The following is a 576,716-nucleotide window of genomic DNA, read 5'->3' on the forward strand; positions in this document are numbered from 1 at the left end:
CCTGGTGATGGAGAGATGGTTGAGGAACGAGGCACATCTCATGCTCCCGTGACACAGCTACAGGGAGCTGTATCCATAGGAGGGCTAATTAACTCAGACCTGTCTTGAGGGGGAAGATTCTAGCAAACCTTCCCAAAGTAAATGACATGTAAACCAAGATGTGAAACTGGGAGAGAAGAAGTTATTCAGGCAAGGGTGAGGAGGGAGGAAGTGTCTGAGGCTGAGAGTGTAAATGTGTGTAAATGCAGAGGCCAGAGTGGGGGTCAGTGGGTGTTGGGATTGTTTCTAAATAAGGCAGGAAGTCCAGGGGCTGGAGTAGAGAGTGAGGGGGAGGGGCAGGAGATGAGGTCCGAGAAGAAAGGAGATGGGGGATGTCTTGCCTAGAGCTCTGTGAGCCTCTGGAAAGAGTTTGGATTTTGTGCCCAGGGCAGTGTGTGGGGGGTTGCGGGGGTAGGTTTCTGGAGTTGGGTAGCATGAAGTTCCGATTTGCATTTTGGAACACTCACTCCAACTGCAGTGTGGAGCCCCCTCGTGAGGGAGGCAAGGCCGGAGCACCAGACACTGGGCGACCAAGTAAGAACAGTAAGAATGCAGAAGAATCTCTTGCCTCCAAGAGCAGGTCCAGGCTTTGGAATTCCTAGAACAAGTTTTGACTCCTGTCTTTTCTCAGACCCCTGTGGTTCCTTTTCTCCATGTACCACAGCATTCTACAATTTAATTCTAATGAATTCTGGGACTTCTGTCACATTAGAGCAGTGGAATCCAACCCTTTCGAGCAAGAGGACCCTTTGTTAACATAAACGGCCTCACCCGTGTGGCACAGTCATTGTGCTCTTAGTACCTGTTAATTGAGAATATACCTAAAGAACAAAGCTTCTGTAGATGCATGCACACTTGAAAATTATGCCTACATATATGTGGGAGCCAGTATTTATCCAGCCTATTGACATGGCTGCCATAACAGATGAACCTCTAGAACCATCTGAAAGAAGGCTGCATCCCCCCGAGGGGTTGGGAACCGCTGTCCTGGAACATGTGTGTTAAGAAGCCACATAGACATCTGTCCCCAGAGCGCAGAGCACGGCTGCCTTCTCCGTAAACTGTGGGGTGCATAAACTCAGCTGGTTCTAATTGCACAGGGCATGCCATATTGTTGCCCGATGTAAAGTCAATTTTTATTTATTTGTGTTTGTGAAAAGCAGGGCTGATTAGACCACTTAAAACTACACAGGCTAGTTAGAGCCAGACTGGCGTTAGTGATTTCAGCTGCCCCCCTTAAGTCCTCGTTGCTCCCAGCGCATGGCCTCCCTCGGAGAATGTAAACTTGGGGCCTTGTGCTATCATGATTTCTATTTCACCCTGACTCTTATAAACTACCATATAAAAAGCAGCCGCTGAAGGTTCTTTTTTTTCAATTTCATTTTGAGGCTTGGAAAATCACAAAATAAAAATAGCCCTGAGAGTGGAAAGTTTGGGGGAGTTTGTTTAGCTTTCTTTGAAATGCACTTTGTGAAGGAATAAGTAAGTCATAAGATCCCTCTTTGTGGAGTGCTTTATGGTATACGTAATTTTTTTCACATCCCTTTTTTCCTATTTGATCCTTACGGAGACCCTGTGAGGTGTGGATTATTACTATCTCCACTTTGCAAGTGAGACAGAAGCTCTGGGAGATTAAAGGATGTGCCTGGCCCAAGATTACATGACCAGGTAATGGCAGAGTCAGGCCAGGTAGGTCCTCACTCCAAATGCTGGCCTCCCCCTGCCCTTCTTGGTCTCCCCAAGAGTCCCCTCACTCAAGCCCAGCTCCTGTCTTCCTCCTTCTTCACGTCCATTCTCATGAAGAAAAGGTGTCCAGGCCATGTCTGGACAAGCACAGGCTCCTGGCTGGTCACCAAGGATCTCCCTCCTCAAGGGACTCAGTATAATATCTACTTATAGACCTGTCTGAGTCTCCTCACAGGCTGCCAGCTCCTTGAGTGCAGGGCCTTTGCCTTGGTCATCTCTGTGTCCTTAGGGCCCAGAACAGGGTCTAGTGCACGGTACATGCTCTGTAAATGTCTTCCAAAGTGAAACATCATTGAATAAGAAAGTTCAACCATCCTTCTATTTCATTCCATTTCTCTTCTGATGATGAATCGGCCATTAGAAGACTGATTAAAGTGTTCAAGTTATTACTTGGCTCCACATTTCCTAAACTGTGTTTTGAGGAGTGTTCTGAGACACATCAAAAGATATTCCAAAAAATTAAAACTTCCATGGTCATACAAATTTGGAAAATACTGATTCAATAGGGTCAACAGAGTTTTTTGATTGAAAATTTTCTCCAAGCACAGATTCTCTTCCAGGTCTGGTTCCCTTCAAGCTCTCCCGATCTGGATGAGTTTTAGGCGTACCTCTCCATTCTCATGATTGTTTAATGAATAACTTTTAAACACACACATCTATTCTCATACACAGAACTTTTATCCCAAATGGTCCATAGCTTTTGGGGCTGCTTCTCTTACGGTGTCAGTGGTACTCAGCAAAGGGAGAATCTTCCTTCTAATCTTCCCTGCATCCTACCCACCACCAGGCCACAGACCTCCTGATGGCTGAAAAAATCCCTTTCCTCTAGTTCCTTCCCTTTAGCCTAAAAAGCGCTAACATCTTTTTTCATTTAAGGAACTCTTTCCTTGACCATAACATGTCCTCATGCTGTGGCTCCATTGCTCTTTCTCTTTGACTTGAAACTTTTGTGAACAGTTGCTTTCATCCAGGGTCACCCCCACACACCTTCCTGAGGGCAGTCAGCCTCCAGTGAGTGGTGAATGCATAGGAATCAAGCCAGCCTCCTTGCCTAGATTCAGGATTATTCTTCAAGTCTGTCCAAGCTCCAGTGGTCCACCTGGGATTAGCTGAGAACTGCTGTGAGTGCTTCAATACCCTACCTTCTCCTTTTGTTCAATTCTGTTCCTTCATGTCCTTCAAGGTGCTTATTCTGAGAATATTCTCCAAATAGTTTCCAATATGCAAATATCCATCCCAGAATCTGCTTCCCAGGAAATCTGACCTGCAGTAGTTGGTTCCTGGAGTGTCCAAGAATGCAGATGTTAATATAAAATTTTTGATCTGGCTGCAGGCAGTAAGAATGTTATCACTGGTGGTGGATGGAACACGGATGATTCTTGGCACAAGGTAGCAGTGAAATGGCTAAAATTTTCACTGTGGTAAACTGGGAAGGTGTACAAGTGTATTTCCATACAGTGGTGGGTCAGATGTTTGGGTAATATGGAGGAAATGCTCTATAAGGAGGATGGAATTGGATGAGTGTGGCAGGGAGCAATTGATGCTCCAGAGAAAGATAATGAAAGACTGAGGGTAAATATTCAGCAGCTTATATGGAGACTCCCATCTCCTAAACTCTGGAACAGAAAGAGCTCAGCTGATTTAAGGATTTAAGCATAAGAGTAACAGAGATTCTAAACTCAGGCAGGGTTAGTCTACCAATGTTGAGCCCTGATTGGAAAAGAAGGGGACCCTGAGATGTGGCAGAAGGACATCTGGGTTGATGTACTTGAATATCTTGAGTCTCCAGATTGCTCTGAATTTTCTGGGTCTGCAGCAGTAGCCTACCACTCCCCGTTAAAGGCTAGTGCTTCCCCCTCACTTGAAGACAATGCAGAGGCCTTTGCCTTGTGAGCTAACACATGACACCCTTATTTGCCCTCCTTTTAGCCACCAGAAAAATATAGGATTAAATCACAACATATTCTAGCTAGGGTAGTGCCAGGCCTGGTAAAGGAAGAAGGGAACTATAATCCAGAGGAACTGCAGGACAGAGCCAGCATGTACCAACAGAAGCTGGGAGAGTGTGTATAGACCTAGATTCTGAGAGTGCTGAACCAAGATGGGGTACAGACCATAAAACTGGATAAGGAAAAGTTTAAAGATATGGCAGCACTCTCCCTGACTAGGACTCTCCCTGACTAGGACCCTGGGAGACAGTGCTAACACACTTTCAGGATGACTCTTAAATGTTTGGAGAATGCGTGTAGCCCACAGTCAGTGAAGCTGAAATACCATAGTTGCTATGGAAGACGTTGGAAGAGGAGATAAAATGGCTCAGAGAAGTGTGCAAACTAGAATAAATAAACTATATAAGGTTGGGAAATTCACCAGAAGATTATGTGGCACAGGTGGGCCCAAAAGACACACCACTTGCCAAAGCAATAAGGAACACACTGACCAGAGGAAGATCAGCATCACCAAGAAGCTCAGTGATGGCTGTTCCCTATAGACCAGAGCTCATGGTAGGAGAATTGGGATACTAATAACAATGGAGATGACATGATCCCCAAAACAGAGGTGAGATTTCAGCATTTAATTGTCAAAATCATAGTAGTTGCAATTATCTTAATGAGCGCCGAGACAGAAGAGTGAGCCTGATCTGAAGAAAGCTATGGAGGTGATGTGCTGTCCCCAGTAGGCTGAATACATGGATCTGGAAACCAAGGGGTTTATGTAGGAGTAGCCTCCTTGCCATCATTCCCAATTTCCCACTTGGGGAATTTGTGCTTCATCCCCACGACTCTGGGCTCTACATAGGTTTATTTACAGAAAGGGAAATGCTTCTGGAAAGAATTCCACTAACTTTTCAGCTACCTCTTGCTCTCTCATCCCTTCAGGCTCTTGGAAGGGGTAATTGATTCTGATTAGCAGGAAGAGGTAGAGCTGATGTTACACAGTGGGGGCAGGGAAGAATATGTTTGGCACCCAGGTGATTTATTTGAGTGTTTCTTGGTACTTCTTCACCTAATTTTGATGGTAAATAGATAAGTGCAAAAGTCATTCCCTGAGAAGGCTAGGATGACCAAGAGTTCAGATCCTTCAGAGATGAGAGTCTGGGTCACCACTCCAGGTAAGCTGTTTAAACCTTTAGAGGCACTAGCGGAGGTTGAGGGGTCTGGAGAGTAGAGGAAGGAGATGATGAGTATCTGCTTTGTCCTGCAGCAGTCAGTGCAGTAGTTTATATCATTAACCTTATTTTTAAGTTTTTCCAGAAAAAGAGTCCAGTAAATTCCTGAAAGATATGCTTCCAGGGCGTATTCCAACAAGTAGATCTAAATATCATGAGGGGTGGACTGTAGTGGATGCTCTGGTGTTCCAGCCCAATTCTGTTTCCTACCCCCATCAGGACCAGCTACTAAGAGTGTTGGCAATTGACGAAGTACAGCTGAAGAGAGTTGCCTTGCCCAATGTCACACACCTCTCTTGAGGGCCGCCTCAGTCCAATGAGTCATTGCTGTGAAATTATAAAGGCTCAGCTACATTGGCCCAGTTTGAGACAATGCTTCTGACTCTGGCCATCTAAGTGCCAGAGTCCCCCATAGGATGGGCTGATGATGCCATTTTTGTGACTACATCACAACCCAATTTCATCCTGTTCCAATCCTATTCCTTTACGGACCTTGATCCTGAGAACTCTCTTCAAAAAGCTTTCTGCATGCCAATGGTTTACTCAGAGTCTATTTTCCAGAGAATAAGGCATACAACAGAAACCAATTCTCAGATCCAAAATAACAACAAATTACACACACACACACACAAATACAAATAATGGCAAACTCCAGAAAATCAAAAGAGGTATTTGGAGGTGGGATGAAAGAGAAGATAAGTTGGAAAGAAAAGATAAGACTTTTCTCAAAAGATCAGCAATGTGTCTGATGGCTGACTTCTCTAGAGAAAAAAAATATATATTTTTTACTATATTATCTCAGTTTTTGTGCGGAGTCTCCTTGGGCTGCCATAACAAAGTAACACAGACTGGGTGACTTAAACAACAGAAAATTTTTTTCTCAGTTCTGGAGACAGGAAGTCTAAGATCAGGGAGCGAGCATGGTTGGGTTCTGGTGAGGGCTCTCTCCCTGGCTTGCCGACAGCCACCTTCTGGCCATGTCTTCACATGACAGAGAGAAAGGACAAGCAATCTGGTGTCTCTTCTTCTTCTTCTTCTTTTTCTTTTTTAAATTGGAGTATAGTTGATTTACAATGTTGTGTTAATTTCTGCTGTACAGCAAAGTGATTCAGTTATGCATATATGTATATTCATATATATATTCTTTTCCTTTCTTTTTTAAAAATTTTTTTATTGGATTATAGTTGATTTACAATGTGTTAGTTTCAGGTGTACAGCAAAGTGAATCAGTTATACATATATGTATATCAACTCTTTTTTAGATTTTTTTCCCATACAGGCCATTACAGAGTATTGAGTATATGTTCTTTTTCATATCTGTTTCCATTATGGTTTTCACAGGATACTAAATATAGTTCCCTGTGCTATATAGTAAGACCTTGTTGTTTATCCATTCTATATATAATAGATTGCATCTGCTAATCCCAAACTCCCAATCCATCCCCTCCCCTACTCCTCTCCCTCTTGGCAACCACAAGCCTGTTCTCTATGTCTGTGAGTCGGTTTCTGTTTTGTAGATAGGCTCATCTGTGTCATATTTTAGATTCTACATATGAGTGATATCATATGGTATTTGTCTTTCTCTTTGACTTACTGCACTTAGTATGATCATCTCTGGGTCCCTCCATGTTGCTGCAAATGGCATTATTTCATTCTTTTCTATGGCTGAGTAGTATTCCATTGTATATATGTGCCACATCTTCTTTATCCATTCATCTGTCAGTGGACATTTAGGTTGCTTCAGTGTCTTGGCTATTGTGAATAGTGCTGTTTTGAACATAGGGGTGCATGGATCTTTTCAAATTACAGTTTTCTCTGGATATATACCCAAGAGTGGGATTACAGGGTCCTATGGCAACTCTATTTTTAGTTTTTTGAGGAACCTCCATACTGTTCTCCATAGTGGCTGCACCAACTTACATTCCCACCAACAGTGTAGTAGGGTTCTCTTTTCTCCACACCCTCTCCAACATTTGTCATTTGTAGACTTTTTAATGATGACCATCTGACCAGTGTGAAATGGTAGCTTATTGTAGTTTTGTTTTGCATTTCTCTAGAGAAAATATGGAAACCAGAAAATGGTGAATTGATATCCTCAATGTGCTGAAATAAAATAACCCACAATTCCATACCCAGGAAAACTACCAATCGAGAATAAGGGTAAAATACAGAAATTTGCAGAAAAACAAAAACTGAGAAAGTTTACTAACAACAGATAATTATTAAGGAAAATGGATGAAATGTTTAAGGAGATATGGTGAGTGGGGATTTTGGTAAATTTGTAGACAAAACTAAGAAGACTAAAATAATGATAATATCTAGTGTCTGGGGCAAAAAGCCAAGAACTGAAATATGGACAAAAATAGTATGTGAGTTTGGAGGAGGAGGTGATCAGATTTAAGGCATTCTAAGGTCATGGTATTTTCTGAGAAAAAGTGAAAATGCTATTTATACTTTGTTGAAAAGAATAGACTTGGAGCATTTAATTTCCAAACAAGTACAGGGAGAAGTAGGATGAGGAAGAGGAAAAATGCAGTCAGTTCAAAGAAGGTAATAAGAGTGGGTGTAAAACAGTAAAGACAGTAAGAATTGAAAAGAGAAATAGAAATAAGAGGGCAGAAATAATCCAAATCAATCAGCGACCACAATATATGTAAATGGATAAAACTCTCCTGTTAAAACACAAAGATTCTTAGGCTATATAGAAACCAATTTAACTATATGATTTCTATGGGATTTTCAACTATAATGTATGAATACAGAAAATTTTAAAGTCAAAGGCTAGAAAAAATAAAGCAGGAAAATATTAACCAAAAAAGGCAGCTATAGTTAAATCAATGCAAAACAAAATAGAGTTCGAGGGGAAAAGCTTTAAGAAAAATAAAGAGAATCACTGCATCATGCTAAGGGTTCAATTTATCAGGAAGGTAACAGTATAAAACATATTCACCTAATAGCATAGCTTCAAAATTATATATTACATATATTGTTAGATCTACAAAGAATTATTAACAGATCCTTCACTATTTTAATACAGCTTTCTTGGTTATTGATAGATCAAGCAGAAAACAACATTGGCAAAGATATTTAAGATTTGAATAGCACAATTTAAAAACTTTCAGGAAATTATACTGGTTTACATCACCCTCCCTCCCTGCAGTTTTCTCCTTTACTCCAAATATACTCCCATTACTCTTGCTCTGGACGTTTGCATTTGCTCATTTCAGGGAAGCTCTTGATTCGTTGTTCTGTGCCTCAGTTTGTTATTTGCCTCTGATTTGAGGCTCTACTCATACCCTCATTTGGCTTCTTAAGCAGGCTCTCTCTTCTAGTATCTGAGCTGGGAAAGGCCTCTGGTGGGCAGGACCAGACTTTGACCACTTGCCTTCCTCATATTACAAAGTGAGTTGGGGAGGCTATGTTCAGACACCAAATAAATGTTGGCACATGTTGGGTAAGGACTCATAAATGTATATAGAATGAAAACATTAAATATTAGCTTATTTGAAGTGTTTTCTTCCAGCAGCCTTTACCTCTAGACCAAAGTGCATAGTCAAATCAGATCCTAATTCCTAAATGCAGAGAGCCTCACTCTCCCAGCCCTGCATCTCTACACATTCCACTTTCTTCTATATTTAGTCCATATTTCCTACCACTTTGTGCCAATTGCAGGATGACAGTCTGAGAATGATTTCTCCAGTAAGGCTTTTGACAGGAACAGCAGTGGCAGACAGAAACCACCCATAATATCTACCACAAATGCTGGGCGCTCCCAGCTGAAAGCCTTCTTAGAAAATGAGAATTCATCTGGCAACAGATAACAAGGGCTACAAAGAAGATTCTACTCTTCAATCCAGTAATTCTACTTCTGGGAATTTACTCCAAGGAAATCCCATAAGGGGGGGAAAAGTCATCTGTGTAAAGATGTTCATAGCAATCCAATTCATAAGAAAACTAGAAACAATCCCCACTACCACCATTGGGGAAATGGCAGAGCAAATTGTGACACATTATCACAATAGAATACTGTATAGCTATTTCAAATGACAAATATACACACTAGGCCAATTCTTGGAAATGGACTTCTGAAGCAACATTCAGTGAGAGGCAGCAGACTGGAAAATATTTATTGTCTGCAGCATGTAAGACCCTCCAAATCCGGAAAGGTGATAGGATCATCTGGTTCTGAGGATGAGGAAACTGAGGCTCAAGGGGTGGGGGAAACTGAGTCAAGGGGTTTAGTGCCCTTCCTAGAGAGGACCTGGAATTCGAGCCTGGGTCTCTCTGATTCCAAAGTCTATGTCCTCCTGTAAATGCAGCTCCCAGCTGTGTCTAATTTTCTGGCAATGATATAAAGGAAACATAGAGCTCCAAGGAGACTAGAGTTTGTTTTTAATTGTCTTATTAATGAAAAATTGTGTAAATTTAAGTTAGAAGAAAACAAAGGACTAAGATGAGATCTGTCCCATGAAGACCAGGCCTGAACATTAGGATCCTTGTAGAGTAGAAGCCCATACTATTTATCTCCCATGACGTATCCAAATCACCTGAGGGCTTGTCCAGCCCACACATGCCCTCTTCTCTCTGCCCCCAACCCTGCATTGAAACTCTATGTCTATGCCATAGTGAGCTACTGCTCCCAGTGGAAGCATGAATATTTATTTTTTATTTGTTTGGAGCAAAAAAAGACAGACTAAAAATCACCGGTTAAAGCATTGCCTTCCAAAGGGTCCTGTGAGACCCCAGGAGCCTGTGTCTCAGATGGGAGGAATAAGCATTTTCTTATTTTAAACATATCACCCATGCAGGTGACATTGTATTAAACGAAGGGTACACTGGTGTTTGTGTGGATTTGGGAGTAAGAAGGCTGATTTGGGTTCACGTCTTGACCCAGCTATAATTGTAAGTAAGACCTATTTTAAACATACACACACACACACACACACACACACACACACACACACACACTGCCTTGGCTTGTCTTTAGAAACTCTTAGAACTGCATGTTTATCTTGCTCTTTACTCTAATAAAGTTGAATGTTGTAACAAAGGAAATGTCCTGGTTCTTGGGCTAAAGATGTCTCAGCAAAAGATAAGGATTAGAAATATTTTGTTCCTAAAGGTCTTTTGTTTCTTGGCTGCTATAGATTAAGTATTTCTTCTGTCCCCTCAGAATTCATGTGTTGAAACCTGATCCCCAACATGATGGTATTTGGAGGTAGGGCCTTTGAGAGGCAGTTAGGTGATAAGGGCAGAGCTCTCCTGAATGGGATTAGTGTCCTTGTAAAAGAGACTCCAGAGAGCTCCTTCCTCTCCTTCAGCCATAGGAGGACTTAGTGAGAAGACAGTCATCTATGAACCAAGAAGTGGGCTCTCACCAGACACTGAATCTGCCAGTACCATGATCCTGGAAGTCCCATCCTCTAGAACTTTGAGAAATAAAATTCTGTTGTTATAAGCTACCCAGTCTTTGGTACTTATTACAGCAGCCGGAACAAACTAAGACATTGGCTGATGCTTGTGGTTTTACTCCTTGTCCTCCCCTAGTGTACCTGTCAATTAAAGCTGCAATGACAGCAGTCCTTTGGACTCTTCCTAAGGCCACCCTGCCCCTGCAGTTGAGCTGGATGACTTCACCACCTCCTTCTTAAATGCTCCTGATTGGAGAAACAGTTGGATCCCATGCATGAACTGACCAATGAATAAAAGGCAAGGGACCATTTTGAGGTAGCAACCTCCTGGTCCTAAAGAAACTGTAAAAGCAAGCCAGGCAGAGAAATGGTAGAGGTCTCCAAGCTCAAGGGCAATAGACCTAGAAGACACCTTGCCATCAGAGTACCAGCTTCGAATTGCCTTTCTTGGGTGCTGTTCAGAGCCAGGGGTTACTTCTTTAATGGCTTTGGAGTAGCAAGATGAGGTGGTGGGAGAAGACAAGGGACATGGGTTTGTGAGAGCCTTGCAATCAGCTGATCTACCTGCCCTGCTTGCTTCCTGCTGCCACGACCATATCCTTTGAGTTAAAAATATCAATAATAGTTTTCTTTTTATTAAGTGGCAGATGGTTGGGATTTTTTACTTTGCTATTGCAAACAGGAAGGAAACAACAGCTGTAAGGCTAAGGAGCAGACAGAATAGCTCAGATATTAAAGTCAGGAGCTTGGTTACAGGGCAGGAATTAGAAGATGAGGCCGTGATGTACAGACATCTCAGAGCCACCAGCTGATACAATGACTTACTCTCAGTATACGTCATCTCTCTGATCTTGAGGTTCCTTATCTGTACAATGGGGCTCATTCTCCCATATTGTAGAGTTGTATAAAGGTTAGAGAGAATGTGTCTAATATGCCTGGCTAGCAGTAGCCACTAAATGAATGAGAGTTACTTCCATCGTTGACATACATTAGTCTGTTGGATTCCCTTCCTCTCCTTTTTGCTTCCCAAGCTGAACTGGCTGTGAATCAATGGGAAAGCAGTCAGGACAAGTGTCACCAACCATGATGGTTAATGTTATGTGTCAAGTTGACTGCGCCAGGGATGCCCAGACACTTGGTCAGACATTATTCTGGGTGTGCCTGTGAGACTGTTTCTGGATGAAGATTAACATTTGCTTTTTTTTTTTTTAACTTTTTATTTTATATTGGAGTACAGTTGATTAACAATGTTGTGTTAGTTTCAGGTGTACAACAAACCAGTAGACTGAGTAAAGCAGATGTCCTCCCTGATGTGGGTGGGCCTCATCCAATCAACTGAAGACCTAAATAGAACAAAACTGACTGGGTAAGAGGGAATGCCTGCTGTTTGACTGGCTTGAACTGGGACATCAGTCTTTTCCTTCCTTTGGACTCAAACTGAAAAATCACTCTTCTTGGGTCTCAGGCCTTCAGGCTTTCAGACTGGAATTTATACCATTATCTGTCCTGATTCTCAGGCCTTTGGACTTGGACTAGAACCACATCATGGGCAATCCTGCATCTCAGACTTCTTGATTGCCCATCTTGGGACTGCTCAGCCTCCATAACTGTGTGAGCCAATTCCTTATAATTAATAAGCAAATAAACAAACAAACACGTATCTGGTTCTGTTTCTCTGGAGAATCCTGACTAATATACCACTTAGGGCTCTGATTTAGAGGACAGGCCAAGGGGAGGTCCTGCAGAGCCAGGGGAGGCCTTCCACACCAGGAAAGAGGAGCCTGCAGGAAAGAGCCAAGAGGAGGCATGATAAGGAGGGAAGGGAAACTTTGCCCCTTGCCTTGTTTGCCCTCTGTAACTACTAGAGACAGTCTGACCTAGTCTGGCTCCTGTGAGTGTTCTAGGAGCGGCTCCTGTTTGGCTGAGCCCGGAGTGACCTTAACATAGGGACAGGCAGAATGCAGTGTTCCACCCTATGTGTGCCCTGAGAACTTTGTACATAGTAGAACTATAGCCATTGCAGCATCCCATCATATTTTAATAACACGCCTGTCTCTCTCACTGGTCTGTGAGCTCTGTGCGGAGAGGGATTGATTCAGATTCATTCCAATTCCCTCAGGGCCCAGCTTGGGACCTGGCACCATGCTTGGTTCATGGCGGACACTTTTGTACTTTGAAATTGTAGATTAGTATTTAGGTGATGGAAACACTTTATTCTTTCCCTCTTTTCTGTACATTTGCCTCATCTATTTCTCAGATGTAAAGGAATTTGAAGCAAACAGGCTTTGGGGGATCAGGTTGGGCTAGGCTGTGTTGCAGTAACAGCCCACTCTCAAATCTCAGTGACTTAACGCAAGTTAATTTCTGACTCATGCAAAGTCCCCTGTGGTTCTGGGCAGCTCTCCAGAGCAGCTGCTCTCCATCCAGCGGCTCAGCAATCCCAGACTCCTGTGATTTGGTGTCTCCATCATCTCAGCCCAGGCAAGGCAGGGGCTCGTGGAGAACACACACCCTCTCAGCTGTGCTTCAGCCCAGATATGCTAGCATCACTTTCCCTCAGAGCCCTGGGGCTAGATCTACTCCCACGGCCACACTTAACCACATGGTTATTGGGATGAGTGGTCTTCTGTGTGCCCAGGAAGGAGGGGCGAACTGGATATTGGTGGGTACTAATCATACCTACCAAGCTGAAATATAGGACAGCTCAAATTAAAAGTGGGAAAACTACCATAATTTGTTGTTCTTGTTTTGATACATATATTCATTTATTTAATATTCATTCAACAATTATTTATTGAGCACCTCCTAGGTGTTAAGCATTGTTCTAGGTACTGGGGCACAGTAGTGAGTAAAACAAAGTTTCTGGCATTATGAGCTTATATTCTAATGCAGAGAGATATACAAATAGGTATATACACTCTCAGAGGGTTATATGTGCTATGAAGGAAAATAAAAGAGAGTAAAAGGCTAGAGAGAGATAGAGGGCGTTGCTGTTTGGGATACGGTGGTAGAAGAAGTCTACCCCCAAGCCCCAGGGTATTTCCCTCATCTCTTTACCATAGGCTCTCCCCCAGGGTATTTCAAGGCCCTCCCCATAAAACTTCCTAAGCAGAAAAGTTCTTTGGGAATACAAGTGATGGTTATGCATCAGGAGGAGGATGGGAACACTCCAGTTCATCACTTAGGAAACCTTCCTTGGGGTAAGGGTTGGCGGGGGGATCCTTCACAAGGGTATTTTATTGAGGGATTTCTTCTTTTGTTTTGTTATATGTGTAATGTTGTTAAAGTCCAAAATATTTCCTTATTACATCTGCTGTAGTGTTTGTTTGTCAGCTCTGTCTGGCTGAGAGAAGCTCAAGGCTTAGTTCAGATTCTCTCCTAGACATTTTAGAAATACTCCCTTTTTTTCTGGTTTCAAGATATTTGCATCAAGTTTCAGTCTTGCGGCCACTCACTGTGTTCTGATGGCAAGGACCTGGGAAGTGATCCGTTCATAGAGCACCTACTGAATGTGTCCCATGAGCCAGGAGCTGTGCTAGACCCGGGAAGCAGAGAGCAGTGAGACAGGTCTCAGCCCAAGGAGCTCAGTCTAGTGAAAGCCACACCTCTGGCCAAGGGCCCTCCTTGTCCTCAGAAAGGTTGGTTAACCTATATGTACCTTATTGATTTATTGCCTACCTGAGAGGTAGAGTGAATTATGTTCTACAACAACCCAAAGCCTAGCACTCATCTGCCATATTTAGTTAGCCTAATACTAGATGCTATAACAAGTAAACCCCCAAATGTCTGATGGACCAATAGAACAGAAGTTCATTTCTTGCTCACATCCAGCCCAAATGTGAGATTCTGTTTACCCAACTGCTCTTCTCCCAGCAGGGATGTCTGGAGTGTCTGTGGTGAGACCCTCTGTTTTCTACCAGTGGATGGGAAAAGTGGGAATAAAGAAGGCATAACCACTTCTTAAACACACTGCCCAAAAGTGACATACACGACTTCTGTTCTCATCCCATTAGTGAGAACAGGTTCCACAGCCACATTGAGATGCAAGGACAAAGGGAGGTCTTGGCTTGGCAGTCATTTCCTAGCAACATGGCTCCACTATGGAAGGGGAACACCATGCTTTGCTGGACAACTAGCTGTCTTAGTTATTTCTGCCTTCCATGGGTAGGTAAAAAATCTGTAATGACCTGCCCTTTGATTTGCCTGTCTCACTCTTTTTTTTTTTTTTTTTTTTCTCTTCTTTTTGCGGTATGGGCCTCTCACTGTTGTGGCCTCTCCCGTTGCGGAGCACAGGCTCCGGATGCGCAGGCCCAGAGGCCATGGCTCACGGGCCCAGCCGCTCCGCGGCACGTGGGATCCTCCCAGACCGGGGCACGAACCCGTATCCCCTGCATCGGCAGGCGGACTCTCAACCACTGCGCCACCAGGGAGGCCCTGCCTGTCTCACTCTTTTTTCTCTGCTTGCTTTGCTCCTGTGTTTTACTCCAGGATTTTATAATTCCCTTTCTAGTATGATGGAATTAAAAGAACTGTGAACTAGATGTCAGATGATCTGGGTTCTAGAATTACAAACACTATCTCATAGGCTGATCTTGAGCAAGTCATCTTCCCACCATGTGCTTCCCTTTATCTGTAAAATAAAGATACTAGTATGTACCATACGGGGGTGTTAGGAAGATTAAATGTGATTCACATCTAAAGTGCCTAGCACAGTACTTGACAAATAAGAGGAAACTACGCATATTTGTGTATAGTTGAGTGAATGATGCAAGACATTTTTATCAGCCATTTTCCTGCTAGCTTCCACTGGTTCCTGTGGCCATGTTTCTTGATATTATTTAGGTATGTGGTGGTGCGGATGGGTGGGAGGGGAACTGGAGTTTGCCCAGCTACTCAGTAAAGTCACCGAAGGCAGGGACTGTGTGTGAGCTCCCTCATGTACATGCCTCCCCTTCCCCTAGGGTGTGTCTCTGGAGGGGATGCCTAGTAAGCCGATGCTGGGTGAGTGAGTTTTGTTGAATTACAGAGGCGTGATTACACTATTGCCTCCAAGCGGCTAAATGCTAGGGCGACCACAGTTATGGCCATAGACCAGGGCTGGGGTTGCCCAACCTCTAAAACTCAAATTATTTTTGTTCTGTTTTCAGGGTGTGTGTGAGGCAACATTTCCAAGGTGGGAAAGTCAACATTGGTCCTTTCCTGACTGAAAATGTGAGAGGACACTTCTGTTCACCAGGTAGATGGCTTTTGGCCTCCAGGCTGACTTTGGAAGCCAAATTGCCCACTTGAGTATTCAAAGCAATGAGTCTTTCTGGCAAACCATAAGCAACTGGTGCTGGGCTTGAGTCAGACATTGGAAGACTTGGTTGCAAGTCCTGAATGTGCCATTCACTAACTGAACAGGACTGAGCGGCAGAGTGGAAAGGGAATGAGCTTCACAGTTCACTAGCTCTGGCTTCAAATTTGGGTTTGGCAGGGAGGTTTTAGGCACCTTATTCCACTCTCTGAGCCTCAGTTTCCTCATCTGCAAAATGGAGACCATAATCCTGTCACCTTCCTTTCCTGTTTCCTTTCCTTACAGGGTTGTTGAGAGACAGATTAGTATTGCATAAAGGTTGAATAATTAGGCTCTGGTGGCAGACGCCCTGGGCTCCCTGGACAAGTTATAATCTTTCCATATCTCAATTTCCCAATAGGGACAATAGTACTTCCTACCATATATGCTTATTGTGAGGATTAACTGGGTTAATTTACGTGAAGTGCTTAGAAGAGTGCCTGGCACAAAATAAGCAGTCCACTGCAATACGTCATAATAGCTATTACATTATTATTATTATTACTATTACCAAGAGAATTAAATGAATGTAGAGTTGTTTGGTAACTCTAAAGCCACACATCTTAGGTTTTATTTCTAAAGCAATAGGCCTTCTCCTGTCCCTACCCAAGTCTATTTTCTGGCCTCTTTGGAACTGTGGGAAATTTCTCAGCATCAAGGGGGCACTTGCTTGATTTTTATGCTTCTGGTTCCTGTGGCCGAGAGCTGGTGGGCTTCATCCCCATCAGAGCCTGTGCTCCGGTGCTTTTGCCCTGCTGTGTTTGGAGTACATGCTCCCTTCAGTGCAGCTCCTACTTGTACTAACCAAAGCATTTCCTACCATGTTTTTACACTGTCCATGGGGTGGGAGGGAACTGGCCCCAGGCCGGCACCATGGAGGAGAAATTGGGGTGCCAGGACCTCTTTTAGCATGAGCCAGCTTCTGATGCTCCACCCTGGGAAGCAGGGTGGGACATGATGTCAGTGGAGGAGAGACCACACACTAGGAGGCTGAGAGTGTGGGGCTTGTGGTCTGACCAACGCGCGTTTGAATCTCGGCTTTCCCTTTCCGTAGTTGTATTACTTGACTTGACCTATTTGAGCCTCGGTATATTCATCTATAAACTGGGGAATATAATACCTACTCCCCAAAGTGGTGGTGAGCATTGGATGTGATTGTTCAGTGTCTGGCACATAGCAAGCATTCAAAAACTGTGAACTAAAGCCAGAGGGCTAGGGGTCAGCAAAACTGGCTCTGGAAAAGAACATCTGCTACAAAGGTACTGCGAGGCATTGGGTAAGTCAGGTCATTTCTCTGAGCCTTAATTTTCTTCATCTGTAAACTGGGTGTGGTGGCTTTATACCATGTCAATTTAACTACGGTGGAATCATTTTTCCCAGAATTCCCTTCCCTGTGTGGATCTCATTTCGAGTTGGCTACAAGACAAGTCTGTGCTAGATTTGGAAGGTGGCAACAAAGCAGGAACTATTTTTATGCTATAGCAGGCACTGTGGCAACACACACACACACACACACACACGCACTCTCACACTGTTGCTGATCTGCTAGCTCAGCTCATTGCTGTAGCGCTGCACCTGGACCTTCAGCTCCTATTACATCCTCCTGTAGCCCTTTCAAGTCCTGGGTCAGAGTGCGTGCAGTTGCACGTAAAGGGCACGGCTTCTCCTGTAGGTCATCTGTGACATTGAGGTTGGAGGTGATGGGAGATGGACACAGGCTCTGGTTCATGTTCATGGGGTCCCTATTTTCCACAGGGATTCTAGCACGTCCTTGCTCTCCATCACTTCATGTCCAGCTTTCCCTCCTGACTTCCAGTATCAACTGTAGGCACAACTGTAGACACAGACCCTTCTCCATGAGCTTACCCATGGCAGAAGGTCTAATTTCTATGGTAAACCCCTTATTCTATATCAAACCATAGTGATTCCACTTGTCCAATCAAATCATGTTGCAGTGGGGAAAGTAGCAGCAACCTCACAAGGCTGCTTTAAGGATCAAATGAGATAACGGACAAGCAATTTCTTTGAAAATTATAATGTGTGTTATGGATGTGTGTGCCTTTTCAAAAACTCACATGTGGATAAATGTTTTACTAAAACTCCCAGATGTAATTCTTTTCTTTTTTTAATATATATTTTTAAAATTTATTTACTTATTTATTTTTGGCTGTGTTGGGTCTTCATTGCTGCACGTGGGCTTTCTCTAGTTGAGGCGAGTGAGGGCTACTCTTCGTTGCAGCGCACAGGCTTCTCATTGCGGTGGCTTCTCTTGTTGTGGCTCACGGGCTCTAGGTGCACAGGCTCAGTAGCTGTGGCGCAGGGGCTTAGTTGCTCCGCGGCATGTGGGATCTTTCCGGACCAAGGCTTGAACCCGTGTCCCCTGCATTGGCAGGCGGATTCTTAACCACTGTGCCATCAGGGAAGTCCCCTAAATGTAATTCTTCAAAATAATTCTTAAAGCAGAACTTCTGGGCTCCCCAACACCTGCTGCACTGTCTTCTTTGCAGATGCTCGGGCCCAAATCTTGGATCCTCCTGGACATCGCGTTCTCCTACACGTCCTTTCTATGTCCAGCACCAAGTCACTACTCACCACCTCCATCACTAACTCCCTGGTCCAACCCACCAGGCCCCTCGTCAGGGTTAAGGTCTCCTTGCTGGCCTCCCCACTTCCACTCTCGCCCTGAAATGATCCAGTTAGAACCTGAGTTCGATCACAGCCTCCTTTGCTCACACAGGTCCTGTCTCTCACTGCTTCTCTGAGCTCATTGCTCACCGCCCTTGCCCCTACTCACTCTGCTCTAGCCACTGGCTTCCTCACCACTCATCAAATGTGCCGAGTGTGGGCCAGTTCTGCAAACAGGACAAAGTGTTTCAGAGAGAAGGAACCAGACTGGAATGATGGCTATCGGGTGTTACTGTTGGCTTAGACACATCTGGGGACATCGCTTGCCACCCATGCACAAGTATTTACTAGTAAACTCTATGACCGCAGACCAAAGCTGGATGACATTCTGGAAAGTGCTTTTTGCCAGGAATTAAACACAAATTGAGGTTACTGTTAGATTTACAGTTAACAATGACAACTCCGATTTTAATTATTACAATCCACAATAAGATCTCACGTCTCTGTGGATACCCAGGGTTTTCAAAGTGCTTTCATGTCCTTTATTTTATTTAGTCCTCACAACAGCTCTAGCAGTTGGGTGTTACCCTCCCCCCACAACTCGTTTTACAGGTAGGAAAACTGAGGCTCGGACTCGCCCAGAGTCAAAGAGCCAGTAGTGGACAAGGCTCAATCTCAAAGGCAGATTTGCTGGTATTCTTCTCTTTGTGCTACAATTCAGAGCTACTTCTAGGGCCAACCTGATACGTAAGTAGGGTCAGATGGAGTGAAAAAAAAGGTTGTGTTTTGGGCTTCCCTGGTGGCGCAGTGGTTGAGAGTCCACCTGCCAATGCAGGGGATGCGGGTTTGTGCCCCGGTCTGGTAAGATCCCACATGCCGTGGAGCAGCTGGGCCCGTGAGCCACGGCTGCTGAGCCTGCGCGTCCGGAGCCTGTGCTCCGCAACAGAAGAGGCCAGAACAGTGAGACGCCTGCGTACTGCAAAAAAAAAAAAAAAAAAAGTTGTGTTTTTTCCCATTACCATCATCTACGATTCAAAATATGCCCACTATGCCCAAACTTTCCAAAATTTTACACTTATTTTTAATACAGATATCCCTGAGATTTGCGTGAAGAGTACCTCCACAGAGAAAATGGCATTTTTTGTTTTGTGGGAATTAGGAAGGGAGGAAATGGAGGAGTACTGGGAAGCATGTTGTTCAGGTAATTGAACAAGTATATTATTATCCTCATTTTATGAATCAGCAGTATGACTCAAAGTGTTCAGAGTAGCTGCTGGCAGGGAGCAAATCCATCAAATCACGTTTGCCTTGTAAATCAGGGGTGTTGGAGGCAAATATTGCTAAATTCTCTTCTAACATGTGCCTAACTTGCTGAACCTTTGTAGTGAAGTTGTGATGAGGGGCCTCCAAAAAAGTTTGAGTGTGGTACACTCATTTTTTTAAAGAAAAATGAAAAAAGGTGTACATTTCTCAGCATTGCAAGCATGCCCTATAAAAGCAAACAAGTGTTTCCAAAAGCACACGATTTTCTGTCACTCAGGCAGGAACTCTGATTACATTGCTGGGACATTTATCATGACCCTGGAAGTGCAATGTTCCTGTTATTTGGAGCCAATAATCCCTGAGTTTGTATTGTGGTTCTGATGCTTACCATTTATTCGAATAAGCATTGCCATTTATTGGACACTGATGTCAGGTGTGCTTTACCTGCATTATGTCCCTTAACTAACCACCCCCAATAACCCCATTAGGGAGGTTGTGTTTCTCTCCATTTTATGTATGAAGAAACTGAGACTTGAGATAACAAAGCTGCTATAGCTGCCATGTGGAAGAGCTGTGATTCAGATAGTCTACTGTACTCTAAAATCCATGTTCTTTGCAATATGGCACTTTAAAGCGGAGGGGGAAAGGCACAAGCCCAGGCGATTGCCTTAATTGAGTTTAAGAGACAACAGGCAAAGTCTGCTTGACTCCAGAAGGTTACTTAGTACTATGGGATACAGCCTCCTTCACAGGTTGTTTTGGGATTAAAGAAACCTGTATAAAGGCCCCACCATAATGCCTGGCACATAGTAAGTATGAGTAAATGGCACAGGAGGTACTGTAGGATGATGCTTAGGAATCCTGTTCTAGTCCAAATCCCACTTCCTCCACTTAATAACTGTGTGACCTTGGACACATCACATAACCTCTCTAAGCCCAAATTTCCTCATGTATAAAATGGGGATAATAATTAACTTGTTCCAAGGATTAAATGAGATGATCCTCATAAAGGACCTAGCACAGCATAAAGGACCTGGTTCATTGTCATCATCAAGAAATTTTGACATTATTACTATGGTTATTTTTTCAGTCCTCATGTGTGCTGCCCTTTTGCTCCAAGAGCAAGGATGGTGATGGGAGTTGTGGTGAGTAACGAATGGGGAAGGAGGTGAGACCCCCATTTGCTCGGGGCCCCTCACATTCAGTAAACCCATCTGTATAACGAGGAGGCCTCCCAGAAGTCAGCTGGATCCGCCGCTTCCTCATTTTCTATCGGCTCAAGTCCTCTCACGTGGTTTGGGTGAAGAAGCTGATGAACGGTGAGGCGAGCAGCTCAGGGCCCTGAAGTGGATTGGGGGGAGGAGGGAGGAGAGTTCGGGGTGCCTGCAGGTGGAGAAGATGGAGGCCCCCACACTGCTTGTTGGATCCCAAGAAGGTTGGTGGCTTCTATATTTACATTCCAGTGTGGGAGGCCAGGGGGCTTAGAAGGAGTGAAGCTCCAGGCTGACCATCACAAAAGGCCAGAGTGACCAGCTGGGGGCTGCCATCTTGTTTCTTCTAGGGGCCCGAGGGGCGGAACAGACTGTCTAGAGATTTTGTGCTCTTTCCTTGGGACAAAGAGTTCAAGGCCTCCGTTCAGCAGAGGTGAGAAGATGCAGGAGGTGTGGAGTGGAAAGTCCTCCTCCTCTCAGGGAGGACAATTCTCCTTCCCTGTCAAGGGCCCAGATGTGACAGGGCGGATAGGTCTGCCTAGAGGTAAGTGACCACCAGTGCTCTTGGAGCAGCTAAGACAGCCCCCTCCCCTGGGCACAAATGAACGAGAAACAACTAGACTATGGACCCTGAGTTACTTCCCACACGGAGTAAATCCCAAGATACTCCCAGGACATCACCTCAGACTTCAAGAATGGAGTTTAATTTTGACGGGTTTTATGTTGCCTTTTTCTTTTCTGTTGCTAGAAATATAAGCCGTCTGTATTATTCAGTGAAAACAAGGGAAAAGATGGTGTTTACCGCGATGACGACGACAATGGAAAAGAACAGCGTTCGACACATAGTAGTTGCTCAATAAATATTTGTTGAATGGATGAATAAAGCTCATACAGAGGGCAAAAGAACTTGCAGGGGGAAAAAAAAAAAACCTGGAAACTGTTATTGGTTGGTGATAGGATTAGTGGTGATTTTTATATTTTCTCGATCCTCTACAGTTTTATATTGTGGTAATGAGAATATTATAATAACAGGTAATTATAACCAAAAGGAAATCAGAGCAAAACTAAGGGGTCATTTTCATATGAAGCAGAAGGCGGCTTGTAGAATCATCAGTTCAGCTGTGGGAACCAAGTCCTGCTGAGGAGGGATACAGTTTTACATCTATTTCACCTCTGCTCTTTCTCCTCAAGAAGTACGAAATCTCTCCCTACTCCAAGTGAATGCATGCCAATCCCCTTCTCCCCCAAATGAATTAACACCCAATCTAAAATCCTGCCAGGGTTCCAGAGGCAAGATTTTGTAGTCGTTAAGACATGAGGCTTTAGAGGAGACAAATAATTTGAGTGCCTTAAATTCTACTGTTAATTCTTAAAAAAAAAAAAAAAATCTCATGGTATGTAGTTTCTCAAAAAGCATTTTCTCCCGATTTTAACACTGGGTTGAGAACTATATAAAATTTGCAGTAAACAGTTAGCCCTTTTACTATGAACTGGCACAGTCCACAGGACACAGATTGACTGTTGTCCAACCAGGGATAGATTAGATTTGGGGAAATCCTCTCCCAGGCCTCCCTGTTCTTTTATGAGGAGTTGGTCCTAAAATATTTACCCATTATCTTCTAACCCCATAGTCCTCTAGGCTAAAATAAAGCCTGCCAAAGGAGATATGGCAGTTTTAGGATTAGGCCAGAAGAGACTGGCTCCTGTGCTATCGGGTGACAAGATTCAGAGACCAGATGGGATTGTCCTCTTCATCTCCTAAGACCTGGTCACAAAGGAGATATGATCGCTCTGGCTGACACAGGCACACCAAGAGCACAGAGGCATTTACAAAAGAACTCTACCACTTTTCCTTAAACTACCCGGAAACCCTCTTAGTCACAGGGCCAGGTTGAAGTATTTGAACTTCGGGGTAAGGACTAGGTCTGAGAATTCCTAATATAGGAGATTCCTGGAATGCATTCTCCATGCCAGGGGATTCCCATTCCATCCTTATTGGGCAGTTGCCATGGGGATCTGAGTTCTATTCCTGGCTCTGCCATTGACTTATTGGGTGAAATTCCTCAAGCCACTTTGTTTCTTTGGGCCTCCATTTCTTCAGCTGTAAAATGGGAACAATAATCCTCACCTCATAAGTCTGTTGTGCCGATGAAATCAGATATGGTAGGTGAGAGCACCTGACTGGTAGAGGAGGTTCAATGATTTTAATTCCCTTCCTTTTTTCTTTCTCTACAAAGAATCAGGACCATGCCTAGTGTACTCAAGTTTGTCAACAGTTGCAGCAACCTATGCTGAGTCCCTCTGCATATACCACCTGAGTCAGAGCTTTAAATTAATGCCAGGTGAAATCCGGGTCGGCTCTAACAGTTCAGGAGCTCTGAGTCAACCTTCATCAAGGAATTATTGCAGGAGCACTTTGGGAAGGGCTTGTGCTGCTCTGGGCGACGGGGGGCTACACCCCGGTGCTTGGAAGTTGGTGGCGGTGGTTGCATTTCGTTGTTAGTTTGTTTGATTTAAAATATCCACATCCTGGGGCCTCCCTGGTGGCGCAGTGGTTAAGAGTCCGCCTGCCGATGCAGGGGATACGGGTTCGTGCCCCGGTCTGGGAGGATCCCATATGCCGCGGAGCGGCTGGGCCCGTGAGCCATGGCCGCTGGGCCTGCGCATCCGGAGCCTGTGCTCCGCAACGGGAGAGGCCACAACAGTGAGAGGCCCGCATACCGCAAAAAAATAAAAAAATAAATAAAATATCCACATCCTGTCCCACAGCTGGGGCATAAAATCAAGCTTTAGTTGTGGGATTTTTGTTTACCTTATTCACTAGCTAGGCTGGTCAGGAGTTTAACCAAGCTCAGTGATTTTACGTTGCTTGGATTCTGCAAAGAGACTCCGGCAGTTTTCTGACTACTAAATCTGCTGGTTTAAAAAAAGAAACTAAAAAAATAATGGTTGACCTACACAGTCTAATTGCTTTTAGGGCACATTCATTTTTGTTTTGCTTAAAAAATTACAACAGACTTCTAAATGTTTATATGTTTTCATTTTGCCCAGGCAGCTTTGGCAATGGGGAGGTTTGGTAGAAAAAAAAAATCATTAAAGAAATAAATGTGGCAGCTCTCACAGCTGCAAATCATTGATTCAGCTCCACTTAGAGAGAAAGAGGGAAGGAAAAAGGGAAGAGAAAAAGAAAAAGAGCAATTAGCCTTCTTGCCAGAGGATGACTCCCTGTCAGTTCCCATAAAGTCTTCCTCACGTCCTTTCTCTCGTAACATTTCAGAGGTCTGGAAAGTATTTGATTTGTAAAGGGTGAGAGTAGACAAAATAGAGCTTCCCAAAAACATTTTTTAAAATTTAATAAGACTGTATGCTATTTCTGTGGTAAACATAATACATGTTCATTAAAGAAAAATGAGAAAATATTGCAAAGAAGAAAGGGAAAGAATTCCTGGCTGTCCAAACACAACTATTACTGACATTTTCACATCCTTTCTAGCATATGTTTCTTCATTTGTTTCTCATAGATATAATGATGGGGTGTGTATGCTTTTGCACTCTGTCTTTCACTTAACAGATAATAGCATTTATGGAAACCTTGCTCTGCGCCAGGTACTGTGTGCCACTGCTCAGTATCTCTAAGCCAGCCTGACGTTCTCACGTGTCCATCATTGCCATCAGCTACATAAACATGGTTAAGTTCCTGTCTGTCTCTTTGGCATCACGGTGCGTGAAAACAGCTGGATGAAGTTTCACTCAGTTTGAAGGTGAGGATGGTCTTCATTTGAGGATGGTCTTACTTCAAATATGGGCTACATGACATAAAATTTTCACCATAGGACACCTCGGGTGAAGGGGGGTGGCGCTCAGCTTTTTTGTTTCTACCCAGAGGGAGTACTGTGACACTTCATTTCGAAAATTTCACAGAGTCAAGTTTAGACATTTACATTTTAAAAATCTTTCCATGATTTTATGGATGGGTTCAATGTATTTCAAAATAGTCACGGTTTTTTCCCTGTGCATACAAGTACATATAAGAAATTATACCTGACCTAATGCCCTCTAAAGGCATTAATTCACTGTCAGGAAGAATTTTTTTTAAAGAGAACTTTAAAAGAATCTAGAACATCAGTCAGAACGGGATAGATGTTTGAAATACAAAGAGGAGAGATGCAATGAGACGTCTCATGGCAGTTGTCCAAGGGCACCTGGGGCAGAAGTCCAACCCGGGGATGTTGAAACACCTATGTTGATAGGTGCTCATCCTTCAGAGCAATGAAACTGAGGTACACAGAGAAGTACCTGTGATGCCAATTGGGAGAGACAGGCCATTGGGTTAAGCTGCTATGGATATAAAACCAACAGTGGTTTCAAATATGAAGCTTAACCCTAAGTTGCCTGTGGGCGGATACTCTAAGATAGAACAATGAAGCTGCCTCTCACTTGGCAACTCCACATTAAGGATGATTCAGGGTGAGAGACGAAGATGTGTTCCTATATATCCCAATCCATAGGACAACAACTGTGTGTATGAAAACATTGTTTTTTACCAAGTTGAAAATTATTAAAGACCTGTTTGAATTATTACAACTCTAAACATTAATTTTCAAATAGCTTCTATTAAACAGTGATGCTCCTGATCAGTTTCATATAATACAGCTTGAAATGATAATAAGGGCTACAGTTGTTAAGTTAAAACCCTCCCTAATACTCAGAAATATGCTAGAAGGCATGCTTAGTACTGCATGCTTCACTTCAAATCATCTCTACTATAATCATTATTATCATGAGATAGATATCATTATTATCCCTATTTTCTAGATCTGGGTCAGGGCTAGGGTGAGGCAAGTCCATTTCCCAGAGTACAAAGTTAAAGCGGCACTCTCAGGCTCCTTAAATTTTGCCAAGCCTACAAGTGAGTGCCTCACTTGCCTCACCTTAGTCCTGACGCTTTTATAGATGAAGGAACTGAGGCTCTAAGAGGTTAATTGTCTGAGGTCCTCAGCTAATAAGGGGCAGAGTGAGAAACTGAGCCTGGTCTTGGTCAGCCCCAGGTGATTTCAGGTCTTCATTTACTGAACAGTGACGGGATATCTTCTATAATGGGCACTATGGAAATACAACATCTACTCTTAAGGAACTGACAGACAAAGGGGGGAAGGGAAACAGATGTATGTGTAAGAAGATGACTTGTGTGTTATCTTAACAGTGGATCTCTATTGACATCCTTTTAGGGAATGAACATTCTTTATTTACAAAAATGTCTTAATAAATTACTGAGGATATGATGAAACTTTGTGTATTGGCAGAAAAATAAAGACCAAATAAAGTGGTTAAACTGTTCATGGAAAAATGAGAGAAGGAGGGGAGAGAAAGAGAGGGAGAGGAAGTATAAGAAGTTGGAGGAGGAGGGAAGAGGAGGGGAGGGGAGATGGAAGGATGAGAGGATCCAATGAGCTGATGTGAATGAAGTTGGGGATTATGTAAGAAGAAATGGCACTAAAATTTGTCTGGTAAAGAGGTTACTGAACCACAGTTTAAGAATAGAAATGCCACCGCCTCCATCTCCCCTGTCCCCCGCCTCCCCCTGCCCCCCGCCTGGATTCAAGTAGTCATCTGTATCACAAACCTTTGTTATAAGGAGGGGCACAGGACCACCACTATCCCATGTTGTACATTTTCGTAAATTAGTAAATGGAACCTCTTATTGGTGGATGTTGAAGGTGAGCACAGCACAGGCTGGTTTTCAGACCTCCCTGCCCCCATAGTTTGATGCCCTTCAGCAGAGCACAATCTATATAGCCCTACGTGATGGCCTTGGTCACACCTGGGTCAACATTGTAGACTAGAAGCAGCAGGTGTAGAACCAGGAGCTGCAGATAGGGGACAAGGGAAATATAGATCCCCTGGGAATTCACAAACGCCATAGGAAAGGCTTTGGACTTCCACACGTCATAGAATTGGAACTCAATGGGCCTTTTCCAGCTCTGGGGGACTAGGATCTGGATTGCCTATATAGACACACAACTGCACTGTAATATAGTGAGTGCGCTGATGAAAGTAGGTACAACGTGCTGTGGAGTCCAACAACTAACCCTGCTTGGGAGAACTGGGGAGGCTTCCTGGAGGAGGTGACATTTAAGATGCTATTAAAGGCTAAGGTTGGTTAGAAGAGAGATGAGGAAGAGACATTTCATGGAAGAGGGCATTGTGTATTAGGAGCATGGAGAGGAGTTCAATTTGGTTGCTGCAAGGCTTGTGTACAGGGAAGTGGCATGGCATGGGGATGGAGGAAAGCCACAGCTGAAGTTTTAAGGGTCTTAAGTGCAAGGTTTTGACTATCCTGTAGGGGCCGGGGAACCACTGAAAAATGACTAAGTTATTCTCAAGCTTTCTCTGGCATTGAGGAAGAGGATGGAGCAGGGAGGAAACATTTGCCAGGTTCCAGGTGACTCAGGATGAGACCAGAACTAAGGTAAGAGCAGTAGCAATGGGGGAGACTGTGCTGCTATGAGCAGATGTCTGTTAATTAGGGTTGCCAGAACTTGGTAGGTGGACTTATAAGGGATGAGTCACAGCTAAATCAAAATTTCTAGTTTGGTCATCAAAACATCTACAAACAACAAATGCTGGAGAGGGTGTGGAGAAAAGGGAACCTTCTTGTACTGTGGGTGGGAATGTAAATTGACGTAGCCACCACGGAGAACAGTATGGAGGTTCCTTAGAAAACTAAAAATAGAACTACCATACGACCCAGCAATCCCACTCCTGGGCACATACCCTGAGAAAACCATAATTCAAAAAGACACATGCACCCCAATGTTCATTGAAGCACTATTTACAATAACCAGGAGATGGAAGCAACCTAAACGTCCATCAACAGAGGAATGGATAAAGAAGATGTGGCACATATGTACAATGGAATATTACTCAGCCATAAAAAGGAACGAAATTGTGCCATTTGCAGAGACATGGATGGACCTAGAGACTGTCATACAGAGTGAAGTGAGTCAGAAAGAGAAAACAAATATCATATAGTATTGCTTATATGTGGAATCTAGAAAAATGTACAGATGAACTTATTTGCAAAGAGACACAGATTTAGAGAGCAAATGTATGGATACCAAGGGGGAAACGGGGGAGGTGGGATGAATTGGGAGATTGGGACTGACATATATACACTACTATGTATAAAGTAGATAACTAATGAAAACCTATTGTGCAGCACAGGAAACTTTACTCAATGATCTGTGGTAAGGGGGAAGGACCTAAATGGGAAGGAAATCCAAAAAAGAGGGGATATAATATGTATATGTATAGCTGATTCACTTTACTGTACAGCAGAAACTAACAACACTGTAAAGCAACTATACTCCAATAAAAATTAATTTAAAAAAATTTCTAGTTTGGGCAACTAGGCCCATTATTGCTTTCCAGTCCTCAAACCAGAATGCGCATTGCTGTATTTTGAGGGCCTCACTCCCACACCTTGTCTTGAGGACAAAAAAGAAGTTGTTTCTCCCAGGCCCAGGTTCAAAGAAGTGAGGGCACCAGGAGGGAAAGACTCCAAGGGCAGGGAAGCCGTGTACAACTTGGCTTTTTCTTACATGTTCAGGAGCATTGTGGCCACAGGTCAACTGGGGCAGATGTCCTGTCTTTCAGAGGGTGGCTGAGGGAGCAGGGAGTGGTCCCTCCATGCCCTCTACCAGCTTCCCTGGAACAGAGCAATGAGCTGCAATAGCACCTAGCATGAACATGGAAGGGTACTGCTGGCACTGAATCAGTGAGATGGATGAGGAAGTAAAACTAGCAGAAGAATGACTAAATCCCTCTCTCACTCTTGTAGGTGCCCTATCTTTGTGGGTCAGCCTGAGCCAAGCCTTGGTTTCAGGGGCTCTCAGGGGCAGGAAAGCCCATCTGAGGTCTGAAGTTGGAGGATCCATAAGGTAATATTGCTCTCATTTTACAGATGATGATATTCAGGCCAGAGGGGTTACGGTTCTTCAGGCAACAAGGGTCAGAGCCAATCATGATAGGCAGTATTTTGGTGGTGGATACCCTGTGCAGGCGTTGTTCTCAGCATCTTTTTTTTTTCCTTTCCAGTTTTATTGGCATATATATAATTGGCATATAACATCATATTACTCCAAGGTATAAAGCATAATGATTTGATATCTGTATATAGTTATAAGTTGGTTTTCTTGTGATAAGAACTTTTAAGATCTACTCTCAGCAACTTTCAGATCTACAATATCGTTAAGTATAGCCACTGTGCTGTACATTACCTCCCCAGGACTTGTTATCTTATGACTAGAAGTTTATACCTTTTGACCACCTTCAACCATCACCCTTCCTCCCCCGACTCTGGCAACCACCAGTCTATTCTCTTTATCTATGGGGTTTAGTTTTTTTAGAGTCCACATATAAGTAAGATCATACAGTATGTGTCTTTCTCTGTCTGACTTATTTCACTTAGCATAATGATCTCAAGGTCTATCCATGTTGTCACAAATGGCAGGATTTCCTTCTTTTATGGCTGAATAATATTCCACTGTATACAAATACCACATCTTCTTTATCCATTCCTCTGTTGATGGACACTTAGGTTGTTTCCATGTCTTGGCTGTTGTTAATAGTGTTGCTGTGAAAGTGGGGGTGTGGATTTCATTTCCTTGTTCTCATCATCTTTTTTGAATTATGTCATCCCTGTGATGTTGGAACTTCTATTATCCCCATTTTACAGATAAGGAAACTGAGATACAGAGAGTTCAAGTAACCTGTTTAAGGTTACAAAGCATATATGATTGTGCTGGACTTCAATTCCAGGCAGTCTGACATCAGAGCAGGTGCCTGACCACAATGCTCCTTTGAGTTCAGCACCAGCCAGGTCTTCTGATTTCAAGCCCACTGCTCTTTCTAATGCAGTGTAACAGTCAGTTCTTGGCATACAAATGTCAGATATCTGGCCAATAATTTCATATGTAAGGATTTCAAAGGTGTACCTCTGGGAAATCTATGATCTCAGCCACATTGTAGGAAATAAATCGCTGGAGTTTACTATCTTAAATTCAGATCACAGACCGAGGATTAGCAGTATGGTAGAAGTACTAGTAAAAATTCATCTTATTAAACGAACATCTGTTTCCTGGAATTTGACAGCATTCCCATACACGTATGGCTAGGTTGGGATGGCTCACTGAAAAAGTTTATTTTCTAGTGCAAGCTGCCTAGTTATAAAATCTTTAGAGATGAAGTCAGTAGACAAGCAGTCTGAATTTTAGTACCCCCCCAAAAAAGAAGGCATTCTTTTATCTGCCTAATTCTAGAGCCATTGTATCTCCCCAGCCAATAAGATGCAGAAAGGCTGTGCAAGGAAGTGGCATTTAGCAGAGAAAAGGCAGGGAAGTGGGCACGGCTCAGAATATAAGAAAATGCCACTGCCCCTCATCTGCTTTTGGGAATGGGGCTGAATCTTGTAGTAGACTGACTGCAAAAAAATGTCTGCAGTTCTCTAAGCACTTTGCAGTGTGACTCTGCCAGCCATCAGGAGATAGAGTCTATTTCCCCACCTCTTGAATCTGGGGGCTGTCTTCTGACTTGCCAGTGAAATGTGGCAGAAGAGATGGTATGTCTAAGGTCTTGCACACATCTACTCTCTCTTGTTCTTCTGCCTTCACCATGAGAACGATCCTGAACTGGCCTGCTGGGTGATGAGATATTGTGTGGAGCAGAGATGAGTCATCCTCGATTAGCCATCCCCAGAAGACCTTCCACCCAGTGGCAGACACATGAGCAAGCCCAGCTGACATCATCTGAGCCCATCCCAGATCAGCATAGTTACTCTGCCAGCCCCTAAATGCATGAGAAATAATAACTTGTTGTGGTTTTAAATCACTTTAATACTGGCCTTGTTTGTTATGCAGCATTATTATGGCAACAGATAATTGATAAAAACACCAAAGGCAAATCTCATCAGTGGCAGGATGTCTGTTCCCCTCCATCATGCCGTCTTTCCTATGTCCCTGCTGGCTTGTTTGGCATTTGCTTCCAGTAGTGGTTGCCGCCCCACCCTCACCCAAACCCATATAAAATCTGAAGTCAGGCCATGAGTTACCTACTTGGGAAAGGTGGCCAACTTAGATTACAAATGTACACACACATGCTCCCCTGCCTACAAAACCAAGTCACCAACATGGAAGACATCCAGTCCTTCCTCCCTTGTTCCCATCATGCTTGTACTTTGATCCATCTCCATTTAATTCCCAACCATGGCTCCATTTCCCATTTAGAGAGGGGTACAACAGAGTTTAGAATCAAGAAACCTGGGGTTGCACAGATCTGGATTCAAACTCTGGCTTTGCCACTTACCAGCTGTGTACCCTTAAAAAGTCCCTTAACTCTTTGAGCCTCAGTTTCTTTGTCCATAAAATAGGAGTACTAATCTGCCTATAGAGTTATTGTGAGGATTGAATGACATGTTAAATGTCCATTAAATAGTAGTTTTGACTCTTTCGTTGATAATCCAACCCCATTCTCTCCATTTCCTAACTCCGGTTTGGGTTCATACTGCCTCCTCCACCCCCAGCAGTACTTCCGTGGAACCAGTACTTTCATGGACTCTCTGAGGAGCTGAGAGTCCAGTCTCTGGTCCCTGTGGGCACCCAGATGGATGGCCTAGCATGCCCACTGCAGCTTCACCGTGGAGTGGGACAGAATGGAGTCCAGGCCCTTTTGCCCGTGGGTCAGTGGACAAGCCCGCCTCCCCGGCCCTCAAGCTCTGCTGACCGCTTTCGATGATTTTCACATGATGCAATGCTCCCTCTCCACTCAGCAGCAGTATTAAGTTTCCTCCCATTCCCATACACTTCAGAGCCTGCTGCCCCTCTCACATTTCAGACGCTGACCCACTCCTCTGCACTCTTCCCCTCTGCTCGTCTAGAGACCCGCATAATGAAAGTCAGACAGCAGTGAATGCTGCGCTCTGTCTGACTGCCCTTCCAAACGGGGTGATGAGGCCGGGGCTCCCCGCTTTGCGGGGAGCTTGCTTCTCCCATGGCTTTGACGCAAAACCGGGTGAGAGGAGCAAGCCCGGTGACTTCCTTTCTTTTTGTCAACTCATAGGCTCCTTTTGTTTGATCTGCCTGTGGAGGAAGGGCGTAGGGTGGAGGATACATGTGATACATAAAATGAAACAAGCTTTCCAAAAACAACAAGGCTGAATCATAATAACTTACATTTGTGGGACACTGTAGTTTCCAAAGCTGTTTCACACGCATTGTCTCGTTGGATTCTCGCAGCAGCCCTGGGAGGCAGACAGGACAATGATTAACATCCCTGTTTGACCATGAGATCACACAGTGAGTAGGTGACAGAGTCCCGGCCTGCACGCTGGTCTGAGGACCGCACACCCAGCGTCCCATCCTCTGCGTGAGGCTGTCTTCTCTTTCGCATTTCACACCACGACTGAGGCCCAACATTGGTATAAATTTCCCAGAGAAACATCCCTTATGACAGAGGGAACGAACAAAATTACTACCAGGTCCTGTGTTTTGTCCAGAAAACATTCACTCAAAATATGAATTCTGATAAATTATGTCATTTATATTAAATAGATCTTATATTCTTAATGTAAAAGTAAGGTTTTGTTTTAGCTTTCTTCAGATAAAATAGATATTTTAGGAAGATGGCTTTGCTTAACCCCTGATAACTTTAGGGATTTGTGGCACCAGGTTCTAGATGCTTCCAACCAGAGTGCCAGATGAGTGTGTAACACACATGCATACGACCATGGCAGCCACCCGAAGAAATGCTTAATTTTAACCCCTATCTCAGGAAGAATGTCTTTTTGTGTGTGTGTGTGTGTGTGTGTGGTACGCAGACCTCTCACTGTTGTGGCCTCTCCCATTGCGGAGCACAGGCTCTGGACGCTCAGGCTCAGTGACCATGGCTCACGGGCCCAGCCGCTTCGCGGCATGTGGGATCTTCCCGGACCGGGGCACGAACCCGTGTCCCCTGCATCAGCAGGCAGACTCTCAACAACTGCGCCACCAGGGAAGCCCTTGAAGCCACACTTTTAACCACCATATGCTGTGCTGCCTCTCACTGCCTGCACAATGTACCCAAGAGTAAGAGTAACAGAATCTTCTTTAGTCCCCTTTATGGCAGGCACTTGCTGAATGCTTCCTGACTTGCACTGTCCTCCACTATCCTTACAGTGTTCCTGGAGAGAAAGTGCTGTCATTACTACCATTTTCTAATTGAGGAATCTGAGGCTCAGAGATGTGAACTTGCTAAGACATGACTTGAAAGCCCATTCTGTTTGGCTGCCTTCCCTGTAAACTGCATAAACTGTAAATAGCACAAAACAAATGAAAGAGTTTTGCAGAGAACCTCCTTTGTATTCTGGAACACGAAATAGGTACAAATTCACTTCCAAGAAAACTGTACAGGATTTGAGATCTGGGAGTCAGGCAATATGGTGAAAAGCAAAGAACCCCGAGCTTGTGGTTAGCAGATCCAGGTTCAAGTCCCATCTTTGGTTCCCACATCCCGGTGCTGCTCATTTTCCTCATTTGTAAAATGGAGGTCACGGCAAGACCTGCACGTGGGACTTGAGTGATAAGACACGTGGTACTGTTTTATTTAACACATGAAAGGTGGGTTTGTTTTTGTTTTTTACATTAGTATTCACTCTTGGTGTTATACATTCTAAGGATTTTGACAAATATATAATGACACATACCCACCATTATATCGATAGTATCGTAAAGACTAGTTTCCCTATAAATCCAGTGTTTTGCCTACTTATCCCTCCCTCCCCCAACCCTTGCAACCACTGATCTTCTTACTGTCTCCATAGTTTTGCCTTTTCCAGAATGTCATATGGTTGGAATCATACAGTATGTAGCCTTTTCAGATTGGCTTCTCTCACTTGGTAATATGCATTTAAGTTTCCTCCATGTCTTTTAATGGCTTGATAGCTCACTTTTTTTTCAGTGCTGAATAATATCCCATTGTCTGGATTGCCACAGTTTATTCAGGGGTTATTATTTTTAGCCCAAATCTCTTCCTATTATAGATGAGAAAACTGAATCCTAGAGAGGTTATAAAAACACGCTAGGGCTTCCCTGGTGGCGCTGTGGTTAAGAATCTGCCTGCCAATGCAGGAGACACGGGTTCGAGCCCTGGTCCGGGAAGATCCCACATGCCGCGGAGCTACTAAGCCCGTGTGCCACAGCTACTGAGCCTGCGCTCTGGAGCCCGCGATCCACAACTACTGAAGGCTGCGCGCCTAGAGCCCGTGCCCCACAACAAGAGAAACCACCACAATGAGAAACCCGTGCACCAAAATGAAGAGTAGCCCCCGCTCGCTGCAACTAGAGAAAGCCCGTGAGCAGCAACGAAGACCCAACGCAGCCAAAAATAAATAAAATAAAATAAACAAACAAACAAACAAAACACACTCAAGTGCCCCAGCTGGTTTGTGACAGAGCCAGGACTTGAAAGCAACTCTTTAACCTCCCGTCCAGCACTTTTGCTACTTTGATGGGCTGATTTTCTGACATTCTCTAGAGCTTGCGTTTTAGGATTCCCCTCTCATTTCCTTGCAGTCATTTGCTAAACTACCACTTATCTCACTTGTATTTGTGGAATTAGAGGTCAAAGAGAGTTTGGATAATGCAGATACACATTCTCTACAACCATCTAATTGGTTAACAGCTTCCATTTCCTTCCTCATGTAGGAGTTTTAAAAGAGCAGCTGAAAAGTAGTAAAATTGGTAGAGGGGTTTCCATCTCCCCTGTCTCCTGCTCATCTTTGGAGAATGTGTCACCTAATGATGATGTGAATGGGAGACAGGGAAGACATGGTAGAGTTCTTTAGGGTAGTCTTGTCTGCTGCAAAGGCAGGTGTGGAGCTGTGGGAAGAGGGAATCACTAAAGAAGAGATCCAATAGGGATCAACACAGACCCCTACACTTAGGTTCAAAAAGTCAGCTGTACCCAATGCAGGCTATAGTAGAATAAGCCACACAAAACTGGCTTTGGAGTTTAGCTGTGTAAGCGCAATAGGAAGCAATATCGCTATGGGTAGCCTAAAATGTGACTGCACTCCTAGGGTGCAATTTGAATAGAGTTGACTTGTAGTCCTGACCTGTCACAAACAGACTGGGAGACTCAGCTTTTTAAGTTTATTAAATGTTTCAGAGTGAAGACTGTTACAGTCCCTCTGTATTCTATATTTAAGTAGAGATGCATAGGAAGGCCCATTTGTGGACATCACTTCTAAACTTGGTACTGACAGGCTGGAGCACAACGAGAAGCTGATGACTGGGCACTGGAAAGGGACTCACCTTTGTGGGGACCATCCGTGTACTAGACACTAGGGCTTTATCTACATGGTTTCAGTTAATCTTCACACCAAACCCGAAATGTAGGTTTATTAATCTCATATTTCTTAGAGGAAGAAACGTGCTCACGATCACTCCTCTTGCAGGTGGCAGGGCTTTCTCCTAACACTATGTCCTTTTCAGCTTAAAAATAGTGAAAGTCCTAAAAACCATATCATAAGAGGACAGCTGTAGAAATCAGGCACACACAACTATCCAAAATATTTGAAGGACTTTTCAAGTGGAACAGGGAATTAGATTTATTCCTCCTGGTCGCAGGGATAACTAGAGCCAGAAGATGAGTGTTACAGGGAAGTGTTACATGGAAGTTGATGTCAGGGAGAACTTTCTATTAGAGGATGGCTCAACAAAGGACCCAGCTGCTTTAACTCATCCCGAGTGCCTCCTCACTAGAGGAGCATTCAAGGAGAAGCAGATTGGGCAATGGTCAGGGATGCTATTCATTCAGTCAGGCAATATTTAATGAGTAGCCATGATGTGTTATCACTAGTTTAGGACTTGGGGGTTCAGCAATGAACGAACCAGACCAATAAAAAAATTCTCATCTTCATGGGGTTTATATAGCAATGGAATACTGTACAGTGGTAGAGGGAATTGTAACATTCTCTGGTACATCATAATAGTGGACCCCCAAGATGCCAGTCATAGCTGCTGTCTGTGCCTGCCACTGTTCTCTCAGCTTGTACCACTGCTGGGCGTGCTAGCTCCACCTCCAATTGCCAAATCTGTGAATCTATGCGTAAGGGCATGCTCTGGTCATTTCATGCTGCATGCTGGTAAAACAAGAGCATTGGATTAGATAAAATATATATATGTGTCATCTATATTCATATCCGTAAGCATACCTAGCCCTTAAATGTGTAGACTCCTTTACCTGCTTTTGAAAGACCCTTCACATCCATGTTTGATTTGATCCGCAAAGTACCTCTGTGAATTACACTGGGTACAGACAACTTTGCCCGTTTAAGAGATTAGACAATTCTTCACCATAAAAACTTAGTTTCCTTCCTTCTCTTCTAAACATTTTAACCAATGCTGTCCTGGAGTTTGAGTGATTCCCATCTGTATTCTCCTATTCTCCATCTCCAGTCCTGATGTACAGAACAGGTTTCCTATTTCTTGATTCTCTGAAAAGTAGGTTATAACCAGGAAATGGCTGGAATTGTGACTAAAATGAGAAGGGATCCAGAGGGCATTCCTTGGTGGTCCAATGGTTAGGACTCCATGCTTTCACTGCTGAGGGCCCAGGTTCAATCCCTGGTCAGGTAACTAAGATTCCACAAGCTGCATGGTGCGGCTGGAAAAAAAAAAAGAAGGGATCCAGAGCCTTTGGAATATAAAATATTCCACCTTCAACAGCTTATCTGTATGGTGCTATGTGGGACAAGAACATGGGGGTAAGCACAGACCCTGAGCTAGATGCAGATGGGTTTGTGAATTGTGTAGCCACCCTCTGAAAAGAGGCAGCATGAGATACATATATATATTTCTCTGTGGTTTACAGAAGCACTTTCATATCTTTCATCTTGCTTGATTCCCACTAGCCCTGTGAGATACTATATAATATTTGTATTATTCCCATTTTGATGGGGAAATAGGCTGAGAGAGGTTGAGTGAATGTGATAAGTGTAAAGTATCCTTGAAAATGTTAAGGCAGATGCTGGTGGAGGTCATCATGCCCAGCCCTGTTCAATGGAAAGCTGTTGTTACGAGTTCTCACGTAGCTGTGTAGATCCAGTTGCAGGGTGCGTTCCAGAATAAGACAGGCGGACTCAGTCATAAAGAACAGAAGAGTAAAGACAGCGACCCTACAGACTCCTTGAGTTATAGTTAGAGAGATGACCCATGTCCCTATGCAGAGAGGGAAGTCAGACTTTGGCATTCCACTGAATCTTTAGGGATCTTTCTGGTCCAAATTCTTCTGTGGTCCAGAGAGGGGAGGTAACTTTCTTTAAGGTTATACAACTTGTAGGATGAGCAACCATCCTGGTGTGCACTGAAATTCCCACTTTCCAGGAAGCCCCAAGCCAACTAGGACAGTGGGTGACTCTACAACTGGTAAATAAATGTCTTTGAGACTCCCAAGGCTGTCTGACTTCAAAAGGCTGTGTGTTTAACCACACTGGCACTGAATGTAATCATGAGTGAGGCACTTTGCTCCTCCAAGCTTCAATTTTCTCATCTGTAAAATGGAAGCAATAATACCAGGCTCAAAAATTTGTGGATTAAATCAGAAAATGCATGTAAAGTGTTCACTAAATGGCAGATGCTATTATTATTACTTACAAAGACTAGAAACAGGTTATCCTGGCTTTTTACCCACCTCTCATTCTAGGACTCTTGGTTCCCTCCAGCAAGATTCACAGATCGCCATGAGGGGCTTTTCTACACATGAAATAAAGTCTCCGTATTATGACTGGAAATTTTGGTAAATTTAGATGCACGGGAAGCATAGTTCTTTTTAGTGAACAAAAAGCTTTTGCTTTCTATACCAAAAGTTACATCTTCCAAGAGGAATTTTGGAATGTAGTTCAACTGTACCCTAACGATTTCTTTTTCAGATTGTGAGAATAAGCTATTATCAAATACGCAATAAAATGGAAGGATTTAGATGTATCTGGCATCAAGGGTTTAACTGATGTTTGTGGTAGGAAAGAATGACTGTCTTTTTTAAGTCACATCCAGTTATGTAGAATAAGACTGTATTGGCTATAGCTGCCATTTGATCATATTTTTTCTGTTGCTGCCATCCCTGCCCACACAAATATGCTCTAGTGCATTACATAGAGAGAATAACAAAATCCAGCATTTCATGCTAGATTTAGAAGGCTGTCTCGTTCCCCTGTTGTAGTGTTCCGAGTATGCATTTGAACTCTGAAACCTTGAAGACTGAGCCCCTCAAACAGGCTCTTTCTGTGTCTCAGTGGGAAACTCTTTGCTTCTCTTCTTCAGTTTCTTCAGCTGTAAAACAGGAATCCAAATAATTCCCTCTAGCCCAGGGATTCTCTGAGCTAGTCTGTAAAATTACACAGAGATGAAAAACCCTGTAGTGACAATACACGCCTAACATTGTTATGAGTCTAGAGCTCAGAGTTCAATGAGATTAAAAAAAAAAAAAAAAGATCCAACATCCATGAGGAAAACCCCAAAGTGCTCTCTGCTCAAACAGGGGTATTTTGTGCATAACTTTTGGGGATCAATTGCTGTGCAACTTCCTGGGGTGACCTTGCAAATGTTTTTCTACTCTTTTCCCTAAAGAAAGCCCTCTCTGTCATAGTTTTAGGATTCCCCACCTCCTTACTTCTCTTTTAACTCTAGTAAAGGAAGAAGATTGAGTGCAGCTTCCTTGCTGATTGTGGAGAACAAATCTGTATCTCTTTGGAAGCTTGTTGATCAAAAGATTTGTGTCATCTGTGTGTAGTACATTTCTCTGAGAGGAAAAGGCAGAGTAGAGTAATCATGCATGCTTCTCTTCTGAGAGGGAAACAGATGCACTGTGTGTGTAATGGGACTGCATTTAAAAAACAAAGTCAAGAGCCTGGGAGAATTAAAATGGTGCCGTCTCTGCAAATGTGTGGAGATAATGGGGGCTCGAAAAGAGACCTCACATTCCAGAGCTTTTGGTGTGTATGGCAAGAAACAGATGAAATGTGTCAATAAAATCTGGCATTTATTAGAGAGATAAGGAAGTCCGGAGTAAAGAGTATTCTCGGAGTAAGACAAGAACACAGAAACATTTCTGTACCATGATACTAACTTCTAACTTGGGTCTGGGGGCACCCGGGTTTATTATTTAGAATTTTTAACATATTCCCTTAAAATGATTACTAGTTTTTGGAGTGCTCTCCTCTTGGTTGATGGTGTTTACAAATTACACCAGGCAACAGATCTTTAATTCTATTATTAAAAAACAGTAATAAAAAACGGGTTGCTTGTCATGCATTTTCTCTAGGGGAATGAAATCCGCAAAAGTATTAACCACCAGCGTTTTCACTGTGTGAAAAAGCAAAACAAAACAAACCATAGACACACAGAGAGTCAGCTGATTCTCCTCCCATGGGTGGCTCTTCCATAGCTGTATCTAACTGTCTAAGGCAATTATCCTCATGATGACCTGTGTTTCATAGTGGCAGCACCAAATATAATCAGAATACTGAAAACTTCAAGGTATTCTTTATACTTTGTAATTAGGAGAGACAAATGAGAAGATGTATCTATTTCCAGACTTTGGTTTTCAAAAATGTGTTTTAGGTGGACTAGTACTATTTAGTTCATTACAGGCTTCCTGATTCAGTGTTTAGGTTGAAAGAGGAAAAATATTTTGGACTGACCGAAGATCAAGAGCAGATGTATGTCAATGTCTCAAGCATAGGTTTTAACTCACGTTTGCGTGCTGTGAGGAACTGTCTCAGAGCCAAAAAGTGATTTGTATTCACCAATTGTAGGCAATTTGGTCGTTTTTGCATATAAAAATAATGCTTCTGTGGGTTATCTGTTGGTTTTCCCCTTTCTCATCCTGAATACGTTTTGTGTGTTTACTTCATGGGCTCCTTTTAGGTTTAATGTGGAGCTGTCACCATGACCTGGGCAGCACTGGTTTTGACACCCATCGGTTTCCTTAGGAGACTGAATGTGGTTATGGAATCAGTTAAAGTTGTGGCTATTGGAACACAGGTCTGTGGAAACAGGGAAGTTCCAGGTCAGTTTGATCAAGGTAGGATGTCAAATTGGATCATTTGAGACTCAGGACCCCCAAAGTATATCCACTTGGGTGTCCAAAAAAGTCCAGATTGAATATCTACACTGCTCAAATATGCTGGAAGGTTGCCAGATCTCTGCTTCAGTTGGTGTGTGTGGAAACTGCTGACACATGCAGCCGCCAGGGAGTCAGTTCTGTTGAATGACTGTCTGAATGTCAACACAGCTCATCGTCATTTCTAGATGACAAATCATAAACATCGTTGGCCCTCTGGAAAGGGTGGTTAACTGTGTGAGGTGGAATGGTGGAAAACACAGGTTGCACATGTAAATGCCTGTGGGTCCAGGTTTATGTTATTAATATAATAAGTGAGGTGTTAGGGTGTGAGAGATGGTAGGGACCATGGAGACCTGAGGGCACCCACCCCATCTGAAGGCTCTCCACTGCCCTCCCTCAGTGGAGGCTCAGTGTTGCTAGATCTGCTAACATTTTTCAAGCCAAGTAGGAAATTCAGGTTTTTTATGTGAAATCTCTCAAACTTTAAATGTTGACTTAAATTTCTTAAAACACTATCCATTCAGATTCTAAATACCTCAGAAGGCTGGGTATGGCCACCAGGCTACTATTTTGAGATCTCTGAATTAAGTGATTCTTTGAGAAGAACCTCCCTACTCTCCATCTATAGACTTTTTCTGGTAACCTTGGGGGTGTCCGTTTTTACAAAAGAACACCGGACTGGACATTGGGAGACTGGGTAAGCCAACTCTGTCTTTCCTAACTGCATGATCAGGGGCAAACCCTTAACTTCACTCATCTTCAGCTTTATATCAATTCATAATACATGTCCCACCCATCTATCTCACAGATTAAATTTATTAACCTAACTAATATTTATTGAAAATTTACTTGAGCATATCCTGTTTTATTTACTCCTCAAGAAGACCTTATGAGGTAGATATTCTTAACATGAATGTAGAGATGAAGAAACTGAGATTCCACAAATTTTAAGGAAACTGCTCAAGGTCATGGAGCTAATTAGTGATTGAGTGGAGATTGAAACCAGATCTTCTCATATTAAACTCTACTTTCCACTGGGAGAGCAAATCTTAAAATAGATAAGGAGCCATAATCCATTTAAAGATTTTTTTGATGTGGACCATTTTTTTAAAAATTAATTTATTTATTTATATTTATTTTGGGCTGTGTTGGTTCTTCGTTTCTGTGCAAGGGCTTTCTCCAGTTGCGGCGAGAGGGGGCCACTCTTCATCGTGGTGCGCGGGCCTCTCACTGTTGCGGCCTCTCCCGTGGCGGAGCACAGGCTCCAGACACGCAGGTTCAGTAGCTGTGGCTCACGGGCTTAGTTGCTCCGCGGCATGTGGGATCTTCCAGGATCAGGGCTCGAACCCGTGTCCCCTGCATTTGTAGGCAGATTCATAACCACTGCACCACCAGGGAAGCCCCATAATCCATTTAAATCATCATTTTCATCAACAACATTATTATGATGTTTTCTTATCTAGCCCCTAGACACAGGGTTTACAAATAGAATCTTACCTGGGCAAGTTGCTTTATCTCTCTAGGTCTCAGTTTTCTTACCTCTTAAGCGGGGGAAGTAAGACTTGAGAAGAGGGGCAAATTGGTATTTCAAGGGCTGTATTTAGCTCAGAGATGTCTTTGGTTGGGCCTAAATAATTTTTTCTGTTTTTAAAAAAACCTTGTTATTGAGGTAATACAACTGACATAAAATAAAGCATACATATATTAAAGTGTATGATTTGATAAATTTTGACATATGAACACAACCATGAAAACCATCACAAAAATCAAGATAATGAGCATATCCATAACCCCTGAAACTTTCCTCATGCCCCATTGTAATCTATCCACTCCTTGCCCCAGGTAAAAACTGATCTGCTTTCTTTTACTATACATTTGTTTGCATTTCCTAGAATTTTATATAAATGGAATTATAAAGAATATACTTTTGTGGAGGGCATCTGTCTTCTTTCATTCCTTCCATTATATGGATATACCATGGTTTGTTTTGTTACTCACCTGTTGATAGACATTTGGGCTGTTCTAGATTGGGGCTACTACAAATATACCTGCCCTGACTATCCATGTATAAGTCTTTGTATGAACATATGCTTTCATTTCTCTGGGTTAAAAGCCTAGGAGTGGTGTGGCTACGTCCTATGTAGTGTATGTTTAACTTTTTAAGAAACTGCCAAATTGCTTTCCAAAGTTGTATCATTTTACACGCCCACCAGCAGTGTATGAGAGTTCCAGTTTCTCCTCATCCTTGTCAACACTTGAATAAGCAATCTTTAAAATTTTTATTCTAATATGTAGGTAGTGGTATTTTAATTTGGTTTTAATTTGAAGTTCCTTAATGACTAATGATGTTGAACATCTTTTCATGTGCTTATTTGTCAACCTTATATCTTCTTTGGTGATGTGTCTGAGTCTTTTGCTCATTTTTATTGTGTTGTTTGTTTTCTTATTATTGAGTTTTGAGTGTCCTTTATATACTCTGGATATAAGTCCTTTATCAGTTATATGACTTGCAAATATTCTCTCTCTCAGTTTGTGGGCTGTCTTTGCATTCTCTCAACAGTGTCCTTTGAAGAGCAAGAGTTTTTAATTTTGATAACATCAAATTTATTTATTCTTTTATGGATTGTGCTTTTGGTCATTAATTTAAAAATATTTGCCTACTCCAAGATCAAAAGATTTTCTCCTATATTTTCTACATGATTTTTCTACTTAATTTTATATAAATTGAAAATTATTTGCCAACATTTAAAAGCTGGAAGGTTTTATGTAAGAAATTTGAATTTCCAGTTTCTCTTAGAAAGGGAAGAGCTGGGTATACTGGCCTGCATTCCTGCAGGATGATGCTCCACTGGACCTAAATGATCCAGTCTACCAAGGTACCATTGCACTGGCCTCACTCCTTTATGTTCCCAACCTTTCTACTCTGTGTGCACAGACCTACCATCCCATGGCTAGGTGCCCTCTAAGACCCTTTGCAGTTTTAAGCTTTGGTGATTCTACAAATCTTCCTTTTATTATTACATATGAGCCTCCTTCCATAGGCTAAGAGACTGAGCTACCCTGCAATGGATCTGGAATCAACTTGGAGATTCTGGAAGAATCACAGTAGTTGCTGTCTTTAACAATCTGGGGAAATTTTAAAAATAAGTTAAATCTGAAAGCTGTAATTTGACTCAGCTTTGGACATTTGCCTACTCCTACATTTGTCTTTCTCATTTGCTTTCTGCTGTATATTAAAACAATTTATATATGGTAAGTATATAATATAAAATACACATATCTTAATATGTACAGTTTGATGAATTTTCAAAACTATAACTACCACTCCAATTATGATATAGAGCATTCTCATCACTGAGAATTTCCTTTCTGTCCCTCTCCAGTCTATCCATGGGGGAGAGAGAGGGATGCAAGTTCCCCCTCTAGAGTCCGCCACTAATATAATATCTACTGCAGCTGAATCTTCTCTGTTCTTGAAATTCATAAAAACTGAACTGTAGAGTAAGTACTCTTTTGTGTCTGGCTTCTTCCTCTGAGCATAGTATTTTTGAGATTCATCCATGTCATTACATCCACCAGTAGTTTGTTCCTTTGTATTAGTGAGTCATATTCCATAAAACAAATATGCCACATTTTATTTATTCATTCTCCTGTTGGTAAACATTTGGTTGTTTCCAGTGTTTTGCTTTTATGAATAAAGCTGCAATGAACATTGTTGTACAGATTTTGTACATAGATTTTTATTTCCTTTTGGGTAAATATCTCAGAGTGAAATTGTTGGGTCATAAGGTAGGGGTATTTTTACCTTCCTAAGAAACTTTAAAAAAGTTACCACAGTGGTTGTAACATTTTCTACTCTCACCAGCAATGTATGAGAAACCCAGGGGCTCTCCATCTTCTCAATATTTGGTATTTTTGTCTCTTTAATTTTAGCCATTCTCATAGATATGAAATGATAGCTAATTGTGATTTTTTAAATTAATTAATTAAATTTTGGCTGCGTTGGGTCTTCGTTGCTGTGCATGGGCTTTCTCTAGTTGCGGTGAGCAGGGGCTACTCTTCATTGTGGTGCGCAGGCTCTAGGCATGCAGGCTTCAGTAGTTGTGGCACGTGGGCTCAGTAGTTGTGGCTTGCAGGCTCTAGAGTGCAGGCTCAGTAGTTGTGGTGCACGGGCTTAGTTGCTCCGTGGCATGTGGGATCTTCCCGGACCAGGGCTCGAACCCATGTCCTCTGCATTGGCAGGCGGATTCTTAGCCACGCGGCACCAGGGAAGCCCTCTCATTGTGATTTTAATTTGCATTTCCCTGATGAGTAATGAAGCTGAACATTTTTTCTGTGAGTTTATTGACCATTCTGTTAAAGGTGTTTTTTTGATGAGCAGATGCTTTAAATTCTAATTTATTAATTTACTCTTTTACAATTACTGCTTTCAGTGTCCTAAGAAATCTTTGCTAGCCTCTATTCACAAAGATACTCATGTATATTTTATTCTAGGAGCTTTACAGTTTTAATTTACATGTAAGCCTTAATTCATCTCAAATTATTTTTTCTTTATGGTATAAAATGCAGATTAAGGTTCACTTTTTCTCCAGTTGGTACAGCACCATTTGATAGACCTCCTTTTTTTCATTGAATTATATCAATGCCTTTATAAAAAGGGAAAAAAATCAATTATTGGTATTTGTGAGAGAGCCTATTTCTGGATTCTCTATTCTGTTCCATTAGTATATTTTTCTGCCTTTATGACCTATTTATAGTATTGAGTTTTTCAGTTCATGAGCATGATATACCTCTCCATCTATTTAGGTTTTCTGTAATTTCTCTCAATAATATTTTGTAGTTTTTTAGTGTAGAGGTCTTTTTATTTCCTTCATTAAATTTATTCATAGGTATGTATTTTGGTGCTATTATCAATGGAATTTATTTTTAAATTTTATTCCCAGTTGTTTGTTACTAATACATAGACATTCAGTTGATTTTTGTATATGGTCATGTATACCTTGCTAAATTAACTTATCACATTTATTTGTAGGATCTTAAAATTGTTGTTGTTAACTCTTTTGGGTTTTCTACATCCACCATCATGTTATCTCCAAATAAAAACAATTTTATTTTCTTTTTTCCCAATATTTATGCCTTTTATTTCCCTTTCTTGTCATCATTGGCAAGTACTTTAATGTGATATTAAATAGAAATGGTGAGAGTGCACATCCTTGCCTTATCCCTCACATTAAGGGGAACATGTTTAATATTCCATTATTAATCATGATATTTTTCTTAGATACCTTTTATAGATTGAGGAAGTTCTCTTTCATTTCTAGTTTTATGAGATCTTTCTTTTACAATCAAAAATAGGTGTTGGATTTTTTTTTTAACATCTTTATTGGAGTATAAGTGCTTTACAATGGTGTGTTAGTTTCTGCTTTATAACAAAGTGAGTCAGTTATACATATACATATGTTCCCATATCTCTTCCCTCTTGCGTCTCCCTCCCTCTCACCCTCCCTATCCCACCCCTCTAGGTGGTCACAAACCACCTAGCTGATCTCCCTGTGCTATGCGGCTGCTTCCCACTAGCTATCTATTTTACATTTGGTAGTGTATATATGTCCATGCCACCCTCTCACTTTGTCACAGATTACCCTTCCCCTTCCCCATATCCTCAAGTCCATTCTCTAGTAGGTCTGTGTCTTTATTCCCATCTTAACCCTAGGTTCTTCATGACCTTTTTTTTTCTTTCTTAGATTCCATATATATGTGTTAGCATACGGTATTTGTTTTTCTCTTTCTGACTTACTTCACTCTGTATGACAGACTCTACGTCCATCCACTTCACTACAAATAACTCAATTTCATTTCTTTTTATGGCTGAGTAATATTCCATTGTATATATGTGCCACATCTTCTTTATCCATTCATCTGTAAGTTGCTTCCATGTCCTGGCTATTGTAAATAGAGCTGCCATGAACATTTTGGTACATGACTCTTTTTGAATTATGGTTTTCTCAGGGTATATGCCCAGTAGTGGGATTGCTGGGTCGTATGGTAATTTTTTCAAGTGCTTTTTCTTAACTATTGAGCTCATTAGATGATTTTATCTTCAAACCTGTTAATTATGTTGATTAGATTTCTGAATTACATTGTTTTACAATGTCAAAATAATTTATATTACTGGGATAAACACAACTTGGTCACAATATATTATTCTTTTTCTATTCCTGAATTTATTTTGCCAATATTTTGTTAAAGAGTTTTGTATATAATTCATGAGAGATATTGGTTTGAATATTTTTTTTCTTGAAATATCTTTTATCAGGTTCTGGTATTAGGGTCATCGTAGCTTATAAAATGACTTAGAAAGTGTTTTCTCCTCTATTTTTTTTTTTTTTTTTTTTTTTGCGGTATGCGGGCCTCTCACTGTTGTGGCCTCCCCCGTCGCGGAGCACAGGCTCCGGACGCGCAGGCTCCGGACGCGCAGGCTCAGCGGCCATGGCTCACGGGCCCAGCCGCTCCGCGGCATATGGGATCCTCCCAGACCGGGGCACGAACCCGTATCCCCTGCATCGGCAGGCGGACTCTCAACCACTTGCGCCACCAGGGAGGCCCTCTCCTCTATTTTTAAAGAGAGTTTGTGTAATATTGGTGTTATTTCTTCCTTAAGTGTTTAATAGAATTCCCCTGTGAAGTCATCTGAACTAGGGGTTTTCTTTGTGGAGGGGTTTTAAATTAAGAATTCAGGGCTTCCCTGGTGGCGCAGTGGTTGAGAGTCGGCCTGCCGATGCAGGGGACATGGGTTCGTGCCCCGGTCTGGGAAGAGCCCACATGCTGAGGAGCGGCTGGGCCCGTGAGCCATGGCCACTGAGCCTGCGCGTCCAGAGCCTGTGCTCCGCAACAGGAGAGGCCGCAGCAATGAGAGGCCAGCGTACCGTGCAAAAAAAAAAAAAAAAAATTAAGAATTCAATTTTCTTTCATAGTTACACAGCTATTTAAGTCTTCTATCAGTTGTAAGTTGTGTTTTTCAAGGAATTTGTCTATTTCATCTACATTGTTTAATGTGTTGAAAGGACCTATGGTTATAGTTTGTCTTTCATTGTTGTTTTTTTTTTTTTTTTGCCACACTGCAGCTTGTGGGATCTTAGTTCCCCCACCATGGATCGATTGAATAGAACCCAGGCCACTGACAGTGAGAGTGCTGACTCCTAACCACTGGACTGCCAGGGAATTCCTTCTCTTTCATTCTTGATGTTGGTAATTTGTGGGGTTTTTCCTCTTATTTTTATTAATCAATATTACTAGGGGTTTATCAACTATATTAATATTTTCAAAGAACTAAATTTGGCTTTGTTGATTTTTCTCTATTATTTGTTTTCTATTTCATTAATTTATTTTTTCTTATCCTCATTTCTTCTGCTAACTTTGGGCTTATTTTGCTCTTTCTTTTCCAGCTTGCTAATAGGGAAGCTTAGATCATAATTTTAGAGCTTGTTTCCTTATATAAACATTTAAAGTTATGAATTTCCTCTTTATACCACTGTAGCTATATCCCCTAAATTTTTTTTTTTTTTTTTTTTTTTTTTCTCAGTACGTGGGCCTCTCACTGTTGTGGCCTCTCCCGTTGCGGAGCACAGGCTCTGGACGTGCAGGCTCAGCAGCCGAGGCTCACGGGCCCAGCCACTCCGCGGCATGTGGGATCTTCCCGGACCGGGGCACGAACCTGTGTCCCCTGCATCAGCAGGCGGACTCTCAACCACTGCGACACCAGGGAAGCCCTCCCCTAAATTTTAATATGTTGTGTTTTCCTTGTCATTTAGTTCAACATATTCTCTAATTTTCCTTGTGAATTGTTCTTTGATTTCAGAGTTATTAAAAAATGTTAATTAATTCTCAAATCTCTATGGAATGTCTACATGCATTTTATTATTGGTTTCTAATTTATTTGACTTGTGGTTAGAGAATATACTCTGTATGATTTTGGTCTTTTGAAATTTATTGCGATTTATTTTATTGCTTAGCATATAGTCCTTCTTGATGAATGTTCTGTAAATGCTTGAAAAGAATATGTATTCTTTAGTTTTTGGATATAGGGTTCCATAAACATCTACTACATCAAGTTGGTTAATAGTGTTCAAGTTTTTTATATCCTTACCAATTATATTTTTTTCTATCGATTACTAAGAAGTATTCGTCTCCAATTATGATTGTTCATTTTCTATTCTATCTTTAGTTTTATCAATTTTTGCTTCCCACATACTTTTAAGCTCTATTATTAGGAGCATACACATTTAGGAGCATATATGCATAAACACAAAAAAATTTAGAATTTTTATGTGCTCTTGATGAATTGATTCTTAGCATTATGAAACATCCCATTTTATCTCTAGCAATACTCTTTGTTTTGAAGTCTATTTTGTCTGACGATATTAAAGCCACACCAATTTTCTTATAATTACTATTGGTGTGGTGTACCTTTTTTTTAATGCTTTTGCTTTTAACCTGTATTTTTATATTTCAACTGTGTGTATCTCTTGAATATTGCAAATATGAAATTCACGTTTCCCTTCCTCATAATCTTGGACTTTGCTCCCATAGAAGGAACTCTTCCACTAAGCTCACAATAAGAGTCCCATTAAATTTTAAGCTACTGTCCAGTTACTTTGGGTTCCTCGTACTGAAGGTCCAGTAGGCAAGTAAAGGAATTATCATCCTGGCAGGAGTAATTGGCCCTGATCATCAGGAAAAGGATGCTGTTTAATTTAATTTAATTTTTATTTTATATTGGAGTATAGTTGATTTATAATATTGTGTTAGTTTCAGGTATACAGCAAAGTGATTCAGTTATACTTACATATACATCCATTTTTTCAGATTCTTTTCCCATATAGGGTATTACAGAATATTGAGTAGCGTGCCCTGTGCTATACAGTAGGTCCCTGTTGATTATCTACTTTATATATAGTAGAATGTATATGTTAATCTCAAACTCTTAACTTATCCCTCCCCTTACCTTTCTCCTTTTGTAACTATACGTTTGTTTTCGAAGTCTGTGAGTCTGTTTCTGTTTTGTAAATAATTCATCTGTATCATTTTTAAAAGATTTCACATATAAGTGATATCATATGATATTTGTCTTTCTCTGTCTGACTTACTTTACTTAGTATGATAATCTAATAGTCAAGACAGGGAAGCAAACTAAATGTCCACCTATAGAGGAATGAATAAAGAAGACGTGGTACATACAATGGAATATTACTCAGCCATAAAAAAGAATGAAATAATACCATTTACAGCAACATGGATGGACCTAGAGATTATCATAAGGATGCTGTTTTTTGAATAGTGTGTAACACTTTTCTACACATGGCAGGGCAACACAGAACCCTAGAAGTCTATCCTGTGATTCTTCTACTGAAGGTTGCTATTAATTCCATACAATTTTCCCCACTACAGACACCTTCAAATAATACAGGATCTACTGAGTCATATGGGCCCAAGCAGCAGGGCCACTTGTACCCTACTTGGGCAAGAGCTCTTTCTTTTATAATTGCTGTACTGTTGTAGGGACTTTCTTCCTGAGGATCTGCCTCTCCTTTAGTCAACTGAGTTCTGGTCAGAAAACTGGTCCTGGCCTGGAACCTAGTAAAGTACCATGATTTTTATTTTTTACTCGGGAAGCTGCCTTCCACCTCCTGATCATCCATCCTTGATTAATTTTGGCTGAATGGTTTGAACAATGCCCTTGTTGCCTGCCCTCATAATTTGCTCCTAGCGATGCTGTGTTCTTTTAAACATCTCCATAACTCTGTGAGCCAGGCTTCCCTGGCTGCCCCTCCAGCCTCACTACTCATCACAATAATTGTGTCCATGTTGTGTTTTTGGCTAAGCACTTCCACCTGGCCTTTATTTTGGGATATTATCATCCCTATTACCATCAACAATTCATTTTCTAACAGCATCTCTTAATATCTGCTCTGGCCTTGCAGAGGAGGGCCACTACTGAGCGTCTCATTGATTCTGGTGTCCTCCCGTCATTCACCCCCCTTTCCCACACCTACTTCTTGATTTCAATTCTTTCAATCCATTCTTTCAGTATTTCTCTTCATGACCTTAAATAGCATATAGCTGCATCTTGATATTTCAGTTTTAGTCATTATCTATTTATTTTTTATTTATTTATTTATTTATTTATTTATTTTTTTGTGGTACACGGGCCTCTCACTGTTGTGGCCTCTCCTGTTGCGGAGCACAGGCTCTGGACACACAGGCTCAGCGACCATGGCTCACGGGCCCAGCTGCTCCACGGCATATGGGATCTTCCCGGACCGGGGCACGAACCTGTGTCCCCTACATTGGCAGGCAGACTCTCAACCACTGAGCCACCAGGGAAGCCCTGTTTTTAATTTTTTAATTGAAGTATAGTTGATTTACAAAGTTGTGTTAATTTCTGCTGTGCAGCAAAGTGATTCAGTTTTACATATACATATATACATATACACACACACACATACACACACACACACACATTCTTTTTTCTTACTGGAGTATAGTTGTTTTACAATGTTGTGTTAGTTTCTGCTGTACAATGAAGTGAATGAGCTATATGTATACATATATCCCCTCCCTCTTGGACCTCTCTCCTACCTCCTGCCCCATCCCACCCATCTAGGTCATCACAGAGCACTGAGCTGAGCTCCTTGCACTACACAGCAGGTTCCCACTAGCTATCTGTTTTACACACGGTAGTGTATATATGTCAATCCCAATCCCCCAATTCATCCCACTCCCCCTTCCCACCCCTGTGTTCACACATCTGTTCTCCATGTCTGTGTCTCTATTCCTGCCCTGCAAATAGGTTCATCTGTACCATTTTTCTAGATTCCACATATATGAGTTAATATATGATATTTGTTTTTCTTTTTCTGACTTACTTCACTCTGTATGACAGACTCTAGGTCCATCCACGCCTCTACAAATGACCCAATTTTGTTCCTTCTTATGGCTGAGTAATATTCCATTGCATATAGGTACCACATCTTCTTTATCCATTCATCTGTTGATGGACATTTAAGTTGCTTCCATGTCCTGGCTATAGTAAATAGTGCTGCAATGAACATTGGGGTGCATGTGTCTTCTTTTTTTTTTTTTATTTATTTATTTATTTATTTATTTATTTATTTATTTATTTTTACATCTTTATCGGAGTATAATTGCTTTACAATGGTGTGTTAGTTTCTGCTTTATAACAAAGTGAATCAGTTATACATATACATATGTTCCCATATCTCTTCCCTCTTGCATCTCCCTCCCTCCCACCCTCCCTATCCCACCCCTCCAGGCAGTCACAAAGTACCGAGCTGATCTCCCTGTGCTATGCGGCTGCCTCCCACTAGCTATCTACCTTACGTTTGGTAGTGTATATATGTCCATGCCTTTCTCTTGCTATGTCTGCATGTGTCTTTTTTTTTTTTGCGGTACGTGGGCCTCTCACTGTTGTGGCCTCTCCCGTTGCGGAGCACAGGCTCCGGACGCGCAGGCTCAGCGGCCATGGCTCACGGGCCTAGCCGCTCCGTGGCATGTGGGATCTTCCCGGACCGGGGCACGAACCCGCGTCCCCTGCATCGGCAGGCAGACTCTCAATCACTGTGCAACCAGGGAAGCCCTGCATGTGTCCTTTTGAATTATGGTTTTCTCTGGGTATATGCCCACTAGTGGGATCGTAGGATCATATAGTAGTTCTAGTTTTAGTATTTTAAGGAACCTCCAAACTGTTCTCCATAGTGGCTATATCAACTTACATTCCCACCAACAGTGCAAGAGCATTCCCTTTCTCCACACCCTCTCCAGCACTTATTGTTTGTAGATTTTTTGATGATGGCCATTCTGACTGGTGTGAGGTGATAACTCATTGTAGTTTTGATTTGCATTTCTCTAATGATTAGTGATGTCCAGCAGCTTTTCATGTGCCTCTTGGTCATCTGTATGTCTTCTTTGGAGAACTGTCTATTTTGGTCTTCTGCGCATTTTTTATTGGGCTTTTTTTTTTTTTTTTTCCCTTTTTGCGGTACGCGGGCCTCTCACTGTTGTGGCCTCTCCCATTGTGGAGCACAGGCTTCGGATGCGCAGGCTCAGCAGCCATGGCTCACGGGCCCAGCAGCTCCGTGGCATGTGGGCTCTTCCCAGACCGGGGCATGAACCCGTGTCCCCTGCATAGGCAGGCAGACTCTCAACCACCGAGCCACCAGGGAAGCCAGGGCTGTTTGTTTTTTAAAATATTCTTTTATATTATGGTTATCATAAGATGTATTTTTAAATTTTTTAATTTTTTTATTAGTTTCTGCTTTATAACAAAGTGAATTAGTCATACATATACATCTGTTCCCACATCCCCTCCCCCATGCATCTCCCTCCCTCCCACCCTCCCCATCCCACCCCTCCAGGCAGTCACAAAGCACCATATCATAAGATATTGAATATAGTTTTCTGTGCTATACAGTAGGACCTTGTGGTTAGTCGTTATCTATTAAATTCCATTATGAAATATGACCTCTCTTTCATAATCACTGCCCCCCCAACTCTATACTTCCCATCCTCCCACTCTCTCATAATTGATTGTAATTTTGGTTAGATTCAGTGTTTGTGGAATTATGTCTGTGTAATCTCTAGCTACAGCTAAACCATTAACATACTATGTTTATTTTTTCTTTTTTGTACAACTTTTTTTGTATTTCATGGAGTTAATCATTGTTTGTATTTGTTTGTTTGGTTTTCTATATGCTTCTCATCAATTCATCCCAAAACTTTTCCTCAAAAGCAAAAGTTTTTCTTAGACCTAAATCCACCTGAGATTCTATCAGATGGTGATTTTTCTCCTAGAGTCTTCAGACCTGTTCCAATCTTGGCTAATTCTCCCTGTTCAATTATTCAGTTTCGCTTCTGGAAGACGCTTTCATTAACATCCTGAAAATTCCTCTCCCCTTTTTCCTAGATTCCAAGTGTCCATTTTTTTCTTTCTTTCTTTTTTTTTTTTTTTTTTGGTTTACTTTCTGAATAGCTGCCATATATTCTCTGATAGTGTCCTTGGAGAGGGTATGTGGTAGGCTGAGTAATGGCTTCCCAAAGACCCCATATCCTAATCCCCAGAACCTGTGAATTCATTTCTTTACATAGCAAAAGAGACTTTGCAGATGTGATTAATTTAAGAATTTGGTGATGAGGAGATTATCCTGGATTATCCAAGTGGGTCCTGTGTAATCACAAAGGTCCTTATAAGAGAGAAGATATGAAGATGAAGTGGAGAGAGATTTGAAGATGCTACACTGCTGGCTTTGAAGATGGAGGAAGGGGCCATGAGCCAAAGAATGCAGCTCTAGAAGCTGGAAAAACCATATTCTCCCCTAGAGCCTCCAGAAGGAACCAGCCCTGCTGATACCTTGACTTTTGCCCTGTAAAACTGATTTGGGACTTCGGGCCTACCAAACTAAGAGAATAGATTGCTATTGTTTTAAATCACCAAGTTTGTGGTAATTTGTTACAGAGACCATAAGAAACTAACACAGGGTACATGGAAGACACTTCTGAGGATTTGCATGTCAGCAGATGTTCTTCTCTCACTTCAAACGATAGTTTAGCTGAGTATAGAATTCTAAGTAACAAATAATTTTCCTTCAGAATTTTGAAAGAATTTCTCCAAGGCTTTCCTTTTTATTTCAGACATAATAATTATTTTTAATTTCCAGGACTATTGTTCACTACATCTTCCTCCCCCTCCTCATCCCCTGCAAACTGTTCTTATTCTATAAGAACAATCTCTTCACTTATCCTTCTGAAAGTGTGAATGATAGAATGTGTGTGTGTGTGTGTGTGTGTGTGTGTATAAGTTTTCTTCTATCTAAATAGTCTATTTCTTCCAAGGTATTTTTTCTTATTTATTTTTCTCTCTTATGTTTAGAACCTTTCTCCAAATGGTATTCTTTGGCTGTCAGCATGTATTATTTACTTTGAAAGTTTATTGAGGTGTAACTGACATACATACTTTAAATTGAAAATATTTAAAGTGTGCACTTTAAAACATTTTTAATTTATTAAATTGTAATTGATTTACAATATTGTGTTAGTTTTAGGTGTACCACATCAGATTCTTTTCCATTATTGGTTATTACAAGATGCTGAATATAGTTCCATGTGCTATACAGTAAATCCTAGTTGTTTATCTGTTTTATATATAGTGGTGTATATCTACTAATCTCATACTCCTAATTTATTCCTCCCTCATTCCCCCTTTTGTAACCATAAGTTTGTTTTCTATGCTGTGAGTCTGTTTCTATTTGGTAAATAAGTTGATTTGCATTATTCTTTAGATTCCACATATAAGTGATATCATATAATATTTATCTTTCTCTGACTTATTTCACTTACTATAATCATCTGTAGGTCCATCCATGTTGCTGCAAATGGCAATATTTCGTTCTTTTTTATGGCTGTGTAATATTCCATTGTACATGTATGCCATATCTTCTTTATCCATTCATCTGTTGATGGACACTTAGGTTGCTTCCATGTCTTGCCTATTGTAAATAGTGCTGCTATGAACAATGGGGTGCATATATCTTTCTGAATTAGAGTTTTTGTATATTCCCAGGAGTGAGATTGCTGGATCATATGGTAACTCTATTTTTAGTTTTTTAAGGAACCTCCAGATTGTTTTCCATAGTGGCTGCACCAATTTACACTCCCACCAACAGTAGAGAAGGGTTCTCATTTCTCCATACCCTCTCCAACATTTGATTATTTATAGACTTTTTAAAAAGTTTTTATTTATTTTTGGCTGCATTGGGTCTTCATTGCTGTGCGTGGGCTTTCTCTAGTTGCAGTGAGTGGGCTTTCTCTAGTTGCAGCAAGCGGGGGCTACTCTTCATTGCGGTGCGCGGGCTTCTCATTGCGGTGGCTTCTCTTGTTGCGGAGCACGGGCTCTGGGAGTGCGGGCTCAGTAGTTGTGGCTCGTGGGCTCTAGAGCACAGGCTCAGTAGTTGTGGCACATGGGCTCAGTAGTTGTGGCTCGTGGGCTCTAGAGCACAGGCTCAGTAGTTGTAGCTTGTGGGCTCTAGAGCGCAGCCTCAGTAGTTGTGGTGCATGGGCTTAGTTGCTCTGAGGCATGTGGGATCTTCCCGGACCAGGGCTAGAACCCATGTCCCCTGTATTGGCAGGTGGATTCTTAACCACTGTACCACGAGGGAAGCCCCTATAGACTTTTTGATGATGGCCATTCTTACTGGTGTGAGGTGATATCTCATTCTCGTTTTGATTTGCATTTCTCTAGTAATTAGCGACATTGGAGCATATTTTCATGTACCTGTTGGCCATCTGTATGTCTTCCTTGGAGAAATGTCTATTAAGGTCTTCTGCCCACTTTTTGATTGTGTTGTTTGGCTTTTTGATATTGAGTTGCATGAACTGTTAAAGTGTACAATTTGATGAGCATGTCAGTTATCAACTTATTGTTCTCAGTTCTGAGTGCACCCTTCAATATATGCTATATACTAAATAATAGAATTTCTTTAAGTGTTTGCCGTTTAAAGTGAGCTTTTTCCATAGCCAGGTCTGGAGGGACATTGCAGGAGGAAGAGGCTTCTTGTAGTTCCCAGCGTGGGCCCAGAACTCTGTCTCTCTGCCACCTTCTAGCCTTGGCCTGGTGATAATCTTTCTCATAGCCTTCTCAGCATGGAAACCAAAGCCCCAGTGTGGCTTGTATGCAGTCACCTGTGGCTAAGATGGTCTTATAGCTTTTCACACATCCCATCACTTGGGTATAATGTAGAGAGATTTGACTTAGTCTTGACTCCTACCTTTTTGCCTTAATTTTATGGCTTTGGGCAAGTTTGTTTCCTTTTTTTTTTTTTTTTTTTTTTTGAGAGTGATAAAAACATTTATTAGGCAGAAGCTCAGTATCAGGCCCTGTGCTAAGCACGTCACATTTTTTATTTAATTAAAATTTCCCATTCTGTGAAGTATATATTTGTATTTTCTTTTAACTAATGAAAGAGGTTAAGCAACTTTAGGGCAAGTTTCTTAACCTCATTTTAGATTAATTTCTTCATCTGTGTAAAATAAAGATGACACAGACCTCATGGGAATTTTGATGGCCTAAGTAAGCTCGTGTATGTAAATAATAATAATAATAATAATAATAATAATAGTGTTATTATATCTATAACATTTTTTAAGTGCCTACTCTGTTCCACATTCTCATAAAAGCACTTTATGTGAGTTAACTCATTTAACATTCATAGCAGTATGGAATAGGTACTATTATTATCATCACCACTTTGAAGACGAGAACCTGAAGCACAGAGGGACTATGATATTTGTCCACGGTCACTCAGCAGAGACAAGAAAAGCTGGAGCATGCACCCAGGCAGCCTGTACTCATCAGCACTGGCATTTACTGAACTTGCATAAATATTTCCTTTGTCTTTTTTTTAAACAGGAAGAGCCTTTTTCTAGCCTATCCTTTGGGAACTAGTATGTTACAGCTAAACTTCCAGGGATCTGGGATGACTGAGGGAGTGCTTACCTGGGTCTGGACTGGTTGATGCAGGTTCCACTTTTGGCTCTGGCCAGCTGTGGGACGTTGGGCCAGGAAGTTTCACCTCTCTGACTCCCATGTTTCTCATCTATAAAATGTTAAGGGGGGTAATTTCCAGGGCCCTTTCCAGCTGTCACATTCCTCATGTCTATGATTCTGTGATTAAGTTCCTGGAAGGTTTAAGTACTGATAAAAGTGCCATTAAGTTCTGTATACTCAGCACTGGCAGCCCTCTGTTACCTAAGATACCTGGGCCAAGCCGTTATGGGGTGGGGTTTGGGGGCAGGGTGGGTAGAACAGAAAAGGCTCCTTGTCTGGCAACTAACTGTTGTTCTGTAGATGACGGAAGACTGTTCAGCAATGTGCAGTGTCCTGAGATTCCTCTGATTTCTGGACCATGGTGTATTGAGGCCGACCATCAAAGACAGTTTTCTAACAAGAGAACCTTGTGCAGTAACTTCCTCAGGCAAGTGACAGGAGATAATTGAGACAGGATTGAATGGGTCTCAGGCAGAGAAACTTGAGGACAGACCTATTTGGGCGATAAACTGGTTGACCCAAGGCCTCTCTGTCCATCATTCCTTGACCTCAGGTCAGAGTGATAGAAAGGGGAAAAGCTATCAAGGCAGCTGGGGACACTCCTGCTCTGAAGTCCTGAGAAGAATAAGTGACTGTTTGTCCCACATGGGTTAGTCATTCACCTGCCTGAAGGCAGAGGGCCACGAGCCTAGTCTAGGACCTGCTGGGACAGAATCTGGGCTACAAAGTCCTTGCCTTCAATGAGGTAACTGCTCATTATAAAATCCTAAAGCTAGGTTCTTAGAGGCTATTGCTGCAGCAATAATAACCACTGCCACTCATCGAGTGCTTGTTATATGCTAGGCTCTGGCCAAGAACTTTGAGGCCCATCATGGCAAAGAGACTGAGTCTTGGCTCGGCCATCCATTGTCTGTGTGACTGTGGGCAAGTCACTTACTCTTTTTTGCATTTCAATCTCTCAAACTGTATTATGAGGATAATCTGTGTAAAAGTGCAAAGAGATGTAAAAATTAGTAATGACTTTTTTTTTTTTAACTGTCAATGGAAGATTCAGGAGCTAAATGTACACAAAGCACTAGGCAAACAGGAGGTATTCAATAAATGATTATACTGTGGGCTTCTTGGTGTTCCTCTAGGCCAAGACTGACTGGTGTCTCTTTTTGCTCTTGCATCCTCATAGCCTAAAGCAGGGCCTGGAACCCAGCAGGTGCTCACCATTCCATATGATCAAAGGCCTTCTCCACAAGGTCATGAGTATTTATGTATCACAAAATTCATAACGCTTAACCAGGAGAAATGGACAAAAACATAATGTTAGTAGGAGACTTTAATGACCCCTTTGGCCGAGCAACCGGACAAAAAAATATGCAAAGACACAGAAGGCCTAAGAAACATAATATAAAGGTCAAATTGAGATAGTCACCTATCTCCACATTCTGAAGACAGAAAAACACCTTTCAAGAGACCAAGGGGACATTGACAAAAACTGACCACAGAGAAATCCTCAATACATCTTCATAAGGAAACAGTGCAGATGACATTGATTTCGATGCAGTGAAACTAGAAATTGAAGACAAAATGGGAAAACATAAATCACTTGGGTCAAAGAGAAACTCAGAAGGGAAATTGCATGATATCACTAAACGTTCTATTACCCGGGGTCACACAGCTAACAGTGGTAGAGCTGAGGCCGTTAGAATCTGGGTCTCCTAAGTCATTCAGCCACGAACTGGTTTGCGAAGCCCGACAAGTGTCCCTGAGCCTCGGTTTCCCTTTCTGTCAAATGGCCCCAAGGGCACGCTGGGCTCAAGTCCCACTGCAGGTTTGAGCTGTCGTGGGGCAGGGGAGGCGCGGGAGCAACGACTTTTGGGACGTCTGGGAGGGTGCGGGTGTTGAGAGGCAGCAGCAGAGGGCGCTGGGTCGCCGGCCTGGGCTCGCCTCTGCCATTGGTCGGGGCCCGGGCGCTGGGCTGGAGAGTTGGTGGAAAGTGACAAGTTGAGGGAGGCTGAGAGCAAGAGAGCGAGCGCGCAGAGCAGGAGGAGACGCCGCGGCCGCCACGGAGGGAGCCCCGGGACGGCAGCCACCGGGCGCAGGGCGCGCTCTTCTCAGAGCCCGAGCCGGCGAGACTCGCAGTCCGCGAGTGCGACCCCGACAGCCCGGGACTGAACTGGCCGTCCGGGACGCGGCGAGGCTGCAGCCAGAGGGCTGGGGAGGGACCGAGTTTACGGGGTCCTGAGCGGCCGGGCGGAGGCGAAGGAGCAGGTTAGAGGGAACAAAGAACTTCTCAGACGCCCCCGGCATCCTGTGGGGAGAGCGGCCGGGACGAGGTGGCCGGGACCCCGGGCAGAGCCCGTGGATGTTCTGCGCGCGGCCTGGGAGCCGCCGCCGCCGCCGCCGCCGCCGCCGCCGCGAGAGGAGGAATGCACCGGCCGCGCCGCCGCGGGGCGCGCCCGCCGCTCCTGGCGCTTCTGGCCGCGCTGCTGCTGGCGGCGCGTGGGGCCGCTGCCCAAGGTAAGAGGAGCATAAGCCGGCTCGCGGGCCCGCCCGGCCCCGGCCACCCTCCCGCCGGCCCGCCCTGCGCTGGGCAGACAGGAAGCGTCGCGCCCGCCTCGGGGGGCGGCCGGCGCCCCGTCGGGGGTCTTGCCAGCGCGACTCCAGGCGCCGGGGAGGCAGGCGAGGGGATTCACCCGGGAGCCCCGCTGTGGGCCGGGGGTGCGCCCGGGGACTTCTTCCTCGGCGCCCAGCCGCAGTTGTCGGCGCTGACAGGAAGCGTGGAGGTGTTGGGGGTCGTGGGGCGATGGGATGCTTTTCGTCCCCCCATCTCACGCCGGACCCCTAACGCACTCCAACCGGTGTTCAGGCAAGTCCATCCTGCTCCCAAATCGCAGACGCCTTGGAGAGCGTGGTCCAGAAGGGAGTTTGTATTTTCAGTGGTGCCTGCGAGAGCCCAGGCTGTCCGCAGACCGACCCAAACAAAAGCCCTGTCCTCCTGAGGCTCGGGCGGCCTCGCATCTCCACCATCCCCGGCTCGCCGGCCTTCTGTAGGGTCATGATGGAGGCCACAACATGTGCGCTGCCGCCGCCGCCACTTTGTGCAAAATGTGCTGTCAGAGGAGGCCTGCTGCTCCAGAGTGCGTGTGTGTGTGCGTGTGTGTGTGTGTGTTACAAACAAGGGGGGAAAAGACAGCTAATGCATACTTGATTTTGGTAATCTCCAAAGACAATCGCAACAGTTAGAGAAAGACTTCACCGAAAGCCAGAGCGTCTTAGCTCGCTGCGGGAAGCTGGGATCCTTGCTGCGTCTAAGCCGGTACACAATGAGAGGGAAGAGCCCGGCTGCGCCTGTGGAGACAGCCGATTCATTCTTTGGAGGTTGGAGGGGGAAAGTTGATTAAAGTCTCCAGGGTCTTGGGCCTCACTTTTAACATGCATCCCTTGAGGGGGTGCTGCAGCCCCTGGATTCTTCCCTCCCCCACTCGCAGCCCCAACCCATGCTCTTTTATCATGCATCTTTCATTTTTAAGTTAACGCTGTGCCTTAGGAAAAAAAGGCTCTGGGCTATTTAGCAGTTGAGGGGAAAAAATCTATTCGCTACATGGTCTATGACTGCAGAATTAGTTTAGACTAAAATCTAGCTAATATTTTTCGTAGTAGAAAACACCCTCTGGAAGGAAGTTGTGGGTGAATTTTGATTCCTTAGAGATGACTTTGGGGAGGTGGGAACCACATTTTCCGAGGATGATTCTGAAATTGATCCTGTAGTGTGGTTGGGCTAATCTGGAGGCTCCTCGGGGTAAATACAGCTCCTAATTGTAATTAAGATGTACATCAGCAGGGAGTGCACCTTCTTGATGAAAAATCCTAATGAAATGTAAACAGCTTGGTCACATGGATGTTTGCTTCGTTGATGCCAAACATCTGGTTCCATGCCACACACCTGGGTGAAAAGTAAAGAAGGGGCCATGCTGCCTAAAACATTGTAAACATCCTTCTGATGTCGGGTTGCCCGGTGAATTGAGGTGGAGATAACCAGGGTGATTCTAGCTAAGGCAAGGAAGGCTCCTAGCGTGGGGCCTTGATTACTTCGGTTATATCCTCTGTTCACTCTACTTCTACATAAGCTTTCAACGGTGGTTGCTTTTAGATCATGGGGGAGGGAGGGTAAAGTGCACCTTTCCTTGGTTATCTGCCTTTAAATAAATGTACAGGCAATGATTTTGCTGAATGTAAGACAATTTTGTTATCAGCAGTCACCCAAATTGTGTCTTGTTTAATTGTCTACAGGCTTAAAAAAACTTAAAAAAAATTCCTCACAAATTTATTGTTTCTTTGTCTAAAAAGTATAAAAGCTGCCAGCTTTGGCCACTTCTTAGGTCGCATTTCTGTGGGACCTCCATGCGTATGAATTAAAATTGTTTCTTTTTCTCCCATGAAAATTTTTTTTTAAAGAAAGAGTATTGCCTATTCTGAGCTCTTCAATATTGAGCTAAAATCAGTTATTACTGTCTTATTTATTGTCTAATAAATCCCTTTCCATTTCTGTGAATGCTTGATATTTTCTCTGGGGAGAAGTCTTCTAGTGGAACTCAGATTTACCTTCTTGTCTGATCCAAGATTCTTAAGGTAACTCAGCCAGAGGCTCAGGAAATCAGCCTAAGGGGAGATATGTTTCATTTATTTATTTATTTAAAAAGTGCTCAGCATTTCTCCCATCATTTCTCTATTTTGTTAGCCAGGAGGAGCAAACCTTTACATTTGCTTTTTCTGGTCTGTTCATTGTTTTCTCCCCATCTTCCTCTTACCAACCCGGAGCTAAACCTCTCTAAGAAGCTGAAGCCGTGATAACTGTACCCAGAGCTCAGGGCCTTTAGAACCCACCTAGGCCTCTCAGAATCCTGTAGATTCTGTGGTTTGGCTGCTTGGAGGCAGAGGGGGGTGGCCTGCTACTGTTTGCTGTCATTTTGTAAACTTTCCAATGATGTTTTAATAGGTGCCTGTCCTGTCGGCTTCTAGAATCAGAATCTCTTGAGGGCAACAGGACTGTTAGCTTTCCTGGTGAAACACTGGAGACCAAGTCATCCAGCTGCATCTTTATTAGAGACACCTGAAAATCCTGCCTGGGGGAGCCACACAGAGAGGCCTAATTGACAAGGGGTGTGGTCCAACTGCCTCTGGCAGTGTGTTGGGAATATTTAATTTTTAATATTGATTCAGTATACCTGATGGCTGTATTGCTATTCAGATACCTGGGATTATCTTTCTGGTATTTAGTTAGGAGTCCTTTTACAAACTTAACTTTGGTCTGTATTTTCCTCTCTCCATCTCCTGCATGGTGAGCATAGGCCTCAAATGAGACTTGAAAGTTTCTAAATGGTGTGTTACTTGCATTCATTAGTGTTCAATTTGGCTGTGGTTTGGTGGTACCACATACCCCATTTCAAATATTTTTGAAAATTTTACCCAGCATCCTATGGAGAAAGGAATGCTCTGTAGACTATATATGTATATAAAATGTACATATATATCTATATAAATGGCATATGTTTATACACGTATATAGTAAGTGGGCCATAGATTTTTGTTGAATGAATGGAGAATAACTTTTTTGGTTGTATGTAAAATTGTTGTGTTATTTGCTTTTCCTAGTTAAAAACTCAACATGGCATATTTTCAAGGATTTTTTCCTTTTCTTGTCTCATCTTCTAGTATGAAGGGAGTATAGTAGAACTGAACAGTAGAGCTTAATGGTTATGAGCACAGGTGTTGGAGTTAACAGACATGGGTTTGAATCTTTTCTCTGCCACATACTGGGTATGGTGATTAGTTTTTCTCAGCCTTACCTGAGTGTTATGAGATCTCAATGAAACCATGTATGGCAAGTACTGGGGAAGAGCACGCAGCCTAGAGGGTCTTAACTTGGGGTACCTGAAATTAAGGCTAGGAAACCCCCCGGAAATAATACACAAACTTTAATGTGCATTTTTGTGTTTGTATGTTTCTAGCTATAATCTGATTTTTTAAGGAAACTGCAATCCCCCCAAAATAGGAACCATTGATTTGGAGTGTTTGGTGCTTGGGGCAGTGAGTTGCCTTCCTGGGTAGATTGCAAAAGGTTGAGGGTTGGTTGAGGGGGGTCCTGGGCCTTAGCCCAGATCTGCACAATCCATGGGGCCTCTATCTCTCCTCACTTTCTGCTTTCTCTCCCACCAGGCCGCTGTTATTGGGCCTGAGAGGAGCTGAAGAATGGTGTCAAATCCTTTGACCTCTACCAGGAATGTATTTCCGTGAACCCAAGCATTCTGAGATGCTGGTGTTTGCACAATTTATTAAACAGACACTTGCATAATCCTTACAATAGGCCAGTCACCGTTCTAAGCATTTTGCAAGTATTAACTCACTGAATCCTCACAACAACCCTGAGGGCGGTGGCATAATTAGCTCATTTTGATTTAGGCACAGAGAGGTTAAATGACTTTCTCAAGGTCACATGGCTAGGAAGTGGCATTGCTGGCCTTACAGAGGCTAAGAGTTCATGCTCTTATCTAACTGCTGCCCTAGACAGTCTCTCCTGGTTGAAGTCTTAAAATTTACACTATTTTTATGTTATGTAGGAGCCAAAGGTGACTTTTCCCCAGGTTTTCTAAGAGCAGCAAAGGGATGTTCTCTTAGCCATATCTAGGGGTTATAATAAATGATTGGAGACAGCCAATTTCAGTTTTCCTTCCCGTGCTGGAGTTGCCTGAGCAAGACCTGCTGTAACTCAGAGATAGACCGGAATGGCCTCTATAGTCTGCACTTGTGATCAGGAGGAATTATATTGTTGTAATGAACTGCACCTTGGATGCGGTTTGAGGAGTGTGTCTGGCAATTCCTTCCAACCAGCGATGAGATGTATTTTGATGAAGTGCCTCTGTATTTGCATCTTGGTGTACAACTTGGGGTGTAGGCTGAAAAGGGGTGATTTATTAGAGTGTTCTCTAGTGGGAGAGCTGGCTTGCCAACTCCAAGTTCCTGATGTGGATCAGACCCTCGCAAATCCAGCCCCATCTGGGAAACACTCAAGTCTCCGAGGCCCCCTTCTCAAACAGAAGAGCCTCAGCTTGGCCTTACCTAATCCCCAAGGTGCGTCAGGAGAGTCTGTTCTGTAGACAGACAGAAAGGAATAGTCTTCTCTGATTCTGAGAAAGTTCTCTGGAGTTGAAGGGGGGGATGATGGGGTGGGGGCTTTGGGTTGGGGGAACTCTTCGAGATCCTTAACTAAATGCAGCTGCTTGTTACACGGAGCCTGACTTGCATGCCAGGAATATCTAAAAAGCTAACGAATACAAAATAAAAATAAACAGCAGTAAAAAGGCTCTCTCTTTGTTGCAGTAAGCTCGGTTGGGGTTTTCAGTTTGTTTAGGAATGGGATCATTGTGGCATCCACTTTATTTTGGTAAAGGCAGTGAAACGTGGATTGATGTTCTGTCATTGGGATGCTACCACCACCTGAACTTTTTCCTTCACGCCTCCCCCCTCAGAACGCCCAGGCATGAACAGCCACAGGGCCTGAGTCTCAAACTGTTGCCTCTGAGTGAATTACATTGAAAGAGGGTAGATAATTTAATGGGATAATGTTGGCAGGGCCAGCAAATTTCACACCCCATCTCTCACTAATAGAAAGGCAGTAGAAGGCTACAATATCCTCAGATGAAAAGGTTGTATAAAACGGTTCTGCTTAACAGTCACTGTCTGTCCATAAATAAGGTTCTGTAGAGTTTTGATCCAAAAGCTGTTATTAAATACCGATAAGCCAACCCTCATAATGTTTGGCCTGCTTACATTTCCTTTTTTTTTTTCTTCTCTCATAGCACCATAGATTTTTTTTTAAGAGGGGGAAGGGACCTAAAGATCAACCAGTCCAAACTGTTTATTTTCTCAAGTATTTCTGTACAGAAAGGACCTTCTTTTATAGCCGTTTAAAGAGGTGGTATGGAGTAACAGAAATGGAATGGGATTTGAACCTGATAGACTAGAGTTTGAATTGGGGCTTTGCTGCTTGCTGGCTGTGTGACCTTAGGCAAAGTTCTTTGACCTTCAGAGCCTCAGTTTCCTTCTCTACAAAATGGGGATAACAGTAATATCTGACTCACAGGGTTTTTGTGAGAATTAGAGGAGATAATTGACATAAAGCACCTAACACAGCACCACAGACCTAGTAGCTGCTATCATCAGCAGGGTTTGCTGGAGAAATCAGAACAAGTGGTTCCAAAACAATGAGCATTGTGCTGTGAGATACAAACCAAGACTCAGAGAGCAGCAATTTTTTTCAAGATGGTAGGACTCTTCAGTGTTCTTTTTTACAGGGAGTATATAGATACTCTAGATGTGAGCAGGCCCAGGCTAGTGCTGGGGACCTGGACTGGAGAAGATTCCACAGGGCAATTTTGCAAAGCCTTAAAACAAAGGCTTTTTTCAGAACAGTGAACTCTTTGGGGAAGAGCAACCCCTCCCTGGTGCTTGGTGTAATTCCAGAATCCTGCAATGGGGAATGTTACATTTCAGGGACCTCCACTTGTAATCTGACCGTTTTTAGCTCCAATATCCAAATAATCTTGCTCAGCACAACTTGAAAGAGAAGGATAATGGCCGGAGGAAAGAATCCTGAGGTGCTCTGTTAGCCATTTAAAATTTCTGAGTACAAAAAAAAAAAGTTCACGTTACCCAAAGAGAGAAGAGTAAAGAAGTGTGTGGGAAGGAGGAGGGGAGATAAAAACGAACCTGGTCTAAAGACCAAGACCGGGTTTGTGGTTTTATTTTTATTTTTCAACAGTAAAGCTTGTCATTTAATGCATTTCAACTTACATTTGATTTATATTTATTATATGCAAGATATGGTGTTAGTGCCCAGGAGTAAAACGTGATCACTGCCCTCAAGGAGAGATGGAGGAGGGACATTCTTACTTTTTAAAGAACCTACTATGTGCCAGGCATAGTTCTTTTTAGGTATTAAGTTTATATGTCCCAGCATCCCCTTGAGGATGGACTTCTGACCCCATTTGTCAGATAAGGAAATCGAGGCTCAAGTATTGAGGTAAGCGCCTTAGCCAACCTCACAAAACTATTAAGTTGGGTTTGGCATTTGAACCTAGGTATTTGTACTCTCAAGTCTATGCTATTTCCACTGTCCTTGACGTGTAATTGGAGAGGCAAGATGAACAGATATGTACCTCCACATGCCAACTGGCTCTCCCATAAGTGAATTATAGGAAAGGGTCGTGAAAAAAGGACTTTGGGAACACAGGGGTAGAAGACATTAATTCTCATTCAGGGAATTGGAGGGTCAGAGGGAGAAATCCATGCCCTTCAGCGGCTTATTGTGAGGATGCAATGAGATAATGCATGGAAGATGCTCAGCATCCTGAGTGCTCAGCTGTAGTTCTGTAGCCAGAGAGAGGCCTGGTCAGGATTTATCTGCCTCGAAAGCCTGTGTGCTCTTAATTGTTCTGATGTGCTCCTTTTCAACAGGTGTGTGGTTTGTAGGAATCGTAAGTGGCTATGCAGCCCCCAAATAAAAGGGAACACAGTTTGTCTGGTATCTTCCCCACCTGCCCTAATCTAGATTTTTGGATTCTGCTCTGCTTTGGGCAGGGTGGGGAGGGTGGATCTGCACAGGCGTGAGTTTGGAGAGAATCATGAAGCCTAATCATAAACCATAACACTTCTGGAACTCTAGCCAGGACCTGCCATGTTCCCCATTCATTCTCTGATCATACATTTTTCTGTGCACTTATTCTGAGCCAAATATTTTCCTAGTCACTAGAGACATAAAGGTGAATAAGGCTAGGTCCTTCCCTTGGAGGGTTTTTCAAATGGCAGGCCTGTGGCAGAGATTGCTAGCTGATCATCAGATCTGTTTCATCTCTTCCTGGGCACATGGCTAGACTACATTTCCCAGGTCCCTTGCAGTTAAACTGAGGCCATGTGACTAAATATTAGCCAATGGAATGAGGTTGAAAGCAATGAGTGTCACCTGTACACCTGATCCATAAAAAACTTCCCACGCAGGATTGCTATGATCCTGTATGTGGGAACTCTAGAAGTCACGTGTTGAAGACACCACAAAATGGAAACAGCTTGGAACCCACCCTTAATGACTGCCCGGTGGAAGCCACCTGCCAGTCCCCACATGTTTAGGTTTTATGTGAGTAAGAAATGAACTTCTATTGTAGTGAAGGCTGAGATTTCAGGGCTTATCAGTTACAGCTGCTAATGTTATCTTAACATTATTTATATAACTAACATTTTATATCTGTCTATCTATCTATCTATCATATAGTTGTAAACCATAGTGCACCATGAGATGAATTTTGTGGGTCTGAATCACTATTTTTAGATAGAATAGAATAGGAAATATCAGAGTGCATTACATTAATCTGGTGAGTATTTTGGGAAACTTTAGCTTCAGTTTGGTATGTGGTGATTTGGGTTATTATTGAGCTCTCATGATCAAAAGTTTGAAAGTCACTGTTTTTCTGAAGGCATACAAGCCAACAGCTCTGTACAGCAGAGTGTGGTAGTTATGATAATAGTGGTAAAGTCCCAGTGCTATAGAGACTCAGTTAACGAGTGCCTAGGAAGCAGAAATGGCAAAAGGGGTCCATCTTTCCAGTCAATTTGTATTGGCTGCCTGTGGTGCAGTGTTGAAAAGGATTCTGAGGTTTCTTCCAGGGTCTCTGGGAGGGAATGCTGTGATCTGATAACAGCATCTGCCGTGGGCTTGGGAGGATGAGTAGAGGCTCAGACCTAGCTTGCATCTGACCACTTTGCAGGGAGTCTGGGCTCCTTCCAGTGAATTCAACCCCTTCCCCAATTATTTATGGCACACAAACGGTGTCTGTAGCGCTGTGCTCAGCACTGTGGGGGTTCTAGAAGAACTATGACTAGCCCTTGTAGAGTTTACCTTTTAGGGGCAATGAAATAGACACTTGTGAAATAACTTTGCAGCCAGAGAGTGCACAGTTGGCAATTACAGATGCAGAATGCCTAGAAGAGAGCAGTCTTTCCGGAGGAAGTGGGATATGATACGAGCCGGAAAAGATGGGAAGGATTGAGATGGAGAGAGGAGAGGAGCTGGACATTATGCCCCTGCCCTGGTCTCCAGGGACTTGCCCAGGCTGTCCAGGCTTCTTCAACTGGGCCTTCACCCTGGGATGAAGCTGATCTTTGGGGATGGGAGAGTAATGAAGAGGAAAGAGGGCTTTGAGTGGTGCCTTCATGTTTTTTTTTTTTTTTGCATATGAAAGGAGCAGGGGAAGGGAGGAAGAAGCAGGGTTTTACTGGAAGCCTGATAACTTATTTTTCTCTCCAAAAGAGTGTCCCAGAGAATTAAAAATCCAGTACATTTCAGGGCTGCTTGTCAAAGGTATCATGTATCTTATTCCCTCTGCTGCAGCAGTTTTGTTTTGTAGTGAAGGTTACTAAATCTCAGTCCACCTTTTGCCTGCGTGAAGAACATCATAATAGTTGAGTAATACACATCAAGAATCCTGTGTGCCAAGAAATATTTTAAGTTCTTTAACTATTTTAAGTTGAATTGTCTTCGGGGAAACCCTATGAGGTAGGCACTAATTATTAGCTCCATTTTCCAGATAAGAAAACTGAGGTACAGAGAAGGTAGGTAACTTGATCAGTATCAAACAGCAAGTTAAGTGGAAGAGCCAGGATTTGAACCTAGTTGTCCGAGTCCGGGGCTTTGTCCTTGATCATTAGGCTATTTTACATCTCATTAAAAAAAAAAAAATGCGGGCTTCCCTGGTGCCGCACTGGTTGAGAGTCTGCCTGCCGATGAAGGGGACACGGGTTCGTGCCCCAGTCCGAGAAGATCCCACATGCCGCAGAGCAGCTGGGCCCGTGAGCCATGGCCGCTGAGCCTGCGCGTCCGGAGCCTGTGCTCCGCAACGGGAGAAGCCACAACAGTGAGAGGCCCGCATACCGGAAAAAAAAAAAAAAAAATGGTACCTGATGATTCAGATTCTCTGTAAGATCCCAGTCAAATAGCTGAGTCAAAATAATTATAATTGAAGCCTCCATTTGTACAGGGCTTTGCAGCTTACAAAATTATTTCATGTATATTACCATTAACTTTTCAAATATTCCAATGAAAAAGAATTTCTTTCTTTCTCTCTCCCTTTTAAAATTAGGCCTGTGAGGTTGGCAGTTCACCTAAAGTCACTGCAGCTGGTGGAGCCTGTCTGAAACCCAGCCTCTTTTTTTTTTGCTGTACGTGGGCCTCTCACTGTCGTGGCCTCTCCCGTTGCGGAGCACAGGCTCCGGACGCGCAGGCTCAGCGGGCCATAGCTCACGGGCCTCGCCGCTCCGCGGCATGTGGTATCCTCCTGGATCGGGGCACGAACCTGTGTCCCTTGCATCGGCAGGCGGACTCTCAATCACTGCGCCACCAGGGAAGCCCACCAAGCTTTTTTGACTTCAGGCCTTTAGTGCTTTCTGCTGTAAGCAACTGGGGGAATTCCTTGATGGTCCAGTGGTTAGGACTCTGTGCTTTCACTACCAAGAGTGCGAGTTCGATCCCTGGGCAGGGAACCTGCAAGCTGCGTGGCCAAAAAAAAAAAAATTAAGAAACTGGAATTTGTGACTCTATGTCTTGTCACTGCAGTTTTACCAGTAAATGAATTTGCCTGATTCTCCTCAAATCAGCTATGGTTTTTGGAAATAGTTGTGAGGCATTTGTGGGTGGAACCTGGAGCTAGGGTTCCTGAAATCTAAGAAAGTTCACTTGCAAATAGACTGAGAGAAGTTACTTAAAAACAAGGAGTTTCCTAAGTGTTTGGTGATTGCAGCTTGCAGTGGAGCCAGTAATAGAAGAGCTTTGGCATCAGAAGGTCTTGCTGTGAAACTGGGCTCACCATTTCTGGCCAGGTCAGCAAATGACTTGACCTCCCTGAGACTCACTTTTCTCACCTGTAAAACAGGAAGCATAACGGTGCCCACCTGCACAGGGTGGGGAGGACCATGGGAAGTGCACGTACAGTGCCTGGGTGGTGTTCAGTGTGTGCTTGCAGCTACTCCTGTGAATTAAATGGAGAGCAGCAAGAGTGCACTGCTTCCTTTGAGATTTTCCCAGGACATGATGGAGCAACATTTCTAAACCTCAGAACCTTTCTTTTATAATATAATCATCCCTGGGGCAGACCCTCCTAGCACCTAGAACTTTTAGGTTATAATTATATTAATATTTCTCCAGGATGGGGACCTTTCTTAAGCTTTGTGAAGATTGAACATCCTAAGGTAAGAACAGATCCTGCTGCCTAAAATCCTACATTTCCTGGAAGGCTCCTATCTGTTCTGCCAGGGAAATTGACACCATTTCCTGATGGGGTTAGGCATCCATCAAAGCAATTTATTTCACTTTTTCTCCACGAGAGAGATTATATCCTCACCTCTTAGATGTCACTCCGATCTGGTATGTCATAGTTTTTACATAATTTTCACATTTCCTGCAGAGGATTTGTTGTTTTTCTTTTCCCTACCTGAATGTTCAGTGTGATGAAAGTTAGTGCTTCTCCATATGGGCTCCCCTGAAAGGCGTGCCTGAAGAAAGTAGAGCTTAGTTCCGTGGTGGCTATTTACCTCCTTCCTTCAGAGAATTGCCGTGTGTCGTATAGGAACTTTCAGTCGCAAAATATTGCCTATTTGAGATTAGCTGTGTAGACTGCTGACAACAGGCAGTAACAGTTTTTGACGATGTTCTTAATCTACTGGTGAGTTACCTTCTCTTTCTCTATGCTGCTCATAGCACTCTCTGCCCACTCACATCTGGTGTCCCTAAGCTAAGGAATCGAGTGCTTTGCTTGTGGCCAGGTAGTCTTCAGATGGTCAGAACCTGCAATGGGGGCCTCCCAGGGGCCACCTGGTAAAAGGCATCTCTCCTCCCCAGTGAGCAAGGGAGGATCTGAGCTGAGCATGCCCAGTTTGTTCTACCAGCTGTCGGCAAGTCACCATATCCGACTGTGCCTTGCAAGGAGTAGTTAAGTCAAGGGGCAGAGAGAGTCCAGCACTTCCAGCACTGATTGGTTTCCCTCCCCAAGATGAAAGTAATGCATTGCTCCCTTACACTGGCTGCAACTTGATTTTTTCTTAAAGGAGTAATTGTCAGATTTTATGGATGTGTTGGGATTAAAACTATATATACGTTAGTCAAAACGTTTTATAAATAACCTCCTACCTCTCCGCCTCAGGGCTCAGGTTTAGAAAGTTTCTTGACCAGTCCAGGATGCTGGTGAAGGTGGCTTCCCTCAGACTCACGGAACCAAATCAACAGGCCAGTGGCTCTGTCTGCTGAGTGTTGGTGTAGAGGAGAGAAGGAAAGAAGGGACCTGGGAGGCACAGCTCCTTACCTGCCGAGTGACATGTCCTGTGTAAACTCCCAGGAAGTCACTGGCGATTCCACTTGGTTAAATATTTGTTTAGCAACTAAAGTGGATGCAGGAGAAATATATGGCTAGATTCCCTTCTGTAGGAAGTTTACTGTTTTTGTCAGGGAGACAAGATTGATATCCCCATATGGCATGAGAATAACTCATTGAATCAAACTTACTGTTCTGGCCTTCGTTTAGGCCCCTTTCTCTATCATGCAGCCTCTAGAATCTGTGTACTTAGCACCCTCCCTCCCCGCTCCACACATCTAGCTCAAGCTCTTTCCTGTCCATCTCTCCTCCCTGAAATCTTTTTTTTTTTTTTTTTTTTTTTTGCGGTACACGGGTACCTCTCACTGTTGTGGCCTCTCCCGTTGCGGAGCACAGGCTCCGGATGCACAGGCTCAGCGGTCATGGCTCACGGGCCCAGCCGCTCCGCGGCATGCGGGATCTTCCCGGACTGGGGCACGAACCCGTGTCCCCTGCATCGGCAGGCGGACTCTCAACCACTCTGCCACCAGGGAAGCCCCTCCCTGAAATCTTGTTCTTCAACCCCCAGTGCTCCCACATTCAGGAGTCCACCCTTCTGCCCTTTTTTCCCCGGTGCCCTCACATTCAGCCAACATTCCCACACAAGCCTCCTAGGTCACACTCATTTATGCTGATTTAGCCCAAACCTCAATGTTAGTGGTGTCATAATAATCACCATCATTTATTGAGCATCTACTACAGGCAACAGATCTAGCAAGGCATTCTGTATTTTGCGGTGGAATCCTATTATTTTGTCTTTCCAAAATTATTGCCCTGAATTAAACTTCCCTCCCCTTACTTCCTCCTTCTTCCCCTTTGTCAACTGGGAAAAGCAGCTGCTTTTGTCCACACTCCAGCCTTGTTATGGGGAGACTGCCAATCATAACCCCTGCCCACCAGCCTCACTATGATGGGCTAAACATAGTCCATCCCTGGGACTTAGGGGTAACCCCTTTAGGGTGGGGAAGCTGAGAGATGCCCTCAGCCATGTCTCTACCCCAGAATGAAGCTGGCGTGTAGGAGAGAATGACTTTGATATTCAGAGCAGGCGCTACTGAGAGGTGTGGCTGGGGTCCAATCTCTCTTCCGTCTCTTCCAGAATTTCTGCTCAGAGCCCACAGACTCTGCTATGGGTGAGGTTATTGTGTCCTGACCATGCACACATCATACCTTGCTAATCCTCACAAGAAAATGAAGAGGTATTGTTTTTTTTAACCTAAAAGAAAACAATTTGAATGCTTTTTTTCTCATGAGAAAATATATGTCCACTAAAAACAAAATCAGAAATGTAATGCAAAACCAAAATTCGCCACAATCCTATCCCTCAGAGATAACCTCTGATAGTATTTTGAATACACATGTGTTTATAAGAGGAGGTCACACTTTTATTCCCCAGAGAAACTGAGGCTCAGAGATATTATGTAACTTCCCGAGTGTCATAGAACCAGCCACTTTCCTTTCTACCCACTTCTTCATGAGCAGGGACCAGATCTTTGTTAGTTAACAACTGTCTAGTTGAGCATATTTTACTTGATAGGAAATCACCAAATATGGGTTGAGGGAATGCTAAAATCAATGTAATTAAGTGCCACGAGGAAGGTGCACACGGTAAGTTTTGTAGATCAAGGAGGAGAGAGGTGTGCATTGTTCAGAATTAGTGGGAGGGTTTCTGAAGGAGGTGGAGCTTGACATGGAGAGCCGATATTAATTTGCTTTTCTCCAATATGCAGTGTCCTGAGTGGGCCAAGCCAGCAAGCGGGGACACCTGAGCACTTCCCACTGCTAGGGTTGGGCACTGCCCAAGACATACTGATTACATTTGAGCTGTTCTGAAAATGCAAAAGGTCAAAATGAAAATGTGTCCATGGCAAAGAGGAAGAGAGGTATAGTATCCAGAAGGAAATTCACAGCGGTTGGTGCAATAAGAAATGAAAACCTAAAGACTTTGTCCTAAAGAAATTAAGTGGGGGAGGGAAAGGGTGAGGGTATCCCCAAACATATTATCAAGGAGCCTCTGACAGGGCTTTCAGGCGGGCCTTCCCAGTCTGTCTGCCGCCCCCTCTCGGGTGTCATGGGACCCCTTTGCAACACAGTGGCTTCTCTATGGGCTGTCCCCTCCCACAGAAACATCCTTCCCCAGCCCATCAGTCCTTCGGCTCTGGCTTAAACGTCACTTCCCTGACTGACCAGACTAGATTGGGTTCCCACCCTACTTGCTTTCATAGCACCCTGTATTTAAAAATATTCATCATAATGAGTTTTAATTAGGTATTTATTTGTGCAGTTATTATTATTTTTTATGTATAAATTTTTTTTATTAGTTTCTGCTTTATAACATAGTGAATCAGTCATACATATACATCTGTTCCCACATCCCTTCCCTCATGCATCTCCCTCCCTCCCACCCTCCCCATCCCACCCCTCCAGGCGGTCACAAAGCACCGAGCTGATCTCCCTGTGCTCTGCGGCTGCTTCCCACTATCTATCTCCCTTACGTTTGGTAGTGTATATATGTCCATGCCTCTCTTTCGCTTTGTCACAGCTTACCCTTCCCCCTCCCCATATCCTCAAGTCCATTCTCAAGTAGGTCTGTGTCTTTATTTCCGTTTTACCCCTAGGTTCTTCATGACTTTTTTTTTTTAAATGCAGTTATTATTTTTGTGGTATCTCCTCTATCACTGGATCAGGTGCTCCTTAGGGTAGGGTTTGAGTCTGCATCACAGCCAGCACAGTGCCTAGGGGCCACCTGAATCAACTCTACTTACTTTTACTAAGCTTTGTCCTTACTTCCTAGAGACTGGGAACATTCCAATGGGCTTTGCTATTACTATCTAGCAATTTGAAAAGGCATCTTTGAACAGCTGAAAATCTCAAGGCTATCTCTTCCAAATGATGAGGAATCTAACCCCATAAAAAGCCACTCTGGACTCAATCAAACCTGCTGTGGGTTCTATTTTGCAGGGGAGAAGTGGGCAGCCGAGAGCTGAGCTGTTTTCCCAAGATGGAAGATCTGTGATAACTCTGGGTTCCGCTGCCATAAATTAGGGTCACTCTGTCCTTAATTGGCAACAAATTAAAATTCTCCCTTAAGGTCCTCCTCTTTCTCTTCTTTCAAGTATACTCTGATTGAGAGAAGATGTGGGAAATACTGGCATCCTGCCACAGGGGAGAGAGCACAGTGCCTGAGGCCACAGGCAGGTCAGGGCTGTGAGGGCCGCCTGAGGGTGGGGGCGGCCAGGGATTCTTCCCTGACTGAGCATCCTTCTTCTCCCTCCCCTGGTCCCCTTTCTTGTCCTTCTGCTCTCCCCTCCCCTTTCTTTCTCCAGGAAATTTGAAAGTTCTCATTCCTAGGGAAATATCCCCTGGGGAGCTCTTACTTTCTCTTCTTTCTCTTAGTAAGCAGAGGGGAAAAATTCTCTAAATTTTGAACTCGCAAGTAATTTGGATGCAAATATGGCCAGAAAGGCCTGCGTGTCTTTGCATTTCCCACAGCACCTCATCTTAAATCCCTAGAACCATCTGCTTCAGGCCAGGCCTCCTTTCCTTCAAGCAGGAGAGAGAAAAGAGAGCTTAACAAAAAACTTCAGTTGGGTTTCTTGGGGCGGGAGGCGGTAGTGAAGGAGAAAGGCCTGGCTGTTTTATTTCTTGCCCTGCTGGGTGGCTTTCAGGGGGTTAGTTGGTCCACATGCACACGGAGGCCTGCTGGGAGTCAGGAACTGGGTCGGGGCCTGGGGCTCCAGGCACTTCTCCTGGGAGCTTGTCTTGTGGCTGGCCTTGAAAGCTGATGGCTGTGAAGTAAGGCAGGGGCACAGGTCCTGGAAGTGTGGGGGATAGAGCAGCTAAGCAAGGCGCTGGGTTGGATTGGCAGAGGAGGGAGTCAGGAAAGGTGTCTCGGTGGGGGGGCAGTGCTCCGCTAGAAAACATGTGTCTGGGAGGCCCTAAAACAATAACCCATAATGCATTTTTTATATTATTGATAATAATAGATGGGTTTATTTTGACAAATGTGTTTACAAAAGTCTACCTTCTGTGATATCTGGTGCTCGACTAGGTGATAAAAGCCATTTCCCGGGCCCCTCTCTGTAAGCCAGCCCTTCTCGGGAACCTCAGTTGCTCCATCATGGCCAGAACAACTCAGAGGGAGGCTGAGACCCACCACATTTAAGTGCCGGATGGAGATAGAGCTCAGGAGCCAGCCCAGGCCTCTGCCTCTCTGGAAAGTTGCTCTGCTCTGAGGTCTGGGGTCTCAGTTTCTTCATCTCTGCAGTGGGGATTATAACTCCATCCCTGAAGATTATGGAAGACTAAAGGAGATGAAGAAAGTAAAAATATATTGTAAACTTTAAAGTCTTATCTGAGATTGAAGGGTCAGATAGCAAGCAAGACTTTGTCTCCATTCCTTGGTGAATGGATCCAGGAGGTTTCCTTTATTCACTCAACAAATATTTATGTGGCTGGCGTTGTTTTAGATGCCAGGGGTGAAGCAGTGAGTAAAACAAAGACCCTATTCAGGAGGGAGTCTGAAAATAAAGAAATAAATGCTTTATCAGGTGAGAGAAAGTGCTAAGAAAAATGAAACAGAGTAAAAGAACTTGTGATGGGGTGATTGATGGGGTGGGGTGGGCACTGTTGTATAGGGTGGTAGGGAAGGCTCTATAATAAAGTGTCTCTTGAGCAGAGACCTGCAGGAGGTGAAGGAATGAGCACGGTGGCTGTGTGTGTGTTTGGTGGGGGAGGGATGACATCCAAGAGGGGACAAGCGTGTACAAAAGCCTTGGAGTGGCAGTGTGTTCTCAATTAACAATCCAACAGCAATTGCTTCTATTACCACTAGTAACATTTGTGTGCCAGGCAATATTCAAGCATCACTTAACAATGACCCCATTAGGTACCCCCTATTATTATATGCATTTCTTAGATGAGGAAACTAAGGCATCCTCAGCAACAAGTCAAGCATTCAGATAACTGGGGAAGAAGAAGTAGCTCTCATTTATATGAGCGTGTATGAGGCAGCCCTGCACAGAGGAAAGACTGCATGGTTTGGAGAGAAAAGAAATCTGGATTTGGGCCTGGCCTGCCACTCATCTGCTGTGCAATTTTGGGCAAGGTGCTTAACCTCTCTGGGCCTCAGTTTCCTGATTTGTAAAATGGGCTGATAAAATCTCAGGATTGCTATGTATATTGAGAAATACGTATATTGTTACATATATTGTATATGGTGAAATGATGTTGCGCACTGCATATCACCATGCATAACACCATGAAAATGTTCCATTATTATTATTATTACTACTACTACTACACTAGTATACCAGTTCTCCTTCCTAGCCTCTTGAAAAGAGAGTGAATGAGAGAGAAATAGAAGCTTGCAACTTATATAATTTCCTCTGTTCTTTCTCTGAATTTTCATTTTCTGCTGATGTCTTCCATGGTGAATCAATTACAGTATCCAATAGAATTGGCAGGCATTTTTCCTGAAAGACTAAGGAACGATGAGGTGAAGTTGGTGGCGAGGCTTCTCACATACCTAAAGAAATCACTTGAGGTCCTAGAACTTCCAGTCCACTGTCTTACATAATCCCAGGCTTCTTGTCATCCCCAAACCTAGAATTTTATGGCAGTTTTCTCTAATTTTGCATTGTGTTGATAGTAGGTGCTCAATAACTTTTAAGTAAGTGACCCTAAATAACTGTACCTTTAAAAATTATTCTGTGCCTTTGTTAGAGAGTCCTGTGGGATGAATGGGTAAATCCCCGGGGGATTTGGAGAGATGAGTATTATTATTTGGGGCTGTAGAATGGGAAAGCTGAGGAGAAGGAACTTATCTCAAATCGAATAATTGCTGGTGAGACTGGGTACCCACTTTTATTTCTGGTGAGGATTGCTTTGCTTCCACAACTATGGCGGTGGGCCAGTAAGTTCATTTGTTTGTCAACTGATTGAACACCTGCTCTGGTCCAGGCACAGTGCCAGATGTTGGGAATTTGCTCTCGGGAATGCTCTTAGGACATGCTCAGGATATGATCTCTAACTTGAGTGCTTGCTGCTGTCCTACTTGGTACCTCCAGACAATGCAGAGGTGGTGGTTGCTTCACTGTCACCTGCTGACGACTGGTAGGTGTGCACCCATCCAGTTGGCATCACATCCGATAGTGCCTGTGATCACACCCGAGTTGTGCAGTCTGCGTTTTATTTCCCCCAGCATGGTAGTGGCTTCCTGTGATAAGCTCTATCTTGGCTGTGATGCGTCCTTCCCTGGGGTTGGGATAACAGCCTCCTGGGGATGGTGGCTAATCTCAGGAGAAACGGAGCCCCAGGGAAAGAATGCTGTCTCTCACTGTGTGCACCTAGGATTAGGCAGAGCTGCCGCTAATGCAATTAGGTAAGGGCGAGGACTGATTGCGGGGACAGGAAGCATGGGGGGGGTGAGCCTCCTGTTTGCCCCATGAAGGGCTTCCTCACTGTCATAGCTTCTTATAGTTAAAGGGGCCCCTGAGAAAGTGAAATGAGACAAAAGTCAAAATATTGGCCTGGGAGTTAGGTAAACCCATTCAGCTCACCGTGACCTTGGGCAAACCTCAAAGCCCCAGTTTCCCCATCTATAAAACAGGTGCTAATCATATCTACCTCATGGCCTTCGGTGAGGATGAGCTAACACACTGCTCCCGGATGCCTGGCAAGTACTGAGCCCACACAGTAAACATCAATAGCTCTGAGGTCGGATTGCCATGTTATAGGTGAGAAGCCTGAGGCCCACACTGACGTTGGTCAGAATTAACTCCCTAAAATTCCTCAGTGCTGGAGTCTGGAGTGGAACTCAGCTTTCCTGCCCTCCAGCACTGGGCCATGAACGAACAAATCTCCTTCTCTGTCGGGTGGGGTGGTGGCCCACCAGCCCTGCTCCCTGGCCTGGAGGCAGGGAATGAGGAGGGACTGGGGTAGGTCTGCCATGGACGGCAGAGGCTGGAGAGGCTCTGTCCAGCTGGACCGCTAACTGGGACACCGCATCCCTTGAAGGTTGAGCTGAATTTCCTCATCTGTAAAATAAGATGGCTTGACTGCCCCTTCCAGCTCTAAAACCTTTTTAAGATGCCTACTGGAAGAAGCAGAGAGCCAGAAGGGAGAAGTGGAGGAAACATACCAATATTATCTGATAAAAGAGTTAGCATTTTCTAAATCCTGACTACTCGCCAGGGATTGTGCTGGGCGCCCGGGATACATCAGGAGCAAAACATGATCCATTTTCTAGGGGCTCCTGGACATCGAACCCGTGGCGGTGGGCAGAGGGGATGCGGAGAGACGACTAACCAGAGGAATTAGAATCCGTCTTGGTTTATGCCTTAAGAGAAATATGAACGGTGCGGGCTTCCCTGGTGGCGCAGTGGTTGACAGTCCGCCTGCCGATGCAGGGGACACGGGTTCGTGTCCCGGCCCGGGAAGATCCCACATGCCGCGGAGCGGGTGGGCCCGTGAGCCATGGCCGCTGAGCCTGCGCGTCCGGAGCCTGTGCTCCACAACGGGAGAGGCTACAACAGTGAGAGGCCTGCGTACCGCAAAAAAAAAAAAAAAAAAAAAAAAAAAAAAAAAATATATATATATATATATATATATATATATATATATATAAACGGTGAGTGGTGGCCCCCAGACGAGGCTGTCATTTGCTGTCATGAGGCTGCCTGTACATGTGCAGTACCGTCAGAACACTGGCCCCGATGGTGTACAGTGAAGGGGAGCCAGAGTCCTTCGTGCCAGGAAGGGGAGTTTGTGGTTGAAAGGGCAGGTTCAGGAAGGTTGAGTGGGAGGGTTGGCAGCCAGGCCAGAGCTCCATGGGGCTGATGGATTACATTCCTCCAGTGAGAAACCATCAGAAGCCCCACTGAGAGGAGCTCTTGCGGCTCCGGAGCTTTGCTGCTGTTTCTTCTTGCAAGGGGGAAAATTAGTTTTACCTTTAAGTGTTGCCTTTCTGTCCTCTTGGTTTCCTAAGTGTGGCAAGACCCAAACCCAAAGTATTTGCACTAAACTTGTTAATTTTAACCAAGTGGTAGAATATAATCAGAATGTGAGACAGCCGAAATGCTGCCAATTTTTCTTCCCTTTGAGGTTATGTTTTCTGTCCTTTTAAACAAAGTTCTGTTGAAAACCTGGCGAACGTGTGACTCTAGGTGGTGGATGCGACACTTTCATGGACCTACTATGTACTTGGGCCTGTGCTAAGTAATTTCATGGAGCAAGATTTCTCGAGCTCTTCAGATTGTTAAAATACAGTTGAAAGCCCCAGGAGGCTTGTGAGTGATTTCTGAATGGTGGGAGGGCAGGGGAGGCTTTAAAGCCATCCTGTTTGAACACTTAGGCTGCTAAGTGCAACTCTTCAAACACTTCATGTGCCTTAAATGGTCCAGTGCAAAGGATATTCAGGGACATAAAATCCCTGCTGGGGGCTTCCCTGGTGGCGCAGTGGTTGAGAGTTCGCCTGCCGATGCAGGGGACACGGGTTCGTGCCCCGGTCCGGGAAGATCCCACATGCCGCGGAGTGGCTGGGCCCGTGAGCCATGGCCGCTGAGCCTGCGCATCCGGAGCCTATGCTCCGCAACGGGAGAAGCCACAGCAGTGAGAGGCCCGCGTACCGGAAAAAAAAATCGCTGCTGGTATTGGGATAAAAACCCCTTAACTCCTCCCTAAATGTTGATTTAGAATAATAGCTTGTTTTGAACTGTCTCCCAGTAAATTAATTTTTAATTTAGAAAAGTACCTCTAGGGAAAACTTAGAGAGTATATAGGTACAGACAATTTTAGAGACATGGGTTAGCTGATCAGAAGTGTGTCTTTAAAGAAATCAAAAAGGGGGAAAAAGGTAAAGACATTAATTAGAATGTGGCTCTCCACCCCAACAGATTAACCCACTGACACAGATTATTTTGAGTATCTTTCGTTTGTATGACTATGAGCTGGAAACTGAGGGAGAGACTATGATTTAGCCTCTGTCCTCTAGGGAATGTGTGTGTGTGTGTGCACGCGTGTGTGTGTCTATTTATTTATATGTGTGTGTGTGGTATAAGAAAATGAGATTTTTTTAGAAACTTGTTTTTTGGGAAGGGAGAAAGGATGACATTAGGGCATAGCAGAAAGAGCTCTGGCCTAAAAGTCAACAAACTGGAATTCCTCTCCTAGCCCTGCCTTTAACTAGCTGTGTGACTGCAGATAAGACATTTGCCTTCTCTGATCCTCAAGTTCTCTTCTCAAAGCAGTGGGACTGGACCCTCCTCTGTGGACCAGCAGCATCTGTGTCACCTGGGAGCTTGTTAGGTAGGAATGGAGAGCCTAAGTCTCTTCTCCAGAAGTATTGGATCAGAATCTGTATTTTAATAAGATCCCCAGGTGATTTGTATGCAAATTAAAATTGAATAAGCATTGCTTTAAAGAACGATTCCTGTTCTAATATTCTAGTATTTTGTATTTTTTCCTAATATATAGTAAAATCCAATTATGAAGAGTTTACTCAGGACTGGGCCAAGCATTTTTACCCTGCAAAAGTGTACTCTGTGAGAAAAAAAGATTTAAAGGCAGAAACATGGGCAAATAGTTATCTATTCAGCTCCCAAAGCTGTATATACATATTTCTCTTTTTGCCTTGTATTTTACGTCTTGGTAGCATGGTCAGAGCAGTGGGAGAGGGGAAGAGGAGCTGGGAAGTCAAGGTAATTGAAGGTGGGGTTTGGGTTGGCAATGGATTGGACCTTCTGAGCTGGCAGGTGGCACATAGCACTCAGCTCAGGTCCTCAGAATCATCCTAAGAGTTCTGAGAATCAAGAATCATCAATGATTGCAAAATAATATTTCATATTTTTCAAGCACCGCATATGAATGGTGCTCTGATGAACTGAATAAAAATTTGTAGTGACTTTTGATATTCCATATTTTCCTAATTAATTGATACTAAATGTTAAACCGATTAGATGGGAGGGGGAGTCTCCATGATTTTTTGCATTAAAAGGAGTCTTCTTACTTGAAACTGTTGGCAACTACTGGAATAGGGGATAATAATTGATAACAATATGATAAAAATAACTAACAAACATTGAGAACTTTCTAGATACCAGGCATTGTGCCTTACAAAGAAGGACCTTAGTTATCTGCTAATAAATTTATGGATAAGGAAACTGCAGCTCAGAGTGGTGTGATGATTTGTTTCAAGTCATACCTTGAGGGAGTGATGGGTAGACCTAGGACTAGACCTCAGGTGTCTGGGCTGTCGGCCAGGTTTATATCTGCTGTGCTAGACTTTGTGACTTGTCCATCTAATGCGCTGGGGTAGCACATGCAGGAATGTTGAGTGGAGAGGAGGACATTCTCCTGCATTCCTGCTGTAGGAGTCAGAGACTGGCAGAGTCAGGAGGACCTCTGGGCATCTGGGCCACTCACTGTATTTACAGGTGAGCACACCTGGCCCAGCAAGGGAAAGGGACTTGTTCAAGGTCAAACAAGTAGTTGGGTTTGTTTGCTTGTATGGGTCTCCCTCCACCTGAAACTCAGCTCTTTATAGATAAACTTTTTCACAAGAGAGATGGGTGAGTGAAACAAGCCCTTCTGTGAAAGCAAGTGAGCGTGGTTTCTAATATTGCATCTAAGGTTTTTGTGAAGATTTATAAATCTTTGTAAAGGATTTAGAGTAGTCGCTGATAGTTATAGTACTTACATAATAATAATTTTAGTTTGTTATTGTTCTTATTGTTTTTCGAACAAGCTTTGTATGTTAAATTTAGTAGCAGGTTTTTTTTTTTTTTTTTTTTTTTTTGTGAAGTTGGGCTGATTATAGCCTTGACTTTATCTCACCATGTTCTCTGTCTTAACAGTGACCTTTGGGAGGGCAGACTACCAAAATCTTTTTTGCTGAAAACAGTACCATGTAATCATTGGAAATCATTTAACAGAAAGGGAGAAAGTCAGCATTGGCTACTGGGGCAGCTTCATCCATCTTACGAGCCCACAACTTACTGACTCTTATTAAACAGAGAAGCTGTCTCCTAAGCAGTAGGTCTCCTGATCCTTAGAAAATAAGAATAGAAGAATCATTGTCCAGCAAGCTGTCAAGCACCTTTCTGTGTCTTGTATAATTGTTACTGATCTAGGGAAGTAGAAGCTAGGTTAGAATCAGGATCGGCTTTGTGGGTATGCAACCTGTGCAACTGAATAGGGCCCCTGCCCCCTGCCTCCACGGTGGGTTTAATGCTCTGCTGTTGCAGTCCCGAAAGTCTTAATATTATTTTGAACAAGGGACGTGCTGTTTTATTTTGCACTAGGCCTTGCAAATTATATAGCTGGTCTTGGTTAGAATAATCCAGAATCGGGACCAAGAGCCCCTGAGGAGCAAGTCAGCGGGGACTGCAGCCTTTTGGGGGAAGCTGAGGGGGAAGGGGAGGTGGTGGAGGAGTAAGAGGGGGAGGGGGAGGGGGAGAGGAGGAGGAGGTCTGACCCCTTGTGGTGGTGTCCAAGATTGCGTGCTTAAAACAGGCAGCCTGGACTTCCCTGGTGGTGCAGTGGTTAAGAATCCACCTGCCAGTGCAGGGGACACAAATTCATTTCCTGGTCCGGGAAGATCCCACAATGCCATGGAGCAGCTAAGCCCCTGCGCTGCAACTACTGAACCTGCGCTGTAGGGCCTGCGAGCCACAACTACTGAAGCCTGCACGCCTGGAGCCCGTGCTCTGCAACAAGGGAAGCCACCACAGTGAGAAGCCCGAGCACCACAAATAGTAGGTCCTGACACATTGTGACAAATAACATTGTTTACATTATTGCTGCCCTGCAGTGCACCATCCATAGGTAACTTTGAAAAAAAATAGATGAAGCTCTTTGTGTGAGTTGCATTATAAATTTTTCTATTTTCAGTGTCATCACCATACTTCATCTCTGGATGATCCAGGGGCCTTACACTAATTTCCCTGCTGGTAATCTCTTCCTTATATTAATCCAACTAGCTGGATGAACTTTCCCAGATCCATTACTAACTAGCCATGTGACCTTAGCACTTCCTTCATGTTTCTAAGTCTCAGTCCCCTCATCTCTGGAAAAGAGATGATCATGTTTACCTTGAAGGGCTGTCAGGAAGTTCAAAGATAATACATGTAAAGCCCAAGGAATAATAGTGACTGGCACATAATACATGGTCAATAAAGTAGTATTTCTTATTATAAAATTACAAGATTTTAAGATTATATATGATTATATATGATGTATGAATGATATACAAATAGCTTTCATCATGTTACTTCCCTGCCTCAAAAAATGGCTCCCTATTGCCATGGAGGGTCAAGGCTCTGCATAATTTAACCGCAGTCTACATTGCCTGACTTCCCCCATTAGTGTTTTAAGTACTTCTAGAATACTAGTTATGGTTGTTGTTTTTACTCTTTCTATATTGTTTCTTAAGGGCATTGGGAACTCCTTGGCAGTAGAATTCTATGTCATCTCTCTAGTGCCCAGGAGAGTGGTGGGCATACAGTGTCTGTGTGGTTGTTGATAGCTGACCACAATGTATTTCAGGAATGTACTGTAACATTGCTTGTTTTCCATCTGTTTATACCTCTTGGCTCCTTCAAATTGGAAATGGATTATGATTTCGCATTTGAATCAGGAGGTGGAAAAAACACCCTTCATCTCCTGTTTTTGTTTTTGTTTTTTTTTAAACAGCCGCTGTCACTCTCTATTGGGATTGTTTGTTTACATGTTTGTCTCCCCTTCTGAACTGTGAGCTCTGTGTAGGGAGGAATGGTATTTAATTCTCTTTTATACTTTTAATGACTGGCACAAATAAAAAAAGACATTCATTAAATATTTGTCAAATCAATGAATATTGGAAAGCTCAAATTTTTATGGCAGACAAGGGAGACATTGGGAGCCTTCTTTTTACTGGAAAATCATTGTTTATTAGATCTGAATGGATCATTTAGAAAATATGCAGTTGGATATCTTTTACAGTCAAAGAAGAAAATCAGTATAAAATGCTTAATTAAAAGCAAAAGCTAACATTTCTCCTTGTAATGAAGGCAGAATCGTGAATATTTTCTTTTCCTCAGCCCAGATGGGCAGGCAGCCAGGCTCAAAGACAGGGATGCTGTGCAGACAGATAAGAAGATTTGACATTAGGAGGGCTGGGTCCTGGGATTACCCTGGGTCCATCTTTGCTTCAGTGTTTCTCCTCAGGGATGTTGAAAATTTGAAAGGCATTAACTCCTTTAAGATACTCGGAAGACATTGTCAACTCCTTAGGATGTTTTGTTCTGTTACCTATGAAATTACCACTTGTTTGTGAACTTATAATGGCATGTTTTTCAGGAGTATGTTCTGAATTTGAGGTTAAAAGGCCTAAGAGGTGAGGGTCTTTTTTCTTGTTCTTCTTGGTGCTCCTGGTCCTGGCCCTTAATAAATGGGATGCCTGAAGCTCTTACTCACACAGCATCTGCAGGGTTGGCCCTGTCCTGGGTGTAAGAAGCTGTTGAGGACCAGGATTTATGGAGGCAGGGAGGGCGATGATGTTCTGAATGACCTCTGCCACCTGGAGGAGAACGGTGAGTGGACGTGCTCTAGGATAGGGCCTTGCTACTCAGTGTGGTCTAAGGACCAGTAGCATCAGCATCACCTGGGAGCTTGGTAGAAAGGCAGAATCTCAGACACCCCTCACTCATTAAATCAGACTCTGCATTTTACCAGGATTCCCAGGTGATTCATATGCACATTAACATTTTAGAAGCACTGCCCTGCTGAGAACATCTTTCTCATCCTTGAGGTTTAATTGTCTGGATTTTTGTAATTCTAGGGTGTAGCATGATCCTTGATCCCAGAGCTGCCTTAAATCCCAGAACTGCCACCATGGAGGTATTACTTGACCCTTTTTAATCTTAGATTGTTTTCATCCGTAATATGTATATGTTGTGTGTTTTGCTAGTTTGTGTGTGTGTTAAATGAAATAATGTAATGCTCAGCATATAGTAGGAACTTAATAAATATTGATATTACTTGTTGCCGATACTACTTTTTAAATCTGGTTTTATTTTTTATATATTTTTAACAGATTATTTTATCTGAACCCTAATGCAAACAGTTCAACTATTTATTATGAGGGGAGAATTGCTGCGCTATCATTACTAAAATGTTGTAATTTTGTATTAACTTTGTCTTTTGCATGAATTAATCAGTGGTTAAAGAATCAATAGCTTCTGAGTCCTCACTTTTTTTTTTTTTTACATCTTTATTGGAGTATAATTGCTTTACAATGGTGTGTTAATTTCTGCTTTATAACAAAGTGAATCAGTTATACATATACATATGTTCCCATATCTCTTCCCTCTTGCGTCTCCCTCCCTCCCACCCTCCCTATCCCACCCCTCTAGGTGGTCACAAAGCACCTCCTCACTTTTTTTAACCTGTTTTTGTATTTTTCTACTCTTAACATGGACATGTGTTATGTAACTCTGTTTATGGCCATCATCTAGTTTTGAAATATGACTGAATCACTTATATTTTATTTTTGAGGTTCCTTCCCGCTTCATTCTGATGATAATAATTAAGCAGAAGTCTTTTTATCCGCAGTAGTTAGACAGTTAATGAAAAAGGTCAGTTAAAGCAGGGAGTGAAGAAATAAAAGCAACCATTTTATTTCACTTTAATGCCTAGATGTCCATTCTTTTAATATCATGGTTTAGGGCCAAGGCTTTTCCTTTGAGCCTGGGTCTGATATTTGGAGGTCCTTTCATGTCCGCACCTTACTTAAAATACATCTTCTACGGGCTTCCCTGGTGGCGCAGTGGTTGAGAGTCCGCCTTCCGATGCAGCGGACACGGGTTTGTGCCCCGGTCTGGGAAGATCCCACATGCCGCGGAGCGGCTGGGCCCGTGAGCCATGGCCACTGAGCCTGCGCGTCTGGAGCCTGTGCTCCGCAACGGGAGAGGCCACAACAGTGAGAGGCCCGCGTACCGCAAAACAAACAAACAAACAAACAAACAAAACCCAAAACATCTTCTATGATATCCAGTTTGGATTTCTCTAAAGTGGATTAGAAATGTAAAGACATGTAAAACAATTCAAATGGAGAATTCTTGTACATATTTACCCCCTTCTCCTTTTATCCTTATCTTACAGTTAATACAGTGGGTTATTTTTCCTTAAGGGGGAGTTATTTTTATTTTACTTTTCCAAAGAATTTGACCTAGTTTTCATAAAAGTAACAGCTCTCTTTTCATACTCTTGTTTCATCAACTTACATCCTGTACAAAGTCATAATTACTAAAAAAAAATATATAAGTGTGTAATAAGCTTTGGGACCAAACTCTATTGATTCTCGTTAGAATAAAACTCAAGAAGTGGGCGCAGCACATGGCTTGTCCAGGAGCACCCGTGGACTGCAGGCAGATACTTCATAGTGGGGATGGAGAGAAGTGACTAACCCAGTGAGTCAGTCGTGTGAGGTTGGTTAAAAAAAACTTCTGCATTTCTATTTATGTGCATGCTGCTTTACAATTGTCAGAGCACTTCCAAATGGATTATCCCATTTAATTTTCACAGTACTCTTGTGAAATAGGCAAAGCAAGAATTTAGAGGTGAGGAAATGGAGGTTCATAGAACTTGAATTCTGTGAATGGGATTAAATCACTTCATTGAGGATGAGTTAGGAATAGAATTCTGATTTTTTGGAGTCGTCAACCAGATCTCTATCTGTTCTTCTCTATTGCCTCTTTTTATGCAATTTTGAAAGCAGTGATGAGACTTCGGCTTTCTTCAGATAATTACCACTTTCTTCCAGCATTATGTTCATGCTATAGGACCTGTCAGTAATAGTAATATACGGTGTATGGCAATGTTAGACAATAATCACCTCTAGCAACCTAGATATACACAAATAAAAAGAAAGATAAGCAAAACCCCTCTGGACCAGTGCTGTCCAATAAAATTATAATGTGAGCCACATATGTAATTTAAAACTTTCTAGTAGCCACATTTAAAAAGTAAGAAGAAACAAATGAAATTAATTTTATAGTATACTTTCTTTATCCTAGTATGTCTAAAATAATCATCATTTCAATATGTAATCAGTATAAAAATTATTGAGATATTTCACATTCTTTTTGTACTAAGTCTTCAAAATCAGGTATGAATATTTTACATTTCCAGCATGGTTCAATTTGGATTTTCCACATTTCAGGTGCTCTGTAGCCACATATATGAGTAGCACACCCTTAAACTTTGGGGAAAGTGATTGTAACAAATACAGGAATGGGAGCACTTTGAGATAAAAACTTATAATATTGGGCTGTCCAAAAAGTTCATTCAGCATTTTCCATAAGATGCTATGAAAAACCCAAACAAACTTTTTGGCCAATCCAATACTTTGGGGCCATTCAGTTTACAAATAGTTCTATAAATTTCAGTGGCTCATAATAATGGCTCCAAATAATTAAAAATAAGATTAAATGATTTACGTCATACCATAATTAAGAGGACAGAGTCGCATGTGAAATACATGGTTTTAGAAAACTCCATTGAAAATTTTTTGAAATAAAGGTTTTACATATGACTCAGCAATTGTACTCTTGTACCTTTGTCCCAGATATATGAAAACTTATGTCCACAACAGCATTATTTGTAATAGTCAAAGTTTGGAAACAATTCATATGTCCTTCAATGGGTGAATGGTTAAATAAAGTGTGGTACCTCTGTATCATGAAACACTACTCAGCAGTAAGAAGAAATGAATGGTTGTTACATGCAACAATTTGGAGAGATGTCAAGGGAGTTATGCTGAATGAACAAAAACTAATCTTAAAAATATGTTTATATAGCATTCTGAAAATAACAAAATTATGGAGACGGCAAACAGATTAATGGTTGCCAGGTGTTAGGGACTGGGTTGGGGATACTGGGAGGAGGATGACTATGATGATAAAATGGTAGCATGAGAACGTTGTTCTGTATGTATCTTGATTGCGATGGTGGTTACGCGAATCTACATGTGATGAAACTGCATGGATTATACATGCACACTCACAACTAGCACACGTAAAACTGGTAAAATCTGAGTAAAGCCTAGGGATGTACCAAAGTCAATTTCCTGATTTTTCTCTTATGTTATAGTTATGTAGGATGTCACCACTGTGGAAACTTGTGGGAGGCGACATGAGACCTCTCTGTTCTATTTTTGCAGCTTCCTCTGAATCTACGATTATTTTAAATAAAAAAAGTTTGGCGCTTGAATGAATGTTTAAGGCATACCTCATTTTATTGTGCTTTATTGCTCTTTGCAGGTGTGTTTTTTCAAATTGAAGGTTTGAGGCAACCCTGTGTTGAGCAAGTCTATCAACGTCATTTTTTTTTTTTTTTACATCTTTATTGAGGTATAATTGCTTTACAGTGGTGTGTATCAACGTCATTTTTCCAACAACATTTGTTTACTTCCTGTCAGTGTCACATTTTGGTAATTCTTGCAATGTTTCAAACTTTTTCTTTATTATTTGTTATGGTGATTTGTGATCAGGATCTTTGATATTACTGTTTCAAAAAACTACGACTCGCTGAAGGCTCAGATGATGGTTAGCATTTTTTTTACCATAAACTATTTTTCAATTAAGGTACACACATTGGTTTTTTTTTTTAGACATAAGGCTATTGCACACCAAATAGACTACAGTATAATGTAAACATAACTTTTATATACACTGGGCAACTGAAAAATTCCTGTGACTCGTTTTATTGCGATATTAGCTTTATTGTGGAAGTCTGGAACCAACCTGCGGTGTCCCCAAGGTATGCCTGTATTTGGAAAGCATCCTGCCCTGAACTCCTAGTGATGGGCCCTAGTGAAGCTGAATAAATGAAGCACACAGACCTTTGCTCAGGACTCCCTTTTTCATGCCTTCGGGGCTGGACTCACCTCTGTGCAGGGGGCTGTGGTCATGGCCCAGCTGCACACTCTCCCCTGCAAGGAGGCGCCCCTCTATTGATCACTCCCAAGGGCATTCTTGTTCTGGCTGTCTCTTGAGCTCACAGCAGTGGACAGGGCTAGCACTGAGTGCTCATCCGAAGGCATCCTGAGCAGGCCCCTAGACCTGATTGTCCCCTGAGCTGACCCCACCTTGGGAATGCTGGAGACACAGTCTTGGCAGTCTGAGACCTCGTCCCTCCTGGCTGAGCTCACGCTTCACGTTTTCGTATTAATGAGTCACTGGCTTTCAGCAGTTGCCTCTCAGTAATGCGGTTAGTCCCTGGGGAACATTCCATAGCCAGATGAACTTTAATCCCTGAATGCTCCGAAAAGGAGGGTTCTTGTTCCTCTTTTGAAAATTCTGTTCCCCTATAAGAAAAGTGTATGATTTAATTAATGGATGAAAGAAAAGGGCCCAAACGGAGCCAGAAGGGAGTCAGCAGCATTGCCATCCACCTGCAGACACACAATAAGATAAAGGCAGCCCCTGATCAGGGAGGGGAAGGACAGGAGGGAGAGGGCTGCAGCCCAGAGTTGGGAAGCCTGTGCTCCAATCAGCCTGGTCATTGACTAAGTGTGACCTTGAAGCTCAGTTTCTGGGGGATTCTTTTTTTTCATCGTTTAAAAATGGGGATGAGAATATAGATCCTTCCTACCTCCAGAAATGTGTAGACAACAGAAAGAGGAAAGGGGAAAGTCCACTGCAAAGTTGAAAATGCCCTACAGTGCAATCATTTATGATTGCTAATAATGCATTACCTAGAATGAAACTACCAAGCCAATTTAAGAGAGGAAAGATGAGAGGATTCTTGTTCATGTTTCTTAAAAAAAAAAAAAAGCAAAAAAGATGATCTCTTGGTAAAGAGTAGTAGTCTGTCTTTTCTTATAATGATAATAATAAAATTATAGTAGTGGTTGTCCATTCCTCTATAGGGGCATTTCTCAAAGTGCAAGATGCTCCTTTAAAATACGTGCTCCTTAGCTTATAAGTAAGGCATGTTGTGCTGCTCTTTGGAGATTTATGATGAACATATTAAAAGGTCCTGCAACAAAGAAATCTGTTTGACTTTTGTTTAGTCCAGTAATTCCTCAGTTTATTATCCATAGAATCCATGCCTGCCCCCTGAGTTTTTTTTGTTTTTGTTTTTGTTTATTTTTGCGGTACACCGGCCTCTCACTGTTGTGGCCTCTCCCGTTGCGGAGCACAGGCTCCGGATGCGCAGGCTCAGCGGCCATGGCTCACGGGCCTAGCCGCTCCGCGGCATGTGGGATCTTCCCGGACCGGGGCATGAACCCGTGTCCCCTGCATTGGCAGGCGGACTCTCAACCACTGCACCACCAGGGAAGCCCCCCCCCCCGCCCCGACTTTTTCTTAACTTTTTACATAGCTGTGTTAAGTACCCTGGAATGAGTATTCAGCTCAGCAAAACTTTGAACTGAGTTCTTGAGGGGTTAGCTTGTTTGTGCCTTTCATACGTTATAAATTTTGTAAATAATTTAGTTTTTCTTTCTCTACTTTGGCTTCAAGGAAACTCAGAGGAAATTCATAACTCAGCGTTAGCTTCTGTTTTTAGAATATTGTGACCTTCCAATTTTTGTACTATATTTTCCTGGTTTTCTTGCCTTGTCTTATTGATATATTTACGGACTCTGAGTTAAATACTTGTTATTATCTTATTTGTGTATTGTCAGCCACTTCACATTTTCTCTGGGTTGAAGTGGGCTATGAATACAGATAAAGAAACAACAAACTAATAATAATATAAATAATCTAAAAAAGATGCTAACAAGTCTTTACTGAAGCATTGTTATTTGTCAGGCACTGTACTGGGTCGTTGGCATAAATGATTTCTTCTTCATTTGATCGAGGTGTTCCTTACTTTTATCCTAGGAAGTTTCAGATCTCAGGATTCCAATTTAGATTCTCAGAATCTTACAACTAGGAGGGACTTTTGAGAGCCTCCAACCTTAAGCAATAACCCTGAGGGAGGTGAAAGTCTAACCATCCAGGACAGATGGTCTTCTGAGACTCTCCATGGCAACCTGCAGCTAATCTCTGCCCTCCTGCCACTTCTGGGAAAATTGCTTTAGGGAAATGCTGTTTTAACTGGGACCATGAAATCATTAATGACAGGCAAGGTGGGGTTTGGGTGGCTTGTGTTTGGAATATGGAGATTCAACACCTGTCTCTCTGGGGGAGGCAGCAGCTGTGTGCTGGGATTATCTAGGACACTTTCTCCCTGATGAAAGAAGGGGGCAATGTCTTCCTCCACCCAGCTTTGCTTTGCAGGGCTCTCTCACATGCTGAGCTGGTGCCAGCATTGGTCTGCTAGTTCCCCTGCCTTCATGTAGCCCAACATCTCATTCAAGATGTGTCCTGTGGGCATGAGTCAACTGATGCCATCCTTCCTCCTCCAGAGCCATTTCTGGCCATCCTAGGCTTCAGAGAGCTTTTCCTCATTTGCCACCCGGCTTTGCAATTCCTTGCTGCATCATCTTTCCATGCATTAGTGCCCTCTGGACACCTTGACTAGACTGGACCCTCCTGAGGGCAGGGATGATGCCATAGCCACAGTTGTTTCCCAAGTCCCAGGGCATATTGGTCCTGGGTGGGGTATTTACTCTTCCTACTGATTGACATCAACACACAGTTGCTAAACATCAGTAGAGTGCAGGGCTCCTAGCTGGCCTCTGGTGATACAAAGGTACAGGGACACTTTTCAGGTTGTAGTAATAGCTCTGAGCTCTTTGAGGGGAAGGGCTAGGATTTATTCATCTATGCCTCCAGTACCTAGCACAGTGTCTGGCATATGGAAGTGTGCAGAGGCTGCTACTTGTTCCTTCTAATGTTTGTGGCTGTTCCTCCACTTCCTCCTTCTATAGTAATAGGAGCTTTCTCTGGACATGTTTCCTGGCTTTCCTTGCAGCTGAATATGGTCATGTGACCAGGTTTTGGCCAAAGGAGTGTGAACAGAGGTAATACGGTTTAACTTCTGAGTTGTGCTCTTAGAAGTAGACGAGTGGGCCATCTCTTACCCTCTTTTCTCCTCCTTGGGCTGGAATGTATGCAGGCCATCTTCAACTATATGAATAAAGGTGACACTTTCAGAATGGCAGAGCAATGAGATGGAAGGATCCTGGGTCCTCGTCACCCCTGAGCTGTCATCCTAGCTGTGGACTGAATAGCTGGACTTTTTAGTCTCAAAAAGAATGTGTATGTGAGAGACAAACTTCTATCTTGTTTAAGTTTTTGTAACTTTGGGTTTCTTGGTATAGCAGTCTAGTTTGTATTCTAATTAATTCAGTAATTCAGTGTTTAGTAAATGTCTGTTGAATGAATGAATGACTATCTGCCTTAGCTTTATTACATTATAATTTTAGCAGCAGTCAGTGCACATATTTATATTGGGAAGGAGTTTTTCAAGTGACTTTCATCCACATTTCATTGGCCAGAACTGTGTCAGATGTGTCTCTAGCTGCAGAGGGGGCTGTACATTTGAGTTTCATTCTCTAGTCTCTATATTTGAAGAAGGCAAAAAAGGGGGTAGGAAAGGGGAGGAATGAATGAACCAATCTATATTGCCTCTCAGTCACATATGGGAAAATTAACTTTGACTTATGTTGTTTAGAACTACAGGACTTAAAAAAAATTTTTTTTAATTAAAAGAAGAATATAAGCCACCTAATTTGAGTATTGCCAGGAAGAGATATAGTTCTTATCCCAGATGAACCGGATTCTAGGAAGATAAGACATCTTCAAAAGAATACAGATAATTATCAGTAGGGACCCTGGGGCTAGCTGTGGTCATCTTGTCATACAACTTGATCCATGGCCACCTGGAACTGACTACAAAGGGATATTGATGTGAGGCCACCTGCTGTATTCAGTGTTTTAAATGCTTTCTTTGGGGCCATAGCCAGTCCCAGGTAAGGCCTGGCCATCTCCGAGTCTGCAGGTAAGCTGGAAAAGAGTCAGAGTCAGAGTGGTCAGAAACGTTCAGCAGATACTTACTAAACACTTCCCTGTACCAGCCAAACTGGGCTCTGGGGACCCAGAAACAAGCTCTCTGCCATCTAGAGGGAGATGAGAGGCAAAACTGATGATTACAGTGTAATGAAGGCCATGTATAGAATGTCTATACATATTGCAAGCAAAGGAGAAAACAAGACAGAAGGTCTTCCAGGAAGAGCAGCAGGAGGTACCTGGAGCTGAAATTGCTCTATTTCAGTGCAAAAGAGACTCCAAAACAGTGGATCTCAAATACCTGGTCTGCTTCCAAATTGTGTCTGAATTAGTATCTTGTGTGTCACATATGCATTGTGCTTGTTACTCTGTGGGGAATGTTTCAAAGCAGTCTTGAATTGAGGCACTGTCCCCCTCTGTGGCTAGGATAGGCACTTCAGAAAATCTGAGACTATTCCCCGTCTGACTCCTGGGCCCTTCCTCCCATGGAAGGGCCAAGTTTCATCAAATGAGTTTTTCATCTTTTAACTACAGAGAGAAAGTTGCTCATGAGTATCCTTCACTTCAGGCAGTGGGTATGGAATCTGGAAAATATCTGGGTAAGAAAATCTTGGTAAACTAAAATCATCTGCTTGTACCTTTCCAAAGGCAAGAATACATTGGACATTTAGCTTTTTAGACTTCAGATATTCTTAAAGCAAGGCACACAAAAAGATGAAAGAAGGTGCTCTGAGATGCTGACAAAGGAGGTACACAGAATTCAATGCTGGTTAACGCATCTTACCAGGGGAAATTTCAGAAAACAAAGAAAACTCATCAGCAGTTTAACTCACCAACACTTGGATTCCAATGCTACAAACAGACTGGATGCAGGCAACTTGCCCAGGTTCTGCGGAGTTTAAAGCCGGGTGTTTGTGTAGGGGAGGAAAAACATTCAAAATTTTTTCAGGAAAAATGTATTCAGTTAAGACAAGAGAAGCCCATTTTGAGAACGTAGTGCATATGTTCATTTTATAGGTGTGTTGGGAAATTATCAGCAGGTGAATGGATTTGGTCACAAAGTCTTTGGGTTGATTTGGAAGAAGAATGTTGCTTCTTGGGAAGCGTCCAGAGGAGTCAAGAGATATTTTGGGAACATTCTCTATTCTCCTTTTTGTTGATGCCTTCCCAGTTGTCTAGCCCTGAATCTCTTCTGTGAGTTAGGAAATCACGTAGAAGTACAAGGTGTACTTCATTTCTTTACTTGACTATGTATCCAGAACCAGTGCTGAGTTCTGGAGGTGAAAAGACACAGTTCCAACCTTTAAAGAACTCAAAAGTGGGGGTGAAGACCCATCCATATCATGTAAATAATGTAATGTAGCACAATAAATGGTATGTAGTGTTGTGGGTTTGGAGGACAGTTAATTACCTTGAGGACATCATAGAGAAGATGGATTTAAGTTTGCTGCTGAAGAGTCTCGAAGGTGATTTCCAGGAAGAAGATGAGGAAAGGACAGACCACGTGGAGTGATCAGCCTGTGCAAAGGCATAGAGGCGTGAGACAGATGGCACCCCTGGGGGAGTAGCTGGTGGTTCATTTAGCTGGAGGAAGGGTTTGGGGAGGCCCATGGAGGGTGCTTTGGGAGGTAATGCCAGACTACAAATGGCTTGATACCCTAGCCTAGGAAATCTAAACTTAAACTTTTAGGAGGTAAGTAACTTCTTTGTAGGAAAATAACTGTAAGTGATAGTTATACATTATGTTTGCTAAAAAAAGCCAGGACTTCAGGACTCACAGGTACTGTCTGGTTTCTTCTTGGTTCCAATGTGTTGTCAGAAACCTGAATTGTGCCTGAAAACTGACCCTAAGAGAGATGGCAAGTGCTGAGAGGCTACAGAACCAACCGAGTATACAAGGCTGTGGGATTGAGGTTAATATATAATTTGTTTTAACTTGGCTGAATGTAGGTTGGGGAGAGTGGCAGGAAGATAAATTCATGCTCATCTGATTATAATTGTGTGACTTGAACACCTCTTCCTTTAAAATGGGTTGGGCATGGAAAGGGATGAACATGCCTTCAACAGGGCAGTGCCTGAGAAATCTGGATGAGGACCGGCCAGGAGCTGAGCTGCCTGTTGCTGGAAACACCCTGAAAGGACAGAAGTTAATGATCAGCGCTCCTAAAACTGTCAGATAGGTAATTGATTGTGAGAAATTGGTCCAGGTGTTGAGGTTACTTTTTTTTTTTTTTTGCTGTACGCGGGCCTCTCACTGCTGTGGCCTCTCCCGTTGCGGAGCACAGGCTCCGGACACACAGGCTCCGCGGCCATGGCTCGCGGGCCCAGCCGCTCCGCGGCATGTGGGATCTTCCGGGATCGGGGCACGAACCCGTGTCCCCTGCATCGGCAGGCGGACTCTCAACCACTGCGCCACCAGGGAAGCCCGAGGTTACTTTTTAAATCAAGATTTTGTGTCTCCTCAGAGGGTCAGTTGTCATGAAACCCCCTTTGGCCAAGGAGAGCCTTGTGGCCTGTCCTTTTTGCTAAAATCCCGCAGGCTTCTGTGAGCAGCTACTTTTGGTAGACTTTACAGGGGAACCCCTCCATCCTCCATCATCTGGAAAAGAACACTGAGGTGTAATAGGAAGGACCCTGGTCTTTGGGACTGGAGGCTGGGTTCTAACTCTAGTTATGCTGGTTGCCTAATGACTGGGGACACACAATGGCACTTCTTTTCTCTGGCCCTCAGTTTCTTCATCTGTGAGGTGAGGGCACTGGAAATGCAAGGTTTGTCATGACTCTGACAAGTTAAAATTGTGCCTGCCTTCATGGCCTGTTTTGGGTTCCCTGCGCTCACCGAGTGGCAATGATCTAGAAGGGTCTGGAAGGCTCAGGCAGTTGGCCTGGGAAGAACTGCCTTACCTTTGGCTCTGCCTCCTCAGGTCCAAGTTGGAATCAATTTCAGTAAATAAAGAAGGCTTTCAGGAAGTAAAACCAGACTCTTTTAGATTAGGAGCTGGCAGACTAAGGCCTCCTGGCCAAATGTGGCCTGTGGCTTGTTTTTATAAATAAAGTTTTATTGGAACACACCCACACACATTCATTTACACATTGTCTATGGGGGTTTCTGTGCTACAGTGCCAGAGCTGAGTAGTTGCAACAAAGACTGTATGGCCTGAAAAGCCTAAAATATTTACTATGTGGTCGTTTATAGAAGCATTTTGCTAATTCCTATTTAGATCATAAGCTCTAGGAGGGCTGGGGACATAGCAAGCACTCAGTATGTTTTGGCTGAGTGAATGAGTGAGTGGATGGATAAATGGAGAGAAAAATCTGAATTTATTAAGTACGTAACTTTACAATCAACTTTTTGTGACACACTTCAGGTCCCAGTTTCCCTTTAAATAAAATAAGAACAGGAATACTTATGAAATAGGCAGTACTTAGGAGGATTATTTCCCATAATACAACTTTGAGTGTTTAAATGCTATTAAAAATATAACTACCATCTATTAAACTTTATATGTGTTGAGCACTCTATGAAGGGCTTTATTTTTATTACCTCATTTAATTCTCATGACCACTTACTAAGAGGGAGGAATTACTGGCCCCGACTTATAAATGTAGGAATTCAGCCCAGAGAGGCTAAGTCATTTGCCAAGGTCACACAGATGGGAAGGGATTGAGCTGAGTCCAACTCCAGTGTGACTGGTTCCAAAGCCTTTCCACCGTGCCCCACTGCCTCTGAGTGCTGTTATGTGCTCCCGCCCCCTTCGTAAATAAGAGAAGCAGATATTGGTCTTGAGGGGGTTTCAAGATATGAGATAGTAAAATGAAAAAGAAAAAGATTGGTTTTCACATTTTTTTCTTTTTTTTTTAATTGAAGTTTAGTTGATGTACAATATTGTATAAGTTACAGGTGTACCGTATAGTGATTCACAATTTTTAGAGGTTATATTCCATTTCTAGTTATTATAAAATATTGGCTATATTCCCTGTGTTGTACAATATCTCCTTGTGGCTTATCTTATACATAATAGTTTGTACCTCTTAATTCCTTTCCCCTATATTGCTCCTCCCTGCTTCCCTCTCCCCACTGGTGACCACTAGTTTTTTCTCTATATCTGCAAGTCTGTTTCTTTTTTGTTACATTCACTAGTTTGTTGTATTTTTTTGGATTCGTCATATAAATGATATCATACACTATTTGTTTTTCTCTGTCTGACATATTTCACTCAGCATAATACCCTCCAAGTCCATCCATGTTGTTACAAGTGGCAACATTTCATTCTTTTTTATGGCTGAGTAGTATTTCATTGTGTGTGTGTGTGTGTGTGTGTGTGTGTGTACGCACACCACATCTTCTTTATCCATTCACCTGTTGAGGAATCACATTCCCTGACATCGGATTATACTACAAAGCTACAGTCATCAAAACAGTATGTACTGGCACAAAAACAGACTCATAGATCAGTGGAACAGAATAGAGAGCCCAGAAATTAACCCATGCACTTATGGCTGATTAATCTATGACAAAGGCAGCAAGAATATACAACGGAGAAAAGACAGTCTCATTAGTAAGTGGTGCTGGGAAAACTGGGCAGCTACATGTAAAAGAATGAACTTAGAACATTCTCTAACATCATATACAAAAATAAACTCAAAATGGACTAAAGACCTAACTGTAAGATCAGAAACCATAAAACTCCTAGAAGAAAACATAGGCAGAACACTCTTTGACATAAATTGCAGCAATATATTTTTTTGATCTGTCTCCTAAAGCAAAGAAAATAAAAGCAAAACTAAACAGATGGAAACTAATTAAACTTAAAAGCTTTTGCATAGCAAAGGAAACCATTCACAGAATGAAAAAATAACCTACCAAATGGGAGAAAATATTTGCAAATGATATGACCAATAAGGGGTTAATATCCAACATACATAAATAGCTCATACAACTCAACATCAAAAAAACAAACAACCTGATTTACAAATGGCAGAAGACCTGAATGGATATTTTCCCAAAGAGGACATGCAGATGGCCAACAGGCACATGAAAAGATGCTCAACACCACTATCAGGAAAATGAAAATGGAAACCACAATGAGATATCACCTCACACCTGTCAGAATGGCTATCGTCAAAAAGACAAGAAATAACAAATGTTGGCGAGGGTGTGGAGAAAAGGGAACTCTAGTACAGTGTTGGTGGGAATATAAATTGGTGCAGCCACTGTGGAAAGCAGTATGGCGGTTTCTCAAAAAGTGGTTTTCAAATTTTTCAACCTTTTAAATAATTTAGAAAACAATGAGGTTGATCATCATTAAAAGCACACTTTAGAAAACTCTCCTCCTTAAAATTCAGCTCAGTTATATGGAGAAAGCTAAGTAAAAGATCATGTTTCTCCCTTGGAAAGGCAAATTTTGCTAAGTTTTAGGGATTTGGAAAATTTTCATTTGTTTAGCAATGTTGTATGTAGTGGTAATATGCATTTAAATGCTGCCTTGTTCTAGAAACCTTCTGCCGCATTTGAAAGGACCTCCCTTAGAACCCTGTGCCCAGCACACAGCAGACATTCAGTAAATGTTGGTTGAATGAATGAATGAATGAATGAATGAATGCATTCCAGCACTTCATACGTACTGCCTTCCAGTATAATTGGATGCGTGTGTGTGTCCTTACTTATTACAGAGTAAGCACCAGTGCCCTCACCACATCCTTGTACCCCTACAGAACCTACCTACCACAGTGCCTGGCACTAAACCGATGCTTAATAAACATTTGTGGCATTAAAGTGATGGGCAGTCTGTGCCCCCAAAGCTTTGGGGACTTAGTGAATGACATGTCAGAAACTAGTGTGAAAATCAGATGGACTTCTCTCTGTATCAGAGGAATGATTTAAACCCACAATTATATTGAGGGTGAAAAGTCCAATAAACAAAGGCAAAAAGTATTTGTTGCTTTAGATAGAAATCATATTTGTTTCTTTTATTCTGGAAAATATATTTATGAAAGGTCATTGAGCTTGCGCTTTTTTCCCCTACTTAGTTGCCAGTTTGTGGGTTTAACGCATATACTTAACTTTTAAATGAAACTTTCGTAATACATGTGGTCCTGAGTCAGGATTTTTTCCCCATCTGCCCCTTCTGTTGCTCGTTTATCTCTTTTGTGATTTACATACGACCCATTATTTCGTGTGCTGTTTTGGATTGCTGAAGCAGCAGCACCTGAAACAGTTCCCGTGACCATTTTAGCTTTGGGGAGTCAGGCAGCTGCCCTGGGACTGTCAGGTCAGGGTCAGAAATGCTCATCTGCTTCTGTTTCCATGGAAGAAGTTGTCCTGGAGCTCTGGAGAGACACAAGTATCTTCTATGCCCTTCAACAAACACAACAAGCAGGCAAAGTCATGCAGCACAACCTTAGCCTGGGGTGACCCCTTAAAAACACGTTCCCCAGCTTTTTCACATACTCTTTTTTTTTGCTTGTTGAGCTTGCCTGTGATTTTATGCAACTCCTTTAAAACACAAATGCAGCTATTCAGGTTGCTTAAAGGATCAGGGCAGGGGCCAGTGCCTTTTTGCAGCCTCTTACTACTTCTGTATTTTACTGGAATGTCTCTATTCCCCTCAGCTAGGAGTTTGGATCTACTTTGCCCAGTTCCCCCCTCTCCACCAACCTTTTTCCTCTCACTTAATTTGTTTCCGCCTACAGCTTTGATCTCTTTGGAAAAAAAGCACCAGGGCACTGGAATAGTATTACTGGCCTCTGTTTATTTTTACAAATGTACTATAATTGGTGGTTGGTCTTTTGGCCAGCCTGATACCACCTGACCCTCAGCAGCCCTCGTTCCTCCAGGGCATTCTGTGGGAGAAAAATTAGTTTTACCCATTTTTTTCACTGATGTTGGTGAGAGTCTCCAAGTGATGATGACTCTTCGGATATGGAAAAAAGCAGAGCCAAAGGAATACCAGTAATTATGCTAATCTGAGAGCATTAAATCTTCAAATATTATGCATTTTTGGATAAGTAATTCTGTTGTTTTTGAAGCGTGGTTGTCTTTTTGTTTCTTGGGTGGTGGCCTGTAATTTTGTATTAAGGAAAAATGCCTAATCCTTCTGTGTTGGCTTGCTGTGGAAATAGGACTGGCTTCTTTGTTGTTTTCTTTTGTGTGTGTGTGTGTGTGTGTGTGTTTGGAGTGTTCATGAAAGGAAGCTAGGAGGATATGTGGGTCTAATAATATACTACTTTGTGTATGAAGATGAAACTAATAATAATAATAATAGTTTTGTCAGGGGTGGAAGGCTTTTAACTTTCAAAGCATAATTCCTTTTATGAACTTATTTTATCAGTCAAGGTGATTTCAGCTACTTTCCCTACGTGATGATAGGTCTGTGGGAGCTTATCTGACTGTTCAAGTGAGTTTGAGAGACTCCATCCCTGTGGTTCTTAATCAGGGGGGAGTACAGAATCACCTGGGGGCCCTATAAATTATCCATGCACAGATCCTACCCAGGACCTACAGACGCGACAGTCCAGAGGGAGGGGAGACCTGCTCATTTGGAAAAAGCTTCCTGGGTGATTAAGGGCCACTGCATCAGTCCACTCCCTCTACTGGACCCCTCCGGGAGTTGTGGTCATCTGTCGTGGGTAGGGGGTGGGGATGCCATGCCATCTGTGACTGGAAGCCAAGGAGAGTGATTACTAATCTGGGGATTACGTAGAATCCACAATGACAGTCACTCTTGGAAGCTGGCCACAGCCAGAACTTTATTAACTGTTCTAACCATTGAATATTTGTATTGTGCCCAGTGACTTTCCATAGAGAGTCCTTGCATATACTATCTCATGTAACCATTTAAACCAGTTCTATCACCAGAGAAATGTGTTAGCAGCCTCTTGAAAGAAAATGAGCTTTTAGCTCGATTCAGGAGGTGTGGTCTGAGGAGAGTGATTTAATGGATTTCACCAACAGGGGTTTCTTGAACCTCAGTTTCTTTGTCCATGGTATGGGGCTAATGCTCTGTGCCTTACCGGACTGGGGAAGAAGTAAGAGTGATGGGCTCAGGTGCTGCCTCTGTTCCATGCAAACCTTACTTAGCCTCCCTGAATATCCTTATCTTCATTTGCAGGATGAGGCTAAGAATGCGTACCGTATGGGCTTGCCGTGAGGGCTGCATGTGGTACAGTAAGAGAAGCAACTTGCATTCTGCTTGGTACATGGCAGATGTTTAATCCATGGCAGGTATCTTCCTTGCTGCTTTGTATTAGAGGTCCATGAGGATGGCAGGGGTGTGTTTTGCACAGCTGTCATCCTGAAAAGTTCTGCCTAATGCCCTGCACTCCTGACAGTTGTGAAGCAAATGATGGTCATAATAACAGTAGAAAGAGCTCCCTTTTACTGAGTGCTTTTATTGAGTACCAGGCACTGTGCTGGGCATTGGGCATACAATGGGGAGAAAAAGATGGACATGGTTCCTACGTCATTGAGCTTAACAACAAGAAGGCCCTAAAGAGAAAGTTTTCAAAGCATTACTGTTCTCTGTGTGTATAAGAGGAAAGCTTTAATGTGATAGGATGGCTTCTAAATGTGTATTTCATAACATAGTGGGTAGAGTGTGGAACGTGTCTACTGGGAGGAAACTGGAGTTTTGCATTTCCTGCCTGCTTGTGCTTTTGAATTTGTGGCTGTAATGCTCCCCTGCCTGAGGTTTCGGCAGTTAATATTTCCCAGGGCAGCATGATGTAGATGCTCCGTGGTCTGTACATACTAGAAGGATATACCCAGGGCAGAGTAGGAGGAAAGGACCATTTTCAAGGTCTCTCTTGAAGAGCTTTGTTGAGTTTTAACTTGAATTTCTCCCCATCTCCTTCCTCAAAAGTTCCTAGTGCCTGATACACATAAACCATGCCAATGTTTTGGAAGATTCAGGTTTGGCCACTGTAAATTGGTTCATATTTCCAGCAGGGCAGTTATTTAATTTCCTGTTGGAAGTCTACAAATGTTGGCACTGTTCACTCTTTGGCAAAGGACCAAAACCCAGTACAGTATCATTAGCGTGCTCTGGTGTATAGATTAAAGCACGATTGTCTTTAATAAGAGGCCATCCCTGTTTAGGATGGGGCTTCGGGGGCTGCAAGGGCATGGGGAAGCATAACTGAGCTTTCTAATCAAAACTAAAGTGTAGTAAGTGGGACTCACTCAAGAGAAGGGTTAGGAGGAGGGCAGAACTCTGTTTTCTTGTCTCAATTTCATTTGTTTGGGTTATTTTTCTCTAGACCCTGGGAGAGTTTGGGAGGCTGAGGCTGGCCAGGTTTGCGCCATGTCCTCATGAAGGCCTTGTGCTTCTTCCTGACCCCCTCCTCTCTTCTGGCTGTACTGCTCCTGGGGCCACCCACCTCCAGAGGGCCCAGGGAAGAAACATGGAGTGTCTCCATAGAGCCCATTGTAATAACTGAAATGTGGTAGAGCCAGTATTCGTTGGTATTCATTGAGGCTTTGAAATGGGTGAGGCACTTTACATATGTTCTTTCCAATCTTCACAATAACCTTGTGAGATATGAATTATTATTGATGCATTGAGGATGAGATTGTTGAGGTGCAAAGAGATTAAGTTACCTGCAGCCAGTGAGTATCTGAGCTGGGGTTCGAACCCAGTTTTATCTCTTTGAAAGGTTCTTCCTCTTTCCATATGCTGTATCTATATCCTAGTAGGGTTCTGGGGAAAGAAGAGGTTTGGGTTTTTGGAGGGAAGGGTGAGAAGTTTGAAAATTTGCCTGGAGCAAATTTAAAATGGAGCTTGGAGGATTATTACTAGATGCTTCTTACCATGTTAGCTCTGTCTTTCATTAGCAGGGATCCTTCAGTGTTGGCTCCTTGGTAGACTCAGCACAGAGACATATTTTTTCCCCTCCAAACATTGTATCATGAAAAATGTCAAACATTGAAAGGTTGATAATGGTGAATATTTAAATTCTACTAATTCTTCTTCTCTTCTCTGTGGCAGACACCATGCTAACTGCTTTTTCACCTTATCTCAGTTATTCTTAAAGCATTCCCAATTTATAGATGAGCAAACTGAGCCTTAGAGAGGTTAAGTTCCTGAGTTTCTATAGTTAGTAAATTGTATAGCTGGGATTTGAAACTGGTGCGTGGAGACAGTGGTGTGATTTCTTTGCATGTCACTGTATTCTTCTCGGTGTTTCTATTCTTCTTCAATATCATGTTATATAGAAAATCAGAGTCTAGATGGGGTGTCCTAGAAGGTTACTAATAAGGCAAACTTGCTAAAGCCCCATAAACTGAAGGCTTCCAGAAGCTTCCAAGAGCCTTTGGGGGGCAAGACCTAGTTCCTCTGAGAATCTTCACCAGACTTCCTCCAGGGAAGGGGCAGAAGTTCTGCTCCCCCTAGAGAGGCCTTTGGAGTTTTTTATGATTGACTCACATCTTCCTTTCACCCTTTAAAAAAAATCCAAACTCTCACCTTGGGTCATAGGTCAGTTAATTTTTTAATGGTGGGATTATCTATGGCCTCCTCAGACCTACAGACAAGACATCTTTCTTTCCTGGGGTAGAAGATGGCATTTGTAGGTACTGAGTCATGGGAGCAAGTACAACTGTGTATGTACCTTTTGTAGGGGACCAAGTTTGAAAGGTAATTGGTGCTTTGGGCATATTTATGCTTGAACCTGCTTCATTGCTGATTGGATGTGCCCTTGAGCAAGTCACATAACCTTCTTAAATTCTGGGCCTCCCTGCAACAGCAATTACTGTCAGTAGGATAGAGAAAATGTACAGGTAGTGTTCCTTCCATCAGAAAATTTAATCTTCTTAAGGAGTCAAGACACATATCCATGAAAAAGATGCTGCTGAAGAGGTAGGGCATAGCATAGACAGGAATTGCTCTAGAAAGGCAGGAGCGAGACGAAATAACTATTGGTTGGCATAGTTGAGGGGAGGAAGGGAAAGTGCCTGGGGCTTAAAGTTGGGTTCAAATCACAGCGCTGTCGCTCATTAGGTGCATAATTTTAGACTCTTTGGTCCTCAAGTTTTCATCATAAAATGGAGTTAATAATACCTGTATCATAGTACCATTGTGAGGATTAAGCTTACGTAACATAGGTAGAGCTCCTAACATATTAGTTCATAGCAGTTGGCAATTGAGATATCTTTTAGGAGTAGGAAATGGGAAAACTGAGGTAGGTCTTGACACCTGAATAGGATTTGGATATGTGAAATGACTCAGTTCTGAAAGTATCTTACAAATTACTGTACTATCAAGAAGCATGGTTGAAACCCCAAACTCTTCCTTCTCTTAATAAGGCAAATTTGTTTACTTAAATATGTTTACTTGTTTGGTAAAATGCCATTGGTAAGATGTCAAAATGTCGGACAGTTGGGAGTTCTTCCCTCTGCCGCCCGTACCCTGCAATCTGCTGTATTTTTCTACACACCTGTTTGGTTATTTAATGAAATCTATGCCTCTGTACTGCCGCAGGTACAAAGAACCAGTGTTGAGTAAGAATCACGTTGGAAATTGAGGCTGTAATTGCACTATTGAAAATTTTTTTCTTTTGCTTTGTTTTTAGTTGAGAGGTCAGAGGGAGGAAAATTGCCCCAGAAGAATCGAAATTCTGGTCTAGCACTTTGAGAGAGTACATTTTTTCCTCTATTTCTTCTGTCCTACATTGTGGTCATTTCCACTGTCTGCAGATTAAGGTTTGATGTGAATTTTGAGTTTAGCTGGAATTAGTTCTTTTATGGCCTTGAGGAGTGTATGGATAAAGAACTTAAAGCACACCAGGGGTTGACAGTAAAGTTCAAAGATCAAATGAGGTTCTAAATATGTCACTTTCTTGGAGTGGTTCTGTAGTGGTAGTATTAGAACTTTATAAACATTTTCTCATGTAATCTTTCTAAGAATGCTTTGTTATAAAATAGGTATTATTGTTCAGTGTTATTAAGTCATTTGTTCATTTCTTGATAGGTATTGTTTTTATTACTATTGTACAGATGGGGACAGAGGGGACGCAGATGAGGGAATAATTTGTGTGAGGTGATGCAGCTAGGAAGTAGCTGGGATTTGAACCCAGGTCTCTGACTCCAAACCCTTCCTCTGAATCTCAGTGGAATACACTCTTTCCTCTCTTCTGTAGTAAGTAATGCTTGCTTGTGCTTTGTAAGGAGCCCCTGGGAGCAGAGGAAGGGGAGAGAGGACTTCTTTGTATTCACTTTTCATCCAACTAAGCCTTTTTATGCTCAAGATTATAATGAGGAAAGAAGCATCAGAACTACCATGTGTTAAGTACTCTTTTTGTGCCTGGATCAGAGCAAGGTGCTTTGCATAACTCTCACCTTGAACCAGGATATCATTATCCTTATTTTATTGATGAGCTTCAAAAAAAAAAAAAAAAAAAGACAAGTACCTTCATCCCGGGAGGACATGATTTGAATACAGGACTTCCCTGATGGCGCAGTGGTTAAGAATCTGACTGCCAATGCAGGGAACACTGGTTCAAGCCCTGGTCCGGGAAGATCCCACATGCCACGGAGCAACTAAGCCCATGCACCACAACTACTGAGCCTGTGCTCTAGAGCCCACAAGCCATAACTACTGAAGCCTGTGAACCACAGCTACTAAAGCCTGTGCACCTAGAGCCCGTGCTCTGCAGCAAGAGAAGCCACCGCAGTGAGAAGCCCGCACACCCCAACGAAGAGTAGCCCTAGCTCGCGGCAACTAGAGAAAGCCCGAATGCAGCAACAAAGACCCAATGCAGCCATAGATAAATAAATAAATAAATAAATAAATAAATAAATAAATTTCTATTAAAAAAAGATTTGAATACAGGTGTTGAGTACACCATCTTGCCTCCCTATCCAGTTTTTAATGACCTCTGCCTAACAATCACATGATGGTGATTGTGGCTTTAATTTCAAAGACCTTTTAGATTGTTGCATGGTTGAAATATTTGGTATCGGAAACTGCCGAAACTTTTCACTGCTACATTTGGAAATAAAGTGGCCATGAGTTGACGTGTTCGTGATTCAGGACTTCTGGGAAACTGAAAACGCCCGTGTATACTTGTTTTGAGTCAATACGTTGCTAACGACTCTGGCCCAAAAGGAGAGATATCTGTCTTCTGAAATTGAATGCGTGCCTCTTAGTGGCTTACCCCAGCAGGGAGCCAGTTATTACATAAGCTGAATACCAGGTCCGTGGGTTTCCCTAGCCTGAAAAAGAAGCAGCGTCTGCAGTTATGAGGAAAACAGAAAGACCCATTTCTCTGTGGAGTGATATTGAACAGGCAGCTTCAGCCATGAGGATACTCTGGCCAGAGGAAAATGTAGCTTAAGAAAAGCCCCAGCTGGTTCAAGTAACTTAAGCCTAGCTATTCATGAAATATTATCTGACAGCCTCTCCCTCCCCAAGTGGCAGGGGACTGAGTCAGAATTGCTCCAGGAACCTGTGTTCTCATTTTGGCGTTATAGGTTTACCCACTTTCCGCACTAGTTTTGAGAAAAGCTGTATTTAGATCAAACCTTTTTTTCTTTTTCTGTGAACATAAAAGCATTTAATAAACATACTGGGAGGCTTGCTGGGATGAATCCTTTTATTAAGAAATGAACCAACACTGGGCTTCCCTGGTGACACAGTGGTTAAGAATCCGCCTGCCAATGCAGGGGACACGTGTTCGAGCCCTGGTCCAGGAAGATCCCACGTGCTGCAGAGCAGCTAAGCTGGTGCACCACAACTACTGAGCCCGTGCACCTAACGCCTGTGCTCTGGAACAAGAGAAGCCATCGCAGCGAGAAGCCCATGCACCGCAATGAAGAGTAGCCCCCCGCTGACCACAACTAGAGAAAGCCTGCGCACAGCAACGAAGACCCAACACAACCAAAGAAATAAAAATGAAAATAAATAAATAAAATAAATAAATTAAAAAAAAATGTTAAAGTAAAAACAGGGCATGCCTTTGCTGCAGGCCCTAAACAGTTAAAAAAAAAATTAAGTAACACTGATTTCTAAATGAGGGCTTTCACATGTGTCCAGCACTGTGCTTGCTGATGTGGCAGATACAGACAGATGAGACATGTAAAACACTAGAATGGAAGCTCCACGAAAGCAGGGATCTATTTTGTTTATTAATGAAATCTTGGTATTTGGAAGAGTGTCTGGCACATAGTGGCTGCTAACTCCATATTTGTTGAATGAATGAGTATAGGTTTCTGCCTCTAAGAGCTTACACCATTAATTAATTAAGTAGCGCTTGTAACCTAGTTTGTTTGCATTATAATTAATTAATTAATATCAATGAGTAATTTAATTCCTTTATTCTACTCATGTGAGTATCCTGGAGTCCTCAGTCTTATTGGATCTTTAATTCCTTTTATTATTTTAATTTTGTTTAAAAATTAAACCAGTGTTGTGTTTATTGTAGAAAATGAGAAAAGAGCAGATAAGTAAACAGAAAAATAATGAATTAATAATTATTTTCATTTAAGCTTATATCCTTCAAAACTTTTTCTATGTAAACAAACATTTTTTTTTACAAAAATGGGCTCATCCCCTTGCAAGTTGATTTTATGACTTGCTTTTTCCCTTACTTATCAGTGTTACTGTGAGCAACTTTCTATATCAGAATACTTAACCCTCAAATAATCAGTTTTTAATCATTGCAAAATTTAATATTATGTGTGATTATATCACAGTTTTCTTAAGCCCTATTGTTAGACATTAGGTTTTTTTCCCCTTTCTCTCTCTTTCTAGTTTAAACAATGCTCTGATTGTCTGTAAACTTTTCCACATATCCATGATGATTTTCTTGGCAATAATTCTTAGAAGTGGAATTACTGTGTCAAAGGTCAAAGGCTTTTGATACATGTAATCACATTGCTCACCATAAAGACTGGGAAAATGCATACCCCTCTCTATTGAAAGAGTTTTTTCCTTTACCTTTATTGACACTGTGTATTGTCATTTTAAAATACTTGACTGTCTTCTAGGTTAAAAGAGTGAACATTATTATTGTTGATGTCCAGGTACTTTTGATTTGCTAGTGATGTTAAACATCTTTTTCATATGTTTTTGGGTCATTTGTCTTTATTCTTTTGTGAGTTACCAGTGTCTTACTCAGAAATTCATGAGGATAGATCTTCTTTTCTTGGACCCTCCTGACCCAAATGGGACCTGCTATGGCACTTATGCCACAGTTGGACCTCAAGAACTGTTGACTTCATTCACCCATCTACCCATCCACCCATTCATCATTCATCTACCCATCTATTTATTTGTTGATTTATTCAACAAGTATTGAAGACTAAGTAGGTGCCAGGCAGAGAAATACAGCCTTATAATTGAAAATAGTGCTTTGAAAGTTTTTGATATTGTTGCTCTCAGCTACAAATCCTATATTTTTAGGAAAGACCTTAATATAAATTAATGCAATGAATGACTAATCCAAAAGTTTTTTCCCTAATGAATTTTCTTTAGGATAATAGAACTGAGTTTGGCTTTTCTAAGCACCTATCAGGGGTAGGTAGACAGAGGCCAACAAACTTTTTCTGTAATGGGCCAGATAGTAAATATTTCAGGCCAAGTAGTCTCTGTGGCAACTACTCAGTTCTGCTCTGAGAGTGCAAAAGCAGTCATAGACAGACAGATGAGCCTGGCTGTGTTCCAATAAAAGTTTATAGCCACTGAAATTTGAATTGCGTATAACTTTCACATGTCACAAAATATTATTCTTCTTTAACATTTTTCAATTATTTAAAAATGTAAAAACCTTTCTTAGCCTGTATGTCCTATGAAAATAGGCAGTGAGCTGGATTTGGTCTGGTTTGTAGTTTGCCAACCCCTGGAGTAGAATGCTTTAAGGCAGAGAGGAGCCATCCTGGTTTTGCAAATTTGCTACAAACACCCCCATAATTCATGAGGGGAGAACAGAGTTGACTTTAGCTGGGGCTGGGGAATATCCTGACTCTTAATGATGTGCAATGTGTAGTTTTTAGTGTTTTAGCAATATTTAAATTTTTAAAATGTATTTACTCATACAAAAAATTCACAGTTAAGTGTAAAGAAAAAATGCTCTCATATCCTTTGTCAAGGAAGATAGGAGATGTGTTTTTGATGTCTTTCAGCTCTTCATAAATGTGTAGGGCTCACATATGTGTGACGTCATTCTATATAAACACTTTTAAATCCTGCTTTTTTTCTTTTCATATTAGATGGTAATATTTTTCAGTGTTGTTAAATATTTTAATGTAAACTAAAACTGCAATAAGATACCACTACACTCTATGCACCGCTACACACAGAATGGCTATAATAATAATATAAAAAACCCCAAATTATTGATATCTTATCCAAGAGAAATGAAACTATGTGTCTACACGAAGACATGTATGCAAACGTTTGAAAAAGCATTATTTATAATAGCCAAAAAGTGGAAACAACCCAAATGTTCATCAACTGGTGAATAGATAGACAAAATATGGTATATCCATATAATAGAATACTAACGACAAAAAAGAGCAAGATACTGATATAGATTACAACATGGATAAACCTCAGAAACATTATGCTGGGTGAAAGAAGCCAGACACAAAAGAACATATATTATATGATTATATGATATTTCCAGAAAAGGCAAAAAATTAGACAGAAAGCAGGTTAGTTTTTGCCTGAGGGTCGGGTGGGAGGGGAAGCTTACAGAGACAGCAGAACTCTTTTGGGGTGATGCACATGTTCTAAAAGTGGAATGTGGTGAGGATTCCTCAACTAGGAGCATTTACTAGAAACCACTGGGCTGCACGCTTACGATGCACAAATTGTATGGCAGGTACATTATACCTCAATAAAACTGTTAAAAGTATTCTTTGGAAACTCAGTTTTTAAGGGCATCATTCCATGGTGTGAATGTTCCATTTCTTTATCCTGTGTGACTTGGGAGAAATGGTCAGGGTTTATTTCCTTTTTAGCCAAAATCTATAACCAGTAGGTTAGATTTGAGCCATTAGCTGTAAATAAGAATGATTTAGTGGAATGACTCCTAATCCAATGGGCAAGGAACCTAGTATGGTCTCAACTCTGCCTCCTCCTGAATGGACCTCAGTCTCCTCATCTGTAAAATCTAGAAGAGAAGTGGGCATAAGGAAATACTGGGCCCTAAGAGGATAGAGGAATGAAATAGAAGACATAGAAGTGGTGGTAATAACAAAGACTGATTTCCCCAGAAGTCTGAGGCCAGAGACTGATTACTGACCCCAGTGTTTCCACCTCCCCTCCCCCCATGCTTTCTTGTGCTGGGAGGAAGTCAGTGGGAACTGTGTGCAGGGTTCTGAGGTAGGTGATCATTACCAAGGAGAACATAAGAAATTGGAGGAGACTCTGGAGAGACTGCAGTGATAAAAAGGAGTTGGGTGGGATCTGCTCTGTCAACTGGAATGTTCTGTTTGGCCTCGGCCCATGCCACGGTGATGGAGCACTGTTTGGGTGATTCAGTCACTGGGAACTATCTGGGTTTTGTGCTCCCAGGTAGGAGTGTAGAGCTCATTATAGGAAGACCAAGGTTAGAAATACTTTTGGAGTCAAGAGTTTAGAAATGTCGCCATGAAATAACAGGTCATCGTGTTTGCTTTCCAAGGGAGAGGTTAAACTGGTTGAGATTGAACTGGTCTCTGACTCTTTGTGTACTCTGTCGCCAGCTGAATCCCAGGTTTTTCTAGAGTATAGTCAGCAGCATCTGTACCAGAGAACACAAAAGAAAAGCTGTGGAAACCTAACTTATAAATGTTTTTTTCATTAGCTCCAGGCTCCCAGCCACCAATAAACTCTATGCTTTTAAAAATCCTTTATTATTTCGTGAGTTAAAAAGAAAAAAACAACCGTGTTTTTTTCCCCCTTGCTCATGGGCTTGGGGTTTTCTTAAAATGTTACTTATCAACCATTTATCTGTTTAGTCCTTCCAAAAGGTAAAACAGCACTCTAAGTTTTTGCTTAAAAGAGAAAAAAAAACCAAACCATTTAATAAACTTGCTGTAACTTGAGCCTGTTGGTGGTCTTGGAACCAAACCCAAATCCAGGTTTGGTTGATACTGTGTAATGTGAATGCAATTAGTAGTGGTTTTCCTAAAGTAGAAAGAGATGTAGAAAAATAATGCACAGCAAATTTAGGTCAGAGCTGGGAAGCTTATAAATCCTTATTTTTGTTTTCATTACCTTAAGTAATAGGGAAGCTTTTGTCTTTATTACGTAATTTCCGTAGCACTAATAAGTTTTAAAACATTTTTGAGTTAATTTCATCTGTTTGATCAGAAAGCCACAGTTCATAACCCTGTGATGTGGCTGCTGGCACTGTTTATGTACAGGTTTCTTGTTCATCCCTAGGCAGCCGACACTAAAAGCACTGATGGGGGCAATGTTCACCTGTTTCTTCATTCAGTAGAAGGTCTGACAAAGCAGTTTTCAAGTGATCAACATCCTCCTGCTCAGTGAAGGAGTGAACTGACCTGTGTATTGGTGTTGTCATATTTCAGAGGGTGTGATTTGATTCTAGCATATTTAAACCTGTGTGACCAGATTGTGAAGTCTTCAAGGACGGGGATGCTATGTTTTCCTGATGGTGCTCAGGCAATAATAGCTCTTAGTAGTCTTACCCTCCAGATTCGAGATGCAGTTTTCACTCCTCCCAGCTGCACCATCCTCCGTGCTTCTCCTTGAACTTGCCAGACCTACTCCTGCTTCAGTACCTTAGCATTTTCTATTTCCTCTTCCCGAAGGCCAGATACCAGCCTGGACCACTCCCTCACCTCTTCCAGGTCTTTGTTCAAAGGACACCATCTCAGGGAGGCCCTACCTCTCTCCTTTCTTTGCTTTATTTTTTTCATAGTATCATCACCATCTGATAAACTGATATGCTAATGGATTGTATATCCTATTTATTTATTTGGTGTATTGTTTGTCCTTCCACCACTAGAATGTGAGCTCCCGGGCAAGGGTTTCTGTCTGATTTGGTCATTGCTGTGCACCCAGTGCCTGGAACATAGGAGTTGCTACAACTTGAATGAATGAATGAATGTTCCACTCTTTGCTAGTTATGTGGCAATGGCAGGTGCATTTGTTCTCTTGGATCCTTTGCTTGATTCCCCATTTGTTCCATAAAATGGCACGTGTGGGTCACATGAATGCTCATTCATGCTATGTCATGCACATGCATTCATTAGTGTTTTTCATTTAACAAGCCAGACACCAATCTTGCCTTCACAGAGCTTAGTCTTATGAGGGAACTGGACAAATAGACGAGTAATTCTAGTAAAGTGGGCTAGCAGCCATGATAGGGAAGGTGTGATGAGTTATGGGAGTACCTGTGAGGGACTCCTAACCCCATTAGGACCAGGGAAGGCTTCCAGAAGGAAGGGGCATTGAAGCTGAGATCTGGAGATGGAATAGGCATTGAACAGGCAGAGTCAGGGTGATGTGATGGGTGGTGTGAAAAGTATTCCAGGCAGGAAGAATAATGTGTAGAGCCTGGAAGTGAGGAACCATGAAGTATGGGGAGAACTGAAAGTCATCCAGTCTGTCTGGAGCAGGCAATGTGGAGGTGGCAAGTGGACAGAGGTGTGGTTTGAGATATAGTCTGGGGACAGATCAGGGAGAGCCTAGCAGGCCATGCCAGGGAGCTTGGATTTGATCCTAAGGGCAGTGTGGATCCATGGAAGGGTTCCAAGGACAGGAGTGTCTTGTCAGACGCAACAGTCATTTTATGGAGTAAGACGGTTTTTTCTCCCTCGATGAGGAACTTGAGTACAAGCTCCCTAGAAGAGAGATTGTGAAAATAAAAAAGCCAGAAAGTGAATCTTTAGCCTCCATGAAATCTGCTGAAATTCTGTTGAATCTGACTGGTGAGTTTCACAGCAATAAGTTTAGAGATGCCTCCCCCCAACCGACACACACACAAATGCTTAAGAAGCTTAATTATCTTTGGGTGAATAGCTCATAGCTTAAGTTAGGGTGTTGCTGCAGACATAGATACTGCCATTGAACTTCACATCACTGTGGGGCTGACAAATACAGCAAGAGTGGAGGAAGCAGAGAAGGTTCTAATCTTAGAATTTTGACCCAGAGGAGTGAGGGTACCTCCTACTCAGCACTAGTTGCCAAATGAAAAAAAAAAAGAAGGGGCCTCCCTGGTGGCGCAAGTGGTTGAGAGTCCGCCTGCCGATGCAGGGGATACGGGTTCGTGCCCCGGTCTGGGAGGATCCCATATGCCGCGGAGCGGCTGGGCCCGCGAGCCATGGCCGCGGAGCCTGTGTGTCCGGAGCCTGTGCTCCGCAACGGGAGAGGCCACAGCAGTGAGAGGCCCGCGTACAGCAAAAAAAAAAAAAAAAAAAAAAAAAAAAAAAAAAAAGAAAAGGTGGCACCTTTAGGGGATAAAGTGGTAGAGGAGACAGCTGGCAGATCTTGGTCCCATCCTTGCAACTTACGTATCACGAATGATGTGGCTTTGGGAAGCACGTAACCTCTCTGAGCCTCGGTTTCTTTTTCCGGAAAATGGAGTTAATGCTACCTGTCTTTCAAGGTTGTTAGGATTCAGTGAGATAAAGTACAGTCGGTTCTGCTGTAACACTTGTTTTAAAAACACAACTTTGTTCCAACCCGATTGATATATTAGGGAAAAATTTGAGGATAATACAGATTTCACGTTTGTTTATGATGGATTTTATCCATGAGAACTGCCAGGTGAACTCAGAAAACTGTGCCCAGCAGAAGTGAGCTGTGTAGGAATATGCAGAACCACACCTCAGACACCTACCGACTCCACGGTGAACACAGTTCACCACGTGTGTTCCCAGCCACACCCCTCCACATCTGGTGTTACAACTTTCTGTCTGATTTCCAATAACCCTCCTTCCACCACTTCTCAATAGCTCACAAGTGGCAACCCTTCCAGCACCCACTTCCACAAGCAAACTTCAGATCTTTCCCAAGATAAAGTGTCGTATTCATTCTTAATGTATGTCTTAACCATTTAACATGCAATACTATGCTACTGTGTCTATTTGATTCCTATCTTTTATTCTGTGTCACTAATAAAGTTTTTGAATGGTGTGCCCCAATCCTATTTTCCCATAAGCTGTGTGGTTTTTATTTCATGATTTTGCATAGTGTGGTGATTTTTTAGAGCTAGTATTTTCTGTTATAGCAGAACCATCTATATCTATTTTCTGTTATAGCTAATGCAACTCCTGGCAGACAATGGGCACTTAGGAAAAGATAGTACTTTCATGATCAATATTAATCCACCTAAATACAGTGTTGGATTGGGGCAGGGATAAGTAGTTAGAGCATTTACAATAATTGCTTGGTTGTGAGCATAAGTGAAATGGAATGGCTGGGTGGAAAGGTTTTGGTGCTTCTGTTTTTTCTGAGTGTGTGGTGGACAGATTGGTGACAAACCAAGTATGTCCAGAAAAGAGCAAGCCGGGAAGAGAGAAGGCATGAAAATGGTCTTTAAACAATGTAGAGTGCTGCCCTGGGGAAGAAGGGTTGCTTTGTTTTATAGGGTTCCAGGTCCCGTGAGCAGAAGCTCCCAGAGGTCAGGGTTCTGCTTTGCCCAGCGAAGTGGTGGCTACTATGAGACAGGTGACGAGTCAAGAGAAGTCAGGCATGGGTTTGGAGGTTCTACCTTTAAAGTTCCTTTTTAAAAAAAAAAAACAATGTGCAAAGACAGATAACTGCAAGGCTTACCAGAATAAATTTTACACAAAAACAACCCAAAGTTTTCCAGCAATACTTGGACTTTTGCTTGCCTTGTTTTAGTGGTCTAAAAAATTAGTTCACACATGGACATATTTACACACTGATTTCTTTAGTTATGCTCTTGAACTGGCAACATAAAGGCTCTGCTTTACCTATATTTATGCTCCTGGCATGCTTAGGAATAGTGAAATCACATCAGTGCTTTTTCTATCCAGAGCTCTGTTTTCCCTCTTCTTTTTTTAAATTTTTTGGCTTTTGTTTGTTTTTGTTGTTTTTTCCAACTTAGGGAGAAAGTGCAACTAGTGGCTGATCTGGATTTAATTTCTCTCTAACATCCTGTTTAGCTTTGGCCCTGCCCACTCTGGCCAGGCTGTTAAACTCTTGTAATAGTAAGATGTTACCCTAGTCTTGGATGCTCTCAGCCAAGCTACGAGGGAGAAGCACCAGGGCATTTGAGTTGAGAGTTGGCAGAGTCCGCCTCAGGTACTTCAAATGGGATACTTTGAGCCTTCAAACTAGAGGCCTTAGGGTAATATCTCTAGGAGAATTATTTTTGGACTTCCAGATGAATTAAAATTTAATTATATTGAGCATTCTGTCTATATACTGATATATAAGATTCTAGGTTTCTATTTGATGTTACTTTATTAAGAATAGAAGATTTTCAAACATACTTGATTTTGTTCAGTTAGTTTTCCCTCTAATCATAGAAGGGGTACTACTATGCACATGCCAAGCTTAACAAAACCATAAAAAAACTTAAAATGCCATATTTTTTATGGCATTGCTCTTGCTCTGATGCTTTAAAAATAATGTTATCTTTTTTTTGTTTGTTTCTATGAAGAGTACATGGGATTTAGGCTTGCTCTTAAATTGATTTTTCCAAAACTAACAGTTATTAAATTTTTTCCTCTGAAATCTGTTCTCCTCCCTTTCTAGCTCTCTGAAAAATGTGAACGGTCTTTCCACATGGGAGTTTTTGAGCTATGCTTATTGGCTCTAAGAATACACGGGAAATGGACTGCTCTGTCTGAGATCCAAGGCTGAGGTATTCTGATGGGCTGGCCTGGACTTGTAGATAATGACCAGAAGGAATTGGGCTAGCATTGCCATTTTCCCTAGCCACGAGCCTAGATAAATGATCCTGCTTGGCAGATGACTCTAATCAACATTTCTAGCCTTGCTGGACATGGTTTCAGTGGCAAACATATAAGTCAATCATTGGCTGGGGCAGGTGGCCCCATCTGGTCAACCTCCCTCCTTAAGACTGACTCACCAGTTGTTTTCACCTCCTTCCTCCCCTAAAGCCAGATAACTTCAAATAAGTTGGTCCCATCTATTTTGGTGCTTTTCCCTCTTCCTTAGTTTTACATAATAGAAAGTGCATGGGCTCCAGAAGTGTGGGTTTAAATCCAAGCTCTGTTATTTTTTGGCTTTGCAATTTTGGGCAAGTGACTTAATCTCTCTAAGCCTTTGCTTACTCATTTAAAGAATGGTATCAATAATCCCTCCCTCCCAGGGCTGTTGGAAAATATGTAAAGTGTCCAACACAGTGCCAGGCACACAGAAGGCCCTCCGGAACTGGAATCCACTCAGACTTTACCAATTACTTTTTTATGAGTAGGCTAATTGCTTTAATCCCAGTTGACATGCCTCCAGAGCAAAAAGATTCATTGATCCTGCTTTCTTCTTTGTGCCAGGCTCAGTCCTAGGCCCAGGGGCTTCAGAGATGAGTAAGAAAGCGGGAGTGTCTAGGAAGAGGCACTCCCAGCTTTACTCACATCCATTCATTCAACAAACATATTTTGACACCTAATGTGTGCAAAACCCTGTACCCTTGGGGAAGATGCTAAGATAACTCAGTGACGGATTTATTCCACCTTTATAGGTTGTCTGTTGTGTGCCAGATACTGTTACAAACACTAGGGGTAGAAAAAGCATGTATGACAGCCCCTTCCTTTGAGAAGCTCACAGTGCAGTAAGATATACCTAATGGTGGGAAAAGCAGAGAGAAAGAGAATATGATCTGGCTGTTAAAAGGCACTTGCTTTGCTGAGTAATACAGGCTGCACACAGCAATATAAGTTGCATTTTTCCCAAATATTCAGATCTTGAAACTTAGGGCTTCACTGAGGCAGTAAGCGCTCATTTCACAGCTGGGGAAACAGCCCAGGAATGGTTACTACATCACAAATTTCAAGTAAAAGTAAAGCTGAGACCAGCCTCCAGAATCTTTTATCTGTGTAGTGACTGAAGTTGAACCCACTCTTTTTTCTTAATCCTATTGTTATCAGTAGCAGATCTGCCATTTGCCTTTTGTAAACAATCCCATTCCATCCTTCCAACAGCTCCACTGGTATCAGGATCATGATGGGCTTAAGGAACTTGCTCAAGGTCACACAACTTGACATACAAAGTCAGGATTTGAACTCAGGTTTATCTGATTCCAGAATCCTAGCCCTTAACCTCTATCCCATACCCTATTGATGATTCATCCACATTGAAGTATCTGAAGGCTATTTTTTCGGGACAGTGTGTAGCAAAGACAACACCATGAATCATTTCTTAGGCCTTGCTTATCTGAACCAGTGGGAAACCTAAATTTATGAAAAATAAAAAGAGTCTATAGGTGTTTGCATGCCAAGTGGGGCCGGATGTAAGCAGGAAAAAAAGCTATCATCAAAAAAGTTCTCCTATACCCAGTTTCTTAAGATTTCATAATCAGAGGGGTAATTTTGGGCAAATGAGTATAAAAAGACCTCTGCAGGTAGTCCAAGAGATGATGCCCAAGTCCAGAGATCATAATTAGGAAAGAGGAACAGGCACTGGAGATTTTCCTCTCCTCCACAATGTATTATTGCAGAATTTCTGCTTTTGGCACAGATCAAACCTGAAGTTAATTTCTTAAAATCACTGATGCCTTATTTAAAGAGCTTAAAATTCTGAAGATGGCTGCTCCACAGCCAAACAAAAACACCTCCTGGTTCCTTTGTGACTGCTAATGCAATTGACTTTCCACCTTGTACGAATGTCCCGCGCCCCTCCTCCTCCTTGTCTTCCAATTAATTCATGTTTATTTTATAAAAAATTTATGGGCCTGTTGAGTTGATAATGGTAAAGGCTGACAACCACACAGAGGTACATCTTACAACGATGAAGTGTGTGAGCGTGTTTGAATTTTCTGTTAACCAGCATCAAAGACACTGAAGCTCTGTCCTGGATGAGTGGCAGAGGAGACCAGGCTTCACTTGGCCAAAGCAGCAGGGATCTAATAGAATGTTTCTGCTCCCCTTAAAGAAAGGTAGTCAAGCATCTGTACTTCCCACTGAACTCCAATTTCCATTCTGCTTTGAAATCCTTTTAGCTCTGTCAGTGAGAGCCATATGACAAATGTTCAGTATGTCAGATTTGTTTTCCTTTTAAACTGCATGTGAATTTGACCTCCACAGTAGGGCTATGTTAATTTCCCAAAGCTCTTTCAATAATTGTGTGCTTTTAAAAAATGTGCATACTATTATTCTTTTTTGGGGTTGCGTTATGACTGGTGTTTTGAAAGTGTTTAGAGGATCACTGGTTTCATATGGGGTAGTGTGAGCATGCTGCATGTTCCCAGATGTAAACAGCCATTAAGATCATTATCTAGTTTGTATAACTACTCTACTCATTTCACCAGACTCAATTTTAGTAATATCCGGCTAACAGAGTAGGTTTTCTTCCTTCAGCAAAGTTAAGTTTGCATAAGCTTTTCTAAAAAGCAGCATTAGTTTTGTCATACTGATATTTATATTGATAATTAATTGCTTGTGGCTGCCAGAAGAAAGGGTGTATCTAATTGTGGGTGGACCAAGTTACTCTTCTTGTCGTGTTTGTATGGTGACTAGTTTGTACATAATCAGTTACCTGTACCATCCATTCAGAATTTCAAAGAATTTCAAATCTATATATCTAGGATGTTTGTAAGTTTCTCTTACCTTAAAAAGTCAGTTGGTTAGTTTAGAGAAGAGGGAGACAGCCTAGGTGGACAGGGAAGCCAGGTCTTGACGATATTTCTAAGAGGAGCCATTCTGGAATGCTTTTGGTAAAATAATGTCTGCCTCCATATCATTTACCCATCTATCTATCTTTATCTATCTATCTATCTATCTATCTATCCATCTATCTACCTATCAATCATCTATCCATTAATCTCTCTGTAAAACAAACATTCAATACATTTAAGAAATATAAGAAGTAGTATAGATCTTGAAAGAGATTAATACTTTCAGCAAAGAAAAGGACAAGTAGAGACAGAGTATTAGCTGTCCGGTCTCTTCCATCTCTCCATTCTTCTTCTTCTCCTTCTTCTTTTTTTTTTAATTTGCTTACTGCAATTAAAAGTGTGCAAATAACGTTATGTCCATTAAAGAAAATAGAAGAATATTGAGAAAGTGAAAAACTATTCGATCTCCCTTAGGCTCATATTACAAACATAAATAATCACTTTTTAACATTTTCATATATTTCCTTCCAGCCTCTTTTGCCGTATGCATACATATTGATATTTAAAAATTCCATAAATGTGATCATCTTGTATACACTATTCTGTATCAAGTTTTCTCACTTAACATGGAAATATTATTTTTTCCAAGTCTTTATAAATGTTGTCTTTTATGTCTGTGTGATGTTACACACAATGGGCATAGTCTACATAGTTTATTGAGCCATCTCTTGATGGTTGGTGACTGGGTATTCCACCTCCACTGTCTTCGAAAATGAAACGACAGTAACAACAACAAACTTGGTTGAAGTCCAGGGTGGCCCAACACCATGGCTATAATCTTAGCCGTCTGCTATATTATTCACATGGAAATGAGGGGAAAAACCCTCTGCATCTTTGAGAAGGGTATATTAAACTAATCAAGGAAGTGTTTATGAACAGCCAACAGATCAGTAAGAAATGAGGGTTGGTAAATGGAGTCATTTTATTTCATAAAGGTACCTCAGAGCTTTAAGCCCCACACCCCTCAATTTTGAGTCAGTTTAGATTTCATGGGTCAGTACACTAACGCACTGTGATTTTGCCTTACATGGTATTCAGTGTGAGACATTAACTCTTCCTTACTCAGTTTTCAGAATCTATGAAATAGGACTGCAGCCAGCCTGGAAAAGTCTACTTGTCTGTTTAGATACTTATGAATAATCTTTCAATACTGAGTAGAAGACTATTAGTAGTTGTAGACTGAAGGTACATGCTTCCAAAGATCCCTGTTCTTTTCTTTAAAAGTATAAGTCGTAAAAGGTGCATTCCTTTTCTCCCTGATGAGGCAATTTGGCCGTGACTCTGGAGCCAGACAGCCTGGATTGACTTCCTGCTCTACCACTGTCTGCTGGGTGACCATGGGCAAGTTATCTGACTTGTGTAGGTGTCCATTTTCTCATCTGGAAAATGGGAATAATACTACTCATTCATAGGTGTGTTGGAATGGTTTATATTAGTTAAAAGACAGTAGGCACTCAGTAGTGTTAACTATTATTGTTTTCCCCAGGCTCCTAAAGTTGTGCATTTCTAGTGCTTTAGGCCACTTCAGTGCATTTTTAATGTTCTTCAAGATCCCTCAGGGAGTGGCTTTTCTCCGAGTACTTCTTCCCCAACTGGCTTATGATAATGGTAATAATTCTAGCTACCACTTTGAAGGAGTACTATACGCCAGGTGTTCTACATGTATTATCAAGTGTAATTCTCATCACCGTTTATGAAATACACATTTTTTATTATCCCCTTTTCACACGTGAGGAAATGAAAGGTTATAAACGTTAAGTAACTTGCTCAAGGTCATAAAATTGCTAAATGTGGGTCTAGGAACTAAATTCTGGTCTGGCTTATTTGCTGCCACTCTGCTTTTGTAAATTCCTTTAAGGAGGGAAATTTTATACTTTTAAAATCCCTTACAGCTTTTAGTGCAGTTCCTTGAACAAATGTAGTAGGTCCTCAGTAAGTATTTTTTTAAACGAACGAGGAAAGAAGTGATATCGCGGCTAAGAGAACTTGGAACTCTTCTCTAGTAAGAAAACCAACAGAACTGCTTTTTAATGACCATGAAACTGAGTCTTAGAATTGTGTTCTGCTTCCGAACAGAACATTGCACATGAGAGAATAATAGATTTGTAATTATTTGCATATGAAACTGGCTGTATTTCATGTGAAACAAATTTAGACACTCTGAGATCCTGATATGAGAAAATCTAGATTAGCATTTCAGAGATAGTTGTTGAAGCAACTTTAAAGCTAATTCTAGGTCTGGTTTGGCCGTTTTTTGAACAGGCATTTATTTAGCATGTGCACTGTGTCAAGCCCTCTGCTGAGCACTAAGGAGTGTAAGGATGAATAGCATGAATAGGATGGCTCCTTTGAATGCTCTGCCTGGGCACACGGAGGGTCCAGCAGTCTTTTTATATGTTGGATAGAGGATTTTATGCATGAGCATGGTTTCAGCTACCCCCAATGCTAATGGCCCCTATACCTATATCTTTAACATAGCCCCTCCCCTTTTGACTCAATCAATCAGCTGTTTGCTGGATATGTCCACATAGAGGTCTCAGAGGCCACCAAACTGAATTTATCCTCGAATCCCCAGGCCCCCTGTGCCCCAACCTTGTACTTGTTATATATTTTATCTTAGTTGATGACACCATTGTCCTCCACTTCATCCAAATTAAAACACCTGAAGGAATCTTTGATTCCTTTTTCTCCCTCACCTTCTGCATTTAGCCCATCACCAATTTTCCTGCCTAAATAAATCCTCAGCTGTGAGGGATTTGAGATTTTTACCCTATTTGTAAATACATATCTGCCAGTTTCATGGATGCTGGCAGAAGGCATGAGACTCCTGGGTTAGAGACAAAGGAATTTATTGTTCATAACAATACCAGTAGCCAGAGTGTCAGCATCTTGGGGTGACAATTCCCATAGGGTAACATGAAGAGGGCCAGATGACACCTATATATGCAGGAACCCTGAGCTTAGGGAACCCAAATCTTTTATATTGGGCAATAAACATGCTTTCCCTTTGCTCCAGAGGAAGACTATATCTTCCAAGTCTGTCATCCATATAAACATCTTTGAAAGGATAATCTGGGACCAAAGGCAGCCGGTGCTTTGCTCATGATTTGTATAGAAACTCAAGAGACCCATGGAGAATTGTCTCCCAACAAATGCATTTTGCATCTGTTCCCTCTGCTCTTTCCTTACACCGTTAGGTCAGGTCACCCCATCACTCATGGGAATATTGCAACAGCTTCTTATCTGGTCTCCCCAGTCCTTCAAATCAGTCCCCCACACCTTGCTGGAGCAGCCTTCTGCACCCAATTTGACTGTGTCACCCTCTTGCTTAAAACTATTCACTGCCTCCTCATTGTCTATGGGAAAAGCCCAAGCTCCTTAGCATGACACTAGGGGGGCTCTCAGAGCAGCCCCTGCTGACCCTTGTAGCCTCAGGAATAGGCAGCATATCAGAGGAGTTACCACCCTTACTGCTCAAGTTGCTTTACCTTTGTGGCCCCAGTTTCCTCATCAGTAACATTAGGGTGATGGGACCTCCCTCATGGGGTTATTGGGAGGATTAAGTCAGCCCCACATGCAGTAAGCCCTCAGTCAGTGTTGCCTGTTATTGTGTTTTTCCACCCTGCCTCACACTTTAAGGTCTGGCCATGGCTTTCTGTTCGCTCTGTGTTGCTTTTCACCACAGGGAGGGCCTTTGCCTTCACCTTCCCCCAGTCCTTAATGCCTGGGTTTGGCTGGTTAGACACAGCCTCTCTCCTTTCTCCTGGATACATTGTGCATGTCCCAGCCATTGAGCTGGAGGTATCTGTTAATGAGTCAGTTATTGCCACTGGACTATGAACTTTGTGAGATTGGGGCTGTCTTATTTATCTTTGCGTTGCTTGTACATAGCCTGTGTTAGAAAATCGTTGAATAAATAAATGAAAGAATAAAAGGAGTTCACATTCTACTGGTGTGTTTGGGGGCTGGGAATGAGGGATGGAAGGCAGTTAAGTAGCTTGATAACAGTGCCGGGGATCTGAGGAAGTATTGGGCTGAGGTGAAAATTAGGCCCTGTAGGAGTCCAGTGCAGGAAGTTTGCTTGTTCGTGGGATTTGGAAGCCTGTTTAAAGTTATCTGTTAAATGAAAGAAAGCGGCCCATTCTATGTGATTCTAATTATTCCCTTTCCTGAAAGAAGCTATTGCAAATGGAAGGTCATGCAATCTGCCTTCTTGTAAGATTTTCAGTTCCTCAGAATACAATGCATTCTCTGTTACCTGGTGGAGTGGGTAGAATGGAACTTATTTTTAATTAAATCGTCTCTGCAGCAGAAAGTGTGTGACCTTATCCTTCCTTCTGAAGTCTCCCAGGTCTTCAAGGCCTGGCTCAAATCACCCTCCTTGAATTTACTGTCCCATTGGTGCACCTTGCATTGTGAGTTATAATTTTATGTGGGCATGTCTAGTTCCCTGATGAGACTGGAGATTTTGGGAATTTATTTATTTTTCCTGAACTATTTAATGTCATGCTTTTGAATTAAGAAGGCCCTCCACATACATTTATTGACTGACTGGGATTCTCCGTATATGTGATAACAACTTTTGAATAGTTAGAACACAGTCCTAATCTCAGAATGTCAGCCATCTTCTCCAGGACTTCAGGTTCCCCGCCATAGCTACTTCTCAAAGCATGTTATAAATGTTTAATTTACAACTTTTATTAATTTTGAAATAAGAAAAACAGATATCTATAAAAAGCTATTTAGAAAATATTGATAAACAAACAAAAACCCTTGAAATAGCCCAGTATCCAAACCTAGTGATAATGACTTTTAGTATTTAATATGTCTCTCTTCCTTTGCTTTACGTTATTGTGTCTTTCTCTCTCAACATACATTGGGTCATATTTTACCACTCAACTGGCAATCTGCTTATTTCCTCCTAACTTCAATAGACATTTATTAGAAGTGATGGTGCTGAACACTTTCTTGTAGCTACTGTTCCAGCCCTTGACCCACCATGTTGCCTGTCCTTTTTGGATTTCTTTTTATCTCTCTGGATTGACCAGCTATTGTGTTCTGCTCTTTGACACCTACATGCATCTTGGTAATAAGTTCCTGCTTTTTGGAGTGTCTGCTGTGTCATCCCAAATACTGTGTGTGTTGTACACACTTTAAAAATCTGTTTTCCGATAGACTGAATATTAGTAATGTCCATTTTATAGATGAGGCATTTGGTTTAGGGAGTTAATAACTGTAAAAGATCATGAAGATGGACCTTAATCTTATAGTCTTTATGTCTAGCACCCTCTCCAGTATGAAAATTGCCACACACACACACACACACCCTTCACACTACTTACTTAGCTTCAAATTCCTTCTGGAAAACTGGATTTTAGGGGCTGTGTCTGATCAGCTTTTGGCTTTACAGTCTCCCTCCTACAACCCACACCCCTGGGCCAACGCAGTGAATTTCATAGGCTTTATTTGAGAGAATGTGTGCGTGTGTGTGTGTTTGAGAAATGTTGTGGCTCTTGCTTTCATCCCTCATGGTGCTGAGGTGGACTGCCCCTCACATCTGTTTTCAACCCCCAGCCCCAGTACCACAGTTATATTTTATTAACTCGATGCACCTTTTCTTTGTAATTCATGTCAGTTTTCCTCCCAGCCACCTGCACAGTCTCTGTCTCTCTCTCTGGCTTGCTCTCAAGGCTGTAAGTTCTTTGTGTATTTGCTGTTTTTGATAACCTCAGCCCAAGATTTAATGTCAAGGCGGGGCCCCTATTAAAGATGTTATTAATCATCCCATATCTGTTTGAAGATTTCCATGTTGGCAAGCGGGCAGATAGAAGTCGTTGTGTGTTTCCCAACCAGCTGGACTGGTAGCTCGGGTGGCGGCATTCAGCTGAAGCACATTCCTATCATTATTTGGCAGAGAAAGGGCCACTGAGATTAATAGAATAATCCTTGTTTGTGATCCAGATCCATCGGCTGAATCATAGAGCCTCAGTGCTGGAGAGGACGTTGAAACCATCCACTGCAACAGCATGATTTTATACTTGAGGAAACTGAGGCAACAGATAAAGGAAGTGGTTGAACATTACGGAAGGCCAAGGCTGTGAAGGACTTCTGACACGACTGAGCCTTGCTCTCTTATTCTTTGGGGAAGGCTAATGAGGCCTTGAGAAGTTCAGTTACACCCCTCAGGTCACAGCTTGTTACTGTGGAGCAAGGACTCTCTTGCCTTCCTGACCTCAGGCCCAGGAGGGGTGACCTGGAGGCAAAGCCGCCGTCCATCAGTTTCTAGGGTGGATCTGTGGTTTTTGGCTGGTACAGGAGCCTTCTCTCTCTCACGTTCCTTGTGCAGTGGTGCACTTTGAGTGCTGGTTGGTGAGACAGAAGTTCCTTTTAGTGAGGGTACAGGTGGGTGGAGTTCCCTGATGTTCCCTTCAAGCTGACTCCCAAGGGTCTCTGGTTGAACTCTCAGTCCAGTGTTCTTGCCTCGCCCCCGCAGCCCCGCGGAGGTCTTTTTCTACCTGGACAGTTGGAACTGCCTTCTCCAGTATGTCAGGAGTGAGGGAATCAGTGAGGGGAAACCCAGGAGAGAAGAAGCCAGGGAGTGGGGCAGGAGGTGCCGGCAGTTCAGAGGTGCTGGTTGCTTGCTGTGGGGTTATGGGTTTTTGGAGGCTTTCACCTTTGCAGTGAAGACAGTACTTGCAGAATCCCCTCCATGGTGGGAGAGGAGTATTTTTCACATCGTGTACAAAGCATCCCACCCAAGAACTCCTACTCATCCTTCATGACCCAGCTCAGTTACTCCGGTTCACTTTTTTTTTTTTTTTTGTGGTACGCGGGCCTCTCACTGTTGTGGCCTCTCCCATTGTGGAGCACAGGCTCCGGACGCGCAGGCTCAGCGGCCATGGCTCACGGGCCCAGCCGCTCTGCGGCATGTGGGATCTTCCCGGACCGGGGCACGAACCCATGTCCCCTGAATCGGCAGGTGGACTCTCAACCACTGCGCCACCAGGGAAGCCCCCGGTTCACTCTTTTGCTGTTTTTCAGGGTTCAAGCCTATGGATTGAGTTAGGAGAAAGATGAGGTTTATAAAGAGGTCTTTCTGGTCCTTCCAGTACTAAAGCCCCTTGGATAAGGGCCAGGGAGATTCATCCCCCAGAGTCTAGGTGGTGGTGTTGGAGGCTTCCTGCCAGAAGGATCTGAGGCGGAGAGCATGGACGCTGCCATGCTGGCGTCTCCATGCCTCTGGCAGTGCAACAAAGAACTTCTGTCTGCCCTACAAGGTTAGGTCGGTAAAACCCACTTCAAATGAAAGCCACCATAATTTTGCAACTTGATAATTAAAATTCTAATATATGAATTATACAAAACATAGGGCTACATTACTGAAACACTAAAATACAGCCACAGTGACTCTACTGTTGTTCCTCCTGCAGATCTGTGGCTTTCCCACACACCTTCTTTGTTTCAAGCCTTGATTCAGGCTTAATCACCTCAGGAAATAAGTCCCATGTGTCTACCCAATGGTTCGGCAATGTGTGCAATGATGCTTTTGTGATGGGGAGAAATAAAAGAGAGTGTCTTCAAATAGGTGGCATCTCAACAGCCGAGGTAAACAAAACTCACGGGAAAGGTACTTTCGGAGCTCCTCTTTTGTTTTCCTGGCGATTACAAATATGAAGGCCAAAGAGAAGAGAAATAAGAGGCAGTCTTGCCGAGGTGGACCATCAACCTGAACTTATGGATTGATTTATTTCCTTGCATGCTCTGAGAAAATGGCCACTTGTCGCTTTCTGCTATTAATAAAGAGGTCACTTTATCATTAGGCCTTTGAATCTGCATTTAATGGCTAAAGCAGATGGTTATAATTTCTGGCTTAGTGTGGCCACCTTATTAATAAAAAAGAACTGATGGAAAGGAAAAGGCTTCTTCATTTTTAACTCCAGAAGCATAACACAAATGTTTTCCAGCCTTTCTTTGTGTGGAGAGCAGACCTAGTGACTGCAGTAAGATCCTGTTACACATTTGAAAAAAGACTTTTGTAGAGTGGAGGTAACTCCATTTGAATCCTTCTTTTGTTAAACTTTAAAGAGACACTATGAATACATGCCCCTGCTTCATGGAAAAGGTATTTTGAAGGAAGCTCCAGGATTATATTTAAAAGTAAATTAATATTTTAATAACGTAAAGAAGAAAGTAGAAAACATCCACCTCATTTCAGAGAGTGGAGGTCTGTGGTAGTTTCTGAAATTATTCTCTTTGCTTACATTATTTTAAACTGCTTTTTCGGATTTAATTAGTGGGTTTGGGTGAATATATCATGTATCTTATTTTGGCTCTTTTAAAATTCAACTGAATTTTTGTGAAAAAAATAATGGCGAAAATGTATGGTAGTGAATTTCTGCTTGGTTTCACTGAGTCTGTATATTCCCCTATAATGGTCAGGAATTTTGAAATCACAGTGATCACACTGGCAGCTTTTTGTTACATTCTAGCATTTTGAGGACAGGTTGGGAACAACTTCCAGTCATGAAGACAGCATGACTTAGAATCCTAATGCACCTGGTAAACAGGGCAGAGAAATGCGGAGAATTCTTTACAGAAGGCTCAGAAGAGTGCTTTAATCAATGCATTTACTCTACATCTTATATATATTTCAGACTGTTGGTCATATCCTGGGGTCTGTTATGACAATGAACTTCCACTCCTTTAGATGAATAGAATGTGATGAGTGTTCAGTGGGTGCCTCTGAGATACGGAAAAAGCACTGAATTCTAGGGATAGCAAAATCTTCAAAGGTTACTTTGTCCACTTGTTTTCAGTTTTTTTTTTCTACTAATGGTGCCTTTAAGAAGAGCCCCACATTGACCCATATGTAGAAATAGTCTGAATTTCAAATTATTAGCAATAATTATTTTTTTCCATTTTTATTAATCAAAGGCATGTGTAACAACCCATTCAGTTCATTTGGTCATTTATTTGTTCACTTGTTGGTTCATTCACTCATTAACGTTTAGTCTGTATTTACTTTTGACTAAGCACTGTGCTTGGACATGGGGATACAAAGGAGTTTGTGATGGCCATTAGACTTGTTAAAGTGCCCCAAATTGTGGATGGACCATTGTTATTTCTACCTTCTCAGACTCCTGGATACCCAGATACCAATACATGGCCAATCCATCATGCTTTGTTTTCTTTTTTTAATTTTGAAATATCTTAAGTATACAGAAAAAATAGAAAAAAAATTGACAAATTCCTTTTCAAACACTTTACCATACTTGCTTCAGATTTTTTAAAGAAATAAAGCAGTTGAACCTCCCTTCCTAAATCCTCTTTCTTTTCTTCTCCAGAGATAATCTCTCAACTAAATGTTTTTTCATTCCTATGCATGTTTCTATGCTTTTGTTATGGATGTATAGATCCACTAATGATGCATGTTATTACTTTGCCGATTTTTAAACCTTATGTAAATAGTAACTTATTGTACCTGACCTTCCACAGCTTGCTCTTTTTAGCTCAATATTATGCTTTTGTTATTTAGCCTTGTTAATATAGGAATTGCATGTTAATCTAGGAAGTTATTTTAGCTGCTGTGCAGTAGCTATTCTACTATGTGACCATTTCACAACTAAAGTACTCATTCTCCTGTTTTCCTTTTTTTCTGTATTATAAGCAATGCTGCTCTGAAGAATTTTGACCTTTTTTTTGGTGAACATGTGGGGAAATTTCTTTAGGCTTTATACCTAGGAATACGGTATGGTGTGCATGTCTTCATCTTACCTAGATATTGCTGAATTGCACCCCAAATGCCTTGGGCCAGTGTGAACTCCTGCCTACGGTATATGAGTTCCTGTTGCTTCTCACCTTTTTCAGCTCTTGGTATTGAAAGTATTTTTAGTTTTCGCTTATTTGATGGGTATGAAATAAACTCTCTTAATTTGGATGTATAAAGATATGACAAAATTTGAGTAAAGATGTCAAGCAGGGCTTCCCTGGTGGCGCAGTGGTTGAGAGTCCGCCTGCCGATTCAGGGGACACAGGTTCGTGCCCCGGTCCGGGAGGATCCCACATGCCGCGGAGCGGCGGGTCCTGTGAGCCATGGCCGCTGAGCCTGCGCATCCGGAACCTGTGCTCCGCAACGGGAGAGGCCACAGCAGTGAGAGGCCAGCGTACCGCAAAAAAAAAAAAAAAAAAAAAAAAAAGGCGTCAAGCAAAGACTGGAGATTTTTCCCTTCCCTCCTGTTCGAGCTCTATTGTAGGGCAGGTTTGAGTTTCTGGTTGAGGAGCGTCGTCCTCATCAAAGCCTATTTGGGCCTTAATCATCTTGCTATGCCACCCATTGTACACAGAGCATATCCTTATATATCTTTCTAAGGAGAGTGAAGATATACAATCCAAACTCACAGAAACTGTGTTGGGTGGGAAGCAGTGGTCGCTATGGCCTTATTTACAGTGGATTTAATGGAAAGGGCCCTGGTTTCTGCTCTAGCAGAGCTGCTGCCAGCTCGTCACTAGCTTATGCGTCCTCATCCATAAAATGAGGGGTTGCATTACTCATTCTTTCTTCAAGTGCTGAGTTTTTTTTTTTTTTTTTTTTTTTGGTTCCAAAATTCCATATTTCTCAATAGTAATGTCCCTTGGTACTTTAAAATGTTTTTGAATCACTGCTACTCAATTTTTCTTGAGAACAGAGGAATTTGATGCAGGAACCATCACTCAGGGAAGAGCAGTTAAAATTGCTAAGAAGTCCCCTTTGAAAATACAATCTAAATTAAAATTATGTAGAAAAAGACATGCATGAAGGCGATAGGGAAGAAATAATAATATATAGACTGTGAGTGATTATTCCCCTCACTGCCCCATTTTCCTGTTTTCCAAATTTTCTTTAATGGTCATAGAGTAATATTCTTGGAATAAAATAATAAACATATGCAAACAATTATAAGCTCATTTGGTAGGAAAAAAGAATGTGATTTACACAAAACATGTGTTGGGAAAAGGGGGGGAACACCTGTATATGAAAAACGATTTGTAATAATTTCTTAGGTAATTCCTGTAATCCTTTCCTGGGTTAAAGTTGGTGGATGATAAGTGTCTTTCTTTATGTATTGCTGTTGGAAGGATCCAGGGAAGATGGAAAACAACTAGATTGGCATCTTAACATAAGAGCAGCGGCAAAGCTGAGTGTAGAACAATTTGAGCTTCTCTCAGTTGGTTTTAAGACCGAAAGAGAAAGTGGATTGCAGAACTAGAGAGATTTTAACCATTAGGTCATGTAGATTATCCTGTTTCAAAGGTGTCTAACAAATCCACGCTGTTTATCAGAGGTAAAAATAAGAGTGAAAATAATCATGCCAACTACATATTGAGTGTCAAATATGTGTGTTTTCTTTCAATTCTGGGGCGACCCCGGAATGTAGGAATAGCTGTTCTGATTGATAGTTGAGGGCTCAGATAGCTTAAGAAAACTGCCCCATGTGAGGAGCTAATCAATGATGCAGCCTGGATTTGCCCCAGTCTGTTGGACTCTGTGGAGGCATGCGTGTGTGTGCACCCTTGCCCTGGGAGGTTCTCCTTATATAGAGCTGAAAGCTGCCCCCCTGCAACTTTTCCACACATTGCTTCTCATTCTGTCTTCCTGAGCGCTCAACATCAGAAGTCCGCTCCCTCTTTCACCTGACAGGCCTTCAGATCATTGAAGAGCGTTATTGTGTCCATTTTCCTATCACCCCTGCTGTCCCCCGACCCCTTACCTCAGTCTGTCATTTCTGAGAAGCTTGGAGAGGTGCTTTTATTCACAGATGCCTTGGGAAATTTCATGGTTTTTAGACTCATGCTGAGTTTGTCCAGATGTGCCAATATTTGTCTTATATGATATAAATTAATTGTTCAGAAGAGGAAGAAACCTTTGTAGGCACTTACTCACTAATTCAAACCAGTTCCTTTGGGAAGGGAAAAAAGTTTAAAAATGAACCAGATCATTTCCATTGAGAGAATGTAGTCATTGAATTCACATCCTACGTTTAGGACAAATGTATAGCGTGGCAGTTCAGTATTACCACATATTTTAACCATGGGAAACTCGGGCTGACACTTGTAATAGAGCCCAGCTTTTACATGAAGACATTGCAGTGATGGAGAAAGTGTGATATTCTCATATTTTATTACCAAACTCTATGGCCCAGTGTTTACATCCTGGTGGCAAAGAAATTAGCACCTCTCAGACTTAACAGAGTAACTATTATTATTATAAGATAATTGTGACAGTGTTGAGTAAGGTTTAAATTTATGGAAAAGCACAAACTTTTAAGGAGAGGAATTCTAAGAATAAAATGTTGTAACGTTGTCATATATGCACCTGAGTTCTCTTCATGATCCAGAATGAAAAAAATATGTCCAGTGTGGATGAGTCTCAAGATCTTAATAATAATCATGAGTCCCCCACCATCATAGTCACCAACTATAGCAACAGCTGCTTCTAATATTTTTTGAACTCCTGTGATGTGCCTGGCAGTGTGCTTTGCATTAGTTATCTCATTGAATTCTCAGAACTTAGGACGTCGGTACTATTGTTAGTCTCATTTTACAGATGAGAAAACAGAGAGCTTAAATATCCTGCCCAAGTTCATGTATCTCGTGTGTAGCAGAGCAAGAGTCCTAGCCTATGCTTTGCTTCTATACCTTCTGTTCTCTGCCACATAGACTATAAATTGAACATTAAACAATGCACTGGGGACACATTAAGGAGTCTTTCACTGTAAGTGGAACACGAATGAAAATTTTCCCATTATGAGGTTTTCTCAGTGAGACACTCATTCTTAGTAAAACTAAAATTAAACCAAGGTTTATTGTAAAGCATCCATTTCCACATCCAAATATACCTTTCCTATATTAGTATAATTCTCTATTAAAACCACAGCACAAATTAGATCACTCGAAGAGATGGATAAATGCAACGTGATTTGATGTAAAGATCACCAGCTTCCCAGAGGTGAAATGACATGAATTTTAACTAGTGCTGCCACTAACCCCCCTCTCTGGGGCCTTGGTCCAGCCTCATACTCAGTCTGGGTCTCAGTGTTCCCGTCTGCAAAATGTGTGTTGTGCTCTGATTGTGAAACTTCCTCTTAGCTTTGCATAATGCATAGTGTATAATGACTGCTAACTTCAGGAAAAATAAAATGCCTTTCTTCTTTAATGAAAATATCAAATAGCCAACCTCAAGCCAATTGCTTTGAACTTTTTACTCACTAAGGCTTTATTCTGAAAATATGTGACATATTGCTATCCTGCTGCCCATCTATTTAAGTCATTCTCCAACAAACTTGTCAGGGCTTATCTGAATCTTAGCACCGTTTAGGTGTGGTTGATTGCCTGGAAGGAGAAGTTTCCTGACTTCTTTCTTACATGGATTAGTGCAGTGAAAACCAGTGAAAAACTGGCTTCCCTCTTCTTTCTCTTGAGGACTTTGCTACTTACTTTCCAGCAGCAGTTTTTGGAAGCCAAATCTGGAAGCAGGACGGGATGGAGATATTAGACATAGGTGACAGTTGTCTGTCTCATGAATTTCTTTTCTATTTGTTCCTTTTCTCTTGCTGAGTGAGTTACTCCCTTCTCAAAACACTTGAGGGCTTCCCTGGTGGCGCAGTGGTTGAGAGTCCGCCTGCCGATGCAGGGGATACGGGTTCGTGCCCCGGTCCGGGAAGATCCCACATGCCACGGAGCGGCCGGGTCCGTGGGCCATGGCCGCTGAGCCTGCGCTTCCTGAGCCTGTGCTCCGCAATGGGAGAGGCCACAGCAGTGAGAGGCCCGCGTACCGCAAAAAAAAAACACACAAAAAAACACTTGAACACACTTTCTGTAGAGTATATCTTGCAGGGTGGCCAGTAGTCTTTTCTCTCTTTTGCCTCCTCTGCATTATAAACCCATCAGAAGTAGAGACAGAACATGTCTGTGCTTAGCTAGTATCTGACACATAGATGCTGCTCAATAAAAGGTGAATGAATGAATAAGGCAGAAAGAGTTGCATTTCTAAATATATACTAATGAGCAATGCTTTAAGTTACATGAAAATATCCATTTATGAAACAGACAGTTCAAATGTTTCCTCTTTGACCATTCTTAACCTGATCTTTCATCCCGAGCATGAAATAATTTGTTCCTCTCCTCTAAAGAATTTTGTGTTCCATTTGTTTGGTAAGTAACTATGTAGTGCCTCAGGACATTTTTTTCTGTTCTTATAATATTTGTGGTTTTCAAATATTTTATGACCTTATTTTCTTTTTTTATCAAAATTTGTTTCCACATAAAGGTTGTAAATTATTTGAAGATAGGGATAAATATTAAATATTTATTAATATAATAAGGTATTAATCATCTAAATAATTATATTTAATAATATAATTAAATATAATATTTCTCTGTTGATTTTTAAAATTCTATTTTCTCTGTGTTTCATTTTGAATAGTCCTGATATTTGTGTTTTCAAGTTCACTAGTCTTTATCTTCTATGATATCTAATCTGATGTTAATCTGATCCAGTGTATTTTTCATCTCATACATTGTAGATTTCAACTCTATAAGTTTGATTTAGATCTTTTTTTATGTCTTCAATGTCTCCACTTAATTTTTGAACTTATGGAATATAGTTATAAGAGCTGTTTTAATGTTCTTTTCTGCTAATTCTAACATCTGTGTCAGTTCTGGGTCAGCTTTGATTGATTTTTCTCCTCATCAGGGGTCATATTTTCCTGCTTTTTGCATGCTGTGTAATTTTTTTTTTCTTAAATGTTGAGCCTCCTTTTAATTTACTTATTTTTATTTTTGTCTGTGTTGGATCTTCGTTTCTGTTCAAGGGCTTTCTCTGGTTGTGGCAAGCGGGGGCCACTCTTCATCACGGTGCGCAGGCCTCTCCCTGTCGTGGCCTCTCTTGTTGTGGAGCACAGGCTCCAGATGCGCAGGCTCAGTAGTTGTGGCTCACGGGCCCAGTTGCTCCGCGACATGTGGGATCTTCCCAGACCAGGGCTCAAACCCGTGTCCCCTGCATTAGCAGGCAGATTCTCAACCACTGCACCACCAGGGAAGCCCCATGCTGTGTAATTTTTGAATGCCAGACATTGTGAATTTTACCTTGTTGGATGCTGCATATTTTTGTATTCCTGTAAATATTCTTTACTTGTTTTAGGATGTAGTTAAGTTGCTTAGAAACAGTTTGATTCTTTTGGGTCTTGCTACTAAGATTTGTTAGGCAGGACTGGAATAGTACTCAGTCTAGGGCCAGTTATTCCCCATGTCAGAGGAGAGACCTTTCTATGTGCTCTCCCAATGCCTAAGGAATCATGAAGTTTTCTAGTTAGAAACATCCTTTTGGATTTGTTCCCCCAGCCTTGAGTGATTGCCTCACACACATTCACTGATCAATATTCCACTCAAAATTGACTCCCTGTGAGTCTCTGTGAAGCTCTCTCCCCTATCTGGTATTCTGTCTCTTTTTTTTTTTTTTAAACAATTAATACTTTTATTTATTGGTAAAATATAAAAATCCGGGTCTCTTAAATCAACACAGTCTCTCCAAATATTTGGTTCAAGTCCTCTGTCTTATGGATTCTAGTTGCCTTGGTCTCCCCGGACTGTTAGCTCCATTTACTCACCTCAGGAGGTCCACTCGAGTTTTCCCTGCCCCCACACACCTCGGCCTGGAGACTCCCTCAGGTGGTAAGCTGGGGGACTCATAGGACTCACTTATTTTGTTTCCCTTCTCTCAGAGATCATTGCCCTTGGTAGCCTGTTATCCATGTCTGGAAAACTGTCCCTGTTACTCCATCTTGGCCAAAAGTGGAAGTGATCCATTTCATTCTTTCTACCTAGAATTATCCTCCATCCCCAGCTTCCAAAGCTCACCATCCCCCACCCCATGAGATTGGGTAAGGAGCCCTTCCTTCCATTGTGTCCCCATTATACCTGCGCTTACAATAGCTTAGCACAACACTCGGCTCTCTGTATTGTTATGGCAGTCTTTACTCTCTCTTTCTTTATTATATTTTATTTTCTTGAAGGCAGGGAATATCTTTTACATCTGGATTTTCAACACCTAATGTAGTCCCAGGCATTTAACAGTTGCTCCTAAGCATTTGTGGAATGAATGAATGAATGAATGAATGAACAAATAAGATTCCACTTACAAAGTATCAGTTTATGAACAACTTTCAGAAGCTTTTTTTAAAAACAAAAACCACAAAACAAGAATGAGATTAATGGTGTGTTTTCATGTATGCAGTTTAAGACTTTAAAATTTCTAGATTGTCAATTGTTTATGATGGCTTAGACCTGGTTTTTATATGTTTATTTTCTGTAGCCTCTCATTAAAAGGTGGATAATGAAAGTCATCCTAATTAATGCTTGAAATAAAATGTGGAAAATAAAGGAACTAAGAATAGAATAACTATATTTTGTAGATAAACACAATGAAGACTAACTTTTCGGTAACCCACTTTATGGTTGTGGTGTATCCCAAGTCTGAAATTTACTGAGGTGGTGTTCTTATCTCAAGTGCCTTTTCCATGTTTGATGTACTTGGATATCTGTTATCCAAGTAGACTACAGCTGGTCTGCAAATAGCTGTGAGTCTGTGCATTCTTATCAACTGGAGACAATTGACAGTGGATAAGTGCCATGGTCAAGTGCAAGTCCATACTATATTTGGGTCTTTTAGAGTCGGTAGAGTGAACTATATTTGGTAAGCCTCTTAAGACTATCTTGTTCTGTTTCCTCAGCACCTCTTGGTTACCAAAGGCACCTTCGGAGTCTCCCTATTCTTTTATCACCATTCCACAGTTGACATGATGGAAGTAGCTTGAAGCCTTGTGTTCTTCTAGACTCAGTGTTTTTTTTTTTTTTTTTTTTTCCTGTGCATTAGGGATAATGAAATTTAAAGCAGGCTGCTTTGAGGATTAAATGAAGTAATAAATGTAAGTTGCCTATCACAGTTCTGGGCACATAGGACCCCCCTCCCACTTCTCCCCAACCTAATTTAAAAGGTAGCTATCTGCCCCTGAAGTTGAACTATACAGACTGGCTACTAACATACAGACACATGGAGTTATTCTATCTGTATCTCTCACTTACCAGCTTTTCCTTTCAGGTTTAATGTGTGTTCCTTTGCTTTCAGGCCAAATGCTGATTTTCCTAAAACAGTGTTTTCTTGACTTTAAGCACAGTCTTCTGCTTTTTTTTTGTTTTTATTGCTCTTGCCTGGTGATCAAATTGTTTAAAGCCATCTTTGTCCTTCCTCCTTCTAATCCATGGCCAAGGCAGGGGGTGGCTTTAATTAACAGGAACACTCTGTATTAGCTAAGCAATTTCTCATTCTACCTCTCAGATATTGATTAAATCTCTTGCTGATGCACAAATGAAGACTGGATGTATTTTGCATATTTTCCTATAATGGCACAGTGAATCTGTGGCTAAACCAAGATTAGACCTTGCTAGTTCTAAAAAATCTGACTTTTTGCTTTAAAGAAACTGTGTTGCCTCCAAAACTGCGAGTTGAGTTTACCTTTCAAGTGTACTTTGTATTTAAATCTGATGATAGTCTTGTTTTCCATTTGTCTTATTTAGATGAGGGTCTTGGATTCTTTTCTTTACTGGGCCGGTACAGCTGCCCTGACCATGACCTAGACGGCATGTTTCTTGATGCTGTCAAGAATGCTAATTAAGATAGTTATTCTCTTTTGTCCTACTGTTTATGAACCTTGTAATTATGTCTATTAGATGGTAAGCTCTGTTATCTCCCACTATAATGAGCGTGGCTCTCTGTACACAAAGAAATGTTTGAATGTGTGAGTGTGTGAGCGAATAAATCAATGTTTATATTGTTACTGGTTTAAAAGCCTCCGGGTTACTGGATCAAATATATACAGTCTTAGGATGGGGGATGTGATGATAGAACAAGAAATGAGACTGTTTGTTAGGATGGCCACGGGCCTTAGGGTGCCTATGTACAGATTAGAAAAGGTGCCCCTTCCAGTGCATGTCTGCCATCCCATGTCAGGATTCTCAGTGTGGCTGGAGGAGGGCTGGATGGATTTTTGTCCTCACCTGCTCCCTGGGTTGGGTGCCCTACTGCGGGGCCCAGCCAGCACAGTTGTATGAGGACCTTATGATTTTTGTCTCAGTAAGGGCGTTGGTGTCAAGTGGTCTTCAGGAGGGCAGTTACCCTTATCCTAGTCAACGTTTCCTTGAAGAGCAGGTCTCAGGAAGATGAAGATGGCTCCCCCCGACCCCACCGCTCCGTTCTGTCTTTGGGACTCTTGTGATGCTTCTGTCTGCCTCCTCATCTTCCAAATCAGTTTCTCTGTGACGTTTGTCTGTTCTATTGAAGACTTGGAGCAGAATGCTGTTGTCAACGTGCCTTCCTGCTACCTGCGGCTTCATTAGTTTCTCCCATTTTGGTGGAATCAAGGCCAATCGCCCATGCTGGTCCCACTTGTCCTGGCCTTACTCTAGCCATCAAATCACATTTCTTTCTGTTCTTCTTCAGACACTTCTTCTCAAGCTATTGATGGCAACGGGCTTACCATTCACACCTGTGGCCGTGGCCCACGTGGTTCCCTTTGTCTGGACGCCCTCTTCTGCCCCTAAACATTCTGTAGAATCCTTTGCGTTCTTTTAAGCCCACTTTAGGTAGCTGTTCTTTGATGAGGATATACCATTCCTTCTCCTTGGCCCCTTGAATCATTCTACAAAGGCTACTTGATTTTTTAAACCAAATATTAAACATTAAATATATAATCAATGTTAGTGGATATTAACTCCTTAGATCGAGGCCCAGTACCTAGTTTATGCTCAGTATTTAGCTATTGTTATACTCTGATTGAATCACTTTAGCCATTCATTCACTCATTCATTCAACAAACAGACATCCCCCCTGCAGGTGCTGCTCCAGGTCTGGGGATTCAGAAATGTGTAAGACCTGGAGCTTGTGTGCAAAAGCAGGGGTGATGGCCTCCAGTTCCCTGGAGAGAGATGCTGTCATAGAAGGTGGGACAGTGTCTTCAAGACTCTCCCAATCGTCATACTCTAGACTTCTAACATGACTTCCTCCAATGTTCTGGTCAGCATGAGGCAGTAGAAATAATGGGTTCACACTAGGTGGATGTACTAACTATGACCTTCAGTCTCTACCTCTTAAAATAGGGAGAACAGGGTACGTGCCACATATCATTATGAACTAGGCCCTGGGTTAAGTGCTTTATGTTTGTGATTTAATGGAATTCTCAAAATATCCCTATGAGATATATCCTGTTAATGTGCTTATTTTACAGATGAGGAACCCGGGACACAGAAGGGTTAAGAAAATGGCTTGCATGGTAGAGCTTTGAGCTGAACCCAGGTCTGTCAGAGAGCTGAAGCCACATTCTCATCATCATGTAGCATCATGCTATGTCATGTGTTAAGAACCCAGGCACACAAGGTCAGAGTAAATAGCTCTTATTATTAATATTATTACTATTATAATTCTAAAATTCAGGCCTTTCTTCACAGCACCAAGTAATGTACATCATAGCGGTCCAATAAAACTTAATTCGATTTAATTAGTTGTGGATTTTGTGTGTGGGGAGGTGGGTAACTGCCATCTCTAAAGAAATTCTTAATAGGAAAATATCTTAAAATGGGGAAAGTTAACCACACAATATAGCAGCCAGAGAAGCAAACCAGTTAATGGGATTCTGTATTGGAAAGTTGGAAAGAAGCTAAAAAGAAATGAAGGGTACAATCTGGTGGTTGACAACATTTGAAAATACTCTGACCAGCAGACAGTGTTTTGAGCGAAAGAAATAGAGATGAGTCAGTTACATGGTTGTCCCTTACAATAGTGACAGAGAGGAGGTGGGGCACAGTCTTTCAAGTTTAAAAAAGGATTTGTCCTTCTGCTATCTCTTCCCTTACCTTGACATGAAGCTGGTCATGGCCAAAAGATTCTGTTCTGTCTCATGAGGTTTTGAGGGAATTAGGTTAGGTTTTCTTGAAGATGGCTGGACCAGAAAATAAAAGATTTTCTCTCTCTGGAGAGGAGCTTTACTCCGGGGAAGAGCACAAGCCATCCAGGAGGAATCTGGGACGATAGAGACCAGGAACTCCCATCCTTCCCCCGCCTCCTCCCAGTGTTTCACTAGCAGAATGAGGACATTATTAAAGCTTTGTGATGAGACAAAGCCACACACTGAGACGTGGCTGTCAGCACGTTTATCTTTATGGTTCTCTTGAGTTTGGGAGTGAAATGAATGCTGCTACGTATGCAAATTGAGAGCAACATTTTCCACTTTGGTACTAGTCAGTCCTTTGGTTTTCTTTTGGATTTCAGCCGTTTCTCTCTCCTGTTGTGGGTATTGCTCTGTCCCAGCCTGCATGAGTACTGAATCTTCAGGAGGGGCTGAAAGCCAAGTTTGGATCCTAGATAGCCAAGAACATTCTGCAACAATGCCTAGTTACATTCTGAGACAGCTCTAGAGAGAATACCACTGTCCTGCTGTCCAGCATCTTGGGCTGACTGTGCTCAGGAAGAAGATACCAGAAGCCCCACCAGAGCCCACACTGCACCGACAGGCTTGCTGGAAGATTACCTTCCAGGAAGCAGTTTCCGCTTCCCTTGACTCCTTTTCCAGCACCCGTGTTTTGCAGAGGGGCTTATGATTGCTTTGCCATAGGACCCCTGGGAAATACAGTTTTTTTGGATTCTACTTTGACTTAATGGCCTTCATCAATAAAGTGGGAAACTATCAGGATGTTGAGAAGGTGTTCAAAAGACTTGGGGGAATCTTGAAATACGAGTGTCCACTCCAGTCAGCCAGGAGGTCAGTCCTGGGGTTTCCGTGATAACATGGGGCTTGGGGGTGGAGCAGCCCTTTCTGACAAGTCTAGGGTTGATTCTCTGTATTTGCTAAAATAAAAATTCTAAATGGCATATTCTGTAAAGAAAGTGAATGTTAATGACATTTTAATTCAGCTGAAGTAATACATAATTGGTATCATATAATTTCTATTTATTATCATTTTTCACATTTCAGGATCTTTCTTCCTGTGAAGTTTCAATAAAACGCTTAGAAATACATTTTGCTTTGTTGTAGGCAGGATACGTTTCAAGAGGCTTTCTTCACCTCTGTGTCTGATCCACTTGCCAAATGTCTTGACTTTATATTTCCCATGACCCATTTGATCTTTCTGTGGTTGCGGGAGAGACATATCTTTGAAAGTAGAATTTCGAGTAAAGAAAGCTAGCAGTTAGGGGTTGATGGCTAGGCTCTTTGGCTCCTTGTTAATTCTAGCTGGAATCTACATGCCGTCACTTCTTAGGCCCCTTGATCTGCCACCGAGCATACCTTTTTCTTTCTTAGTGTGGATTCTGTCCCTTGGTGTAGATGGTATTTGTCATTTAACTCTGATACAAACATGTAGCCCCTCTGTGCCTCAGTGTCATTATCTGTAAAATGGGGCTATAGCATATTTCCTGACCTTCCTCATGGTTACCATAAAGCTTGAGTGGTAGCATACAAAGAAGCCTTTTAAGAATTATTAAGTGTAATATAAACATAAAGTGACATACAGTTAATTACAGGCTTTATGATTTCATTCTATTTTGTGACTTCATCAAATTGGGCTCCTTTCAGCTCTATCAACGCTGTCTCGTCATCTTCTTTTCTTTTATTTTTTAAAATAGATTTATTTATTTATTTTTGGCTGCATTGGGTCTGCACTGCTGCCTGTGGGCTTTCTCTAGTTGCAGCGAGCGGAGGCTACTCCTTGTTGTGGTGCACGGGCTTCTCATCGCGGTGGCATCCCTTACTGCAGAGCACGGACTCTAGGCACGCAGGCTTCAGTAGTTGCAGCAAGTGGGCTCAGTAGTTGTGGCTCACAGGCTCTAGAGCACAGGCTCAGTAGCTGTGGCACACGGGCTTAGTTGCTCCGCGACATGTGGGATCTTCCCGGACCAGGGTTCGAACCCGTGTCCCCTGCATTGGCAGGCGGATTCTTTTTTTTTTTTTTATAACTGACTTACAATATTATATTAGTTTCAGGTGTACAACATAATGATTCAATATTTCTATACATTATAAAATAATCACCACAATAAGTGTAGTTACCATCTGTTACCATACAGAGATATTCCAATAATATTGAGTATATTCTCTATGCTGTGTATTATATCCTTATGACTTATAAGTGGAAGTTGTATTTCTTTTTTATAAAATTTAATTTTATTTATTTTTTTATACAGCAGGTTCTTATTAGTTATCCATTTTATACAAATTAGTGTATATATGTCAATCCCAATCTCCCAAGTCATCACACCACCACCACCACCCCTGCCGCTTTCCCCCTTGGCGTCCATACAGTTTCTACATTTGTGTCTCAATTTCTGCCCTGCAAACTGGTTAATCTATACCATTTTTCTAGGTTCCACATATATGTGTTAATATGTGATATTTGTTTCTCTTTTTCTGACTTACTTCACTCTGTATGACAGTCTCTAGATTCATCCACGTCTCTACAAATGAACCAATTTCATTCCTTTTAATGGCTGAGTAATATTCCGTTGTATATATGTACCACATCTTCTTTATCCATTCATCTGTCGATGGGCATTTAGGTTGCTTCCATCACCTGGCTATTGTAAATAGTGCTGCAGTGAACATTGGGGTGCATGTGTCTTTTTGAATTATGGTTTTCTCTGGATATATGCCCAGTAGTGGGATTGCTGGGTCATATGGTAATTCTATTTTTAGATTTTTAAGGAACCTCCATACTGTTCTCCATAGTGGCTGTATCAATTTACATTCCCACCAACAGTGCAAGAGGGTTCCTTTTTCTCCACACCCTCTCCAGCATTTACTGTTTGTAGATTTTCTGATGATGCCCATTCGAACTGGTGTGAGATGATACCTCATTGTAGTTTTGATTTGCATTTCTCTAATAATTAGTGATGTTGAGCAGCTTTTCATGTGCTTCTTGGCCATCTGTATGTCTTCTTTGGAGAAATGTCTGTTTAGGTCTTCTGCCCATTTTTGCATTGGGTTGTTTGTTTCTCTAATATTGAGCTGCATGAGCTGTTTATATATTTTGGAGATTAATCCTTGGTCTGTTGATTCATTTGCAAATATCTTCTCCCATTCTGAGGGTTGTCTTTTCATCTTGTTTGTAGTTTCCTTTGCTGTGCAAAAGCTTTTAAGTTTCATTAGGTCCCATCTGTTTATTTTTGTTTTTATTTCCATTACTCTAGGAGGTGGATCAAAAAAGATCTTGCTGTGATTTATGTCAAAGGGTGTTCTTCCTATGTTTTCCTCTAAGAGTTTTATAGCATCTGGTCTTACATTTAGGTCTCTAATCCATTTTGAGTTTATTTTTGCGTATGGTGTTAGGGTGTGTTCTAATTTCATTCTTTTACATGTAGCTGTCCAGTTTTCCCAGCACCACTTATTGAAGAGACTGTCTTTACTCCATTGTATATCCTTGCCTCCTTTGTCATAGATCAGTTGACCATAGGTGTGTGGGTTTACCTCTGGGCTTTCTATCCTGTTCCAGTGATCTATATTTCTGTTTTTGTGCCAGTACCATATTGTCTTGATTACTGTAGCTTTGTAGTATAGTCTGAAGTCAGGGAGTCTGATTCTTCCAGCTCCATTATTTTCCTTCAGGACTGCTTTGGCTATTCAGGGTCTTTTGTGTCTCCATACAGATTCTAAGATGTTTTTGTTCTAGATCTGTAAAAACTGCCATTAGTAATTTGATAGGGGTTGCATTGAATCTGTAGATTGCTTTGGGTAGTATAGTCATTTTCACAATATTGATTCTTCCAATCCAAGTACGTGGTATCTCTCTCCATCTGTTGGTATCATCTTTAATTTCTTTCATCAGTGTCTTATAATTTTCTGCATACAGGTCTTTTGTCTCCCTAGGTAGGTTTATTCCTAGGTATTTTATTCTTTTTGTTGCAATGGCAAATGGGAGTGTTTCCTTAATTTCTCTTTCATATTTTTCAGCATTACTGTATAGGAATGCAAGAGATTTCTGTGCATTAATTTTGTATCCTGCAACTTTACCAAATTCATGGATTAGCTCTAGTAGTTTTCTGGTTGCATCTTTAGGATTCTCTATGTATAGTATATGTCATTTGCAAACAGTGACAGTTTTACTTCTTCTTTTCCAATTTGTATTCCTCTTATTTCTTTTTCTTCACTGATGCCGTGGCTAGGACTTCCAATACTATGTTGAATAATAGTGGCGAGACTGGACATCTTTGTCTTGTTCCTGATCTTAGAGGAAATGCTTTCAGTTTTTCACCATTGAGAATGATGTTTGCTGTGGGTTTCTCGTATATGGACTTTATTATGTTGAGGTAGGTTCCCTCTATGCCCACTTTCTGGAGAGTTTTTATCATAAATGGGTATTGAATTTTGTCAAAAGTTTTTTCTGCATCTATTGAGATGATCATACGGTTTTTCTTCTTCAATTTGTTAATATGGTGTGTCACATTGATTGATTTACATATATTGAAGAATCCTTGCATCCCTGGGATAAATCCCACTTGATTATGGTGTATGATCCTTTTAATGTGCTGTTGGATTCTGTTTGCTAGTATTTTGTTGAGGATTTTTTCATCTATATTCATCAGTGATATTGGTCTGTAATTTTCTTTTTTTGTAGTATCTTGCTCTGGTTTTGATATCAAGGTGATGGTGGCCTCATAGGATGAGTTTGGGAGTGTTCCTTCCTCTGCAATTTTTTGGAAGAGTTTGAGAAGGATGGGTGTTAGCTCTTCTCTAAATGTTTGATAGAATTCACCTGTGAAGCATTCTGGTCCTGGACTTTTGTTTGTTGGAAGATTTTTTGTTTGTTTGTTTTTTTGTTTTTGCAGTACACGGGCCTCTCACTGTTGTGGCCTCTCCCATTGCGGAGCACAGGTTCCGGACACGCAGGCTCAGCGGCCATGGCTCACGGGCCCAGCTGCTCCGCGGCATGTGGGATCTTCCTGGACTGGGGCACGAACCCGTGTCCCCTGCATCGGCAGGCGGACTCTCAACCACTGCGCCACCAGGGAAGCCCTGTTGGAAGATTTTTAATCACAGTTTCAATTTCATTCCTTGTGATTGGTCTGTTCATATTTTCTATTTCTTCCTGGTTCAGTTTTGGAAGGTTATACCTTTCTAAAAATTTGTCCATTTCTTCCAGGTTGTCCATTTTATTGGCATAGAGTTGCTTGTAGTAGTCTCTTTGGATGCTTTGTATTTCTGCGGTATGTGTTGTAACTTCTCCTTTTTCATTTCTAATTTTATTGATTTCAGTCCTCTCCCTCTTTTTCTTGATGAGTCTGGCTAGTGGTTTATCAATTTTATTTATCTTCTGAAAGAACCAGCTTTTAGTTTTATTGATCTTTGCTATTGTTTTCTTTGTTTCTATTTCATTTATTTCTGCTCTGATCTTTATGATTTCTGTCCTTCTGCAAACTTTGGTTTTTGTTTGTTCTTCTTTCTCTAGTTCCTTTAGGTGTAAGGTTAGATTTTTTATTTGAGATTTTTCTTGTTTCTTGAGGTAGGCTTGTATTGATATAAATTTCCCTCTAAGAACTGCTTTTGCTGCATCCCATAGGTTTTGGATCATCATGTTTTCCTTGTCATTTGTCTCTAGGAATTTTTTGATTTCCTGTTTGATTTCTTCAGTGATCTCTTGGTTATTTAATATCATATTGTTTAGCCTCCATGTGTTTGTGTTTTTTACGTTTTTTTCCCTGTAATTCATTTCTAATCTCATAGTGTTGTGGTCAGAAAAGATGCTTGATACAATTTCAATTTTCTTAAATTTACTGAGGCTTGGTTTGTAACCCAAGATGTGATTTGTCCTGGAGAATGTTCCATGCACACTTGAAAAGGATGTGTAATCTGCTGTTTTTGGATTGAATGTCCTATAAATATCAGTTAAATCTATCTGGTCTATTGTGTCATTTAAAGCTTGTGTTTCCTTATTAATTTTCTGTTTGGATGATCTGTCCATTGGTGTAAGTGAAGTGTTAAAGTCCCCCACTATTATTGTGTTACTGTTGATTTCCTCCTTTATAGCTGCTAGCAGTTGCCTTATGTATTGAGGTGCCCCTTTGTTGGGTGCATATATATTTATAATTGTTATATCTTCTTCTTGGATTAGTCCCTTGATCATTATATAGTGCCCTTCCTTGTCTCTTGTAACATTTTTTATTTTAAAGTCTATTTTATCTGATATGAGTATTGCTACTCATATCAGGTAAAATATGAGCTTTCTTTTGATTTCCATTTACATGGAATATCTTTTTCCATCCCCTCACTTTCAGTCTATATGTGTCCCTAGGTCTGAAGTGAGTCTCTTGTAGACAGCATATATATGGGTCTTGTTTTTGTATCCATTCAGCAAGCCTCTGTTCTGTGGTTGGAGCATTTAATCCTTTCACGTTTAAGGTAATTATCGATATGTATGTTCCTATAACCATTTTCCTAATTGTTTTGGGTTTGTTTTTGTAGGTCCTTTTCTTCTCTTGTGTTTCCCACTTAGAGAAGTTCCTTTAACATTTGTTGTAGAGCTGGTTTGGTGGTGCTGAATTCTCTTAGCTTTTGCTTGTCTGTAAAGCTTTTGATTTCTCCGTAGAATCTGAATGAGATCCTTGCCGGGTAGAGTAATCTTGGTTGTTGTTTCTTCCCTTTCATCACTTTAAATATGTCATGCCACTCCCTTCTGGCTTGTAGAGTTTCTGCTGAGAAATCATCTGTTAACCTTATGGGGGTTCCCTTGTATGTTATTTATCATTTTTCCCTTGCTGCTTTCAATTTTTCTTTGTCTTTAATTTTTGCCAATTTGGTTACTATGTGTCTTGGCGTGTTTTTCCTTGGGTTTATCCTGTATGGGACTCTCTGCACTTCCTGGACTTGTGTGGCTATTTGCTTTCCCATGTTAGGGAAGTTTTCAACTATAATCTCTTCACATATTTTCTCAGGTCCTTTCTCTCTCTCTTCTCTTTCTGGGACCCCTATAATGCGAATGTTGTTGCATTTAATGTTGTCCCAGAGGTCTCTTAGCCTGTCTTTATTTCTTTTCATTCTTTTTTCTTTGTTCTGTTCCACAGCAGTGAATCCCACCATTCTGTCTTCCAGGTCACTTATCCGTTCTTCTGCCTCAGTTATTCTGCTATTGAGTCCTTCTAGTATATTTTTCATTTCAGTTATTGTATTGTTCATCTCTGTTTGTTTGTTGTTTAATTTTTCTAGGTCTTTGTTAAACATTTCTTGCATCTTCTCGATCTTTGCCTCCATTCTTTTTCTGAGGTCCTGGATCATCTTTTTTTTTTTTGCGGTAAGCACGCCTCTCACTGTTGTGGCCTCTCCCGTTGTGGAGCACAGGCTCTGGACACGCAGGCTCAGCAGCCGTGGCTCACGGCCCAGCTGCTCCGTGGCATGTGGGATCTTCCCGGACCGGGGCACGAACCCATGTCCCCTGCATTGGCAGGTGGACTCTCATCCACTGCGCCACCTGGGAAGCCCCTGGATCATCTCCACTATCATTACTCTGAATTCTGTTTCTGGTAGGTTGCCTATCTCCATTTCATTTAGTTGTTTTTCTGGGGTTTTATCTTGTTCCTTCATCTGGCACATGGCCCTCTGCCTTTACATCTTGTCTGTCTTTCTGTGAATGTGGTTTTTGTTCTATGGGCTGCAGTATTGTATTTCTTCCTGCTTCTGCTGTCTGCCCTCTGGTAGATTAGGCTAACTAAGAGGCTTGTGCAGGTTTCCTGATGGGAGGGACTGGTGGTGGGTAGAGCTGACTGTTGCTCAGGTGGACAGAGCTCAGTAAAACTGTAATCTGCTTGTCTGCTAATGGGTGGGGCTGACTTCACTCTCTCTTGGTTATTTGGCCTGAGGTGACCCAACATTGGAGCCTACCCCGCTCTTTGGTGGGGCTAATGGCAGACTCTAGGAGGGCTCACACGAAGGTGTATGTCCCAGAACTTCTGCTGCCAGTGTCCTTGTCCTCACAGTTAGCCACAGCCACCCCCAACCTCTGCAGGAGACCCTCCAGTACTAGCAGGTAGGTCTGGTTCAGTCTCCTATGGGGTCACTGCTCCTTCTCCTGGGTCCTATGTGCACACTACTTTGTGTGTGCCCTCCAAGAGTGGAGTCTCTGTTTCCCCCAGTCCTGTTGAAGTCCTGCAATGAAATCCTGGTAGCCTGCTAGGTCTGATTCTCTAGGAATTCCTCCTCCCTTTCTGGACCCCCAAGGTTGGGAAGCCTGATGTGGGGCTCAGAACCTTCACTCCAGTGGGTGGACTTCTGTGGTATAAGTGTTCTCCAGTTTGTAAGTCATCCACCCAGCAGTTATGGGATTTGATTTTATTGTGATTGTGCCCTTCTAACGTCTCACTGCAGCTTCTCCTTTGTCTTTGGATGTGGGCTATCTTTTTTGGTGAGATCCAGTGTCTTCCTGTTGATGATTGTTCAGCAGCTAGTTGTGATTGGCAGGTGGATTCTTAACCACTGTGCCACCAGGGAAGTCCCACATCATCTTCTTTTAGAAAAGTTAAATGCTTATTGAATTTCACAAAGCAAGGTAGCACAAGAGCTCAGGTCTCCTGACTCACAGACAAGCAGAATGCTTAGATTTGATTTCTGCTTTGCTTTATTATTTGTGTCATCTTTTCAGTGAATGAGGATACCTACCTCTTTTGGAGGGTTAAAATAGTACCTTAGAAGTAGCAAAGAGTACTGCATCACTTTGGTTCTTTTTAACCCTCATTTTTTGTTGCCTTCTTTGTCTACATATCCTGGGCTGTCATGAAGGTAGAAAGATGTTAATGACTAGGTTCTGGGCTCCAGGGGTTGCCAATCTAGTGGAAGGAGGCCGACGAACAAATAAACCTCCAAGAATCTGAGTTCTTGGCTCTGCTACTTACTTGCAGGGTCTATCTGGGCAAGTCATGCACGTCTCTGGGTTCAGGTTTCCCAGCTGCCCAGCAAGAGTACTGGACTAGATGTACAGGATGGCCTTGCTCATTAAGGCCTCTTCTAATTTGTCACCATCTGTGGTCTATGAGAGTGCAAAGCTTTGTTCTGGCCAAGTCTTCACAAGCTGAAATAAAGGAAAGCTATTAATCTGATTGCATATTTTTCTTAATTATTATTTGTGATAAAGTTCTCAGGCTGACTACATTTTCTAACACCCAACACTACCATTATATTGAGATACAGGTGGTGATACTTGTTCAGTTAACCAAATGTCAACTTTGCAAAGATAGCAGACATGAACATCTGATGATGATTTAATAAAGGACATTAATTAATTAATGCCAGCATTCACTACTATTTCTGCAGTTCTCTAGTGCTTTTCTAACATGAACTTTTATTATATTAAGTCATCTTCCTTTTTTCCTAAAAAGAACCATAGAATAATTATAGCTAACATTTATTTTGTGTTTGCCTACGTACTAGGTAGATGTTGCTCTAAGTGCTTTCCTTATAAAGACTCATTTAATCTTTACCACATTTTGAAGCAGGTGTTATTATCAATCCCTGTCTTATAGATAAGGGAACTGAGGTACAGAGGAATAAGTAAAACCTGTTCCAAGATTACACCACAATGAAGAGACAGAGGCAGGATTGGAACTTGGGTGGTCAGCCTCTAGCAGCTACTGTTTTCATGGCTGGACCATTGCCTACATGAAAGCTGCTTGCCCTCAGCTCATGTCAGAGAAGCTGGAGAGACTCACCTGTTAAGAAGCTACAAAATAAGAAAGCAGTTGAGTCGTCTTATGTGCAGCTGTAAACTTGGCCAGATCCTCAAGTGTAACATCTCTTACTATGTGCCAGGGTTCTCAGTCTGGATTCTGTGTCTCAGGTGACTCATGAACGTTTGGGAACTTGTGTTAATTGTATTTATGTGTCCCTGTGTGTTGTTATGGTGTGAGTTGGGGGGTAGGCTGCTTTTTGGTTTCCTGCACATTACAGAGGGGGCTCCCTAACCTGTTTCTGGCAGAATTCTAGCTGTGCAGGTCCTCCTCAGCCCTAAATCTGGATTAATGTTCTGGGACTGGAAGTTTGAGCGTAACTACCCATTGAACGATTGAGTGGCTGTAGGAACCTAGGAGGACCAGACTTTCCAAAAGTCCCTCTGCCCCTCAGAGCTGTGTTGCCTAGGTGCAGTTGGACAATGCCCTTTTCTCTCCTTGAAGCCTTCCAAAATTTTCAATCATTTTTTTCCTCTCAGAATTTTGGAAGCTCAAGGTTTTGAGATTTTTTGTTTTGTTTCATTTTATCTCTTCCTTACTGGCTTTATTCAGAAATCAGATGTTCATAAGCTTTTTATTACTTATCCAATCCATGAGTTCAGTTTCCCGTTTAACTTTTATGAATGTTTTCTTTGTCAAGATGGGTCCTTTCAAAACCTTGTAAAGAATGTTTTACCACATACTAACATAAGAATGGAGTGGTAAAACTAGAAAATCCAACAGGAAACACACACAGACGCGAGCATCCCCATAGGCAATTTAGCTTCAGTTCACAGAAATTGAGTTTACCTATTAAGGAAAAAATTTAAAGATGTTATCATTTTGATAGTTGTGTTAATTTGTATTCCCTATTCTGTCCTAGTCTCTGATTATAGTTGATTATGAAGTTCTTTTTAGGGGTGAAAATGGGTCACATATATTATGCTGGTCTGGATATTCGAGAGATGACAACATTCTACTACATAATAGTAGAATACTACATACTACATACTACTATATACTAGTTTTGTTATGTTTTTGGTTCAGATGAGTAATACAACTAGCCTGTTTCTTTTGCTGTAATCTGGAAAACTTTACCATCTGTCTCATTCTTTTGCACTACAACAAACTTTTAATGTTGTTTCAGTGTGATTTCCTTTAATCATGTTAAGGCTTTGCCTTTGCAGACAGGCTGGGGTTCAGGTCCCAGCTCTGTCATTTACAAGCTGTATTACTTTGGGCAAGTTTATTTAATCTCTTAGAATCCTCTTTTCTGCATCTATAAAAGGGGAAAGTAATAATTGTATGTTGCTTAAAGGGTTGTGAGGAGTAATATCAGCCTATACATTTACCATAGGCTTTTCACACAGTAAGCATTTGCTAGATGATTTTGTTGATTGATTGACTGTTATTATTGTTGGTGTTGTTGTGGTCATTATAGCAATATATCGTAATATAATATAATCATTATTGTTATCATCATCATCATACTATATATATAATATGCCTGGTATACTGCCTGGCACATAGTAGGCACCAAACAAATATTTTATTGGCTTTGACTGGACATAGCGAGCTTTGGTGACTGAATCAGAGGTGACCAGTGGTCCCGTTTTATTTATTAGATTAGCTAGGATGAAATTGTTGAATGGAATGAATGATGGCTCTACCTTTAAGTCCCCGAACTTCATAGCGAGGTGATCTTGACAGCAAACAATGAAACGTTGCAAGTCTGGTGGAGAAAAGAAACAACTGGGACTTCCCTGGTGGTCCAGTGGTAAAGAAACTGCCTTACAATGCAGGGGACGTGGGTTCGATCCGTGGTTGGGGAACTAAGATCCCACAAGCCACGGAGCAACTAAGCCCGCACGCCACAACTACTGAGTTCGTGCGCCTCAATGAGCGAGCCCACGTGCCACAAAGTACAGAGCCCACGCGCCCTGGAGTTCGTGCACCACAACAAAAGATCCCGCGTGCCTCAATAAATATCCCACTTGCCACAACTAAGACCGAATGCAGCCAAGAATAAATAAAATAAATAAATAAATAATAAATCTTAAAAAAAAAAAAAAACCAACAACTACCTTGAGGCTATTTCAAGGAGCAGCAGTTGTCTATCACCCCAATTGCTGACATTTTGCTTCTCTCCCTTGAACGAGGAAAGTGGAGTGGGGCAGAAAGGTTACTGGTCGTGTTCATTAATTTTCTTTCCAGAACTGCCACGTGTCACCAGATTGCCCCCCGGCACCAGTGCTGTTTGGCGGTCTTCTCTTTGCCCACAAGAAGCCAAAATGTTAAATTGGTAGAGCTGACTAGATGTGACAGAGAAATGCTTCACGTCTGGCCTGGATGTCTAAGTGAATTTAGTGTACTCCTTGTGGTCTAGGGCAAATGCTGGAAGCTATTAGAATTCTGAACAAAACCCTCCATTCAAAAACTGCTCGTTTCCTGCTGGGGTAATCCAAGTATCAAACATGAAGAAATCTGGGCACGGAGAATGTGGCAGCTCCGTGCAGAACACACCGAGGTGTCTACGACAGCTCCCCCAGTGACTGAGACTGTTACTTCCACTTGATTAGCTCAAACCAGAGGTTTCTTTTGAAAATCAGAGCGCCACGTTTCCTACATCAAGTACAGATGAGAACTGGTTGAATTTCTTGTCAGTCAAATATAGGACAGGGAAGCTTTCTCCTTCCCTTGAAGTTCTAGAGACCTCAGTTTTTGTTTGTGGATTAGTTTTTTTTTGTTTGTTTTCTAATTCTTTCAAGTTTCCTTCCAAAATCAGAGAGTATCGTTAGCTACAGAGTCTACTTTTTTAGACTTGGCCTGGTCAGTGGCTGGAAACTATTTTATTTAGAAACCTTTATGGAGAAGCTATGGTTTATCTCATGAAATATCTGAGTTTGTCATATACTGTTTCCTTTCTGTACCGAAGTTTATTTTCTGTGAAATTCCAGGTGTTCTTTTGCATAGACTTGAAAGGAATAGAGTTGATAGTCAGTTCAGGGTTTTTTCCTAAGAAGAATATTTTCTTGTGATGGATTAATTGAGGATGAAATCAGATAACATAGGTGAAATCACCGGGTATGCATAGTGAAAACCATTACGGTAATGAATTTTAGTTACACTCTGTTGTACAGCCGGTTTTGAATGGTGTGATGTTGAAGCTGGTAAACTGTTCTGCTTCTGCACTTATCAGACTGATGGGAATTCTTTTCTTAGGCACTCTCACTCCTGCTATACTGGAAACTTCTGGAGAACAGAGACAAAGCCTTATTCATCATTGTATTCCTAGTTCACAGCATCACATTAGACACACAATTAATGCTTTTTAAAAATGAATGAATGAATAAGATATTTTTATAAAACTTGAATGTTCAACCAGGTGGTTGGACAAAATAAAGCATTAGAGTCAGTTTATGGGACTTCCTCTTATGTATTCAACCTCATTTTCAGCTTCTATCTATGCTTTGATTCCTTCTACTAGATGGTTTATGTAGCGAGTCTGGTTTTCTTTCATCATTAAGGAATTCAGCTACATTACTTAATAGTCCCAGTCATGTTCCTTTCCCCAAAGAATCTGTTTGAGATGTGAAATACATGAAACGATAACGTCAACTGGGAAAAATTAACCTATTCTGATGACTTTTAAGGAGTTCTAACTAGCAAGCATCTCCCTTGTCAGTAGACAGCAGTCCTGTGTTATGTCAGGGGCAACATGGTCGTTTGCTTTCAGAGAGCTTTTTGTCTTTTCCTCCAAGTTATGCTGGCCTCTCAGATGAAAATATTCCCCTTCTAATAAAAGTCAGAGAGAATTTATGAACCTGCTCTTGACCACTTGTCCTTTACGCTTTAAAGGAAAAAATAAATCTAGATTCAGATTCATAGGTTACTGTTGGACCATGTAAATGGTGGTCAGGGGCCAAATATTCCACCTTTCTTGGTTTGCCTATCTTTTCCTGCTTCGGGCTGTTGGGGGGTGTATCAAAGCTTGTGGGGTGAAGGCTGCTGCAGGGAATGGTAATGTAGTTAGTTCTCTTTACAGGTACAAGCTGTTGCATCTCATGCACACAGGGGGCCCCAGGTTGGGTTGAGGTGAGGCTGCGGATGTGGCCCGTCAGGACGAATCAAGGTGGGCCCTGTGAAAAGGAAGACATTCTGTAATTAAAGGTCCAGAAAAATATTAGTGGTATCTTATGTTACTAGGACAATTGCCCTTTCTACCTGTCCCCATGGGTTTTCTGTCATTTTATCATTCATTCAACAAGGATTCGTTCAATACATACTCTGTATTCTGTTTGCCATATATTTTAGGGATTACTTAAATGGCTCATAAATGAGTGTGTGATGACTCAGACATGGGTCTGGTCCTCCAGGATCTTGTCACCTAGGAAGAGAGATAAATATGAAGTAGAGAGTAACCAGGCCATGAGGTATGACAGGATGCAGAACCAAGGGCTTTGGAATCTAAAAGACTTGCATTCAAGTTCAGGATCTACCACTGTTTAGCTCTTTTGGCTTTGGGCAAGTTATTCAGTCTGATTCAAGTTTGGTTTCTCAACCTTTAAATGGTGACTAATACATTCCATTCCTGGAATGGTTGCTTTAGGATTTGAAAAAGCTATGCCGAGGGCTTGGTTCAGAGCAGGCCCTCGATGAATGGCAGCTCTCATTATCTTATTATAATAGGCCAGAGACAAATATGTGAGCTTAGAGGAGACGGTCACCACCCACTAGATGGCGGGGAGAGAAGTGAGAGTATCAGAGGGCGGGCCAGGAGTTTCAGGGGGCACAGGTGTCTGAGCTGAGCTTGGGAAGATGAGTAGGATTTGGGCATGTGGTGAGGGGAACAGAGAAGAAACAGAATTTAAGACTTGTTATGTATTTTTACACATTTTTGTTTGTTTTAAGCAAATAGGCACTCATTCTGCATCACTTTTATTTGCAGTATGTGAATCAAATCATCATGTTACTGAAACCTTACCATGAATCCCAGTGCTAAGAATTGTGTATTTCTTCTGTTTTCTTTTGTGGTCCCCTAGAGCCCTCTATAAACAGCATCTACTGAATGACTGCAGAGGTTCACGACCTGGCTGTTTTGAAATCTCTTCATTAGTGGGAATGTCCCTCTGAATCCACTGTACCAACAGAGGTGTTTTGGAAAAGATGCTCAGCTCCTAAATTCTGGTTCTTTCTTAGAACAGTGAAAGCCTAGAGGTATTAGAGCAGGATCATAACCTGTGAGCTCATGCAGGGCAAAGCCTCGACTATGATAATGATGGTTGTGGTTATTATTAATGATTTGGAACTTCTAATAATCCAGAATTTTAATTTGTCAAGGACACCTCACTCCTCGGTGAATCTGAATACGCTGCCCTCAGCCCAGTGTTCTCCCACACCGGCCTGCAACACATTTTGACTAGGCCAGCTTTGGCCTTTCTGCGCAAAGCTGTGTGTCTGTGTGTCTGTGTGTCTGTGTGCCTGGCCTCTGTGCCATCCTGCCAAGTCCTTGAGATAAACTGCGCTTTACTATCTCTTGTCAGGCCTGCTAAGAGAGGGACTTGTGCCCTACAGAAAAGCATAGAAAGAAAGTCTTCACTGCAAATCTGATTCACAGTGTTCTCTCCTCTTTGCATGCTGTGAACTACATCTTGCTCTTCTCCACATATTTTTAATAATAATAATAACTTTTTTTCCGGTACACAGCTTAGCTTTGTGGTGCTGGGTTGTTAGGAATCCAATGTTTGTTCACCGTAATTGTAATTTTGCTGTTTTTCTCCTCAGAGTAGGAAAGCAGTACTTGTGGAATACCTCATTCTATTATTTTAGAACACTTGTCAAGCTCCCAAAAGAGGTAGTGTGCTGTCCATAAGATTTGGGCCTAGAGGCATGGTCAAAAGGAACCTTGCCACTGGACATAGTTCCTTTTGAGGTGGAGAGAGGTAAGTGAGTAACCCCAGATAGACATCCTAACTCAGAATTTTCTAAATGACTGATGCTTGGCTGATATGTTATAAAGCTAATTTGTTTATACTTGTATCACATAATTATATACTCTGTTTATAATATACTCTTGAATGATTATTTATTTCACACAAATATTATAACAGAAACTGAAAACACAAGGAAAAATGTGTGGAGGTTCATCATTTGTAGAAATCAAACTTTTTATATAATGTCTGGTTTCCTTACTAGTCCCTGTCCACATGTCCATAACAGTATGGTTGGAACCATACTGTTGATATCCCAGGGTGTTTTACTCTCCCCAGCTTCCCCCTCCACACACATCATTATATTATTCACATATGCTTTCAAAAATAAGTATATCTACATGCAGACATTTAGGTCTCTTATAGAACCTGTGGTTTAAATTCTGAACATCTAGAGGAGGCTCCCACCACGACCGCACCCAGGTATTTTCTTTTCTCTTTGTAGTGAGAAGAGGAATTAGGGGCAGTGGCAAGAGGGAACTACCCAGAGTTCATTGTCCACGGCCGTCTTTGGTGCTTTCATCAGAAACCTAGAGGCATCCTCTGTCAGAGTGAAACCTCTTTGCCTTTCATATTCAAAGAAAAGACTTTAGAAGGGAATATTTGAGGGGCTCTGGGACATTCAGGAGATAGGTTCCTACATTATTACTTTGAGTGGAGGAAGTTAGGTGCAGGTAAATGGTGACTAAGAGAACCAGTACCTTCGCTTGTTTGGCAATGCTTTTGCGCTTGGGTTTCAATACTTGTGATGCTGTAGGTGTTCTCTCTCTCTCTCTCCCCTAAGAATGTGCAGCATCACTTTAGAGACTGTTGATAGGGATGTCAGGGGAATAAGATGATAACTTGAGACTTTCCAAAAGTTCCCAAGGTGACCACAGTACATATGATATTTTCCAAAGGGAGTGGGAAGGAGCTAGAAATGCAGTTGGGGGTGACAGAGAGGGGAACCAGTGGAGTGGAGAAGAGAAGTGGCTTTGAAGTCAGACAGTGGGTAGAGTTCAAATCTTTGCTCTGGCACTAGTTTGGTGGCCTGGGGCAAATTTCTTAATGTTTCTAAATCCTTCTAAGAGGAAGCTAATTACTGTGGCCACCTCACAAGGTTGGGGTGAGGATTAAATTGGATCATGTAAATAATGTACAATGCCTGACATAAATAGTAAGCACTCAGTGTATGGGAAGCATTATTACTATTGTTATTTCCTGTTTCACGTTACAATCTTATAGCTTTCCAAACTGGTATCTCTGGACTAAGGTAGTAATGGGGTTTGTAAATCATTTTTGGTATTTCAAAGTCTGAGAAAAGTACACAGTTCTGCTCATTGTAATAAGCACATGGGAGAGTTTTTTGAAACATGGCATCCATTGGGGAAGAATACTGGAAGGGGTCCTTGGTGTTGAAAATGTTGAGGCTTCTGACTCAGGAAGTTAGCAAGTTCTTTAATAAAGCTTGTGGTTTTCTAGTACTAATGGGAGTAAATAGAGGATGACTTGCACAAAGACCTGGATTGATTGGTACAAACGATCATCCCCTGTGGAACATCACAAGTCTCTGGAATCCCCAGTGCTCAGTTGTGTTAACTGGCTTGTTGAACATGCTATCACTGCCAAGTGTGTTCTTGGAAACTGGAACCACTGAGAAAACTGCTAGGCAAATGGAAACCGGTTTCTCTATCCAACTTGGTAGAGCATTTGCTCTAGGCAACCAGACAGGCTCCGGGAGACGTTTGTCTCTATAGTGCCTTTTTTTAAAGCTGTAATTTAAACTGACATCACTTGATTTTGACATTGCAATAAGGTCTCTGTAGACAACGTTATATTCATTTTCCCATGCACATCCTCACTGGAGACTGATGGATTTACACCAAAATGGAAACTGGTTGGAACAGAAACCATCCAGAAAATGGTTAGGGAGCTTGAAGCTTTTTGAAACTGGGCACAGCATGCATTAAGTCATTATTGTTTTAATGAAACTTGTCTTAGCTGAGGTCTCTTAACCACTTGTTTTCTAGTTTTAATATTGAGTCACTAATTTACACTAATGAGATGCTGTCAAGATTAAACACCAATCTTATACGGTGTTTGCCAAAGCGTAAGATCTAACCTGAGATGTGGCTTTGCAAAATCCTTTGTATTAAACTTGTGGAGAAATAGAAACAAACAAACCGCCTGGTTTCAACAGAAACTGTCAACATACACATCTGGGAAGAAATTCATGGTAAATATGTTTTATATTATAACAGGGTGGTCTACAGTAGGGTCCCATCAGTAAACAGCTAAATATCACCCTTCCCTCAATTTGCATACTTACGAGTCTGCTGTGAAATGCTTTTCCCCTCAGCTTTTGATGATCTTGTCTGTGGATCATCCACTATGAGAAGTGTCTCTTAAAAAAGGGAAGCAGCAGACAGCAAGACAGAATAGAAAGAACATAGGTGTTGGAGCCAAACACATGTAGGCCCAAGTCCCAGGTCTCTTCTTTTCCAATTGTGTGGCCACATAAATTTCTTAACCTCCTTTTGCCTTGATTTTTCTTCGTGGTGGTGATATTTATAGGGCACTGCTGTTGAAAGGTTTAGTAGAGGAGATTCCAAGTAGACAATGCAGCACCTCACATATAGTTGGTGCTCACTTAAAGGTCAGTTTAAACACACACACATTACCCAATGGAGTTCTTCCCAGATCTGTCCAAGGCCACCCAGACTTTCTTGGCCTTCTCTCCCATTATCAGTTAATGTATATTCTTGAAGGCAGGCTGATTTCGTCATTGGTTTGGCGGGAGGAAAATAATTAGGAAGGCAAGCCTACTGCAAGGGAACCTATCTATCTTGCTTCAGGATCAAATACAAATGGTTTTCAGACTGCCCGTTATTTCTCTTTCACTTCTTCCCTTCATTAGTGGTGCTAATGGAGACATAATTATCATCTTACTTTGTTAGTCAGAATCTCTTGGTCTCTTCAAATCCCACAATAGTGGAAATATGTTGTCTTTTTATGATCTCTTTTGGCTTCCCAAACCCAAAGAAAGCTGGAGAGGGATGATGACCTGAGAGGTTTCCATTCCCAAGGTTATCAGGGTATATTTATGATTTTTGTTTTTATGAAGACCATATTCCTATAGAGAACTATTCTCTCTGACTCTCTCTCTCCCAACTGGAATTGGAGTTAATGGTAAGTGATGGGAGATATACACTCTGAACCGCTTTCATCAAATCCTGCTATGATTTCTCTTTGCACTTAGTTCTGAGGTCATTGGTGCTCCATGGAGACTTGCCCTCCACTGACGTTTGCTCCTAGATTCAGGGTGGAGTTGGATGCTTCTGTTTGAGTGATTCTAGCTTCTGCTAAATGGTGTTTCTGTTTCAAACAGTATTGTAAAATTTGGAGTAAGATATTTTTTTGCTGGGAGATCTTGTTTCTTTTCTTAGTGTATTCTCCATTTTCACTCCTCCACACCATTCTTTAAAAAACAAAACAAAACAAACAAAAGCCTATATTGAGAAAACATCCTGAAAGAGTGAGCAGCCTAGGTCAAAGCCTTTTCCTGATACATGGTAGAAACCCGTTACCGTCCTTTTGATTGGCTAATTTCAATTGTTTTAGACTGATTCATGCCAATCTCTCAGTCACATTGATGGAGACAAAAAGAAAAAAGGTATCATTAAAAACTCTCAGAATTGGTTCAGGAAAAATATTCTTTACCTATGGAAAATTCATTATCCTGTCTAGAAGAATGCCTTGAAAGAGCATAAGATTTTTAGGCCTTTTATATCTTTTACCAAATAATACATTGTTCAAAAAAAAGAAAAAAGCTTTAAAAAAATCATACTAATAGTAGTACTGAAAATACATATGTATCTTCGTTTTAACAAGGAATGCAGTAGTTCATGGGAAGTATTGTCTGACTTAAATTTAAAACCATTGCCGTGGTTCTGATTGTTTTTTTCACTGAGAAGGGCTCATATTCTGGAATGTGTTTATAGATCTTGACCTCAGATGTTTCTCCTGACTCAGAAACTGGAAAACATTTTGTTGGAGGGACCAACAGCGAATGGCCTCCGCTGCTATAAACTGGGCCCAGGGCTGACGTGGTCCAGGGAGACCCAGGAGGCTGACGCCACAGTTTCTTACTCAGTGTAAAAACATGAAAAACGAACAAGACACACCCTAGGAAAAAGATAACTCTGTGAGATAGGCTAATAAATTCATTAACCAAAGAGGAATTTGAGGAGAGAAATCGCATTTTTTTTTTTTTTTTTTTTTTTTTTTGTGGTACACGGGTCTCTCACTGTTGTGGCCTCTCCCATTGCAGAGCACAGGCTCCGGATGCGCAGGCTTAGCAGCCATGGCTCACGGGCCCAGCCGCTCCGCGGCATGTGGGATCTTCCCGGACCGGGGCACAAACCTGTGTCCCCTGCATCGGCAGGCAGACTCAACCACTGCGCCACCAGGGAAGCCCAGAAATCGCATTTTTTAAAAAAAATATTTACTCTCTTGCTTTAGAACGCAATAGTTGTTTGGCTTATTTTCTAAGTGTGGTATGTTTTACCTTTGTTCAAACTTGTCAGATTCTCAATGTAAAGCCCACTGAAAACATTTTTTTCTTCTTTTTTGCAGGGGAGGGGTGTGGCACTGCTTCTTTTGGCCTCTTAAAGATGATTCAAGGTTGTAATTTGTGAGGATTTCTATGGCAGTTTTTGATAGTGGTAGTGGAAGACGGGATCAATGGACCAGAGCAGAGGCTCACAGGTCACCTGTCCAGTGTTCCACGCAGTGCAAGAATCATCTCTGCCCATAGTTCTTCCCACCTCTGGTGGATCTCACTGATCAGAGCACAGATCTACAACTTCTGAAATGCAAGAGTAATAGATTAAGCTAGGGAACATTTCCTTTATCTGATACTTGTTGACTACTCAGTAAAAATTGGTGAACAAATGAATGATGAACAGTTAGGTCCTAAGGCTGCTTCCCACATCTTCTTAGGATAGTCAGTGCCCTCTTGACATTTTGGGAAAATGGTACGTATGTGTACTCTTGGAATTTCCCATCCAGGCCAAACAGCCCCAATTACTCCATAGTTTTAAGACATTGTTTCCTTATTTTCTCCCCTTCTTGCTCTCTGCTGGAAAGTTCCAATTTGTCAATGTGTTTCTTAAAATATTGTGAAAACACCTGAATGAAATGCCCCACGTAAAGTCAGAAGAGCACAGAGTATAAGTGGAACATTTCTTTTTTGGTTCTGAACTCTGTTATTCTTTTTTTTTTTTTTTTTGCGGTACGCAGGCCTCTCGCTGTTGTGGCCTCTCCCGTTGCAGAGCACAGGCTCCGGACGCACAGCCTCAGCAGCCATGGCTCACGGGCCCAGCCGCTCTGCGGCATGTGGGATCTTCCCGGACCAGGGCATGAACCTGCGTCCCCTGCATCGGCAGGCGGACTCTCAACCGCTGCGCCACCAGGGAAGCCCTGGACTCTGTTATTCTTATTAACGGAGCCAGAACCTCCTGGACCTCTTGGGGTCACCACGCTTTGACAGATGGATAGTACAGTGTCAAAGAGAACAGCCTGGAACCAGCTGCCTGGGTTTGAATTTAGACTCTACTACTTATGAAAGGTGTGACCCCGGTCAAGTTGCTCAGCCTCTCTGTGCCTCAGTTTCCTCATCTATTGTATAAAGTTGGGGATAATCATAGTACTTCCTTCAGAGGGTTATTATAAAAAGCAAATGAATTAATTTATGCCAAGTGCTTGTAACAGTTCCTGGAACAAAATAAGCTATTTTGGCTTTTACTGAACTAACAATGGGAATCCTCCAGGTCTTTCTATCTGAAGTGCAGTTAACTTTCTCAATGAGGCTTTAGAATTAGACAGGCTATGTTTAAATTCTAACTCTGTTACTCTCTGTGTGTCCTTGGGTAAGTTACTTCACCTTTCTAAGCTTCTGTTTCCTCATCTGCAAACGGGGGGGGCATATACAAGGATAAAAATAGTATCTCCCATGTAGGATTGTTGGGAAGATTAAATGAGATAGCATGCATAGTGCTTGACACATTGTAAGTGCCCTGGAAAGATTTGCTAATATTATCGTCTGAACTTTTGAGCCCTAATTAAGATTCTTGAGGGCAGTGGCCATGGTTTACATTTCTTTGCTTGCTTTTTTTTTTTTTTTAACTCTACACGTGTAGAAGCACCGCTGAAGTAAAAGAATACATATTTAAATCGAGTTTTCCCTTTGGGTCTTACCTTGGGTAAGTGGAAAAATGAAAGTCTTCCAAGCTACTTAAAACTGTGCTCTCAGTTCATGGTGGTGTTTCGCCTGGTTGTTCTGAAGAGTGTACTTTCTTTGCCGCCATGCACAGTCTCATTTTCTTGGGCCTCAGTATAAATAGACTTGCTTGATCACTTCTCTCCTCATTAACTGCTGTCTAGAATTTCTAGGGAATATTTAGGCTGGTAGCTGCACTGCCTACCAGCTGGAGGCCTCTCTTGCCTTTCAAATGGCCCATGAGGTGGGTAAGTAATCAGATGAGTGACAAAGGTTATAGGCAATTTTCTAGGGACTCTGGGATCCATTTTTCTTGTGTCCTTGAAGTTTTAAGCAAGTGACTTTTACGGTTGTTGAGAAAGTGGGAGATAGAGTTTATAGTTATTAATGGTTTATAGTTATTAAAGTTTTCAAACCTTGGTTGGATTTTAAAGGCAGGTTAAACTGCTAAAGTGAATATAAATTAAAACCAGTTAAACAGAGGAGTCCCTCGTCCATTCTGTCTTTAGTGTGCTTAAAATTCCATAAATTTTATGGGTTTCAAAATACTTGCCTTGTTTTGAATGTTTCTAATAAGATAGAGTGAAGTGGCTTACACCTCGTGAGATATGGAACCGTTACCCAGGAATGCTGTTTGGCGCACATATAAAGAAAGCTCTGGTCTCTTGATTCATAAAAAATGTGTGGCTCATTTCCCTGGGACATGTGTATTATTTTCACAGGAATTTCATTTTTCACTCCCTCCCACCCTGTGCATCACTTGTACATGTTTGCAATTCATCAACTGTGATTTCCCAGATTTCTGCCCCATCTCTCTCAAGCCACCTCCATCCAACTACCCAAAGAGAAAGAGATTATGTGGGGGAAATTTTTCTTAAATGCCTCATCTTCCTGCATGCAAGGAACATGATGAATTTGAGAAAGGGTCTGATTGTTAGCCCAGATGACTCAGTGCAATTATGAAACAAATTAGAAACTGTTTCCATGAAAGAGAAAAAGAGAGAGAAAAACAGAAATGTGTTTCTATGAGCTCTTTCTTTCATTCTCTCTCTCTCTTCCTCTTTTTTTTTTTTTTTTTTTTGCAGTCTCAAGGCTATATTTTAGGTTGGCTGTAAGAAATGAGGTTGTGCTGCACAGACTCACCCTCTAAACCAAAATATACCAAGTGGAAGACTGCATAACTCATCCAATGAGAATCTTGTGTACTGCACTGTTACTTGTCAGTGAGGTTGCCAGAAAAAAGAAAATAGCTAGCTTTGGCTAAGAGAGCAGTGGCTCTTTTCTGCAATGAAAATAGCACTTTTTTTCCTTCTGAAGTTTTTCTTAGAAAATGAGAGTATGCAAGGATTAGTGCTGACTTGTCTAGTTTGGACGTCCAGCTTTTGATTTTCTAGTAAAGCCGGGTCATTTCCCTTTGGATGCTTGATGTAGTGGAAAGAGCAGTGACGTCCAGTTCTGTTCTTATTCAGCCATCAAGATCTAAAGAGCTAATAGGTTTGCCCAAAGTTGAAAGAAAAATTCCCCTAGGAGGACAGTTAAATTTCCCTGGGTGGAAAGCTAGAGTGGTTAAAAATTTGGCCTTTGGGGCTAGATCGACATGGAGTTCAGTTCTGGCTCTGCCACTCAGTGTGCGAGTAGGGCAGATTGCTTAATCTAAGTCTCAGTTTTCTCATCTCTAGGATGGGTATAATAGTGCACACCACCTGATGTTATAGCCATGAGTTAGTGACAGTGTATGTTAAGTCAGGAGTGTAGAATCTGGCACCTGGAAAGAGGAAAGAAAAGGCATAGTAACGTAAAACTTTTATTCTTCCTTCATTTGTGGTTATGCTGAGAAGACTGGCCTTGGAGGGAGTAAGGTGAGGATCAGTTTGTGGAAAGGTGGGGTGGGAGTGTGAGGAAGAGAAGAGAAAATTCCTAATATACTGTGGCTGGAGACTTGGTACGTAGTAGCCTTTCCTCTTACTGCAGGTCAGGGGAGATTTCTATATTTTTCTCTCCTCTTTCTAGAGAACATTTAGGGGATATTGATTTTTAGGGAAGATTTAGACTTCCAATTTAAAGAGGAAAATTTATCAGCTCCTATATTTAGGAGAAACGATTTATTAGAATTTTTGTGGGGTGGTGGCAGGGAACCATTAAAAGAATGAGACGGGGACCCTTTGCTATGTGCTGTCAAAGTTGATAAACTATCTGGTGAATTTAGTACGAACATGTCACATAAGACAGACTCCTTGTCGAGATTCAGGAGGGCTGTGCGCAGGTGCGGATTTCCAGCCTGCTTTGGGGTGTGCGGAAAGTCTTTCTCACCCTGGAGCCTGGATTCTCACGGTGGAAACTTCTCTTCCGAGATGCAGAGTGTTTCCCGAGTGCTTGCATCGAAGGACCTCTCTGACATCTTGCTGAATTTCATACCACCCTTTTTTCTTTGCATCTGCATCCTTGCCTCGCTTTGGCACACAGCCAGAGAGAGGGTGGGCAGATGGTGTGGCCCCGGGCACTCCAGAATGCCCTTGCTGCCCTTCTCTGCCAACAAGGACTATGTAGCAGGGTCCACCTGTGGGGAATCAGGGAGAGGAAGGGGTCTTTACAGGACTTTCTCTTTATAGGACTCATGCGGAATGCTTGCGAAGGCTTGATTTCCAAATGTACCTAAGCTTTCTCAAGCATTAGGTTCTTGCATTTCCCTTTTGCTTTGGAAACACCATTACCATTCCTTGGCAAAGAGGAAAGATTGGAAATAAACCTAATTGTTACTTAACCGTTTCAGGCCATGCAACTTGTAGCAGCCTCCTGTCTCTGTACATTTTCTCTGTGCCCTTCTAATCTATTCTCCACATGGTAGCTGGAAAGATTTTTTCTTTTCAAAAACAGAAATCTGATCGTGAGCCTTCCTTGTTTAAAACTCTTTAATGGTTGCCATTTCTTTGTAGGCTAAGGGCTGAAATCCTTACTGTGGCTTGGCTAACTGTACTCTGTGGGTCTGGCCTCTGCCTACTTTGCTTGTCAGCATTAGCCTTTTTCATCCTTCATCCTTCCCTCTTCCGGAACACCTCATCTAAAGGTGGAGCCCTGTCCACCCCCCAGTCCTCTCCTGGTTATTCTCACTCACATCATTCTCTCTTTTCTTAAGCACTATTAAGCATTTGTCACAATTCATTACTATTGTACAGTCGTGTGTTTGTTTCTTATTAGTATCTCCTATAAGGTTATAAACTCAAACAGAAAAAAAGTTACAAGTGTTGGTGAGGATGTGAAGAAAAGAGAAAGCTTATGTACTGTTGGTGGGATTGTAAATTGGTGCAGCCACTATGGAACAGTATGGAGGTTCCTCAAAAACTTAAATATAGAACTACCATATGATCCAGCAATTTCTCTTTTGGGTGTTTACCCGAAGAAAACAAGAACACTAATTCAAAAAGATACATGCACCCCAAAGTTCACTGTAGCTGTTTTACAGTAGCCAGACATGGAGGCAATGTAAGTGTCCACTGACAGATGAATGGATAAAGAAGAGGTCACACACACACACACACACCATATGTGGAATGGAATATTACTCAGCCATAAGAAATGGAAATCTTGCCATTTGCGACAACATGGATGGATCTAGAGGGTATTATGCCTAGTGAAATGAGTCAGACTGAGAAAGACCAATACCATATAATCTCACTTATATGTGGAATCTAGAAAACAAAACAAACAAACAAACCAAAATGAAAACAGACTCAAGATACAGAGAACAAATTGGTGGTTGCCAGAAGGGAGGGCAATGTGAAAGCAAAATAGGTGAAATGCCTCGCTGCCAAAAAACCAAAACATAAAACAGAAGCAATATTGTAACAAATTCAATAAAGACTATAAAAATGGTCCACATCAAAAAAAAATCTTTAAAAAAAAAGTGTTCTCTAGTCAGGTACCTTTATAAAATACTACACATGATATCCTGGCCTCCTTTTGAAGCTGTTTGGTGCACATGAACAAATAAAGACCTTGAGAAGTCTTACAGCAGGGAGGTATTGTTTAGCTGCTTAATCCACTATTTTTCAAACTTATTTGACCACAGAAAATATTATTATGGGACTCCCCTCAGAACAGACCTGGGGAAATGTTATTTTCTTTTCTTTTCTTTTTTTTTTTTTTTTTGGCTGCACTGCATGGCATGTGGGATCTTAGTTCCCCAACCAGGTATTGAGCCCATGCCCCCTGCATTGGAAGCGCAGAGCTTTAACCACTGGACCACCAGGGAAGTCCCGGCAAATGTAATTTAGGAGTTAGGGGGAGAAAGAAGAACCAGCATATGAGATGAGATAAATTTTCTGCTTTGTTGAGAAAGATTTTTTTTTTAATTGCAGTAGTGGGTGGTGTATAGATGTCTAACTAATAAGGGCTAGGGAGTGAGGGTCTTTCCTTTATGAAGATGGTGGGGGGCACACTCATTTCATAGAGGGCTCTGATCGTTAGGAAGACAGGTTGCTGGTGTGAATTCAGGCTCTACCATGTCTCAGGTGGGTAACACAAGAAATTACCTAACATCTGGATGCCTACTTCCTCATCTGTTCTTCTGTGAGTTAAAAGTGATGATGCTTGTGTAATGCTGAGTTCACTACCTGGTTCAAAGTAAGAGCTTAATAAATATTGGCTATGTTATTAGTCTTGCTGATTAAATGAAGCCAAGGAATTAATAAGCCCCTTACTCAGAACAAAATCTAGGAACTTCTGAGAGCCAACTTTTTCTTCTCACTGGGCCTTTTCTAGCTTGAGTGAGTAACTATTTTTAGAAGCTGATGGGGTACTGGTTTCCCAGCCGGGAAAACCCTACACTCCATAATGAATATAGAGGACTGTATTATGTGGTCCTACAGTATTGCTATGGCAGTCATGCTATATACAAGTACATCCAAGTCAGTAATCATAATTAGCCCTGGTGGCAGAATCTAAGTCTTCCTTGGTAATCTCTTGAATTATATATTCAAAGGATACTTTCCCTGGAAAATAATTTGAGCCTAGTAAGTTTACTTATTACTTAACTTGAGTTCTGTTTGAAGTGTTGGCTCTCTTGTTGATTTTGCCAGGTTCTTTTTGGTTTCTAGGAAATTGAATCAAGAGATAGGATGTCTTGTTTTCTAACTACTCCATAGGTAAAATTACGTGCCATCTATCCATCCATCCACCCATCCATCCATCCATCCAATCATCTAAACATCCATCCATCCAGTTAACATTTATTGATCACCTACCTCCAGCCAAGTACTACTAGCTACTTCCATTTTACAAAGCACCTTCACAAAGCCCCAGAATGTGGTTTGAATATAGGAATTCTGGTGAGGCCTCTGAAAGTTACTTATGGAAACAAAGGGGACTTTGCTCTATCTTAACTTTCTAATCCTCTGCAGGTTCTGTTCTATGCACACTGTGACTCTGCAAGAGTAACATTAGAGATTTGATTAAGTTTAAGATCTGAAATATCCGTTTGATAGAGATACACAAAGAAGGGCTAATTAATAAAAAATTAAGTGAGGAAGCCGGCCCTAATTTGACCTTTACAGAACTGCAACTGCCCCTAGACTTGTCCCAGGGGCTATCTTTAACAAACCTTGGGTGTGATAATAAATTAGTCTCTTTAGGAATTTTTCCTTTTTGGCTCAAGTGGCTGTCTCTGAAGAGTGTTCCATGGGGAAGCAATCTTCATGATACAGATTTCTTGTAGATAAAACTTTGGCAGACCTGTTTTCAACCCTGGCATTTAGACCTCCTAAAATTACTATCAGCTAGTGGGTATTTAGGAGATATAAAACTGGGAAGGCAGTCAAATTGATTCCAGTTCTCTAAGGCCATACATGTTATGTGTATCAAATGGGGGCTGTGACTACCAAGACCAATCAGGCCAGCCTCCTCAGGGAGCTCTGTTCAGAAACAGGAGGAGAAAGTTCTTAAGTAGTGGTCAATTATTATTCTCTAATGTTAATCACAGTTCGTGCAGTTGACCAGCTCTTGCCACTACCGGAATTATATTGTTTATGAGGATCTTATATGAACACGAGAAAATTTATTTTTTAAGTGCTAACTCACTGGTAAACAAAGTCATTATTCAACAGGCATTTACTGAGTTAATTTAAGCCAGTTACTTTGCCCTAGGCCTAGCAATACAAAGGTGAATGAGGCATGGTTTCTGCCCTTAAGGAAATTAGAAAATAGTGTAGGGTTTCAACTTGAGTTTCAGATCCAATCAATTGGTAATGGCTGCCTGGAGGGTTGTGTTGGGGAGAATTCTGAGGCTCCATCTGGACTCAGTGATTGATTAACACAATCTTCCATGAAGGTGGGAGAGGGATCATGGCACATGTGCCACCCATTTGCTGTCCCTGGTCCTCTGGGAGACACAGGCAGTTGTAGACTAGTATGTTGGGTACTTTAGTTGAGGATTATATGGGATGCTCTGGGAACACCTAATTCTGCCTGTGAAGCAGAGAATGGCTTCATAGGCAGGTGACACTTGGAGCTAAGACGTGAAAAATCAATAGGAGTCTACCAGGTGAACAAGCAGGGAATGGGCACCCTAGGCAAAGGAGGCAAAACTAAAACTTGGAGGCAAGGGATAGTAGATGTCCTTGGGGAAAGGCAAAGTGTTCTCTGTAACAGGGAGAGTGAAGAGCTTTGCAAAGGCCAGATCACACTGAGTAGGTTGGATGTTCAAGGCCAGGAGGGCACTGAGACAGCGCCAAGGAATACTGACTCCTTGATAAATATTAATCTGGAAAGAAAGCTCTAGTGGCGCCCGTTTGAGCTCTGGCCTCTAGCCTGTTCTGTTCAACTTTTATATCAATGAGCTGAATAGACAAGGATGACATACATGCTGATCAAATTAGTAGAAGACCCAATGTTTGGAAGGTCTGTGAATCTGGATGACTTAATCTGAAGCCAGATGTCTCAAACAGCTTGAATGACTCTAACCAGAGGACACTTAATAGGGAAAAATAGAAAATTCTGAACTTTGGTTCCAACAACCAATTGCACAAGAACAGGATGGAGGAATGCTTGGCCTGGAGATAATATATGCGAAAAGGGTCAAATCTGGGTTGCAAACATTACTAGTCCACAGTGTGATATGGCCACACATGGGCATAGAATGTTCAAAAGAGGAATAGCAGCCCTGTCCTCTTCTATCATGTTCAGACCACAGAGGGAATGTTCATTTTTGTAAAGAATTTAAAGATAAAAGTCAGCTGGCCTGTGTCTAGAGGAAAACAACCAAGCTGGGGACAGGTATTTTGGGTGATAACTTAGAGGTTGCTAAACCTGGAAAGAGAAAACACAAGAACTGTCCTAAAATTTTTCGAATTTTATTAATAGCATAAGAATTGGGTTTATGTCGTATGGAATGATAAACAATTGGGTCAAATTTCAGCTCAGTTTCTCTTTGAAGCCTCCAATGTTAAGATCTCCAAAGTAGGAAGGGAAAATAGTTCCCTCTCCCAGAGGTGATGATGCAGAGAATGGGTTAGCTCTTGCTGGGGATACTATAGAAGGGATTTCTATGTTAGATAGGGGACTGGGCCCATTGACCCTTCCAAATCTGAAATATTTTATATTCTAGAGAAAAAAAAATATCTCAAGACTGTACTGTCTTTGCTAAAGCTAGAAAATGAGAACCCATAAATCTGAGCCCAACCTTTACGTTGAATCTCTTGGTGGAACTGACTTCTCGTTGGGGAAGCTTTTTTGATCTGCTGTGATGACAGCAGAGCCTTTCTGCCCTTCATCCAGTCCTTCCCGGTTCCATTCTTAGACTCTCCATCCCCTTTTTCTTTTTTTTTTAACTTCTCTTTCCCTTGCTTTTGGGGCCACTCATGTCAAAGACACTCCATAAAATATTTGCCTGGAAAAGAAGGCACCTTCCTATAAAAGTACGTATCTAGGGCTTCCCTGGTGGCGCAGTGGTTGAGAATCTGCCTGCCAATGCAGGGGACACGGGTTTGAGCCCTGGTCTGGGAAGATCCCACATGCCACGGGGCAACTAGGTCCGTGAGCCACGACTACTGAGCCTGCGTGTCTGGAGCCTGTGCTCCGCAACAAGAGAGGCCGCGATAGTGAAAGGCCTGCGCACCGCGATGAAGAGTGGCCCCCGCTTGCCACAACTAGAGAAAGCCCTCGCACAGAAACGAAGACCCAACACAGCCAAAAATAAATAAATAAAATTAAAAAAAAATAAAGTACATACCTATAACTTGGAGGACAAGATGCAAAACGCCCAATTTACCAGCTCTGAGCTTTTGTTAAAACTGGTGTTATGACTGGGTGAAATGAGCTGGCCTCAGAGAGGAGGCCAGACAACACGAGGGAGTCCTTTTGATGACTGGGGGGCATTCTCTGCCATCTGCAACTCTACAGAACCCATGTTGTCTCTGGTCGCCGACACCCCGTCAGATGTTTTGCCAGCTTCAGTTCTGAGTCTGATTTCTCACGCCAGGTTCATTTTGCTGCTGAATAAACGAGGTTCCCCCCATCAAGATACTCCTTCCCCCTCCTCTAGGAGAAATATTCATCCAAGGAATCTGCAGCCATTATGGACGAGGTGAAGGAGGGGGGAAAGCAAAAAATGTCTAGACTGTGCACCCATCCAGCTCGCGCTCCCAGTTTCCTCCAAAACCTGCCCGTTAATCACCTGTTTACATTGCCAAGAATGCTTGACTGGGTAACAATAACGGGGGAAAGCAATGAAAGGAACATCACAGGTCTTGCTCAGATGGAGTAATCCCTTCCTGAGTTCCTGGCATTTCGGTGACTTTAATGCAGACAGAGTGGCTGCTCTCATGCTTTTTGCACTAATGGCCAGTCGCCCCCAGAAGGCAACTGGACTCTTTGACCCCTTGGCTGCCCCCTCTGTGTTGGTTTCCACGTGGGGAGTGGTGCTACTGGGCTTGGTGCTGTCTTCTGCCTCACCTCTTCTCAGTTAGCATTCCTGCCTGCTGTCCTGGTGACTGTCTGTAAAGTCAGACTGGTGGAGTTGCACCTCTGCCTGTGATGTGAGGGACTCACAAAGACTAGCTTGTCTCTAGTCTCTTCTCTCGATGGCCTGCCCCAATGCTGCAGTCCTAAAATATTGCAGCTGAAGGGGAACTCAGAGATCGTTAAGCCCAACCCATCCACTTTGGTAGTGAGGAAACTGAGAACCAGAGAGGTAAAGGAAGTTGCTCAAGGTCACACAGCTAGTTGGTAATGGGACCTGAAACTTCCGTCTCTTGGTTCACAATCCAGGGATTTTTTTTTAACATTAAATTATTTTCTTTACATATATAATATATATAACATATATGTAATATATACAATTGAAACAGTAAAGAAAACAATATATATATTTCCCAGTTTTATTGAGTTATAATTGACATACATCACTATATAATTTTAAGGTATACAGCATAATGGTTTGCATAAATTGTGAACTAATAAACTTACTATTTATTAGTTTAGTTAACACCCATCAGTAAGTTTAGTTAACACCCATCATCTCATATAGATACAATAAAAAAAGCAAAAGTAAAAGAAAAACTTTTTTTCTCCTTGTGACGAGAACTCGTAGGATTTAATTTCCTAACAACTTTCTTGTATACCATACAGCAGTGTTAACTATAGTCATCATGTTGTACATTACATTCCTAGTACTTATTTATCTTACAGCTGGAAGTTTGTACCTTTTGAGCACCTTCCTCCAATTCCCCTTCCCCCCAAGCTCCACTTCTGGCAACCACAAGTCTGATCTCTTTTCCTGTGGATTTGGTTTGTTTTTTATCTTTGTGTTTATTTTAAGATTCCACATGTAAGTGAGATCATATAGTATTTGTCTTTCTCTGTCTGACTTATTTCAGTTAGTAGAATGCCCTCAGTGGGGTCCATCCATGTTATCATGAATGACAAGATCTCCTTCTTTTTAGTGGCTGAATAATATTCAGACATAGATAGATCACATTTTCTTTATCTATTCATCCATCAATGCACACTTAGGTTGTTTCTGTGTCTTGGCTATTGTAAATAATGCTGCTATGAACGTGAGGGTTTTTGTTTTTTAGTTAGTGTTTTTGTTACCTTTGGGTATACTCCCCAAAGTGGAATTGCTGGGTCAGATGGTAGTTCTATTTGTAATTTTTTGAGGATTCTCCATACTGTTTTCCACAGTGGCTGCACCAATTTACAGTCTCACCAACAGTGGCACAAGGGTTCACTTTTCTCCACATCCATGCCAGCACTTGTTATCTCTTCTCCTTTTGATAATAACCATTCTAACAGGCATGGGGGATATCTCATTGTGGTTTTGATTTGCATTTCCCTAATGACTAGTGATGTTGAGCATCTTTTTTCGTGTGACCATTTGTGTATCTTCTTTGGAAAAATGTTTATTCAGGGCCTTTGCTCATTTTTAAATTGGATTGTTTTTTGTTTTGTTTTATTTTGTTTTTTACTATTGAGCTGTATGAGTTCTCTATATTTTTTTATATTAACCCCTTATCAGATATATGGTTTGCAAATATTTGTCCTGTTCCATAGGTTGTCTTTTCACTTTATTAATGGTTTCCTTTGATGGAGTCCCACTTGTTTATTTTTTATTTTGTTGCTTGTGCTTTAGTTGTTATATCCAATCATTGCCAAGTCTGAAGCCAAGGAGCTTTTTTCCTGTGTTTTCTTCTAAGAGTCTCATGGTTTCAGGCTAATTTTTGTAAGTGATGTAAGATAGGGGTCTAGTTTCATTCTTTTACTAGAATAAATATCTAGTAAATATATTTAGTTTATAAACTGGATATTCTAGTGAATATCCAGTTTTCCCAGAAGCATTTTTTGAATAGACTCTCTTTTCTCCATTGAATATTCTTGGCTCCTTTGTCAAATATTAGTTAACCATAAATGCTTGGGTTTATTTCTGATCCAAAGATCTTTATCCTCTCTCAGATTAAAGCATCACCCCTTTGAAATGGACATATTCATTCATTTATTTATTCAGAGATTCACAAATATTTACTGAACTGTGACAGAGATGAATAAAGTCCGTCTCCATAAACTACTTGTAGTGGAGTGGAGAAGACAAGCACTTACACAGACAATTTTGATTCAGTGTGGAAAGTGCTGGCAAATAAGGGTAAGAACAAAATGCTCTGAGAACATAGACAGGGAAATGCCTGACTGAATTTGGGGGCAGGGGAGGGAAGGAAGAAGCACCAAGGTAATCTGGAGAGCTATATAGTATAGTGGTGACAAAGAGACTGGCTCTAGAACCAGACTACCTGCACTTGAATCCAGGCTCTGCCACTTACCCATTGAGTAACCTTGGCTAAGTTGCCTAATCACTTTATGCCTCAACTTGCCACTCTGGAAAGTGGGAAAATTAATAGTACTTATCTCCTAGGGTTATTGCAGGAGTATTAATGCATTAATACTCGCAATGTGCTTTGAAAGTGTACTAGAAGAGAGTAAAACCAGTATGTTAGCTATTATTATTATTGACAAAAAGCTGTATTCAGGTGATAGTATGCTGAGAAATGGGACAGACCCCATGTTTCGTTGGTGACCAGAGATCCAGAAATGTTGGCGTAGATGCCAAAGAGAGATGGTGGTTTCCACTGGGGCTGCTCAGAGGGGAACCAGGCACGTGGGTTGGAAATGCCAGGTATCATGTGGAGGCAGTGAACAAGAAGGGATTTAGAGGAGAAGGAATTCGGAAGTCTGGGATTTCCCTTCTTCATGGCTTTGTTTAAGTTGAGGCCACAGAGGGGTGAGCATCATTCAGTTGAACAAACGGGGTATTGGCAGTGTCTGAGGCTTTGGGGGACCAGCAATGGTTCTGGGCATGGCCCTTGATTTGAAGGAGCTTCCTTCCAGAGGTGGAGACGAATGAGCCCACAGGTGCTCTGCCCTGGAGAGGTGCTGCCCAGGGCAATGGGGGAGAGAGGAGGGAGAGCAGGAGCTTAGGATGTTGTCATCTGGTCCCAGTTTCTGCTCCTTGTCTAAACTATTTGTTTGCTGCCTGAAAGTATTTCCCTCCCAGGGATAGCTACACAGAGACGCCCATGGATACAGAATCAACGCAACAGAGTGGACTTGATTCTTCTGGGTGTGAACCCTCCTATGTGTTATGGGAAGAGAAGATGGTCAAGGTAGATGGTTTCTAAAGTTTCTTCTGGCTGTAACAATCTCGTCCGTGGGCCTTCGCATTATGAATTTTACACACATTGTTTTCACCACCTACCAGGAATCTGAGAAAGCTTACAACACATGGTCACTGCAATTTTGCTGGGGCAAGTGTTTGACAAGAATTGGTCACATAGCTGGTGAGTAAACCTTGCTGATCACCCAGTCTCCACACTTCAGTTCATGGCACTCATAAACTGTGGGTGAAAAGGGCTCTGGGTCTTCTCCTGCACAGTGTTGAAGGCCAGCTGCTTCACCATTTCCCCTTGGATTTAGAGAAGGAAAATGTCTTCCTCCTAGGGCTCATATGCCTCTCTTCTCCAAAAGAGACTTGTATTTTAAACATTAGAGGAAAACCTCACATACTCAACCACTCACTTCTACCCTAGCACAGATCCTGCTGAAATGTGGAGCCCTGAGCTACCCAAGCCCTGCCGCCTCACCACCAGGCAGGTGGGCTGGAAGCAGCTTTGAATTATTACAGTTACCTGGTTATATGATGTTTTTCTACTGTGTATAAAGAAGGATGGAGGGATCCTGACCTTCCACACTCCCTCCTTCTCCCAACTGAATTTCTTGTTTGTTTGAGGGGCTAGATTGACAGCCAGGGAAACTGAGGGCCTCTGTCTCCACTTGGGCAGGTCAGGCAGTGACCCAGGTGGGTGGCTCAGAGCATGTCTCTGGGGAATGGGCACAGACCACCTCTGAGGGAGAAAGGGGAGGTTGTCTGAGGGCCCACTGAGAGCCCTCATCTTTCTTTGCCCTATTGTTTCCTGTTTGGTTTGGGTTTTATTTTGTGGGGGAGAGTGCATGGCAGGCTATACCCATCCACTCCGAGGTCCTGGTCTTTCTTCTGTAAGTAATATACAAAAGGAAGAAGAGGAGAGTGGGCTTGAGCCCGTGACAGGGGACCAAAGCTTTGTTTGGATACATAAGGTGATTTTGGGGGGTTTATTTTTATCATTCTTGTTGAAGTATAATTAACATAGATGAATTTTATGTGTTCAGCTCCATTTGTTTTAACGAAGCAAGTGATAGAACATTTCATCATTCCAGAGAGTTCCCTTGTACCCCTTCCAGTCAATCCTGTTCCCTGTCTCTACTCCCACCCTCCCACCTAGAGGCCATCACTTTCTGACTTCTATCATCAGAGATTACACACAGGACCATTTTTGAAAACATGTATTCACTGCAACCTGTATAAATCCAAGAAGGGTTACATTTTATTCAGGACTGTGCCTTAAAAAATCAGAAGGTGGAGTTAGGAGCAGCTTTCCCCTTTCCGTGAGCAAATCCTTTGACATGCTGGGCCTTGATGACCTCATCTCTAAAGTGAGTATGATCATAATAATCCCTACCACATAGCAGAAAGTGGAAAGAGCACACATTTATCAACCACTGACTATGTGCCAGACTCTCTTCTAAACACTTCACTTCATTATCTTATTTAATCCTCAAAACAACACACTGAGATAAGTACTGATTTTCCTATTTTACACATGACAAACTGAAGCTCGAAGATGTGAAGTAACTTGCTTAGTGATGATTCTAAGTCAAGAGACTCTGTGTCCGGGACTTTAACCCACAGCAGATCTGTGAATAAAGGACTCTCCTTAACTAATGTAACAGCTAAGCAGAGGACACTATTAATTTAAAGGCAGTATCTATTGGTCAGGTAGTACAGTCTTCCTTTTTTCTTTTTCATTTAAATATTTGCATTAAAAAATTTCATAGCTCCTCAAGGATGGTTAACATCAATGGGCATCTGTAACTTAGAACTGTAGGTGCTAAGATTAAACCTTGTGTTAACAACAGGAAATATGAAAAAAAACAAACCAGCATTAGGATTGATGACCCTTCTACTAGTTTCTTTCCCACAGGAAAACATTGCAATGAATCTATAATAAAATATTTCTTGTTTTATTTTACGCTTATAATTATTAACAATAAAATAATAATTATTAATAGTAAAATTTATTAATATAATTTAAAATTTTATAGCTACCATTTGAGTGCCTAATATATGCCAAGAATGTGCTCAGCATTTGATGTGTATTATTTCTGATCCTCCCTATAACTTTGCACAACAGGCATTGTATTAGTTATTTATTGCTGCATAACAAACAACCCCCAAATTTAGCAGTTTAAAACAACAAATGTTTATTATACCACACAGTTTCCAAGGCTCAGGAATCTGTGAGAGGATTAGCTTAGTGGTGCGATCCATGAGATTACAGTCAAGCTGTTGGCTGGTTCTGCAGCCCCTGAAGGCTTGACTGGGGCTGGGAGTTCTGCTTCCAGGCTCACTCAGTGGCACATGGTCATCTGTACATGGCTGCTCACAACGTGGCTTCCCCCAGAGTGAGTGAGAGAGAAAGCCCAGGATGGAAGCCGTAGTCTTTTATAACCTAATCTCAGAAGTGACATACCATCCCTTCTGCTGTATGCTATTGGTCATAGAGGTCCACCCTGGTAAAATGGTAAAAGGTGGGAGGGGGCTACACAGAGTGTGAAAACCAGGAGGTGGGAATCTTTGGGGCCATCTTGGAGGCTGGCTGCCGTAGTAGGCATCATTAACCCTATTTTACTGATGAGAAGTGGATGTTCACAGAGGTTCAATAAACTCCCAAGTTATGTATCTAGGAAGTGGGTAAGCTGGCATTTGAACACTGATCTGGTTGATGGCATTGTCTGTATGCTTTTCAGAATGCCCAATGCAAGGAACACTGAAGAGAAAACACAGCCCATGCAGACCTGGCTGTGGGTATCCTAGCTCATCCCTGAGGGTGCCTCAGATTGCTGTTTGCTCATAGATACCTACCTTTATAGAGTTAGTATGTCCCTGAAGAGCTGGGCACAAACCAAAGACTGGCAAATTCAATTTTATTTAAAATGTGTTATGTGACTTCAATATTTAAAAGACATTTGCTTACATCATCTCTATCACTCTGTTGGTAATTTGTAATTGTTTTTCTTTTCTTTCTTGATTTCTCCTTTTCTTTAGTTTTGTCTTCCAGTTTTATTGAGATATAATTAACATACAGTACTATATAAATTTAAGGTGTACAGCATAATGATTTGACTTATATACATCATGAAATGATTACCACCATAAGTTTAGTGAACATTCATTATCTCATATAGATACAATATTAAACAAATAGAAGATAATTTTTTCCTTGTGATTTGAACTCTTAGGATTTACTCTCAAAGGCTTTCATATATAACGTACAGTAGTGTTAATTATACTTATGATGTACATTATATCCCCAGTACTTATTTATCTTGTAACTAGAAGTTTGTACCTTTTGACTACCTTCATCCAATTCCCCATCCCCTCACTCCCCTGTCTCTGGTAATCACAAATCTGATCTCTTTTTCTATGAGTTTGTTTGTTTATTTTTGGAGTATAATTTATCTACAACACTATGTTAGTTTCTGGTACACAACATAGTGATTCAATATTTCTATACATTTCAAAATGATCACCATGATATGTATAGTTGTCATCTGTCACCACACAAAATATTACATAATTATTGACTGTATTCACCATACTGTACATTTCATACCTGTGACTCATTTAATTTGTAACTGGAAGTTTGTACCTTGTAATCTCCCTCACCTATTTCTCTCCTTCTCCCACCCACCTTCTTCCCCCACCCACCTCCTTCCCCAACCCACCTCCCACCTTCCCCCACCCACCTCCCTGTTCCGTGTATCTTTGACTCTGTTTCTGTTTAGTTACATTTGTTCATTTGTTTTTTAGATTCCACATATAAGTGAAATCATATGGTATTTGTCTTTCTCTGTCTGATTTATTTCACTTAGCATAATACCCTCTAGGTTCATCCATGTTGTTGCAAATGGCAAGATTTCATTCTTTTTTATGGCTGAGTAATATTCCATTGTGTACACACACACACACACACATACACACATGCATGCACGCACACACTTAGGCACTTAGGGTTGTTTCCATATCTTGGCTATTGTAAATAATGCTATGGTGAACATAGGGGAGCATATTTCTTTTCAAATTAGTGTTTTTGTTTTCTTTGGATAAATACCCAGGAGTGGAATTGCTGGATCATATGGTGGTTCTATTTTTAATTTTTTGAGGAATCTTTATACTGTTTTCCACAGTGGCTGCCCCAATTTACATTCCCACCAACAGTGAATGAGGGTTACCTTTTCCCTACGTCCTCACCAACGCTCATTATTTTTTGTCTTTTTGATAATAGCCATTCAGACAGGTGTGAGGTGATATCTCATTGTGGTTTTGGTTTGCATTTCCCTGATGACTAGTGATGTTAAGCATCTTTTCATGTGCCTGTTGGCCATCTGTATGTCTTTTAGGAAAAATGTCTATTCAGGTCCTCTGCCCATTTTTCAATTAGGTTGTTTGTTTTTTTGATGTTGAGTTGTTGTAAGTTCTTCGTGTATTTTGAATATTAACCTTTTATTGGATATATCATTTGCAAATCGCCCATTCAGTAGGCGACCTTTTCATTTTGTTGATAGTTTCCTTTGCTGTGTAAGAGCTTTTTTGTTTGATGTAGTCCCATCTGTTTATTTTTGCTTTTGTTTTCCTTGCCTGTGGACACATCCCAAAAAATATTGCTAAGGCTGATGTTAAAGTGTACTGCCTATGTTTTCTTCTAGAAGTTTTATGGTTTCAAGGCTTACATTTAAGTCTTTAACCCATCTTGGTTTTTAAGTAAATGTTCAGATATTGGAGTACTCCAGTAGTATTCTAATTGCATATGAATGAAGCTACCATGAGGGGAAGATTTTGCTTTTCTCTTCTAGGGTAAATGTGGTACTAAGTCCCATTTTAAAATATTTTGAGATCTGTGGAGGACACTATAAACCACATGAAAGTCTAGTCCTGTTAAAATACTAGAGGATTGGTGTGTAGATGGTGTTTTCCCAGACCATCCCAAGCCACCCTGGCTTACCACATCCAGAAAAGGACATTTTTATAGTTGCCCCCTCTGCAAGAGGACCTGACCACTGAGATAAATCTCCCTGTCATGACCTACTTAAGGAAATTTCATTTTAGGGAAAGAATTCAGGGAGATTATATGGTCTCTAGCTGGACCATTAAAAATGTAAACATTTATTCACTTTTTAATGTCCATACCAAGCAAATAATAAAAGTTACACGTACTTCGCAAGCTCCTTTTCTTTGGAGAGCTCAGAATATTTTACAGAAATAGGAAGATGTCACCTTTCTTATCTTGTTCACCAATTCCTTCTTTTTATTTTTGATTTGCCAAATTGTCCTACTATTTTAAGGAAACTCTTTATTCATTCTACTCATTCATTCATTTAATATTTATTTTATACCTACTCTGTGCTAGAAGTAATAGGTATAAAATTCCATAATAGATACTGGGAATAAAAAGGTGAAAAAGGTAAATTTCCTGCCTTCAAGGTGCTCACAGTCCAAAGGGAGATTAAAACAAAGAGAAAGATGGTTACAATGCAAGGGGATTTTTCATTTATTATAAATCATAGGTGAAAGAGTACTTTATTCTGGATAGGAAATGCTGGAAGATTCCCCACAGGTGATGAGGAGTTTGCTAAAAAGAAACAATGGAGGGAAAGTGGAAGATTAGGATGGTGGTGGAGGAATTCCAGGTGGAGGGAATCATTCATAAAGACACAAAAGTGAGAGACAGAATGGCCCGCTTGGGAATAACAAGTTGTCTGGACCCTAGCTGATGACTCTATCTTCCACAGAGATATCAGAATGTTGTATTTCTCTAGAACTGTGCCAAATACAATTGTGTCATTTACCCCAAGGGATACAGTGTATAGTAAAGAACACAGAAGATGACATCTTTTATTATTATTCCTATCACCATGACTGATGATATTTTAAAACTGCATTTTGTGCTTGGTGTTCATCATGGCCCTTGGGAACAGACATCTGGGCTTACCATGAGTCAAATACGGGAGCATCTCATAGCCCACTGCTTCCTGTTAATCAGACCCACCAAATGCTGATTCTCTCAATGTTCCTCAGAGTTGCAGCAGTCAGAGGTTCCAGTTTGGGAAGAAATTCTGTGTTTGATTTGTAACATTATTTCCATCTCTTTGCATCTTCAGGGCCCTGTTAAAAATAGCAACATAAAAAACTTTCTCTTTTTTGTGGTAAGTTAGAAATACCTCAGAGACTGTCAAAGAGTGATACATGTAAAAAATACTTTGGTATAATTATAACAAATCAAGTGACTGGAGGGTGGTGGTGTGGAGTCCTTTGTCTGAGGCATTCAGAGCTGATGGAGGTGTGTTACCTGTAAAAACACAAGAGGAAGACTTGCAGGTATGAGTGGTTGCCTAGGACTTTCATTTCAGAATTTGCAAGTCAAAGAAAGTATGGTCACCTTTAGTTTGTTTCAAGTCACTTTGCCCATTAGTGATTTTTTCTTTTTATTATTTTTAAATTAATAAACAATTTCATTTTTTATGGGCCCAGAATTGTGCTAGGTGCTAAAGATGCAAAGATGATTAAGACATGGTCCATTTTCTTGAGACTCTCACAACCTAATGGGGAAAAAAGCACAAAGAATCATTATAATATAGGGCAAAAATAGATGTGTGCAGGGCGAGCTTCGCCCCTCACTACATCTGGAAGGACAGAGGAGGCTCTGCGGAAGATGAGAGCAGGTTGAGTCGGAAAATATGAGGAAAAATCCATCTGACCCAGAGGCCTAATGGATTTTTAAACACAAGAAAGAAACTTGCTGTGGTTTATGAAGAATGATTTGTCAAGAGCAGTAACATTTTATATTCCTATAAGAACCTTTAAATATATTCTCAGAGACGAACATCTCCCTTGTGAGCTATAGCTGTATTTATTGTTTATTTTACAGATGAGAAAGCCTGAGAAGGCATGGGTGGGGAAATGTTATTTCCCCAATGTCACCAACCAGTGAGCAGTGACTCTAGGACTGAAACCCAGCATTCTTTTTCTTACTGTAAAACCCACGCTTGTGCAAGTCTATATTGGACTCGAACCAGCAGTCCTGGGTTTGGCCCAGCTCTGCCACCACTAATGAGCACCATGAACTTGGACAAGTTGCCAAAGTTCTCTAAACTTTTGTTTTCTCTTCTGCAGAATGGAGAGAGTAGGACTTGTAGTGTACCTCCCCTCCCCTCCCCCAGCTATGCAGCCTGAGATTCCTAGAAATAGAACCAGGAAGGGTATGATGGGTGGGTGGGTGGGTGGTGACAGGAGAGACCAGCAGCTGCTGTCACAAAGACTAGCTTTGTGGCAAGCCTGGATTCCCAAATGCACAGTCCCTCCCCCCTGCCCCTCTCTGCCAGGTGCTATGAAACCACTGTGTTTGGTTCATCACTTGCCTTTGCCAAGGACCAACTGGCAGAAGAAAGCAAAAAGCAGCACGGCATATTTCAAGATGGATGGGTTTCTATGGGGTCAGCCGCAGAGTGTATGATTTCCCTGCCTCAACAGTGGTGGACAGTGTACAGCGAGGAGAGTGTTTCTTTGGGGGGCGATTGGCTGTGCGCTTAGGCAGTAAACATCTTCTGGGCACAGTGTCACTGGGAGGATTTTGTATTGAGAGGGCAGTGAGGCGTGAAACCTCAGACTTCTGTGGTACTTCCTGCTACCAAAGTGATGTCATAGTCTTGCTGTTCAGAGTTTCCAGATCTGGTCCTGATTTCTCAAGTTCTGCTTCCACAGTATGGCGAGAGGAAGAGGCGGCATGGTAAAATCTAATTCCTAGGAGGGTACACATAAAGGTGGGGCTGAGAGAAGGAAAAAAGGATGCATTAAATTTGGCCTTAAAGATAATTATTCACTTGTTTGTCTGTGATGACTTGTATGTCAGGTGAAAAGAGGCTGATTTTTGGCTATTTTATTTCAAATATATCTCCATGATGTCTAAGTAAAAGAGTTTTGGGTTTTTTCTTTCTTTCTGTGTGTGTGTGTTGGTTTCGTCTTTTTTTTGTTGTTGTTGTTGTACGCGGGCCTCTCACTGTTGTGGCCTCTCCCGTTGCGGAGCACAGGCTCCGGACGCGCAGGCTCAGTGGCCATGGCTCACGGGCCCAGCCAGCTCCACGGCATGTGGGATCTTCCCGGACCTGGGCACGAACCCGTGTCCCCTGCATCGGCAGGCGGACTCTCAACCACTGCGCCACCAGGGAAGCCCCCTCATCTTTTGTTTTTTACTGACTGGGTAGGGACTTTCCTCTACCGCCTTCCACCCCCCCCACCCCCCCACCCCCGCCTCCATCTTCTTCACTAGATTTATAGGCTTCAATGTTTCTAGGAAATAAGGGAAACAGTGGTCTTTCAATTAATGACATCAAAAGTATTGGTAATCTCTGGTAGTGCTAACCCATGTGAGTCAACATTCGTGTTCTAAAAGTTTATAAGAGAAAGCACTTTGATGGTGATGGTAATGCCGGTGTGCTGCTCTCTGAAGTAACCGTTCTCATTCATTCATTCATATACGTATAACCCCCCACCCCCTGAACACATTACACACATCTTACATTTGCATGATGAATTTTGTGAGCCTGGTGTTCATTCCTATCATGTTTAGGCTTGGGCTTCTTTAGCACAGGGGAGACTTCTGGGCTAGGTGAGTTAAAAAAAAAAAAAAAAAAAAAAAACAGGAAAGAGGAGCAAAGAGGATCTGATTCTTCATTGTTCACACATAGAAACCACTGCCACTGTCCTGTGTATAATCCCTCCTTCAGGGCAATGGATTAGTGAGTCGTCAAAGTGGGGAAGACGGAAATGGTAGTTACAAATATTCTGCAAATTGTAGAATAAAAGCTGGTTTTCATTTGAGTTGGCCATTAGCTTGGAATGTGTTTGGCTAGAAGGTCAAAATCCTTTCTCTGGCAAGAGCATTACATCTTAAATGTATTTTCTTTATTTGCCAAGTAGACTCAAGTCCTTCAAATCCTTGAAGGGAGTGTGGGAAATCCTACAGTACTTGTTTTCCCTTGGTCCAAAAAACTCTTAGACATAAATTATGGGAGGTTTTAGGTCACATTATTTAAGCCAGCTTTGAATACCTTTATTAAAACATATTTGAAGGACACATAACATTGATAGTCTTATGGAATGATTGTATTTTATATGTAAGCATGTGATTTGACCAGAATTTGGGAAAAGTTATAAAGCATTTTAGATAAAATCTCATAATCCCTCAAGGTAGAGATGACAACCAACAGCATGTTAGATGGCTGATGAAGATCCTTGGACAGAATTAACAGTGTTGCATTCTTATAATATATTCGTGTTCTTTGAACACAGGCCTATTACTCAGATTTAGAAATATAAATAATAGTTATCCATATTCTTCTTCATTATCTCTGGTTAGGTAGTAGATATAATCTTGTCTTTAAGTTGGGCTGCATTTCTGGACTTGACACTTTGAGTAAAGGCTAACACCCACCACCCACAAATAAGCCCTGTATCTTGGTCTCATTAAAAAGATGGTTAGACCTTAGAAAGAGAACCATCTGGGGCTTCCCTGGTGATGCAGTGGTTGAGAATCTGCCTGCTAATGAAGGGGACAAGGGTTCGAGCCCTGGTCTGGGAGGATCCCACATACCACGGAGCAACTAGGCCCATGAGCCACAACTACTGAGCCTGCGCGTCTGGAGCCTGTGCTCTGCAACAAGAGAGGCTGCGATAGAAGCCCGCACATCGCGATGAAGAGTGGCCCCCGCTTGCCACAACTAGAGAAAGCCCTCACACAGAAACGAAGACCTAACACAGCAAAAGTAAATAAATAAATTAATAAACTCCTACCCCCAACATCTTTTAAAAAAAAAAAAAGAAAGAGGACCATCTAGGTTTACCAAGTTGGAGTTTAAAGTTGAGGCAGATGGAGTCAGACTGAGATTCTGACATGTGGTTCCCATATAGAAAATGTGCCAACCAAGAATAGGTATCTGCTTGTTTCAGTTAGGCACCCAATGTACTATTAGCCTCTTCTGAAGTCACTGAGTCACTGCCTCAGCTAATAGAGAATTTTGAGGTGCTCTGTCAGTCTCTTTCCCCTCTCATTTTACCATAAGGGATCCAAGACTCAGGAAGATGGAATCATTGGTCCTGAACACTTAGCTATTAGACTTTTTCTTTTGAACATTGTTGGAAAATTTTAGACTTTTTTTCTTTTCATCTTGATCCTAGATACATTATAATTTTCCTTCTATTTTATCATAACTTTCCTTATTTCCTTTGAGACTGGGTATGTTTTCTGCTCAGAAAGTGATACCCGGAGATGTCATGGAGATGGCATTTATGAGATTAGAGCTATGACTCCTCTGGGTCTGGGATGACCTCTGTTCAATACAGTTGATCACAGGGTCTCTAGGTGGACTTTAGAGGTCATGACATCCAGCCTCCTGCATGATGCATGCTTCCATCCACAGTGTCCTAGATAGGTGAATCCTTGATCCTCCATTCACGGTATGCTTCCTCTTTAACCAAAACAGCCAATCCCATTATTAAACAGGTTTCATATTATGTCATAATCATTCAGTAACCTCTACCATACTGTTAAAGAAACATACAAGTAAATAACACGTGTGCACTTTCTAAAGTTGTTTTGATAGCAAGTAGAATTTTAAAAGGACTTCTTTGGCACCTGGATCACCAGAGCTTTGCTTGAACTATGGTAGCATTTCTGGGAATATGAGCAGGAATCCTCCAGTGTTGTTTTATGTTCAATAACTTGAACTCTATGCTATCTGAAACCGTCTCCAATATATACTGGTTCCTCTTTTACTCTGAATGATTTCCTTAACACTTGGTAGGCACTAAAGAATGCTTTCTCCTCCTTCCCCTTCATTTTATTTTTTACACATTTATTTATTTATTTATTTGGCTGCGTTGGGTCTTTGTTGCTGTGCACAGGCTTTCTCTAGTTGTGGCGAGCGGGGGCTACTCTTTGTTGCCGTGCACAGGCTTCTCATTGCAATGGCTTCTCTTGTTGCAGAGCACGGGCTCTAGCCAGGCTCCAGGCTCCCTGGCTCTAGAGCGCAGGCTCAGTAGTTGTAGCACACAGGCTTAGTTGCTCCACGGCATGTGGGATCTTCCCGGACCAGGGCTCGAACCCGTGTCCCCTGCACTGGCAGGCGAATTCTTAACCACTGTGCCACCAGGGAAGTCCCTTCCCCTTTATTTTAAATTGACTTGTTGAACTTCAGTGTTCCTTCCTCATCTAATCAGGGAACTGGATTTTGCTGCCTAATGATGAAATCAGGGTAAGGTGGTGATGTTAGCGAAGCACCAGAACTGATTGGCAGGATGCTGGGGAAAAACTGGCTAGTCCCTGGTTCCTTTATGAGACAGCTTGAAATTTCTTATAAGCAGAGGTGAGCCAGTCACTGGAAATGTTGAGTGGTATGTAAGCACATTTAACCCTGTGCTCCAAGCAAGCTGCTGTCTGCAAAGCCCCTAAAATTTGCTTCACACATTCCCACCTCACCTTGGAGCCTTATTCCAAGATGCAGAATAAAAGGACAAGAGTTCGAATTCTGGCTCTCTATTAATTATTAGCCGTTGAGCTTGGGTAAATCCCTTAATCTCTTTGAGGTTAATAATAGCTACCCTAGAGAGCTATTAAATGTGTCAAATGAAGTAATAGGTGTGGGAATGCTTCGTAAGCTCTACAAGGCCATAAAAAAGCAAGCTGTTATTATTAACGGTATTTTCTGTGAGATTTTCCTGACTTACTTCAGCTCTCAGGCTTTTGCCTTTGTCTGTACTCACTATTGGTACTGCCCCTTGACCCTTTTATCTACCCATCCATGATGCTGGCTAACCCATCCCCTGGGTAGAACTACTCTCTCTGGCAAGTCTTATAGTTCTAATATTTTAAAATTAATTTTGTAATATTTTTAGGAATACAAAATATCCTTTGATAAAATAAAAGGATATGCCATTTGCCTAACATATATAAATTTTAGAGAATAAAACCATGTTTTAGTCAACATTTATTGAGTGCTTATGAAATGCTTGACATTGTGCCAGGTCCTGGAAATATCCAGACAAATAAGACCATCCCTGTCAGGAAGTAACTCCCTATCTGGGGTTGGGGGGCAGAGGGCAGGGTTAGTATTGAACGAACAGACAAAGAGGGAGAGAGGCTTTTCTACCTGGCGAAATTCAGGCTACATTCTGAAAGTATTCTTGTTCTAGATTGTTCAGTCATTTACTATTTTAGATTATTTTGGGGGTTTGTTTCCCTGTTTCTCAGTTCCCCCACTCTTTTCTAAAATGCAAACTCAGTGAGTCTTGGAGCTATACCTTCAATAAATATTTTTTGAGCACCTACCATCATGCTGGGTACTCAATAGAATATCAGCTCCAGAAGGGCAGAGATCTTTGTTTCTCTTGTTCACTGATATATCCCTAGACTAATATCTGGCATATAACATATAAAAATAATATATATTATATTAATATTATAGTATTAATAAATATTTGTCAAATGAACTGTCACACTATTAGTTAAGATAGTACTAGCTGTCATAACTGAATCCTTGAAAATTCAGGGGCTTAATCCAATAAAAGTATATTTCTTGCTATCTGAAGACCAATTTGCAGTGGATTGGGAGACTTTGCTCTGCACAGTCATTCAGGGACCCAGGCTGATGGAGGTTCTGCCACCCTCAACTTGCAGCTTCTACCGTTACCTTAACATACTGTCAATCTCCAGCCAGCAGATGGGAGAGGGAGAATGTGAAGGGTTACAAGGAGGGTATTTTTGGCCACAGCTCACTTTGTTACCTGACCACATTTAGACAACTGGGGTGGGGCTGGGACAAGACGTGTAGATCCTTGCTGGCCACTTCCCAGCAATAACTCTGCATCTTGAAAGGCACACACAATTCTTTGGACAGCCGGCCATCCCTGCCTTATAGACTAAATAACATATGTCTCCTGTTCACATGTGGGTCTCCCGTAACCTGTGAGCTCCTTGGTGGCAAAGGCTACTTCTTATTCAATTCTCTATCCCTAGTTCCCAGCATACAATGATCGTTCAAAAATATTTTCTGCATTGAAATACATAGTTTTTCTATTGGGTACCTGGCACCATAATAGATGCTTCAATTTTTTGGTTGAAAGAATTTATAAAAGAAAAGAATAAAGGACTAAGAAGCCATTTGCTACAATATAGGTGCGCCAAGTCTGGTACCTGGTGCTAGTATGGTAGGTATTCAGTAAAGAATTATTGGACAAAGAAAGGGAAACGAGAAAAAGAGAGGAGAAGGAAGGAGAGAGAAGAAAGGAGGGGTGAGAGGGGGAGGGAAGGAGAGAGGAAGGAGCCTGGAGTGAGTGGGAGAAGGAAGGAGACAGAAAAAGTGAGAGAGGGAGAAAGAGAGGGAGAGAAAGAGGGAGAGGGACCGAAGAAGGAGGAGAGAAAGAAGGAGAACGCAACGTTTGTGACTTTATGATCCGCCCACCCTAACCCAGGACAGAAATATCTCCCTGTCCTCTGATGGGGAAACGAAGTTCATAAATCTCCCGGCAAGTTTGTGCTTCTCTATGGAAACGGTACATAAAGTACCCCCGCCACCCACGGAGAAGCACCGGGAGGGGCAGAGCGCTCAGTCACACGCGACCTCACACGCGACCGGCTCCCCCCAGCACACTCCCCTTCTCCCTTGGTCACAGGTCGGAAGGTGCAGGTCTAGGGTGTGGGGCTGCTAGTCTCCGAGAGCCCGGGAATACAGTGTTTATTTTGCCTCTTTAATCAGTCTCTCTCGCTTCTGGCTCATTGAGTTTTCCCTACAAGATCCACATTGAGAAGTTTTTCGGGATGTGATTGATGGCAGCTGCACACACAGGCGGGGGTGTACCGCGCTCAGATGCCTCGCAGAGTCCCCGACCCAGCGTTGTTAGTTGCAGCCTTGGCGGGTACACCCACTGCAAGCGTTTGCCTTTTGTTTCCTTTTGTGCTTTTAACGTTTTTCCCTCTTTGTGCCTCTTGAGTTTGCACATTTATGGAGTGCGATACATTTTATCAAGTGCTTTCACACCCGCTTTGGCAGCATTTTTCAAGTTATATTAATATGCCTGTTTTATAGATGAGGGAATTGAGGCCCAGAAATGTTGAGCATCTTGTCCATGGTGCCTGGCATCAGGCCACATTGTTCAGAGTCTTCACCCCATCCTCTTTTTAATAACGAGCAATGCTATGTTCCCGCTGTCACCGATGTAGTCCTGAGTTCTGAAGGGCACTCGTGGCTATGGGTTCCGTTGGCACCAGGAAACCTAGCTGTGTTTGGATGACTGGAGTCTAAGAGTGAAATTAACTCCAAGAGGAGGAAAGGCAATGTTCTTTGTGCTCTGTACAGGTACTCTCTTCTGCTTACTTGAGTTTTACAAAATTCTAATTTCTATGTAGGACTGGACAGAGCTTTTGATACTGCTGTAAATTGCTAAAGCCATAAATGGTTACTCTTGGTTTTAAATATCAAACCAGGTGAAGGGGTGAAGGAACTTCTCAATGTTAGAGAAGGGAAAAATCACTTAAATAGCAGAACGGACACCATGTGGTAGGTTTTTTTTTTTTTTTTTTTTGAGAGAGTGTTATTTCCTTCCTCTAGATTCCAGTAACTGTCTGTCACCACATAATCCAGGACTAGGAGAAGTATCGAGGGATTTAGGACTTAGTGAGACTGGCGTTGCTGAAATTAACTTTGTAAAACAAGTCTGTTTACTCTTTATACTAATTTCCTGCTTGCCACTGACTCTGATTTGGTTTGAAGAAAGATATTCTAAGAGGCATTCTTACCATTATGGAAAGGAAAAGTAACAGTGTGTGACTTCATTTTCTTTGGCTGAGCATCTGATAACCATGTATCAGAGGGCAAAGCTGTGGATTCTGAGAGCCGTGCTGCCTCCATCCCAGGTATCAGGAAACTGAGGGCTGTGTTATTAAAATGAATGAAATTGTTGCTTTTCTTATGGTAAAATTTATATAGAAAACTATAGAGAAAATAGATAAAAGCAAAACAACCTGTAATCCCACATCTAAGAGGAAATCACTATTAATATTTTTATCTTCAAATATTCTATCAGTTAGTTGGGCTTTATATTAATTTCCAGGATTGCTTTATGAATTAGGGGCCAGGTATGATTTAAATATATTAAAATGCATCCATTTTGAAAAAAAAATTTTATCTTCTACCAGAGTATTTTCTATTCATACACATTATATGTTAATTTGACATCTTACTGTATACATCTGTTTTGAAATGTCATTTTAAAATTTGAATATATCATGAATATTTACTCATGTTATCATTTCTTCATTCTACATTCATTCGCTATTGATAATAACTAACACTTTGACGTGGCTCTCTGTGTGCCAGGCACTCTTCAATATACTTTACAAACAGAAACTCATTTCATCCTTACAACAACCCTATGAGGTAGTAGTAGTATTATTGCCCCATTTTACAGATGAGGATGCTGAGGCACAGTGGGGTTATACAACCTGCAGGGTCATGCAGGTAGGAAGGGGCAGAGTCAGAACAGGCACCAATGGGGTGTGACTCCTCTGTCCCCTGGGACTCAGTACGGCTCCTGGCCTGCAGTAAGCTAGCAACCCTGAGTACTGAATAAGTGTTGGTGATTAGAAGACTGACTTGATGAATGGGAATAGGGAGTCTTGGTTTTGGGAATGGTGATGATAGATAGTTGACATGCGAATTACTTTTGTATGGTTCTATGACAGCCGAGCTCAATGCCAGCAAGGATTCTGAACCAGCAGCTGATTACCTACAGGTCTGCAGAATTGTAAAACAGCAGCTTTACATTTGGCCTTGGGTGTTGTTGGCTGGCTCCTGTTGACCCCCAATTTACACTTCTTTACTAAGTCAGTCAGTAGCTGTATTAGAGGATGTAATGCCAGTAGGCTTAAGGGCCTGCGGCACTCCTTGATGTGTTTTGGGGTTTCTAGCTAGCCAAATGGACTCAGCAAAAATTAATCCCACTTTTCAGATTTTAATAATACCTTTAAATATTTCAGTGAGAAGATATTGTCTTAAGCCGTGAACAGAATCTGATTCCAAATGAATTTTCTAATTCCAAAAAAGCCTCCAAATACTCTTTCCTGATTTTAGAATAAACTCTTTTTATTAATTTTTTTTCTGAAGGACACACAATTAAGCTTATTAATTACAAGCATACCTTGGAGGTATTGTGGGTTTGATTTCAGACCACCACAATAAAGCGAATATTGCAATAAAATGAGTCAAGTGAATTTTTTGGTTTCCCAGTGCAGATTGCCAACAAACACATGAAAGGATGCTCAACATCACTAATCATTAGAGAAATGCAAATCAAAACTACAATGAGGTATCATATCACAGCAGTCAGAATGGCCATCATCAAAAAATCTACAAACAATAAATGCTGGAGAGGGTGTGGAGAAAAGAGAACCCTCTTGCACTGTTGGTGGGAATGTAAATTAATACAGCCACTGTGGAGAACAGTATGGAGGTTCCATAAAAAACTAAAAATAGAACTACCATATGACCCAGCAATCCCACTACTGGGCATATATCCAGAGAAAACCATAATTCAAAAAGAGTCATGTACCGCAATGTTCATTGCAGCACTATTTACAATAGCCAGGACATGGAAGCATCCTAAGTGTCCATCGCCAGATGAATGGATAAAGAAGATGTAGCACATATATACAATGGAATATTACTCAGCCATAAAAAGAAACGAAATTGAGTTATTTGTAGTGAGGTTGATGGGCCTAGAGTCTGTCCTACAGAGTGAAGTAAGTCAGAAAGAGAAAAACAAATACCATATGTTAACACATATATACGGAATCTAAAAAAGAAAAAAAATGGTTCTGAAGAACCTAGGGGCAGGACAGGAATAAAGATGCAGACATAGAGAATGGACTTGAGGACACAGGGAGAGGGAAGGGTAAGCTGGGATGAAGTGAGAGAGTGACATGGACATATATATACTACCAAATATAAAATAGATAGCTAGTGGGAAGCAGCCGCATAGCACAGGGAGATCAGCTAGGTGCTTTGTGACCACCTAAAGGGGTGGGATAGGGAGGGTGGGAGGGAGAAGCAAGAGGGAGGGGATATGGGGATATATGTATACGTATAGCTGATTCACTTTGTTATACAGCAGCAACTAACACAACAATGTAAAACAATTATACCTCAATAAAGATGTTAAAAAAATTTATGTTTACATTATACTATAGTCTATTTAGTATGCAATAGCATATGTCTAAAAACCAGTGTATATACCTAATTAAATACTTTATTCCTAAACAGTGGTATCATCTGAGCCTTCGGTGAGTTGTGGTAGTAACATCAAAGGTCACTGATCACAGATCACCATAATGAATATAATAAAAATGAAAAAGTTTGAAGTATGTTGAGAATTACCAAAATGTGACACAGAGACATGAAGTAAGCAAATGCTGTTGGAATAAATGGTGCTGTACAGTGAGGGAGGTGAAACCAAACCATACAGGGAGAGGAAAGGTTTTATGAAGGAGGCTGCCTTCAAGCAGGGTCTTAAGAATGGGTGATGTAGCAGGGAAGGGAGGGATTTCTCTAGACATCAATAAAGGAGAGGAGAAAAATAGCCAGTAGACTAGTCGGATGGCAGAGAAGGGTACCAGGGCAAGGGGCATCAGTTCAGCGGAGCCCTGCAGTGGAGTGCATGGATGTCCAGCTGAAGAATGTGAATCTTTGGGGGGGTAATGTGATAGGTTTGCGATTATGCAGGAAGCAAAACCCAAGTGTTGTGTGCCTTTTTTTTTTTTTTTTTTTTTTTCCGGTACGCGGGCCTCTCACTGTTGTGGCCTCTCCGTTGTGGAGCACAGGCTCCGGACGCGCAGGCTCAGCGGCCATGGCTCACGGGCCCAGCCGCTCCACGGCATGTGGGACCTTCCCAGACCGGGTCACGAACCCGTGTCCCCTGCATCGGCAGGCGGACTCTCAAGCACTGCTCCACCAGGGAAGCCCTGTGTGCCTTTTTTCATTTATAGGGTTCATAGAGGTTTTAGAGATCATCTAGCAATTCATTTTAAACTGACATGGTGCCCACCTGTTATAAAGGAGGAAACTGAGGCCTAGGGAAATAAGGGGACTTACCTAAAGTCTCACAGCCAGGTGGTGGCAGAGTTGGAAATAGCCATGCTGTTGACTCACAGTCCCATAATCTCTTCCTCAGGATCTAAGATTTCAAAAAGAACACGAGGCAGCCCTGTGCCTCTCAGAGCTGGTAATTGTTTTCTTTGCCAGATTGGCTTGGACCTTTCAGTTCATTTAATCCCAAATCTCAGAATGCAACCAGACTAACAGCAAACTTAAACCAACCTGTTATGGGCTGAGTTGTGTCCCCTTTAAAAATTCATATATTGAAGTCCTAATCCCCCATACCTCAGAATATGGCTGTATTTGGGAATAGGGCTTTTAAAGAGGAAATTGAGTTAAAATGAGGTTACTAGGGAAAGTCCTAATCCAGTATGACTGGTGTCCTGATAAGGAGATTCAGACACAGATGTGCACAGAGAAAGGACCAAGTGAAGATAATAGGGAGAAGACAGCCATCTGCCAGCCAAGGAGAGAGGCCTCAGCAGAAACCAACCCTACAGACACCTGATCAGGCCTGATCTAGGCCTTCTAAGCCTCCAGAAGTGTGAGAAAATACATTTCTGTTGTTTAAACCCCCCAGTCTGTGGTACTTTGCTAGGGCAGCCTGAGCAAACCGAGACACAGCCTTAACCTGCTCTTTGGGGAGGCTGGTGGTGTCTCATGGCCAGCCTGTGGCGTCTTCACTCCTGGTGGTTGTAGCTCCTTCTTGTTGCGGAGAGCCCTTGTTGGGCCCTATCTTACATTACCCACTCAGTTACCTTGCTTCAAAGGCAAAGGAATAGTGGAGGGGAGTCTGTTGTAATGCAGAGAAGAGCAAAGGGCCGGTCAGGAGCCTGACTGAACCGTTCATGGCCAGCAAATCCTTAACCTTCTGGGCTCCAGCGTTGTGGGACTCTAGCCATTTCCAACTGCTAGATTCTATAAGCAATATGAAAAGAAAAACTATTTGTTGGTTTTAAAGACATACTTAGGGATTTAAAGGTATTTTTAAAATTATATGTTTTTAATTAAAACCTTTTTTTTTCAAATGCTTTGCCTTACTACAGACTTTAATGCATAAGAATATTAAGATTTTAAAATAAGGTGGTAGGATTATGAGTTGTTTTAATATTCTTTTTCAAGCCTTTCTATATTTTCCGTTTTCTTTAATAAATGTATGTGGCTTTATGGGGAAGTATGGGTCATAAAGGTGAAAAAAATTCTAATCCTGTGTTAGAGCCAAACAACAGTAAATGATGGGTGAATAAAAAAAAAATCTTCTTAATTTCAAGGAGTTCCAAAAGAAGATAGCATATTTCTAAATGAATGGATAATGAAAATAGTTGTAGGGCAGGGGTGTATACAACTCTTGACATTGCGAATATTTAATATTTTAAAAATTCCTCTGTGTGTGGAAAAACTAATCTTTCTAACACAAATGGTAAAGAAACAAGGCATATACAATTTTATATTAATTGACATATAGAGTATAGAAGGGGATGTAGATCTAAAAATAATAAAATATGAAAATATTAGTCAAGTTGAAGATGGAAAAAGCTGTCACGAGATGTCTATTCATGATTTGTTAATTGGGTCATGGCAAAGCATATGTGATAATGGACTCCCACCATCATGGAAAAACTCATTCTGTTGACATTTTGGCTTGGCCTCGATTGTACTTGGGAAGAAGATGGTGAAGATGAGAGTGTAATTTAAAATTAGAAAATAGAACAGGATTCAGAAACTATAGACATAGTCAACTAGTCTCATAATAAAAATGAGAAAATTTCACCATCATTTATAGCCTAATTCCCCAAGTACTTAAGCTGCTTTTTATTTAAGTCACTAATGATCAAAATAAAATAATTCCCTTGAGAATACTGGGACTATGTAGATAAGAGAGTATTATAATAATTAATGATTACTAGCCTCTACTTCCCATTTAAAATGCCCTTCAATAATCTGGATTCTTGTCATTTCCTATAGACCTTTGCCAAACACAGGTAATATACAACACCTTTATAATATGGGGAAGAACAGATCTCAGCAAATGGGATTTCTTCGAGACCTTTTCCTAGGTCACTAAGCAAAACAAACTTGTGATGGAAATCCATCCACCTCTATGCACATTTCCGAGTAAACTGCCTGTTGGAACATGCGCCCGTCCTCATAGGTACAGGTCCTGACAACCTGAGACCTCCTCTTTGGCAGTGATTACAGGAGTGATCACGCCTCCGATATCCTCTTTTGTAGAAAGCCGGGAACATATGGTTTCATCTCAGGAGCACATGTGCTATCAAGATTTGTGTGTATATGTGTGTGTATTTGTAAAAGACATTTTATGTATGCCTTGAGTGACCTTTCCAAGAATTGCACAGCTTGTGGATATTCAGACCTGTTCCATGGATTTCTCTTAAATGCAAATCCAGCTGTGTCAGTTCCCTTAACCCGTCCTGTACCTGCTCAAGGTTAAGCGTTGCAGGCAGCTCTTTAGTGAGTGTCCAGAGCATAATTACCCAGATGCACCTGGGTGGGGTTTAACCCCTTGTATCCCCACCCTCCTGCCAGAGTCACGGGGGAGATTCAGATGTTCAAGAGAGGCAGGGTTAGTGAAATCGCTTCCCTCTCTTGAGGTAACTTGATCTTGTCAAACAATGCTTTTTATAGAGCATATGTGCTTTAGTTTGATTTTAAGGTTCTGAAATGACATTCTCCATTTTGCTCACCACAGAGGCATATGCACAAAGAAGAAAACCCTCTTTTGGTTACACATGAAACTTTATTTTTTATTTTTATTTTTGTTAAAAGAAAAGCCATACATTTTCCCAAGTTAAAATAAAAGTGAATACTGCAATGTCACTTTATCCAGAGCCAAAGGCAGGAGAGAAAAGTTGTGAAAATTGAATTTAGGGACGACCAGGAGGAAACCAAAATGACTTCCCCAGAAATGGATATCTAGCTATTTTTTCTTGGCTGGATTTTGGGAGAAGAGAAGATAAGAGTTATTTAAAAAAAAAATAAAAGTTAAACTGCTCAGATATGAACAGCTCTCTCCAGATGCCCTGGGTCTCATTTATGCTGCAAATGAGGTCTTATCTCAGGTATGGGATGTTCTAGGTGGAGGGTGGTTGTGGGCTTGCCCAGGACCATGATGCAATAGCAGCACGTCGGACAGGGACTTGAGGAGGCCCCTGGATGTGGAGTCTCACAGGGGAAGAACTTAGACTATGGTGGCCTACTGTTGGGTCTGTTGTACAGCCTCTGGCAAATTGCTTAAGCTTCCTGAGTCTCAGTTTCTCTCTCTAAAAAGGGTCCATTGATGCTCCCCTCATCGAGTTCTTTCAAAAATGAAATGAAACCAACTATGTCAAGTGTTTAGTGCATGCCAGGCACATTACAAACATTCATGTGACCACTGTTTTATGATTACAAAAGGCAGTTCTGCCACAAAGATATGTGACCCTGGGTGAGTCATGCTGGGTAGATGACTGAGCTTTGCTTTTCTTGTCTATACAATGTGATATTTTAAGCTGCAATGCTTCTGGTTCTAAAATTTGGTGAGTCTTTGAATCCCCTCTTGAACCTTGGTAAATTCTAAGAGTATTTTCTGTGCCTAGCCATGGACAGAGTTGCCAAAGTTCACAGTTAAGTTCTTGCCAGGTAACTAGAACTTGTCTTAAGTGTCAGGCAGTTTTCTTCATCCTGGCACCAAGGCAAGGGAAATAAATCTGTTCTAATTGCTCCTTAGTCTTATTATGAACCTAAAAATCCTCTCATACCCAAAATCTATATTCTCCTACATCTCAGACTCTCCTGATCTTCCTTATTACTTTAAGATAATGCACAAGTAGTGCACTTTTGCTTCCAGACTGTTTTGATTTATGCTCTGACACTGGCTCTTCAGAACAATTCCATGGGGGTAGATCGATCATCACCTCCAATTTACAGATAAGGAAACTGAGGTTTGGATTTGCCGAGATCACATAGCCAAGAATTTGCAGATATGTAGTACATACTCAGGTCTTTTTACCGCAGAAACACGTTTCTCACACTGAGCTAGGCTCCCTTCTAAAGTGCTGGAGCCTTTTGTTTACAGATGAAGAAAAGAGGCAAAGAAAAGGATGAGGTCACAACTGGAAATAGTACATAGAAATGCTGATTCCTTCATGACTCATGAGTTTAGGCCTGTGACTCCCAACATCTTTTTACATGAGGACCTATTTTTCTTTTGTAAATAGAAGTTTATTGTTTTATTATATAGGTAAAATACAGATGAGCAAAAGAGGATAATAAAAAGCACTCATACTGCAGTGATAACCACTGTTAACATTTTGATGTAATAACTTTCCAGAGTTTTTTTTTCATATTTATATACTGATGTGTTTGTGAATGTGTATTCAAAAACATGTCCTTAATTTACACATACTGTTTAAGAACGGATCTTTAGTAACAAAAAATGATATAGGTTGCCCAGCGATAGTTGCATGGAACCCAGGTTATGCATCTCCCCAGGATGGCTCATCCACCTGCCTCTTGGGCCCTAGGTTGCTTGCTCCGTGGAGAGCTGTTTGTCATTACAACCACCTCATTCCCTGGGGCAAGCCTGCAACTCAGCCTCTGTAACTCCTGCTGCAATGGAGCCCGGCAGCATTGGCACCCAGACCTGGCTCCACCTGTACCGCAGAAGCCCTGGCATTTCCCACCATGCCAGGACTCACCTGAAGCTCTGTGGGCACTGGCTTCTCTGGGAACTCTCCTTAGGGACTACTGGATATGACCAAGAAGTGCAGGGGATTTAAGACCCACAGGTGAACCTTGGCCAAGGGGAGACAGAAGATGGGGAGACTGTTCTGGGCCATGGTGGGTTCTACACAGCCTTGTCCTGGTGAGCCAGCAACCAGCAGTTTCTTGTGAGGTTGTGACAGCTTGGTAACTATAATGTGTTGCCTTGTATCTGCTTTATCTCCTTTCCTACCTCACCTCTCTTATTCCCTCTTGCCTTCCACTCTGGGGTTACACTGTCCTCTCCTCATAAAGCTTTAGCATGTATACTTTTCCTCAGGTCCTTTTTTTTTTTAACCTAGAAAACTGAACAGATGATGGTCATTACATTTATAGTATATCTCTGTTCAGTAAGTGCATATGAAAAAATACCCCCAAATCAAGCACTTTTAGTGTATGTGGATTTTATTAATGACAATAGCGTCTTATGGACTTGAAGAAAAGTAGTATATTGAAGTTGTCTTCAGGTACCATATGGTGATAGGGGGATTAAAGGACCCCTTGAAGCCACTCCATGCCTCTCCCAACCCTCTTGTCCCCAAGAAGGTCTGAAAGCCATGGTTGGAATTTTAGGTGAGACAGAGGTCATCACAGCTATTTTACCTTTCGCTTGACCTTCTTGCTGCAGTGGAAGACTCTCGGCCATAAACGTCAACCTTCCCCTGCTGCCTTTCAAGTGTGTGAAGTCTCGAGGCCTGCACACGTTTTCCCAGAGCGAGGCGCTGTACACATCTGGGTCAACTTTATTCCAGTTTTCTTTTCTCTCTTTTTTTAAAGTCAATCAGTGTGAGTAACTGCTACATGAAACCATGAAGAAAATGGAATAAATATGTTGGAAACACTAGAAAGTGATCTGCAGTTGTTTATTCTCCTCAGTTTTACTTCCTGGGCTTACTTTGAAGCATTCAAAGAGTTTCAGCAATCTTGAAGAGTGTTTGGCATGCTGCAAAAAAAATATGGTCTGTTCTCTAATAGGAAATAACTTTTACACTGTGCTTCCTGGTTTGGAAATGTGTGGGAGAGTGAGGAGGAAACTAATCTCAAGAGACAGGGCCTCTCGTGTGCTGACTCAAGTTCTCTTAATAAGACACTTACTCTATTACATAATTCAGTGCATTTAATCAATTAAGAAGTATTCACTGGGTTCCCCTTTGTTTCTTGAAGGCAGGGATTCTGTCTTATAAGTTTCCATGTTCCCCAACAATGCTGACACCTAATAGGCACTGCCTAAACTCCTTGAATCATGAGATGGACAGCGAATTTTTCCATCGGATGAGTAAATAATAGTGATTTGCACAAGATGCCCATGTTTCAAAGAGCAAATGTTAAAAACATAATTTAATGTGAACAATTAGTGAACAAGACAGTGTATTTGTTTGCACAATGCACTATTTTCAGACAGAGCTCATTGGCTGTATTCACAGAAAGGGCTCATTTGGCTGGTTTAGGCAGAAATGGAGAGAAAGATCTGTGAAGTCAGGAATGGTGAAGGAAGGCTTGCGTGCCAGGATCTCGTGGGGGTGGAAGGGGACGAGGCAGTGGACTTCCAGACTCAGAATTCTGAGTTCCAGTCTTGCCTCTTGAAATCTGGTCTAGCCTTTGGGGCCTGCCCCCTCCATGAAGCTTTTCCCGATCCTTGAATCTAACCTAACCTCCTGTGACCTCATAGTCCTCTGTTGGGACCTTTCTCTTGGCTCTGCTTCTGGATGGCCATTTGTGGTCTTATGTGATACCTTCCACTAGATTACTAAATAAGGGCTGGACTCTTTCTGACTCATCCATTTGACCCCCAGAGCGTTTAGCATAGTGCCTTTCACTCAGGCCACTTCACAAATGCTTGTAGAAGCAGACTTGCCGACCCCAAGTTTCAGAATGAAAAGGACCTGCATCCCATGCAGGGCTTTAGTCGTGTAGTGGGTTGAATAGTGGCTCCTAAAAAGATATGTCCACATCCTGGAATCTATGAATGTGACCTTATTTAGAAAAAGGATCTTGCAAACGTGAGTTGAGGGTTTGTGCCTTTGGATTTTTTCTCTATGGCATTTATCCTTATAATGCATAATCATGGATTTAATGATGCTTATTTTGAATGGCTCACAGTGAAATAATTAATTACACTTAGTATCAATGGAAATTATGAGTGATGATGCTGAATACCTTGATACTACAACGGACAATGATTTTGGTCTGTTAGTTTATTGTTATAGTGAGTTGAATGGTGGCTCCCATCCTAACCCCTGGAATCTGTGATTGTGATCTCATTTAGAAAAAGGGCCTTTGCAGATATAATTAAGTTAAGGCTCTCAAGATGAGATAGATCATCCTGAATTACCTGGGTAGGCCCTAAAACCAATGATGTGTCTTTAAGAGAGACAGAAGAGGAGAAGACAGAAGAGAAGGCCATGGGAAGCCAGGCAGAAATTGGAGTGTTGCAGCCACAGGCCAAGGAGTGACTCGAGCCACCCAGTGCTGGGAGAGGCAGGGAAGGAATCTCCTCTGGAACCTCGGGAGGAAGTGTGGCCCAGCAGACACCTTGCTTTCAGGCTTCTGGCACCCAGAACTGAGACAGAATAAACTTCTGTTGTTTTAAGCTACCACATTTATGATTATTTGTTATGGCAGCCCTAGGAAGCTAATATTATGTGGATTTGTCTAGAATTTCGATGCTACCCCTAACTAGCTGTAAACTCCTGAAGGGCAGGGACTCTCTCTTGTTCCCAGTGGGGCCACCAGTGCCCAATGGAGCAACAGACACGTCATAGGCCTTCATTAAATGTTAATTCCCTTTCCCTTCCTTCCTCCCCTGTTGTCCAGGGTTACCTCTTTGCTAGAAAGAGCAGAGGTGGTTCCAGAACACACTTCCACTCTTCCTTAATTTCCTATTTGTGACAGAGGTTGTTAGTTATCTCCCAATGTTTGTTCTCCTTTTCTTTGACTGGCCTCCTTTTGCAGCTGGGTGTGGCTGTGCACCTGTGCTCTGGCAAGCTGTAAGTGGCAATGTTATGAGGTAGTTTCTGGGAGCCTTCCTTATAGGACAGCTGGTAGTTGCCGTTTATTCCTTCTCCTGCATGTTTCTCCCTCTGTCTGCCTGGAATGAGGAGCTACCATTTTGGACCATGAGAGCAGGAACCCCCCCTGGGGATGGAGAGCAGTGATTTGGGCAAGGCTAGCATCCCTGTGTGGAGCAGAGCCAGTATACCAGCCCTGGGCTGCAAGCTTCTGGATTTTTGTGTAAGAGGGAAATAAAGCTCTTGTGTAAGCCATTGTTCATGATTGTGTGTGTGTGTGTGTGTGTGTGTGTGAGAAATTTATCAGCACCTACAACTTTGGGACTCCAAGGGGATTATTTGCTCATTACATGGACTATTACCTTCAGATATCTGAGGGGACAGAAATCAAACGAGAGATACTTCGAGCCTTTTCCTCGCTGTGATGTTTCAAACTGTGGCCTCAATTTTTTAACCAAGGAAGCCCATGGCATAACTTCTGGAGTTAAACAGACTTGAGTTTAAACCTTGACTTGGTTGCACACTCCTGTGGAGTGGCCTAACCTCAGTTTTCTCATCTATGCAATGGAGGTAACAGGTACTACCTAGAGTCATTGTTCCATTGCAGCAGGAGCTACAGAGGCTGAGTTGCAGGCTTGCCTCAGAGAATGAGGTGGTAGTAATGATACCAGCTCTCCACAGAGCAAGCAACCTAGGGCCCAAGAGGCAGGCCCTAGGGCCCTGGGGAGATGCATAACCTGGGTTCTATGCAACTATCGCTGGGCAACCTATATCATGTTTTGTTACTAAAGATCCGTTCTTAAACAGTATGTGTAAATTAAGGACATTTTTTTTTTTTTTTTTTTTTTTTTTTTTTATTTTACAAATTTAATCAGTTATACATATACATATGTTCCCATATCCCCTCCCTTTTGCGTCTCCCTCCCACCCTCCCTATCCCACCCCTCCAGGCGGTCACAAAGAACCGAGCTGATCTCCCTGTGCTATGCGGCTGCTTCCCACTAGCTCTCTACCTTACATTTGGTAGTGTATATATGTCCATGCCGCTCTTTCACTTTGTCACAGCTTACCCTTCCCCCTCCCCATATCCTCAAGTCCATGCTCTAGTAGGTCTGTGTCTTTATTCCTGTCTTACCCCTATGTTCTTGATGACATTTTTTTCTTAAATTCCATATATATGTGTCAGCATACAGTATTTGTCTTTCTCTTTCTGACTTACTTCACTCTGTATGACAGACTCTAGGTCCATCCACCTCATTACAAATAGCTCAATTTCATTTCTTTTTATGGCTGAGTAATATTCCATTGTATATATGTGCCACATCTTCTTTATCCATTCATCCGATGATGGACACTTAGGTTGTTTCCATCTCCGGGCTATTGTAAATAGGGCTGCTATGAACATTTTGGTACATGTCTCTTTTTGAATTATGGTTTTCTCAGGGTATATGCCCAGTAGTGGGATTGCTGGGTCATATGGTAGTTCTATTTGTAGTTTTTTAAGGAACCTCCATACTGTTCTCCATAGTGGCTGTACCAATTCACATTCCCACCAGCAGTGCAAGAGTGTTCCCTTTTTTCCACACCCTCTCCAGCATTTATTGTTTCTAGATTTTTTGATGATGGCCATTCTGACTGGTGTGAGATGATATCTCATTGTAGTTTTGATTTGCATTTCTCTAATGAGTAAAGATGTTGAGCATCCTTTCATGTGTTTGTTGGCTGTCTGTATATCTTCTGTGGAGAAATGTCTATTTAGGTCTTCTGCCCATTTTTGGATTGGGTTGTTTGTTTTTTTGCTATTGAGCTGCATGAGCTGCTTATAAATTTTGGAGATTAATCCTTTGTCAGTTGCTTCATTTACAAATATTTTCTCCCATTCTGAGGGTTGTCTTTTGGTCTTGTTTATGGTTTCCTTTGCTGTGCAAAAGCTTTGAAGTTTCATTAGGTCCCATGTGTTTATTTTTGTCTTTATTTCCATTTCTCTAGGAGATGGGTCAAAAAGGATCTTGCTGTGATTTATGTCATAGAGTGTTCTGCCTATGTTTTCCTCTAGGAGTTTGATAGTGTCTGGCCTTACATTTAGGTCTTTAATCCATTTTGAGCTAATTTTTGTGTATGGTGTTAGGGAGTGATCTAATCTCATACTTTTACATGTCCCTGTCCAGTTTTCCCAGCACCACTTATTGAAGAGACTGTCCTTTCTCCACTGTACATTCCTGCCTCCTTTATCAAAGATAAGGTGACCATATGTCCGTGGGTTTATCTCTGGGCTTTCTATCCTGTTCCATTGATCTATCTTTCTGTTTTTGTGCCAGTACCATACTGTCTTGATTACTGTAGCTTTGTAGTATAGTCTGAAGTCAGGGAGCCTGATTCCTCCAGCTCCATTTTTCGTTCTCAAGATTGCTTTGGCTATTCGGGGTCTTTTGTGTTTCCATACAAATTGTGAAATTTTTTGTTCTAGTTCTGTGAAAAATGCCATTGGTAGTTTGATAGGTATTGCATTGAATCTGTAGATTGCTTTGGGTAGTAGAGTCATTTTCACAATGTTGATTCTTCCAATCCAAGAACATGGTACATCTCTCCATCTATTTGTATCATCTTTAATTTCTTTCATCAGTGTCTTATAATTTTCTGCATACAGGTCTTTTGTCTCCTTAGGTAGGTTTATTCCTAGATATTTTATTCTTTTTGTTGCAATGGTAAATGGGAGTGTTTCCTTGATTTCACTTTCAGATTTTTCATCATTAGTATATAGGAATGCCAGAGATTTCTGTGCATTAATTTTGTATCCTGCAACTTTACCAAATTCATTGATTAGCTCTAGTAGTTTTCTGGTAGCATCTTTAGGATTCTCTATGTATAGTATCATGTCATCTGCAAACAGTGACAGCTTTACTTCTTCTTTTCCCATTTGGATTCCTTTTATTTCCTTTTCTTCTCTGATTGCTGTGGCTAAAACTTCCAAAACTATGTTGAATAAGAGTGGTGAGAGTGGGCAACCTTGTCTTGTTCCTGATCTTAGTGGAAATGGTTTCAGTTTTTCACCATTGAGGACGATGCTGGCTGTCGGTTTGTCATATATGGCCTTTATTATGTTGAGGAAAGTTCCCTCTATGCCTACTTTCTGCAGGGTTTTTATCATAAATGGGTGTTGAATTTTGTCAAAAGCTTTCTCTGCATCTATTGAGATGATCATATGGTTTTTCTCCTTCAACTTGTTAATATGGTGTATCACATTGATTGATTTGCGTATATTGAAGAATCCTTGCATTCCTGGAATAAACCCCACTTGATCATGGTGTATGATCCTCTTAATGTGCTGTTGGATTCTGTTTGCTAGTAGTTTGTTGAGGATTTTTGCATCTATGTTCATCAGTGATATTGGCCTGTAGTTTTCTTTCTTTGTGACATCCTTGTCTGGTTTTGGTATCAAGGTGATGGTGGCCTCGTAGAATGAGTTTGGGAGTGTTCCTCCCTCTGCTATATTTTGGAAGAGTTTGAGAAGGATAGGTGTTAGCTCTTCTCTAAATGCTTGATAGAATTCGCCTGTGAAGCCATCTGGTCCTGGGCTTTTGTTTGATGGAAGATTTTTAATCACAGTTTCAATTTCAGTGCTTGTGATTGGTCTATTCATATTTTCTATTTCTTCCTGAGTCAGTCTTGGCAGGTTGTGCATTTCTAAGAATTTGTCCATTTCTTCCAGGTTGTCCATTTTATTGGCATAGAGTTGCTTATAGTAATCTCTCATGATCTTTTGTATTTCTGCAGTGTCAGTTGTTACTTCTCCTTTTTCATTTCTAATTCTATTGATTTGAGTCTTCTCCCTTTTTTTCTTGATGAGTCTGGCTAATGGTTTATCAATTTTGTTTATCTTCTCAAAGAACCAGCTTTTAGTTTTATTGATCTTTGCTATCGTTTCCTTCATTTCTTTTTCATTTATTTCTGATCTGATTTTTATGATTTCTTTCCTTCTGCTAACTTTGGGATGTTTTTGTTCTTCTTTCTCTAATTGCTTTAGGTGCAAGGTTAGGTTGTTTATTCGAGATATTTCCTGTTTCTTAAGGTGTGATTGTATTGCCATAAACTTCCCTCTTAGAACTGCTTTTGCTGCATCCCATAGGTTTTGGGTCGTCGTGTCTCCATTGTCATTTGTTTCTAGGTATTTTTTAATTTCCTCTTTGATTTCTTCAGTGATCACTTCGTTATTAAGTAGTGTATTGTTTAGCCTCCATGTGTTTGTATGTTTTACAGCTTTTTTCCTGTAATTGATATCTAGTCTCATAGCATTGTGGTCGGAAAAGATACTTGATACAATTTCAATTTTCTTAAATTTACCAAGGCTTGATTTGTGACCCAAGATATGATCTATCCTGGAGAATGTTCCATGAGCACTTGAGAAAAATGTGTATTCTGTTGTTTTTGGATGGAATGTCCTATAAATATCAATTAAGTCCATCTTGTTTAATGTATCATTTAAAGCTTGTGTTTCCTTATTTATTTTCATTTTGGATGACCTGTCCATTGGTGAAAGTGGGGTGTTAAAGTCCCCTACTATGATTGTGTTACTGTCGATTTCTCCTTTTATGGCTGTTAATATTTCCCTTATGTATTGGGGTGCTCCTATGTTTGGTGCATAAATATTTATAATTGTTATATCTTCTTCTTGGATTGATCCCTTGATCATTATGTAGTGTCCTTCTTTGTCTCTTCTAGTAGTCTTTATTTTAAAGTCTATTTTGTCTGATATGAGAATTGCTACTCCAGCTTTCTTTTGGTTTCCATTTGCATGGAATATCTTTTTCCATCCCCTTACTTTCAGTCTGTATGTGTCTCTAGGTCTGAAGTGGGTCTCTTGTAGACAGCATATATATGGGTCTTGTTTTTGTATCCATTCAGCCAGTCTGTGTCTTTTGGTGGGAGCATTTAGTCCATTTACATTTAAGGTAATTATTGATATGTATGTTCCTATTCCCATTTTCTTAATTGTTTTGGGTTCGTTATTGTAGTTCTTTTCCTTCTGTTGTGTTTCTTGCCTAGAGAAGTTCCTTTAGCATTTGTTGTAAAGCTGGTTTGGTGGTGCTGAACTCTCTCAGCTTTTGCTTGTCTGTAAAGGTTTTAATTTCTCCATCAAATCTGAATGAGATCCTTGCTGGGTAGAGTAATCTTGGTTGCAGGTTTTTCTCCTTCATCACTTTAAGTATGTCCTGCCACTCCCTTCTGGCTTGTAGAGTTTCTGCTGAGAGATCAGCTGTTATCCTGATGGGGATTCCCTTGTGTGTTATTTGCTGTTTTTGCCTTGCTGCTTTTAATATGATTTCTTTGTGTTTAATTTTTGACAGTTTGATTAATATGTGTCTTGGTGTATTTCTCCTTGGATTTATTCTGTATGGGACTCTCTGTGCCTCCTGGACTTGATTAACTATTTCCTTTCCCATATTAGGGAAGTTTTCAACTATAATCTCTTCAAATATTTTCTCAGTCCCTTTCTTTTTCTCTTCTTCTTCTGGAACCCCTATAATTCGAATGTTGGTGCGTTTAATGTTGTCCCAGAGGTCTCTGAGACTGTCCTCTGTTCTTTTCATTCTTTTTTCTTTATTTTGCTGTGCAGCAGTTATTTCCACTATTTTATCTTCCACCTCACTTATCCATTCTTCTGCCTCAGTTATTCTGCTATTGATCCCATCTAGAGTATTTTTTATTTCATTTATTGTGTTTTTAATCGATGCTTGATTCGTCTTTAGTTCTTCTAGGTCCTTGTTAACTGTTTCTTGCATTTTGTCTATTCTATTTCCAAGATTTTGGATCATCTTTACCATCATTATTCTGAATTCTTTTTCAGATAGACTGCCTATTACCTCTTCATTTGTTAGGTCTGGTGGGTTTTTATCTTGCTCCTTCTCCTGCTGTGTGTTTTTCTGTCTTCTCATTTTGCTTATGTTACTGTGTTTGGGGTCTCTTCTTTGCAGGCTGCAGGTTCGTAGTTCCCGTTGTTTTTGGTGTCTGTCCCCAGTGGCTAAGGTTGGTTTAGTGGGTTGTGTAGGCTTCTTGGTGAAGGGGACTACTGCCTGTGTTCTGGTGGATGAGGCTGGATCTTGTCTTTCTGGTGGGCAGGTCCACGTCTGGTGGTGTGTTTTGGGGTGTTTGCGGACTTTTTATGATTTGAGGCAGCCTCTCTGCTAATGGGTGGTGTTGTGTTCCTGTCTTGCTAGTTGTTTGGCATAGGGTGTCCAGCACTGTAGCTTGCTGGTCGTTGAGTGAAGCTGGGTGCTGGTGTTGAGATGGAGATCTCTGGAAGATTTTCGCCGTTTGATATTATGTGGAGCTGGGAGGTCTCTTGTGGACCAGTGTCCTGAAGTTCGCTCTCCCACCTCAGAGGCACAGCACTGACTCCTGGCTCCTCAATTTGGGATGATTTGTTGTCTATTCATGTATTCCACAGATGCAGGGTACATGAAGTTGATTGTGGAGCTTTAATCCGCTGCTTCTGAGGCTGCTGGGAGAGGTTTCCCTTTCTCTTCTTTGTTCTCACAGCTCCTGGGTCTCAGCTTTGGATTTGGCCCCGCCTCTGCGTGTAGGTCGCCGGAGGGCGTCTGTTCTTCGCTCAGACAGGACAGGGTTAAAGGAGCAGCCTCTTCGGGGACTCCGGCTCACTCAGGCCGGGCGGGAGGGAGGGGCACGGACTGCGGGGCGTGCCTGCAGCGGCAGAGGTCGGCGTGATGTTGCACCAGCCCGGGGCGCGCCGTTCGTTCTCCCAGGGAAGCCGCCCCTGGATCCCGGGACCCCGGCAGTGGCAGGCTGCACAGGCTCCCGGAAGGGCGGCGTGGACAGTGTCCTGCGCTCGCACACAGGCTTCTTGGCGGCGGCAGCAGCAGCCCCAGCGTCCCACGCCCGTCTCTGGGCTCCGCACTTTCAGCCGCGACTCGCGCCCGTCTCCGGAGCTCCTTTACGCGGCGCTCTTAATCCCCTCTCCTCGCGCACCAGGAAACCAAGAGGGAAGAAAAAGTCTCCTGCCTCTTCGGCAGCTCCAGAGTTTTCCCGGACTCCCTCCCGGCTAGCTGTGGCACATTAGCCCCCTTCAGGCTGAGTTCTCGCCGCCAGTCCCAGTCCTCTCCCTGCGCTCTGACCGAAGCCCGAGCCTCAGCTACAGCGCCGCCCGCCCTGGCGGGGGAGCAGACAAGCCTCTCGGGCTGGTGAGTGCCGCTCGGCACCGCTCCTCTCTGCGGGAATCTCTCTGCTTTGCCCTACCCAGGTATGTGGGGAGTTTCTTGCCTTTTGGGAGGTCTGGGGTCTTCTGCCAGCATTCAGTAGTTGTTCTGTAGGAGTTGTTGCACGTGTAGCTGTATTTCTGGTGTATCTGTGGGGAGGAAGGTGATCTCCGCGTCTTACTCTTCCGCCATCTTACCCGGAAGTCAAGGACATTTTTTTGAATACACATTCATAAACACATCAACATATAAATATGAAAAAAAAAACTCTGGAAAGTTATTACATCAAAATGTTAACAGTGGTTAGGCATTAGAATGATATTGTGTCTATTAGTAGATACTGTTAGTTGTAGTGTTGTATCTTTATTTTGTTTGAACTAGTGAAATCACTAAGGTTGAAAGGAGGAAACACAAAACTGAATGCATGAAAAGTTTAAGCCATAAAGCATTAAAAGGAATACTTTGAAACAAGAAAAATCTTAAACAACATAGCATTTCACCTCAAGGGACTAGAAAAAGAACAAATGAAGTCCAAAGTTAGTAGAAAGAAGGAAGTAACAAAGATTGGAGTTGAAATAAATGAAATAGAGATGAAAAAGACAATAAAAAAGATCAATGTAACTAAAAGCTGGTTCTTTGAAAGGATAAACAAAATTGACAAACCTTTAGCTAGACTTGCTAAGAAAAGAAAGAGAGGGTGCTCAAATAAAATCAGAAATGAAAGAAGAGGCATTACAACTGGTACCGCAGAAATACAAAGGATCACAAGAAAGTACTATGAACAATTATATGCCAACAAGTTTGACAACCTAGAAGAAATGGAAAGTTCCTGGAAGCATACAACCTTCGAAGACTGAATCATGAAGAAATAGAAAATCTACTGATAAGGAGGTTGACTCAGGAATCCATACCTTCCCAAAAAAGTCCAAGACCAGTTGGCTTCATTGGTGAATTCTGACAAACATTCAAAGAATTAATACCAATCCTTCTCAAACTCCTCCGAAAACAGAAGAGGAAGGAACACTTCTAAATTCATTTTAGGAGGCTAGCATTAGCCTGATACCAAAACCAGACAAAGATACCACAAGAAAAGAAAATTCCAGGCCAGTATCCCTGATGAACACAGATGCAAAAATCTTCAACAAAATATTAGCAACAATATATTAAAAGTGTCATACACCTCGATCAAGTGGGATTTATTCTAGGGATGCAGAGATGGTTCAACATCTGCAAATCAATCAACATGATACATCATGTTAACAAAACAAAGGATAAAAATCATATAATCATCTCAATAGATGCAGAAAAAACACTTGACAAGATTCATCATCTATTTATGATAAAAACTCTCAACAAACTGAGTATAGAGGGAATGTACCTCAGCATAATAGAAGGAACATTTTGACCTATACAAGAGATATGCTGAGGGAACTGGGTAAGGATTTCCTGCTCAAGCTGTCAATATCAGGTTTTGGCCATGAGGATGAGACTGGATTTTTAAATTCATTCAGCAAACATTTCTTGAACTCCTACCATGTATCATGTATATGGGTGTTCCTTGGGGGTATCCAGAGGTGAGTTAAGACATGGTCTTGATCTGTACCCTCAGGAGTTCACCGTCTAGTGGGAAAGATAAAGATTATTATAATGCACAGAGAAAACTGTTCAAATGCAGTATTCACAAAGTGCTGAGGGACCACAGGGGTCTATCTGAGGGAAATGGAGAAAGCCATACCCATTTAGGCTGGGTCTTGAAGAATGAACTGGAGTTCAGCAGAAGAGGAGAACATTCTAGAAAGGATAGCTCACATGTACAAAGGCAAAGAGACACAAAAGAACAAGGACATGACATTGGTTGTGCTGGCATATTACACATTAGGGATGGGAGAGGAGGGTTAGTGGGACATGAGGCCGAAGATGTATCCTTGACATTGCTGTCTAAGAAGATGGATTGCTTCTTTTTAGTTTGGGGGAGACCAGGGACCTTTTTAAGGAAGGAAATGATGTGGGCAGTTCTCATCTGATGCTTCTCTCCTCCCTGTCTTTTGAGTTGGAATGCTGCCACTCAAGGGCAGAGGAGGAGAAATCTTCTGGTAGTCTTGGGGAGACACAGATACCCTCTACCTTGGTTGAGATTAACAAAAGAAATTAACCTCGGTGTGAGGAGAAGCCCTTCAGATAAGAAATGGGCAAACTCTACTGGGGTCACTGATAGCGACACCAAATCTTCCTTGTTTTAACTTGGCTGGGCCATTTACTTTTAGTTTTCTCCCCTCTCTTTAAAAACTGTTGTATTTCTAGTAAAAAAAAAAAAAAAAAAAAAAAAGTCTCCATCTTAAGGAATGCAGTGTGGTTTTACTTCTGGTAAGAAGTGAAGGAAATTTCGGTTCTGGATTTTTCTATGCTTGATAGCATAGTGTGTAAATGTAGGTTACAAGACTATATCTCCAACTTGAGCTCAGATTTATAAAAGAAACTATATATGCATATACAATATAAATTGCCCTTTGGGTTACAGAATTTTCTTCTGTATTTTCCACATCTTTTTTTTCAGAGAGCAAATAAATCTTAAATATTTTTTTAAAAAGTTCTCAGTGTAATCCCTGTACTCAACCTCAGAAACAAAAACAAATTTCTTGGGAGGAGGAAGGATAGAATTAGGGGTAGGCTGTGTGTTTTGGAAAGAGTTTGACTCCTTTCTTGTTGATACCTTTTACTGGGCTACTGGTGAAGATTTCGAAGGTTCTTTCCTTATTCAGTCAATGTGTGTTTACTGGGCAGCTACTCAGCAACCAGCTACACCTTACTGGGCAGACATTTTTGAGACCAAAGGCCAGTCCCTGGCCTATCTCCCTGCCTCTCCCTGAGATTTTCTTAGCTGGGCTCCACGTGGCCACAATGCCCTGTGATTCTGTCATTGCCTCTTGGGCTGTAAGGGGCCACTCCAGAGCCCTTCATAAACAAGCTGTCCAGGCTGTTTCGAAAAGAGCAGAGAAAAGGCAATAATAAACTCAGGAGGATGGCACAGCCAAGGTGGTTCATAATGACCAGTTTTAATGTTTTTTCACACACGATGAGCTCTTTCTTGTCAGCACTTCACAGCACTGTCCTCACACAGCCATGCCGTAAATGCCAGCCTCTGCTGGGGAGCCTTCCATAACCTAGCAGCCTCAAGTTCAAGGGAAGGCTCTGGTTCTTTCTTCTGAGAGCAGACATCAATATCAGAAGTCTCCCTGCCTGTGTCTAGGGCTGTAGGTTAGGTGTGCAGAGATGATGGCTAAGTTTTAGAAGCTGTGTTAGGAGTTCTAAAAACAGGATTTCGAAAAAAGCTCTAAGATTAAAAAAAAAAAAAATGATTAGACGTCACTAGCTGCCAATTTTTCTTTTCTAGCACCAGCTGAATAATCAGAACCCTGAAATGAACCAGAGTATTCAGGAAGGTCAAGCACAGAGGGAAATGTTTTATTAGAAACAGGCTTTTTGGTTGTGACAAATTATATGTGAAATTTCAGGTAGAGACCCACAAGGCTGTGATGGCTTCAAGCAGGTTCAAGTGTGGTCAGAAGGAGAAACCTGCCCTGCTTGGTTTCTTGTGTGGTTTTGCTTCCTTCGGGAGAGGGTAGGCAGGGGGAGAGAGGAAGGGTCACACAGCATTCAGGCTGTGGCCATCCCCAGCATCCCAGTTCCTACCACGGTCAGAAGACTTTTCAGGAGAAGGGAGAGAGAGAGAAAGAGATTTACAGAGAGGCCTAACTGTTAGGCAGAGCTGAGAATCTGTAAGCTGAGCTAGAAGACAGTCCAGATCGCTTTGATGACTCTCAAGGCTTTCTAATAGTCTGATCCTTTCCAGATTGTTCTATTAACCTGTCCTAGTAGGAAATATTTGTGCATAACCTGACCCTCAGACCCCTCTTCCCTTCTTGGCAAACTCCAAATCCTCCTTCAAGCATTTGAGTTCAAGTGATCAGTGAAGTCTGAGCCATTTTAAAAAATGGGTTTCCATCTGCTCCCTTCTTTCTCTTCACTGCTCCTTCATTCCCCAGGGCAGAATCAATTGCTCTTCTGTGTGGCTTCCATGTGACCTGGCTCATGAACACTGTGCGAGTTGACAGTCACAGCACAGGGTAGCAGATGGGGTCTGGGAGAGCCTCTCGGGGAACGGGCACTGGATCTCATGAGATAATATGTTGCAGGTTATTTGTTCATCGTAAAGTGCTAACGTGCCGGTGTGGTCATCAGTGCCCTTTATTGAGTAGGTCATGCTTGGCATTTTCTCATTAAATCCTCACAACAATCACTGGAAGGTAGGTATTAGGATCACCTTCCTTTTAAAGATGAGGAAACTCAGTCTCAAAGAGGTCAAGTGGCCTGCCCGAGGCCACGTAAATGAAAGTGCAAAGTTGGAATGTAAACCCCGTTCTGACTCCATAGTCTTGACCCATGACACCATCTTGCTGGGCCTGTGGGGGACTCAGATGGGAAGGAGACGTGTGTATGCCATCAAAGCTTCCAAGTCTGTGTGGAGAAGTAAGACAGTCACTGCCAGCTGGGAGACAGTGTAGGGTGGGGCAAGGGTTCTAGGAAGGTGAATGTGAAAAGGTGATCTGAGTTATTCTTCAGGGAGTAAAAGAGGCTGTGTGGAGAGGGCTTACTTCCCCTGCACCTTGACGATTGGGTAGGGTTTTTACAGTAGAGTTAGAGAATAGGGAATGGAAGAAATTGCATGAATAAAGGCTTGGGGGAGTGTGTGTATGGGATGGGGGGCATGAGAATGAGTCTCTCTTGGTCACGTGTTATTATGAGGACTTAGGGCTCATAACATTTCCCACCCACCCCTCACCTCCCTTTGTCAAGATAGAAGATGGTTGCTAGCCAGCATGTAGGAAGAGCTGCTCTTCCAGTAGTTCTCACCCGAGGGGGTACCACTGTCCTGCGCTTGGAAACATTTTTTTGATTGTCACATGATTGGCAGAGTGGGGTGTGTTGGTTATGTATGAAGCAATGTGTTTCTGTCACTACTCAGTGCCCTCTGAACCAGATATGCTAAATATCTTACAGTGGATGGATCAGTCCTGCCCAAGGAAGAATCCTCCCACCCCAAAGGCCAGTATGTCCCACAGAGAAGCAGTGGGCGATCTCTCTCTAAGAGTACATGTGCAGACTCTCCCCCCACCCCTGGCCACTGCAGTGTCTCTGTGGGAAGCCTGATTCTGTTCCTGGCATCCCTCCCCTATCACATACACTAGCATGGTCTAATTTTATCCCCAGTCTATACCTAACCTCCAGGACCTGCTATTTATGCTGCTTCCACAGCTTATAACTGAAAATAAAAATTCCTACCCTGTTTTTCTTCCCCTGCAGTATCCTCTGCAGCTGAGACCATTTAAGGAAAAGCCTGCCTTAGTAGGTTTTCATAGCCTTCCTCTTAGCGTGAACAATTATGGCAAAATGATCTATCCGATCTGGCTACCATTGTGGTGGGGAAGAGGATGAAAAGAGTATTCATTGGGTCAGGCACTTCTCAACAAGGGCTCATCAAAGTGGAAAGCCAAGTGGCACATACCTGTGGAGAAAGTATGAAAGGAGTAGGGGTGGGGGAGTGGTAGGGATTGAGGAAAACCCTAATAACATGGTAATAAGAGATAACAGACTACAAAACCCCAGTGAAGCTGGGAATAAAAGAGCCCAGTGCCTCACAAATACAGGATCGAATGAGTTTCATGTTTAATGTAAATACACCTGCCATTTGTCCTCTGAAGCGCTGGTTACAGGTTTTAAGGTAAAATAGAGTTTTGAACACCGTGCCAGTGTAATTTGATTTTGCCCCTGCACTGACTGTACACTTTGTTCTGAAACAGTCTCTAGAGACAAAATACTGCTCTGGCCAGCTTGAAGGTCTCACCTCCTGCTGTTGTCCCTCAGTCACCTCTGCTTCTGCCTGGCCTTCGTCTTAGACTCCTGAGCTGCTGACAGAGCAGAGAGAAGGGAGAGAGTCGGCCAGGAGTCATACGTGCTCATTGCCAGAGCAGATCATTTTACTCCAAAGTTTCCCACTGCGTTAAGGATAAAGACCGAAACTCTCAGTCTTTCCTACAAAGCCCCTGCCTGCTTTTTGCCTCCAATCTCACCATACTCTCCTTAGTTTCTCGGCCCCAGTGATCAGACCTGCTTTTAGTTCCTGGACTTTTATGTGCAGCATCCAGCCTCAGGGCCTTTGCTGGCCCTCCCCCTGCACTGCCCTCCTCACGCCCTCCCTTTCCCCCTTCCCTTCTTCTTTCCATAAGTCAGCATTAGATAGCTCTTCTTTAGGGCTGCTTTCCCTGAGCCCACCTTCACAACAGAAGAGATCAGATCCCCTCTTACATTTGGTCGTGGTGCCCTATACTTTTCCTTTGTGGCTCTTGTCCCAGTTTATAATTATATATTTGTGTGATTACTTGATTAATATCTCCCTCTTGCACCAGAATGTGGGTTCCGTGAGGGTAATTACTATGTTCTCCATAGTAATTCTGGCACCCAGCACCAGCCTGATGTGTGGAATGTACTCAATCAGTATTTGTTTAATGAAGGAATTATTGACAGTAGTATAAATAAATTAAAAAATGCAAGTAAGCAAAATGGAAGAAAAAATATAAAAAGCAGTGGTAATCACAGAAAGAAAAAGCACTTTCAACTTTTTGACATATACCTTTTCTGATTTTTTTCTCATCTATAAAATAATATGATGATTTTTCAACTTAATAATATTGTAGACAGGATGAAATGTCCATGAAATTAGTTTACCATCATTTTATTTAATTAATTCCTTATTGTTAGACCCCAGTTTGATGGTATGATCTATGCTTCCTGGAAACTGATGGAAAATAATTTAAAAATTATATCATGTTTACTCAACCAATCAACATTTTACTTTATCCAAAAGGAGTGTATAATGTGAAATTGGGACTGGCTGTCTGGGAAGATGGAGACATATGGCAGATGGAACTCTAGACTGCATGGGGAGAGCCCTAGCCACTGGAAATGGCTGTGGTTGGTGGAGGGGAAAGTGGTGGGTCTGTTAGGAGTCACCACCTGCTCCTGGTGGAAGGCACATCGCTGTGGGGAAGCCACAGTGTGCTATGGTGGGATCTCTGCCGGCTCAATGATGCGGGCAAGCAAAATGGCTGCCTTGGGGTTATCTGGGAGCTTCTAGGGCTGAAGGGGTGGTGACTGAGGGTGAGTGGAGAATACCTTAGTGCTGCTTTCCTAGCCTACTGCTGGGTAAAAAGAGGATGAGAAACCTGGTCCTGGGGAAGGGAATGTTGTTCCAAAGCCAGGAATCAGCACCATCACCGCTCTCTCTGACTCTTGTTTAGCGCCCCTAGTGGCTGCCCCTGTTGTTAACCCTGACTAGGGTGCCTTGGTGCCTGGGGTAAACCAAGCCAGACGCAGCTTGGATTTGGGTGACTGCAGTGGGACAAGGTTTCAGAAATTTGTATTCAAGATTCACCATTTTGCACTTCCTGTGGAAGCGTCCCTCTGAGAGTCAGGGTAGTAGAAGGCTGACTGTATTTCACCCACCACACATTGAATGCTTATCATGAGTAGACATACTACATAAATCTCACCACAATCTCGTGAGGTACTTACAGCGGTTATCCCCCATTTGTAGACTAAGTACCTGAGACTTGGAGAGAGTCAAAACAGAATTTGAACGCAGGTCGGTTTGACTCCAGACCCTGTGCTTTTCCAGCCCCTACTTCTAAAGAATCTCAGTAGGTTCTGAAGCACTAGGCATGTTACTCTCTAGAGCATTTGTGACCCAACCGTATGAACTGAAACAAGGCAAGCTCTGTGCTCCCATGTGGGGAAAGTTAATATTTCACGTGCTCTCGAGAATTTAGGAGCTTGGTAGAAACTTACTATTAAACAGGGATTTTCTTTAATTCCTTTTGTTTAAAGATTTTCATGTGAAACACTCCACGTACTGTGCCTCCCTCTGAGACGTCAGTGGTGCCAGAGACCGTTTGGGAGTTTGTGTAAATAGAGAGCAGGCCAAGCGCTGCCCACACAAGTAGTGAGGCTCAAGGCTGCGTGTGCAGAACAGTTTCCCAGTTATCCCGGGGCTCCATGGAGTGTCCTGAGGCCTCATCCCGGTCTGCAGATCTGTGGATACACAGTGCCATCAGGGGCCCCGTGGGCTTTGTTCTGTAGGTGCCTCAGACTCTAGCCGGCCAGGAGACCAAGACCAGAATGAGGAAATATCTTTCCCCGTTGATGTTAAAACAGTTAAGTTTGCCAAGGAGATAAAACCAGTTAGTCTCAAAAGATCAGTATTAACTAATGCCAACACGTATCTTGATTTAGAAAAAAAAACCCTGACACTTCCTACAAAAGACAGAAATAGCTAGAGAGTAAATAACAGGACAAAAATGCTTTGAAACATCTTTGAAATGATGGTTAATGCACAGGGTCAAAGGGTAGAACTGGTTCTCATCAGGTATTTTTTAAAATGCCTCATTTTTGTCCGCCTGCCGATGCAGGGGACACGGGTTCGTGCCCCGGTCCAGGAAGATCCCACATGCCGCGGAGTGGCTAGGCCCATGAGCCATGGCCGCTGAGCCTGCGCGTCCGGAGCCTGTGCTCCGCAACGGGAGAGGCCGCAACAGTGAGAGGCCCGCGTACCGAAAAAAAAAAAAAAAAAAGAATAAATAAAATAAAATAAAATAAAATGCCTCACTTTTATTTAACATTGTTTTGGGAAGGATTGCACTCTATCGACACATTGAGAAAAAAATTACTTTTTGTTTTTCTAAAACTAATAGGAGCTTAGGCATTATGATTAAAGACCAAAAGAGAGCCAACTCTGATGAATGCCCCCTTTCTTCAGCTACAAAATTTAATAGCTGCCACAGAGAGTTTTTTCTTTTAATCAGCAAAAAATTTGTTTTGTCCTTGACATTTTATGCCAAAAATCAGCCTAGAGAATGTGTTTTATAGCCTGAGCTGAATTGCCCTACAGGTAGAGATTTCCTGTGAGCAGCCTTCGTTGAATTGGCTTTTTTACATTAGATAACAAACCAATATCAATTTATTAGATAATCCTTTTAGTGTTTCTGAAAGACAAAGGAAACTTAAGCAGAGCATTATGGGTAAGCATTATAGGTTCTTATGGGAGACGAGTTGTAGGTTCCACTGGCCCCACTAGTTCCTAGCTCTGTGACCTTGAGTAAATTACTATCCCAGAGCCTGTTTCTTCTTTCATTTGGGGATCATAATAGTGCTAGCATCATAACATTGTTGCGATGATTAATGCACCTAAACATTCAGCACAGCCTTGACCCTTAATGATGTCTGCAAAATATTAGTGATACACCGCTGTATATAACTTAAAACTTTGCCTCGTAGAAGGCCTTCTTATGATTTGACAACAATAGGAATGAGCAGAAAATAAGATGTTTCGACTATCTAGAAAAACTACCCAGTGTAAGTTTAGCACAGGCAAAATCAATGTAGCTTAAAATGCTGAAAGCGGATTTTGCTTCTTAAATGTTATAGAATTGCAGTTATGTTATTAAAAGTGATAGGAAATCCACCCAAAATCTCCTGTCCTTGTTGTATCTATAAAAACAGCTGGGGGGCTTCCCTGGTGGCGCAGTGGTTGAGAGTCCACCTGCCGATGCAGGGGATACGGGTTCGTGCCCCGGTCCAGGAAGATCCCACGTGCCGCGGAGCGGCTGGGCCCGTGAGCCATGGCCGCTGAGCCTGCGCGTCCGGAGCCTGTGCTCCGCAGCGGGAGAGGCCACAACAGTGAGAGGCCCGCGTACCACAAAAAACAAACAAACAAAAAAAACAGCTGGGGTGATCCAGAAACACTGAGTAGCTGTTCAGGGCAAGGGACAGTGTTAGGCATATAAGATAGGGCAGAGAAATGTAAGGTGCAATCCCTGCCTTGATGGAATTTTTAGTGTAACTTGGGAAGTTAAAAAATAATAAATAAAAAATCACCTAGCTCCCAAATAAGTAAGGAAGGAAAGACCCCCCAGGCCGAAGCATTGGTAATGAAGCGGGGATGGATTTGAGCTGATTTTTACAGGATGGAAAGTAGAAGCAAGAAAGCCTCTTAGAGGTATTGGTTTATGGCAAGAGCAAAGGCAGTAAGGTGGGAAAGGACAAGGAATGAGGGAAGGGACTGGTTAGCAAGTGAAGGCTCACAACATTTAAGGCTACCTTTGAACCTGAAGTGTCTGTCTGACTGGATTGAGTAGACCTGTCCATCAAGCCGTTCTCCACCACCAGGATTCACTGCCTCGGGGTATCTTATTTTCATATCAAAAGTAAGACAGATACAGATATGAGGAAGTACTTTGCTTTTCACTCCTGTGCCAAACATAGTTTACATAGCAACACTGATAATCTGTCAGCTCACCTCTCCTGGACAGTTAATCATTTTCCTGGAATCCACTGGAATAATTTTTCTACGCATTACAAAGTATGTTTCTGAGAGTCTGTTTCCTAAGATAAGTTTGTATTCCTTCAAGTGGTATTCCTACGCATTTCTTCTCAAAGCCCAAGCGGACAAGTTATGAATGCAGCTACCTCCATGGCCTGTTAATAATAATGTCTGACACTTATTGAGCACTTACTATGTGCCAGGCACTGTTCTAAGTCCTTCATGTGTACTCATTCGTTTAATTGTCTAGACTGGAGAGCAGTAGGAGAAAAGGAAAATGGGTGGATGTTACACATGCTCTGATTAAATAATTAATCATCAATTAGTTCTACAAATATTGATATAGTGTCTGTTATGTTCCAGGTGCCATGATTCAATGCTGGTGAAATGAATGAATAGACAATTGAAGGTTGAAGTAAGTTAGTAATTGCATCCTAACTGCCCGTATGGGTATTTTATCAGCATTCTACATTCTGCATTGACTGTTTGTTGAACACATTTTGAGTTTTTGAGAGCAGTGCTTATTCACATTTTAATGTGCATACGAATCACCTGGGAATCATGTTCAAATACAGATTCTGATTTGGAATCTCTGTGGTGGAACCTGGGAGTTTGCATTTCAAACAAGCTCCTAAGGGGATAGTGATGCTGCCCATCTTGCTTGCTCTTTAAGTAGCAAGATTTTAGGGACCTGAGTAAATGGCAGAAGGAAACACAAGAAAAGTAAAGACAGGAACAAATTGTCACTTTCACACAAGAAGAGGCAGCAAACCTGGGTTTGGCCACAGATCCCAGCAGAGGACTTAGCTTGATTGTTATTGTCATTCCCATTAGATTCTTGTGCACCTGCAAAGAATCTAAGAGATTGGACCCTCAAGGCCCAATGGCTCGGTTTATAACTCCTAAGACACATCAAAGTTAAAGGAGCAGTGTGAGCTCTTCTTCTTAGGGACACAATTTGTAAGGTGTGGCAGAGAAGGTGGTGGATTGGAAGCCAGGAATCCTGTGTTCTCTTCAGAGTTCATTTACAGACTCGCTGTGTGACCCTAGTTAAGTCACAGAGCCTTTCTGTGTCTTGGTTTCCTCACCTGTAAAACAGACTAATAACATCTGTCTCGCCCACCCCAGGGCTGTGGACATTAGTAGATGAGGTAGGATGTGCAAAAGCTCATGGAAAAGCCAAAGGAGTGCTCCAAATGTGCATTTTCACAACTAAAAATTACAGGGTCCTCAGCAGTAGGCAGGAAAGAGGGGGTGTCTCATGGGCTCCTACTTTGGTTTATCTATCTCTTCTTTCTTTTTTTTTTTTTTTTAATTTAATGACTCTCAGCTTATTCTGTATTCACAAGACATGTAGACCTTCTGGGAAGCTAGCTTTGACTTGAGATCAGGCATCTCAGCTTCTACTTGACCGATAGAAGCCTCTGGACTATCACTGCTTGTCCTTCCCTAACCTGAGTGGTGGAGGGAAGGTAACATTTACTGGGCAATTTATGCGAGTTATATTACTTGATCCTCACAGCACTCCTCGGAGGAAGGTATTATTGCAGTTTCTCAGATGAGACACCTAAAGCTCAGCTGAGCTCATTGGCCTGTTTCATTCTGTCCCTCACAGTAAAAGAGTATCCTTCTCAACTTTGTAGCTCTCAAGGTGTGATTACTTCACTTTCACAAGACTATAAAGTTAGCAATCTCTGGGGTCTGGTTAACAGTTCATCTTGGGCTTGTTATTCCAAGGGTCCATATGATGAATTTAGGGTGAAGCCAAGAATTTTGTGCTAAACACCCAACAGCCCTATGAAGTTGGCTGTTTTGTTACCCATGTTTTAGAGAAGAAGAAGCTGGAGACTTAGTGAGTTAAGAAACTTTTGCAAGGCCTAGTACCCCCAAGGCAGGTCAGCCGGGACTTCAGTCCTGGTCTTTCAGACTGCAACACTCATACAACCACGTCCAATGGATTAACCACTGTTGTTGACCATCCAGGTTTAGAAGTTGGCAATGGCTCTCAGTGGAAAAGAGCTACTTGAAACTAATAATAATAATAACAATATTAATGACAAACTGCCAGCTTGCTCTGCTGCTGGTAGGGTCTCCTCTGTTGGCCCTGTCACATCTCATTATGTCACAGGGCATATGAGATCACAGGGCTGAAATAACCCTGGGTGACTGATGTACAGCAGATGGCATGTGACACCTGCCCTTGGATTTCCCAGCATGGTGCTTCAGCCCCGCTTAGCTCACAGAGTGTTAGTTTACCAGCTGAGTGCTTGGATCCCTGAAAGAGCTGCAGTGTAACTCTGCAGCTTCCACTGGGACAGGATCCCAGACTCTGCGGAATCTTGAAAGGCGCAAATCATTGGAGGAACAAAGTCCTGTTAGTTTGAACTAGTTTCTTAATCTCTCCAAACCCTAGTTTTTTCATCTGGTAAATGGGAATAATGGTAGCACCTCCCTCAAAGTTGTGAGGGTTGTGATTGAACCAGTGGTGCTAGATTGTTGGTAGCACCAACAAAGAGGATCATGGTAGCTTACCTTCTCCTGGATCACATCATCCTTGATTTTTCCCTTTCCCTCTCCTTTCACTTACAATCCATCAGCACATTCTGTCACTTTATCTCTAAGTTATACCTTGAATCTGTTTTCCATGCCTAGCTACCACCATCGTCCAGATCAGCCTCAGCTCTGGCCTGGATTACTATAATAGCCTCCTATCTGGTCCCCTGCTTATATTCCTGCTGGACAGAACATCCAGAGTGATTTTATTAAAATATAAATAGTATCATTCATTCCTTTTCTTAAAACCTTCTGGTGGCTTCCCATTGCATGTTGGACCAATCTGTACCCTTTACCCTACAAGTTGTTATCAGATCTGGTCTCTGCCCAGGGCCCCACCTTCACCTCATGCCCCTTGTCCCCAGGCTCACTGTGCTTCAGTCATGGTGACCTTCTTTCTGTTCCATGGATGAGCCAAGCCCAGTGGCCTTCAGACCTTTACACTTGCTGTTTGTTCCTCTGCCAGAAATGATGTTCCTCAAGATCTTGGCATGGCTGGAAATGTCTTATCATTTAGAGAAGTGTCCCAATTTCTCAATAGAAAGTCACCAGGTCCCCTCCTCCAATTACTTTCTAACATGCCACTCATGCTACTCTGTTTTAATTTTCTTCATGTACTCATCACAGCCTGAAATTTTCTTGCTCATTTGTTTAATAATTTGCAGTTTATCTCCTGCTAGAAGGTAAATTCCCTGACTCTGTTCACGATTACATGTCTAGCTCCTAGAAAAGGGCCTGGCGTATGTGAGACACTCAGCAAACATTTATTGACTGAATGAATAAACGTGATCTTTATTGTAAATTAAAAATAAATACAAACAAGTTAAAAAAAATAAGAAGAAGGCTTTCAATATTTATCTTCAACCTGAGGCCTGAGATCCAGTGGTCATGGGTGGACCTAATGGGAAGAAGTGAGTGGTCAGATCAGCCCATCCTCAGAGCATTGCTATGGTAAGAGACCACCTGCCTCTTGCTGCTGGACTCTGTGCTGAACTCTGGGCTTTAAGCAACTAACCATGAGAGACCTAGGCTCCACCTTCACCAAGCTTAGAGTCTGCAGGGGAGACTGGCACCAAGCGCAAGCATTTTCAGATGAAACAAGTATTTAGCAAGGAGAACAGTGCAGGGGGCCCAGGGAGCATTTTGTAGGAGAGACTGTCCTGGAGAATTAGGGAGGCCTCCCTAAGTGAGTGATGTTTAAACCAAATCTGGAGGATGCTTCACTTGGCCCACATTTTCTCTTGAATTTCTTATCATCAGTCCTTGAGGAAGGTACAGAGTTGTGCAGGTTGGCCAGCAAAGGGGATGCTTCTTTTGGAATTCCTTTACCCAGAGGACACCTGTTTCTCCCTTCTATTTATAAAGTAGCCCGTATGTAAATACTAGCAGCCGCCTTGGAGGGATGTTGATATCTTCATTATAGTTGAGGAAGCTGAGGCTTCCTCAGCAGAGTGGAGGGGAATTTGTGGAGTAGGGGAATTTGTCCAGGCCATGCCCCTTGTAAGTAGTAGATTAAGCCCATGTTTTCATGACTTCCAAGCCCTACATTCCTTTAGACACCTTTAGGCTCATCTGCCTCTTTGTGATCATGAGCAATTTAAGGCTCAGGACATTCCATCTTATTGGTTTTGTTTCCCCAGCCATTTGGCCTGTTCTGGATTTTTAAGAGTTAAAAAGTTGGCAGATGCTCGTTTCAGTCCTAACAAAATGTCTCAATAGTCACAGCCCTATGAGATCTCTTGGCAAGTGAGAGACCGAAACGCAAGTAGGTCATTTTTTTTTGCCAGCCAGCCTAATGACTTGGCACACCGGAGCTGGGTGGTTTTGAACCTTCGGGCTACCTCTGAGTACCTGCATCCCCACCCTTCTTCAAGTCACAAAAACTCTCTGTAAAGTGGCCAATGCAGTCTTATAGAGCCGGTCGTGGAAATGCTCATGAAATTGATCTTGAAGTGCTTGGCAATTGCAAGCTTCATAAGAATTCCTGGTAAGAATAATTAACTTATTTTGGAGGATGGATTTACTTAAGAAAGCTCCATCTGCAGTAAGGGTGGGCCCCTCTTTCCTGTTGCTCCTGGCACGTGCTCTTCTCCAAGTAACATTTGTTGCAGTCTGGGTGGTTAGTCTGCATAGAGCCATCCAGAAAAGTCGGTGGGAAAAGCCAACAGGCTGTTGGCACTGAGAGACTGGGGTTGGCACCAGTCACAGTGAGAGCACTGCTTTTATTAGCAACTTAGTCATTTTACAGCAGGCGAGGCAGAAGTGCCTCATGTGCAGATGTAGCTTTGAGGGTAAGAGGAGCAGATGTAGCCAGCATCCCACAGAATTCCCAAATTATAATAGGCAGAGCACACCTTCCACTAATGTGGTGGGAAGACTTGATGTAGAGGCTTGCTTCTAGAAAGACTAGCTGTCAGTCCCTCCTAGGTTCCGTGGTGTGGTGTTTGCATCCCAGTTCTACCACTTATCAGCTCTGTGATTTTATGATCGCATGCCTAACCTCTCTGTTCTCACCTGTAAAATTGGGATGTTAATGGCATCTACCTAGTTGTTTTAAGGAATAAGCAGGTTAATACATGTAAAGTGCTTAGAACAGTGTCTGGCACTTAGTGGGTGCTCAGTGATGATTGGTTCTCATTGTTATTAAGCTGCAGCTATATCTCCATATTGCACCTCTCAGCTTCTCAGGCCTTTAAGTGATTCCTTGGGGCTCCTTGGGAATCTGAGCCATGTGGCCCTCTACTCTTTACCTCGCCCTAACAATGAAAGGACACAGTGTACCCTGGGATCAGCCCCGGTTATAGACTAAACCTCATAAAAGTCAGAGGGAGGGGTTTGGAAATTTAACACAGCTGGGCATCCCAGATGAAAAGGATACGTTTTAAAAGACCCATTACAATTTATACAGGCAAACGTACAAATAGGCGGATTGACACTTCCTGCATTTGGGATGCAGGGTTGTGACCTGACCCTTTCCAGTCTCCTGACCCCTTGTATGTTTTCTCTTTCTTCCTCTTTCTTGTTTAATATAATTTTTGCTTCCTAGGCTGTCAGTAAGCACTAAATATTGAGCATCTGTCCTGTGGATTACAGGTGTGATAAGAGAGTCGTGGTTGCTAACCTGGGGAAATTTCGCAATGTCAAAATATATGCTTTTATGTGTGAGCACATTTACCCTGTCCAGATCCCATTCATTCTTTAAAGCCCATCTCAAATATCACCTCCTCTAGGAAGGCTTCCCAGAATTCTCCTTGCACAGTTAACAATTTTCTTTCTTTTCTTTTTTTCTTTTTTGGTTGCTTCCATAAAACTTTGACTTTAACCTTATTAAGATTGTGATTGTCTGCTTGTCTGACTCATATATTAGACTGGACGTCCCTTGAGAGAAGAGACCACAGAAGCAATCTAGAGGGATATTATGTAGTTCTTATATATCTTTGTATCCTCTAGTACTTAGGCACTCAGTATATGTTTGTCGAATGAAATGGTAAACAAATGTAAATGGTAAATAATAAACTAATAACACCTACTGAGTGTGTTTTGAAAAGCAGTTCTTAGTCCCTCTGTACTGCAATGGTAACTGACATTTACTGAGGGCTTCCTCTAGCTCTTTGCAGTTTTCTTACAGGAGCTTATTTGATCATCTTAACTGCCTTACGAGGAAGTATAATTAGTTGCCATTTTATAGGTGAAGAGACAGAGGCATGTAGAAGTTTGGGAACTCATGCTGGAATTCATACCCAGCGATCTGACCCAGAACCTGGCCTCTTAACAGCTACACTAAACTGCCTTCAGAGACTTCAAAGAGAGTTTTAGAATTTTTTATGGGTCCTCCCCTCTCTCACTTTGAAGGCAGGGATTCTGGCTTATTGGACTCTGTTGCCAAATGAGCTAAGTCAATTTATCCGTTCAGTAGAGGTCAGGTTCTTTTTTGGTTAGTTTGGGAACTATATCCCCTCCCCAATAACCTATGTTACAATGAAAGCAAGTCATAGGCTAAATCTTCCACAAGTATTAGCATTTTTTAGCAAGCAGGCATACAAATACTCATAAATCTCTTTCCTTTAGGCTCCATGAAATCCCTTCTCTCTGTCCTGGAGGTCAACCAACCATCATTGCCTAAAAAGTTCAGGCTAAGACCACATTATAATATTCTAATGTCAGAGTTGGCCACTCTTCTAGCTGCATCGGGTGATAGACTCCCTGTGTCGGGCACATAGGGCTTACAGAATTCTGGACCCAAGTGCTACTCCCAAGTCCTCTTCTTGCTAGAGTAGAGATGCCCTTACAATGCTGCAAGCCAATCACATTTCTTGAATGTTGCTCACTTTATCAATGAAAATTTTTTTCTAGTGCCCCTTATTAATTAATGTTCGTTAATGACTTCTCTAAGCAGATTTAGACAATATTGGATGTGCTTACAGTTGCATCTTTTACATTCTAACTAATCACCTCTCAGTGTGAACTCCTAGTTAGGGTACTTGAAATGTTAATAACTGCTCCCCCAAGAATGTAGACTTCTGTTTAGGCTATGTAAATAACCCTCCATCCCTCAGAGGTAGATTAAGTTTAATTTAGAAACATACGTGTCCATCTCATCATCAGTACTGCAGGGCTTTGAAGTAAATCACTGATAAAGTGACAGCCTTGCTCAAAGATTGTGTAGAATAGTGGAAAGAGGTGGGCTTAGAGGTCAGGCAGGATTTGAACCCTTGTCCAGCTGACTCTATGGCTCTTGCTGTGGAGGGGTGCTGTGTATGGGTGTTTCCCAGCCACCTTGGGGAAACCTGGCCATCTGCTGGGTATTCAATCCACTGATTTTTACCTGAAGCTTGAAGACTGGACCTGGGTGGTGGAAGAACAGGTTCTGGGGCCAGAAAGAACTGGTAGAGTGGGCAGGGCTGTTCAGAGCCTTCTTTGCCCACCTGCCCTGAAGCCCTTTATCTCTGCATCTCAGCAGTAATCACCAGCAGTCCCCAAAGATGCGTTTCCCCTGCCCAGTGGCAAGACCAGGGATCGTGCCAGACTCAATTGACTTGTGTTGAAAGTTACAGGAACTTCTCTTCCCTTTAATTTCCCCTAAATTAAACACTGTGGAAGGATGAGATGACGGGAAATGATCAAGAATCCTGAGAGAGAGTCATTGTAGTGGTTGTCTTGCGCTGCCTCTCATAGCTGTTGGACCTTGGCCAAGTGAGTCTCATTTTTTTTTTTTTTATGTGTAAAACAGGGTTGATAACATTGGCCTCAATGGTTGTGAGGGTCACTGAGATTCTCCATTTAAGTGCCTGCTGTTAGGCAGGAACTTAATCAGTATTCCTTTACATTCCCAGAAATGAGCCTTGATAGCCTAGTGTGGGTTTCAAACCTTCATTCAAATGTCTGGCACATCATAGGTGCTCAGTATTGGTTGACTGATGGATGTGGTTGCTTTGCTCTCTTTCCAGGCTTTTAGCTAGATCACAGAAGGGTTAGGAGGCCATTAAAAGGTGCTACCTTTTAAGGGGCAAAGATAGTAACGTCTATTGGACACCAGCTACCACCATGTGCTTTCCATGTTATTTAATTACAACCATCTTGAATAACTTTATTATGCTTATTTTTAAATGAAGAAATTATGGCTCTGAGAGGTTCAGTGAGAAAGCCAAAGTCACCAACCTAAGTGGTGGGGCTGGACTCTGTATCCAGAGTTGATCCCAAATCCTGTGTTCCCACCCACCAAGCCCATGAGAGTGTTTATTAGCCTGTGTATCTCAGGTGAGACAGGCCATCTGCTTGAATTGAACATATAAGGCCCAGAACAAGTTCCACATTTCAATATCTGGACATGGGGTAGGTGTGGCTTCTGTACAATGAGCTGCCGTGAGTGACGAAGTGGAGAGAAGCAGGGTGAGGGCTGTTTGGAACCTCAGTGCTTGGGAGCCGGGCTTTATCTCAGCTCCGGCCTCTGTGCAGCTGTGGCTTTGCAGGTACAGGACTCAGTGTGGGCTCAGGCTGTTGGTGAGGAGCTATGTCACAGAGAGTAAGAGGCAGTGATGGCAAACGTAAGGGATTCAATGACAAGGACAAATTCAGGAGCCTGTGGGTGACCTACAGTGGTATGGACTGGGTGTCTGCCATGGAGCAAGGGGCCCTGGAGCTTTGCATTGAGGGTCCTTACTCTGAACCCAGCCCTGCCACTCGCTGGTGACCTTGGTCAAGGCTCAGTCTGCTCATCTGTATAATGGGCATTATGCTAATGATAGCATAGCATCAACCTCATCGCCTTGTCACATAGAGTTGACAATTTTCAACACAGTATCTAGCTCTTGTAAGCATATAAAGAAATGTTAGGTATTATCATTGACCAAAAGGCCACATTCTACCCTGAACTTTACTTATTTCCTGAATGGATCTTGTGGGATAATTTTGACAGATAAATCTATTTACTGAATTCTTACCCTCTGACTTAGATTTAGAAGAACTGCTGGGCAGAATCCAATTTAACACATATTTAAATTTCACAGAAAGAAAACATTTGGGTTGGCCTTGGTAGGGTTTCCTCTTTTAAAAAGTTTATTTAAAAATTTTTGTTTTTGCGGTGTCAGTGTCTTGAGTGACAGACAGACTGTGTCTAATGTCTGGGGCTGAGAAAATCTAGTAAGAGTCAGGCCCACAGGGTCAAATTGGCCTTTCAGACAGAGCCTGTCATAGACTTTCTGAGGATTTAGACGATGTAAAGGGGAGTTAACCCATCCCACATTGTAAATTATTTTTTCAAAGGAAAAACAAGGGAGCCAAGAAGCAATTTGTCATGATTCTTTTACATTTTGACTGGGTAAGAATTTAGCAATCTGCCATCCTTCTCCAGCTCTGTGTGATTTGGGAGAATTTCTATTATCCAAATGTTTAAGAGTAACCTGTTTGTTTTTCCATTGAAATGTAAAATATAATCCAGTAATCCATCCAACCCCCCTCCCCCCACCGCTACCAAAACTATTGTCCATGTGTTAGCTAGACTGTAGTAGGGAAGGGATGGGGTTACAACAAAGTGTGCTTTGTTTGGCAGAAACTAACCATTAAATGACAAAAAGTTCCAAACACTTGATGTTTTGAAAAGGTTACAGAGCATTCCAGTCAACAAGATACCACAGTGCAAACAAACAACCAAGCACACCCACTTCCTTGCAGTTTTTTGACTGCGTAGAGTAACCTTCACCTCGTTATAATGATCATGCCAACCCTCTCATGAATATGCATACGTAAGACTTTCCCGGTCCAGCAGTTTGGGGAGACGGCTTTGAGAGCTATCTCCCTGTCTCCTTACTCGTCACAAGTCGTCAACGTTCCCTGTCTCCTTACTTGTCACAGGTAATAAATGCTTCTGCTTTGATTGAAAATACTTTGGTGTGTTCATTGGCTATGCACCCCAAGTGACGGACCCATTGAGTCCAATAACTCATGTTCCTTGACAGCAAAAGGTAATTATCAGCCGTTGGTTAGAGAAACAGAGTGGAGGAACTTCATGCTTATAACTTAGCTTTACCAGTCCAGGAGATCATTTACTAGCATCAGGTGGGCAAATATGTAATTCTGCAACTTCTGAAGTCCAGGCTCTGCTGGCCACTAGTAAAATCATCTTTGTCTTCATAATTCAGTGCAAATAATTGAGTACCTATATTCTCACAGTTCTAGGGGATGAAAGTACAATGATGTGGTAACATGGTTCCTGATGGGGCATTAGAACTTAATAATATTGATGATGATGTTGATGATGATGGAGGAGGAGAAGCAGCAGTCGCAGCAGCTGCCTTTCACGCAGCATCTGTGCCACTCACTTTCTGCACCTTTTCTCATTTAATCATCTCATAACAGCAAATGCCTGCTTGAAGGAGGTTATTTTTAACCTCATTTAATGGATATGGTAAAGAAATTTCCCTGATATTAAGCAACTTGGTCGTCTCCAAAGAGAACGAGTAGATCAGCTTGTCTTCGGACCTGGATCTGCCTTTTCAAAGACTGTGCTTGAAACCAGGATGCTACACTTGTGCAGGGATTAAAGCAGATGTGTAAGAAGATCACTAGAATATACTGTGGTGTGCGTTAAAGCAGAGGTATCCCAGGTGCTTTGGGAAAATGGATGAGAGAGACTCCCCTTTGCCTGGGATGCTGGGCATGGTCTCCTAGAGGAGGCTCCACTGGAGCTGGGTCTGCGGGTGGTTGAGTAGGTGTTTCCACTGCTGAGGAAAGGGAAAGAAGGCTTTGCCAGTAGGAGACACAGCTAGTGGGAAGCTGTGGCACACTGGGCGGGGTGGGGAACGCAGGGAAGTGGTCAGCTTCGTTGTACAGGAAGACACAATCAGGCCCACGTGTACTGGCCTAGAGAAAATCAAGTTTCTCTGACTAAAACCTCCAATGTGGTTAAAACATTCTAATCATTTACCACGTGTGTTTTTTCATGCTATGGTTTGGTTACTGAGAAGGCCTCTTCTCAGGATTATATATAATGTTCACATACCTGATCACTGAGAAAGGAAGCCGAGACCATATTTAATCACAAACTGTACAGTGTCAGAAAAGGTCCTGGTACCCTGTCTTGTCAATGCCAAGAGTGGAAGTAATTTACAGCTTGAAACGGCAGCTGGAGCAGGAGGGAGCCTTGAAAGCAGTCAGATTTGTTGGTTAACTTCGGTTAACCCAGAGGTCAGAAGCAGTTTCTGTCTAGCACATGAGATAACTTTTGAAATGTTTGACAAGTTGCAGGTAGCATTACAGGAACATCCACACTTGTGATAAAAAGGAGTTATTTATGAGGTAGCTAAGGTTTCAAATGTAAAAGAAAAAAAAAAAGTCCTGTAAATTATGAAGACTTTGGTAACAAACCCCAGTTGAATGTTGCTGGCATTTCTGAGAGTGGGAGAGCAAGATTTGCCAGGAATAAAATGGGAAAGTCCATGTAAGTACTTGCTGGAATTCCATTGGCATTACCTGCTGATTGAAAGTGACAGTCCAAAGAAATGTAAGCGACCATCATGGGGAAAAGATTAATGCCTTGAGCCTTCCGATTGGATGTCTTTTGTGTCATGAGTTACTATGGAAAAGTCTACTGGTGTTTTCCAGCTGATCTAGTGTTGTCTAGAAATAAGTGAGAAAAATCAATTGGTTCCAAAGACGTCATCACAAAGCATTTATAATCTCTTAGTTTCCTGCCTTGACTTATCAAAGCTAAGAAAGAAAGAGGGTGCTCTAAAGTAAAAAAAGTAGACACCTCAGATTCAGCTGCTTTCTGAAGTCTTTTTTTTTTTTTTTTCCCCCTACAGAGAGTTCATTGTTGTGTTGTATTTAGCAATAGAGTACATGCTTAGGGGGGAAATAAGGATTATATTTTAAATACCCTTACCTCAAATGCTGGAATTTTAGCCTTCTGGGGGATGCATGACTAAGTCAAGAATTGTTTTCCTACACATGTATGGCTGCTGGAAAAGTAGAAATTAATTAGGAAGAAAAAAATTGTAATTAGCTCTATTTAGTACAAAATATTTCTTCTTTCCTTCTTTGTCTGTTGGTGTACATGCATGCCACATACAACGGGAGATAGCGACCTGAGAACTGGCCTTGGAATAACACATCCTGCCAATGCGACTTCCAGCCAGAGGTCTGGGGACAGTGCTATAACCTTCCTGAGCCTCAGAGACTGATAAGCACCTACTTTAGGTCCTTACTAAGGTTCTTATCAGGATCAAGTGTAGTTCTCTGCCCATTTGTAAAGTACCAAGCATGTATGGTGATGAAAGTAAACTCTCTGAGGGCAAGGATTGTAGCTGATTTAGGCCCCTTTATATCCCTGTTACCAAACACAGGGCCCTTTGTTGAATAAATGAGGCAATCAGCCATTGGACAGCTTTATCTCATTGATGTCACAGTTTTTATTACATGCCCAGCGTGTTTCCTGTCTGAACCTTTAGTTGATAGTTTTATCTAGAGCAAATGATGTGGTCTCTGAGTTAGGAGATGTCTCTTAATTGGCCAAGGAAAATGAGTGAGGATGTTATTCATTTTCTGCTTCTTTCACTTGACTGTATGCTCCTGTAGAGCGAGGGTCAGGTGTCATTCATCTTTCTAGTTCTTAGCCACTGAGGCTTAGCACAATGTTTTGCATTTGTCAGTGAGCAAGAAGTATTTCCTGGATGGAATTTTTGATGGCCCTGGGCAATCCATTCCTGCCATCTCGGCCCTGTTCCCACTTCCTGTTCTGGATTGGGATTTGAAGCTCATGAAGAACCTTGGCAGGCTTGTGGTCATGCCCTTTTCCCACTCCAGGAATATCGTATCAAGTGCCAACACTGTTCTAGGTGGGCCCTTCCACATGCTGCACCCTGTTTGTTATATAATCACTAATTGCTCACTCAAGAGCCCATTCTTTTAACTTCTGCAGATGTTACCAAAGATTTTTTTTTTTACATCACTTGCGCATGTGCAGTGATCACTTCTCACTTTCCAGTGCAAGCTGCCTCAGATGGCCATCTGGGGCATCTTACTCAGGGAAGGGAGTAATCCTAATCCTGACTAGGAAGAGAGAGAGGCCATATTGGCAGTACAGTTGTAAGTCAGAGTCCTAAGGTGTCCTTGGAAAGTGGGAGGTACCTGAACTTAGAGGCAAGAGATATGACAGAGGAGGAAACTAGTATTCTTTTAGCGTGTTTTTTTGTTGGTTTGTTTTGCGGTACGCGGGCCTCTCACTGTTGTGGCCTCTCCTGTTGCGGAGCACAGGCTCTGGACGCACAGGCTCAGCGGCCATGGCTCACGGGCCCAGCCGCTCTGCGGCATGTGGGATCTTCCCGGACCGGGGCACGAACCCGTGTCCCCTGCATCGGCAGGCGGACTCTCAACCACTGCGCCACCAGGGAAGCCCTGCATTTTACTCTAGTGAAAGAGAAAATGTCCAGATGCAAAGTTATTATTCAGAATATCAGAAAATTGTTATTTGTAAAAAAAAATAATGTAGGTTAAAAGTAAAGATACAAATGGGAGGAAAATCTACCAAATGAGCTTCTGTGTTGTATCTCGAAGCATATGCTTTGGAGTCAGGTGGTCCTGGATTTGAGTTCTGATTTTACAGCTCACCAGCTTTGTGATCTTGAACAGGGAACATAACACCTCCCTGAGCTGCATATACGAAAACAGAGATGAAAATACCTTGCATTGGGGAGAGTTGTAAAAATTACAAATAATGTCCATAGAAGTTCTAGTGCCAAATGTTGACTCCATTTCCCATTCACTTTCCTGTATGTTTTGAGTTAGTGGACTCAGCTCTCTTTCCTAAAACTTTTCACCTGTAACAGGTCTCTAAGAATCCCTGAGGTTTACAGAGAGTCACTTATGTAAGTGCTTTCTGAATTACCAAGGATGATTCAGTGAGTTTCTGCACCCATTTTATTGTAAAGGGTGAAAGCATGAGTGGGAAGGGAAGAGGTTAAGAGTTAGACTTCTGTGTCCTGCAGGCAGGAGTGGATTATAGGCTCCGTTCTGATATAACCATCTTTCAGGAAAAGTCAGATGACAATTTCCTGGCTCTGCAGTGATTTATGAACCCTGCAGGGAAGGCAGATTTCCATTCATTCAGTCATTCATTCAATGACTACGTACCAGACTAAAAATAGAAGTGTCAGCTTATATACTATTCCCCCCTACAAAGAATCCTTTTCTCAAGGGATCCTTGAGAAAAATGGCTGATTCCCTTGCTGGGGCAAGGAAGGAACCTTTTGTTGTGCTAGAAAGTAAGCAAACTAATCGGTGATGTCAAGAAGATACAAGAACCAGTTTGAAGGGGCTTCAGCTGGCCAAATCTAGGACAATTTGAGTGATAAAATAAATAAGGACAGTAATGGATTGTAAACCACTGATTGAAATAGGAATCCATGAGTCAGTTCTGTGATAGATAGGTAGATAGATAGATAGATAGATAGCTATGTGGGGAAAAGGGAAGGGCTCTTCCTTGCAGTGTAATGCCAACTGATGTGGAAGAAGTGGTAGAAGTGGAAAAGTCACCATTCTGCAACCCTAGAATCACTTGGGCAAGAATCATCGGTGGATGTTAAATCTGGGGCAGGGGGAGGTTTGATAAGGAACAGATATTTGTATGGTCCTGAAGTATCGCCCCACATATAGCTTATTGGTTATTAGTGGGCAAATGGTAACTGTACTATGGAAAAAAAGGGACAACATCTTGGCCAGATGATTAGTCTAATATCACCAGTGAGTAGCAGGCAGACATCATGAGGCATCCAGGTATCCAGATCCAGGTATGTGACACACCAAGGAGGGCACAGCATCACTTAGGTGGTATTCTGGCCAACAGTGCATTACCTGAATCTAACCAAGAGGAAATAGGCAAATGCAAGCAAGAGACATTCTATAAAAGAACTTGCCTGTTTTCTTCACAGTCCAGTGTTATGACAGACAAAGGACAAGGAACTGTCCAAGTTAAGGGTGACTGAAGAGACACAGCTATTAATTGCAGTAAGTGATCCTAGACTGGGTTTTGCACTGGAGGGAAAAAATGCTATGAAGGACATTACTGAGACAGTTGACAAATTGGAATATAGCCTCTGGATTAGATGAAAGTATATATCAATATGAAATTTTCTGAATGTGTTCACTTATTTTAGAATTTTTAAATATTGAGTTATAATTGACATATAACATTGTGTAAGTTTAAGGCCTACGAGGTGTTGATTGGACACATTTATATATTGTGATATGATTTCTACCATAGCAGTAGCTATCACCTCTATCACATCACACATATTATTATTTCTCTTATGTGGTGAGAACATTTAAAATCTAGTCTCTTAGCAACTTTGAAGTATATAACACAGTATTGTTGACCGTAATCAGTATGCTGTGCATTAGATCTCCAGAACTTATTCATCTTCTAGTCGCAGGAATATTCTTATTCTTAAAAAATACATACTGGGGCATGATGTATGCACATACTCTTCAATAGTTCAGAAATAGATAAGTACACGCACGATAGAGCAGCTGTGGTGAAATGCTGAAAATTGACCCATTGGGTAAAAAAAGGGCACCAGGGAATTCTCTAGAAAAAGTATTTGCAATACAGTCAAGAAGTGGAGCCCTGCCATCTGCCTCTGCTTAGCTGTGTTAGTTTAGGCAAGTCATTTATCATCTCTGAGCCTCAGTTTCCTTGCCTTTCAAATGGGAATAACATAATATCAGTCTTTTTTACTTTAGGGTTGTATGTGTGAAAGGCGTTCTAACTGCAAAGAGCTGTAGACAGATTTTGGGACGTTTTAATTTACACACTTCCTTGCCTCCAGGGCTCTGGATCGATCTCAAGTGTTTGGATCCTGCTTTACATAACAGCTACTCGTGTTTATAACATAGCTCCCCTGTCACTAAACTATGAGATAATGGTACCGCTATCACCACTACCACTAAGACTACTACTAATATCTAATGCTTGCAGAGCTCTCTATAACTTGTATAGTGCTTTCTGTGTGCCTGGCATCTTTCCAATTACTTTGCATGTATTATCTCATGTAATCCTTACCAATACCCTAGTAGGTAGGTACCGTTATCCCCATTTTACAGAGGAGGAAACTGAGACAAGAAGAAGAGCAGAACTAGGATTCAAACCCAGAGCTGCACCTGAACAAAGGGAGTGCCTTTTTCTAAAAAGTGTGATAGGGGCTGGCAGTGGCCCTGGGATTCAAACCCAGGCAGTCTACCCTCAGTTTATGTTCTCAGCTAGGATCCTCTACTGAATCTGCCTCTCCTGTGCCCAGCATCCTTCCTGCCATAGACCAATACATGTCTGTGGAATGACTAGTGGGGAGCAGAGTGTTTTGGAAAGTACAAGGGTTTGGAAATGGAAGGACCTGACTTAGAGTCTTCACTCTGCCTTTTACTAGCTACACTCAGCTTCTCTGAGCCTCAGGTCCCGTGTTTGATAAGAACAGTCTTAGCACACGGGGAGCGTGCACTAAATGGTCAAGATTCTCTTCCTCCTCCTTCTCCTTTGCCTTTTTCTTCTTATCTTTCTTTCTGAACCTTTCACTGTGGACAGCATTAATATTGCTTTTAAACAGGCAGTCTTTCTCCCTTGCTTCTATTCTGATTTTTTCATACCATTTTTTTATGGTAACTGTGATACCTTATTGTAGTTATTCGCTTTCTGTCTTCACTTAGATTGATTTTCTTGAGGACAAAGACTCATGCTATTTTCTTTCTTTTTTTTTTTTTTTTTTTTTTTGCAGTACGCGGGCCTCTCACTGTTGTGGCCTCTCCCGTTGCGGAGCACAGGCTCCGGACGCGCAGGCTCAGTGGCCATGGCTCACGGGCCCAGCCGCTCCGCGGCACGTGGGATCTTCCCGGACCCGGGCACGAAGCCGTGTCCCCTGCATCGGCAGGCGGACTCTCAACCACTGCGCCACCAGGGAAGCCCCTGTTTTCTTCTTTATATCATCATTGCCCAGCACCGTGCATGGCCCTGAGAGCAGAGCCATTGCTAACTCCTATCACACTTTTGTGAAATACAGAAAAGGCATGCCTTCTGGCCAGGTGCAGCTCTGCAGGCATAAGGCTTGGTCAGTCTCCACATGAAGAAAAGACCCCGGCCACAGTCCTCTGCTGGAGGCACAGCTTGGCAAGTGGAGCTGTATTTCACTCCCCACTCTTCCCTGCCCCTGAGCCCTTTGTACAGTCCACAAAGTAATGACTGTCTGCGGCAGCCATGGCTATGGGCTACTCAGAAAATGTTTGTTGAATGAATGAGCGAATGGACAGACAAACAGGTGACACATCCCTTCCTGGGTTCCTTTCCCCTCTCAGCCATGACTCAGCCAGAGAAGTGATTCCGTGGCTGCTTTATACACAACCCCAGAGCCCAACCATTATCTTCTTAGACTTTTCACGTGTAATGATGCTGCCATAGGATTTCTCCCTTCCTTAAATTCTTAGTCTGACTGTGAAGATGGTTGCTCCTCTACCACAGCCTTTGAGCAGAAGCCCAGTGGAGGCCCAAACCCAGGTTGGAGCACCAGTACCCAATCCCAAATTGCCCTTCCCACGTCAGAACAGATGGTCTCTGCATAGATGCAGCTCAGGGCTGGCCCCTGGGCTTCACAGCTTTGGTCTTTAAGATGTGCACAGAGGAACAGGTTTCCCCTTCGCTTCCCCAGTGTGATCTCCAAGTGCAGGAAGGGAAAGAACTTCACTTGGGCAGTTGCCAGCACTGCCAGTGTGGATGTCAGGCGAGAGCTCTGCTCTGCAGGCTGGAGCCCTGTGGTTAATTGACCCGAGCTGGTAGGTCACGTTTGCAGAGAGAACCTTGACCTCGTCATGTGATTACAGGTAGTCATTTCTCCTTTTTACTTGTGGTTTATGATTATTCTTTCTCAGTTAAAATACTTTACTTTTAAGATAGCAAAGTGCTAAAGCATTTCTTACAGAAAAGCTATGATAATACAGACCAACAAAAAGAAAAGAAATACTCATAACCCCACTCAGCCATAACCACTGTAAATACCCGAGTTACTCTTTCTCCCTCTCTTTCTTTCTCTCTCCTCCGATACACACACACACACACACACACCATAGCCTCACCTCCATTTATTCATCATGTTTTGGAACAGGTTGGAAATTTAGAGATTATACTGATTTGTTAAACAACCAAGTGATCTACAAATGTAAAGTATTATTAATATGTTAGGAATGGAGGTGAGCTTATACCTTAAGTTCCATCATGCCTGAAATAAACTTGCTGGAATGTGAGCCTTTCTTTTATGCCAAGCATACACTAACCAAAGAACCTACTTCCCAGGAGATGGGCTAAACCAAGCACGTTGTGTTCCATTTTTATGATGAAATACAGATTTCCCATTAAAAGGAAATCTCTTCCTTTCAGAAGGTTGAAAAAGATGATACTTATAAAAAAAAAAAAAAGAGGGAGAAAAAAAGAATCCCAGCTGGTTAAATTTAGGGCGCTGAAAGAAATCCAATTGGCAGATAATCCCTGGCCATGGGCCCACAACATTTTCATTTGATTGTGCATTGGATACATTTTCATTCATTTTAAGCCCTTGCCTTTCAGTGTTTTGTTCCTTGGAGACAGGCAAACTAGTATCAATAGCTCTCTAGGCCTCCATCAAATGGCTTGATTTACTTAAGTGGTCTATTTCGTTATTCCAATAAGGAGGGACTTGTATTTGTTGACGCATTTCTGAGAATGATTGTGCAAAGAAATTCTGAGATTTGAATTGTTTTTGCCTCTCCTCTCATTGGTAGACTTGTTTTAAACTGAAAGAAGATGTTGGGTTAAGTGGTGAGTGTGGGACACAGGGAAGAGGGCACTCTGGACCCAGGGTCAGGAGCCTTGGCTTCTCAGCTCTGACATTGACATATGGATACGGTCTTGGCTAAATCTCCTAATGGCCTTGAATCTTAATTTCTTCATCTGTAAAGCAGGCATAATCGTCCTTTCTCTGCTTTTCCCTCAGGGATGTTGTAAGGGTGAAATGACCTAATCCAGTGGCTCTCAACCTCAGTTGCACGTTAGAATTACCTGGGGAGGTTGTGAGAAATAAACTTGGCTAGACCTCACCCAGACCAATTAGATCAGACTCCATGGGCATGCACCCTGGGCACTGGTAATTTTTTATATCCCCAGAGATTCTATTATGGAATCAGGGTTGAAAGGCATTGAAATCAAGGAGATAATATATTGGAAGGCCTGAGAATGCAAGGCACGAGAAAATATTGAAACCATCCACATCAATATGGTGCTAGGCAGTTTTCAAGTGGTTGTCACCTGGAGACTTATTAAGGGATTGTAAGACAGTGGATTTCAAACTTTTTGGAATGTAACCTAAAAAAAAAAAAAAAAATCACATCTCAGTAAACACAGTCAAGTAACACATAAATATACTCAGCCTCATGTAAACACAACTTTCAGGGAACAGTGCTTTCCCTTCCTATGTGCGAGTCAATCTAATATTGTTTTCTTCTTTTCTATTCCATTGAAGTGTACACTACTCTATTTCATTTTTTTCTTTTTATGCTGGTGGAAAGCCACAGAATTGATTTAATGATCTGCTAATGAGTGCTGACTTGTAGTTTGAAAAACAGCGATAAAGAGCGGAGTATTTCTGGGGAAAAGGCTCACCCACTCTTTGATGCTTGTTCCCTCTAGTTCAGGTTGAGTCTCAGTGGTGCTCAGATCCACTTCCTTGCTCTCCCTCCCGCCTCCACCTTTACTTGCTGCTTCAAACATACCCACCAGGGCTCTCCTGGTTCTAAACAAATTTAGCCCTGAATTGGGTGACTTGGAGACCTGTTTTCTCTGCCACGTTTTAATCCCTGAAATGGTAGACCTTCTACGTTAAAAATTACACTTTACACCTCACCCAGAATTTGTGAAATGAACTCAACCCACATTGCCATTTGAATTATATGTAGTTTGCTAAAGAGGTTCCTTAGCACAAATACAAGAAATTACAGTTAATGGGTAGCTCTAGCTACAACGTGGTGCTGATGATAATTCCCATCTCTCTAGGGAACCGGGGAGCCCCCTAGGTCACATGGGGTGAACAAAACCATCTCCGTCTTGTTCTGCCCAGATCCTCTTTGTCCATGATGCCTGCTCCTCCTCTGTGTATCCTGCTGTTCTAAGTAGCTTTGCTTCAGCTACAGAGAATTCTCAGCTTCTGTCTCTGCGCTCATTAGCAGTTTGGCTGTCACAGCCCAGAGTCAGCCTCTATCACATGTCTTTAGCCCTGGTTTGTGATGGCATCTCTTTGCTGGTGTGTGGTGTTGGTCAGGCACTTAAAGCTCAAGAGTTCTCTCCCAAGACATATTCACTAATAGACAATCTAATCAGATGCCTACTGGTTCCTTCTCTCTGCTTTATCCCTGGAAGGGAGATTTGGGCAGGAAGAGAACATTTCCAGATATAGCTATTTCTAAAAATGTTTCCCAGTGCCTGTTTAACTTTTTTTTTGGGGGGGGGGGCTCTGCTCAATTTGTGTTGTATTGCCTCTAACTTTGACAATGGCACAAAATCAAATGTACTCAAATTTCAACAGATAATAATTGAACATATTGACTTCTGTTATGCTTACTTAAGGTCTAAAGCAGTCTCTGACGAGAGGTGTTACAGTTTCTGCTGTGTAGAGGGGATAACAGACTCAGAGCGGTGAGGTGACTTATTTGACTCTTAAGTGTCAGCGTGGGATTCGAACCCAGGTCTAGAGCCTAAGTCATGGCCCCTGTCTTCCACATCAGGGCTCCATATATCTGTGACAGGCAGTCCTTGCTTCCTCAAGGCATGTCTGACCCAAGACAGAAAGACTTGTAGAAAGGGTACCCTAATGCCAGGCGTGAGCTTGGCAAGGGTTGAAGTGGTGAGCCCTGCAGTATGCCTGGTTCCCAGAGTCGATAGTTAGCCTTCACCAGAGCTGTCACCCTTCTGAAGACTTACTTTTGGGGGTCAGGCTTGCCTGGGGCCGCCATGACTGACCAACATACCAAATCTTTCCTGGCAGAGGGGGCTGAGTTAGGCTGGGAAAGGAATCTAGTGAAAAAAGAGATCCACCTCGCCTCACCCATGCCCTTCAGGGGACGCAGGCAGCCTTCTCTCAGACGGCTGTCTCGGTTCCACAGTGATAGGCGTCCTGAGTAAATACTCTGATAGACTAAACACACGTTACCCGCATTGGCCCAGGGAGCAGCAATCCCGGGAGCGCTCCCAGTATAGTCCCCTGCGTGGCAGGCCAACCTGTTAATCATTGCACTGGCAGGCTGGCCAGGATGGAGATATTTAGCTTGGGCCCTGTGCGTTACCCTGTATGCTAATGTGAGCATTCTTAGAACTGTAATTTCCGTTCTGACCTCCATGGACAGTCTTTATAGGGAACACAGACATAAAACAATTTGTGAAATGTCAGGGAGAAATTGCATCCAATGTGGGGTAGCTCTGCCAAGGAAAACATAGGCTAGTTTTAAAGCGTTCCCATCCATGCAGGGATGTTTGAAAATGACTCGTGCATCTGCACTGGGGCCTGAGCGCTTTTCCGTGTCCTTTAATAAGTTGTAATGCATACACCAGCCAGCTCCACTGCAGGCTCCCCACGGACCGAGGCGGCCTGTGAAGGAGATGGGGTAGTAGGCTGGAGGTGACAGCTGAGACCTGTGTGAACTGGCATCAGCCAGAGATCCTTCCTGGAGGTCAAGACAAGAAGATTTACAATGGGAAAAAATACTATGTACCATAATGATTTACCTGCATCTGTTACAATGGAGAATATGATTCCCAGTTGGGTCTTGAACCCTTGGCCTTCCTGATACCTGATGCCAATGGCTGAGAAGCATGACCTCCACCGTCTAGAGTCTTGTATTAGGAGACACACTGTCTGTCTTCTAAAATTGGGCTTGTGTTTCCTTAGTAATCTCTAAAATATACAAACAGCTCATGCAGCTCAATATCAAAAAAACAAACAACCCAATTTAAAAATGGGCAGAAGACCTAAATAGACATCTCTCCAAAGAAGACAAACAGATGGCTAACAAACACATGAAAAGATGCTCAACATCACTAATCATTAGAGAAATGCAAATCAAAACTACAATGAGGTATCACCTCACACCGGTCAGAGTGGCCATCATCACAAAATCTACAAACAATAAATGCTGGAGAGGGTGTGGAGAAAAGCGAACCCTCTTGCACTGTTGGTGGGAATGTAAATTGATATAGCCACTATGGAGAACAGTTTGGAGGTTCCTTAAAAAACTAAAAGTAGAACTACCATATGACCCAGCAATCCCACTCCTGGGCATACACCCTCAGAAAACCATAATTCAAAGACACATGCACCCCAGTGTTCATTGCAGAACTATTTACAATAGCCAGGACATGGAAACAACCTAAATGTCCATCAACAGAGGAATGGATAAAGAAGATGTGGCACATATATACAATGGAATATTACTCAGCCGTAAAAAGGAACGAAATTGGGTCATTTGTAGAGACGTGGATGGACTTAGAGACTGTCATACAGAGTGAAATAAGTCAGAAAGAGAAAAACAAATATCATATATTAACACATCTGAAAAAATTGGTATAGATGATCTTATTTACAAAGCAGAAATAGAGACACAGATGCAGAGAACAAATGTATGATACCAAGGGGGAAGGAGGGGTGTGGGATGAATTGAGAGATTGCGATTGACATATATACACTATTGATACTGTGTATAAAATAGATAACTAATGAGAATCTACTGTATAGCACAGGAAACTCTACTCAATGCTCTGTGTTGACCTAAATGGGAAGGAAATGCAAAAAATAGCGGATATATATATAATATATATATACATATAGCTGATTCACTTTGCTGTACAGTAGAAACTAACACAACATTGTAAAGCAACTATACTCCAATAAAAAATTTTTAAAAATATATACAAAGAGCTCCTAAGAATCAGATAGATGAATATCCAATAGAAGGACTGGCAAACAAAATAAATAGCAAAAGAGGAAAAAAAATTAAAATAACAATAAAAATATTCATCCATGAATATATAAAAATTGTATAAAGCTCCACTAATCTCATTGAGTTGCATTTCCAATAAAATACTTTCTTATACTTAATAACTATCAGAAATAAAATAAAATTGTGCTTGTGAACAGAGACCACCTAGAAATAATAATAATAATATATTGATAATACTTGCTATTCTTATGAGTGTTTATAATATGCCAGGAATAAGTCCTCTTAACGAAATGATCTCATTTTAACCCTTTCAATAACACTGCAAGATAGGTGTTGCTGTTACTCTCAATTTTACAGAGAAAACTGAAGTGCAGAAATTGTCCAAGATCACACAGGTAGTTAATGGCTGACCTGGAATTTGAAAATCATGCCCTAGACCTGTGCAAGATGGTCCACTGGGATAACAAAAGTAAAAAACAAAAAAGAAATATTAGAACTTATATTTATACTTAGTTTTTATCTCATCCTTTACTCATTTCTGTTTTATGTATATGTTTTATAAAATATAGCATTATAGTACAGAACTACATGTATGTAAGTTCTGAATAAATTAATATGCATATTAATGGAGAATCATGGTCAAATATTTTTCCTCGTAGCTCAGACAAATTTGGAGATCACTGCATTTAACCACTAAGTCCAACTGAGAGAATTTCTTTTCCTGATAAGTAGCTGATGTTGATAATATCATGGGAAATCTGATATTTCCAGAGGATGTAAGCTTCTTGAAGGCAGACATTTTTGTCTGATTTATTCACCACCATATTCTCAGTACCAGACCTAATGCCTCATTGGCATTCAATATGGAAGGCGGCCATGAAGTCTGGAAACATAGATGAACACACACAATGAATAGGTTATTGCTATCACATTATAACTCATGGTATGTTCAGTGGTATTGCACGGTGTGTGAATGAATCATCCTTCACTAGCGATGCAGAACCCAGGGTTCTGTGCAGAACTGCAGGGAATGTGGTGTGATTTCATCAATCCCTGCACAAGCATGAGCCTTTCCACATAATGAAGGCAGGAGTGAGGGCTTTAGTAGAGAAAGGGCTTATGATGAGTCAGGAGCATGGAGCATAGCAGAAGGGAAAGCCAAAATAAATAAGATCAGATCCAAACTCAGTTTCACGAAGTGATTTTCACGGATCACCTGTTGCTCTTTACCTGCCTGCTGAGGCACTGCTTTCTTTTTGCCCACAACATCCCCACAGAGAAAAGAAGGCTTTTGGCTGAGCTGAGGTAATGGGGGAAGGTTCCAGTGAGGAGGTAAGATTTGAGCCTGGTTTTGGATCGTTGGGGAGGGGAATAGACATGTTTGAATAGCGTCTAGTGCAGCAGTCCCCAACCTTTTTGGCACCAGGGACGAATTGTGTGGAAGACCGTTTTTGCACAGACTGGAGGGCGGGGGTGATGGTTTCGGGATGATTCAAGCACATTACATTTATTGTGCACTTTATTTCTACTATTACATTGTAATATATAATATATAATGAAATAATTACACAACTCACCATAATGCTGACAGGAGGTGGAGCTCAGGCGGTAATGTGAGTGATGGGGAGCGGCTGTAAATACAGATGAAGCTTCACTCGCTCACCCACCGCTCACCTCCTGCTGTGCAACACAGTTCCTCACAGGCCACGGAGCGATAGCGGTCTGTGGCCCGGGGGTTGGGGACCCCTGGTCTAGTGTACAAATCCAAACTTGTTTCCTTCTGTGATGTAGCCTGGTTTTACACCCATTTTATAAATGAAGAAACTGAGGCTCAGAGTGGTGAAGCAGCTTGCCATGTTCACGCAGCAGGTGTTCTGATTATGGCGCTGTTCTCTTCTTGCCACGCTCCACCATGGGCTAGACAACATTTCCAGGATCTGCTAGAATTTTTCTAGGTGCTAAGGGCTTAGTGGTTCACTCCTTCAGTGATCTGTTTATTTCTCTTAAAAATGGAAAGATTTCACATCACTTCTAGAAGTGCTTAAGTTTCTTAAAGGGGATAACCTGGGAATTTAAGGATCTTAGTAATTTTCTCCTTCTTCAGTACCCCAGTCCAGCCAGTGTCCTAACTTGTACAGATCAAGGAAAATTGGTTGTGTTTGTGTGTGTGTGTGTGTGTGTGTGTGTGTGTGTGTGTTGGCATTGGTGGTGGATGTTTTTGTTTTTCATTAGACAACATTTGTAAAAGTACTTATTTTTCCTGAGTTGGTCCAGTCGTTTTGACCTTTGACCTGTAGATATCTTGAAGATGCCTTCGTTAGCTGAATCTCTGGGAATCTGCATAATGGTTTCCAAACTTGGCTGCCCATAAGAATCATCTGAGGTACTTGTTTTTTTTAAATTTATTTTTTAATTTTATTATTATTATTATTATTATTATTTGCTTTATAACAGATTTAATCAGTTATACATATACATCTGTTCCCATATCCCCTCCCTTTTGCGTCTCCCTCCCACCCTCCCTATCCCACCCCTCCAGGCGGTCACAAAGCACCGAGCTGATCTCCCTGTGATATGCAGCTGCTTCCCACTAGCTATCTACCTTACGTTTAGTAGTGTATATATGTCCATGCCGCTCTTTTGCTTTGTCACAGCTTACCCTTCCTCCTCCCCATATCCTCAAGTCCATTCTCTAGTAGGTCTGTGTCTTTATTCCTGTCTTACCCCTATGTTCTTCATGACATTTTTTTTTCTTAAATTCCATATATATGTGTCAGCATACAGTATTTGTCTTTCTCTTTCTGACTTACTTCACTCTGTATGACAGACTCTAGGTCCATCCACCTCATTACAAATAGCTCAATTTCGTTTCTTTTTATGGCTGAGTAATATTCCATTGTATATATGTGCCACATCTTCTTTATCCATTCATCCGATGATGGACACTTAGGTTGTTTCCATCTCCGGGCTATTGTAAATAGGGCTGCTATGAACATTTTGGTACATGACTCTTTTTGAATTATGGTTTTCTCAGGGTATATGCCCAGTAGTGGGATTGCTGGGTCATATGGTAGTTCTATTTGTAGTTTTTTAAGGAACCTCCATACCGTTCTCCATAGTGGCTATACCAATTCACATTCCCACCAGCAGTGCAAGAGTGTTCCCTTTTTTCCACACCCTCTCCAGCATTTATTGTTTCTAGATTTTTTGATGATGGCCATTCTGACTGGTGTGAGATGATATCTCATTGTAGTTTTGATTTGCATTTCTCTAATGAGTAAAGATGTTGAGCATCCTTTCATGTGTTTGTTGGCAGTCTGTATTTCTTCTGTGGAGAAATGTCTATTTAGGTCTTCTGCCCATTTTTGGATTGGGTTGTTGGTTTTTTTGTTATTGAGCTGCATGAGCTGCTTATAAATTTTGGAGATTAATCCTTTGTCAGTTGCTCCATTTGCAAATATTTTCTCCCATTCTGAGGGTTGTCTTTTGGTATTGTTTATGGTTTCCTTTGCTGTGCAAAAGCTTTGAAGTTTCATTAGGTCCCATGTGTTTATTTTTGTCTTTATTTCCATTTCTCTAGGAGGTGGGTCAAAAAGGATCTTGCTGTGATTTATGTCATAGAGTGTTCTGCCTATGTTTTCCTCTAAGAGTTTGATAGTGTCTGGCCTTACATTTAGGTCTTTAATCCATTTTGAGCTTATTTTTGTGTATGGTGTTAGGGAGTGATCTAATCTCATACTTTTACATGTCCCTGTCCAGTTTTCCCAGCACCACTTATTGAAGAGACTGTCCTTTCTCCACTGTACATTCCTGCCTCCTTTATCAAAGATAAGGTGACCATATGTGCGTGGGTTTATCTCTGGGCTTCCTATCCTGTTCCATTGATCTATCTTTCTGTTTTTGTGCCAGTACCATACTGTCTTGATTACTGTAGCTTTGTAGTATAGTCTGAAGTCAGGGAGCCTGATTCCTCCAGCTCCATTTTTCGTTCTGAAGATTGCTTTGGCTATTCGGGGTCTTTTGTGTTTCCATACAAATTGTGAAATTTTTTGTTCTAGTTCTGTGAAAAATGCCAGTGGTAGTTTGATAGGGATTGCATTGAATCTGTAGATTGCTTTGGGTAATAGAGCCATTTTCACAATGTTGATTCTTCCAATCCAAGAACATGGTACATCTCTCCATCTATTTGTATCATCTTTAATTTCTTTCATCAGTGTCTTATAATTTTCTGCATACAGGTCTTTTGTCTCCTTAGGTAGGTTTATTCCTAGATATTTTATTCTTTTTGTTGCAATGGTAAATGGGAGTGTTTCCTTGATTTCACTTTCAGATTTTTCATCATTAGTATATAGGAATGCCAGAGATTTCTGTGCATTAATTTTGTATCCTGCAACTTTACCAAATTCATTGATTAGCTCTAGTAGTTTTCTGGTAGCATCTTTAGGATTCTCTATGTATAGTATCATGTCATCTGCAAACAGTGACAGCTTTACTTCTTCTTTTCCAATTTGGATTCCTTTTATTTCCTTTTCTTCTCTGATTGCTGTGGCTAAAACTTCCAAAACTAGGTTGAATAAGAGTGGTGAGAGTGGGCAATCTTGTCTTGTTCCTGATCTTAGTGGAAATTGTTTCAGTTTTTCACCATTGAGGACGATGCTGGCTGTGGGTTTGTCATATATGGCCTTTATTATGTTGAGGAAATTTCCCTCTATGCCTACTTTCTGCAGGGTTTTTATCATAAATGGGTGTTGAATTTTGTTGAAAGCTTTCTCTGCATCTATTGAGATGATCATATGGTTTTTCTCCTTCAATTTGTTAATATGGTGTATCACGTTGATTGATTTGCATATATTGAAGAATCCTTGCATTCCTGGAATAAACCCCATTTGATCATGGTGTATGATCCTTTTAATGTGCTGTTGGATTCTGTTTGCTAGTATTTTGTTGAGGATTTTTGCATCTATGTTCATCAGTGATATTGGCCTGTAGTTTTCTTTCTTTGTGACATCCTTGTCTGGTTTTGGTATCAAGGTGATGGTGGCCTCGTAGAATGAGTTTGGGAGTGCTCCTCCCTCTGCTATATTTTGGAAGAGTTTGAGAAGGATAGGTGTTAGCTCTTCTCTAAATGCTTGATAGAATTCGCCTGTGAAGCCATCTGGTCCTGGGCTTTTGTTTGTTGGCAGATGTTTTATCACAGTTTCAATTTCAGTGCTTGTGATTGGTCTGTTCATATTTTCTATTTCTTCCTGATTCAGTCTTGGCAGGTTGTGCATTTCTAAGGATTTGTCCATTTCTTCCAGGTTGTCCATTTTATTGGCATAGAGTTGCTTGTAGTAATCTCTCATGATCTTTTGTATTTCTGCAGTGTCAGTTGTTACTTCTCCTTTTTCATTTCTAATTCTATTGATTTGAGTCTTCTCCCTTTTTTTCTTGATGAGTGTGGCTAATGGTTTATCAATTTTGTTTATCTTCTCAAACAACCAGCTTTTAGTTTTATTGATCTTTGCTATCGTTTCCTTCATTTCGTTTTCATTTATTTCTGATCTGATTTTTATGATTTCTTTCCTTCTGCTAACTTTGGGATGTTTTTGTTCTTCTTTCTCTAATTGCTTTAGGTGCAAGGTTAGGTTGTTTATTTGAGATGTTTCCTGTTTCTTAAGGTAGGATTGTATTGCTAAAACTTCCCTCTTAGAACTGCTTTTGCTGCATCCCATAGGTTTTGGGTCGTCGTGTCTCCATTGTCATTTGTTTCTAGGTATTTTTTAATTTCCTCTTTGATTTCTTCAGTGATCACTTTGTTATTAAGTAGTGTATTGTTCAGCCTCCATGTGTTTGTATTTTTTACAGGTATTTTCCTGTAATTGATATGTAGTGTCATAGCATTGTGGTCAGAAAAGATACTTGATACAATTTCAATTTTCTTAAATTTACCAAGGCTTGATTTGGGACCCAAGATATGATCTATCCTGGAGAATGTTCCATGAGCACTTGAGAAAAATGTGTATTCTGTTGTTTTTGGATGGAATGTCCTATAAATATCAAGTAAGTCCATCTTGTTTAATGTATCATTTAAAGCTTGTGTTTCCTTATTTATTTTCATTTTGGATGATCTGTCCATTGGTGAAAGTGGGGTGTTAAAGGCCCCTACTATGATTGTGTTACTGTCGATTTCTCCTTTTATGGCTGTTAGTATTTGCCTTATGTATTGAGGTGCTCCTATGTTGGGTGCATAAATATTTACATTTGTTATATCTTCTTCTTGGATTGATCCCTTGATCATTATGTAGTGTCCTTCTTTGTCTCTTCTAGTAGTCTTTATTTTAAAGTCTATTTTGTCTGATATGAGAATTGCTACTCCAGCTTTCTTTTGGTTTCCATTTGCATGGAATATCTTCTTCCATCCCCTTACTTTCAGTCTGTATGTGTCTCTAGGTCTGAAGTGGGTCTCTTGTAGACAGCATATATATGGGTCTTGTTTTTGTATCCATTCAGCCAGTCTGTGTCTTTTGCTGGGAGCATTTAGTCCATTTACATTTAAGGTAATTATCGATATGTATGTTCCTATTCCCATTTTCTTAATTGTTTTGGGTTCGTTATTGTAGGTCTTTTCCTTCTGTTGTGTTTCTTGCCTAGAGAAGCTCCTTTAGCATTTGTTGTAAAGCTGGTTTGGTGGTGCTGAACTCTCTCAGCTTTTGCTTGTCTGTAAACGTTTTAATATCTCCATCAAATCTGAAAGAGATCCTTGCTGGGTAGAGTAATCTTGATTGCAGGTTTTTCTCCTTCATCACTTTAATTATGTCCTGCCACTCCCTTCTGGCTTGTAGAGTTTCTGCTGAGAGATCAGCTGTTATCCTGATGGGGATTCCCTTGTGTGTTATTTGTTGTTTTTTCCTTGCTGCTTTTAATATGATTTCTTTGTGTTTAATTTTTGACAGTTTGAATCATATGTGTCTTGGCGTATTTCTCCTTGGATTTATTCTGTATGGGACTCTCTGTGCCTCCTGGACTTGATTAACTATTTCGTTTCCCATATTAGGGAAGTTTTCAACTATAATCTCTTCAAATATTTTTTCAGTCCCTTTCTTTTTCTCTTCTTCTTCTGGAACCCCTATAATTCGAATGTTGGTGCATTTAATGTTGTCCCAGAGGTCTCTGAGACTGTCCTCTGTTCTTTTCATTCTTTTTTCTTTATTTTGCTCTGCAGCAGTTATTTCCACTATTTTATCTTCCACCTCACTTATCCGTTCTTCTGCCTCAGTTATTCTGCTATTGATCCCATCTAGAGTATTTTTTATTTCATTTATTGTGTTTTTAATCGATGCTTGATTCATCTTTAGTTCTTCTAGGTCCTTGTTAACTGTTTCTTGCATTTTGTCTATTCTATTTCCAAGATTTTGGATCTTGGAAATAGAATCTTGGATCATCTTTACCATGATTATTCTGAATTCTTTTTCAGGTAGACTGCCTATTACCTCTTCATTTGTTAGGTCTGGTGGGTTTTTATCTTGCTCCTTCTCCTGCTGTGTGTTTTTCTGTCTTCTCATTTTGCTTATGTTACTGTGTTTGGGGTCTCCTTTTTGCAGGCTGCAGGTTTGTAGTTCCCGTTGTTTTTGGTGTCTGTCCCCAGTGGCTAAGGTTGGTTTAGTGGGTTGTGTAGGCTTCCTGGTGGAGGGGACTAGTGCCTGTGTTCTGGTGGATGAGGTTGGATCTTGTCTTTCTGGTGGGCAGGTCCATGTCTGGTGGTGTGTTTTGGGGTGTCTGTGGACTTTTTATGATTTTAGGCAGCCTCTCTGCTAATGGGTGGCGTTGTGTTCCTGTCTTGCTAGTTGTTTGGCATAGGGTGTCCAGCACTGTAGCTTGCTGGTCGTTGAGTGAAACTGGGTACTGGTGTTGAGATGGATATCTCTGGAAGATTTTTGCTGTTTGATATTATGTGGAGCTGGGAGGTCTCTTGTGGACCAGTGTCCTGAAGTTGGCTCTCCCACCTCAGAGGCACAGCACTGACTCCTGGCTCCTCAGTTTGGGATGATGTGTTGTCTATTCATATATTCCACAGATGCAGGGTACATCGAGTTGATTGTGGAGCTGTAATCCGCTGCTTCTGAGGCTGCTGGGAGAGATTTCCCTTTCTCTTCTTTGTTCTCACAGCTCCCGGGTCTCAGCTTTGGATTTGGCCCCGCCTCTGCGTGTAGGTCGCCGGAGGGCGCCTGTTCTTCGCTCAGACAGGACAGGGTTAAAGGATCAGCCGCTTCGGGGACTCTGGCTCACTCAGGCCGGGGGGGAGGGTGGGGCACGGAGTGCGGGGCGAGCCTGCAGCGGCAGAGGCCGGCGTGACGTTGCACCAGCCCGAGGCGCGCCGTGCGTTTTCCCAGGGAAGCCGCCCCTGGATCCTGGGACCCCTGCAGTGACGGGCTACACAGACTCCCTGGAAAGGGGGCGTGGACAGTGACCTGCGCTTGCCCACAGGCCTCTTGGCGGCGACAGCAGCAGCCCCAGCGTCCTACGCCCGTCTCTGGGCTCCGCACTTTCAGCCGCGACTCGCACCCGTCTGTGGAGCTCCTTTAAGCAGCGCTCTTAATCCCCTCTCCTCGCGCACCAGGAAACCAAGAGGGAAGAAAAAGTCTCTTGCCTCTTCGGCAGCTCCAGAGTTTTCCCGTACTCCCTCCCGGCTAGCTGTGGCGCATTAGCCCCCTTCAGTCTGAGTTCTCGCCGCCAGCCCCAGTCCTCTCCCTGTGCTCTGACCGAAGCCCGAGCCTCAGCTTCCTGCGCCTCCCGCCCCGGAGGGCGAGCAGACAAGCCTCTCGGGCTGGTGAGTGCCGCTCAGCACCGATCCTCTGTGTGGGGATCTCTCCGCTTTGCCCTACCCAGGTACGTTGGGAGTTTCTTGCCTTTTGGGAGGTCTGAGGTCTTCTGCCAGCGTTCAGTAGGTGTTCTGTAGGAGTTGTTCCACGTGTAGCTGTATTTCTGGTGTATCTGTGGGGAGGAAGGTGATCTCCGCGTCTTACTCTTCCGCCATCTTCCCCGGAAGTCCTGTTTTCGGTGAATCAGCCCCCTTAGAACCAGTCAGCCCTCCTGTTGGGGATTCGATATCCTGCTGAGCCCTGAGCCCGAGTCCTTCTCACTGCCTCAGGAGGTGCTGGGTCGGTCGCTCGAGGAGCCTCCGCAGCTTCTGCCTGAGGTGCTTTCAGACTGTGAGGTACTTGTTAAACACACAGAATGCCTTGCCATCTTCTGGAGATTCTTATTAAATAGATCTAGGTCAAGGACCTCAAATGTATAATAGTCACAAGCATTGCAGGTGAATTTGAAGATAGCCAGATATGGGAACCAGTAGGCTATCCTACATTTTCAAAGGAAATAATAAGGGATGCCCCACAGGGGCTAAACTATTTTGAAACCAGACTGAAGGAAGCAGAAAATGGCACTGAAATTTCATCAAACCCTTAAACTGAGTTGGGGGAGATGACCACTCATCATGGGGAAGGATGATGGAAATATAGCAAAGAGCCTTTATTGAACAAATAAAGAAGCAAGAAACACCATTAAATTTACTAGGAAGTTCTAGCATCTCCAAAGACAGTATGTAAAATAAAGCCCCAAACTTTGCATCCTTTCTGAGCAAGAAGTTCTCTCTGGGTTATTCTGCCGAGCTTTTTTAGGTTAGAAGTAGAAGGGACCCAGTGAGAGGCACGAAGTGATTTGCTGTCTGTCATTAGCCATAAAATGGTCATGGCCCATCTTCTCAGAGGTCACAAGTCATGGAAAAGAGGACAGTTAACCACCCAGTTTCCTTGCCCTGATCCCATTTATCATTTGGGTTTTCAGAGAATGTAGGAGATGGCTGTTGGGCTCATTTTATCATGCAGCAGATCTTTTCAGAGCACAGCTATGTGGCAAACATCTTTCCAGGCCCCATGCGCTGTTGAACAAGACCAAGTCTCTCATGTGCTGACATTCTTGTGGGAAAGACAGACAAGAAATAGGTAGAAGAAATATGAAAAGATCGTATAAAAAAGATCATATCAGTGAATGTGAAGGGACATGAAAATATAACAGGGTGATGGAGGGAACTGAAGAGAACACTTCTCTGAGGAGAGGATAACTTTGAAGGGAGGCCTGGCTGGCAAGGCGAGTGCCATCTGATGATTGGAGTGATCCAGGCGAAGGGAATGTGTTTCAGGATCTCTCCGGAAGTGACTGAAGGTGACGCTCTGGGCTCTGTCCTAGGGCTTTATTTCACATACTATCTTTGGAGATGCTAGGACTTTCTGGTAAATTTAATGATGTTTATTGTTTGCTTGTTTGATAAGGGCTCTTGGCTGTATTCTCATCATCCTTTCCATGATAAGTGGTGATCTCCCCCAACTAAATTCATAGCTTTGATGAAATTTCTGCCTGGAAGGAGGCCTTAGCTATTTTGCATGTGAAAGTTTTTTTTTAAGACACAACCCACATACCTACCCACCCCTGTTATATAAGCTTCAGGCTCCACAAAACCAAGATCTGTCCCTGGCAACATGGAGTACAAAGGTGCGGAAGTAGGGAGGAACTCTGAAGGACCTAAAGGAAAAAAGAAAATTGGTGTGGAGAGCTAGACTTAAGGTGGAGTGTGGTACTAGATTCATTCATTCAACATTAATTCATTGGGTAACGGACACTGACAACCAAAAAAAAAAAAAAAAAAAGAAAAAGAAAAAGAAATTGAGTCCCTGTCTTAATGGAGTTTCCATTCTAGTGGAAAGGAACAGAAAATAAATACATATAAAATGTGCTAGTGGTGAAAAATAGCCAGCCAAGGGGGAAACAGAGTGTGTGTGCGGGGGTGAGGGGAGGTTGGAGGGCTTGCTGTTTTATCAGGGGTAAGGAAGGAAGGCCTCTCTCACAGTTCCCATTTGAACTGAGATCTAGAGGAAGTATGAGAGTGGGCCATATGGGGGAAGAATATTCTAGGTAGTGGAACAGCAAATACAAAGACCCCAAAGCAGTAACATGCTGGGTCTTTTGGGGGAAGGTCCTAGAGATAGAGCAGAGCAGGGCCAGGTAATGGAGGCCCTTGGTAAGGAATCTGGATTCCATTCTAAGAGCAGTGGGCAGCCTTTGGATGACCAGTGCTTTAGGAGTCTAGGGAAGGAGAGAACATTGGGTATCAGAGGTCTCAGAGCTGATTTCAAAGTGGGCCTGTAAGGATCCAATAGGATAGGCAGAGCATAGCATAAAGAGAAGACCTAGCAGGAGCCCTAGCAGGAGCCCAGGCAAGGAGCTGTAAAAGGAGACCTTTTTGTGGGCCAGGTGACAGGTGAGCACTGACTGAGCTGGAGTTCTACTCTGGGAGAGTGCTGGGGATGAGGTAGGACAGGCAAGATTTGCCTGAATCATGGAGAGCCTTGCAGCCAGGCCAAGGAATTTGATATTCATAATGTGGATTCCTGGATGCCACAAGTAGTACAGTGATGACTCCAAAGTTTCTGTCTAGGAATGTTTTGGGGATGGCTCCCTGGTCAGAGATAGGAATGATGGAGAGGGGCTGAGGGTGTGTCTTAGAGCTAGCAAATAAAAGTTTTTACTTAGATTGCATGTTTACTTGAGGGTGGCTTTGGGGTAGGGGTGGTGGTAAAGATTTGCGGTCTTGCCCTAAAGCGACATCGTGTAGCAGCCACACTGTTCTTACTTGGATGACATTCTATTTGGGGTTATTAAGGGGTGGGGGACAATGAAAAGTAGGGGGCCTAACCCTTGGTTCTGTCTTAGGAGAATGAAAATTACATGATGAAACCTGTGACTTAGGAAGTTTGACAAGAGTGAGTGTGGAGAGGCATTCATTCATCCATCTATTTGACAGTTATTTATTGAATGCTCTAATGGGCCAAGTGGCAGAATGGAACTTGGATATCCCTGAGTTCAAATCCTATTTCTACCACTTACTAGCTGTGTGACTTTGGACAGCTTTTATTTAGTCTCCTAGAACCTCAGTTTCCTTATCATTAAAATAACAATATCTACCTTAGCAGTTGTTGTGATTAGAGATAATGTGTATACACTGCCCACCCCAGAGCCTGGCACCTAGTATTATGTGTTCAACAAATGGTTAACTCCTACTGGTTTGCAGTAGATGGGGGACATGGGAGGCAGGAAGCAGTTACTATGGCAGCAGAGATTTGCCACAAGGGCCTCCATTAGGGTGAGGGTAGGGACTGTAGAGCAGGGGATAGTTTTGAGAGGCTTCGAAGACCACTTTAAATAGAACTTGGGACCGGAAGGACAGGGTGCATTCAAAGATAACGCGAAGGTTTTCAGCATCCCCAACAGACACACACACACACACGCACACGCACATGCACACACACACACACACACATACACAGAGCGGTAACTGGGAAGAAAGTGGACTGGATAAGAAGTCACAGTTTAGGTTGAATCTGTGGTAGTAGCCAAGTAGAGATAGTCTCTAAATTTGGGGAGTTAGAGTGAATTTCAAGAGTGAGACCTGAGCTAAGCAAATGCATTTAGTATAATCATCGCTGTGACAAAGTACTAGTCAGGATATAAATTGGGTTGCTATAACAAAGACCCCAAGGAACAGTGGCTTGTGTAAGAGAGAAGTCAGAGCAGAAGTCATTCGGGGCTTTCCAGTCTCTTATCTTGTTGCTCCATTTTTACTAATTTGTCATCTTCATTCTTATGGTCCAAGATGGCTTATCTGCATGCCTGCATTCCATCCAGAAGGACGGAGAAATGGGGGTAAAAGTGGGCATACCCACTTCTCACATTTCATTGGCCCAACTTTGTCATAGAGTCACACCTAGCTGCAAAGGAGGCTGGGAGATGCAGCCTTCTTCTGGGAATCCGGATTCCTAGCTACAATTCTCTTATTTTGGAAGAGGTGTTCAGGGTGGCTATCAGTCTCTTCCAAAGCAGTATTAAATAAAGACCTGAGGATGGGTGAGATCATGGAGGAAAGGGGTGAGATGGGAGTTAGGAGGTGGACTTTAGGAAGACTCTCTGTTATGGCAATGGGAGGGCTTAAGAAGTTAACAAAAAACCATAGAGGTTAGACCAGCAGGCAAAGGAGGCTGGTGTTGGTTGAGGGATGGGACAATGGACAGCTGTGTCAGATCCTGCAGGGTCCAAGGAAATTGGATTGGTGATTAGTAACTCACTAGGGAAGGTTCTCAGTGAGGGCAAGCAGAGGCCAGCCTGCAGAGGGGTAAGGCTTGGACGAGTGGGGGCAGTGGGTGTGGGTCCCCCTGGAGAGGTTTGGCAGGCAGCTAGAAGGACCTCGGAAGAAGGTGGAACCCCAGGGGCCAGTCAGGTTAAGTGAAATGAAGTTCACATGTCTGAAAGAGTTTACAGGTATACTTTTACTTTTTTTTTTTTTTTTTTTTTGAATTGAGAAGTGGCCTTTTAAAGAAAGAAAAAATTCTCTTAACTGAAAAAGACTAATCCTTTTAGGGAGTTTGCTAATGTAGGCATACATTTTTTTCTTTGGCAGTTCTTTTTTTTCTTCCTCGCATCTCCCTCAGATAATCTTATCTCAATTTTGAGTCAGAAATCTTATTTATAGCCTTTCTAAAGAGAATTATTTCAATGAGGGCAGATTCTTTACTCTTTGGACTTATTTTCTTTTTAAAAACAGATAAGTTATCCCTCCTTTTTCTCGAGAGAGACAGTTAAATTATTAATTGAGAAACAATGATTGTGAGCTAAAAGGGGGCGTAAATCAAAGGAGGAGGAATAAATTCAGCTGACTTCCTGTTTTTGTGTTTCTTTTTCTTTTTTTGGAGGGAAAGTAAAAACTCCAAAATTCCATCTTTCCCTCAGGACTAGAAGAGAGCTTCACACAGCTTACATCCTTAACATACCTGGAATAAAGTGGGGAATGGTGTGGTCTTCTCATGCTCTTTCCTCCACCTCTACCTCCCTTCCCTCTGCCATATCTGATTTAGAGGAACAGCTTGGCGTTCAAGACTCTGAGATAAGCTGGTCATACATACTTTTAATAGCTATAGTAATTGTAGTTCCTCTTGCCTGCATGCTACTATGTGCATTACAGTGTGTTGTGGGCTTACGTACTTCCTCACAGCAGCCTCACTTCTTGCTGTTATCTCAAGTTCAACAATAAGGAAACTGTGGCTCAGAGGCTCTCTCAGCTAGAAAGGCAGCTGAGCCTGGGCTTGAAGCCCATCTGAGTCCTAGGCCTGTGTGCTTTGGTCATTGAGTACTTGTGCTGTAAGAGAAGGCATAGGGGCGGCTCCAGCTGTCCCAGTATTCTTGTGAAATGCTCTGCTGTCCTGGCCCCATGGGCACTGTGGCTTCTCATGACGGTTTTAGTACTGGTGATGCCAGCCACCCTAGGGCATGTGTGGTGTAGAGCTTGGATGAGATGATATCTGACGCCTCTTCAAGCTTTAGCATACTCTGGACCTTAGGAAAAGGAACTGTCACCAATATTCTGAAGGCATGAAGAGGGCATCTTGACCAAGGCACAGAATCAGTCCCTGTCTCTGGATAAGTTCTTTCTGCATCACTCTGGCGGGATGGCTGGTCCTCCAGTTTGATCACTGCCAGCATCAGAAAGGCAAAGCTCATTCCTAAAGAGGCCAGGGGATCACTGATCAATAGAGCATAGCTCTCAGAAAGCTGAAGAGGAAAGTGGATGTAAACAGGGGCCCCAAGAACAAAGAGTCCCAGGTTTTTACCCAGAGTCCCTGAATCTAATTCATAGGGTTGTTGAAGAGTAGATGAATCAATCCAGGTGAAATGCTTGACGTGGCGCTTAACACATTAGTAAGGATTCAGTAACATTGGCTGCTATTTATTATTAGATGGGCCCAAGGCAATGGCCCAAATTCCACCCCAGTTCCCTTAACTCCCACCCATTCAGTGTATCTGAGGGGTCCTGTATCATTATCAAGTATGTACTGTATGTACTGTATGAATCGCTCATCAACATCCTGATACTTTGTGGGAACAGCTTGTGGAACCCACTCCACTGAGAAATAGTTTTAAAACTAATTTCAAACATTTAAAAATTAATAGAAGGCTGTAGTGAAAGAATTCAAACCTGACTGAAAAGTGTACTAAGAAGTAAGGCTTCCTCCCACTCTCCCCCGAATTCCCAGTCCCATTTCTTTTTTGATACGCGGGCCTCTCACTGTTGTGGCCTCTCCCGTTGCAGAGCACACGCTCCGGACGCACAGGCTCAGTGGCCATGGCTCACGGGCCCAGCTGTTCTGCGGCATGTGGGATCTTCCCGGATCGGGGCACGAACCCGTGTCCCCTGCATCGGCAGGTGGACTCTCAATCACTGCGCCACCAGGGAAGCCCCACCAGTCCCATTTCTTAAAGGTCAAAATGGTTACCATTTTCTTGGCTATCCTTCCAGAACTTTAAAAAATACATATGCAAATGTAATGGAGTTGAAAACACTACCTCTGAGATGTGCTAGAAAATGTAATGTCTTTTTTGTTAATTAGCTAGTCTTGTTCCGCCTTGCCTCCATCCTGGAGGGGGAAATAGACTTGGATTCAAGCCCTGGCTCCTTCACGTCCTCTGCTTTGGGTTTGGCTGGGCCAGTTGTGGGCTGGTGTTTATTGACGAAGTCTGTGGCTGGTGAACTTGTAGGCAGTTCTCTTGGTGGAAACGTGGTCCAGATTATAAATCATGACACACGTCTACTGACGCCTGTCTACTGTCACGACTGCTTCTTGCAACATCTTCCTGAGAGTCAAGGACAGCTTGGAGTGCCCTCCTGCAGCTCAGGTGTGCCAGTGTTACTGTGCTGTCGCAATTTCAGGTCACGACAGAGCCTCTGGGTGTGGACGTCCCCCTGCCCTCCAAGAGTTCCTGGTGGGAAGTGTAGTGCCTGCTCTGAGTGGCTTTTGCTTTCCCCCTAAAGTGCAGAACTCTGTCGGCCTTCACTTTGTGGAATTTCAGCCCAGGGTGGAGGATGAGAATCCATGATGCCAACAAGCATCTTCTTTCTCCTTCTCGTACTTCCCCACGGGCAGCAGGGTGGGTGGGGCTCCCCTTACATCCCCTTGTCCTCATGCTCTACCCTTCCCATCACCTGAGGTCAGAGTAGTGGAATGGCTGCCGGGAAGGAAATGGAAAGCATATTCTCAGAACATTGTATCCACGGCATAAGTCAGTTTGTCTGTCAGTCATTCTGGCCACTCATTCATTCATTTAACTTTACGAAGTGTTTTGCAACTTGCGTTTTCACTGATCAATGGCCCTTGACAATCTTTCCATTGCAGCACTTACAAGAGTATCTACCTCATCCCTTCTAATTCTGTTGTATGGCTCTATCAAGGTTTATTTACTCATTTTCTTAATGATTGAATAAATTATTTATGATTGTGTAACTATGTCTGAAAAACACTTCACACTCTCTGCTCACCTTTTCTTTCCTCTTCCTTTTCAACTTCCTTTACTTGTCACCTAGTACATAAGCAACAGTCTGCCGGTCAAGAGCTTCTCTTTCCTTGTGAGCCCTCCAGCTGCTAGCTGCTGCCCATTCTTCCTTTATAGTACTTGTTATCCTTTGCTTGACTATTTTGACAACAGAAACATGGGATTGTGGTTTCAGGGGAAGGAGCGACAGCAATGTCATATGAGTGTTCAAATCCCCAGATGCATATTTTTTCAGTAAGTGCATATTCAGTTTTCCAAGTAAGAGAAGCACATTTTCAGAAAGGATAAGCATTTCTTCTTCTTTGCCCAGAGAAAAGGGAGGAGAGTAGAATTATATGGCTGATCAGTTAGGATAAACCTGAGTATAGTAGCTTTTTTTTTTTTGCGGTATGCGGGCCTCACTGTCGCGGCCTCTCCTGCTGCGGAGCACAGGCTCCGGACGCGCAAGCTCAGCGGCCATGGCTCACGGGCCCAGCCGCTCCGTGGCATGTGGGATCTTCCTGGACCGGGGCACGAACCCGTGTCCCCTGCATCGGCAGGTGGACTCTCAACCGCTGCGCCACCAGGGAAGCCCAGTATAATAGCTTTTACAATTTGAAGTTTTATTCTCTTATATAGAAAAGGTCTGAAAGTAGGTGGTGATCCAAGGCTCATATGGTGGCTCCATGAAGTTATCAGGACTTTCTGCTCCATCTATGTATGTTACACCCACAGCATGTAGTTTCTATCCTCAGGTTCACAAGATGGCTGCTGGAGCTTCCTGCATCACATCATGTTCCAGGCAGGGAAAAGTGGAAGGTAAAGGACAAATGAGGCATGTTTCAGTTGTCTACCTTTGTAGGAGCTTCCTTTACATTCCACATAACACTTATCTCATTGGCCAAAATTTGTCATATGGCTATACCTAGCCACACTGGGGTTCTGTTAGTAAGGAACAAGGAAAGAGTTGATACTGGATAGGCAGCTCGCTGTCTCTGTCTCATGTGGTTTGATCCATGGCTTGGATTTCTCATTTCACCAAGTGCTGACACATGGAATAGTGGTTGCTGCTCACAGCAGAGATGTGAAGTAGCTTAAGTTTATTTCTTTGCTCTTTCCCATCATCTGAGTTTCTGCCTTGTTCCTCCTAAGGATCTCATCACAAACTGTTCCTTCCTGAATGAGCAGGGAACTCTGGTGAAGCATATCACACGTTCAAAATTTCTTTTCCCCAAGCTTCCCTTCAAAACTTACATGTTCTGTGTCTCCTCTTTGCTGAGCACAATTAGGCAGCGGTTTACTAACTGAAACAATATGAGCTAAGGAGCTAGGAATCAGTAGTTTAACATTCCAATTCCAGTTCCCAATGCCCTCCTTACATTTCCAAATTCTTAACCTCCAACGGTGCTGAATCCCCTTCCTTGTATCCTTTAATGAGTCCGGACATTTGCACAACAGCCTCTTCTGCCTGAAGTGTCCTCCTCATCCCTGTATCCGTTCTCCAGCCCCGTCCCTAGCATATACTGCTCATTTTCAATGACCCAATTCAAACATCACTCCTGCAAGAAGCCTTTTCTAATTCTTTGGCATTAATATCCTCCTGTCTGAGCTCACAGAGTCCCTCAAGTGCCCTGCTGTCAGAGTTTATCACACTGAGTCATCAGTGCTAATGTATGGGGTGCCTTCCCCCACCAAATGCTGAGCTCCTTGAGGGCAGGGCAGTGAATTTACCACTCACCTCTTATGTCTGGAAGGATCCTTTTTACTGTTTGTCGAATGAATGAAGGACAACGTTCAGTGCTTTGATCCAGAGAGAGAGTAAGTCTGAATTTCCTTGATGGAGAGATCTTTTGTTGATGGGAGATCGTCACACAACCATATCATGATGATGGCATCTTCCTGCTTCATCAAAGCACAAAGCATGCCTGGAATTGCTGCGATATTAAACTTCTTAGTGGTATCTCTGTGGTCAAGATTGTCAAGGGAGAAGGTCTTAGTTTGTGCAGCTGAAAGGATTCATGAAACTCCATCAGTCACTTGAATAAAATGTTGGGCTTTCTATAATGGTTTATTTTTGAATAGGAACAGGTCTGTAGCACTAATCCTGTTTGAATCCTGGGGCTCTGTTGAGCAGAAAGATGAGCTGGAGACCTCAAGTTACATTTGTTGTTAAAGTTTGACCAGACACTTGGTGTAAGTGTTTGTCATGCTTGACTTTGCTTAAGTAATTAACATTCCTGTCAAGGCTCCTTAAAGGGGCTTGTGTTAGAGAGCCCCTCAAAAGACTGGTTTAAACCTTTGAACTTCTAGCCTTTCCGTTTATTGCCAATTACTGATATGCTTAAGTTTCATTTTTCTAAAAAATACAAAAAAGGATTAGATCTTCTAGGAGAAATGTTTATTATTAGGAGAAGCAAGCTTGGAAAGTGGGGCAATCTCAAAATGAAGAGGTTAACCTAAAAGTGGTATTAGAGAATGTGTTGGGAAAAAAGTCTAAAAATACTTTTTTAAGTTAGGAAAAGAGAAGAATTAATGTGAATGTGACTACAGCTTTCAAATATTTTAGTGACTGTCTGCAGGCAAAGCAATTTGATGCACCAGAGCGCCGAGTTAGCATTTAATTACCTCCCTCTTTTCTTTCTTCCCTTTCATCTTTCCTCCTCTCTCCTTTTCCTTTCTTCCTTTACTTTCCTTCCTCCCTCCCTCTTTCCTTCAATCTTTCCCTCCTTCCTCCCTCCCTCTTTCCTTCAATCTTTCCCTCCTTTTCTTCATTCCTTTCTTTTCTTTTAAAACATTGACATTACAGTCTGAATTCAGTTCCTATTAGGTGCCTTTAAGATTCTAAGGTCTGTGAGAGTAGGAGATGGATCTCACTTGTTAATAGAGGTCCTCTTGAATGAAGGAAGGAAGGAATGGCTGCTCAAAGGTGCCAAGCACTGGGAACACTCAAATGAAAGACATAAAGGAGAAGGGAAAGGTAACACAGTTCACTTCAACGTAGAGACATAAGCACATGGAGATGTACACACAGGGGCTGCTAAGGGAGCAGAAGGAGAGTGCAGCATCCACTCTTAGCTGTGGAAGGAGGAAGGAGATGGGGGCACAAGAGCCTCCTAGAGTTGGTGATGACCTAACTGTGTCTTGAATAATGATCAAGTGACGTTCAGATAGGTGCGTGGAGAGAGTGCCTTAGGTAGGACCAAGCAGGAGGAAAGACGTGGAGGTGAGAGTATCGTGACATAGGCTGTGATCCCAAACTATCTCTGTGCTGTCTGTGGGCAGGTCCAGGGCAGGGGTGGTGGGTTGTGGTGCTTGGAGAGGTCAGTGGGGCCACATGATATATGGCAAGTGAAAGAATGCAGGTTCTGTCTGGATGTGATGGGACACGTGACGGATTTAAAGCAGGAAGCTCAAGGGTGTCTTTGAGGAGAAAAAGAAAATTCAGAAGTTGTTCATTAGACCAGAATAAGATGGTTCAATAAAAACCAGGTGAAGGCCCAAACTTGGATATGGTAGAGGATAGAAGGAGGGGATGGATTTGAGAAATATTGGGACTTGTTGCCTAATCACATTGGTTGACTGGTTAGATAATAGTGCCTTGCATACTAGACAGTGAGTTTCTTAATAATAGGTGCCACGTATTATCTTTATACCCTTAATACCTAGATCAGTATCTGGTTACCTAGTAAAGTTTAAATTTCAATAATGTTTGTGTGATGAACGCTTTAATTAATTAATTATCTAATTATAGTAACCTACATACCATATGTGTCAAAGAGTGCTAGTTGCCTCCCAGTATCTTTTCCTCTTTTAGAAAAAGAACTCTGATTTGTAACTGCATACGTTGCCTCCCAGATAAAAAAATATACACTTCCCAGTTGCCTTTACCGCTAGGTGTGGTCATGTGACTAATTCCTAGCCAGAGAGATCCAAGTGTAAGTGCTACTTGGAACTTAAAGGAAGACTTCTGAGAGGAGGAAGCACCCTTGATTCCTTCCCTTCCACTATCTGCTTTTTCCGTCCAGTTATCTAGAATGCAGATTCAGTGCCTGGAGTACCAGTATCCATCTTTCTAAGGATGGTAGAGCAAGATGGATGGAATCTGGGTGCCTTCTGTAAAAACTGACATTACAGCCTGAATTCAGTTTTTCATTTCACCCATTCTTTATCAAATATTTGAGTTTTATTAGATGTTCAGTGCTATGCCAGGAGCAGGGGAATAAAATAATTAAATCACACTTCTTGTCCCATAAGGAACTTACAGTTGGTCTTTGAGGGTTCTGAAGGAAACATTTCCTTCCCTTCCTAATTTCTGAGGTGATGTAAATCAACTTGTGGATTTCATCAGTTTGTGTGAAATTAGTTGTGCTAATTCACAGAAAGCTTGGACCCTCAGCAGTGGGGCACTTTTGATTGTTCACCCGTGCAGTGTCAGTACACATGGTGGTCTGATTTCGGTTGTGATTCCTGGTTTCTGAATGTGTGGTCGTGCACTTCACCTCCTGAGTCTGAGCACCTGGATGTATGGGCTAGAGGCATGACCTGAAGCTCTTTTTAAAACAAGATGAGTTTCTCAGCTGGGCATGAAGAGGCTTACAGTTGAAAACCTAGGGAATGGGTTTATTAAGGGTTCCCTTAGGGGTTAACTTTGTGTTCAAATTTCCCCATGGTCTTTCTGCCCCCATAGGTACCAGGAAATCGAAAGTTATCTAGTATTAATTGCTACCATTTATTGAGCACATTTTAGTGTGCCATGCACTTTATGTACCATCAGTTATCTCATTCTAACAACTCCATGAAGAAGAATCATTCTCTGTATTTTACAGATAAAGAAGCTGAGGTTTGGAGAAGTTAAGAAAGCCCAGGTCTATATGCGTCCAGAGCTCCCCACTGCACTCTCCCGCCTCCCTTGGTGACTTTAGATGTGTACACTTACACTCTTTCCCTGGTGAAGCTGGACAGGAAGGCTTAGACCACCTGGTTTCTCAGCACTTGCTTATGGAAAGAGTGGCTGCTCTTTGCCACTGGTTGGTGATTAGCATAAATAATGTTAATCTATTATGTTTAGCATGAATAATTATTGTGATTAGCATAAATAATGCTAAACTATCTGTGCTAATCAGCAGCAGTGATTAGCTGCTGATTAGCATAAATAGTGTTGTCATTGGAAACTTCAATAACAGTGTTTCTCCACATAACATTTTCCCAGATATTTCATTTGTTTAGGAAAACACCCAATGTGTTAAACCTATCTGAGCAAACTGACCACAGCTTGTAATATTTTCTTTAAAAGAAGAAAAACTGAACCCTGAGTTTCCAAAAGCCCATCAGGGCAATGCGAGGACTCTTTCCCCAGGGGCTTGCACAGCTGTAAGTCACAGCTGCTGAGAATCACAAGTGTTTCGAGAGATTATTTTATACTAATGTGCTGTTGTTGCCTTATTCAGTATAATCCCGGTGTTAGTCTGTTCGGGTGGTTATAACAAAATACCATAACCTGGGTGTCTGGGGGGCTGAAAGTCCAAGATCAAGGCACTGGCAGATTTGGGAGGGCCTCCTTCCTGATTCACAGGTGACCGTCTTTTCTCTGTAACTTTTCACTGCAGAAGGGGCTAGCTAGCTCTCTGGGGTCTCCTTTCTGAGGGCACTGATTCCAACCATGAGGATTCCACCTTCATGACCTAATCACCCCCAAAGGCCCCCCTTCCTAATACCATCACATTGGACATTAGGTTTTACCATAGGAATTTGGGGGGGACACAAATATCCAGTCCACAGCACAGAGAGTTCTAAGCTTTTATTATATCATTTGCATATTAAGAGGATAGGTCCTTTTTGGAGACTTGGGTTTCAAATTAGTTGACAAAATGCTAAATTAAGCTTGAGGTGCTCCTAAACGAAGCATGGGAGGCAGTGGTCACCCCAGTGAATACCACAGACAGACCTGGACTCTAATTCCATCTTCCTTATTAACCAGCTCTGTGACCTTGGGCAAGTCGCTCAACTTCTCAGCCTCAGTTTATTCCTCTTTAAAGTGGGGACATGACCATTACTGACAGTAACCCCCCTCAGGATTGCTAGGGGGGACTAAATCCTATATTGTCAGTAAAGCTTGAGTGCAGTGCCTGACAGAGGATAAACGCTGGATACCTGCCACCCACAACCAGTTATCATTCTGATCCTCATGCTCTGTCATGTAATGTCTCAGGTGTGGTAAAAGCCAGTTAGCTTCTTTGGAAGTTGCCAAACAAGTAAATAGCCATCAAGCACACTGGAGACGCTGCTCTGTTGGTTCAGTTACTCAGAACTGTCAACGTGCCAGCTGGAATCCCCTTCATTGAACGTCAGCTGTGCATGTCAAGATATGCTTCCTGGGTGTCATGTGTGTAGCTTCCTCATGGATTGCAGGACACACCTGAGCTCAGTGTGTTGACAGAGTCACTTGGCTGTTCATGAGAACAGTCCGTTCTAGCCTGAAGTCTTTGAGCTTTGCACAGGGACAAACAGATGCCTAGGCTTGTAAAATTTCTTGGTGGGTAACCTCGTATGGAGGTGTGATCTATCTGAAGACTTCAAAAACTTACCTAGTCTGAGGTGAGCTAAGGAAAGGCTGAATGAGTCTCTGTTGGTGTCCTGCCCAAACCCCATACCCTCACCTTGCACTCTTCCCTCTAAGTGACACCTCCTGCCCATCTCAACCAAGCAGTCCTGATTAAGAGCCTCTTTTTTTCTTTTTAATTATTTATTTATTTATTTATTTATTTATTTATTTATTTATTTATGGCTGTGTTGGGTCTTCGTTTCTGTGCGAGGGCTTTCTCTAGTTGTGGCAAGTGGGGGCCACTCTTCATCGTGGTGCGCAGGCCTCTCACTATCGCGGCCTCTCTTATTGCGGAGCACAGGCTCCAGACGCGCAGGCTCAGTAATTGTGGCTCACGGGGCTAATTGCTCCGCGGCATGTGGGCTCTTCCCAGACCAGGGCTCGAACCCGTGTCCCCTGCATTGGCAGGCAGATTCTCAACCACTGCGCCACCAGGGAAGCCCTCTTTTTTTCTTTTTTGTAATTAGTTACTTTTTCTAATTATTTTCCTGCCTCTTGAAAACCTCTCAGTAATTGAGAACTAAGTATTGTTTCAGGTTAGTCAAATTTTAGTTTCCACTTTGACTGAGGGAACTGGCATTACATACTGTGGGGCTAATCTCCTTAACTGGAGCATGAACAAGCCTTGAACCAGTTGGTCTAAAAGCTTCTTACTTCAGATCAATTCCTGGGCCAGCTGATAGCAGCTTTCCAGGAGGTCTTCACACCTTGTTTTTCAGTGACCTTGTTTTCCCACTTACCTGCTGACATTCCACTTTGATTCGGTGCTGCCTTATCAGAAGGGATTCTCTAAGCTCTGTGGGATTTAATTTATTTGGCCTCATCAGGTTTGGGATTTTCTCAAATGAGTTCTTAAGGGGACTTGCTATGATTTAGTAGAGGCTCAACCTAAACGAATTACAGCTGACCCTTGAACAAGGGTTTGAGCTGTGTGGGTCCACTTCGACGCTGATCTTTGTCAGTATTAAATAGTACAGTACTACATGATCCATGGTTGGTTGAATCTGAGGATGGGGAACCTTAGATACAGAGGAACTGTGAACATAGAGGGCTTGGCTGACTATAAATTATAAGTGGATTTTCGACTGTTTGGAATGTCGGTGCCCCTAACACCCACGTGGTTCAACAGTCAACTGTATTATAAGTGAAGGGCTTAGAATAGTGCTCGGCACATAGTAACCAATCAGTAAACAAAGCAATTGTGGAGGTGGTTGTTATTAGTCTAATATTTTATAAAACCTGGTGGATATAATTATTTATGTCCTGTCTCCAATTTTTGGAATAAGTATAAGTTTCGATTCCTTCTTAAGAAATAACAGCATTAGAACCCAAGTTGAGGAAAAACAATACCTGCATAAAATGGAAGATAATGTAGTAAAGACACTATCCTACAGGGGAAAATAAACACAGTTCCCTTTCATAACTCCACCTGTTAGTTCTCCTCTTTCTATCTTCTACCATCTTTATTGACCCTACTGTAGTCACCTCTGTATTTCCACATTTAATACAGTACCTGACATGTGCAAGAAGTTCAGTAAGCATTGAAGCGACCTAAAGCCACCTGCCCTCATGCTAATTCTGTCATTTACTATTTTATTTGTGTGACTTTATCACTAAAGTGGATGATGAAATCATCCTTTCTCTCTGGTCCTCAGCTTCCTCATTCATACAGTGGGAGAGGGAGTTTGGACTAGAGGATGTTCTGGCCCCTCCTGACCCTGACACTTCATGATACTCTGGCATTTAGGTTCCTGTGGCTGGTGGTGTGCTATGACACGTTATGAGTGAACATCCATGTGAAGGTGAGGTCGTTTTACACAAGGTTTTTTGTGTTTTTTTTGTTTTTTGTTTTTTTTTTGCGGTACGCGGACCTCTCACTGTTGTGGCCTCTCCCGTTGTGGAGCACAGGCTCCGGACGCGCAGGCTCAGCGACCATGGCTCACAGGCCCAGCCGCTCCGCGGCATGTGGGATCTTCCCGGACCGGGGCACGAACCCGTGTCCCCTGCATCGGCAGGCGGACTCTCAACCACTGCGCCACCAGGGAAGCCCTACACAAGTTTTTTAACACAAGTGTTTTTTTTTTTTAATCCTGGAGAATGAATTAGGCCAAAGTCTGTTTAGGAAGCTCCTCTTACAACTGACGCATAATTCCTTATTACATTTTGTACTCTTTAGGCCTTTAGAAATTGGTAAGGGTATATGTGTGTATGACTGCATGAGTGTATGTCTATGTATAATATACTTTGTATCTGTTAATAATTTATAGGTAGATGGTAAGAAGTTTTTCTGTCAAAGAAGGTTATATGATAATTACATTGTATTTGACCTAGTAATTCATTTTTAGGAATCTGTTCTAGAGAAATGGCCTAGAATGTAGATAATTTATGGACAAAGTTATTAATAACAAACTTACAGTACTGAAAAAACAAATACAAAATAAATGCTTAGCAATAAGAGAATAATTTTATATATTTGGTATATACATAAAATAGAATATTATATTAAGAAGAAATGTACATAGTTATTTTATTCAACCTCAACTATTTAAAACAGTGTATAGAAAAGGAGTGGAAATAACCCCAAATGACAATAATGATTATTTCTGGATAGTAGGATTATGAAATATTTTTATTCTCTCATTAACATTTCTGTTTCTGGTTTTTTTTTTTAGCAATGCCTATTATTTTTCTTATGAGAACTCTAAAATATAGAAACCTATCCAAATGTCTAAATATCTAGATACTTATATATTTATCTAGGTATTTAAATATTTACATATTTAGATAAACCTTATTTAAATGTTTATATATTTAGATAAACTTCTAAATATAGAACCTTATCTAAAATATAGATATTTCTGTAATGAACAGTAAAAATAACAGTGCCAGTTTCTTTGCTGTATGGGAAATACCATAACAGAAAACAGTGAGATAAATCAAACTATCCCACCCTCAAGTTTATTGTATACATCCACTAGTTCTCTAAAAGGTCCTGACTGTAGCATCCGGTGAACTGCCTGGCTGGGATCCATGTCCGTTGCACAGGCAGAAAGAGAAGGTCCCATGTAAACCGTTCTGCCAGTGACCATGACAGCATAGCCATCAAGTCTGCAGGAATTCACTCACAAAGTTCAGTGTTTACAGAAGGTGGTGCAGACCCGGGAAATAATAAAATGAATGAATAATTTCCCATTAAGTGTTTTGTGACAAGGGGTATTAAACAAGAACATCCTTGGAATCCTAGAATTACAGAGCTATCGGGGAACCTTACATATCACTTTTCTCTTTACTCCAGATTCTGGACTTTCTCAGCACACAGTGGGAGAAATCCTGTTTGGAGTCATCCCAAGTTCTGTGGCTTTCTGGTTGTGTGAACTTAGACAATTTACTCATTCATTCAAGAAATACTTACTGAGTTGTTGCTTTGCTCCAGGTTCCGTGCCTGGTGCCGGGAATAAAATACTGAACAAGATGGAGAACCTGCCCTTATGAAGTTTAATGCCCTCGGGGGTGGAGGAAGAGACAGACAAGCTACTTCACTTCTTTGGCAACTCCTGCTTTCTTTACGTTTCCATTAAATTCTGCTGCTTCTCATGGTTTGGTACCAGGTTTGGTCTTCTCTCACATTCCATGGTCTCACGAGAGTTTCATCCTCTCCCATCGTTCTAGACAATAATTGTTGAGTGATGGCTTCCCATCTGTATTTCCAGTCTGGGTTGCTCTTCTGAGCTACAGACTCAGAGCCGATTGTTAGCTCCCATTGGGAGTCTAAGAGCCATCTAAAACTCAGCTTGTCCAAGACTGAGTTTGGTGCCATCTTCTCCCCCCATCCCCACCCAAACCAGCTTCTCTCCTGTGTTTCCTCTCTCTCCATGAAGAGTCCTCTTGTCCACCCAGTGTCCGAGCCAGAAATCTGTCTTCCTCCATTTCCTTTCCTGCTGTCCAGTCCACATCTATTGAACCACCCAGGTCTGTTGATTACCCCTCCTATGGAGACATTGTTCATTTCGGTCCCCTTCTCTTTACCCTAATCCCTGCTACTTTTCCTCAGGTTTTCCAGCCCCCAGTCACTTCTTCACATTCCAGACAATTAATCTTTCTTTGTGTAACTCTGATTACATCATTCCTCTGCATGGCACCTCCTTCGTGGCTCCCCCCTGCCCTTAGAATACAGAATAAAATCTAGTCTCTTTGCCATGGCCCTGCTGACTTCTCCAGTCTCATTGCCTGCCCCCTTTTTCCTTAAATCTTAAAGCGCCAGCCACCCCTTCCCTCACTTGTTTGGACCACTCCATTTTATTCCTTAGATCTTGAGTCAGATATTACTTCCTCCAGGAAATCTTCCCCAAATTCCCAAGTGTGGGTTGGGCACTCCTGCTGCCTGTTCCCATAGCCCCCTATCCATTGCTCCCCTTCATTGCTGTTAGGACATTGCCTGGCTCCTCTCTTACCAGAAGACCATGGGCTCTGTAAGGGCAGGGACCATTACCTTTTGTGTTTCTAGAATGTAGTGCAATAATAGGTAATGGTAGGTACTTAATAAATTGATTAAAAATAAGTCATTTTTTATTTCTTCAGATCACGTTAATATGGGCATAAAGAGAAGATCAAAATAATAATGACAATAGAATGATTGTTTTGTTCTCTTGGTCCTTCCTTGGCTCAAACCCTGGTTGTTAACTCTTTCTTCCCTTGAGAGGTACTCCAATCTCTCTGGCAAACTGACCCCGGGTGGTCCACTCCATGAGCTCATAGGCCCTGCCTGGGGCTGACTAAACTCTAAGATCAGCCACACTTAAAACTGGAATAAAACTAGCCCTACATGGAGCTGCTTTGTTAGATTCTGATCAGAAAGAGGGGAATGCCGAAATAAGAACAATAGCTAAGCTTGGTCGAGAGCTTCTTATATGCCGGACACCATTCTAACTGCTTTTATGAATTATTTTGATCTTCTCAACAACTCTATGAGGTAAATACAATTATTTCCATGGAACAGATGAGAAAACTGAGGTCTAGAGAAGTTAAGTAACCTGCCTCAGGGCACAGAGCAGAGAGTGATGGAACCACCTCAGGCAGTATGATTCCAGGGCCCTCACTCTTAGCCACTGCACTTACTGCTTCCCTAGCTGAGGTCTAAAGGACTTTAGCTCTGACCTTCTGTGTCTGTGGGCAATAAGGCATTCACTATTAGGGATCTTCTTCTCTCTCAAGCACTATCTGTTGTTGCCCTTGGATGCAGACAATCCAGATGGAGTCAGTCCTTCTCTCAAAGCCCTCTGTGACTCCTTCCTTACTTCCTGCATAGATATTCATATTCTTCATGAGAGGCAGAGTAGCATATTGGTCAAGGAGTAGACTCTGGGCCCAAACCACAGCTCTGTCATCTATTGGGTACATGACCTTGGACAAATTATTTAACCCTTCTATGCCTTACTTTCCTCATCTATAAAATGAGGATAATTATAACCTTGCATAACCTACAGGCTGTTGTAAAGATTAAGGGAGTTAATATATGTAATGCACTTAGAACAGGGCTTGGCACATAATAAGCAATACGTTTGCATTAGCATTTTCATAATTGAAATAATCTTGTTAATATTTACTCCAACTGGTAGTAGGATGCTTTGATTATTAAGTACCAGGGTAGTTCTACTACCGTTCAAGATGTAGAAACCTACCAGTTCTTTCATCTTATTTGGGGCTTTAAAAATATATATCACCCAGCAAGATAAAAATAAATCATCTGCAAAGCCTCACATGAAAGGTTTTCATAAATCTTGTAAAAGTTGGGCCAAGTTTAAAGTTCACTGCTTAGATTGATTTAAAGCCCTTCATTGTGAACATTCTAATGGCAGTGCTTATAAAAGGAGGATCTGGAACGGCCTGACTAGCAGTACATGTGTGCATGTGTGTGTGTGTGCATGTGTGTGTGTGGGGGGTCACTGGAATCATGACCTTTTATCTTCCTGATGGGTGTGAGTAAGAGGAGTTAGCTTAGGCGCAAGGAGAGTCTGCAGATGATAAAACCTTATTCTCAGTCACGCTCACGCCCACAATTGGTGGGTAGTAGACTGTGTGAATCGGGTTCGCGGTCCTTTGCATGGCATTCATGGGCTACCCTCGATGTCCTGATCAAACCCACCTTTCTACTCTGTACCCTTCCACTCTTACCCTTTTTTCTGCCTAGAATTTTCTCACTCATCTCTCAGTAAGACCTGATCCTGTGTGTATCTCAAGGCCCAGATTACAACCCATTTCCTTCCTGGAGCTTTTTCTGAGCCCCTCAACCTACTGTATACGTTTCCTTCTTTGCCCTATGCTTCCCTCTCTGTTGCATATTTTCACCTTCTAACTTTGGTGTACCTACAGGGAATTTCCCTTTAGCCTGGGCTCTCACATACATTCTTTCATTTAACCCTTCAAACAACCTTGTGAGGTCTAATATCCTTACTTTCCTGATGAGGAACCCAAGGCTCAGAGAGGTTAAGTGATTTGCCCAAAGACACAAGCCAAGTCAGACCAACTCTGGTGCTCTTTTTTCTGCCCAGACTCCCTCTTTGAAGTCCTGTGCATGTCTTGCTCACTTTTGTATCATCCCCTGAGGTGCCTAGCACAGCTTTAGGCTCAATAAATTTCTTTATTCATCAACTCATGTTTATTGAGCCTATGAGGTATTAGTTAGGTCTTGGGCCCTGGCATTTTACAAATATAGAGGTTTGGGAAAGGAAAGAAGATAATGTGGTAGTGGCATCTGTATTTCACTCAGTAAACTGGGTTTCATGTGGTTTACCAACTCCATTGCCAAGAGGGCAGGTAGGTGTTTGGGTGAAGAAGGTTGGATATAATCCATTGAAGAGTGATGTAGACATCACAACTGGATATCGTACTTTGTCTAATGGAAATGGTCACTATGTAAATCTAGCCAATTGTTGACACGTTGGATTATGGACCTAGTGTTATGAGATTTTCCATTTTTTCAGAAAACCCAGAAATCCAGACTTGTACAATTTCCTTTTATTCAATGTTGGCAGCTAATTAATTTTTTTAAAAAGACTGAAGATCTAAACAACACTTAGCTGGTTGTTACCACTTTCTGCCTTGAAATGCTGAGTATTGAGCTAACCGTGCAGCCGACAGTGCCTGCATTCGTAGTCAGGGAGCCCGTGCTGAGGATGGGCGGGGTCTCTCCTCTTCTCCTGGTCTCACTCACCTGCTGGCCCACCTGGCTTTGCCACAATCACTCTACCTCCTTGCCCCCTGCCCTCTTGGCCTGTCCCAGGGGGACGGCTGTCCTGTCTCCTCCGCAGAGATTCCCAACACTGGATCTTGCTCTCTAATTTAGCTCCTTGTGTTTACTGTGATGAATGAGGCGGAGCAGATGACAAGCAGAGATCACTGGGCAGAAGATCAAACGCTCCCCCTGGGCTGCCTGGGGCATATTTATGACTTCACTGCTTTGGGATATTCCACCCATGAAAATGCGAGGCCTGAAGAGAGTGAACTTCTACCCCCCAGATACCTCTACTCTGTCCCAGTGGGAAAAGAGAGATTCGTACAGGGGCTGCCAAAGGAGGACCTCTGAAAACAAAGCTGATGACAACCTGTTTGGGATTTTTTGCGGCTGGAGCACTTCATAGAAATAGGGTCCAAATTAAGGCACCTGTGGAGTCACTTCAGCTTTGTGATCTGGTGACTCCAAAATAATATCAAGGCTTGTTTAAAGTGTTGATGGAGGTTATTATGCTAAGGGACTCCTGCTTCAGTAAATGGTATAGTCCCCAATATCGTGTCACAGGGTTTCTAGGAATATGACTTAAGCATCAGAAGCAGACATTCTGGATGTTTGTTTATAAAGTCAGTTCCTGGCCTTCATCCCAGATCCAGAAACAGGGTCTGAGAATATGCATTTTAAAAGGTATCTCTGGGGACTTCCCTGGTGGTGCAGTGATTAAGAATCCGCCTGCCAATGCAGGGGACATGGGTTCGATCCCTGATCGGGGAAGATCCCACATGCTGCAGAGCAACTAAGCCCGTGCGCCACAACTACTGAGCCTGCGCTCTAGAGCCCGCGAGCCACAACTACTGAAGCCCACGCGCCTAGAGCCTGTGCTCCACAACAAGAGAAGCCACCACAGTGAGAACCCCGTGCACCGCGATGAAGAGTAGCCCCCCCTCGCCGCAACTAGAGAAAGCCTGCAAAGACCCAAAACGCAGCCAAAAATAAATTAAAATTTAAAAAATTAGAAACTTAAAAAAAAAAGATATCTCAGGAGATTCTCATGGGAGCGAGGATTAGGAAGCTTTGACTAATGATGATAATATAACGATGGCCACAGAGCCCTAAGTGTTCTAAGTGCTATATATTTATTCCTTACAACATGCCTATGAGGTCCCTGTTTCTCCAAGTGTGAAGTAGTTGGCAGTTTGCAGTTGAAATTTCAGATGCCATAAAGATGAATTTAAAAAAAAAAAATTTTAAGTTTTATGTTTAACTTATGTATATATCTCATGTATTTAACCCACTAAACTCATGATATCATGCGTACTACATCTTAAGTGAAGGCTAAATTTATTTGAGTAAAAACAGTGTATCAACTGAGGAAATATAAGTCAACAATAGTTTTGGTAACAAAATACTGGGAAAGTGGATATGAATATTTGAAGTTTGTGAAGCACTGAAATGAGTGAAAAAGCTCTATACTGAGCCAAAAAACTTGAATTTAAATCTAGAATTCAATCCTTACTAGCCGTGTGCCCTTGAGCAAATCTCTTTGCCTTAGCTTCCTTCTCAGCAAAATGGAAATATTAAAATCAACTTTACTGGGCTGTGCTGAAGAGTAAATGAGAAAACGTAAAATAAAAGAGCACATAATAGGTGCTCAAGAAATACTGAATATCAGTATTACTTGAATTTTCCTAAAATACTAATTGAATATGTCTTTCATGTGGACATTACTTGAATCTTCCTAAGAATGTGTTAGATACATAAACTCTTATTTTCTCATGTCTTTTTCTGAGCCTGTGTCTTTACCACACTTACTAAAACGTTTAAGGGGAAAGCACTGAACTGAGAGTCTAAAGATTTGGGTTCTTATTTCAACTCTGCCTCTGGCTACCTATGTGACCTCCAACAAGACATTTTGCCTCATTGTACCTCGGTTTTATAATCTATAAAGCGTGTTTGCAGTAGAAGCCTTCCAAAGTTTCTCCCAGCACCAACACTCTATTTGCATCAGAGCTGTTTCTTTATTATCTGCAACAAAGGAAGAACAGTCAAAGCACAGATTAAATGTCATTTTAGCCCAGTAGGTGATTGGCCAGAACTGCTGTCCAGTGGCCTGACTTCCACATTTTTCTCACATTCCTTTGGAGGGGCTAATGAACATTAAAATCAAATGGCTGGCAGAGGAAGAGGAAAAAAGACGATACTGGAGCAAGGACTCTGGATTCCCCACAAGCTAGAAATATCTCCCAAATGAATAAAAATTGATTATAAGTTTACAGTACTGTATTTTGACAATATTGTATAGCTTGTTAACGAATCATGCTAGCATTCGACTAGTGAGTGACCCATCATTAAATTGTGTCTCTCTGTTTCTTCCTGCCTTAGAAATAGCAATAATATGGATTTTTAAAGTGGAAGGTTAGTCTTTAAAAAGTGAATCAATAATTAGCTGTGATGGTATAATTAGCTGCCTGGGTGAGTTCTCTGGAATGAACTTTTTTGGGATCAGCTATCTACCAGTTAAGCAGTTACACAGAATTCTTTCTATTTCATGCCCAGAAGTATGAAACAGAAAAATCATGGGATGCTGAAATTGCTGAACACACATGAAGCGGTGCCACAGTGCCCCCACTCTGTGCCAAAGCACATTTCTGAGCGTTATATAATTTCTCCCTGGCTTTGAGATCCCACAGTCCTGTCTGAGGTTGATGTTGTGTAATCTGCTGAGACAGTATTCCATTAGGCATTTCCTTGGTGGGTGATACCTCGTCCATCTTAGGGACCTGTGAATGGGATTGGGAAAGAGGCTTCCATCATTTCAGCCACATGCAGCAGCTTGCCATCTTCCAAAATTCATGCTGAGGATTGCTAAAAAGGATAACATTTAATTGGCTGAAGCATAAATCCTGACTTGTAAGGGTGCATTCATTCATTTGGAAACTATTTTTGATCTTCCACTGGGCTAATAGTGCTGTGGAATTTGAAAAAAATGTATTTTATATGGTTTCAAGAACAAAGTACATGGTAGAGGTTTTGCCCTCAAGGAATTAACAGTCCTTTGGAGACCCAAGACATGCATTCATAAGTTAAACAGCAACACATAGGAAAACTAGATACCCCTGCAATGCACTCCTGGTAGAGCTGACAAAAGGTAATGTCATGGAATGTGAATGCTGGTTGGGTGACCTTGTCTAATCCTTTTATGTTCCTGATAAGGAAACTGAAGTGCAGAGAAGTAAAAAATATAGCCCTTAGGAAACAGCCAGGAAAGGATTGAATTGGGGCTTGAATGCAGATCTTCTAATGCCCTCTGACTCTGTTTTCTGCTCTTCTAAGACTGTGTAAGCATGAAATTAGGGATTTCAGAAAGCTATAGATGCTCAGAGGGGGAAAAGTGGCCCACTTTGAAAATCAAACTTCCAGTATTACTTCAGGAAGTAACAGAGACATACAATTTGATTTAATATGATACACATATCTCTCTAGACCAATGGCAACATCATGCCATTAACTAGATACACACTATTGTCAAACTGTGGTACTGTAACACCATCATTGACTTTTCACCATTTAGGAGAGAGTTCCAGCCTGAGGAGGATCTAGATCCCTGGTTTCTCAATGTCTTCTTTTTTTTTCCCCTCTTCCTTCCATCAGCTATTTGGCTTTATTCATTAGCACCTTCAAAGGTATGTAAGAAAATGAACCTAGTAAGTTGGCTGTCATTCTGAAGCTCTGGGAGATTGCCCGTCTTCACTGAATTTCCTCATCAGTAAAGGAGATGGTAACAGCATTGACCTTGTAGAATTGTTCTAAGAATCAAATGAGTTCATATGACTTAGAACAGTGTCCAGAACATGGCAGAGGCACTCTCCACTATATTATCATCTCTACCATCATCCCTATGTGACTCTACCTTGCTTGTCCTTGCCTCTGACACATGCTCCCCGCAAGCTATACTGTTGTGGTATGCACACTGTACCAAAATGTTCACCTCTTTTGTAGAAGGAAAATATTCATATCTTCTCTTCCCCATCTAAGATCTTAGCAAGAGTGCTTAAGTTCAACCTCCTAAGAAACTGACATTTTTGTTGCTGATAATTTCCCTAAACAGATTTTCATACCAGTTTGTGTTGGAGTGCGTTAGCAATAATCAACCATTGCCCTCTCGTTTACAGATGTTGTAGAAGTTATGTCCATCTGTGGTGGATGTACACTGGGGGTTGTGATCAGCCCAGTAAGATTAGAATTGGGGGATCTTGACTTTAATCCCAAACCACCGCTTTTATTTCTGCATTCAGGGAGGGGAAGAGGAAATACAAGACATGCTTTATAGAGATAGTTGATGTTGGCTTCCTGAAAGAACCACCCTAATGACCTGTTGAAAACCCAAAGCTGCAGTTATTATTGTGATAAGGGAGAACACTACCTTGAAAGAGGAGAAAGGGAAAAGCTGTGATATTTATGACGTTTGGGGATTTGGGTTAAGATATTTCTTTGAATGCAGGGACTTGGTCAGATTGTGTAAGGATCAAGATTTAATTGTTTAGAATTAGTGAACACAACTATCAGTGAGAATGTTGGAGAATAAACAGTCATTTTATGCTATCTATGGAAAAGTTGATCAATTTGATGTTTTTTAAGTGGGGTTTTCAGGAAATTATTTGCAACCTTTATCTTCCTGGCCAAGAATTTCCTGGAATAGTAAAATCAAGTTGATGAAGATTAATGGAACAACAAAGTCATATGGACAAAAAGCTGTGGTGTAGATAATTTTAGTCTCAGTGATAATTACACATTTCTTAGGCACCAACAGTGTGCCAGGTCATTTATATACTTTTTTGCTCAAAGTTCAGTATGGGCAAGGATGATTTTGTAGATTATTCTGTTGCTAGTTCCCACACATTGTGTCTGGCACATGGTAAACACTCTCTAAATAATTGGAAAATGTTTTAATTTTGTTATAGCATTATGTTTTATAACACCATACAGTTGATATCATTCCATGACCCCAAAATTTTACCTCTGGGTATATAAACCAAAGAAATTCTCATACACTACTGTAAGGGAACATGTAAAGAGTCTTCATCACAGCACTGTTGGTGGTAGCTGGGAACTGGAGACAATTTGGGTGTACATCTTTATTAGTCAGCGTTCTCCAGAGAAACAACCAATTGGACATATATCAATATATATATAAGGAATTAAGAAATTGACTCATGGGATTCTGGAGGCTGACCAGTCTCAGATCTGCAGAGTGGGATGGCAGGCTGGAGACCAGGGAAGAGCTGACACTGAAATTCAAGGTAGAAGAGGTCAGCCTCAGGGGCACAGGGCTAGGGGAAAATGACCAAACAGCCCAGAAAGGACCAAGGACAAAAGACCAGCATACATAGGATGCAGCAGTTCGAAGTAATGAAGTAGGTATGCTGATAATGACATGGATGAATCTGAAAGTACAATGCTGGGTGAAAATGATAAGAAACAGAAAGAGATCTAAAAAACTCAATTCCAGTTAAAAAATTAAAAATACACACACACAAAATGACAATGCACATTTGCAAGAATGTTTGGCAACAAAAGCATACACATGAAGTCTGTGGGGTGTCTACCTATGGTAGGGGAGAGGAATGTGGATTAAAGGGAATAAACAGAAAAATAAATAAAAGAGGGATTTTTCCTGGACCATTGTTGATAATGAACCATGAATGAGGAAAGGGATTAATTAACTCCACCCTTTGCATCAAAGGTCCAACTTTTTTACAAAAAGAAAAAATCTAGTTGGTACTAGTTTCTCTGATATAAGAATGAGGCAGCTAAGGCCTGAGGATTTTGATGAAACAACCCAAGGTTGTGAAGGTGGTGGGAGATCCCTCCAGGAAACGAGAGGCCAGGAACATCCTTGATGCAGACCCTTCTCTTAAGTTACACTGCCATGACCCTACCTTCGTGAGACATTTAATCCATGTAATACAGTGATTGACCTGTGTGAACTCATATCGCTGCTGTTCCTTTTTTGGGTTCCTGCCTGGCAACCAGCGAAGAATACTAATACTTCTCCAAATACTAAGGTCCCACTTTCAGAGTTTGAGAACTTACTTTAGAAAAGTACCACCATTGGCCTTATACCTGTCATTAACCAAATCTTCTGTAAATGGCATCATTTTCGCGGCAAGGTAATTGTCAGGTTGGGCCTGGGCAGACACAGACCTCAGCTGTTATCTACAAGGTCACTTTCAATCTCTTGCCTTTTTCCATCTGTCAACAGGCGTCTCACTTGGTTTATGTTAAGCTTAGAAAATGGGGTTTGGGTTTAGCCAGAAGGCATAGATGGCCTCAGCCACCTGGCTCTGGGAGAGAAGGAGGTGGGGATGGTCTTAGCCACCCTGGGGCTCTGTGTAAGGGGGCCAACCAGCACTTGCCCCTCAAAGGATGCTTGTTGCAGGGGCCAGAGTGCTATCTGCCCACAAACAAAATCCTCTCCACTGGAGAGCTCCCCAGACTGGGTTTTCAGGAAAGGGTAATCATGGGCATGGCCCCAGGAAGCTGTAGTGATCACATTAGCAGATTGTGAGAGGAGGAAAGACAGGCTTTGGATTCTGGGAGTTATTAGAAGAAAAAATACACACTTGTCTGGATCACTCGTGTTGCCAGATCAGAGAAACCTGCATCACTTCGGTGTAATTAATAACAATAACAGCAGAGACAGTAATTATAAAATCGACCACCATCATTTAGTTTTTCATCTACTCTATAGGAGGCACGGTGCTTAGGGCTGACATCCATGGTCACATTTCATTCTCGTGACAATCGTCTTTTACTGACAGGGAGACCGAAGTCAAACAGGTTAAGTAGCCTCCTGAGCCCAGAGTGGAGCCAGAAGAGGATTCAGTTCCCACAGGCTCCTCTGTATCTGCTCCTTCCTCACAGAGGTTCAGCTCCAACCCCAGTAGTCTAGTCTGTCCTGGGATAGGCTGGGGTGGGCCTAGGGCTGGAAGCCCAGAGAAGGTTAAAGCTTCCCACGTGGGGCTAAGTGAGACCTCCCAGAGGCTAGGATTGATGCTTGCCTTCAAGGCAGGGTTTGATTCTTGGGGTTGTTTTTCCTCTCCCCACCTAGAGAATATTCCTTTTTACCTTCTGAAAGGACCACTCTAATAAGGGAGTTCATCCAATGGCACAATCAGGATATAGAACCTGCCAGACTGGGCTGATGCATGGCTCCCTCATGGTGTCTTGAGAGCCTGGGGTCCTGGGATCCTCTGGCTGGGCTGGAAGGCTCAGCCTGGTCCTGGCCACTGGGAACATGGGTGGAAGGCAGGGGAGGGTGGGCCTGGCCCAGGGCTTCAGGTTTGCTCTGAGCAAGCAAAGGTCCCTGGCACCAAAGTGAGGGCTCCTGGGCTGCTTCTGGGCTGTCAAAGGGAGCTCATGTTCATTTCCCTTCCTCTAGTCCTCTTCATGGATCACGTGACTGAAGTCACATGCTCCCTTCCTTGGCAACCAGTGCCTGAAAGGGGATAAAAGCCCACTTTGCTCAATTCGTTTTCAGGACTTTGTGCTCGCTGCCTCCTTTTCGGTTTTCTCTTTTGAATGATGTTTTGTGTAGTAACAAATAATACTAAAAATAAAGAATTAAATAATTAATAATGATAATAAAATAATTGGTGACAGGCACTGTTCTAATTGTTTTACACTGACGACCTCATTTGATCCTCTGCATAACCTTGTAGATTATTCTGCCCAATTGGCAGATGAGGAAACTGAAGCTTGGAAAGGTTAGGAAACTAGTTCAAGGTCACACAGCTAGAATATTGAGGAGCAAGGAACAGAACCCTATTCTGTTTTCCTTCAAAGCCCAAGATACTTTCTGCTTGACCACATTGACTATAAAATGGGGCTGGTTATAATAGTAGTCCTGCTTGCTTTGCAAGCCTGCGGTGAGGATCAAATGAGACAGTAATTGGGAAAGCACTTCGAAAATTGCAAAGCGCTGTATAAATATATGGTATTATTCTAATGTATCACTGGCCTACAAAAACACTGCTCCAACATTTCATTTAGGAGAAGACACACCAGACCATTATTCAATAAGATAACACCACATGTGATCCTTTTATCATTCTAAGAATGTTTATGAAGTCTACAAAACCAAAGCCATTAAGAAGGTTTTGTTTTCTGGGTAGACTCAGTAAACTTGGAGCAAGCTCAAAACATCTTTAAATAGCCAGAAAGTTAAACTGAAGAGACTGCATTAAGTGTCAGAGAATTGAATGCCCTTTCAGACTCTGGGAGTTTAAGATATATGCTATTGATAAATTAGAGTATTCCTAGGAACTGCTTTCAAGGAGTTAGATGAGAATTCCTTCGGGACTAAAGGGAGCTATGATAATTATACAAAATAATAGCAAAAATAGTTACAACAAGTGGAGTAGTGGGACATCCAACCAGACTCCCTAGTTAACTTGATATATAACCTGGGAAAATTAATCTGTGCCTTAGTGTTCTTACTGGTAAAATGGGAATAAAAGTAGTACCTACCTTTTAACATTATTGTGATGATTAAATAAGTAATTGAAACAGTGCCTGGCACATAGTAGGCACTCAGTAAATGTTGCCTCATGCTATTATTGTGATTTATTAAGCTCACAAAATATTTATGAACAACACAAGAAGAGAATGTTAAAGATACTAAATTCAGCTGACTAATGATTAAGAGCCTCCAGTTTGCCAGGCATTATGTTCTGTATTTTATATACATTATCTCTTTGATTGCTATATCCAGTGTGCCAGGCATTATGCTCTGTACTTTATATACATTATCTCTTTGATTGCTATAACAACCACCAGAAAGAAATTTTACCACCCTCCCCCATCTTACAGATATCGAAACTAAAGTCCAGAGATGGTCTGAATTGCTCTCTAAGATTTCTTTATTCTGTACTACTTCCCAGACTACCAAAGCCTGGTAGCTGGTAGCAAGTCCTCTGCTTGATATTGATGATATTGGTTGATACTGCGATTGGGGAGAAAGACTGTCCAGTATCCTAACCTCTCTGCCCACACTGCTGAGAAATGGGCAACAAGGGGAAGGAAGACCCCTCTAGAAGTGATGGCTAAGAAAGTTGAAGTTGGCCTTTCCACACATTTTCAGGGTTCTGGAGCTATGATTACATTCCCCGGTTAGGACTGTTCTTGAAGCTTCTTTGAACCAGCTTTTAAGGTTTTAGAAATATTCAGTAAGGCAGGCATATGGGGCTGGTACCTTGTAGTCCCTCAGGATTTCCAAATGCGTTGATTTAGGATATTATCCCATCAGACCACAGCTTTAAAACTTCCTTTAGCTCCCCATTGTTGAAAGGGCAAATGTCCTGATTCTTTAATAAAAATGGTATAGTGGAGTAACTTAGGCCTTCAAGGTCCAACAGACCCAAGTCTGAATCCTGGCTCTAGCTAGAGACATCAACTAGCTGCATGATGTTGAGGTGAGATTAATTTCTCAGAGCCACACTTCCCTCATTTACTACGTAATGCTTCCTTGCCAGGTTATTGTAAAGATCAAATAAGAAACAAAGGGATACTAAGTACCCCACCCCGTGTGGCTCACTGTAGGTGATTACTAAATAATAGTTCCTGCTCTTTCTTTTAGCAAGGGACCCGTAAGCCTTTCTAAACAGACCTCAGTCTATGAATTAATATACTCTCTCTCTGTGTGCCCTATAGTTCATGAAGATGAAGTTGAAACATGTCATTTTCAAATTTGTCACATAAATGAGATCATTTATGTGGAAATGCCTAGCTTAATGCCTGGGCAAGGTGTGGGTTCTAAATAAGGTGGAATGAATGAGGGTGGCCGAATAGGAGGAAATAGGGGTATTGGGAATATTTTCTTTCAAGGGGTCCCCAGACTGAACCTCAAACTCAGGGAAGTCTCTAAGGGGGAGAGGGGAATGGGGGGAAGGGAAATGGTCAATGAAAGACAGAGCTGTGGGACCAGTATACTGCTGCCCACTCCCCCGTCCACCACAGTATTTGCCCCCCTCTCTCTCTCCACGAAGCCAGACCACAGCCCATCACATTTAAAGTTTGCTATTTGTCCATCCTTGAAAGGGTGCTGCATGGCATAGGGTTAAAGTCAGTGCATAGTGATTGCTTTGTGCAGAGAATTGTCCCTGGCTAATTCTGCATTCATTACTAGTCCGTAAATGTCATTAGGGTGTTCAAATTAGCTGCTCCTGTTGACTTCATGTTGACTTTCTTTGTATCAAACATGAGCTCCTGAAAGAGTTTCTGTGCAGAGGGCCATTTAAGGCCATGCAGTTGGTTTGGGATTGCCTGGGAATACAGCCTCTCCTGGAATTGCATTTAGGATCCTAACTTAAAGTGTATTTTCATGTTGATGTTTCTCTTGGTCCATTTCCATGTGTCGGGTATCTGGAAATGGACAAATACACAATATGAAGTCTCTTTGGTTTCTATAGGAGCACATTTTATATCTGGCATTGTCAGCTCATTAGCTGTTCTACCTAAGTGAATTTTCCAACTAATCAAAGCATTCCCATTGAATGCCAAATGCTTTGCTGTTTAGTGGAGATCTTCCTTAATGGATTGCCCATACACCTCTGTCTTCGTAAACAGGGATACCTTTTCACAATAATGCACGGTCACCATTGTGAGCTATTGGGCGGTGCTGCCATATAGTGCAGACCCAAGGTCTGTTGGAGTTTAGACTGATTGCTCCAAGCTGTGCTTGGGTCCCCTCTCTTTCTCCTCAGAGTGCTTTCTAGTTTATCTGCCTCCATCTCCTTTCCTGCTGTCCATTCGTTGTGTCTAGTCAACTCTGGACTGGGAAATCTGATAACTAAGCTTGCGAAAAGTGTGTATAAACAGCTTCTGAGGGAAGATCTTTAGAGCTTTCTAAGGAGGAAGAGCTTCAGTGTGTAAATCTAGGTTGGCTCTTGAAAACAGAAAGAGTCCTTACTTGGACCATATTTTGTCAGATGTTTGTTTACCCGGTCTGCCAAACTTGAATCACAGGGACCTGATCCAAATGTTGCCTGAGACTTCCATGTTACTACCAGCTAAAGTAATTCTTTTAAGTGAGATTCATATGAACTTCAAAAAGATTCATTCAGTCATTTCTTATTTACTGTCAGGCACTGAGTTAAGCATTGGCTATCTAGACAAACACAGTCCTTGCCTTTGGGATGCTGAGAGTCTAGATGGGGAAAAAGCATAGCAATAGATAAGCTTGGAGAACAGTGTAAAGGGGTGTATGACTAGGTTCTGTATAGCTTAGAGGAGGGAATGGCTTGGAAGGATGAAAGACAAGAGACAATTTGCTCCCTCTCTACCTCCCTCCTTTATTTATGTCTTTCTTTATCTCCCTCACTCTTACATTCAATAAACATTTACTTAAACATTTACACTGAGATTACAGTAGTAAATAAGAAAGATATAATCCCTGTCCTAATTTGAATATCAAAGAATGAATTGGGGGAGGGCAGAGGGATGGAAATGAGCATCCCAGTAAAGAGAATCAGGGCATGAAAGGGTGAAGTGTCTTTGGAATGGTGAGCTGTAGTTTAGCATGGCTGGAATAATGGCAGACTAGATTATAAAGGACTTTGCATGCTCTGCTGAGGGCTTTAGACTTCATCTCATGTGAAATAGATGCCCAGTGAAGGTTCTAACCAGGGTGTTCTTAGAAAAGTATGGCCATATGGTGCGTGGATTATGGCATGGAAGATGGACAGTAGCAGAGGAGAACCAAACCCATACCATCTAATAAATTATATATAATTTTGAACTTCACCTTTAGGCCTTAAATTCTGGGTTTTCTGCCTCAGTTACCTAGAATCCATCAATGGCTTTTCTGTTGTTCCTGCCTTGGCTCTTTTTACCCCTTGAATGCTGTTACACAGACCCAAGTAATCAGAACCTGTCAGAGGTCCGAGAGCCTGCCTGCCTCTGGAAATGAGCTAATAGATGAGTCCACCATGGGTTTGCTGTGGAATGATTTCAGCGGAATTTATTATATAAATAAATGTTATTCTGGTTTTTAACTTGCATCATGAGGACTAAGTGAGACAATGAGTGTGAAATTCTCATGTCTGACCCATAAACAGTAACTAAACAGCAGTTGTTTTTAACCATGCTTATTTCACTTTTCATGCTGGCTGCCAATTTAACACACTTTCAGCTTTTCCCCACTATTCTATTAGCTCTTCAACTGTGGGGACTGGAAATGTTAATCTTTGTGTCATACTGACTTTTAATTTATATTTAACCTGTCATACCCTGATTCAGTAATGCAGAGACATACGCCTGCTTTCAGAGAGCAGCAGAAATTCAGTTTTAATTTATCACGGCATTTAAACTGGAAGAAAACCTGAGGGTAGTATTCCTGGAGGTTTTAATGAGAACAACATTCTCTTTGCATTATCAATGTTCCTCAGACCCCACTTGGCTGGAGCCACTACCTCTGGCTTCAGTTAGCTCTTTACATTCCTCTATTTTTATATAAATTGTGCTGTATTAGCATATATTTCACACTGTGACCTAGTGTTTCCCAGATCCTTTAATCCAGGCTATTTGTACAGTACTCAACGGCAACGGAAGTAAAATCAAAAACTGAGTGCACACTATAGCCCTGCTATGTCGCCCACTCTGTCATGCTGAAATGGATCCCTTGTTCTAAAAAGATTTGCAGTGAAATACAGTCTATTTACATTAAGGAGACCCTTGTATATTTAAGGCGTAATTGTTTCAGGGCCTTCATTAATTCTTGAACTGCAAGACCTGGGTTTTCTTTTCTTGTATCTTTTCTATAACAATGGAAGTCAGGGGTTTCCAAAAAAAATAACAAACTGGTCCTCATTAAAATGGAGCTGGAAATGCTTTGCTGGTAATATGCTTTACGAAAATGAGAGAATCTGATTGTAAACCAACTCTAGGACCCAGCTGTCTCAGGGTCCAGGCTGGGAAGCTCTAGGATAAAAAGTAGTCTGTCTTTTGGGAGAAAAATAAAACAGGTTTTTACTTCTGTCATTGATGAAGTGCTTATCTTATCAGAGCATTTTAGAGTTGGAAGGAATCTCAGAGTTCTCTTAACCCAGCGCCTTCCTGGAATAATAATCCCTTCCTCAGCATCTCTGACATATGGACATCTTGTCTCCACTAGAACACTTCTAGCCATGAACATCTCACTCCTTTTAAAAAATATTGTGGTTAAATATACATAACACAAAATTAGCCATTTTAACCATCCTTATGTGTACAGTTCAGTGGCGCTAAATTCACTTGTTTGGTGACCATCACCACCCTCCATCTGCAGAACTTTTCCATCTTTCCAAACTGAAACTCTGTACCCATTAAACCAGAACGCTCCATTCCTTCCACCCCTCAGCCTCTGGCAACCACCATTCTACTTTCTGTCTCCATGAATTTGACTGCTCTAGGTACTTCATGTAATTGGAATCATATAGTATTTGTCCTTTGTGTCTGGCTTGTTTTACTTAGCATAATGACTTCAGAGTTCACCCATGTTGGAGTATGTGTCAGAATTTCCTTCCTTTTTAAGGTTTAATAATATTCCATTGTATATATGTACCACATTTTATTTATCCATTCATCTGAAGATGGGCACTTGGGTAGCACCCACCCTTTAGCTATTGTGAATAATGCTGCTATGAACATGTGTGTACAAATACATGTTTCAGTTCCTTTCTTTTTTCTTTATTTTATTGTGGTAAAATACACATAACATAAAATTAATCATTAAGTGTACAATTCAGTGACACTAAGTACATTCATAATGTTGTGCAACCATTACCACAATCTATTTCCAGAATATATGTTTAAGTTCTTGCTTTCAATTCTTTTAGATATATACCCAGAAATAGAATTTCTGGATCATATGGTAATTCTATGTTTAATTTTTTGAGGAACTGCCATACCATTTTCTACAACAACTGGACCATTTTACATTCCCACTAACAATGCACAAGGGTTCCAATTTCTCTACATTCTCACCAACACTTGTTATTTTCCGATTTTTAAACTCCTTTTTAAACAATATAATAAAATTGTAATAGCTTGGACTCTGGCTTTGAAACCTGCCTCAGCCACATACTTGTTGTGTGAGTTTGGAAAAATTATTTAATCTCTCTTATTTATTTTTTTATTCAGGCTATTTTTTTGTGAAATATGAATAGTAATGGAGATGTTGATGATAATAATAACCTTATAAAATTATGAGGAGAAAATGAGACAATTCATTTAAAACTTTTTCAGTGTCTGAAAATAGTAGACTATCAGTGAATGTTTGCTTTTGGGTTTTTGGTGGCAGTTGATTAGTTCATTCTATTTTGGGGGCACTCTGATTGTTAGATTATCGTCTTTATTTTCAGTTAAAACCTGCTTTGGTGTAACTTCTGTAACTTTGATAATGGTTGCCTTCAATCCATTGGTCCTGATTCTGCTCTTTATAGTCTCACAGAGTAAATCATATCTTCCTTTATATATCACTTCTCCGATATTTGAAAACAGCCATCAGTCATTCACTAGTCTGTTTGGCCAAGCATTCTGGGTTTCTTCTGCTGTTTCTTAAGTGATGTGGTTTCTAGATCTTTCATCATGTGTCTCAAACAATTCTGGACCACAGTTTATCTGGTAGAATAGAGTGACTAGAAATTTCATCACCCCCCATTCTTTTGAGTCTATTCCCTAACAGTGATGTCCATATGGAAGAATGGATCTGTGGATACTGGCGAATCAGTTCAATAGATTAAGCTACCCCTCATTCCTTCCCAGCGTTTCTTCTTCATTGCTCAGAATGCCTGAGGTCTGTAGCACTTGCTTTTATTCAGTTTAGGATCAGTCTTGCATCGTTTCACATATTCCCCATTTGTTTTTCCTCTTCTGGCTGTCAGCTCCTTAAGAGGGAGCAGGTAGTCCCTGCTTCCATATACCTTCTTCATGGTCACACCAGCACCCAGAGGGTACTCGGGCTGTACTTTTGAAATAAAATTTAGTTGTACTCTTAGATATGGAGCTGTGTCTTCTGACACAGTCACAGGATCCATTGAGGGCATTGACTGAAGTATAGACCTTTTCCGTTATTAAGCTGAAAACCGAAAGACTTGCTCAAGAAGAGAAGTCTGGGGTGGGAGGATATTTTGGCTGAAACTCCAAGAAGCACTTTGAACTTGGGTCTTCAAACATGAAGTCTAGGGGAGGCTTGCTTACCCCACCCCACCGTGTTCTGTAATGCACTGACTCTCCAATGCCAAGCTAAATTGCCAGTTTCCAAATTTGCCCTTGGGAGGATGAATGGAGTGCCTTGGAAATACTGGTGCTGTTTTTGAAAGTTCCCAAGTAGTCAGATATATCCTGCATATTTCTCATTTGCAGGCCTAACTCATCTAAATATCTATTCATTATGAGCTCTTTGCCATACAAGAAGACTTTTCAGTTTTATTTCGAACTTTGTACACTTACAGACAAAATTCTAAACCCCTTTTCAAGAGAAAGGAAATTGTATTTTTACAGAGGATAAAACAGTTGAATGGCATTCTCTCTCAGAAACTCAGCTGTGTGTTTGAAAACCTAATTCCTCATGTATCATCCTCCCAAGCACATGTCATTTGTTTATATTTAATTAATTAATTTATTTATTTGTGGTACGCGGGCCTCTCACTGTTGCGGCCTCTCCCGTTGCGGAGCACAGGTTTCGGACGCGCAGGCTCTTCCCGGACCGGGGCACGAACCCGTGTACCCTGCATCGGCAGGTGGACTCTCAACCACTGCGCCACCAGGGAAGCCCATATGTTTATATTTTAAAAAGGTAAAAGCCAGAGTCTCTTCCTTTCTATAAAAACAAAAACAGTGAAGGTGAAGGGAGAACGACTCATTTTCTTGGCATTTTAATAGAGTACCCGGAATATTCCCAACATAAGGCACTATTCCAGTTGAAAGGCATGTTAAAACTATGTGTAATCTAAAAACCCTGGCTTTAGTATAGGACTAGTAGATTCACTTACAATGGACATACATGAGCTTTATGGTATAGGTTTTATAAATTCTACTTTAACCACTCAGAACATTAAAAAAATATTTATCTATAGTTATGGCCATTTTTCAAATATTTGGGGTTGCCAGATTGCTGACATTCAGCTAAATAAGGTCTTATTTTGCAAAGTCAAATCCATATGGTCACTTCTTAGTTAGCCTATTTGCCATATATGCATTTGGAATGATGTCATTCATGCCTGGTGATGAGCACCCCAGCACAGGCATTCCACACCTGGCAGTGTATCCGCCAATCACCAGTGAACAGCAGGGAGAAACAGCTCTTCTTCACCCTTTTGGTCACCATTTTTTCCCACATCTAATTTGGGTTGTGTATCCGGTGCAGCAGATTTTACTTTTGTTGTTTTGTTTGTGATTTAGTTGCTATATCCATTGAAATCTGCTACCTGAAGAAGTTGGCAGACATCACGAATTAATGCTTTTGAGTTTCTTTAAGGTAAAGAAAGGAAGTCTTAGAAGTATCTTTGCACGTAAAAGGAACACCCTATTGGTAGCTGTTAACAACTAAGCATATTAAGGAAGTCAGTCCACCATCATCAACACGGTTGTCATGAAATGTGATGACCCTTCTCTCCTCTGGATCACTTTTCTCGCTTGACTAACTCTACCTCTCACAGTTCCCATTCCAGTGTGGAGAGCATGGTATGACAATAGAAAAGGAGAATGTAAAAGATGATGTCTGCTCAGTGTGATCCAATTTCCCTGACCTTGTATTTTAACGTTGTAACTTTTATATATATTGCATATATCCACAAATATAAAAACACAAGCATTTTTTTCTTTTTATACAAATGATATTTTTCTATATACACAATCAGTACCTTGCTTTTTTCATATAACTTAAGGATATATTTTGGTGATTTCTTTCCAAATCAGCACATACAGAGCTTCTTTATTCTTTTCAACAGGTGCATTGTGTTCCATTGCAAATTTTGGATAGGCCATAATTTATTTTACCAGTAACCCTGTAGCTGGACAAGTAGGTTGTTTCCAATCTTTTTCTGTTATAAACAATACTACATTGGGAATCTTGTGTAAGTAGCATTTCATACATATTTGAGGACATATGTAAGATAAATTCCTAAAAGTGGAATTGCTATTGACAAGGTATTTGTATTTAAACTTTTCATAGATGTTGCCAAGTTGTACCAATTTACGCTCATACCTATCAATATAAGGGTCCCTGTTTCTTCATATCCCTCTTAATATAGAGAGATATCAAGCTCTTTTTAAATTCCTAATCTGATTGGAGGGAAATGACATCACATTGACATTTTAATTTGCATTTTTTATATTATCAGTGAGCTTAGTATGGTTTCATGTGTTTAAGAACCACGTTTCCTTATTTATAAATTGTCTATTTATTCCCTTTGCCCACTTATCTATTGCATTCTTGTTTTTCTTCCTTGCTTATTTGTAGGAGGTTTTGCTTACTATATTATGGCAGTTAGCCTTTGCCTTTTGAGTTGCAATAATTTTTTCTTCCCAGTTTCTGCTTTTTTTCCTTGTAGAATTTTTAATGCAATCAAATGTATCATCTTTCTTTTTATGGCTTTTAGATTTTGTGTCAAACTTTGAAAAGCCTTTTTTACTCCAAGATTGCTAAATAAAATAATCCTGTGTGCCGAGGCTACACTTGCTTGATGGGGACCTTGAGGCAGCAGGTGAGGACAAACAAGGACAGCAGGAAGGGCTTATGGGGAAGGCCTACAGAAGCGGGAGGCCTTCTGGTGGCTGATGTCACAGCCATGGAACCTCAACTGTGACCTCAAGGGAGAGGCAGTGAAACAGGACCCATCAGGGCTTCCCTGGTGGCACAGTGGTTGAGAGTCCGCCTGCCGATGCAGGGGACACGGGTTCATGCCCCGGCCTGGGAAGATCCCACATGCCACGGAGCGGCTGGGCCCGTGAGCCATGGCCGCTGAGCCTGCGCGTCCGGAGCCTGTGCTCCACAACGGGAGAGGCCACAACAGTGAGAGGCCTGCGTACTGCAAAAAAAAAAAAAAAGAAAGAAAGAAAGAAAGAAACAGGACCCGTCAGCTTACTTCCTTCTCCCAAGCTGTTCCACCAGCTGCAACAAATTCTCCCAAATACCTTGGTCATCCCTGACTGAAAATGGATGCCCACATTCCATACAGGGGAAGTATACACCTTTTCTGAGCAAAGCAGCTGTTAAGAACGTTCTCTTATCACCCGGAGATCAAGGAGCCCATCGTGGTAGGTGACACACATGAGCGAACAGGCCACCCCATCCATCATGTGCACAGTAGCACTGGTCGTTCCTGTTCATTGGCGGTGATTAGAAAGGCCTCCTGAAATGCTGCTGCTTGTCGGCTCTGGGAGAAGGAAGAACCCTCCCTTTTCACCTAAGAGAGGCTCTTTGGCAAATCCAAAGCATGCTCTTGCATTGTTGTGGAAAGTTCCCATGCCTGCAGCCACAGGTACCCAGACTGTTTAAAGGCTGCAGGTAGAACTACATTTCAGATGCAGATGTCGACACCGGGGAACCAACTCAAACAGTTTCCATCAGATTTGAAAACCGAAACAGACATGGCAGATCGATGGTGGAAGAGAATAGCCACAAAATTAATTACGTGCAAAATTACTTTTCTTTCTGATAAGAGGATGAAGAAAAAGTATATTGCAAGAGGGAATGACCAAATCACCAACTTTGAATAGCAATCGCTATAAGTTGAGTCTGTGTTTATGGATGCGTGAATATCATTCCTTCCAGATCATTGTGTAAAAGGATCCTGTACTTTTGCATCTCTTTAATCTGATCAGATGAGCTGCGCACACGGGACCCTGTCTGACAGAGGTAGCTCACTCTGGTGGGCGGTTCTCCATCCTGCTTCACAGCAAGGAAAGGAAGCTCCTCCCCCATTTGTCTCTTGCCTTTAGTTTCTCAAACTTATTTCTGAATGCCCAAGAATATTTCAGATTTGGTCAGTTTAATTAGTGGAAAGACTGTGGGCTTTGGAAAGACTGGATTCAAATCCTGCCTTTTTCACTCTATGGCATTAGGCTACTTCCTAACCTCATTAAGCCTTAGTGTTCTCATCTGTAAATGGGTATCTGTTACCCACAAATAATGCACATAACACACCACCCCAAAATTTGGTGACCAGAAACAATAAACATTTATTTATCTCATGAGTCAGTGTGTTGGCTGTGTGGTTCTTTGGTCTGGACCAGGCCAAGCTGGTCTCAGCACATTCTGTTAGCCAAAGCAAGTCACAAAGTCCAGACCAGATTCAAGTTGGGGAAGTAGACTGCATCTCTTCATGGGAAAAGCTGCAAAAAGTTGTGGATACAGGGAGGAATGAATTGTGGCATTTTGCAATCTACCCCACTACCTTATACAAATAAGTGTGGTAAAATATGGTGAGTGCAGCTATTATATCACCTATACATTCAGAAAACATTTGTTGAGTGCCTACTATGTGTACAATTCAACAGCTGCTGCTGTGTGTAATGTAGAGATAAGTCGGACCTCATCTCCAACCTTGAGAAGTGTGCAATTTTAGTCAAAGACTCTGAAGCAATTGTAGGTCACCTTACAATTGTAAAGTGTTGTAAGAGAGGAATTGATAAAACACTATGGGATCTCAGAAGAGGGAGAGATTAAACTAAGAGGCTCTGGGAAGGGATTCTGGCCCCAGCTTATGCTCTGCTTAATGTTTCCCTCTATTTAATTCTAATTATTGATCTCCCAGGCTATCAATAATGACATGGTGCAGGAAACCCAGTCCAGACGGGCAAAGCATTTTAAACTGGAGCAATTTGAGGCAAATTAAGTATTTGAAAATTGCCAGCCATCTGGATCCTACATGCCTAGGCTAACATGGCTGGAGCAAAACCATCTTACTATCTTGCAGGATAATAGTAATCCTCCTAAATTTACCTCTCTGATTAAGATAATTTCCACTAACCCAGGCATCCCTCAATCTCATTAACTTAAACACTTGGTTTCCAGGGACAGGCAGAAACTACAAATTATACTTTCAATAGATTTTTTTTCTGAAAATAGTTAAAAAAAATGTTTGCTCCACACTCTTTGGAACTTCGAAATGATTGAATTAACAGTGTGCTAGAGGGGATTAGAAAAAAAACAAACCTTAATACTGGAAAAGAGATTTCACCAGCAGTGTAACAGAGAGCCTGTGTGGAGCCAGGTTGGGTGAGGGAAGACGGTGCTTACGTTCTCCTGGCACTTCGTGACACGCCAGGGGACTTTAGGCAAGTCCTTTGGCTGAATCTGGGTTTCTTCACTTCCAACCAGGGTATGATTATCTCAGGACTTGATCCTTCACATGTGGAGTCATGAGCTAATGTCTGTTCTGTGTACAGGCTTTCTTGAAAGGAAAAGTGCTACCTAAATACAAGGTACTTGTATTACTGTGAGGTGCTTGGAATCTTAATAGCTTTTTCAACTGCATCCAAAGTGGCCTTCTCTTTGTAAATGCTCTAAGTGGCTGAGACTCAAAGCTGAAAAGGATTTTGTTTCTCCCTCCTTGTAGGGAGTCCTGCCTAGAGTAGGAGGACTACATATTTTTAGAGTGTGCCCAATTTGCCCATTGGGTGGAGAGCTCCACAAACATAAAATTCCTAGCCATTGAGATCCTAGGTAATGGAGATACTGGTGGAGACAAAACTGCCCTGCTCTTTACAGGATGATAATTTTCCTCCTAAGAGTCTAATTGACTAAACTGTTGGTCAGCCAATTAAGAGGACCTTCTAGTTAAACATAAATACTTCGCTTTGAAAGATATTCAAGCGGTATCAATTTTGCCCTTGGTTAATATTCACTGGGCTGTCTCAATATTGAGATTGCTGACTGCTTTGGGATTTTATGACAAAAACAAGAGTTCAGTTTTAGTCTGCCAACTCCTTCTCCCCTAGATTCTTAAATTACATTAAACTTCTCAGTTCATTTAAACCTTTTTGTGTTGTTTGGGTTTTTTGGCAGGCATATCATTATATGAGTTTCCCTAAACTAGTGGGTTGTAGAGAACCAGTACTAGGCTAGTTTATGTAAGACCCACCTCGGGAGATTTGGTAGTTTAGGGGTAGGGCCTCCAAGGATCTGTATTTGTCTAACATACTCCTCAGCTGGGTTTGGGAATCAGTGCATTAAGTACCCCTGAAGTTGTATCTATAGTAAGTAAAAAAGTCTTTACCAGTTAGTTATAGCTGCTACTTTGCTGGGCACTGTACTCATCTTCAAATATTTTTCTAGTAATCCTCATTGCAGTCCTGCAAGCTCATTACTATTGTTCCCATTTTATGAATGAGGAATTGAGGTTTAGAGGTAGGAAGTAATTTGTCCAAGGTCGTAAGCTAGTACATGACAGACCCAGGATTTGAACATGTCTGATTCTAAAGTCAGTTTGACCCTTTCATCCCTCTGCTCTGCTGCTTCTCATCTAGCATGTTCCAGGATCGTGTAGGAACCAGGTAGGACACAAAGGAAGCACAAGACATGATCCTTTCCCTCAAGAAGCTTACTATGCAAGCAGAGTGAAAGGAAGAACCCTTACTCACTGATGGCCGAAGAATATGTGGACCATAGCATTGAGTGCAAACTGTAAAGTAGAAAATTAGAGTAATTCTAGTCTTTCTGTCTTTTCAGTAGAAAATGGAATATCACTGAGTTAGCAGATTTATTATATTTTCCTATTGAACTGCAGTTGTTTTGCTGTGATTTAAACATAGCTTGAAGTAGGTAACAGGTATCCTATTTGAGGTTCGAGCACGAGAAAACTTTTATTGATGTCAGTATTACACTATTTCAAGGAGATGAAATTTGTGCATCAAATATTCTGTTTGATATATTCCATTGTTTCACTGATCTGGCTAGAGCAGAAGTCATTTAGCTCATGAGTAGTATTGTGTTGAATGGACAGTTATTTTCTCTCATTCCAGAGCCAAGTGTAAATTAGAAAGATAAAAGGAACTTAGAAACTCTTAGACAGGTTACACTAACCCTCCATTCCCAGCAGATATATACGTTGCTAAGGAGATAAAGGGACAAAAGACCCAGTCCTGGTCGAAGAATCGATTTAGGAAGTATACAGGGCTGGAGCTAAATCACTCAAGCTGGGAGAGACATTTTCTGTTTCTAGTAGAAGACTCATTTTAGTAGCCAAGCTCTGCAGGTAAGGGCAGTTATGTGATTACGACGAGCGAAGACATACCCACTGTACAGGTCTCAGTCTTTGTTCACTTTTTGCAGAAATAAATTCTGTTCTATTCAAAGAAAAAAATAGATTATTCGGGCTCCTCATGTCTATCTAAGCATGTGGCTCTCCATAAACCACATGAATTTCATCACCAAAATGTTCAGCCAGGACAGGATCTTCCGAGACTGTGCTGAGTCCCTTTACCTCCCCACCTCCCCAGCCTCCACCCCATGCACAGCATTTATCATACTGTACTTTAATTCTTTATTTACTTCTCTGTGTCCCTACCACACAGTGAGTTCCATGAAGTAAGGAATGGTCTTTTGTTCACTAGTATATCCCAGCACCTCGCTAGCACTTAGCTAGTCTGGAACAGAGTAAGTACTTCATAAATATTTGTTGAATGAATGAATGGATGGATGGATGAATTAATGAACAAACAAGTGAATATGATCACATTAAAATTCAGGTGAAAGTAAGGAGTTTTTAAAGAAATCCTTTTTGGCCATCTAGTTTTCCAAACTGTATACTAATACACTATGGCTTTAGGAAGCACCCAGCACACCTTAACTTCCTTCCTGCTGTATATAGGACTTAACCAAGACTTCATTTGTTTTGTAAGACTCAAGAATAAACTCTCAGCTGTCATGGAACTGCAGCAAGGAAAGCATCTTTTTTGGATCTCGTGTTTCTTTTGAGAGGCAGGTGACTTTGAATTGACCAGGGGCAATTACAGAGTAATAGACCTTTATTGCAAAATGGATTATAGAATATGAAAGTGTGCGTGGGCCATACAAAGGGGGAAACTAAATGGCAAACCCCAGAGCACAAAGACAAACGGCGCAGCAGGATGAATAAGAAGGAAAATTTGCCAGGAGGCACTTTTGAGGGGAAAATCATATAAGAAAGATCAGTCAAGTGGAAACCAGAAGAAAAGAGGGAAGTTTGTTGATGTCATTGGAAATCTGAAGTGTCTGCAACACCCAAAAGGAAATGAAATAAAACCCCTGTAGGGATATAAGACCAATTTCTGGGCTAAGCATTTTTCAGCAGGCTTTCTCCTTTCTTTACTCTGTCTTTGCCAACTTATTCTGAAGCCAGAAATAAACTAGTTGTTTTGTTGCACTAAGCATCCATGGAGTCTAGTGGCACCATGGGTGAATGAGGGAGCTAACTTTGGGTCCATTCATTTGAACTTCTCCTTGGGGAAGATCAAGGTTAGAGTCATCTGGAAATTTCTCTTAGGACTTCGTACTGACCCTAAGAAGATCCTGCCTCCCCAGTAATTAGCTGAGGTGTTTCCTTTTCTCTTTAAGGCGGGGAATAAAACAAAAAAACTAGAAGTCCCTGGATTTTGAAATTACTATTAGTTTCCCTCTTGGAAAAAGCTGCTCCTGTATAGTTGAGTATGACCATTATTGATTTATGTGCACTTCCCTTAGTGTACCATAGTATTTCTAATACACAGGCCTCCTCTCAGATTGTAGCAGTCTTTCCCACCCTCTGATCCTTTGGGGTTCCCCTCTCCAAACTGGATGTTGTACTCTTCCTCAGTGCTGCCTTGGAACCTTCTGTTTACTTCTGTTGTACCTCTTATCACAGACTTATATTTAGAGTCGAGGCTTATTTAACATATTTTCTAACTTGTTTGATTATTGTTGCTTCTTTGCATTATTGCCCCTTCCTTCCAGATCCAGCTTCCCTCTTACTGAAATAAAGAATTTATTTAGCACAAAAGGCTATGAGTGCATTTAAAACAGTTTTATTTTTAATACACAGAAAATGGAAACAACCAAATGTCTGAGGTGAATGGTTTCAGTGTGATAGTACATCTATACTATGGAATACTACTCCGCAGTAAAGAAGAACATGCCATTGATACACACAACAAATTGGGTGGATCTCAAGGGTATTGCATGAGTCCATTTATATCACATTCTTGAAACAACAAAATTATAGAGATGGAGAACAGATTAGTGGTTGCCAGGGGTTAGGAACGGTTTGGAGGAGAGGGATGGGTGTGACTCTAAAGGGGTAGTATGAGGGATATCTTTGTGGTGATGACATAGTTCTTCATCTTGATTGCAGTGATGGTTATACGAATCTACACCTGTAATGAAATGACAGAGAACTGTACACATACATTATAACAATGTTGAATTCCAGGTTTTAATACCATAATTACATAAGCTTAATTGGAGAGAAACTGGGTGAAGGGTACATGCGACCTCTCTGGTCTTTATATACCCTTTTGATTTCTTGTGGGGACGTTTCCCCCCACCCTACCCATGTCCTGGGTGGACTCAAGGGTTCTAGCAGCTTCTCTGGCCTTTGGGGGAAGTATTTCCAGCCCCTTCCCACAGATGGGGGAGCTCTCCCAGGCTCTCGTAAAGGCTTTAGGCAAGAACCCAGGTCTCCCTCTGGCCACGTGTTGGTTTTCCAATGAGCATTGCTACTGCAGCCCCCAGCCTGGAGGACCTGTATTTACAGGTATCTTCCGCATCAGCTTCTACTTACTGTTCTCTTCCTTTCTGACACCTGAGAATGTCCTTTTCTTTCAGTCTCAGCTATGCATTATATTCTTTTCTTGTGGTACTTTATCCAATACTCTTGGTGTTTGTAGCCTGATTGGGGCAAGATGGGAGGAATGACTTGTGGGAAGGGGAGACCATTTCTGTCCATTTCTGTAGTTGCCCTGGGACACCGTTTATAATTGTGTTCCTGTACTCCTCTCCCACTAGACTGTAAGTTCTCAAAAAGTGTTAGCGACCAGGTCAAGGTTTTTCATCCCAGTTTTTATGCATAGAAAGTGCTAATATACACGTGTATTGAATGAATGAATGGGTAAATGAGTGAGTGAATCTCCAGAGTTCCATGGAAAAGAGCACAACTATGGTGGCTTTTAAGTAAGATAGTTTTCAAGAATATTTCTATTCATTTTAAAGAAGATATGTGTCATTATGGTGCTTTGTGTAACACAATTCCTTTAAATACAAGAACTGTGTATGATCCATAATATTAATTCAACAGATTTAAAGAAGGAAATAATATTTCCAAAGGAAAAAAGACATTTAAGTGTGTTTTAAGAAGTATTTCCTCTCCTCCCTTTGTGTCTCTCACCATCTTTGGGGGGTTTTAGAATTAGGGAACCAAGCATTGATGGGAGAGGAGTGTGGCCTCTGGTACTGGTTCTCAAACGATGTTTTGCTGAACTTAGGGTTCACTGGGGTCCTCTGGGGCTGAAGGGGGCTTAAGCTGGAGAGCAGTGGGTACGTCTTTTGGCATTGCCTCCCTCCCACCCCCATTTTGGCACAATTGGAGACATTGGCTCTGCTGTCAGACCTCCTGGGTTTGACCATAATTCCCATCCCCACCCTAACGAGCTGAGTAGGCAAGTGCCTTAATATCTCCGCCTCAGGCTGTCCAGTCTTAGAATGGAGTTAATAATGATACCTACCTTATGGACTTGTTGAGAAGATCTCTGAGTGTTATCCTCTCAGACACTGAGAAAACCTGGACAAATTTTGTTTTGTTTTGTTTTGTTTGCAATTCTCTCTCTATAAAAATATGAATAATACCACAAATTTTGGTATATTTTAAATTTCTCTTCAACAAATTCGTGGCTTTGTCACATGAACAGTAATTGTGCTACTTACGAAGTCATTATAGGTTTTATAAAAAAGATATCATTTCATAGTGCGGTGTAGGTGGTGTGATTGGGTATTTGAACAGTTTAAGGTTGCAGGACTGTGCTGTCTTCTTTCTTGGTGATTGTACTGAAAACTTATTTTGAAGATTATATCAGACATCCAAATCTGAGGTCACTGAGGATTAGGTCGTTGTAGACACTGAACGTAGTAATTCTCCACTCATGATTATCCCACAGAGGGTAAGGGAGGCTCTCACTTCCCTCTCCTCAGTAAATAAACTGAGTCCCAGAGTGGAGGGGCCCCCTCATTCAGGACCCTAGATGTGGGGTGATTGTGAACCCAGGGCGAGAGCAATGCCCAGGCTGACTAACCCCCTGGTGCTGTTGGGGAATGTGGCCTGCCTGCCCTTCTAAGGAGAGCAGGCTCTGACTTTCCCAAACAGGTGCCTTTGGTGAAGGTGACGTACCTGGCTATGGGCTTCTCCTCCGCTGAGGCGCTGGGGAGAGGAAGGAACCAAGGCTGAGATCCTTGTGTCTAAAGTAACGCTGCCTACCAGAGAACTTGAAGCCATTGCACCCTCACCTCCCTCCCACCCTCTTTCCCCAGATGATCACGAGCAGAGTCCTTCTTTTACCACAGAAGAAAGTGCGCCCCTTTTGTGTGACTGATGCCAGCTGTTTGGATATTCCCTGTGCGTCTCTCTGAACTCAGCTTCTAAGGAGACATATCATCTCTTACGGGCACAGAGAGAGGAAGATTAAGGGCAATGGGAAGGCAGCATGCATTTATTTCTTTTCTTTTAAATTTATTTTATTGAAGCATGCATTTATTTCTAAGCCATCTCTAAGGCCTGGCTCTATCTTAGGACTGTGATTTTGGCCAAGTCACTTGACTGCTGTGGGCCTCACTTTCTTCATCTGTCAGATGAGGAGACTGTACCAGATAAGAGGCTTAAAATTTTTTTGTTTAAAACGTCGGCGCATTTTTCCACAACACCTGAATATGTAACACAGAGAAATGTAGAGTTGTTCCTGTTGAAGGAGGAGCTGTAGCCTGGGCCCCTTGTCCTCTGTACTCCCAGATCCTCCAAGGTCCCCTATAAGGACACCTCCAGAAATCCTTAGGCTGAGTCATGAGCTACTTGAACTTGTAAGAAATTAAAATACTGCATATAACATCACATGACACTTCTACTTTATATCTAAGGAGCGAAGGATCCACATACGATTGCCACATTAAAACATGCACCCCTTTTTAAAAAGTTATAAATTTGTTAACTCTGTGGGGAAAACGCCCCACAGTGGTTATTGAAGTTTGACTCACAAGCAGCAAAAAAACCCACTAACAAACAACATAGTTTGCTAAATAAGTCCTGGGCCTCTAAGGCCCACTCAGATATAACACTGCAGGACTCAGTGTCACTGGTCATGAAAGGCATTGGGGCAGTCACTTGTCCCTCACACTTGGCTTTCGTGACCACTGGGCTGGCCACCAGTCTCATGAGAATGCTGGTTTGTGCCTGTGTAACCTCAGCTTGTTACTGGATCAGAATACAGGATGTGGCATGGCCAGGGGCTTCTTGGAAGAGCTTCTGCATCCTGTGAACATGGGGTTGTTCCCTGCCAGCTGCTGAGACAAACCAGTGATCCTTGTGGAGAGCACAGGCTTTTATCAATGAGGAGGATTCAAGGCTTATTATTTTTCCCCCTCCCTCCAAGCAACACTCCCACTGTTCAGGCTTTAATACCAAAACCCTATGTTTGCAGAATCAGTGCCAAAAAGTCACTCATCAGTGAAACTCAAAGATAATAGCTCCTATTGATCAACTTGGGAGAAGAATGTCTTGCCCTCCTGCAGAGGTCAGGAAAGATAAGGGCTGGAGTTTTCTCAAACATGCTGGATTTGCTTAAATTGGATAAAACCACATAAAAACACTGATGTTCTAAGAGAACTGGTGACCGATTCAGGAAAACCTCACAAAATGAAAAGATTGGCTTGGATTAGTAAGGCATGCAAAATAGGGTCTTTCTAAAAGCACAGCAAATGCATCATTTCAAACCTAGACAGGGATATAGCCGCTAACTGGAGTATGTCCACACGGTGTATGCCCATTTGCCTTGCTAGACAGAAGGGGAGGCATGAAAGATCTCGAGTGTCCACTCTATGCTGGGCACTCTTTTGGTGCAGGACCCTTTTGGTCCATAATGTGATTTAGTCCTTACCACATTCCTGTGAGATGGCTTTTATTGTCCCCATTTTACAGATGGGAAAATAGTGGTCAAAGAATGTTAAGTAACTTGGTCCTGTTCACAAAATTAGTAAGTGGCAGAAATTAGTATCTTAATGTAGGTGTGTATTTCCATTAAATATTCTACTGTCTCCCAGTTGGCACATACAAATTTGCCATTACCACAATAAATTTTACACACAGAGAGGCTGCTAGTCTGGTATTAAATATCCCATCCTTCTGCCACGGTGAAGAAAATAAGAGAGGAGCTGAATCCTTTAGTGGAGATCCTGCAGGGTCAAGACTGGCGGTCGCATCTCTCTAAAGCTGCAGCTGACCCTGGAATCGAGGGCTCTCAAATTGAGATGTGCTCAATTTTTCTTGCATAAAATTCAGCCTGCTTTTCGGGAGGTGAGGGGGGAACCTTATTACACATCATTTTTGTGAGGGGCTACATTAAACTACTAACATTAAACTTTTCACGTTAAATAATCAGCCTTTCTTTTAAAAACATGTGGCCTCAGAAGACAATATTTTTCAGGGAGATTATTCATATTTTAAAATATTTTATCTATTTTATCTGTTTTTATTATCATTTTATCTGAAAAGCTGAACCTGTGGTTATCTCAAGGAATAGATCTGGAGTCTGAGAACAAAATTCCTCAGAAGCATCACAATCACTTAATGAGCTTGTGAATTGAAATTATCTTTGCTGTAGCCTAAGAACCCAGTGGTAATTAGTGTCCAGGGACACAGGGGGAACAACTTCAACTGTTAGCAGTGCCAAGAATCCATTCATTTGTCATCAGTCTCAAATTATATTCAATCAGCAATTCAAATTCAGGCTAGAAAAACCAAGTGACATGTAGCTAACTTTCTATAAAATTAACACTGTAAAGTGAAACCTATGTTTCTGGCAATTTAGCTGTGAGCAGCAGTAAGATGAAGCTATGAAAATATTGAATGTAAATGCTGTCAAAATCTGTCTTAATCCCACCACTTCCCACTCTTTGCTTCCTTGCCTGAATTGCTGCCGTGGCTGCCGTGCTTCTATTCCCAAGCTCCCCGAAGTCTGAGTATCGGAGTGCTTGATGGGCCTTTTTATAAGGGGAACCACAGCAGTCCAGAATACTGCCGACAAGGGGGCTTTATTCAAAGAGCCAAAGTGGGTGGCAGCAGGATGGGGGTCAGCGTGGAGTTGCAGCTGGAATCACACATGGAGGGTTCCAAAATGTAGACAATTAGCACTTCCTCGTGAAATCACCTGCATGAAATACCCATTCCGAGGACAAGTGGTTGATAACAGAAGCACTGTCTTCCATCGTGGTTTTGTGCTAAGTATCTTTCTTACCTGGGCAGATTTTCCTTCTTGGCTTCATATTTTGGAATTCTCTGTGCTGTAAGATCCCTGCCGTACTGCTCATCTGACTTCAGTTCCCCTGAAAAGAATCTATGCTGTTGTTGGCTGAGGATGTAGCAGGTGACTGGGGCTGTTTGGGGTGGGAAGGGTACGTGTGGTTTGTGTACTTTCTTTCCCACCTGCTTTCTTTTCCCACCTGAACAGGGGAAGAGACAAGCCAAGGAGGCCTGCACAAACCAAACAACCTTTTGTCTCTGCTGTACGTGGCAGGTTGATTGGAGACCCAGTAGACAAGCTAGAAGTGGCCTCTGCAAGGTCTCAGTGGGTAAACATCCTGTCCTTGGCAAAGCTCACTGATGACGGGTTGTGGCTTCTATGGCCATGTGGCAGACGGTCCCCATCAGTAAATAAGGAAATGTAGAGAGTGTGCTTATCTAGGTGAAAAGGTGAAGCCAGAGAGAGGTATGGTGAAAAACTAGTCCAGTTTCATAGACTGGAGGACTGGGCAGCATGAGCTGCCAGGAGGTATGTGTGTGGTGAAGTCAAGCAGACCTGGATGTGAATCCAGTTCTGCCACTTACTAAAGTTTATCTTGCATTCCAACACAGATCCATTTTCAGTGACTACCTAGAGCACTGTGTTGAAAAGGCTGTAAGGCAGACCCCAGGTTTAATAAGCAAAAAGGGCCATAATTGACTAATGATGTCTGAAGGAAGGGGAAGTGATGGCATGGGTGCCACAGATCTAACGACCCAGGCTCTGGGCTCTCTGAGATCCTGCCTAGCACTAAAGTTCTGTAATGCAGTGAGTGTGTATGTGTGTCTGCGTGCATGTATGTGTGTAACCTAACGATTGGTTAGTGCAATCCTATTAGAATGTGCTAGTAGGATGGTGTCATGGGTTAAATTTTCAAAAACAAAGACATCATTTGTATATTACAGCATATCACTGAAGAGTTTTAAAATTTTAATAGTGTATCATGTCCCTTAGACTATTGGTTTGCACGTTTGCTTTAATTTAGAGTGGTTTTGAAAATTATCTTTGAATTTGGGTTACCACGAATGACTCTCCATATTCAACTATTTAGCTTTCATTTGTCTTGACTTAAGGTTTCAATATAGAGAAATCGATTTCTCTATTAATAGAAATGCTATCAATTCACAAACACAAATGAAGCCAGCAGCAGGAACAATGCTGTTCTCATGTTTCATGGGAAGACTATTGACTATATTAATCTAAGATGTGTCTTCTCACAAGAAAAGGAAGAGTTTGTGTTTGATGGTATTTGGTTATTTCTGTAGGTTTGGTTTTCCGTCAATGAAATATTTGTATTTTAATTTTCAAGCCTGTGCTTTAAAGAAAAAAAACTTGGAATCTGGCCTCCAGTGTGTTTGTCTGGATAGCCTCTATAATGCAGGCACCTCTGCCTGGCAAGTAGAGCAGACATTCAAGTGTACTAAGCTATGGGACCGCGTGGCTTCTCTTGGAAGGCAGGGCCTTTGGAAATCTCCTGTAATGCTTCTAACAGCCCATAAGTTACTATATTTAATATTGCCCTTGTCTTTTTCCCCTCCCTTCTTTTTCTTTTCAGAAACAGAATTGTCGGTCACTGCTGACTTAGTGCCTACCTCATCCTGGAACATTTCAAGTGAGCTCGACAGAGGTACACAGTGGGGACACGTAGGGGTGGAGGTGGAGAAGGGGAGGCATGAAATGCCAGGTTTACTCCTGGCATGGCTGTCTTTGAAATCAACTGCTTTTTAGATCACTAGAAGGAGGCGGGGGCCAAAATAAATTCCCTGCTTACTGTGATCATTTAACATTTAATTACTTGGAATTCTATTATTTCTGGAAAGGTTTTTTTTTTTTCCTCTCTCTCTCTCTCTCTCTCTCTCTCTCTCTCTCTCTCTCTCTCTTTCCTTTTCCTTCTTCCCCTAAAATGTTGCACATGGTAAAAATGCTTCAAGATGTGAAAAAGGGTAGTTTCTGACCTTCCTGACACTGCATCTAGTGGATCTTATTTAGAGGATTTGATTCTGCCTGAGCCAGGACTGATCAGAGCTGTTTGCTGGGTGACCTTTTACAGTGAGTATTTGATGTGCTTGCAGGGTTCAGGGCAGAGTATTTGGAATGTTTGTAATTGCCTGTGCATACAGATGGCAGCTTCCTGTGTGCACGTGGAGAACAGGTTCCTGCTATGAGTCTGTTGTAGTATTAATTAAGTCCTGCCATTTGCTAAGCACTGGCTACTCTATAGAGATCCTATGTCCTGGAAGAAAAATCAGGACACATTCAGAATCCCTGAAATTGGCTCATCCTACCCTTCAGGCATATTTCTCTTTAGTCCCCTTTATGCCCTTTTATGCATCTCCAGCCCGGTTTCTATTTCATCTTATATGTCCTGTGCTTTTTTGCTTCTCTACTTTTGTCTAAGCTGTTCTTTCCATCTGAATTGCCCTTCGTTCCTGGCCAGTCCCCATTCTCTCCCCTCTACAGGGCAACAAATTACTTCTCCTTTAAGTCTGAGCATATAGTCTGTATTAGCCACAGTCTTATCTAATCCCTCAGTGGGAAGTGGCCTTTCTGTATTTGGAACCCCCATAGTCTTTTTCTCTGTTCTTCTCTTAGCATTTTCTATGTTATATCATGGTGATTTACATACTTGTCTATCTCGCCCTTAAACCTGGAAGTTCCTTGTAGGTAGGATATCTATTTTTTTTTTCCTGTCTCTATTAAAAAATCTAGTAGAGACTCTCATTCACAGGAAATCCTCAATAAATATGTATGGAATGACAGGTGAGTCACACTGTAGTCATATAGATGGATGGGCCACATCCATATATATATATACAGATACATTCAACAATCTTACTGAGCTTCTACTTTAGTTCAGGCATGATTTTATGTTCTGGGATTATAGCGATAAAAGGAGCTCAAAAATCATTGTCAAGAATTGCCTTTTGGGCTTCCCTGGTGGCACAGTGGTTGAGAGTCCACCTGCCGATGCAGGGGACACGGGTTCGTGCCCCGGTCCGGGAAGATCCCACATGCCGTGGAGCAGCTGGGCCCGTAAGCCATGGCCGCTGAGCCTGCGCGTCCGGAGCCTGTGCTCCGCAACGGGAGAGGCCACAACAGTGAGAGGCCCGCGTACCGCAAAAAAAAAAAAAAAAAAAAAAAACTGCCTTTTATGATCAGCTGTCTTTTGTCTGCTCATGTATTCACTGGGAGTTAGATTTCCTCTCTGAGGAAAGAGAATGTTACTTTATAAAACAGTAATGGGCAAATTTACTTTGCTGGTTATGCTCTTTAGGCATTTTAGGGTGGCAGGATGAGGTGAGACGTCTTTTCACCTTAAATCGAAGGACATTTAGGTTCATTTTTTATTGTCAAATTTGATCTGGACATTCTTTTTCTAATTAAGGATTAAAACAGGGACTGCATGTTATGCCTCTCCATCTGCAGCACCAAGCACAATGCTTAGGAGGCAGTAGTTTTTCAACAAATATTCGTGGATTTTTTTTTAATGGAAAAGAAGAAATAAAGCATACTAAATGTTGAAGCAGTGCCTACTCTGTGCCATGCAGTGTGCCAGGGGCTTTCAAGTATGTGAACTTACTTGGCAAGCTCCTTATAGCACCAACAGAAAAAATTATATCATTGCACACTACCTGTTACTGATCAACTTCCAGTTACGGCTCTAGAAGGACATCAGTATGTGCTAAAAAGGCAGCAGAGCCACCAGTCAACTACCTAGCCTGCCAGACTTTGAATTTCTAGCAGACCAGCACTGTAATTAGAAGCTATTGCCCTTCAAGAAAGTAGCGTCATGTAGTGTCGAGTAGTAGAACCTACTGGCCAAAGGGTGGAACTAAGGCAGTCCCCAAATTCCTTTGATTGTTTAGCATGGCCTTCCAGAGAGCATGGATGGCTTTCCAGGGGTTCTTGGTGTCTTCTTTCTCTAGAAGATAATTAGTATGTGGTCTTTACTTCCCATTTAGAATGAAAGCGAAAGCTGATTGATTCATTTATTCACTCATTTTGATCAATTCTTTATTGCTTCTGACTCTGATCTGGGCACAGTCTGAAGACTCAGGATCAAAAGATGAATCAGGGACTTCCCTGGTGGCGCAGTGGTAATCCACCTGCCAATGCAGGGGACGCGGGTTCGAGCCCTGGTCTGGGAAGATCCCACATGCCGCAGAGCAACTAAGCCCATGAGCCACAACTACTGAGCCCACGTGCCACAACTACTGAAGCCCATGCACCTAGAGCCCATGCTCTGCAACAAGAGAAGCCACCGCAATGAGAAGCCCACACACTGCAACCAAGAGTAGCCCCTGCTCGCCGCAACTAGAGAGAAAGCCCGAGTGCGGCAATGAAGACCCAACGCACCCAAAAAAACAAAACAAAAAAAGATGATTCTGAGTCAGACCAAGGTCTCTGTCCTCCATGAACTCAGAGCCAAGAGAGAAGGACTGATATCTAAAGGCATAAGAAAAACTTTCTGGTCAGATTGAGTTGTCAAGGGACATTCCTCCCAATCACAGAGAGATGCTAGTGTAAATACACAAGGGAAAAAAAAAAAAAATCCATCACCAGGCTTGTATGCAGAAAGGAGAAATCTCCAGGTGCCAGAATTGAAGAACAAGCAGTGTTCAGTGGGAAGGAATGAAACAAAAGGTCCTATGAAAACATGGGAAGTATGTATGGTTCTTAGGGGCTGGAGTTTCAGAATCCTATAGGGATGAGAGCTGAGGCCATAGGAAACAAACTCCTTTCCAAGGCTGTCAATGAGGAATGACAGACCTGAGCATGAAATAAGGAAAATTCTGCCAAGGATCTGGTATGGAAGTCTATCAACCACCCTGGGCCACTGGGATCACCCACAAGAAATCAAAACCCCAACCTGTGTTCTCCATGGGTATGGGGTTGGTATACTTCTCTTATAGTGCACAAGCCACAAACCAAGAAGATAATGTAAAAACTTGGTCTGGAATTGATTAAACTATGAGATCCTGACAGGAGACAGCCTAAAGCCAAAAATCATTGTCAAAAAACATCTCAACAGCCCAGCACGTATGGGTCTCCCACCAAAAACAAAATTTAAAAACTCAAAACCACAAAACAACAGAACTCCTGATGTTAAGTAATTTTAAATATTATAGTGTGTTCAAGAGAGGGAAAAAAAGCCACCATTAGTGAGGGTCAGACAAAACACATGGAGAAGTTCATATCTTAGGAACTAAAAGCAATAGACCGATTTGAGAGAGTAGGTATGTTTAAAATGTTTCCTGGTGAAAGAGGAAATAGAAACCATAGGCCAAGTACACGATAATATGGCCAAAAAGTAGACATTTTACAAGAACTAAATAGAAATTCTATAATTGAAAAATAGAGTTATAGAAATTAAAAATTCATCAAGCGGGTTAAACAGTGGCTGCACTCAGCTGAAGAGAGAAATGGCGAACTAGAAGACAGATTGAAGATAATATGGTAGTTCAGAGAATGGGCCCTGGAGCCAAGGTGACTAAGTTTGAATCCTGACTCTGCTACCTGCATGCTGTGTGACTTTGGGCAAGCCACTCCACCTCTCAGTGCTTTGGTCTTCTCATTTGTGAGATAATAACAGTACCTACCTCACATGGTGGTTGTGAAAATTGATCTGGCTAACAAATCTGATAAACTAATTAGTTAAGAAGTAACAGCTGTTTTTGGTTAATATGGTTATTACTTTGGGCTTGGTAGTTAAAAAAAAAAAATCATTGGTATTTTGGCAGGCTTGTAAGGAAAGCGTATATTAGGGTTGGAGTGAATGTTTCAGATCCTGTAAAATCAGCCCATGTCAGCAGCCACCCACTCTGGCCTCCCCCACATGGCTGTTCACCCACACCAGCACCATATTTAGTTTGGTATAAAGGTTCTCTATGGTCTTACCCTTGCCAGGTCCTCTCACCTCACCCCTACACTCCATACTTTGTACTCTTTGTTTCAACAACCCGCCTCTCTAATTCCCTAAGTATATCCTTCTTTACTTCCAGTCTCTCTGCCTTTGTTCATACAGTTCCTTTTGATTGTATTGTCCTTAACCTTATTCTTCACTTGGCTGACTCCTTTATTTAAGCATCACCTTACACATTGCCTCATCCCCTTCTCCCCGCAGTGCTTCTAATGGGCATGGTGCTGAATAAGACCACCAGTGTTCCCGTTTTGATGGACCTTGCATTCTAGAGGGAGAGGCAGATAATTACGAATCCTTTCATCAACCCCATTGACCATGCCATCAACAGTACCCCGAAACATTTAATATGTGGGGTACCATGTGACCCCATGTCTGTCTTGCTCAGAATCCTTACCAGACTGTACTGACATCATCGATTCTGTGCCCGTCTCTTTAAAGTCAGGTCTCTCTTATGCATTGGCAGCTCTTATTGCCCAACCAAGTGCCTGGTGTGTAGTGGAAAATGTGTTAAATGGTAGGGGTTCCAGTGCCATCTGTGCCAACTAGTGTGAATTCCTACTAGGTGTGAGGCCCTTGCTGAGCATGTGAAGGCATCATTTGAATTCACACCACCGTGGGCAGCAGAACAGATAGGCAGCTGAGGCTCATGAGGGTTAAAGGACTCGGCTGAAGGGCATAGCTGGCAAGTGGTGGTGCCAGGATTCCCACCAAGGCCTCCACACCAAGTCCAGGGATCCATGTCCGACATGGCAGTTGATTGCACTGTCTCCCCTGCATTCATATCCCTCCTCCAGCGGGACAATTTCCCTCACATGGAGAAGCAGTAAAATAAAAGTCCGTCACTTGGTATTCTTTAATGCCTTTCTCTTCACCGACCTGCTCTGTTCCGCCCATCAATCCCATTCTGGCTCCCCAGCCTCACGCTGGTCCTGGTTTTCTGTTAAATGAATCCAGTCAGTGGCATTAAACAGTTACCTGTTTATCCTTTCCAACAGGAAATGAAATTTAAAAGAGACAAGGCCACCCGGGAAGAGCCGTTGAAAGCTACTATTGACGGGGCATGGGGGTAATTTCTGAAACAAATGCTTCAGAAGCAAGTGCCTCCTAAAATAAATCGATCTACAGGGGCCCAACCTCAGCTTCCCTGTGGAGGTTTCGGGGTGGGGCATGATGAGGGCCTCTTTCCCCCTCTTCCACTTTCAGTCACATGAGGTCTCTGAGGTTCTCTATAGAAAGCCAAATGTTTCTTTTGGAGAAAGCACTGGAAATTGCACCCGTAGGTAGCAGAAAGGGAGGGAGCCTACAACTTAAAAAAATACTGAGGCCTCTTTCCAACTGCAAACAGTTCTCTGTGCTGACAGACTAGATTTGGGGGTATTTTCGTCCTGCTCTGCTTTTTTAAGAGCTGGCTTTCTCTACCAGCTCAGAGCTTTACACATGGTAGGGAAGCATGTAAAAGGTTCTTATGAGCATGAACTCCGGAGTTACTATGACTCTGAGCTTCCTTTTGCTCACCTGTGGAGCAGAGGCCTTCATCTCTATCACCTAAGATTGTTTTCCTGGCCAACAAACACATCTGTGGGTTGCGTGTGTGCTGTACCTTAGGACAGCCGCTTGCATGGTCGCAATAGACAGATACGTGCTGGCCTCAACCCCATAGCTCACCATCAAGGGTTGTGACCAGGTTTTCTAGTTCGGGAGTGGTTGCTTCCTCTTGTCCCCCTCTCTCTGTTACTTGATTTGTCTTTGGTACATAAAGAGTCTATTTAAATAGCATTGACTGGTCTATACCTTGGAGCTTTGTTCACAGCTAGTCCTCATGGGACAGCTGAGTCCTTTCTTTGTACTCCTAATAGTATGTTTCAGGAGCAGGGACAGTAGGTGTAGGGTTAAGAGACGGATGGACTAGAGACTTGGTACTTGGCAAGCTACAGAGTAGTCCTCCTGGGACTGGTAGCTGGTTGGAGGAATTTCTGGGGGAATTGCTGGGGGTAGCTTTGTGGTGTTTAAAACAGCCCAAGTTCAGCAGCCTTTGGCCTTATGCAATGTCTTCTTAATATTGATGGCATCGTTTTCTTTAAAGGACTGATATCATACTGCCACTATTAATTGCAAAAGCACTTGGAGCCTCTGTAACCTTATATGGAAAATGGGAGAAGTGGTATCACTCCAAAGCGTAAAATAGAGTCTAAAGTCCCACCACAGTCTCTAGAACAGATAGTTGCTCATTTCAGGCAGTTCTCTTACCCCCACCCCTTCTTATTCCCAAGGGGAGGGTAGTATGACCCAGTGAATGAGCACTTGACAAAGAACCTAGATTCTAGTCCCAGCTCAAGTGCACAACCAGGTCAGTGACCTGTCATTTAAGCTCTGGGCCTCAGTGTTCTCATCTGTAAAAAGGGAGTTATCAATTCTTGTTCTGGGAGGCATCAGTGCTGCAGGTCCATTATGGTAGCCACCTGTAGCTGTTCAGTACTTAAAATGTGGCCAGTCCAAAATGAGATTAGTGTGACTGTAAAACCCATACCAGATTTCAGTGGCTTATTCCATTGAAAAAGGACTTAAAATATCTTATTAATAATTTTTATATTGATTATATGTTAAAAGATAATTTTTCATATATTGAATTAAATGAAATATATTATTAAAGTTAATTTTACTTGATCCTTTTAATGTGGCTACTAAACAATTAAAAATTACACATGTCACCTGCATTATAATTCTATTCAAAGGTACTTCTCTGGGCTTCCCTGGTGGTGTAGTGGTTGAGAGTCCGCCTGCCGATGCAGGGGACACGGGTTCGTGCCCCGGTCCAGGAAGATCCCACATGCCGCGGAGCGGCTGGGCCCGTGAGCCATGGCCGCTGAGCCTGCGCGTCCGGAGCCTGTGCTCCGCAATGGGAGAGGCCACAACAGTGAGAGGCCCGTGTACCGCAAAAAAAAAAAAGGTACTTCTCTAATGAAACAACAGCTAGAACTTCAGATAAATCTAACCTGTGTTTCCTACTTGCAACATGAGGACATGTTCTCATATCTATGCGAGGTTTAACATTCTAGGAACTGCTTTTTATTAAAAGAAATTTTTTGAAAACTGATTTTTTTGTGTGTGTGTGATGCTTAAAAATATATCAAGTACTTTATGTGTAAGGGATAAGCATTATTGATTCTAAGCTGATTGTTAACTCTCAGAGAAAGGCAATATCTCAAGTAATCTCCCTCCTGTGCAGAAAAACTTTGTAGGTTAGAAGTCCAAAGCACAAAAGATTTATACTTAGATAATGATTATATAAATGACAGCAATGGGACCCCAGAACAAGTCAGGAAACCCCAGCTTCGGGGCAGTAGTTGGGTGTATTCAAACAGGGCCCTGATGATCCAGTGTTGCCTCTATCTCTCAGACTTCACCTTGCACTATTCTTTCCTGCTGGCTATGCTCCACCAGCCACACTGGCTTCCTTTATGTTCCTCTAGCAAGCCAAGTGCTTTCTTGACCAAGGGCACTACTCAGAATCCCCTTTCTCTTGCTTTTCCCCTCCTTCAGATCTTGACGTAATTGTCATCTCCTCAGATAAGCTTTTCCTGATCATCCAAAGTTAGTTTCCTTTTCCTTTATAGTGATTTTAAAAAGAAAGAAAAAAATCTGGTCTAGGTCTGGAAGCAGTGAGAAAAATCCCTTCTTGATAAGAAAGCAGGGGAGCTTCTTGCCAGCTCTGCTGTGTCTACTTTATCCCTCACTAACTCACAACAAGCTTTCAGTCCCTTTGCCTGGAACCCAGCATGGAAGCACGTGACATGGAAATCATTTCCTCTTCAACCAAGCTGCTCTCTCCAGGACTCTTGTTAATCCTCTTTACTTGACAAGTCCATTCACTTTAGGGAAGGGAACCGCCAAGATGAGAACTATGCAATTTTGTCATAAAATGGAGGGGAAACGAACATTTACGGTCAATCTTGATTCTTCAAAGCCTGCTCCAAGGGGAGGAGTTGGCCATTGGGCGCCACCACTGGGGCAGAGAGGGTCAGCCTCCCCACTCAGTACTCCATCCAGCCCATCATTCCAGCTCTAGCTCCAGCCCTTGGTACCGGTCCCTCCCAGCAGCCCTCCCTCCCCTCCCCTGTGTGCTATTGTCAGTGGGGGCCTTCAACGTAGAGGCCTGGGGCCCAAGGGTGTTCTGCAAATGGCCAAGCTTAGCTGAGTGGGGAGCACAGAGCTCCCCCTTCCCGGCAAGCACCACCCAGTTGAGATAGAGGGGCAATCGAACAAGCTTGGAAATGTTTATGCTCCTGTTTTTACCATTTAGAATCAGGATAGAGATTTATCTACCTCCCATCATGGGTCTCAGATTCCTTACTCCCTTGGTACCATCTTCAGTGATTCCCGGCAAAGACAAGGCACAATCTTGGACTCATAAATAATCAGGAAGCAGCAGAAAGGGCATTTCTCGATGCTCCCAGGCAAGCTTTGTCCTTGCCTGGTATCTTAGTTTGGATTTAAAGCTGCCTGCCGAGAGAACCTCCCTGAGTACCCACTTCAGAAATAGCTTTGGAGTTTGGCCTCAAGGTGCTTCTAGAAACTTGTGGACTAAAGTCCTGCTCACAGGGATTATAGGAGGCCTTTGTAGTCCTGGGCCTATGGCTCTGGTCAACCCTTGCTCAAAGACTCACAGGGACTTTTGGACTTAGAGGCCTCTTGACAAGGGAGGGAGAAGAGATTATACAAAGTGCCCTCTGGCTCCTGCCTCAGCCTCCAGCACTCCGCCCCCTCCACTCTTGCTTGCTGTGCTTGAGAACCAACCGCTTATTGTTCCCCATCCTATTTCAGGCCGCTGTGCAAACTCTGCTGTTTGCTATGATGAGAGTACCCTCCCCACCCTTTTGTCATCCTTAAAGACCCTGTACAGATTCATCACTTGGAAGAAACCTTTCCTGACCCCACCTGCCCCTACAGGAAATCACATCTACTCTGTGGAGGAAGTGGTTCTGCCCACCACGCTGCTGGGGGATGCTGATTTCCGTGTATATTTTCTTTCTCTCCCCCCTTCTTCTTCTTTCTTGCAAGAAATATGCATTAAGCATCTTCTTCATGTCAAGCAAAGACCTCACGGCTCACCCATTCTAGCAGGAGGGTCAACCTGGAAGGGCACTGTGGAGAGTGCTTTGAGAGCCACGAGAACAGCTTGCCAGGCTGTGAACATCTTGAGATCAGGAATTAGGTCTTTTTTTTTTTTTTTTTTTTTTTTTTTGCGGTATGCGGGCCTCTCACTGCTGTGGCCTCCCCCGTTGCGGAGCACAGGCTCCGGACGCGCAGGCTCCGGACGCGCAGGCTCAGCGGCCATGGCTCACGGGCCCAGCCGCTCCGCGGCATATGGGATCCTCCCAGACCGGGGCACGAACCCGTATCCCCTGCATCGGCAGGCGGACTCTCAACCACTTGCGCCACCAGGGAGGCCCAGGAATTAGGTCTTTCTTCTGCATCCCTGTAGCTCTAACTCTAGTACAGGTATTTGAATAAATAAATAAATGAGTGAGTGCGAAAAATCAGAACATCAGAATTGAAAGGTACTTTAGAGTCACAGTCCTCTAACACTGCTGGTCTCAGAATCACCTGAAGAGACCCAGGCTCATTGAAGCAGACTAGACTCTAAGCCTCTGTATTTTTACTGACTTCCCAGATGATTCTGATTCTCACCAAAGTTTGAGGCCCACTGATAGAGCAGTAGGTCTTAACCTCAGCTGTGATTGGAATCACCTGTGGAATTTTAAAAATTACTAATGCCTGGGTCTATTCCCCATTCCGCCCCCGCCTCCTCATTCTTATTTCACTGTTCTTCTATACAATCTGGGATTTGAGGGATTTTAAAGCTCTCCAGGTGATTCTAATGTGCAGCAAAGTTTGAGAGCCACTATTACAGAGTTCTAGGCTAATCTACCCTGTAGTCTTACCGTGGTGTTCTAACAAGTGATTTATCCAGGTACAGATGGTTGGAACTTTATCCATTTCTGTCCTTAATTTTCTGAGGTAATATAGAAAAAAGAACGGGGGTTGGAGTGAGAAGTCCTTGGTTTATATTTGAGTGCTGTGGCTAACTCAAGTTCTCAAAAATTGAGCTTTACTTTTTTGGGGGGTTTTTTGTTTTTTTTTTTTCATCTGCCAGGGTTGTCATGAGTACGAATGTAATGACATAGGTAAGAGGGCTGAGCTAGGTCCCAGCCCTGATTAAATAAATATAGAGATAGATAGATTGATACTGATACTGATTTGACATACTTCTGAAAATGTCTGAATGAGTTGGTGTAACTCCATCACTTTTTTTATGCGGCCATGAGGAGTAATACTTTCCTGCCTTATGAAGTAATATCAGCTATTACCAGTTGCCAAATATTGAGAGTTTTTTAATGTGCCATGAACACATACAGTGATTTACATGTGTTGTTGTATTTAATCCTCATAACAATTCTAAGAGATAGTACATCTGTTTTATGGATGAAAAGACCAAGCCTTAGACAAATGTAATGGGCTGTCCGTGTCCTAATCCCCAGATCCTGTGAACTTTATCTTATTTAGGAAAAGGCTGTTCGCAGGTGTAATTAAATGATGGTAAGGATCTTGAGATGAGATCACCTTACATATCTGGGTGGACCCTAACTGTCTACAGGTATCCTTAGAAGACAGTGGCAGAGGGAGATTTCATACAGACCCACAGAGGAGCCAGTGATGTGAAGATGGAGACAGAGACTGGAGTGATGGTGCCACAGGCCCAGCAATGCCAGGGCATCCCCCAGAAAGTGGAGGAGGCAAGGAATGGATTCTTGCCTAGAGTCCCCAGAGGGAGCAGGGTTCTGCCTGCTTTTAGACTGTAGCCTCCAGAATTGGGTCAAAATAAATTGCTGTTGTTTTAAGCCACCGAGTTTGTAGTAATTTGCCACAGCAACACCAGCAAACTAATAAAAGCAGTTTCAACAATTTGCCCAAAGTCACGAAGCTGTGAAACCAGAATTCAAACACATGTCCTTACCCAATATAGTTGATTGCCTCCAAACTGAATTGAAATTTGTAATAAAATATCTTAGATTCATTTACTCAACAAATGTATATTGCATCCTACTGTGGACAAGGTCTCTTCTAGGGTCTGAAGATGTAATAGTGAACAAACCAGAAACAGTCCTGCCTTCAGATACCCTAAATTCAGTGGAAGAGAGAGACTTTAACAATTAATTTTACACATGCACATATACTAAAAATCATTTAATTGAAGCAGTGATAGGTGCTTTAAAGGAGAAGTATGAAAACATAGCTGTATAAAAACAGACAGTTACCCTGGAGCAACAGGTTCTCACACCCTCCCTCACTAGGCCCAGCTAATAGCCACCTGAGGTAGGGGTCAGCACTGCATTTTTTCTGGCCAGTTTCTTGGGAGGTTACATGTCTACAACTCCATTTTAGCCCTCCTGCACTTTAGGAGAAGTCAGTCTCTGACTTCTAGAAACAGGGCAAGTCCTTGCTTGGGATAAGGACCCACAATAGGAGGAAGGCAATAAGGCCTTCAGCAGGCAGTGAGCTCTGCAACCCATTACGAACATCATTCTGAGGCAGTGAAGTGTGGGGAAACTGCTCTTAGACAAGGTTGGAAATTTGTGCATTCCTGTGCCAGGCAAGATTTCCTGTAGGGCCCTGAGAAACTCACTAATCATCTCCTTAGTTCCAAGCAATATTACTTCAGGGCAGTTCCTGTCAAGGCCCCATGCTTAAATATCTCTTTGCTTGGGTTTATTCCATCAAATGCTTCATTTGCTTTGAAAAAATGCTCTGAGCCTTAGCTGGGTCCAGCAGCTTAGGAAGTTCAACTCACCACGTGCCTCAGAGGGCTCCTAGCTTTGACCCCAGTTGCTGCAACTAAGACTAACTTATTTTCTGCAAATGATTTCATTTTGGGGGCCCTAAGTCAGTCCTGGTCCACTCCAGTCATTGGAATATGGTTGTGTAGAATTCCAGCTGACTTGCAAGAATTCTCTCTATCCATGGCCTTTACTTGTCTTCTGAACTCAGCAAGCGGTGTTTTCCTGGAGATCCTTCCCAGGTCTCGAATCCTTTTCCCATCACCTATATACACTTATTCATTCAACGGGTTCTTATAGAGTACCAACTGTGCACCAGGCACTGTGCTAAAGACAGAGTGGTGAAAACACAAAGTTCCTCTCTCACGAACCTCACTTCCTGGTGGTATTAGCAAATCCCTGTGTGGGAAGTACTATTCCAGCTAATCCTTCCTAAATGCCTGTTCTGTTCTAGGCATTATACGAGACATTTTACTCACAATGCCATCCCATTTAATGTGCCATCAAAACCCTGTGAGGTAGGTACTATTATGCCCATTTTCTAGCCATGGAAACAAGCTTAGAGACGTAAAGTGACTCAGCTAGTAAATGGCAGAACTAGGATTCAGATCCAGATTTTTCTGACTACGAAGTCCAGATTCTCAAAGTCCATATTCACTGCCTGCTGAAGGCCTTATTGCCTAGTTCTAAACTAATAATCCATGTTTATTGGGAGGAAAGAAAAAATTGGGTTATAAGTTTATAGAATATCCTTTCTGGAGGAGGATATTTTTAATTACCCTTAGGCGATTTTTCTTATTTGTGTTTTTCCTTTAATTTCCACATTTTCTTTAATAAATATCCTGTACTCTTGTAGTTAGATATAAGTAAAATACGTAAGAAAATAAGGAAACCCATGTAGACCCCCAAAGAATTGAAAACAGGTACTCAAACAAATATTTACATGTACTTGCATGTTCTTAGTAGCACTATTTATGATAGCCAGAAGGTGGAAACAGCCCAAATGTCCATTAGTGGATGACTACACTGACAAATTGTGGTGTACACATACAGTGGAATATTATTCAGCCGTAAGAAGGAATGGAATACTGATACATGCGACAAAGTGGATGAACCTCGAAAATGTTATACTAAGTGAAAGAAGTCAGATACAAAATGTTCCATGTTCCATTCATGTAAAAAAATCCAGAATAGTTCAGTGCCTAGAGATAGAAAGTGAATAGGTGATTGCCAGCGGCTGGGGTGAAGGGGAATAAGGAGCAACTGCATAGTGGTGAGTCTGGGGTTTCTCTTTGGGATGCGGTGCATATTTTGGAACTAGATAGAAGTGGTGGTTGTGTACCATTGTGAATGTACTAAATGACACTGAATTTTGTAATTCACTTTAAAATGGTTCATTTCACAGTATGTGAATTTTACCTAAATAAAAGTAAGAAAACTCAAAATAAATAAAATAGACACATTGATAAGCTTTTATCCTGCTACTCCTCTTTACTGCTAGTGATGTGAGGGCTATAAAAATGGATTTGACATCTCCACACCAGGACTATTTTTACTTAGTGCCTCAACCCCTAACCCAAGTAAGAGCCCTGGCCTGGCCACTAACTAAAATAACCTTGGGCCGGTAACTTAACGTCTTAGAACTTCAGTGCTCTCAGCTGTCTCACAGAATTAATAATGTCCACTGAGGTCATTATCACAGATCCTAATATGATAATGTGCTGTGCTGTAAACTGTAAAGTGACTTGCATATATTTTTCCAGTCTTTATTTTTTTTTATTACAATTTTGTTTTTGCTTTATAACAAATTTAATCAGTTATACATATACATATGTTCCCATATCCCCTCCCTTTTGCGTCTCCCTCCCACCCTCCCTATCCCACCCCTCCAGGTGGTCACAAAGCACCCAGCTGATCTCCCTGTGCTATGCGGCTGCTTCCCACTAGCTATATACCTTACGTTTGGTAGTGTATATATGTCCATGCCGCTCTTTCAATTTGTCACAGCTTACCCTTCCCCCTCCCCATATCCTCAAGTCCATTCTCTAGTAGGTCTGTGTCTTTATTCATGTCTTACCCCTATGTTCTTCATGACATTTTTTTTCTTATATTCCATATATATGTGTCAGCATACAGTATTTGTCTTTCTCTTTCTGACTTACTTCACTCTGTATGACAGACTCTAGGTCCATCCACCTCATTACAAATAGCTCAATTTCATTTCTTTTTATGGCTGAGTAATATTCCATTGTATATATGTGCCACATCTTCTTTACCCATTCATCCGATGATGGACACTTAGGTTGTTTCCATCTCCGGGCTATTGTAAATAGGGCTGCTATGAACATTTTGGTACATGTCTCTTTTTGAATTATGGTTTTCTCAGGGTATATGCCCAGTAGTGGGATTGCTGGGTCATATGGTAGTTCTATTTGTAGTTTTTTAAGGAATCTCCATACCGTTCTCCATAGTGGCTGTACCAATTCACATTCCCACCAGCAGTGCAAGAGTGTTCCCTTTTTTCCACACCCTCTCCAGCATTTATTGTTTCTAGATTTTTTGATGATGGCCATTCTGACTGGTGTGAGATGATATCTCATTGTAGTTTTGATTTGCATTTCTCTAATGAGTAAAGATGTTGAGCATCCTTTCATGTGTTTGTTGGCAGTCTGTATATCTTCTATGGAGAAATGTCTATTTAGGTCTTCTGCCCATTTTTGGATTGGGTTGTTTGTTTTTTTGTTATTGAGCTGCATGAGCTGCTTATAAATTTTGGAGATTAATCCTTTGTCTGTTGCTTCATTTGCAAATATTTTCTCCCATTCAGAGGGTTGTCTTTTGGTATTGTTTATGGTTTCTTTTGCTGTGCAAAAGCTTTTAAGGTTCATTAGGTCCCATGTGTTTATTTTTGTCTTTATTTCCATTTCTCTAGGAGGTGGGTCAAAAAGGATCTTGCTGTGATTTATGTCATAGAGTGTTCCGCCTATGTTTTCCTCTAAGAGTTTGATAGTGTCTGGCCTTACATTTAGGTCTTTAATCCATTTTGAGCTTATTTTTGTGTATGGTGTTAGGGAGTGATCTAATCTCATACTTTTACATGTCCCTGTCCTGTTTTCCCAGCACCACTTATTGAAGAGACTGTCCTTTCTCCACTGTACATTCCTGCCTCCTTTATCAAAGATAAGGTGACCATATGTCCGTGGGTTTATCTCTGAGCTTTCTATCCTGTTCCATTGATCTATCTTTCTGTTTTTGTGCCAGTACCATACTGTCTTGATTACTGTAGCTTTGTAGTATAGTCTGAAGTCAGGGAACCAGATTCCTCCAGCTCCATTTTTCGTTCTCAAGATTGCTTTGGCTATTCGGGGTCTTTTGTGTTTCCATACAAATTGTGAAATTTTTTGTTCTAGTTCTGTGAAAAATGCCAGTGGTAGTTTGATAGGGATTGCATTGAATCTGTAGATTGCTTTGGGTAGTAGAGTCATTTTCACAATGTTGATTCTTCCAATCCAAGGACATGGTACATCTCTCCATCTATTTGTATCATCTTTAATTTCTTTCATCAGTGTCTTATAATTTTCTGCATACAGGTCTTTTGTCTCCTTAGGTAGGTTTATTCCTAGATATTTTATTCTTTTTGTTGCAATGGTAAATGGGAGTGTTTCCTTGATTCCACTTTCAGATTTTTCATCATTAGTGTACAGGAATGCCAGAGATTTCTGTGCATTAATTTTGTATCCTGCAACTTTACCAAATTCATTGATTAGCTCTAGTAGTTTTCTGGTAGCATCTTTAGGATTCTCTATGTATAGTATCATGTCATCTGCAAACAGTGACAGCTTTACTTCTTTTCCGATTTGGATTCCTTTTATTTCCTTTTCTTCTCTGATTGCTGTGGCTAAAACTTCCAAAACTAGGTTGAATAAGAGTGGTGAGAGTGGGCAACCTTGTCTTGTTCCTGATCTTAGTGGAAATGGTTTCAGTTTTTCACCATTGAGGACGATGCTGGCTGTGGGTTTGTCATATATGGCCTTTATTATGTTGAGGAAAGTTCCCTCTATGCCTACTTTCTGCAGGGTTTTTATCATAAATGGGTGTTGAATTTTGTCGAAAGCTTTCTCTGCATCTATTGAGATGATCATATGGTTTTTCTCCTTCAATTTGTTAATATGGTGTATCACGTTGATTGATTTGCACATATTGAAGAATCCTTGCATTCCTGGAATAAACCCCACTTGATCATGGTGTATGATCCTTTTAATGTGCTGTTGGATTCTGTTTGCTAGTATTTTGTTGAGGATTTTTGCATCTATGTTCATCAGTGATATTGGCCTGTAGTTTTCTTTGTGACATCCTTGTCTGGTTTTGGTATCAAGGTGATGGTGGCCTCGTAGAATGAGTTTGGGAGTGTTCCTCCCTCTGCTATATTTTGGAAGAGTTTGAGAATGATAGGTGTTAGCTCTTCTCTAAATGCTTGATAGAATTCGCCTGTGAAGCCATCTGGTCCTGGGCTTTTGTTTGTTGGAAGATTTTTAATCACAGTTTCAATTTCAGTGCTTGTGATTGGTCTGTTCATATTTTCTATTTCTTCCTGATTCAGTCTTGGCAGGTTGTGCATTTCTAAGAATTTGTCCATTTCTTCCAGGTTGTGCATTTTATTGGCATAGAGTTGCTTGTAGTAATCTCTCATGATCTTTTGTATTTCTCCAGTGTCAGTTGTTACTTCTCCTTTTTCATTTCTAATTCTATTGATTTGAGTCTTCTCCCTTTTTTTCTTGATGAGTCTGGCTAATGGTTTATCAATTTTGTTTATCTTCTCAAACAACCAGCTTTTAGTTTTATTGATCTTTGCTATCATTTCCTTCATTTCTTTTTCATTTATTTCTGATCTGATTTTTATGATTTCTTTCCTTCCGCTAACTTTGGGATGTTTTTGTTCTTCTTTCTCTAATTGCTTTAGGTGCAAGGTTAGGTTGTTTATTCGAAATGTTTCCTGTTTCTTAAGGTAGGATTGTATTGCTGTAAACTTCCCTCTTAGAACTGCTTTTGCTGAATCCCATAGGTTTTGGGTTGTCGTGTCTCCATTGTCATTTGTTTCTAGGTATTTTTTAATTTCCTCTTTGATTTCTTCAGTGATCACTTTGTTAGTGTATTGTTTAGCCTCCATGTGTTTGTATTTTTTACAGCTCTTTTCCTGTAATTGATATCTAGTCTCATAGCATTGTGGTCGGAAAAGATACTTGACATAAGTTCAATTTTCTTAAATTACCAAGGCTTGATTTGGGACCCAAGATATGATCTATCCTGGAGAATGTCCCATGAGCACTTGAGAAAAATGTGTATTCTGTTGTTTTTGGATGGAATGTCCTATAAATATCAATTAAGTCCATCTTGTTTAATGTATCATTTAAAGCTTGTGTTTCCTTATTTATTTTCTTTTTTTTTTTTTTTTTTTTTGCGGTATGCGGGCCTCTCACTGTTGTGGCCTCCCCCGTTGCGGAGCACAGGCTCCGGACGCGCAGGCTCCGGACGCGCAGGCTCAGCGGCCATGGCTCACGGGCCCAGCCGCCCCGCGGCATATGGGATCCTCCCAGACCGGGGCACGAACCCGTATCCCCTGCATCGGCAGGCGGACTCTCAACCACTTGCGCCACCAGGGAGGCCCTCCTTATTTATTTTCATTTTGGATGATCTGTCCATTGGTGAAAGTGGGGTGTTAAAGTCCCCTACTATGATTGTGTTACTGTCGATTTCTCCTTTTATGGCTGTTAGTATTTGCCTTATGTATTGAGGTGCTCCTATGTTGGGTGCATAAATATTTACAATTGTTATATCTTCGTTTTGGATCGATCCCTTGATCATTATGTAGTGTCCTTCTTTATCTCCTGTAATAGTCTTTATTTTAAAGTCTATTTTGTCTGATATGAGAATTGCTACTCCAGCTTTCTTTTGGTTTCCATTTGCATGGAATATCTTTTTCCATCCCCTTACTTTCAGTCTGTATGTGTCTCTAGGTCTGAAGTGGGTCTCTTGTAGACAGCATATATATGGGTCTTGTTTTTGTATCCATTCAGCCAGTCTGTGTCTTTTGCTGGGAGCATTTAGTCCATTTACATTTAAGGTAATTATCGATATGTATGTTCCTATTCCCATTTTCTTAATTGTTTTGGGTTCGTTATTGTAGGTCTTTTCCTTCTGTTGTGTTTCTTGCCTAGAGAAGCTCCTTTAGCATTTGTTGTAAAGCTGGTTTGGTGGTGCTGAACTCTCTCAGCTTTTGCTTGTCTGTAAACGTTTTAATTTCTCCATCAATTCTGAAAGAGATCCTTGCTGGGTAGAGTAATCTTGGTTGCAGGTTTTTCTCCTTCATCACTTTAATTATGTCCTGCCACTCCCTTCTGGCTTGTAGAGTTTCTGCTGAGAGATCAGCTGTTATCCTGATGGGGATTCCCTTGTGTGTTATTTGTTGTTTTTGCCTTGCTGCTTTTAATATGCTTTCTTTGTGTTTAATTTTTAACAGTTTGCTTCATATGTGTCTTGGCATATTTCTCCTTGGATTTATTCTGTATGGACTCTCTGTGCCTCCTGGACTTGATTAACTATTTCTTTTCCCATATTAGGGAAGTTTTCAACTATAATCTCTTCAAATATTTTCTCAGTCCCTTTCTTTTTCTCTTCTTCTTCTGGAACCCCTATAATTCGAATGTTGGTGCGTTTAATGTTGTCCCAGAGGTCTCTGAGACTGTCCTCTGTTCTTTTCATTCTTTTTTCTTTATTTTGCTGTGCAGCAGTTATTTCCACTATTTTATCTTCCACCTCACTTATCCGTTCTTCTGCCTCAGTTATTCTGCTATTGATCCCATCTAGAGTATTTTTTATTTCATTTATTGTGTTTTTAATCGATGCTTGATTCATCTTTAGTTCTTCTAGGTCCTTGTTAACTGTTTCTTGCATTTTGTCTATTCTATTTCCAAGATTTTGGATCATCTTTACCATCATTATTCTGAATTCTTTTTCAGGTAGACTGCCTATTACCTCTTCATTTGTTAGGTCTGGTGGGTTTTTATCTTGCTCCTTCTCCTGCTGTATGTTTTTCTGTCTTCTCATTTTGCTTATGTTACTGTGTTTGGGGTCTCCTTTTTGCAGGCTGCAGGTTCGTAGTTCCCGTTGTTTTTGGTGTCTGTCCCCAGTGGCTAAGGTTGGTTTAGTGGGTTGTGTAGGCTTCCAGGTGGAGGGGACTAGTGCCTGTGTTCTGGTGGATGAGGCTGGATCTTGTCTTTCTGGTGGGCAGGTCCACGTCTGGTGGTGTGTTTTGGGGTGTCTGCGGACTTTTTATGAGTTTAGGCCACCTCTCTGCTAATGGGTGGCGTTGTGTTCCTGTCTTGCTAGTTGTTTGGCTTAGGGTGTCCAGCACTGTAGCTTGCTGGTCGTTGAGTGAAGCTGGGTGCTGGTGTTGAGATGGAGATCTCTGGAAGATTTTTGCCGTTTGATATTATGTGGAGCTGGGAGGTCTCTTGTGGACCAGTGTCCTGAAGTTGGCTCTCCCACCTCAGAGGCACAGCACTGACTCCTGGCTTCTCAATTTTGGATGATGTGTTGTCTATTCATGTATTCCACAGATGCAGGGTACATGAAGTTGATTGTGGAGCTTTAATCCGCTGCTTCTGAGGCTGCTGGGAGCGCTTTCCGTTTCTCTTCTTTTTTCTCACAGCTCCTGGGTCTCAGCTTTGGATTTGGCCCCGCCTCTGCGTGTAGGTCGCCGGAGGGCGTCTGTTCTTCGCTCAGACATGACAGGGTTAAAGGAGCCGCCTCTTCGGGGACTCTGGCTCACTCAGGCCGGGCGGGAGGGAGGGGCACGGAGTGCGGGGCAAGCCTGCAGCGGCAGAGGTCGGCGTGACGTTGCACCAGCCCGAGGCACGCCGTGCGTTCTCCCAGGGAAGCCGCCCCTGGATCCCGGGACCCCGGCAGTGGCGGGCTGCACAGGCTCCCGGAAGGGCGGTGTCGACAGTGACATGCGCTCGCACACAGGCTTCTTGGCGGCGGCAGCAGCAGCCCCAGCGTCCCACGCCCGTCTCTGGGCTCCGCGCTTTCAGCCGCGACTTGCGCCCGTCTGTGGAGCCCCTTTAAGCAGCGCTCTTAATCCCCTCTCCTCGCACACCAGGAAACCAAGAGGGAAGAAAAAGTCTCTTGCCTCTTCGGCAGCTCCAGAGTTTTCCCGGACTCCCTCCTGACTAGCTGTGGCACATTAACCCCCTTCAGGCTGAGTTCTCGCCGCCAGCCCCAGTCCTCTCCCTGTGCTCTGACCGAAGCCCGAGCCTCAGCTTCCAGCGCCGCCCGCCCCGGCGGGCGAGCAGACAAGCCTCTCAGGCTGGTGAGTGCCGCTCGGCACCGCTTCTCTGTGCGGGAATCTCTCCGCTTTGCCCTACCCAGGTATGTGGGGAGTTTCTTGCCTTTTGGGAGGTCTGGGGTCTTCTGCAAGCATTCAGTAGGTGTTCTGTAGGAGTTGTTCCACGTGTCCAGTCTTTATTTTTATATCGAGAATGACTAAGTAATCAGAAATCATCTCCAACTGCTTACCAAATGTGTGTGTTAAAAGAACCATGAAAGTAAGTGGTGAAATCTTGGTAATGTGTGTATTCAAAGACCATGCTTTTTGTTGTTGCTGACATTGTTTTTTTTTATTTGTCAGTGTTTTGTTTTTGCCTTTATTACAAAGTCTATTCTGATAACAAAGGATGTTTGGGCTGGGGATGGGGAGGAGGATAGGTTGGGATAATGAGATACATGGACCCCAGTGTTCATAGCAGCACTATTTACAATAACCAAGACATGGAAGCAACCTAAATGTCCACCAACAGAGGACGTGGTACATACATACCATGGAATATTACTCAGCCATAAAAAAGAATGAAATAATGCCATTCACAGCAACATGGGTGGACCTAGAGATTATCATACTAAATGAAGTAAGTCAGACAGAGAAAGGCAAATATATGATATCACTTATATGTGGAATCTTAAAAAATGATATAAATGAGCTTACATACAAAGCAGAAACAGACTCACAGACATAGAAAACAAATTTATGGTTACCAAAGGGGAAAGGGGTGGGGGAGATATAAATCAGGAATTTGGGATTAACATATACACACTGCTATGTATAAAATAGATAATGAACAAGGACCTACTGTATATCACAAGGAACTATACTCAATACTTTATAATAGCCTATAAGGGAAAAGAATCTGAAAAAGAATGTGTGTGTGTGTGTGTGTGTGTGTGTTGTGTGTAGCTGAATCACTTTGCTGTACACCTGAGACTAACTCAACATTGTAAATCAACTATACTTCAATTTAAAGAAATCCATCTGCATATTTACAGTCCCTAGCAACAATGTAGGAGAATGCACCATTCTACTTATTTTCAGTAGTACTAAGTATTATCATTTTCTTAGTCATTGTCAATTTTAAAAGCAAAAATGCTATGTCATTTTTATTTTAACTTTCATTTCTTTGATAACTAAGTAAGGCTGAATATTTTTCTATGTTCAGTGGCCATTTTTTTCTCTGATGAATATTCATTCCTTATTCTCATTCTATTAGTGTATGTATCTTTGTTTACTGCTTTGAAATCTGCATTTTTAAAACTAGCTTAGCTTTTAACTTTGCTTATGGAATGTGTATCTTTTCATATAGATAACTTTTAATTTTATGAAATCAAATCTATCAATCCTTTTCCTTTATGGTTTTTTACTTTGGTGTAATGGTTAGGAAAGCCTTCCCTTCCCCAGGATGATAGAAGCACTTATATTTTCTTGAAGATATTATAAGTAAAGACTTCCTTTTCAAAATCTGGATCAAGTTGAGCAGTATTTCCAGCCCTAGAGTGGGCAGCAAATTAATATAGTGCCAGAGTCAGCTATATCTCCACAACCTATACGCAGAGTATCTCCCAGATGAATGACCCTTAGAAGGTAGTATAATCCAACCTTCTAGCTGATTCGTGACGCTCTCCTTCTAAAAGCCTCATATGTCATTCTACACTAACCTTCTGTATGAATGGTTTCTCTCTGGTTAGAAAGCTTTTACATGAACACTTTCTTTAGTGACGTTATAGAAGTCTACCCTACTCTTCCTTTTGAGAATCCTAAGGTTAGGATGGTCTTTCTTATGCTGAGCCAATTGGTCTTTGTTTTCACTCTTTCTGCCATGTCTACTCCTTCTCAGAAAGTGGATGAAAGCTGTTCTTGGGACTTCGTAATCATATTGGCCTGGCTCCTGCCCTGGTGTTCCGTAGCTGTATGGTCTTCAGTAAATTACTTAACCTCTTTGAGCCCCAGTTTCATCATCTATAAAATGAGGATTCAAAAATTCCTATTATTACACATTCTAACTTTGAGACAGACAGAGTTAAATGCTGGAGCACTTAACAAGCTTAGCAGCTGTGTGCCATCATTTCAGACTTGATTATGACTCAAGATTTTCTTTAGTTCTAAGCTTCTAAGATGTGTATGCAGTGTTTGAAGCAGTGTTTTATAGCCTATGATTAATAAAGAAAGCCAAAATACATCTCCAGATAAATTTGTAAGTACATTGAAAAGAGGCGAGTCAGAATCAATGTCATAATATATTAATGCCAATAATCTGTTATGAAACTTATTGTTATATAGATGTCTTCATTAGTTTTAGTATTGCTTTGAACTTTGGAATAAAATGACAGATAGCCTCTGGGAGTCTTTTCTGTTCTTAGATAGAGGACCTGGCATATGGACACCTAGACCTCATGAGATGATCTTAAGGATTAGGAGAGTTCATACATGACTGTGGTAGTACATTATCATTATCATATTATTGACCACAGAATCTTCCCTTTCTTGGGATAAACAGTTACCATTCTTTTCATTGTTTTTCCTCCTAACTTGTTTTCTAGATCCTTCCCCCATAAGAGGTAGCCTCCTGGAGTGAGCACACAATACTCCAGGTAGACCTGGACCACATAAGATTCAGCAGGACCATCTCCTCCTTCTTTTGCATTTTTATTCTTGCAACCAAAGTTCTAAGTCTCTGGGTAGCATCATCTTGTTGTTGACTTTTGAAAAACTTGCAGTTAGCTAAATCTCCTGTGAGTTTCTCATAATTTTTGCCATTTACCTGCATCTCTCCTTTCTCATACTTGTATGGTCAGTATTTTACATCCCAGTACTTGATATAAGCTATTCCTATTATATTTCAACATGTTTAATTTATCATATTATTTGATGCTATCATTTAACATACTTAAAACCTTCCAACTTTGTATCTTATTAATTTGGTCCTCATCTAAGACATTGATATGACCGTTGGCTGGGAAAGGATATAGACAGAGCCCCCATTATGATTATATCTTGTCTTGTTGCCAGTATGGAGAACTGTCTCTCTTACAAATGTATATAATTCAGGTCTTGTTTTTGAGAGTCTACAGACCTATTTTAGCATCTTTCTGTTTCTCTGGACTTTTTAAAGTCAGCATTCCTATTTTGTCCCATTAATGGCTTTCAAAAGCATTTGTTGAACTATGTACCAGACACTGTGGCAAGTAGTATGTGCCTGTCTTCAAGATGCTCACAGTCTCATGGGAGAAACACACTAAAAGGAGAGGGTGTATAATAGAAGAAATGGGGGAGTTGTAGATAAAGATATATGGAGGTGGTGACATTTGAGCTGGGTATTACACAATATATAGAAGTTTGCATAGCAGAAAGTAGATCAAGGACACATCTGGCCATGCCCCAAATCCCCTTTCCTTAGACCACATGAATGCCAAAACTGCATGTTCATTTTCTCTCATGGTTCCTGCTGTTCTTCTGCAAACAGTATTTCCTTGTTCAAAATTAGATTTCTATTACTGGCACTCTAGGAGATGCAACTGCTGTCCAGGATTGCTAAGAATAGAGAATATGTACCATCTTTTAGCTAGTGGATACTTTTAAGAAGTATTCAGATCATTGAACATCCTATATCTCTCTAATGTCTTACCTCAGTACCAGTGTTATGATCAGCAATTATTACAATAATATAATAATAATTGCTAACATTTATAAAGTACCTGCCATATGCCAGGCATGTTCGGTGGTACTTACATATATTATCTCTTCCTACCTTTAACAAAGAAGAGTTTTAAGCTCAGAGAGGTTGAGTAACTAGCCTAAGGTCACACAACTAATAAAGCAGCAAAACTGAGACTTGATCATTGGTTTCTCTGTCTCCAAAGCCTGACCATTTACATTTCCTCATTCTGGTCATTTGGTCAGTATACCCATCCACTCTCCCCTTAGGTCTTTACTCATTGATTTTTCTCCTCAGTAGTTGCCCTTTGTATAAGTCTACTATAGGGCTGCTATAACAAATTCCATAGACTGTGTGGCTTGAACAAAAGAAAGTTATTTCCTCACAGTTCTAGAGGCTGGAAAGTCTAAGAGTAAGGCCTGGGAGGGATCAGCTCCTGGTGACAGCGCTCCTCTTGGTTTGCAGATGGTAGCCTTCTCACCCTGCCATCAAATGTCAGAGAGAGGGAAAGAGAAGGAGAGAGAGGGAGAGGAGGGAGGAAGAGGGAGACAGAGGACAGAGATTCCTCTTCTTATAAGTTCGCCAGTCCTTTTTGATGAAGGCCCCATCCTTAAGACTTCATTTAATCTTAATTACTTCCTAAAAGCCCTATCTCTAAATACGGTCACACTGGGAGTTAAAGCTTCAACATATGAATTTTAGGAGGACCCAAGTCATTCCATAGCACCCTTCTTTAAACATTTTATACATTTTTAATTCTCCATGCTTTTGTTTATGCTATTCCCCAGCATAAGCTTTCTGCCTTTCAAAATCCTTCTAGTTTTTGAGTATCCAACTCAAATATCACCTCCCATGAAGGCTTCTCTGGTTTTCCCATTAAATTTAGTTGCTTCTTCTTCTACACAATAATAATAATACATTGATTTAGCCCCTGTTTTACCCAGATTATATTATATATACAGGCTCCTTAAAAGCAGGGACCCTGCCTTAATATGCTCCCAATTGACCTGATATGCTCCCAATTGACCTGCCCCTAATTCTATTGGTACTCCCTAAAGGTATGACTTACGTTATTCATCAGTTCTAAGGAATGGCAGAGACAATCAGGTAGGTTTAGGCTGGAGCAGAGAAGACTGCAGGAAGCCTCATGACTGTCTTCAGATGTTGGAGTGATGTCTTACAGTGGAGAGAGGAAATGGTTTTATGTTCCCTGAGAGGTTTGAATTGAGGCTACCAGGTGAAAGTTACAAAGAAGCAGATTTCAGCCTAATACATGGAAGACCTTTTTAGTAATAAATGGAAAGGAGAAGAAAGCTAACATTAACTGATAACCAAGAGCTAAACTGTTGCTCTACACACATTATTCCTCCTCCCCCACAGCCTTATAAAATAGTTCCCTTCTTTTATACATGATAAAACCAAAGTTCCAATAGGCTAAAGTCCTAGTGTAATTTCATGTAGTTAGTCTATCTCCTTTACCGATTCTTCATGAAGAATCGGTCTCCCTCCCCCTAAAGGTATTGAAGCAGACTCTATGACCATTTTTTTCAGGAATGTTGTATCAGAAATGCTCTGGGGGAATTGATATAATTAATATTTCAGTTTTCTTCCATCTCTGAAATCCTATGACTCAGGAATTCTCAGTCTCTGACATTGGTTTAATGGGAATAGACCCATAAAACCTATCTTGTGTCATACTTTTTTGGAAAAGATACATTATAAAACTCTTATTAAGATTATTACAAATTATCATTTCAATATTGCATGTGTCATTGGTCCCATTAGTTCATATTTATGAAACTGTTTGGAGGACACATATTTGGAAATATCCATTCCAATAAAATTGATCCAAGCCATTAGTGGCTACAGTTTCAAACAAGGTCTATTCCATTGAGGAAAAGAATAATACTATACATAAGTTGTCACCTGACTCTAGAAGTCAGATGGATGAGGTATTTAGTTTTGCTCTCCTGATTACATTCCATGCTGAAGGTGGGTTCCTGTAGACTGAACCCCTCCATAGTCAGCTTCTGGGGCAGGCAGCCAATGTTCTGAAGCAGCTGCCAGTTTTGCAGGGTGATTCATGTGTGAAAGTGTCTCCTCTGTAAGAATTTGGGTCATCTTGTTCTTCTTCCCAGAACCAGGCTCTTATCAGACCAAAAGTGTCTCCTCATACAAACACATCCAAGTTGGGAAGTTTACAAATGATAAGGATAGTTGTTCACTCCAAATATGTTGCTCTTTTGGTCTATGACATCTTATATTTGGCTACCCTGTTTTCTGTACTCAACAATATTAGGCCTTAGAATCCTGGTGATGGTGTACATTTTGGTGTAACGTTAGAGATAATTTTTAAATGATCATATATCTCTATCTTCTCAATTCAGATGGTTTAACTCAGTGTTTCTCTTTCCTGTATGAAGTCATCGTCTTGAATTTGAGCAAAGGCTTTGCTCCTATGTGTTTGTGTGTGTGTATGTATGTGTATGTATGCATGTTTTAAATAATATTTTGGCATGTGCTATGAAAATCCTCTCTACTCTGTTTTTCTTTCCCAACCCCTCCATCTCACCCTGGTCAGAGGAGCAATGACAACACTGAACGAACTGCCAGGAACATCTAAAAGCAGTTCAATTTTTTGTTGTTGTTTTTTTTTAGTTTTTCTTTGCCCCTGCTTTATTTTCCCAGGAAAAATACCACAGGTATCCTCCTCTTCTTCCACTTTTATTATACAAAATATGGTGTTCCTTGATGGAGGTGGAGAGAGAGAATGATATTTTGTAGTAACTGGAAAGGCAAGAATGTCATCAAAACATTTGAATATGAGGTTGACACTACTTTGGAATCATTTAACCCAGTCAGCCTCAAGTTGAACAGATATGACTCAGAGAGGAGTATGATTTAATCAATATCAAACAGTACTTTTGTGGTAGAAGTGGGACCAGACCCCATTCCCTGGTCCTCATTGCATAGCCTTAAAATATCATAGCTTCCAAGAAGTCTCCCAAAATTGCAATTGAGACCAGACTGAGTCATCAGCCCCATCAGGCTTGAAGGATGCTGTCAGGGCAGTGTTTCTTTGTTTCTGAATCACAGTTGAGTTGCAAATCTCAAGGATTTAGAACCCACAAAATGAAATCCTCAATTAACTGCCATTGTTTTCTGCACGCAACGTTTAAAGACAAAGATGGAAAAGGTAAGAAAATAGGTAAGGCATTTATTGAAAAGGCAATATCCTGTTATGTCTCCACTTATATGAGGGAACTTGAGTAGTCAAATTGATAGCAACAGAAAGTAGAATGGGGGTTGCCAGGGACTGAGAGGAAGGGAGAATGGGGTACTGTTGTATAATGGGTACTAACTCTTAGTTGGGGAATATGAAAAAAGTTCTGTGGGTGGATGGGAGTGATGGCTGCACATACTATGAATGTACTCAATGTCACTGAAATGTACACTTTAAATGGTCAAAATGGGGCTTCCCTGGTGGCGCAGCAGTTGAGAGTCCACCTGCCAATGCAGGGGACACGGGTTCGTGCCCCGGTCCGGGAAGATCCCACATGCTGCAGAGCGGCTGGGCCCGTGAGCCATGGCTGCTGAGCCTGTGCGTCCGGAGCCTGTGCTCCGCAACAGGAGAGGCCACAGCAGTGAGAGGCCCGCATACCACACACACACACAAAAAAGGTCAAAATGGTCAATTTTATGTTACATATGTTTTACCACAATTAAAACAACAGCAACAACAACATCCTTGGTACAATCTAGAATCTTTCTTTAATTAATTAATTTATTTATTTATTCTTATTTTTGGCTGTGTTGGGTCTACGTTTCTGTGCGAGGGCTTTCTCTAGTTGCGGCAAGAGGGGGCCACCCTTCATCGCGGTGCGCGGGCCTCTCACTATCGCGGCCTCTCTTGTTGCGGAGCACAGGCTCCAGATGGGCAGGCTCAGTAGTTGTGGCTCATGGGCCTAGTTGCTCCGCGGCATGTGGGATCTTCCCGGACCAGGGCTCGAAGCCATGTGCCCTGCATTGGCAGGCAGATTCTCAACAACTGCGCCACCAGGGAAGCCCCAATCTAGAATCTTTATACGCTGTGTGTATGTATCCCCAGAAACAGGCTATGAGGTCCTAAAGAACAGTAATAACAAATTTATACTATCTTTATTTGCCTTGCATTTTTTGTTTTCAAAGTAATTTTACTTACATAATTAAATTTTATAGTCACCAAAACTATCATGGGAAAAGCATGACAGGTATCCTCATCCTTATTTACAGATGAGTAAACTGAGGCCCAAAGTTACACAGCTGACAGACATAAGAGTTGGTATTAGAATCCAGGGCTTCTGATGTGTGTTCCTGGAGTCACGCAAGATCCAGTGTAAAAAGTTTTAAATTGATACTTTACTTATTATACTTACTAACCCTGGAAGGTAGCTTAATATATTTTTAAAGGATTTTCAACAACTTGGAGCACTGACGTGGTTTGGAGGAAGGTTTTAAGGTGAGAATAAATTAACTTCGTCACCCCATTGTCTAAACATTCTGATTAATTGAGATTTTACTGTATACTAATAATATTGACACTTATATAGATTTTACTATGTACCAGGTACTATTCTAAGTGCTTTAACTATACAAATGCACGGAACAAAGTGTATTATTTATAATTTATAACAGAATTTATTGAGACTAACTTGTGCTGAACACCCTCCCAAGTGCTTTATATACTTTATATCATTTAATCCACAGAGCAATCTGAGGCAGCAGATATTACTAGAGCCTGGAGGTGTTAAATAATTTGCCCAAGGGCACTTGATAGCAAGTGACACAAGCAGGACTCAAACCCAGGTCTGCCTACCTCTTTACTGCTACTCAAACCCATGGTGTGGTGTGCATCTTTCCAATCACTGTCATCTCCAAATATTAATTATGTCACTCAGGCATGCCGGGGCAATGTCTGAGTGGGGATGCTGGCTGGCTCGTCATTTGCTTCTTAAGGGACTTCTAAGTTTCACCCTGAAATTCTGGCTGGAAATTTGATTCAGTTCCTGAAAGTGGAAGAAATACAGCTTTCATGTTCATGCACAATTTGCTTTTTCATTTTCCATTATTATCCTGAGACTTACTGTAAATCACACTTTCCCATCAGTCCTGGAGGTTCTGATTATATTCATGGGGTCCAGCTAAGAGCAAGGGCAGTAAATTACTGCCACTTTGTTTGAAAATTTTTTTAGCCACAGTACATTAGCTGCTTTTGTTTGCTTTTCCACTGGTGGTGTGCACTTTTTTATTTCAGAGTTGGTGTCTCTTGAATGTCTCATTTGTGAATAATGTAGCTTGCAAAATGGAAGGATTGGAGAAAAACTATGCAAGAGGGCGTCCTGTGGGCATTTGTAAGATTTTAAAGCATTTATAGCTGAAATGTGTTATCGAGTTCTCTTTTTCTCTCTTTCACACACACACACACACACACACACACACACACACTCGCGCGTGCACACGCGTACATACACTCACAGACATTCATTCTCTGCCTTCTCCTGTTCTCTCCACTCTACATTTCACCCAAAGCAATTATGAGATTATGACCAATACAGTGACTAATATCAGGTAACTACCAAGAAATGCCTTCTTCCAGGCTTCTCTAAATGTTTTTGTTTATATAAAAGATCGATAGATCAGGGGCCCAGGAGACATGTTTTATTGTAAGTTTCTGTTCTAAATTTCCTGATATTTTCAGTAAGGAAAAAAAGAAAGAAAGAAAAAAGAGAAGAAAACCTTTTAAAGGCAAAAATGGGGCTAATAAGAACCAGACCTGAAAGTGATTGTCAAAATGTCAAAAATAACTGCTTTTCCTTTTTTCAGTAGCATTAATCTTCAGGCACCTACCTTTCTGTAGACTCTCCCTAATGGTTTGACTTAATTCTCTTGTTGGGCCGTCCACAAATAGAGTGGCTTCTAAAGTGATACTCCAGGTATTTTAAAATTTATTCTTTGATTTCTTGGTTATTTAGCAGCGCACTGTTTAGCCTCCATGTATTTGTGTTTTTTATGGTTTTTTTCCTGTAACTGATTTCTAATCTCATAGCATTGTGGTCGGAAAAGATGCTTGATACGATTTCAATTTTCTTAAATTTTCCAAGGCTTGATTTGTGACACAAGATGTTATCTATTCTGGAGAATGTTCCATGTACACTTGAGAAGAAAGTGTACTCTTCACTTTCGGGTGGAAGTGGTATAAGTGGGGTGTTACAGTCCCCCACTATTATTGTATTACTGTCGATTTCTCCTTTTATGGCTGTTAGCATTTGCCTTATGTATTGAGTTGCTCCTATGTTGGGTGCATAAATATTTATAATTACTATGTTTTCTTCTTTGATTGATCCCTTGATCATTATGTAGTGTCCTTCCTTATCTCTTGTAACGTTCTTTATTTTAAAGTGTATTTTATCTGTTCCGAGTACTGCTACTCCAGCTTTTTTGTGATTTCCATTTGCATGGAATATCTTTTTCCATCCCCTCACTTTCAGTCTGTATGTGTCCCTAGGTCTGAAGTGGGTCTCTTGTAGACAGCATATATAAGGGTCTTGGTTTTGTATCCATTCAGCCAGTCTGTGTCTTTTGGTTGGAGCATTTAATCCATTTACATTCAAGGTGATTATCAATATGTATGTTCCTATTACCATTTTCCTAATTGATTTGGGTTTGTTTTTGTGGGTCTTTTTCTTCTCTTGTGTTTGCTGCTTAGAGAAGTTCCTTTAGCATTTGTTGTAAAGCTGGTTTGGTGGTGCTGAATTCTCTTTGCTTTTGCTTGTCTGTAAAGCTTTTGATTTTTCTGGGAATCTGAATGAGATCCTTTCTGGGTTGTAGGTTTTTCCCTTTCATCACTTTAAATATATCCTGCCACTCCCTTCTGGCCTGTAGAGTTTCTGCTGAGAAATCAGCTGATGACCTTATGGGGATTCCCTTGCATGTTATTTTTTGCTTTTCCCTTGCTGCTTTTAATATTTTTTCTTTGAATTTAATTTTTGATAGTTTGATTAATATGTGTCTTGGAGTGTTTCTCCTAGGGTTTATCCTGTATGGGACTCTCTGTGCTTCCTGGACTTGAGTGGCTATTTCCTTTCCCATATTAGGGAACTTTTCAACTATAATCTCTTCAAATATTTTCTCAGACCTTTTCTCTTTCTCTTCTTCTTCTGGGGCCCCTATAAGTTGAATGTTGGTGCATTTAATGTTGTCCCAAAGGTCTCTGAGACTGTCCTCAATTCTTTTCATTCTTTTTTCTTTATTCTGCTCTGCGGGAGTTATTTCCACTATTTTGTCTTCCAGGTCACTTATCCATTCTTCTGCCTCAGTTATTCTGCTATTGATTCCTTCTAGAGAATTTTTAAATTCATGTATTGTGTTGTTCATCATTGTTTGTTTGCTCTTTAGTTCTTCTAGGTCCTTGTTAAATGTTTCTTGTATTTTCTCCATTCTATTTCCAAGATTTTGGTTCATCTTTACTATCATTACTCTGAATTATTTTTCAGGTAGGATGCCTATTTCATCTTCATTTATTTGGTCTTATAGGTTTTTACCTTGCTCCTTCATCTGTAACATATTTTTTTGTCATTTCTTTTTTTTTTTTTTTTTGATGGGTGGGGCAGTATTTGTATTCCTGTCTTACTAGTTGTTTGGCCTGATACCACTGGAATTTGCGTGTGGTTGGGTTGATCTGGGTCTTGGTGCCGAGATGAGGACCTCCAGGGGGCCTCACTGGGGGTCTGAGGTTCTCTGTTAGTCCAGCAGTTTGGACTCAGCACTCCCACTACAGGAGCTCAGTCCTGACCTCCAGCCTGGGAACCAAGATCTTGCAAGCTGTGTGGTGTGGTAAAAACAAGAAAAAAAGGATCAGTACAATAACAAAGAATAAAAAATAAAATAAAATAAAATTAGAAAGATAAAAAATATATTAGCAAAAATAAAAATATAATTGAAACAATTGCAACAAGGTAAAACAAAACCACAACAGAAAAAAGAAAAAAAGGGGTGGGGGGTAACAAGTCAAAAGGAGCAGAACAATAACAAAGTATAAAGAATAAAATGAAATTAGAAAAATAAAAGATTTATTAGAAAAACTAAAAATATAAATGAATCAACAACAACAAGGTAAAACAGAACCCCAACCTAAAAGAAGGAAAAAAAAAAGGCCAGAAAAGGCCTTGGCTATGGGGAGCAGAGCTTGGGGGGGGTGGAACTTAGGCAGGGGCGGGGTTTAGTGTGGGGCGGGGTCTAGGGGTGACGTTTAAGCATTTGGCAGGGCCTAGGCTCAGGACCTAGGCAGCCGGAAAAGTCCTTGGGGGTGAGGTCTAGGCGGGGTGAGGTTCAAGTGTGGGGCAGAGCCTGGGCTTAGGACCTGCAAGGGGAGTGGCAGTACGTCCAGAGGGGAGCTTCTGAGGGTGTGGAGTTACAGGAGTTTGGAAGTAGGGCCCTGGGTGAGGGTGTGTGGGTAGAGTTTAGGCCCATCGCGGTTGCAGGGGGTCTCAGATGGGGTCTCCGAGTGTAGAGGTAGGGCCCTGGGTGGGGGTGTAGGGGCGGGGCTTGAGCTCTGCACAGCAGGAGGGAGGCTCTGAGGGCAGAGGATTAGGCCCGGGAGCCCAACAGGCTCCCTGGTGCCCAAGTGGGCAGGGAAAGCACTGGCTGCGTTCCCTTCTGTTCCTCGGCACACCCCGCCCCAGGGGTCTCCCCACCTTGCTGCTGGACCCCTAACTGTGGGTGGGTCCTGCTGGGTGTAGGAACTCCTCCCCTCCCCCAGCCGCCCCTCAGGGGTGCTAGTCCCATAAATCCGGCCTTTACTTTTGCTCCCCCTTCCCTCCCTCCCACTCCCTGACACCCCGCGCAGCTAGAGGGGGCCTCGGTGGGCAGAGGATCAGGTCCGGGATCTCATCAAGCTCCTGGGGGCCCAAGTGGGCAGGGGAAACCTGGCCACACTCCCTTTTGATCCTCTGCCCTCCCAGTGGTCCCCCCCTTTGCCCCTCAGGATGCAGGATCCCTTTCCCTCTCCCAGCTGCCCCTCAGGGGCACCGGTCTTGTCCTGCCCCACTTCTCCCCACTCACTGCCCCCACACCCCGTGTCCTACCAGTCACTGCGGGTTCCTCCCATCCCCTTAGGTGTCTGTGGTACCCCACTGGTGCCTGATAGGTGCACTAGTTGTGCGGAGGTGCGAATTCCGTGTCCTCCTACTCTGCCACCTTGACTCCACCCCTAAAGTGATACTCAGATCCTCAGTAGCTTTCAGTAATTGGCATGGAAGTTCAGAGGAGATATTTGTTTATGTTGTTCAAATCACATCTTTTGATAAAGTGGTGAGAAAGGAGGCCCTGGCAACCCCTAGTCTGAAGGTCTCATGAGCTGGCATTGCCATAATGTTCACAGGATCATCCTAAAGGTGCTAGAAAATAATGATAATTATGCAGGGCCTAGGTGAGGGTGAAAAGTAACTGTTTTTTCATGAAATTCGTCAGAGTTTCTGAAGTGGCTTTGGAAAGGATTTCAGTGCATATGAAGAGGGCGCTTGAGTTAGAGAATTTTCATCCTTATTGATAATCTATACAATGGTTCTTTCATTTTTTGGAACTTTGTAATAGACACCTCTGAAGGAGGCTGCCTGCTTTACAATAACTCCCCCATTGTGTGAAAACTGCCCCCTGGACCCACTGTGATGGGCCTTTGGCAGCCATGTTTATATTATGTAACCCACCTCTCTGGGGAGAGTTGATTGGATCAGGGAGAAGACACTTGACCCAGGTTAGGCCAACAGAGTCTCTTTCCAGAGAGTTTGGAATTTGGATTCAGAGACAACCAATCAGTGTTTTTGAGTTGCTGGTAGTAGGGCCATGAGATTAACTTGGGGGCCATGAAATGACCTTCTGCTCTGTGTGTAGAGAAGCCAAGAAAGCCGATTTGCAAAAGAGAGGAGATTTAAGCAGATTCATGGAGAAAACCAGAGACTGGTGGTGGGAGGGAGAGTGTTGACCTGGTTCCCAGCAGCTTTCCAGTCTTGGTTCCTGTTCCTCTGGACTCCTTGTCATAATTCCACAAAAAACCCTTGCATCCTATGTTAAATTCCCTGTCCACCTCACCAGTCCCTCCTCACCCTCTTAAACTAGCTTGAGCTAGCTTCTGCTACATGCAGAGTCTTAACAAAGATGGTTTGACTCTCTCAAGCATGTGTTTGTTTGATTACAGAGATGGCCAAGTGAACAAATAGGCGAAGGTTCAACTTTCTCTTTCATGACCTTGAAAGTTTGAATTGGAAATGAATCTCAGAGATCTCTCAGTCCTATCCTCTCATTAGACAGATGGGGAAACTGAAGACTATAGATGTGAAGGGATTTACCCAGGATCACACAGCCAAGACTGGAGCCTGGACCTCCAGTTCTCAGATAGGCCAGTGCTCTTTCTAGGCTGGTCCCCTGGTGCCATCCGTCTATCCATCCAATAAATACATAATGCACAAGCTCCTACTATATGGCAGGTCATGGGATCATGCTTTCTGTGTTCAACGAACTGACTGTGTGGTAGGATCAAAATTCTACACACTTATTTTCACTTCATTCCATGTGGTTTCCCATCTGAAGGACACCTGACTACCTTTGCTAGCCTATCATCAGAGAAAATTCATCCAGGACTCTCTCAGAGTATACTCCTGTCATGTATTCTCTGCCTCTCTTTTTAAATATCTGTAATAATCTGTGTTCATCTCCTATCTCCCTTGGAAGCCCCTTGAAAGCAGGAGCTGTGTATGAATCATTACCTTCACTTCCTAGCCCGGACTCTGTCACAAGACATGTCTACAATAGACATCTGCTATCCTGGAGAATTTATTTCACTCCTTAGAATCTCAAGTGGGGACTGTGTATCAGTTATCTATTGCTGGGTAAAAAACCAATCTAAAATTAATGGCTTCCACAGCCATCAATTTTTTTTTTTTTTCGGTATGCGGGCCTCTCACTGTTGTGGCCTCTCCCGTTGCGGAGCACAGGCTCTGGACACTCAGGCTCAGCAGCCATGGCTCACGGGCCCAGCCGCTCCACGGCATGTGGGATCCCCCCGGACCGGGGCACGAACCCATGTCCCCTGCATTGTCAGGCGGACTCTTAACCACTGCGCCACCAGGGAAGCCCACCATCACTTATTTTTAATATCTCTCATGGTTCTGGGAGTTGACTGGGCTCTGTAGCTGGTTCTTGTTCGTTGTCTCTCTAGTGGTCGCAGTCAGATGGTACCTGGGGCTGGGGTCACCTTGAAGGCTTTTTCATTCTCATGTCTGGTGTCTGGACTGAGAGGATTTAAACAGCTGGTGGTTGGAACAGCTGGGGCTCCAAGGGGCTCTTTCTCTCTCTCCATGGACTCTCCACATGGTGGCCTCAGAGTAACTGGACTTCTTACATGGCAGCTGAAGGCTCCCAGAGGAACTACCCCAAGAGAGACTAGCAGAAACTATGTAACCTTTTCTAACCTGGCCTCAAAAGTCACTCACACATGTCATGTCTACAGCATTCTATTCATCAAAACAGTCACAGAGGCCCCACCAGGGACAAGGAATGGAGCCACAAGACTCTACCTTTTGATGAGAGGAGTGTCAGTGGATTTGCAGACATTTCTGCATCTCTGCTTTCTACTTCTTCACATATTGGAGTTGTGAAAGGATGCTTTATCCCTGGCCTCAAGGAGCTTGCATTTGAGTTTGGAGCCATGGTTTTCTGGCAACTGCTAGTTTCTGACCCCACTGACAGCTACATCCTTTCCAACTGTTTTCCCACTCCTAGCGACAGTCACTCACAAGGTTTGATAATCATGGACTGGTGGCCTAGGAGTTAGTCTAAGCAAGCAGGTAGGGTCAAGGTGTCATTTTATCATGAAATTTTTATGTGCTGGGTCATATGTTAGGCACTCTGGAAGAATAGACAAAAGGCTCACATTTGGGCCTTGCCAAGAATGAATGTACATTTATAGAAGTGTAACTTATGGAAATAGTACAAAGGGGAAAAAGATTTAAACATAAACGTGTACACTGAAGCATTATTTTTTAAAAGCAAAGAAATAGAAGGGGGAGCTAAATACTCATCTTTTGGGGTAATCCTTTCATTGTGATTTCTACAGCTGGATGTGCTCACCTCCCTCCGGAGCAGACCACAGCATTTTTTTCTAGCATCTTCCCTTGTTCCAATTATTTTTATCAGTCTCTTTGCCATCAATACTCTGTGAAGTCCAGGAGAGATGGGACGGGTACCTCCCTAGTACCTACACAGGTGTTTCATAAGTATTTGCTTATTTTTCTTCTGTTTTCCCCTTCTCTGGACTCCTTCCCTCCCCCAAATGCTTGCAGATTCCCAGCAAGAGGACAGGAAATCTGGGGTTTCTCTCCCCATCCACTCTGCTCTGGCTCTTGCCCATTCTGCCTGACAAAACGCAGGGGACCATCGTGCCCGTCTGCCACAGTCACACAATTCCCACAGCCAGCCCATTTTAATCTCACTTCCCCTCTCTCCCGAACACCTTCAACACCACTGTCTTGACCACACACTTAGCTTTTACGCTCACTCTGACTTGTACTTTCAAATTAGATCCCTCTTCCTTCCTTCAGGATCTTAAGGGGCTCCTGAAGGACAGGGACCATATCTCTTCCTTTTAAAAAATCTTACCTATTACTAAGCATCACCTCCTTTGGAAACTCTTCTCTGACACCTCTGTCCCAGAAAGCAGGTTAAGTTTCCTTCTTTTGTGGTCCTCTGTCACACTAAACGTACTCAGATTACACTGGATCATGATTGTTACTTTCGCTGTTTGATTCTATAGCCAGGCGGAGACATCTTTGAGCATAGGCACTTAAATCCATTGGTTCATTTAGTCATCAAACATTTTCTACATCTATCCAGAGCAAACCTGTGCTTGATTTAAGGTGCTTATAACAATGAAAAAAGCCTGATCTGATCCCCAGTGTTCAGTCTTGTGTGTTTGATTGTTGCCACTTGCTGCTAAGAAAATATTACCCACTTCAGTTTTCATTCCAGATGGCTTAGTACTTTTCTGGTTTCTCGAAAAAGCGGTAGAGCCAATAATCTCTAATGTTTGAGGAATTTGGTTCCAAATTTGAGGGCAAAACCACTCCATTCAGAGCAGAGGACATTCGGGTGACAAGAACTTCTCTGATGCACTGCCCTGCTAACAGGAGATCTGAGATGTGGTTAGGTCAGCAGATGCTTTCAAAATTTGAAACATAAATCCTGGACAGTGAATGGAGATGGGAGGAAAGAGTGGTTTGTGTGCCTTTTCATGTTCCCTGAAGTTTATTTTCTGGGGAAACCTGAAACTGGGATATTGGCCTTTGTGGAATGGAGTTGGAAGGCTGACTGGCACACAAACGGACTCGGGTCCTGTTCAGTCAAGATGTGACTTTAGGAAACTGAGAGGGTATAGCTGTGTGGTCCCTATAGGAAGAGAAATTCCTTGGCCAGAATGGCAACCTTTTTTTGGAAAACCACTCAGGCTCCACTTAGAGCCATTGAATGCTTGAGAATTTGTTCTGACTGGCCAAGCTGTTCTTCACAGCATGACAGTGAACATACACTGTGACTCGGTCTCGCAAGGCCCTGAATGTGGCTTGGTTCTTCCTCACACAGGGCTCCCTAGCAGGGCTGAAAGTGCATCCGTTGCCTTTGCAATGGGCCCGAGCCCAAGAGTCAAAAGTTTTCCTTTTTGTTGTTTTTAAGTTAGAGCCTTACTAAGTTATACTGAAATGAGGTAATAGCTGGTGGTTTTGTTGGTATTATTTAGTTTGGTTTTGGAGGGCTGGGAGAAGCTGTAGTGATGCCTTGGGATGTAGATCTACCATGTACCTGAAGAATTCTTAGGCCTGTGAATTTACTTACCATCCTGGCATTCAGCTGAAAATGGGTGGCGGGGGAGGAGGGACAGGAGAGGCGGGTTAGTTAAAAAAAAAAAAAATGACCAGGCTTCCCTGGTGGCGCAGTGGTTGAGAGTCTGCCTGCCGATGCAGGGGACACGGGTTCGTGCCCCGGTCCGGGAAGGTCCCACATGCCGCAGAGCGGCTGGGCCCATGAGCCATGGCCGCTAAGCCTGCGCGTCTGGAACGTGTGCTCCACAACGGGAGAGGCCACAGCAGTGAGAGGCCCGGGTACCGCAAAAAAAAAAATAATAATAATAAAAAAATTTATAACCAAAAAAAAAAAAGTCGCTAGAGTAACTTCGTTGGCAGTTGCCAATGATCCCATCAGCTAACCTGCTCCAGGAGTAAAAATGAGGGAATGTAATGATCACAGCATCTTTGCATGACAAGAAGATATCATCCAGATGGATTCAGGTGAGTTAATAGTGGAAGAAGTTCTTAATGATACTAGAGTATAAAACAGTAAATTGCCCGGGAGATGTGAGAATAATGAAGAGAAAGGGAAATCTCTCCCAGCAGCCTCAGAAGCAGTGGATTAAAGCTCCAAAATCAAGTAGATGTACCCTGCATCTGTGGAATACATGAATAGACAACAAATCATCCCAAATTGAGGAGCCAGGAGTCAGTGCTGTGCCTCTGAGGTGGGAGAGCCAACTTCAGGACACTGGTCCACAAGAGACCTCCCAGCTCCACATAATATCAAATGGTGAAAATCTTCCAGAGATCTCCATCTCAACACCAGCGCCCAGCTTCACTCAACGACCAGCAAGCTACAGTGCTGGACACCCGATGCGAAACAACTAGCAAGACAGGAACACAACGCCACCCATTAGCAGAGAGGCTGCCTAAAATCATAAAAAGTCCGCAGACACCCCAAAACACACCACCAGACGTGGACCTGCCCACCAGAAAGACAAGATCCAGCCTCATCCACCAGAACACAGGCACTAGTCCCCTCCACCTGGAAGCCTACACAACCCACTAAACCAACCTTAGCCACTGGGGACAGACACCAAAAACAACAGGAACTACGAACCTGCAGCCTGCAAAAACGAGACCCCAAACACAGTAACATAAGCAAAATGAGAAGACAGAAAAACACACAGCAGGAGAAGGAGCAAGATAAAAACCCACCAGACCTAACAAATGAAGAGGTAATAGGCAGTCTACCTGAAAAAGAATTCAGAATAATCATGGTAAAGATGATCCAAGATTCTATTTCCAAGATCCAAAACCTTGGAAATAGAAGAGACAAAATGCAAGAAACAGTTAACAAGGACCTAGAAGAACTAAAGATGAATCAAGCATCGATTAAAAACACAATAAATGAAATTAAAAAATACTCTAGATGGGATCAATAGCAGAATAACTGAGGCAGAAGAACGGATAAGTGAGGTGGAAGATAAAATAGTGGAAATAACTGCTGCAGAGCAAAATAAAGAAAAAAGAATGAAAAGAACAGAGGACAGTCTCAGAGACCTCTGGGACAACATTAAACACACCAACATTCGAATTATAGGGGTTCCAGAAGAAGAAGAGAAAAAGAAAGGGACTGAAAAAATATTTGAAGAGATTATAGTTGAAAACTTCCCTAATATGGGAAAGGAAATAGTCAGTCCAGTCCAGGAGGCACAGAGAGTCCCATACAGAATAAATCCAAGGAGAAATACGCCAAGACACATATGAATCAAACTGTTAAAAATTAAACACAAAGAAAGCATATTAAAAGCAGCAAGGCAAAAACAACAAATAACACACAAGGGAATCCCCATCAGCATAACAGCTGATCTCTCAGCAGAAACTCTACAAGCCAGAAGGGAGTGGCAGGACATAATTAAAGTGTCCTTTAATGGAGGAGAAAAACCTGAAACCAAGATTACTCTACCCAGCAAGGATCTCATTCAGATTTGATGGAGAAATTAAAATGTTTACAGACAAGCAAAAGCTGAGAGAGTTCAGCACCACCAAACCAGCTTTACAACAAATGCTAAAGGGACTTCTCTAGGCAAGAAACACAACAGAAGGAAAAGACCTACAATAACGAACCCAAAACAATTAAGAAAATGGGAATAGGAACATACATATCGATAATTACCTTAAATGTAAATGGACTAAATGCTCCCAGCAAAAGACACAGACTGGCTGAATGGATACAAAAACAAGACCCATATATATGCTGTCTACAAGAGACCCACTTCAGACCTAGAGACACATACAGACTGAAAGTAAGGGGATGGAACAAGATATTTCATGCAAATGGAAACCAAAAGAAAGCTGGAGTAGCAATTCTCATATCAGACAAAATAGTCTTTAAAGACTATTACAGGAGACAAAGAAGGACACTACATAATGATCAAGGGATCGATCCAAGAAGAAGATATAATAATTATAAATATTTATGCACCCAACATAGGAGCACCTCAATACATAAGGCAAATACTAACAGCCATAAAAGGAGAAATCGACAGTAACACAATCATAGTAGGGGACTTTAACACCCCACTTTCACCAATGGACAGATCATCCAAAATGAAGATAAATAAGGAAACACAAGCTTTAAATGATACATTAAACAAGATGGACTTAATTGATATTTATAGGACATTCCATCCAAAAACAACAGAATACACATTTTTCTCAAGTGCTCATGGGACATTCTCCAGGATAGATCATATCTTGGGTCCCAAATCAAGCCTTGGTAAATTTAAGAAAATTGAAATTGTATCAAGTATCTTTTCTGACCACAATGCTATGAGACTAGATATCAATTACAGGAAAAGAGCTGTAAAAAATACAAACACATGGAGGCTAAACAATACACTACTTAATAACAAAGTGATCACTGAAGAAATCAAAGAGGAAATTAAAAAATACCTAGAAACAAATGACAATGGAGACACGACAACCCAAAACCTATGGGATTCAGCAAAAGCAGTTCTAAGAGGGAAGTTTACAGCAATACAATCCCACCTTAAGAAACAGGAAACATCTCGAATAAACAACCTAACCTTGCACCTAAAGCAATTAGAGAAAGAAGAACAAAAACATCCCAAAGTTAGCGGAAGGAAAGAAATCATAAAAATCAGATCAGAAATAAATGAAAAAGAAATGAAGGAAATGATAGCAAAGATCAATAAAACTAAAAGCTGGTTGTTTGAGAAGATAAACAAAATTGATAAGCCATTAGCCAGACTCATCAAGAAAAAAAGGGAGAAGACTCAAATCAATAGAATTAGAAATGAAAAAGGAGAAGTAACAACTGACACTGGAGAAATACAAAAGATCATGAGAGATTACTACAAGCAACTCTATGCCAATAAAATGGACAACCTGGAAGAAATGGACAAATTCTTAGAAATGCACAACCTGCCAAGACTGAATCAGGAAGAAATAGAAAATATGAATAGACCAATCACAAGCACTGAAATTGAAACTGTGATAAAAAATCTTCCAACAAACAGAAGCCCAGGACCAGATGGCTTCACAGGCGAATTCTATCAAGCATTTAGAGAAGAGCTAACACCTATCCTTCTCAAACTCTTCCAAAATATAGCAGAGGGAGGAACACTCCCAAACTCATTCTACGAGGCCACCATCACCTTGATACTAAAACCAGACAAGGATGTCACAAAGAAAGAAAACTACAGGCCAATATCACTGATGAACATAGATGCAAAAATCCTCAACAAAATACTAGCAAACAGAATCCAACAGCACATTAAAAGGATCATACACCATGATCAAGTGGGGTTTATTCCAGGAATGCAAGGATTCTTCAATATGTGCAAATCAATCAACGTGATACACCATATTAACAAATTGAAGGAGAAAAACCATATGATCATCTCAATAGATGCAGAGAAAGCTTTCAACAAAATTCAACACCCACTTATGATAAAAACCCTGCAGAAAGTAGGCATAGAGGGAACTTTCCTCAACATAATAAAGGCCATATATGACAAAGCCACAGCCAGCATCGTCCTCAATGGTGAAAAACTGAAACCATTTCCACTAAGATCAGGAACAAGACAAGGTTGCCCACTCTCACCACTCTTATTCAACCTAGTTTTGGAAGTTTTAGCCACAGCAATCAGAGAAGAAAAGGAAATAAAAGGAATCCAAATTGGAAAAGAAGAAGTAAAGCTGTCACTGTTTGCAGATGACATAATACTATACATAGAGAATCCTAAAGATGCTACCAGAAAACTACTAGAGCTAATCAATGAATTTGGTAAAGTTGCAGGATACAAAATTAATGCACAGAAATCTCTGGCATTCCTGTACACTAATGATGAAAAATCTGAAAGTGGAATCAAGGAAACACTCCCATTTACCATTGCAACAAAAAGAATAAAATATCTAGGAATAAACCTACCTAAGGAGACAAAAGACCTGTATGCAGAAAATTATAAGACACTGATGAAAGAAATTAAAGATGATACAAATAGATGGAGAGATGTACCATGTCCTTGGATTGGAAGAATCAACATTGTGAAAATGACTCTACTACCCAAAGCAATCTACAGATTCAATGCAATCCCTATCAAACTACCACTGGCATTTTTCACAGAACTAGAACAAAAAATTTCACAATTTGTATGGAAACACAAAAGACCCCGAATAGCCAAAGCAATCTTGAGAACGAAAAATGGAGCTGGAGGAATCAGGCTCCCTGACTTTAGACTATACTACAAAGCTACAGTAATCAAGATAGTATGGTACTGGCACAAAAACAGAAAGATAGATCAATGGAACAGGATAGAAAGCCCAGAGATAAACCCACGGACATATGGTCACCTTATCTTTGATAAAGGAGACAGGAATGTACAGTGGAGAAAGGACAGTCTCTTCAATAAGTGGTGCTGGGAAAACTGGACAGGGACATGTAAAAGTATGAGATTAGATCACTCCCTAACACCATACACAAAAATAAGCTCAAAATGGATTAAAGACCTAAATGTAAGGCCAGACACTATCAAACTCTTAGAGGAAAACATAGGCAGAACACTCTATGACATAAATCACAGCAAGATCCTTTTTGACCCACCTCCTAGAGAAATGGAAATAAAGACAAAAATAAACACATGGGACCTAATGAACCTTAAAAGCTTTTGCACAGCAAAGGAAACCATAAACAAGACCAAAAGACAACCCTCAGAATGGGAGAAAATATTTGCAAATGAAGCAACAGACAAAGGATTAATCTCCAAAATTTATAAGCAGCTCATGCAGCTCAATAACAAAAAAACAAACAACCCAATCCAAAAATGGGCAGAAGACCTAAATAGACATTTCTCCACAGAAGAAATACAGACTGCCAACAAACACATGAAAGGATGCTCAACATCTTTACTCATTAGAGAAATGCAAATCAAAACTACAATGAGATATCATCTCACACCAGTCAGAATGGCCATCATCAAAAAATCTAGAAACAATAAATGCTGGAGAGGGTGTGGAAAAAAGGGAACACTCTTGCACTGCTGGTGGGAATGTGAATTGGTACAGCCACTATGGAGAACGGTACGGAGGTTCCTTAAAAAACTACAAATAGAACTACCATATGACCCAGAAATCCCACTACTGGGCATATACCCTGAGAAAACCATAATTCAAAAAGAGACATGTACCAAAATGTTCATAGCAGCCCTATTTACAATAGCCCGGAGATGGAAACAACCTAAGTGTCCATCATCGGATGAATGGGTAAAGAAGATGTGGCACATATATACAATGGAATATTACTCAGCCATAAAAAGAAATGAAATTGAGCTATTTGTAATGAGGTGGATGGACCTAGAGTCTGTCATACAGAGTGAAGTAAGTCAGAAAGAGAAAGACAAATACTGTATGCTGACACATATATATGGAATTTAAGAAAAAAAATGTCATGAAGAACATAGGGGTAAGACAGGAATAAAGACACAGATCTACTAGAGAATGGACTTGAGGATATGGGGAGGGGGAAGGGTAAGCTGTGACAAAGCGAAAGATCGGCATGGACATATATACACTACTAAACGTAAGGTAGATATCTAGTGGGAAGCAGCCGCATAGCACAGGGAGATCAGCTGGGTGCTTTGTGACCGCCTGGAGGGGTGGGATCGGGAGGGTGGGAGGGAGACGCAAAAGGGAGGGGATATGGGAACATATGTATATGTATAACTGATTAAATTTGTTATAAAAAAAAAAAACAGTAAATTGAGATGGGACAAGTTGGGAGTGGGAACAGAAGGAGGATGCTGGGGAGAACGGGGTCCAATCCCAGCCCTGACCTAGTTATGTTAAAACCTCTATAAGCCTTGGTGTCTTCCTTAGGTGAGGCTAGAAAAACCTACAGACATGACAGGGTTTTGGAAAGGATAAAATACAGTAATATATGTAAAGTGCCTGATAGAATCAGTGTTCAGCACATGTTTATTCCTCTCTCCTCCTACCTTTATTAATTATAGCTGGGACACAAAGTAATCTAAAGCCTGGAGGCCAGCCACTCTCATTCTTTGTAAATCTTAACTACTTAAGAGGAAAATGTAGTTTCCCTGAGCTTTTAAGGGTCTATTTACATACAGTTGGCCTACTTGTAAAAATGACCTATTCTTTAAAACAAGCCTCTAAATGGTAGCAAAGTTTTCTTAAACTTTTTTGAATCCGCTAGGTGTAGTTTCTGTGCTTCCTAAGGAAGAACCTATAAAGGTGGCTCTCTTTTCCCTTAGTCCAGATTTACAGGAGGTTTGCTCTAAGTGCACATTTGCAGAACCATTTCTGATGTATGTGAGTTTCTTCCCCCAAAGGAGCTGCTTCGTTGACCATTTGTTGTCTTTGGTGCTATGGACATGCTTTTTGTTTGTTTGTTTGTCATAAGCTTAATTTATTCCACTTAGTGTCTTCTTCTTTATTCTGAGATAATGCCCCCACCTACTGCTTTTGCTTTTTAAAGGTACCTGGTTCACTGTAGCTATGGACACTCTTTAAACCTACCCTTGTTACTCAGAGGTCACAAGGCTGAGCTCAGCTTGATGCATTAGTACTTGAACTTTTAAGAAAATGTGAGTGTTGGCTTTGCTGTTTTTTTTTTTTTTGTTTTTTTTTTTTTGACTTTTAACCATCATGCCTCCTGGTCTACGGCAGCTTTGTTCAGCGAGAAAATGTTTATCTTCATCGAGCCATCTCTTTCCCTGACTGAAGACATAGGCTTGAAGACTGGCCAGTTCAAGGCAAAAGTCTTGGTTGGAGATGTGGTTTCACTCTTGATCAGTCATGTGACCTTAGGCAATGTGCTTAATGTCTCAGCGCTGGTTTCTTCTTCTGGACAATGAGGAATGTAGTGGAGAATCTTCCCGGAGATTTTGAGCAGTAAAAACAGGGCTTAGCAGGAAGCCAAGTAAGAATCAGTGGTCAGAAACTGGTAGCTATAATTGCTCTAGCCAAGTGTTCTACATTTACATTGCCTGCTGAGGAGAATCATTCGGGGAGCATCTAAAAAAATGCTTATACCTGAACTCCACCCAGGATCAACTAAATGTGAATTTCAAGGGGTGAGACCCAGGTGTCAGTGGGTTTTTTTTTATTATTATTCCTTAGGTGATAGTGATGTTCCATGAGGGTTGAGAATCTCTGGCTCTAGCTCCCTGTAGTGAACGTTTTTGATGTTTCAGAGAAGGATGATCCCATTTAACCTCCACAGCAACACTTTAGGGTAACTAGAGTTATTAGCCCCATTTTACAGTTGAGGAAACTGAGGCTAAGGGAGGTTAAAAAAACAGCAAGTGAGAGGTGGTACTCAGACGTGGGGCCAAGCAGTCCAACTCCAGAGCCATGTTCTTAATTACCATGCTGCATTTCATTGTCACGAATAGCGCCTCTAGTGAAACTCATCAGTGGAAATTAAGATCCACAAAGTGGGGTCATCCAGTGGTCTCTGGCTCTCTCCATACCTTCAGCTTACCGACCTCCTGCTCTCCGTGTGTTCGGAACTTCCCAGCAGCCTCATGTCAGATAACGGACTGCGGTTATTCAGAAGTCCCCTGCTATTTCCACTGATTTTTATTAAATGCAGCTTGTGGCTCTGACTCAAGAATGTGCAAGCCGATTTAGATTATGTTTTGCATTGAGTTTATTAAGATAAAAAATATTTCCTGAGATAGTGAGTCAGAAATATTTATGGTGAAGTGTGCTGAAAGTGAATGCAGGTTGATAGCATGAACAGAATGTTCTCTCAAAGTCAAATGCGATGACCTAACCATGTTTGGCAGCCTTCCTTTATGTTTAGCTAAGCATTTTATTTCATGTCGGGAACCTCCTCCCTCTTCTGAATAGGATCGGTCCTGAAGGGGACTAGGATTTGGCATGTGCCTCTTTGATACTGAGATGCAGGCCCTGAGCCTAATTGTGACTGGCTCCCTGGCTGACTGGCTGGGTTGCCATAGTGAAGGACTGTTCAACTTTTTATATCCGGGTTTCTCTCACCTGTCAGAATGTCAATATAACTCTTGGCCCCGCCTCCCTCCCTGGGGTGGAAGGGGAGGGCGCTTTGAAAATTAAGTAATAAATGTTGGGAGGGATTTGTGAATGTAACGTCTTGTCAAATGGGTAAGTAATAAATGGGGTGTCTCCAAAGCTCATTTGCCTGAAATACACTTGAGGCTTCCATTTACTTAATCAACCAGCATTTATTAAATGCCTACGAAGTTCACCATATAACACATGGAGTGCTGGGGGGACTACGAAAAGGAGGAAATAGAGTCTCAATTCCCAGAGAGCTCATAAACTAACTTCTTTTTTCTCGCAGTTCACTTTTTAAGTTGATTAAGCGTCAGGATTAACAATGCCTGTGGTGTATTTATCTTTTTTTTTTTTTTTTTTGCGGTACGCGGGCCTCTCACTGCCGTGGCCTCTCCCGTTGCGGAGCGCAGGCTCAGCGGCCATGGCTCACGGGCCCAGACGCTCCGCGGCATGTGGGATCTTCCCGGACCAGGGCACGAACCCGTGTCCCCTGCATCAGCAGGTGGACTCCCAACCACTTGCGCCACCAGGGAAGCCCCCCGCCCCGTGGTGTTTTTAAAAAGCTCCTTCTCCATGATGACTTCCACTTACATCATAAGAAACTGGTAGTGATTAGTTGTTCTCAGTACCAGTGGGTATTGTTTTGTGCTGGATGGGCTCATAAAAAGGGCAACAATGTTTCCTATTACAATTGTAATAGGAAACAATGAAAGACTAAAGTGTGGGTCTACTGGGAAATGGTGCATTGGCTAATATTACAGTCTCTTGTGTCGAAAGGTCTGGGTTTGGGTCCTGGCTCTGCCACTTTCTAACTGCATGACTTTGGGCAATTACTTAACCTCTCTGTGTCTCATTTCCTTATCTCTGAAAAAAGGGTAAGAATAGTATCTACCTCAGGATTGTTTTCAAGATTAAATAAGTTAATGTGTACAAGGTGCTTAGAATGGTGCCTGGAACCTTGTAAATGCTGAGAAAAATGTTAGCTATGATCATCACTTTCTGTGGGTAATGGAGGAAATGGTGGTACTGAAAGAATCCTGGCATTTTCTTTTCATACATTTTAAAAAGCATAAATATCTTTTTTTTTTATTCAGAGTCCCAAACTTTTTCCCAGATCTCCCAAAATCACTGAGGATTGCCCCCAAATCCCAAGTTGCTTATTCAGAAATAGAAAACAGACTATGCAAGCCTAGCTTATGGTATTCAGGGCTTGAGCTAAATCATTTTGTTCTGAGAACCTCACACTGGTCCAAGACCCATACGGGTGGCAGAGGGCAGCTGTGGAGTGTGATGGAAAGAGGACTGAGCTTGGAGTCCAAATCCTGGCTTTAGCTTTTATTAGTTGGGACAGGTCTAGGATAGGTCTTTAAGGTCTCTGAACTGCAGTTTACCCATCCTGATTGTGTAAAAGCAATGGTAGGTAAAAATTCTGGGGCCTTAGCATGAGTCAAAACAATGGTAACAAACTGTACTAAACTGTACTAGAAGTTACTGTATTCTCCACCACCACACACTTACAGTTTAGAAAAAAAAAAGCCAAAATTGTGAATCACTATATTGTACACCTGTAACTTATATAACGTTGTTCATCAACTATACTTCAATTTAAAAAAAAGAAAAGCCAATTGCACTTAAGAATATCTTTGATGGGGCTTCCCTGGTGGTGCAGTAGTTAAGAGTCCGCCTGCTGATGCAGGGGACACGGATTCGTGCCCCGGTCCAGGAGGATCCCACATGCCACGGAGCGGCTGGGCCCGTGAGCCATGGCCGCTGAGCCTGCGCGTCCGGAGCCTGTGCTCCGCAACAGGAGAGGCCACAACAGTGAGAGGCCCGTGTACCGCAAAAAAAAAAAAAGAAAAAGAAAAAAAAAAAAGAATATCTTTGATGAAGCAGCAAAAATTATTAACTAAATCTTGACCCATGAGGTACATGTCTTTTTTAATATTTTGTATGGCAAAATGGGAAGTATACATAAGCAGTCGTGCTGACTGGTAAAACACTATGGTTGTCACAAAGAAAAGCATTTTATTACTTGAAAGAATGATTGACAATCAAACTATGGTTAGTTATTCTTGAAACTAAACAAAACGAGCCTGACACTTGAAGGAAACAGGAGATAATATTAGTTGCCAATAATAAAATTTGAGCTTTCCAGCAAAAATTTAAAATTTGGAAAAATTTTAGCCACCACCAAGAGCTTGCAGTTTCCCAATCTTTACTAATGAGATAGATGGTGATACTAATGAATGTGATTTTTCTATATTACATGATTAAATGTGTTCATATCTGGAAGATCTATGTAACTCAGTGAACCAGTGTTTTCTAAATGAACAGGGCATGGTGTTAAAAAGATCATACGTGGATAAAAGATCTGTTCAACGTTCAAGATAAATCAATCCATTTTAATATAACAGATTATGAAAAATTCACTGGTATGGTTTCAGATTTCACAGTACAACTATTCTTTAAGAAACCACCATTTGTCTGCTGGAGAGGGTGTGGAGAAAAGGGAACCCTCCTGCACTGTTGATGGGAATGTATTGGAGCAGCCGCTATGGAAAACAGTGTGGAGGTTCCTTAAAAAACAAAAACTAGAGTTACCATATGATCCAGCAATCCCACTCCTGGGCCTATATCCGGAAAAGATACATGCACCCCAATGTTCATAGCAGCACTGTTTACAATAGCCAAGACGTGGAAGCAACCTAAATATCCACTGACAGATGATGGATAAAGATGTGGAATATATGTACAATGGAATATTATTCAGCCATAAAAAAAGAACGAAATAATGCCATCTGCAGCAACATGGATGAACCTAGAGATTATCATTCTAAGTGAAGTAAATAAGACAGAAAAAGATAAATATCATATGATGTCACTTATATGTGGAATCTAAAAAAATGATACAAATGAACTTATTTACAAAACAGAAATAGACTCACAGACATAGAAAACAAACTTATGGTTACCAAAAGGGAAGGGGGGGAGGGATAAATTAGGAGTTTGGGATTAACATATATACACTACTGTATATAAAATAAACAGCAAGGACTTACTGTATAACACAGCATACTATATTCAGTATTTTGTAGTAACCTATAATGGAAAAAACTGAAAAAGAATATATATATATGTGTATATATATATATATATATATATATACACATATATATATATATATATATATATATAACTGAATCACTTTGCTGTACACCTGAAACATTGTAAATCAACTATACCTCAATTTTAAAATGTCAAAAAAAAAAAGAAACTACCGTTTGTCAAATTTGGGTTTAGTATCCAAGAATACTATCCTAAATTATCTGAGAAGGCTATAAAAATACCCCTCTCTTTTCCAACTGTATGAAGCCAGATTTTCTTCGTATACTTCAACCAAAACAACATATCTCAAAAGATTGAATGCAGAAAGAGGAGAGTCCAGCTGTCTGCTCTTAAGCAAAATGATAGATCAATAACAATAGAAAACAATGCCACTCTTCTCACTATTCGCATGTGTATCAGGGGGTGCAGAGGGGAATATAGTTATTTTTCATGATAATATTTGTTAACAAGTAATGAGGTTATCTTTATTTTCAAATAAATTAGTAAACAAATTTTTTAAAATTTTCTCTTGGGGGTCCTCAGTATTTTAAAGAGTGTATAGGGGGTTCTGAAACCAAGGGGTTTGAGAACTTCTGTCCTGGAACAAGGACTCTGGAGCCAAAATAATTTTTTAAAGATTTTTTTTTTAAGAATTACTGTTTTTTAAATTAATTAAGTAAGTAATTAAAATTTATTTTTGGCTGCATTAGGTTTTCGTTGCTGCACGCGAGCTTTCTTTTAGCTGCGTTGAGCAGGGGCTACTCTTCGTTGCGGTGCACGGGCTTCTCATTGAGGTGGCTTCTCTTGTTGCGGAGCACGGGCTCTAGGCGTGTGGGCTTCAGTAGTTGTGGCATGTGGACTCAGTAGTTGTGGCACACGGGCTCTAGAGCACACGCTCAGTAGTTGTGGTGCACGGGCTTAGTTGCTCCACGGCATGTGGGATCTTCCCAGACCAGGGCTCGAAACCATGTCCCCTGCGTTGGCAGATGGATTCTTAACCACTGTGCCACCAGGGAAGCCCTGAAGACTTTCTTTTAGAGAAGTTTTAGGTTCACAGCAAAATTGAAGGGAAGATACAGAGATTTTTTTGTATACACCCTGCCCCTTCACATGCATAATGTCTCTCGTTATCAACATTCCCCACCAGAGTCATACATCTGTTAAAACTGGTGAAATTACATTGACACATCATAATCACCCAAAGTTCATAGTTTACATTATAGCTCACTCTTGTGTTGTACGTTCCATGGATTTAGACAAATGTGTAATGACATGTATCCACCATTATAGTATCAGAGAGAGTATTTTCACTGCCCTAAAAATCCTCTGTGCTCTGCCCATTCATTCTCCCCCACCCCCCCAGTCTCTGGTAACCATTGATATTTCTACTGTCTAAAGTTTTACCTTTTCCAGAATGTCCTATAATTGGAATCATGCCATATGTAGCCTTTTAAGATCGGCTTCTTTCACTTACTAATATGTATTTATGCTTCCTTTATGTGTTTTCATGGCTTTATAGCTCATTTCCTTTTAGCACTGAATAATATTCCATAGTCTAGATGTACTACAGTTTATCCATTTACCTACTGAAGGACAGCTTGTTTGCTTCCAGCTTTTGGCAACTGTGAATAAAGCTACAAACATCCACGTGCAGGGTTTTGTGTGGACATGTTTTCAACTACTTTGGGTAAATACCAAGGAGTGAGATTGCTGGTTTATATGGTAAGAGTATTTTTATTTTTGTAAGAAACTGCCAAACTATCTTCCAAAGTAGCTGTAACATTTTGCATTCCCACCAGCAATGAGAGAGTTCCTGTTGCTCCATGTCTTCATCAGCATTTGGTAATGTCAATGTTCTGGATTTTGATCATTCTAATGGGTGTTTAGTGTAACTCATTGTTTTAATTTGCATTTTCCCTGATGACATATGATGTGGAACATCTTTTCATATGTCTGTTTGCCATTTTTCTTCTTTGGTGAGGTATCTGTTAAAGTATTGGCCCATTTTTTATTGGGGTTGCTTTCTTATGGTTGGGTTTTAAGAGTTCTTTGTATATTTTGGTACTTTATCAGATGTGTCTTTTGCAAATGTTTTCTCCCAGTCTGTGGCTTGTCTTCTTGTTCTGTTGATATTGTCTTTTGCAGAACAGCATTTTTAATTTTAATAAAGTCCAGTTTATCATTTATTTATTTCATAGATCATGTCTTTGTTGTCATATCTAAAAAGTCATTTCCATACCCAAGATCATCTGGGTTTTCTCCTATGTTATCTTCCAGGAATTGTGTAATTTTGCATCTTATGTTTAGGTCCGTGATCCATTTTGAGTTAATTTTTGTGGAGGGTGTAAGGGCTGTGTCTAGATTCATTTTTGCACGTGGATGTACAGTTGTTTCAGCACTATTTGTTGAAAAGACTGTCTTTGCTCCTTTGTGGTGACTTTGCTTCTTTGTCAAAGATCAGTTGATTATATATAGGTAGTCAACTGGACTCTATTTCTGGGCTGTCTATTCTCTTTCATGGGTCTATTTGTCTATTCTTTCACCAGTATCACACTGTCTTGATTACTGTAGCTTTATAGCAAGATTTGAAGTTGGGTAGTGTCAGTCCTCCAGCTTTGTTCTTCTCCTTCAGTATTATGTTGGCTATTCTGGGTCTTTTGCCTCTCATATAAACTTTAGAATCAGTTTGTGTCAATATCCACAAAATAACTTGCTGGGATTTAGACTGAAATCTAAATCAATCTAAATCTGAATCAATAATTGTTTTGTCTCACTTCTACTTACTATGTGATCTCGGATGGCTTTTTTACCATCCCTGTGCCTTAGATATCTATGTATAAAATGAGGACAATAATAATGGTTTGTAACAACACCTGCCATAGTAATAAGTACCCTTTAGATGTTAGCTATTATCATCATTATATTGTATCATCATCATTGTCATTGTCACCATCATCATTATTACTAGTACCACCACTGGGAGACATAGTTCATTCAGAGACACAGAGCTAGAGGTGGAGTCAGCAGAATTGGAATTTTTTCTCTCTCCAGCCAGATTATATCCCACCTCCCACTCACCAGTCTGCCATCTCAACATTTGTGGTCCACAAAAGCAGGGAAAGAAGGATGAGAAATCTTCCACAGCTCAAGCACACATTGTCAGAGGTATTGAATCAAGCCACTGAAAAAAATATTGTTAAAAAACAAAATTCAAGTGAACAAATTTTTTAAATCTTATTGGTTTTATTCAACAATTCATGAATCAGGCAGCAGCCCATGTAGCAGATAGAAAGGAGTTCTGAAGAGCTGTACAAAATGAAAGACTTTTATAGGCAGAAAGGGGCAGAACAGGGTTGTTCCTAGCAAAGAGTAGATTGTTTGTGGCAAGGTCACTTTCAGGGCACAGCAGGGGTCTATCAGGCAGATCACCTCACTAGTGCTGACTAGGTAATTCCAGATTGATTGGTTTAAGAGTCCATTCCTGGGAGAGGTTGAAAGAGTAATTAAGTTAGGTATTAAGTATCGGTTTGGTGATGTGGACTTAGCACAAGTGACTCCACTTGGGGCCTTTTTTAACAGTATGAGTAGCCAGGTTTACATGTACAGGCCAAAATGCTTTTTCTGGCATTCAGACTCAGTCAGTACCTGCTGTCTGCTGTCGACTGAAAAAACTGCACAACCTAAAATCTGATGATTGTTTTATTTGGTAGACTTACTGAAGACTTAAGCCCGGGATACAGCCTCTTACGTAGCTCTCAGGGACAGTTTCAAAGAGGTATGGGAGGAGCCAGGATATATAAGAGCTTTACCAAAAAAAAAAAAAAAAAGAAAAGCCCCAAAAAACCAAATGAACAACAACAACAACAAAACCAGGCAGTCGGAACCTCAAAAGATTACTGCTAATTAAAGAAAAACCAAATATCTCAAGTTAATGAATTTAGTGCTTTTCTGTAGGGGAAGATGCAAGAGCCTGGACTTAATGAAATTATCCCTTTGCTATGCAGCTTAACTATCTAGGGCCAGTAATCTCTTTTTTTTCTCCATCCTGAATCCCTTCAGAGTGTACCACTGGGGTTGGGGGGGGTGGATAGAGGGAATTCAGCTGTAGTGGCTGACGGCTCAATGACCGCAACATCTTGTTTACTGATATGGCAGGTGGCATTCTTAGTCCACGCTGCCATCCAGTGCTTCTGTAGCTGAGGCCCATATGGAAACTTACACTATTTCAGGAGGTGCAGACCGCACAGGCCCATGTAATAGATCATGACTCCAAATCCCAGGGAGGCAAAGTGACTGCCTGACACTTGCAGCTAGGTAGTGGCAAACTGGTATCAGGTCCAGTTTACAGATTTCCTCTGCCCTGGGCTGCTTCGCTAGGATGTCCAGGTGTTCTCTGAAAGAAATGACTAGTCCGTAACCTGCAATGGTCACGCTAAGTGCTGGGTGTAGAACAGAGAGTGGGTCCCCTAGTGTGGCCCATGAGGCTGCTCCAGGAGGATCCAGATAGTTCTGGGAAGAGAATGGATCACGGCCAGAGGCTTGTTAACAACAAGGCTGATAGCAATGATTCTGACATGCGTTTTTATTTTATTTTATTCCAGTCACAAAATGCTTTCGTGTTGTTTAGGCCAAATGTGTTTCTGATGCTTCCAGTCTTTGCCAAACTGAGGACCAGATCGTTTGCTTGTTTTACTTATTAAGTGAGCAGCTACAGATGGCAAATAAATTGAACATTATTCTTTATCACTAAAAAGTTAGAACCAAATTCCCTGTGTTTATGGCAAGGCTCCTTTGTTCAGTAGACACAAAGATTTGTTTACATTTCCTTTGGTCTCCCTGGAAGCATACTGCTTGAGCCAGCTATTACACTGATTTCAAGATGCCCTGTAACCCTTGTTTTTGTTTTAGGTAGATATGATATAGAACTTCACGGACAAATTAACTACTCTCTCCTGCAGTGTGTTAGTTATGTGATCTTGGGCAGGTGGCCTCATCCCTCAGATCTGTTCTGTAAAGTCAGGACTGGACATGGCCAGGAAACCAATCAGTTCAATGGATGATCATTCCCCATTTTTAGGCATAAGTTATTTGTGAGAAAAAGAAAAGAAAAAAATAGCTAATATAATAGCAGAAACTTTCACATGCTGTTTGCTCTGTGCCAGACCCTATTCAAAGTACTTTCCATGTATTAATTAATATAATCCTCACAGTAGCCCTATGAGGAATATATAATTATTTTTTTTTTTTTTTTTTTTTTTTTTTTTTTTTTTTTTTGCGGTATGCGGGCCTCTCACTATTGTGGCCTCCCCCGTTGCGGAGCACAGGCTCCGGACGCGCAGGCTCCGGACGCGCAGGCTCAGCGGCCATGGCTCACGGGCCCAGCCGCTCCGCGGCATATGGGATCCTCCCAGACCGGGGCACGAACCCGTATCCCCTGCATCGGCAGGCGGACTCTCAACCACTTGCGCCACCAGGGAGGCCCGGGAATATATAATTATTGTACTAATTTCACAGGTAACAAAATTTGAGACACAGAGAGGTTAAATAACTTGCCCAAGGTCACACAGCTGATAAGTAGCAGAACCAGGATGCAAATTCAGACATTCTAGCTTCAGAGTTTGTGAGGGTTGATTTCATCTGGTGGATCAACCCGTACTAATTTGTTTTCAATAAATTTAAGTACACCTTCAGAGAATATTTGAAATACTCCACCCAGTTACAGAACTCTCTGTCTCTGGGCTAATTTATGTTCCTAGAAGAAAAAATTTGAAGAACTGTGTGTCTGTGATTGTAGTATCATGCAAAGTAACTGGGGTTTGGAGGCAAAAGAAACAGTTTAAAGTTCCAGCTCATCCTTTTATATTTTATGCTATGAGGGCTTGGCCAAAAAGCTTGCTGGGATTTCAGTAGCAACTTCCTATGGGGGAAGAACCAAAGAAATAAAGTAGAATTGACTTTTGTTTTCTTGACTGAAACTCAACAGTCTTGTTAACCCCTGAGATGCACACCTAGACACTGTCGTCCTGGCCTCTGGGGAGTGTGGTTGATGTTGGCTGGCTTTGATATTTAAAGAAGGTAGAAATCTGGGAGAGGGAGCCAGGCTGTGGGAGTACCTGGGTGATGGTACCTCTTGCCACTGTGGAGACCCCTCTGAAACCGTGCAACTCAGATTGGGACTCGAACCCAGCCTAAACGCATATTGGGACTCGAACCCACGCACCAGGACTCGAACCCGGCCAAACCCAGGTTGGGACTTGAAGCCCACAGTCTTTTAATTGAGATCACACACCTGGTGCCAGGACTTAATGAAGCTCAGGTTTTTGATGTCTTGTCACAGAAAGACTTCAGTGAGAGACAAAGTGATAGGTGAGAAGTGGATTTATTTAGAGAGAAAGAGACTTCACAGACAGAGTGTGGGCCATCTCAGAAGGTGAGAGGACCCGATACATGGGGCGGTTAGTTTTTATGGGCTGGGTAATTTCATATGCTATTGAGTGGGAGGATTATTCCAACTATTTTCGGGGAAGGGGCAGGGATTTCCAGGAATTGGGCCACCGCCCATTTTTTGGCCTTTTATGGTTAGCCTCAGAACTGTCATGGCACTGGTGGGTGTGTCATTTAGATGCTAATATATTACAATGAGTGTATAATGAGGCTCAAGATCCACTGGAAGTCGAATCTTCTGCCATCTTGGACCTAGTTGTTTCTAACTAGTTTTTGTCATGTCCTATGGCTATGTCATTCTTTTAAAGGTTGTGCCCTGCCCCCTTCCCTCCTGTTTCACCTCCAACTCAAAGCTGGACCCCTGCTACAGAAAGGACAGGAAACAGGATGTAGTCTCAAGGAGAAGGGCCTATCAGAGGATATCAGGTCAGTGAGGTACCTGGCTTCTGGAGGGAAACCAGCCAGAACACATAGCTAAAGGTTAGACCCATTAACCAGACAGTCCTGGCTGGAGTTAGGGGAAGATCACAGCCCTGTGGGTGTGTGGATATGTGTAAACCCCAGCTCTTCCTTAAGGAAGAAGTTTGAATTCTATCTCCACTCCTCAGTGTGACTCAGGCTACCAAAGCAATCTGATGGGGTGGAAAGAGCTAGGTTTTGGAGCCAGAGGGAGCTGAACCAGCCCTTGGCTCAGCTGTGTGGCCTTTGACAAGTCACTTAACCTCTCTGATCCTAGGTCTCCTCATTGTTGAGCAGCGATGACAATTCCTCCTCCCTTGTGGGGTTATTGGGCAGGTAAATACTAAAGTAAAGCCCCTGGCATATGGCAGGACTTAGAGTCTGTCTGTTCTTACTACTGTACTAACCAGCTTGGCTCAGTTGAACTTTGTTTAGGTGCTTGGCTGAGCCTGAGGACACGAAGTCGTTAGTGCTAGAAGCTTTGGGCACAATGTACATCTTACTGTGTGACCACAGGGCAAGTCAGCTAATCTCTGAGACATCTCCTCTGCACCTGGGCATCATGATACTTCCTGTGCCTTTCCTACCTCACGGGGTTATTAGAGGATAACAGGAGACAGAGTAAAAGGCATTACACAGAAGTTGTTATTATTATAAAAATAATAGAACACATTAATACTTTTGAGTGCTTACTTTTCGCCATATACTAGTTTATATGCTTCCCATGCCTTGCCTGATTTAATTTTAATCCTCTCACAGTTTTGCCAGGAGTTTTGCTCCCCCAGGAGCAGGGATTCACTACTAAGGATCTTGGGGGTACTTTCTGGGATATTGATGATGTTCTGTTGTTCTATATCTTGATAGGGGCATTGGTTACATGGGTACATGCATTTGTCAAGACTCATGGGGCTGTGTAATTAAGACTGATACATTTCATAGAATATAAATTATATCTCAATTAAAAATTGAATGCATAGAATAATATATTGTAATGTGTTGCGGTTGACATGAGTAACATTATGGAAATAATTTCATTGCCTCACCACTTTGTCTGCCAGCAACCTGGCCTCCATAACCTTTATTATATCATCACTGACAGGAAGATTTTCAGCATCCTTCCCAATCTTGGGCCATGTGGATATAAATATATTGTTCCTACTTTTCCAGTTTTTCATACTTTCTCTCTTATCAAAAGTGGACAAACTGGTAGGATCTTTGCCAGAATGCTAAGAGGGATGTCATTTCGGGATGAGTTAAATTTTACTTCTTTTTCTTTTTCACTGTATTGTTTGAGTTTGTAACAAGGAGCATGTATTTTTTTTTATACTCTGAAACACAAAAGCTCATCTTATCTTGGCCGAGAAAGTACGTTTATCCATGGATACCACATAGTCATTTGAAAACTTTGGGTTTTATACCATGGTTAGTAACAAATTTCCTTCCAAGCAGCAGACTCTATGGGTGATTGTTTAGTAGTCACAGGGTCTCGGTAAAGGGATGATTTCAACCATCCCTTATCTGTCTCCACCATGCCTCTCCTGTTCAGTCTCTCTGTGGTCTGGGTTACACAGAGTGAGCTTGGGTTGCTTGGAGGCACTCTCCAGCAGTCTGCCCCTCTCACCTGCCTGCTTCTCCCTCTGCAGAGTCTTACCTGACCCTCGATGAACCGATGAATAATATCACCACATCCCTGGGGCAGACAGCAGAACTGCACTGCAAAGTCTCTGGGAATCCGCCTCCCACTATCCGCTGGTTCAAAAATGATGCACCTGTGGTCCAGGAGCCCCGGAGGATCTCCTTTCGGGCAACCAACTATGGCTCTCGGCTGCGGATTAGAAACCTCGACACCACAGACACGGGCTACTTCCAGTGCGTGGCGACGAACGGCAAGAAGGTGGTTTCTACCACTGGAGTCTTGTTTGTCAAGTTCGGTAAGCAGCTTCCTAGCAGGGATGGCCTTTTGCCCTTTGGATGGCCTTTTGGATGGCCTTTGGCCTCCACGGGGGTGAGGAGGTACTGGGTGTGCCCAGCAACACAGAAGCTGGTCCTCTTGTGCCCATTTTAGAAATAAGTAAACCAAGGCCCAGCAGTTAAGTACTGTGCTCAGGGTCACCCAGCCAGTAAACTGCAGAGCAGGAGCAGAGTCCAGATAGGTCTGACCTCAGCCCCAATTCTAAGTCATCACATCAGTGAATTCTTCTCAGCAAGAATGTTCCTTGTCCAGAGAAGTTGGGAAGATTTCCAGCACGCAGGCCTCTTTTCTGTCCAGCTGCCATCAAAGACCCCTGCCTGCTGTTGCAATCAATGTCCTCATGCTCATTCAGCCTCCCACTGAAACTCACTGCATCTCGTGAGGATGCCTACTCTGACTCATTTTTTAGCCCTTGTCTTAGCATTTTTCAGGCTCTGAACTGTGGGATATAGACACAGTCTCACTGGTATGTTTTTTCATAGAGGTGGTTGGGGGAGCTGGAGTAAAATAATAAATTCCAGAAAAATAAATATTACTTAGGGGTGGCTGAGAACTTTAGTCCGTAATGGTTTGACTGTCCTGATGTTCACCCTCCAATAACCCAGACTGACTGTTTCTTTTGTTTTTCTTTCATTTCTTCAGGCCCTCCTCCCACTGCAAGTCCAGGGTCCTCGTAAGTACTTATATCTTCTTTCTTGTCTTTTTTAAGCGCTTCTCCAGAGTTGCTAGGGCAAAGGCAATGTTGTCCTCTGCTTAGGTCAAAACACTGTGTTTCCAGATTTCATTCCATTTTGCCCTGCCCTCATTCCATTTTGCTTTTTCTTTGATATGAAGATTCATAGGAGACCAGCACTGGCAGTAATCTCAAGCATGGTAATGTTGATTCTGAGCAATCAAAGCAAAAAACCTACTTACATGTACTATTTTAAAATTAAGCTAACATTTAGTTACAATGGATTTGGTAAAATCAACCCAAAAAAATGAAACAGTGCTGGCTTAGGAACCTATACTCTAGTCTTTGCTTAAAAGGATCTGTTCTCCGTTTCTGCAAACATTTCTGATGCTTTAGTTATTGAACAGGTCATCTGTTGGGTGATCACTTTATTTTTATTCCCTTTTAAAAACTCAGGCAGAAGTTCTGACTCACCTAGGAGAAGAAAGCCCTGTGTCTGGATGAGAGTTACATGGAAGTTTGATTCATTTTGAGTCCCTTATTAATAGAGTCTCAAGATCCAGTTTCTTTAACTGATGCTATTGTTGATAACATTTTTCCTTTTCTGGCTAAGGGAATCCCTTCTTTCATTGTAGGATCATTCACTTGGGATATTTTTCTTTATGTATAATTTTTATTTGGGGGGGAGACCCATTTATTAAAACCCTTGCTCTGCAAGAAAATATATTCCATATTTTGTAGATTTCTGAAGTAAAACTTGCCGGGTTCTGCCATGAGAGCATCAAAATGCCTGGCCTTGACTAAACCAATGGCAAGTACAACCGCCGCTTCATTTGCTCTAATCCTCTCTGTGCCTCTTAATTACAGTGTGGGACATTTTAATATATTTGTGTGTTCCTGGAGGCCCAGTAGCCCACAATGCCATTAATAAAACAGGTAATGGGTAAAAATAAACATTGGCTTTCAGCCACACTGTTCTGCTATTTCATCAGCCAATTAAAGGCAACTGTTAAAGAGTCTTTAAAATCACCCAAGTGCTAACTGCCTTCTACTTGCTCAGGTAGAAAATGCTGATTCATCTTAAAACAGATCAGAAGTGTGGTCACTGTGCCTTGCATTTCTTTCTCTTTTTTAAAAAAATAAATTTATTTATTTATTTATTTATTTTTGGCTGTGTTGGGTCTTCGTTGCTGTGCGCGGGCTTTCTTTTTAGTTGCGGCGAGCGGGGGCTACTCTTAGTTGCGGTGCACAGTCCTCTCATTACGGTGGCTTATCTTGTTGCGGAGCACAGGCTCTAGTTTCGCGGGCTTCAGTAGTCGTGGCACGTAGGCTCAGTAGTTGTGGCTCGTGGGCTCTAGAGTGCAAGCTCTGTAGTCGTGGCACAAGGGCCCAGTTTCTCCGCGGCATGTGGGATCTTCCTGGACCAGGGCACGCACCCGTGTCCCCTGCATTGGCAGGCAGACTCCTAACCACTGCTCCACCAGGGAAGCCCTGCCTTGCATTTCTTAAAGTTAATATATATATATATTTTTTTTTTTGATGAACTCACTTATTGGTTGATATGTGGAATCCTTTTGAAGTCTTATTTAAGCAAAGATGAAAACTTTTGTTACTGGCTGTAAAAATGCTTCCCACTCTGGTACCTTATTTGTTCCTGTTAATCTGAGTTTCAAACGTTGTTGATAATCTGTATCCTAGGTTGATTAATGTGGTTCACTAGTCTGCCTTTGCTATTAAGCACTGGGCTGTTGACTTTCTACCTGCTGTATTTGCATCAGCCTTCCTTTTTTTAGTATCAAAATTATTTTTAAACCCGTTTATGTCCTTACTTGAAGTTTTCATTCTTTGCTGCTACCATTCTGATGAACCCAGTCTGTCTTTCATGGTTTTTAATTTCATACAAAGATAGTATTCTGCTTTTCTGAGCTGCTATCTATGGAAAGGGTATTGAAGTTCCTTAAGGATGCTCAACCATAGCAAAAAGTATCCTTTGATGTCAGGCACTCTGTTTTATGTTAGCTGTCCATTTATCCATCATGTTAATCGGCAATAGCATGAAATGTACAGTTGCCATGTTTGCTTTGAGGGAGCTGCAAAAAATATACAATCAAAGTTGGAAATCCTACAGGGCCTTCTGCAGCTCAATCTTTATCCTCAGTTTGGCATTTTGATACCCTTTTCTCTCATTCCCTTAGAAACTGGCGATGTATCCTGCTTTTTTCTCCTTTCTCAGCTGCCACCACTTACCCTATCTCTAAGAGTTCCTTTCTTCCTAAGACTTACCCCCATATGGAATGCTAGTTCCCTTCTCTATCCTCATGGCCCTCAACAAGCAGCCAAACCTCCCTACACAGGGACAGGCAGGATGTAAAAAAATAATAGCCATGGGCAATATCACCGCCTTGAGGAGTGCTCTGAAGGCCTTTTGTCAAACTGCACAGTCCTTTCCCAATGGAGTGAAGTGCAGTTATAAGATTACTCTGTTTACTTGAAGGTGGCACCGCAAGAGTTACTGCAAGGAAACCAAATGCAAGTTCATGATGCACCCTGACATTGGGAACAGTGACATATATTAGGTGTATGAAACCTGGTGAGAGCTGAGTGCCCACTGAGGCCACAGGGCTATATACCCCTGGACTGGGATGGGCTTGTAGGGCCCTGGGGACTAGGACCCAGGAAGGCAAAGCATGTGAGGCACTCACCACTCCCTCTAGGGACTGCATCAGGTCCTCACATGAAGCTTCCAGGATGGCATTTCAGTTTGTAGTAGGAGCAAGTTAGAGCTGTTGGTTTGGCTTCTGTTCATAGCTGCAGGCTAGCTTTCTTCTGTCATTGCTGGGTCCTGCCCCCCTCTAACAATTATCGGACCTGGGGCATGAGCGCAAGTGGAGGCCCACATACCACACACCTACATATTGAAGTGTTGTAAATCAAGCTAGCAAACTGCTCAGTGAAATATGTTCTGCCCTCTCACATTGACACATACACCTTCATAATGACAAAAGTTAAAAATGCATGCAAAATTATGGTTTGTATATGACTGGAAGCCAGGTGCTATCAAAAATGACTACTTAAATCATTCTTCTTCATGTCTGGATATTCTGTAAATGGGGCCAGAGATATTATATGTAATTCATAGATTGTTATATATTAGTTCCATTAAAACTTTTTTTATTGCCTTCATTTCAGCAGAATGAATACCTAATGTTCTAAACAAGATTTTCACATAGTGTGTATTCTTTTGACATTCTTTGGCTTGTAGGTGCATCACCCCATTTTCTGCTTTTATACTCGCATGGCATTCTCCCTGTGTGTGTCTCCAAATTTCCTCTTTCCATAAGGACACCAGTCATATTGTATTTGGACTCATCCCAGTGACCCCTTTTAACCATGATTACAGGGGTAACAGATTACCTCTGTAATCAAGGTACCCTGTCTCCAAATAAGATCACATTCTGAGCTGTTGGGGATTATGACTTCAACGTGTGAATTTAAGGGCACACAATTTGACTCATAACATGTAATATTACAAAATTTTTCTTAGCCATGTGAAACTGTTGCAGATATACTCTCATTTGTGAGAAATTTCAGAAGCACTGATTGGAATACAAAGCAAAACAGGAAAATGGATGCTCGGTTATACTGGGAATGATAGTTTGTTGTACAAGAATCTATTGCATTTAGACTGGGAAGAAGAATTTGACAAGTTGATTAATTTATCTTTTCTCTTACTGAAGTGCTTTTTTTTTTTCGTTTAAGCTACTAATTTTTTTAACATCTTTATTGGAGTATAATTGCTTTACAATGCTGTATTAGTTTCTGCTTTATAACAAAGTGTATCAGTTATACATATACATATGTTCCCCTATCTCTTCCCTCTTGCGTCTCCCTCCCTCCCACCCTCCCTATCCCACCCCTCTAGGTGGTCACAAATCACCAAGCTGATCTCCCTGTGCTATGCGGCTGCTTCCCACTCGCTATCTATTTTACATTTGGTAGTGTATATATGTCCATGCCACTCTCTCACTTTGTCCCAGCTTACCCTTCCCCCTTCCCCCTTCCCATATCCTCAAGTCCATTCTCTAGTAGGTCTGTGTCTTTATTCCCATCTTGCCCCTAGTTTCTTCATGACCTTTTTTTTTCTTAGATTCCATATATATGTGTTAGCATACAGTATTTGTTTTTCTCTTTGTGACTTACTTCACTCTGTATGACAGACTCTAGGTCCATCCACCTCACTACAAATAACTCAATTTCATTTCTTTTTATGGCTGAGTAATATTCCATTGTATATATGTGCCACATCTTCTTTATCCATTCATCTGTTGATGGACACTTAGGTTGCTTCCATGTCCTGGCTATTGTAAATAGAGCTACAGTGAACATTTTGGTACATGACTCTTTTTGAATTATGGTTTTCTCAGGGTATATGCCCAGTAGTGGGATTGCTGGGTCATATGGTAGTTCTATTTGTAGTTTTTTAAGGAACCTCCATACTGTTCTCCATAGTGGCTGTATCAATTTACATTCCCACCAACAGTGCAAGAGTGTTCCCTTTTCTCCACACCCTCTCCAGCATTTATTGTTTGTAGTTTTTTGATGATGGTCATTCTGACTGGTGTGAGATAATATCTCATTGTAGTTTTGAGTTGTATTTCTCTAATGATTAATGATGCTGAGCATTCTTTCATGTGTTTGTTGGCAATCTGTATATCTTCTTTGGAGAAATGTCTATTTAGGTCTTCTGCCCATTTTTGGATTGGGTTGTTTGTTTTTTTGATATTGAGCTGCATGAGCTGCTTGTAAATTTTGGAGATTAATCCTTTGTCAGTTGCTTCATTTGCAAATATTTTCTCCCATTCTGAGGGTTGTCTATTGGTCTTGTTTATGGTTTCCTTTGCTGTGCAAAAGCTTTTAAGTTTCATTAGGTCCCATTTGTTTATTTTTGTTTTTATATCCATTTCTCTAGGAGGTGGGTCAAAAAGGATCTTGCTGTGATTTATGTCATAGAGTGTTCTTCCTATGTTTTCCTCTAAGAGTTTGATAGTGTCTGGCCTTACATTTAGGTCTTTAATCCATTTTGAGTTTATTTTTGTGTATGGTGTTAGGGAGTGTTCTAATTTCATACTTTTACATGTACCTGTCCAGTTTTCCCAGCACCACTTATTGAAGAGGCCGTCTTTTCTCCACTGTATATTTTTGCCTCCTTTATCAAAGATAAGGTGACCTGAAGTGCTTTTGCCACTGCAATCCTTCCTGCTGTCCAAACACTGTCCATCACTTCCACTGGCAGTGGCACAACTCACAAACCTTCACAGTTTTCAATCATGGTTGTCTTCTGTTTCAAGGACATAGGGTAAGAGATGTTAGAGAAGGGATCCCTAGGACCAGAACAGTGTTAGTCGGTCACGGGAATGGATGTTTAAGGCTTGGATCACTGTGCCAGCACTAAGTGCCAGATCCCAAGAGGCAGAGAGTCCCATGTATACTCTACACTTATTCAATTTATTTTCTATGTACTTTTTGTATGTGGGCCTGGGACAGGGGCATTCTTCTTCTTTTTCTTTTTAATAACAATTTTACTGAGATATAGTTCACATGCCATAAAATTCACGATTTTGAAGTATAAAATTCAGTGTTTCTAATATATTCACAGTGTGGTGTAACATTTACTACTATCTTATTTTAGGATATTTTCACCATCTCATAAAGAATCTCCTCCCAGTCCCTGATAACCTCTAGTCTGCTTTCTGTCTCTATGAATTTACCTGGTCTAGATATTTCATATAAGTAGAATCATACAATATTTGTCCTTTTGTGTCTGGCTTCTTTTATCTAGCATACTGGTTTCAGGGTTCATCCACATTATAGCCTGTGTCAGTACTCCATCCTTTTTTATGGCTGAATAATGTTCCATTGTATTCTATGTTTTGTTTATCCATTCATCTCTTGGTGGACTTTTGGGTTACTGCCACTTTTGCCTATTCTGAATAATGCTGCAATGTTCATGTACAAGTTTTTGTGGGGTGTGTGTTTTCTGTTCTCTTGAATGTATACCTAAGAATGGAATTCCAGGGGCATATGGTATTTCTATGTTTAACTTTTTGAGGAACTGCAAAACTCTTTTCCAAAGGGCTGTACCATTTTATGTACCATTTTATACTCCTACAAAGAATGTTTGAAGGTTCCAATTTCTCCTATTTTCCTTCTATTTATTTTTAATTATTATAGCCATCCTAGTGGATGTGCAGCTGTTATTTTTTTCCATTGTGATTTTGATTTGCATTTTTCTAATGCCTAATGATGTTGAACATCTTTTCATGTGCTCATTAGCCATTTGTATGTCTTCTTTGGAGAAATGGCTGTTCAGATTCTTTGCCCATTTTATTTATTTATTTATTTATTTATTTATTTTTCTGCTTTATAACAAATTTAATCAGTTATACATATACATATGTTCCCATATCCCCTCCCTTTTGCGTCTCCCTCCCACCCTCCCTATCCCACCCCTCCAGGCGGTCACAAAGCACCCAGCTGATCTCCCTCTGCTATGCGGCTGCTTCCCACTAGCTATCTACCTTACGTTTGGTAGTGTATATATGTCCATGCCGCTCTTTTGCTTTGTCACAGCTTACCCTTCCCCCTCCCCATATCCTCAAGTCCATTCTCTAGTAGGTCTGTGTCTTTATTCCTGTCTTACCACTATTTTCTTCATGACATTTTTTTTCTTAAATTCCATATATATGTGTCAGCATACAGTATTTGTCTTTCTCTTTTTGACTTACTTCACTCTGTATGACAGACTCTAGGTCCATCCACCTCATTACAGATAGCTCAATTTCGTTTCTTTTTATGGCTGAGTAATATTCCATTGTATATATGAGCCACATCTTCTTTATCCATTCATCCGATGATGGACACTTAGGTTGTTTCCATCTCTGGGCTATTGTAAATAGGTCTTTGCCCATTTTTAAATTGGGTTTTTTGCCTTTTTATTCTTGAGTTGTAAGAGTTCTTCACATATTTTGGATACTGTACACTTATCAGATATATGACTTGCCAGTATTTTCTCCCACTGTATCGGTAAAAGGAATGAAAATCTTTTCATTTTCTTAATAGTGTTCTTTGAAACAAAAAAGTTTTAAATTTTGATGAAATTCAATTTATTATTACTTTTAGTTGGTTGCTTGTGCTTTTGAGAAACCATTGCCTGATACAAGAGCATAAAGATTTATTCCTATCTTTTCTTCTTATTTTTATAGTTTTAGTTCTTATATTTAGGTTTTTGGTTCATTGGGAGTTAAATTTTGTCTGTGGTATGAGGTAGGAATCCAGATTCATTCTTTTGCACATGGAAATCCAGTCTTCTCAACACCATTTATGGGAAAGACTATTCTTTACCTATTGAGTTGTCTTGGCACCCTGTTAAGAATCAATTGACCATAAATGTATGTTTTATTTCTGGACTCTCAATTCTACTCCATTGATCAATGTCAGTATTCTTTATGCCAGTTCCACACAGTCTTGATTACTGCAGTTTTGTAGTAAGTTTTGAAATCAGGAAATGTGAGTCCTCTCTTTCAGTCAGTGTTCTACTGGAAAAACAGAGCCAGAGATTTATTGCAAGGAGTTGGCTTATGTGATTGTGTGGGCTTGCTAGCCAGGTCTGAAATCCATAGGGTAGGGTAGGGTGTCAGGAGGAGCAGGCTAGACTCTCCTCACCAGGTACTCATGCTGCAATCCATGGATATAATTTCCTCTTCATCAAGGAAGCCTTACTTCTGTGCTAAAGGTCTTTCAACTGATTGGCTCGAGCTCACTCACTTATGGAGGGTGATTTCCTACAGTTAGTCAGCTGACTGTAGATGTTAATCACATCTACCAAGTACCTTCACAGCAACACCTAGACTAGTGTTTGAATAACTGGGAACTATACCTTGCCAAGTTGACACATAAAACTGACCATCACATCCTCTAAAATTGTTCTTCTTTTTAAAGATTTTTTTCCCCTATTCTGAGTTCCCTTGCATTTCCATATGAATTTTAGGGACAGCTTGTTAATTTCTGCCAAGAGGCCAGTTGGGTTTTTGATATGGGTAGCATTGACTCTATAGATCAATTCAGAGAGTATTGTCATCTAAAGAATATTGAATCTTCCAGTGCATGAACATGAGGTGTCTTTCTACTTAATTTCTTTCAATAATGTTTTGTAGATTTCAGTGTACAAGTTTTACTCTTTTATGTTAAATTTATTCCTAAATATTTTATTATTTTTCTTGCTATATATGGAATTGTTTTCTTAATTTAGTTTTCAGATTATTCATTGCTACTCTGTAAAGGTACAACTGATTTTTGTAAGTCGATTTTATATCTTATACCCTTACTAAACTCATTTATTAGCTCTCTGTGTATATGTGTGTGTGTGTAGCTTCCTTAGTATTTTCTATCATATGATCATGTCATCTGCAAATAGAAACTGTTTTAGTTCTTTCTTTTCAATCTAGATGCCTTTTATTTCTTTTTCTTGTCTAATTGCTGTGACTAGAGCCTCCTGTACGATGTTAAATAGAATTCATGAGAACAGACATTGTCTTTTCCCTGATCTTAAGGGAAAATCTTTCATGATGCTAGCAGTGGGTTTTTTGTAGATACCTTTTATCAGGCTGAGGAAGTTCTGTACTTTTCCTATTTTGTTGAGTATTTTTTATTATGAAAGGGTGTTGGATTTTGTCAAATGCTTTTTCTGTGTCTATTGAGATGATCACAATTTTTTGGTCCTTTATTATATATTAGTGTGGTATAGGTATACTACACTGATTAATTTTTAATGTTAAACCAAGCTTACATTCCTGGAATAATTTCCAGTTAGTCATGATGTATAATTCCTTTTTATATGTTGCTGGATTCAGTTTGCTAGTAATGTTTTTGAGAATATTCGCATCTATGTTTATAAAAGGTATTGGTCTGTAGTTTTCTTTTTGTATGATGCCTTTGTCTAATTTTGATGTCAGGATAATACTGACCTCTTAGAATGAGAATTATTCTCTTCTATTTTTGAGGAAGAGTTTATGAAAATTCTTCCTTAAGTGTTTGGTTAAAATTCACCAGTAAAGCCATTTGGGCCTGAACTTTTCTTTGTGGGAAGTTTCAAAATTACTGATTCAACTTCTTTACTTGTTATAGGTCTATTCAGGTTTTCTATTTCTTTATGAGTCAGTTTTAGTGGTTTGTGTCTTTCTAGGAATTTGTCCATTTCATCTAGATTATCTAAGTTGTTGGCATATAGTTGTTTATAGTTTCTCTTATGTTTTTTAAAATTTCTGTAATATCAGTTGTGATTTTGCTCCTTTCATACCGAATTTTAGTAACTTGTATTTTCTTTTTCTTTTTTTTCTCAGTGAAACTAGCTAGTCTAGCTAAAGGTTTGTCAATTTTATCAATCTTTTCAAAAAACTACCTTTTGTTGAAAGCTGGGCATTTAAATAATGTAATGTGGCAACTCTAGAAATCAGATCACCTCCCTTCTGATGTTGCTGTGTGTTGTTGTTGTTCCTGTTTGTTTAATGACTTTCCTGGAATAATTCTGAATAGTCTATATTACCCCATCATGTGTGGCTACTGAAGTCTCTGCTCAGTTAGCTCAGTGATCAGCTAACAATTGGAGAGAGATTTCTTTAAACCAATGTCTCCCATCCTTTGCCGAGGGGCTCCATGTGTGTTTTGGGGGATTACCCTTAGCACTCCAGCAGTTTATAATTCTGCCTTTGCTTTCATTTCCTGCTTGAGCATGGCCTCAAAGTTAGCCAGGGCTTTCTCAGGTCTTTCCTGGGCATGCACACAACCCCTCACATGAGTGCATCCTTCTACATCCCCAGGAGTATGTCAGAGGTTTTCAAAGCCTGCCTATAAACATCTCATTCCTTAGATCCTCCCTTTAAGCTTTTTGGCCAGGCTCTTCTTTTCCCCAACTGGTATTGTTACCCCAGACAACTATGAGTTTTTTTCAACAAATGTCCTGGGGCTAGGGCTTTTCCACCGAGAAGCTCTGAGTCCAGTCAAAAGAAATAATCAAGCCCTGTGAATGGGGCTTTTCCAGAATGCTGCTGGACAGGGCAAGTCATGCCGGTTCTCTGGAGATATGGCTTTTGAGGCGCTCCAACCCGTCTGCCTCCTCCAGTGATTGCTAGGCTGAGGGCATTCACAGCTGCTGTTGGGGGTAAGCTGATGCTTTTCAAGGCTACTGCGGAACTCAGAAGAGGGAGATGAGAATAGGGCAAGTTAAAATTCCATAGGACTCTGATCTTACCAAATTTAAGTGTTTTTTCTTGAATAAATGCTCCTCAGAGTATTACAAGCCTTTGGCTAATTTCCAGAGTTATGAAAATGTTGATTTTCACAATTTTTTTTGATACTATTGATGCTTTTATGGAGGAACAGATTTTTGGAGGCCCTTACTCTGTCATTCCATATTTCCTGCCTTCCCCTGGGCATCTTATTGATGTCCCGGGCAATACAGGGTGGGTGCTGTCTTAGGAGGCCAGTGAGGCCCCAGGGTATGTTCCATTTGATGACAGCTTCCCTTTGTTGAATTTCTTCCCCCAGTAAAGCAACGGATGGGATTTTTTTTACATACATCACCTCTCTGCTCCAAAACAGCTCTCCAGGGAAGATGTTTTGATCCCCATATTATTGAAAAAGCTCACAAAAGTTAAATGGCTTTAATTCGACCTAGTTCATATTCAACTTCTTCAGTTTTAATCTTTTGGGATCATTAAATTTATTAGTTGACCCCAGTGAGGCCTGGGGAGCACCAATACTATATCACTTATGTTTGCCTGAGGTCTCCTGGTATATATCTTGAGCCTTCTAACAGGCAAACAGATCCAATACAGCAAACACTAAGCATCAGTTCAGTCCAACAAATAGTTATCAGTCACCCACAAAACGCCAGGCTCTTGTCCAAGCTCTGTGGAAACTACAAAGACCAAGCTTTTCCCTCCAACTCCTTACCCAGTGTGCTGGGGCCTTCCACTGCCTCAGCAAGCGCTTCTGACCCCTCCAGCCCCTCTTCGCCATCTCCCCTGCCACCCTCCTCTCGGCCACTCTCATATCCCATTTGAAATTCATACTAAGGCCGCTTAACCTTCTTCCACCCTTGTCTCCTACAGGCGATTTCTCATCACAGAAACCAGAGTAGCTTTTAAAAATAACTTCTACCCTGTTAGGCCCCTCACCCCACAGGACTTCCCATTTGGATTGATTCCAAACTTCTTGCCCTGATGTGTAAGGCTCCCTGCCTCCCTCTGTGGCCTCCCACCTCTGACATTCAACTCCAGCCACGCTGGCTGTGGTTCTGTTCCTTGGACTCTCCAGGTTGTTCTGCAGGCCCTAGGATTTCTGTGTTACCCCTTCTCTCTACCTGGAAGGCTTTGTTCCAAGATCTTGGCATGACTCACTCCTTCTTGTCATTCAGTGCTCATCTAAAATGTCACCTCCTCAGAAATGACCCCTGAATCTAAAGTAGCCCCAGGCACTTTCTATCATATAACCCTGCTTCATTTATATCAGAGTTTTTATCACTACCTAGCATTTTCTTTTTTTATTTGTTTGTCTGCAAACTAAGTTTCATGAGGTCAGGGCACTGGCTGCTTCATATACCAGTCTATCCCAGTCCTAGAACATAGCCAGCATTCAGTAAATAGTCACTGAAAAAAAAAAAGGGGGGGGTGGGGGGAGAAAAACAACATGTAAGCATCCTTTTCTGCAAGATGGCGATAACAGTACCTATCCTATAGGATTGCCATTGGCAGTAATGAGACTATGACTATGGAGTACTTAACACCTAGTAGAACTCAATAAGTATTCCTCCAATGAGTGAGATAATATTTGTTGACTGACTGACTACACTGTTCCACTATCTTCTGACACATGAAAAATCCCAGCATGGGGCCTGGTAGATAATTAAAGTGCAATGAATTTAAGTTGTATTTCTTTTCTTTAGTCCTGTCAGGTCTCCTGCAGAATCAGTCTGTAGAAAGATCATGATTTAAAAAAAAGTATCTCATAGAGTTTTTGTAAAGGTTAAATAAAAAGATGATGCGTGTAAAGTAGGTAGCCCTGTACCTGGCACATATTAGAAGCTTCCTAATATTGACTGATGTCACCATCATCATCACTGCTATTTTAGCAAAGAAGCTATGCCTTCTTTCCAGCTAGAGTCCTTCTGGACGGTATATCCTGCTGTGAACACCAACCAGGGACCTTGAAGCCTTTATTCCCTTTCCTCTCGTGGGCCTTTGGCTTAAGTCCCTTTCTGTAGAAAGACAAAGTGACCAGCTTTTGATGAATTTTTTCCTTCTCTTATCTCAGCCACAGTGAAGAAGTGTAGCTGGGTGCCGGCCCAGCCCAGGAAGTGATAATGTAATTTTCAATTCAAGATAAACTTAAGGCTAACTTTCAACACAGTTACTCAGGCAGTTCAAGGGTGGAGATGCCCTGCAGAGGGGAGACAGGGAAGTCCCTCAGCAGCTGGCCCAGGACACAGGGGGCCACGGCTCCAAGTGAAGTAGCTAACCTCCATCTCTTCATCAAACCGCTTGAGACACAGTGCCCTGCAGAGAAGGGGCAGAGAGAGGGAATGTGGAGAGATTAGATAAGAAGGATTTACCAATCCCACTGGGGGATGGATCCAAAAGTACAGAGGTTGAGAAGCCAAGCTCTTATATCCCAATCCACCCCCATCACTCAACAATTCCCACTGTATGACTAAGGTGTGGAAAGCTTCCAATTAGAACGATACTTGTGAATATTGGCAAAGTGTATCTGTGTGTGCAGGGCACATTTAACTGGAGAAGAGGGAAGACAAGTCCTTGCTTTCTAGGAGCACATGCTCTGAAATGAGCTTCTCAGTCTATGGGTTAGTCATAAATGTATCCGCACACCTAACACAGCACCTAGCACATAGTAGGTGCTCAACAAATGTGTATTAAATTGAATATCTAAGAGTCTCTGTTGTGAAATACTTTCTCCACATATGACAAGGTTTTATTAATTTGCTTGACACATTTTTATCTAGTTCCTTCTATGTTCCAGGCTTCTGATTCTTAGAAGCTGTTTTTAAGTCATACAAGTGGATGCCAGGCAACAAAACCAATCTAAAAGTCCTCATTCAACATGATTTATACTTTCCTTTCCTGTATTTATGAGCTCTGATATCAGCTTCTGCTATAAGTTACAGAGCCAGTACTTTTCTCAAGAAATAGTAAACATCTCTACCCCAATTCTGGCTGTGAGTGAACAAGAAGCCCCAGAGGAATCAGAGTGTGGTTTTGAGCACTACTTCTTAAATTAATGTACTTTAATTTAATGTAAATTCTTAAATTAATTTACTTCTTAAATTAATGTAATGTACATGTAAGTCACCTGGGGTCTTGTTAAAATGCAGATTCAAAAGGTGTAGGTACAGGGGCTTCCCTGGTGGTTCAGTGGTTGAGAGTCCGCCTGCCGATGCAGGGAACACGGGTTCGTGCCCCGGTCTGGGAAGATCCCACAGGCCGCGGAGCGGCTGGGCCCATGAGCCATGGCCGCTGAGCCTGCGTGCCCGGAGCCTGTGCTCCGCAACAGGAGAGGCCACAACAGTGAGAGGCCCGTGTACCGCCAAAAAAAAAAAAAGGTGTAGGTCTGGGGTGGGGCCTGAGTTTCTGCATTGCTAGCAGGCTCCTAGCAGGTACAGGTTCTGGTGCTGCTGGTCCACAAACTTTGAGAAGCAAGGGTCTAGAGAAAAGGCAGCTGTCTGGATTCTAGTCCTTTCTGTGTCATTCACTAACCAGTGACCCTAGACAGAATGCTTACCTCCTTTGGGCCTCAGTTTCTTTATTTGCAAACTGAAGAACCTGAGTTCAATGTAATCCAAGAGTTCTTCTAACTCTTAATTTTAAAGCTCGTTGACTCAATTTGCTGTTTCCTTTATTATAGTAAGATCTCTTCGAGTTCGGAATTTCATGCAATTTGCCCTTGCGTTCTCTTTCTCTGCTTTGAGGTGTTAATTGTCCTCTTTTTATCTGTCATGTACATCCATCCTGCCCATTCCAATCATGATGATGTATAGTTAGATCAATCAGTGAGAATGATTTTGCAGAGAACTTCCACATAGGAACCCTCACCATCACCAAGACCAGATTCTGCAGTGGTGTGATATTGTGCCCTTCTGGATGAAGAGGAAATAACTATTCGTTCTGCTGGTCAGTAGCAGGCTCTGCTTGCCTCGGTTAAATTGAGAAGCATTTTCCTGCCATATTTCTTCCCTAGGCTTCTGCCTTGAGGGCTGAGTTCCTCTGCTTAAGGTTAAGCAAGGGGATCACAGCAGGAAACAGTGTGATGTAGCATTGGAGACAGCCCTCTGGTGCCTTCACGTGGGCATTTTTTTTTTTTTTTTTTTTGCGGTACGCAGGCCTCTCACTGTTGCGGCCTCTCCTGTTGCAGAGCACAGGCTCCGGACGCGCAGGCTCAGCGGCCGTGGCTCACGGGCCCAGCCACTCCGCAGCATGTGGGATCCTCCCAGACTGGGGCACGAACCCGTGTCCCCTGCATCGGCAGGCGGACTCTCAACCACTGTGCCACCAGGGAAGCCCCAGGTGGGCATTTTTAAAGCACTGATCAGATGACCTTGTTGCCTAACTGGCAGGCCCTGAAGGCTCATAGGAAAATAAGGACACTGGTTTGCATGTGTGACTTGTGAATACAGGGTCATTACTGATTCATATACTCATAGAGCTTTACAAGAGAAACAACCAAATCTTACAACAAACACAATAAATGAAATGTGATGAATAATCTTGACTCTGCTAAAGGTTGATGATGCTACTCAACGATCAGCAACAGATAGAAGCTGCAGCCATGCCTAGACTGGCAGGACAAAGGGTAGAGGCAGTTTTACCGGAGCCCAGGAATGGGGTCATCTGTGAAGGTCGGGATATTGGCAAGCCTGTCCCGTGGGCACTGGGGCTCCCCCTGATCTCCCAGGGCAGAAAGAAGGGGGAAGGCAACTTGGCTTCTCCCTTCCTCCCCACTTCCAGGCACTTCCAGTGCCTCCCATTAGGGGAACTCTACAAGAAGCCAGCTGACACAGGAAGCCTGAGAATTGCAGCCTGCAGAGGTCGCCTCCCTTGTGCATGCTGAGCTGAGCAGGGGAAGGGCGAGGAATGAATCTGAGGGTACATAGCACCAACATTAATACCCCAGATTGATTTCCATGCCATTAGAAAGCTGGGGTGGAGGCAGGCTGGGAGACAACTGTGAGTCAAAGATAGCATATTCAAAGTTGCTGTCCCTGCTTGATTTTTGGGTGGAACCATCCAGTGGACAGTTCGGGTTGTGGAACTGGGACCTGGGATAGAAATCAGGACTGAAGGGGTAGGCATGGTAGTCATTTTGCCTAAGTTGATGGGCAAAGCTTTGCAGGGGGTGAAATTCCCAAGAGAGATTGTAAAAAGGAACAAGAATAAGAAGACCCCTTACATTTGTATGACTGTAATTTTCAGAACCTTTTTTCCTATGTCTTTTGACCTTACAGCAATCCAATAGCTTTGACAGCATAGCCTGGTGCTCTCCTTTCCTGCCTAGAAATATAGACAAATTGAAAAATGATTGTGTCTGTGTTTTTTCTTATCATAGTTAGTTCTTTTAAATTGTGTAGAGAGATGCTCAGAGTCTAGACCTCAATGTTTATGAACTCTTGGAGGCTAAAAACAAAGACAGAAAACTTCTAGAAATTTGCTTCTTGGGACTCTACAGACAGAATTTGCTAATAACTGGGGTAAACATGTACTGAGTGCTATTCTGTTGAAGAAACTATTGCTCTGACTAAACTTTTCTGAACTTACAACATCCTTCTCATGATTTACTGACTTCTGAACATTGACACTTAGGTCTCTGAAGAGGGTATAAAGAATTTTTTTCAGTTAAACAAAAACAAAACAAAACCAACAACAGCAAAAAAAAAGAGTGCTATTCTGTGCCAGGCATCTTTCTAAAACCTTGCATGAGGATGCGCTTATCAAATCCTTTGGTGTAGGCATTATTAGTTCCCCATTATACAGATTAAGTAACTCACTGTGTCTTAGTCAGTCCAGGCTGATGTAACAAAGTACCATAGACTGGGTGGTCTTTAAGCAACAGAAGTCTATTTCTTACAGCTCTGGAGGCTGGAAGTCCGAGATCTATTGATAGTTGCTAACATGGTCGGGTTCCGTTGAGAGCTCTTTTGCAGGTTGAAGACTGCTGTCTTCTCGTTGTACCCTCCTATGGTGGAAAGAGAACAAGAGAGTTCTCTGGGGTCCCTTTTGTAAGGGCACTAATTCTATTCATGAGGGCTTCACTCTCATGGCTTAATTACCTCCCCAAAGCCTTACCTTCTAATAACATCCCTTTGGAGGTTAGATTCCAACACACGAATTTTGCCAGGACGCAAACATTTAGGCAATGCACTCACTCAAGGAGACACAGCTAGCACAGGATGAAGCCTCACTCTGAGCCCAGGCAAGTGGACCCCAGGGCTCAGGCTTTAGCCAGTCAACGATATGACTCCTCTGTGGGGAGACTATCAGTTGATGAACTCTTACATGAACCACACATTAGCTACCTGACATGTCTGACTGCTAAAAGGACTCCTGGCACTCAGTTTACCCTCATGAAACAGTCTTATTACAGGCAAGGGATACAGCACAACAACAGCAGCACGTGGATATGCAATGCAGGGGGTCCAGAGATCTCAGGCATAAGCTTTGTCTTACAACTGGTTGCACAGGACACCCTTTGTCTCAAGGTCTCAAACCTCTACTGGCCTGCATGTGAAGCACCTGGGTACCAAGAAGCCCCAAATCAGCTCATCGTGGAGGGCCTTTCTTAGTGAGCTGGTCACATAGGCACATTCCAGCCACGTGACACAACTCAACCGATGAAACACCAAGACCCCACTGAAACCAGGTGCAAATCATAAATCCAATTATTTTTACTAAATGATGCTGACAGGCCAATATACCCTGCCCTAAGTTGAACTCATGGTTACAGACCATCATTTATCTTTAGTAAATACATTCCATAGTGATTGCCAGTGGTGGGTAGCTTTAGAAGATTAGCTGGGATCAATTCAGACCAGCTGACATTAACCCATGCTCTTCAACCCTCTTGGCTTTGCTTAGTGCATAAGTCAGGAACCTACTCCTACAACTTGGACAATGGTGAAGTAACCTAAATGTGAATGCTTGCCATTGGGATGGGAATTATTCTATAGAGAATGGAAAAGCCATCATTGGTCAGTTCTTACAAACATCTGTTACTTCAGCAGATGGCCTAGTATTTCTGTAGCCAACTTCTAATGTCCCTACCCTTTGCTAAGTATTCCAAGACTGTACCAGGTAGCCGTTCTGTGTGCTTGAATGAAACCCTAGCTTTGTCTCAAGGCCATTAGAATATAATATGATGAGTGCTGTGATATTTATCTGTGTCTCTAGAGCAATGCTGCCCATCAGAAACATAATGCAAGTTATATATGTAATTTTAAACTTACTAGTAGCCACATTTAAAAAAAGCATTTAAAAGAAACAAATTAAATTTAATAAATGTTACTCATCCAACATGTCCAAAATATTGTAATTTCAACATGAAATCAGTATAAAAGTCATTAATGAAATATTTTGCATTCTTTTTTCTAAATTTTCAAAATCTAGTGTGTAACTTATATTTGCAACCCATCTTAATTTGGATACTAAATTTTCATCAGAAATACTTGATCTGGGGAATTCCCTGCCATCCAGTGGTTAGGACTCCATGCTTTCACTGCCAGGGGCACGGGTTCAATCCCTGGTTGAGGAACTAAGATCCTGCAAGTTTATGCTTTATAAAATTAACAATTAAAATCATAGATTCACATTCCCAAGTTGTTCCAAATATGCTCAGTTTTCCAATAACCAAATTTAATAGCCAATAACCAAATCGAATCCAATAACCAAAAAAACCACTTTTCCTTAATATTCACATCCACATATCCAAAACTGGTTTATCATTTTTAGAAGAAGTGATTTGACTTTGAACCATAAGGATATCAGTTTCTAAACTATGTCTATCCACATTAAGTAAATTCACTAAATCTTATATCAGCTCAGTATTAATAATATTGAATTCAAAGGTGTAGTTATGGAACTCTAAATTTATCAATACTAACAAAGCATTCTTCAAATTTTTCTTGTAGTTTTTGCAGTAAATTTATAAAACTCTGTCAATTACAATTAAAATCTTCTGCATATCAATTCATGTTAAATATATAAAAATCATGATTGTTGATTTGTATTATGAAAAGTCTCATTTACAACATGCATTCTCATACTTGACTACTTAGGTTGCAATAAGCTTTTCCTTTCCTTGGAGATGCAAGTTTAGCTTGTTCACATCCAATGTGGCATCGGCAAAAAATGTAAATCATTCTGCCATTTTCTTGTCTTTGATTATTGAGTATTTGGCACGCATCCCTTAAATTTCAAGAAAGTCTTGAATTGGAGTTAACAGCAAAGTAAATCTTTGTAAAATTCTTCCAAAATTCAATCAATAAGCACTGGCAATGAACACAAGATCATTACATTGATTGCCTTTAATTTCTTTCACCATTTCTGTAAACTGGCAATGATTCCATTTGCATGTATATATGAAACAATTTTAACAACTGTATGATGATGCTTTTCATGGAGTCTGCTTAATAAAACTGAGCACAGATATTTTCAATATGTTTCATACAGAACTAAGCAATAAGGAAACCATCAGTCATTTTAAGATTCCACTAAGTCTAAATCTTTGACCTAACAGCTGGAATACCATCCATCGTGGGAGAAACTAATTTCTTCATACATAGCTAAAATTCTTTGACAAATGTAAAAGATTAAAAACTACCTACTCCAGGAGTTCCATTTTATGGGCTACAAATTGATATTTCTTTGTGAATATGGAAGTCATTTAAAGTAAAATGCACCCGAAGTATTAATTGGCCAGTTTTATAACTTTCGACTCATCTAAAGCAAAAGAAAAGTTCCTACAATTTTTCAAGTTATGGATCAATTTGTCTTTGACTTTGTTAGAAAAGTTTCACATTCTATAGCCTACCCATAACTAAAACAAAGTGGTTTTATACTCTCTCCATCTCAAAGTGGTTTCATAATTTGGTCAAAGTCACAACTCAGATTCTGTTAAAACTGTGTAAAAAAAACGTTTTTACAACATTTAATTCTGACTTCAGGTGACCAGTTTCATTGATTCTTTTTTGACTGTTGAGAGGGACCTATTTTAAAATCAAAATCACTGTGTAATTGCTGAAAATGCCTCATTAATAACATCTACTTTATTATCTTTAATTTTTTAACACAATAAGCAACTTTTTTGTTTGGCTCTGCACAGTTGGCATTCATCATGAAATTTGCAACATACCTTATTCCAGTCTCTTTTCCCCATTACTGTTCTGGTCTTAGTCCTATCTTCCAAATCACTACTCAATTCTGCATCAGTAAAATGCCTTCATTTTAAACTTCAAAAGTTGTCCATAGTTATTTTTTAACTAGAAAAATAAATTAACTATAATGAAAATAATAGTATTTGAAATTAGTTACCAACTATGATTTACATAGGTCTCACCATAATTCATGCTCTCTGCATAAAATACTCAAAACAAGCAAATTACATTGTTACATAGGGTACAGAAAAAAATCATCTGAAATTACTCTGTTTTTACCTTATAGATTGGTGATGTGTTAATATGTAATGTTGGAAGCAATGTACTTGCTTGACACATGAAACATAGTAAAAGAATAAAATCTTAGGTGATACAGCAGTTAAAGTAAAATGTAGTCCTACCAGAACAAATAAAGTTGTGTTTAACAGAAAAATATTTTACACTGCTTCAGTTTTTAATTAAAATTAATTAAAATTGAATACAATTAAAATTCCATTTTCTCAACTGCATTAGCCATATTTTAACTGTTCAATGACCACATGTGTTTTGTGGCCACCATATCGGACAGTGCCGCTCTAGAGTCTACACAGATCATCAACTCTGGCAGCAGCAAACTTGTTTACCTTGTTCACTCTTTATTCCCAGTGCACAGTAGGAGTTGAGGAATAACTTGTTCCATTAAAATGAAATAACAGGTTTAGCACAGTGACTAGCACTTAGTAGGCATTTGATGAAGTGCTGATTGAATAAATGATGCGCCCTTTACTCATTCATTTACCAGTGACCTGGACCCAGGCAGTCTCTCTAAGCCTACTCTGCCCAGGTGACCCAAAAAGGCAGTGAACAATCATACCGTGGCCTCATTCCAAACAGTCCTGAAAACACCATCTTACTAGTGTTGTCCAGCCTATTTCATAGAATTCAGGGGAAAAATCAAGAAGTCAGTATTTCTAACCTTGATAAAGCACTCTGATGGTTAGAGCATGAGGAGATTTGATATTTAGGAGCAAAATGAGAAGCGTTCTTTTAAACTTGGGGACTGGATAATGTTCCAGCTTTGAGGTTAGAAAGATGTTTGAGGCATCTTCCAGCACAGAGCACCACCCCAGTCCCCACTGCATTCCCTTCCCCTCTCAGTTCTGTTTGAGAGAGACTTTCCTTGGTAAAAACACTACAGAACTCACCACTTCTCCAGAGTAATATTTGTTTGAGTCAGTTTTCTGTTTAGGGCTAAAAATAGAAACTCAAATATTGAGAGCAGCAGTCGGACAGGATTTCAAATCAGCATTCCGCAGGCTACATTGTCTCTTGGATTAAAAACAAATTTTATATATATATATATATATATATATATATATATATATATATATATGATTGTTTGGGTGATCATCGTGATTAAAGAGAAAGGGTAAATTACAAAGAGAAGCACTACGAAGTCACAAAGTGAAATGTTATTCTTTTAGATTAGGGTTAATTGTGAAACAGTCCACCTCGCTGGCAGGCAGATCCTGCAGAAGGTCAGGACAATGACATCTGCAGCCAGCACCACGGCGGGGCTGAGGGGACCACGGCTTGGAGTGGGTTCCTGGCTCAACTTCCAAATGGCTGTGGGTACCTGGCTCTCCTGGGGAATCTTCCTTGCTTTTATTATTATTATTATTACAAAATATATATAACACTAAATTTACCATTTTAACCCTTTTTTTTTTTTTTGCCGTACGCGGGCCTCTCGCTGTTGTGGCCTCTCCCGTTGCGGAGCACAGCCTCCGGACACGCAGGCTCAGCGGCCATGGTGCACGGGCCTAGCGGCTCCGCGGCATGTGGGATCTTCCCGGAGCGGGACACGAACCCATGTCCCCTGCATCAGCCGGCGGACTCTCAACCACTGCGCCACCAGGGAAGCCCCATTTTAACCACTTTTAAGTGTACAGTTCAGTGGCACTTAGTATATTCACAGTGTTGCGCGATCATTGCTGCTATCTAATTACAGAACATTTTCATCACCCCAAAGGGATACTCTGTACCCATTAAGCAGTCACTCTCCGTCTCCCCCTGTCCTTAGCCTCTGACAACCACTAGTCTGCTTTCTGTCTCCCTGGGTTTGCCTCTTCTGGACATTTTATATAAATGGAATCATGCAGGATGAAGCCTTTTCTGTCTGTCTTCTTTCATTTAAGCATGTTTTCAAGGTTCATCCCTGGTGTGGCCTGCATCTTGTATTTTATTTTATTTTATTTTATTTTATTTTATTTATTTATTTTTTCCGTACGCGGGCCTCTCACTGTTGTGGCCTCTCCCGTTGTGGAGCACAGGCTCCGGATGCGCAGGCTCAGCGGCCATGGCTCACGGGCCCAGCTGCTCCGCGGCATATGGGATCCTCCCAGACCGGGGCACGAACCCGTATCCCCTGCATCGGCAGGCGGACTCTCAACCACTGCGCCACCAGGGAGGCCCTGCATCTTGTATTTTAATGGCCTTGGGAGACTACCTGGCATAGTTACAAGAGGCCTGGCATGGGAGCTGTGCAGACCTGGGTTTGAATCCCAGGCCTGCCCTGAGCTTCGGTTTCTTGAGCTACAGAATAAGAATGTCCTGAGATGTCCGCCTTGGGAGTCCTTGGGAGGGTTTGTTTGTTAATATTGCTAATTCAGCAAATATTAATGGAGCAACTACTGTGTGCCAGGCTAAGGCTTTGGGAGCGCATTGGCAAGCAGTACCAGGCAAGTTCTTTGTCCTAATGGAACTTGGTTCTAGTGGGAGGCTGACAACAAACACAGAAACAAATAAGTTAAATAGGAAGAATATTGAGTGATGTGCAATTTTCTGGGGGTAGGAAAGGGGCTGCTTTCACAGCTTGGTGAGCAAAAGTTTTCCCTCAAGGAGTTGGCTTTTGAGCTGACATCTAATGACTGGGACGAGCCAGCCTTGAGAAGAGTTGGGGAAAGAGAGACTATCCTAAGCAAAAGCACAGCAAGAGCAAAGGCCCTGGAGTGGGAAAGGATTTGGCACAATCATGGAACGGAAAGAAGGTCAATGTGACTGAAATTGGGTGAGTAGGGGTGGAAGGAGTGACGTGAGGTTGGAAAGGTATTAGGAGCTGCGTCTTGCAGTGCGACGTGGACATCTAAATCCAAGAGTGATTGAAGCCATGGGAGGCTTTAGCTGAAGGAGTGGCATGTTCTAACTTATAATCAGAGGAGTACCCTGGCAGCCGTGTGGAGGCTGAGGCAGGTACGAGCAGGAGCTGGAAGGCTAGTAAGGAGGCTGCTGTATTAGTCCCTATGGGAAAAATAGGTGGTTTGGTGACTTGGTCTAGGATGGAAGTAGGTAAGTTGTAAAGAACTAAAAAGATCTGAGATGGCCTAGAGAAGAGGGAAGTGTAAAAGATTAAGTTCAATAAATAAAAGTAAACTGAATGAAATCAAATGAGAAAATGCATGCAAAATGCCAAACAGTGTCTAGGACAGCGCTGGTATTTAACTCATGCCCCCTTCCCCACCCCACCCCACCCCACCTTCACACCCCCCATGCACATACTCATAAACTTTGGTGGCTCTTTTTTTGGGGGGGGGTGGGGGGCTACATTGAGTCTTCGATGCTGTGTGAGGGCTTTCTCTAGTTGTGGCGAGCGGGGGCTACTCTTCATTGAGGTGTATGGGCTTCTCATTGGAATGGCTTCTCTTGTTGCGGAGCACGGGCTCTAAGTGCGCGGGCTTCAGTAGTTGTGGCTTGCGGGCTCTAGAGCACAGGCTCAGTAGTTGTGGCGCACGGGCTTAGTTGCTACACGGCACGTGGGATCTTCCCAGACCAGGGCTTGAACCCATGTCCCCTGCATTGACAGGCGGATTCTTAATCACTGCGCCACCAGGGAAACCCAACCTTGGTGGCTCCTTGATGAAGTATATTATGGGCCTCATCCTCACCTGGATTTTTCCATCATCAGGGATGAGTGGTGACTGCAGGGAAAGCGACATGGATGTGTCTCTGGCTTTCACGGGAAAATCATCTTCATGTCCTCTACCACTGGCACAGAGAGGGCATTTGATGAATATCTAAACAATCAACTGGGGAGTCACGGACACTCCGACACTGCCTGGCTCAGGGCAGAGAAACTTCTGGGGATGCAGAATAACCTGTGAGGTTTTCTCTTCCGTAAAAATGGGGATCGTAATAGCATCTACTCAAAGGATTTTGCAGATTAAGTGTGACAATGTGTGTGATTCATTGCACACAGTGCCTGGCGCATAACAAACCCTCAGTGGAAGTTTGCTATTATCCCAGTTATTAAGGGTCTGCTTTCTGTGGATTCTTCATTAAGGTTGTTGAATGTAAATGGCCCATGGAGACTCTCTTTGGGGCCCTGAATTAAGTGGGGACTATGGGCCAGTCTCTAGGAAAGCAGGGCTCTGGTGCAGGAGCCTGACCGTGCTCTCCTATTCTCACTGGCCCCGGGAGGCGTGAAAGTGGAATTAATAAAGTGCCGTAGGTTTACCGCCGGTTCCTTTACAGCCTGATTTCCTGCATGTTGTCTACCAGATGAGACATAAGGGATTGCAAATGCAAATGGAAAGTGGGATATTTTTAGCTGGGGCCAATATAAATATATTTGTGGGGGAGGGCAGAACAAAGGCCTGAGGGCCTGATGTTGACAGAAACCATGTTATTGTTAATATATGACTTCATCCTAGTAAAAATGATAGCTCCCCCAGGCCTTGCAAGGGAATGGGAGAGCTGGGTTATCTGTACTTACACATGCCAGGAACCTTGGGGGGGCAGGGGCAACCTGCATGTGACCCTGACCCATCCCCCCAGCAACCCTCTTGGCACGTCTGGGGCAGGGGCTCAGCAAGTGGTACTCACCTTGGAATCAGAAGTCTGGATCCCAGCTCTGCTAGGCACCAGCTACAGCCAAGGCTTCAGCTGGGAGCCTCGGTTCACCCTGATAGAAATTCAGAAAACGGTTGAACCCTCACAGAGTAGTTGTGATGAATAAACAAGATAAATAAGGTCCACAAAGTTTAAGAGAAATGCTAAATTAAAGAGAGCCTCTGGTATTTGCATTAACCTCACGGGCCCCGTGTGCCCGTCTCCCGCCACCACAGGAAGCATCGCAGTTCCAGCCTCCGTCTCCAGCCTCCCCCTCCCCACCCTTCCCCCACTCTGCTTAGCTTATCTCCTCTCCATAAATCTGTTTTATTTCATTAGACCTGTTGCAAGATGTATAAATGTTGCTGGGCTAAGAAAGCAGAAGGCCAGGGAAACCTCTAAGAAAAGATTGGCCACTTGGGGTCCGTGTTCTTGCCCAGCCAGTGGGAAGATGCCAGCTACTGCTCTGCCTGCCCCTTTATTCTACCCATTTCCTCCATCATAAATGGAAGCGTGAGGCTTTGACGCCACAAGGGGAACCTCCGTGAGTGGAAATTCTTAGGCTGTCAGTTGAGGAATCTCTTCAACTTTAGGAACACTAGGGCCCAAGAAGTGGACTTGAAGCTCCCCACTTGGCCACTCTGTACCTTCCATTTTCTTCCCCTGAAAGTTTCCACTGGACATTCCCCAGCTTTGGTTTGAGTGCTTGGTTCTGTAATCTTGGAGACATTCAGCATACACCCCGCAATTAAGACTTTGCAACTCCATGCAGTGTTTCTTAAGAGAAAGTTAGAGTCAATTAGATCATTTGAAGATGGATTAGCCTGCCGTCTGCACAATATTAAGAAAAATCACGTTGGCAAATGACAGAGCCTCTTTGAAGAGCTCTAAAGGAAAGCCACTAATGAGCTCTACACAGGGTTTCCCCCCTGTCCCTGAAGGGTTAACACAATTTGTGGGAAAGGAAAAAAATCCCCTGTGGTATTAAAATGCTGTGTCAGAGATTTGTAAGCTCTCCTTTGTAGCTCTGCCCCTAGGCCTGGCTCACTTCAGTTGAGAGCAGGTTAATAAGACCTCTGTCGCTGCCTGCCAGTTCCAAATGGGGTTACAGTCTGGTGCCTGACCAGAGAAGAACAGTTATTATTATTGGTATTAAAGTGCCGAGGAATTTGATTCAATAAGGTAAGGGACATCTGCTGTTCTTGCCTGCCCAGTATCCGTTCATCCTTTTTGACAAGAGCAGCTTGCTTTTCCTTTGGGGAAGACTGTCTCATGTCCACTATCAGTCTGGATGGAGCTGGCCCAGTCTCCAAGTGGGGTAACCACATGCCCGAGCCAGATCAATTGGTATATTGGAGAATCCAACCATGCACCAAGCCATGGGACTTGTCAGTTACATGAACCTATAAACACCTCTTCCCTCTACCCTCACTTTTTTTGTTTTTAGCTTCTGCCAGGTGGAGTTAAGTTTTCTGTTATTTGCAACTGGGAGTCCTGAGTAATACAAATGCTAAAGGAACTTGTACTGTACTAGGCGCTCTGAAGGGACAGAAAAAGAAATATATATAAAACTGTCTTGGGCTTCCCTGGTGGTGCAGTGGTTGAGAGTCCGCCTGCCGATGCAGGGGACACGGGTTCGTGCCCCGGTCCAGGAGGGTCCCACATGCCGCGGAGCGGCTGGGCCCGTGAGCCATGGCCGCTGAGCCTGCGCGTCCAGAGCCTGTGCTCTGCAGCGGGAGAAGCCACAAGAGTGAGAGGCCCGCGTACCGCAAAAAAAAAAAAACCTGTCGTACTCTTAGGAACCACTAACTTCAAAGAGTCAAGTCTTAGATACATTAACTATTTAAAGGATTGAACAGTGTGGAATATAATTAAATGACCAAAAAATATGTTCTGTGGGAAGTCAAGAGAGGGAGAAATTGATGCGGGCATGTGGGCTTCCTGGCAGAGGCTGAATCTGAACTGGGTCCTAAAGGATGGAGAGGATTAGGTGAGACCATGAGAATGCAGTGCCCTGCAGGAGGTGCTGGGAGAACTCAGAAGGAAGTTCCTTTGCGGATAAGAAATGGAAATGGATTTTGACACATAGTCAGGGCAGATACCAGAGGACTTGGAATCCCTGGATATTTCTCCGTTGTGGGCTTATGTACAAGTAGGGGAAATCCACACTGGTTTGGGCTTCCGGTTTAGGCAAGTGTATGGCACCATGTATATTTCACCTGTGCTGGAGAGAAGCTGGTACAGGGGAGGGGGAGCACCACTGGGCTTGGCTGTACCACTTAGTAACTGAGGAACAATGGGTGAGTTCCTTAACCTTTCTGAATCTCAATTTCCTCATCTGCAAAATGAAGATAATAATAACTAAACACTCAGGGAGTTTGTGAAGGGCACTTAGGACAGTACCTGGCACATGATAATAACAGCAGATAATATCTGTTGAGTGTTTACTATTGTCCCCCTGACACTGTGTTAAGCACCTGACCTACCTTATTTCATGTACTCCTCTCTATAGCCAGGGCTCAAAGAATGTCTGCTGAATCTGATTTGGGGTAACATTTTCATTTCTGTGCTTCATCAAACAGTAAGCCTTATCAGAGTGCAAATTCACTGTCCAATGGGAAATGAGTATATTATCTGAACATTCTCGGAAGTTATGAGTTCTAATTTAATACACGTTTTTGAATGTTTTAAATTTAATGTAATCACACTACAGAACATTTGGAAAATAGGTTAAAAGAAGAAAATGCATACATAGCTCCCGTACCTACAATAAAACTGTAATTTCCTAATAGAGAGAGGTTAAGAGTATCTGCTTCCAACAATTAACCGCAGCGCGATCTTAGGCGAGTTATTTTAACTTCCCTCAGCCTGTTTTCTCATCCTATCAAGAAGCATCTTGATAGAAGCTTCCTCATAGAATTTTTTGGTAAGGATGAAATGAGATTATTCATGCTTTATTGGGCCCCTGGCACATAATACACACTCAATAAATGTTATCAGTACCTTTGGGTCATTTTCCCCATACGCCTTTCATATGATTGCAATAGCCATATATGGACAATTGCTTCCATCTTTTTTTCCCACTTAACATTGTATCTTAGATATTTTCCACGTAGTGACTTGATCTCCCTATCTCTCATCACTAATGTGTATGTTCTCCTGACTAAAATCACTGCCATTTGTCAACTTGTTCCCCCTTTTTTAAACATTTATAAATAATGCTGCACCTCACATCTTACACAAGTGGCTCTTTGTAAAGGTTTAAGTCTCAAACCACTGTTTCTTTGAGCTCAGACCATGAGTCTGTCCATACGTTTTCAGAAAGTGGTAAGAGTCACACCCATGTTAGCAAAGACCTTTGACAAATTGTGGATTATGCTGGTTTGATGGACCGCCACCAGAAGATAGAATTGTCATTATTTTTCCAGCAGTGAATTCCCTGCAGTGTGATATTCTGTGCCTCATCTTTAAGGAGGTTTTATTATGGGTCTGAGTGTCAGCTCAGTCTCTCTACCTTTCTTGCTGACAGAGCAAAAGGAATCCCAACATCTTTTAGCTGGAAGTTATTACCCTGGTCTCTCTGAATCTTGTTTCTTGGAGTAGAATGGACTCTGCAAAACAATTCGAAGCTGTCTTTCTGTTGCAAATCAAAGCCTCAACCCCTTATTTGGGTCCTGGAGTAAGAATTTCCTAAGGACTTTGAAATCGGACCCTCCTGCTTACACCTGGAGTCACCAGTAAGCCTGGCCCCCAGATCCCCCGGCTGATGGACACACAAAGTTAAGGGCAAAGGTGAGCTTTTCATTTCTTCCCCAGGTCCTAAAATTCCTTTGAAATCTTTATGATCTGTACCTTCAGGGATCATGCAAACAGCTTGAGGAAATCCTAAAATTGTGTTTTCTCCAGATAAGCATTCAGGTCAAAGGAAAGACCTTTGCATGCCTTCCCGTTGGACAGAATCTTGCCTAAGTTTAGAAAAGGCCACTAAGAACAAAAATGGCATTCAGCATTTATGCAGTACATTGAGAAATCATTTTCAAAGGGCAAGCAGCAGAAAATAATACCCTAGAGCAGTGACACCATCCTAGAAGTCGCAGACCCCACAGACACTTGGAGTGAGTCGTAAAGTCCAAGAACTATTTGTGAAATTTCAAAAGTCCTACTGTTGTATATTATTATTATTACTTTTTTAAACAGCACAGGATAACTAGAGCCAGAAGCTTATTCGTCTCAAATTAGATCAATTAAATGAAAAAACATTTGCATTCTCATGCTAATTAGAGGCTTTAATTGGAAGTAGTATTTTTATATACTTACTGTATTTATATGTTGTATTTTAATACATTTTGGTTAATTATTTTTGTATTTTACAAAGATACTTATTTTAGTAACAGTAAGGGGAACAGTTACTTTTTTACTTAATTAGCTGTTAGTTAATTGAGATCGTTTAAAAAACTGTGTCCTTAGACAAACTGACTACAAATAAGATCTTTTATAAGGTGTGTGGCCCTGAACGAGTTACTTAAACTACCTGAGCCTCAGTTTCCTCATTTATAAAATAGAAATAATAGACTCTCCCCATAGGGTTATTATAAGGAATAAAAGACAATATGTGCATAGTACAGAGGCAAAGTACCTGGCACACACTAAGGGTTCAATATATAAATATTTTCCCCATAAAAACTGCAAATTTTTATATTCAACAAAAATATTTAAAGCATAGGTCTTTGGGGGCAGGCGGATGTAAAATTTAAAAAGGAGTCTTATGGTGGTGAAAAAATTAAGAGGACAGCTCTTTGGCTCTGACTAGTGTTGTATACTTCAATAAAACAACTAGCCTCACCATGACCAGAATGAAACGTCCAGTAAAATTCATCTCCACTTGGTAGCCACCAAGCAACATTCCTTCAAGTGCTTTCACACCTGGCATAAACATACCTTTTCTCCCTGTACTTGGTGGCTGCCATTACCCCAGTTCCTGAAGGCAGAGGTGGAATCGAGTGCTGTGTCTGGAAGAGAGAAGCTGACAAGCAAGTCCTCTGATCGTTGCCCAAGATCCCGCTTTGAGCGGTGGCAACAATGCCACTATTTTTTTTTTAACATCTTTCTTGGAGTATAATTGCTCTACAATGGTGTGTTAGTTTCTGCTGTATAACAAAGTGAAGCAGCTATACCTATACATATATCCCCATGTCTCCTCCCTCTTGCGTCTCCCTCCCACCCTCCCTATCCCACCCCTCTAGGTGGTCACAAAACACCGAGCTGATCTGCCTGTGCTATGCGGCTGCTTCCCACTAGCTCTCTGTTTTACATTTGGTAGTGTATATATGTCCATGCCACTCTCTCACTTTGTCCCAGCAATGCCACTTTTGTTCCACCTTCAGTGTTTTGCCCACAGCTGAACCTGGAGAAGCTGGCTGTTAGGGCAACCCTGACTCTCCAAGGGCAGACAGCGCCAGCCAGGACCAAGAGTTCATTTGGCCCCCAAGATCCAGCACGGTGGTTTCCCCCCACTAGGGAATCGGTCTCAGGGAACGCTAGCTCGCTCTTTGGCATTCAAATCCATTCCAAACTTCATGGACGTAAATTGCAGTTTTGAAATGTGATATCACTGCTGAAAAGGCCAGAACCATTAGCCCAGAACCAGTATACCCTTGTTAATTATAAAACATGATAATTGCCTTGTACTCATGCAAGTGAATTGTCATTCACTCATCCATCAGATATTGAGTTCCTACCAGGTACTAAGCATTATGCTCAGTGTTAGGTACATATAGATGAAAAAATGGTGTCCCTACCCTTAGATTTGCGGACTGGTGGAGAATTTGTCACGCGCTTAGACAAATACAACGTAATGTCCTGGAGAAGATAAGGGATACCTAGAGAAAAGGAAACGGAACCTGCCTAAGAGGCTAATAATAATAGCTGCAATTTATCGAGCATTTATCCTGTGCCAATCACTGCACCAAGCACTTGGTATATATTATTTTAATTCTTTTTTTAAAATTTATTTATTTTTGGCTGCATTGGGTCTTCGTTGCTGTGCACGGGCTTTCTCTAGTTGCGGTCAGTGGGGGCTACTCTTCGTTGTGGTGTGCGGGCTTCTTATTACGGTGGCTTCTCTTGTTGCTGAGCACGGGCTCTAGGCACACAGGCTTCAGTAGTTGTGGCTCATGGGCTCTAGAGCACAGGCTCAGTATTTGTGGCACATGGGCTTAGTTTCTCCGCGGCATGTGGGATCTTCCCGGACCAGGGATCGAACCCGTGTCCCCTGCGTTGGCAGGCGGATTCTTAACCACTGCACCACGAGAGAAGCTCTATTTTATTTAATTCTTAAAACACACCTATAAAACTGACTATGTGGTGGTCTGATTATCTTTCTACCTCTCTAGGGAAGGCCATGCAAAGGAGATGGCATCTGAGGGTCTTAAAAAAAAAAATGAGTTTGCTAGCTGGACAAGGGAGATATCATTCCAGGCACAGAAAACAAAATGGTTTTCAGATCCCTTGGTATGTGTGGAGCAAAGGGAGTATTCTGATATGAGGATGCTAATTGTAGTGAAGTAAGAAATAAATGAGATAAGGCTTCAGACATGGATGACCCTTAGCAGAGCCAAGATGTAGAGGAAGGTGGCTCCGTACTGTGGTGCTCTAGTTACAGGGAGGAATGACCATGTTTGTTGGTTGGTTGGTTTTGAAAGGGAAAGCCTACACATATAGGTAGGCTGTGAGAAGGGGAGAATGAGAGGGAAAAACTAAAAACACAGAATAGGAAGAATGATTGGTGGAGACAGATCTTTATCCTCAGGTTGGAGGAGAAATAAGAAGAGACCTAAAGACATAGGTAAGTTGGTAAGAATAAGTCTGGGAGGGAGGACCCAGGTAGGAGGCAGAAGGAAAGGATGTATGATCTTGAGAGTTGTATCTATACGATGCCTGTTCTGTCTGTGAGACCAAAGACAAGTCTTCTGAGGGGAACGAGAGGGCCTTGATGACAGGAGTGAGAGTTTAGCATCATTGTTGACTGCGATTATGAGGTGCTGGTGAGACCCCTTTGGATCCTGAGGAAGGAATCAGTGGTCAGAGGAGGAAGAAGAGAGTGACTGGTGGTGAGACAGGTGATGATGGCATGTGAAAAACAGTTGAACGTACTGGGAATGGTTGACTGGAGTGGAGAAGAGACGTTGAAGAAAAGACCTAATAGGTAACTTCAGGGTCTACTTTCAGACATCTCAATGAGGGAGTGGACTTATTCCAACAAATTGTCATTTCTCGGATGCAGATTGTAACCCCCAACATGAAAACTGGTAAGTAAGTAGTGCTGTCCAATGATGGAATAACCTACCTTGTGAAAGGTTTCAATCATCTGTCAAGGATTTGGGCAGGAAATTTGGTAAGCTTAATTAAATAGCTTCTTAGATCCTTTCAATACTAAGATTTTATGGTAATGTAGCAAGTAAAGTATTAAAATAGAGGGAAGCCAGTCTAGCGTCCTTGCAGATTGTCTCACTTTCTGAGCATGAGAATCTTGATTGTGATGTTCAATAGGGTTTATGCAGTTCAATAATTATAGAAACAATCTTGGATTTTTGTTAATTCCAGGAGGATTTTTGTTAAGGTTGGGAGAAGCCGTGCTCTGGAGAAGACCCTTAGCTGGGGTGACTAAAGGAGGGCCTTCTGTTCTTATCTGATTTGAAGTCCTCTGCTCAAAAGATGTTTTGTACATTTTCCATGTCAAATAACTTTTTGTTTGCCCCCCACATTGGGATTGGCTGCTTTCATTTTTGGAAACTATTAGTTTATTTCAGTGATTCTCAGCAGGGGTGATTTTAACCCTCAGAAGACATTGACATTGTCCGGAGACAGTTTTGATCGTCATGACTGGAGAGCGGTGCTAGTGGCATCTGGTGGGTAGAGTGCAGGAATGCTGCTAAACCACTACAATGCACAGGACAGCCCCACAATAAAGAATTGTCCAGCTCAAAATGTCAGTAGTGCAGAGGCTGAGAAACCCTGGTTTATTTTTAAATTTTCTTCTAAATCACTTGCTATCATCACATTCTGTAAAACCCTAGATGCCTCCTTTTATTTTCTAATTTAAGAATTGTTGCCTGGCTGAATGTTCTGTCTCTGTGAACTGCACACCCCACCCATTCCTTTCTTCATGTTGTAGCAAAAAGAGGGGCATTTTTAACTCTCTTTGGCCAGGAAAGTCACTTCTTGGTTAGGGTCCAAACAAGAAACAGATCTCTCCCTGGATAAAGGCAGGGATGCCATGACTTTTGGGGTAAGAGCATCAGATATCTCCTAACTGCAGCAGCTCTGGACCAAGGGTACGGATGGAGGACAAGCTACAGATACAGCTGCATGGCACCATTTGTTTAAGTAAGAGCTCATATCCTTTTTAAAAGACTGGGTATTAGAGCTCAGTCATAAGGACCCCTGCAGCCTTTCGAAGCCCGGACAAGACCAAGACAGTAATACTGATGCAAATGTAACTACAGCACAAATACACCCTGAGAAAATAGTAGGTTACTCCTCATCTTCTGATTCTCATGCTACCTGTACCTACACATCTGAATCCCAGATCACGCTGAAGTTTTAAGGGAATTAGGTTGTAAGTTATCCCTTTGTAGCTCCCAGGCCTTCTACCCCCTAAAGAATCCTAGGACAGCATCACTTCATGACCCTGCAGGGGTACCTGATCCAATACAAATAACTTAGGGCTGAGATTTCCCTTTTCATCCCTTACCTTTTACAGGCTGGATGGCCTTGGGGAAATTATTCAAATTCCTAGAACCTAGGTTTTCTCATCACTGAAATGAAGATATATACTTTGCCATTTCTGGAAATCCATTCTGAGGAAATACTCTTTAATTTGGATGAAACTTTACATACAGAGTGATTTATTGCTTTATTATTTAACATTAGACATCATTATAAAATAGATTAATTGTGACACATCTACAGAATGAAATGTGCCAATGAAAAAATAATGTGCATGAAGAGTTTTATTGACTAAGAAAATGCTTGTGCTCTAATGTCAAGAATCAGAAACAAGATACAACATACACATACACACATATAATATGATCTCAACTATGTAAAATATGTGTAGAAAGAAGTCTGGAAGGAAACCAAACTATTACCAAAAGTTTATTCTTAGTTTTATGTTAGCACATATATCACGTTTAATAAAATAATTTAATGCTAGGGTATACAATAATTTTTTTCCTTTTGAAAGCAAGCATATAACACTCGAGTCTGAGAAACATTGATTTAGAGTTCTGGACAGAACTGGGCCTGGAGATAAAAAATTTGGGGGTCATGGGTATTTCAGTAGAGGTTGATTAATGGATAAAGTCATGGAGGATGAGCCTGTTGTGTGATAGGAGACAAGCGTTAAGGACTGAATCCTGGGAAACCACAACATTTAGGGAGTGAGTGAGAAAGATGAGCCCAGGAGAACAATAAGCAAGTTTAATCAATATGCAATATGCAGTCTTTACGGAATAGTGGCACTGAGACGAAAGATGGAATGATAATGCTGAGAAGCATTTTAGAAGAATTTCAGAGTTCCAAATTGGATATAAGCAATAAGGGTATTGGAAAAACCAAAGATCACTTGAAGTTATCTGGTTTGGAAGATGGAAGAATGCTGATACCAAAGGCAGAGATGAGATCATCTGAAAGCGTATAAGGTGGGAGAGGAGGAAGGAAAAGCTTAGTTTTGCATGGATTGTGTTTGAGATCTCCTTTTGAGAGAGAGCCTACTGTAAGAATTGCAGTTAGCTGACAGCCTCCAGCTCCAGTGCCTTGGGCATCTGCCATAGCACGCAAGCAAGGTCACACTCTCCCCAGGCAGCTCACAATCAACCAGTGACTAAGCTCCGAAGGGGTGATAGAGCTGAGCCTTTCTGTCCCACGTTGGCCTCCTCTGATAGGCGGTCAGTGCTCTGGGGCTCTCCACTGGGCTGGCCCAGACTCAGAGCTGCACCTTGGTCTGATGATCTTCCTTCCTAAACCCTCCTTCCCTCCCCCTCTCTTTACTAAGATGTCAGGACTGCATCACAGTCTGAAGCCTCTCTCTGTGTGTTTTACTCTTTTCCCCTTTTTCATCCACAAACAACACCCCCAATAAATCTCTTGTACTTTTAACTCCATCTTAAGCATCTGCTTCCTGAGGACTGGAACTGACCCATGTGATGGTTTGTACATCCAAATGCAATTATGCTGGAGGGAAAATAGGATGGGTCTTGAAGACAATCAAATTGAGAGATAAGTGAATTCCAAGGACCTTCCCAACAGCATGACCAGAAGGAGGAATGGAAGAGCAAGGTTTGAGCGTTAAGTGACACTCATCATTGGGAGGGGGTATAGGAGATCAGTATGGGAGGGGAAAAGTTATTAGAGATTTAGAAGAAAAACCAGGAAAGTACAAGATCATAGAAACCATGGAGGAGAGAGAGAGCTTTTGGGGAGTAAGGGATAAACAGAGTGTTTCGAAGGAAAATGAGTGGGGCCTAAGATTGTACATTTAGGAACCGAAATTGTGGTTGGCTATCGAGAGATCGCTTCAGAGAAAGAATGGTGCCTTATGTACAGTAATCAAGAAGAAACACCGGGAGTTCCCTGGTGGTCTAGTGGTTAGGACTCAGCTCTTTCACTGCCGTGGCCCGGGTTCAATCCCTGATGGGAGCTGAGATCCTGCAAACTGTGTGATGTGGCCAACATTTTTTAAAAAAAGAAAAAGAAAGAAACAAACAGTGAGAAGTTACTGGAGGTAATGACAGTAGACCTCACATTTAAAATGTTTGTGAGTGAAAGGAGGAAAATTGGGCTCAGGAGAAGTAAGACTGTGTGTGTCTTTAGGAAGATCTGACCATTTCTGGAAGAGGTCTTTGAAGACACTAAGGGGCAAAAACAACCATTGTGGGGTTAAAATCCTGGAGGTAATGGGAAGAGAAAAGCTACCCAGGAGAGGTAGAGGGGTTAGATGTCAATAGGGAGAGAGAAACTTCTTCTCCGGAACCTGGAGGGAAGAAAGAGAACATGGCTGGAATGGCAGAGAGACGGAGGAGAATAATGGGTGAGAATGAGGAACGTCATACTATGTCTTCCAATAACTGAAATGACCAGGAAAGCCTCTGAAATTAAGGCAATCGGTTGCGGAAACTATTTAAAGGCGGGAAAAGTCAGGAACAGCTAATGTGCACACTCACTAAGTTATCCCTCGAGAAATGTGATGGGGTGAAGAAGATTCTTGTTTTTTGGCCGCCCCACATGGCTTGTAGAATCTTAGCTCCCTGACCAGGGATGGAACCTGTGCCCTTGGCAGTGAAAGCATGGAGTCCTAACCCTGGACCGCCAGGGAATTCCCAAGGGAAATTCTTGCCTTAGATGCATGAAGCTCAGTCTCTGTAAAAGTACTGGACCAAAGGGCTGTGACTCTAATTGGCAAGAAAGGACAAAGAAGTACTGACATTTCTCTTAGAGTTTGAGTGTTCCCAGCTCAGATGTAACTTGAGTGTTCAGGGAAAGGGACTCACACTATGAGATCTACTATTGTAATTATCGACATGCGTAGAAAAAGAACTAGTCCGTAGATACCCATTTGCTTTGTTTGGGTGGCATTGTACTTTATTATTCATAACAACGGATGATAAAGATGATGAGAATGACTGAGAAGCACCGTGCTCTATGTGAGACCTAGTATGATCAAAGAAGAAATGTTGGTCTCCTGAGCAAAAGCTCTATATCATCAGCCTGGATTTGCATGGTGTTTAGGCTTTATAGCTTTATCCTGGTCCCTCAACTCCTTGGGCTATAAAGGAAACCTTTATTATTGACATTCCTACAAGGAAAAAAATCACTGTTGTTAAGTGTGAAAGTGCCTAACTCCCAAGTATTTTTTCTATTGAAATAATTGTTTCAATAACATAATATCTGCAAACTTGTGATATCTTAGGAACATGACTATACATTTAGGGCAGAGCAGAGCCCAGAACAGTAGCCTGAAATCATCTGAGTGGCAGCATCCACAGCAACTCTCATTAGTGTGAGCCAGATGTGTCTCTAAGAGCCAGTTCATGGAGAGGCCTTTACACTGTTCTTACGAAGAGAAAAGCAATGCAAAACAAAGAAATGAGCCAGGCATGTCAGTTTCTCCAAAGCTGCCAACTGGTATGTCTGCAAGGATGACTTATGCTTGCTAATTACCCCCAAAGCCCTGCAACAAGACAAAGCTCTTTATTCGTCTGACTTTGAAGCCAAAGTTGGAGACACCTTGAGAAGGTCAAATGATAAGCCAGCGTTTGCCTTGTAGTGGGCTGTGCAGGTGCTGCCTGTTGGCTTCCAAGCCTATTTTAGTGTCAGCCTGGCAAAGTTTGCAGGAATGTCATGTGAAGAGATTTATAATACTTTCTGATTCCACCCAGCTCCAAATCACTATATGAATAATCTTTCTCAGAGCATACGAGTAATTCTGTGAACAGTCTTAGCCAAAATCAATGGAATGAGCAAGCTTAAGGGAATACTTTCTTTTTCCTTTTAAAGAAATTGTTTTGCTGAAGTTTTACAAACCTCATAAAAATTAAGGGTTCGTTTGAATTTGGGGGAAAGACTCACTTTATCTAGGTTCATTTGCCAAAAATATTTAAATGAGCACATGCTGGATATAAAATCGCCAAAGAAATAGTATCAGTTATGCATTCTCAACCTTCCCTTAAAGCGCAGCGTTTTCCTACAGGTGTTAATGGGATCCTGCAAAAAGGAAGGCGATTTCAGGTAGGGTTGTGACACAGACGCTGATGCGGTGGGTGCTCTGGAACCCACTGAGGGCTCCTGACTGCCGTCCCATTCAAACCTGACAGTGGCACCCGTTGTTACAAGCAAGTGTCAGTCACAAAAGAGCTGCCATTACGGAGTGGAGCCCAGGTTTCCATATTCCCAACATGGCCAGAGGTTTCATTCCTCGAGAATGTGTTTATTCAGCCTAGTAAAAACATTAAAAAGGAGAATAAATCTCTGCCGACCCCAGAATGCTTTTCACCACAGCTGTAAACCATAAAACATTTAGAAAGGTAAGCAGGACCAAAGATAATATAGTTCCCCCAAGCAGCATGGACGTGGAGGTGGCCCTTGCAAAGACAGCTGCAGTGCACAGGGCTTCCCTGCAAAATCATTAAGGGAGGGACAGGTTCTATTAGGTGTTAAATTATTAGTAGTCATTTTGTTTCTTTTTAAGGTGGGGAGGGCAATCATAAAAACCACGTGCTCAGCAGCCTGCTTAGCCATATAAAATAGAGAGGCCTGTGACTTTAAGTGTTGTTGTAAAAAGGGTTAATTGTCGATTTCTGAATGTGCCAAGTTTATTGATCTTGTTAACAGCAACTAAGCATGTGCTGTTGGTTACCATGGAGGGAAAGAAAAACAGTCTTCCATCCTGTTATTCTGTGGACACCCTTACTGGTTTTGGAGCCCAAGTTAAGGGACATAGGGGTAAAAGCAGCATTAAAATTGCTTTCTTTCTACTTATCCGAATTTGTGCCCCATCCTTAAGGTTCCAGTTCCTCGTTACAACTACATTTTTACTGCCATTTGTCAAGTGCCCGCTGTGGATCAGTTCACAGAAAATGTGTTATTTATTTGTACGACAAACCCACATAGTGGATGGGGATTAGCTAGCCATTTTACAGATAAGGCAACTGAGGTTCAGAGAGGTTAAGGAAGTTCTCCAGTAATACAGAGCTATTGAGCAGGGATCCCAACCAGGTCTTCGTATTCCAAGTCCAGAGCGTTCCCACTAATTACTTAAACAATTCATTCATCTATTCACTAGATAGGTATTTACTGACTGCCCACTAAGAGCCAGGCACTGGTCTAGGTGCTATGGATAGAACAATGGACAAAACTGACATCATCTGTGCCATTGCAGTGTCTATATTTTAGAAGCCATTATCCCAGCTTTCAAGACCCACCCTCTGTTCTAAACTACTTTCATATGCACAGTCAGCATCTGTAATTTTATACTTTTTGCTGTTGAGTATTGTTCTGTTGTTATTTCATGTGTGTGTATTCCCTTTGACCCCCCCCCCCCAGCTAGACAATAAACCCTCGGAGGGCAGGGCTATTATCTAATGCTTCTCTTTTTCACACTCCATCCTGTACAGACCATTAGATAAAGGGCATGTGGCTTGTTCTCTGCTGCAGAAATGCCTTATTACTCTGATCTTAATATCATTTGGGGCTTTATTTAGGGCTTAACTATTGCCACTTCGGTGATTGAGCACTTTTTGCTAAATGTGATACTTACATTGTCATATTAATGCCAGAACAATCCAACTATAAGTACCATTTTCAACTGAGGAAATTGTGGCTTATGAAGGCTAAGAAACTTGCTCAAGATTTCATTATCAATAAGAAGCAGAGCTGGGATCCCCGGTGGCTCCAGCTGGGTTCTGTTTCATAGTAGTTGGCTCATGCCCTGGCTTTGTCCCATCATCTTTTCTCCGAATGGATGCCAACTGCTAATGTACTATGGTGGTTCAGACCCCATTCGTTGTGCTAATACTACTGGGATCCTGGACACTACGTGAAGGCTGACCCTTTCTTTTCAGTTTTGATGGCATAGTTTCCACCTTAAGTAATGTGGGCTTAATGTTCATTTACATTCTCTGATCTACACAGAAATGTATTTGTTATTGTTTTGTGATAAGCAGTAATGATGTAAAGCAGGGCTCCCTGAAACTGCCTGCAGTTTCCAGGATCTGGACGTAAAGACACAAAAATGCAGTGAGGAGAGAGCTCTGCTGCATGACAGAGTTTATTAAAATAAAAACAAAACAAAACAAAACAACCTGAAAGAAATGAATGCTAATCCTTTTGGAACTTTTATCGATCAGTCTGTCAACAAGTAACTGATAATTGCTGAATGTGAAGATGTGGATAACAAATGAGTTACATGTGTAACTAGGTTTTGTTTGGTTTCTGCATGTGGATAATGACTCCATTGGTGAGGACAGTCAGAAATCGGCAGGCTAGGAGACTGGGTCTCCTGTGAATGCTGTGTTTATTTAATGAAAGGCTACTGTTTTCACTGGGGCTTGCTGGAAGAGTGAGTGATACCTTGCCAAGCTGCATTTTTGCTAGTTGTGGTTTTGAGATAATGATTTTAAATTGTGCCCCCAACTGAAAATCCGCAGTCTTTTTCATGTAGACACAATTCAATTCAGTCTCCTTAAAAGAACATGACAGTAATTATTGCTTCTCAATATTATTGAGCATAAGATAATATAAGGAATGATCCAGAAAGGAGTGATCTATTAGTATTATGCCCTCACATGAAATGATCATGGGCATGTATTGTTTTGTATGTCCAAAATTGCTCCTCTTAATTTGGAGGAAATCTGTCTCTTCTTACTAACAATATGAGTCTTATGGGCATGCCCACCAGAGTGCTTCACACTCAGACCACAGAGACTGGTCCAAGGATGGGCAGATGACACAAGCCAGGCCAATCCTCATCCTTCCACAAAATTTTTCTAATATGGAGCAGACAAAAAAGCTCTCTTGTGTTTCTAGATGTGTTATTGCAGTATAAATTTGGATTTGCCTGTGGCTATAAAACCAGAAAGTTAAGATGAGAGACAGATAGGAGTATCTGATTCCTTGGATCCAGTCTTTCCTGAGCCAGCCCCACCCCTGCTCTTCCTAGACATTGGCTAGTGAGCCAGTAAATATTCTTTTATTGCTTAAAGTAGATCAGGTTGGGATTCTGTCATTTTCAACCAAGAGTCCTGAGAGATACAAATGACTAGAAAGATCAGCCCCAGAGAAATATGATCTTTAGTAACCTGATAATTGGGAAAAGCATTCAGGCAAGCCTTACATTACATGAAATAAGGAGAATGCATATGCAAAAGACAGTACACTTTAAGACATTAAGGGCTAGTTTGAAACCTTTGAGGAGAAATACAGGCTGCAGAATATATATCTTGTCAAGAGGACCAATCTCTACAATGTTTTCTGTAGAACTGAGAGAACAGAGCTTAAAAATGACAGATCTCATTTGTTCTGGATACAGGTTTTCAAGAACATTTTTTTTTTACTATGTTTTAAAATATATTTCCATTGTGACTAAATACTGTTATTGGTATTTTTCAGGAGGATTACTCCAAAAGTGAAAAGAAATTATTGTACTCAAAATTACGATACATTTCACCTTTGGTACACTGTTTTATTTCCCAAGTTAATGCTTACCATTTTAGCTGGCCTTGATAATAATAACTAAATAATCAAACCAGTAGGTTAAGAAGTATGAGTATGGACAGACTCTGTTGAGGGATATTAACCAGAGAATAAACAGACTGGAATGTACACATCAAACTCATTTTTCTTCTTTGAAAATGTTAACAATGAATGGGGTACATTTCTATGTCTATAGCTATACTTTTCATAAATGAGAAAAAAATATGTGAAAATCTGGCCACAACTTATAGTTTTTGGAGGCAGGAAAATATTTGATATTCACAGTGGAATAAGGGAAATGTAACAACTCTTCTGCACATTGAAGAGAAAGTGCCTGTTGTATTCTCCACGTCCAGATCAATTGCATTTATCCCACGTTTAGGTATGTCTCATGGCTCATTCAAGAAACACCCATGGTGGGTCACATTACAGGCCTTTGGGGAGAAACAGAACCATGTTCATAAGTATCTATTCAAAAGAGCAGAGGATCTCAGAAGTCACATTTGGATGAACTTTAGTTGATTCATTGAAACATTAATTATGTCAAATATCTCATGCACCTTAAGCTGCCTTAGTAAAAACTCTCTGATGCTCTGTTTAGTCAGTACATAAGTACCTCCAATTGCTGTTGAATGTACATAGAGCAATAATTAAAGATGAATAAATAAACAAGTTGGGATATGATGTCATCAGAGTGCAAGGAAATGACCCAAAAGCTCGATGTTCTAGAACTGCTTTCCAAGAGGAAATCAGTTCCTACCCCATCGGGCGGTTGTTACAGACTAGAATCTGGATTTTGTTTGCACTTGACTATACAGAGGAGGAAGGAAAAAATATGTTGTCCTGGTGAGAAGCAAACAGTTGGGTGGTTTTCCTCACTGGAAATCAACGTGAAATCTTACTCCCAGGCCTAGAAAAAGGTGAGGGAGTGGGAGAAGGCATGCTATTTAGCTCACCAATATCATTAAAGTTCCCTTTTTTCCCTGGTGAACATCCTTTTTCTGATTGTATAGCTTAGTTCTATCCAGGGGCTCTAACATGAATTTCTCACACTTATATGGGCCTGTTGTAATAATGGCCATTTTATGTATTAATTCAAGTAATTTTCAGAGCAACCCTATTAGTTTGATACATTTGTTCTCATCCCCACTGGGACTCAGAAAAGTTAAATACTTGTCCAGAGATCCTGTAGATGGTTAGAGGCAGCTAGGATTTGAATACCCGTCTGTCTGAGTCTGAAGCCCATGTCTTAACACTAAACCTATTGAAACATGCAGTTCACTCCCATGTATGCAGGGTTGCTGCTTCTGACTCATGAATGCTTCAGAAGTTATCAAGGATGAGCTGGGGGGTGCTTCCTCCACACCCCAGACAGGCACACGTTAGCATAGTGGTATAAGTTTGTGAAAGGTCTGACTAGAGTATGAAATACAGATTGGGCCCTGCCACTGAACAAACCCGGAAACATGTTCCTTTCACATTTTGCATTAGCACACCTAGACAGCTGACCAGAGACCGTAATACTAGCATTGTAGACTGTGAAGAGATCAATAAACTCCTTATAAAGTATTAAATTTCAGCATATTTGTAATCGCATTTTATAGATGAGGTCGCTGGGAGGAAAGGAAAATGACAAACTTTGATCCCTTTGTGTCCTGGGATCCGGAAGAGCATCCTCTCAGCTTGCTGGCTGCCAGTCTGATCTTTGGTAGTCCAGGGCACACGTCCCAATCTGGGCCTGTGGGACCCTGGAAATACTCTCTCTCTCTTTTTTTTTTTTTTTTTTTTGTGGTACGCGGGCCTCTCACTGTTGTGGCCTCTCCCGTTGCGGAGCACAGGCTCCGGACGCGCAGGCTCAGCGGCCATGGCTCACAGGCCCAACCGCTCCGCGGCATGTGGGATCTTCCCGGACCGGGGCACGAACCCGTGTCCCCTGCATCGGCAGGCAGACTCTCAACCACTGCGCCACCAGGGAAGCCCCGGAAATACTCTCTTTTAAGCTCCGTCCTCCCACATTAATGCCTACCTGGGATTCTTCCTTCTCATCCCCAACCACTGACCACCATAATATTCTTGCCTCTCCTCTTCTCTCTTCCCCTGCCGCTCTCTCCCTTCCTCTCCGTCTCTTTCTTTTCCCCATCCTATTCCCATCATAAGATTTAGCATCAAGCCATGCCTCTTCTCCTCAAAACTGAGTTTCTTGAAGTCTGGGGTCATTCACTCCCCAAATCCCAGCCGCAAGTGATATCTCTGTAAACAGTCTATGAGTTGGATGGATGAGGCAATGGAGGAATGGGGCCTTGGACCATTTAGTTCCTTCAAGGCTCATTGAAGTCATTGAATTTAGTAAGTAAAGAATCATTTTGATATCATATTTTCTCCCCTTGCAAATTACTTATCCACAGTTTTGATTGGGACTCTAGGAAGGGTAGGGTAGTTGCCGGTGCTTTTAATGTTGAAATTTAATTCTCTCTTTCCCTACCTCCCTCTTTTCCTCTCTCCCTTCTTTCCTGCCAAGTATCGTTTAGACAAGCGAAGAAAAAAAACTTCATTGAGAATTTAAACAGTTTGTATCTGACTGTGTGACTCCTATGGAGTGAACTGCAGATGGTTTCAGACACCTTGTTAGAATGACTCCATGTTACATAATAGCAAGAACACTGGGCTGGATATCAAGAGGCCTAGATGTAGCCCTAGTCTTCCCTTTCATTACGCCCTGAATTCTGAGCAAGTCACTTGGCCTCTCTGTGCCTAGTTTTGTCATCTATAAATAGGGAAGGTAGGACTAGTGAGTGATTTTTCAAACTCTTCCTGGGAGCCCTCAGGTATTCAGGGAGGTGCCTTGGGGCTTGACTCAAGAGGGATACTGGCATAGAGAAGCAGAAGGTTGTAGAGAATAGGCAGGCTTATCCCTCCCTACCCCTCATCTCTACTTCAATCAGAATAAACGTTCTTGTTAAACTGTTTTCAACTCCATCACATTTTTGAGCTTCTGCTAGAAAATCTATTCCAAAAGAGTTTGAAAACTACTGCCATAGATTAATATCTGATTTCAATATATAAATTATCTGCTTATGGTCTTCATTTACAGAAAGAATGGAGACTTTTCCTCCTGTGATTGTTGCTCTAAGAATGAATTTCTTATCACAAGAATAATCTCCTTTTCATCCTGCTTCCTACCTGGCTCAATACAGCACAAAATGCACAAGCTAGATCCATTATCCCCTGTGGAATACCTTCTACGTAGACACGTCTGTCAATGGTGGGTTTGTGAAATACATGTGTGTTTTCACAGTTGCCACACGGGGCCAACTGTTTAGGTAAGAATGACCATGTAGGACTGCTTTGCACTCTTGAGCTGTCCTCTGTTAGCTGGGAAGTCACAAGCCATCATCAAAGCAGAGCCCAGGTTGTTCATCCACTTTGAAAGAGACATCTTTATGGTCCTGCTGACATTTCCTTTACTATATTAATAATGCGTTTTGAGAGGGGGTGTTTGGTTTGTTTTCTGGACAAGTTGGATGAGTCTCTCTCTATTTCAGCCATGGCCCTTTGTAGGGTTTGTTTTTCCTGCTGTCCCAAGACAGACACCTTAATGGGTTGCTGAAAATGTCCAGGCTGCTTCTGGCTCTGGAGGTAGCTGGGCTCCAACAATGGAAGGCATTTAGCAGAGCTTCTATGTTTTCGAACAGGAAAGACTCCAGAGGGCATGTCATCTGGTGTTTTTCAAGATGCTTTTAAATTTTTTAAGCAGCTCACTTTTCCCCCCCAAACAAATCTGATGCAAAACCTCAATTTATAAAACAGATAAAAGAAGGGGATGGAAGTAGGGGAGTTCTACCAAACTGCACTTCCCTTGCTATTTGCCCTCTCCCACACTCAGCAACACCTAAGCACTTGGGGAACCCTCTGACTTCTAGAAGCAGTTATAACTTCACTGATACAGCCCTGTCCTAAACCCCTTTTTCATTTGTCAAGAAAATGAGACCCAGTGAGTTTTAATGACTTGTCTAAGACCCCACAGCTATAGATGCCAGGGTCAGATTACAGTGCTTCTGATTCTAGTTCAATCTCCCCGCCCCAATTCCTACCACTGCCTCGACTTTACTATATGCCACCTCACCTTTAACACTGGAAAAGAGTAGGGAAAAAGATTTATGGACCAGGCAGCGTGCTTGATACTTATACATCTGTCTTTAATTCTCAGAGTAACTTCATGAGGTGGGCATTATTATTATTCCCATTTTACCGATGGGGGACATGGACAAATAGAGGTTAAGTAACTTATCCAATGAAACTCAGCCAGAAGTGGTGAACTTGGACTGAAGCGAGTCCTATCTGATTTCAAAAGCTGCTCTTTCTCCTACACCACAGGATAAAGAATGCAGACTAGGGCTTGGCCGGAATAAAGCCCTTTCTTAATATGGCAAGTTTAGGTAATAAAGCTGGACTCAATTTCATGAGCTACTTTGTAGCTCTTCTTTTTTTTTTTTTTTTTTTTTTTTATGTGGACCATTTTTAAAGTTTTTATTGAATTTGTTACAATATTGCTTCTGTTTTTCGTTTTGGCTTTTTGCCCTCAAGGCATGTGAGACCTAAGCTCTCCTACTAGGGATCCAACCCACAACCCCTGCATTGGAAGGCCAAGGTCCCAACCACTGGGCCTCCAGGGAAGTCCCTGTAGCTCTTCTTAAACAACTACTGTTGGCTGCCCCTCTCCAAAGTTTGTGTGTCTACTGTAAGCACCTTGGAGGGTGTTTTCCCAAACCTTAGCCAACAACACCCCTTCTCTAGGAAACATTCCCTGTCATTCCTCGAACTCACACCATCCAGAAATTGGGGCTTCCAGAAGCCATAATTTTAATGTTTGATTCAAGTCAGGTCTTGAGTGGGCCAAGCTAGGAGCGAGGGCCAAGAGAGAGTCAGCATGGAAAATCAAGAGGCTTACTTGCCATGTGTATTGAACGTTGGAAAGAAAACCAGAGAGAAATGGAAAGACATCCTGTGGTGGCTTATATCTTGGTTCTATTTCTGTGCTTCAGTTCAGTGAGACACCCTTCTCACCATGTAATGCAGTCTGTCATTCCTTTCTGAAGCTGTGGCTTCTATTACACAAAACAAAGCAGTCCTATTGACTATATCAAGTCCAGGGGTCTGAAAATTCTTCAGGTGGGTTCAGACTACCTTCCTATTGCAGTCACGCTTATTGTACATACAAACCATCCAGTGCTGGCATTATTAGAGGCCTCAGCAATCAGCTGTTTCATTCCTCTTTGTCTACAGAGAAACAAGTGAGTCTGTAAAATCTCTTTTCAGAGAGATAAGGTGCAATATCCAGAGAAAGTTGATCTTGCTCTGGCCCAACTGACTTTGTCTCTTAGAGGTCTCTCTGCTGGACAGAATATGGAAAATATGTATGTTCAAAATAAATTAAAAGTAGAATAAAATGCTTTCTATTCTACAAACAGATTAACTTGAGAAGCAAAATCAAAGTTATTATAGTGTCCAAATGGAAATAGCCCAAATTTCCATGAACAATAGAATAGATAAACTATGGTATGATATAGTCATAGCATATTGGATAACAGCAAAAAGAAAACTACTGCATAGCAGCAAGAAATAATGAGTTATAGCTACAGGCAACAACATGGATGAATCCCACAGACATGTTGAAAGAAAGTCGAGTGCAAAGAAGTAGAAATTATATAATTAAGTTGCTCTAAAGTTCAAAAAGATGAAAAACTAACATAAGGTGATAGAAGTCAGAACAATGGTTACTTTTGTGGGAAATGACCAAGAGAGCCGTAGGGGAAGTTTCTGGGTTCTGTAAAGTTCTATATCTTACTTAGATGGTAGTTATGTGGGTGTATTCATTCACTTTGTGAAAATTCACTAGGCTCTATATTTATGATTTGTGTAGATTTCTGTATGTATATTATACTTCAAGTTTAAAAGCTTATTCCCCCAAAAGTCTGAATTATTAGAATTCGGGCACAAAACTTACTTCTATTAGGTCTTGGTCTCACATTATATAAAATAGAAATTAGACTCAGCATTCTTAAACCTGGCAGAGATCTAAGAAAGACTTATCTAGTTCACTCATCAAGTATTTTACCAGAAGAGAGACCAGGGCCAAAGAAGTGAAGTGATAGGCTATAAATTTTACAGCTTATAATTCACGGAGCTAAATTTAAGGCTTAGATCTTTTAGCTATGTTAACAAAGATATTCCAGATAAACTTCTTAAAGAATAATATGCTAAAATCAATCCACTCTGAAGTGTACTTTTGTATTGGCAACAGAGGGTTTGTAAAATAAATAAATAATGTGAAAAATGCTATCAGTGTTTGCATAGAAACAATATGATAGCATTCCTAAAGATAAAATCCTTCTGCAACCCCCTCTTGAGATAGCCATCTGGTTTCGTTTCTGAGAATTTTGCCAAAATTATATATTGCTAGAAATCTCATCCCCAGGCTCATACTTGAAATAAAGCCTTGATGATGATAATGAAGATGATGTCAAGGGTGATGACGATGTCAAGGGTGATGGCAATGTCAACATGGATCCGTTTTCTAATTTGCTCACTTACTTTCCTAATTGCTGCTCTGACAAATGACCACAAACTTGTTGGCTTAAAGCAGCACACATGTATTACCTTGCAGTTCTGGAGGTCAGAAGTCTGAAGTAAGTCTCAGTGGGCTAAAATCAAGGTTCCTTCTAGAGGCTCTAAAGGAGAATGCATTTCTTTGCCTTTTCCAGCTTTTAGAGGGTGCCTGCCTTCCCTGGCCCCTGGTCCCTTGTATCTCCAAACCCAGCAATAGGCAGTAGAATCTTTCTTACACTGCATTACCCTAACACTGACTTTTCTGCCTCCTTCTTACACATTTAAAGGATGCTTCTGATTACATTGGACCCACCCAGATAATCCAGGATAATCTCTTTAAGGTCAGTTGATTACTGATCTTAATTCCATCTGCAACCTTAGTTTCCCCTTGCCATGTAACTGTAATGTATTCCAAAGTTCTGGGGATTAGGATATGAATATTTGGCAAGGCGGGGCTGGGGGGAGAGGAGGGCATTATTCTGTCTACCACAGGTAGGATTGTATTTGTGCATTTTCCAAACACTTTTACATCTTTTTTCTTTTTTAAGTCTCAAAACAATGCCTTGCCTAAAACCAAGTTATTCTGCTCTGGGTACGATTATTCTCTTTTTCTTCCCCTTTATTTTTGGGTGTGTTGGGTCTTCGTTGCTGCGCAGGGGCTTTTTTTTTTTCTCTCTCTAGTTGCGGTGAGCGGGGGCTACTCTTCGTTGTGGTGCGCGGGCTTCTCGTTGCGGTGGCTTCTCTTGTTGCAGAGCACGGGCTCTAGGTGCACGGGCTTCAGTAGTTATGGCACGCAGTCTCAGTAGTTGTGGCGCACGGGCTTAGTTGCTCCGCGGCATGCGGGATCTTCCCGGACCAGGGATTGAATCCGTGTCCCCTGCATTGGCAGGCGGATTCTTAACCTCTGCACCACCAGGGAAGTCCCCGATTATTCTGATTTTACCAAGAAAAAAAAGAGAGAGAGAATCGAAGTGAATTGCCTACATTTCTGCAGCTGGTTAAGGCAGAATCAGCACTAGAAGAAGCCAGATTCCCAAACTCATTACTTGTGTCCTTATTCAGTGACAAGTGGTACTCTGAATCCATCTCTTGGTTCCTTCAAGCTCCAGAACCTCTTGAGCCATGGTGGACAGTTTGAAGCATTTGAGGTGTGAAGGCTGCATAGTAATTGCTACTTGATGGACAAATTTTTGGAAAGAGAGGGCATTCTCATTCAATCTATACACAATTGCTACTCATCTACAAGGCTTAACATCTGCCTCACTGTTTCTTATATTTAACTCAGCCCAAGTCACGTGCTGATCACAAAGCAATATTTCCCTGGCTCTAGGAAAACTTCAGCCCTTGCAGGTTTGTTCCAGGTAATTGGGGGAGGCCCCAAGGCAGTGTTGAAATTGAGTGAAAGCTGCCAATTGACTGGACCCAAAGGCATGCACAGTGGGTGAGAAGTCCACACAGTGTGGTCAGGGAGAAAGACTCTTATCACAAGCATTTAGGTTTTTAGATGTGCTGTGCTTCTGTGCAGAGGCAGCCACCCTGCGGGCTCATTCCCCAAACCCCCTCTGAAATGGTGGGAGAAGGGGTCAGGGTGTGCAATTCAAGCAGCTCAACGTCTTCACTCTCTCAGGGGTAAATAGAAAAGTGATGTTCCTGGCCCTTCTCTTAGCTCGAGGTCTCTTACAGTGATGCCGCTGGCTCACCTCTACCATTCCTCCTCAGGCCAGTATTCTCAGGTGTGCTGAGCCGTGGGACAAACTGGGACTCCAGGCTAAACAAAAACAGCACAACTGGAAGTGAAAACACTTTATTAGTGCAGGCCTGGCTTTATCATCACTCTCTCTAACTTGTTCAGGTTTCTTCCCAGCGATCGCCCCTCAGTGTTTTTGACAATGCGATCTCAGGTCCCGTGATTCTTCAGCACCCCTCCTGCAGGGTCCAGCCAGAGGGGATCTCTGTTCACAAATGTGCTGTGTGCCTGATTCTTTCATCCCAGCTGTATGTGGGGCAGAATAAGTTTTGTAAGGTTGTTACAGAGCTAAAGCAGACCCCGTTTGACTTCAGGATTTCATCAGCCTAGAATAGTTTTCTCTTAGTCGTAAGTAAATCATTTCCTCAAGAACCATGAGAAATAAATATTAGGGCTCTGGGTGAAATAGGTTGCGGAAGAGAATTAATGTTATAAATAATAATAATGGAATCTTGCATGTTTTACCGTTCCTAAAGCACTTTCACATATATTATCCACTTACTCAAGAAGTGTTTATGGGTGGGGCCCCAGTGCTATGGATACATCAGGAAGTGAGGCATAGTTTATGCTCACAGGAGACTTATACACTTCTGGAATTATGCAGTGAGTTTGCTGAGGAATGGACCTATGATCCTGAATATCAGAGTCTACCTCCAGCACTAAACTCTAACTCCATGAGGCAGGCACAGTCTTACATCCATCACAAGGATGAAGAAACTAAATCTCAGGGTGGTTAAGAGTCTTGCCAAAGCCCCACACATTTGTGTGTTAGATCTGCCTTAAACCGCAGTGGTCCTTTCAGTGCATTGATTTGTTGTGACGCACAGTGCTTGGCCCTTAGGAAGCTCTCTGTAAATGTTCATGGCTACTAAGTGCTCAATGTCAGTTGCCATTATAATTGTTATTGTAGCATGAGAAGGTTGGGGAAACTCATTTGAGCATCTGAACTCATCAGAGGCCACTGAAGGAACATTCTGCTCTGGAGCATTTGCATTCTAACCGAAAACTGTAAAAGCAGAAATAAAGTGTTTATATGTTCTAGTGGATCGTAAATCGAGAAATAAAGATAAAAACAAATTAGTTGCCTGACCCAATGTCTTAAAGTTTGCATATAGGCTAATTTTTTTCCCCTGAATTAAATAATTAAGATAATTAGAATTTCAAGCAACACATGCCCATTTTTGCTAAAAGAAGTTTGCGGGTTTATTGTTGCAAATAAATTAGGTGTTTACTGAACCGAATATTTTAAAAATTGGAAAAAGATTTCTGAAAAATGCTTTAAAATGTTACCACAGTAGATACTTAATAACTGTATCTTGAACTAAATTGAATTCAACTGAATCTTTTGATTTTTAAAAATAATTTAAAGTGATTTTTTAAAATGTCTATCAGTAATGTCCCAAAATACTAACATCGATACCTTGATTTAGAGATAGCTGCTTTCCAGTGATTTCATATCAGCATTACTTAATTTTAATAAATAAATACTCCAACATCCATTCTGTTTTTAAGTCCAGTTGTAAAATAAAGCTGGACAAATATCAAAACCCCTGCTGGTGCATGCCCTCCAGTGATCAAGGCTACACATATCTGAGTCAAAACAAATCTGTTTTAAGGGTATCATGAACACTAGTGATCCACCCTCCACAAGAAAACATCTAATTCTGTGGAGTCCAGAGTTAGCCCAGAGTCAAAATCCAGACACCCTGGGGCCTGTAATTCAACCTAGGTAGGTGCCCTCTCTGTGCCTGGACCGTGGAATAGATCGCTTCATAAGATTGCCACATCTCAAGAGACAAGTCTTTTCAGGGGCGCTCAGTGATTAGGCCAAGTTATTTGGGAAAACCAGTCGCTGTATTTATTTTTACAAGCCAGATGCCTGCACATAGTGCATTCTTTTACAAAAATAAAAGGGGGTTGAAAAAAAGAAAGGTTTGGGGTCACAGATGAAACCATGAGATGTTTTACAGTTTTATGGGTAGAAAGTCTCCTTTATTTTTACCTTCTATGGTGGTTCTGAGAAAAACAGTTCAGCTGAACCTTATGAAAAGTAAAGTAGGAAAGAGTTTTAAGTTATGCCCAGAGTATGATAAAGACCTTAAAACCAGGACTTCAAGGGACTCTGTGCCTAAGGGTGTGGAGAGGGTGTCAGTGCCATGGGGGGGTGGGGAGGGACAGGGGATAGGGAGTCTCTGCTCACCGTGAGCCTGTCTCCTTCCTAAGGAGTCTTCAGGAGCCCTTAGTTAAGCTGTTTTGATAAACACTAAATAATAACCAGCTGGAGTGTGTGGAATTGATTTAGAGACGAGGGTTTAACTAATGCACTAAATAACCCCTCACATGCTGGTGGAGTGGGGGAAAGGTGGAAGTGGTCATGGTACAAGTTCCTGACCAAGACTGGCCAGGAGACTTTCCCATACTCCACAGATATTCACTGAACAGCTGTATGAGCCAGCGACTGCTCTACGAACTACGGATAAAACAGCGGAAGAAATAGGCAAAGATTCTGCTCTTTCTCTTATGGAGCTTGCTTACATTCTTGACGGGGGAGCCAACGATGCGAGGAAGGGATGACTGCTTAAGAAGAAATAGAAAGCAGAGTAGAGGAAATCAAGTGATGTGGTCGAGGGCTGCTACCTTACTTAGGTTGGCTAGAGAAGGCCTTTCTAATCAGGTGACAAATTGGGGCAAATGCCTGAATGAAGGAGTGAGCCACTAGCCTATCTGAACGAAGAGTATTGCAGGCAAAGGGGACAGCCAGTGTAAAGGCTTCTTGACAGAAGTGTGCTTGGCCTAATCAAGAAGTAGCAAAGACGGGCTTCCCTGGTGGCGCAGTGGTTGAGAGTCCGCCTGCTGATGCAGAGGACACGGGTTCGTGCCCCGGTTGGGGAGGATCCCACATGCCGCGGAGCGGCTGGGCCCGTGAGCCATGGCCGCTGAGCCTGCGCGTCTGGAGCCTGTGCTCCGCAACGGGAGAGGCCACAACAGTGAGAGGCCCGCGTACCACAAAAAAAAAAAAAAAAAAGAAAGAAAACAAACAAACAAACAAAAAGAAGTAGCAAAGAACCTTAGAAGTCGATTGAATACAACTTGAAGATCAACTGTCATCTTTTTATCAACCTTTTGGAAACTTCTGTATGCTGCATAGTTATCGGTCAGACATGAAAAGCTGGAGCCCATCAATAACTAGCACCTCCAATATTCAGGCAATGAGGAGAAGACGACAGTGCCCTCGAGAAGCGCAGAGTGGGGCTGGGGAGAGGTTGGGGAGAATGGGAGGCTGAGGCGTCAATGGCTAACGAGACTTCAAGTAGCAGAGCCCTGACTCCCACATTCCTCCTGTTTGTTTTAACAGCTCTACTTAGCAGCACCACACCCAGGAGTGTGGAAAGTGCGGAATCAGATCTGTTTGTTCAGTTTTTACATTTCAGACGATTAAGTGAAATGTTAAATGAAACCAAATCTATATTCCTGTCAGTGTGAGGCAGAGAAGGAAAATAAATCCCAACTCCTGGTGTAGACAGGGGAAGAGTGACACAAGCAAACCCAGCTCCTTCACACCCTCTCCGCCTTCATGTTACCAAGAGCAGCCCCTCAGAGGCTCTCAGAGCTTACAGTAGATGTGTCCAGAGGGGACGTCAGGTGAACTCTGAGAGCCCCAAGAACTCAAGGACCCATTGTTGGATCCCATAGCTGTGCATTTATGCAACCGTCTCTTATTTCACGTCCACCATCAGCCAGCATTGTGCTAAGTGCTATGATGGGGGATGTACACAGGCCCATGGTGTCCAGAGGGGGGCTTCCAAATATCAGATTAGAAAAGACTCCCTGAAGAAGGCAACATGTATCTCAAAGCCAGACAATCAGGATTTGATTGACTTTGTTTCTTTCTTTTTTTTTTTTTTAACAGTTTACTCATTGTTCATCTGCTAAAATCATCTCAGAGCTGTGGTATAGAATGGGATTTCTCAGCCTCGACACTACTGACATTTGGGGCTGGATAGTTCTTTGCTGCGGGTTGGCTGCCCTGGACATTATAGGATGTTTAGCAGTGACTCTGGCCTCTGTCCACTAGATGCTAGTAGCCCCTTAGCCCCCAGTTGCAACAAAAACCAAAAATATCTCCAGACATTGCCAGATGTGCCCCGGGGTGCAAACTTGGCCCCTATTGAGAAACACTGGTCCGGAAGTGGAAGTCCCAGGCCAGGCCTGAAGTTACTTAGAATCTCCAGGTATAAAGGAATGAATCTCTTCTGATAAACAGCTGGTCTCATGTTCCACTGAAGCTTGAACAATGGAAAACAGGCTTAAAGAAGCAGCAGGAAGATGTTAGGTTAGCTATGCAAAAGAATTCCCTGCTTTAAAAGTCAGTAAGTACTTAGGAAACCTCAATGTAATAGTTATAAAATATCCTTGACTTTAGGTATGTGAGTGAAACAAAACCTCATTAACCTGCTTATTAAAAGGGAAGCTTAATCTGCATTAGAGGACAGTCAGAAAACAAGTTTTAAAAAATATTCCCATTTCAGTTCTTTTAAGTGTAGTTATCAGTTTAAATTTGCTTGAAAATTGTTGGCAGTAGATGTGGGTTTTTTTGATAAATGTCTAAGAATTGTTTGTATTTAATATAGAAATTGAATGTAAATGGCTTTCCCATGAGCGTTTATAAACAGTATGTTTTCATGAGTGAATTCAGTGTCCTCTGGATTATTATGGACACTGCTAACTTTTTTCATGTTACTGAAACTATGGGCTTCAGTTCTGCCATTATTTAAATGAACACAGATTCCAAATTAGTTGGGTCTCATCTCACCCAAAAAATATGAGGCTTTATCCAAAAGGAGGGAAAGAATTAACATTTATTGAGCACCTATTATATTCCAGGCACTGGACTAGGCCGGTGGTTCTCAACCAGGGGCGATTTTTGCCCTCCAGGGGACATTTGTCAATGTCTAGAGATATTTTTGGTTATCACACCTGGAGGGGTACTGCAGGCATCCAGTGGGCAGAGGCCAGGGATGCCACTTAACATCTCACAATGCACAGGGCAGCCCCCGACAGCAAAGAATTATCCAGCCCAGAATATCAATAGCACTGACATTGAGAAATCCTGGACTAGTTATCTATGTTATCTCGTATAATCCTTCTAACATGCCTTACGACGTCCTTTGAATCATTAACCTAGATGAAGAAACGGAGGCTCAGAGGGGTGATATAACTTGCTCAAGATCCTAAAACTAGTAAATGCGGGAGTCAGGGTTCATCTCCACCTGGATCCTGTGGTCAGTCATCTCTACTATAGCCAGCTGCCCTCCTGAAGGTAGGTTTTAATTTATTATGGTTATTATTTTTACTTAAAGCCACGTGTGATGGGGCTTTGCAAGGAGGATGCTGATAAGTCAGAAAAGAAAAATCACAGAGCTTGTGACCAGTGCTGTACTAGGCAACATAGCTCCATATGTCTTATTCCCTCACAGATAATCAGTTCTTGGTGCACAGTTGTGGTCCTTTGTTCCACTCTGTTTTCTTCTGTTTCCTAAATGTGCCGTTTTTGTTCTGCCTCTCGCCTTTGTGCACGTGCCAAAAGTCTGGAAGGCTTTGCCCTCCATCAGTCCATCTTCCCAGAGCCTCCCCCCTGCCACGGAGGTGGAGCAGGCAGGTGACAAATCATGCTGCCTAATGAACTCCCGTTGTCTCATTTGAAACAGGGACAATGACACTTTTCTCATGCGGTCGTTGAAATGATGTGAGAATAATAATAGAGGAGCCATTTATTACATGCGTGTATGTACTAGATATTATATTAAGTGCTTTACATGTATCATCTCATTTAATTTTTAGAATAACCTTTACAAGCAGAGCTGAAGCACAGAGAGGTTATGTAGTTGGCTCGAGCACACACTGTGAGTCAATAGCACAGCCAGCATTTGAACTTGGGATGTCTAGTTGTAAGGCCCAGGCTCTCTTAACCACAAAGCCCTCTGTCAAGGATTACACAGATGTGAGAACCATTAGGGGTAATGATAGCTAGTTTAGGTGATTAGAAAGCCGTTGTGAATGCCAGAGCCTCTCCACAGAGCAATCACAACCAATTCCTCTTCTAGTTTTATCACTGAGATGACCTTTGTAAGGTGCCTATTATATTTCACTTTTGTGTTTTCCCAACTTTAAATAGGGAAACTAGGGGCCTTTTTTTTAAAAAAAAAATCTGGCTTTGTTAATAAGTTTTCAAAACACATTTTAAAGTGCCAGCAAATTAAATGCTGTTCTTGATTTGTACAAATTTTTTTTCATCAATTCACTTTTTAGATTTCTATTTTAAGCCCTCCACTTAGAGCTGATTACAATAACCCTTATTTATAAATGTAATTGGACTGGGCCTCACCTCTGACGTATTTTCAAATTTGGTCTCACTCACTATATTACTAAGTAAAATAATCATTCATCAAGTGGAGGTCGGGTAGAGAAAAAGCATATTTCTGTAGCCCCCTCTGTGTCCTGAGGGAGCCAGCCATAAATATTCAGCATCGGTGGCCAAAGTTTGGCCCTGTGCTAAATCATAATCATTTTAATGGCAAATAAGTGACATGTTTCATTGTATTATACAGTTGTATAAATTGGGGGTTTGATTTGAGCATCACATTTTTGCCATCTGTTTTTCTTTTTTAACCACTTTTTAGTTCTAAGTCATAAAACATGAGGTCACTGCAGGCTAGCAAAATCTCAAATAACCGGAACTTTCAAATAACCCCATGTTTGCAGCTCTCCGCTTCTAAGCTAAAGAGGTAAGCGACGTGGGCAGAAGCTGGCAATGGCAATTGCTATGGGGCTCCTGAACCCTGGGCAAGTTATGTTGTGTGAGCCTCCACTGTACCCACCACACACACACACACACACACACACACAATATAACATTTTAAAATAAAAAAGTGAATATTAGTGATATTAGTGATGCTGATCACTAATGACAGTTTTGAAGGAAAGAATCAGGGAGAAGAAGTCTCCCAGGGATGTCCTGTGTCCCGGCGTTTATGCACAGAGAAGGATGGAAGGAAGTTGTTTGGCAACTAGTTTCAATAAGCTTCTGTTATACGGGTCACCATTACAAGATCATTAGTATCCCTTGGGGGAAATGTTAAAAATAATGTTTAGGGGTCATACTAAATCCAAATCTCTAGAAGAACTAGGGGAAATGAATTTTTTAAAGGGCCCCAGGAATCTGGGACCCACTCCAGACCTACTGAATCAGACTCTAAGGCGGAGGCCAGGGTACAGAACTGTGGATGAAGCTGCACAGATAGTTCTGATATAAACCCCTGCTTTAGAGGAACCTCGGGGTCCCTCTCTTCCTTAACTCTGTTTGGGAGGGTGGCACCTTCCTCCCTAATGTTTCTCAAGGTCTGGTGGGCAGTCCACATGCAGTTTGTTAAAAGTGTACATTCCTGGATCCCTTTTGAGTCAGACCTCTGGGGGTGGCTCCTGGACGTCTGCATCTTTAGCATACCCTCTTAGGTGAATCTTATGGACACCCCAGTTTTAGTAGCACTGCACCAAGGGTTGTTCTGACTTTTATCAGAACAGGGGCAGCCTAAACTCCTACACTTTGTAGGTCGGCTCCAATGAACAACACTGATGTGAAAACAGCCTTTATTACAGTCTACACAGCACTTGCACATTTCCTATTTCTTTTGGTACTCAAAGTCCGAACAGGCTGCTGTACCTGGAATTATGTGAAGAAAATGAGGTTCCGAGAAGATAAGTGCCTTCTCCAGGCTCATCATCACACACTCTGAGCAGTGGCCCTATACATCTTTTTGACTCAAGTCCTAAACTCCATTCCCTACATTAATGATTTTGTACACAGTGCTTATAACTGTACTTTCACACACAAGACCTCCTTTGAGCTATAGAAGACCCCTGTAAGATAGGCTACGCAGGTATTATCTCCACTTAAAATAGTAAAGTGCTATCACTAAGAGATTAAGTTCTTTATTCAGGGTTGTATGGTGCACCACTGATAAATCTGATATTGGCACTGACATCTGGTGCTTACTTCCCATGCAGAAACACAGTCATAGGTTGTATAAGATCCACAGCTAGCAAAGATGATTCTGTTATATTCAATGACCCTATTACCAAAGCAAGAAGAAAAGCCCATGGATAGGGCAACAAATTTCATTCTTCACTTTATGCCACTCATTGTACTACAGCCCAGTGGGAAGAAGAGGTTCAGGAAGGGTCCCAACATTGATGAAAAGATATTATTTCCTGTCCTCAAGGAGGTCACAGTCAAGTGGAAAGTAGACTTAAACATTTTAGAAAAAATTCAACCTAAAGGATTCAATATAACTTTCACTTCCTACTAGAAAATATAATAAACTAGAATATTCCATTCAGTTGACAACCAATAGTTTGCAACACCTCCTGTGTGCCAAGCACTGTAGTAGACCCCAGGCATACAAAGGTCACTAGAACTGTCACTACACCCAAGAAGAGACCAACTGTTTAAGCTTTGGGGATGTGTGGTACTGAATGAAAGTAATTTCTAAAGAGGGAAACTTCGGGCTTCCCTGGTGGCGCAGTGGTTGAGAGTCCGCCTGCCGATGCAGGGGACACGGGTTCATGCCCTGGTCTGGGAAGATCCCACATGCCACGGAGCGGCTAGGCCCGTGAGCCCTGGCCGCTGAGCCTGCGCGTCCGGAGCAAGAGGGAAACTTCTTCCCATCCAGAATCTCTGCAGCTGGTCCCAGACTTCCCAGTAGACAAAGTACTTCCTTAGGGAAATAGCAGTACAGGAGGAGCATTAAAGATAATCATTGGGAAAGAATGTGATATTTTTAAAACGTTACAGTGATCATCATGGGAGAAAGTAGACCTTTGTGGAACTTGCTGGCATTTCTCCCTCCCTCCCTCCCTCCCTTCCTTCCTTCCTTCCTTCCTTCCTTCCTTTATTCCTCCCTCCCTTTCATTCATTCATTCATTCATTCTATAGTGGGGTGAGATGGGCAAGGAATACATTGTCTTTTTTGGGCTTCTGACATCCAAGGGTCTTACTCTGGCCTTTGAGCAGATATAACTCAGACCAGAGATAACCCAACAGATCTCTCACATGTACATATTTGAAACATGTTTCCGTCTGCTACCACTAAATAATATCTCTGAATAGCATTTACAATATGAGCTGCAGTTAGCAAATCATTAGTGCCTTTGAGCTGGGCAGGGCCAAAGGGTCAAAAGGATTTGTTCAATTTTAAACACTGAAAGTAATTATTGTAAGCACTTACTTATCACTTGTAGGTCTGAGCCATACTGTACGAAGACACCTATTTCCCTCATGTTATTGGATCATAAGATTGAATCATAATCACTACAGACCTGCATTCTATGGGTTGCCCTTGGGTTAAGAGGAGAGACCAAACCAGTTGCCATGAGCTCTAGACCTTAAAGTCACTCTCATCTGCAAAATGATCGTGTTTAAAATCTTCCTGTGTTTTTCTTTTGCACTCAGGATGAAGTACAGACTCCTTTCCTTGATTTAGAAAGCCATTCCTAATCTGTTCTGTCCTTCTCCACCACTCTAGCCTCTTCTGCCCTAATCCCCAACCCTAATCTCTCTCTACACTAATCCTGAACTACTCTAGTTCTTTCTCGCTCAACAGTGTTTGCATATGCTGTTCTTTCCATGTGGAACTTTCTCACTCCTGCTCTTTCCCTTCAGCTCTGTTTAGACATCACTTCCTCTGGGGAGCCTTCCCTACAGCCCCCAGTCCAAGGTCACATGCCCTCCTCTGTACTCCCCAGGCTCCCTGTCTTTATGGCCTCCATATGGGACTGTCTGACTGTCTTCTGAGGCTAAATATTCTCCATATATACAACAGGCACCCACAAACACTTAACTAAGTATTTGTGGAATGAATGAATGACTGAGTAAGTCGAATTAGAATCAGTGGGTAAATCCTTCTAATGTCCAAAATCATGAAGGCAGCTCACTTTCCTCCTATGCCTGTTCTAAAATCCAACCATCCTTCTCTTATCTATATTGTCAGATTTTGTGTGCGTAAATACGTGGTAATGTGGGAAGAGAGACTACTAGAGGCAAGTTCTACTTCCTGCATTTGACATTGAGGAAACTGAAGGTCAGAGACAGCAAGTGACTTTCCCAAGGTCACACAGCCTATCAGGTATAGAGCTGGGATTTGAATCCAAATCTGTCTCACTTCAAACCACCCCAAGGACAGACAGCTAGTATCACAGCTAGGATTAGAACTCAGGTCTTCTGATTCCCATTCTCTTTATTCTACATGATTCCTGCATGAAAAAAAATAATAACTACTGAGGGTTGTTTTTGTTTTAATAATTTCTAGGTTAGTACTCAATATAGTTCAAGGATATCTTTATGGAAAATCATATGGTACTCACTGGCTACATATTCCTTCATCTCCTTGCAAGGGTTAAGCTCTGTTCTCTCTTATTTTACCAGATGAGAAATGAAGGCAAGGAAGTTGAACACTCTCACAAGCTCCTCAGAAGGCTTATATATCTTGAAAACAGAATACAGGGTAGCACTGGAGGGGCCAAGAGTAGATAAGGATTAAGGGAATATGTTAGGAGAAGTGGGATAAAGACCTTTAACTTGACACCATTAAAAATATATATACTTTCACACCATATGTTTATTATAAGCCCAGGTAGTATCTGAGTCTCTGATCCAAATCCTTTTCCACAAAATAAGTGCTAGGAAACTCGAGGTGGGGACTCAGGGGGAGCGGGGAGAAAGAGAAGAAAGGACAATGATGCCATTCAGAAACTTGTTCCAAATCCTTGTCTCTTTCTTCTATCAGAAATCCTCTGTTGTTAGTCCCTGGCGTTCCCGGGAGATTTCCTTCACAGCCGCATTCTTGTGTTCTTACTAAACTCCTCCTATAAGAGAATGTTTTGCTTTTAAGAGCCAGACTTAAGAAAGCAAATCGGTGTAAAAATACATTTGGTTGTAATTTCTGTCAGTGCTGCCATCTGGCAGGATTTGAGGATGCTTCCATCTCTGCCGGGATAATAGCTTTGTTATCTGCTGAAATCTGCAAGAGCTCTACAGCACGGGAACTCTGTGTCTTGGCCCCCTGCTCCGAATTTAGCTCATGCATTACCCTAAAATTGGGTTTACACAAGGAGAATTACTTTAGTGCGAATCCAGTTGACTTATAAGTAAATTTAGCCTCCCCAGATTCCTATTTCCACCATCTAAACTGATTGCAAAGGCAACTTTAGTAGTTTTCCCACATTTCTCAAGAACACACAGGAGCACATGTCCTCAACGTGCCGGTCACTGTCTCCTGGTCCATTGCGAAGCCTTGGGGAGATGTTCTTTAAGCTGGTGACACTCACAGCCATGGCACACATCCATGACCCCACAATTACACACTGCAGGGCAGGCCTGGGAGTGGGCTGAGAGACGATAGCTTTCGGCTAGTCATTTCACATTTCTGTGAAACACTGGTGACAGATGAGGTGCCACATAGAAGCGAAAAAGCAGATCACATTCTTTGAACCCATTAACGGGAAACCTGTGTAATAAAAGCCTATGATTAAAAGTAACAAAATCTTCCTGTTTTGTTTCCGTTGTTACCACATGTTAGATCTGGGTTCACTTTCCGCAACTTACAAACCAGTCAGATGTGATGGTTTTTCAGACTTGTTTACAGTGGTTTACCCAAGGCTCATCAATAGAAAGTCCTCACATTTCCAAACCCTGGTCAGCTTGACAGCAACAGTCCCAGAAAACAACATATAGTTCACATAACGTGCCTTCCCGAGAATTCCACCCCAGAGCCTTGAGTTCCATCACAAAGCAGTGGGTGTCCTGCATGAGTGGGGGCCTACCAGGGGGATGGAGAGGTTGATCTGATCTGTGGCCTCTCAGTTCAGAAGCCATGAGCTTTTGAGAAATGGGCGGATTGGCCTGTGTGTAATAACAAACACCCACTGATTGCTTACCGTGTGGCAAGAATTGTTCTAAACGCTATTGTGTTTATTGAGTCCTCATAATAATCACAGCAATCGAGGAAAGGTGTTGGCCCCAACCCAGGCACAGAAAGAAAGATTAAGTTGTCCAAATCACACAGCTAATAAGTGTCAGAGCTGGGATTCAAATCCAGGCACTCCATCGTGGTTACTAGTGGCCAGGAATCAGATGATTACAGTAACTTGTCCTGGACGTGGGAGACCTGTGTGCTGACCCAGGAGCACCAAAAATCTCCTAATTGAAAAGTCCAGTGGTTCCATCTCAGTTGCCAATGTACATCGTCTTCGTGGAACGGTCTGTGGCTGTGGCTGATTACACTTTCTTCTCTAGTATTTTTTCACCCTTCTCTCCACTCTCTGAGACTATCTTTTTAGTCGGCTCTGCTAATTCCTCTTTTCCTTTCAACCCCGTATTTGTGGACCATCACCCAAGTTTCTCTCCCTGCCCTTCCTCCTTCCTCCACCATCTAATCTCACCTGTATACCTGGATGAGCTCATCAGTTCCTATAGCTTCAGTTGCCAGCTCTAGAAGGATGACTGAAGTTTGTCAATCAACCCCGACTCTGATGAACTGAATACCGGCATTTCCAACTTCCCATTGGACATTTCCCCATAGACAGTCTGCCAGCATTTCTCATTCAGCCTGTCTACATTGCCCCAGTAACTTACACAGTAACCAGCACAAGATAAGCATGTGCTAAATGTTTAGTGGATGAATAAATGCACAAGTTAATGAGACGAGTTTCATAGATTTTATCTTCCAGATTGCTCTTAATATGCTGGCTTCTTCCATTTTCCTAAAGCCCCCTCGAGTATCCTTCTCTCAGGCCCCTAGCTTCTTATGTTTCTCTTTGTTCTGGTGCCTATTTTTTCCCCCTACATTCTGCTATAGTTATTCATGTAAACATCTTTTCTTTTCAAGAATGTACATACTTTAAGGACAGAAATCATATTTTATTCATTTGTATCCACCAAATAGCCTGACAATGTGCTTTTCACAAAGAAGCACTTAATATTTATCGAAAGAATGAATCAGTTAGTAAAAGTGGATCTAGCACTTTGCGGTTGACAGAGGGCTTTCACATATACCTTTTTGAAAATTCCACAGTATGTTAAGAAGGGAGGTGGTTGAGTCACAAGCCCCATTTTACAGATGAAGAAGCTAAAGGTCAATGTAGTATTACTGGTCCAGGATCTCACCGGTCAGAAGGCACCAAGCTGGCCTAAACTGGAAGACGGATTAACCCCTCATCATGACTTCTCCTCCATGTAATCAGGAATAATGAGGGACAAGGAAAAGAGAAGTTTGGGGGGAAAACTTGCACTGCGGACAAGTTTGGACTTGCACATTTGTCCAGCTTAGTACCTGAGATGTCACAGCTACTTACCCAAGTTCCATATGTCTTTCAAGAACCCCCATTTAAAGCTCCTAAGAGTAGCTCACTTCAGAGGAGACCCAAGTACCAGTTATTCTGGGGAGTTCCAGGATTTAGTCTCTGATAAGAAAAGCATGAAGTTAAAAATATCCAAGGATTTTCTTTTGAAATCAGACAGATCTGGATTGGAGATCCAGCTTGAACATTTAACAACGTTCTCTTCATCCTTACCCTCCCCCACCCATCTATAAAATGAAGATAATAACACTCTGGCTCATGGAGACATGTGCAGATTCAAAGGGGGAAGTTTTAAAGTGCTTGGCATGGCTCCTGGCATGGGGAACCCAACCCATCCTCTTCTTCATCCTCTGAATTATGCCTCTGTGCCTTTAATTCTTTCTACATGTGTGACCCTACCCAGTGAACTTGGGCCCAAGATGAGTCTCACCTACTGGGAGGAAAGAGAAGAAAAGAACAAACTAAGGACTGAAGCACAAGATGGAACTGGGAAATGTCAGCTGCTTCTTGCTCGCTCATTTGTCACAGTGTTTTAGCAGCTTGAGACCATCTGCAACTTGCAAATGACTGACACACAGCTGAGTCAGACCAGCAGAATTCCTCAGCCTAGTAGGCCACTTGTTAAGACAGTTAGCACCCATTGGATACTGCCTATGAAACATTGAGAAGCAAAAGGGGAGAGAGTGGTTTCCAGAGGAGTGACTGAAGTGGGGAGGGGCCCGGCCATTGAGAGAGCAAAGGTGCCTGTGGCAGGTGTGAACACAAAGCTGGCTTCCTTGGGAGGTTAGTACTGAAAGAAAGCCTGGCCCCATGGCCTTGAAGCCCCTTTAAAGAAAGGGTGGGAGAGACAAGCTTGGGTAGTCTTTTCTGCTGTACAACAAGGGCCCAGGGTATCAACGGTGTTGACAGATCAACTGAGAAGTGGTTTAAGGTGGCATTAACAGCACTGGCACATTGACTTTTCTGATTGACAAGATTCAAAAAGGCATCAACTGCCTTTCAGTCCCATTGAGAAGTGATGAGCGATGAGGGGGATCAGAGAGTCATCCCAGGGAATTCCTGGCAGGGACCATGAACCATCTTTATTTAGATCCATCTCTTTGCACGAGTGAGACATCATGAGATAAGTGATAAATTCTCCATTCACAGGAACATTTCAGCAAAAAGCTAAATGAATTTTTAAAAAGAGTTGTTTGCCTTTTATTTTGTTATGGTCCAGCTTTTGTTAAGGAAGGGTAAATTAGGCAAAAACAAGATGGTTGGGATTTTTTTTTTTTTTTTTGAGAAAAGTAATTTTAAGTAATGTACAGTTTCATGTCTGGGGCTTTGCGCCACTACTTACTAACTAGGTGACCTTGGATAAGTTTCTTAAATGCTTGAATCTGTCTCATTTTACTCATCTGTATGAGGGGATAAATAGAACTGACCTCTTAAGAGTTATAATGATAATTAGAAGAGATAGAGCCTTATCACTTACGAAGTATACATACTTGATAAATATTAGCTAGTTTTAATACTACTGCTTTTGTTCTCTGCTTTTGCTATCTCTCTATTCCCACCTGATACACACATCAAGGTTGAGTGGCTTTGTAAACAGAGGCTGGTATCATGTGGGCCTGGCTATGAACTTGGCCAAACTGCTTCATTTCCCTAAGCCTCAGTCTCCTGTCTATCAAATGAGAGTAGTAATATCTGCCTCTCTTGTTTGTTATATGGTGTGAATAAGGTCATCTTTCTAAAGTGCCGAGTCGTCCACGTGCCTGCAAATTGTCGATGTTACAATGTTTTTAACAAGGACTCTCAAAGCGCTATAAAGTACAAAATCATCAAAGAAAGCATCTCTTCATCCATTCACCATTTACTTCTTGCGTACTTACTCTGTGCCAGACACAGAGTTTGGCACTGGGGACACAGATTTACAATGTGTTGGAACAAGTAGGGAGTTTCTCGTGAACTCTCGGTCACTAAGGAAACAAGGCCATCCCATTCCCCTCGCACTTTCAAATTAATCCACGCTCTTCTGCAGAATCCTTACATTCCAGCTACGGGATGGCTGGGTTTCATATCTCCTCAGATCAAAAAGTATTTCTATGAACAGTGATGTCTAATATTAAACTGGCTACATCAGACTTGATAGTGCAGCCATTTTGTGTTTTGTGTCACAATTTTTTAAATGCCATGCCTGGTGGATCTGCACATGGTAGACATAAAGGAGGTTTCAAAGAGGGCAGCTTTACTACTTGGGCTTTTACATTGCCAGGCTGCATTTTTGGGAAAGCCACAAGAAAGAATGCCTTTTTTTTTCTTTTTTTTTTTTAATGAGTATTACCTCAGAAGGTATAGCTCTTTCACAAAAGCAGTATGCCACTCTGAGCACTGCCCTCAATTGATTTTACTGATACTGTGATGGTCATGTTGACTAACAGATGAATCAACATCTTAGACCACAAACATTCACAAATAGACTATCTGCTTGCCACAGCTTATATCCCCCAACCAAGTAACACATGAGTGTGTTTGCATATGTGTGTGTGTTTAAAGTCAAAGGGCATTTTTAATGTAAGATCTAAAAAAAAAAAATAAGATCTACTCTTCCCTTTGGTGCCAATCTTCATAGTAAGAAGAATACTTGTCTGAGACTCAGGGTCTGGCCTCTGGCCTCCATTCTGCCATGAATACGAGAGGAAGCTCAAGTTCTACCTACTCCAGGAAGTCTTCCCTGACCACCCAGCTTCCAGGGGCATTTTCCTGCACTGAAACTATTACACTTAGATTCTGTACTATAAGATTTAATGCACTTTCTCCGTACTTGTTTCAACATTTGATATCTTATCTGTCTAGAAAGTTTACATGCTCCCTGGGGGTAGAGACCATGTCTTTTGAACTCTCTGAGATAAAGGACAGTGCTGGAAAGTAAATATTCTCCTCAGCTAACACCTGATTAACCAAGACCAGTGACTGATCAGTGAGGTTAAATTCTATTCTGCTAAACATTTTTTGGCAGGGAACAGAGGGAGACAGTAGGATGGAGGTTGGGCTCAGAGGATACTGAATGAAGAAGAAAGGACATTCGATTCAACATCAAGACCTGGTATCAAGTACCATCTTGCTAGTTAATAACCAAGGATCAGACAGAAGCTACTCGATCTCTTCAATCTCATATTTCTCATCTTTAAAATATCCACCTCATAGAGTGACTTGGAGGATCAAATGAGACAATGCATGGAAAATGCTTTGTAAGCAGGAACCCACTTTGCAATGTTATTTTTTAATTCAATTTACAATTTGGTTTGGGTTTTTTAAAATGGATAATTTTCTTTCCTCAAACCAATGAGGGAGGGAAGAAGTGATAAAAATCACATTTTCCAAAATTACAGAGAAGTCTTACAGAAAAGTCAGATCTCCCTAATCTTTGCCCTTTTGTCACACCAAGCCACCCACTGCGTCCATTGATTAGTCTGGTACATTCATGTAGGGTTTTGTAGCTCACAAAAGCATTTTCACATGCATTGTCATACAAAAATCCTGTGATCCAGGCCATTCAGAGGTAAGTCTTCCCGTTTAATAAGCAAAGTGAGACTCCAGGAGCCTTACAAAATTCCCCCACGTCACCGGAGGGGTCTTGAAGGCTTGCCTTCCTCCCGGTTCTGCCCTCTTCCCACGATACCACCTCGGCTCTGCGGTGCACACATCCTACCCAAGGCCTTTTCAATCACCAGCATGGTTACATGTGCATCCTAGCCAGGGAGACTGGTTCCCTAGCATTTGTCTCCATAAAAATAATTAAGGGACTTCCCCAGTGGTCCAGTGGTAAAGAATCCACCTTCCAATGCAGTGGACGCAGGTTCCATCCCTGGTCGGGGGAGCTGGGATCCCACATGCCGCGGGGCAACTAAGCCCGTGTGCCACAACTAGAGAGAAACCCAAGCGCCGCAACGAAGAGCCCACACCACGGTGAAGGATCCCGCACGCCTCAACGAAGATTCCGCATGCCGCAACTAAGACCCGACGCAGCCAAAAAAATAGATAAATAAAACTAAATAATTATGACATTCAAGCTAAAATTCCACCCAATTAATAAGTCTTTGATATTGCATAATGAATGTAAACATCGTGTTCCTTGCCTTTCTGTATTGGTAGCAGTATGGCAGCCTTGTTAAGAATTAGCTGGAGCTGATTCTAGCCCTCGTTCTGATACTCGCTGGATCAGGGGGACATTGAGAAGCCTCTCTGGACCTCGGTGAATTCGGGTTAACAATACCCAGCTCCCAGCGTTGCGGTGAGAACGCACACAAAGCCCTTACTCCCCTGTGTGGCTCAGGGAAGAAAGCTGCTGGGATTTCAACTGCTCCCAGCTCTGTGAAGTAAGGTCAGGTTTATGTCTGAGCAACACGTGAAAGGCGCAGCATCTGAACCCGTAAATGCTGTCATGCTTTGACAGTGTTAATGAAACACTTCATCGTGCATCAGGCAGCATCACCTTGACAGGCAATCTCTGGCTGACGTAACCCAAGGACCAATGTGAAAAGGACATTTCACCAAGGACACACCAGGTTGCTTTGTTTTTCTTCCTTCTTTAAGAACTATTTCAATTAATTTTTTCATGCATAGGCCTGACCCCTTAGCCTCCAGGTAGAACTCTGTACGTGCATGATGGGAATTTTGACGTATATTGTGTGCACTCAGTGGGAACGTGGTTCTCCTTTTATTGCCTTTCCCAGCCCTCTCCCCAATGGCAGAATTTTTCCGTGAGGCAATGAAGCAAAGGTGATTCATATTTTTTTTACCTTTCTTCCTAATTCTGAACAGCTCCTTAAAAGGGATGGCTGGGGGCCTGGGGTCTATCATCCATGAGTTGGCCTGCATCCATGGCACGTGTGTTATAGGTGGAACCATGGTGTGAGGTGTGGGTAATGGTATCCTGGCTTCAGAGATGAAGAAATGGATGCGTGAAATGGTTCAATAATTATTCAAAGGCCACACGGCTAGGGAAGGGCAGAGCTAGGATGTGAACCTGGTTTATCTGACTCCAAAGCCCTTGCTCTTGTATATTACAGCTTTAGAGTTTTTCAAATGCCACTTTCTTTAACAAGGGCCTTCTAGAAACAAACACTTTGAACTTCAAGGCCAGCCTTTCATGGGGGAAGTTTGTGTACTGTGGCAGTCCAGTTGGGAAAGGGTGTGTTCTTTTGAAAGGCAAAAGAAAGCCTTTGGGGCCTTCTCAAATGCTCTCCAAAGAGGACGCTGGGTACTCTGCCCACATGTAGGGGCCTCCGTTCCTGGGTCTTTAAAGGATCCCACAGAATAATCACGATAATTCTTGATAAATCCTAACACCCAGAGAGCAGGACTCTCCCCCATAAACAGGACCCTGGAAAGCTGGGCCTGGGGGGCCTGGGGAAGCAATGACATGGCGGAGTCAGCAGGCTCAGGGGAGAACTGGGTGGGAGGAATATGAGGGGTAACTGGTAGGCGGTAAAGCAACACCAGCCAGTAGAAATATCATGTGAGCCACAACTACGAGCCACATGTGTAATTTTAAATGTTCTAGGGGCCACATTTTAAAAAGTAAGAACAGTGAAATTAATTTCAACTGTTTACATTTTAGTGTATTATATTTTAACAATATGTTTTATTTAACCCAGATCTAAAATATTATCATTTTGACATGTAATCAATATACAAATATTAATGAGATATTTTACATGTATTTTTGTTTGTTTTAAGTCTTTGAAACCCAGAGTGTATTTTATACATCTCAGCTGTCCGCATTCAAGTGCTCAAAACAAGCACATGTGGCTAGTGACAATTGCCTTGGAGCATGGGGGTCTAACAGCAACACTGACATTGCAGCCTCCCTCACCTGCCAGCCCTCACTCTCCCACCCCCTGCTTTATTTTTCTGCATACCAGTTATCACTGGACAAACTATGCATTTCCTTTCTTTGTTTATAGTCTATCTCTCGGTATTCATTAGGATACAGTGCAGGCTGGTGTAAAAAATGAGTAGATAGATAGATAGATAGATGAAGATACAGTGGCTTAGACAAGATAGAAATTGATTTCTCCTCAGTCCTGAGGAGGCTGCTCAGAGCTGGAAAGGTAGCTCTGTTCCCCATGCTCACCCTGAGACCCAAGCTCAGTCTGTATTACTCTTCTGCCAGCCCCAACATGTGTCCTCTATCTTGTTCTAGATGACTTCTTCTGCATCTTCACGGCCACACTCCAGTCAGGAGCACATTCTTTTTTTTTTTAATCTGAAGAAACAACAATCTTTATTTTTTTTAACTTTTTATTTTATATTGGAGTATATCCAATTAACAATTTTGTTATAGTTTCAGGTGCACAGCAAAGCAACTCAGCCATACATATACATGTATCCATTCTCCCCCAGACTCCCCTCCCATCCAAACTGCTGCATAATATTGAGCAGAGTTCCCTGTGCTATACAGTAGGTCCTTGTTGGTTATTCTTTTTAAATATAGCAAGCACATTCTATCTTTTCTTTTCTAAGGACACAGCCCTCTCTTCTTCCTTTCTTCATCCCTTCCTTCCTCCTTTCCCCCCTTCCTTCCTTCCTTCCTTCCTTCCTTCCTTCCTTCCTGCCTTCCTTCTGCCCTCTCTCCCTCCCTCTCTGTCCCTTTCTTTCTCTCTGCAGGGTCTGACCCAGAGGTAATACACTTCACTTCTGCTCACATCTCTTTAGCCAGAACATAGCCACATGCCACCTCTAGCTGAGGTCTCCTGCTAAGTGAGCCGGTGGCCAGCTGATATAGGCAGCTCTATTACTAAAGGAGAGAGGAGCCACCACCCTCCCCCACTGGCATGTCAGCTCCATGAGGGCAGTGACTGGGGGATGTTTTGTTCACGATCGTAGCCCCAGCAATGGTGTACGAAGGACAGGGCAGTGGGAGCATCTCCCTGGTGGATAGGAGTATTTCATAGGACGTTGTTTGAATCGCAGACACAATATGGTAATAACAGCAGACTAACAGAGAGTTGGTTTCATGATTGTTTTAAAATTCTCCGCAGACCCTAAACCCTGTATTGGCTGAACCGAATAGACTGCTCTCCTTCCCTGCCCTTGGTTCACCACTGAGCCCTGGCACCTAGAATAGTGGCGGGCATGCAGCGGGCACTCGGTATCTGCAGAATGAATGAATAGAAGTACCGCTGCCTCCATTCCTGCCATTTCCTCCTCACCAGGCCGTAGCCCTTATGACATGTCGCCACAGTTTCTTTAAACTGTGAGCTCTTCGAGCACCAGGACCTGCACCCACTGCCACACCGTGGCTGGCACTCAGCTGGTGCTGGTTGGTTGAAGGAACCAATGACGTTCATTGAAGGTTGCCTCCCTGGGCTGCCCCTAGCCTGCACTGAGCCAACCCCAGGCAGGAGTTTTCTATCCGATTCTCTTCCTTTTGTCAGAACAACAGAGCATAAGACTGGAAAGAGAGACAGGCTCCCATTTGTGAGCCAACTTATGCATCCGGTTATGGAATTTGCACTTTTTCCTAAAAGCAATAGGGAACCATCAACGTGGTTTAACCGGGTGGGGCTTTAATTAGAGATGTGATTTAGTGATGTGAGGATGGAGAAGAGGGAACTAGTTGGCCTTTACTCCTCAGACCTCTGACTTCAGCTTTGCAGGCACTGGCGTTTCCTAGTTATCTTCAGCCACTTCAGAGGTCATCACTCATTTACCATCTCTGTCCAAATGTTCCTCCTCTGCTCTCCATTTTGATGAGTACAATCTTTGACGCATTCACCTATGTATCCGCTCATCCTCAGCAGCCACGTACTGGATACCTTGAGAAGGTATGCTCCTTTAAGGCAGGGGCTCTGTCCACTGCTGGATCCCCAAGGGTGGGGACAGTGCCTGGCACCTGTCAATAAATATGTTTTCTGACTGAGCACCGTGTGCCAGGACACTGGAGATGAGGCAATGAAGAGGGAAGCTGAGGAACACACGTGTCCAGTAAAGGATGTAGAGTGTCCTTGAAGCATTTGAAGACTATTCTTGTGTTCCCTCAAGTCTTCTCCTCTCCAGGCTCCCCACTCTAGCTCCTTCAGCCATTGCTCTCGTGACATGATTTTAGTTCTCTTCATCAATCTAGTATCTTTGCTTCCCATGAAGGCTTCCCTTTTGAACTCTGGTGCCCAGAGTAAAGCCTGATGCTCCAGGTGAAGTTGGACCAGGAGCTCAGCTGATGCTGGTTGGTTGAAGGAACCAATAACGTTCATTGAAGGCTGCCCCCTGGGCTGCCCTAGCCTGCACTCAGCCACTTGCACGTCCCTCTCTGATTTCAGAGAGCATGCTCCTAGTCACAAGTGCCCCTACCATCAACCAGCTTTTTTGGTAGCTACCTTCCCTCCCCCTCTGACCAGTGGAATAGACCATCAACCAATACACCATCCCCATATACACCATACACACCAATACACTGTCACCTTCCTCAGCATCTCTCCTCACATCTCTGCCTACAGGTTTACTTTAAGTCTACCAACCTGGAGGGAAGAGCTCATTCAAATAAAACACATTATAAACATGGTTCTTAGGCTATTGCTATTTCTCTGCAAATATTCTAAGCACACAACTCAGCGACTGTAATTAAAGACCAAAGAGATATTTGATAGCTCCTCATGAGGGGCTCTGCACCTTGTTGTACCGTTGTGGATTTTCTTGATTTTATTTATTGTGGTTTCAGTGGATTTTGTTTTGCTGTGTTGGACTTAGGATATTATTATCCTTGGGATTTATAAAAGAATACCGTGTTTAGCATGACTTGAAGCCAACTTAAAAACCAAATTTGCCACTTAACTATGTGATCTTGAACAAGTTGTCTCTCAAAATCTCAATCTCTTCATCTAATAAGAATACTAATACCAACAGTAGAATGGACAGAGAAAATGCATAAAATATGCAAATGTTTTACATTACTGGTACAAATGTTTTACAAACGTGAGCATATGAAAAATATGTTTAACTTCAGTATGGATAAAAATGAGATATGATCTTAAAAAGGTATAATACCTAGTAGGTACCTTAGCAGGTATTTGTTAGCAGCAAGTGCAGAGAAATAGACACCATTCTGTACTGATGGTAGAAATATTAATTAGAACAATTTGCTTAGAAGACTATTTGGAAATATATGTAAAAAGCCTTAAAGAGCTGCATACCTTTGACTTAGAAAATAATTCCTCTCATTGTTTGTAGCCTAGAGAAATATCATAGATGTATATAAAGATTCATACACAAGGATATTCATCTCAACAATTTATAAATAACAAAAAGTTGGATACAACCTGAATGTTTCACTGCAACCACTAAAAACCATGTTTTAGAAGAATAATGATGGGGAAAATACATATTCCATTCAAAAGAAGAAATTAAGTCTAGTATAATTCCAAGCTGTAAAAAGAATTCATTCGTGTGTTTATATGTATGCATGCAAATATTTGTTAAGAGTGATTATCTGTAGGTCCTGGATGTATGGTGATTTTAATTTTCTTCTTTGTGCTTCCATTTTTCAAAATTTCCACAGCAACCATTGCTTTTTCAAGGGTAGATTAAGAATGCCCTTACATACCTTATAAGAACGTGATAAGACTCTAAACTTAAGTTATAATATGTGTGTTGAAAGGTCATATGAATTTATTTCATCATCATGAGATGTTGTATTAATCCCCTATTTTGCATTTCTTTCACACTTCTTTTTTGTCCTCCCTCCATCTCTCTGCCAAAGCCTTTACTTTCCTTCCCTTTCACTCTCTCCCTTCTCTCTAGGCTCTGCCTTACTTTCCTGTCTCGTGGGCATTGCTCCACTGCCTCTAGGAGCAAGGGTCAAACACTTGCTGACCCTGATCTGAAGCTCAGTTGATCCAAACTGAGCAAGAAATGAACAAGTTTCTTGCATTTCCTTTCAGAACTCTAGTAGCCCTGACACACATCCTGGACTAATTGAGACTGTGTGAAACGGATGTCTCTCAGTTCAGAGTTGAGCTCTTGTCATCTAGGACTGAATTACCAACTTCTCAAACACTGCTGGGAAGGTTGGGGGCAGGGTTGCTCTTTTCTTCTCCATCCCAAATGTTGGATGCCCCTGCCTTCCAACACGACTCGAAAATAGCTTTGTCAAGCAAAGCATGAACACTAGGAGTTTCCTGACATTTTCATAACTACGAGCATATGATTGGCAGTTCATATTGAATAACGATGTAAGAAATCTGCCAAGAAATCTCCCAATACTATTTCCAGTACTGGTTCATAACCAGTTCCAGCTGCCTCACCACAGAATAGGAGCACAGTAGACTACCAGGTTCCATGGTTCACCCACTTGCAAAGTTTGTGTTGAGTTACTGGGAGTCATGCTAATGGGGGGAGTCACTCTCCCGGAAAGCATTTAACATGAATAAAGCTGAGGGTTTAATGTACTAATGAAAAAATTTGTCAATATTTAAATCAAACGTGTGAACACTAAGTGTTTTTACATATGTTTGCCGCAGAGGTTTCAAGGCAGTCTTTGGCCTTCCAGACACGAATAAAGTAGATAGATGCACTATTAGACTTTTGAACAATGACAAAGAAAAACAGGGAGTAATTGCTTCACTCGAAGCCTGCCAGGAAATTAATTGCCTAAGAGATGTATTTTATGCAGTGTCCAGAAAACTGCAGAGTCTACGGGAGTGGCTTGCTTTCACTAGGAGAAAACATATGTCACCTCTCACCAAAGATGTTTATGTCTTCTCACAAACCTGTCTTTTTTCAGCCTAAAGACATTCCAACTGGAAATGACTACAAAGCCAGGAGTTGATAGGTTAGGGGTGTTTAGTAATGCTTAAAATAATACCCTCATGGCAGCAGATACGATTCTGTCCTACGAGCCCTGTGGAACAGCAACCCGGATGCCTGGCACCTGGACGTCTTTTTGTTTCTGCTTAGAGAAATTGGTGAGGGGGTGGGGGGGTGATCCTGCCTTTGACTGCCAACTCTGAAACTCACAGATCTGGGCAAGGCTCTGGGGGAGCTAGCTAAGTGCACTTAAGAATTAGGGATGGAACCTTGGTCCACCTTTGGGATTGTATTCCAAGGAGTGCTTGCGGAAGGCTGCTTGTTGAAGGCTGAAGGAAGTCTGTGCAATTCCGTAAACATTTCTTGGGCACCTTCTGCAAACCAGGTTAAATGGACTGGGCTCTGCTGGGAGTCAGATTGGGGACCTCACTCAGAGACTACAAAGAAAAGTAAGAAAAGCTGCTACATTTTAGGAACCTTCTGCCTGGTAGAGGAACAGATATCTCAATAAAGAATCCTAGACTAATGAAGTAAGTGCAGGAGGGTGGAGAGAGCAAACCTACTCGTGGACTAATCTGGGGGTTTCAGGAAAGTATCTTAAGAGAGCTAAGAATGAACTAGAACTGGAAGGATAAAGGACAGTGAGCCAGGTGGAGAAAGGTAAGAATGGATTTCTTGGAAGGAAATAGCCAAGGCATAAATGTCAGTAATAGTGTGATGTGTTCAGAAACTACGAGCTGTTCTTTATTACTAGGGCCTGGAGTTCGAGAAGGGCAATGGTAGGAGATAGGGCTGAAGAGATGTATGGGGCTGGACATTCAGGGGCCTTGTGACCTCTGTTAATGTGATAGGACGGTCACCAGGGGACTTTATGCAGTGGAGAGTAACTGCAGTTATAAGAAAGAGATGATCTGATCTAGCTGTCAGATAGCTCATTCTGCAGCAGTGTGAAATATCAATTTACAGCATCAAGGATGGAGGTCAAGAGACCAGTTAGGAGGATACTGCAATAGTCTTGGTGGGACAGGATGAGAGCTAAGACTAGAACAACCATAAAAGGTTAGAATTGGAAAGAACATATCAGATAGTTCAACTTCTATATTATACAAATGGAATAATTGAGGAAAAAAGAGGGTAAGTGACCTCTCCAAGTTACATAGAAATAAGCTTGTTGGCAGCCAAATCAGCACCAAGGACCCTGGTCCTCTGATTTCCAGCCCAGTGACTTTTCCATTCAGCAGTGCCAAGATCAGTCCCAGCATCCTGCTTGTTAGGTAATGCCCTAGAGAAATTTGAAACTTACTTGGCCAGCATTTTTCCTATCAATTTCTAGGAAGTGGGAACAGTCCTTGCTGAATAGAGAGAACCTGTATCAAGCCAGACCACCTGGGAGGGATCTTTTCTGTTCATCTTCCTCCTCTCTGGCTTTAGACGTCTCCTTAACATTTGCCTCCTTCCTCTCCTCCTCCAGAAAACCAAATACTCCTTATGAAATTCTCTCCCCTCTGCTAAGTCTAAGAAGTATACACACAATTGAGCACTTTTTCTCGAGCTTGTTTTCTCAGTGTTACTCTAACTACTATATCACTGCTAAGCACTGGGACAATTTGGAGGGCACGTGGTTCAATAAAATCAAGACTGACTATTTCCATCTAAACTCCTTCCTTGTCTATGTACATATAACCATTTTACATAGCAGCATCATTTTATATAACCCTAACCCCATAGCAGCGTCATATGTGCAAATACTCTTCAGTGTTTCTTTTTCATTAAATCATGTGTGTACATATTTTCATATATTTATATTCGCTTTATAGTATTTCTTATAGTGGAAACAGCAGGAAATTTGGAGTGAGGCCCAAGGTTTTGGGCAAGAGACTCAGTCTCTGAACCTCAATTTCTTCAACTAGAAAATGCAGGTAATACTACTACCTTGACGGTTCCTGGCACATAGTCAGTGTACAGAAAGCATCCATCCTCCCTTCCTGCCTTTTTGGGGGTTGTTTCTGGGGCAATATACTATTTTCATAAACATCTTGGTATGGTTACAAATGATACCCATAGCTAAAAGTCAAAGGGCATGCTTCTTTTTTAAATCTACCTCAATGCTGAGAATCTTGTTGAGGAAAGAGTACAATCTTGATAACTTGTGAAGGTAAGTGGAAGAAATGAGGAAGAGAAGAGGAAACCACTTGAACTTGAAAATTAAATTAACAAAAGTTTGTGGCCTTCTCATCTTATAAACATTGAAGTAACCAGTATTTATTGTGTACCTGACGATGGCAACATGGTCTATGGAATGCGCCAACCACAGGGATGACACAGATTTCCATTTTAGATGGCCCTTTGGCAGCTTCGTGAAGGGTGGGTTTGAAAGAAAAGAAGACTGGAGGCCGGTCTCCCAGTTAGGGGAGTCGTCAGCTGGGGTGGGGGGGTGATGGGCTGAGCCTGGAGGGAGGAGAGGTCAAATTCAAGCAGTGCTTTGGAAGCCAATTTAGTTTTCAAGTTAAGCTGTTGCTCCTCTTAAAGGTCGCCCCTTCTCTCCTTCCCATCTTCGTTTCTTCCATTCAGCAAACTAAGTGCATGGGGAGCTTGAGTGGCTGGTCTGGGCAAGGGGAGAAATTGTAAATTTCAGGCTGTGAGATGAACTCAGGTTCCCTCTTTGCTGCCACCACACAGAAGTTAAAGTAAAAAGTGGGAGAGATTTAATTCACTCATTAAACATGTATGTATGTATGTATGTATGTATGTACTAAGTGTCAACAGCTTGATACTCACTAGGCACTGTTCTAGGCAATGGGGACACAGCTGTGACCAAACCAAAGTTCCTGTCCCCATGAAGTTTGTATATAAGCAATAAACAATTAAATGTATCAATACAGAGTATATCTGATGATACTAAATGGAATAGGTAATAATCAGATAAGGGCAAGGGAACAGTGGTAGGCATGAGGTCAAAGAGGTGGTGGGAGCAGCAGAAGTCTATGTAAGGACGTTGTAAGGACTCCAGTATCTCCTTAACACAAGAAGGGAAGTCTTTGGAGGAGTTTGAGCCGGGGAGGGACATAAACTGATTTAGGTCCTACAAGGATTCCTCCACCTGCTGCACTGAGAATAGACTGGGGAAGGTGGCCAAGAGTGGAAGTGGGAAGACCAGTTGTGAGGCTACTGGAAAAAAAAATCATGCAGAGATAATGGTGGCCTGAACCAGAGGGTAGCAGTAAAGGTAGGTTTGGGATCGGTTTTGAAGGAGGAGGTGGACGCATGGGCTGCTGGTTTGCATATGGTTGTGAGAGAAAGTGTAAAATCAAGGAGAACGCAAAAGTTTTCGTTGTGAGCAGGTGAAGGAATTGGTATTTACTGGGATGGTGGAAGAGTTCCAGAATGGTCTTGGAGGGAAAGAAAGATTTCAATTTTAGACATGTTGAGTTTGAATTCCTTTTACATACCCAAGTGGAGATATGAAGGCTGAAGTTCAGAGAGTTGTCTCAGCTGGAGATAAGAGTGTGGGAGTCTTCAGTACAGAAATGGTAATTTAAAGCTTAGGAGGCAGGAAGATCAGGTAGGGAGAGAGGGTACAAGGAAGAGGTCTGAGGACTGAGACTTAGGGCTCTCAATGACTAAAATTTTGAACTAGCGCAGGAGAATAAGAAAGCACAGCCAAAGAAGTAAAAGGAAAACCAAGAGAGAAACACTGTCCTGGAAGCTGAGTGAAAAAAGTATTTCAAGAGCTGTGTCAGATGCTGCTGCTAGGTCAATAACGATAAAGACTGGACATTCACTGTTGGATTTAGTAATGGAGACCACTGACCTTGACATGAGCTCTTTCAGTGGAATGGCAAGGCAAAGGCCTGATTGGGGTGGGTCCAAGAGCCAATGGGGGAACTGGAGAAAGCAGGTACAGACATCCTTGAGAGGAGTATTCCTATAAAAGGGAGTACAGAAACGTGGAGGTAGCTGAATGGGGACACAGTCTGAAGAGAATTTACGGTGGGAGGTATTATAGTACATTGATGTATTGATGGGAATGATCCAGTAGAGATGGGGGGAAATGGCAATACAGAAGAGAAAAGGGACAATTGCCAGAGCAATATCCATGGATAGGTGAGAGGGGGTGGGGTCCATGTGCTCAAGTTGATGGTTGTTGGGCCTTAAAGTGGAGCACAGAGCATCTACCCACAGTAATGGGAAAGCAGGCAGAGTCTATGGAGCAGACCAAAGAGGGGTGGTTTAATCAAACTTCTCTTCTTAAAGGCTAACCCCTAAGTCTTGGCCTTTCTGATTCATAAGCCATACCCACTTCTGTCCCCAGCATGTTCAGAGTTCACACACATGCATGATTTTATGTATGACTTATCTTTGGTCCAATGAGAAGGAACTGCAAGCTGCAAATTATAAAAAAAGGAGCGAGAGAAAGAGCTTCCAGCTAGAAGTCTAAGCTAATGTCAGCACTACAAGGGTGGGGATTTTTGTCTGCTTTCTTCTCTCCAGTGCCTACAATAGTACCTGGTAAATCGGTACACCTATTTCTAGAATGCATAGAGCAAAAAAGGAACTTATACTTCATAAACAACTACCATGATTGAATAGTTTGTATACATGATCTTATTTAACACACTAGTTTTACAGATGAGGAGATTACACACCTAGCCCAAGGCCACGCACAGCTGGAAGGCAGCTGTCAGGACTGCACCCAGTTCTGTGGGTCTCCAAAGCCCAGGTCTTGCCCAGACACTGCACTTTGACCATCCAACTACTTGGTGAACTTGGTCAAGTCATATAGCCACTCACTTGGTTCTTTCAGCCTTAGAAGGGGTTGGACCAGAGGTCGGAAAAGTCCCGTTCCAACAGAATGACTCCATTAGACAATAAACAGACCCAGGTGCCTGCCCTGAGTTCATAGTCCCCTTCCACACACACCAGTTCTGCTAGTGGGCCCCTTACCATTTTCTGCCAGCTCTGACATAGACTCAGCTGTCTCCATGAAACAGCTGGATGTTCTCTACTCTGTGTCTTGCATGTATTGCCCTTGTGCCAGGTTGTAGACAAGTTGAACCTGCCATCTTGGGCTCTAATCCCCAGCCCTAGCTCTCCAGCCATTTGCCAGACTGTCACTAATCACATCACTTTCTGGTGTCCCCTTGTCTTCACTATAAAATCCCTTCCCTCCCCATTTTTTCCTACTCTTATAATTTTGAGGTAGCAGATTGAAATAAGACTATGTTAAAAAGACTTTAAAGGAACATGAAAGTAGGATTTGAGTCCACAGAGAAGTCCCCTTGGGCCTGTCCTGCCCCACTCCCCCCATTACTCCATGAACCCTCACTCTGTCTTCAACTCCACGTATCTTGGTAGCATACCATTGAATCCATGATCTGTTGACTTATTCCTTTTTGAAGCTATCACCTCCTCCAGAAGCCTTCCCAGCCTCAGTTGCATGTGTTTTCTTTTATTCTCAGCACAAGGCTTCAGCAAACTTGGTTGAAAAGAAAAAGGAATGGAGAGAAGGAGAGAAGGAGGGAAAGGGTAACAGAGGTGATGTTTATCACACTCACATTTCTCCCCCATAGAATGTAAAGTCCTAGTGAACAGGGATCATATCGTTGGTATCCCAATGCCAAGAACATAAGGCCTCCCCTTTCTCTGCTCTGCACTTTCCCATTCTAGTTAAAGCAGCCCCACAAATCCACCCTCATTCCTCATTTCTCCGTAAAGAGTCCACTGGATTTCACAGCTCTGTCCCAGAGACCCCCTGTCTAACAGATACTGCTTGTCCAGTTACAATATTCCCATTTGGTGCCTCACAAATCAAACCTTATTTTAGTGGGAATTTCTGCCTCTTTACTTTTTTTTTTTTTTTTTTTTTTCTTTTTGCGGTACGCGGGCCTCTCACTGTTGTGGCCTCTCCCGTTGCGGAGCACAGGCTCTGGACGCGCAGGCTCAGCGGCCGTGGCTCACGGGCCTAGCCGCTCCGCGGCATGTGGGATCTTCCCGGACCGGGGCACAAACCCGTGTCCCCTGCATCGGCAGGCGGACTCTCAACCACTGTGCCACCAGGGAAGCCCTACATTTTTTTTTTTTAATGTGTGCTTTTTTTTATGTTTGACATGGGCACTTCTGTGTTGCCTTATTTGGGGCTGGGGGTTGGGGGAGGCATTATACTCACCACTGCTTTTTATGGAGGCTAGTAGTCTTTCCTAACTGCCCTCAGCAGAAGGAATGGGAAACAAAGCTGCGATGAAACAGAAAAGCAAAATGGGGGATTAGGTTTCACCCCATTTCTGAGTAGTAAGATGAAATCAAAACCCTCCTAAGAAGTCCCTAAGTTCCCTTTACCACTATTTCCACAAACCCCCTCTTTTTTCAATCCATGGCCATAGGCATAAAAGGAAAGTGAAAAAAATATCAAAGCAATCCTAGTAACACTTGTGGTAAAAAATCTGACCAGATTGGTATGTGTGCATGTCATATTATTCTAAACTTCCATTATTCTCAATGGGCAAATTTAGGGGGTAATTTGAATGCCTGATATTTGAAGAACTGCCAGAGAACATCCAAAGGGTTTCTAATGAGAACTTGGGGCCCCAAACTTGGGGGATCCAAGACCCATCTGTGCATTCCCAGTGCCAGCCTAAGCTTAGGAGCAAAGTAGGCCCTTCATAGGAGGAAAAGTCAAAACACCCCAGGGCTTCTTAGAAGGTACAAGGCTACTCCACCACGAAAACCTCAGTACATAGGAGGGGGCAAAAGTCACTCATTCTTTTTATTAGTGACCTTCCATATTCTTACAAATATTGTCGTGTACAGTCCTATCATTCCAAACGCATGTCTAAATAGGAATAAAATCTATCACACACGTAATTTCCCCTTAAATTACATTTGTGAGATACAAGCCCGGGTAATTCTCCTTTTCCAAAGTGAAATAAAACCCTTGTGTTCCTAAACATCGCTATGAAGTAAAGCCAATACCTTCCCATTTCTAAGTTAGACACAAGTAACTATTACGTGCTGCTCTGGAAACTATGACAGAACGTTATTCATCTGTTTGTTTCAATGGTTCACAGCCAAGGGGAAAAAAAAACTTTAAAATTTTCATTTAATTTTTCAAAGCAAAAAAGTAGTGTGAGAGAGCAGACTCTTTTGCTGAGGAAATAAATGTTAACAATTGTCAGGGTCCAGGCGTGGGAAACAGCACGTGATACTTGACACAGTTGCCTCACAATTGCTCGTGCTCACAAAGGCATTCCAGGAAGAGAAGGGCTATTAGGATGGGCTGATTTCTCAGCCTTGTAGATTGAAGTCTTCTCTGTGAGTCATCACCTCTCTGGGTTGATGTGCCTTGATTGGGTCACTCTGAAAGCTGATCTTAAAGGTCAAGTGTGTTTACATGTTACCCTCTTTGATGCCCACTTTCAGGTTGGTCTTTAAAAACAGAGTTTGGACGATAACGTGGGGATCCCATATTAAACCTGTAATCTCTCCACCGCAGGCAGCCTGAGGCAAAGTATACTTTCGGTGCCCCCGACAGCTCTCCTTCTAAGATGCCCACCTTCTCTCTTTCACTCCAGCCAGCTCTTTCCATGTCTCCACCTATGTTTATCCTGATGCCTCTTCTCCAAGGGCCTTTTCTTCCAAGCTGGTATGACTTAAACTTTTCCCTCCTCCTGGTTGGCAGCTAACCAAGGATGCTTCAAGGCTCAAAGCTGTTTCAGGAAAAGGAAGGAGGTGGCTTTGGAGAGGTGGTAACTTTTTTAGACCACACCAGATTTTATTCTATTCTTAAAATTTCTGTGTCTCTGAGTGTTTATCCATATTGGGTAATTCTGCATCCTTTATGCAAATTCTTAATTTTATCATGTATCCCCCTTTTTAATGAAAAGACAGAGCTGATTTTCACCTTTAAGAGATCTGACTTCACCTCCCAAGGGAGAACCTGCCTATGAGGTGGGAAGCTTTGCACCCAACCCCAAGCTTACTAGTGCCAGCCCTGGGAAGCACCGTGGGTGTGGATCTGCCGTGGCTGTGCTCTAACCAGATCAGGGTAATATGTGGCCTGATTTACAAATTTAAAAAGGGACACCTTCCATCATTTATGTCCATGATGGTCTTTGGGGAAGCAAATGTAACTTACGAGTTATATTTGCATTGGTTAAGTGAAATTACTTCCCACATGAGAGGAAATAACCCGAACTTTGCTAAATTGCTAACTGGAGCACACCTAGGGATACTACATCTCTTTGAACTGCCTGATGGATTTCCTTCAAACCAAGATTCAGGGCTCAGGGACAGGCATCTTGATGGGATTTCATCTCCATGGCTCAAAATGGGGCTTGTAAGAGGCACCGAGTGGGGTAAATTCAGAAGTGTTGGAAGATGCCACTCAAGGCAGTCAGTCCCCCATGAGGCTGCCAAGTTGTGGGCTTGCGGAGCACTGTCTCTAGCATTCCAGCTGAAGAACCATGAGAATCAGAACAAAAAAACCTGCTGGGACTGTGTAAATTGCCAGTGCTTTTGGCCCATGAGTGTGCTTGAAAACACCCCCCAAAATCTCTCCCCAGCTCTGAAGCTTAATATTCCCACTTATTGCTCCTCTCTATTGCTCCCTCTACCTTGTCCCTTGTGTATAAATGAGATTTTTCATAAAAATTGAGGTGAAATTCACATCACTTAAAATTAACTATTTAAAAGTGAGCGATTCCATAGCAGTTAATACATTTACAATGCTGTGCAACCACCCTCTCTCTCTAGTTCCAAAACATTTTTATCACAACGAAACAAAACTCTATACCCATTGAGTCGTTATTCCCTATTCCTCCCTTCCTACAGCTCCTGGTTACCACCAGTCTGCTTCCTGTCTTTATGGATTTACTCATTCATGTCAATGGAATCATACTATGTGGCCTTTCTCATCTGGTTTATTTCATTTACCATAATGATTTGGAGATTCTTCCACAGTGTAACATGTTTCAATACTTCGTCCCTTTTTCGTGGCAAATAATATTCCACCGTATGGATCTACCACATTTTGTCTATCCATTCAACTGTTGATGAGCCTTTGGGGTTGTTTCTACTATTGTGAATAGTGCTGCTATGAACATTTGTGTACAAGTATTTGTTTGAGTCTCTGAGATTCTTTTGTTTGAGTGAGATTTTATAGTTAGCCAAGTCCCTTTATGTCCATTCTCTTCCTAGTAAGAAGGAGCATGCATTTTAACTAGTCGTATTACCCCAAAGGGGAACATGTTAGGGCCTCACTCATCAGTAAGAATCACTTCCACTTGACTAAGCCTGTCAGGCCCCAGTGTAAAATCTGGTGCAGAAGAAAGTGGTTTCCAGTTTGGAGGGTCCTTCTGGTATGGAGAGGGTCCATGTCTGAGAGCTAGCCTAGGTCATCTCCATGTCTGTTATGTCTATTACAGTTCTGTTGGTCAGTCTGTGCACAGTGGGGTGGGGGTAGAAACAGCTCTCAGCAGCACCCTCTCCCTCATTCAGCTCTTATTTACTGAGCTGTGCACTATGCTGGGCCCTGGAGTTACAAAGCCAAATCAGACATGGTCCTTGCCTTAGAGTAGTGGTGAAGTGGGCACTAAACAGACAAACATAATATGAAGTCAGAAATGCGTAGGAGTGGTGTGATAGAGGTGCTGGACGGGGGGCGGTGGGGGGAGTGGAGTGGGCAGTGACTAACTTTCCTGGGGGAGTTGGAGCATTGGGTTCTTAAAGACATAAAGGCAACCACAAGGTGAGAAAGAGGATGGAGGGAGCGCTGGGTCTCAGGAAGAGAACAGGCAAAGCCAGGAGAGCAGCAAAGTGCATTCCTTGTTTGGAGACTAGCAAGGTCAATAGCACGGCTAGTCTCATTAAGTTCACAGGCTCATCAGGCCAGGAACCAGGCTGGAAAAATGGGCAGGAACTAGGGAAAAGCCTTGTGTATTACAGTCAGGAAACTGGTGAGTCAGAAACTAGGATGAATTTTAGGCAGGAAATGACCTGATCGAGTCTGTGTTTTGAAAAGACCCCTTTGTAACAAGTGACTGATGGACCAGTCTCCCTGGTCTGCCTTCTCTGTCATCTCACTGGCCGTAGGCTGGCCCTGGACTGAAGTGCAAAGCCAGAAAGATTGCCTTCCTCTTCACACACGGATCTCTCATCAATTGTCCCACCCTCCTTGTATACAACTTTCTACAAAGATGAAAGTGCCAACAGCAGTTAATAAAAAATCCATCTCTACTGAGCTCTTCCTGACCAAGTATGTCATCTCTCCTGGAAGTATTTGAATTTAGAAGTAGGCCAAGCTCAAACGAATGAGTGAACTGTTCATGATGGGAATTCAGCCACCCAGGGATAGGCCCAGATAGATTCTGATAAAGTTGTTTGGAAGATTAAATGAGGTCATTTGAGGGCCTTCCCAATACCCTCACGCCATAGCCCCTCCTGCTCATCGGTATACAGTAAGGTTCCCACCCTCACCCCCCGCCATCCTGTAACACTTTCTTTTTTTTTTTTTCTTTTTTTTTTTACTTTTTATTTTGAAATATTTATGTTTAAGAAGAGTGGCACAAGTAGTACAGAGTTTCCATATGCTCTTATCCCATTACCCCTAATGTTACTGTCTTGCATCAACATCGTACTGTTATCAAAAGTAAGAAATGAACATTGGTACAACACTACTAACTAATCTACAGACTTCATTCCATTTTCACCAGTTTTTCTACGAATATTAAGGGTTTCTTTGGAAATCGTGTGTCTAAGTCAACAGTTGAGTTTGCTCTCTTGTCTGCCTTAAATTGAGGCACGCTTCAGAAACCCCGTTCTCCCTGGAAACACTAAAGAGAGCGCCAACAGACCTCTGATGACCCAAACTTGGCACATCTCCATTTTGGCATCCATTTGGGGTATTCTGCGTCCTTTTACTCCCCGTACCCCACCTACCCACCCATCCTTTCTCCTCCTTTCCTGCTCCCCACTCTCAAAAAACTACATCGTGGGCTTCCCAGACCCCACGCTACACAATGCGCTGTTTTCATTTTCGGAGAGCTCTCGAGAGCCTTGTTCCAGACCTGAGAGGTTTGCCAAGGAATGTGTAGCTATTGACTCCCACTGTCACTGTCAAACTCCCGTGGGCAGCGTTTCCCCATTCTCGATCCGTGGTGCTTCCTGAGTGGACACTCCTACTGCTGCCACGTTGGTCATCATTGCTATCAGCTCGCTCAGGTGACCATCCCTCATGAGCTCCTTGCTCTGGGGAAGGGGGAGACCCCAGAGGTGGAGGGCAAAACTGCGTTTGCTTTTCCCTATCATATGCCAGCGACTTCGGAAGGTTGAGGGGCTGGTAGCACAGTAACTAAATTACCTTTATGAGAAACAGGAGTGCCTATCACAAAGCGCCCGGGCATCCTGACATCACGATGAGGTAGCTAGCACATGTTTGTGCCAGCTGCTGTGATGAATGGCCAGAATTCCGTTTGCCCTCTCCTAGTGCACTTTTCTTCTCCCTAGAATGCAGCCTCGGGCACGCTCGCAGCAAGTGCCCTTGCACTCTTTCTGCCTTGCTGCTTCATGTTTTTAATTGGCTGAGCATGGAGGGCATCAACGATGAAAGAAGTGTGAGCTGGAGAAAAGCGTAAAGCTGATTAATGTTGGAGGAGCGTTTGTTCCCCTCCAGCCACAGCCAGCAGGGAAAATGGAAAGGATGAAAGGCGATTGCGACTTGATGTTTAAAAGAAAATCTTTTTGCCACCCAGCAGATACCAAAACATCTTCACAGTGGAAGGCCCCTATAAGCAATGCAAAAACTTCTATAACCAACCTTTTGGAAGGAAGCTGTATACCATGGTCACAAGTGCCAGTCTGGGGCAAATCTAGTTCTTCTGCTTGCTGTGTCACATTAGACAAGTTCTTTTCTCTTTCTGACCCTATAGTTTTCTCATCTGTAAAATAAGCATAATTACACCTTCACCTTCTGTATAAGACTGTTGTCAGGATTAAATGACTTAATATTGATTTTATACATAAATGAAATTTAACAGTGCCTGGCACAGAGTAAAGGCTCATTACAAAGCCTCTTATTTATTATTAGGCTGATTTAATTTAAAGTAGTATTGAAAAGTAGAACATCATTACAGATCCAACAGCCTGGTATTCAAGCTTCAGTTTGAATTTTGAGTTTAAATCCTAGCTCCACAACTTACTGGCTTTGTGAATCTGAGCCAGTTACTTAACTTCTCTGAACTTGAGTTTCTCCCTCTGATAAATAAGGATAATAACACTGCATAAGGGGCTACTTTGATGAAAGCACTTAGCATAGTACTCAGCACAAAGAGTGGCAGACACTTAATACATGTTTATTTTTCTAGTGCTGTGGTTCTCCACCGCATTCAAATCACCTGAGACCTTTTTAAAACGCTTGAATACCTAAGCTGCATCCCCAGAGACTGACTTAATAGGTCCGAGGTGGGGTTTGGGCACTGGTATTTTCGAAAGCTTCCTAAGGAGATTGTATAAGCAAACAGGACTGAGAACTACTCCCTAGCAGGTGACATTACATACTGTTTTTTTTTATTTTGTTTGTTTTGTTTTTTATATCTGTCCCCAAGAGACTAGCCAGAATATCAAGAATTCTGGGCACAGTCAAAAATTTAATACACCTGCAGCTCTAAGCCCTTGATAAGAGATATGCAGCCAAGGAATTGCATTCCATTTTATTCCGAGAAACAGTATTCAAAGGGTCTTTTTAGAATCTTGAACTGGAAAGGTGGTAAGAAGTTTAGCCTAAGCCTCACACATAAAATATGGAAACTCCCAGTAGGTCAGGGATTTATATCTGGGGGTAATTCCAGGATTTTGTCCTCCCAAGAGATATAAATTGAGGCCTTGAGGGTTTAATGCGGGGGAGGAAGAAGTGTTCTCATAATGACACCTTAAAAATCCAGAACTCTACTAATGCCTAGGGATAGAAAAGCATCGTCTGTAATAGTGGGGGTGGGAGTAGGGAGGTGCATTCTGGTCTCCGGACTTCAGTCTCCAAGATCCAAGGCTGGGTCATCAAGAAACTTCTTTCTCCCCATAGGTTTATGGTATTAGCTACCCAATAAAAGTGGGGGTAATTTTACAACCCAAGTAAAATTTAAGCCAAAAAGGCTTCATCAACATTACTCTAGGATTTATGAAAGTAAACATTTAGAGTGCTTGCAGGATTTTGCAACATTAAAATTTCAGTGTCTTTATGTCAGGTATATGATATATTCGTTTGTACGTGTACTAAAAGGTTACGTTTTTAAGAGCTTTGCACTGCAAACTATTTGGAGAACTACACTGAAGATACTGCTCCCATCTCCACCTTCAAAATGACTGTTTTAGTGAATAGGGAGTAGAAAGCAACTGAAAACCAGTGTCTTTTAAGGATCAGCTCTGTCAGATTTTTTCACCTGGTTTCCTATTCTAGTGGGCTTTCTAGACTCCCTCACTGAACCCTCAGGTGTGGAAGTCCAGGGTCACAGCACTGACCACAGTCGATTTTACAAAGTAGACGCTTAGTAAATAATTCTCCTGTCAATAAATGTCTTCTGTGGTAACTGTAAGTACTTTAATAATAATTGTATGTTACCTCAGTGTAGCAATTTTTTAAAGGTTTTACACAACTTGATAGGATCCTCATGACTGTGACTTACAGGGTCGAGAGGTCAATTATTAGCTTCATCTTATAGATAAGAAAACCATAGCTCAGAGCACTTGGGAGGTTGCCTAAGGATATGCAAATGTTAAAGGTAGAAGGAGAATTTTGTTCTCCTGATTTTTGCTCTAAAGTACTTTAACTTAGAAGAAACCAAAGAAGAAAAGTGATGCTTTGTTCAGATGATGTGTTGATTGCAGCCAGGTTAACGGAGGAGGAGCATCCAGGCTAGAAGTCCGCCCATAAGCCTGGCAGCTAGCCTTCTGCTTGGCTGTGGTCTGCCTTTCAGAAGCGGATTGATATTCTGTACTCTGGTGTCTTGAGCTTATCATAGGCCCTTGTGGGAGGTTTTGGCCTCTGTCCTTTCAAGCTGAACCTGCCATCTTGGGTCCTAATCTCCAGCCATTTGCCAGACTGTCACTAATCACGTCACTTTCTGGTATCCTCTTGTCTTCAGAATAAAATCTCTGCCCTCCCTTTTATTATTGTCATTTGAGGCAGCAAAAATTTTTTAAAGATTATTTTTTTAAGTTTTAGGGGATTATGAAAGCAAGTATCCATTGGCATTTGCTCTGGATTTCCTGGGATTTAGTGACTCATTTGAAATTGTCCGGTCCATGGTTTGCCATGGACCTCTCTCTGCAGGGTGGAGAGAATAGGTCTCAAGCAGGAGCCACATAACTGGACTGCCCTCTGGTTTCTTTCCAGCTGCCCCCAGCTTCTCACCCCATGGAGTCTCCTAACTGACATATCAGTCCGAGTGTAGATTGGGGATAACGCGCCCACGCCTTTGTAGCAAATGAAGAGGAAATACTCTGTGCTTAAAAAAACAAAAAACTGTAGAACATGTGCCCAGATTTCCAACTCATTCCCTCTTTACTCTTACAAGTACATCATCTTCCAGCCCACCACCAGCTGCGAAAATAAAAGTGTTTTCTCCCATATTTAAGGATGATTTTGTGCTTCAGGATGGTTTTTCTCGGGGTGAAGGAAACTTGACCGACGTGACCAGCAGATGTTTTAAACGATGGAGGGAACTGAGGAAGAAGTCGGATTCCTTAGCCCAGTCTTTAGGATACTGTGCCCGACTGCGCCCCCTAGTGACTGTCTGGGGCATCGCGCAGTCCGAGCCAACTGCAAGTGTGTACTGCACCCTCTAATGTCTGCGCTCTGTTTTTAGAGATGAGTACGAAGAAGATGGATTCTGTCAGCCGTACAGAGGGATTGCGTGTGCAAGATTTATTGGCAACCGCACTGTCTATATGGAGTCTCTGCATATGCAAGGGGAAATAGAAAATCAGATCACAGGTAGGTAGCAATGAAATTATAGTCATACCTTGCATAACAATTTTTCTCGCCAGAAGTTTCATTGAGCTCTTCTCTTGACAAAGCATTAGGCTAAGCATAGGGGTTAGGAGCAGGGCCATAAAGAAGCAGGAGATGCAATCTCTGCTCTGGAATTTACATTAGAATAATTTATTGAAGTTTGCCCTTAGAGGAAAAGGAGGCTTTGAGAAGTCTCACATTCATTCAAACACTCAATAAATATTATTGGGTGCCTTTGGCATACCAGGACCTGGGCTGGGCACTGGGGATGTGAGGCTGTGGGGAATCAGCCAGGTACGTTTCTGCCCTCACAGAGCTTACTGTTTGGAAGCAACGTTGTGTCGACTGAAAGCAGATGAATTTAGAGTTCAGAATTCTGGATGCTAATCCCAATATTGCCATCACTGTGACTTTGGGGAAAGTCTCTTACTCTCCGTGGAAATCTCTTTCTTTCCCTGTGAAGTGAGCGAGGAGGCAGGATGATCATAGGTCTATTCCTGCTCTAGCTTTCTCTATTTTACCCTTCACTTTCCTGAATTGAAAGTATCTTTTTCATGGAAATCTAATAGTGAAGCACTACCTAGCGCACGTGAGGTATGTAGTGTCGGCCACCTTGCATGATTTCGTACACCTAGTTCTGGTGGTTGCGGCCGCCTGTGCCTCTCCCATTAGTGTAGTTATTAGGCCTCTGTGCCCTGTACCCTGGCAACACATTAAAATGGCCTTTCTGAAATTCTAATAAGGTTGCCAGCTTTAGCACGGAAAAATACAAGACACCCAGTTACATTTGATAATTTTTTAGTATGAGTATGTCCCAAATGTTTATCTGAAATTCACGTGTAACTGGGTCCTTTGTAGTTTATCTGGCAACTCTAGGATCTAAGAGAGGCAAGAACAAACCCAAGGCAGGCACACAGAACAGCCAACAGTCCAGAAACTATGTCCCGTGAGGACTTTGAAGGAGCTCAGAGAGGGCCAGGGGAGCTATTTAACCCGAAGAAGCAACTGTAGGAAGATGTATTTGCCCATTGCGAAAGGCTTCAGGCTTTCAAGATGAAAGTCTCTGTGAAATTCCAGAGCAGAAGCAGGACTGTTGGGGGGGGGCGGCTATTGAAGAAACATTTCAACCTAGTAAAAGAACATTTGAACATACTTTTTACTAAGTATTCACAAAAATAACTGGGAGTTCTGTTATAAATATTTGGTCACCCAATTATATTAATCCTCTCTTGGACATTTTCAATGGACATCAGCTTACTGGAAAGTATTAACATTTTTTAAAAATCCATTTAACTTTTTTAACACAGCATTTCCCAAACTTGTTTGGTTAAGGAACCCCAACTTCTCAAACACTTTTAACATCCTACAGAATTAATGTTCTGAGGAACATACTTTGTGAAACAGTGTACTGACAACCTCTTAGGCTGCCTTGTGAGTTTAAGCTCCTTGTCAGGAGAGTTATGCAAAGGCTAGTGCTCTTTTTGTACAGGGGTAAGTGGTTAGGCTAAGTGACCACTAATATTCTATAATACACACTGGAACAACTGAGTTGTGCGCTTTGAGAACTTCCAGATGAGTTGCCTCATTTTCAGAAGATGGAATAGAAAGTATTCAAGCCACAAAGAAGTTAAACAAGTTACCCAAAGTCATCCAGCAACTCAGAGGCAAGACACAGAACTAAATCCTGTGATCGGGCTCAGTCACTGCATAAAGCAAGTTCTGCCCTGCAGCTGTCAAATGTTTTAGAAGCCTCACAAAACTAATAAAAAGTACCGGATGAAACACAAAGTTCTGTTGCTTTGTAGTAAAAATGAAAAATATATTGTACTTTAACCTAATTAATTCTTTTTATTAGGAAACGGTACATATGTAACTTAATCCTGTTTTTTTAACTTTGTAGTCAAAATTATTTTTTTCAAGCCAGTGAAAGTAAGCTGCTTAGACATCTGAAATGAATCTCCTTCTCTTGGCCTTGTCTGTTTGAGCACAGCAGATTCTTTCCAATGTGTGTTTACATCTGATATCTGTTGACTCGGGAGAGATAAACCCTGCCCCTGGGAGTTAATAATTGTGTTTGTTTTCCAGCTGCCTTCACCATGATCGGCACCTCCAGTCACTTGTCTGATAAGTGTTCTCAGTTCGCCATTCCTTCCCTGTGCCACTACGCCTTCCCATACTGTGATGAAACCTCATCTGTCCCAAAGCCCCGGGACTTGTGTCGCGATGAATGTGAAATCCTGGAAAATGTCCTGTGTCAAACAGAATACATTTTTGCGAGATCAAATCCCATGATTCTAATGAGGCTGAAACTGCCAAACTGTGAAGATCTCCCCCAGCCAGAGAGCCCCGAAGCTGCAAATTGTATCCGGATTGGAATTCCCATGGCGGATCCTATAAATAAAAGTAAGTGGTAGCCCCTGACCTTCTGTGCTGCCTCGGGGGCCAGCAACCCCATGAAAACTGGATCTTGATCCCTGGTAATGATTCGTGTTGATAGTCAGATTACCTTCCAAGGGGCCAAATACTGTGTGGGGCTGAGCATTCAGCGGTGGATTAGATGCAGTGCCTACCTTCAAGGAGTTGCATGACGATGATAATTTTAAAATATGGTTTCTGGTTCCTTAATAACTTAAAAATAGAATTGCCATATGTCCCAGCAATGCCACTCCTGGCTATATACCTGAAAGAAATGAAAACAGGTGTTCAAACAAAAACTTGTACAGAAAGGTTCATAACAGCTCTATTCACCACAGCTAAAAGGTGGAAACAGCCCAGATGTCCATCAGTAGGTGAGTAGATAAATACATTGTGGTATATCCACATAATGAAATATTATTCATCCATGAAAAGGAGTAAAATCCTGTTACATGCTATAACATGGCATGAACCTTGAAAATACTGTCATAGAAAGAAGCCAGACACCATTGTATGAGTCCATTTATATGAAATATCCAGAGTAGACAACTCCAGAGAGATAGAAAGCAGATTAATGGTTGCCAGGGGCAGGGGGAAGGGGAGAGTGGGCAGTGACTGCTTAAGGAGCATAGAGTTTCTTTGGGGGATAACATAAGTGTTCTAGGATGAGATAGAGGTGAAGGTTGCACAATATTTTGAATGTTCTAAATGCACTAATGGTAAATTGTATGATATGTGTATTGTGCCACAATTTAAAAAATATGTATGTGGAGGCTTACCTCCATCCTCCTTTGTCTCACCTCCATGAAACAAAAGACCATTTTTCTGTGCATTTCCCATGTGCGCTGGCATGGCAATGGCCCTAACCCCTGTCAGAAATCCATAGTGCCCTGCTGCTAACTAACATTTTCTGAGAACTAGATTCTTTATTACAGGACTCATGTGCAGAAATGGAAAAAAACAGTCCCTGCACCATTCACTAGGAAATGACTCCTGTGCCCCCAGGTCCCACCCCAGTTCTGATTCTTTTCTGTGTTCAATATCAAAAATACTTGTGGAGGACTGGTTTTCTTCCTGAAGCATAAGCTGTAAATCCTCCCAGGAGTGTCACTGCAAGGCCGGCTCTGTGTCCCATCAGGGAAGCCTCGGCCGTGAGGGTAATCGCACGTCCTCCCTCCAGAAACTGCTGGCCGGGAGCTCCAACACCTCCTCTGCTTGTCTCTCACAGTTTGGGCTCTTCTTCTGTGTATTTCAGATCACAAGTGCTATAACAGCACAGGTGTGGACTACCGGGGAACTGTCAGTGTGACCAAATCAGGGCGCCAGTGCCAGCCGTGGAATTCCCAGTACCCACACACACACACCTTCACCGCCCTCCGCTTCCCAGAGCTGAACGGAGGGCACTCCTACTGCCGCAACCCAGGGAATCAGAAGGAAGCTCCCTGGTGCTTCACCTTGGATGAAAACTATAAGTCTGACCTGTGCGACATCCCAGCATGTGGTAAATACCGTCATTGCCTTTAAAGGATTCAGTCACTTTAAAAGATCCCCACTCCATGCCCCTTCCCTTAGGAGAATCGTGTAAGGGGGCAAAGGAGATTGATAGTGTTTGTTGGATCTCAAACTGTTTCTAGGATAGATAAACCTTGCTGCATTGACATAAAACACGTTTTAGGGTACCAAAGCACACTCTCAAGGAGGAAACTGCTTCTATCCCTGCAGCCATTGTGTTAGTGAGTCTAACAGGCACCGTCTCTCCAGAAGTACAGCTTATCACCATCATTCATGTAGTGAAATGTGTTACCCAAGATGGTCCGTGTCCAAGGGTACCTTTTTTTAGCAGAACAGGTGTATTGGAAGCAGAAAGAGAACTGTTTTCCCTGTGTCCTTGAGAACACCCACAAGGGAGGATGAATCTGTAGCCATTACTCAGTGATCCAAGGCAACCTGTGGATAAACTGTGTCCTCTGTGTCATCCTTTTATACTGCAGAAGTATAGAAAGAAAATGAAGTTTCTGAATCAGTTTGTTCCTTTTTCTAGAAAATGTTTGGAAGGTAGGAGAAAGAGAATGCAAATGCTGCTGATACCTGGAGTTTCAGACTATTCTGGAACTGATTCAACTTCCTGATCCTAGTTCTACCTATAATGTCACCTGAGTGTCCCAGGCATAGTGGGAGAGTCAGGATGTCACAGGAAAGCCACACCAAGTAAAATGGAGCTAATAATGATATACATCCAGGGTTTTTTGAGAGAATAAATGAGTTGATACCTGGAAAACTCTACAATGTCTGGAAGATAATAAATGTTTAATAAATATTTTCTAGTGTAATTATTATATAGTCAATATATAAAGAGGAATTTATTATAATTAGTATGTAGTCTTCACATATAGAGGAATGCTTGCTCTCAGTTTAGCAAATATTGTTTGAGCCCACTATGGAGTCGGGAGGGTGAAAAAGGAAGAAAATACGATTCATGTTACAATCGCAATGCAGTATGTGTGATATGGTAGAAGTTAGCACAAATGCTGTGGAGTAAAGAAGAGGAAGCTAAAACATACTACAGAGGTCATTAGGAAAAAGTAATAAAAATATTAAAAGAACCCTTAGAGATAAAAATTTTGGAAACTATTATACTACAGTTTCATTCTTACATGTTACCTGTTACCATGGTATCTTTTCCTGCAAAATGGTTTTATAGATGGTTAAACATACTCAGTTTGAGAAAGAGGTAAGCAGACCCTTTTTGTGTCGCTGGGCTGTAAAATGCCTTCATATGCAACATAAAGAACAAATTATGAAGTTAACTCTTCCAGAGCCACCATTGGAAACATCAAAGCAAATTATCCTGTATTTTTTAAATGGTTTGCACTTAAAATTTATGACTTTTCCCACATGCTATATTCAACATTAATAGGAAAGGAATAAAATAAAATGTAGATTTATAATCATTTACTTAGTTGCCCCATCCCTTCTCCTACACCAGGTAGGTGTGAAGATTTGCAAGAGAGCCAGGGATAAAAGCAATACTTACTGAGCATATCCCATGTGCCAGGCATCATTCTTAGAGTTTCAGAGGCTTTATTTATGATAAGGGGGTTAAAAGGGTTAAGAATACCCTCACGTTGTGACAGGTATTCTTAACCCTATGCTGCCAAGGAAGAAACAGAGGCTCAGAGAGCAACAGAGTCACCCCGCTAGTCACTCCAAACTCATCTTCCTGCTACTTCACTGTGCTGTCTCAGGAGACTGATGTGTGTCCTTAAGGAAACCAAATGAATTATTTTAAGGAAGAAACACATTGTTTACTCGACTCTGGGTGAACACCATTGTCCTTTAGGTGACTTCTGACCCTTAATTTCCAACTATAATCCTCATCAGAAGTAGGGAGATAATCAGACATAGAGAACAGACTTGTGGTTGCCAAGGAGGAGGGGAATGGGGGGGAAGAATTGGGAGTTCGGGATTAGCAGATGCAAACTAGTATACATAGGGTTGGATAAACAACAAGGTCCTACTCTGTAGCACCGGGAACTATATTCAATACCCTATGAAAAAGAATGTATACCAAGATATGTATATCTGAGTCACTTTGCTATAGAGCAGAAATTAACACAACATTGTAAATCAACTATGCTTGAAAGCAATTTTTAAAAATAAAATAAAAATAAAAAATAAAGAAGTAGGGAGATAATTTGCTCATAAACTGGAAGATTTGTTGATAATCGGATTCAAGCTTTATTATAATGAGTTTAAGTCAAGATTCGAAATGATACCTAAAAAAAGTATTGCTTTCCATTTCAACGGTGTTCCTAAAGCAGTCAGACAAACACACTCTCCAAAAGATGAAAGAAACCCTTGAACAGTCTTTCGGACTGTGGACACAGAAAGAATGACCACCTATATTACCTACCATGTGCCTGCACGGTGCTTTGTGCTTTACATCTTCGTCTCCATTTAAAACTCATCACCACGCTATGGGATAGATGTTATTAACATATTCCACCAAGGTTCAGAAGGGTTAAAGGACTAGTCTAAATGAGACAACTCATGGGATTGGACCTTGAACCCTCGTCTATTTGCACATAGCTCTGACCAAACTCAAAGCTTGCACTCTTTCCCCAGACACTCTGCTGTTTCCCATTTAAAGATTTTTCAGAAATAAATAAAAGAGTGACAATAGGCTCAACCTCTGGATTTCAGTATACTGAGTCCCATAACATGATACGACATCTAAATATGTTCCCTTGCTGATGAAGAATTCCATCATAGTATTGCTCAGTATATTATTATAGTATTAATCAGTACAGTGATGTTGGAAACCCTAAGATATTTCTTTCTGAATATCAATCTGTATAATTCTGAGGACTGGTTAATTCTAGTCATATGAGGGATAAGTTTAGAGGAAAGTTAAATCTGCAGATAACAAGCCAGTTTTCACCACTTACAATAATACTTTTTTTAAAAAGAAATTTTCATTTCATTTGGAAAGAAAACAGTTCCTTTTGAATTCTTCAGGCCGAGCCACAAATACATCCATTAAAGGAACAGGGAATCCTTGACATGTGATCAATAAGAAGCTGCTGAGAGGCCAGCGGCTCCCCAGGGTATGAAATAAAGAAGAGAGCAGGTCGGCATCAACTGTTGCTCCAAGGCAAGGCTTCTTGTAATTGCCCCTTGATAGCCCATCTCTAACAAAATAATCATACTAGAATCCTACTTTTATAACATTTCATTAGAGCATTTGATTTTTTTCTCATTTCATCCTTACAAAGATCATAAAAGATAAAGCAGGAATTTCCTGCCCTGCTTTAACATATGAGACAACCAAGGCCCAGGGAAGCGGTAGGACTGACCCGAGAACACAAATTACTTAACAGAAACCAGGTCTTCTATCCCTAGGGCCACTCACTGCTGTTTGTTCTGTACCAGTGGTTCTCAAACAGGGAAAGTTTTGCCTTCCAGGGTGCATTTGGCAATATCTAGAGATATTTTGGTCATCGCAGCTGGGTGGGGTTGGGGGATGCTACTGGCATCTATTGTGTAGAGGCCAGGGATGCTGCTAAACATCCCAGAGTGCACGGAACAGCCCTCACAAAGATTTATCCAGCCCAGAGCACCAGTAGTGCCAGGTTTGGGGAACCCTGAGACTGAAGAAGAATTATACAATTTAGACTGTAGAATATAGCATATTGTATATACTGTATAAATTATACAATTTAGACTATAGGATAACGATATTCAACAACAGTTAACATTTACTGAGTGCTTACAAAAAGCCACTATGCAAAGAGTTTTTTATGCATTATCTCATATATAATAGTTCTATAACTGTATGAGTTGAGTTTTATCCTACCCAAGAAGAGAAAAATGAGACATAGGTTAAAGAACTTGTCCAAGGCCACATGGTTAATAAGAAGTAGACCCAGGACTCAGAGCTATAGCCAGTCTTGTAAATTCTATGATCTATATATGTGTGTGAGTATTTGTGTGTTTATATATACAAATAGGTAGGTAGGTAGATGGATGGATAGATAGATGATAAATAGATTGATAGAGATACTGAGGATAAGTTTGCATCTTATAATGAGGTGTAAGCTGTGGGGCATGTCTGAAATGAGTTCTTTTCCTCCTTCCTCTCAAATGGGATGGAGTCTCATGGGAATGTTCCTGCATTCTTTGTTAAGTCAAAGTTAAGGAGGTTTCAAAATCTCCATGGGGTTTCTCATTTTCCTACTGATATCTTTTGTTTTCATTTCAACTAAGTAAGGCTAAAAGAAGTATAGACCTAATTAAATGCAGAATGTGAGCATTTGTTGTACTTTCTAGAATAAAGGCACTTGAGAACAGTCTGCCCCAGATTGTTTTATCTGTGAACTTTTACTCTAAGACAGAACATAAAATTAAACACAACCAAATATGTCTGCTGGGAATTCTGGGAATTGGCTCAGTGAGGGCTGTGTGCATGTGCCCAGGCAGTGCCTGGGAAAAGCTAAAGAACAAAAGATAGTTTGAGTCAGACTTGACCTCTCATATTCCCTGTCTTTTCTTTCCTATCCCAGGCATCCAGCAATTAGAATGGTTATTATTTATTCATTCACTTACTGAAACCAATATGTGTTGAACTTCTACTACACTTTAGATTTTGCTAACAAGCCACGCCCTCGTGTAGCTTACAATCTAGTGGAAGAATCAGATGAAAAAAGTACAAATCACATTAAGCACTGTCTTACAGTTCCCAGCGTTAATATGTGCTGTTATGTGCTTTTCTGTTTGTGCCATGATGTCTGCTGTTGGTTGAACACTGTGCTAAGTTCTTTACAGCAGCATCTGGCCTATGACTTAGCTGATGCTCATTAAAATGTGCTGAGCTAACCCTCATAATAACCACATGTTAAAGGTATCTCCTCCATTTTACTGATGGAGAAGCTGAGACAATGTTATTTTTACTAAAGCCAAGATCAGATCCACAGGACTCAAGGTCCGGCCTCTGTCCACCATGCTATAACTACTTAAAGGACACATTCTAGCTTATTCAGAGGAATAAACATTCCTTTATAATTTTCCTCTTCCCTTTGCTCCTTATGAGCTCTCTAGGTCTTTGATTTTCTTATCTGAAGCTGCACAGATGCAGGAATGGAGCCCCCAGCCACAAGACAACTACTCTGAGACCCCAGGGTGCTCTACTTAGCCTCAGCCTGTTAGGGACTAGGTCCCCCGGCAGCTCCACCCAGGCCTCACAGCGTTTGTCCTTTTCCCATTAAGTCCTAGTTCTCCTCCCTTCCTGGCAGCCCCAGGTCCCCAGTCCTCAGAGTTGGCCATGTTCTCTGAGATCCTGCCTGCAAACCTTCATTCACTATGCTGTCACCTCTAGTCACTGTGGCCACCTCCCAAGCCAAATACTGTGGGCTGGGCTGGGTGGAAACAAAGTTGAAAAAGAAACATTTGCCTGTCTTCTTTCCAGCTGGCACCTAGGCACACCTCCCAGCTTCACAGCTTCACTGTAGCCCTTATCATTGCTTTTCTGTGCAGCCCTGAGTGGAGAACCGTGGAAAATATCTGTTTCTTTGGGAGCTCCTTTTGCAATGACCTAGCCATTTGCCCTTGTCCGTATTCTACCACATAGCTTATATTCTGTCTGTCTCCCCAACTAATTGAGATGCCCTATTTGTTTCTTTCTTGAATTGTATGGGGAGGCGGAACCTTGATTACATTCCTGTTTTCATATTCAAACCTTGGCCCTTTATTTCACTCTAGATAAGTCCTGAGCCACAGTTCTTCCACTAGCCAGGCCAGCATGTCTGATTCACCTCTAATTAAAGGTTTCTCCATCTACCAAACAACCAGATCTTCCAAACAGCAGTAGAGTAAGTCCCTTACATACGAACCTTCAGGTTGCGAACTTTCAAAGATGCAAACTCGCGTTCCATCAGCGTCAGGCGTGAGTGAAATTGCAGCTTGCCCTCCGTCTCCTATCGCTGACGATCCTTCAGCTCTACCATCTCCCACCTCCTCTCCCTCCTCCAGTCAGTAACTCTTCTTGCCTGTTCACTCGATGCCAGCCCCTGGATGCCAGCTGTTGAACTGTACTACTGTACTTTTCAAGGTACTGTAAGATTAAAAATGTTTTCTTTATTTTCTGTGTTTGTTTTTAATATATTATTTGTGTGAAAAGTATTATAAACCTATTACAGTACAGTACTACATAGCCAATTGTGTTAGTTGGGTACCTAAGCTAACTTGGTTGGGCTTATGTACAAATTGGACTTAAGAACGTGCTCTCAGAACGGAACACGTTCGTATGTAGGGGACTTACTGTGTTGTTTTTACACCTAAACCAGCTTCACTGAAGAGTACCCATTGATAAGAAAGTGGTGAACCATTTGGCTCGATTTGGAGTTTTCATACCTGGCCTGTTGCTTTTGTATTTCCTTTTAAGTCCCTGCCTTGCAACGGTTTGCCAAAGGGCACGTTGCCCAGTTCTGTGCCTGAATAGCCCTGACTTGTCCCATAACCTTACAAACACCCGCCCTGGGTTCTGCTTTGTCACAAACCATTTTCTCTAACATGGTGGTTTACAGTTTGGGGCAAGGCAGATGTTTTCCAGATTGCGAACATTGCAGTTTTTAACTCACTCTGTCAGCAGCCTTCTCCCATATTTCACAGAAGACCTGTTGTAAGGCAATTTGTCTTTCAGCCATTTCTTCAAACCAAAATTGAACATTACAGTGAATTGGATGGTGGGGAGGGGGGAAGGAGGTAGGAGGAAGGAATAGAGTACTGCTTTGTATAGTCTGAAGTTTTCCGAAAGAGTTATTTTTGTGCTACAGAGATTTTCAAGATGTACTTTGGTCTCCAGTCTTTATATATTTTCGACAAAGTAAAGAACAATAGTTACCAAAAACTTATAACTGAGTCATGTTCCACAAACATTTTTCACCATGAAATAATTTTCTCTCAAAAGTTTTTTTATTGTCCCCAGTATGCATTGAGTCATTTACACAGTGTGTCAGCTACTCTAGCAATAAGCTTTTGGAAGCCCTTAACTCTTTGGGCCCACTACCATGCCAATAGGAAGTGCTCCTCGTCATCTTGGACTTTTGGTGACAGAATTCTGCTATAACACCACAATGATTGTTGTTACTGGCTTTGCATCAGTCAAGATTCTGGCAGGAAACAAAAGGCACAGGCAAATAGACTAAGAATTTTATAAAGAGATTGTTTTTAAAGGTGTTGGCAGAGTTGGGATAAACCAATGAGGTACAGGACCTGGGGCTAGCAGGAGTGGGAAGCATTACCATTCTAGGCCTGGAGAGTCAAGGGAATGATCGGTTACCCCTCCCCATAGAGTACAGCTGAGGCTGAAGAGAGGGCTGCCCAGTGTGTGCTGTGACCTTTGGTGGAGGGATGCAGAACACACCAACGCTACTCTCTCTTCTTGTCCTGGGGTTCTTCTTATCATACCAATGCCTCCTATCAGCTGGACCTAACTGGAAGCCAGAGTCCATTACTCCTGTACATAGAGGTCAGCCTCAGCATAGAGCTGGATAAAAAAGGACTAAGACTGGATCTGGTGAGCTGAGGACACTCAGGGAAAATATTCATCACTGGCTTTAAATCAATTGCTTCGTAAGAGAGTCCGAAGTTCAGTAGGGGTCTAAATAAGGTATGTCAGTCAATTCAGTTTATAAGATCAGAGAACCTTGAGAGGAACGTAGAAGTCAACCAGCCTCTGCTTGAACATGCCAGAGACCTCCAGAGACAGGGATGTCTCTCTACACCAAAGTGATTATGGGGTGGCTCCCCCCGCTCAAAATCTGCCTTTGTATGCCAGAAACTAAAACTTGTATGTGAAATCTCCTGAATTTTTTTTTTAATGTGAGCCACTAATTCAGACTGGGGGCGGGGGAAAGCCTAGTAAGGAACAAGTGTATTTACTAGATCTGGTTTTTAGCCTCTTGTGTCATTTCTCATCCAAATTTGAAGGCATCTATTGCATCCTTCATTCGATTTTTTTCTTTGGTCTAAAGAGCTTGTAGCTCTTCCCACCTTTCCTTACCCATCCTCCTCCTCCTCCTCCTCCTCTGGATGTTTCTTGCTCCTTCAAAGTCCTTCTTAAAAACATGACTCTTAGAGTAGAAAACTTTTGATTTCTTTTAACCAGAACTGACCAGAAGAGGACCATGATGTTCTTGACCATGACTCGGTCCTGCCAATGAAGGGTATTCCATTGCTATAATGCCATCTATGAAAATTTTTTGAGCAATTTCATCATGCTGTTGTTGGGTCCAACTGAGCCTTCAAGTCTTCACTAAAACTTACTAGTCTTCTTTTGTTTGTTCATTTGTCTTTAATTTGGTTACCTCAAAAATTATTTAGTAGATTTGCTGAATCATGGACTTCTCTAAGCAAGGTCTTTAACCTAACTCCAAGCTATCATATTTATTTGTAAAATTTCAGCTGTTGGTTTAAGGGTCATTATTTTAGCCTGTTGTGTATGAATCTCTAAAATTTTATTTCTATAGTCAATTAGGTATCTTTCCTAGTTCAGGCCATTTTCAAGTTTGATAAACATATCACCATCAAGTAGTTGATGACAATGTTGAACAGGCAGGTTCTCTCAAGGATAGCCTTCTATAATTTGATGTTGTTTTGCTGATTAACACTGTTAGGGTACAGCCATGTGGTGAAGTACAAACATCTATTGATATTATTATCTAGCCCTCCATCTTTTGTCCATAAGGATATCATGCATCACCTGGTCAAATGCTTTGCTAAAGTTTAACTGTGCTTGGTCTACCACTCCAAAATAATCCTATCAAAGATGAAAGATATTTAATTTTATAAAACTTATTGGATTTTGGAACTTAAAAAATTAGCTCAGCTGAAAAGTGGGCAAAGGACTTAAATGGACATTCCTCCAAAGATGATATACAAATGGACAACAAGCATATAAGAATATGCTCAACATCACTTATAAAGATCAAAGTAATTAAAGAAATCAAAGCTACAATAAGATCTCACCTCATACCCATTAAGATGGCCACTATCAAAAAATAGAACATAGCAAATGTTAGCAAAGATGTGGAGAAATTAGAACCATTTTGCACTGTAGGTAGGAAGGCAAAACGTTGTAGCTACTATAGAAAACAGTATGGATATTTCTCAAAAAGTAAAAAATAGAATCACCATATGATCCAGCAATCCCACTTCTGGGTATACAACTAAAAGAATTGAAAGCAGGATCTCAAAAAGATATTTGCACACCCACGTTCATTGCAGCATTATTCACAATAGCCGAGAGTAGGAAGCAAGCCACATGCCCACCAGTGGACGAATGGATTTAAAAAAATGTGGTGTACACCTACAATGGAGCATTATTCAGCCTTAAAAAAGAAGGAAGTCTTGTCACATGTAACAACATGGATGAACCTTGAGGAGATTATACTGAGTGAAACAAGCCAACAAAAAGACAAATACTATGATTCCACTTATATGAGGTATCTAAAGTAGTCAAATTCCTAGAACCAAAAAGTAGAATGGTGGTTGCCAGGGTCTTGGTGGAGGGGGAAATGGAGAGTTGCTGTTCAATGAGTATGGAGTTTCAGTTTTGCAAAATGAAAAACTTCTGGAGATCTGTACAACAGTGTGACTATACTTCACACTACTGAAATGTACACTTAAAAATGGTTAGGATGTTAAATTTTGTTATGTGTTTTTTACCATAATTAAAAATTTGTTTTTGATTAAAAAGAAAAGTTTAGCCCAACTCTTTCCTTTTATAGAGGAGAAAACTGAGGCCCTGAGATTTAAAGAAACTTTTAGTGAACTCGTGTGGATTCTAGTTGCTAAGGTTTTTTCTCAAGAGCTCACAAATGAGTTACTGCTCCTAACTTAATGTGGTTAAAACATTTTCCAAAGAGAAAAATGTTAATCACTGTATATGGGCTATTCAGAGTCTTTTAAAGAAATCGTTTGAGAATACATAAGGCAATAGATCATCTACTTAGTATTTCCATTATTAAGTCAAGAGAGGGAATGGCTGGGCCCAGCATGCCAACTGAAGGGCTAATTACCACCTTTTCTCTTTCGGCTTCCAGGTATACGCCTAAATATCACCAATGCAGGCCCCTATCTGCCACAGACCTGCTTATTTTGTAGTTTTCAGATAATAAATGATGGCTATTCCTGTTTGTTTTCTATGGTTTTAAAATTTTTTTCAGACAAGATCATAATTCAACTTGTTTAATTTCATTTGAATTCTAAGGTTCTGTAAGACTCCTTCCCACCTTTGCCAGATTTAAGGTCTGAGCACTTTCGTGTTTTAACTCAAAGTAATATCCCAGATATGTTTCACTTCATAAAAGTACCTCTTGAATGAGAAATTGTGTTTACCTTGCTTTAAGCCCCAGGAGAAGAAAGAAGTATTTTTTCTCCATTATATTTAATTACTAATCAAAGTATTGAATATCATTGTAAAAATAAAATAGGGGGCTTCCCTGGTGGCGCAGTGGTTGAGAGTCCCCCTGCCGATGCAGGGGACACGGGTTCGTGCCCCAGTACAGGAAGATCCCACATGCCGCGGAGCGGCTGGGCCCGTGTGCCATGGCCGCTGAGCCTGCGCGTCCGGAGCCTGTGCTCCACAACGGGAGAGGCCACAACAGTGAAAGGCCCGCATACCGCAAAAAAAAAAATAAAAATAAAATAGGAATGTCAGATGTGAACTGTGATACCAAATTGTTGATTTTTAAAAGGAAATTAATCATGTGGTCTGGACTAAATTGTTGGTTTCAAAAAATCCCAAGTATTTAACTTGATGTAACTAAATATGTGCATTTAACTTTTAAACAGTTATTCCAAAGTATTAAAAATCTTCCCCATTCTAATTTTCAGCCAATTTTCTTTGCAGTGCCTCGGAAGTGTCCATTACCCTTTAAAGTGAATAGTAAGGATAATGTCTATTGTTCTTATGTGATTCTTTTTAATAGTATAGTTCCCACTAGATATTAGTCCTTACTGAGAAGGAATCTTGGAATCTTAAGGAGAATGATGAAAAACAATTCCATATAGTATTTTAATTTTTATTAGCCATATAATTTAAAAAGCACAGAGCCATCGAAGACAGACTCGCATTCTAGCCCTGACTCCACCACTTCCTAGCTTTGGCAAATTTATCCTTTCTCAGCCTCAGTTTCTCTGTTTGTGAACTCAAGATAACCCAAAGTGCTGGGTTAAAATGAAGAATAAAAATGCTAGGATATTAAAAAGGAGTTGGTCAAATGTTAGTTTTCTAATTTTCCATGAGTAAGGTTAGTTGTTCTGTGGAATGTTCTGTTTTTTGGGGGGTTTTAGTATTTTTTAAATTTTATTTATTTATTTATTTTTGGCTGCGTTGGGTCTTTGTTGCTGAGCACAGGCTTTCTTTAGTTGCAGTGAGCAGGGGCTACTCTTCATTGCACTGCACAGGCTGCTCATTGCAGTGGCCTCTCATTGCAGAGCACGGGCTCTAGGCACACGGGCTTCAGTAGTTGTGGCACATGGGCTTAGTAATTGTGGCTCACGGGCTCTAGAGCTCAGGCTCAGTAGTTGTGGCACACGGGCTTAGTTGCTCCGCAGCATGTGGGATCTTCCCGGACCAGGGCTCAAACCCGTGTCCCCTGTGTTGGCAGGTGGATTCTTAACCACAGCACCACCAGGGAAGCCCCTATGGAATGTTTTTGTATGAAGTTTTTTGAGCCAGACACCGACTCCCCTTCTGGCCAAATGCAGAGAGCTGTGTGGGAAAGGAAGCGTGTCATCAGTAAGACTTACAATAGGCCTGAATTTGTTTTCTGTCACTTCCAACATGACCACATAGTGTTCTGCTTGATTATTTCACTTGGCAAGAAGACATTGTGCTAGTTTTGCATATCCTCACTGTAATCGGAAGGAGCCAAGTTTGACGACGTTTAAAGGATTTAGCTTCTTGAAGTTTGTTCTCCTGCAGACCTACAGGGGGATTTGTCCCAGACCTCCCGTTTACAGTCAAAGGCGTTCTGTGAATAATCTGATACGGACTAAGTACAGAATAGACTCCTTTGTTTGCCAGACAGGTGAGAGCCCTACTTTCTCTTGTTGCTAAAAATGTCGGCCAGAGAAATGACTAGCATTACATTCGTACTAAATTAGCTTCGTTCCTTTTGTAATCTTACCCTCATAATGATTTCACTGAAAATCCAAGAATAACAAGAAGAACTTACCCCGCTAGGGTCCTGAGAAATTTGAAAGTATTTTATAATGTTAACACTAAGCATAACATCCAACAACTATGCAGCAGTTTTAGATTTTCCGAGGTTCTTTTGTGAACATCCTCTCTCACGTGAACTAAACAAGATGGGCAGAGCAGGTACCATTATCCTCCTTGAATAACTGAGGAGATGGAGGTCAGTGAGGTGACTCTTGCTTAAGGTTATTTAGAATTTCCTGCCCCAAACTTTTATTTCCTGAATCTTTTCCTACTCTAAGGGTGGGGAGTAAACATTGGGTGATTGAGTTGTAACAGGTACTAGAATAGTTTCTATGTTACTTCACTTATGGTTTACAACAGTTCTATGAAATAATCCCATTTTACAGATGAGTTTGCTCAGAGTGGCCAAGTGCCTACTCAAGGTTACAAAGATAATGACAAAGGCAGTCTTCAGAGGTTTCTCACTCTATAACATAATCTTCCTTTATTCTGCTACACTGTCTATATAGAGATATAGCAATCTCTCTCTCTCTCTCTATCTGTCCACCCACCCACAGACATGCAGACACAATTGTTACTAAAACACCCGAGACCCAGTTCCTAATGACTAGGATGATTAGAGTAGCCTCCAGAGATGCCTGGGTTATATGTCTACCTGCCACAGCGTACAAAGTGGGGAGTTCAAAAGCAGCGTACCTGGCAAAGCTTTTGTGTTATTCCCTACCTTTCAGACCTCCTTCATTCTTCCTACCTGTGTGAAACAAGAAAAATCCTACCATGAGAAAATAGATGCAAAACAAAAGCCACTCTCAAAGTACTGGCGGTCTAGTGTAGTAGCTGGAACAGGAGGTGTGAAGCAAGACCAACAGGAGAGGAATCCAAGCTGCTGAATTACTAGCTGCAGGTCCTTGGGCAAGTAAATTAACCACTCTGCCCCTCAGCTTCCTCACCGGTAGAAATGGGGACAAGGATGGCGCCTACCTCATGGGGTTGCTTGTAAGGATAAAATGAATGAGTTTTGAAAAGTGCTTAGAATACTTAGCCCATATTAATACTTAGATATACTAGAATACTAGTATATCTAAGTTAGAATACTAATATGTTCTACTTAGAATACTAGAATACTTAGCCCATATTAATAATAACAGCTAACATGATTTTCTGTTGGTAGAAAACACTCAAGAAATATTAAAACTATCATTTTTATTATACTCAGTAAGCAGATTTTACCCTTCCCCAGCCCGTCTGAGGGTTAACCCACAGATCACAGTCCCAACACCCAGGTTTCTGTGCCCCTTCCTAATTTCTTGTGTTGAGTCTGTTTCTGTGGGGAGTGTGATTAATTACTGCCATATCTCACTGAACAGGTTCCCAAAGAAGGTGTGTGCAAGTAAAGACTATGTACAAGTATATTCTCACTTACCAAGCTTTGCTGGGTATGCGGCTTTTGAACTCCCCACTTTGTATGCTGTGTCAGGGAAGAGGGACTGTTTCGAGGGACTTCTGGGCTCTCTTCACCACTCTATCCATACTTCCCTTGTAGTATTTCCAATAGCATATTGTAATTATCTTTTCTCTGTTTTCCTTAGCAGATCACGAGGTCCTTAAGGGCAAGGGACATGTCTTATTTCATTTTATATTCCCAGTACCTAGTGGAGTGCTTGGCAGTAGTAGCTGTTTGTTTATTGACTGACTGAAACAAATGGGGGGATGAGGGAATGGATGCATGGTTAATTCTTTTAAGTAAATAATCATCTCTGAATTTTGTGTCAATCTGAATTTTCACACTTTGGATTTTCTTAAAGCTAGATAGCTGATGAGGTTACTGGTGATCAGGACATGTCATTATGCATCCCCTCTAATTACTGTCCCATAATGCTTGCATTGTTTTACCAGTCAAATAATTCATTAATTTTAGTATATGCCCAGGGTATTTAGTTTAATGGTCAGACTCAAACCAAAAAAAGAAAAGTATGTGTCCTTGTGTCCTTCTATACATGTTATATTCTTTTCCAAGCAATGGTAACAGTGGATGTATAAGATTTCAAAAATATACTTCAGGGCTTCCCTGGTGGCACAGTGTTTGAGAGTCTGCCTGCCGATGCAGGGGACACGAGTTTGTGCCCCGGTCGGGGAAGATCCCACATGACGCGGAGCAGCTGGGCCCGTGAGCCATGGCCGCTGAGCCTGCGCGTCCAGAGCCTGTGCTCCGCAATGGGAGAGGCCACAACAGTGAGAGGCCCATGTAAAAAAAAATATACTTCAGAGGGTTAGCACTCATAATTATTGAGTTCATATGAAACCATTTAAGAAGAATTCTTGGGTTTCAAAAAAGTGTCAAGTTATACACTGATGCTGTGCAAGAGGGAATTGTAGACACCATCCAAAACAGATCCTTCACTTTTGTGGATGAGAAAAAGTGAGACACAAAGAGGTGAATGATTTGTTCAAAGTCATACAGCTCATCAGAGACTGAGCTGGCCCTGACTTCAGGTCCCCATATTCTCAGGCCAGTGGCTTTGTGGACCCTGGGCCAGGATTCTTTGGTGATACTGCTTCTGGAAGATACAGGACTGGCCCTATATGTCCAAGCCAGCCAAGACAAGGACATGATTTCTGGAACACCATGTTGTGGTGGTTGATTTGGGCTGGCAGCCAATGGAAGAAGAGACCCCTGGGGTCCACATTAATGCTCTTAGATGTATACAGTCCATCCATGTGGCGTTTAACTTTTAAGGTGTTGGAGAAATGCAGGTCTGCTGCTGAGGACATCAGAGGGGGGACCCACACACACGTGAAGTCTTCACAATGTCCCTCTGCAATTTTTAAACGTTTGAACTTTAAACTTTTCAACTTTGATAAACTACACTGAAGGTTTGATGGAAACAAATTATAATAAGCAAGGGTTCTTTTTTCTCACAGTAGATTTGTGTGTATAGAGGAATAGGAGGACATTTTAAGCTCTGCCATGTAATATTATTCCATGTTATTTGAACTAGTATAACTTTTGCTCTTTTCCATTTTCTACACCCAGATTCAAAGGATTCCAAGGAGAAGAATAAAATGGAAATCCTGTACATACTGGTGCCTAGTGTTGCCATTCCCCTGGCCATTGCTTTGCTTTTCTTCTTCATTTGTGTCTGTCGCAATAACCAGAAGTCATCGTCACCGCCTGTCCAGAGGCAGCCAAAACACGTCAGAGGTCAAAATGTGGAGATGTCAATGTTGAATGCATATAAACCCAAGGTAAAACTAGCAGTCCTGAGCTGCGCTTATTCTATAGACTTCAAGTTAAAGCAACACTTATAACCCACCCAAGCTTAGAAATCAAATGATATAGAATCAGAAATTTTATCAGTGCTAGAGTTCATTTTCAGCATAGCCATGCATTTCTAACTTTGTCCAAGGCAGCTTGTGTATACTTTCATCAGTGTGACCAATTCGGTGCTGGGCCCGTCCTAGCACTACCTTACGTAGAGTTTGGGCTAGAAGGAATTCTTATGAGATCATCTCTTCCAGTCCCGGGGGACTCAGAATGTGGACTATTTTTCCACATTTTAAAGAAGGAAATTCCATTCTCTCCCAATCAAACTGAAAGAGATGAACAGAGAGAGAGAGATCAGACATTGTTTACTAACTTCACTTTCAAAAAATCCTTTTGCTTGCACAACAATGTGCAGGTATTAATACTACTGTACTGTACACTTAAAATGGTCAATTTTATGTTATGTGTTTTTTACCACAATTTAAAAAATCCTTTTCATGCCTAACCTTAATCCCTTTCTCTTTGGTTTAAACATATTTTAAGAGAAGTGTTGTCCTTCCCACAATCTTTGAATGCTGTTTTATAATAGCCCACCTTAGCCTTCTCCTCTCTTTGCTAAATCAACCCACTTCCTTTTAGTTTTTCCTCAACATCTTTCAACATTTGGGTTGCTCAGGGTCCTGGCAAGGAACCCAGGGTCACTGGCCCTTTCCTTAAATGGAGCACACACCACATCTTGAGGCTGAAATACAACAGAGGCTTTCTCTCTGGAAAGCCAGCACCCCAATCCCAGACCTCTCGGGAAAGAGATTTCATTTAAATAATTTAAGATCCTTGCATCCACAGAAGCCTGCCTTTTCATTGTGTTCCAACTCCATAGGAACATTCATTCAACAAATATTTATCTTCTCTGTGGGTTAGTGACCATATTATTCCTTTGACCCTCATAAAGAGGAGATGCATCACTTTTTATACAATTTTAGGAAAAAAGTTGCCTTCACACTCAAATCAATCCTTTTACCCAATAAGAAAAGTAGCATAATTGGGCCTGACACATAGTCCTCATCTGATTTTATTTTGCTTTGCTGTTGAATTTTTTTTTTTAATTTAAAAAGTCTTAAAATATTTTTCTATTGCAAAGTCATACTTGTTGGTAAGGTTTTGGGGTTTCTTAAATGCTAAAAGAAATCACTTTTTAAGTATTCTGTTCCAAGCAAAACCACTGTTCTCTCTCTTTTTTTCTAATTTATTTATTTTATTTGTTTATTTTTGGCTGTGTTGGGTCTACGTTGCTGCACGTGGGCTTTCTCTAATTGTGGCGAGCAGGGGCTGCTCTTTGTTGTGGTGCGCGGGCTTCTCATTGCAGTGGCTTCTCTTGTTGCGGAGCATGGGCTCTAGGCACACGGGCTTCAGTAGTTGTGGCTCGCAGGCTCTAGAGCTCAGGCTCAGTAGTTGTGATGCATGGGCTTCCTTGCTCCACGGCATATGGGAACTTCCTGGACCAGGGCTCAAACCTGTGTCCCATGCATTGGCAGGTGGATTCTTAACCACTGAGTTCACTCGGTGGCCTGGGGAATGGGTGGCAGTGGAGGTTTAACTCGTGATATCCTAGCTGCTAGCTAGCCAACTTACATACATTACAGCGTGTTACATAATAGCACGGTTAATCCTTATAAATGTAATAGGAGAAAATAGAAGGGTTAACATTATTGCACATTCATGTAGTCACACCTAGTTGACCGTTTACATATTCCATGACTTCAAACTTCTAGTGCAATAGTCTTTGTTCTGTGAGAATCTTTCCCTGTCATTTCTGTTATTAAATTCTGAGAAGCCTTACAAATGCTAGAGCTCTGGGTGGGAGAGAGAGCCAGATCAGTTTGGTTCTAGTAGTCACTGTGCAGCAGCCACCATCCTGGGAAGGTGGGCTCCTCGTTGCTGTGGCAGGAATTATAGGAAGAATCATTTCCATTTGAAAAAATTACCTGTGTTGTAGGTCAGCCTCAATCTGCAATTCAATTCCATTCTAAGTGGAGGTTTATTTTGCAACACATGATATGTCCAACAGGCACGGTGTTTTGGATTTATGTTGTCTTTCAAATAAAGATCTCAGGGGGCTCCGTGGCACAAATAGAGAAAACTAATATATACTGAATGATACACATTATCAGGAACTATTCCAGGAGCTTTTACATTCATTATCTCATTTAATCCTCACACCTATTATATAAGGTAGGTATTATTATCACTCTCATACAACCAGAGTAACTGAGACTCCAAACCAGTTAAGTAACTTGCCTAAGGTCAAAGAGCTAGTAATTGGAAGAGATAAAATGTGAATAGAGATTTTTCAACTCTAGGGAAAGCCCTTGAACTTGCCCATGCCATGATAACTTTTTCACAGGACAGATCATGCTGGGAAGGGGTTATGGGGGCAGGCAAATAATTAAATATGACACTCCATTTGTCAGTCTGGGCTGAACACTAACCACAGGATTCACCTGGCTCTGGCAGACCTCCTGAAGAGGCCTGGATAACAGTTGTAAGCTTGAGTTACATAGCCCCAGTCCTGCCAGGGACATGTGAAATTTGGCCAGAGCAACAATAGTCCTCCATCCTGCATGGTCATGGAGACAAATGTAAAATATACAGGGATAACTTTTTCCTAAGACTTGGTGAATCAAAACATTGTTTTCATCATTTCTGGACCGTTTCCGAAATGTGCCTTGCGAAATCTCCCAGTGTCAAGATTTCTCCAACACAAGGCTTAGACTTTAGCCTTAAACAGCTCACAAGCAATTCTGAATCAGACTAGAAGTAGGAATGGCTCAAGAATATGTGACTGGGTCGAGGAGGGGAAAGGAAACAACAAAAACAAATGCTAACTTTTTTTTTCTTACTCTCCTAAGAAATTTGGCTCCGATCAAATTTGACTTATTCAGCTATTTGTTTTGGTTCTTACTGAGTGCCTTTCCTGGAAAAAGCACAAAGAACTTTGTAGACCTTAAAGAAAATTCCCAAATGTAAACAGTCAATCTCTAAAACTGCTTTGAGAGGTCACTGACACATAAATATTACACGTACCTATAAAATCTAAAAGGAAGGGACACACATAAGAAAGAAAGAGAAAAAAACAAAACAAAAAAAGTCTTGGGAAAAAAACACCCTACCAGGGTAAAATCAAAAGGATATTTGGAGGTTGGGATGAAAAAGGAATGAAGTGTAGAAGCTGGTCTGCCCTGGCCTCATTCTTATTTATCCAAATGAATGTGCCCTTCAGGGTTTAAACTATCTCTGTCCATCTCTCTCCACTTGCTGAGCTGATCTTACGCACCGTGCCCGCCCCCTGCTGCCCCACCAACCCCAAGTGTTTGTATTAAGAAGAGGCTCCTCTGGGAGACTAGAAATCCATACCCTTCAGAGGTGACAATAGGCAGCTGCAGACAGACTGGCTGACGGGATCTGGCTTGAGTCCCCAGAGAGGTGAACGGTACAGTTGGAAGTTAAAACTTTTGAGGAGGCATGAGTCTCCTTCTGATCTGTGGGGAAAGGAAGCCAGTGGACCAGACAGGCATCTTACCTCTGAGCCTTGAACACTCAGGAAATGGAGATGCTCCCCTGGCTTCACCTCTAACTGCCCTGTGACCCTGAGTAGCCACTTAGCCTCTCTGTGTCTCAATTTTCTCGGCTGTTCAGAGAAAGAGGTCGACTGTGTTCATGCAAAGGATGGTTTGTTTATTTTTCTTTTATTTTGCTCAGCAAAAGATTTCAAGCTATTCAGTTGGATTAGTTAATCTCCTATCTTTTCCATCTTTAAAATCTTCTGACAGTACTCTGGTGATGCAGGAACTACGTAGGGTTTTTCTATCTTGCATTACAAATTTTACAATCTGAGTAAGGGTTTTTTTTTTTTTTTTTTTTAAGTACTGTGGAAAATGAACCTTCTCCAAGAAGCCTGGAAACTCTAACTTGCCATCTCTCCGATTCTTTCCCTCTGCCTCCCCCCCTCCCCCTCCCCGCAAGCTGTCACATCGGAAACACTGAGCAGTCTTGCTGAGGGAGGGAAGCTGTGGAGCTTGCCTCCTGGGGACTTAGAAGGGGAGCGGAGCCTCTCAGTCAAGCACAGGGTGAGCCAGTTCTGTCCTTCCCTATGTGACCCACCTATGTGGGATTTAGACCCTCAAAGAGGTTAAGGGTGGAGGAATTTGAGAATGAGGGTCAGGAAACCTAAATAAGCCTTCGGGTCAAACTCCTGCAGCTCCTGGCTGATATAAGGAAGATTGCGGGGAAAGCAAAATTGGCCTATAGGTCAGTTCTGAAACTGGTGGCTGTATTTTATTTCTCAACTAACCCTCATCTCTTGCCCACTTCTCTGTTTCTCTACTTCCAGGCTATTCCTCTCTCCTTTTCCTTTCCAGCCAAGGTATTCAGCCATTGCTGAATGTACTGACACTTAATTATGTTCCCTGGGCCTGTCCCTTTTGCTAGCAACATACTTCCATCTAAAAATCCCTGCTGTGGTAGAGCCATCCCTTTGAAATCCCTGTTCTTATCCACTGTCACTACACTTAGTGCTAAAACGTCCTCAATAACTTTTCCACTCACTCCTTAAAGCCATTGTCTCCAAGGCTTCTGAGCTCATCATTCTATTCACATGGCCTCTGGGGAATCAACAGGGATGTAATTTAATCCGATGGCCTTTCCCAAGTCTTCATCCTCTTTAATTTCTCTGGAGCATTCGATATTCTTAACCACCATGTTGAAACACTTTTTCTCTTGGCTCTCCTACTATCTCCTCTTCTTTTCTTCACTAGCTCTTCTTCTTTTTAACTCCCCAAATGGGAGCCTCCTCTGATGTTTGTCTGTTCTCTTTCCTCTTTCTCTCTCTCATGCTGATTTCATCCTCTGGCATTGCTTTAGCTCCCACTTGACATAATGATTCCCCAATCTGGAAGGACCAAATCTCAGTTATAAAATTCTTCCTCCCAGTACATAGGAGTCCACAGTCTCTGGGCCTAAGTTACCTTTCCAGTCACATTTGTTCTTAGTTTATTTCTAAGAGGTAGTATAATATACTTCAAAGATCAAGGATTTAGAGGCAGAGAGATATGATTACAAATCTTGCCTCCATTGTTTACTGGCCATGAGATCTTTGTTTTCTCATTTATAAAACAAGGATACAAATAGTACTTAAAAGAGATTTTTAAATGTATTTTTATTGCAGTATAATTCACACACATTACATTAGTTTCAGGTGTATAACGTAATGATTCAATATTTTTATATAGTGCAAAATGATCATCACGATAAGCCTAGCTAACATCTGCCATCATACATCGTTACAAAATTTTTTTCTTGTGATGAGAAGGTTTAAGATTTATTCTCTTAACAACTTTCAAATATACAATCAGTATTATGAACTATATTGGCCATGCTGCACATCCCCATAACTTACTTATTTTATAACTGGAAGTTTGTACCTTTTGACTCCTTTACCTGTTTTGCCCACCCCTTCCCTCCCCACTCTCCGCCACTAGCAGCCACCAATCTATTCTAAACAAGCTGTTTCTGACACTTCAAGATAGCGTGTCTGGCACCTCACAGGTCCTCAACAGCTAGAAGTTACTATTATTTTTTTGTTACAGTGATGATATGAACAATCACAAACCTTTTAAATCAACCACCAAATGCTGTGTACAGGATACTGTGGGCTGGGGAGGAAGCTATAGGATTCAGCAACCCACAGCATTAACTGGGGTGAGGACAAGGCAATTAGAGCAAAGATTATAGAGGTAGCTCTTTAGATAGCTCTGGTATTCCTGTGCCCATCCAGTGAGCATAAATCCTCTGCCTCACACCCTGTTCACACCCTGGATAAAATCCCTCAGGGCAGAGAGGGTCTGACAGTGTGGACTGGGGGACTGTCCAGTACAGAGATCAGCTTCAAACTATGTCTTTAGAAGTTTTACTTCTAGGGAGAATGAGTATTATGAATGGATATTAGGAATAAGCTGAAGTACTTCACATGCATTATCTCAATACAGTCTTTACAGTAACCCTCTGAAGTTGGTACTAATTTGAGCCTGATTTGGGGCAGTGAGAAAACTGAAGCTTGAGATTAAGAGTCTGCCCAAAGTCACACAGTTAGTGAGTGGCAGAGCCAAAACTCAAACCCAGGTCTGTCCAGGTCCAGAGCCCAAGTGTTCCCTATTTCAGCAGTACCCAACCTTTTGGGCACCAGGGACTGGTTTCATGGAAGACAATTTTTCCACAAACGGGGAGCGGGGGGATGGTTCAGACGTTAAGGTGAGCCATGGGGAGCGGCAGATGAAGCTTCACTCACTTGCCCACTGCTCACCTCCTGCTGTGCAGCCCCCTTCCTAACAGGCCACGGACCAGTACCCGTCCGCAGCCTGGTGGTTGGGGACCCCTGCCCTATTTCACTCTACTGCCGTAATTTTCAGGCTGACTGAAGCACACAAGCCCAAGTTATGAGCACGTGGTAGCTCACGCTGACATTAAAATGACTGGCATCTGTTCTACCTGTTTCCAGGCAGAATAGAACATCTCCTGTTGACATTATAAAGTAACTCCACCACAGAATCAATCCTGGTCACCACCAAACATTCAAACTAACTATCAGAAAGTTAACATTATAGAGAAAAGAACTGTTTCTGAAGTTAAATCACTTCCAGAGAAGTGCAGCTGAACTCTGAACAAATATGGCAAACTATTGGTTGGAACTCCCTCTAGAATTTGATTGCATAAACCAGAAGGCACTTAGTTCAGCTGTAGTCTTTGAAAATGTCCATAATCTCCCAAAATCAAATGGTTGTGGCCTTTAAGCTTTTAGAATGTAATCATTTCCATTTATGAGTGGAGTCAGTTGTTTCACAATTCTAACACTGTTTACCTAAGAACCAGTAAAATGCACAGGAAAGGAAAATAGGCTTTAGAGTCAAGCAGATTCCTGTCAACAGCCAAGGCCAGATACTAAAAAATCTCAATTTCACATACTCTCCAGGGCTCTTGTGCCCAACTCAGGTAAAGCCTGCTGTTGAATGGTTTTGTTCACTTACCCCAGTCAACTAATGGGAGCAACAAAGGATCAGCCAGAGTAAGGTCTAGGTCATCAGAGGCCAGAGAGTAATTACACCTTGACATTCCACTTTTACACCAGTGGGCCTCATGCTTTTAAAATTGTGGAGCCCTCTGAGGATCAAATGAAAACTACCTCTTCTTCCCAGAAAAGTGCTTCATCTTTGGAGCCAGACACAGCTGGAGCTGAATCTTGACATCACTACCTAATAGTTGTGCTTCCATAGGCAAGCTACTTAGGCCTTAATTTGAAGGCTTTAATTTCATTGAAGGCCTTAATTTCTTGATCCATAGAGTGGGGAAATCATAGTATGAATCTCACAGATTTGTGATGAGGGTTAAATGAGTTGATGCATTGAACACTGAGAGACCCCACAAGGGAGTGTAGTGTAGTCATGAGGAAGACAGACCCTGGAGTCTGAATTTACAACCTACTAGTTGTGGGATCACTTAACCACTGCTCCTCAGGTTCTCCATCTGTAAAATGGGGATAATAGTCATAGTGACCAATTTCATAGCATTATTGTGAGGATGAAAAGAATTAATATGTATAAAGCACTTATAGCCCAACACATAAACAGCCCCCCCTCCCCAAATCGTAGCCATTATTATGATCTCAGAGTCTGGTACATGGCAAGTATTCAATACATGGTAGTTATTACTAAGCTCCGATTACAAACATCTAAGATAGGAGTTGTGTCCTCTCTCCTCATGGTTCTTAAATGGTTTCTCATATACTATTCTGTGTGTATACTCTTTGGTACATAGTATATATAGTATCAATTGACTGAGTGAGGTAACCAGCTATGAAAATATATCCCACACAATTGGCTGCACATGAAAATATAATAAACCGATGACATGGCCCAAGCTATAACGTGATTTCTATTTCAAAACCTTGAATCTCTCTGACAGTAGCCATGCAGAATATAACCCAGTGAAATACCAGTCGATGGCTCTTACATTTTTCTCTAGCTGGCATTTCCAAAGCATCTTCTGAAGCAGGGTGTATAGTCTCTGTCTCGTGTAAGTCAGAATCATTCAATCAGGTTCTACAGACACACTGTGGTCATTCATCATGCCGGGAGCAGGGACCAGACACTCAGTAACTGTCTGATCCAGAAAGTTGTATTCTTTTCTCTTTTTTTTGGAAAGTCATATTCATTTATTCCAGTGGTTCTCTCATTTATTCCAGTCCCAGAGCATCCTCATCACCTGGCAACTTGTCAGAACTACAGAATCTGACTTACAGAATTAGAAACTCTAGGAGTGAGGCCTAGCAATCTGTGTTTTAACAGGCCCTCTGGGGGATTCCAGTGCCTGCTCTGGTGTAGACTCTGCTGATCAACTTGAGATTCAGAGAGTAAGTCCATCAGGCATACAGTTCTCAGAGAAAACTGTGCTTTCAAAGAGAAACAGACCTGGTCATGCCCTCCTATTACCCAAAATTACCCCCTAACTTCAATAGGGCCTGCTTCATTATTCCTCTAATACGGTGAGGACAGATGTCACTGTGTGGGACCCACTCTTCTCCTACAGATACTTGTATACAGCTAGAATCGGCAAATGTGTATAGCAAAAGAGATTTGTAAAAGGGCAGCAGTCTTGGGACGTGAGGGATGGGAAAGGAACAAGTATAGGGGCTGCAAGGACTATAGGAGGAGGTTTGGGTCCATTGTAGGAACATGAACTTCAGTCCTTTTCCAGCACCTGCTGCTGGAGCCACCTTCCTGTCCCAGAGCACCGCCCTGAGCTCTGGTTCCCTCCACCCTCATGTGGCTCGGCTTTTCATCTGTGTGTCTACTTCAAATTGGACTCAGAAGTAGAGCCATCAGTCATGCCCTGTTCAGGTTAGAGGTGAAAGGTCACAGAGCGGGATCCGTGCTGCACGCCAATGTTGATGGCCATCACAGAATACGCATCTCATTTCTTGTGGTAGTCACTTAGGAAAAGTGAGCAGGAAATGGCAGCTTAGTCACAAGCAGTGTCCTCCAGAGGAGTCATTCCAAGTATATCATCACCTAAGGTGTAACTTCCCAGAGGTGAAAAGAGATAAAGTCACTGAGTCTGTCCACCTAATCCATCTGCCATCTACATAATTACAATTTTTTTAAACTACCCATGGTTCATTGCTTTCATACCTAAAGTTAATGGATCTAAAAGGGGCACACGTCCCCTCTTAGTATTCATCACTCAGGTTACAGAAGCCACCAACATCCGCCTGGCCTCTCTAGCAGCTGTTTAGACAGGACTGCACTACTCACATCGACTCACATCTAAGGACTCACATCTAAAATGTTCTCCCTTCATTTTCCTTCCGTGAAGAGCTCATTTAAACCTGAATACAGTTGTGCTTCAAACATTTCTAGGGGAAGAAGCACAACTGGATTTTAGAATAATGTATCAACTTCTACATCAACTTTGATTTTTCTCCCCCCAGAAAAATTATATAATTTTTTAAACCGCACTGAGGCAGATGTGTGTTTACTTTGAGAAGTAAAAATGTTAACATTTAAACTGAAAGCCTGTTTCAGTTTTAAGGTACTTAATTGCCTTACAGCATATAATAAACGGAGCCCATCTTGTCATTCAACTAATGGAGGGAGTGATAAAGAGATAGGAGCCCAGGACCCTATTCATTCCAGTTTTCCTTTGTACTTGGTTTACTTTGGCATCGTGCCTCATGTGTATTTTACACTTCTTTACATTTTGTACATCCCTGTATGACAAATACTTGTCAAACAAAAACTAAACAGATTTATAACCCCTTAACTTGAAATGAGCCAAAATTGAACTGCCAAAACTTTATGACTTCATTTTCTTTCATAGTTTTCCACTACATTGGTTCAAGCAGACAAACTCCACTTGAGGTCAAGCAGAGGTCATTTCACTTTCATTACCAAAATATAATTTACAATATGCCAGACCTAAACAAGTTTAGCCTAAAGGGTCTGTATAATGTAAACCATCTGTTCCTCAACAATACAGCTAATTTCCTGCCGTCACCGTACAGTCTACTGACTGCTTCTTTAAGGGTTTTTATGATTTTTTAACTAGGTCAGGATTTATGTAAAATTTGAAAATGAGTCTATAGTTAAGACTCATTTGTACCAAATAACTTGAGCATTTAAAAACTGCAAATCACTGTGTAAAGTGTTCCCCTGAAACCAAGCCCTGAGCAGTTTTTTTTCTGGGTATTTCTATGCTGGCTGCTGCACAGGTGTTCCAAGGAATGGTTTTGTGAAATTGGTCATTTTGGTTACTTTCCGTGCTTTTTTTCCAAAGCAAATCCCAAAATTTGGTTCTGACTAGCTCTGATGATCTATTCCTTCCTTCTGTCAGCTGGAGATGATGTGGGACTCTATGCCGTCTGGCCCACCAGGTTTTGGTGAGCTATGACAAGACCCACTTTGGGTCAAAACATACTTTTTCATGTGTCTGAACAGAGAGAAAGAAGAACAATTATCGTTCCACAGAGTGACCACACACTGAAGGCTGACCTCACAGCCCTGCAAGGTGTCAGGCCCCAGGCTGAGCCTCCAGAGACATGCTGTGTCCAACTGGGGTTGCCGGCCAGCCAGCTTCTCTGGTTTCAAACAGAAGGCCTTGTACACACAAGGGCAGCAATTTTGGCCCTCCTAAAAATTCTTGAGACTTTTCTAAGCCTCCTTCTCCATCTGTAAAATGGCAAGAGTAAGAGTTCTTCTTCCAAAGCTGAATACCAGAGAACTAATTTTCTTACCTCAGTGTATGGGAATGCAGCCGGCTTTCTTAGCCATGAAGCCCCAGGGGCCGTGTGTCAGGCCAGCGCCAAGGTCCCGTCCACCTCCTCTTCTCTTCCAGTCCCCACCAGTTTGGCCTGCTTGCTTCCTTTCCCATCTGCCACCATCCACTCTTCCACGTGGGTCTTTGCTCCCTCCACCTCCATCCGCATCTTCCAGAATCCTCAGAGGAGCAGACCACAGGCCACTCAAATTCTTACCCGCCCTCGGGTTCCAAAACAGAGTCTCTGTCATTTTTAAAGAATTTTTTTAAAAACCAGCAACTACAGGAGAACAGAGAAAGATTAACAAGAAGAAATTTAAACTTTCGTTTTTTAAACGTAGAATTATAGATGGCTATCTAGACCTATTTAAGACTGCAAATAGATCTAAATCATTTGCATTGACTCCACTTTCTGGATTACTTCCCTAAGAAGGATAATAAAATTGATTTAAAGAGCACTTATTAGGTGGAAATTACTTTCATACATTATTGCATTTAATCCCTACTGTAATTATGGAAGCTGGATATTATATTATTTTATAGATATGGAAAAAGAGGTTCAGAAAAGTTAAGAAACTCACCCAAGGTCAGCCACCTAATATATAGGACTTATCCCACGGGGTTTTTATAGTAAATGAGTTGATAATTGTCAGGTGCTCAGAACAGTGTCTGGCGCATAGTAAGTGCTATATAAATATTAACTATTAATAATAGAAAGCGGCAGGTCCAAGATGCAAATTCAGATTTGTATGAGTTCAAAGGTTACATGGTTTGAATTACCCCACACTGCCTGTGGGTTAAGCTTCAGCAGGGGAAGGGGGAAGAGTCCTAATGCCTCATTAGATCAGTCTAATATTCCTTGGGTTTAGTTCCTCATTCCCACTTTCCCTCAAAAATAGTTTATTACTCAGTCCCATACCCTCTCTATCACCAAAAGCATGGGGGATCCTGTTTAGGTCAAAAAGTAAGTAATACCTACCATGCCATTCAAGGGGCTTTCACATAAATTGGATTCAATAACATCATTAGGTAAAGTTCTGATGGAAATCCGTGTCGTAATGTCATGTGGGAAAAATTCACTTTGGATTACTCTGGCCACGAAAGCACAATCAAGCTGAGGGCTGCAAGAGTTAAAAAGTAAGCTTGGTTACTCTTCCCACCACCTACATTCTGTTCTCTCAAAGGAACTCCATAGCAACCACAGAATCCTGACCCTAGAAGCAAAAGGAAAAACAGTGAAGGAATTGTGATTGCAGAATAAATTTCCTGGATTCAGTCAGATAGAAAGATGGGTCATATGTTTTTAAATTATTCACTTTTTTGAATTGATAATACATTCACCTGGTTCATAAATTCAAAAGTATAAAAAAGCAGGGCTTCCCTGGTGGCACAGTGGTTGAAAGTCCGCCTGCCGATTCAGGGGACACGGGTTCGTGCCCCGGTCTGGGAAGATCCCACATGCCGCGGAGCGGCTGGGCCCGTGAGCCATGGCCGCTGAGCCTGCGCGTCCGGAGCCTGTGCTCCGCAACGGGAGAGGCCACAACAGTGAGAGGCCCGCGTACCGCAAAAAAAAAAAAAGTATAAAAAAGCATAAAGTGAAAAATCTCCCACCTCTGCCCCCCTCCTCCTAGTTCCCACCTCTATATCCTGCCAATAACCACTGCTGTTTCTTGAGTATCCTTTCAGAGTTTCTTTATGCCTGTGGGCAGAAATATGAATATATTTATTCTTTTTCTCCTCCTCTTTCACACAAAAGCAGCATACAGCATTAACTGTTCTTTTGCTTTTGATTTTTAACTTAGTAGTAGGATTTTGGATATCAGTACATAGAAAGTGTCCTCATTTGTTCTTACAACTGTATAATATTCTCACAAATGTATAATATTCTTTTTACTAGCTCCACCACAATTAATTTAATGTTTCCATTAAGTAGACATTTAGGTTATTTCTAATCTGTTACAAACAATACTATAATTAATAGGACTGTATTAATAAGTTTCAATTGCCTAAATGTTTAAAGCAAGAAGTTGCCATTACTTTCAGCAGAAGTAACTTTACTGTAAGACATTTATAAATACAACCCCCATAAAATCTGCTTTAACAAATTAGTGAGACCTATAGATGATAAGAAATATTATTTGCATGGAGGAATTAATGTTTCAAAATTCTCAGTTCTATTTTGTCGTCTTAAGTGGGTATTTTGCTGCAAGTTTATTTACACTTATAATAAGGTTAATGGGCATTTTGCCCTGCAAAAATTAGCCTAGAACAGAGCTAATCATCATGAATTCTAGATTAGTAGAGTTTGGGTTAGAGAAAATTTTTAGTTAATTTTCTAAACTGTTGATTTAAACTGTGTACAGAGAGCTCTGAATTCCATATGTATTTGCAAAATCATCAGCTTCAATTGGGATACTCACAGCAGTACTTTTTTCTAAAAAATAAGGATTTAAAGTACATTTAAAGGGATTATTTTAAAAATCCATTTAGGTACAAATGCATTGCTTTTATGACTTTTTCCCTAACAAATTAGATTAAATGTCAGGATAGATCGGAGGTGAATTTCAAAAATAGTAAAAACACATGACATAATAGACATTTACTGTCAAGATCAAATGTCACAATTTAGTATTTATTTATTTAGTATTTATTTTCATTGTGAGCTAGATGCTTTCTCCTGTCTGTTTTCAGGTCAATCAGTAAATAACCCGCTTGCAAAGCCATAGTTGGTTCAGTTGGTTCGAAAGTCAATAGCTCCCTTCAAAAAACTGAAATCTGGGGGACTTCCTGGAGGTCCAGTGGTTAAGACTTCACGCTCCCAATGCAGGGGGCATGGGTTCAATCCCTGGTTGGGGAACTGAGATACCGCATGCCACACAGTGCAGCCAAAAAAAAAAAAAAAAAAAAAAAAACTTGAAATCTGATTGAGAGGACAAAGTATATTCATAAAAAGAGCAGCAATAGCAAGGTAATAATAGCTAAAAGTTAAATAGCCCTTACCATGTGCCAGACATCATGCTGAACACTTGACAAATGTTAGCTTACTAAAAGTTCACAAGAACCCTACGAGATAAGTACGATTATCATCCCATTTTATAGATGAGGGAATTGAAGCACAGCGTGGTTAAATATTGTACCCAGGGTCACACAGCTGGTAAGTGGAGAGGGCAGAATTCCAATTCGAACTGTGGCTGCGGAGGTCAGCGTGTAGCCAGTCACCTCACTGCATCCTGCACGTAGTGGCATTCAGACGGTAAAGCCAGAGGGATTCCAGAGGAGGCAAAGATCAGAGTGGTCGGGGAGAGTTTGACAGCAAGGATTCGATAAGTAGAGAGAAGCACATTCCAAACCTCCCCACCTCCACTATGAGCACCTCAGAACAGTCTTTTGTTTTGGTTTCTCTGGCTTTTAGCTCAATATATACCTTAGAAATAGGAGAGCATTGGAAGAACAAAGGTATTAGGCAAGAACATGCATGACATTTGCATGTGGACTATGAGGAGACCTATTCAACTAAAGTGATGCCATCATGTAGAGGTGTAGCAAGGGTAAGACCAGATCACAAATACTCTTAAGTGCCAGGCTAAGGATTAAGGCTGTATCCTCAGCAGCAGTGCTTCTCACACTCTAACATTCAACAGAATCACCCGGGGTCTTGTTAAATGCACATCCTCATTCCGTAGGTCCGAGTTGGGTCCAAGAGTCTGCATTTGCAGTGAGCTTCAAGTGATGCTGATGTTGCTCTTCCCAAGACCACTCTTTGAGTAGCAAGATTCTAGGTAACAGCAGGAAACCATTGTTGGAGCAGGGGGTGTGGATGGAGGGATAGGGGAGTGATGGACAAAAATCTGCCTATGCCTGAGTTGCAGCCAACAATTCTAAAGACTTCTAGATGTACAATGTTGTAATTAATTTGATGTACAGAACCTTTCTCAATATGCCTCACCCCTCCTTTCAGATGCCAGGATGTCTTGCCTTAGAAAATGTTTTAAACCACACTTTCCCTTTCTCTCATACAGAGCAAGGCTAAAGAGCTGCCTCTTTCTGCTGTACGTTTTATGGAAGAATTGGGTGAATGTGCCTTTGGAAAGATCTATAAGGGCCATCTCTATCTCCCAGGCATGGACCATGCTCAGTTAGTTGCTATAAAGACCTTGAAAGACTATAACAACCCCCAGCAATGGACAGAATTTCAACAGGAAGCCTCCCTGATGGCCGAACTACACCACCCCAATATTGTCTGCCTTCTAGGGGCTGTCACTCAGGAACAACCTGTGTGTATGCTTTTTGAGTATATGAATCAGGGGGATCTCCATGAGTTCCTCATCATGCGGTCCCCACATTCAGATGTTGGCTGTAGCAGTGATGAAGATGGGACTGTAAAATCCAGCCTGGATCATGGAGATTTTCTACACATTGCAATTCAGATTGCAGCCGGCATGGAATACCTGTCTAGTCACTTCTTTGTCCATAAGGACCTTGCAGCTCGCAATATTTTAATCGGAGAGCAACTTCACGTAAAGATTTCAGACCTTGGGCTTTCCAGAGAAATATACTCCGCTGATTACTACAGGGTGCAGAGTAAGTCTTTGCTGCCCATTCGCTGGATGCCCCCTGAAGCCATCATGTATGGCAAATTCTCTTCTGATTCAGATATCTGGTCTTTTGGGGTTGTCTTGTGGGAGATTTTCAGTTTTGGACTCCAGCCATATTATGGATTTAGTAACCAGGAAGTGATCGAAATGGTGAGAAAACGACAGCTGTTACCATGCTCCGAAGACTGCCCCCCCAGAATGTACAGCCTCATGACAGAGTGTTGGAATGAGATTCCTTCCAGGAGACCAAGATTTAAAGATATTCACGTCCGGCTTCGGTCCTGGGAGGGGCTCTCAAGTCATACCAGCTCTACTACTCCTTCCGGTGGAAATGCCACCACGCAGACAACCTCCCTTAGTGCCAGCCCAGTGAGTAATCTCAGTAACCCCAGATATCCCAATTACATGTTCCCGAGCCAGGGTATTACACCACAGGGCCAGATTGCTGGTTTCATCAGCCCACCAATACCTCAGAACCAGCGATTCATCCCCATCAATGGATACCCAATACCTACTGGATATGCAGCGTTTCCAGCTGCCCACTATCAGCCAACAGGTCCTCCCAGAGTGATTCAGCACTGCCCACCTCCCAAGAGTCGGTCCCCAAGCAGTGCCAGTGGGTCAACTAGTACTGGTCATGTGACCAGCCTGCCTTCATCAGGATCAAATCAGGAAGCAAATATTCCCTTACTACCACACATGTCGATTCCGAATCATCCCAGTGGAATGGGTATCACCGTTTTTGGCAACAAATCTCAAAAACCCTACAAAATAGACTCAAAGCAACCATCTTTGCTAGGAGACTCCAACATTCATGGACACACCGAATCTATGATTTCTGCAGAACTGTAAAATGCACAACTTTTGTAAATGTGGTATACAGGAAAAACTAGAAAGTCGTAGAAAAGATTTATATTCAAATGTTTTTATTAAAGTAAGGTTCTCATTTAGCAGACATTGCAACAAGTATCTTCTGTGAAGTTTAACTGTGTCTTACCAACCAGGGCAAACACCAGCCAGAAAAAAAACATTGTGGGATTAACACTCCATCAGGGTGTAGGCCATGCCACTGGGATTGGTACATCTGGTTTCAAGTACTGAAAACTGCAAACCAGTGAAGAGGAAATGAACCTTATGACTAAGTATCAAACCAAAAAGGAAAGTCAAACGGTGCTTTGTGTATTCACCTTTGGCTGCCATGACTGTTCTCTCCCCAAAATGTATATACCATAGCATTTGTCTACCTGCTGTCTTTTCTTCAGGACAGATGTTCAGGAATTATGTTGATTCAGTTTAGACTCTATGCATGTTTGTATGGAAGTGATGTTCAGAATCAGTGAGGAAACTTTAGGCCAGATTTAAAATCCCAGATGGAAACGAGCCATAAGTGTAAGTTTCCCTGAAGCCTTCTACAGAGTGGGGCTTCTTTGGGAACGTGAAAAGTGTGCCTCTTTGTGAGTCTCCTCTGTTGATCATGAAGGCTTTTTCCACAGTGTGTTTACACAAGCCCTTGAAATAACACAGGGCATCAGATCATAAGGCTAGATGTGGATGCTGAAATTGACCGCCGGTTGATAGTTCACTGTGTTGCATTAGAAATGAGGCACCAAAGGCAGCACAGTCAGGAAAATGGTCCCTTGGCCTAGCTCAGCATCCATGGGAAAGGAACAAGGGTTCCCATGGGGACAGCCTCACAGGAGCTTCCCTGGACCAATAACATTGAAGAATAGAGGTGTGGCTACAGACCAGCCCATCCATGCTTGCATCCTCCTGCATATGAGCTGTCTAAGGTATGGGGGTGCATATGATTAGTGGACTCTGGGGAAGGAGGAAACTCTCTGACACCAATATCTAGTTAATTTAAAGTTTCTCTCACTTTTTTTTTTTTTTTTTTCTGATCTGGAAATGTTCACAGATTTTATTCTAGCACCAAGAGTTATGACAATGTATTCATAGTGTTAGTTGGAATCCAAAGACTGAATTCTATTTGCAAAATATTATAGTATTTTTAAAAAACAAGTACTGAGTTCTCACTTCAAAGATAACCATGAACTGAAAATTTTAAGCTGGTAACTAGAAACAACGTGATCATTTTTGCCTTAGTTAGAGGAAGGAAGGTATCAAATGTGCATCTCATGCCTTACCTGCTAGCCATCTTCTGCCAAGTTTAGCATTCTTATGGGTTTCAAGTTCTATATAGAAAGGAATGTTATGATTGATTTTTCTCTTGTTAAAAGAATAAGTCATTTATTCTAAGAGCAATGTCTCAAAGTCTCATTTTTTTATTTTACAGCTGAAGAGACTTATAAAGAGACTTACAGGATATAAAGTAATTCCTGGAAATGATATTTCATGAGGAGAATGTAAGAGACTTAGAAGCACGTTGACATTTCAATTTTGTAAAACAAAAAATTCAATTAGGATGAGAAATCAAAGAAATATGTTTACCAAAATGTGTTGCAATTTTCCCAAACACTGAATCTTCAGACAACAAATGTGGACTTATAGGTACTGTGAACACAAAGAATTGGCTATATTCAGATTTATTCAGAAATAAATTAAGACATATTTTTATGGCATAAATAAGCTGATTCAGAAGTTACATTTCTTAACTTTAGGTAGAGGAGAATATTTGTATCCTTTTGTTGCTATGCAACTGTTTAATGATGAAGATTCAAACCACAGTTTTGTATATCATACGACAATCAATTGTTTTCCAAGAATATTTATTATTTTAAGTAAACACAATTTCAGTGAACCTGAGTTTTTCTAGGAGTCCCTTAAAGGGAAAGTAGCATTCCATGAGCCAGTAAGATATCTACTCTGGAAAAACATTACTATGGGTAAAAAATAAATTCAAATTAGTTTTTTATAAAGAACTATAACATTTATTTTAAACATTTTATAATTACTGAAGTCATTAAGGTGAGCAAACTAAATTTTCAAAACCACTTGTAATAATGTATTTTATAATAGCACTGTGATACTACATAACACAGTCCCTTTTGTATTAAAATATTATTTTTTTCACAGACTGAAAAATACCTTTTGCTTTGTGGGCAATGTTTTGTAAGATGACTTTATTTTCAGATCTTTTCTCTTTTTTGCACAAAACTATGTTTATGGTTTGTATCACAGAAGTGAAATATATCTCTGCATTTTTATATCTGGTCTGTTTCCTTGTTTCCTTTGTTTGTTTTTAACTCGGTATAGATTTTCTTCAAATATATAATGGCAGTATTCAGATATCTCGCCCTATCATATCTTTCCTTATTTTCACTGCATGCATTTAATCACTGTATTACTTAATGTTTGATTTGTTATTATGGGCATTTCAAATAGACAAGCATGAAATTGTAATGACAAGAAGCTTATTTTATATTGGGGATATATGCATTTGTATTTCACACACCAGAGATGATATTAAACACTGATTATTTTATGCTGCTGTTTATTAAAAATGTTTACCATAAAATATTATTTCCTGAATATTGATATCATGGAGGTATTTGGGAACTTTAATATTATCTCTCCTAATGTTTGACATTTCATAGAAAGAGGAATCATAATTCCTATTTACTGCTATTTCATTGAAATGATTATTTTTAAGTAAGCTTTTAAAATAGACTTGGACATTCTTTTGCTAGTGACCATAGGTGGAAGGCAGAATCCCTATGACTTTATGACCATATATCACCCACCTATATATGGCAAGATTCTAATTTTTAAAATCAAAATAATATATTGAATAATTACTTGACAATCAAATGTAATGTGAAAACTGGTTTTTAGAGTTGCATCTTTTTCTGCCTTGATGTTTCCATGTGAACTTAGACATCAAAAATCATCTGAGAATTCTGAAGAAGAAAAAGCTGTGTACATCTTATGTTCAACTTAGACTCCAACCATATTGATAAAATAAAAGAAATGTGGCCATTTAATTGTCACAGCTTATCTTTATGACCTTATTTGCCCAAAAGAAAGAGCTCCCCATCTGGTGATTAATACACACTGTCAAGGAAAATGAGTATCATTATGAAAGTTCAAAGAACTTGTCCATTTCTGCTATTTAATACAGAAGGGGATACAATAAAACCTTCAGGGCCTTATCCATCTGTTTTAGGTACAGCTCTTGTCACCGCCTCAGCGATCAAACTCAATAAAGCAATCGCTTCACATGGCAGTGAGATCCGTGTCAGGCTGGGGTTCTCCCTCTCACTTGAATTCCTCAATCTACCCTTCACTCCCATTTCCTTCTTATGTCTCCAGGCTTTTCCCCTCCCACCATCCCCAATTCCTTCAACTCTGTGATTGGGGCCTCACCCTTAATTCCTTAATCACCAACATCTGCAGGCTCACAGCACCACCTCGGATCATACCTCCTACAAACCACTCAATACTGATTAAAGACGGGCTCTATTATCTACGCACCTTCAAAGATGGTTACCTATCTCAGGGGTTCTCAAAGTATGGTCCTCAGACCAGCAGATTTGGAACTTGTTAGACATGCAGGTTCTCAGGCCTCACTTCAAGGTACTGTGAATCAGAAATTCTGGGGTGGGATCCAGCAATAAGTGAGAATTACAGGCCAGCCTAAAGGCCTGGGGGTGGAAAGTGGGAGGATGGTCATTTACATCCTCAGCAATGTGTATATAAACATTTAAGAACATTTCAGCCACTTTAGTCCCCTTAAAGGTAGTCAAGTTTTACTTCATCAAAAATTCAACACTAAAAACTTTTGCATTAACCATTTGGCAATTGGTTATATTTTCTGTAGTTGTTCACTTGGATAGAAAAGTAACAGCACCTAGATTTGCCAACAATATACTCCTTGTCTAGTTCACTCAAGACCACATTCTTGGAAGGTGACCAAAAGCTTTTTCTTTCATATGGACAAGCACAAAAGAGTTGGTCTCTTAGGGTACCTTTTTTTTGACTCCTTGCATTGCTGATTAACACAACTAAAGGAACTCTCCTCTGCTTTGCAACTTGAGGTCAAGGATAGGCTAGTCTTTCTTGGGAGGGGGGAAGTCCCAGCTCCCAGTAAGCATCAAGCAGAAGCAGCTGCAGAGGCTCCCCGCCTCTCCCGAGCTTCCTGTGACAACCTGACCCAGTTGGCTGCATGCAGTCACCTGTGGCTGGTCCCACTGTGTTCCTTTGCCAGCTGCAGTCTGTCAGTCCCCACTGGCTGGCCTTGGGTGCTCCTGTGCTCCACTGTGCTCCCCTCTGCCTCAGGAGGACAGAAAGCTCTGGGGGAGGTACGAGAGGTGAAGCTCAGACTCTTCATTTATAGAGCCTTTTTTTCAACCAAGAGTTCAAACGCCAAGGAGGAAATGCTATATTAGAGGAGCAGAAGGAATGAGGGAGCACACACATAAGAGGAAAAGTTTTGCAGCTACAAGATGCCTGCACCTGAAGTTTGTTACCGTAAATGCCAAGAGTGTTAGGAAGCTGTTAACTCAGAGGAAGGAGAGCCTTACAAACCATCAAAGCACCCAAGGTCGGCGTAATCCTCTGGGAAATTCGGCTGGGAAGGCTTCACAACAGAGACGTACAGGGAGAAGGTCTGCTTGCCTATTTATGACTACTTGAATCCTAGGCACCTATGACTTGCTTATTCACACGAGGACTATGACATTTGCTGACCAGGCCTGACGTGACACTGATCCTCACCCAACTGACCAGGTTAGTAGCTATTCTTATCCCCAAATGGTTAAATTAGGAGAACGACTCCTAAGATCAGATAGGGCATTACTGTACTTACACTTGTTAAAAGGTCAATATCTCAAGAGGTCAACATGCTGAAATAAGGGGATATTCAATTTGCAGAAAAGTGGTTCTAAAGGTCAATCTTCATGGACCTATGTTCTTGGATGTAAATTCAAAGACACACACGAAACTACAGAACTGGCTGCACAAAGACATAGATTAATGCTCAAGCTCTCCATGGCCGTAGAGGCACATGTAATTTGCATCAGAAATAGGTGGAGATCAGGCTCCATTCTATGACAGGGGCTCCTCAGCCATTGCAGCCCTTGGGCATTAGGGATGTAATTCCAGTTATCATTGGGGTCCATCCTAGCACAGTTCCCTGAAAGGTTTCTTTTGAGTCTCTGCCCCTTAGAATCACTTGAAGGGAGCTGAAACTCCCCAGTGGCATGATCTCGGTAGTTTACTAAGAGTCAACCTGATAAGACTAAAACTAATATTAAGGCAAATGACAGTTTAGGACTGAATTGTACTTCCAGTCACTCTGGAAATGGAGTGTATTAGTCGTATTGGTCAGCCTGGCTGCAGTAATAACTGCAAAATCTCAGCAGCTTGCCTTGCAGGAGCCAATGTTCATTTCTCACTCATGTCAGTCAGCAGAGGTGGGTCAGCTGCTGTAGCTGCTCCCAGGTCCCTGCAGGACACACTGTTCTCATGGCACAGGGAAAAGAGCAAGAGGCAGAACTGAAACAGTCACTCATAAAACCTGCACTCAGACATGCTGTATATCACGTCCACCTCTCACGTTCTCTTGGTCAACACAAATTCTGAGGCCAAAGCTGACCGTAGGACGTGGATGAATCTTGACCTACTGAGAGGCACTGCAAGCCACACCGTCCCAGTCACGGGCAAGGAGGCAGAACCTTCTTCCAGGGAAGGAGGTGAATAGTTGGGGACAATAACACAATCCCCAGCCCAGCTGAAGCCCTGAGTACATAGAGTCAGTATAGCAAACCCAGGGCACCAGCGCCCTTCTTTCCTGTGTTTGTGGCTAATCACTAACTGGTGCTCTTCCCAGCTGAGCTCAGATTTAGCCTTAACAGTTTCAACATATTGCTCTAGATAACCTACTAATCAGTCAAGAATAGCACCAGGAATGAAACTTATTAGCCAGCCCTACAATAGGGCAATAGTTGCCAAACCCGGTCATTATCACAATTGTCTGGGGAGATTTTTAAAATTCTAAGTTCTCAAGACCACCCCAGAATGTGCCATAAAAGTGATCATAAAATCTATAAATTCCTCAGACATAGCATCTGACACTATATGTCCACCGCCTGCCCCCACTTCATGGACCCTGGATGAGGAGAATGGCGCAGGCACATGTACTTTTCAACTGCTCCTGCCCGTGATCCGGATGACCTTGAGTAAGTAAAGCAATCTCTACTTCCTTATCCGTAAAATGGTATAAATGTAGCATAGAGGTTGAGAGTAAAGGTTCTAATGTCAGACAGCCTGGGTATAAATCTCGCCTTCACCTTTTGGTAACCATGTGAATTTACACAAGTTTCTTCATCTGAAAATGTATCCACTTCATAGAATTGAAGCTAAGTAACGTAAATGAGTTGCAGAGAAGAGTGCCTGACACAAAAGTTCTCAAAAACATAGTATATACAATTTTATCAGTTTTCTCTAATACCTGTCTTTCAGAGTTGATATAAGCATTTAATGAGAACATATACAAATATATGAGAAGTATCTGGCTCAAAGGAGGTGCTCAAAAAGTGACAATGTTGCTATCATTATTCAATGTGTTTTAAACAATTTTTATAAAGCAATACATTATTTTCTAATGTGGTACAATATTTAGAGCACAAATATCCTACTTAATTATTCATGCACATGCCATAACGTAGAACACTCCATACTGGTGCCAGTGAAGTGGGAGTGGGCTTAACCCATGAATGTTTCATCATCTCCCTTCAAACCACCCCTAATAAACACACACTAAGTAAAAACAGCTTCAAGACACATCGCTAAGCTATCCGTAAACCATATGTCATCCCTTACACCCCCTCCAAGCTGATTGCCACCTCAAAGCTTCTCCCATGTTGAAATTCTGGAACTCCCCAGGGGGCAAATGAGAGCACTATGCAAAGGTATATTAAAAGCTTGGTCTGCCTTTGTAGATATATATGTGAAAGAAGCCTAGAATAATTATATCCTTTAACCAGTCCCCCTGCCCCCAACACACACACACACACACACACACACACACACACACACACACTTAACAGTCACAGTCGTACTTAGATATTATGAAATGCATTATCTCTCAGTGATTGGTGTTCCCATTTTGGGAACAAAGTGAAAGGAGACATGATTCTCCTAAAACACTTAAGCGCAAGTAAAGTACCCAAGCAGGCAAAGCATTCCTTCATCACAGGCATCGCTAAAATCCTCTCCTGATGTAATTCTGGGCATGATGTTTCAGAACTATGATTACGAGGTCTGGGCACCAGCCTGCCATGAAAAACAAATAGACACAAACCTTTAAACACCAACTCCAAAAACAAACAGCTGTTACCAAATTGTCTATACAACTACCACCCTAAAAAGGTTCTTGAAGCCCAAGCTAGGATAGCCGGTGGTGCCAGTTTACCAGGGATTATGCCAGTTTTAGCCCTCAAAGTCCTTTTTCCTATGAATTCCCCCAGTCCCAGGCAAACCTGGACTCTGGGTCGCCCTAGCTAAAGCAAAGAAGGTGAAATAAAAGCCAGCATGTATTGATTTTGAGTCCCCCTCTGTTAGGTAGACACAAATATAGACATAAATAGTGATCAAGGGGCCCCTGCATCTCAGGTACCTGACAGGGAGAGATCAAATTATTTTACAGCTAACACAATTCTGAAATTTGGGGGAGTCTGCAACTTCAACCTTACAAAGGGGAACCAAGCGTTTCTTTGAGCCTAGACTTTTATAAGCTAAAATAAAATCTTTAAATGAGAAATTTCAGGAATTCAAGTCACTGAACTATGCTGCCTACCTCTTTCTTCCTGTTTGATCTTTGAAGATTAGCATTCAGTATTTTTCATGACATTTATATTGAGGAAGGAATATAAGATTATTAAAAGCAGAGAAACTCAATATTGGGAACACACATCAAAAGGTCTTCAAGACAAAGAAGAGATCATATGATTTGAAACCAGAGTTACTAGAAGCATGTGTGCTGCACTTCATTTTCTAGTTAACAGTGTAACATACGTCAAAATATGATTTAAAACGCTTCTCACAGCTGAGCTGACATTTGGCGATCCTCAGCCTTCTTTTGCTCTTGAGGATGGGGGTTCAAATCCAAATGAGGTTAACACTTTGTACGGGTACATATTCCTGGTGGATGAGAAAAACAGTCTTTTAGTTTAAGTAAAACGAAAACATCTGTTCCACTCCTGAGGGAAAGAATTGTTTTTAAAAAGAAGGGGAGGGGATTCTTGGTTGTTAAAGCTGGAGATGGCTTCAGTAACTTTGCAAATGTTTAATAAAATAGACTGTCAGGTGCCTTGCTCACCGAGGATGATGAAAACTTGTGCATGAGCCTTGGTTCACTTCATTTTTCAGGATGCCATACCCATGTTATCCCCTAACCCTGTCTAAAACCATATGTTAATGTCTATCAACTGGTCCCAAGTTCTTTCCACACTAAATCAGGTAAATCCAGCTCAGTAAGTGACTGACCTTGTGCCACAAAGCTTGTCTTGGTCAGTAGCTGTGCACTCTGGGTAAGAAGTAGTATAAGTTAGCTATTGCTGCATAACAAAATACCACAGACTTAATATCTTAAAACAATACCATTTATTAGCCCACAGCTCTCTCAGTCATATCTTGGTATGGCACGCCTGAATTGTCTGCTCAGGGTCTCACAAGTATTGGCCAGGTTATGTTCTAATTTGAAGTTCAGGTCCTCTTCCAAGCTCATGTGTTTGTCCCACAATTCAGTTGCTATGGTTGTAGGACTGGGGCCCTGATTCTCTTGCTGGTTGTCAGCCAGCAGCCACTCTCAGCTCCTAGAGGCTGCCTAAATTCCTTGCCTCCTGGCCCCTTCCATTTTCAAAAGTGTCAACAGAGGATCTCCCTCACGTGGAATCCCTCTCATGCTTTCAATTACTCGCCTTAGGAAGAGCCCAGTCCCATTTAAGGGCTCACCAGATTAGGTCAGGCTCACCCAAGATAATCTCCCTTTCTTAAAGTCAACTATGCCACATAAGTCAACTTAATCACAGGAGAAAAATCTATCTTATTCACAGTCCTGAGGATTATGCAGGGGGTGGAGCTCTTGGAGGTCATCTTAGAATTCTGCCTACTATAAGAAATATAATGCAACATTTCTCTTTTCAATCCTTTGTACTGTTAGTGCATAGTTTCTTAAGCTTTTTACATCACAGGCTATTATTAAAATTAATGAATTCCATGGCCCCTGTTCTACCAAAAAAAAAAAAAGTCTATGTGCACACACATACACATAGATATACAGACACATACAAAGTTGTCCACAATTCCAGCCACCCTACCCACACCCCGAGAAGTCAATCCACATTTAAAACTCTGTAGATGGAGGCAGAATAAGCTGGAGAGATGAAGGGGATTCCTTGAAGTATTTTAAGCAGAGAATTACATGATCACATGTTTAGTTTAAATAATTACTGTCAAGTTTTATGACAGGAAAGTGTGGAGACAGGGAATATAGTATAAAGATGTTCTGTGTTCTAGCAAGAGATCGCAAGGCTGTGCGCTTGGGCACTGGTGATAAGGTGTGAGAAGAAGCTAGAAAAGCAGCAGGTCTTGGTAAGTGATTAAATGTAAGTCATGAGGAAGAGGAGGAGTCAGAGCACACTTCAAGTTTCCAGCTTGAGAAACTGGGTAAAACAAACAGGATAGAAGGCTGCTTGAGAGGATGGAAGGTAATGAGTTTATTTTTGGATATTTTGAGTTTGAAATGTCCTTGAGACAGCCTGGTGAGAACCAGGCAGCTGGGTATACTAGTCTGAAGTCCCAAGGAGAGGGCAAGGCTAGCAATAGATTTGAGGGGTCGTAGGAGAATATACCAGCTTGATTTTCACTGCACTAATGTACCATATGTATACCAATTTCTAAAACTTCAGAACAAAGAATGCTTTAATTTTATCTTTCTCTCTTACTGTAACATAATTTCTCCTAGAGTAACATTTTACACAAAAAACAAAGGGGTCTGCATTTATTATCACAGTTTCCCCCTATCAGAGTAGAAGGAAGGACCACAGGGCCACCACAGTATCATCAAGAAAACTAGTTAATATCCCCAAATTGGGTCCATTACTTTCTCACAGAAGCAGCCCTTTCTTCACTTTCACCATACATTGCCAGTCCTACATAAACCCAAGTGAAAATCTGATGGCATCTGAAGGAGAGCCCCCCAAAATTCAATCTCAGGTCCTAGTTGATATTTTAATAGAAAAAAAATCCTTTGTATTCAGTTCTATGAAACACAGAATCAAATCATTTTATTGTGCCAAATGTCAGTAAAGTTAAGATGTTGTTGGGAATTTCTAAGCTACCCTACCTGGACATGAAATTGACCATGGGAGCCTTCTAAATGGTCTCCTGCACAATACATTCTCCACAAGGCAGCCAGAGTAACTTTGTAAATGTAAAGCAGAGCATGACACTCTCATGCTTAAAGCCATTCAATGATTCCCATTTCTATTCAAATAAAACCCAAACTTCGCACCGTGTAGGGCTCCATCCTAATCACATCTCCGCCATGTTCTCTCAGGCCCTCCCTGGTTCCCTTTTGAAGCCTAGCTTTTCCCTGACTGAGAACTATTGTGTTTTCCTCTTCCCGGAACTCTTTGCCCTCAACATTTCTTATAGCTGGCTCCTTCTCATCTTATCTTTCATGTGTCACCTCAAAGTCCACTCCTGACCAAGGCCTTCCCTGACCATTTCTAACCCTTAACTACCTACTCTCTATCACATTACTGTTTTATTGTCTATATACACTTGTGATCTGAAATTATGATTTTTGTTTTGTACACTTGTTTTGGTTTTGTATATTTACTTACTGAATACTGGAGCCAAAAGGGCATCACTTCATCTTTATTGTTCCATAGCACATGAGAAGTGCTAAATAAATATTTGTGGAATGAATGAACTAATTGACCTGATGCCCTGTTTCCATAAAATTAGTAAATAAATAGTAAGAAAAAAAAAGCACTCTGATCAAGGATGCCAGTTTCTGTAGCTGACACCGTCAGATTAAAGCCTTTAAGTAGCTCACAGTGGGCTGGATGGAGAATGCAATGGGCAATTGTGATACAGCCTGATAAATACTAACAGGGTCCTCTAGGATCACAAGAAAGGAGCCTAATCTTGTCTTAGGGGATTCCATAAGGAATCATAGGCAAAGGTAAATCTGACCGATGAGTGAAGGAAAAATGTGGGGAGGAAGGATGGAAGGAACGTGGTAAGTGTCTAGACAGAAGGGACAGCAGGTGCAAAACTCTCCAACAAGAGATGGGAATCTGAGAATTTCACGTAGCTCCCTGTTGTGGAGCATTTTTCCCAGAGTAACTAGGATTCGATGACATAATAAGGTATGCGAACATATCGTGAACGCTAACGTGCCATATAAGTTATTATAAATAAGCGCAGACCTGTAATACTGGTCACTTATTACCTGATGGCTTCTGATATTCAAAGAAAAAGAAAAGATTATTTCGGAGAAGGACTTCGAGTGAAGGCTTCTCTGACTTAAGACTTATTAGCTAGATCCTCTGACTTCACCCCTCCTCCCCCCCGACCCCAGCTGGGTAGAATCCAAAGTTGGTGGATCTCGCGGGCTCACGGGGCGCGGGGGTGGAGGGGGCCTCAACAACGGCTCTCATTGGCCTTTCAAACTGAACTGGTTGGATGATTGGCTGAGGAGGTTTCCAGAGGCCGCCCCCCGTCGCTGATTGGATGAGGAGCGGCGAAGCTCCCACCTCCTTCACTCTAGTCCCCCCTCAGTCCAGTTGCTTGGCAACCGATTGGCATCCTCCGGCAGAGCTGGCTCCCAGTTAGTTACACCTGTAAAGCGGAGACAACAACCGGCTACGACCGCCCTACGCTTATGCCTCTCACGCCCGCTTCACGCACAAGCAACACGGGTGGTCCCAGAAGCTCGTCCAAGTTTGCCTTCAGATGGGCTGTGGGCTGGCCCTGAAGTGACACACCGCAGTTGAGAAAGTGCTCAAGTCTTCCTTCTGAAGTCCTCCTTCAGAAGAGTCAGAGGACAAAAAAAGTCACTGTTATATGTCCAACTTAGAGCCACTTATCTTGGGAGCACACAGCGTTCTGAGGCTCGGTCGAGAAAGCAAGTAACTTATGTCAGTTAACTAGGTGCGGGAAGGTGACCCATAACCTCAGACACCTGCCTCAGAGCGAACCCTAGGAGTGCGGGGACAAGTGCCAGACTCTGCTGCCTTATCATGTACAGCAGAGCCTACATCTTGCTGCAAAGAGAATTCCAAGAGTTGAAGAAAAACAATTATGAGGTGAGTACTGGAGACCTGGAGGGTGTGTTTCAGTGGAGTACCAATTTTTAAAAGCAGTTTAATCTGTGTTTATCCTATAAGGTATAATTTAGTTAAACATAATTTGCCACTACAGACTTGTTTAATGAACCTATTTCAGTATAATAATCTACTTCATCATAATAACAACTATTTGTACTTCGTAATAATAGTTAACAATATTGAGCACACTATGCTGAGTAATTTATGGGCATTTAAGCCCTGAATATCAGGGTCTATCAGGTAGTAAGTGACTAGTAGGTCCAGGGTTGCACTCATTAATTACAGTACTACAAAATAAGTTTGTAGTGTTTTGTTTTACCTACCAGAAACCTAAGCCTCAGAAAGGGTCAGTAAATATTTGGCCGCAGGATTCCATCACAGGGTTTTCTACTACTTCCTGTCTAGTGCACTTTTTGCCAACTTCTGTCACATATAACACAGAAGCGCCTTTCCCTTATAATTTTAACACAGAGGAAGGCTTTGCCCCGAATGCCACCAATGAGGTTTCAGTGTTCATAGGCTGTTCAGTGGTTGCCATAGGCTGTTTCATCACATACAATATGGAGAATTTAAAAATGGAAGGGACGAGGGTGTACTTAGAAAGAATAGAAAGCCGTGCATAGAAAGAGGGTGTAGCATGCTTACCAACAGCTGCATAGGGTGTAGTTCAATGGCATTGCTGTCTTTCCGCTCCTGCCATAGAAGTATTGCCTTAAGAGGAGATGTCGGGAACAATTATTGAGTTCAACAACAAACATCTGAGAGGTATGAAAGTAACATTTGATATTGTTTCTGCTCCACCTGAATTTTGTGGCTTTCTGTTGAAAGAAAATCTGTTGAAGGGGGAAGTGTTAGGTAAATATAGATAATGTAGATAATAGAGATGTAATGGTTATCCAGACTAGCACTTAACATATCTAATAACTATGTGGTTGCTCAGAAGTATTTATTGACTGTATTTAAGTGTATTCCTCAGCATAACCAATAACCTTACTCTATGAAATACATTTTTGTCCCTCCATTGGAATAATACCTCAAGTGTAGGAAAATTTTATTTTTATATATGAGCATAATTTTAGAGTTGTGTTTTTCTTAATGAAAATTTTCTTACTTCATGCCTTATATAGCATCCATATGTTTTTTAAAATCTTTGAAGAAATGCAAGCTTTCCAACTATTTCTTTCATTTTGAATTTGAGTCTTAAATTATCTGTTGTCTTACATAAGCCACACATTCTAGTCTTGACCTTACTGTCCCACTTGTGATTTGCACACTACACTACTGATTTATTTAAAATTTGCTATTGCATGTGTTTCCTGGAATCTATCTTAACTTCTCTGTAATAAGGCGATATATAACACCTTCCCAAAATCAAAAAAAAATTTATCAGAGAAAGAAAACGTAGAGCTTTTGGAATTCATTGTAATCTAATATCTGATTTTCCAAGCTGCAATAAATATTTAATCTTTTTTCTGCTTTAATTTTTCTTACTTAAAGGGTATTACTGGCTTTCCTGTAAGTGAAGGTATGATGCAATGGGAAGTTGATATTGAAGGTCTACAGAATACAGTTTGGCATGGTTTGTGCTTTCAAAACTAATTTACTTCTTTAAAAGTCTTTGTATTATTAGCCTATTTTCTTTAAGGTTGCATTGTATAAATTTTCTAGAATTCCTAAAGTATTTACATGTTATTTTTTCATTATATGGCTTAATTTTTTGCCATTTGTCAACATGGATGGAAATTTCAGGTTTGAATTTTTCTTTATGCCCAATCTTAATGTTATCATGTTTTTAAGAAGCACACACAGGAAAGCATATCAATTGAGAATATCATCTAACAGTCTTCCATGAAATCAGAGAATAGCTAACAAAATGCCTATTGGCAGAAAAATCCCACAATTATGTCTCATGTTTTTCCTCTATGATTTTCCCACAAATTTCCATAAATCAAATTCTCAAGCAAACTAGACCACTATAAGCTTTAATGACCATGCACTCTTACAGTTGCGGATTAACAAGATTATTTGTTTAGTGAGGTAGGGGAGAAAAACATGTAAGTGGACAATTACAATAAAATATAACATGTTCTATTATGGATTTTGAATGGAAAACCGAGGAGACAGTGATTAGTTAATTTTGCCTTGTAGAGTCAGGAACGGCTTCCCAAGGAAGTGTCACTTGAGTTGGGTCCTAAAGAATGTGTGAGAATTCACCAGGTTTAGAATCAGAAGGAAATCCAGGCAGAGTAAACAGCCTGACATGAGGTGGCAGGAGAGGGTTCTGGAGCAGTGAGTTCAGTAAAGATGAGTTACACAGTGAAGGGGCCGGGTGTTAGGGGGACAGGGTCAGTGGGTAGAAAGGACTGGTGGGAATGTGGCTGAAAACATGGAATTAGATTGTGAGGAGTCTATTACACCATCTAGAGGAGTCTAGGCATCCTATAATCCAATTTACTTATTAATATAATAAAACTCTAGGGACCTTGGGGAGGCTAAACTGTAGGAATAAACTTCAGTGTTAGGTTACAGTTAATCAGTTCAACATGACACTTCAGTAAAAATGTTTCTTTTTGTATCACAGGATCATTCTTCCAACTGAGAATAAATTTTACATCGGAGTATAATTTTGTCCCTCCGGTTGTGAAATTTAGAACAATTCCTTTTCATCCAAATGGTAAGGAACAAATGAAATTTTTATCATCACAGGTTCTGTCTCCATTAACCTTGTTCTTTGTTAGTGTTTAATAATGTTTCTTTTTAATCACTTTGTTACGATTATAAAAGTAAGCATGCTTATTGGGGAAAATATTAAAAGGCGGAAAAAAATTATCACCTGAATCCTAATTCAGAGAGATACTATTCTCTATATTTAACCAAATTTATTTCCTTCTTCTATGTATGCATTTTATCTACATAGTTGAGTTATTACACAAAGTTTTATATATTTTTACTTAAAATGACATAATACATTTATTTCTGCAATATTAAACATTCTTCAAAGTATAATTTTTAATGACTGAATAATAAACTTAATTCCTGTATTGTTCAATATTTTAGTTGGATCTAATTTTTTACTATAAAAATAATGCACGGACAAATTAACATTTTAGAAAGGAATAAGTTAGATTGCTACCTCAAGTCATATGTGAAGTAAATTCTTGATCGATTACAAGTGCAAAAAATTTTAATGCTAAAAAGAAAATCTAATAGAACTTTTATGGGTGTGGTGAGAAAGGCTTTTCTAAAAACAACAAATCCTAGAAACCATGAGAAAAGCATGACACATTAAACTACATAAACTTCTTAAGACTTCTCTATAGCTAACGACATTATAAACAGAGATAAAAATACACTGACTTTTGCAAACTGAGGGAAAATATTTTCAATGCATAAAACAGAATATTTATAATATGTAAAGACCACTTGTGGATCAGTAAGAAAAAACAGAGAGCAACAGAAAAATGGGCAAAGGTTATAAACAAGCGTTTTTTTTTTTTTAGTGTGGTTTTTTTTTTGTATTGAAGTATAGTTGATTTACAATGTTGTGTTAGTTTCAGGTGTACCGTAAAGTGATTCTGTTATATATGTAGTCTTTTCAAGATTCTTTTCCCTTATATGTTATTACAAAATATCGAGTATATTTCTCTGCACTATACGGTAAGTCCTTGTTAGTTATCTGTTTTAAATACAGTAGTGTGTATATGTTAAACCCAAATGCCTAATTTGTCCCTCCCCCTGCTTTCCCTTTTAGTAACTGTAAATTTGTTTTCTATATCTATGGGTCTATTTCTGTTTTGAATATAAGTTCATTTGTACCATTTTTTTAAAGATTCCACATATAAGTGATATCATATGATATTTGTCTTTCTCTGTCTTGCTTACTTCACTTAGTATGATAATCTCTAGGTCCATCCATGTTGCTGCAAATGGCATTATTTCACTCTTTTTTAATGGCTGAGTAGTATTCTATTGTATATGTATGCCACATCTGCTTTATCCATTCATCTCTTGATGGACATTTAGGTTACTTCCATGTCTTAGCTATTGTAAATAGTGCTGCAGTGAACATTGGGGTATATGTATCTTTTTGAATTATAGTTTTCTCTGGGTATATGCCCAGGAGTGGGATTACAGGATCATATGGTAGCTCTATTTTTAGTTTTTTAAGGAAGCAGCATACATTTCTCCATAGTTGCTGTACCAATGTACATTCCCAACAACAGTGTAGGAGGGTTCCTTTTTCTCCACACCTTCTCCAGCATTTATTGTTTGTACGCTTTTTCATGATGGTCATTCTGACTGGTGTGAGGTGATACCTCAACGTAGCTTTGATTTGCATTTCTCTAATAATTAGCAATGTGGAGCAGTTTTTATGTGTGTGTTGGCCATATATAAGTCTTCTTTGGAGAACTGTCTATTTAGATCTCATGCCCATTTTTTGATTGGGTTGTTGTTTTTTAATGTTGAACTGTAGAGCTGTTTGTATACTTGTACGATTAATCCCTTTTTGCTCACATCATTTGCAAAATTTTCTCCCATTCTGTAGGTTCTCTTTTTGTTTTGCTTATGGTTTCCTTTGCTGTGCAAAAGCCTTTAAGTTTAATTAGGTCCCATTTGTTTATTTTTGTTTTTATTTCCATTACTCTAGAAGACAGATCCAAAAAGATATTGCTGCGATTTATGTCAAAGACTATTCTGCCTATTTTCCTCTAGGAGTTTTAGAGTATCCAATTTTATATTAGGTCTTTAATCCATTTTGACTTTATTTTTGTGTATGTGTTAGAGAGTGTTCTGATTTGATTCTTTTACATGTAGCTGTCCAGTTTTCCAAGCACCACTTATTGAAGAGACTATCTTTACTCCATTGTACATTCTTGACTCCTTTGTCATAGATTAATTGACCATATGTGTGTGGGTTTATTTCTGGGCTTTCTATCCTGTTCCACTGATCTGTATTTCTGTTTTTGTGCCAGTCTGATACTGTTTTGTTGATTGTAGTTTTGTAGTATAGTCTGAAGTCAGGGAGTCTGATTCCTCCACCTCTGTTTTTCTTTCTCAAGATGGCTTTGGCTATTTCGGGTCTCTTGTGTTTCCATACAAATTTAAAAATTTTTTGTTCTAGTTCTGTGAAAAATGCCATTAGTAATTTGATAGGGATTGCATTAAATCTGTAGACTGCCTTGGGTACTATAGTCATTTTGACAGTATTGATTCTTCCAGTCCAAGAACACATCTGTTTATGTCATCTTCAATTTCTTTCATCAGAGTCTTATAGTTTTCAGAGTACAGGTCTTTTGCTTCCTTAGATAGGTTTATTCCTAGGTATTTTATCCTTTTTGATGTGATGGTAAATGGGATTATTTCCTTAGTTTCTCTCTGATTTTTCGTTGTTAGTGAATAGAAATGCAACATATTTCCGTGTATACATTTTGTATCCTGCAACTTTACTGAATTCATTGATGAGCTCTAGTAGTTTTCTGGTAGTGTCTTTAGGATTTTTTATGTATAGCATCATGTCATCTGCAAACAGTGAAAGTTTTACTTCTTTTCCAATTTGTATTCCTTTTTTTTTTTTTTTTTTGCAGTACGCAGGCCTCTCACTGTTGTGGCCTCTCCCATTGCGGAGCACAGGCTCCGGACGCGCAGGCTCAGTGGCCATGGCTCACAGGCCCAGCCACTCCGCGGCATGTGGGATCTTCCCGGACTGGGGCATGAACCCGTGTCCCCTGCATAGGCAGGTGGACTCTCAACCACTGCACCACCAGGGAAGCCCATCCAATTTGTATTCCTTTTATTTCCTTTTCTTCTCTGATTGTCATGGCTAGAACTTCCAAAACTATGTTGACTAAAAGTGGCGAGAGTGGACATCTTTGTCTTGTTCCTGATCTCAGAGGAAATGCTTTCAGCTTTTCACTGCTGAGTATGTTGCTAGCTGTGGGTTTGTTATATATGGCCACTATTATGTTGAGGTAGGTTCCCTCTATGCCCACTTTATGGAGAGTTTTTTTTTTTTTTTTTTTGCAGTATGCGGGCCTCTCACTGTTGTGGCCTCTCCCATTGCAGAGCACAGGCTCCGGACTTGCAGGCTCAGTGGCCATGGCTCACGGGCCTAGCCGCTCCGCGGCGTGTGGGATCTTCCCGGACCGGGGCCTGAACCCGTGTCCCCTGCATCGGAAGGCGGACTCTCAACCACTGCGCCACCAGGGAAGCCCTGGAGAGTTTTTATCATAATTCGATGTTGAATTTTATCAAAAGCTTTTTCTGTATCTATTGATATGATTATATGGTTTTTATTCTTCAATTTGTTGATGTGGTGTATCACACTGAATGATTTGTGGATATTGAAAAATCCATGCATCCCTGGGATAAATCCCACTTGATCTGGTGTATGATCTTTTTAATGTATTGTTGGATTCAATTTGCCAGTATTTTGTTAAGGAGTTTTGCGTCTAGGTTCATCAGTGATATTGGCCTGTAATTTTCTTTTTTTGTGAAATCTTTGCCTGGTTTTTGTGTCACAGTGATGGTGGCCTCATAGAATGAGTTTGGAACTGTTCCTTCCTCTGCAATTTTTGGAATAGTTTCAAAAGGAAACGTGTTAACTCTTCTGTAACTGCTTAATAGAGTTTGCCTGTGAAGCCTTCTGGTCCTGGACTTTTGTTTGTTGGGAGTTTTTAAGTCACAGTTTCAATTTCAGTACTTGTAATTGGTCTGTTAATATTTTCTATTTCTTCCTGGTTCAGTCTTGGGAGATTGTACCTTTCTAAGATTTGTTCATTTCTTCTAGGTTGCCCATTTTATTGGCGTATTGTTGCTTGTAGTAGTCTCTTATGGTCCTTTGTATTGCTGTGGTGTTGGTTGTAACTTCTCCTTTTTCATTTCTGATTTTATTAATTTGGGCCCTCTCCCTTTTTTCTTGATGAGTCTAACTAAAGGTTTATCCATTTTGTTTATCTTTTCTAAGAACCAGATTTTAGTTTCATTGATCTTTTCTATTGTTTTCGTAGTTACTATTCCATTTATTTCTGCTCTGATCTTTATGATTTCTTTCCTTCTGCTAACTTCAGGTTTTGTTTGTTCTTCTTTCTTTAGTTGCTCTAGGTGTAAGTTTAGGTTGTTTATTTGAGATTTTTCTTGTTTCCTGAGTTCAGGTTTTATCACTGTAAATTTCCCTCTTAGAACTGTTTTTGCTACATTCCGTAGGTTTTGGATCATTGTGTTTTCATTTTCATTTGTCTCTAGGTACTTTTTTGATTTCCTCTTTGATTTCTTCAGTGATCCATTGGTTGTTTAGTAGAATACTGTTTAGCCTCCATATTTTTATGTTTTTTTGAAGTTATTTTCTTGTAGTTGATTTCTAATCTCATAGTCTTGTGGTTGAAAAAGATGCTTGATATGATTTCAGTTTTCTTAAATTTACAGAGACTTGCTTTGTGCCCCAGCAAGTGGTCTATCCTGGAGATGGTTCCATGTGTACTTGAAAAGACTGTGTATTCTGCTGCTTTCAGATGGAATGTTCTATAAATACCAATTAAGTCCATCCGGTCTAATGTGTCATTTAAGACCTGTGTTTCCTTATTGATTTTCTGTCTGGATGATCTGTCCATTTATGTAAGTGGGGTGTTAAGCTCTCCCACTATTATTATGTTACTGTCAAGTTCTCCTTTTATGTCTGTTAACGTTTGCCTTATATATTGAGGTGGTCCTTTGTTGGATGCATATATATATATATATACAATTGTTATATCTTCTTCTTGGATTGTTCCTTTGGTCATTATGTACTGTCCTTCTTTGTCTCTTATAACAGTCTTTATTTTAAAGTCTATTTTGTCTGATGTAAGTATTGCAACTCCAGCTTTCTTTTGATTTCCATTTTCCTGGATACCTTTTTCCATCCCCTCATTTTCAGTCTGTATGAGTCTCTAGATCTGAAGTGAGTCTCTTACAGACAGCATATATTTGAGTCTTGTTTTTGTACCCATTCAGCCAGTCTGTGTCTTTTGGCTGGAGCATTTAATCCATTTACATTTAAGGTAATTATCAGTATGTATGTTCTTATTGTCATTTTGTTAATTGTTTTGCATTTGTTTTTATAGGTCTTCCTTCTTCCTTTCCTCTTTTTTAAAAATATTTTATTGAAGTATAGTTGATTTAAATGTTGTTAATTTCTGCTGTACAGCAAAGTTATTCAGTTATGCATTTATATATTCTTTTGCTTACTGTTTTCTCTTATGGTTTATCACAGGATATTGAATGTAGTTCCCAGTGCTATACAATAGGACCTTGTTCTTTATTTTCTTTCTTCTTTTGTTCTCTTCTCTTGTGATTTGATTATCTTTAGTGTTATGTTTGGTTATCTTATTTTTCATATATATATATATGTTACAGATTTTTGGTTTGTGGTTCCATGAGGTTTCGATATAGCATTCTATATGTATACATGATTATTTTAAGTTGCTGATCTCCTAATTTCAAATGCATTTCAGATGTCTTGCATTTGTACTCTTCTTCTCTCATGATTACTAGTTTAGATATCATATTTGTGTGTGGATGATTTCCTATCTTTACTGTATGTTTGCCTTTATGGGTGAGATTTCCCATTTTGTAATTTTCTTATTTCTAGTTGTGGTCTTTTCTTTTCCACCTAGAGAAGTTTCTTTAGGATTTGTTTTAAACCTGGTTTGGTGGTACTGAATTCTTTTAGCTTTTGCTTGTCCGTAAAGCTTTTGATTTCTCAGTCAAATCTGAACAAGAGCCTTGCTGGGTAGAATATTCTTGGTTGTAGGTTTTCCCCTTTCATCACTTTAAATATATTATGCCACTCCCTTCTGGCCTTCAGAGTTTCTGCTGAAAAGTCAGCTCATAACCTTATGGGGATTCCCTTGTTGCTTTTAATATTTTCTCTTTATCTTTAATTTTGGTCAGTTTGATTACTATGTGTCTTGGTGTATTTCTCCTTGAGTTAATCCTGTATGGGCCTCTGCGCTTCCTGGACTTGGGTGCTGTTTCTTTTCCCATATTAGGGAAGTTTTCAGTTGTTATCTCTTCAAATATTTTCTCAGTCCCTTATTCTCTCTCTTCTTCTGTGACCCCTATAATGTGAATGTTGGTGCATTTGACATTGTCCTAGAGGTCTCTTAAACTGTCCTCATTTCTTTTCATTCTTTTTTCTTTATTCTTTTCTGCGGCAGTGATTTCCACCACTCTGTCTTCCAGCTCACTTATCTGTTCTTCTGCCTTATTTATTCTGCTATTGACTCCTTCTAGTGTATTTTCCATTTCAGTTATTATATTCTTCAATACAACATTGTATTCTTCTTGGTTGTTCTTTATATTTTCTAATTCTTTGTTAACACCTTCCTGTAACTTCTCACTCTGTGCATCCATTCTTTTCCTGAGCTCTTGGATCATCTTTGTGATCATTACTCTGAACTCTTCCTTGTGTAGATTGCCTATTTCCATGTCACTTAATTCTTCTTCTGGGATTTTATCTTTTGCTTTCATCTGGAACCTCTTCCTCTGCTGTCCATTTTGTCTAAATTTCTATTTCTAATTTTATGTATGTGGAAGGTTGGTTATGTTTCTCAACCTTGGAGAAGTGGCCCTCTGTAAGGGATGTCCTCTGTGTCCCAGAAGTACACTCCCCTCTTGTCTTCCAAGGGCCAGGGACCAGCTGGTCCCAGGGTAGTTTCTTTTTTTTTTTTTTTTTTTGCGGTATGCGGGCCTCTCACTGTTGTGGCCTCCCCCGTTGCGGAGCACAGGCTCCGGACGCGCAGGCTCCGGACGCGCAGGCTCAGCGGCCATGGCTCACAGGCCCAGCCGCTCCGCGGCATATGGGATCCTCCCAGACCGGGGCACGAACCCATATCCCCTGCATCGGCAGGCGGACTCTCAACCACTTGCGCCACCAGGGAGGCCCCCAGGGTAGTTTCTGACTTGCATTTGTGGACTTAGTTCTGCAGGCTGCCGGATCATTGTTTTCTCATTTCTGGTGTCCACCCCCTGGTGGGTGAGGCTGTTGATGGACACTTGGATTGCTTCTGTATCTTGGCTATTGTAAATAGTGCTGCTGTGAATATTGGGGTGCGTGTATCTTTTTAAATTAGTGTTTTCATTTTTTCTGGATATATACCCAGGAGTAGAATTGCTGGATCATATGGTAGCTCTGCTTTTAGTTTTGTGACAAACCTTCGTACTGTTTTCCATAGTGGCTGTACCAATTTACATTCCTACCAACAGTGTATAAGGGTTCCCTTTTCTCTACATCCTTGCCAACATTTGTGATTTTTAGACTTGATGATAACCATTCTGACAGATATGAGGTGATATCTCGTTGTTTTGATTTGCATTTCTCTAATAATTAGTGGTTTGAACATCTTTTCATGTGCCTGTTAGCCATTTGTATGTCTTCTTTGAAAAGATGTCTGTTCAGGTCTTCTGCCCATGTTTTGATTGGTTTATTTGTTTTTGATATTGAACTGTGTGAACTGTTTGTATATTGTAGGTATTGACCCCTTGTTGGTAGCATCATTTGCAAATATTTTCTCTGATTCCGTAGGTTGTGTTTTCATTTTGTCAGTGGTTTCCTTTGCTATGCAAAAGCTTTTAAGTTTAATTAGGTCCCATTTGTTTATTTTTGCTCTTATTTCTTTTGCCTTAGGAGACCAATCCAAGAAAACATTGCTATAATTTATTTCAAAGAGTATTCCACCTATGTTCTCTTCTAGGAGTTTTATGGTTTCTGGTCTTACATTTAGCTCTTTAAACCATCTTGAATTTAATTTGTATAGGGTGTGAGTGAATGTTCTAATCTCATTGTTTTGCATGTGGCTACCTAGTTTTCCCAGCACTACTTGTTGAAGAAACTGTCTTTTCTCCATTGTATATTCTTGCCTCCTTTGTTGTAGATGAACTGACCATAGTGCACAGATTTATTTTTGGGCTGTCTGTTCTGTTCCATTGATTTATGTGTCTGATTTTGTGTCAATACCATGATGTTTTGATTACTGTAGCTTTCTAGTATAGTCTAAAGTCTGGGAGGGTTATACTTCCAGCTTTGTTCTTTTTTCTCAAGATTGCTTTGTGGCTCCATATGAATTTTAGGGTTATTTGTTCTAGTTCTGTGAAAAATGTCCAGGGTATTTTGATAGGGATTGCATTAAATCTGTAGATTGCTTTGGGTAGTATGGCCATTTTAACAATATTAATTCTTCCAATCCAAGGGCATGGGATATTGTTCCATTTCTTTGAATCATCTTCATTTTCCTTCGTCAATGTTTCATAGTTTTCAGGGTATTGATCCTTCACCTCTTTGGTTAAATTTATTTCTAGGGGTTTTTCTTGCTGCTATTTTAAATGGGATTTTTTTTCCTTTTTACTTTCCCTTTCTGATATTTCATCATCAGTGTATAGAAATGCAATAGATTTTTTTTTTCAGTACGCGGGCCTCTCACTGTTGTGCCCTCTCCCATTGCGGAGCACAGGCTCCGGACGCGCAGGCTCAGCGGCCGTGGCTCACGGGCCAGCCGCCCCGCGGCATGTGGGATCTTCCCAGACCGGGGCACGAACCCGCGTCCCCTGCATTGGCAGGTGGACTCTCAACCACTGCGCCACCAGGGAAGCCCTAGATTTCTGTATAATAATCTTTTATCCTGCAACCTTGCCTAATTCATTTACTAGTTCTAATAGTTTTGGGGTGGAGACTTTAGGGATCTATATAAAGAATATGCTTAATATTCTTATTAATATTTAATTAATAAAGATTTTGTTTCCAGTAACAATGTTGGAAATACGGAAAAGAGAAATAACTCCAATGTCCATTAATATAGGAATTTTTAAGTAAAATATCTTACAGCTATATACATTGCTTTTAAACATCAAGGAAGACATATGAAGACTTTACTCTTTGGTCATTCTTGTGCCCTAGAATCTTCACTACCTGGCATATTGTTAGTGCTTAAATATTTTTTGAATAAACATGTCCAGAAATATGTTGACAATTTACTATTAAATGAAAAAATACTTTGAAGAATAAAATGTAAAATATAATTCTATTTAATAAAAAACCCCCAAAACTACACACACACACGTGTGTGTGTGTGTGTGTGTGTTTCCAAATACTGACTTAGTTAACTAACTGTGTTAGGGCATAGGCCAACCTTTCATATATCTTTCCAATTTATATACTGATGTAATGGAACAAAGCTGGCAGGGAGGTTTTGCCATTCTCAGTGTGTGGGTTCCATTTCTGGACCTAAGACATTTACTCTGTCACCATTTCCAGCCAGTGGTAAAGGGAGAGAAAAAGAGAAAAGGGCAGAACAACTTCCTTAAGAAAATATGATCCAGAAGGTGCACACTTTACTTCTGCCGATGCCTCATGATTAAGACTTAGTCACACGGCCACATCTTGTTAGAGGAAAGGCTGGGAAAATGTGGGCAACTATGTATTCATCTAAAACCACATGGGGGAATGGGGATGGGGCAGGCATCAAGTTTCTTATTATAGAGAGAAGAAATGGAGGAAAGGAAGAGCAAATACTGGAGGACCATGAATAGTGTGCACAAAACTTTTTATACCATCATCTTTTCTTTCACCACTGAGTCATAATTTCACTTGTAACTTATAACAGTTTTAATACCAACTAGGATTTGTTTCTAAATTCTTTTATCACATTATTCACTGAAATCTTGTGTCCATTGCACCGTTACTATTATTGTAGTTTACAATACAATGTACCAAATCAAGCACCCCTCTTTTCACCTTTTCAAAATTTTCTTCCCAGGTCTTACCTTTTTATTGCAAGATTTTTCTATTGGAATATAAATGTTTTTCTTATTCATTTACAAAAATTATTTATACATTAATAAAAGTATTATTAATAATGATAGCTATAATTTTTTGAGGATCCACTATGTGCCAGGTACTCTATTAAGGGCTTTATTTTTTAAATTCTTTTCAGTGAAAGTAGGTACTTCAATCATATCCCCATTTCATATACTAAGCAAGTGAGACCTAGAGAGGTAAAGTTAATTGCTCAACGTCACACAGCAAATAAGTGGAGTGGTCAACTGTCAAATCTGTGTGTCTGACACCAAAGTCCATGCTCTAACAGCTGCTCTGTATTAAGTGTCTGTCACATTCAATGCAAATAATTTTCCTGCTTTGTCATTTGCTTTCTAACTTTGCTATGACCTGTTGATGTTCATAAGTTTTAAATAATAATTTTATGTAATAATATTAATGTATTATTTTAATACAGTAGACCCACATACTGGCCGTCCCTGTATAGATTTTTTGGACAACACTCATAAGTGGAATAGAAGCTATACATTGAGCAGCATCTTACTTACCCTCCAGGTAAGAACAGATTAATATAATGCTGTCTTTAATACTTTTAATTACCCCAATTACTCAAAGTATAACGAATAAAATGTAAAATGCATAGTTAAATGTTTAAAGGATTTGAGCAAGCTTATATAAATCAATAACATTTCTACATCAAGACTGTAAAATGGAACTTGAATTATAAAAACTATTATTTTTAAAGTGAAATCAATAGATTAAGCCCTTCCCAACCAAAGAATATGTATTTTATAAAAGAAGAAAAGAACTGTTTGGATGGTTTCAACTCTGGAAATACAGCCTTAGGTTTGCTTTTGGCTCCTAACTTCACTTTATAATGTTGAACAGGCCTTTTGGATCTTCCACATTCATGAACCTTGCCTTCCTCCGAGAGGTGAATCAAGTGACTACAATGTAAAATGTTCAGCTTTATCCTTTGTTTCTGACAGTACTAGAGACCTGCTTTTATAAGCTTTCATGTCAAACCCAGTGAACAATTAAACCAGGAATTTCCTCCTCTCCTCAGTAGATGCCTATTTCTAGAATGCACCCTTCACCTCCTAGATCCATGGGTTTTAGAAGCATGCTTCAGTGTTGTGTTATTCCCGACCCTCAAAGAGCCTCCCTTCTCATCCTGAAATGCTAAGATAAATGATTTGAGTGGCACTTGCTTTGACCACTTACATCTGGCTCAGCGAGATGCTATCCACTAGATTCTGTCCATGATATACTGTCTATTTATCATTGATAATATGTGGAGATAAACTATTAAATTTTGATCATCTGGAATACCTGAAGAATAAAGTATTCTGGCTTAATTGAATTTTCTCTGTAATATAGAATTACAACACAAATTTCATCTCTTCCATTTCTTGTTTTTGAAAATAATATAAAACTAATCATTAATTTTCTGGCTAGGCATCTTAGTATGCTGAGTAAACTTTAATATTTTTAAAAATTCAATGTTCAGTTTATTTATTCATTCATTCTACAAGTATGTGTTGAGCATATATAGCAGTGCCAGGCCATGTTCTGGGAGAGAGATTGGAGCAAAAACTTTGAGGAAGTAAGTGAGCGTGTTGTGCAGAGATTTGTGGTTGATCTTTTGGATTCCTTCAAACTGAGTCATCCTATCTCTTCCACCTAAATAGGATTGGCCTTAAAAATAGTAAAAATGAATGTTCTCAGGAATGTAATGAGTGAGGGCAAACCAGAGTGAAATGGTGAAAATTTTGAATAGCAGAATAATTTAATAAAACGTACATTGGGGGCTGTAAGTTTAGATAGCTTGGCTTCACATCTTGGTTCTGCCACTTAATACCTTTGCACTGTTGGACAAGTTTCTTCACTTCTCATTGCCTCAGTTTCTTCATCAGTAAAATGGGGCTGTTAGTAGCTACCTCATATAACTTGTGAGGACTAAATGAATAAATAACATGTAAAGTACTTAGAACCATGAGTTGTCCAAAAAAAGAATTCAATAAAACCTAGTTAATATTTTGATTGTTCTTAGTTTTAACCTGTAATACAAAATGACAACAAAATGTTGCCAAATATATTATGGAAAGTCAGTAGATTACACAGTTGTTTTCATTTTTCAAATAGATTTATAAAACAAATATGCCCACATTAGAGGGCTTTCCTGGTGGCTCAGTGGTTGAGAGTCCACCTGCTGATGCAGGGGACACGGGTTCGTGCCCTGGTGTGGGAGGATCCCACATGCTGCGGAGTGGCTGGGCCCGTGAGCCATGGCCACTGAGCCTGCGCGTCCGGAGCCTGTGCTCCGCAATGGGAGAGGCCACAACAGTGAGAAGTGCATGTACCGCAAAAAAAAAAAAAAAAAAAATGCCCACATTAGAGAAGATTTTTAAGATAGTGGAAAGGAAAAGAAAATCACTGGTAATCATAAAGAAAATTCCTTACCCTACTGTTATTAGCATTTTCTTCTAATTTTGTCTCCTGTGTTTCAGTTTTAAATCTTCAGTTCCACATTTCCTGCAGGGTCAAGCCCAAATTCTGTTGCCTGACCAATGATGATCTGCTTCTCACACCTCGGCTTTAACTCTCCCAAACACACTGTGGGATCCTGTTCCTATTGATATCTTCTTTTTTTTTTTTTTTTTTTTTTTCACTCACAGTGCTTTGTTCAATTCAGGTTAAAAAGCATTTATAGAGTTCTAAACTCTAAAGTTACAAACCCAAATCAGTCTTGCACTTTAAAAAGTGTTCAGTCCAGTTCCCCATCTGACTAGCAACCCATTTTATTCCCTCTTTCTCAGTCTGTTCAGCAAGAAGCTGCTCACATTGTAAGAGCTGGGTCAAAAGAGCCCTCCTCTGCAATGCCTTTCCTGATTTCCTTTCCTAGGTGAAATTGATGGCTTTGGTTTTGGAGGGAAGGAGGTTTTCTTTGCAAAGTGGTACCCTAAGCACATCTCTATAAGAACACTATAATGCTCTAATGCATATACTGTTTCCTTATCTGTCTTCCCCTGTTGGACTATAAGCTCCCTGAGGTCAGGAAACAAGTCTAATTTGTGTGATAGGTACTACGTAACATGATTGAAGCAACAAATCTGAATTTTTACATCGTTGCAATGATGGTATATATGTTCAAATTATATAGCCTATTTCTTTTTCACTTAACATTTTATCTCAAGTAATTTCCAGATTGCTACAATTAATATTTTAATGGCTATTTAATAGTACTTTGAAGGTCAGTGCTGCCCAATAGAACTTTCCGTGCTTATGGAAATGTTCAATATCTGCACTGTCCGATATCATAGCCTCTAGTCTCATGTTCTACTGAGCACTTGAAATGTGGCTACTGTAACTGAGGAACTGAGTTTTTCATTTTATTTAAGTAATTTAAATTTAGATTGCTTTCTGACTACTACCTTTTGACTATCAGGTGAGACACATTTATAATTATCACATTGTTATACAAGGGGATGTTACTTGAAATGGTGTTTAAAATATTTTAAAGTCTGAATATGCTAATCATCTCCTCCTAAAATTTTTATAACCTTGATTTCTTTGAAAACTTGTACTTCCATATACAGTGAAAAAGTAAGTACCAACACTCATCCACAGAAGAAATTCCAATTTCATGGGCTATAACTAATTGGATATTACAAAATGTACCCACTGGTACAGTTGTTTATTGATGCTTCAGATTTTTGTATTTACCCTCCAGATGGCTTTTTATATTATTTCATACTAACACATGGTGACTTTAAAAGTTGTACTGTTATTTTATTTTTTTACTATTTTAGCAGGGTGTCTGATTTGTATATTTTAATTATTCCTTACATTCTAGTTCTTAAAAAAATCATTAAATATACTTAATAACTTGTGTATATATTATATGAAAAGGTCTTAGGCACAGTGGTCAATGCAAAGACTGTTGAATAAACTTTACCAGATGTGCCTCTCTGAGTAAGATTATCTCTCCAGCCAAAGAGCAAAAGCTTGCTCTTGAAAAAAAGTTTCATCTGCTTCCCACCCACTTTGAAAGATATAGTGCAATCCTTATTTAAGCAATTATAATATTCTGGAAAATATAGCCCAATGTGTTTTCCAAATAGGAAAAAAAAGTAGAAAATTCTTGTTGGTTTTGAAATATCAGATGTCAGATTACTGCTTTTATTAGTGAAAGATTGCTATCATTTCCATGACTCTCAAGCCACAGTAATCCACTCTGACTTGTATCTACACTTAAGACATTCTGGTAGTTACTCTTTTGGGTATATTTTATTATCTAATTTGTATGTTATAATGTAAGATTCAATATACTGAATTATTGAATAAATTTTTCAAATTTGGGCTAATATTAATTTTGAGTTGCCAGATAAACAACATCATGGTCTAGCAGAACTATTAAGTTTTAGTTACTTCTGGTCACCTATTTCATCCAGATGTGCAAATACTATTGTAGGCAGAATTTTGAAGATGTCCCCCAAGACTCCCATTCTCTGGTTACTCAATCAAACACTAATCTAGGTGTGAAGGAACTTTGCAGGTGGAACTATGGTTACTAATCAGCTCACCTTAAAATAGAAAGGTTATTCCTGCAATATGCAGGGGGGCCCAAAGTAATCATATGAGCCCTTAACAACAGAAAAGGAAGACAGAAGAGTCACTCAGAAATGCAGTAAAGACGGAGAAAGGATATGACAGGAGGGGAGCAAACACGAGAAGGATTTTTCACACCTTTGCCACTGACATGTAGGGGTCCAAGTGTAAGGACTGGCAAGAGACATCTCAGGGTTGAGGGTAGCCCCCAGTTAATCACCAGGAAAGAAACGGGAAACTCAGTCCTACAAATACTGAAGTCAGGAACTGAATTCAGCTAACAGACAGCCTGAATGAGTGGGAGGCATGTTCTTCCCAGAGCTTCTGGTAAGAGCCCAGCCAACTGATGACTTGATTTCAGTCTTGTTCAGTCTAGAAAAGAAAAACCAGCTCAATAAACCCTGACTTCCTACTTGTAGAAATGTGAGATAATAAATTTGTGCTGATTTAGTTGCTAAATTTGCGTGGTAATTTGTTATAGCAGCAATAGAAAACTACTACAGATACCAAGTTAAGCATTCAGTGATCTGGAGGGATATTGAATTGCATACAAGTTTTTAATACATGTGTTTGTTTATTCATGTTCTAAATATGATCTCATGTTAAAATGTAGTGTATTTTTTAATGGAAATGTTTCAGTGTTTTCTAATGTTTACTTCCCTTTACACAAAAAAATCAGTTTAAATTTATGTGATAGGAAGAAATGAGTTACAGGAAGGAACTTGTAACTTGCTTTGATCCTAATGTTTGGCTCATGAAGGTATAGTATAAAACCAAGATAGATCAAGTGTTTCTTGAGAGTAGGGACCATGTCTCTTTTGTCTTTGTCTCTATCTCCAGGTGGATACATTGTAGGCATTTAATGAATCCTTCTTGAATGTTTTATGTATTGGTTTGTCTTTTTGCTCTAAGAAAAAAGTTACTTTAAAAACTCTATGTTCTATATGTTTTCCTATAGGTTATGCTTTCTAATCCAGTGCTAGAAAATCCAGTGAATTTGGAAGCAGCCCATATACTGATTAAAGATGAAACTCTGTACAGGCAAATAATTCTAAGACTTTTCCACCAGCCATTACAATGTAAGAAGTGCCTACTTATTGTTATTTGCCAGTTATTAATTATTTATAGCACGTAAATGATCTAGCAAGTAACTTGTATACAGCAATATTTTCTGTATCCATTTTCAGTAATGAAATCATACTAAGCTCTCTCCTACTGTACCTCTTTTTCAAATCCATCAGTGTGATCCCTTTTTTTTCCTACTTGAAGAATAGTTGATTTACAATGTTGTGTTAGTTTCAGGTGTACAGCAAAGTGATTCAGTTATACATACATATATATATATTTTATATATCTATTTTTTGAGATTCTTTTCCCTTATAGGTTATTATAAAATATTGAGTAGAGTTCCCTGTGCTATACAGTAGGTCCTTGTTGTCTATTTTATATATAGTAGTGTGTACATATTAATCCCAAACTCCTAATTTACCCCCGCCTGCCCCCTTTCCCCTTTGGTAACCATAAGTTTGTTTTCTATGTCTGTGGGTCTATTTCTGTTTTGTATGTAAGTTCATTTCTATCATTTTTTTTAGATTCAACATATAAGCAATATCATAAGATATTTGTCTTTCTCTGGCTGGTTTAGTGTGGTCCTTTTTAAAAGATTACCAAAAATCACAGGCTTAGTATCTTTAAAAGTAATGGTCATATGGGTGAATGGTGCTGATCAAAAGTAGTCTACCCATCATAAAGATATGACATCAGTTTTAACTCTCTGATCTGTAATGGATATTTCTCTGACATCACCTTTAGTGTCCCCCAGATCTTACTGATCTGGGACTCCTTTCCCCTTGATTAGGAAAGCTTTCAGCATTTTTCTTTCTGGAGAGTTCTTCCTCCAGGTATTCCTTCAAAGAATCCATGTGGAAATGACATCTGAGCCTTTTCAGTCTTTCTGCTCTATTGACCAATGTTTTCCTGATACCCTCGGTCTGCTCACTCTCATCCTGCCAGCAACCTTTTCTTGACTCTTAATTCCATCGCCTCTACTGCTCCTGTGCTCTCTCTGCAGTTAGCAGAGCAATGCTGTTGGTCCCTTACACCCAAGTGAAGGTTGGGATCCTAGTGACGTAGCTCTTTCCTTTACATCCTGCCCCTCCTTTCAGCAGTGCACAGCAGCCTCACACAGTAACTGGCATTATCAGCTCCCCAATCAGCAGGCCTTGCTGTCCAGACTCACTCTGCCAAACTGATGTCTCTTGTGCTTTTTCTCTCCATTAGATATCCACGATCTCTTCTTCCATCCCCTTCTAGGACCTGCCAGCCCATTAGTCAGGTCTGTACAATTTGTGGCCAAGTTCAAGTCCTCCTCCACAGGCCATCTGGTCAGATGCAATATTGATCAGGCATCTTTTCCAGTGTCTTCAAATATGTCATGATCGTCGCAGAGTTCCTCAAAATTCCCTGACAGTTTTGAGGCTGGTTTGTCCACAGAGGAACGGTACCGCTTCACTCTGATCATACTTCTGACCAACCAGAATACTGTAGCATCCCCCCCCCCCCCGTATCCTTTGCACTCAGGAAGTGTTTGTGGAATGAGCAAATGAATGATACATATCCCTTTTGTCATGCACTACAATACTGTCATTACACAGAAATATTCTGTACAAAGCTTTGTCCATATTCTGGTGAATGGAAATTTAAAAACTGGTTTTAAAGAATTTTCTATGGTAAATGACTTTGGTTTTGCCCTGCAGAGAGAAGCTTTGGTAGGTTTTCACTATATGCTTTATTTGTGTTGGTGAAATATGTGGGAATCCAAGACAGCAAATAGTTTTCAGCTTGCCTGCCATCACAGCAGGACTGGAGTGGTACCTATAGTGCCAGGAAGAAAATGATTTTCTGCAGCTTCATAGGGAAAGAGTGCCGTGATACAGCAGAGGCAGCTGCTGTGGTGGGAAATGAAGTGCAGAAAACTGCGTTCACTCTAAATTAGATGGTAGCATACATAGTACCATGTGGTTTTCTGTGAAAAAACTGCATCCAATGATAATTAATTTCCTGTAACAACTTTGAAAAAAAAGTCTCCACTACAGTGCTGCAAGAATCAGCTTTCATATACGTTCAATATATTAATAAAAAGGTCTGGAAAATGCAAAGGAGAAATTATCCCATTTTTGGATAACACAAAAGTGGAACAGATAGTTACTTGTATACATGAGAAACTCAAGAGGCAGGTAATTGTATCATATCCATAGGCATTAATTTTCAGCTACAGCAATATCCTCAGTGCCCAGGTAGCAGTCTCTGGCTATAAGTATTGAATAAAAATTTGTAGATTGAATGAATGAAAAAATACACATAAATTTAGATCCTGATTTTACTTCATAGTTTACAAAATGCTTTCACATACACTTATTCATCTGATCCTTAGCCTCTTCCCCTGAGGCAGCTGAGGGTCAGTGATGAAGGGATTAGCCCAAGGTCACACACAGCAAGCTGCAGGGCCAGAGATCCACCCTGGGCATTCCCCCTTCCCCCCCACCCCGCCCTGTGCCTCCAATTTAATGAGGTGAACATAAAGTCATTCATTTCGGATCAAAGAATTAAAATTTCCAAGTACAGAAGAGAAGAGACCTGACTTCATAGCAGACCTTTAGTCTATGAAAAATTCTTAGGAAGCTATTTGAACACAAGCTTAATGTGAAAAGCAAGTGCCCTTCTACCAAGCGTGTGCAAAATTATAACTTGCCCGACTCTGGTTTGGTGGGCCCTTCTCTGGAATACCAGCCTTTTCCTTGGCGTGTTGACAAGAATGCACAAATTCTGAGTTCAATCCCGATTGGTGGGGACTTCCCTAGTGGCACGGTGGTTAAGAATCCACCAGCCAATGCAGGGGACATGGGTTCGATCCCTGGTTCAGGAAGATCCCACATGCAGCAGAGCAGCTAAGCCCATGTGCCACAACTACTGAGCCTGCACTCTAGAGCCCACGAGCCACAACTACTGAGCCCACGTGCCACAACTACTGAAGCCCACACTCCTAGAGCCCATGCTCCACAACAAGAGAAGCCACCACAATGAGAAGCCCATGCACTGCAACAAAGAATAAGCCCCTGCTCACCACAACTAGAGGAACCCTGTGTGCAGCAGTGAAGACCCGACACAGCCAAAAAAACGATTGGTGGAGGTCCTGATGACCTTCCCATGTCCTGCAAGCCTCTTCTCCTTGTGGCCTGGACCCTGACTCCCTTACTTATAGTTTGGGTGCTCACACATACCAGACTGCCTGGGACAGTCCTGATACAATTATTTCCCTTTCATTCTGTGTTCCAGTTTGGACAATAAATTATATAGTCAGTTGGGGTAACTGATCTTTTCTAGAAGCAAATGCCACTGTAGTTGCAGCATCACTAATGGTAAAGTCCATCAAGGTCCCAGCTGACCAAACATGAGAAAGGATTTTCCAACAATTCAAGTCGCTTAAGAATGAGCAAGGCCACATTGGCAGGTAGTAAACACCCTGTCACTAAAGGTGTGCTTTCATAACTAGTGTTCATTTGGCAGAGCTTAATGACTTGTTCAGGGATGTTGTCAAAGAACTTTTTGCCCAGTGTTGGGAGTTGGACAAGGGGATCTTTCAAGTGCCTTCCAAGTTATACTTCAATCTGTTTATGAAAACTTGGAGGTCTGGGAGGAGACAGTGCATAACAACTGTTTTGCCTCCTAGATTCTGAGTATTGCTACTTCCTAATTTGTTACAAAGGGATTTCATGTACCCTCTTAACTGCAGTTTTACTTTACGAGTTTTCAGTTACTTGTGATCAACCATGGTCTGAAAGCATTAAGTGGAAAATTCCAGAAATAAACAATTCATGAGTTTTAAGTTGTGCACCATTCTGCGTGGTGTGGTAGAATCTCTTGCGATCCAGCTTCATCCTGCCCGGCATGTGAATCATCTCTTTGTCCAACATCTCCTGCTTGTTAGTCACTTAGTAGCCATCTGGGTTATCAAATAAACTGTCTGATATCTGAAGTATTGCAGTGCTTGTGTTCAAGTGACCCTTATCTTACTTAATCATGACCACAAAGCACAAGAGCGGTGCCACTGGCTGTTCAGATATGCCAATGAGAAGTCACAAGTTCTTCCTTTAAGTGAAAAGGTGAAAGTTCTCAACTAAATAAGGAAAGAAAAAAATAATACCTGAGGTTGTAAGAACGAATCTTCTATCCATGAAACTGTGAAGAAAAAGAAATTTGTGCTAGTTTTGCTTTTGTACCTCAAACTGCAAAAGATATGGCCACAATACATAAGAGCTTAGTTAAGATGGAAAAGACATTGAATTTGTACAAGATGTTTTGAGAGAGAAAGAGACCACATTCCCATAACTTTTATGACAGTATGTTGTGAAAATTGTTCTATTTTATTATTAGTTATTCTTGTTAATCCCTTAACTGTGCCTAAGTTACAAATTAAACTTCATCATAGGTATGTATAGGAAAAAAAAACATAGTATATGTAGGCTTTGGTACTCTATGTGGTTTTAGGCACCCACTGGGAGGCTGGGGGAACTACTGTAAACTCATACGTCTTTTCATTTTTCCAGTTTGTCCTAGTGAATTTTTATTTCTATATGGTTATATGGTCAAATTATATTATTTTCTGTTTATCATGTTTGTATTGATATTTAAAACATAGGGTTCACATAATTTTTAAAACTTTGGTTGAAAGAAAATACAAGAATATAAAAATAATGAAACTGAATAATGGTAGCCAAGCCTAAGATAATAATTTTTCTCTTCGCCATGTGTGTATTCCTATAGCTTTTGTTAAAGAAGAATCATTCTACTAAGTTTCAGATTCTTATCTAAATAAAACTATAATATAATTACTGACAGATATTATGACAGTCAAAATACAAGAATAGAGAAGAATTCTAAAAATATTAGGGAGATTATACAACTAATTCATATTAGGTACTTTAAAAAAAAACCCTGATGATTGTGCAAATCCATCCCATCCTGCTTGCAATTGGGAAGATGTTGTGATAAGCATTTGATTCTTCTTCAATTTAAGTTCTCAATTTGTTCACTTTTTTTTTTTAAGTTCTCTTAAAAATAGAACAATTTTAGAGGAACTTGTTTCTGCAATTGAAGCAGGTGATGTCTCATAGGATTTCAGGTGTTGGGTTTTTTTTCTCTTAAAGGGAGTACTGGTTGTTAGGTATAGGAATACCCTTTCCTTTGGAAAATATTCTTTCTTGATGTCAGGAGAAAGAGAAATTTAGTCCAGTAGCTTCTCATTAAAGAACATGAGCCTTAGCACCATCATTCAGAGCCAGTTTTGTTGTTGATGATTACAGTATTACTCCAGATATTCTGCTATCTACAGATGTCAGGAGATGTGGAAACCTGACTTTAACAGGATGGCCTGTATGTATCTGTTTGCTGGAGTTACAGACCTCTTTTGTCCTTTTATGTATTTCACTGCACCAGATGTTCCAGGAACTTTTCAGCAAAGTCTCTAAGTTGTTTTAACTAAAGATGTTAAGTATTTATTTTCTATCAAAGAAATATTTGTGCATAGCTTTAAAGGACAGATAACACCAATCAGTTTTTAAGGAAATATAGCAGACTTTGGAAGCCACACCTTCCATGGCTGAGAGCCGTCCCCACCCCAACAAGGTACCAACAGCTTTCAACACGTTTATCTGTTTCTTTTGGAATTCACCACTGTATTTCTAAGTTTATTCAGTACGAAATTTCTGGGATTTTCAGTTTAGGTATTACTTATGGGCTTCTTCTGAAAGATAAAGATTTAGCTTTTATGTGCCATTTCCACTTATGTTTTCTCTCCCCCATTCTCCTAGTATTGTTTGTTTACATTGATATGACTTAGTAAATATTCATCATAGGTGAGCCACAAATGATTATTTTTCTTGTACAAATGGCCTGTTTTTTCATTCCCTTGTTTTTGTTTTTTGGATTTTTAAAAAATATCTACCATTTATTTTTCCCCTTAACTTTCTGACAAAGCTGTAAAGACAAACAAACAAAACACACCACCAGTTATTCAGTCAGTTTCATTTTTTCCCCTGGAAGACGTCTTTGCTGAGGCACTCATGTGCCTCCTCCTTTTCTGAATTGGCAGTTCTCTCGTAGGGATCCTGGGGTGACCTTTTGGTCTGCCTCTTGGACTGGAGCTCTTGCTTGATCCCTCCTTTTCCTCTTGGTTGGTTTGCTCCTTCATTTTGTTGGAAAACTTCCTCCAGGAGCTTCCAAGTACATGAGAGCTAAATCTTTTATTACTTCACATGACTAAAAATGTATTTTTTCCACTCTCATATGTTCATAATTTGGTTAAACTTTAGTCTGAAAATTTTTTTCCTCCTCATTCATCATGTAGGGCATTTCATAGGCTGTTTAAATCTCAAACTCTAATTCTTTAGTTCTGGACTTTTTTCTTATATGATTTCTTTTATAATACCTGTCCCCATCCAGCTTCCCTGTTCTCTCTTCTAAATCTCCAAAGATTTAGACGTGGGATCTACTGATCTGTTACTCTGATTTTTTAAAATCTATTTTCTCCTATTATCCATCTCTTTGTTTTTTTGTTCTGTATTCTGGAAAATGTCCAGAAAAGTATGTTCCTAGTTCCTATTTTCTTCCTGCTTATTTGTTTTGGTTGTCATCATTCATGATAATGACTTTACTCAGATATCTACTGATCTTTGACTATGCATCTGTATGATGGACACACGATGAATGAAAATCATTCATTGAAAAGGTTGGAAATTTTGGATACAGATTGGACTTGTTGATGGTTTTGTTTCATTATAGGGTTATTCAGTGGGGACCTGACCTTACCTTTTGCTAAGCTTGACTATTTTTTCTGAGACAAATCCTCCAGTCTTATGCCTGAAGAGAGAGATGTTAACTACTTACACTCTAGGAGCTGGACAAAGAGCGAGAATAAGGAATCTTTCTTATCCAATATGATTTATTTGATTTATTCCCTGCCTTCAGTCCCTTACCATACTCTTGTTCTGCTATCTCCTGAATCTCTCTGGTTCAGTTTCTCCAGAATTAGACATACTCCCTCCTGCCTGGGCAGTGGTGGTCTTCTGGTTGCATAGGATGAAGGCTATGTCTTTGGTGTCCATGCTATACCTGTCAGTTTTCAGAGGTATCTGGTACCTCCAATTCCTGAGTGTTTCTCAAGTTCTGAAGTGTAAATCTGATTGCTTTTTATTGGCCTCCCCTCATCAGGTCGTTAGGTTTCAAATTTCTATGGCCTGTTAAGATAGTTACCACTTGACATCTGCTTTCCATCTTGAAAATTTTTCTTGCCATCTTTCTTTTGCTCTCCTTGAGGTTTTATACCTTATTTTTATTCCTTTCTTACCATCTTTTTGAGGCTTTGGAAAGAATGCACATAAGGCCATATATTCAGTCTTCCAAGTAAACTAGAATCTTTTCATATTTTGCTTTACAGCAAAAGATGACAGTTCTGAGTCACCTAAAGAGCCAGATAAATTTAACAGGTAAGTTTTTCTTTATACAATTTTTTGCCAATTTATACACTAAAAGAACTATTGATTTAAACTGTCTTTTCTATCATAATTGTATCTTCATTTTTTTAACTTAGAAAAATTATTTTTCATTTAAATATATTTTCCCTTCCAATACCTTTTAAAAATGATGTTTTCAGGAAGAATATGGAGAATTTTGAATTCTTTCTAGTCTATTGAATTAAAATTGATGTAACTATGTTAGTTGCCTATTCTTTTAGTTTTTATTTCTGAAAAGGAAAAAAAATGTTGTCTACATTATAGATCCAACCATTGTAGATCACAAAAATCCAAGCAATTTAGGAGAAGATAAAGTCCTGGAGGAAAATGGTGAGAGTTAGGGCTAAAGCCATTGTACACTTGGGAGACCACCTGACAATGTGACATCAATTCAGCCTTGAACACCTGGACAAGGTGTAGATTCTGCAGCTTCTCTGGCATTTCCATCAGCCTTATTTTGATAGTTAATCAGATGCAGAAAACAGCCAGCTTACTGGTGTTGACATAATACTTGATCTATCTTGGTTTTATACTATACATGCTCCAAAACAAGGATCCTCTTAGTGGATTAATAATAGTAAAATGTTTCCAAAGGACTGAAATCAAAAGGAGCCCTCAGATTGGGGCTCTGTCCCAGAATGTGAGACAATGTTATGTCAAGGGGCTCTGTGCCTGGAAGTGTTAGAAGCTCAGAATTAGAAGACCCAGAAAAACCAACAGAATGATTAATTGGGACCTGACAGGAAGAACGTTGACCTTGTCTGTCCCCTAGCACTCAGATGAAGACCAGCCAGTAGCAGTGGTGGGGTCTGTCTCAGGCAGCATCAGGAGGAAGGGCAAACCCCATTACAGGGAGAAAACTTTGGCCCTTTGGTTCTTTGTCTGGGGCAATGAGTCCCTCATCAGACAGGCAGCAAGGTAACCAGACGGCACCATAAGGATCCAGCACTGATCACAGGCCTATAAAATCTGGGGTCTGGGAGAAAGACTTTAACTATAACTTTAGTCAGAAACAACTCGAGAGCCATGGTGAGATAAACTTGTAAATGGTGTTATCTTGAAAAATCAAGATTCGTGACAATGAAAGGAAAAAAAGGGGGGTGAAAAGTTGGGAGAGAGTGATGTCTTAACAGGTACAGTGAGATTCTGGGCAGAGGGAGTAACTAGGGTATTGATCCTAAATTGGATGTGAGAGTGGTGTGTTAGAGGCTCGGAAAGAAGGCCACTGCAGCTGGAACACAGGAAGGGGGAAAGGAGAGATGGATAGGAGATAGAGTAAGAGATGTAGACAGGGCCAGATCACTTAGAGCTTTATAAACCAGGTAAGGAATTTGCATTTCATTAACCTTGCAATGGGAATCGGGACACAGCTGGACAGCTTTTAAGAAAGGGAAAGACATAATCAGATTTACATTTTAAAAGGACTACTTTAACTGCGATGTGGGGAATCAATTGTGAAGGATCTAAGGTGGAAGCAAGGAGAAGAATTATTGGGTTATTTTAGTAGACCAGGGGAGAGGTGGGGTGGTATGAGCTAGGGCTGAGGGCATAGATATGGAGAGGGAGATAAGTGGATGAACTGGATGGATTCAAGACTTAGTTTGATTGATGTGGGGAATGAGAGAAAGTGGAACCAAGGGTTATTACTAGATTGTAGTTTGAACTGGATGGGTACTGCGGTGACTTACTGAGATGGGAGAGATTGGAAGATCACACCACTTGCTGAAACTAACAATCCCAGTTATTGATGAGGCTGTGATTGCACTGTAGCTCTCCTGCATTGCTGTGTACATTGTTGTACCATTTGACATGCCCACAGCCAGTCTGGAACACAGTTTAGCAGTTTCTTATAATGTCAAACATTCGCCTGCCCTCTAACCCACTCCTAAAGCATTTATCTTAGAGAAATGAAAGTATATATTCACCAAAAGACTTGCACACAAATGTTCATAGGAGCTTTATTCATAATATCCCAAACTGAAAACAATAAAAATGTCCATCAATAATCAACATTATATATTCAACAGTCGAATATATAAATATATTGTGTTATAGTTATAAATTGAATACTCTCAGCAATAGAACTGTTGATACATGCAACAACATGGAATAATAATGCAGACATTATGTTGAGAAAAAAACCCCCAGAGTTATAAAAGAGTACGTGCTGTACAATTCAATGTATATGAAGTTCTAGGACAGGCAAAACTAATCTATGGTGATAGAGATTGGATCAGTGATTACCCAAAGTGTCAAGGGAGATTGACTGGGAAGGGGCAGTAGGGAACTTTCAGGACTTATGAAAATATTCTATATCTTGTTTGGGCTTATGGTTATGCAGGGGTCTGCTTTTATTAAAACTCATCAATCTGTACTCAATCTATGCATTTTATTGAATGTAAATTAAACATTAACAAAGTTGATTTTTGAAGGTATCCAACTAACTTTACAACTCTTTTAGAAATCTAAATTTACTTCAAATAAAATCTTTTTTAAAAAGGCATTCAAACTCTTCCAGTAAATAGAGACAGTGAGTATGCTACCAAACTTCCAAACTCTGATTCCATAATCAGAGATCATTACGAGAAAGGAAAATTATAGGTCAGTACCTCTTAAATCTGAAATGTATAAATCCTAACCAAAATGTTAGCAAATTGAACCCACTGATACATAAAAAGAGATAATACATCATGACTTTATTTCAGGAAAACCAGGTTGGTTTAAAATTTGAAAATCAATCCTTGTAACTCACCTAGTTAACCAAATAAAGGGAAAAAAACTATAGACTTATCTAGGTGAATCCAGGAGACACATTTAATACCCATTCATGATAAAAATTCTCAGAAAACTAAGAATAGAAGAGAATTTCCTTATTTCAATAAAAGGAGTCTACAGAAATCCAACAGCTAACCTCACACTTAAATGTGAAATGTTGAGTGCTTTTCTCCTGAGTTTAGGAACAATACAAATATGCTCATTATCACCATTTCTATCTGACATTGTACTGGAGTTCTAGCCAGTGCAATGAGGGAAGGAAAAAAAACAAGTTATAAGGGCCTCCCTGGTGGCGCAAGTGGTTGAGAGTCCGCCTGCCGATGCAGGGGATACGGGTTCGTGCCCCGGTCTGGGAGGATCCCATATGCCGCGGGGCGGCTGGACCCGTGAGCCATGGCCGCTGAGCCTGCGCGTCCGGAGCCTGTGCTCCGCAACGGGGGAGGCCGCAACGGTGAGAGGCCCGCATACGGCAAAAAAAAAAAAAAAAAAAAAAAAAACAAGTTATAAAATGTGGAAAGGGTAAAGTAAATCATCTTTATTCACAGACAACACAACTATATACATAGTAAAATCCAAATGAATATACAAAGCTTGAAAGTTTGAAAATTAATAAGTAAATTTAGCAAGGATCCTGGACACAAGATGAATATTTAAAAATCAACTATATTTTTATATCTAGCAATCAACACATAGAAAATGAAATTTTAAAAATACCATTACAACAGCATCAAAATGTAACAAAAGATGAATAAGGCATCCATACTGAAAAATCACAAAATATATCTGAGAGAAATTTTAAAAGACATAAAGAAATAGAGATATACAAAGTTTGTGGCTTGGGAAAGACTCAGTATTCTTATGGTGTTAACTCTTCCCAGATTATAGATTCAATTCAGTCTCAGTCAAAATCTCAGCAGCCTTATTTTTTTCTGAAAACTGACAAGGTGGTCTAAAATGTATCTAGAAATGCAAAGGGTTTAGAATAACAAGGCAATCTTGAAGAAGAACAAAGAGGATCAACACTCTCAGAGATCAAGATGTATTAGAAAGCTAGAATAAGTTTCACTCTGATTGGAGCTATTTAGGTCAGATTCCTGTCCCTAAACTAGTTATCACTCAACTGACTTAGAACCAGGGATGGGGTCAGTCCCTTCAGACCACAGGGTATGTACAGAATGGGAGAAGAATGGAACAGCTATCGGGGAGGCAACCACAATATCCACTGTGACAACCTTCATGTCTGTATTATTTTTATTGTACCTGAACCTTAATAAGAAAGACTTTGACAGGCACAGAGGGCAAAAGACTCTCTAATAGAACTGCTTGCACAGACATGGAAATGTAATATTGTGGTACAGTCAGGATCACCAGGAAGTTCCATGTGATGGAGCCTCTGGATGTGGAGAAGAATGATGGAAGAAAAGATTGGAAATGGCCAGATGATGAAGAACCTCAAGTTCTATTTAAAAGTTGTTTATATGTCATCCTATAGAAGTATTTACCAACTGTGGCCTTCAAACAGAGGCATGATAACCTGGAATAGGGAGAGACTGAGGTAGATGAACAATTAGGAAGCTGTTTAGAGTTTACAGGAGAAAAATGATGAGGTACTTATCCAAGGCAGTTGAGGAGACCAGCTGACACTGAGTGCTGAGGGATGCTAAACCCTTCCTTGGCTGTTTTTATGCATGTTCACAACCACCACTGGAGAAAGTTCTATCTCTGGAAACGTGGAGAGGTTAGGCTACTTGCCCAGAGTTACACAGCTAATAAGAAATGGTGCCAGAGTGTTTTAACCCAGGCCAGCTGATTCCAGAGCCTGTGCTCTTAGTCATGATACTGTTGAATACGTGACTAAATATCCAGAGATATTTAAGAATTTAGTCATTAGGCTTTGGTGATGGTTGGGATGTTGCTTCCATGAAATAGCACTGCCATGATTCTCTTCTTCCCTTAATGATCCTTTTGGTTTCTTTCACAGGCCCCCCTTAACTGTGAATTGGTTTCTGCTCACTCTTTTCTAAACACTTACTTACTCTTTTGGAGTTTGTTTTCCCTAATGGCATCATCTATCAACCTTTGTGTTGATTTGACCTAAATTTCTTATTTCCAGTCCCAATTTCTCAGTCACACTCCTAAAGGTCACCACCTACAACCCATGTTTAAAATTAAACTCATATTTTACTTCGGTTTCTCTAGGCGCTTTCTATTAATAGCAAAACTAAGTGGTCTTCTGGGTTTTAGGAGAATATTTGACCCTCAAATTCCTTCACTTTTCACACCCTATCAGGCAACTGGTTCAGTCAGTTCTTTAGCATTCTCGTAGATTCATCTCCTCCCCTTCCTGATCTTTGCTCCCACCCTAGTATTAGCTCTCAGAATCTCTTGCCTGCATTACTGAATTTATTTCCTAACTGGTCCCCCTACATTTAATCTCTCATATAATCCTCTCTGCGTGCTAATGCCAGAGAAAACTCTTACTCAATCACTGATTTCATACTTTACTTGCCTTACTTGAGAACTTCTGATCACTGTCTATCACCTAATATATCAAGGTTACTGAATCGACTCTAATCCATTCTCTGCCTAAATTTGAAGACCCAGCATTGCCTAGTTTCACCTATTTTTATCAAATTCCAATTCCTCTGAAATTGGAACTCTCTACTCTAGTCAATTATCTTGTTACTCTCACCTCTTCCCCCAACATCCTCTGTATGTAGGCCTGCACACACCATGCTCCTTGCCATCTAAGCTATTGCTAATACTGCTTCCCTGGCCTAAAATGCCTCCTTCCTTTGTCCCAGGTCCATATCCAGGGACTCTTTCCCTAATGGCTCCAAAACAAAATTATAGCTCCCTCCTCCAAATTTTTTTTTGCTTATTGCCACTGCCGAAGAAGTATCTGTCATTGTAGTCTCTAAATGTCTATGTTAAATGATGTAAGTTTATTATGTTAATATATAAAGCTATTCTATTTACTAGTTCAGATATATATCTTATTTTCCCAACAGGATAATAATAAGCTGTGAGGTTCAGTTTAAAATTATGTCTTCTACTTTTTCATATTCATAATGCCAACAATAATACTCAATAAATTCCTGTTATTGGTTGAAACTATAAACACATGTATTTTTTATGCTGTATACATCCCTTCATAGCTTATCTGAATAATAGTTACTGTTCTCTTATTTTAAGAGGCTATTTCCTTTATAGAATTGAAAGTGCAGATATTCCCAAATGTTTGAGGCATTCTGTTTTGTATATTCAAACTATACTAAAGTTATACCTTTTAGGGTAATATTTTTAATTATTCTAGGGGAAAAAAAGAAAGCCCCTGAAGGCTAACAGCTTGAAATTGAACAGGACACTGTTGGGAAGGGAGAGGGTCATGGGTCGTCATCAAATAGACAAAAAACAATGGAGACGATTGTGCCTGAAGATGGTGTATTTTTTTTTCACGAGACAGTATGTTGACAGTTTCCTTCCTCTTGGGTCATTGTTGTCTGCTAAATGATCTGTGACAGCAAATTGATCACAAGCTTTTTCATGCAGGAGATATAATGCAACCTTTCATTTTGTTACCTCCGTTGCCAAATGCTGAAACATTTCATTGGCAAATTAATGTTAGTTCAGTATATCATTTAGTAGTATAAAGCACGCATGTAGCTCTGGAAGCAATAATAGTAGTGATTAATTTATCTTTACCAAGTTTCAGATTTCTACTTAAGTGTGATTACAAAAGCAATAACACACTTGAAGAATGTTAGTCTTAAAATTAGGTGTCCGTAATTATCATTTAAATAAATGAATGCATTAACCCATTTAGATATTGCCCCCATTAATTTCAAAATTGAGCCAGATATTAAGGCACCTATGATTTACCTATAAAAATTAATGCTAATAACCTATTATAACTGAAAATGTGCTTCTTCCTCCAAAGAGCTAGGAATTTAAAATTAAAACAGAGATAAAGTCTGTTACATTTGATGTTTAAGCATCTGTTTAAGTCAGTTAACAGATGATTTCCCATGTCTGAAAAATATCTGAAAGTAATGTTTTGTTTGTGGAGTGTTGAGAATCTCTGCATCCAAGAAGATTGTAAGAAAAAAATTGGAAATGCAGTTAGTTAAGAGTAAGAGACTGTTTCATAGGTCCCGTTTAATACTTTGTAACAGTCTTTTCTCTCCCATTAGGATTTGGTAATATTAGCACAGGGGAGGAAATGTGCTGGCAGTAATATTAGAAAAGAGTTGTTTATTTTCCCTCATTGAAAGTGGCCAGATTCTGTGTAAAAATTAAACTGATCTCAATTCTAGTGTTTCATTTCTCCTCATAATAAAAAGAAAATAAAGGTGATTTTACTAAAATTTGGCATAGAAATTTAAGAAAGTTGTTTACCGTAGAAAGAGAAAATGTACAGCTATGATGTTTTATTTAAAGTTCTTTTCAATGTTAGTCACGAAAGGCACAGTTATCTTAAACCTATATTTTCCTTTTTATAATATACACATGGATGCACATTTATACTTACTATAGAAAACTGGTTTGGACGGACCTTTTTTTTGTGATTTGCATGTATTAGTGGAAAATTATGTTAGATTCATTTGTTAGAAATAACTATGTGAGAATTTGCAGATCAGCCTAATGTCTTGAGACAAGGTATCTGAAAGAGTCCACTCTGATAAAAATAATTTTAAAAAGCAAACTTTCATGCTACTCACTGTCTGATCTTATTTTGTATTTTCAGATCCATTAAATCAGTCTCATTTAATGATTACTACAAGACATGGTCTGGAATAGCCACATCAAAAGCCACAGAATATTACAGAACTCCATGTAAGGTGATCTAACCTTGTCTTATTTTTGCGGGGAGTGGGATGGTATATTAATCTCAACATTCTCAGCTTGTCTTGCTTTCAAAGACTAATTGACACATATTTGGAATCTGAGGGTGATAAACTTCTTTGTTGGCTCTATATACTAATCATTCAACAACTGTTCATTTAGTCCCTCTTTTGTAAAGAGTCCTGGACTGAAGTCTGATTAAAAGCCCAAAGGAAAGATAGGCAATTGGACGAATAAAAGACAAAGTTCTCCGTCTTTTGAGGTTTACTTTACTCCCTTTACCCCAGAAGGAAACCTTCATAGCAGGAGGAAACTTTTTGGTTCTAAACACAATTATCCCCAAAGCCAGAGATATTATTAAATAGAAAGACAGCAAGAAAACCTGGGGATGCTCAATTATATCAGTCAAAGGAAAAATCATCTGTTACCATCATACATTAAGAACTAGAAAGATGGAATAGGAGAGCTGGACAACTTTTTGGTCCCATTTAATCTAATCTTTAGAGAACTGTTTCATTATTTGTATCAAAGTAGGTTAGCCAGTCTGCACACATTTACTGAAATACGACTTTGCTTCAGCTGTCCTGCAAAATGGTACATTCTGAAGTTATCAGTGACTTCTGAATTCCCAGATTCAGTGATTACATTTTTTTAGTCCTTATCTTACTTGAAATCCTATTGGCTATGCTCTCCTTGAGTTAGAAGACACCACGTATCCATGGTTTTCCTCTTACCTTCCTAAGCGCTCCTCTGCCTCTTTCCTTAGCAATAACTTCTTCATTCAGTATTCTCTGCCCAGCTCTCTTTGAGAGACCTCATCCATCACTATGATTTTCATTAGCCCACATGCCAGTAATTCCTAAAGCCTCATCTCTAGCCAGGCTCTCTTCTGAATTCTGAATGCATATTTACAACTGTGTAATAAGGCACCTCATACCCAAGATGTCCCAAAGTGAATTCATTATGTTGCTCCAAAACCTATTCTCCCTCCTTCATTACCTCTCTTGGTTAGTGTAGATCACCATTCTTGCATTTACTTGCCAAGCCAGAATCATAGACATTTCCTAGTCCTCTTTATCTCCCTTATTAAGCCTTATTGATTTTATCTCCTGCAACATTACAAATGTTTCCCCTCTACTCCACCTCTATGACCACTGCCTTAATTTGTGGTCTCATCGTGTTTCATCTCATCATTGTGATAGTCTACTGCTTGGTTTTAAGAGAACAAAATATCACCCAGAAAAAAAAATCATATCTAGTTTTAAGACACAAATTAGAGCAAAAAGGAGTACTAAGCTTAATAAATATAAAAATGTGAGGTCAATAATTTCTAAGAAATTACTTGTTCTTTCAGGATGTTGGTTATTAGTTATTTTGTGATTACACATTATCTTCCTCACTGACTCATAGATTAGTGATTAAGAAAAATAACTTGTTCAAGGTGCTTTAAGAAGTAGTCTTTAACAACACTATCAGTGTAAAAGAGTTTTATTGATTTTGATACCAGATTACATAAAAGTTTACTTCATTTAAAAGATTTTGAGGGCCTCCCTGGTGGCGCAGTGGTTGAGAGTCCGCCTGCCGATGCAGGGGATATGGGTTCGTGCCCCGGTCTGGGAGGATCCCATATGCCGTGGGGCGGCTGGGCCAGTGAGCCATGGCCGCTGAGCCTGCGCGTCCGGAGCCTGTGCTCCGCAACGGGAGAGGCCACAACAGTGAGAGGCCCGCGTACAGCAAAAAAAAAAAAAAAAAGATTTTGATTGAGTGCTTCTTAGTCAATTCAGCAAACACATCTTGAGTACTTGCTATGTAAGAGGCTCTGAGGAGCTCAGATGGGTTCCAGGAGGTGATAACCCTTAACAGATGTGGTGTCAGGAGGCAGTTGGCATGCTCCAGGGAATGACTCAGCGTCCAACTCCTTCAACCAAAAAACAAACAGATTGTTATAGGATGGTGCTTTATGGAATAACGTGTAAATATATGAAGGCTCTTGGAAACTCCACACTGCTAGGAAAAAAACAGAAGCACATGCCCAAACAAAGAAATTTAGAAATGATTGTCTTATAATAAAGAATAATTTTTAAATGGAGGTAATAATGAAGTATCACTGGCTGTAATTTCTTCTTCAAAAGAGTTTGACACCAAAATATTTAAGTTGGTTCTTGTTTCTACATCTGTCACTAACCTAGTATGTAATTCATTTCTCTTTGTGAAGGCAATAGCTGGAAATGGTTACCTCTAGCCCAGAAGAATTTCAGAGACTTTGATTCTAGCCCTTGGTGCAAGATTTCACAATCACTCTGCCTCTCTTTCCTACTGAGATTTGTCATAAGAATGTTTCAAAAGCTTTCCTTCAATAATAACCAGCACTTAATTTAAAAAAAGTAAATGTAAACCTTACATGTGCTGCTGGCCATTTTGTCTTTGGATAGTTCAGCTGGATGAGATCAAATACTATCTTTTTTAATGGCTTAATTTCCTGGCAATAAGAAAGATGAAGCTGTTAGATTATAGAATGCGTCTTTAACTACTCAGAAATAAAGGGGGAACTTCTAATAACTTCATTTTCTACAGTTATATTTTTATCACTGGAAAGATTATTAAACTCTTGTGCAGGGCTTCCCTGATGGCCCAGTGGTTGAGAGTCCGCCTGCCAAGGCAGGGGACATGGGTTCGTGCCCCGGTCCAGGAAGATCCCACATGCCGCAGAGCGGCTGGGCCCGTGAGCCATGGCCGCTGAGCCTGCGCGTCCGGAGCCTGCACTCCACAGCTGTGAGAGGCCCGCGTACTAAAAAAAAAAAAAAAAAAAAAAAACTCTTGTGCATATTTTTAAAAGCTTTTTATTTTACAAATAGTGATGAGTAAGATTATGTTATGATTTTGAGTATTAACTCTATTGCATATCTTTGTGCCACAAATCTATACATAGTCATGTATGCCATTATACTAGTAAGTTTATTCTTGTATAACACAGTTTACAGAGTATACTCCGTATTGTTTTTCTTGTTTATTTTTAATTGAGGTATAGTTGATGTACAATCTTATGTAGGTTCCAGGCATACAACATAGTGATACACAATTCTTAAAGGTTACGGTCCATTTATAGTTATTATAAAATATTGGCTATATTCCCTGTGCTATACAGTATATCCTTGTAGCTTATTTATTTTATGCATAGTAGTTTGTACCTCTTAATGTGTATTTTTTAAATCATCCCAATCTTATTGTCCTTTTATTCACTTATCAACCAATATTTATTGAACACCTAGTATATGTCATGCAGAGTTGTATATCAACCCAATGAGCTCGGCATTATTATTACTCTGTTTTACACATGAGAAAACCAAGACCAAAGGAAGCTAAGTAATTTACCTAAGGTCACACATGGAATATCATATATTGGTAAGAGTGTAAATTCTGGAGGCATATTGCCAGGGTTTAATCTTGGCTCCGCAATTTACTAGCTGTGTGACCTTGGATAAGTTTCTTAACCTCTCTATGTCCCAGTTCTCTCATCTGTAAAATGAGAATAATCACAGAACATACATCATAACGTTAAAGCACTATAATAGTGCCTAGTGCATAGTGAGTGCTCAGTAAGTGTGGCTAATATTTATTAGTACAAGTGGGCTGTGGCCCAAAGACTTGAACCAAGTCCTCTGACTCCATATTTGTTCTTTCCTTTATATTATATTGCCTCCATAATATGATATAAAATTGTAATTTCTGTATAACTTGAAATTTAAATTCAAACTCTGAAGTATGTGCAGTACGTTTTCAGTAATTATAATGATTTGCTCATAATCATAGACAATCATATGGGAAAATGTACTGATGATCCACTATTCTCTGTCCATCACTAAAGGATGGCAAATTAAAAGTTTGGCAGGGAACAAACCAATACATCTGGCTGTGGGCAACAGCACCTTAATGACAGAATATGATCCCCATAAGGAAATGTTTATGTTATACGAAAAGAATTCCTTCAGGCCAGTGTACCCTGTAATAGTGAGCGGAGGTTTCCTGATGTTTGTTTGCTGTCATCAGGACAGACCAAACAGCCTGAAGCATCATGGGAATGTTTGCTTTCACCTTAGGATACTTTCATTCCTTGAGTCTTTGAGCCAGCAGTGAGGGCAAGTGTCTCCAGAAATGCATTTAGATGCAAGAAGCAGTATCATCAACTTCTAATGCAGTGGTCTCAGTCTTGACTGCTCCTTAGAGCCACCAGAGGAGCTCGTGCACATTCCCGTGTAAAGGGTGTACCCCCAGACCAATTACAGTAGGATCTTTGGGAGCAGGACCAGGGGGTAGTAGTTTTTACAGCTGCCCAGGTGGTTACAGTGTGCAAGCCAATGGAAAAGCCCTAGTGGGAAGAACCTGATATCAGAAATTAGAGACTCCTAGCCTTATACTAGTTTTGCAGACACAGTTAAGTGAATTTAGGTTAGTCATTTAACCTAATTTAGGTTAGTCTCTGTACCTCATTTTTCATTTCTATTCATTGACAAAAATATTCTACTCTATTTTAAGTTCCTCTATGGTTAGCATAAGATAGTATATGTGAAAATAAAACATGCCAAGGTAAGTTAGTGCTTATATATTTCTTTGGACACAACAGTCCCAGAGTGAAAAAAAATTTTTCAGATCAACCTATACAGATGTTGGACAATAGGCGTGTCATAGAAAAAGCAGAGTAGAAGCAATGTCCAGTAATCCTCAGAAGGAAAGGAAGGAGGAAATATACTACGGAGGCAGTAGAGGATGCTTTTCTACACAGATTACAAAACTGCCACAAGGGCAAGGTATGATAGTGATGGGGGGATTTTAACTTCAAGAAGTTCTGACAAAATTTCACTGGTCCTCATTTCTTCATTATTTCCCTCCCATCAACATCATCCACTGAGCATCTTCTATGTCTATCAATGGGCTTTGTTGAAGACAAGAACATAAGTATTATGATAAGCTTTTTGAGGCATTTACAGTCAGATGGTAGGAGACAGATGAGTGAAAAAATTATGGGGATAAAATAGGAAGTGTTAAAAGTTTGTACAGATACCGTGGCATCTTTCATCTCTTGGATAATAGAGAAAGCTTTGGAGAAAATGACTCAATAATATAAAAGAAATGAGAATACAGTAAGTCCCCTACATACGAACCAGTTCCGTTCTGAGAGCGTGTTCGTAAGTCCAATTTGTTCATAAGTCCAGCAAATTTAGCCTAGGTACCCAACTAACACAATCAGCTACATACTGCTGGTTTTATGCTTGTCTCCAGACATTCTGGGCTTGAAATAAAGATACTGTATTACTGTACTCTACGCCAAAAGTATACAAAAAATACACAAAATCACAACCACTTGTAGAGTATGCACGCATGTGACAGTGTACACCAGACACATGAACTAACTTACGTGATTGGACATGCGAATGCATGTTCGCATCTTTGAAAGTTCCCAACTTGAAGGTTCGTATGTAGGGAACTTACTGTATTCAGGAAAGATAATCATGCCATTTGGGGTTTCATAATATATAAGGAAGAGACTGCCATACATATTCAAATAGAAAGTGTAGGAAAGGCAATTCCAAAAAATTAAGGAAAGACATGGATTATCCTTGAATAGAAACATCAAGTAAATTTCAGGAGTTCCCTGGTGGCCTAGTGGTTAGGATTTGGCTCTTTCACTGCTATGGCCTGGGTTCAATACCTGGTCAGGGAACTTAACATCAAATAAATTTTAAATTTTGTTTAGGTAGTAATGAATAGTACATGTGAGAACACATTACTCAACCTTTCTGTGTCTGTCTGTTCATCTGTGAAGTGGGTATTATAATGGTAAGCACTGCATATCTACTTTACAAGTACCCCCATATATAGTAAGAATTCTATTAATATTAATTATTATAATCATCTAAAGGAAATAATGAATCCTACTAAGAACTCTGGGGAGTACAGATTTGCTTCCTTAAAGGAAGGAAGAAATATATTCCAAATAACAATAAAGAGTATTAATGAAGTCTATAAGAATATGTATGTATGTGTGTTTGTGTGTGTTTGAAGAAGATAAAGAATAGATTGGAACATTGCTGGTGAAAATCATGTAATATTAATAGAAGAAAAGGAGAATTATTCAGTTTAAATGTTTTCTCTATCAATGACAAATTTCATCAAGCTGGAAGGGGTTAATTTATCATTGTTAAGAAGTAAGCTCCAGATAAGGACAGGACTGGTGGGGAGCATCTGGTTGGTTAAATAGATCAGGACTATAAACCCAGGACAATTAGAAGGAGAAGAGAGAGCAAGAAAGAGAGAGAGAAAGCACACAAGCGAGCAGGGGGAGGGAGCGGGGAGAAAAGGAAGGATATATATGTGCGTGTGTGAATGATCTGGATTGATAGTATTTTGTGTAAAAACTACCAGTGCTTAAGCATAGTAGGTTTTCTGTAAATTTTATGTGAATTTGATTGAAGGCATAAGGCTTATAATTAACCACAAACATATGAGCCGGTGGTATAATGTGATTTCCAGAAAATACTAATGCATATCTGAGCTAAATTGAGAGAAGTCCAGCACACAGATCGAGGGAGGTAGCAATCCCACCTGCATCTTGCTATTGATATAAAATCAAGATTCTGAGCCAGTTCTGGATGAAAACTTTAATAGGAATATCAACAAGGTTCACCACCAGGATGAGGATGGTTAGGTCTCTAGAAAATCATGACTTAAGAAAAAGTTGAAGGAACTGAGGCTGCCCTGAGAGCTATCTTCAAATATTAGAGGGATCCTTTCCATAGGGGAGGGATAAATTTACTCAGAATTGCTGAGGAGGTCAGAAGGAGGAGCAGTGGAATCTCACAGCCCTCAGATTAAGGAAGGACATTGTGACCTCGGTAACTGTCAATGAAACTGGCAGTCTCCCAATAACAAAGAGACAAGGGGGCTTCCCTGGTGGCGCAGTGGTTGAGAGTCTGCCTGCCTATGCGGGGGACACGGGTTCGTGCCCCAGTCCGGGAAGATCCCACATGCCGCGGAGCGGCTGGGCCCGTGAGCCGTCCGGAGCCTGTGCTCTGCAGCGGGAGAGGCCACAACAGTGAGAGGCCCGCGTACCGCAAAAAAAAAAAAAAGAGAGAGAGACAAGGGATTCATTTAGAGGCTGGATGATCATCTGTTGCAGATTCTTGCTTTGTAGAAGATCAAGATCTGTAATGTCAGTTTCAAACTCCAGGATTTTATTTTTTCACTTGAAGTGCTGCATTAGAATTTTGTTAAACTATGGTATCAGTTTCTGTATGAGTTATTTTTAAACTATCCTCGTTTCTATAAATGATATATAAACAAATATCATTATCATGATAAGTTACAAAGTCACAATCTGTTTCAAGCAATATCCAGTATCACAAAGTTTAAATTAAAAGAAGAAATTTGGAGAGTGTCTGAGGATCGTAATGTGACTTGAACGATAATAGTATGTGTTATTGCCACATACTAACTTAAGGAGAAATAAATTATTGTAAACTTTAAACTATTATTAAAGAATGTATGCATAGCTCCTTTTAAAAATATTCTAATTTCAGTGCTTGAAGATCCAAATTTCATTGGAGAGTATTACAAATGGAAGAAAAATGAGCTAAGACGACCTAAAGAATGGGGTTTAAAGTAAGTAATTTTAACTGTCTAGAATATTATCCTATGAACTTGAAATATCTATTATTCACTTTCTACTAACTGAACTATCAGAAGAAACCCATTGGATTTCTTTTAAACATAAGAACAAAAATAAGAAGTATCATTTTGTCCTTTCCCATGAACCCAGGTGGGAAGCAGCTTTGCTATCTATCAGCTGCCAAAGGTGCGGATAGAACATGAACCACAGTGAAGGAATCCCACAATACCTTTCCTATTAATCTTCTTATTTCCATTCTTAACCTTATCAAAATAGAACTTAGAAACAGGAAAAAAGAAAAACCAACCTGTTTACATATCACCAGTTAGTATTTCATTCTTCTCATGTTTCCAAACACCTTTTCCTCCTTCACAGATGGATTTCTCACTCAGGAACCAAATATATTAAATCTAGTGAGGAAGTCTGTAATTAAATACAAAGATAAATTATTACAATATCTTTTGGAATGATTGACTCTTGGACCACATTAAGGAGGGAACCTTAATCTCATCTTCAGTCTCTTGACTCCTAAAGGCAGTTTTTCTGCTTCATCATGTTAGAGCACAGATTCCATCTCAACTCTGTCGTACTGGCTGTGTTGCAGTGGTCATTTATTCTGGAGGGCTTATTACAAAGCATTCAGTGAATGTGCTACCACAAAGCTAGGGGAATTAAAGTTCCTATTTTTTGTATTTACATCATTTTTATTAGCTCCTTGTTAGCATTGTGACCTCTTTTCTAGATGAAAATAATAGGATTAATAAAAACAATGTGCTGTATTTTGAATTTGTGTAGAAATCAAGGCTCTTAAAATAGACTTTCCTATCCTTTAATATCATAGTTCAGATTGGGTTTTTTGGTTAGATATTCTTTTTTCAGTTGATTTCTGCAGCAACTTTCCTTCAAGCCAAAGGGGAGGAGAGCTTTTGCATTAGAAACTTTTCTGCTTTCAGAGTAAATTATAAGCAGTAGAAAAGTTTTTATGAAGGAGAAGTTGAAGAAGTGTCAGCATGGTTTTTTTCTTGAAGGCATGTTTCAAGTTTCGTTTAAAGAAACCTACTTAGAATATAAGGTTAATTTTGCTGTGACATGACTTCCTTTTTGATTTCCTTTAACAGAACTGCTTTGTTTTATTTGTTTGATTATTGATTCATTATGTAAGGCCAGCATCCCACAGAACCCCAAAATGTAGAAAAAGTAGAACCATGTCATTTTCAACTTATCCACCCGCTTCTCCATATGGCTGAAATAACTGTGAACTGTTTGAATGCTAGAACATTTTCCTAAATACATTATTTTGAAGTTATAGGTCAAATTATCATGTGCGTGGTGACCCTGTCAGAATAAAACTCTCACACCTTATGCCATCTGGTGGTTGATGAGAATATATTTAGATCAGATTATAACAAAACATTAATTTAAACATTATTTAAATAAAGTGTCTAAAAGATATTACATTTATCTACATAATTTTATTACAGCATAAATATTTGAGCATGCAAAAATATAAAGTATGGTGAAATCAACTTCTTTTTAAATAATTATTAAAAGTCTCATGTTCATCAAAATACATGAGGTATAGCAAATTGGTCAATTCAGAGTTTCAAGTAGGAAATGTTTGGGAATCTATGCAAGTGAGTAATTGGTCTATGTGTACATGCAATATAATACCTTTTGCATCTCTCTGTTTTTAATATTTGAAAACAGAGAAAACTTTCCTCGCGCTGAAATGTCCCCTTTAAAAAAACCCAGAAAATGCAAATTGAGAGCCTTTCATCTGCAGAGCCTTCAGGAAAAAGAGAGGCATATCTCTCCGACCTCATACCCCTCCTCCTACTGTCCTCCCATCCCCTCATCAATCAAGACCCGATTCTTAAGCTACCCTAAATTCTTTTTTTTTTTTTCCTCCACTATTGTTTGGGAACATAAGATCTTCTCACCACTTTGTGCTTTCTGTCTGGGATATCTTTCCCAGCAGGGTCTCAAGTTAGGATTCAGTCTGAGTTAAAAGGTGGAACATGGGGCGCTTAAATGCAGGGACACAGGAGCCAGACTCTTTGCATCTGAATCCTGGCTCTGCCAATTACCAACTCTGTGACCTCGGGCATGTTATCTGACTGCTTTGTCCCTCAGTTTCCTTATCTGTTAAATGGCAGTAATAACTCTACCCACCTCCCAAGGAGATTGTGAGGATTAAATACACTAATACATACACAGTACTCGAGGTTCGCTATTATTCATGCTTTTCCTTCAGTTCTCACATGGAAAATCTTTCTTTGGAGGCAGCATGGGAAAGGGCATGGGCTGTAGTGTCAGATAGATCTTGGAGAAATTCTTACCCTCTCTGAACTTGTCTCCTTATCTGTTCAAAGGAGGTATTACCTACCTTGCAAACTTGTTTTGCATTTGATCTCTTGAATGAGATCATATATATATATATAAACCACATAGTGTTGGCACGTGGACATTCAATAAATATTAGTTCCCAAGGAGGGGGGTGACAAAAGCCCATGTCCCCCAACGTTTTCAGAGAATAAAAATAGAAATGTAAAAATTGTGAAATTTTCTCAGTCTAGAAACCAGAAAACAACACCTATCATAACCACATTTATTTTAGCCCCATTATGCCCTTGGTTCTTTTCCCTTCTCTGTCCTGTCATCTTTTCAGCCTGGCAAAGTGCTCCACAAGGATGGCATGAAGATCCAACTCCATTGTGTTTTGTGGAATGGTCCATGATTCAGGCTCCCATGTCCCCCCATCCTCTCCTTCTGTAGCAGTCTGTTCCTGTCTCTTTCAGCACCTGTGGTGGGGAGATTCATCTGTTCATGCAGAGTGACCAGAGCAGGACTGTTCTTGTAGCTTTGTATTCTCTGCACTTAACCTGGTACCTGGCACTCAATTAGTGTTTCTTGAATGATGCATACTTAACCCTGTTTCCCCACTTAATAGGAGGATTAAATGTGAAGGTAGTTACTTTTAGGAAAAGTAAAATGAAGGTGCCCATTCTAATGTAGAGACTATGGTTATATTTTGGGTATTCTAAGGGTATAGTCATAGAACAGTGATTGAAAACTGGAAATATAAATGACTGTCATGAATATTTTATGCAAATTCTTAAGTTTTACACATGTTTTTAGTTAGTATTAATAGGAACTCATTGGCATTATAAGCAACTCATAAATATTCATTAACTGATCATTTGGTTTGGCGTTCATTTCTAAGGCCTTTTTTTCTTTCCTATTGCCTTGCCGGTCTTTTGGCTATTCATGCAAATACTTTATTTCTACCAAGACATGGGAAAGAATATGAATCTAGAATCTAATCAATAGTTCATATTTATTTTCTCAGGAGAAAGTGAAAGATACAAAGTCAGAAAACAGTGGAAGCTATTCTTTTGACTATCCTTACTTAAGTGCATATAACACTACTTTTACATCATACTCTATAACCAGTTATTGCTAATATGATCATGGAAAGAACAATGCCAGTCGTCTAAGCTTTGTCAGGCAGCAAGTTATCTAAATAAAAGTTATCAATTTGGAGAAGTTTTACATTCTATGTAGCTTCAGGAAAGAATATTGCCCTTGTCCCTACTTTGAAATATCTATACAAAGGAAACCGGAACTAATATGGCGAAGCACCTACTGTGTGCCAGGCATTCTCCCTTCATTTCCTAATGTAATACTGGCCACACCGTGGAGTGGACAGTTATACTTCTAAGTGTAAGCACACGCCTCTAAGTGTAACCCAGGAGACTATCTATCAGCCTTCTTCAAAGACACAACAAATCAACCTACACTCCAAGTCAGACCACTTCCCTTATTATACAGACATAGCTTCAAGAGAAGTTTCCTAGACTCCCTTTTCAACTGGATTGTCACCCCTAGGTTTCTGTACAGAAATCGTGGAAAACTAGAGGTAGCTCTATCTGTAGTTTACTAATGAGAGAAACATGAGGCACAAAGAGATTAACCAACTTGCCCAGTTATTGATGAACACATATTGTTTTTGAAAACTAAAACTTTATTTCCTATCTGCCATTAAAATGTGCTTATTAAAAGCTTAAGTTTTTCAGGTAAATGTAAAAATATTGCCCACCCAGTTGCTAGCACAAAGTCTGCTTTTGTGGAAAAGTTTTGCAGTTTTTCAGTCAATCTTAAATTCTATTATTAAACAATGTTAGTTCCTTTTTCCTTCTATATAAAATAATTAGCATGTGTTATATCAACTACCAACATAAAACATTCTTATATTTATAAAATAAACTCTTAGTTGTACTGTGTTTTAAATTAAGGAGTTAATATATATTATTTCTAAGTTCCTGTAGTGTCTGATTTTTGAGTGTGTGTTTTAACTCACAAAAATATGTGATCTTCCTCTAGCATAGCTATGTTTGATTCCAATTTCTCCAATTATATAGAAAATATTTATGCTGAGTACATTAACTTAATGTATGCTTATGCTATCCTTTCAGGGATATTGAAGTTAAACGTTGTTTTTGTAGGTTTACATAATTATATATTTAATGCATTTTTAAGGAGAAATGCTAGTTTTTTATTCCCCAAAGATTAAACCTTGAATGCCATCTAGTGGTTAAAGAGAGAATTGGCATTAGAATGAGCATAAGAAATGTCCCTTTTAAAATAAAGACATGCATACAGAGTGAAGTAAGTCAGAAAGAGAAAAACAAATACCGTATGCTAACACATATATATGGAATCTAAAGAAAAAAAAAGGTTCTGAAGAACCTAGGGGCAGGACAGGAATAAAGACTCAGACGTAGAGAATGGAATTGAGGACACAGGAAGTAGAAAGGGTAAGCTGGGACGAAGTCAGAGTGGCATGGACATATATACATTACCAAATGTAAAATAGATAGTTAGTGGGAAGCAGCTGCATAGCACAGGGAGATCAGCTTGGTGCTTTGTGACCACCTGGGGGGGGATAGGGAGGGTGGGAGGGAGATGCAAGAAGAAGGGGATATGGGGATATATGTATATGTATAGCTGATTCACTTTGTTATAAAGCAGAAACTAACACACCATTGTAAAGCAATTATACTCAAATAAAGATGTTAAAAAAATAAAAATAAATAAATAAAAAATAAAATAAAGACATGGAAAAAAATAGGCAAAGAGGAAAATTCCTTTTAAAAAATAATTTTGCTTAATCTCTGCTTAGATGTTTTTAGAGACAGGAAGCTCAGTACTTCAGGAACATTCAAATAGCTCTAATCTTCCTTATTTCTAGCTTAAATCTAGCACCTTGTGATATTCAACCATTCCAGATTTCTTTCATTCGTTTAACAGAATTTCTTGAACACCTACCATGTGCTTTTACATTTGTCTGCAAAACCATCCAGAAAATGAGAAATTATCTCCATTTGATAAAGAATATTTTAACAGAAAAAATTAAAAAACAAACTCCCTAAGGTCACACACTCAATAAGTGACAGAGCTGAAATTCAAATCCAGGCCTACCAGATGCTACAACGAATGCTTTGTTTGATTAGATCCAGAATCAGCTCAGACACTGAGGATCTAGGCTTGGCTCTGGATATGGGTAGAAGACATGATTCAAGGGATGCTGCTGTGGCAGAAAAGAAAGTACTGCCACTTGTCTTGGGAAACAACACAAATAAGGCTCTTCTGTTTTGTGGACTTGCCCTTTAAGTCTCAGAAAATAGCCATCATGTCTTTCTCCCACCTGCTCGTAAGTTTTCTATTTTTGGAATAAACACACCCAGTTCTCTCAACTATTTTTTTTTCAATGAATTTAATACTCTTTATTGTTTCCCTCTTATGGATATGATTCATTTAATCAATTTTTCTCTCAGAATGTTGCCCTCACATTTCACCATGGATTTCTGGTTGCAGTACAGAATCTGCTGGATCCTCCTTTATTACCAACAGCATGGCTTAAGGCTGCGTCCCCTTACATCTCTCTTCAGAATGAGGGGTTTTGAGTCAAAAACACGTACCGGGCTTCCCCCACCAAGGCAATCACTTCTTTGGCTCTGCTCCCACGTAGAATACTCTTTTGAGGGAGGGGTCTCTCTGTCTCTTGCTCTCTCTCCCTCTCCCCCTTGCCCACCCCTGCAACAACCTACCCCATTCCCCCCATTTCCCCTGATACCTCCCACTCCTCGTGGCCACAGAAATGTGATACATGGATCGGCTTAGGCCTTGGTCTGAGCAGGGCTGAGAGTGAGGAGAGCTAAGGTTCCCTATAGGCATATTAGATTATATTTTACCTGAAGGGAAGAATAAAAAGGAGGCCAAGAATTCCCTTAGAACATGTTACCAAAAGTCTGGTTACTAGATGCAATAAGTTTTATGATGCTTGTTATGTTCATAGAGTGACTTCTCAAGAACATGCAGCAGTTTACAGAGCCACCAAAATGATATGAGAATTTAATATGAACAAGCATTAGGGTTTTCTCTTTTACTTTTTAACTTAATAATTATGGCACCTTCCCTTATAGTCATTTTAATTGCAATTTAAAAATTGTGACAATAAACAGTTTTGTTTTTATAATTTATGTTTTCAGTTAGAAAAAGGCAAATGTTTGAATGAAAAGGAAATATCAATAGTATGTAGTTTTTTGAGGACAAAGAGTTATCATTGGAGAAAAGGCATAGATCAAGTAATATTGTTTTCTAACTAAAGTCATGTTTGCCTTGAGGAAAATAAGATTCTAATGATTTTGTTTGTTTTGGAATTCACACAAGGCTCACAGAGGCTAGAAATAGTTTGTGTTCCTGCTAGTTAGAGTAGCAAGAACTCTTAATTCAAAGGGCGTTGGATGGAGACTTCAGAAGAGTCATGCCTTAGGAGTAGGGCTGTATTTGTCTCCAAATAAAGGCTATTTTAGACCCATATGGAAGGCTAAACACAAACCTTGCAGCACTAAACTGATTTGTAAGATACTGAACTTCATGCCAGAACAATGGACAACTATATATAAAGGAAAATAACAAAATTCAGCACCCAGCAACATAAAATTTACATTGTCCATCACCCCATCAAAAATGACAAGTCATACAAAAAAACAGGAAAATATAATCCATAACCAAAAGAAAATATATCAATATAAATAGACTGATAAATAATAGAGATGATAGAATTAGTAGATATGGACCTTAATGCAGCTTTTATACATCTTATAAAATATACTCAAGGATCTAAAGAAAGTCATGAATGTGATGAAAAGTAATGGAAGATATACAAAGGACCGATGGAACATCTAGAGATAAAATAAATAAAAAATGTTTTAAATACACAGTGTATGGAAAGAACAGTAAGTTAGATACTGAAGAAGAAATAACTCATGAACTTGATAATGTAGCAATATAAACTCTTGAAAATAAGCGTAGAGAGAAAAAAGACTAAGAAAAATAGCCTCAGTGAGCTGTGGGACATAGTTTAGTGGTGTGAGATACCTGTAACTGGTGTTCCAAAGAAACTTACAGAAAAAAATATATGAAGAAATAATTATGGTTGAAAAATTTCCAAATTTGATAAAAAATATAAACTCAGAGACCAAGAAGCTCAATAAGTCCCAAGAAGCAGAAGTACAAAGAAACCATTCCAAGGCACATTGGAATCAAATTGCTGTAACTCAGTGATAAAGAGAAAAATCTCAAAAGCAATAAAGGATAAAAACACACACACATTGCATGTAGAGGAACAAAGATAAGAACAACCAATAACTTCATGTCAGAAAACTTGGAAGCCAGGAGATAATGGATGGCAACTTTAAAGTGCTTAAAAGAAAGAACAATTGGGGAATCTGGGGGAAGGGCATATGGGAGTTGGTAGTATTCTTGCAACGTGCTTGTAAGTTTGAAATTATTTCTGAAGAAAATAAAGGCCATCATTCTTCCATGGTTAAATAAATAAATAAAAGAGATGGTTAACCTAGAGTTTTATACTCTGTGAAAATGTCTCTAAAACAAAGATAAAGACTTTTTCATACCAATAAATTCAACCACATAGGTGAACAAATTTCTTGACATCTACCAATGCTCACTTAAAAAGAAATAGATAACCTAAATAATCCTGTGTCTAATAAGGAAATAGAATTGATAGCTAAAAGCCTTCACACAAAGACAAGTCCAAGGCCAGATGGCTTCACTGGAGAATTTTCCAGACATTTAAGGAAAACATAATACCAATGTACACAAACTCTTTCAGAAAATGGAAGAGAAGGGAGTACTTCCTAATACATGTTATAAAGTCAGCATTACCTCAATAACAAAACCAAAGACACTATAAGAAAAGCAAAAACAAATGAAGAAAACTGCAAATCAATACACCTTCTATACATAGATGAAAACAGTTTAGCAAACTGAATGTAAATATATACATTTTAAACATGGTTTAAACATTTTAAATATTGAGTTTTTAAAAATGTTAAATCAAGGTTACATTCCTTGTGTAAGCCCACTTGGTCACAATTAATTATAATAAATAATTATGATGATTATACATGACCAAGTGAGTTTTATGCTAGGAGTGTAACCTTGGTTTAATATTTTTAAAATTCAAGCAATGTAAAATAGAATAAGAAAGAAGAACCTTATGATCGTCTCAGTAGGTGAAGAAAATTTCAACACCAAATCCTGATTAAAAAAAAAAAAAACTCTCAGTAAATTAAGAATAGGAAAGAACTTCCTCAACCTTCTAAAGCACGTCTATGAAAATACTACAGCCAACATGCGTAATAGTAAAAGACTGAATGTTTTGACCCTAATGTCAGGAGCAATGCAAGGATGTCTGCTTTCAGCACCTCCATACAGCATGTTATTGGAGGTTTTATTTTCATCATAGTGCATATCACTACTGATGAATCTTGATTTTCACATTTGCTTATTTTTTTCCTCCTCTCAATGGGGACAGGGACCTTGTCTGTCTTGTTCTTCCCATATCATTAGCTCCTAGAACAGTGCCTGGCACAAGGTATGTGCTCAATGAATATTTTTCAAATGAATGAACTTTTCAGAAGTATTGTGTAAGTGAGGTACACCTGTGAGACAAAAGCATTTCTATTCCACTTAATTTCAATTACAATAAACAATATTTTCACCAAAAGTTTTCTTGTCATAATATATTAAAAAATTTAGTCATCCCCAAAAGAAATTTTTGTAAAAATTTTCATTTCCATATATGAACTCCTTCTCTAAGGAAATGCTGTTGTAGCTTGACTTGGGCTCCTTGATATCTCCTACCAGGTGGTGGTTTTTTCCCAGGATATGTCATGAATTTTTCTGGTAGAATTTTTCCCTTGTGTAAGGGTTGCAGTGTTCCCCCAAAACTCATGTCCACCCAGAACCTCAGATTATGACCTTATTTTGAAATAGGATCTTTGGAGATGTGATTAGTTAAGATGATCTATAGCAGACTAAGTTGGGCCCTAAGTCCAGTAACTGCTGTCCTTCTAAGAAGAGGAGGGCAGGGAGACACCAGGAAGAAGGCCATGTGGCAATGGAGGCCAAGAATAGAGTGACGAAGCTGCAAGCCAAGGGGCACCTAGGGTTGCTGGGAGCCAGTAGAAGCTAGGAAGAGGCAAAGAAAGGTTCTCCCCTAAAGCCTCCAGGGGAAGCATGGTCCTGCCAACGCCGTGGGTCTAGACTTTAGCCTCCGAAACTGGGAGAGATTAAATTTCTGTTATTTTAAGTCGCCATGTTTGTGGTAATTTGTTATGGCACTCCCAGGAAGCTAACATACCTTGCTATACCAAATGATGTTTTTGTTACTCTTAAAATATTAATCTAACACCATATTTGTTTACTTTTCTAAGTACTATTGTGTTGGAAAACACATATTGGAATAATTTCAGTTTACCATTGCATTAGTCAATACTTAGCATGGCACCATTGTCAAAGCCCATTGCTCTGCTTGTCTGTTTTGTTTGATTTGTCTTATTTTTCTCAAAAGTAATATACACTTCCCAAAATTCATTCTTCTTCTTCCGCTTCTCCTTCTCCTCCTTCTTCTTCCTCTTCCTCTTGTTCTTCTTCTTCTTCTTCTTCTTCTTTACTAAGTACAAATGTTTTTAATAGGTGTTTTCTACCTAACTTTCAACAATGGGTCATTCAAACCTTATACATACTCTTTGAGAAAACAGGGAGAAAAACTCACTAACTCATTCAACACATTGACATCAAAACTTAACAATGATGTGATTTTTTATATTATTTTTCTAAAAATTGTGTTTGGCCTTTCCATTTATATTCATAGGTGATAATTCCTTCTTTTTGTTAATCTAGGTATGCTGCTGCCATGGCTCGGATTGCTAGAGAAAATAAAAAGCCTCACAAAACCAATTATCCAACTGAAAGTAGCTATCTCTGTACAACTCTGGGTAAACTGAGTTCAATCTATTTGTTTTACTTCGTTTTTAGAAGTGAAATACTAGTCATAATAATAAATTTAAATTTTTATTCACTTCAAATAAGTTTTAGATATGTGAGGCCTAATCTTGTGTTCCCTTTTTAAAGCTGCTTTAACTCTTTCTAACAAAATAAATTCAGTAAGTTACTTACATAAGAATTGGAGCTTTGAAAAAAATGAATTGGTTATACTTTCAAGTTTTGTGGCCTTTGATAGGTGAATACGCAATTTGAAAATCTAAGGCTAAGTTTCAAATGTATAAAAGCAGCAAAAATAAGCAAAACACTAAATAAACTCATTCCTAGAACTCATTTTAAATTCAGAGATACATGCAATATGGTTGAAAAGAAAGGAATAATATTAGTTGAGATGTTTCAGGTACTATTTTTAGAATTAATATTTTTTCAAAGAAACATTTGGTATAGATTGGGGGTAGGTCTTGAGCAGGAAGAGAGAGCTGGTAACTTATGGAAATCAGCTACTATAGAAGGGAAAGCAAAACATTCGGGGTCAGAGAACTTGGGTTTAGATACCACATCTATGTAATTATAGGAGAGTCTCTTAACCTCTGAGCTTCAGTTTCTTCATCCTCAGCTAGTACTGGGTACATGGAAGATGTTCAGTAAATATTTGTTTCTAATATCCTTCCCTACGTCAGAGGATTCTTGTGACTAAATGACTCCATGGAGGTAAAAATTCTTTGTGAACTGGGAAGTCCTCTAAACTATTCGCTGCTGCTTTTGCTGTTGCCTGTCCTTGAAACACAACAGCCTACAAATGCCAGACACAGGCAAAACCTTCATTCAGTGATTGTTCAAGGTCCTGCCCCCCATCTCTTTCTTTTCCCCAGCTCAGTATCTACTTCTCTTGCTCCTAGTTGTTTTGGTGTGTCATGCAGATTCATCCTCTAAATTACCAGCCTCAGTCTTCTCCATTCAATTGTGCCTTATTCCAGATTCAAGGTACCTGGAAGAATTGGTAAGAAATGTTGCTTTCTCCGGCCTTACTCTCTGCTTCCTCCATCAATTCTCTACTCCTCTCTGCAGTTCTCTCCTCCAACATCTCCCCACCCCCATTTTCACCAGTGGAAGAGATCATTTCATTAAGTTGATGATTACAACAATTTCTGTCCATGCTTTGTCAGACTGCTTTCTATAGCTCAAATCTGCTTATGTTTTAAGTGAATCTAAAATTCTTTGCCCTATTTACACCCTAAACACCACACTGACCTAGTAGGTCATGGTTGTTTATTCCCTCCTTCATTTCAAAAAAATTTGAGAGGTGCTCTGTGTTTTCTCATATACCCACCCCCAAGTTCCCAACATCATTCCCTCCTTTTTCTTCCTTTCTAGTAGCTACTCATCCTGAGATTCAGCTCAGGTATTACCTTCTCTAGGAAACTTTCCCTGTGAGCCATCATAGCACTCTATCATGTCTTATCATGCTCTATTAGTTTTCTATTGCTATGTAATAAATTACCACACACTAAATGGCTTAAAACAACACATACTTGTTATTTCACAGTTTATATGTGCCCACAGCCAAGGCACGATGTAGCAGGATCCTCTGCTTGGGATCTCATAAGGCTGTGATCAAGGCGTCAGCTGGGCTGCATTCTCATCTGGCGGCTGGAACAGGGAAGAATTTGCTTGCTTTAAGCTCACTGAAGTTGCTGACAAAATTCACTTCCTTTTGTCTTTAGGACCGAGGGCCCAGCTTCTTGCTGGCTGTATGCTGGAGGCCTCGCTCTGCTCTTAAGGCTTCCTGCAGTTCATCGCCTTGTGGGCTTTCCCAGCATAGCCTCCTACTTCAGCCAGCCAGCAAGGAAATTCTTTAGAACAAGTCTGATAGTAAGGTAGAAACTTATATGATATAACATAATCATGGGAGTGAGGTTCCATTACCTTTGTCATATTCGATTGATTAGAAGCAAGTAGCAAGTCCTACCCACATTCAAAAGGGAGGAGATTACACAAAGGTGTGAACACCAGAATGTGGGGATCATGACAGGCCAGCTAAGAGTCTGTCCACCACACGTGCTATGTTATAGTGGTCTCTTTACTGCCAGTCTCCTTTAAAAGAACGTGACCTCCTTGAGGGAAGGGGCTGCTTACCTCTCAGCATGGTGCTTGGCATATAGTAGTCATTCAATGCTCATGAACAAATGAGTGAATGAATGATAGAATGGAGTAGAGTTGTCACTGTTTCAGCAACCCTGTGGTTTTGGAAAAAGGGGGGATAAACTCATGATGAATGAGAAAAAGTAAGAAAAGTGAGCTGGAAGAGAGAACATTTTAAGGAATGTCCAGAAACTCATTTGATTTCTAGTTCTGAGTCATGTCCTCTTTGAAATTGGAATAGACTCTCCTTTGTGTCTAATCTTACTGCTGAGAGAAGAGACTGTACCTAAGAGGTTGTGGCCAATTAGATTAGTGTTCAGAAATATTCACTCCCTATCCTGTTCCACCACCATGGGCAAAATGTACTCCCTTGACCCTTGACTTTGAGCTTTGCCATATGACTGTTTTGACCTATGGAATATTAGTGGGTATGATGTGCTCAGGGTTTGGGAAGGGTTTGTGCAATTTGACTTGCTCTTTTTCACTCCTGCCATCATCACAAGAACATGCCTGGACTAGCCCCCTGGTCACCAAGCTTCCCACCCAAGCTTCCCAGCCATCCCCAGCCCACAGAAGCTAACACACAGCTGACCTGCAGATGCGTGACCTAAACAAATGCTTGCTGTCCGATGTCACTGAGATCTTGTGATTGTTTATTATATAGCAAGAGGGAACTTGTACAGGATACCAAAGGAAAATATGACTCAGCTGGAAAAGGAATGAACTCTGTGCTTCCCTTTTGCAGAGAGGGTTAGCATGTCATAGTTTGCCAATGTGAAAAAATTCATCTGAGATTTTGGAAGTGGGAGTGGAGAAAAGGCTGTCATTCTTGAGAAGTGTGTATTATACATGGCAGCTTCCTCAGACACAACAGATTCATGCAACTCTTCACAAACTCACTTTACAGATGTGATGGCTTCACATCTCCATGAGCTCACAATGTTTGTCCCACTTGGGATGGTTAGATGTGTGCAGCATCTTGTGCTGGTTTTCCCACTCATGTCAGTGCATCAGGCTAACATAGGCAGTCATATTCCTCTGGTTCTCCAGCTATGGCCTTCCAGACCTCACTGCTCCAGGTCTTCCCACACCTGTATAATCCTTGTTTCATATATTGAACCCTTCATTCTTGTATTACTTGTAAGGGCTCTGTTTTTCTTTTTCTTTTTCTTTTTTTTTCTTCACATCTTTATTGGAGTATCAATGCCTTAAAATGCTGTGTTAGTTTCTACTGTACAACAAAGTGAATCAGCTATATGTATACATATATCCCCATATCCCCTCCCTCTTGAGCCTCCCTCCCACACTCCCTATCCCATCCCTCTAGCTCATCACAAAGCACCGAGCTGATCTCCCTGTGCTATGCAGCAGCTTCCCACTAGCCATCCATTTTACATTTGGTAGTGTATATACATCAATGCTACTCTCACTTCACCCCAGCTTCCCCTTCCCCCCCCATGCCCTCAAGTCTGTTCTCTACGTCTGTGACTTTATTCCTGCCCCGCCACTAGGTTCATCAGTACCGCTTTTAAACATTCCATATATATGTGTTAGCATATGGTATTTGTTTTTCTCTTTCTGACTTACTTCACTCTGTGTGACAGATTCTAGGTCCATCCACCTCACTACAAATAACTCAATTTCATTTCTTTTTATGGCCGAGTAATAGTCCATTGTATATATGTGCCACATCTTCTTTATCCATTCATCTGTCGATGGACACTTAGGTTGCTTCCATGTCCTGGCTATTGTAAATAGTGCTGCAGTGAACACTGTGGTACATGACTCTTCTTGAATTATGGTTTTCTCAGGGTATATGCCCAGTAGTGGGATTGCTGGATCATATGGTAGTTCTATTTTTAGTTTTTTAAGTCACATGGCAAAGCTCCATACTGTTCTCCATAGTGGCTGTATCAATTTACATTCCCACCAACAGTGCAGGAGGGTTCCCTTTTCTCCACACCTTCTCCAGCATTTATTCTCTGTAGATTTTTTGATGATGGCCATTCTGACCCATGTGAGGTGATACCTCATTGTGGTTTTGATTTGCATTTCTCTAATAATTAGTGATGTTGAGCATCTTTTCATGCATTTGTTGGCCATCTGTATATCTTCTTTGGAGAAATGTCTATTTAGGTCTTCTGCCCATTTTTGGTTAGGGTTGTTTGTTTTTGTGATATTGAGCTGCATGAGCTGCTTGTATATTTTGGTGATTAATCCTTTGTCCATTGCTTCGTTTGCAAATATTTTCTCCCATTCTTTTGGTCTTGTTTATGGTTTCCTTTGCTGTGCAAAGGCTTTGAAGTTTCATTAGGTCCCATTTGTTTATTTTTGTTTTTATTTCCCTTACTCTAGGAGGTGGGTCAAAAAGGATCTTGCTGTGATTTATGTCATAGAGTGTTCTGACTATGATTTCCTCTAAGAGTTTTATAGTGTCTGGCCTTACATTTAGGTCTTTAATCCATTTTGAGTTTATTTTTGTATATGGTGTTAGGGTGTGTTCTAATTTCATTCTTTTACATGTAGCTGTCCAGTTTTCCCCACACCACTTATTGAAGAGACTGTCTTTCTCCATTGTATATCCTTGCCACCTTTGTCATACATTAGTTGACCATAGGTGCGTGGGCTTACCTCTGGGCTTTCTATCCTGTTCCATTGATCTATATTTCTGTTTTCATGCCAGTACCATACTGTAGCTTTGTAGTATAATCTGAAGTAAGGGAGTCTGATTCCTCCAGGTCTGATTTTCTTTCTCAAGATTGCTTTGGTTATTCGGGATCTTTTGTGTTTCCATACAAATTGTAAAAGTTCTTGTTCTAGTTCTGTGAAAAATGCCATTGGTAATTTGATAGGGATTGCATTGAACCTGTAGATTGCTTTGGGTAGTATAGTCATTTCCACAATATTGATTCTTCCAATCCAGGAGCATGATATATCTCTCCATCTATTTATGTTACCTTTGATTTCTTTCATCAGTGTTTTATAGTTTTCTGAATACAGGTCTTTTGCATCCTTAGGTAGGTTTATTCCTAGGTATTTTATTCTTTTTGTTGCAATGGTAAATGGGAGTGTTTCCTTAATTTCTCTTTCTGATCTTTCGTTGTTAGTGTATAGGAATGCAAGAGATTTCTGTGCATTAATTTTGTATCCTGCAACCTTACCAAATTCACTGATTAGCTCTAGTAGCTTTCTGGTGGCATCTTTAGGATTTTCTATGTATAGTATCATATCATCTGCAAACAGTGACAGTTTTACTTCTTCTTTTCCAATTTGTATTCCCTTTCTTTTTCTTCTCTGATTGCTATGGCTAGGACTTCCAATACTATGTTGAATAATAGTGGCGAGAGTGGACATCCTTCTGTTGTTTCTGATCTCAGAGGAAATGCTTTCAGCTTTTCACCATTGAGAATGTTGTTTGCTGTGGTTTGTCACATATGGCTTTTATTATATTGAGGTAGGTTCCCTCTCTGCCCACTTTCTGGAGGGTTCTTTTCATAAATGGGTGCTGAATTTTGTCAAAAGCTTTTTCTGCATATAGTGAGATGATCATATGGTTTTAATTCTTCACTTTGTTAATTGTATAATAATTGTAAAACAAATTTGTTAACTTGTTAATATGGTATATCACACTGATTGATTTGTGTATATTGAAGAATCCCTGGGATAAATCCCACTTGATCATGGTGTATTATCCTCTTAATGTGCTATTGGATTCTGTTTGCTAGTATTTTGTTAAGGATTTTTGTGTCTATGTTCATCAGTGATACTGGTCTATAATTTTCTTTTTTTGTTATATTTTTGTCTGGTTTTGGTATCAGGGTGATTGTGGCCTCATAGAACGAGTTTGGGAGTGTTCCTCCCACCAGTTTTTTGGAAGAGTTTGAGAAGGTTAGGTGTTAACTCTTCTCTAAATGTTTGATAGAATTTGCCTGTGAGGCCATCTGGTCCTGGGCTTTTGTTTGTTGGAAGATTTTTAATCACAGTTTCAATTTCATTGCCTGTGATTTGTTTGTTTATATTTTCTAATTCTTCCTGGTTTAATCTTGGAAGCTTGTACTTTTCCAAGAATTTGTCCATTTCTTCCAGGTTGTCCATTTTATTGGCATACAGTTGCTTGTAGTAGTCTCTTATGGCTTTTTGTATTTCTATGGTGTCAGTTGTATTCTCTCCTTTTTCATTGCTAATTTTATTGATATGAGTCCTTTCCCTTTTTTTCTTGATGAGTCTGGCTAAAGGTTTATCAGTTTTGTTTATCTTCTCAAAGAACCAGCTTTTAGTTTTATTGATCTTTGCTATTGTTTTCTTTGTTTCTGTTTCATTTATTTCTGCTCCGATCTTTTTTATTTCTTTCCTTCTACTAATTTTGGGTTTTCTTTGTTCTTTTTCTAGTTGCTTTAGGTGTAAGGTTAGTTTGTTTATTTGAGATTTTTCTTGTTTCTTGAGGTGAGCTTAATTGCTATGAACTTCCCTCTTAGAACTGCTTTTGCTGCATCCCTTAGGCTTTGGATCATCGTGTTTTTGTTGTCATTTGTTTCTAGGTATTTTTTTATTTCCTCTTTGGGTTCTTCAGTGGTCTCTTGATTATTTAGCAGAGCACTGTTTAGCCTTTATGTATTTGTGTTTTTTACTGTTTTTTTCCCTGTAATTGATTTCTAATCTCATAACGTTGTAGTTGGAAAAGATGCTTGATACGATTTCAGTTTTCTTAAATTTTCCAAGGTTTGTTCTGTGACCCAATATGTGCTCTATTCTGGAGAAAGTTCCTTGTGCACTTGAGAAGAAAGTGTTTTTTTCCACTTTCGGGTGGATTGTCCTAAAAATATCAATTAAGTCTATCAGATCTATTGTGTCATTTAAAGCTTGTGTTTCCTTATTTATTTTCTGTCTGGATTATCTCTCTGTTGGTATAAGTGGGGTGTTAAAGTCCCTCACTATTACTGTGTTACTGTCGACTTCTCCTTTTATGGCTGTTAGCATTTGCCTTATGTGTTGAGGTGCTTCTATGTTGGGTACATAAATATTTATAATTGTTATGTTTTCTTCTTGGATTGATCCCTTGATCATTATGTAGTGTCCTTCCTTATCTCTTGTAACAGTCTTTATTTTAAAGTCTATTTTATCTGATATGAGTGTTGCTACTCCAGCTTTCTTGTGATTTCCATTTGCATGGAATGGCTTTTTCCATCCCCTCACTTTCAGTCTGTATGTGTGCCTAGGTCTGAAGTGGGTTTCTTGTAGACAGCATATATAAAGACCTTGTTTTTGTATCCATTCAGCCAGTCTGTGTCTTTTGGTTGGAGCATTTAATCCATTTATGTTCAAGGTGATTATCGATATGTATGCTCCTATTACCATTTTCTTAATTGATTTGGGTTTGCTTTTGTGCGTCTTTTTCTTCTCTTGTGTTTCCCACTTAGAGAAGTTCCTTTAGCATTTGTTGTAAAGCTGGTTTGATGGTGCTGAATTCTCCTAGCATTTGCTTGTCTGTAAAGCTTTTGATTTTTCCATCCAATCTGAATAAGATCCTTGCTGGGAAGAGTAATCTTGGTTCTAGGTTTTTCCCTTTCATCACTTTAAATATGTCCTGTCACTCCCTTCTGGCTTGCAGAGTTTCTGCTGAAAGCTCAGCTGTTAACCTCATGGGGATTCCCTTGTATGTTATTTGTTACTTTTCCCTTGCTGCTTTTAATATTTTTTCTTTGTATTTAATTTTTGATAGTTTGATTAATATGTGTCTCGGCATGTTTCTCTTTGGGTTTATCCTGTATGGGACTCTCTGCACTTCTTGGACTTGATTGACTCTTTCCTCTCCCATGTTAGGGAAGTTTTTGGCTATAATCTCTTCAAATATTTTCTCACACCTTTTCTTTTTTCTTCTTCTTCTGGACCCCTATAATTCGAATGTTGGTGTGTTTAATGTTGTCCCCGAAGTCTCTGAGACTGTCCTCAATTCTTTTCATTCTTTTTTCTTTATTTTGCTCCCTGGCTGTTATTTCCACCATTTTTTCTTCCAGGTCACTTATCCGTTCTTCTGCCTCAGTTATTCTGCTGTTGATTCCTTCTACAGTATTTTTCATTTCAGTTATTGTGTTGTTCATCACTGTTTGTTTGCTCTTTAGTTCTTCTAGATCCTTGTTAAATATTTCTCGTATTTTCTTCATTCTGTTTCTGAGATTTTGGATCGTTTTTACTATCATTACTCTGAATTCTTTTTCAAGTAGGTTGTCTATTTCATCTTCATTTATTTGGTCTTGTAGGTTTTTACCTTGCTCCTTCAGCTGTAACGTACTTTTTTGGCATTTCTTTCTTTTTTTTTTTTTTTTTTTTTTTGATGGGTGGTGCTATATTCCTGTCTTACTGGTTGGCCTGAGGAGTCCAGCAGTGGAGTTTGCAAACAGTTGGACAGAGCCAGGTCTTGGTGCCAAGATGAGGACCTCTGGGAGGCCTCACTCCAATTAATATTCCCTGGGGTCTGAGGTTCTCTGTTAGTCCAGCAGTTTGGACTCAGAGCTCCCACCACAGGAGCTCAGGCCTGACCTCCAGCCTGGGAACCAAGATCCTCCAAGCCGTGTGGTGAGGCAAAAAAAAAAAAAAAGGGGGCAAAAAAGGAGCAGTACAATAACAAAGAATAAAAAACAAAATAAAATTAGAAAGATAAAAAATATATTAGGAAAAATAAAAATATAATTGAAACAACTGGTTGTTTGGGGTTCCTCCCGTCCCCTTAGGTGTCTGTGGTCCCCCACCAGTGACTGGTAGGTGCCCTAGTTGTGCAGAGACACGAATTCCGCAACCTCCTAGTCCACCATCTTGACTCTGCCCTCCAGGGCTTTGTTCTTCTAACTGAACTCAAACTGATACAGAAGTGAATGGAAATAAACCATTGGGCAATAATCAGAGCCCACCAATCAGAACAGAACTTAGCATCTTCACTAACTAAATTATTTTAGGATTAGAAAAAATTTTAAGAAGCAGGGTTTTGAGGATCCATCCCAAGAAAGGCATGCAAACCGTAAGGCAATTAGAATTTGTGTTTCTGTAACTTATTTTAACATAGTAACAAAGTTATTGTTATTGATTCCAATCAGTAAATCCAAGGTTTCTCAGAGAGATTTGTAATGCTTAAGATTTTCTGGAGGAAAAAGGTTCAAAATAATGTTTACTTCTTCTGTATCATGAGGAAACATTTTTATGTTTGTTTTACATTATGATCTGCTAATCTAGCTAGGATTTCTTTTTATGCTTCCTGGGAGTGTTGTTTTGTTTTGTTTTTTTTAAAAGCACAGAAACTAAGAGGGCAATGGTCAAGGTCATTGACTCCCAACATTCATTCCACTCCAACAACTGACTACCCAATCATGGTAATCCCATTTCCCTTGCCAGTGACTGGTTTAGGAGTAGGGTGTGACACAACCCAGCCTGAGAGGAAATATACTAGGTCCTTCCAGGGGTAGTTTTCCTACTCTTAAAAATGAGACCCTGGAGAAAAGACCCCTTTATTCCTCTGGATGTTGCTGTGTTTGATACGAGTACTAGAATGGCCACATCTCTCTTGCTGTGACTCTGAAGATGAAGACAATGCCAGAGATGGTAAAGCAGAGTAGTGGAAAGAACTTGTCCTGAATGACATTGTTGAGTCACTGTATCATTCAGTCTTGCCCTACCTCTGATCTTCTTCTGTGAGATAAGACATTTCTCTGTTGTTTAAACTGGTTTGAATTGGGCTCTGTATTTCTTGTGACCAAAAGCATATGAATTTAGAACAGCTCAAACATGGTTAGAAAGAAGTACCATTATTCCATCAATGATACGTTCATAGAGAATATTTTCTCAAGGGAAAGACAGAATTTAATTTTAAATTAATAATAGCTAGAAGATATATTATTTTTCCCCTTTTCCTCCTTTTGTGAGTGTGTATGTATATGCTTCTGTGTGAGATTTTGTCTGTATAGCTTTGCTTTCACCATTTGTCCTAGGGTTCTGACGGTCTGCGGGTTTTTTCTTTTTTTTTTTTTTTACTTTTTAATTTTTTTTCCTTAATAATTATTTTTTATCTTAATAACTTTATTTTATTTTATCTTACTTTATTTTATTTTATCCTCTTCCTTCCTTCCTTTCTTCCTTCCTTTCTTTCTCTTTCTTTCCTTCCTTCCTTCCTCCCTCCCTTCCTCCCTCCCTCCCTTCCTTCCTTCCTTCCTTCCTTTCTCCCTTTTATTCTGAGCCATGTGGAGGACAGGATTTTGGTGCTCCAGCCAGGCGTCAGGGCTGTGCCACTGAGGTGGGAGAGCCAACTTCAGGACACTGATCCACAAGAGACTTCCCAGCTCCACGTAATATCAAACGGTGAAAATCTCCCAGAGATCTCCATCTCAACACCAAGACCCAGCTTCACTCAACGACCAGCAAGCTACAGTGCCAGACACCCTATGCCAAACAACTAGCAAGACAGGAACACAGCCCCATCCATTAACAGAGAGGCTGTCTAAAATCATAATAAGGCTACAGACACCCCAAAACACACCACCAGACGTGGACTGGCCCACCAGAAAGACAAGATCCAGCCTCATCCACCAGAACACAGGCAGTAGTCCCCTCCACCAGGAAACCTACAAAACCCACTGAACCAACCTTAGCCACTGGGGACAGACACCGAAAACAACGGGAACTATGAACCTGCAGCCTGCAAACAGGAGACCCCAAACACAATAAGATAAGCAAAATGGGAAGATAGAAAAACACACAGCAGATGAAGGAGCAAGGTAAAAACCCACCAGACCTAACAAATGAAGAGGAAATAGGCAGTCTACCTGAAAAAGAATTCAGAATAATGATAGTAAAGAGGATCCAAAATCTTGGAAATAGAATAGAGAAAATGCAAGAAACATTTAACAAGGACCTAGAAGAACTAAAGAGGAAACAAGCAATGATGAACAACACAATAAATGAAATTAAAAATACTCTAGAAGGGATCAATAGCAGAATAACTGAGGCAGAAGAACAGATAAGTGACCTGGAAGATAAAATAGTGGAAATAACTACTGCAGAGCAGAATAAAGAAAAAAGAATGAAAAGAACAGAGGACAGTCTCAGAGACTTCTGGGACACCATTAAATGCACCAACATTCGAATTATAGGGGTCCCAGAAGAAGAAGAGAAAAAGAAAGGGAATGAGAAAATATTTGAAGAGATTATAGTTGAAAACTTCCCTAATAAGCGAAAGGAAATAGTTAATCAAGTCCAGGAAGCACAGAGAGTCCCATACAGGATAAATCCAAGGAGAAACACGCCAAGACACATATTAATCAAACTATCAAAAATTAAATACAAAGAAAACATATTAAAAGCAACAAGGGAAAAACAACAAATAACGCACAAGGGAATCCCCATAAGGTTAACAGCTGATCTTTCAGCAGAAACTCTGCAAGTCAGAAGGGAGTGGCAGGACATATTTAAAGTGAGGAAGGAGAAAAACCTAGAACCAAGATTACTCTACCCAGCAAGGATCTCATTCAGATTTGATGGAGAAATTAAAACCTTTACAGACAAGCAAAAGCTGAGAGAGTTCAGCACCACCAAACCAGCTTACAACAAATGCTAAAGGAACTTCTCTAGACAAGAAACACAAGAGAAGGAAAAGACCTACAATAACAAATCCAAAACAATTAAGTAAATGGGAATAGGAACATACATATCGATAATTACCTTAAATGTAAATGGATTAAATGCTCCAACCAAAAGACATAGACTGGCTGAATGGATACAAAAACAAGACCCATATATATGCTGTCTACAAGAGACCCACTTCAGACGAAGGCACGCATACAGACTGAAAGTGAGGGGATGGAAAAAGATATTCCATGAAAATGGAAATCAAAAGAAAGCTGGAGTAGCAATTCTCATATCAGACAAAATAGACTTTAAAATAAAGACTATTACAGGAGACAAAGAAGGACACTACATAATGATCAAGAGATCAATCCAAGAAGAAGGTATAACAATTGTAAATATTTATGCACCCAACATAGTAGCACCTCAATACATAAGGCAAATACTAACGGCCATAAAAGGGAAAATCAACAGTAACACAATCATACTAGGGGACTTTAACACCCCACTTTCGCCAATGGACAGATCATCCAAAATGAAAATAAATTAGGAAACACAAGCTTTAAATGATGCATTAAACAAGATGAACTTAACTGATATTTATAGGACATTCCATCCAAAAACAACAGAATACATATTTTTCTCAAGTGCTTATGGAACATTCTCCAGGATAGATCATATCTTGGGTCATAAATCTAGCCTTGGTAAATTTAAGAAAATTGAAGTCGTACCAAGTATCTTTTCTGACCACAACACTATGAGACTAGATATCAATTACAGGAAAAGAGCTGTTAAAAATACAAACACATGGAGGCTAAACAATACACTACTTAATAACGAAGTGATCACTGAAGAAATCAAAGAGGAAATCAAAAAATACCTAGAAACAAATGACTATGGAGACACGACGACCCAAAACCTATGGGATTTTGATTTTGTTATATGGGATTTTGATTTTGTTATATGGGATTTTGAACAGCAAAAGCAGTTCTAAGAGGGAAGTTTATAGCAATACAATCCTACCTTAAGAAACAGGAAACATCTCAAATGAACAACTTAACCTTGCACCTAAAGCAATTAGAGAAAGAAGAACAAAAAACCCTCAAGTTTAGCAGAAGGAAAGAAATTATAAAGATCAGACCAGAAATAAATGAAAAAGAAATGAAGGAAATGATAGCAAAGATCAATAAAACTAAAAACTGGTTCTTTGAGAAGGTAAACAAAATTGATAAACCCTTAGCCAGACTCATCAAGAAAAAAAGGGAGAAGACTCAAATCAACAGAATTAGAAATGAGAAAGGAGAAGTAACAACTGACACTGCAGAAATACAAAAGATCATGAGAGATTACTACAAGCAACTCTATGCCAATAAATGGACAACCTGGAAGAAATGGACAAAGTCTTAGAAATGCACAACCTTCCGAGACTGAATCAGGAAGAAATAGAAAATATAAACAGACCAATCACAAGCACTGAAATTGAAACTGTGATTAAATATCTTCCAACAAACAAAAGCCCAGGACCAGGTGACTTCACAGGCAAATTCTATCAAACATTTAGAGAAGAGCTAACACCTATCCTTCTCAAACTCTTCCAAAATATAGCAGAGGGAGGAACACTCCCAAACTCATTCTATGAGGCCACCATCACCCTGATACCAAAACCAGACAAAGATGTCACAAAGAAAGAAAACTACAGGCCAATATCACTGACGAACATAGATGCAAAAGTCCTCAACAAAATACTAGCAAACAGAATCCAACAGCACATTAAAAGGATCATACAAAATGATCAAGTGGGGTTTATTCCAGGAATGCAAGGATTCTTCAATATTCATAAATCAATCAATGTGATACACCATATTAACAAACTGAAGGAGAAAAACCATATGATCATCTCAATAGATGCAGAGAAAGCTTACAACAAAAGTCAACACTCATTTATGCTAAAAACCCTGCAGAAAGTAGGCATAGAGGATACTTTCCTCAACATAGTAAAGGCAATACATGACAAACCCACAGCCAACATCATCCGCAATGGTGAAAAACTGAAACCATTTCCACTAAGAACAGGAACAAGACAAGGTGGCCCACTCTCCCCACTATTATTCAACATAGTTTTGGAAGTTCTAGCTACAGCAATCAGAGAAGCAAAAGAAATAAAAGGAATCCAAATGGGAAAAGAAGAAGTAAAGCTGTCACTGTTTGCAGATGACATGATACTATACATAGAGAATCCTAAAGATGCTACCAGAAAACTACTAGAGCTAATCAATGAATTTGGTAAAGTTGCAGGATACAAAATTAATGCACAGAAATCTCTGGCATTCCTATATACTAATGATGAAAAATCTGAAAGTGAAATCAAGGAAACACTCCCATTTACCATTGCAACAAAAAGAATAAAATATCTAGGAATAAACCTACCTAAGGAGACAAAAGACCTGTATGCAGAAAATTATAAGACTGATGAAAGAAATTAAAGATGATACAGATAGATGGAGAGATATACCATGTTCTCGGATTGGAAGAATCAACATTGTGAAAATGACTCTACTACCCAAAGCAATCTACAGATTCAATGCAATCCCTATCAAACTACCACTGGCATTTTTCACAGAACTAGAACAAAAAGTTTCACAATTTGTATGGAAACACAAAAGACCCCGAATAGCCAAAGCAATCTTGAGAATGAAAAATGGAGCTGGAGGAATCAGGCTCCCTGACTTCAGACTATACTACAAAGCTACAGTAATCAAGACAGTATGGTACTGGCACAAAAACAGAAAGATAGATCAATGGAACAGGATAGAAAGCCCAGCAATAAACCCATGCACATATGGTCACCTTATCTTTTATAAAGGAGGCAAGAATATACAGTGGAGAAAAGACAGCCTCTTCAATAAGTGGTGCTGGGAAAACTGGACAGGGACATGTAAAAGTATGAAATTAGAACACTCCCAAACACCATACACAAAAATAAACTCAAAATGGATTAAAGACCTAAATGTAAGTCCAGACACTATCAACCTCTTAGAGGAAAACATAGGCAGAACACTGTATGACATAAATCACAGCAAGATCCTTTTTGACCCACCTCCTAGAGCAATGGAAATAAAAATAAAAATAAACAAATGGGACCTAATGAACCTTGAAAGCTTTTGCACAGCAAAAGAAACCATAACCAAGACCAAAAGACAAAGCTCAGAATGGGAGAAAATATTTGCAAATGAAGCAACTGACAAAGGATTAATCTCCAAAATTTATAAGCAGCTCATGCAGCTCAATAACAAAAAAACCAACAACCCAATCCAAAAATGGGCAGAAGACCTAAATAGACATTTCTCCACAGAAGATATACAGACTGCCAACAAACACATGAAAGAATGCTCAACATCATTAATCATTAGAGAAATGCAAATCAAAACTACAATGAGATATCATCTCACACCAGTTAGAATGGCCATCATCAAAAAATCTAGAAACAATAAATGCTGGAGAGGGTGTGGAGAAAAGGGAATCCTCTTGCACTGTTGGTGGGAATGTAAATTGATACATTTACTATGGAGAACATTATGGAGGTTCCTTTAAAAACTACAAATAGAACTACCATACGACCCAGCAATCCCGCTACTGGGCATATACCCTGAGAAAACCATAATTCCAAAAGGGTCATGTACCAAAATGTTCATTGCAGCTCTATTTACAATAGCCAGTACATGGAAGCAACCTAAGTGTCCATCAACAGATGAATGGGTAAAGAAGATGTGGCACATATATACAATGCACTATTACTCAGCCCTAAAAAGAAACGAAATTGAGTTATTTGTAGTGAGGTGGATAGACCTAGTCTGTCATACAGAGTGAAGTAAGTCAGAAAGAGAAAAACAAATACCGTATGCTAACACATATATATGGAATCTAAGAAAAAAAAGTCATGAAGAACCTAGGGGTAAGATGGGAATAAAGATACTGACCTACTAGAGCATGGAGTTGAGGGTATGGGGCGGGGGAAGGGTAAGCTATGACAAAGTGAGAGAGTGGCATGGACATATATACACTACCAAACGTAAAATAGATAGCTAGTGGGAAACAGCCGCATAGCACAGGGAGATCAGCTAGGTGGTTTGTGACCACCTAGAGGGGTGGGATAGGGAGGGTGGGAGGGAGGGAGACGCAAGAGGGAAGAAATATGGGAACATATGTATATGTATAACTGAGTCACTTTGTTATAAAGCAGAAACTAACAAAAAATAATAACTAGATATTAATATTAAAATATAAAAATAAGAACTCAATCTTTAGGGACCTCAGGCCTCTTATAGGATGATGGCAGCTGTCTAAACTCAAATCCGTCTATAACTCTTTCCATAAACCAAAGAGACCGAGAGAACAATTCATTCATAACCCTTGTCTATAGTACAACTGGAAGACAATGGATATTACAAGGTTCATTTGGTACATAATTGGGGAAATAAACATATGAAACCAACAGAATTTGTCCTGGACCACATTCTGGGCAATGAGTTAGGTGGCAATAACTATGCAGGGAGAGGAGAGTACAGTGGGGCTTTAGGGGTAGCAGAACATAAATAGCACCAACTAGGGTTCACCCCTAGAAAGCAAGTTCCCCTCGCTGAGTGGAAGTATTGAGAAATATAAATACTATATCTATATTCTTCTTTTAAAATATAATCAATTTATTTCCCTATTTACAAGACCCATGCAAGAAAGATAAAACTTCTTTGTGTGACACATGAGGCTTTCCTAACCTGGGCTCAGCCTGACTAGCCAGCTCCACTGAACTTTCCACACACTATAACACAGTGATTTTGGATCCAATGGATGTAGAATTAACTATTATTAGCTGGACGTCCTTGGGCAAGTTACTGCAGGCTACTCAGTATCAATTTCCTCATCTTTAAAATAAAGGAAAGGGCCTCCCTGGTGGCGCAGTGGTTAAGAGTCCGCCTGCCGATGCAGGGGATACGGGTTCGTGCCCCGGTCTGGGAGGATCCCATATGCCGCGGAGCGGCTGGGCCCGTGAGCCATGGCCGCTGGGCCTGCGCATCCGGAGCCTGTGCTCCGCAACGGGAGAGGCCACAACAGTGAGAGGCCCACATACCGCAAAAAGAAAAAAAATAAATAAATAAAATAAAATAAAATAAAGGAAATAATACCGCCCATCATAAGCATTGTGTCTAAGTTATATTTTACATGTAGCACATGCTTAGCGCAGCACCTGGCAGAGCATAAATACTGAAGAGTCAACTCTGTATACTTCCAAAACTGTCAGGTTCTCTCATGCCTTTGTGCCTTGGTCTTTGCTGTGTCCTTTATCTAAAGTGCTCCCATCTCCCTTCTCTGCCCCTCTCTGTTTAGCAAATTTCTCCTTCCCTGTCAAAGTCCAAGTCTGTTTTCACTTAGACATGGTGATTCCATCCTTACGCTGCGGAATCACTCATGGACGCCTTTTCCCTTATACATCTACTGGCACTTAGCAGGGGCTCAGTACATGTATGAGCATAGAAAGATTGACCAAAAGGGAAAGAATGATTCATGACAAATAAGTTCATTGCAAAATGTGAAATTTAGAAACTTTAAAAAGGTTACTTGCATTCATTTAGATGATCTTAGGCATTATGCTACAAATGCAGGGACACTTTCTTTTTATTGTTTTTCCTGCCGTGTCTATTAAATTGCTGTTTTTTGTATTTCCCATTATAGTTCAAACTTTTCCTGATTCACAAACTGAAACAGATATCGTCACAAAGATGGATGAAACAAAGGAGCGATGGAAGAGAAAAGTTTTACCAGATGATGTTAGCACAAATGAGCCATGGGAAGAAGAAGTGGAAGATCTGGTTGCCTGGACCAACACTCTTGATACAGATGCTTTGGAAGACTAAGCCTAATGCTCAAGGATTTAAAAAGTTAACAGCCTCAACCACAGCTCAACTTCATGGAGCAACTTTGGAAGGCTCTCACAACTTGGATTCCATTTTTTCTTCAAGTTGGTCTCATCCTATCACTGCAAGAACAAATTAGAAATATAAGTGCAAATCAACGAATATATTGTTTTAGATTTTTTGAGCTCTCCTTCATTGTTTGACCCTAAGTTAGCCAAGCAGCAGTGTTCATTGTGGTTTTCCAATCAGTGGTGTTATACCCAGCATTGTTAGGCTACTGGACACACATTTTTGCAGGCAGAACTTGGGTGAGGAAGAGGCTGGTATTGGAGGGGAGCACTCAGGAGCTTCAGAGGCTGGACATTAACCCAAGTAGGGGATCTATACATTGATCTCCATGTGTCTGGTTTAGTGTCTTGCTTCCTCTGTATTCAAGGGACAAGATGTCACCTGTCCAGTCCACCAGTGTTCCTCTTCTGCTTTCTCCCAGAGTCCATGCTCTATTTTCTCTTCGACCTTAACTAACCATCACCTCCAATTCTCATATCTTTATTTTCTCTCTCTCTTTTTGCTGTGTAACCCCAATCTGCAAATATACTCGGTTCTCTCCTATTCTAAACTGTGTCTCTACCTTTGACCCTGTATTTCTACTTCCTTCAACACTATATCATTCATAATTTCTCAGATTAATAGTAATCTATCATTTGCTCTCTATTTCTGTAGTTCACTTCATGTTTGCACCCAATGCACAATAAAATCTATCTTCTGCTTATACTACTAGGTTAAAATTCACTGTGATCACCAAAAACTTCCATATTGCCCCAGTTCAACTAATACCTTATCTTACTGGGCCTCTAGGCTATATTGGATATTATTGATCACTTTTCTCTCTCTTTTTTAATGTTTATGGCCTTGCCTTAAGAGAGACTTATTTTTGAGGCTTACCTACCTACACACGCAGTTCTCCCTACAAACACCACAAATTTATCTATCTATCTATCTATCCATCCATCCAAACTTGGATCTAGGTATTAAATAGGTCTGTCCCTCATTTCTAGAGAAACTGATTTTAGTATTTATGAAAAAAAAGACAGAAGCTCTGTTATATGTACTTTGATGTCTGGGCACTTCCCTGGCCGGTAGATATTTCCAAGTCTGCCTGTGGTAGTTCAGAAAATAAGGCCTTAGCAGGTTGTAGTGCCAGACAGTTGTTATCCTCCCCAACCAGGACCACAAAACTCCGGCCGCCATCTTGGATCTCCCCCTCCTTTTATCAGAGTCCAAGTACAGTCAAGAGCCAATTTCACAACCCCCACCTAGCTTGGTAACAGTTACAGTTCTTTCTACATCCAATAAAAGAGCCACTGTGAATGGCCTATCTTGTACCTCAGTGAAACTATAGACTGTAGCTCCAAGATGCATCTTGCTGATGGTCACAACAAGAGGGGCTGGGCCTCTGACTCCTCTGGTGGTTTTCTAGGAGGACAAGCATGCGGAATGTCAACAGATAAATAGCAGTCACTGAGGAATCAAACCCGAAAAGACCAGAACAGTCAACGAAAAATATTTCCGTGATATCAGCTGCCTCATATTGTATTTTGTCTTGTCTATTTAATCTTTTCTTTCAGGACAAAGAAGTTCCATTTGTTGCTGACTTTTCCTGCAACCAGAAGACTGGGAGCAAAAGTGCGTGGTGGGGGGAGGTAGGGAGAGAACAAGTCTTTGGAATGGAGACATTAGTTAACAGAACAGGATAGTTAATTTAGTTACCTTCACTGTATCTCTGGCTGTTCATTGGGGGTCTTCAGTAGGGATTTCCCTGCTACCCCTAGCCCTTAGTGGAAGGTTTTTTGGGCTCTAGTCCAATGCTCTTCTCTACACATTTTTCTGGGACAGTCCCGCCACCATGAGAGTTGTACCACCCACGCGTACTCATTCTCTGACCTTTTTCTACCTGCCTTAAAAGGCATCTTTGCCTCAACTTCCCGACGCATCTGAAACTCAGTAAGCCCAGCTTAAACTCATTTCTTTCTCTTCATCCCACCCCAGAAGACCTCCTTCTGCCTCTTGTACTCCTCTTTTCAGTTAATGGAAGGACCCCAAGATAAAACCTTGGGGATCACTATAGACTTCTCTGCTTCACTTATGGCCAGTTGATCACGAGGGCTTACAAAATGTAAGCCCTTTAGATGTCTTAAATCCAAAATATTATAAGCCCTTTAGATGTCTTAAATCCATCTTCTCATTCCGGTCCTTACAATCACTGTGTATTACGAAGTCCTTTTCGTCCACAGATGAGATTATTCTTTTCTTTGGTGATATCATTTACCTGCCTAAAATTCTTCAGAGTGCTGAAATTTTCTGCCTGAAAGGTATTGTCCAAATCATAATGTCCATCATGTCAGCCATCACCCACCCTCTCCAACCTCATCCACCACAACTCCCCACCTTGTGCCTTCTGCTTTCCCACGTGTAACATGCTCTTTCCTGCTCCCTTGCTGTTGCTTATGCCATTTTCTCTACATGGAATGCCTTTTCCCTTCTTCACTTGGCCAACTCCCATTCATCCCCTGAAACTTAATTCAGATGCTGTCTCCACAAAGTCTTCTCTGCACACCACATACCCACCCCAGGCTCTCCATAGAGTGTGTGTAGGTGTGTGCAGTTATATTGAAATTGTCCATTTGCACATCTGACTCTCCCACTAAACCTTCAAAGTGTAAGCCAACCAGATAGGCTCCATTTTCAGATATCTCATAAGACCCACATAGCAACAGTTGCCACAATTTTTCCACCTCAAACAAAAGCTCCTGTTTCACTGTCTTAGAATATGCTGTAAAAAATAAATTTGGAAAACTTAGCAAATTGGTAATTTAAAAGTGACAAAAAGGGAAGCTTTTATTAGCAAGCAGGAATATCTTGAGAGAATTGATTCTGGAAGAAGATGTTAGAGTTTTTTTTGTTTTGTTTTTTAAACAGCTTCAGTAAGGTATGGTTGACATACAATTAATTGAACTATTTAATATTTATTTATTTGGCTAGCTGAGTCTTAGCTGCGGCACCTGGGATCTTCATTGCCGCTTGCTTAGTAGCAGTGTGTGGGATCTTTTTTTTTAGTTGCTGCATGCGGGATCAAGTGTACAGTTTGATAAGTTTTGATATATGATACAGCCATGTAATCATCACTACTATTCAGGTTGTGAATATATCTGTCACCCCCAAAAGTTTCCTCCTTCCTCTTTGTAATGTCTCTCTCCTGTCTGGGCACTTCCTGCCCTTGATTCTCATTCCTGGATGATCCCTGATCTGCTTTCTGTCATTATAGATTAGTGTGTGTTTTTCAGATTTTTATATAAATGGAATCACACTGTAAATACTTGTTTTTTTCTAGCTTCTTTCACTCAACACAATTATTTTGAGATTGATTCATGTTTTGTGTATATCATTCTTCTTTACTGTTGAGTAGTATTCTACTATATAGATATACCACGATTTGTTTATCCATTCACCTGTTAAGGGACATTTGAGTTGTTTCCAACTGGAGACTGTTACAAATATAAAAACTGCTGTGGAATTTCACCCTAAAATGACACAGTGAGTCATGCTCTTGTATAATCCCTTCTCCTTGAGTGTGAACAGAACCTGTGACTTTTTTCTAGCCAATAGAATATGACAAAGGTGATTGGATAGTCACCTTTGTCAATTATGTTACATTATATAGGACTCCATTTTAGCAGACTGGAGAGAGATTCTCCTGCTGGCTTTGAGGAAGTAAGCTGCCATGTTGTAAGAATAAGAAGGCTGCATGGCCAGGAACTGCTCACTGCTTCTAGGAGCTGAGAGTAGCCTCTGGGTGACAGCCAGCAATAAAATAGTGACCTTGGCCTTATAACCACAAGAAATTGAATCTGTCAACAACCATGTGAGTTACGAAAAATGCCTGAGTTCCAGAAAGGACTGCAGCATGACCAACACCTTGCTTGCAGCTTTGTGAGATCCTGAGCATCCAGCTAAGCCATGACTGGACTCCTGACTCATGGAAACTGAGTTAAGTGTATGTTGTTTTTAAGCTACTAAAATTTGTGGGCATTTGTCATGCAGCAATAGAAGATTAATATAGCCTATAGAAACACTTATGTATCCTTATATGGACACATGCTTTATTTTCTCTTGGGTAAATACCTCGAATTGAAATGGCTGGGTCATATGGTGTATAAGTTTTTGAGAAATGACCAACTATTTTTCAAAAGGATTTTACTATTTTACATTTTCACCAGCAGTGTATGAGAGTTCTAGTTCCTCTACATCCTGGTCAACTCTTGGTATGCCCCGTCTTTCGAATGTTAGTCATTCCAAAAGGTGTGTATTGGTATCTCATTGTTGTTTTAATTTGCACTTCCCTAAAGACTATGATGATAAGTATCTTTTCGTGTGCTTATTTGCCATCCTTATATCTTCTCTGATGAAGTATCTGTTCAAATATTTTACCCATTTTTATTGTTTTTTTTCCTGTTATTACATTTTGAGAGTTCTTTATGTATTCTGCATACAAATTCTTTATCAGATAAATTACAGATTTATCATTAACAAACTAGTAACTAGTCTGCCACTTGTTTTTTCATTATCTTAACAGGGTCTTCAAACAGCAGACGTTTTTAATTTTGATAAAGTCCAACATATATTTTTTTTCTTTCATAGATTGTGCTTTTGGTGTTGTGTCTAAAAAACTCTTGCCTAACCCAAGGTCACAAAGATTTTCTCTTATTATTTCTTGTAGAAATTTTACAGTTTTAGGTTTTACGTTTAGGTCTATGATGCATTGAGTTAACTTTTGTATATGGTACAAGGTACAAGGTACAAAGTTGTGTGTCTGTTCCTTCCTCCTTCCTCCCTACCTCTTTTCTTCCTTCCTTCCTTCCTTCCTTCCTTCCCTCCTTCCCTTCTACCTTTCTTTCCCTTTCTTTCTTTCTTTCTTTCTTTGTTTCTTTCACCATTTGTTCAAAACACTATCCTTTCTCCACTGAATTATTTTAGTACCTTTGTCAGAAATCAGTTAATCAAATATATGTGGGTCTATTTCTGGACTCTGTGATCCACTGACCTGTGTATCTTTACATCAATACTGTATTGTCTTGATTATACTACAGTTTTAATTTCTTGTCTTAAAATAAGTTCATGTTCGATAAGAATAAAAATATTCTTATTTTTAGAATAAACCCATCAATTTCTACCAAAAAAATCATGTGAAGATTTTTATTGGGTTTGAAGTGACTCTATGGGTCAATGTGTTGAATATGGAAGTTAGATTTTGTAAGATGATTTTCCTGTGTCTATTGAGATAAGCATATGATTTTTCTTCTTTATTTTATTAGTATGGTAAATTACATTGATTTATTTTTTAAAATATTGCACCAAGTTTGCATTTCTAGGGTAAACTCCACTTGGTCATGGTATGTTATCCTTTTATATGTTGTTAATTTGATTTGTTAACATTTCATTTAGAATTTTTATATCTATGTTCATGAGGAGAATCAGCTGTAGTTTTCTTCAAATATCTTTGTCTAGATTTGGTATCAGAGTAATGCTTGCCTCATAGAATGAACTGGGGAGAATTCCCTTCTTTTTAACTTTCTGGAAGCATTTTTGAAGAATTGGTATTATTTCTTCCTTGTATGTTTGGTATAATTCACCAGTGTTGCCATTTGGGCCTGGAGTTTTCTTTGTGGGATGTCATTTAATTACAATTAATTTTTTTAATGGCTTTATGGCTCTTTAGGTTATCCATTTCTTCTTGAGTGACCTTTGGTAGTTTGCATCTTTCATGTAATTTATCCATTTCATCAAAGGGGTCTAATTTTCTTAGCATAAAGTAATTAATAATATTCCCTTATTGTCCTTTTAATATCTGTAAACTCTGTCATTATGTCACTTATATCTTCTCTCTTTTTTCCCTATCAGTCTCGCTAGAGAGTTATCAGTTTTATTGATCTCAAAGAACTAGCTTTTGGTCTAATTTATGTACTCTATTGTTTTCTGTTTTCTATTTTACTGATTTCCATTATAATATTTATTATTTCCTGTCTTCTGCTTACTTTGGGTTTAATTTACTCTTTTTTCCCCCTTTAATTTGTTAAGATGGAAATGGAGGTCATTGATTTGAGATCTTCTTTTCTAATATAGAAATTTCATACCATGCATTTCCCTCTAAGTACTGCTTTGGCAGCTTCCCATTAGTTTTTATGTGTTACATTTTCATTTTCATTCAATTGAAAATACTTCTAACTTCCTTTTTGATTTTTCTTTGATCCATATATTATTTAAAAGTATTTTATTTACTTTCCATATATTTGGAGATTTTCCAGAGATCTTTCTCCTGTTGACTTCTACTGTAATTCCATGTGGAAAGAGAACATGCTTGTGTATGATATGAATCCCTTTAAATTTATTGATACTTGTTTATGGCTCATAGTATGATCTATCTTGGCAAATGTTCCCTGTACATTTGAAAAACATGTATATTCTGCTACTGTTGAGTAGATAGTTCTACGAATGTCAATTAGGTCAAGTTGGTTGATTGTGTTGTTCAAGTTTTCTATATCTTCACTGATTTTCTGTCTGCTTGTTTTATCATTTATTGAGAGACATGTTGAACCCTCTGACTATAACTGTGGGTTAATCTATTTCTTCCATCAGTTCTATCAGTTGTTGCTTCATGTATTTTGTAGCTTTGTTATTAGGTTTGTAAACATTTAGGATTATTGTGTCTTCTTGATGAGTGGGCCCATTTATCATTATGAAGTGACCTTTGCTTTGAAATCTCTTTTGTCTGATAATCATAAAGCCACTCCAGTTTTCTTGTGTTTAGTATTAACATGGTATATCTTTTTCTATTCTATTACTTTTAACCTATCTGTTACAATAGTATCTATCTCTAGAACACTCAAAAAAAATTAAATAAATTACTTACAGATGTCCTTTCCCTTCTCCATATTCTATTGGTTAGAAGCAAGTCACTAGATCCAGCCCACACTCAAGGGGAGGGGATAAAAATTTTTTAAAATAAATTGCTTACAACAGAACATAAAACATGGTGAATATTCAGTGTATGTTAATTACTATAACCAATTGCTATTTCTCATCACTATATTCAAGGCAATGAGAACAGTCCCTAACATATCAGTATGTTTTCATTACTTGGCTACAGTTGTATTTATATTTTCTATTTTTAGATGCAAATAGAAAAAATATACTAAAAATATGTGAAGGCCAAAATAGAAGTGTTTAAAAAAATCCAAATGAGAATATTTCCTACTAATTAGCCTAAGTGAGGCAGCCTGGGATGGTAGTGAGGGGCTTATATTCTGGAGCCAGAATGCCTGAATGGATCCCCTATGTGCTTGCTAGCCATGTGACCTTGGGGAAGTTACTTAACCTTCCTGCATCTTGGTTTTCCCATCAGTCAGGGATGGATAATAATAGCACCTAGATTCCTACAGTTGTTGAGAAGACCTCATGCACTGATACATCAATATTTGTAAAGTGCTCAGAACAGTGCCAAACCTATAACAAGTGCTCTCTATATAAATGTTTGATAAAATAAGAAAACAAACTTTACTTCCTTCCACTGATCATTCTAATAAAGTATGAAAGAAATTCATATTCAGAAGGCCTAAACTGAAGCCCGTGAATCTGCAATTTTATTAAATACTCCAGGTGATTCTGATGGAATTTATCAGTGGATGACACTTTGAGACAGTATAATTCCAAGATTTATTTCAAATATGACTAACAGGGCACAACAAGTGGTACCAGTTGGTAATGGGAGTGTCACAGTGTGTGATGAAGCCCCATGACTGAGTGCAGAGCCTGATTTGGAGAAAGATATCTAGTTTAATGTTGAGGTCCCCTAGCCCCCTTGTGACTGGCACAGGTGCATTCAGAGAAGGAAGGAGAAAAGCAGGAAATTCTCTTAAAATTTTTTTTCCTATAATGTTTGGACTTACAGGCATGAATCATTTTATTGTGCTTTGCTTTATTACACTTCACAGATAATTTTTTTTAAAACAAACTGAAGGTTTGTGGCAACCCTGCATTGTCAGATGATGGTTAGTACTTCTTAGCAACAAAGTTTTTTTTAAATCTCTGGCAGTTCTTTCTTTATTAAAAATTTTTTTCTTCTAGTTTTATTGAGATATAATTGACACAGCATTGTATAAGTTTAAGGTGTACAGCATAATGATTTGATTAACATACATCATGAAATGATTACCATAATAAGTTTAGTGAACATCCATCATATCATACAGATACAAAATTAAAGAAGTAGAAAAAAAATTTTCCTTGCGATGAGAACTCAAGATTTACTCTCTTAACTTTCAGATATAATGTACAGCAGTGTTAATTATCTTTATCGTGTTGTACATTATATCCCTAGTACTTATTTATCTTATAACTAGAAGCTTGTACGATTTGATCACCTTCATCCACTTCCTCCTCCCCCGACTCCCCACCTCTGGTAACCACAAATCTGATCTCTTATGAGTGTGTTTGTTTCTTTTTGTGGTATAATTGACCTACAACACTGTGTTAGTTCCTAGTACACAATATAGTGATTCAGTATTTCTGTACATTTCAAAATAATCATCATGATAAGTCTAGTTACCATATAAAGTATTTTTAATTAATTATGTACATTGCTTTCTCAGACATAATGCTATTGCACACTTAATAGGCTACAGTGTAAACATAACTTTTATAAATACTGAGAAACCAAAAAATTCATGTGACTCACTGTATCGCATCACTCGCTTTATTGCGGTGGTCTGCAATATCTCCGAGGTATGTCTCTATGTCCTATTTTTCGTTAAGTTTTTCAAATCTTCTTTATTGTTTAGACTTCTCTTTCCCTCCAGATGGCGCCAGTTAACTGTTATTTTATGTACTCAAGTCAAGGTGCACTGACATTTTCCCTGGAAGTCAGGCACCCAGCCTTCCTTGAGACTTTAAAGATTTGCATAGCACATGAACATAATTTGAGAGTGGGAATATTTTGCTTTCCCTCCCCAGGAAGATGTTTACTCAGTACTAGGAAAGGTTTACTAAGAGGAAAGTAACCCAGAGCTTACAAATTATGCATGTTGATAAAATCATAGAACCATCCTGGAGAAATCAGTCAGTTCTGACCAATGCCTTCAGGCAGGACCACACAGACACCACCCTCTCAGAGATGAGAGTGAGTGCAGAGGGAGAACTAGAGAAGCTCAGGGTTTTGTTTAATGACTTCAGACACCAGTGTATCCACTGAGAGCTGCTTTACCTCCTACCTGAGGAAAGGGGCAGTTCTCTAGGGGCTGGCAGAGAGCCAAGAGGCTTCAAGGCCTGTCTCCCACCTAGATGACCTTTGCCTCCTTGCTTCTTACTTACAGACCCTGGATGTCCCTAAAGAATAAATGCTCAGCATTTTTGCATGTGACGGGGGTCATGGGAGACCCTATCCTGTGAATCCCTGTTTACTTTTTTTTTTTTTTTTTTTTTTTGTCGATACGCGGGCCTCTCACTGTTGTGGCCTCTCCCATTGTGGAGAACAGGCTCCGGACGCGTAGGCTCAGCGGCCATGGCTCACCGGCCCAGCTGCTCCGCGGCATGTGGGATCTTCCCGGACCGGGGCACGAACCCGTTTCCCCTGCATCGGCAGGCGGACTCTCAACCACTGTGCCACCAGGGAAGGCCTACTTGTTTATTAATAAAAGGTATAAGGAGACCCAGAATTTAATTGGTTTTTTCTTTTTTTGGAGAATCAATTAAATTTAAGCCACTATCTCCAGAGAGTAAGATCCAAATCTTATCTAAATATTCAATTCCAAGAGGAATATTCAATATTCACCTTCCAAGAGGGAGTACTTTTTGGCTACTCTGAATTCCAGATGCAAAAACATAAGCCCACTTGATAGGGGGTTTTCATCATAAAAGACAGAGAACAGCTGACTCTCATTTTCTGAACAATATCCCTTAATAGATCTGAAGGCTAATTTTAAGTGTTCCACACTCATCTACTATCTGTACTAACCAACCCCAGCCCTTTTTGCTTTTTGTCATGACCTGAATGTCCAAACCCTGCCTCAGACTCTTCATTTCCCTTTTAAGTTCTAGAGACACGACTAGAATTCAAATGAAAAGTGATCACTCTAACACCCAAGGCTAATTATATTTACAAGTTGAATTCCGTTTCAACAAAAACAATGACAACATCCAATCTGATCTCTTGAGGCTTTTTTGCATGTCTCAACAACTAGATCATGTTAATAGTGCATTACTGATAGAGAAAAATGTTCCCCGTAGAGGAGAAAATCATATATAATAGATATGTTCAAAAGTTGTTATACATGTTGAGGTCAAGCTACATAATTAAGGTATTGTTCTGGTTAAGTGTACGTATAATAATTAATTTATAATATGTCTAAAATAAACCTCAGTCTATGTCACCAGTGAGGGTTATTAATAAAATACCACTTTAATGTTCAAAAATGTTCAAATTATAACTGATTCCTAACATTGTGTGACCACTAGAAGTAAAAATTTCCCTATGTTCAGCTGCAAATAACAGAAGACCTAACAGAGGATTAAAGAAATAGAGTTCATTTTTCTCACAAAACAAGGAATCCTGAGGTGGGAAGTTGCTGGCAGTGGTCCAGTTAGTTGTGCAATGATGTCATCCAAGACCACGCTTTTTCTATATTTCCTCCCTGCCATTTTTAGTGTTGGCATTTGTCTCCAAACTTTTTGTTTCATGATTAGAAGATGGCTGGTAAAGCTCCAGACTGCATCTCTGTGTTTAAGAGAGAAAGAAGGGGAGGAAAAGGAAGAGGAGTGATGCTGGCTGCTACCTCTGTTC

At 41.3% G+C, this 576,716-nt stretch overlaps 2 protein-coding genes across 2 annotated transcripts; both read left to right on the forward strand.

The window, feature by feature from the left end:
- Window positions 1-58,995: 58,995 nt before the first annotated feature.
- ROR1 (receptor tyrosine kinase like orphan receptor 1) lies at window positions 58,996-486,687 on the forward strand. The gene is made up of 9 exons (XM_060119439.1): window positions 58,996-59,086; window positions 300,849-300,920; window positions 359,201-359,488; window positions 360,172-360,202; window positions 448,218-448,345; window positions 450,449-450,766; window positions 452,034-452,279; window positions 467,539-467,750; window positions 482,652-486,687. The coding sequence occupies exons 1-9, from the start codon at window positions 58,996-58,998 to the stop codon at window positions 484,077-484,079; spliced, it is 2,814 nt and encodes a 937-aa protein (XP_059975422.1). The 3' UTR covers window positions 484,080-486,687.
- Window positions 486,688-496,438: 9,751 nt separating this feature from the next.
- On the forward strand, window positions 496,439-537,791 carry UBE2U (ubiquitin conjugating enzyme E2 U). Its single transcript, XM_060084331.1, has 8 exons — window positions 496,439-496,504; window positions 498,023-498,104; window positions 499,107-499,199; window positions 509,788-509,885; window positions 514,900-515,020; window positions 522,436-522,484; window positions 530,034-530,122; window positions 537,706-537,791. The coding sequence occupies exons 1-8, from the start codon at window positions 496,439-496,441 to the stop codon at window positions 537,789-537,791; spliced, it is 684 nt and encodes a 227-aa protein (XP_059940314.1).
- Window positions 537,792-576,716: the final 38,925 nt, after the last annotated feature.

This window comes from Mesoplodon densirostris, chromosome 2 (genome assembly GCF_025265405.1).
Source record: "Mesoplodon densirostris isolate mMesDen1 chromosome 2, mMesDen1 primary haplotype, whole genome shotgun sequence".
NCBI classification, from domain to species: Eukaryota; Metazoa; Chordata; class Mammalia; order Artiodactyla; family Ziphiidae; genus Mesoplodon; species Mesoplodon densirostris.

Coding starts and splice junctions, on each gene's coding strand:
- ROR1 (XM_060119439.1), top strand. CDS start 58,996: ATGCACCGGCCGCGCCGCCGCGGGGCGCGCCCGCCGCTCCTGGCGCTT. Junction 360,203..448,217: donor ACTGCAAGTCCAGGGTCCTC/GTAAGTACTTAT, acceptor CTCTGTTTTTAG/AGATGAGTACGAAGAAGATG. Junction 467,751..482,651: donor TGAATGCATATAAACCCAAG/GTAAAACTAGCA, acceptor TCTCTCATACAG/AGCAAGGCTAAAGAGCTGCC.
- UBE2U (XM_060084331.1), top strand. CDS start 496,439: ATGTACAGCAGAGCCTACATCTTGCTGCAAAGAGAATTCCAAGAGTTG. Junction 499,200..509,787: donor AATTCCTTTTCATCCAAATG/GTAAGGAACAAA, acceptor ATTTTAATACAG/TAGACCCACATACTGGCCGT. Junction 515,021..522,435: donor TTTCCACCAGCCATTACAAT/GTAAGAAGTGCC, acceptor TTTGCTTTACAG/CAAAAGATGACAGTTCTGAG.